The 466,050-nt window shown below is 36.1% G+C and overlaps 3 protein-coding genes across 7 annotated transcripts; 2 read left to right on the forward strand and 1 right to left on the reverse strand.

The window, feature by feature from the left end:
* The first annotated feature begins 12,774 nt into the window (after positions 1-12,774).
* On the forward strand, positions 12,775-402,078 carry LOC120623700 (teneurin-m). 3 transcript variants are annotated; one of them, XM_039889874.1, is made up of 20 exons: positions 12,775-12,989; positions 91,730-91,774; positions 131,751-131,948; positions 294,238-294,276; positions 385,454-385,615; positions 386,458-386,754; positions 387,610-389,412; positions 389,812-390,089; positions 390,374-390,590; positions 391,097-391,501; positions 391,795-392,130; positions 392,435-392,642; positions 393,356-393,382; positions 394,142-394,358; positions 394,715-394,891; positions 395,378-395,786; positions 395,899-396,151; positions 396,419-400,205; positions 400,366-400,737; positions 401,016-402,078. In XM_039889874.1, exons 1-20 carry the CDS (start codon positions 12,956-12,958, stop codon positions 401,370-401,372), a joined length of 9,621 nt encoding a protein of 3,206 aa, XP_039745808.1. In that variant the 5' UTR covers positions 12,775-12,955; the 3' UTR covers positions 401,373-402,078. The 3 variants fall into 3 exon arrangements, with proteins under 3 accessions (XP_039745808.1, XP_039745809.1, XP_039745810.1); XM_039889875.1 differs by lacking the exon at positions 393,356-393,382; XM_039889876.1 differs by lacking the exon at positions 393,356-393,382 and having other exon boundaries at positions 387,610-387,771.
* Positions 402,079-411,720: 9,642 nt separating this feature from the next.
* On the reverse strand, positions 411,721-435,090 carry LOC120624127 (N-acetylgalactosaminyltransferase 6-like). The gene is made up of 13 exons (XM_039890485.1): positions 434,914-435,090; positions 433,500-433,698; positions 433,148-433,199; positions 432,601-432,912; positions 431,313-431,501; positions 430,117-430,294; positions 423,174-423,291; positions 419,182-419,292; positions 417,287-417,445; positions 415,926-415,988; positions 415,019-415,155; positions 413,430-413,541; positions 411,721-412,043 (listed from the first exon to the last, which is right to left on the reverse strand). Exons 2-13 carry the CDS (start codon positions 433,695-433,697, stop codon positions 411,849-411,851), a joined length of 1,824 nt encoding a protein of 607 aa, XP_039746419.1. The 5' UTR covers position 433,698; positions 434,914-435,090; the 3' UTR covers positions 411,721-411,848.
* Positions 435,091-435,365: 275 nt separating this feature from the next.
* On the forward strand, positions 435,366-459,780 carry LOC120623889 (calnexin). 3 transcript variants are annotated; one of them, XM_039890173.1, is made up of 13 exons: positions 435,366-435,550; positions 435,790-435,894; positions 439,286-439,453; positions 440,092-440,241; positions 445,737-445,945; positions 447,766-447,973; positions 449,262-449,382; positions 450,800-450,942; positions 451,874-451,990; positions 452,956-453,096; positions 454,494-454,619; positions 456,719-456,886; positions 458,780-459,780. In XM_039890173.1, the coding sequence occupies exons 2-13, from the start codon at positions 435,790-435,792 to the stop codon at positions 458,846-458,848; spliced, it is 1,725 nt and encodes a 574-aa protein (XP_039746107.1). In that variant the 5' UTR covers positions 435,366-435,550; the 3' UTR covers positions 458,849-459,780. The 3 variants fall into 3 exon arrangements, with proteins under 3 accessions (XP_039746107.1, XP_039746105.1, XP_039746106.1); XM_039890171.1 differs by lacking the exon at positions 454,494-454,619 and adding an exon at positions 455,792-455,920; XM_039890172.1 differs by lacking the exons at positions 435,366-435,550; positions 454,494-454,619 and adding exons at positions 435,641-435,687; positions 455,792-455,920.
* Positions 459,781-466,050: the final 6,270 nt, after the last annotated feature.

Below are 466,050 nucleotides of genomic sequence, written 5' to 3' on the forward strand. Positions count from 1 at the left end.
AAATTATAAAGATTTTCGTGTGAAATGTCGTGTCGTATAGTAGAGACAGGACCGTAGAGTATATTCTAACTCTTTTTTACAACGCAATAAAACAGCGGGGCCCTCTCGTTGACTCTTTTATGAGGCGGTAACGAAGTATAAACTATGCAACGGTTTGTTTTGTTACCGGGAACATAATAATTATTCATCGGTACACTTTAAGGCGGAAACATATTTACACCCGCCACCCGCCACCCGGACAGATAACACCCAGTTGCGTGGGGTGTTCGTAGTGTACCACCACCCACACAAGAACGAGTATCATCTAATATCGCTTAACTCTAATCTCATCAGGTCATCTTGAACCTGTTGTGTACTGAGCAAAATTCAAAACTTCAGTTTATCGTTTACGTAATCTATACATATAAATTGCAATGGTGACTGACTGACTGACTGACTGATCTATCAACGCTCAGACGGATCGGGCTGAATTTTTTCACACAGATAGTTATTTCAACGTAGGCATCCGCTAAGAAAGGTTTATGAAAATTTATACCCTAAGAGGGTTAAATGGGGGATGAAAGTTTGTATAAAATCCTTATTTTATCAATTTATTTTTCAAGTTACATCCCTGAAACTTTGATTTTAGGTTTTCGACTAAAAATAAAGAAATATGTGTTTCGCAAATTTAGAAAATTTCAACTCCTAATATCTCCTAGTTTCGAATATTTAAGTAATTTACGTTCATATTTTTCATCAGTATCAAATTAAAAATTGAACTTTACGTGAGCGAAGCTACGAGCAAAAGCTATTTTCTATAAACTTACGTTTAATAAAATCTTTGAACTGTATAAGACACATCTCTAATATGTCAACCGGTAGTTTATTGCACAAGTTATATGCAATTTCCTTTAAAGGAATTACAAATTTTATGTAGCTTAAACTTGCAGTGCAATATACTGGATATTGCTCTGCAAGCTTAAGACCAGATAAGGAATTGAAAACTTCCAAATTAATCGAAGCTCTGAAACCACTGCCCCAGGGAGGTTATCAAAACTGGTCATAATATAATACAGTGATACAATAATGAGATGGTTATAAACAAAGGATATCGATTCCAACAGATACGATCAGCTGGACGCTTCGAGCGGCGCTTTTGGTCTTTAAGCGCGGTCAAAGGAAACACTTGTAAGGGACTAATAGTTACACCGTGCGGATCAAAAATATTCATGATAATCATCTTCAACTTATTAATGCCCCACTTTTGACGGCTCATAACAGAGTGAGATTTGATATTATTTTGAAGTAAAACTATTTTACGCACATTGGATAGAACTTGCTAAATATAAAATCCGTCATTGTAAAGTCAACATCTCAGGATGCTCCGGTTTCGAAGCGAAACGTACGTAGAGGGTACATTGCCGAGGATATGTTTGGATATGTTTGTTTGTTTGTTTGTTTGTTTGTTTGTTTGTTTGTTTGTATAGCAAATTAAGCTTAATTTTCATAATATATTTTGCGCACGCTTGACTTGGGGAGTAGGCTGGTGAATGCGTGTCGAGAGCGTTACGAAAACTGTGATTGGGCAAGGCCTTCGGTAGTTTAGAGGGAGATAAATATCAGGAAGATAGAAAGAGAGAGAGTTACGTGTCGGATATTACTGTTTAGGAAAGAGAGATGCGAGCACACATTTTCTCTCTCTCTTTCTTTCATTCATACATTTCATAGATTCAGTACATACTCGTATATTAATTTACCGATATTGAAGATCTTTATATATTGTAAAACAAAGTCTGTCTGCCTGAAAAACTGAAAAACTACCGAACGGATTCTCATACGCTTTTACCTGACTCTAGGCTAGAACTGAAAATTTTGAAAAAGAAATAACACGATACCTAACAATTTTTGCCTGACCTGAGATTCGAACCCAGGACCTCACGATCCGTACTTAAACATGTCAACCACTAGACCAACGAGCCAGCTATACGCATTACAAAACAAAAGTTCATGGGTTCATTTCATTTAAATTGCGCAAGCGATACGCCTCGGTGTGATAGGAAATCAATACCAATTTTTACGCCGCTTGTCAGTTGAAATGGGACTGGAGGTTCATAGGTCTTCGCTTTGAGAGCTCATTATAATTAAGATCCGAGATTATCGTTCTGGCTGTCTGTTTCCAATCAACTTTTTATATATATCTATACAAAAATAAATAAAACTTAGGTGTATCTCTGTGATTTAGAAATAGCTCTTAATAAACTCTTACGGCTATAAAATTTTGCAGGCATGTTAAGGATAAGGATTTTTTTGAGGTTGAGGAGTTCTCCCAATACTTCACCATAAATTGCTTAGCAGCTATATCCCATAATCCAATCGCAACCCGTGTAGGTAATACTAATTATTTTATTTTGTCGGTGGCAATCCATGGTCTTCATCACCAATTCCACCTGACCTGCGCTTTTCGACAGAAGAAGCATAAATTTCTACAAAAAATACTCAAATTGTTCCTAGGTGTATAATATTTGATGAGTTCCCTCGTTTTCTCTCTCCCTATTATAAATCTTAATATATTAAAAAATTATCTTATCTCGTAACTCTCGCATTAACTTTATATTAAGAGCTAAATTTATTATAAACTAACTTCTGCACGCGACGTCGTCTGCGTTGTCTTTAGAATTGCGTCTAAAGCTTCGCTGGTTAACAATTTTTAATCTTACCGCATGAACTATTTGAGAGATCGATATAGAAATTGCATATCTTTTTCCATAGTATAGATGACCAAGTGTCAAAGCTTCCTACCCGCGGCTTAGCTAAACAATTTTTAATTTTCCCTCGGGAACTACCTAAGAAATCGGGATAAAAGGTAGCCTATGTTCTTTTCGATGCCAAAGGCTACATGCATGTCAAATTTCATCTAAATTCGTTCTGCCGTTTTTTGCATGATTGAGTAACAAACATCCACACTTTCACGTTTATAATATTTGTAGGATTTATTTTATATTTATATACTACGGCATTGCACACATCGCCGTCTAGCCCCAAAGTATGCGTAGGTTGTGATGTGGTAACTAAAATGACTGATGAATATTTTCATGAATAATATACATAAATATTTATAATATACAGAAAAATACCCAGATACTGCAAAACATTCAAAGTCAAAGTCAAAAATATCTTTATTCAAGTACTATAGGTGGTACTTTTGATGCGTACATAAGAATTACACGGTAGTGAGATAATGGCGATAACCACATTCGTAAACTTAAAACTAAAGCTACGAGGGTTCCAAACGCGTCCCGGTCTAAGAAGAAGCCCACAACAAACTTAGCCGGGTGTTTTTTTTTTTTTTGTTATCACCATCTCACAATGTCATTTTAAATTATTAGAATTCATTTTCATCACACAAACATCTCCAGTTGTGCTAATCGATCCCATAGGCTTGGACTCTTGGACTTGGAGCTGTACCTTGATATTGTATAACCTTCTTTAATAAACATAGTTCACGAGTATTTTTTTATAGAAATAATTATTTGTGGGAGTACTTCCCAGGTCTGTCACAAAGAACTCTAGTACTACTGAAAACGATCCTTTTTTAAAAATTGGTTGGATTGTTCCTTATTTCCTTTACTTTATTCCCCTGAGATTATTTTTACAAAAGAGACAAAGATTCAAATAAGTATACTTTTTAACAAAGTTTTTAACTATAAAAGAAATGTTTCAACTCTTAGGTTTGCTTATTTTATAAGAATCATTCCTGTTTTATCCATTATAATATTAGAACGTAAAAGCAATTATCAGAAACTTTAAATGCACTTTGCCACATGTGCATACGCTTATTGTAAGTAATTGCTTCTGTCTGTTTGTTTGTGATAGAAGTAAAAGGAAACGAAAATATCTCGAACTACTTGCCTTGGTGGATGTTACGCGGGCCAATTAGTATTTTGTTCAAATTAACCACGACACAGAAAAGAATGATGCTTGAAGTTTGACTGCTATTTCTGTTTGTGTTTCTAGTTTATCTCTTTAACTTATTAATGCCCCACTTTTGGCGACTCATTACAGAGCGGGATTTGATTTTATTTGAATTTAAACATCTTTACACACCTGACATATGTATAGATAGAGATATATATTCGAGAAGATAGAAGAGAGAGAGTTACGTTTCGGACATTACTGTAGGGGAAAGAGAGAGAGAGAGTCGAGCTGTTTGTATTTATAGTTTATCGAAGAATTTTTATTGTTTCGGTAATTTCAATACCCTCCGGATCCCATTAGTTTTCCCAAGATAAGAAGTATCTTAGATGCATCTCCAGGAAACAAGCTACATATGTTAAACTTTATTACAATCCGTGAGTTGAAAATTAGTAGAAAACATGCAAACAAGCAAAAGGACAAACAGGCACACTTACATTAATATTAGAGGAGTGAGTGGGAGAAGGAGAAGAAAAAGAAGGAGAAGAAGTCAGGCCGACCCCACTTAACGTGCGATAGGGGCAAGAAGACGAACATATTTTTTTTAAATTCCTTTACAATTTAGCCCCTGACTGCAATCTTACCTGAGGATAAGATGGTCGCTAACCTTTTAGGGGTCATTATATAAACCCTTTACCGGCCCACTTCAGGGCATGGGTCTCCTCCCACAATGAGAATGGGTTAAGGCCGTTCACCACGCTGGCCCAGTGCGAATTGGTTGTTGCTTTTAGAGGTATGGTTAGATTAAATCCATACTTCAGGTTGTATTGTACCGGAACATCTTTTTGGTAGGTTGGTAGCCACCGAAGCCTCCCACTCTCTTTAAGTTTTGTCTCTTTTTAATTGTGCACTTGATAGAGTGGCTGCCAAAAATAAATAATATAAGGCTTCATTGGGCTTCAAGCCACACGGCTTCCCGCGCCAGTCGTCACCTCTTTTCTCACTACCTGATTAGATTAAAATTCTCGTCGATCAAGCCCTGTTTTTCTTTTATTTTTTTGTCGTGGTGGAAAAGCTATATTGCTACCCTTGGTCAGGACGGAGGTTATGTGAAACTTCTCCTTAAAGGGGTTATACTCAAAAACTAGTTTAATACCTACCGGACGTCTATCAACCACCCCAACCGATTGCTGGGGATCCCGCGCTAACGAGGAGGGGATCAGGACAGCTTGCATCCCTCGGGGATTGAACTTGGGCATCTTATAAGAAAAACTTTGCATCTTCCAAATTTCAGGGAACCCTGGCCTCTACCAAGCAGTTGATCCTTTGCTAAAACGACAAAGAATGCAAACACTCGAAGGAAGGTTTTATCATAATTAAATAACATAGCAATAACAAACGAGGCGCCATTTTGATCGATAGCGGAGCGCCCCATCCGTTACAATGACATGACATAGCGATGTGCTGATTCCAGTATTACTGAGCAGATAACATATAATAATATAATGTAACAGCCTTATTAATATTATAAATACTTAAGTGTGTGTGTGTGCGTGTGTATTATGTATGTTGTCTTCACGCTCTAACTAAGCATTAACTTTAATTTTTGGCATATATAACTTACTTTTGAAAGGACGGAGAGTCACATAATATAGTACTTTTTGTCCAAGAAAAACAAACGTTTCTTACGGGGATTTTAAAAAGCTTTTAAAACACGGACGAAAGACGCAGGCACAAGCTAGTTTATAATAATATTTAGTGGCGTACAAATGTATTGACCCGCTAAAATTGTATTGAAGCAGCGTGGTCACAGTCTATACTCTAAAACCAACTCTTATGAGAGAGAAGACCTCTGGAGATTCGATTCGATTTTGATCATCTTGTAGCAACAATATGACAGTAACAGTAAAAGCAACATATTCAGAGGCATTTATAAAAACTATAAAATTGGTAATTGATGAATGTTATATTTTGTTTTGTAAAAGGCAACTAGTATATGCTAGAGTTAAAATGTAGCCTTTTCACAGAAATGTATTGTATCGCGGCAGAACAATCGTAACACACGTTTTTTGGAAGTTATCAATTTGTAAGTTCCAAGAGCAGTTGAACAAACGTTGGCCCCATCTCTACATACGAACACCGTTCGACACGCTCGAGTAGAACAAACCCCGCATTAGTGCAATAAACTTGACAATAACTTAATTCCGAGCAATGAAGGGTGAATCCCCGGGGGCGGCCGCGTCAGATGACAACCGCTCCAATTTAATCTGATTAGAGGAATCGATGAGGTTTGAACGGTTCCGACCTGACGTGAGGTGCGTCTAAGCAAATTGCTTCGGCAAACCTGCGAAATATGGAAGCCAGTAGACTGTGATGTTACAGAATTGTTTAAACATTGATCAGTATTTGCGTAAATGCTGGTGATTGTTTAAGTTAGACATGTCCTCTATAGTGTGGTTTAAAGAATACATCATATAATAGCAGTTGCCAGCGACTTGGTCCGCGATGAGATTTTGATTTATGTCTCCAGAACCTCAAAATCGCTTCCATGCTTTATACGTTATAACAATCTAACAGAAATACATACTCTTAAGTTTATACTATTACCTACATCTGGTTTATAAAAGCATATATTAGTATTGTGCACCTCAGAGTGACTTAAGCGGATGCATAGAAACCCTGTTTCTTTTTTAATAAATACATATACTGCGACAATACACACAACGCTATCTAGCCTCAAAGTAAGCGTAGCTTATTATGTAAGCGTAACATAATACGCTTACTTCTATTTAACAAGTTGTCCCGGCGAACTTCGTACCGCGGATCTTTTTTTTTTTTTGATGATTGTTATATTTTAATACTTATTATCGTATTACGGTCTAAGAGGAATCCAAAAAATCAAATATCATAAAAATTGGTCCAGCCGATCTTGAGTTATAAATGGTGTAACTAAATTGGATTGGATTCAGAAAGTAGGGTCGCTGCCCACTACGCCAATCGGGCGTGAAATCATCATATCAGTTAGAGTTATGATGATGACGATGATGACCCCTATCAAGTAAGCCTGATTTTATCCTAGACTGCATCAACACTTACCATAAGATGAGATTTCAGTCCAGGACTAACATTAATAAATAAATAATAAATAAATCGAACCTGTAAGTTAAAATCAAATTCAAATTCAAAAATATTTTTGAATTTTAATTTCACGTAGACCTTATTATAGGCACTTATGTAGCGTTCATTCATTAACATGTTACACTAATGTTAGTGATGGTGATAACTGCATTCGTTAACTTAAAACTAAAGCTAGGAGGGTTCCAAATGCGCCCTGGTGTAAGAAAAGCCCACAACAAACTTAGCCAGGTTATGTTTTTTTTTGTTATCACCATCTCACAGTATAGTTAATATTGAGCTATGAAGTAAGAGCAATTCATACCCAAGCTTTTTTATCATACATGTAATCCTTAATTTTATAAGGAATATACACCTCGTGATACGCGACGCATACTCATCACTAAAATATGAAGACAATAATTACGTATTATTAAAATCCCGTTTCAAGTAATAATGCTCTATTCGATAAACGTCAGTCCTTTTAGGTTTTCGTAAACCAAAAAGAAAAATTTTAACTTTTAAAAACACTCGAAATCCGGAGCATTTGGAAGCGAAAAATGGAAATAGATTTTTTTCGTGTGGCAATTCGCTTTTAAATTTTGTCATTAAAGCGCGCGACGCCGGCGCGCGTGGACGTCACATGCAAATGGCGCCAGCGGGAAACACGAAAAATAATAAAAAGCAACGTCAAATAATATACCCTCGTCAGGACTTTACCTTGCTTTCGACGCTTACTTAAACCGGTTGTATGGAATCCTTAGTTAAAATTACTTTCGGAAAAGGGAGAAGGGATTTCAGTCACTGAATTTATAATTGGTGTAAGTACTAAACTTAGGCATATCAAACAGTTTTTATTTTCGAAAACAACAAACTGAATTGTTTGACGAGTCTATAGTCTTATTCATTCGCGGGCTACTAAGGAGTTAGGCAGTTACGAATTTGCCCGACTTTGGTAGCGAGCTAACCTGATACGGGTACAGAAGTTACATTTACCTACCTCTTAAGAAGTTTTTGTGCGGCGTCGTACCAAACGCTTAATAAGTGTCTATATTAAATTGCCACGGCCCCACCAGACTGTGAAACCAGACCAGAGAAGATTCAGAACTTATAAACCGTTTAATTTTCTAAGAATTTTTTTAATTAAAAAAATGCCTTGCTACACATAAAAGTGTTCGAAGAGACATCGGTACTTCCATATCTACTAGTATTAAAAATGCGGTAGTGAACCTGTTAGTTTATTCGTACCTATGATAAAATCAACCATTTGTTGATTGTTGATAAAATTTAGCACATAGGTAGTCTGGAGATAGACATGGGATATTATTAATCACGGAAAAGCTACTGGTTACCTGCGGGATTTAAAAAATATAATTTGTTACAATGTATTGCCTAAAACTTATCTTTTTGAAATTTTGCATAAAATAAGTTTGTATGCTGGAGACGGTATGGGATACAATTTGTTCCTAAAAAAAGGGTTCCTTAAGAATTTTAAAAACTAAAACAAACGCTGACAAACAAGTGGGCAACTGTTTACAATATGAAATAAAATAAGAAAAAACAAATCAGAATCAAAAGTACTCAAAGAGAACATATCAATTAGTTTATTTTTTACATTGTCCAGTCACATACAAATAAAACCGGTTGCAAAATAGCTATAGTTAGAATGATAAACATTTTTCACCAATCTTGCGAATCTCAATGCATTGAAAGGCATTGAGTACACAATACGTCATATCCGAGCGGAGATCTATGGGATGTTTATCACAATTTGTGAACTAATCTAGCGGAACGACTCCCATTCATCATGTATGCCTAATGTGGGGATGCAATATACTTACATACATGATGTTTATTATTGGTGGTACGACGAAACGATATTTTAAGTGTGTTTAACTTTTATTTATTTTTGATATATTATAGTACAACTACCGACAAAGCTTATCATATCAACCCATTAACGGCCCAATACAGGTCACTACAGGGTCTTCCCATAATGAGAAGGGTTAAAGCCGTAGTCCACCACGCTTGCACAGTGCGGGTTGGTGGACTTCACACGCCTTTACGAACATTATTTAAAACTCTCAGGCATGCAGGTTTCCTCACGATGTTTTTCTTCACCGTTGGATCAAGTGTCATTTTAATAACTTAAAACGCACATAACACAGAAAATATAGAGGTGCGTGCTGGGATTCGTAAGTCCAAACTAATGGGCTATGATGAGTATCCAAAAATATTTCACATTAAACTCAACAATAGAAAACATTACAAACTCCAAGTTGACAACTTAACGTAAGACCGGAGCTCAGTGCAAGTTTGGAACTCGCATAATCCCGACGTAACCGTCTCGTTGTCGTATCAAATTGCTTGAAGAGTATTCGCTAAGTGTATCATAACTTTGCGCTTAATCAGACCTATGTCTCGGTGTTTCGTGAGAGAATCTTTGTGAAATTAAAATGTTACTTCTAAAAACGTTTAGAATCCTTTATTAAAACTATGACTGACGATGGAAAGTGACTAGCACACCGAAAAACACGACACGAAGCGATTTAGCGTTCCGGTACGATGCCACATTTTGTGTGCGCACACAGCGACTACCTCCCTGGCACAGCAAGTTGGGGATCCCAGGTTTGACTCCCGGCAGGGCATTTCGAATTTATAATTTCTGAATTTTCTCTGGTGGGAGGCTTCGACTATGGCTAATTAGATTACCGGTTACAATGTCGCGTAGATAAGGACGCTCCTATCTTAGACTGCACCATCACTTGCCGTCAGATGTGAATGCAGTTTTTTTTTTGGTATCACCATCTCACATTCAATGAATATTTAGATATGAACTCATAGCAATTCACACCCAAGTATTTTATTGTTTAAGTAATCCGTAATATATAAATAGGACTTTTCCATAATCTTGCGTTTTATATAAACTTTGAACTTTTTGAGAGACGTCTCAAATACATAATTCGGTAATTTGTTGTAAAATGATATACTATATCCCTTGACCGAAATATTAATTTTATGTAGCCATTAAAATTGAAGTCATCTAATGCTTGCATTCTCCCCTTTTAGCGCTATCAAAACATAAACACTATCCGATCTCGGTGCTACAATAAAAGTAATGTATGTGTTATTTTATTAAGCCCCTCACAATCTCAATTAAAGCGACTCCCACGTCTGGTACTATGGGCACCATTAGGGATTCCTCGTTGGAGTGTTAAGAACATTACAAAGCAGTATAATCTAATAAATAAACAGTGGGGACACATTTACGCGGAGTGATTAAGGGGTTGGGTTGTCTTCGTGGAGAAACCGAATTTGGGTTTAAGATATTGAAACTGAAATGTGAGGTCGTCCGAACGAAACTGTACGAGGTAGTTAGGGTATTTTATACTGCCGTGTATCTAAAATTGTGGAACTTCATTGTCTTTATCTGTCACAGTTGCTCACGAAATCTAGCTGTTGTTTTTAAAAGGTTTTTGGTTTTTATGAATCCTTCGGGAACCGCACAAGGAAGATGTCATAAAATGGAAAAGAAATCGCATTAATGAGTTATACAAATTTTTAGGGTAGGCAGAGATTTTGTGCATGTATGAAGTGCACGCCACTGCCTATGTGTTAACCCAGGGTATAATCTATCTCCATTCCAAAATTCAGTCAAATTGATTCAGTACTTTTGGATGAAAGAATAACAAACATCCATCCATCCTTACAAACTTTTGCTTTTATGATATAGGTAAGTAGGATCTTACGGCTGTTTTCAGGATGCAAATTATCTTATTTTTTATTCCTCTATAAGTAAGTCACTTTGCAGTTTAAGATGGCCGTGGGCTTACTTGTTCGGGCTGTGGCAGTTTACCAATACGGGGTACTCAACCCATACTCCTTACCGGTTTCTATGTGACATCATAACGAAAAGCTAAACCGCAACACGTCGTAGTACGTAATACGGGCCACGATGGGAGAAAATTAAGATATTATAAATTCCAAAATTTGCTCCTGCCGGTAATCGAGTCGGGGACCACCCTGTTATAAAGCGCTCTATAAGCTCTCACCACTGCACTGCACTGAACAGCAATTTGAAAGCAAAACATTGCCAACATAAGTTTGTCTTAAAAAGTGCACGAAGGCGATTATTTTAAACATCGCTTTTTACGATTTCTTTTCCATGATTAAATGTATCCCATGTTCATATCAACTATGCAAGCTTCAAGAGCTAAAATTCATTAAGATCGGTGGTTACAGACAATTAAACAAGCAGACACATTTTTGGATTTCTAATAGAGAAGAAGAAGATTGAAGCACGTCAAAACCTAGAAGAACGTTACGCTTATCAAGGAAAAATACGCGACATCAATTTAAAAAAAACAAACACAAATAAAGGTTTTTTTTTTAAACATTTGATCCAATAAGAATACTATTACTTACGGCTTTCTACCTTGAAGATTGAAATTCAAGCTTACGTCAGTCTAATGCTTTTCAAGGTTAAATGGTTGAATTTTTCGGTTTCAATTGGTGTTTGCGTGACAAGTCAATTTCACTGTAAGATCCTATTGATAATTTCGAAATAACAATTATAGGTACCTATTCAAGGAATATCTAAACAATATACGGTGATTCTTTCGGTGCTCGGGATAGGCCTATCATAAATATGGACAGAAAACCAAAAATCTAAATACTAATAATTGAAATATAAATCTATCTCATTGAAAAATATCACTTAACTAACCTAAAAATATCTTAACGAAAAAAAAACATTCAACCCGTTCACTGCGATCGTAAATCAAAAACGCAAGCTTTCAACAATGAGTCAAACCCATCTATCTTTGGTAACTGGTAAAATCATTGGTAAAATTCTGTAAAAGTCCGCGATGAGTGACAAGCCGATAACAAAAATAACATTTTGAGAAACGCATTAGGTTTTTGTGTTCCTATCTCAAAACTTGTCCCCTTTTGTACCATATCGGTAGGTGGGTTGTCTCTTTTTAACAACGTGTGTAGTCTGTATTAATCATTCGGTTAAAGTAGGCCTATTTTTGTCGTTACACCCTTATCGCATTGCTAAGTGATTTTTTTTGTATGTGCTTGAACATTGTTTGAATATTATTTAAAGTATGTTTGACATTCTGATGAATATGAAATATTATAGGTATATTTTTTTAGTGACTGACTTTAATTAGCACTGTTGACCAAATTTAAACAGTGGATGGTTGATCATCAATAGCATATTGGCTATAACAGTGTAAAGACTAAATGTTTCAACGGGAGGGTTTGATAATTATGATAATATTTGTTAAACCTCTTTCTTTTCTCGTTATTTGAATAGAGTCTGGCACCTTCAGAATTGATGCCGAAAATATACAGTTCGGTGTTGGTCCGGTATATTTGTCCGCCTTTAACAATAAAAATATTTATAAGAGCACTACGCTTTTAATCGGAAAACTTTTCGCCGTTCATTGCACAAGATCCGTACCCAACTCAAACATATAAAGTGAAGTGCAATAAAAAACGCAACAAACAATAACAAACGCGCGGAGTGTTCGCCTGTTATTATTAGCTGCAATACGCATAAACAAGGTTACCGAGAAACATCGCCCCGGGCATATCGATGCGTCGACGGGCCGCGCTTTTAAAAAGCTAACCCGTCCTGTAAGAAAGGGACGGCGCAGAGCACGTGGGAAGCGGATTCCGAACGCACGCATCCCCTCCCCACCCCACTACCGCCCGCCGGCTAAAGCGCCGCGCGCACGCCAGTCGCGCGCCGACCGCCGCCAAGGAAACACGTCCTGGCAAACCTGTGCCGGTGCCCTACGCACCCGCCCTGACGTTGTGCAGTGAACGAGATCGAACATACGCTGTGATTAGTTTTCAGTGCAGGTTTCGACCAACAGTGATTGTGAACGTGACAAATAAAAAAATTGTGAATTGAGTGCACTATGCAGTTATATACGTTATGAATGGTCTGGACCGCTGCTTCTTCGATCAACGTAAGTGTTACGGTTTGTTACACGGATTTGTGGTAATTAGGAATATCTCGCACTATGGGCAAAGTATCAGGATACAACAAACGGGAGGTTTTTTTGACAATCTTAGGCTAGACGTTTACTGCATTAAAGTGAAAGCTCAAATCTAAACTCTTGTAAGAATTTCTAAAACACTATCAGGACCTTAAATTTTTAGCCGCACTTTTCTAAATAAGAACTCATTAAATAAATCATTTGAAAAAATATGTTGCAAATCTAAATAATTAAGTAAATAAAAAATAATAAACGTTTTATGTGATGGTTACTAACTACAAATCTCAGGGTAGGTAAGTTATCTTCAAAAATATTGTAAATATAATCAAAACACTAGAACTAGTGCAGTCATCGACGTTAATGCTAGCAATCTCATAATTACAACATAAACAAACAAGCAGTGTTCGAAAGCAGCAGTAAACGGAAACATTTGTATCACTTTAAGATAAGCATGTTACGCCTAATGAGCAACCACAGTGGCTACTTTATTTATTTTTCCAAGATAACTTTAAAGTTAAAACCAACAAGAACGATGGTCCGTTTAACTAAATTGATGATGATTTCGTTCAATTAAGCTGATAAAGGGCTAGACGAGTTGAGCGACACGATTTGTAAGGCGCTAAGAGCTTTAGAAAATCACCAACGAAGAAAGTAGTGACTGACGTGATTTGTTTAAGTAATTAATGTAATTAACGAAGCTTTAGCATAGAAATTTCAAGTAATGCGACCAATTTCGTTTTTGTATAAATACAATTTTTCTAGGGGTTTATTTATTACTGCGTAAATGTAAGCTTCGCTCATAAGTTCGTGAATAATGGACGTGATTTCATGAAGTATTTGGTTAAAGTCTTTTATTTTTCAAAATAATATTTTAGGCCATTTTCACTTTTAGAATATCTAAAAAATTTGATAAATTATAGTAGGTAAAAAAGATATAGTAGGTAAATATATTAAAAGTCACATGTGCAATAAAAAAAAATCTACATGTCATACTTAATAGTAAAATAATAAGTAACTTTAACAAGTGTTTACGATGACTCAATTTCAATTTGTATTTATCAATAAACAAATAAAAAATGTGATTTAAAAAAATTCTAAAAAAAATTCAAAATTTTATTACTTCTTAAAAACGTGAATCACCACTCGATGATTTCCATTGTTTTGAAAAGTGATTAATTAGTTTTTTTCCTCAATAACATTATTTTATGTCTATTATAAGCCTATTTTTAATTGCCAATTGTAACTGGCTAAAATTTGGATGGGTTTTTGTCAATAAACTACGCCAGATCGGACCTCAATGACATATATCAAATAAAAATAATAATATATATATATAGTTTTTATTACCACACAGGGTACTTTTTATTCCTGTTCTATTGGTAGTTTACGGGTCAGAGGATAAATAGGCCAACTTCAAATTTTACACGCGATCAAAGTCGCGGGTAGCATCTAGTTAATAACAAAATCAGAACAACTAATAAAGAAGTTTTTTGGCGTCTATCATAAAAAAACAAAGTAGGTTTTTGATTGTATTTTATCGAAATCCTAAACGTCAATAAAATATTATCATTAATCACATTTAGGAACTTGCTTGTTTTATAATTTTACATTTAATTGTCTTGATATAGATTAAATCAATTAATGTCTAACAACCATTCATCCAGACTTTGTAAACACCGCCATTCAATTGTTAACCTAATGTTTACAAATCATTTCAAATTGTTAGCTCTTCTGAAATCACTTTCCCTGGTCACAAATACCGACTGCCCTACCTACCGATTTAAAACGTCGATCCTCTACAAATATTTTTAAAGTCATATTTCAAATCACAGTGAGAGCAAAAAAACATCGTTTGTCCATTGAGATCGATAGCCAATAAAGAGTCAACAAATCATTCTACGTTGTTCCAACACCTTCGGACAAACATGCTTTGGTATACTTCAAATAGTAAAAAACTATATTGATATAGGCTAACCACCAGACCACCCATGTGATACTTGCCGTAGCTATCTGTGCACGCACGATGCTATTATGAGTTGACTATCAAGTCACTTGGTTCCGCCCTTTCGTATTCACTTTTTACATAATTTACATCTTCTTTTCTTATCCGGTGATCGTTTTTTAGGGTTTTTTGTTCATTCATGGTAGTAAAAATCTTTAGCCCTGTCTTAATATTATCATCTTATATTTTTATGAGTTATACTTTACTGTTTTAATTGACAGTTATTATAAAACACGCTTATATAAACGTAAAATATAGATGAATGAAATAAAAATAAATACTACAATTTGCGTTTAAAGGACAAACAATTATGTATTATGTTTTTTACTTCTAATCTTAAAATCATGTCAAAGTTTCAATTTTATTGATGATGTTCAGAAATAACAACGATCGGAATACTTAATATTTTATATGTCCTACTATTCTATGAAAATGTCAGTCTTGGTTTGGACTTAAAAGCAAAATGCAGAGTCATGCCGTGTTGCATTCTAGTTTAAATGAGATTCATCTTATCGATTACATTATCTGCTACCGGTAATGGAAATTTGTTTTTGTTTGAATTTAAATTCCTATCAGCTTTCAATACAACAGGATTGCATTCAACATAATCTCATACAATGTTTTTAACCGTACAACATTGACTGTGCACTCTTTACTGTTATTGTATGTATATTGCACCGTTCAATAAAATTGTAATAAGTACTTATTGTTTTTATTCGTTTAAATTTACGGTAGGCGATTTTGATATTTTAGTAAATAGAATACGATTAGTGTCAGCCAATTGAAAAGCATTTCAATTATAAACTGTACTCATGTTTTTCTTAATGCAATAAACCTTAGATAAATGTTATAATAATTACTTTTATTCCTACTTCTTCTCTTCCAATTCACTTATCATAAAGCTATTTATTAATTTAATTAAAGTTGTCTTTAAAAAAGATAGAATTAGAAAAAAAATCTAGATAGATCTTCAATTCATCTATTTAGCAATTTTAAAGCAAACGATCACGAAGAATACATGGAAATATCACAAACGAAATGTAATGTTATGGGATGTGACTTAACTACTGACTGCTACATACCCGTACGGAATCTTAACAATATCCTTTAAAATTAAGGTTTCCGGTTAATTTAACCCGAGGTCGACACATGCATCCAAACAGCACTGGCGCAGAACTCCCACGTGTATTGAACAAACAAATAAACAATTCCGAGAACAGAATGTCATCATGCACAAAAACAGTCCCTAATTGCCCTACACCATTACAACAATCATATTCTGTAATTATCATACGTCAATTGTAAGCTTCGGCCTATAATTTTAGGACGCAGCATACAATGGATCTAAAGCAATCCAAAGAAATAATAACGTTGATGCTATTATGCAGATACCATAATATGATATGACGAAGCTCGAAACTTTTTGAAAACAAATTCTTTGCAAAATCAGTTGATTTTTTTAAAAATATTTCTTGTGTTATAGAAAGTATGAATTTGAATTAGTTTGTTATCGCCACAGAGTAATTTTTAAATACGAGTACTTCGACTTTTTTTTTACAGAAGTCGAAGTACAGAAAAGTATTTCCGGAGCTAAAAGGCTTACATATGTTAGCAAAACTTCATGTATATAATAACGGTTGAAAAATAATCTTTATTAACAAAACGTAAAACCTTTTCTCTTGCGTTGCTGTTCGGGACCACACTTGATGGCAATTGCCTGGTTACCTGAGAAATATTCTGAAATCCGAAACTAAAAAGAAATAACAAATACTGCTTCGGACTGCACTTAAATGATAAATAAGTATTGAATGTAAATTTAAATTAATAAATGTAGCTCGATTATCAAAAGAGGCTTAAAAAAAGTTATAGAAAAAGACACAATTTTATTATATATTGGAAATGAAATTTCTCAAATTTAAAATAAGTTTTAAAGAAGTTAGGAAACGGGAAAATTAACATCAAAATCAATAATTTAAGTCTCTAACGCTGCGTACTAAATACAAAGAGATTGTAACTTATGCCATCAAAACTTAATATGATATAAAAACACAATATTTCCCCTTGTTTGATGGTTCGGAGTAATCGTAAAGCCAGTACAAATTGGTTTTAAAGGACCCCGGCATGTTATATTGCTTTTTGTGAGGTTTATTATCATGCTCTGAGGCAATTGATGCCTGTCAATCTTGCAAAATATTACCTTTGTTGAGCCTGTGTATCCAATTTAATGGATATTTAACTGCAGTACATTTCTCAATCACGTTAAAAATTTAATACTCGATATCCATTGTTTTTTGTTCGCAATTGTCACCAATTCCAAACTGTGAAATTTATAGCTTAATTTATTTTATCATATTTGTAGATTTGAACTTGTTAATATTCTAACTGTTTGGAATGTTGATGTATTTGGTTTTTCGTCAGACTCTGATACATCCTTAATGTTTCATATTATGAATGTTCTATGTTCTATATCCCTTTAATCTCTATTATTTTATTATTAATACTGAGGACTCATGAAAGCTAAGTTCAGGAAACTGACTATAAAAACTTAATTCCACTAAGCTTTGAGCGGTTTTTAATTTTGTGAGGATCTGATTAAGTTTTTTAAGCATAGAAAACTAAATTCCTACAGATATCAATATACTCTCAATTAGTATGATTGGGTATTTATTAGGTTGGGTAATTGAAGAACAATTTTTAATGTATACTGGAGTAAAAAAACCTTTTATAGCCTAAAATAGCTTTAATAGAATAAGATACTTGAAAAATTGTTTTTGCACTTTTCAAAAATACTAAACTTCTCAGTAGCAATTGCAAAATTCGAAAGTAACTACTCAATTGAATCGATTCCATCTTATACGCTGACTATGGTAACAACAACAAAATACTTAGTAGGTTAGACACAAGTCCGTGTTCTCTATTATATATTACAAAATGTATTAAATTATCTCGTGTATATAAAATTATGAATTTCCCTCTATATTATTACAACAAATATTGGTAACGAATGTTTGTCATAATTATTATAACCGATATCGCGCCGCACCTATGTTTGGATGATGCAAATAAATTCACGTTAATCACTATGAAAGCTTCATAAACATCAACAAAGTCCACAGATTAACAAAGGACTAATTTGGTACGTAGGTACTGCTAATATTCTGGTAATTATTAAGCTGATAGTGAATGCGATAGTTTGGCAGCGCGTGGTGGCCATCTGGTGGCTGGAATTGGGTTAAGCATTAATCATTTCGCACTAATGACAACGATTCATATTATCGTGCGAGAAATCCTAAAGCTAAGTATACGTCTTATGAAGATTTTTTGTCATTATCTACGGGATATTGCTGTATCCATCACCATTAAAGAGGTCGCTAGAATATTCTTTTGACCTATACTTCAACTTTTACCTTTATATAAGTATTCAATGATTGTCTGTGCTTTTTCGGATCGAAGTTAGGTTATTTAATTTTTTTATTTAAAAGCTTTAATGAATAATCTTAATTTTTTAAATTTATTAGATGGTTCAATTCTAGCCACTCTCACAAATGTGAGTAACATGACCGTGCCTCGGAGAGCACGTTAAGGTGTCTGTCCGGCGCTTGATCTCCGGTTGTGTCAGAGCAGCTGCTGTCCCATCAGACTATGAGATTGAGGAAATAGAGAGTTCAGCTATATTTGCACACACAATTGTGCACTATAAAATCTCGTTAGGATAATTTTCTGGTGATTCCTTGCCCGAAATTGGTCAAGGAAACTGTATGTATATGATGATTTTATATAGAAATATCATCTCTTTTTTTTTAAATAACTCCTATAGATATGACTAGCTCGGCACTCCTGAAATATGCGAAAATCCGTACAACCACCTCTCATTGTTGGGGCGCATCTGCACCAATGAATAAATGAATTCTATATAAGGCCGCCACTATTTTTCAATTTTCCACCACAATACACACCGAATGGATAATACTCATTACCATACAGTGAGAGGCTTATGAAGCTGTGCTGGCAAGGTTGATTGATGAGCTAGTATGTTTGGAATTCCGAAAGGTTTTTGTAAGATTATGTAATGGATTTTTGTAGCAAACAAGTGTTTTGTCCTGCTGGTGGTAATACCTTTCTATGATAAGAATTTTGACTGCTGTGTCTTGAGCTTTATATATGACCATTGGAATAAGATAAAGTTGAGTAATGAATTCTTTTTCGTAGTCGAAATTCAACATAATGTTAGTCATACAGAGGTCCGACGAAGCTGTATAGATAAAGGAATTATGCGGTAAGTTTGGGGTGTGGAAGGGACATCGAATTTGCTCGTGGTCACTATCTGGAAGTCAATATACTAAGAGTTCATCTGAGCTGCAGAAGCTGCGTAATATTGCTACCTTGTAGAAGAATAGTGGAAATATTACTGTCGCGTGGCATATAACAGCATCTAAATCAAATAAACTTAAGGAGCATTGTTACTTAACGAAACAACTAAACTACGAAAATGTACCTTAATTTGCTGTAGTCTGAGAAAAGCAAGAGAACCTGTATGGCGTTACTTATAATTACTTCAATATTTTTACTCTACTCGAAACAGATATTTGACAATGATATTCGTCTACGCATGTGTCGCTTCGACACCGGAACATCCTAAAGAGATGTTGACTTTATAATGAATAATTGTTAAGACCGTAGAAAAATAAATCTTTTAAATGCCTCCATACAGATAAACCTTGTAAGCCAAGTAAGCTTCATTTTTATAGTAGATCATGTAATTCCGCAAAATAACGCATTCGCAAAATTTACTGCCATAGTTTTGTGAAGCCATTAAGATAAACTGTACCGTCACAATAGATCCACCTCTGAAGACATGCTGGTGTGTTAATACACATCTTCAATGTTTACACTTTGCTGGCGAAGGTGATCTCCGTTTTATTACATCATCGAAACATGCTCTTACTACACGGCCTCGAAGGAGTCACAATAATCCCCATCCGACCGATAACAGTTATCAAAAAAATATTGTAGATATTTTCAGTTATAACTAATTTAACTAAAAGCGCACAGGAATGTTAGGCTGAAAGAGCCGTAAATGTCAGTTTTTCGATTACGAAATGATGTCTTGAGTTTCAAAGCACGGCTCCTTTGACGATTAGGTACGCTTCACTACAAAAGCGATCAGTTAGAATGAATTACAAACGACGCGAGAGGCAATGAATGGCCGAGCCAATTGGTTACGCTGCGCTCGCGCAGATATGTAGCTCACAGGACACGTAGCGCCATCTATCGTTGAGTAACGGAACCTGATGGACGTTCACCTGCCCATTTTTATCTAACTACAAGAGGGTTATGTGTTTAACAGACTATGAATTTACTTGTTAAATAAATATCACTATGTAATACCGAAACTAAGTAGACTTGTACCCAAGATATTGGTGCTCGGATTTCGAGTAAGTATACCCATTATCATCATCTTAGTACCCATAACACAAGCTACGCTTACTTTGGGGCTACATGGCGATGTGTGTCGTGACGTAGTATATTTATGTTTATTTATATAAAGGAAGTTTTTACTTCCACAGTTCTACCTCTTATCACGAGACGCAGTTTTCTGAAAAGGCGAGGACCTAATCGTATATTCTAAAGTAACCGCACTTCAAGATTGAGTGATAAATGGTGGGGCCGCGGATATCAATTCTGTGGACAAGCACCCTGATTGATGCCCTATTTGGTCTCTCACATTTATCTACCTCTCTTACTCTTGAGATAAAAAGGCGATAACCAAATGGGGTATCGTTTTACATTTTTGAAGTTATACTTGTTTTGGCGCGTTAGGGAAAAAATATGATAGTAATATTTTTTCGATTTCGCCACAAAAAACCGACTCCCTGAAGTTAGCTATAATCAACATTTTAGTTTTCAAAAATAGGGTTTGACAGTGTACACTTTCAATTGTCAAAATCTGCCGTCTCATTCCGGTTATTTAATTGATGCAGTTGGACAAAAATCACAAATTTTAATGTTGAGTGAAACTTGGTTGTCCGATATTGAGATCACTAGATTATGCGTTATATTAAAATTTTTAATGTACTAAATACCTTTTTTCTATTGTTAGTGTCGTTTTTTCTACAAACGTAGAAAAAGGCGAAAGATAAAATGTTTGAAAAGATGTTTATCCTGTTACGCCAAAGAAGTATAACTTCTAACGCATGTACATAAGTACACACACGTTTTTTAGGTAAGTAGGTACCGGAAGGTTTGACCATGTTCTGATTTATTATACCGCTTATAGTTCATGCAATTTACTGTCACCACCCCTCCTCTTCCCACGAGAGTCGTACGAGGTGACTAAGGGAATATAATAATTTAACGGCCGACTGGCGCAGCGGGCAGCGACCCTGCTTTCTGAGTCCAAGGCCGTGGATTCGATTCCCACAACTGGAAAATGTTTGTGTGATGAACATGAATGTTTTTCAGTGTCTGGGTGTTTATCTGTATATTATCAGTATTTATGTATATTATTCATAAAAATATTCATCAGACATCTTAGTACCCATAACACAAGTTACGCTTACTTTGGGGCTAGATGGCGATTTGTGTATTGTCGTAGTATATTTATTTAGTATATATAAGGCAGGCAGCAGCTTATTCTGTGCTGTTACTAACTCTATATATAACAGGCTATTATAGCCTGTTAATGATGACATAAAATTGACTGCGTTCGGCTATCTTAAAAGCATCTAAATAAGATGATGAATATAAAACTAAGTAAGATCAAATCATAAGAATAAACTAATTCATTAAATTGCAAAACTAATTTTAAAATTCATTAAATGGTAACAGTCAAATAAGTTGACTCCATGAAAATCATAACAAATGATTACCAGCGGTTATTTTTATGAAACATTAGCTACATACTTATATCTGGAAGAAGTGTCGGCAGCTATTGGTATATCTGTAGCAATGATTGCCCGAAAATTTCATTAGAGCTAATATTCATAATGGACTAAATTGATTCGATCTGATTTCTCGGTCTAGTTAACATATTGACCGAATGTAAGGATGTTAATGTAATAAATGACGATGTATATGAAGAATTTGGGCAGCCAATTTGTATATCTTTAATATTATAGGTCGTCGTTGGCGTTATAAATTAATATCCACATACATACATCCATATATATATAGTTTTAGTATCATTTATTTTACCGTAGGGAAATATGTATTAGTTTATTTTATACATGTACTGTTTTTGTAATTATAAATATGTATGTATATTCTTAGAGCTTTGCGCGCCGCTATAAGCGTTCATATGTGAGCTAGTTCCTCATAATGGTTGCCTGGAAGAAATCACTATAAGTGATAAGGCCGCCTTTGTTACACAAATTTAAAAGACTTGTACCTTGGTTCTCTTTTATTTATTTTCTGTGTGCAATAAAGTATATTTGATTGATTGATTGATACACTTGATTGATAACTGCATATAATATTATCATTATCCTAAGACCTTCAATGTTCCGATGCCGGGCAGGACCATTTTCACTAAGCAACTCGTACAATCTAACTTGTCTATGGTATTTGCCAAAAAGTGTTGTATTTTGTGTTTGTATTGTCATATTTATCCTTTTTCTCTTACACCGCCGAATCGGTGTCGTAACTTTAGACAGCACCTAGCGTTGTTAGACATCACATAAGAGTTCGTGAAACGTTTTTTTTTTCTCTAGGAATCACCTAAATCACTGCATCCAATTGTTGATTCCAAGGTTTAGTGAAAACAGCATTACTCCCAAATAGGAGAGCGTAGAATTCGGGATAGAGGACATATAAGGTTGAACCTACCAAAAATATTGAATATTTAATTAAAATATCACTTGCTTCAACGGTGAAGGAAAACATCGTGAGGTAACCTGCATACCTAGTTCTATAATGTGCTCAAAGGTGTGTGGAGTCCACCAATCCTCACTGGGCCAGCGTGGTGGATATGGTGATTTTCATGGAGTCAATTTATTTTACTGTTACCATTTAATGAATTTTAAAATTAGTTTTGCAATTTAATGAATTAGTTTATTCTTATGATTTGATCTTACTTAGTTTTATATTCATCATCTTATTTAGATGCTTTTAAGATAGCCGAACGCAGTCAATTTTATGTCATCATTAACAGGCTATAATAGTCTGTTATATATAAAGTTAGTAACAGCACAGAATACGCTGCTGCCTGTTTTATATATACTAAATAAATATACTACGACAATACACAAATCGCCATCTAGCCCAAAGTAAGCGTAGCTTGTGTTATGGGTACTAAGATGTCTGATGAATATTTTTATGAATAATATACATAAATACTGATAATATACGACCTTAACCCCTTCTCATAGTGGGAGGAGACCCGTGCTCTGTAGTGGGCGCTAATGGGTTAATGTGATGATGATGATGATAAAAAATGAAAATTTTACCTACAGTACATAATGTTACTGTTGCTCAAATGCCACTCAGAAATGCTATTGTTCTTAAATCTTAAGCAGATGAAATATTAACGTACATATCACTTTAATGAAATTATAACCCAACTCGCTAATCTGTTTACAAATCCCTATCGTTTTATGAAATTATAAAGCTTCCCGCACCGAAGTTGTGAAGAGCATAATTTGTCATAGAATTACTCATACGCTACACAAACTCCCACATTTTGAAAGACAGGGCAACGTTTGATAAGCCATTAAAGGATTCGGTAAACACAATTTCGCTTCTCATCGTCCATGATAAGGATTTTGAATATATCACCCGGGAAAATATATGATGAAGTCAATGACAACAAGATAGATAGATATAGATGAACTCTTTATTGCACGTACAAAAGACAAAAAAAACTATGAGAACTACTCAAAGGAAATTAAAAAGGCGGTCAAACTTCAATAATTTTTTATTCATGTAGACCTTATCACAGGCACTTTTGAAGCGTACATTTAACATGTTACCACTAATGGTAGGTGATGGTGACAACTGCATTCGTTAACTTATAACTAAAGCTAGGAGGGTTCGAAACGCACCCTGGTCTAAGAGCCTACAACAAATTTAGCTTATCAAATTACGAAAATTATGGAGTAAGCTTCAATAATGATTTTTAGATTAAAAGTTACTAGCTGTGTTCCCCGACTTTGTTCTAGTACTGAAAAGTAATCTATGTATTAATTCGGAGTCAAATTTATCTCTATTAAAAATTTCAATCATATATGTTCAGTGGTTTTTGCGTGATCATTGTTTTTTTTGATTATTGATTAAAACATCTTGTCCTACTCCAAAGGTTGCCTGGCAGAGATCGCTACCAAGCGATAAGGCCGCCTTTTGTGTTCTACTTCTGTCTTTGAATTTGTATTATTCTTTTATATTCCTAACTTTATAGTAGTGTACAAATAAAGAGTTAAATAATAATAAAACATGATTTATTAATTTGATGATTTGATTGTTGGCCGGTAGGAAAATAGCAACCGCTGATTTTCCTACCAACCTCCTATTGGTAGACTCTGCGTTTTGAAACAGTCTCACAATCTTTATTAACAGACTTTTCTTCAGATTTTTCTGTATATATGCTTAATTCATATGGATTTTGAAAATGTAATTATTCAGTGAGTTAATAAGTGAGTGTTATTATCTTCACTCACTGTTTGCCGGAACTCTTTGATACCGACCGCTTTAGTTAACTTAAAGTTTGTACGATATTCGACAGGTTAGTACGGTAATCTGTGATGTGCTACTTTGTGTGAAGACTTGAAACGTTTAGTTGGACGAAACACGAAATACCATTTGTGGCTATAAAAACAATCTGTTTGGCGGTAGTTTGTCAAACGACTGACATTACGCCATAAATCTTTCCCTACGTAACTTGCACAAGTGACCTAGATTTTTCCCGAAAATTTTTCCACCTAGGAAAATTCGGTGATCGAAAAATTTTAACCAAAAAACCTGTCGTTCAGATAACGGGAATATCAAACTTGAAATTGCCTGCAGCGATGCGCCGCTGTGTAGATGTAATCGGGATGCAAAAAGCAGGTCCTTAATTTGACCTATTTTCCTCTGTGAATCATAATATGTAATTTATTTTTATAATTTTTTATTAGTTGTTGTTGTTTTTACCTACACTTGGAGGAATTATCAATTTTATAAATTTAAAATGCATATACAAATTTTCGGAACCGACAGGACCAGACAGGTCGCTATAAGACTGATGTGAAAGGCATATACTAATTTTCGGCAGTGACGGTAAGAGACCCGTAGCTTAATTGGTGAAAGCGCCCAGGCCGCGATTGCCCGAGAGTCGCAGGTTCAAATCCTGTCGGTTCCGAAAAAAATTTATATGCATTTTAAAGACTTTGGGACCGTGGGGTCCGGAGGCAGGAGCCCTTTTCAAAGAATTATCGAAAAAGGTTATCGAGTCTTCCGGTGATCGTAGAGCGGGCAGATACAACAAATTAGTTTGGCCATCCAAAGGGGCAATGCTGCCAGCATCTTAGGAACTGTGCCTCCTCCTAACGTCCTCGAAACCACCGCAGCGGGTTTCGAGGACGTTTTAGATTTTATTTACTTTTAAATAGTTTATTTTAGGTTATATTTATAAAACAATTATTTTAAAGAATAAATAAAAAATCTTTTAAATTTATAAAAATATGTAATTTCTTTATCTTGGAATTCATGTTTATTGCTGACGCGCAGCCAACATGGTCATTCACCAAAGCCTGTAACAGTTCGCTGCTGGACTAAATGCCTCTCTCAATGGGAGGGTTTGCCCATAATCACCACGCTGGGCAGATGGTTTCAATCGCAGTAGAATGTAGTAGTAGCACATAGAACGCTGCTGCACGTTCTCTGTTATACACCCTTAGTCGACGCCCACATAATGCGGCGGGCGAATGATAGCCTGGAAAAAAATTTAGTTACGGGCAACACCGAAGGCAAAAGACCTAGAGGCCGGTCCCCAACAAGATGGGCCAGGACCAGTTGAAAAAAATCAAATTCGGACCGCTTCTATCAAATCGCCAAAATAGCCTCCAACAGAAGCCGATGGAGACAGTTTACCAACGCGAAGTTGAGATCTCACCAGGACCGCGATTTTCAGTGATGAAGGAACGACCAGAGAGAGAGAGTCGACACCCGCGGGAATAGGAGGGGTGGTGACAACTTTACCTTCATGGTACTATCTTCTATGAGTAACATGTTGGACTACGTGTCACAAAGTCCCCGGTTCAATATCTAGGACGTCAATGGTGAAGTTAGGGTTTTGTAAATTAACGCTGTAGCTCAGAAACAATACCAGTTAAAATAACAATAATTGCTAGAGCCCGCTAACCTACATTGGAAGCGCGTGGTGGGCAAAGCATTTATAATATTAGTATGGAAGTAGGGCCTCGTTGGTAAAGTGGTTATTATATTTGGCTGCAGATCAACACATGGTTTTTGACCCCGGGTAGGGCAAATGAATAGCATTTGTCTGTCAAGAAATTCTTAGTATCAGCCCAAAGTTTGGAAATTGACGGTGATTCAAGCCAAGCCTTGAGGATCAGGTTAAGCTTTCTTTCTTTATTAACGGTAAATTTAGATTAAAGTTCTAATAGTTAATACATATAGTTAGTTTTAAACTTCAATGAATGTAAACTTACGTCACGATAAACATTTTTCATTCATATCATCAAAACCCCAAACCAAAACATTTTTTGCGGGCAAAAAACGAGCGGGAATAATCCAGTGCCGTTTTGTCAAAACAGTTGACATAATGCCATAAATCTTCGCCGTACGGACGAATGGCCCAGATTTTTCCCGAAAATTTTTCGACCCGTAAAATTACTGATAGTATTTTTAAGGTAGTGCTTGCTACCGTGCATTTCTTTAGCAAACGGGTGATCAGATATACATTGTTTACAATCCTAATATAAGCAAAATATTTATTATTGTTCACATTCCAAATCAAAATAAGTAGTTATTTATAACAAATTAGAAAAATCTTTTGTACATGTAGACCTATATTTATGTTACCATTATTATAAGGACATGGTGATAACTACATTAATCAACAAAGCTAGGAGGGTTCCAAAAGCGTTATGGTCTCAGAAGAGCCCACAATAAACTCAACCGTTTTTTTTGTTATCACCATCACAGTCAAATTAATACACACTAGATTGTTAGTAGCTTACGTGACTAGTTTTATGAGCAACCAAGCGATTGCACAAGCTATTTTACAGTTGACATATCATAAATCTTTGGCAATCGTCCCTGGTGCTTTTGCCCCAGATTTTCCGCGGAAATTTTCGACCCGTAAAATTACCGATCGGATATTTTTAACCCCAGAAGCTGTCGTTGAGATAAGTTGGAGTTGGAATCGCTGTCGGCTGTAGCAATGCGGTATAATGTACCCTACTTCAATGAAGGCTTTTAATTCAATTTGGTAGTTGATATGCTTCCGATGCAGTTCGACTTATGTAACATGAAGGCAATGAATAAACAAATTTATTTTTAGTTCACAGATGTTTTTGCTAGACCGCGATATTATCTGACGTAGAAACCGATTGGGATGCCATACCCCATACTGGCTAGCCCGCTACGATTTTGACTTACAGTTAGCAAACAACAAAAAACAAACATTGAATTTGACGGCCGACTGGCGCAGTGGGCAGCAATCCTGCTTTCTGAATCCAAGGCCGTTGGTTCGATTCCCACAACTGGAAAATATTTGTGTGATATACATGTGTGCTTTTGTTTTATACTGTCTGGGTGTTTATCTGTATATTATAAGTATTTATGTATAATGTATATTATTCCCTAAAAAAATACACAGTCATCTTAGTGTCCATAACACAACCTACAGTCCAGCAGTGGACTGTTAAAGGCTTTATTTGTGAAGACTCTCTAGAGCTAAAAAAAATAATAATATCGCAGGCGGGTAATGTGACACAGTGAGTCGTAAAAAGCGATTAGAAGTTTGGGTAAGGTTACTAATGTCTAGTTTGAGGCTTCCGCCGTGGGAGGTACTACACTATCGTCAAGACATGCTGCCGTGATTCAGCGTTGTAACCGATAAGGCTATGAGTTTAACATAACTACCCGTAAGTAGGACGTATTCCAGGCGTAGTTGCAAGTGTGTGAACAATTGCTCTAACCAGGTAGCTTCTTAAACATTTTCAAATGACAATGTGAGATCGTGATAACAAAAGAACACCCGGCTAAGTTTGTTGTGGACTTCTTCTTAGACCAGGGCGCGTTTGGAACCCTCGTAGCTTTAGTAATGTTTACGTTTAAGTTTACGAATGTATTTATCGCCATCACTACTCACTGCTATGTACACAAATACTCAATACGCATCAAAAGTGCCATCTATGTGCCTATTTGAATAAAGAAATATTTAACTTTGACTTTGACTTTGATGCTCTGTTTATAATCTTAGATGATAGTTTTACAGTTACTGTCAGGTGGGCCATAATATGTTTTCTCCGTCAAGTTTTACAAAAAATAAAAGATCCAATACCAAATAGATATTTTAAGGCCATAGCAAACGTCCGTGTAAATACATAATCGGATAAGCATAATTGACTCTTGTTTATTGGATAGAAGCAGGCGTTACTTTGCGGAAGTCCAAAGATCAACCAAAGATCTGTTTGTTGTAGAGTATAAGGATTAAAGAAATTATAAATTACACCATACATATTATCCTGCTTTTCGCGAAGTATAGAAATTTAAGCTTTATTTTCATAATCGACTCTGTTTAGCAATATAACGCTAGTCGTGATGTTAATGAGCATATTACAAAATTCATACATACAATGCAGAACGCATTTTTTTTGACCGCCAAACCGTGAACTAATGTAAGAGAAATAAACCATCGTCCCTTTTTTAAACCGTTTGACATATAGCCATTCATCCAACATTTCCGTGCGTAACCCGTCCCACTGTCCCAGTTATGTTTTTTTCCTTCGTGAAGCATCCTCGGGAAATTTAAAACCGGTCGAAAAATTTCCACCCGAACACTGTCACCGAGATAACGTGGCGGTCCAACTTGAAATCGCCTGCAGCAATGCAGTACAATATACCCTACTTTTATTAAGGCGTACTTGTAATTTTCGCACGATTATGCTTTGGATGTGCACGTAATAGCATCTACGTGACTGTCATGAATCTACGTTTCCCTATTTTCCAATTCATAAATCGTTCATGCGTACATAATGTAATTTCTTTACAAATACATAATTTTTAAAATTAAACCTGTTACTTACATTATTGTTTATATAATTATTAATTATAATTCAACATAAAATTCTATATATATTTACTTCGTTATAAGTTTACATGGCCATGAGTTTAGGACTTAAGTTTTGCTTTTCTGGTGGGCTCCTTACCACCCTATCGACAAAGATGCCGCCAAGCGATTTAACGTAACGGTACGATGTTGCGTAGAAACTGATTAGAGTTATGGAATATAACTACCACACCCCCGTCAGGTTTGCCCGTTACCATTATAGACTGCATCATCACTCTCCTTTTGTGACATTACAGTCAAGGTCTTACTGGGAATGGAATGTAAAAAATTAGAAATGTGCGTGTGCTAAAGTGCGGCCAAGTTATCCGCGGACCAAATGTAAAAAATCTAATGACACGTCCTTAACATTTTATAGTAAGTTAGTTTTGGTTATTTTAGTATTTAAGGGGTAACCAACATTTTTTTTCGATTTTTAAAGAAGAGTGAAATTAAAATTTATTTAAATTAAGACACTAGTTCATCTTGAGATTAGACACACTGTCACTCATTATTCGTACTTACATATTATAGTTAGCCGGGCAAACTCCTGCATACCTTGGCTAGGAATGCTTCTAAAAGAAATATCGAAGTATTAACTTTCATCATCATGACCGATGTAGATAGGTCTCTCGTACGGATTTACAAATTTCACGTTGCTTTAAGAATCGACTTTTTATTTTATCCGTTTTTTTTATACCACTAGACCTCGAATGCAATGCTTTAAAACATTTATGTTGTTTACATTTTCACTAGGTGAACCTTTCATTTTCATGTTTACTTTTAAAAGTTTACAAATTTTTTAATCCTTGAATTCGAAAATTCGAAAAATTCGAACGTGAATAAGTATTATTGCAGAGGTTAATTCCGTCATGACAAGTCAAGGGAGAGTCGACGCTAGTAAAGGTGTTCTGTCCTGTCATTATTTTCAGAGGGGATTAAGAAGTTTCCTCTGCCGAGATGCATCTGTCGCTTTTCGTTATACGCCGTTTATATTCCTCTTGGGCTTCTTACACTGAAAGCGTTTTAAGCGAAAACATTCTTAGCATGCATCTAAATGTGTTATCACTGCTTCCATATTCTATTTGTTAACATTGTGGTTATATGCTTTTGACCTTGCATTCTGAGGACTCAATATGCTACGAATCGAATATAAAATAGACGCGATGATTACAAGATATTCGCTATGGGTTGCCTATAAAAGACTATTTTTTTATTTTTTTCTACTACAAGTTAGCCTGTGTCTGAAAACTCACCTGCTGGTAAGTGATGATGCAGTCCAAGATGTTAAATTTAGTCCATGATCTCTATTTTATAATCGGATCGTAACTTAATGAAGATGATTATGAATGATGATTACGAACATAGAATTAAGATTATACAGAACCCTTATTCAACCATTATTGCATGAAATGCAATAATGTGGTGGTAATCCAAAAACGGTGAAAACGCACAGCAAAAGTCTGACTTCACATCAGCAGAATGTTGCTAGCTAACAGACTTTTTCTTATTTTTCCCATTTTGTGGGAGGTGTGAAGTCTGACCGCCTGTTCGAGAAACACTACTAAAGTGGAATGCTTTATGATGCTTCAATATTAGTTATTAATTCTGTGATTACGAAAAGCAATCGATGCAGATTTGATAGGAGTTTCCCTAAAATACAGTATTCTGGATGATCATGATTTTAAGTGTGTTTTTGTTTACGAACCTTTTACTGGACAGTTGAAAAAAAATGCAATGATTATTTTTTTTGGCTTTGTATAGATTCTATGGAAGCTTTTTATTATACCACATAAAACCCGTTTAATCTGTATCTTGTTTCAGCATAGTATTTTATAAAATAAACTTAAGCTAGATTGACTGAGAAAAATAAGTAGGCATAAAATATTTGCATTAACACCAATGAAAATTGATTAACTTGAAAAGTAGCACTAGGAGAAACAAATAACAAAGAATAATTTATTGTTTGCTTATTTTTTTAATGATTTATCGACGCGCCTTACGGCTGCTTTATATGAATGCCTAAACGCAATCGTAACTAAAAAGAACCAAATTACAAAACATTCAAACATCAGTAAGTTTAAATTTTCGGTCGTGACTCCTTTTCGAACTTTAGAACCATTATTCTTTATCAACGCCAGGACCAACAATGGATCACATTTAGTAGAATTTTATCAAAGGAATGCCAAATACGTCTTATGTGGAACTTGGAACTAAATAAAACGTTTGTTCGAGTATCACATGACGAAAGTATGCGATAGTTTCGGAATATCGAGCTTGGCTTTTTCCCGTGCCTTTTTAAAAATAAACTCGGATTGTCTTTGTCTAAAAGTTATTTTTCCATCTTAATTTTTGTTTTTAGTTAGTGAAAACGGGCAATATTCATTCTGATCGGTTAAGTAGTCTAAACAGACATATCACATATTCATAGTCGCATTTGTAAGAATTTTAAAATATGTGTAATAGTAGTGTAAAATCTATTAAATATAAATAAATCCTCGATAATCAACGGTATTTGTTTATTAATTTATTATTTGTATACCATACATTGTGTGTGTGAACATATGATACATGAAGTGTATAAAGGAAAGCTTTCCTCTATAAGAGAGCTCTTCCAGCTACCCCAGGATGTGAGTGAGATGATTTTATTGTGGGCAAATAAAGGTACAATATAAAATAACGGTTAATAGCTAATACATTGACGGTTAATAAGTACTAATCATAATCGACAAAAAGGGGATTTTTACTAGGCATATATCATTTTTAACCCAGATTTTGGTCAATGAAAGTTTATGTAAACATCATTAATGTTTTTAAACCTTTTAATGATAAGTATCGCAACCAAGTTTTCTATAACAAGTCTTAAACTTCCACTAAGAAATTGAATGGGACCGATTTATTTGTCAAACAACTCTTCAAGTTTGAAGTTTTTTTTTGCCTTCCAAGTTCCGAAACCTCAATCCATTTGCCATTCATTGCGGCACTAAATACGAATAATAATGAAGGGAAAGAGTGGTTACATTTGTAACTGTCAACAGATTCGGTGCCGTTTTTGAAAGTGATGCTTTAAGACGTCCCTTTACATAATCCTTTGACGTATAAGGAGCTGTATTGAGTACCATTAATACTCGTATTTATTCCCTTGTAGACGTCGCTGTCTTGTTTTTTGTGATTTATGTACCGTGAGTGACCTACTTAAAAAACCTTATTTTTATTTTTAACACAACTTAGTGTCGCACAGTTTTTTTTCTAACTCACAAATTCTTATCCAAAGCATATACGAATCGTACATTTTTAATATTTTTACATTAATGTGAGATGATTTTAATAATAGTTTAATTCTAATTAATCTAATTTACTAAAACCGAAAGCTATGAGGGTCCAGGGTTCTAAACGCATTTTGGTCAGAGACAAGCTCCCAGAAACATATCCGGTTGTTCTTTTTTGTCATCCCAATCCTCAAGTATCATATTTTATTTCTGTACTGCTATGGAATTACAATTTAATATTTTCTGTATCAACGAATCCAAGTCATCCCTTTGCCAAATTTTAGCAATACCGGTTTAAGACTTCCGACAACCTTACGGATAAATTTTACATCTTATTTATTACGGATACAATTATACCATAGTTATAATACCTTGTTGTGGGACTACTTTGTGAATTTCAAGTTCTTTGGTTGAACTAAGTGGCTCTTTGGTTTAATACCAATACTCAAATTCTTTGAATAAACAATTAAATTTGGGTATTCGTGTGGCAATCGTTCAGAAATTAGAAATCATTGAGGAATCGAAGATTGTATCTAAATTCATTATTTTTTTATCATCGTGAGTAAACCTGGCTACCTGAAAGTTCTTCATAACACCGTGTTCTTGCTTAAGAGCTCATTCTTAGAGAAGAACCGTGCCTTGTAGAGCCGATGTTATCTTCTAAATCGGCCCTACAAGAGTTGGTTTAGGTAGGTCTATTGCAGAAAAACTATTAGTAATACAAATGCATGCCAATAATCACTTCAATTTGGTTATGTACATATAAATCAAAAAGCTAAAATGAAAGGACAGCAAAGTTTAATTTTATAGTTAAAGAACTTCGTGATACCAACTTTTATTTCAACTCAAGGTGTTCCAATTTTAAAACTAAAGCTGCAGACGCAACTGTGCCAGTGACAAAATAATTTTCTAGAGATTTGTTGCAAAAGCTCCTCATGTTTATTTTGACAGCTTCCAACTCCGCCATTTTGTTTCAAACTCCGAATGCAAATCCCCTGAACCATTTCCTTGCCCTGATTGACAGGGCAGGCGTTGGTTCGGCTAATCTATAGTGTCACTGAGTGGAGATTAAGAGAGTCGCCCATCTATTTATGCATGACCTTCCCTGCTGCCTTGTTTGTTTGAGAAACTCGATCTGCGAGGGGAGGGTGTATTGTTTTTGAGGGGTCTAGGAATTGGATGGTCGGGTACGCACAGCTGCGGCTGACGTCATTCGTGCTCGGGTTTCGTTTGAGTATGCTTTTAGGTATTCGTGTTGAAATGTCAAATTTATTTGAGATATCGATAATTCGCTTACGATTTAGGGACTCGTTTTTTAACTCTGTGTTTAAACCCGATACAAAGTATCTATAGGCAATAATGAAAATGTAGAAATGTAGTATACTTTTAGTAAATGTTTGATAGTATTAGTAGGTTTATTTGTCTTTAAATATTGTATTTCTATATTTTTTTTTTGTATGCTCATTCTATCACATATTGACGAAGCAAAATAATTAAATAAATAAATAAATAAATATACTACGACAATACACATACACCGCCATCTTGCCCCAAAGTAAGCGTATTTTGTGTTATGAGTACTAAGAAGACTGATGATTTTTTTTATGAATAATATGCATAAATACTTAGAACATACATATAACCACCCAGACACTGAAAAACATTCATGCGAAAAACACAAACATTTTCCAGTTGTGGGAATCGAACCCACAGCCTTGGGCTCCTGCAAACTGCGCCAAACGGCCGTCAAAAAAAATTGTAATTAAATGTCCCGAACATATTGAACCAGTAGATACTGGTAACTAAAATAGAGTAATATCAATATCAATCCCACGTTAAATGTCTCAGATAAAACATAAACTCTTTCAACACTAGATTACTACTGACAATGTCGAAGATATGCACAAAAAAGTAATCAAACAATTAAACACGAAAATACTTGATATAGATTTTAATCGAAACGCGTATCATTTAAGATGGCATCATACTTTATTCGAACTTGTTTAAAAAATTTTGACACAAATAATATTCTGAAAATTACAAATATCTCAGAGCTTTTAAGTGTGTTGTCTGTGATTTCATATCTAGATTCCAGATTAAGAATCTCTCAGAGAGTTTTAATATCAGTTCAGAAGATATGCACAAAAAAGTAATCAAACAATTAAACACGAAAATACTTGATATAGATTTTAATCGAAACGCGTATCATTTAAGATGGCATCATACTTTATTCGAACTTGTTTAAAAAATTTTGACACAAATAATATTCTGAAAATTACAAATATCTCAGAGCTTTTAAGTGTGTTGTCTGTGATTTCATATCTAGATTCCAGATTAAGAATCTCTCAGAGAGTTTTAATATCAGTTCCCTTAGCACGAGTTATGCTACCTACATCTTGCCAATGTTGATAGTTTTCGTGCATTTCGATACAATGATGTCATAACACCGAGTAACAATTTAATATATGTAATTTTCTTTATAGAAGTTTATAATAAAGAAGCTTTAAGATATTAAGTAAAATAGCTCAAAAATAATTGTACATTACTATCGCTACTATTTTTCTACTATCCGTTATATTATTTGCTTGCCCGTTACAAATCTATAATATGTATAAGGATTGTTGTTATTCTAAGGTAAGATGCTCATCCTACCTTGAACATGTTTATGGATTGGCAAAGTATTTGTGGCTCCTCTAGTCATGCAAATGTTTCTTGGCAGGGGAAATTATCAAAATTGATTTCGCTTCAGAAGTTCGCTATTTATAAAATAAAAAAATCTTCTATGTATACAAAAATGAATTTCTGTTCGTTAATCTCACTAAAACGGAGTAATTTTGTTAATTTAGTTACTCTTTAAAGTGAAGGAAGGTGAGAAAACAACTAAATTCCTTTCCTAGAAAACAACTAAAAACCTATGTTTTGCACCTAACTTCTCCTAAACAGCTGGACCAATTTTCATGTCATTTTTTGTGCATATTTCAATGGGTTTCGAGTTGGTTTAAAAGCACAAGTAGATCTATTCAATGGCACTGCTTTACCGAGCGGGATTATGTATGCCTGGTCTGTCAGTAGTTTTTAATATTAGCACGTTATTGCCAGAATCCTACGAGTACGTCAAAGCCATATCATACTTATGTTATTAAGCTTGAGTAACCCTACAACTGCAGCCACCTGTATCGAGTTTGTGAAAAAAAAAGTAAAACATAATAACACTAAAATAATAAGCATTAGCTCAATTTTATCTTAATTCTATAATATCATAACTTTCAAAAACGAACAATGATTTCGAGGTGTTAAAACTCGTACTTGGAGTACTACACGACGTCGTTCATTATATTCAGAAAGCTGTGTGTACACATCACATAATCAAAAACGAAGATTGCGATATGTAAATGTCTATTTATTCGTAAAAGCGTATGTAAACAGTGTCGAGTGTATTTTATTTTCCGTCGGAATTAATCTCGGAAGAAAAGTCCTCCGGGAAATTGATGGTGGCAGCTTTTTTTTTTTTAACGCCGACAAAACGAACTCTCAAACGATCGTACGTTTCTCGCATAATTATAAAGCAAAGTGAGAAAATTAAGGAGAAAAAGGCACAAACAACGCCGGGTAATTAATATCGACTTTGTTTTACCATTTTTCACTTTTCACTTTTCTCTGCCATTTTACTGCGTAGCTTAAGACTCCCTAGAGTTCGGATTCAGGTTTGACTTTAGATTTTAAAGGGACTTTCAGTTAGTTAGAAATATGTGTTACCTGTGTATCTTAAAGCGGTGATAGTCTAGTGGTTCGGACTTCGGCTTCACCAGGGACATCACTTGCTTCAACGGTGAAGGAAAACATCGTGAGGAAACCTGCATGCCTGAGAGTTCTCAATAACGTTATCAAAGGCGTGTGGAGTGCACAAATCCGCCCTGAGCCAGCGTGGTGAACTTCGGCTATAATACCTTCTCATTGTGCGAGGAGACCCATGCCCTGTCGTGGGCCGGTAATGGATTAATACGTGTATCTTTGCCAATATTGGAGTGGTTAGAATTGTTACTTTATTGGTACCTTATTAAACAAAAATTCTCGTAAGTAAAAGTGGTGTTATGAAAATTAAGCTTTATTTGTTATACTTCGCGAACAACAGGAGAATATGTATGGTGTAACTCCTGCTGTTCGCGGAGTATAGCAGATTAAGCTTAATTTTCATAATATATTATGGATTTCCGCAAAATAACGCCTGCTTCTATCCAGTAGTCAAAGTGGTTACATCGCATTGTAAGCTTCTAATTTTAATTATCCATTCTTACATAATAAATGCCGAAATTTCTTATTGCTTTTTGTATGTTCGTTGCTATCGTTCGTCGTCGTTGTAGTGGCTCAACCACTGCACTGATTTTGATTTTATTGAATTTTAATATTTAAAAGTGCATAGATAAATTATTAAATTGAAATTTAATAAGTTATCTATGCACCAGTTTGTGTCTAAACTGATCTTGTTGCAATTTAAAAAAATGATAGTTTGCATCTTGAACAAGGACCTAACTCTATTTACTTATCCCGGAAATAATAAGAGATTCAAAATTTAAAATTTCTTTATTCACGTAGGCCTATCACAGGCACTTATGAAGCGTTTATACATGTTTACATAATTGTAAGGGGATGGTGATAACTTCTTTCGCCCACTTAAACCTATAGCTACGAGGGTTTCAAACGCGCCCTGGTCTTAGAAGAGCCCACAACAAACTTAGCCGGGTAATTTTCTTTTTTGTTATCACCATCTCACAGTAAATTTATTTAGCTATGAAGCTAGAGCAATTCACACCCAAGCTTTTTTATCGTTTAAGTAATCCTTAATATTATATAATAGGTTTTTTCTGTAAGCTAACGTTTTATATAAACTTTGAACTTATTGAGAGCCATCTCAAAGATTTCATTTGGTTCATTCCAAATCTTAACTTACCAGCGGCTAGATTATCATAATTAATTGAAGTTGTGTGGCAGATTTGAGGAAGCAGTAATTTCACGCGGATTTAGTCGTGGGCATCGGCCAGTTAGAATATTATAATCGCCAGCGGTAACGTTGTTTCGTTTTACCCTTTTGTGCGTTTATATTTACTTTAATTACGTAATCCGACCGTTTGTTTGTGGAAATTAAAGCAAGACAAATAATGCGAGTAAATTGTTTTCATTTTAAATCCAGATTCGAAATGTTTTAGTAGGTCACTAACTTAACTGTATTATTTTGTTCTAAATGTTATTGTTGTGCTATCTGTGATATACTATTGTTTTTGCAACTATAATATTAGTCCATAAAATATCGAACTAATGAGACGGCCGATTGGCGCAGTGGGCAGCGACCCTGCTTTTGGAGTCCATGGCTGTGGGTTTGATTCCCTCAACCGGAAAATGTTTGTGTAATTAACATGAATATTTTTCAGTGTCTGGGTGTTTATCTGTATATCTGTATAATATTATTATTATTAACATATATTATAATCACGAGCTACGCTTGCTTTTGGGCAAGATTGCGATGTGTCTATGGCTAAAAAAAAAAATTCAAGTTGTTTGGAATTAGATAAAAATGAACCTTGCTGGTACAGTGATGATCGCTGTGTACTTATACAAAGTAGGTCTTGGGCTCGATTCCCGGAAGGGTATTTTGAGTCTATATGGTTTATAAATTTTATATCTTCTGGGTTGGCCTACCTGCAAACCTGGTGTCAAAGATATGCTACAAATCGATTTGGTATTCCACTACGACAAGGGTTATGGATTTAATATTATAACCCTAAAAGGTTAATCCGCTAACATCTTAAGACTGCATCATCATTTACCACCAGGGGTATTATGTGAGAAAAATGAAATATAATATCGTTTATTGTTTCGAAAAATAAGCGAAAACTCAACATCGCACTAACGAAGTTTTTAAAACATTTGGGATATGTATGTATACGCGATTCCGTGTAGGGGGAATATAAGTCGTAAAAATTAAAAAGTTTAACAATATTCTCATAGTTTTACCCGTATCCGAGCAAATACTATGAGAATATTGTTAAAGGTAGGTAGAGGTGATAACCTAGTGTTTAGGACTTCGGTTTCAATTTCAGGGGGTAGGGTTCGAATCCTAGCACGGACCTCAAACTTTTCTAAGTTATGCGCGTTTTAAACAATTGAAATAACACTTGCTTCATCGGGAAACGGAAAAATCTGTAGGAAACCTGCATGCGAGTTTTCCTTAATGTTCCAACGGCGTATAGATTCCACCAATCCGCATCGGGCCATCTTGGTAGACTAGGGCCTAAACCCTCCGCACTGTGGGTGGCACTTCTCATTATGATGATGATTGATCGGATGGAGTGAGAGTGAAAGAGTGGAGATGAAATTTCATCGACATTCTAATTTTCACCCTATCCAAAAAGTACTGTAGGGACTAAATATATAAGTAACTAGGTAGCTAGTAAGTAATAAAAACAAATTGCTAATGTGGAAAAATCGTTGTATGAAATCCGAAGTCGGTTAAGGCGTACCGTAACGAAATTCCCGAAGCGCATGCATCGTAAATTTACGGCACACAGGAGGGTAAGTTGTGTACTTTAGTGCGGTAAGCTTTTACAACCCGGCCTAAGTTGCGAGCGGGTAGCGGACAGGCTTTTTGTTCCTACTCTCCTAGTAGAAAGAAAACATGCAGGCTTTTTTTTTGTTTTGTAGTCGATAATAATATTTTTGGCATCAGATGGCCAGCCTGATGGTTAATGGAAAATAATCACCTATAAATAGAGCAAAAGTTTACCGGTCATACAAGGTACACGTAATAAAACGTAGGTATTAACCCTCATGTCCTGTAAACCGGCAACCACACCCCTCAAACTGAACAGAACGCTGAATCTAACACATTAAATTAATAACAAATTTAATCAAATATCTTAAGATCACAGATTGAATTTAGTAGTGCTATCCTTTTTCTAATCTTCCCTATAGATAAAGATAGCAAGCACTGCTATATTCAATCTTCCATCTGAAGTTTTTGGATAGGATTATTTATTATTAACTTAGGACGCAAGATGGCAGACTTACCTGCTATCGCAAAACATGAAACGTACGCACTTGGTGGCACGTCTTTGTCGGTAAGGTCAGACTAGACTAGTAAAAAAATGATTTCCAAAGAATGAATTCCAAAATTAATACTTAGTTATAATATTATATATTTTTTTTTATTAATACATCATTTCATAGATCTGTAAATCTATTTTGGAATAAGATAATTAGTACCATCATTTGATTGCATAGTGATAGACACTGGAAGTGTATTCAGTAACTTAGTTAAAGATAAAAGGAATCTCTTCATCTCCTGAAGTACACCACGCCCGTTAATGTACACCCGAGGCTGTGTTCGCTGCCCACTCCACACTCCGACCACGATACGATCGCGATTCGAACCATTCGCATTTAAGTACATGCATGTTTAACTAGAGCATTGCTTAATTGACGAAACTTATAAACAATATGTATATTTAAAGTTTGGCATCTAAAACTGAAAAGCAAATTCCACGCTCAAGAAACTTGCAGTTGAAATCATTGGTATTGCAAATAAAAAAATAATCTGAAGAGCTTATTTTCTATATTATACGAAGTTTAGCATATAATACTTGTTTCCTATTGGAGAGGAACACGTAAAGTCTGGGAATAATTACATGTATATTGAAGTCAAATAATAAAATTGTATGGACCGTATAGTGACATACTTTAAGCATCATCTATACAACTTTTTTTATTAACCTGTCTGCCAAACGTAGTGATAATGACCTAAAAACCCTCTCGTTGTTTTATAACAATTTTTATTTTTAAATTCTTAGTAACTTGTTATTTACGAAACATATCAGCACTTTACAAGCACCCCTACCCTACTAAAAATTCAACAGGTTTTATATTGCAATCAAATTTGCAATATAAAACCTGTTGAGAAATATATACGTATAAATAAATATATATACAAACATATGCAAATCAAGCAGTAGTTATCATGTAAATCGCTACGCCGTAGCGCGGCTACGAAATCATATGAATTCGGCGATAAAAAATCTCCTAACTTTATAGCGTTTATACAATTAGTTCACAATGTAGGCATAAATCAACATTCATAATGAATTTCTCATTTGTTTTATTTACTTTAACACTAATATTATAAACATTTTAAAGCGATTGTGTCATCAATAGCCTATTACAGTCTACTGCTGGACTAAAGGCCTGTTCCAAGGGGATGGTTTACCCGTAATCACCACGCTGGGCACACGGGCTAGTGTTCGCAGTAGATTGTTTTCGTAGCATCCGTCCGTTAAATTCCCTTAGTAGTCGAGTCGTGCGGCACCCGCGAGAAGAGTAGGGGTGGTGACAACTATAGTCTGAGATTCTGAGTTTATGCTATTTTATCTTCGCATGTTGAATTACTGATAACAGGACCTCCGTCACATAGAGCTGTACTATCATCATCATTGACGGCCGAGTGGCGCAGTGGGAAGCGACCCTGCTTTCTAAGTCCAAGGTCGTGGGTTCGATTCCCGCAACTCAAAAAATGTTTGTGATGAGCATGAATTTTTTTCAGTGGCTGGGTGTTTTTCTGTATTTTATAAGTATTTATGTATATTATTCATAAAAATATTCATCAGCTATCTTAGTACCCATAACACAAGCTACGCTTACTTTGGGGCTACATGGCGATGTGTGTATTGTCGTAGTATATTTATTATTATTTACTATCATTAAGTGATTACCGTGATTACTTGCTCCTCTGAGAGGGTTAAGGCTGTAGTCTACCACGCTGGCCAAGTGCGGATTGGTAGAATTCACACGTCCTTTAGAACTATATGTATTTTCTAAGTATTTATGTATATATAATTCATAAAAATATTCATCAGTCATCTTAGTACCCATGACACAAGCTACGCTTACTTTGGGGCTAGGTGGCGATGTGTGTATTGTCGTAGTATATTTATTTATTTATCATATGAAGAACTTTCTGGCATAAACTTTCTGCTTTATAAACTAAACTAGCGTTAAAGCGGAGAGTAAACTAGTGATAGTTTATTTTTTGTGATGTTTAGCTTCCATAGGGGTGACATGCTTTAAATAAATAAGATTTAAAAAAAAAAACTTTCGGGCGTGCAGATTTCCTCACCGTTACTGCTATCAATGCAGCTGTACAATCAAATACATTAAAATATGTTATGAAATGGCTTTCGTGAAGCAAACCACTCAACTGATACCAAGTCATTGTTTTCAAAATATATTCGACTCGCACTATTCACTAACTAGGTCGTCTGTCAGTTAATAACATAAATTCGCAAACTACAAGTTAAACAGATAAACTCATTAATACAACCATTGGTGTCACACAGTATTAAGAGGCATTAGAAAGCGTTAGAGAATCTTAACTCTAATTATATTCACGACTCTTGCGGTCGCGCCTTGTTATTATTAGATTATGTTAGATCTTCTTCAATCATGTTTAGTACACAGAATTGAGAACATACAGAAACCATTTACAGGACTAATATTAAAGCATCAAAAACCACTCTACTTTAGTAGTGTTTCTCGAACAGAAGGTCAGTCTTCAATCAGTTTATCAGTTAACTGTAATTGTTTTTACCTGTAATGTTCTAAAGTTTTACTACAAAGGGGGAACATTTGGAAAAAGTTTGTGAGCTAGCAATATTCCGCGGGATTGAAGTGTGACTTGCGCGGGGCGATTTCACTTTTTTGGACACAATGCGCTGCAATGGCTGAATGAGGGTTCTGCATGCTCTGAATTCTGTGGTTTAGTATTAAATCTTTGTTTTCTATTTGTGTTTTATCAGACTTCATCTGTGCATATGTATTCTCTATTACAGTTGACTGTTTCTTTTACGGTTTCATATGAACATCGAATAATAGATTAGTTTTACTCGTTATGGGCGATGGAGTCATATATTTAATAAAAAAGATCCCCTTTATAAAATCATCCTATCAAACTTCAAGTTAAAACTTAAACTAATTTATTATTCAAATGTGGATCGGCTTATCAGCTAAATGTGAAATCCGATTGATTGTGGTAGTTGCCCATAATTTAGATAACGTCAGCTGTAATCTGTCAATAAACAACGCGATCATTCTTGTCACGACATAAATTAACAACCAATGAAATGAATAAATAAAAATTCATTTGCCTATTATCAGCTATCACAGACTATAAATTATAAATTAATTGATTGATTGATGTATGGTCTCTACTTTCTCGTTCATGCTCTTTCTATAAATAAGTCATATTCATTTTTAATCTGTCGGGTGTCCTTTTTGTTATCACACACATTGTCATTACAAAATGACTGACTGTGGTTGGTGTATGACTGTTGTTAGTTTTAACTCAACATAGTTAATACCAACAACAGTAATAGGTAACTGGTAACTGAATATGAACAACTGTTTAGGTCTGTATTTGAACCTTTGAGTTTTCTACCTGCTTCGACTCTGCTGTTATGTATAACATACTGAGAGTTGGAATATCCCATCTAAATTTCTCACCCCTCATGGGAATAGCATTATGGTCTATACCTAATTAAATAAATAAATAAATAAATAATAAATATATAATAAACTTTATTCAGGGCAAAAATATTTTGTACGCAGAGTTCTAGATTAAGTATATAAATAAACATTGTATGTAAGATCTATAAATAAACTGAATAATTGTTGCATAGTTTCGAAAAACACACAACCCACCTCTTATTAAAGAATCACAATATATACAATGTAACAGAATAATGGGCAATTTTGCTGATTGTTATGATAATTTCTATTAAAAAAATATTTTTTTTTTTCATGTAGTCCTAGTACCTACCTATATTATTTTTAAAACGACATGTCTGTTTGTACTAAGTGACTCTACCACTAGCCCAGAAAGCTTATTCTACCGAAAATGAGCCGGCAAAAAACTTCCATTTAAGCAGCTACTCTATGTAACTAGAGTTGTTGTAGACGTTTGTCTTCTAATTTTATAAAGCTGTAAATTGCGACTACCCAATACCCAGAACGCTGCAAAAGTAATGACATAAATCTTCTAATGTTAGCCTTTTTTACTGTTATTATATTTAAACAGCTACATAAGAGTTACACAGAGATGATGTAATTCTTCTAATTTTATAAAACTGTAAAAAATCCAATATCCAGTACGTCAAGCGCTGCAGTGCTCCAAAAGTAATGACGTAAAAAGAAGACAAAAAACGCGCCACCCCGTAATGCAGCTTTGACCTAAGTCACAAAATAATTTTCGTAAATTTAACAAAAGCCGTTGAGGATCACAATGGAGTGCGCCAACGCCAAATTTTTCTAACGACGCCGCGCTGGTCCGTGCAGGAGTAAAAAGACATTTTTTCCACCGCCTGCTCTCTGAAATAATGACGTCCTTATTCTATGAAAGGCCTAGTTTCACCCGTCGGCCATATTTTAATTTCGTGTCGTTCCGCGCTACGAGGGAATCGTATTTTTCCCCCGCTCTGTTTAGAAGTATTCCGCCCGTGACCTATTTTCCGCGGGCCTTCCAAATTTCCACGCTGTGTGGCATATCCGTTCATAACTAATTGCTATTGATCCTTTCGAATTATTAATGCTATGAAATCTAGAGCTGCTTGTCTTAATTCTTTTTCTAAATAATAAACATGATCTTAAGCTTTTAAAAAAAAAAGTTGATACAAACAGTGGGTGGGAATAGGACTATAAACATAACAAATGATTCCTCGGGTAATTTTGGGCGCCAATGCATAATTTTAATATGTATAAGGCAATGCATATCGTTTACTGTCTATCAATCATTCAATAGCCTCTCTATAACAGTCGACAGCTGGACTAAAGGTATCTCTCAACGGGAAGGTTTGAAGGATGAATGGTAGTAGTTGCACAGAGAACGCTCCTGCCCGTTCTCCGTTAACCGCGTATAGCGGTGGTGACCGTAATGTACTCTAATCTGCAGTCATGTTCTTTACGTTTTATAGCTCATACTTTTAACACCATCCCAAAAAAGGTATTGTGTTACTTATTTTACCAACGGCACCTATTGGATAGAAGCAGGCGTTACTTTGCGGAAATCCATGATAATCACTTAACAATTATTAATTGTAAAGTCAACATCTCCTGAGGATGCTCCGGTTTCGGAGCGAAACGTGCGTAGAGGGTACATTGCCGAAGATCTGTTTGGCGTGGAGTATAAGGATTGAATAAATTATAAATTACACCATACAGATTCTGCTACTTTTCGCGGAGTATAGCAAATTAAGCTTTATTTTAATAATAAAACCTATAGTTATTATTTAGATAAATAAATATAAAGTACCGTCTCACAAAAAGGCATAGTAATTTATTTCGCTGTATATGTGTGGATACACAGAAATAAATTTTATTTCATCTATAAGTTTCCCATTTTATAGGTCAATCGTGGTCTTGGCAGACGACGAGTCGTATAACCGGCGCCGATTTCTGTCATAGACATGTCTCTTCCAATTGCTGTAGCGAGCGATCTGAAATAACCAACTATTATTGGATTAAAACTGTCCCAACTACTTACAGCGAGAATTAATTGTTACAATTCTTCTTTCTTATTTATATTTGACGGCCGATAGGCGCAGTGGGCAGCAACCCTGCTTTCTAATTCCAAGGCCGTGGGATCGATTCCCACAACTGGAAAATGTTTGTGTTATGAACATTAATATTTTTCAGTGTCATAGTATAAGTATTTATGTATATTATTCACTATATATTTAAAAAAATTATATAGGTTATTTTGCAGAACTTTTGAGTTTTTGAAGCGTACACACGCTTCAAAAACTCAAAAGTTCTGCACCGAGCTAAAATTTTAGCATGATATTATAATACGCATCAAGGATAGTTTTTATCTATTTTTCTCAACCATTCAATCACAATATGCCACAGCGAAGCGTGGCAGAGTACAGCTAGTTATTCATAAAAATATTCATCAGGCATCTTAGTACCCATAACACGAGCTACGCTTACTTTGATGCTAGATGACGATGTGTGTATTGTCTTGGTGTGTTTTGTTTTTTATATGGTGGTATTTCATTTAATGATATTCTCGATCTATATCTATATTTCTATACTAATATTATAAAGCTGACGAGTTCCGACATGCTTATCTAAGCAACTACTGGTTCGAATTGGAAAAATCTTTTGGCTATCGACAAAGGCTACAAACACGAGCGAAGCATCAATAACAAATAATTCCTTTTAGAGCTTGCGTGCGATGCGTGCGATTACATTGGGGGCAGCTTATCAAATTAAGTACAATTTCGTATATTTTTACTGTATAAAACGAGCGAAATCGATTTAATTGGTGCTTCTGAAATGCGCAGCTCACACACGATATAAGATGCTTCTTGTACACCAAAGCATGATGCGAGTAACATGGCTGCCAATTATCAAAGATCGCTTTAACGGTTGCGCCGAATATAAGTAACAAACAGTCACACTTTCTATATTATAATATTTGATCATATAAATAAAAATATTTTCTCGGTTTAATCACCATCATCATCGAAATACCGGCCCACTACAGAACACGACGTCTCTCGAAGTCCTTCCTACTAGACTATAATTGATTTACCAGTATAATAATATACAGGATATTTAATCATATTTTGACGGCCGATTGACGCTGTTTGCAGCGACCCTGCTTTCTGAGCCCAAGACCGTAGGTTCGATTCCCACTACTGAAAAAATGTGTGTGTGTGATGAGCATGAATGTTTTCAGTGTCTGGGTGTTTCTATGTATATTCTAAGTATGTATTTATTTATATAATTCATAAAAATATTCATCAGTCATCTTAGTACCCATAAAACAAGCTACCCTTACATAAGCATTCTTTGTCGAATACAATATTCATTATTCAAAATCAGACTTTAAGTTACAAGTAATAAAAATTACGAACTAAAATTAATATTTACAATAAATATAAGCCGTCTAACTGTTCACTTATGGGCATGGTACCCAAACTGGCGCGATTGCCCCTTTGAATTGCTAGACTTAGCCGTTGGGCTAAATAAGCGCCAGCTCTTGGGTCACCAGAGGTCAAGACAAATTTTTGTGACACGATGTTAATAAAATTTTTCGTGTCCGAAGACCATGGGCCCAGAGTCTAAAATGCAAGCGCCACAGAAACGTAGTCATTACAAATAACGGAGTATTTATGGCTATTTAAGCATTTGAGCAGATTCGGCAGCTGCTGCCGCTTTTTGGGACGTACTCGGCAAGTGAGAAACTGCAAACGTATCAACGCAGGTCGCAATATTACAATATTATTTTTCATCTATCATTTATTGATTTCATTTTTTTTAAATGATTAACAATGCGTTTAAAAATAAAAAAAAAGTCTATTAAAAATTTATAAGAAAAAACATCCACCCTCCGCTTGCGGGGCTTTTGAATGCCCAAGCAACCGGCGGTCAGGGCTCCAGAGTAAGGAACCTCCTCACAATACGCGCCGTTTCAAGGACTACTGCCTTCTGTATCCGACTCTTGATCCAACAATCCAGCGAAAGCTTCTTAAGATATTGGTCGAAGCTTTTCGCGAGAAGACCATTAATTGAAACGACGATCGGAACAATAGCGGTTAATATTATTTTTATAATATTCTAATTGGAGTTAGTAAACAAATATAATATTAGCTTACAGCTTCGTGTAACACACCACGTTTGCGGAAAGGTTCGCGGTTGAGCCTCCTATTTCGTGACCTAATTATTAAAAGCGCTACCAACCTTATCTCTCACTTGTATCTTGTTTACGTTTCGTGTTATTCTTCTAACTACTATTACTATTAAGAAATTAAGAAATGCGATTGTCTAATGTCCCAAATATAAACAATTCGTTAGATAATTAATTTATGAAAATTAAGCTTAATTTGCTATATTCCGTGAAAAGCAGGGGAATCCATATGGTGTAATTTTGAATTTCTTCAATTTTTATGCTCCACACCAAACAGATCTTCGGCAATGTACCCTCTAAGCACATTTCGCTCCGAAATCGGAGCATCCTCAAGAGATGTTGACTTTACAATGAATAATTGTTAAGTTGTTATTATATTATATACGACGGCCGACTGGCGCAGTGGGCTGCGACCCTGCTTTCTGAGTCCAAGGCCGTGGGTTCGATTCCCACAATTGGAAAATGTTTGTGTGATGAGCAATAAGTGTTTTTCAGTGTCTGGGTGTTTATATGTATTTTCTAAGTATTTATGTAGGTATATATAATTCATAAAAATATTCATCAGTCATCTTAGTACCCATAACACAAGCTACGCTTACTTTGGGGCTGGGTGGCGATGTGTGTATTGTCGTAGTATATATATATATATTATATTATTAAATCCCCTAACAGACGATATAATTAACTTATCCACCAGCTAAAGCACTGGAACATGGAATAGGAGAAGTTTACCCCCGTTTATTAATACACATATATTATTTGGATATTATTTCCACTTGTGCGCCAGAGCTCTGGACGTTGATAAAGCTGTGGGAGAAGATAATTTTTTATCCTTTCCGCGGGGAGATAATTGTTGCTCAAGCTCATAAACAGCTAACATGGGCATGCTAGCCGTTTATGAGCTTGAGCAACTTATTATGGTGGGAAATGTTGCCAGAAAAAAAATAATTGGGCGCTGAAAAAGTCCAAGCTTCGTGACATCAGAGAGTGGACTAGAATTGCAAGTGAAGCAGAATTATTTCGCCCCGCGAAAAATAGACAGGAATTTATGAAGCTGACTGCCAACCTTCGCTAGTTGGAGACGCACCGCTAGAAGAAAAAAGTAGAATAATATTTTCAGATAAGTCAGTTTAGTTAGAGATTTACAACAGAATTGACAGCATTGTGACCTTTCTTTTTCTCGTCAAAAAGTAACATTCAATTCTTTAAGTAGCATCGCTTATGGAATAGTACTACAAATGTATATTATTTAATAGCCATGATGACAATATCTTTACAGATGCAAAAAAATCGTCTCTGTTTCGACGCGAGTAAAATGAACGGTAATCAGAAGCATATGGATCCTAACTATACATTAGAAAGTGTTTTATCAACTCCTTTCTTTACATATTGCATGTAATAATTAAAATATCAAGTCTATCAATATCAGTGTGAATACGCTAAACTCTACTGAATTAGACGTTGGTGTCAGTATATCGTAGTGTCGTTTTACTAAATGGACGATGAGTCAAATCTATGGCCAAAATAAAACCTCGAAACCTCATCAAAAGAAAGTACGTCGTTTATATTTCAGGGACACTCACGTATTGCTTTGCTTCCTCGTTTCTCATGCCCGCTAAGTTCAGGTAAATGTTTCCGGCATATTCTTATCAGGGGCTAATAGATGACTAACAAGCAGGCACCTTTCACTTTTAACTATATTATCACTCACCTTTAAGTGTACTAGCAGCCGAACACTAATCTATACATATCTAAATAAATATGGTGGTCCCATTGCCTACTTTTTTGATAAAACAGCTCCAGTAGAATAAATCTCAATGGAGCATATGCTGAAACTGAAAAATCCGTTTGAACAAATTTAACGTTTCGAACTGAAAATAGAACATGATTTGAAAAATTTGAATGCGGAACGCCTGAAATTTTCAAGATTTTGCAACGCGGCCCACACGTTACTGTACCTACCTAGAGAGTAGCACGTACTCAATGGGGACCTGGCCGTCAGAAATCGACGACTATCCCGAAAGCAGCGTGACTTTTGCCCCCGGAATTGCCGCGTAGCGCGGGTGCCAGGACGGGGTATTGATCGCTCGGGCCACTTCGGCCCTATTCGGCAAAGTTCGGCCGACTTCGGACTCACTTGAGAACCGTCATACTTGCCGCGGTCACAGGCTGCCGTCTATTCGGTCAGTTGGCGTGTCAACTTTACTGGACGGAGTTTGATCAAGTTTAATTAGGACAAGGTTATCGGTATAAGTTTGCAATTAACTCACTACTGATTTATTAACAAGTAGTATTAATTCTCAAGCAGTGATAGCGCATAGGGTACGAGCTCCATTTCAATTTCGGGGGGGGCGAGTTCGAATCCTCACGCACGCACCTCTAACTTTTCTAAGTTATGTGTGTAGTATATCTAAAGTTATTAAAATATCACTTGCTTTAACGGCGAAGGAAAACATCGTGAGAAACGTAATGTTCTCAAAGGTGTGTGGAGTCCACCAATCCGCACTGGGCCAGCGTGGTGGACTACGGTCTTAAACCTTCTCATTGTGGGAGGAAACCCGTGCTCTGTAGTGGGCCGGTATTGGGTTGATGTGATGATGATGAGTATTAATTGGTTAACGATAAAGTGTGCAACTGTCAATAGACAAAATTTAAAATGTGCTCGTGACAAAATTCTATTATACAAATGTTTCTGCTTCTATGAATATTTTTCAATATATTCTTAAAATAGCGACATTGTAGCATCTTGCATCACTTGGGCATTTAATTAAAATTCGAGGTAATTTTATTTTTCAATCTATGAGGTGAATAATCTATAACCTATGATCAATCAGAAAGATGGATAAAGTTATATGAGTAATTACGGAAAACACATTTTATAACGTCAATAATCGTAATAAAACAATCTTATGATTTACAGTAAAAAAAATAGAACCCACGAATCTATTATTTTCAAGACGGATTATTCGTGATGCCGTGTCGGGGAGATGTTTTCATATTTTGTAATAGGATCCTCGAAACACAATTCGGGGCGGAAAGGCGAAAAATTGTGTTGATAAGCTCAAATATATAAGAAAATTGGGATGTCGACTCATGCAAATATTACGGAGATATGTTCATATATCTGTATTATGTTTGTAGGCTAAACAATTTGCCGACAACTCGATCTTGGAAGGTCGAACCAAATTGACATTTGGCCGTATACCTTTTTATAGTCAATGGAAATGAGAAAATGTCGAAATAGGAATTGAATTGGCAATTTATATCTTATTATATGAACGTAATTTAATCATATACAGTGAATGCTCTATCTATTGTGTTCGAGCTTATGTATGCTGATATATTATATTCTCTGGCAGGCAATTTGTTTGTGAACAAATCATACAAAAACGAATGCATAATACCAATGGCTTATCCGAGAACGATCTGTATGTCTTTTAGTTTAGATTTTTGTGTCACACAAATATGTGAACTTACATATACATATTCATATGTATAGTAGGACTATAATCCAGTGATAATTATAGGCGCTTCAACAATGTGGAGTTAGTGGATGCTATGCCACATTGGAGTAACGTCTTTATACACCTTTTTTTGGATTATCAAATTCCTCGATTCCCGAACCCGTATTATGTCGTCTGTCCACCTGGTTGGGGCTCTACCAACGCTGCGTTTACTGTTGTATAGTTACAGTTCCAAAACATTTAGGCCTTAACGTTCATCATGATTCGTTAAGATGGTTTTTCTACGACTCCCCAGCATAGCAGAGCATAGTTCTCTCCATCGCCCGTTGAACAAGCTTTTTATAAAGAGTTGAGTTGTCGATGTCATATAGCTGATATCTTCCGCTCCAGACCGTTAGATTCAATCAATTATTGTGCTATATGCGCGAATTAGTTAATGCTACGAATTTGCTAATTAATTTGCTTTGTACCACAGTATTTAATTGATAAATAATCGCGTTTGACAAACACTATTGAAATAAATATTAATTATATATGCGTCGGTATTTACATAGTTGAAATAATTTTAGTTATGATAAATATGTTCACATTTATTGGATTTGAAATGATTTTTTAATTTTACACTGCCATTATCATTATTGTATACTCAGTGTATACTGGCCATGAAATACCGCTATTGCATCAAATCTATCAACTCAAGTTAGATGGCCCATTTGCCATCTCTAGGAATACCATAAGAAATGTTGATATAAGTTGACATAATTTATATTGTTCACACATCTCCCTGGATTGAGAAGGACAAATAAGTAATTAAAAAAAAAATGTATGCGTGAACACTGAATAAAATTGAGTTCCTCCTTTTTCAAGTCGGTTGAAACAATTTTTATCTCCAACGTACATGCCAACGCCAACAGCGGGTAGTCACTAAACTATTGAAATGAGAAATCCACTGGGGGTGGTCCGGAGGTCACGTTTTGTTCCCTTTATTATTCGCCGCAAACTACAATCGAAACGTTTTCATTTCGGCAACGCATCAGAGCATATTCCGGTCATCCGGATCTGGGTCGAAATAAACCCGCGTATTCGGTTTAATTGAAAAAGTTAAATCGCCCATTTTCACCGGATCCCCCCATATTCATTTTTGCATTCCGTTCCTTAGTACAAATATTAAGAATATCACAAATAAGAAATTCGATGTCGTTTTCTTCTATACAATGAACTAAAAGTCAGTGCGTCTAAGTCAGTCAGTAGTCATGGAATATATGAGTTATGTAGACTTATTAGACACATTAATTAATTTGTGACTAACCCATTAGAGTCTTTTCGATAACAACTGACGAGAATTGGTTCATAAAACGTTTTATATCGAAACAACCAAAACCGCCAATGAGTTCGAGATTTGCAAACTCGTACTAACCGTTGTCAAAGAGTTCAGGCGTTGTTTGCAATGCTGTCTGTCCAGCTGTCTATCACGTGCTTCTAGCATTTACATCGAATACAATCAGGTTCTTGGAATCTAAACAAGATTTCTTATCTTTTCTGACAACACCGTGAACAAGGCAGCTAAAAGAATATTATAGTTTTGAATTACACCTGTCTGAGTATTTATGATCCATCTTTATGCATAATTTTGATTTTTCTTAAGATTCTAAAGGTATTATGAGATAAGTGAAGAGTGGTTAGTAGTGACTTTTTTGATTAAAAAAAAAGAAATTTTTAAATCTGAAAATATTATTAAAGGTTTAATTAGCTATGGTATCTGGGCATGTCTGGCAAAAGACTTCCACTCAAACGATTTAGTTGTTTAACTACAATTCTACGTTTAAACTTAGGGCTCATAAACTGATGTTTCCTGCTTTCTATGTAGACCATGTTGGTACTATTTTTTTTTTACTTCTTTTTCTACGAATAATGGTTGTCTAGGCAGACAACTGAACATCTTGCTTCAACGCTATCGTTTAAAAGTTTGTGAAAAATAAGTCCTTATCAGTTTTAGGCCCAAACACGATTATTTAATTTTTTCGGTTTAATTGAAAAAGTTGAATCGGCCATTTACACGGGACTGTCTCGCATTCTTTTTCACCGAATGTACCATGCGTCTCAGGATAACTCTACTGAATTTTATAGGGCTTCAGTTTAAATTGCTTTCGAACTTTTTTATGGAGCTCCGGAGGAGTAAACAGGGAGGCCATTTAAGGCCCTTTATTTTCCTATTTCGTTTCATTGTCTGTTTTTTTTAACGGAACTTCGAGTTAACATAAGAAATAGGAACTTGACTCGTTAAAGTAATTGAAGGATATTGGTTTCATCCCGGTTTTTTGCCCAAAAGTGTTACGTAAAACAGTGTTACAATTTGCCTACGTGGATTTATTTTTTATTGTCTGACTACGACATTTTACCTCACCAAAAAATCTATATCCATTTCCAGAATTCTCAAATCTTCTCATGGAGAAAAAATATCCTTGTGCCAAATACAACACAATGAGTAACTAACTGCAAATTTGTATGTTATACTTTTACTTTTGAATAATGCAAAGGCATTATCGTTTATTGTTTAATAAGTAGAAAAAACAACATTAGCCGTTATATTGCATTTAGTAATTATTACTAAATCTTAATATTTACGATAGGTATGGTATTAAATTGAAGCCAGTCTGTACATATTTTATTTGTATAGAATAATATAAGACAATTGTACCGATGTTTTACAATACACCTAACCTAATTACTTACGTACATATAAATACTCGAAACTTTGGGTATTGTTAGTCTCAGTACGTACAAATTAATTGGTAATTAATTTTCGTCGATATCTAATCCTACTTTTCAATCTAACATTAAACCAACGCTGTGTGCGTGTATTATTTTAACCCAGATTTGATATAACATGCCACCGGGTTAAACTTTTATACTCGTAAGTACGATTGTATTGTTACGTCTCACTTTTGCCAGCGGCCGACAATATTTTTTAAACGTTCATGGTTACTAGTGTCACATTTCAGTAATTATCATTGTTAATTACTTTTAAAGGTTGTATATAACTACGTATATTTTAGTAGTAATGGTAGATTTTTTTTGGAGTTTACTCCTTAAGAATCGATTTTCATGTTTGAAACGAGTTTATTTTTGCTTCTAATATTTATATTGACCAGCTTTCAGAAGCTGTAAACTTACAAACTCTTTGCGTAGTTAATAATTAAATGATTGAAATACTGAGACTGTATGCTAACATCCTCATCTATGCCACTGTTAGGCGTCATACCTAATTTAGAATTGTAAGTCATTTAAGAAAAGCAAATTATAAAGCAGACATAGTACAATGTTAAAACAGACGACAATGACCATCTTTAGAAAACGCTAATAAAAAAAAATTAAGGTCACCCGACTTTATGGCGAACCCAGTTCTGGTATAATATAAGTAATGAACTGGTGAAGCAATATAAAAAGTTTTTTTTTTTCAAGTAAGTCAAAGAAGACCCTGTTGATATTAATAACGTAATTTCATTTCGCATTGTTTGCTCTACTCTTCCAACATCGGGCAAACGGTAGGAAGTTAATAAAAATAAATAAACTGCCCATCTCTGGGTAAGTATTGAGCTTTTATTGCCCTGTTTACTATTCCCGGTCCATCTATCAACTAAGAGTGGGGATGTCCACACGAACTAATTTATGGGTTGTTTACTTGCCACACATGCTTACCAATAACAAACTTTGTTACGGGACCTTCCTCGGTTGGGAAACTTTTTAATGTTACTCTTATTGCTGTAGCTTTAGAGTTTATAATGTCTCATAATTTTAGCATCATTATTTGACACTCTGAAATAAATTGTTAGGTAAGTATCTCATCATATGTCTTTGGTATTGATTTGCCTTTTGCAATTATGGATACGTTAATTTAAAAGCTCAACATTTTAACTTTTTAACAACGCAAAATGTATGAAATCTTTTGTGAGGTATTATGGAAATTATTTTGGAAATGCGTCATATGACCGTCAGTCAATCTGATTTGTATCGTGGTTGGAATTCAGTACAACACAACTATGTCGGTTTAAATTTTTTAATAGGTTGGTTCTGTTAATGTTTCGAATAAAAATCAGTTCTAATATTAAAAATCCATGACCGTTTATTTGGACCTATGTCAGGCTCTACCACTGCACTGATATTGAGAAAGTTTTGCATACTATGTTTGTAAGATACAGCTTACGTCCTGGAATTGGACAAAAGTTAAGTTTTATCCCGGGAAAAGAAATGGTCCTCCCGAGATATTTAATTCTCCCGAGATATTTAAAAAACTTAGACACACTTGCGGATATGCTTTCAATAAACTACCCATTGACATCTTGGAGATGTCTCGTAAAAAGTTTCAAGTTTGTATTAAACGTAAGCTTAAAGAAAAGTCCAATTATAGTATAAAGGACTACGTAATCGATATCGAGCTTGGGTGTGAATTATTGCTCTAACCAGGTTGCTCTTCTTATAATTATAAATGACAATGTGAGATGGTGATAACAAAAACAACCGGCTAAGTTTGTTGTGGGCTTCTTCTTAGACCAGGACGCGTTTGGAACCCTCGTAGCTTTAGTTTTAAGTTTATGGATATGGTTATTGCCATCATCTCTTTACCGTGTAATTCCTATATAATGTACGCATCAAAAGTGCCACCTATCGGCCTACTTGAATAAAGATATTTTTGACTTTGACTTTTGACTTTGATAACAACTAGTGATTATATTTCGTTAGTTTTTATTTTATAAGTCAGAAATAAACATGAATTTAAAGATGTACTATTATTTAATAGCGATGTTTTCGACGTAAACGAAGTTTAAATTTTGAACAGGTTGGTACTTACCAACTTTTATATCGATACTGGCGATTTTGAATGTGCTTGAATATGATTGTTAAATCAATCACAGTTTCGTTGAGGGTTCTCGGGTTGAGTGCTCTTGTGCCATAATAATTATGCAAAAAACATTTACCTGGACTATAAAATTTTCTCATGACTCTTACTCTTGCTGTCAGTCTTCTATAATTCACTTTTAAAGCAAACATTTCTTTCTCAACATATCCGTAAATCATGGCACGTATGTAAAGAGTGAAGCGGTGATAGCCCAGTGGGTAGGACTTCAACTTCACTTCCGGGGGGCAAATTCCAGCGCGCACCTCTAATTTTTCTAAGTTATGTGCGTTTTAAGCAATTATAATATCCCTTGCTTCAACCGTGAAGGAAAACATCGTGAGTAAAACTTGCAAAGCTGACAGTTTTTCATAATGTTCTCGGAGGTGTGAAGTCAACCCATCCGCACTGGGCCAGCGTGGTGGACTACGGCCTTAGCCCCTTCTCATTCTGGGAGCAGACCCGTGGGTTAGTATTATGATGATGATGAAGATGATGATGTTAAGACTACATAGTAATTCAACTCAAGGACTACAGAGTCCCCCTCTGCCCGCAACACCTGTAGTAGGTAGTCTGGCTTGGCTTTGCACACCGCTACATTCAATGAGTATACAAAGAAATTGACTCACTGTACACTCATTACACGTATTATGCTCATTTTATTACATTTTTATATTAAACCAAATTTATAGTTACGTCTAGTAATTATCTGAGCATTGTAAAAAAATAACTAGTTATTCTTAAACGTGGAAATTTATTATTATATGATTTTAGTCATATTTAGTGCTCCCCATTTTATAGCCATTTTATATTTTCTTTAGCTTCCAATTCTTTCATTCAATCGTTTAACTTTTTACACAATCTAATGAGCTCATTCCATCGCATGTTTCTCAAACTAAAGTCGGCATTAATTTACCTACCGAAATATCTTAAGCATTAAAGTTACAAACGACAACGATCCATAATATTTCAATTTATGTTCCACGGAACACAAATTGTAAAGCCGTACTTTATGGCATCGTAAAACAATCATGGGGTCATATCACCCCCTTGTTAATGTAACCGCCCGTTAATCTATGGTTAAGTTATAAAGATAAACAGTTATACTGTTTTTTTATTATTAAGGTGGATTTTCGAGTCCAGCGATACTAAACCGGCGTCTTTAACGACAGAGGCGCTTTGATGACTTTCGATATCCACTACATACAACCAGTTGGAATTTCTAACGGATATCTCTTGGATAGCTCTTTTGAAATAATATAATTTTTAATGGATCTATATGAGCCACACAATAAGAAGCTTGTATCCTGAAGATAACCCGGCAAAGCTAGTTAAAAGTTACTCGCAGGATTAAAAAAGTAGCATTATTTATCTATGTATGCATTCAATATGAGAATATAAGTTAATATCTAGCTCGGAGAAAGGATGGACGTTGGGATCCCAAGGTGCTAGAATGGCAGTCCCGCACTTGTAAGCCCAGCGTTGGACGAGTCCAAACAAGGTAATCAAGCGCTGCAGGAAGCTGCTGAACGCAGTAAAACCGAATTTGGAACTCCCTAAAATTACCTATGTCCAGCAGTGGACGTCTATCGGTTGACATGATGAAGTTAAGATTTTGGAGATTTTTTTCATAATACCAGTATATTATTAATACGCCATAGAAAATATTCAAAGAGTGTGCCTCCGGGATTTTTTTAAATGCCCAAAATAAACGCTGACTAAACCGTATGAAACTGCTAGTAATTAATAAAGTTACTTTGTAATGAAATAGCTGTTGCCCGCGGCTTTGTCTTATTTTTATCGCAAGAATATATCTTCACTGGGTCACCGAGTCTCACTGCAGAATATGATGGTATGTTATTCTCAGTTGTCATCATATTTTGATTGGAAAATTCAAATGCAATGCTGCCTGCGGTGGCATCACTGACGCTACAGTTGCTTTTAAAAGTCCACCTTAAGCAACGCATTACAAGCTTTTTGGGCCGCAACTACGATAAGAACCAGGGAAGGCAGCGTTATCAGACTGTTATATATGTCGAACATATGTTTGTCTTATCCACGAGTTTTTGTTACAACTTCATCGCGTTGTATTTTATCTTCCTTCACATAAAATAGCTTGCTCTGATACACTCATGAATATTTAAATACACAGTGTATCGCCGCGTAATAGGCTTTATATTGTCAACGTTATAAATTTTCTTCTTTTTTGTTTGAAAGGTCAATACACTTTACTTACTTAGCTAGACGCGTATGAATATGGTTGGCATGACCTGTTATGGATATAAGGCCTTGGGTAAGATTCTCAGCTTGGCTATAAATGTGGTTTCGCAGTAAAGAGATGTAGTTGGTACGAGCTAGAAGTTAAAAAAAAATGGCGTTTAATTATTATTGTCTGGCCAAGTGCAAATAGACTTCACACGTCTTTGAGAACATTATGATGAACTCTCAAGTATACAGATTTACTTTCGACAGTTTCCGATACCATTAAAGGAAAATTGTTTCTCAAAATGCACATAACCCTCAAAGGTTAGAGGTGCATGCAAAGGATCGAACTCGGTCCCCTCGTCGTTGATTAATCACTATCCTAGATTATATTCCTAGATTATATATCCTAGATTATAGATTATATATAATATGTATAACTTAACGGGCTCGGCTGGTTGTAGTGTCCTAGCGTGCAAATCGAAAGGGTAGTCGAAGCCCTAAAGTAAAGCTATCGCTGTCTCTGTTGTACCGTCTATTACTACTATAGCTGTAGATGTCCGATTGACGCAGTGGGCAGCGACCCTGCTTTCTGAGTCAACGCTGTGGGTTCGATTCCCACAACTGGAAAATGTTTGTGTGATGAACATGAATGTTTTTAAATGTCAGTTATTCATAAAAACATTCATCAGCTAACTTAGTACCCATAACACAAGCTACGCCTACTTTGGGACAAGATGGCGATGTGTGTATTGTCGTAGTATATTTATTTATTATTACTGTATACTAATATAACGTAGTATCGACGGTTGCTCTTCGCAATTTCACTTAAACTGACGTCCTTATAACGGTCGTCATAAATAAACCAGTGATTGAAAGCGTTCGATTTGCGAAACACATTTCGCGAAATCCACAACCAGAAATAAACTCCCCGTTTCGCATTATTCAAATGGTATTTGCTTAGACAACGAACCATCCATAAGCGGGCTTTTCGAATATTTTTTCTTGTCTTTGTAGATTTGCTAATATGAAAATCTTTGAGTTTTCTGTCACGAGGTAAAATTCGGCAGTTTTTAGTCGTACGTTGTGACATCCGGTTTTTGATACTTTGAAGGTTGCAATGGATAATTTTGCAGTACAGAATATTAGTACAGAGTGTCACCAATCATACTAAAAATGTTATTTACCATATTGATAGTATTTAACAGCGTTATAACTGACTAAACAAAATGCATTTTGCACTATAGAATATTAGTACAGAGTGGGATACCAATCCTACTATAAAGGTTACTTCCTTTCTATATATTTTCTAGTTCTGGTTTTATAGACCTTTACTACAGAAAAGTCTTCAGCAACAAGGCATTTAAAACTGTTTTGTTTAGATTACGAGAAAACTCACGAGAGTTTTTCGAATGTGACAGAAAATATTAAACCGTGTATGTATTTTTTACGATGACAAGTTATTTGTCTTCATCTCAGATTAACGTCGTATTACGAGTATATTCAAATCTGCTTTCTTCTAAAGTTAACATGGAATAAATTGCTTTTCTTACATCCTGATTTAAAAAAAGAATTTGTCACACGCCTTCCAATTTCTGTAAACTTTTTTACTTGACACTTATTTAGTTACTAGTACTGATAAGCTCTGATAGCCTGGTGGCTTCGGCTTTACGTGGAGACCGAGTTCGAGCCTCGGCACGCACCACTGACTATTCGGAGTTATGTGCATTTTTAGTTGGAGCTATTTTAATATCACTTGCTTTAAACGGTGAAGGAAAACATCGTAAGGAAACCTGCATGCCTGAGAGTTCTCCATAATTTTCTCAACGGCGTGTGCAGTCTACCAAACCCTCTCACTCTCCTCTCAGAGGAGACCCGTGCCCTGTAGTGGGCCGGTAATGGGTTGATGATGATGACTATAATTTATAATTATACTAGCTATTGCCCGCAACTTCGTCTGCGTTTGATTTTGTTTTTTGATGTGGCATTCAATTTAGTTGTAGTTCTTAAGATAAATAATAAATAATATGCTCAAATGAGGGGTTTGCTGCTGTCCGCTGAGGAGATCTGTCCACTATGTCCAACCACATTCATCAGATCTACACAAAGTTTGGGCAAAATTAAACACAAATTATAACCTCTATAGTACAAAAATAATTATTGAAATCGGTTATAATTTGTCGGAGTTATGGTGTAAAATCGTCAAACACTTTCATCTCCTCTGCCAAAGAAACCGAGCTTAATGTCGGGATAAAAAGTATCCTGTATTACTTCTAACACTTCCAAGAATATGTGTACAAAGTTTAATGCGGATCGGTTAAGTAGTTTTTGCGTGAAAGCGTAACAAACAAACTTAGATTCACATTTATAATTATAATATTAGTAGGGATATGGATAAAAAGTATCCTGTATTACGTCTAACACTTCCAAGAATATGTTTACAAAGTTTAATGCGGATCGGTTAAGTGGCTTTTGCGTAAAATCGTAACAAACAAACTTACATTCACATTTATAATTATAATATTAGTAGGGATAGGGATAAAAAGTGTTTTGTATTACTTCTAACATTTCCAAGAATATGTTTACAAAGTTTAATGCGGACCGGTTAAGTAGCTTTTGCGTGAAAGCGTAACAAAAAAACTTACATTCACATTTATAATTATAATATTAGTAGGGATATGGATAAAAAGTATCCTGTATTACGTCTAACACTTCCAAGAATATGTTTACAAAGTTTAATGCGGACCGGTTAAGTAGCTTTTGCGTGAAAGCGTAACAAACAAACTTACATTCACATTTATAATATAAGTAGGGATGGGGATTGGGATAGGGATATGGATAGTCTCGGAAATAGTATAATTAATGCTAAATTGATTTATTAACGCCCATGGATGATAATTATTTGATTGGATGCAGATGCGTCCACTTATCTTAATAACAACCTAAATACCATGTGTTTAATTGTTGTTTCGAGTGTTTAAGTTTGGTGGGAGACTTCGGCCGTGGCTAGTTACCACCCTACCGACAAAGACGTACCGCTAATCGATTAAGCGTTCCGGTAAGATAAGGGTTATAGGTTTAATATAACTCCCATCCTCCCTGAACAAGTTAGAAAGGCGAGAATGAAGGCTATCTTGTAATTAAAAAAATGGGTCTCTTTTAAGAAAAGGCTGAGTTATGTACCGCAATGGTGGATAAACAAAATCTCTATTTTAAAAAGCAGCGTCTACTCTACATACAATAATATATATTCAAGATTCAAAATTCATCAATTTCAAGTAGGCCTAATATAAGCACTTTTAAAACGTCAAGTCTGTCTGTTTGTAGTGACTCTACCACCATTTCGGAGAAGAAGCCGGTAAGAAACTCAGCAGTTGCTCTTTTCCAACGTCAATAATTTACATTTCACATTTTAACATTCATTTTTCAATCTTGTGAGAGATGAAAGCGGAGCCGGATGCTTCCAAGCAAACTTGTCACTATGAAATTCATCAATTGTTTAGTAACCTCGCTGTAATACATGTGTTTTAACATATTCTTTAAACTTGCATTGGTAGATCCGAAATTACCTTAGGAATCATATTATAAAAGCGCATACTCAAACCCACAAATGACTTCTGTACCTTTCGCACTTGTGTATTACAATAGTAAGTAGGTACTTGTATATTAAATAACTTTACCTAATACCTTAACGCTCTATTATATTTGTATTTAGTGAATTTTCTGTGTGTGGTGTACAATAAAAGTGTAGTCATTCGTTCATTCAATCATTCATTCATACTCTGAATGTCTCAGTACTAAAGTTTGAATGAGCTTAAAAGCAAATACTTAGTTAAAATAAAATAAACAACAGAAATCAAACTCAACAAATACAGTTGTAACCGCACAAGATGTTTTATTTAAACAGTGCACCGCTTTCTGATAAATGAACGTACTTTTGCGGTCAGCGAGTCGAGAATTGATATTTCACTCGGACCCCAAGACTGCGGGAGAATGATCATCGTCCGAAGTGCCCGTGGGAGTTTTGTGTTAAATTGAATTGGGTAAAATTGTTAAAATTAATATTTAACATGTCTGATTTGTTTCTGACAGACCTGCTTCCACCCAATCCAAACCAATTAATTAATTTCCGGTATCTCTTTATATCGGCAACTAGGCTTTATAGAAAACTCAGAGTCACTTTCACGGACGATGGAGAGAGCTTTTTCCGTGATCCACGATAAGAATAGTTTTGGTAATACGTGATGAACCAGAATAATTACCAAAACTCAGTGATTTATAGCTAATAATATTTAAAATAATAATCATCATTTATTTCAGGTATTACCCATAAACATTAAACATTGAACATGAGAAACATGGCAGTGGGCCTTGGGTCACTTCCCACTGTCGGCCGTCGAAATGAAATTGAAATGAAATTAAAATAAATTTATTAATTTAGAAAGATATAGCTCCAAATTAAATCAAATTAACTGAATCAAAACTAAAAATTCAAATTATTAAAGCCAATTATATAGGTAACCATTGCTTAGTCACTAGACACTGAAATTCCCAACGCATATATGTGTGAGTAGACGATCATGTTATTAAATCGAATACTATAAAAAAAACGTGTGAGCCGTCACGGGACGCCTGGCAGATGTGAAACATCGAAATTTTTTTCTGTAAGTTATAGCAGATATTGCATAATGATAAGATAAAGCATTACAAATTTATAACCACTCCTTCTTGTAAGTCGGTTAATAATGACTGTTTTATGACAAAATTAATATTCATTTTTATTGTTACAGTACAAATATTCAATCATATAGCGTGGCGATGCGTCGTCACGGCCTGTGTCGCTACGCCAAAAATCAGGTTTACCCTCCGCCTATAGATGTTTCACATCAATAATCATCCAAATCTTAAGGTACAATTTCCTCAGCGATCATTATTTAGAAGAAACCTACAAAGAATTTTCCTCATGTATTTTCGTAGTGTAAACAGTACGTTAACATAAAAACAGAGTAACTAAAAGACATAGATTAAACAGAACCACACTATCTACTCTTAGTAAGTAAGAAAGCATTCGCTAAAATAACTGTAGGGCGAGACGCCCCGCTAATTTCCACTAAAAGGAAGCCAAAGGAAGGAACCGGGGGCACAATAACAAATAGTTTTTGCTCAAGAAGAAAGCACTAATAGATAAAGACTCTACGCCAGTGCGATATAAATCGCGAACTGTCTTCCTACGAGCCAGAGCCAATACGTACAGAGGAACAGGAAAATACAAAAACTTTAAACATTTTACGATTTATCTTTAGTTAGTTAAATTTAAACGTAAGGGTAACATAAGCATAAGTAATTTAATAAGCTGATTCTAAGCTAAGCTAAGGATATTTTAACAGTGTTCTGGACTACCCATTTAAAATGACAGCAAGAAAAAAGAGCAATTGGTTGGGATTGGTATCGAGAAGAGACAATAATAATTAATTTCTCGATGACTAGCTACTGCTGTATGAAGCAGTAAAACTGTATGGAGTAATTTTCTCTTAAAATAAGGATTAAAAAGAAGATAAAAGAATAAAATTATTGAAACGCAAATAAATAAATATACTAATACAATACACACACCGCCATCTAGCCCCAAAGTAAGCGTAGCTTGTGTTATGGATACTAAGATGACTGATAATATTTATATGAATAATATACATAAATATTTAGAATATACATATAAACACACAGACACTGAAAAACTTTAATGTTCATCACACAAACATTTTTCAGTTATAGGAATCGAACCCACGGCCTTGGAATCAGAAAGCAGGGTCGCTGTTAACTGCGTTGCTATTAGTTGTGCGATAGTAGGCTAACAATGAGGTACAGACATAATTTTATTTAAATCTAAAACAAGAATTAATAATTGAAAATGAGAAAACACACTTTTCCAGGCATGGTTTTATTACGTCAGTCAATGGATTTTTTTAAGTAGTTTTTTTAACAATTAAAACTTACGTGAACTTTAAGCAAAAACTTGCCTAAGAGGTACCGCCAAAAGTTGTATTAAGGTGGTACTTAGGAGCTTGTGCGAGTTTGGCTTAATAATTTTAGCTTAAAAGCTCGTTCCACTATCGTTTTCGCGCGGGAGGCTTAGCGAGTTCGCTCACGAGCATTTTAAGCTAATTTTTGGCAACAGCTCGGATTTAAGGCGAAGTTTAAATTCAATTATGGATTGCTGGTACTATCAACGCTTGATATTTAACATTTATCTAATTTAGATTCAACTTTATGCGCTCTTAAAAAGAACATATTTATTTCTTCATACTTTAAAATGGAACTGGTTTCCTAAAAATATCTTCTAGGTGTGGTTTTAGGTTATAGTAACAACTGAAAAAATTTGATTTAATAGTAAAAATATTGTCAAAAGATATTAGAAAAGAGCAACTCCTGAAACTAGTGCCACAGTTCTACATAATGTTCTCAAAGGTGTGTGGAGTCTACCAATCCGCACTGAGCCAGCGTGGTGGACTACGGCCTTAACGCTTTCTCATTGTGGGAGGAAACCCGTGCGCTGTAGTGGGCCGGTAATGGGTGGATGACAGCAGTTATTTTAGAACTACCATATCAAAATAAAAGCAATGAAACATACTATATTTTCTGAAAAGAACCAATCTGTTTAATATCTGATTACTCATCAAGACCGCATTTAGAGGGGCAAATTGCTACTTCCTATACACCGTTGTATTTTTCCCGGTTTCATGAAATACAAAAGATCCCCGCATTTAATAGCCAATGCCGCCCATTGAAAAAGACTTCTGGGGGTCAGCACCAAAGAAGTGATGCAGTAAAAATGGTTAATGACTGGGGTGAAGCAGAAAGAAATCGGAAATGTATTGCAAAGCCAGCATTAGGGGTAGTATGTGATAGTTGAATGGGCGTAGCAGAAATATTATCGTTAGAAATGTACCTATTATATATTAGCTGATGAGTTCGTTTCAGTAAAAGTAAAATGTAAGAAAAAATAGAGATGTTTTCAATCGCATGGGCGGTATCAGAATCAATCTCAACGTTAATCTCAGATATAGGAATCCATTAGTGAATTAAAAGACAACAAAGAGAATTTCTACTAAAGAATCGAGTCCTCGCGGTATTAATTCTACACAATCTTTTTTATTCGTTACTCGGATATGAATATAATCGAAGTGTTTAACTATGAGTTGCGCCTAACCTGCCTTCTTGTGAACTCCCGACGCAAAATCGACGGGGTTTTATAAGTTAACTTGTCTGTCTGTAAGTGTGTGTGTCTGTCTGTTGAATCGTAGTTCCCGAACGATTTTGCTTTTGTTTGTTTTGAAAGGTGATTTAGTCGGGAGTTTACTCGGGACTAATTTTCATAAAATATATTTTATGAAAATTGGTCTTCGACACAAAATGATAGATTACATATTTTTCAAAATTCTCACATTATGGGTATCAAATAAATGTTTGACAGTAGAATACTGTAATACCCTATGAACAATTACAAATGATCAAGATGGCCGCCACCACAAAATGAATTAATCTTTTTCTCACAACTTCCTCCGAGTCACGGGAGTTGACACCGCAAATTTTTGGCCTGACCCGGTTACGAGGACCTAGGACATCGTGATCCGTTGCTAAACATGCTAGCAACTAGACTATCGAGGCAGTATAATATTTATTTCTAATTTTATTTACATGCCCCTCAAAATTCATTTATTTCAAGTACTCTTAAATTATAAATTCAAATTTAAATTCAAAATTCATTTATTTTAAGTAGGCCTAATTAATAAGCAGTTTTGACCACCGGTTCAGAAGGCAGATTCCATTGAGAAGAGCCGGCTGAAAAAAGCGGTATAAGCACTTTTGAACCCCGAGGTATGTCTGTTTGTAGTGACTGTACTACCGGTTCGGAAAGCAGATTCTATCGAGAAAAAGTCGGTTGAAATACAGCAGTTGCTCTTTTCCAACATCAACAATTTACATTATATATTTTAACATTAATTTTTCTGCCTTATGAGAAACGAAAGTAGAACTGGAACCCTGTTTTTATCGTAGGTACATCGTGGTGGAATCTGTCTTGCACCACGGTACACTATACGATGAGGGTTAGGAAGAAGATTCAAGAATAATACCACTTACAAAAATTTCCAAACATTTTACGTTCAATTGAAGGTAATTGAATACCACGCATACGAATAAATAGGTCATAAATCGGTCGATCTGCCACCGAAAATGTTCACCAACGTCGCATCTCCATAAACATGTAAACGAAAGCGGATATAAGGCATAAGTGTCGCTAGCCCGCGCCGGAACACCGCGTACTAAATCACAGGTCGCCTCGGCCATGTTTAATTCAGGAGGTTGAAAGTGTACCCAGCATACAAACATAATTCGGCCAAACACCAAAGAAGATACCGTATAACCTCCGCTGGACGGCCCAACCAATTTTACGGTCTACTGGCGTCGGGCGGCCGATTCAATTTTGGTAAAATTTTATTCGCCCGTATTCGACCGTGCAAGTGGAATTCTATCGATGGTCGAATACACTATTCCCTGGCGGCTTCTAGTGAATTTTGCTTATGTTCGGCTAAGAATATAACGTATTGGTGCTTTTGCTGAGGTGTTAAGTCACAAAGACTTCGTACAACTTTATACGCTTGCAATGGAAACACTGCGACACCTGAATAAAATAAATCTTATCTATCTACTTTTAAAGATCAAATTCTGTCTTCTCTTTTACAGGAAGCTTGTTGGAACCTTTTTAAAATAAATATCAGTGTCACAAAACTTGCGACTGTACTACCTGATTTAGGCAATGCCTATAGAAAAACAACTTCTCACCAACTCTTAGGTGATAACTAAATATCAGTTGCTTTAACGCTGAAGGGAATATTGTGAGGAAATCTGCATGCCTGTAGGTTCTCAACAATATTCAAAAAAGCATGTGAAGTTAACCAATCCACAATCGGTCATCGTGAATTAAAACACAACAGCGAATGAAAATGACAATGACTGTTGAGATAAAGTTACCTACGGAATTGTAATTCAATATTTGTTAGATATTTGTGATTTTTTCCCCCTCAAATCGACGTAATCAATTTATCATTTAGATGTCTCATTCAAAAGTAATGTGACACTCACCCAGGCAAATCATCAATTTTCATAAAACCCCCACACAATTGTTCTTTCGTCAACGTCATCTATAAATCATGCTCTCAAAATCATCAACATCAATAACTTCACTCATTTGATTGAGCTGACAACAAAGGAGTCTTTGCCCGAGGGAATTTTTAATGAGACGCTCTTTGATGATTGATCAAATCAAATCAGATGTAGGTACGTAATGCTAGGTCAATACGTGCGTGCAACTTGACGTTTGAAGTTAATTTGAACATCATAAACACATTACCATTATAGCTATTGTCGACATTTACTCTGAGCCTTTGCACAAGTTTAGAGACGTTAGTTTTATTTTGGAAATCTTGAGCCTTACTTGCTGTTTTTTTTGGTAAAGTAGATGAAGATGATTTAGATACTAAAAACGTCAAGGTCAAAGTAAAAAATGTCTTTATTTGTACAGGCATATAGATGGCACTTTTGATGCGTTTATTACATACACAATGTGTATATAATAGTGATAGCGGTAAATAAAACTTAAAACTAAAGCTACTGTGTTAGACACACCACATAAAAAGTATTTCTGGTCCTTCGAGCCGGATGAATTGCCTTTGTGGTGAAGCAAACGAAATAGCGACATAAACTTTAATCAGCCGTAACTTTAACCACGTTCCTTTATATCGGCGGCTATGTTCATCACACAAACATTTTCCGGGTGTGGGAATCGAACCCACGGCCTTGGACTCAGAAAATAGGGTCGCTCCCCATTGCGCCACTCGGCTGTCAAACTGTCACTTGCATGTACTACGAAATGTTGCCCTTCTCTTATTATCCAAAAGGCTATCTGCTTGGTCAGTTATTTATTCCTGAAAAAAAATTACGACCGAAATTTAAGTAGAAAATAATTACGACAGTAAACATGAGCGACTTAATTTTCAAAAATATCCTCTATAATATTATGCATGAAATTAAATCCACCCCCCCTCTTTTTGGGCCATTAATCAAACGTCATTCGCTATAGAATGGGGTGGTGAACGATGCGACCCAATACGTTGTCTATGCGATCTTTCGCAGTATTTCAAGAGAAGTATAATAAGGGAGTTTTGTAGGGTGGAATCTGTCGGCGCTCTATTGATAGGTCCATATTTCACGGGGCCCTTTTTTGTTATAGGGAAATGATTACATTTTTCTTATTTGACTTATTATTACGAAGGCCCGGCAATGCAAATCCCACTTGGAACTAATGTTCAGTATATTGGGCATTTTATAATTGAAAGGAACTAATCACACTGAACATTTTTTTTTTATTAAACCGCCAGCCTGCATTAGTGCAGCCCTTAATCCCTCTATCCAATTGCTAAACAAAAACTACTGTTGATAGAAGTACAATTAGAAGGGGTTAAGGCCGCTGGCTCAGTGTGGATTGGTGACTTCACACACCTTTGAGAACATTATGGAGAACTCTTAGATTTCCTCACGATGTTTTACCACCGTTAAGTAAATTGTTTTTACTGACTGCCTGTACAAATAACCTGACCTATGTTAATTTTCAAATTTGATATTTTTTAAATACTGAATTAAGCATAGAATCTGTAACTCAACTAAAACGCCAAATCTTAGTAATAGGGCCATGCAGATACCCCTTGTGTACGAAACCCTTAAGAATGTACGGTTACTCAAGGTTAGTTTATATTATAATATAGTCACCTGTTGACGCCTTTAGCTTTATAACAAACGCATCCTAATCAAAACTTATGTTAAATCGGCAAACTGTCAGAGAGGCTTGACGTGTCAAAAGTGACGGGTCAATAAATTTTTATTTTTGAATTTTTAGTAGGTTAATTTAGTAAGTAATGACGCAATCTAAGATGGTACAGAAGTAGCCCGATATGGGTAAGGCAGTTAAATTAAATACATACCCCCTAATCGATCTCTACGTGACATCGTACCGGAACGCTAAAACGCTCGGCGGCACGTCTATGTGGGTAGAGTGAAAAAAATAATCTGAAATTATAAATTCCCAAAATTTTACAAAGACCAAACTTAGGATACTACTTTTAAGACCATACCACTACTGTGCAAACGAGGAAGGAGGTATTTATTATAAGCAAAACGGTGGCAAGTCAGCGAGCCGATTTGCTAAGCAAATTAATGCTCGGCGACACGCAATGCGTTAACTATGTCCTCAACAAATCAAAAGCAATAAAGCCTGGACGCACTATCGACATGTCTTGCAACAAAATGTCTTGTAAACACGTTGGGATCACCACTTTTACGTGCTGGCGTGGAAACAAGTAAAGAGAAAAATAATGTAGACACGGACAATTTACAGGTCTGTGTTCTCCTGACACAGTTCTATAATGTAGTGGTATAAAGTGGCATAAAACAGAGTTTTAAGTTTGGCTGATAAACTTACAATTATGGGATTGGGCATATATTCCATCAGGTATGTGCTAATATAAAATCACGTAAACATAATGAATACATGAGTATGCCATTACGTGCTTAAACAGTTTATTATTATTTTTTTTTTTATTGCACACACAAAAACAAAATACAAAGAGAAACACAAAAGATAAAAGTTAAAAATGAAAAAATATTTTATAAAAAAAAGTTTATTTACTAGAAACTGTTTACACTTTGTGCACTGTTGTGCCATCATAATCTTAATCGTGTATTATATACGTATAAATAACATTCTATAATACCTCCAATACATCACTGGCACAGAGGTTAGCGCTGTGGCATTTTGCAAATTCATAATTCCAGTGCTAGCCACTGTCACTCTACTAACAAAGATGTGCGGTCAAGCCATTACGAGTTTCAGTGCTGGTTTACGATGCCTCGTATATACTGGCTACTGGTTACTATATAAAAGCCTGTAGTTTTTTTTTCATAAAATTCGATAAGACAAAAATATAAAAAAAAAAAATTTAGAAAACCTATAATAATAAATATACTACGACCACACACACATCGCCACCTAGCCCCAAAGTAAGCGTAGCTTGTGTTATGGGTACTAAGATGACTGATTAATATTTTTTATGAGTTATATATACATAAATACTTAGAAAATACATATAAACACCCAGACACTGAAAAACACTTGTTGCTCATCACACAAACATTTTCCAGCTGTGGGAATCGAACCCACGGCCTTGGACTCAGAAAGCAGGACCGCTGCCCACTGCGCCAGTCGGCCGTCACTGCAATTTTGTGGCGGCCATCTTGGAAGATTATATACGATTTACAGCAAACAGCTGCGAAGAGCTAGCTTGCAACACATTCAACTAATTCGCCTTTCAAAAAAGCGCTACGGTGCCAAAGCACACACACATAGACACATCATAGTTACAACACCCCTCTGTTTTTGCGTCGGGGTTTAAAAAGTTTTGAATCGAAATGTCTACACTTATTCTTAACAATGTCCTTTACTGACTTTAAATAAAGATTATGTCACGTCCAGGGTTCGATTACCGGCAGTTGGGTGGTTCGTCCGTGGCTACTTACCACCCTTCCGACAAAGATCTGCCGCCAAGCCATTTAGTGTTCAGGGCGATATCGCTTAGAAACCGATGAGGGATTTGGGTTTAACAATACCCTTAACAAATCACCGCGCTACCATCTCAGAATGCACCATACTACAACCAGGTGTAAAGATTTAATTTGTAAAAAAAATACCCGTACCCAGCTATACAATAAGCGAAATTACGTCATAACATAAAGTATATTTTCTTGAGTGTTTATAGGAAATTGATTCCTTCCAACGGATGTCATAAAGCGGGAACTCCCGTGAGTGACATTTTCACTGCGTCCAATCCAACTGTGTCATGCATACGAATAGATGATGGCAGTTCAATTGAAATTCATTTTGAGCTCGCGACTTAATACGATGGAATTGTACTTAAACTGTTTATGGTGTTGTACAAATAAACACTACTCGTACATGTGTTGCTTATAAAAGTACACGATGAGTATAATAACCTCATAGGACGAGGTTTCCTGTTATCAACTCACTAGCTGATAGACGCGACTACGTTCGCGGATTAAGGTTTTTTGGTTGCTTTGCTGTGTTCTGAGAAAAATACTATATCGTCAGCAAACCTCAGATAACTGAGGTATTTAACATTTATATTTAGTCCTACCTTTTGCCAGTTCAGTTTCCGAAACACCATTTCGAGTACCGCTATAAAAATTCTAGGAGAGCATGGGTCGCCAGGTCTCGCGCCTCTTTTAATAGGTATGGGTGGCCCTGTTTGCTCCAGTTTTACTCTGCTAGTACAGTCATTGTATAGATGCTTCAATACATTGATATATCTTCTGTGATTGTCAAGCGTCCCATATTGACGAGTGACAGACGGTATCAAAAGCTTTTTTATAGTACATAGGTATTTTATCAATGTTAGCATTTGAAATTTCTACGTTTATGTAAGCGATATAAATTTTTCACGGAATAATAAGCCTAAACAGTAAAAGGACTGTAAAGAAGGACAAACCATATTCTTTCTTCAAAAATGATAAGTATTACATTATTTGCTTTACTTAACATTAAGTTACCTCTGAGACAATTTGCCTTAAAGTAAAATTACTTTATAGATATTTGCTTAAATGTAACAGGGAGGTTTTTAGGGAGGCTTTTACGCCAATCCAATGTTACCGCGAACACCGACTGATGTATTCCTAGTATTTATAAGGAAGGTTTATTTATAATGGCTTCTTCATTTCCAATGTTTATTATCGTTTATCTTTTATAAACGTGATGAGTTTTCAAGCAAGTATCATCATGTATTTATATAATTTTATTTTATATACCTATACAAATAAATGAACGTATTAACAACCTCTTATAAAGTTTTGTTGATTATTTAAATGATATTTATGTAGGCAATCCCAAATTATCATTTTTTTCTGTTATTATTGTTTTTATAAAGTTTTTACTTCGATCAACATTACCAATTTTGTCTACCCATTACCGTCCTTCTACAGGGCATGGGTCCCCTCTTAGAATGGGAAAAGTTTAGACCGAAATCCAGCACGCTGGCCATGTGTGGATTGGTGAACTTCACACGCATTTCGTGAACGTCATGGGCAACTCTCAGGCATACAGATGTTTTCCTTGACAATTTGAGCAAGTGTTATTTTATTTGTTTAATTTAAAAACGCACATAACTCCTAAAAGCCACCAGATAAGCCTTAAACATTAGCCTATCACCGAGTCACGCTATAGTACAAGAATATCAGGTGTAAAATAAATTTAAAAAAATATCTGAATAAAAGAGAAAGTTTTGCTCATAACTGGGAATCCACCCTAACACTTCATGAGTTTGAATATACGAGTAGCCCTTCATGAGTTTGAATACAGCCCTTAACTATTTAACTATATTTTAATAAAGCTGAAAAGTTAGTTTTATTGGAACGCGCTTATCTTTGAAACTAGTCGGATTAAAAAAAAAGCATTGTTTTTGATAGGCCCAATTCTAGCTATTTACGACGCTGTCTTGCAAAAGGCTGACTATGCAACGCGGTACGTCGTAGAATGAAAGTATGTATAAGAAATAAAATTTAGGTGACCAAAATCGCGGGGGCGCTAGTTATAAATAATAACAGTCCTCATTCAGTTACATTTCTAAGATATAATTATTTTTAAAGCCCGAAAATTGACTTCCCATCTCAGCCCCGGTCCAAGTCGAATCCGAGAATTTCCGAAAGGCTTACAAACAGGCTTAAGTATTCCGTAAATTTGGGAATAAACAAAATTTCTCGACGAAACAAAGTATGAAAATTTAATTACACGGTTCCCGCTAGAATGGCGCATTGTTTAAAGATTTCCGTGTTTTAATATACCCGCCCTAAGGTCATAACTCGTGTGGCTATGGAGGGTAAGGGCAGGAGGGCAGTTATTTATAAACCAATTAAAACCTCTGCGAATGGTAGATAACGAGCGATGAAGCAAACCAACTTTTTGGCTTTTGTTTCGGGGATGTGGTAAATCTCATTGCCTCCGATACTCGTAAATCCGGTGATTTATATTAAATGTACGACAATTCGTCTTCCATATTGTTTTTTCTTCAGAAGGATATCCCAAAATCGCGGATTCATAACTTATAATTGGTGTTTTGGTGTCATTAAGAACTTATCTATCTCATACCTTTAAGCGAGCAATTGTTGTGTGAATGTATATAATGATAAACGACTTACACTGGGAGGTATCTTTGCATCGTTCGAGTCCATGTAGGACTGCGGTACATATAATATAATGCAGTCGTATTTATATCAAAATACCCACCAACTCATTGTCATGAACATAAATATCTGGCAAATATGAATTTATAGTTACCAAAAGTTTAATTATTTACCCACTTTATAAATTTACTGTAACAATAAACTGAATCTCGGAAACGGTTTTCGTGATATTTAAATATACAAGGGGTTCTGGGGGCGATACATAATCTAGCCAGGTTTCATTTTTAGAAAACGTTTTTTTCCGTGTTTTTAAGCAATGAAAAATATTCACAAATATCATTGGACGAAGTTAAATTTCGCCAATATCTACAAGGCTACAATGTTAGGTGGGAAATCGGCCTATCATGAAACCAGAAGATCCATGTCAGAAGATGAATATTTTTTGCCCTTTTTTTGCTCGCTCTTTTTTATTTACCAAAATAAAAAATCTGGCAGAGCTCGGCTATACCGGCACTAGCACTATAACAAGCGAATATAAATGTATTTTAAAGGTATTGTAATTAGCGAATAGGACTTACTAAAATACTACGTCAACGAAATACCAAATAAAACCTGAGAGTGGCCGGGAAGATGAATATTTATTTTATAACCAAAAGTAACCTTAGCATGTAGAAGAACGTGGACAACTTTATTCATTATTTCAGATTTCAGTCGCTAACTTGGTAAAGGTACTGTTAGGCTCGAGTCTAAAACATCAGGAAATGTCTTTTTTGTCTTCAAACAAGACCCTAAGTTATTATATCGCAAATAATAACTGCGGCTAAAAGTTTTTATAAGAATGTAATAGAGAATAAGGGCGCTGACCAAAATCCCACTTCTGATAAATACCTAAAGCCTTGCCCATTAAAGAGCGTAATGTCTCACGGACGCCTAATGTGCCCGGGGCCCCCAAGTTCTAAATGTTCAGACACCAAGAGTGTTTTATGCCCCCCCTCCATCACCAGTAAGCCACAGCGCCAGTGCGTCTTGCCAAATGATCGTACATTCAGTGATTCTAACTATCCCATTTGTGGAGTCAGACATTGGCTATTACACGAGTACGTACTACCGCATTCTGAATAAAATAGGTTTTTTATAGTCTCTTCAACTGGGAGGTTGATAAGATACTTTGGAAGTCACACCCGTATCAATAATCGACATCTTCAATCAGGCTCTTGAGAATCAGTCTTTCCATGTTTAGGATATTTAGGAAACTTTTCTATCTCACACGAAATTGAGGCCAGGCATCGGCCCTAAGAACAGGAGCCCAACTATCAGTTAATCTATGCTTAATAAGAGCTAATCTATGCTTAATAAGGTAGAGGCTCGAACTATTAATAAACATCAAGTTTCTCAAATATAACTCCATCTTTGCTTAGTAGCAAAATTGAGAACCTATTCTATCTCAGCACATGAGACCCAACGTCGAGCTAAGAACAGGCTCTCAGGTATCATCATCATCATCAACGCATTACCACCTCTCAGCATGAGAAGACTTTAGGCCGTAGTCTACCACGCTGGCCAAGTGCGGATTAGTAGACTTTACACGCCGTTGAGAACATAATGGAGAACTATCAGGCATGCAGGTTTCTCACGATTTTTTTCCTTCACCGGTAAAGAAAGTTATATTTAAATTGCTTAAATTGCAATCAAAGTTAAACTTTAAATCCGAACTTGGAAACGAAGCTGGTAGTGATGTTTATTTTTAGAACACAATCAGAGCAACGTGAAACACCCTACTCAAAGAGTTGTATGAGGGGTTGCCGAGCCATATCTTTGGGTATTGGCTGTCTTTACAGTAAAATAACAATGGAAAACTCCATATTGCCCTGGCGCATGGGCAAAGCATTTTTATTTTTATTAAAAATATCAACCTATTACTGGCCCCCTACAGGACACGGGTGTCCCACGGGATGAGAAGGGTTTAAGGGTTTTTCGCCTTTATAATCTTTATTACTACTATTAAATGCATTACAAGAAAAACTCAAAACTCAACCTTGAGATCCGTAGTTGTACGTGCAAGGCTATAAACCAACGGGGACTTCATCAAATACTTAGATTAGCAATAATTTGAACTGTTAATTGCAAAATAGGGACCCGATAAACGAGTTAACGTCAATCATAGCAAAGTAACCTTCAACGTACCGCCGTGTACCTAGGGATTACAACAGCTTGTCTGTTTGTTTGTTCTCTATCCGTGTTTGCACGCCGCTTAATGACGGAACGGTGTAGCTGTGAATATTTCGACAAAATTGCGACTCTATCCCTTCCGGAATAGGGCACACTCCATTCTGTATAGAGTATGTTCAAATTTTATAACGAGTTTCTACTCTATTCTGAAGGCTGTAAGGATGGTGTTGTTTGTATGGTGTGGTTCAATTTGCTAAAGGATTTCCGACGTATTTTCGCCAGTTATACCATTTTGATTGGGCGTCCAGTTCGGAATGAATGTCTGATTTCGTTATTTAAACATTTTAGGCGTAATGTTACCGTTTTTAAAGGTTTTTATTTACTCTGAACATAAAAAAAGCATTTTCATTATTAAGCTCTAGCGATCTAACTGGCGGAATAGTGAGCGGTTTGGTTGGTTTGGTCTTAGGTAGAAGGTCCCGGGTTTTATCCCTGGCAGGGAAAATTTGGGAATTTTTAATTTTTCTCTGCTCTGGTCGGGTCTGGCTTTTTCAAGTTACCGATAGGACTTCAACTCCACTTTCGGGGGCCGAGACCGAATCCCAGCACGCAACTTTTCAAAAAAGTTACGTGCGTTTTAATTACTAAAACATCACTTGCTTCGAAAGTAAATGATAACATCGTGAGGAAACTTACATGCCCCAGAATCCATAATGTTCTTAAAAGTGTGTAGAGTCCACGCACTGGGATAGCGTGGTGGAACTACGGCTTTAAGCCCCTTCTAATTGAGGGAGGCGACCCGTACCTTGTAGTTGGCCAGAAAAGAGTTGATATGATGATGATGACGATGATTCTCAAAGTTGAAGTAAATTGAAACTTGGGCGTACATAGCGTTTGCCTGGTGGGAGGCTTTTACTGCCGACGAAGACGTCCACGTGCCGCTAAACGATTAAGTATTCTGGTGCGATGTCGCGTAGAAACCGATTCGGGGTATGGCTACTATTCTCCCTAGCAGGTTAGCCCGCTACCGTCTTAGACTGCATCATTACTTACCATCAGGTGAGATTACAGTCAAGGACTAACTTGTTGTGGAATAAAAAAAAAGATACACTTTTATGTATATATGTTTTATTCAGTTTATTTGTTCATCCCTATCCCTACTAATATTATAAATGTCAATGTAAGTTGGTTTGTTGTTTCACGCAAAAACTAAACCGATCCTCATGAAACTTTGTACACATATTCTTGGAAGTGTAAGAAGTAATATAGAATACTTTCTATGTAATATCAAAGTGTTTAACGATTTTACACCATAACTCCGACAAATTATCACCGATTTCAATAATTAATTTATGTGTTTAATTTTGCCCGTGAACTGTGACTGTTGGAGATAGAGGACAGAACTCCTCAGCGGACAGCAGCAAACCCCTCATTTAAGGCTTAGCGATACTGAATATTTTTTTTAGAACTACAATTAAATTTAATGCCACATCAAAAAACAAAATCAAACGCAGACGAAGTCGCGGGCAACAGCTAGTAAGGCATAAAGTATTTTGCTAACCTAAGTAAATATTGTGTTTATTCAATTAAATAACATACATGTACGACTTGAATTCGTATCCTCCTTTTTTGACATTGTTTCATACTATAAAAAACACTATATTACTTCATCTTTGTGGCTTCAGCTGGGCATAGAAAATTAAGTTAAACATTTTTTGAATAGGTTTTGAATGAAGGGGCGAAAGTCAAAATAATAAAGCTCCGTTACTCAGTAGGTACACGTTTACTAGTTTACAACGTAGTACGTCAAATAAACTAATAAACTCGAGCACCATTTCTCAGTTTATAGCCGTAAAGTTTGAGCGTGGCTCGGCTAATCCTAACAGTTGGCTAATACGTCGGCCGGACTTTTAGATTTACAGCCATACTTGAACTGTTCGAGTTGGACAAACTGTTGTGTGTGCACTAACCTTTACTTTATATGATTAACTTCGGCTGTCTTTTATTGTAACCTAGCTCGTTCCCGCAACTCCGTCCGCATTTATGATAGTTAGTATCGGAATGTTATAAATAATGTTCAAATAAATAAACTTTTTCATTTACAAATAAACATTTAGATGAAATTTGAAAAAAAACTTATTGCAACCATATACATATTCCTAAATATCATATCAACCCATTAACGGGTCTCCTCCGACAATGAGAAGGGTTTAAGGTCATAGTCCACCACGCCGGCCAAGCTCTGGTGGACACCACACACCTTTAAGAACATTATGGAGAACTCTCAGGCATGCAGATGACGATGTTTTCCTTCACCGTTAAAGCAAGTGATATTTTAATTACTTAAAACGCACATAACTTTAAAAAGTTAGAGGTGCGTGCCGGGATTCGAATTCGGCCCTCCCAAAAGTGAAGTCAAGCTCATACCCACTGGGCTATCACCGCTTATAACTGTATACAATGAAGGAGTAAACAAAAGTAAATAATCTCACTAAACTTGTCTGTTTGTTTGTTTGACATCTTGATTGCACACACACATTTTATACAAAGTGAACACATATACAGAAGAAACTTTGAATAGAAAATAGAGCGTGCGAAGGCGGTCTTATCACTAAAGCGATCTCTTCCAGACAACCATTTACGTTAGGAAAAACGAAGGAACCGGTTGGTGCAGCAATTTAATTTTAAAATATATATGCATATATACAAAAAAAATTTATAAACTACTTACTCATAAATTCTAATACTACACATATATTAAACATAATATATACATATTTATGCAGTATACTACATACTATAATATTATACATATATAACAAATGGTTTTCCAAACGCTTCTTGAATATATTTAGAGATGGAGCCTGATTGAATTCCAGGCTTAAACTTGTAATTGAGGGATGGAAAAATAATTCACCAAGTAACGTAAATTGGCCCTCTTTGTTTGATTGTATTAATATACCTACTGATACACGATTATAGTTTTCGTTTATAACTAATTGTAGAACTCTATGAACTTGTTGTCAACCTTTTAGCCTGATACATGACTCCGGGAATCCCCAGCCACATTTATAACCCTAAACATCGGTTCAAATGTCAAATCAGCGATTAGCGTGAGGGGTCCCGCAAAAAGCGGTCGTTTAAGTGATGGTCATCTCTCACGTCTGATGATTAAGCGGTCCATTTGTAAGGATAAACGCGATTCGTTATTAGGAGCTTTCGGATTGTTGATCTTTGTTTTGTATGTGGCTAATATATAAAGAACAATGGGCATTATATATTATTATAATTGTCAATTAACTAGCTTCGCTGTGGCACATTCTCATTAAATGGTTAAGAAAAATATATTAAAACAATCCTTGATGCGTAGTATATAACATGCTGAAATTTCAGCTCGTTTGGTGCAGAACATTTTGAGTTTTTGAAGCGTTCACAAACCAACACAACATTTTTATATATATAGACTACCAGTCCACTACAGGGCACGCTTCTCTCAATATCATTAAAGTTTAGGCCATAATATACCACCGGCCATTTCTTTCCTACTTCACACGCCCCTTTTAACATTATGGAGAACCCACAGCCATGCAAGCTTCCTCTCAGTGTCTTCCTTCATAGTTAGTATACTTCCTATATTGAATCCACACATAACCTCGAACTGTTTTACGTACCTCGAGCAAGGAACGCAAGAAAGAAAGGCTGAAGTTTTATCCACATAACCAACACCGCTTTGTTAGGCCAACTTACGGGTTTTGATCATATTATAATTTATAAATTAATAATATAAAGTCAACAGTCGCTATAAGACTGATGTGAAAAGGCATATACTAATTTCGGCATCGATGGTAGGAGAGCCGTAGCTTAATCGGGGAAAGCGCCCAGGCCGCGATTGCCAGAGAGTCGTAGGATCAAATCCTGTTGGTTCCGATTTTTTTTTTTATATGCTTTTTAAATTTATAAAATATAAAATCAAGTCTTTTCATTAAATACCCATATTGAGATAGTTGTAAAACAATTAATAATAAATAATTTAATTAATAATTTAACTCGCCATTTTGTGGTGGCGGCCATCTTGGATTTGAAATTTATCATACTGTACAGTATTCTTTTAGTCAAGCACTATCACTTGATACCCATGTTGAGAGAGTTGTGGAATTTGGAAATGATCATGGAACATGGCTAAGATCACTCTAAACTAATTCTTTAAAAAAACGATCAAAACAAATTCATCCGTTCGGGAAATACAACGCACACACACACACACCCCCCCCCACACACACACACCCACACCCACACCCACACACACACACACACACACACACACACACACACACACACACACACACACACACACACACGCTCGTCTAACTTATAAATCCCTGTCGATTTATTTTGTTTTCTGAAGATTCCCACACACTACATATTGCGTAGCCAATTTAATTCCGCGATTACTGCCCCTTTTGGTTATATCTTTCATCAGCATGTCAAGATATGCGAGCGCTTCTCTTTTGCCCAAACAATTTATCTTATTTGACTGTTGCGATGAATGTAATACTCAACTGCACAGTCGCTGAACTGGGTAGATACAGTGCGAAGGCGGTCGGAAAGCGTTCCGATCGTATTTATTTACGACCAATAAAACTTTTATTGCACTAATCCAAAAGAAATAATGCCGACATCGAGTGCATCCACGGCTGCGACAAATAACTGCGAGCGGCGAAGCAGAACGTGAAAATTCTTTCATTAACTTTCCTTTTTACAAGCTTTTCTTTAACTCATGTTTTAGTATGCTTTACCAATGACAGAGACTTACGGATTTACGTCAGGGATATATGTTTTTCGTTGTCCGGGTGTTTATCTAAATATTATAGGTATTTATGTGTATCTATCTATATATATAAAAATGTTGTTGGTTTGTGTACGCTTCAAAAACTCAAAAAGTTCTGCACCGATCGAGCTGAAATTTAAGCATGATATATAATACGCATCAAGGTACAGCTAGTTATTCATAAAAATATTCATCAGTCGCCGTAGTCCCCATAACACAAGCTATGCTTTGGGGCTAGATGGCGATGTGTAGCCTTCAACCACCCTACCGACAAAGACGTGCCAATAAACGATGCAGCGTTTGGGTACCATGTCACGTAGAAACCGATTAGGGGTATCAGTCTGATATAACTGGCATACCCCTTAAAGACTAGTACGTTACCATTTTAGACTGCATCATCACTTAGCAGCAAGTGGGATTGCAGTCTAGGGCTAAATAAAAAAAAAAAAATGAAATAATAGGAATTAGGTTGGATGAAAAAAATATATACGTTTAGGTTTTCCGCGAGTATTGCCGAGAAAGTTTTCGTGAAAAATCTCAATAAAATAACTGCAAGTAAACCAGTAGATTTATTGGCGCTGTAAAAGTTACAGTTCCCAAGTTTAGTGGCAGCCGTAATGTGCAGGTCCGGTACTTTGTACCGTGTAGTTTTCAAATTACATTGATTTACCGCTACACTTGGGTTATTGTTGGGTAAAAATTGAATGCGCTTTATTAGGTTAACCCCATAAAATGGTCTGCTCCGTACGCCTGCTAACATGCTTCACCATTGATCGCAAGTTTTCGGGTTACACAAAAAATTGTAGGTTATTGGGTTTATCTGTCAAAAAATGCATGCCTCTATGCTCTGCCAGATATCGTGTCTATTGGTTTGGGGAGGAGTTCTTAATCTTGTCTAAATAATAGGAAGTGAAATTTTAAAATAACACTTAATTTTTCATTTAATGTTAAGCGAAATTAAAGTGGTTTGCGTTGCTCTGAAAAGAGAAGACTAGAGTAAATATATAAGTCTAGAGTTGTTTAAATATTATTTTTATTATATATTACTAGGTTTTTATATACTTAATTACATAATTATCTTACCTGAAGAAAGAACATAAAATTCAAAATTAACTCATAATGACAGCTGCCATAGAGTAAAAATGTCCTTTAGTGTCAACTGTCAGTTGTCGCAAAATCGCGGCAATTCCAGTGAAGCCTAATTTACAAATATTATTTTTTCAGTTCCATCACCTGGATATGTCGGAATCTCCTTCATATAACAAAAGATATTGGCATATACATATTCACATAGGCTTTAGTCAGTTTTTATGTCAACTATTATCTCGATAATGTATTGTTATTTTTTTTTAATTGTTTATTTTTAAATTCTATGTGATAATATTTAGTGGCAAGATCAGGGTCTTTAAGGATCTATATGTCGTAAAGAGGCCAGAAAGGAAAAGAAGAATAAAAAAGATAAAAGAGACTGTTTAAAAACAAGCTTAAAAAGGCGGAAAAAAGTCAAATATAATAAAAAGGAAATGATAAATAAATACACATACTACTAAGGCGGTAAAAAGTGTTTTTTTTAGTAGCCGTTTAAAAAAAAGTTAGAGACTGTTTAGAGAAGAATAGCATGAAAATAAATTTCTTGCTGTCCTCGGTATCGTATCCTCTCAAAATCCCAGTAAAGTATAATACATCACAGATGGCGCAATGCTTAAAACATTAAAAGAAAAAAGTATTTTTTTCTTCAATATAAGCCATAATGACATTCACACCCTATAAAATTAGCTATTAGAAAAACCCCTCGTATTCCTTTGAAACGTTAAAAAGACCCTTTCCATAATAGAGATCCATTCAGGAGGTGATACTATACTGTCTCGATGACATCGTTCGTTATTTTTGTGAAGGCAAGCGTGCGTAACTTGTGTTTGCGGACAAATTTCATAAAAAACTACCCCAAGCTAAACACTACCTTAGCTCTGTTGAAATAAAGCTTCATAAAAGTGCACGTACAAGTTAGGTTAAAAAACTGCAAGCCTTTACATATGAATATTGAATTTTGAACTCTATCTCTTTACGTTTAAGTTGAAATTCGTTGTCAGCGCTTTGAAGCAAGATTATGATAGTGGCATAATGATAGGGCATGTTTAGCATAAGCATAGCTAAGTGTGCAATACTTTGGTCGTATTGCTGGGCTTGAAATTAAGCGGTCTACGGTGATGTTAATATTAAAACAATGTGTGTCTATCTAAGGATAACCGCACAACAGTTATTATGCTGCGATGTTGATATTTTGAATAAAGCTGATACTTACGGACTAGGCTGGGAGTTATAAATGATTTTTATAAACGTAAGACGTAGTTTAGTGTAGTGGCTGTCTTTTCAAGTTAGTTATCAATATATTACCGGTCCACTGCATGGCAAAGGTCTCCGCTCGGAATGAGAGGGTTTAGGTCGTACCCTACCACGCTGGACACAACAGAACATTACTGAGAACTCTCATTCATGCAGGTTTCCTTGCGATGTATTCCTTCACTGTTTAAAGCAAGTAATATTGAAATTGCTTAAATGAAAACACACATGACTCGGTCTCCACGAAAGGAAAGCCGCAGCCAGACACACACACACACGGCATCAGTCAAAAATTAAAATAAATCATTATTTAAAGTAATAACACGATACTATTAATAACAATATTTTTAAAACAATTAACCAATCAAAGATTTTAAACTTATTTTCGTCGTTAATCAACATTTCTTAAATATAGCTCACTCGTACGAGTGCATTCACGACGGGACTCCGTCCTGTCTTGACAACGATCCATGTAACTGGGTCGAAATATTGACGGCCGACTGGCGCAGTGGGCAGCGACCCTGCTTTCTGAGTCCAAGGCCGTGGGTTCGATTCCCACAACTGGAAAATGTTTGTGTGATGAGCATTAAGTGTTTTTCAGTGTCTGGGTGTTTATATGTATTTTCTAAGTATTTATGTATATATAATTCATTAAAATATTCATCAGTCATCTTAGTACCCATAACACAAGCTACGCTTACTTTGGGGCTAGGTGGCGATGTGTGTATTGTCGTAGTATATTTATTATTATATTTATTTATTATTATAAAAAAAAAAAAAAAAAACGACAAATCCAAAAATATTATCGTGGTATGTACCCGATGAACTATATTTCAAAAACAATTAACCAATCACTAAATACAATAATAATTGTTACAACATACGGATTTGTCTTAGTTACATAAAATAACTGAGAATTCTAGAAAACATTTCGAGGTCCATTACATTCCATCAACGCGAGATGGTATTTTTGAAATTGATCACGAAGATGATCGCAAAAAGTCAGTAAATTATTTGATTGAGGAAAAAGCTTTCTTTGGAGTTAAGTGAAAAAATTCTCATTTTGGTCTGCAACGCACGATTGCTGGCGTGCCTGTTTGCTGTTCTACTTTTTAACCACGAAAATAGATTGCTTGGTTTTTGTCATATCTAGTATACGGATCAGTATTAAATACATCTTGGTTTCCACTGAAACCAAATCGAATTTTCTAATCAATATTTTGTCCGATGAAATATTTGTTTAAATATACTACTGTATTAGCTGTTTTGCCCAAGTTTTTGGTCCGCGTTTATTATGGATTTTTTACAAATCTCGTTGGAACCGTTGGTTTTCCTGGGATACAAAGTATCTTTTGTAGCTCTCCGTCCTTTCAACTATCTGTATGCCAAAAATTAAGTAGATTGGATGCTAAGTTAGGGCGAGAAGGAAGCACAAACAAATATAATTTCGCATTTATAATAATATCCAGGACTTACTTTTACTTATTCCAAATCATCTACAAGAGTTTAGTCACCATTAGGTTATATTTTGTTCGCGTTTATAATTTTTAAATACAAGTTCTTTGAATTTGGCAAAAAATATATTTTTGCTTTTACTTCGCTTAGTAATCGGTAGCTAATTTAAGTCATGTGCTATAAACCATCTTCTTCTTTTATACCACCATCACGATTGGCAGTGCATTAGTGGCAGCCTTTTCAAACTAACGCCCCCCCCCCCCCCCTTTTGATAGTTAATTAAACGTCAGAAGGGGAAATATTCGCATCATTAGGAAAACTCCCAGACGTCGCGGCCGGAAGAGACGTCGCCCCCTACCGCCTTCAGCTACTGGTGGTTTAGTCAGTATCTAAATTAAAAAATATTTTAACATTTCAACACACTCTTTTATAAGTTCACTCTTTAGAGAACAATAAATGTTTGGTTCGTAGTATAATGGAAGTAAAATACTAATACAAAAATAAAGCTCTATTCAGAGCTTTATTTTTTGGCCATTCGGGCCAAATTTAGTGACAATTTGTAACGTGAAAATCATAAGTCCTTCTTGTAAGTAACAAAATTTACAAAATAGACTTAAAGAGAAAATAGCCCGAATGGCTCTTCATCTTAAAATGAAAACCTCGTCGAATGAAAGAATATCAGCATATTAAATCACCGAGGAATATAAACACAAAATTTATTATTTACGAATATCTAACTCCTCCAATTTGATCAATTGTATAAGAGAATCACACCCCCGTAGAACACAGTTAATATTGTGAGCTGAACTAATAAATAAAAGTAATCGACTAGTTTCTAAAAATATATCAAATAATTATGTATATTTTTTTGCTGTCATATCCACCGTCGTTATTTGCCAATACGTTACGGCACGCAAATTCATCTCTTTTATACAAATCGGTTAGTGACTGTAATCTATACAACATCCAACACAGTACACCACCACTATCCATACAAAGGTAATAAACTGAAGTGGTTTGCTTCATATTCTCTGAAAATAATTTAAACATATCAATATTTACAATAATTACATCATTATAATTTAACTTTTGATATTTCTGTAATACAATTTTAAATATTGTTCTGTTATTCTATTGAATATCTGTTTGCTGTCAATGCGACAGATGGTTTGTTACCGTCTTATCATGGGTCCATTCAGTAATTTTGCTGGCAAAGGTTTAAAAGATACAATCTCGTGACGATTTCTAAACCCTTTAATAGCTAGTCATATTCTGAAAACGATACCTTTACGAATCATTTAAATCTAATAAATTTGTGTTTTCGTTAGATTTTGATTATATTACCCGGAATTGATAAAACTATTCAAATGTTAATGCCAAAAACCCTAATTCAAGAATGCAACTTAATGTTTCAAGGACGTCTTTATTCTTGATTTAACTAATCTAGAAAAAAGACGTCCTTAATACATTAAGTTGCAGGCTTTTATTTATTGACTTGAACTTTTGTCTCTTCATGTTTTTAGCAATTATTTTATTCCGAAATAATTCAAGCTGTAATCCTTAAATACAGCGTAGTTGGATAGACTTATTCTCGGATTTTGAAACCATTTTTTTTATCATGATCAAGTTATCAACCAGATCTGACCGACGTGGTGGATTACCTTAATCCACCACGTTGGTCCATGCAGATTTCCTCAAGATTTTTTCGTTCACCGTAAGTTAGTTTAATTGCTTAAAACGTTAGATGTTTAAACAGTAGGTTAGAAAAGTTTGAGGTGCGTGCCAGGATTCGAGCTCGGCCTACTGAAAGTCATGTCGAAGTCTTGCCTACTCGGCTATCACCGCTCTTTTTGTTTGTAATTTTTTTTGAAAAAGTGTCAATCAGAAACGAATTGGTTAGGGCCTCGTTGAATGATAAGTTTTTAAATATGTGAAACTACTTTAAAATACTCTGTTGACGCGTGTTTTTGTATGCTGACTGACACTAAAATAGTGGTTTTGAGTAGATCTTCCCTAAAACGTCAACTAATCTATATTATCATTAACTGCATCATTTTAATATCTGTTATTCAATCTGAATTTTTTCATAAATATAAAAAAATGCAAGGGCGAGCGATTATAAAAATTCCTAACGCTTACGCATAATCGAAGTTAGGAATAATTAAATTTAGGGATGTAAAGGGTTATAATATCCTCGCATTATCTTGTTAGTGGTACTTTATAATTCAATGGGCCCGTATGTTTGCACATCCCATAACCTTGGTGTATTGTTTTTCGTTGTTCTCAGGCTTGTACGGAATTCGAAGCATCTAAAAAGTATCATGCTTTTGATGATAGTTCGTATTTATTTTTATTGCAACAATGATATTTATTTTCGTTTTTTAAATCAAAAATAAATATGCACCACATACGTAAATGATTTCTTATGTCACCAAGTTAAAATGTTTATGACGCAATTATAATTCGTTCCTAGGAGTGACTATAGTAGCAAGATAAATATTATCATTTCCTGTCACTTGATAATGTTTGGGAAGGTCCTTGCTCTAATATAAATTCGTGGCATAACTTTTTATTTTTGCCATGAAGTTAAAACACAGCCCAAATCGAAAAATAAGATCAAGAGTTAAGAAAGAAAATTATTAAATGAAAATATTATAATAACATAGTATTGGTATATATAAATATATAAGCGGTGGTAGCTCAGTGGTAAGGACTTTGGACTTGCTTCAACGGTGAAGGGAAACATCATGAGTTCTTCATAATGTTCTCAATGGTGTGTGGAGTCCACCAATCCGCACTAGGCCAGCGTGGTGGACTACTACGGCCTAAACTGTTCTCATCGTGCAAGACCAGTGCCCTGCAGTGGGCCGGTATTGGTTGATATGATGATGAGTATTATAATAATTCAAAGTGGAAATAATTAAAGTAATAAGAAACTGGTGTTAAACATATTATTACAGCGTAATATTTATCAAATAAATTTTATAATTACACAAAATTAACAAAAGGAGATTGATTACTCGTTCCGCTTTTAGATTTTTCAACAAAAAAATATGTTAACAGGGTCTCCTTTTGTGATTCGTTAAAAAAATTCACACTGTCCTGCTTCCTACAGAATATCGTGGGTAAAAAATTAAGGCCAAAATTAAATTCCTTACAGCCCATAAAGTATAGAGTTACGTCATTACGGACGATGAGAATTTTCGGCTATCGCTCTACGCACTTTGCGAGATTTTTTTTTGTCATGATCACGGAGAAATATTTTTCTAGTAAAAAGTGTCAATTTTAAAGGCCTTTGTGTAATGAGATAAGTTCGTCTGATCTACGGGTGAAAACTGGACAAATAAGGTATGATTAATTAAAAGGCAAAATTAATTAAAATTTTGTGAGAATTCAAATAGAATGCAAAAATTGGCTTGGAATAGTTTATTTTCCTAGTTTGTAAAAATGTGCTTGCTTTCTAAAAAGCTGATAGTAAAGCTTCGTACCTACCCAAATTTAAGAGTGAAAGCTAAAAAGTTAAATAGGAATAGAAAATGTAGATTCTAAATGATACTTGAGAATAGGGACGACTACATTTAATTTCAAAAATTCTACAGCACAGTTCAAAACGGCAATTCGTGATAGTTGTCGTATGTCTAATGGACAAAATTAAGCAATATTAAATTACACCCTAAGAATCTTTACAAACACAAACGATTATAAGCTATCACTGTAATGTTATAAGGCTAAAAATGGATTGCACGTTTCTCATCGAAGGCGTGAAGTTAACTGCACCCCTCGGTACACGGAAGACACCATTATTCCATTTTAAAGAGTTCAAGATTCAAATCTAATGCCGCGTGACGATCGAGCGCGATACGCCGTGACGATTGCATAGGAAATTTGATGACCTCTTCACATTCAAAAACAAACCTTATGTCCCCAAACAGAAAGTTCGAAATCGACTGGTAATGCACTTACATATGTTCTCACGGCAAGTTCCTGTGAAGAGGTCGCCGTGGAAATATTTATTTCTACCGAATTTGAACTTTATTCTCAGATGTTCATGAATCAAGCTTGATTAGTTTCTAAGCTAGGGAAGACAAAACAAGCCGCCACACATGTTACGAATGCTTTAATTTTTTCTGTAGTGCTAAATAAATATTCTCTACGTTTTTATAGCCTTGCATTGACCCAACCATTATCAAGTTCTTTGTCAGTGAAGCATACTTGCAGTTTTTTACAACGTCTCGTGAGAAGTCATAAAGCTTATTTCTAAATTCATAAAAAACTTTTTATTTCTTGAATAACGAAATTTGTATCGTGAATATTTTTCACAGCTAAAACCATATTATTCAATCAATCTATTTCTCCGAATCAAAGGCGTGTAAATGTACGACTTAGGACGTTCAAATTTAGTCTGTCCTTAGTTCCTTGGTCAGCAGATTAAGCCATCGATACCGGTTAATATACATGATAGAATTAACGTACACAAGAACTCAGCACTAGAAAATTAATTGTACAGGTGCCCACTCTGTGAGTTGTGTGCAAACTCTTCAAACTAAACTAAAATTGCATTTTGATTTTGTTTTTTATAATAGTAGGCATTTTTGTTTTATTTTTATTCTTTTGATTGAGGTTTTATTTTTTATTATTTTACTTTTACTTAGATTTTGATGATTTTGTATTTTATGATATCCTTCAAGGGTTAATAAGCTTGTGTTAATGTAAAAAATATCTTTCGTTTGTTTATATATTATACTAGCTGTTGCCCGCGACTTCGTCTGCGTTTGATTTTGTTTTTTGATGTGGAATTAAATTTAGTTGTAGTTCTAATTGCCATTGGTGTTTTCTGTGATCTGTCCAAAGCATTCGATTGCGTTGAACACAAAACGTTGTTATTAAAACTAAGCCACTATGGCATCAAAAACGTTGCACTCAATTTAATTGCCTCTTATCTAAGTGATAGAGTTCAAAGGGTATGCGTAAAAGACATAAAGTCTAAGGGATCATCTGCCTTAATGGGTGTCCCACAAGGCTCAATTTTGGGTCCCTTATTGTTTCTGGTGTATATAAATGATCTGCCACACCATGTCAGGGGCACTTGTGAGATTGTACTGTTCGCAGATGATACATCTCTCATTTTTAAGACTGATAGAAACAAAGATAATTTTGACGACGTAAACCGTGCTTTGTCACATGTGTCAGACTGGTTTACTGTTAATAACTTACTTTTAAATGCAAAAAAAACTAAGTGTTTGGAATTTGTTTTGCCTAACGTATCGTGAATATTTTTCACAGCTAAAACCATATTATTCAATCAATCTATTTCTCCGAATCAAAGGCGTGTAAATGTACGACTTAGGACGTTCAAATTTAGTCTGTCCTTAGTTCCTTGGTCAGCAGATTAAGCCATCGATACCGGTTAATATACATGATAGAATTAACGTACACAAGAACTCAGCACTAGAAAATTAATTGTACAGGTGCCCACTCTGTGAGTTGTGTGCAAACTCTTCAAACTAAACTAAAATTGCATTTTGATTTTGTTTTTTATAATAGTAGGCATTTTTGTTTTATTTTTATTCTTTTGATTGAGGTTTTATTTTTTATTATTTTACTTTTACTTAGATTTTGATGATTTTGTATTTTATGATATCCTTCAAGGGTTAATAAGCTTGTGTTAATGTAAAAAATATCTTTCGTTTGTTTATATATTATACTAGCTGTTGCCCGCGACTTCGTCTGCGTTTGATTTTGTTTTTTGATGTGGAATTAAATTTAGTTGTAGTTCTAATTGCCATTGGTGTTTTCTGTGATCTGTCCAAAGCATTCGATTGCGTTGAACACAAAACGTTGTTATTAAAACTAAGCCACTATGGCATCAAAAACGTTGCACTCAATTTAATTGCCTCTTATCTAAGTGATAGAGTTCAAAGGGTATGCGTAAAAGACATAAAGTCTAAGGGATCATCTGCCTTAATGGGTGTCCCACAAGGCTCAATTTTGGGTCCCTTATTGTTTCTGGTGTATATAAATGATCTGCCACACCATGTCAGGGGCACTTGTGAGATTGTACTGTTCGCAGATGATACATCTCTCATTTTTAAGACTGATAGAAACAAAGATAATTTTGACGACGTAAACCGTGCTTTGTCACATGTGTCAGACTGGTTTACTGTTAATAACTTACTTTTAAATGCAAAAAAAACTAAGTGTTTGGAATTTGTTTTGCCTAACGTAAAAAAAATTGATAAAAACATCATAATAAATGGAGAAACACTTAAAATAGAAAACTCCACAGTTTTTCTAGGAGTGACCTTAGATTGTAAGCTACAGTGGGGTACCCATATAGAAAGCCTAGCGAGTAAACTCAGCTCAGCTGCATATGCAATCAGGAAAATTAGACAGCTTACCGATGTTGAAACAGCTAGGCTTGTTTATTTCGCATACTTTCACAGTATTATGTCCTATGGGATCTTGCTGTGGGGAAAAGCTGCAGATATTGAAAGTATATTTATACTACAGAAAAGAGCCGTACGATCAATATATAAACTTGGATCACGCGAATCGCTTCGTGAAAAATTTAAACAAATAGGTATTCTTACAGTAGCTTCGCAATACATTTATAGTAATATAGTCTTTGTGAGGCAAAATATTACTCTTTATAAATCAAAAGCTGAAATTAACAATCGACTTACCAGAAACGGTCATAAATTAGTGATATCTGCATATCGTCTGCGAAAGGTGCAGAACTCCTTTGTGGGGTTGAGTATACGCTTTTACAACATGATTCCTAAGGAAATTCTTGACCTACCAATGCATACATTTAAAAAATGTGTAAAAACGCATCTAGTACAGCGAGGTTACTATACATTTGATGAATTCCTCAATGACAAGGTAGAATGGAAGCAGCCAGCCTCGCTCTCATCTCCCGCAAGATAGCAAAATGATTGTAAATGTTGATGTTGGAAAAGAGCAACTACTGAGTTTCTTGCCGGCTCTTCTCGGTAGAATCTGCTTTCCGAACCGGTGGTAGAGTCACACAAACATGCATACTTGACGTTTCAAAAGTGCTTATAAAGTAGGCCTACTTGAAATAAATGAATTTGAAATTTGAATTTAAAAAAAAATTAAAGTACTCAGTATCGCTAAGCCTTGATTGAGGGGTTTGCTGCTGGCCGCTGAGGAGTTCTGTCCTCTATCTTCAACCACAGTTTGGATAAAATTAAACACATAGTATAACCTCTATAGTACAAAAATAGATCGTCAAACACTTTTATCCCCCTTCCAAAGGAACCGAGCTTCACGTCGGGATAAAAAGTATCCTATATTACTTCTAACACTTTCAAGAATATGTGTACAAAGTTTCATGAGGATCTGTTAAGTAGTTTTTGCGTGAAAGTGTAACAAACAAACTTACATTCACATTTATAATATTAGTAGGGATTATATGTTATTGTCCTTTTTATGAATATTTTGTTATTGTTTAGTCGCGAGGATTCAGTGACGACATAGATAAGGGGGCTGACTGAAAACCAGTGCTGCACTTTTTGGTATGCAGCTATACTGAGCCAGCTCCTTTGTCACACATTTTTTTTATACTTTTCAATTTATGACACAAATCTAACATTTTAAACCAATGTGTGAAAATCAAGACAATTTTTCTTTCTTTTCTTTTTATATTTCTTAAAAATATCCACCTCTTCCACAAATAACATAGTGAAAGTTTAAACATAAGAATCGGCACCTATACTGATGATTTTAAACATAAAAAATATTAATATTAATTAAAGTTTTGTTTTTTCCAGGTGAGTCGCAACAGCATGGGGATGACTGCGGTTACAGTTATATAAGTGAGTGAAAGATAAACAGTTCATGGTTTACCGTGTGTTCTTGACAGCTTTGCACGATTCTTTTATTTTCAACGTGCTTTTCTGCACTTTGAATCTTATTCACAAGATTTACGGAAAAATAAATTATACCTAAAACTATCATTTGCTTCAGTTTTGGTTATTTTGTTGTATACAAATTTCTATACTCAACTTGATTGACAGGTCCGAAACTAGTGCTGTATTTTTTAGATTTATCCCCGCTTAAGACCTCTGAGAAATTTAGTTTAATTTTATTTATATATCTTTATTCTATTTAAAGTTCCGTAGGATTGAGCGAATTTATTTAATAAAAAAATACATTTTCTTTTGCAATCTTTCAAAGTTGAATGACTTTCAGTGTAACACCCACACTTTGTGAAAACTAATGATACCTTATTTAATAAAAAAAATACCTTCAAGATTAATATGTATTCCTCATAATTGCTTAAAAAGATCACCCTCTTGACAACTGTGTTTCATGCAAGGCAAGTGTGAATAGAGACTTTCTAGACAGGCGTCATCTCGACCTCTTCATAGCTTTCCATCAAGCATGATAGATGTCTAGCGCTACCTTATTGATAATTAAAAAAAAACACTACACACCCGTATTAAGCTTTAAGACGTGTAAGTATATTATGTGTACAAAATACAACCCAGAAATGTTAAAACTCCATCAGTAATAAAAGAACAACATAATCTACATTTCGAATGCTTAAAAACAACTCGCTATTCAGCGAAACATCCAATAATTGTCACCTGGAAATAACTCTGAAAAAAAATAGAGCACGAACTCTCTGAGCAACTATAATAATCACCACTACAATTAAAAATTCCTCCCGGATAGGATTGCTCTCGAAAACAAACTCGGCACGGATAACTTGGCCCAATAATGAGATTGCAAGTCCGAGATTCACCTTTGGAAAATATTCTAAAAGATTTTTCCTTTGACTACGCTAGTGAAGCGACCGACCTAAAAACAATCCAGCATCTCGACACTAATTTAATTATCGGACTTCAGTCTTTTATTCGAATTGAAATGTTAATATTATTAAAGAACCATTTATCTATAGCACGATTAAGCTGCCTTAATACGCGGGTGGAGCAAAGCTATTCGATGCAACGGTCAATTATTTTCGTTAAATCTATGATAAACAAAAATTTCTTCATCCACGAAACGTCCTGCTGCTGCTGGCAATGGATCTCAAATCAAATCAAAACTTTTAGACTCAATAAGCACTGAATGATGACTAGATTATTTTTTAGGGCGTTCCAAATCCTAGGATCTATCTGTGTCCATCGGCTCCTTACTCGTTTTATGTCGTATGCCCACCTATACTTGGAGGTCGTAGCATTTACGGTGCATGTTCGACATTCCAGAACCTTGAGACCCCAACGTCCACCTAACTTCTAAGCTTTGTTCATTGTCATATAAGCTTTAAAACTTGTTATGCTATGTTTCAAGCTCTCGTTTCCTTACGGATCTCCTAATTTTTTGATGAGTCACTCAGAAAGTTATTGCGGCAGTATTTTTAACCCCCTAAATTGCTGACTAAGCTACTCTTATTTTTCTTATCAGGCATATAGTTAACCAGTAGATACCATGTTTCTGATCTTAATAATTCACCGCTGTAATACTTTACCAGATAAAACTAGTCGTTTAGATAAAATAGTTAAACGTAGTCCAGATAAAATATCCGACGTAAGACGATAAAAAGATATAGTCACCTAACTATTCTAAAAATTCAAGTCAGGCTTACCTTTAAAAATATATCCCAAGAATTCAACCTCCTTGCCTATGACAGCGTAAAAATAAACCAACCACCCGACACTAACTCAATTAATAAACTTCTCTCGAAGCATAACTATCGTATTGAACCGTGAAGAAAGTATCGTCGGGGCAAATAATTAAAAATTCAATTCGGAAACTTTTTTAATTTGGCCTTCCTCAATTTGCATTTGTTATTGGCGGTGTTTTTGGATAAAAGAAAAACTTCATTCTAATTTAACCATCGTTCCTTATATTCGATTTTGGCATTGGACACACGGATTGGACTCTTATAATACAATAATGCAATATTTTGTTCATTAGCTTTACTTGGTGCAGTGCGTGTTGCCGAATCATATTGTAGAATCATGGATCCCTTCGGGGGTCATGGAATCGCTCACTGGGAGTACCATTGGTAGCTGAAAATCTTTGGAAAGCTCAATAGCTTTACTGGTGGAATATTTGTGGGAATAGCACATAATAAATAAATCGGATCAGATTCTGTCGACATATGTAGTTCAATACGTTGCAAAAAAAGGTGGCACATGGTTGGAAAAATAGAAGATTTTTCTGTAAAATCTTCTTAAACGAGTCGCGATAACTTATTAGGGAATATGGGAATCACTACCAATTCTCCCCCTTTAACTTGTCTTTCTTATAAGCTTGTTATGTTTTGTTAGCCAATTAGAATAACCTAATTTAAAATGATTATCTTTTGTGCCGGTTTTTAAGGTGTTATCTTGGGAACAGCTGAACTGATTTTGCCTAGACTTTAGCGGGTAGGTAACTACATGACTCTGCATGGAATGTACCCTGTCTGTTTCCTATCGCTGGAAAGTAATCAAATTTTGTTGGCTAAGTAACACAATTAGTAGTACAGTAGGATATTTAGTTCTGTAGAAAACGGAAAAAATGAATGTGTACACATGATTATTTAGCAGATTTTTGTAGCATTTGTAATGGAAAACTGAAGATAAACTCTATTCTCCATGTTTCGGTGCTACGCTTTGTAGTGCCCGTACAAATACTAGCGTTGACGTGTCCTAAAGAAAAATAAGCGCTCCCGTGTACTAGTTCTGCGTCGCGAACTGGCCCGTTCGCACATTTGCAATTCCATTCGCGTCTGGTGCTGTCCGCATTGCAGCCATCCCTCTCGCACCCGTAATAACCCTACCTCCATCCTTTTCGGATGCATTCGATTGCAGAAAGCCGATTTTCAGAATGCGACGTTCACATTTGTTTCGACTAGGGTATAGAATGGTGGTGATTTTGTATCCGTTGTGCGAATTTCAATGAAAATTGCTGGGACTTTTTGGAGAGATTTTTTTGGTCGTTAATAATTTGTTTCAACAAGCCTTTTGCTATTTCATCTGATGGGTAGAGAGAGGTGTCAGTCTAAGATTAAAAAAAGCTTGACTAAAAGTAGCGTAGCAGTTTCTTAGGTGACTAACGTTTTTATTTTTAATTGTCTGTTTGTCTGTTTGTTCCGTCTAATCTCCGAAACAGTTGTACCTCATTTTTTTCTCAAGACTATACAGGGATTAATATCGGCTAAGTTTAGCTTATATCTTTCGGAAATGAACACCTAAAGGGGATTAATAGGGGATGAAAAACCGTATTAGAGATTCATGTTTAATTGAGTAATTAATTACCTAATTATTTTGTGTGCGTTGAAAAGTAATTATAAAAAATCATATGTAAATTTTATTTAATATTTAAAATTTTCATTTCAGTTCCATTCAATCACCGATACGAGATGCTCTGACGGGTGAAGGTACCGAATATTAACTAATCTATCAATCACCTTTACGCATATTATTAAGATTTTCATTCTCGCAAACGTGGAGTCGTTTTCGAATATCGAAAGATTGAAGCAAAATTGACCTAATGTTACTCTTTTTAGAATCACCAATTTTTTTTTATTGTTTTTATGATACCAAACCGCTTGCTGCAGAACTTGTTAGTTTCATTTTGCACTGACGTTACAAACTACCTTTCAAATCTTGTGCTGAAGTTACTAACTAACTACTACTACTACTAACTGCATTCGTGTGTGCTTTTGTGACGTATTGTTTGCACAATACACCTTAAAAGATGCATGGAAATATAAAGCGCAACTTGATCGCTGCAGTCACGCTGCACGTTAATAGCATATATTGTATCACACGTACCTGATGACTCTGTTGTTGGTCTAGTGGAAAGTATGATCAACTACAAACCACGAGTCCCTGGGTGAAATGCCTGGGTCTAGCCAAATTATTTTGAACTGTTGAAAAACTGAGTAGCTACAATCCCAGAGTTCGGAAATTGGTGTTGGACACAGCATGGTAAGCTGTCGTTTCTGGATATAGCGTGTAAAAATCGTTAAATGGGTTGACCCATATTGGAGCAGCAGCGTGATCCTTTACAACACTCTCTTAAATATGAGTAGAGGCCAAAGAACAGCAGTAGGACCTTTTTTTTATAATATAATATATGTCGTTATAGCCACATATAAAGCCTCATATATATATATATATATATATATATGTATCATTAATGAATATATACGCATAGATAACTAGTAGTAGTTAGCTTTTTAGTTTAGGACTTGGACCATTCATGGACTTGGTTTTTCATGGTGTTACAAAATCTATTTTGTTCGACGATCCAGAGCGAAATCGTATTAAGTAGGATAAACTGCAAACTCCTATAAAATATTACGTGCAATAATTATACCTTTTCGACCCTCGAAAGCAAGGATCGCCTTCATAGGCGCACCTTCAAGAAATATGCTCTGCGCAAAAAAACCGTCATAATTTTACGCACCCGCTGTTGATATAAAAAAGACAAAGATGCGCAGTTCTTCTAAGATATTAATAATATTTCCTCTGAAATTTCTATTAAACATTTATGTTAACTTTTTTTTTATTCCATAATTTTATCTTGCTATATTTTGCTCACATTCTTCGGAGCCTCTTTCTTCATTCGGTAAGGGTTGAAAAGACCAAGTTGACAGTTCGGAGACGCAGCACAAAGATGATAGTTCACTTCAATATTCCCTTAAAGTTGAATAATAATTATGAATGTGTTATGATCGTATGATGTATCGGTAACCTATTTGTTAAGCGTGGTTTAAATATAATTTCTAACTCCTACAACGCTAATTGTATCTCAAGAACAAATTCTCAAAATCTGGAGTAATATAAACTATGTGTTTTTTTTATCATGACTGTGTGTTGATCTTTGTTTTGGCACATCAATGGCGTCAGGTAAAATAATAATATTATGTAAAAATACGCGTTTGTGGATGGTCTACGGCACGTTCCGTCCAATTTCGGTCAATTTCGACCGGTTCCGACCATTAAGAGGGCCATCTTTCGTTCCGTTATCGCCCCGGAGCACATATATCAGGATATTATTTCACCCGCGAATATTATAGTCCAATGGCTAGTGGGAAACATGGGGTCGGTGCTTGATAAGTACCTATTATATAATGTTCGTACAACCAACTTACTTATTATTATTTCTTACTTTTATCTGCCTGCACTCTAATTTTTGGTCTCTGGTATGGTAATCGCCAATTCTTTTAGGAAATAAACACTTATATTTTTTCTGCCTTGCTCTGTTAAATAAAGACATGCAGTTATTTTCTGACAAATTTGACTATTACAGGCTAACATTCATCCGCAAATACATCAAGACCCTCATTAGCTTGAAGCTAAGTTATGACGCGGTATAAGCGTCGGCATCATCGTCATCATCATCATTCACATCATTTACCGATACATGTCTTCAGCTGGTCATTGATTATTTTTACGGGGTTTGAAAATATACGGGCTTGTGTCCAGCGGGTCCCTGCGATTCGTTACACCACCAGCCATAGTCACAGGTTGCTATTTCAAGAGCTTCCAACCCGAGTGTCCCTCGATTTTCAAAGCTATGTGCCCCGCAGTTTGTTCAGTTCCTCAGCAAAATTTCCCACCAGCTCTTACAGCACTACTCTTCATATCTAATCAGTGCGCCAAGAAATATGGTTACGTACGAGTCGTGGTTATGCGTTATGATTTTTATCGCGGGGCAACGCTATTTATTTCGCGTGCAACAGCGAGGGTGGTCCCGTATAGTGCACACGTCCGCTTCCGCTTTGCGAACCTTCTGGAACGTATTACGTAGTTGTAACATCAATTTTGATAGATGAAATTGTAGAAAATTGTAAATTAAGGTTGTTAAGGAAATACAAGAGAGAAGTGCAAAAAGCTGAATGTTGCAGATATGCTATAGTAGCATTTAGTTGTAATAGTATGGAAAATATGTCTTATTTATTTTGGTAAGATTTCAACCCGACTAAAAATGTGTTATTTAGTAGTGACAGAACCTTTTTGTGACAGAGCTCGTCCCGAAGCACTAACGCTTATTCTCGAAATCGAAAACTTCTTATTTCTGCTGCAAAGCAGCATTGCTGTGATGCAGTCTCAAAGGCGTGGTTGTTTGTGTGTTCATTGGAGTAGTGTTTATTGCGCCATGTGGCTAGATGTTAAGCCTAACTCCTTAAGTTAATGGGCGCATGGCACTTCGTAAGACTTTTTCTTGCATGTCCTGAGGTGTGTTGCTCTGTATTTTGGCGATGTTTTTCCGCTTACCATCAGGGTAATTTGCTTGGACTATAAAAATAACTGTAAATCAAAATACTTGGTTTTACTACATGTAAGACAGTTTTTTGATTGACAGTTATTTTTTTAACTCAGGCTATTAATGCTGGGAACTGACCATCTCCCTGCTCCCTTATTCACCATGCAGCCTCAATGCGGTATGTGGCTTTTACCGCCCCATGTTTCTGATAATAACGTGTTCTCTGATAACGCCAACTTCCTAAACGTTCCTTAACTTTCCTAACTGGTACTGAATTTTTTAACAGCTACCCAATATCTAACCACCTGTGACCTTACCCGGGAATTGAACGCAGAACCTTCACTACCTAGGTCACCAGACTAACCCAGCTAAGCCCCAAATCAATAAAACAGGGTGAGATGATCCATAGATTAAGAAAGGTAAACATTTTTGTTGTTGTAAATATAGTTCTCGATAATTGTTGAACAACAAACTTAGGTACGGTTGTTTTCATACGAATCAAAGCGGGCTCACCAACGAGTAAGGTTGAAAATAGCCTGCGACCACAGACAGACGCGGCCCGACCGCATTGTCCACAAATGTAACGCGATAGAATCGATTCACGTCGTATAACGACTCGATAATATAAAATCGATACCGATGCCGCCGGTCATTCTCGTGCTTCTTACGCCGGTGAATTAAAAACCACCTTAATATTTCATACTTCCAAGAAACTCGTGACTTTACGACGTAAGTACTGAAAGGTTAGGGTTTTATGGTTATAATATAATTCCTAGGGTTACTTTGGACTTACTAATGCATACGTCAAACAATGTATTTCAAACCCATTAATTGCACCGAGATTACTATACTTGATGGAATGGATTACTATACTTTTTTAATGACAATGTACCTAAGAAACTAAAGGTTTCACTTATATTTTTACACGCTTTATATTAGCTTCACTCGTATGTTTGTTTGTAACCGACTTCTTTGGGCGTGATTTTGACCCACTTTAAAGGGTCAGATTTCTTACAAACTTTGTAGACATATCGAAGACCGATGACAATACACTAATCTGAAAAGATTATTCCAATTTTCACTATAAAAAATAAGATTTTTTACTAATTACTACAGCGCCATCTAGACCCAAATGTAAATAACCTATGGCGTTCGCGTACCTAACAAATTCAAACATTAAGCTACTAGATGGTAGAGGGCGTTAGCTATTACTTTTTAATGGCCTGTTTTAAATAATAATTAGAACTTGCATTTCGAGAGACGGGCACACTAAATAAAAAATAAAATATTTTATCTCTTTAATGGTGGATGGGTTACCGATTAATTTTGCTCTAATAAAAATAATAGATCAAGAAAAACTAAAAAAAATCGCTATTATGAATAAACTAAAAGAAAGAAATTAGTTTAGTTTTTTATACCAAGCGTGTTTTTTTAGTTTGTTTGAACTATTTAATTATTATCTCCGACTCAATAAAGGTCAAGATAATAAAGTAATAAAGCGCATAAAAACACGAAAGTGTTAGTTCGAATAGTTTAGAAAACTCCTTTCAAAGGCCAAGAAAAATAAAACAGAAACTTGTACGTTCAAATTAACTGACATAATCAAATCACGACGCAACCGTTCGGGTGTCGCTAGATGACGTTCGCCGTAGCTATTTAAGTTTCCTTTGATTAAGCGCACGACAGAGATTCTTCTGATTAAAATCTCACTGTAGATATAGCGGTTTAAGTGATTATCTACAGTTTCAAGCTCTTTGAAACTTAAAGCTCTCCCAGAAATAGCTTTCTTATTGACTTTATTAATTAATCAACAGCTTAACCAAAAACTAACATCTTTTGCAATCTTTTATATTTTGTGTACAACAATGATTGAGGATCGATAAAAAGAAAATATAAACATTATTTTTCCTGATATAACTGAAAATCGAATGCGAATCGAATATATGGAAGCGGTGATAGCACTGAGTAGGAGCTCGACTTCAGTTTCGGGGGGACGAGTTCGAATCCCAGCTCGCACCTCTAACTTTTCTAAATTATGTTCGTTTTAAGTAATTAAAATAATACCACTTGCTTCAACGGTGAAGGAAAACATCGTGAGGAAACCTGCATGTATGAGAGTTCTACATCATGTTCTCAAAGGTGTCTGGAGTCAACGAATCCGCTGCGGGGCCAAATGAGCCAGCGCGGCGGAATACGGTCTTAACCCCTTCTCATTGGAGGAGAAGACCCGTGCTTTGTAGTGGGCCGTTAAAGAGTTGATGCGATGATGACGATGAACTGTAAATCAATTGTGATTTATGTTTAAATGCACTATAAAACTAGTCAGAGTCTAACAAGGTAAAATAAATATTCATGATAATCATGGACATCCGCCAAAAAAGTAGTAGTAGTATAACATTTTAACAACTACACAACAAAATAGGTATAAACTTTTACATAATCATTTATTATGAAAATATGGTGGCTATTCATATTTATGTTCTTAGAACCCTACATTAATTATTAATTAATAAAAGCTAAGAGTGTTTTAGGTGTTCGAAGTAGCCAAAATTTTCTCTAATAGAAGTCTGAATTGGCATCACTGGCATATTACGTTTATCCACAGGAATAATAATAATAATAAATAGTATATTTATAATACACACATCGCCATCTAGCCCCAAAGTAAGCGTAGCTTGTGTTATGGGTACTAAGATGCCTGATGAATATTATTAAAATAAATACTTAGAATATACATATAAAAACACCCAGACACTGAAAAACATCATGCTCATCACACAAACATTTTCCAGTTGTGGGAATCGAACCCACGGCCTTGGACTCAGAAAGCAGGGTGGCTGCAAACTGCGCCAATCGGCCGTCAAACGCTACGGCCTCAATGTAATCAATTTATTGCTGCATTTTTAATTCACTTTCATTGTTCATCTTAATATAGAGTATATTAACGGACCCGCGCGACTTCGTCCGCGAATGAGCGAACTTTAAAAAATATCCAATATAAAGGATTCTGAGTTTCCAATATAAATGAATTCTAGCTAGATCGATTTATCCCCCTGTTGAAACCCCCCTGTATACTTCATTTCATGGAAATCGTTGGAGCTGATTGCGAGATTCCAATTATATATATATATTTATCGGTAATACACGAAAAAAATGTCATTTTCTAAAAATGAATAAAAGCTAGATTGATTTATCGCCCCCGAAACCCCTTGTATACTAAATTTCATGAAAATCGTTGGAGCCGATTCCGAGATTCTAATTATATATATACAAGAATTGCTCGTTTAAAGATATAAGATTTCTAATGACTTTTACAAAGAATTCTGCTTAATTGATAAAATGAAATTTAATAGCTGTCATATAATTTATTTGCGAAATGCAAATCCGCCATAAATTGTCAATAAGAGGACTAAGAGCTTTGATAGTCGCCATTCCTTGAACCGTAACGATTTATAGTGTAAGTTTTAGATGGAAAAACTTTGTAATCCTGTCTCCTAACGGCATCCCTTCGGGGGTAGTTTTTCTAATGTCGAAAAGTACAAGATCGGATTATAACTGCCCTATGTAAAGATGAGACCTCCTGTATTATTATTCGCGATTTGACACCTCAGAGCATTGGATGTAAACTTTTGAGCTCAGAAATTTGAAGCTCTTTCGTTGAAGCATAATAATATTTTCCAATATATAAAACTTTATTTACGATAAGTTTGTCTAATATCATGCGAGAGTATTCGGATTTATTATTTACTCTTATGCGGCTCTTTTGAAAACTGAAATTAAACTAGCTTTTGTTATGGTGTAAGACTTACAACATTTAATTATTTAATATGGAATTATTCAATATGGATCACATGGAAAATGATTGACTATAAATTTACAAGTTATATCAGCATACATTATCTTAACAGGGCGTTCTTTACAATAATTTGCACTATATTGGTGTCTGTAAATTATATAATTACAAACAAACGAAAATCATCTAAATACGATTCAATTCTAGCCCCTTGGTCTGATAAGCCTTCCTCTTATTTTTCACAGCTTTGTGTTAAATTTTGTATGTTACCAGCGCTGATGATATACGGTTAATTTTTTTCTTAACTATAAAATGAAATTGAAAATTCTATTCACTTCCAGTATTTACTCGCTTTTTGTCAAAGAATAGCAGCCATCTTGACGCCATCAGTTTAAGGCAAGGTTGCATGCCACTCGTTTGCCAAACTTTGAGCCTAAATTTTTCAACTTAGTGGATGGCCACCATATTATCTGAGTATATGCCCACACTTTAACTTTAACCCACACTTTTCTGTTTAGTATACCTACTCTTCTCTGTTAACGATTTAAAGAAAAATGTTGTATCATAACATGATCATATGCTGTATGATAACAATGAAAGAAAAGGTCATAACCAAGCAGTGAAACAATAAGAACGAGTACTTTACTAAATTTATAAAATAAAATATGTATATAAAAGTTACAGTATCATCAGAAAGGAGAAATAAAAACCCTCGCAAGGGGAGAATGTGGACATTTATTTTTCTGAGCCATTTATACTGTAACATATCGAGTCATTACGTGTCCGTGTAAGGACGTTCGCGTAAAACGAAGAAATTTATACATTCTCGTAATTCTTCCCGTAATAAAAACACATTCAGTGTATTATTTGAGGGTTTTGATTGTCCATGTATTTGGTTTGCCAACTTATAAATAAATTAAATTAAATGGTGAGTGTAATTCATGTTATACTAATGTATAAAGCTGAAATGTTTATTGGTGTGTTTTGTTTGATTACTTGAACGCGACGATCTCAGGAACTGCTTTTCCGATTTGAAAAATTATTTCAGTGTTCGATAGTTCATTTATTGAGGAAGGCTATGAACCATCAAATTCAAATTCCAAATCAAGTTTTTTATTCTTTTGAGAGCTGGCGCTGCGTTAACGTTTAAAGTTTCTATAAAATCATGTATGACAAAGTTGCTTCCTTTTAAAAGCTCTAAAAAAAGACAGAATATGTCTATCTGATAAGGTTGACTTATATGCCGACGAAGTCGCGAGGGACCGATATTTAGTAAATTATGTTTATAGATAGTATATTCAAGCGTCATGTGCGATGTTTCGGTTTATGTTTAAGGGACACACACACATACACACACAAACACACGCACACACATACACACACTCAGACTTACACACACACCCAAACAAAACTATCAGAAAGAGAAAAAAGGTTAACTTATTAATACCCCGTGGTAGAACAACGCGAGATCTACCTGGGATCACCAGCCACTATCCCAGAAGTCCTCAGCAACCTGGGCGGTATACTGGGATTCTGGAACGAGCTTGGATGCCTGGAGTAGCGAGCAACAGTGGGAAATTTCACGTACAACAAGCGAAGCGCTTACGTGCGGAAACTGCCCAGAGAGAAGAAGAAGAAGAAGAAGAAGAATACCCCGTCGTTTTTACATTGGGGATAAGACAACTTCCATGGGAACAAATTATGTCTATTTTGTTTTGATTGAACATTTTAAGTAAAAGTGTGGTTACAATCTTTAAAAAGATGTCTTTTTTAATTTATCTTGATGTCTTTTTTATATAATCTTTTTAAATTTATATTTATATATTTTAATTTCATTACTACTTCTATTATTAACCATATTTTGTTCCTTCTCCATTTACCGTAATCTTGGTGCAAGAAATTTTATACCCAGCAGGTATTTCTGAAGGAAATAAAATAAGAATTGAATTATATGAATCCCATAAATCTAAAGGAGTAAGGCTTTAATGTTATATTAACTCTGCAATAAATCTTCAGGTGAAAGGAAAAGCTAAAAGGAAATTCACAATATAACAGAAAGCGATATGTCCACAGATATTTTGGAGTAAAATATGACAATCATGATAGGTATGTTTTAGATCGGTTTGCTATAAGACAGAGGTGAACGTCGTGAACAGTGTAATATCTTAAAGTTTAAAATCGACTTCCGAGTGAGGTAATAAGGTTCAATAAATAAAGCACCCAAGCTCCAGGCTAGGGTCACCATTTCCGAAATCATCCAGCGGGATAAAATTCAGCAGCTATTTTTTGATACCACAAATATTTAGCAAAGGATTTCTATGGGTACAGGGCACGAGTATCAATTCGGAACCTTAAAAAAAAGAGTATTTACAAATCTTGTTGCCACTGGATTTTTTTTATTTAACATTCAAATTTCTTAATTCAAATAAGTCTCATATACGACTCTTTGTTTCTAATTCGGTTATAATAATGAACGTTATAAACATGAAACCACAGATCCTTGCGATTCTGTTTTATAACTGTTTGAAGCTATAGTAAGCATTTTGTGTATTTTGAATTAATTATAATTTCAAACGTTCGGCCTAGCTTGATAATTTTGTTTTTAACTTCCCTTTATCCCTAATTTGGCAGACTTAAAGAAGTTATATCAAATAATTAATTCTTAGACGTGATGGGAATCTTGAAAGTGGACTAATCCGTGAAAAGCTGGACTAATGGAAACAATATTCCAGAACAACCTACATAATACAAGAACAGTAGACGAGTCTTCGCGGAATGAAAATATAGGTCAAGTCGGGCGAAATTAAACTTTAAATCGATGGCCTTAAATCTCTCTTTTGCGTTTCGTTTTGGACGGCACAGAATAATCTTGTTCGGCAGTCATTTTTGACCAATTTCCCCCGGTATCGAAAAATATTTTATAGAGGCCGACGCGAGCGTCACAAAGTCGTATCAAACCTTTGTGCGTTCGGTACTAGAGTTTTGTTACTTTGTTTGCCTATATTCCCAACGCCGGTGTATATCTATCGTTTAGTTTTCTAGATATATTCTGACTGCGTATTTCTGTCCTGTTTTTAACTAGTAAAGAATGAAGCATCCTTTTTTAGTTGACCGAAGCCGTACCACATGTAATATGGAAATGTTTCATATGTATTGTAAAAATAATAAACAGCTATTCTTTTATTTATTTTTATTCCTTTACAAGTTAGCCCTTGAGTGCAATCTCACCTGTTAAGTGGTAATCCAGTCTAAGATGGTAGTGGGCTAACCCGTTTGGGAGTATGGTAGTCATACTTCTAATAGGTTTCTAGGCGACATCGCACTGGAACACTAAATCGCGTATAAGCAGGTTTTTGTCGTTAGGGTAGTAACTAGCCTCGACCAAAGCCTCCCAAGAGACCAGACCAGAGAAAATTCAGAAATGATAAACCCCCAAATTCCTCGTGCCGGGAATCGAACCAGCGCCAGGGAGGTCGCGAAGAAGTACTAGCAATTGCACGTGTTCTTCGTCCCATGGGAATCTTGTGGGAAACACTAATTTATCTTATTATTTATATATATAAAAACGAGCCTAAGCTCCTTCCTTTCACCTAAATTTATGCCAAAAATAAAGTCAATTGGTTGCTTAATTAAGGCGTGAAAAAAAGACAAACAAACACACTTCCGCATTTATAATATATGTTAGGATAGTTAGTAAAAGATAAAGCTATATGCAAAACTTGGCATCAATAAAGATAGAAGCGTCTTTTAAATACAAATTTGGAGCAAGAAAAAAAAGAAAAGTGCTAGCTGACAAATAACGCTACTGTTAAAAGTGTCCCGAGCTTCGATAATTTTACTCTATTGCTTTTTATTTTACAATTCATCGCCCCATTTATTCACGGAAAGTAATTAAATGATTTACTCTTAGAGTTCTTCCGATGTTTATTTAATTTTCTCCCTCTTAAAGGCTTTGTGGGGATGAGCAGTGTATCGGTTTTATTGAGGGTTTCAATTATTGCTCAACTTGTTTATGGTATTTCATAAATAAAATTGCGATAAATATTATTGAAATCCTGTTTACTGTATGCTCTGGAAAATGCCTCTAGAGCAATCGTTTTTTTCATTCTAGAAGTCTAGTGTAGACATTTCGGTTTTATTGAGGGTTTCAATTATTGCTCAACTTGTTTATGATATTTTATAAATAAAATTGCGATAAATATTATTGAAATCCTGTTTACTGTATGCCCTGTAAAATGCTTCAATGCAATCTTTTTTTTTCCATGCTAGAAGTCTAGTGTAGACATTTCGCTATAAAAATTTTATATTTTGTTTTTAGTTTATAACTTCAGAAAATAGGTCTCTATAAAATTGCCAAAAATTTACCTTTTGCGCCGGAGGTGTCAAAACCATTTAAAAATAATGTTAAAGTAACTTGTCTAGGTTACTTTTACTTCTGGCTCACTTTTGGATGAGAAAACAGGAGAATACGAAACGTGGATCTAATCATATTTTTATCGGTAAAATAGGTCTGAGCTCTCTGCTCTCTCTCCATATCGCACTCTGTGGTAGAAGACATGAGAAGTTCAGGCTTAGCGTGATGGTGATTTGTTTCTTCTATCATCATCATCATTTCAACCTATTGACGTCCACTGTTGGACATAGGTCTTTTGTTGGGAGTTCCACAATCCACGGCCTTGGGCGGCTTGCCTCCAGCGGCTCTCAGCGACTCGCCTGATGACATCTGTTCGCCTCGTTTCACCTCGTGACATCGCACCGCATTTCTCTATGAGAGGAAGTGTAATGTTTTGTAGGGTACAAAACGAATTATAAGACTACCTAATATAAAGGAATAAATAAGTCTTGAGTTACGCCATTGGAGTTTTACTATAATATTACAGTATATAGCTACGTTAATGCATCAGACAGGTTGATAAAAAGTAAATGGACTAACGTCATATAAAGTAAACAAAGTGAATTTTCAGATTGGATCAACATGTACAAGCACCTCGGCTGCCCTATAAAAAGGCAGTTATTAAAATGCCAGCGCAAGGTGACGTTGCTACCTTTACTAACTGCCGACTTGGGAGCCATGTCCCATATTGCCCGCCTTCTTATTTCCACCGCCATTAAATTACCGTCCGCCATCTTTATTATCGCGATGACGTATTTAGATTGCACCTTTGATTGTTTTGGTTTTTTTTTTTGAATTTATGTGTTATATTTCGCATTTTAACAACCAGCATGGCTTGAAAATAGTAGTGGAATTAATACAACTTTCTTTCTTTATTGCTCTAGTAAGAAGAGTTATATTTTGAATCCATTACTAATATTATTTATGCGAAAGTTTGTTGGTTTGTTTGTCCTTCCTTCACCGCCCAAACTAAGAAACCAATCAACTTGGTTTTTGGCATAGAGTTAGTTAACAGAACGGAGAATTTTTCATGGACCAGACTGAAGTCATGTAAGACTGCTTTTGGTCTTTGAAAATCATCAAATTCCCAAGGATGGTCACAATGAGATGGCCACGACCACGCTTGCAAGAGTACCGCTGCGACCGAGAAGAAAGAAGAAGTTTAAATCAACTTTAAGAACAATAAGTGGATGTATTAACAATTATTCAACGTCACTTAAATTATACATAGTTCATTCGATAAGGACCTTTCGGGAACGTATCCTTTAAATGCCAAGCTTTTTGTCATTAAATCTTTTACCTTTAGAGTCAAAATCATACATAATATGTGAACTCACAAAGAAAAGGACTTTTTCAAAAGTCACGTAGATAGCTGCAAGGTTACATCACCTCGGCTAACTGTCGACAAGGGAGCAAAGTTCCATATTAATCGCATTCTTATTTTGAACGCGGCAATATTACCCGCCGCCATCTTTATTGTCGTGATGACGTATTTAACTTGGTGGCTTCTGTGATTGATGTTTTAGGGAGTAGGTTTTTACACAGAATCGCATGCCGGGGGCGCTGTTTATGTACATCAGCCCCTTGACGTCCCACAGTTGGGCTATCTCTCTCTTAGGAGAGAGGGATAGAGAGTTTAAACCAACCGCGCGGTTAGTGCTGCTGTGGCGGGCATTGTCGATAATTATCACAATATTTAAAGTATAACAAATGGGTAACCAGCACCCAATATTCAACTTGCTCTTAGTGGCACAGTGGCATCGCGAATTCTGTAAATAAGGGCGCACTGAAGGACACGGGTCTCCTGCCACGACGAGAAGGGATTTAGCCCGTAGTCCACCGCGCTGGCCCAGTGCGAATTGGTTGACTTTTACCAATAGTTATCAAGAATTACTAATATAAACGTCGCCAAAGTCGATAGGCACTCGATTTAGGCGGTGCTTACGTGAAAACGGGTATTTATCTTCTACAGATTACCTCATTCGTAATTTGATTACATATATGTAGTTACTTCGTGGACCTTGTTATTTTAATACCATCATATTCAACGACGTCGCAAATATTCACACCACTTTATACTTTTGGCCAACCATTGTAGATGCATTACTTACTTTTCGTTTTATTTTAAATAAATAAATATACTACGACAATACACACATTGACATTTAGCCCCAAAGTAAGCTTGTGTTATGGGTACTAAGATAGCAAATAAGTATTTTTATGAATTATATAAAATAAACAATTGAAAAAAATGTGATGTTTTTAAATATTTTTAAATTAAATGACGTATAAACCAGCCAGCAACCTTATATGATACTGATATCAAACCTTTTGGTGTGTGTGTGTGTGTTCTGCTAAATATGCCGGTGTGTGTATATAAATACTAATAATATACTGATAAACACCAAAACATTCATGTTCATTACACAAACATTTCCATTTCCAGTTATGAGATTCGAACCCACGGCCTTTACCTCACAAAGCAAGATCGCTGCCCACTGCGCCAATCAGTCAAAATATTATTACAACTACAAAAAAAAGGGATACAATATTGAAAACAACTGTCATTCATTTGAATTAGACGCGTCATGTTCTTCGATTCCCTGTAGGTTCCCTACATGCCCAGTGGATTAAACCAATTTCGTGTACAAGAAAAGTTTGTTGTGTACAAAAAAGTATTATGTCTATTGCGGTCAGTAAAGGTATTTTTTATTATGATAAACAAACCTCAAAACTAACGACTTTATTAGGTTATGTGCGTTTTAATTTAAGCAATTATTAATAATTTACACAACACATTCACACACCCTGCTTTATGAGTCCAAGGCCGTGGGTTCGATTGCCTCAACTGGAAAATGTTTGTGTGATGAACATTAATGTTTTTCAGTATCTGGGTGTTTATCTGTATATTATAAGTTTTTATGTAAATTAAATTCATAAAAATATTCATCAGCTATCTTAGGACGCTTGCCTTGGGGCTAGATGGCGATGTGTGTATTGTCGTACTATATTTATATTTATTTTTATTTAACGGTGAAGGCAAAATCGTGAGGAAACCTGCATGCCTGAGAATTCTCCATAGTGTTTTCAAGGCGTGTGAAGCCCTGTGATTGGAAGGCTTCACGCTCCTTTGGAAACATTATGGAGAACTGTGAGCAAGTTATTTTTTGAATTTCTTAAATTTAAAACGCACATAACTCCAAAAAGTTGGAGAGAGGTATCGAACACGGTCGCACTGATAGGGACGCTGAAGTTCAAACGTCTAGGCTACCTCGTCTTTTTCCCGGTGTTGTTTACCGTGCGCTTCTAATAGGATAATAATGGTAATTGTGGTGTATATACTGTGTATGTAAGATTTATTTTACTATGAATAACAATAAAAAAACATCCAAAACGTGAAGTTTTGTAGCCTTGCTCAGTTCGAGTACACATGTCAAAACTATCAATGGCCCGTTCACAATGTACCACATCTAATGAATGGGTTATGTATTAAGGTACTTTCACATTAACTATTTTCGACCGCAGACTCGTCATAGTTCCTCTACAAACCTTTATCTACAAACTTACATGGTGGGAAGCCAACGCTCCACACAAGATGATAGCGGATTAACCTGTGAGGGTTATGTCAGTTGTATTAAATACCCTCTAATCAGCTTCATCGCCGTATCCTACCGTAACGGTAAATCGCTTGGCGGTACGGTTTGTGAGTAGCGTGGTAGCTTGCCAAAGCCGCAGCCTCCCGCTAGACAAATGAATACCAATAAAGTACCAATTCCTATATCGGTGTTTAGCGCTTGATTAATGTAACTCTTTTGTCTGTTTTTGGCCATAGAAGCTACCAACCTACCGCGTAGACTTATTAATGCTATACAGCTGGTTGACCTCTCATAGGAGAGAGAAAGTTTTAGAGTATTGACCCACCACACTGCTTTAATGCAGGTTGGTGGGCTATGCGTCACGTGATCATACCATCAGTTGCAAATGGTTTCCATCAAATAAGTGTATTACTTAGCGCATAATCAGTGATATGTGTGTATTTTCAGAGTTATTATTATATATATATGTTATTATATAATATAACTATATATGTTATTTGTGTATATTCTAGTTATTTTAAGCTAAGCCACTGAACTTAACTGATGGTCTAAAGATTCAGGTACCTATATATTTATTATATAGGTATTATTTTAATGAATGAATGAATACACTTTTATTGTACACCAAAGAAACAATAAGTAGTTACAAAGATATAAATACAAATCAAGAGGGTACAATTTGGTGGCCTTATCGCTACATAGCGATAAGATTTTGTTTTTCAAGTACATATATCTAAATACAAGACCCAAATAAGATCCAGCTTTCTTGCACAGTTGATTTTATTTAACTGAAAAATCAAAACGCCGTCAGCGACTCGTCCACATTATTTTGTAAAACTTTTATACTGAAAACCGCATAGAATTTTATTTTAGAAATGGCAACGTAACGATACGCTAGTGTGATAGAGCCATAACGCCTTGATGTAAATTGCCCGTGGTGGAGCTCCAGACATAATGCATTCAACTTTCGTGAGTATTGAGTGGATGTAAACATATGGCCGTCTATTTCTGGTGGAATAGAGACATAAAGATAACTTTACTGCTCTCACACACTCCCAGTTTGTACGGAGAGTTTTAACTGGAATGCAGAGTGGCTATCGCAGGACTGTTTATCTTCGCGCTTTCCCTACCTTAGTGCACCACTCTTAACAAGTGACAGCCTTAACACTTACTTTAACATTCAGACGACAAGATTACTACTGAAACGCACAGGACGCCGTATGACGAGGTCCCCGTGTTCTGACGTCAACCAAACGTGGGTTTACAATACGGCCAGGAGCGGTTGGAACAAATCGGTCCAAAACCACGTCATTCTTATCCGTCACCTGAGCAGAGGTTTTAGCCAACGACCCCTTTACCTCTTTTAGCCCTAGGGTTCAAACTTATTTCTAGGAGAGACTTACTCTAAGGCTCATTTATCAGCTTAGTTACTCATTTTATCAGTTACACACATTCCAAAAATTGCGCTTAAGGTGTTAGTTTGGTTTCACGGATTTGTTTCAATCTATTCTGTGAAAGGTTCTACCACAAAATATATACTTGTATTTTTTCACTATACGAGAATCAAGTGAAATTTCTTAAAACAATAACTATTTACGGCTACAATAAAACACTCACACGGAAATAACATTATATTCCTCTTGGCTATTTTTTTTTATAAACATAGAAATCAACACGGCCTACTATCATGTAAAAATGTAACGGATCTAAAGTGCATTTTCTATGACTATTAGAATAACGAATTTTTTTAATTCCATATAAAAAAAAGGTTTATATTAACCAAAAGTCTCTTTCTGGACTAAGGTATAATCCATTTGTCCTATCTGTTGCTAACAAAAACATTGACACATCCTTGCCATAGATACAATGGTTTTATTGTTTCGGACGCGACAAAAGTTTTTGTAGGACGCTTTTAGGCGGTGCACTCGGGTTCGATGTTGTACCGTATGATATTTACGACGAGGTGGCTGGTTGCCTCGTTGGCGTAGTAGTTAAAATGTTTGACTATAGATCATGGGTTCCTGAGTCTTATTTCATACAATACTCGTGATGTAGGATACAGATTCCTCCCTAGTAGAATGCCCAAGAAGTCCTGTTGGCCTTATTTTAAAGTACCTAAAGTGGTGACAGCCTACTGGTTAGGACTTCGGTATCTGGGAACGGGTGAAACAGGGTTTGTAAGAAAGTTGAGACATAAAAATCACAATGGTTTGGAACGAAATTCTTAACCTGGTGGTAATTTTTAATCCCGGGAAAACAGACGATTTTGGAAATTTTACGTATTACAAATGGGACGCGGACATCACGAAGACACGGAAAACCGCTTGTATATATTCCTGGACCTTATCTTCTTAATACTCCATCCCTTAACGAACACCATGGTGAACAATTCGATCCGATCAACTCAACTATCTATAGGAAAGTGATTCCAAATTTCCTGTTCCCATAAAAAGCGATAAATAATGGCGGCCATAAAATCATGGGCCGTGATGAGGATATTCCAGTGTCAATATCATAACACCGTACGGGAGTTCTCTACGTTGGTGGCGCGATAAAACTCTGATAGTGTTAAGGAAAAATAAAAATATTGCATCGTCTTTGACAAGTTTACTGGGAGCTGTCAACGTGGGTAACGTGCTAGGGGTCTCTTAGCGAGACGGGGTTCGATTACAAATGGTCGATAGTCTCCATGTGACACGTAGGCGGTCGAAGTGCCACTTTAGCGATCCTGTTTTTACATTTACTTCGCAGCTTGCTTTATATAGATGTATTGACGCTCAGTTATAGTGAATATACAAGGATGTCTTTTGAAAGTTTGTCGTCAGAAATCGAGCTCAGTTCCGCTCAGCCGTCGACTCAACTGCTTGGAAGCCGAAGTCGGATTCTGGACCACTTGGCTATGACCGCTTCAATTGTGATTAATAAATAATAATAAATAAATATACTACGACAATACACACATCGCCATCTAGCCCCAAAGTAGGCGTAGCTTGTGTTATCGGTACTAAGATGCCTGATGAATATTTTTATTAATTATACACATAAACACTTAGAATATACATATACACTCAGACACTGAAAAACATTCAAACATTTTCCAGTAGTGGGAATCGAACTCACGGCCTTGGGCTGAGAAAGCAGATTGGGCAGATTTATAATAGCTTACTGGGTTTTATGAAAATGTTTGACTAGTTAAGCGACCGAGTCGTCCGGGCAACAAAACATAGGTACACTTTGCGCCACGTCATCGTATTTTGGGTGGACATAAATTGGTAATGTGGCTTCGGGCCGCATCCGATGATTAATTGACCCGATCTGACCCAACAATTACTTCAATTATTTACCTCCGGTTTACTGTTACTGTGCAATTCGATAGCTCTCCTTTAATTTCAATTATGAACGCATTGGGCAAATCGATTCGGTTACTAATTAGTTGTGTTCCAGGATATATCTTTTTAAATTATTCGTGACTGGCTGTGAACCGCGGTAGCTCACGCATAAAATGAGATCAAATAGATTTCAAACAGACAAGCGTGATAGCCTAGTGGTTAGAGCTACGGTCTCCCTTCCGAAGGAACCAAATTCGTTCCCCGCACATCTTACTTTTCGAAGTTACGTACGTTTATAAGTCAAGCAATGAAAATAAACCTTGTTTTATTAATCTTCTAAGCAAACTCATTCTAACGATATGTAATTCGGTTTAGACTATTTTTATATTACACTACAAGTTAGCCCTTGACTGCAATCTCACCTGCTGTTAAGTGATAATACAGTCGTAAAATTGTAACGAGCTAACCTTTTAGGGGTATGGCTACATACAATTGCTAATTCATTCAAGGGCAATTGTGTATTATTTCATAAAAAATACCAGATGAAATCTTTAAGATGTCTCTCAATAAGTTCAAAGTTTATATAAAACGTAAGCTTATAGAAAAATAGCATTATAATGTTAGGGATTATTTAATTTAAAATTAAAGCTTGAGTGTGAATTGTTCCTTCTTTATAGCTTAATATTAATTTACTGTGAGATGGTGATAAGAAAAAAAATTACCCGGCTAAGTTTGTTCTGGGCTCTTCTTAGACCATGCCGCGTTTGGAACCCTCGTAGCTTTAGGTTTAAGTTCTCTCTCTCCCATCCTCTTACAAATCTATAAACAATATATGTATAAATACTTCATAAGCGGACCTACATGAAATAATTTTTGAATTTTAATTTAAACCATTCCTCTATTCGGTTTTTACGCCACATCGTACCGGAACACTAAATTACTTGGCGGCAGGTCATTATCAGTAAGGTGGTATCTAGCCACGCCCAAAGCCTCTCTCTGGGTAAGTATGTTAATAAATAAATATTTTCAAATGACAATGTTTGATGGTGATAACAAAAAGAACACCCGGCTAAGATTGTTGTGGGCTTCTTCTTAGACCAGGGCGCGTTTGGAACCCTCGTAGCTTTAGTTTTAAATTTACGAATGTGGTTATCGCCATCACTACTCACTGCTATGCACACATTTTGTATATAATCAACGCATCAAAAGTGCCATCTATTTGCCTATTTGAATAAAGTAATATTCGACTTTGAGTTTGACTTATATAAATACCTATGCTACTAAAAGCGAAGGTGTCATTCGTTTTACAGACGCCAAAGACTATTAAAAAAGTTTAATCGCATCGTACGTTTAAGTTATATACAAATTCACCGAAGCACTGCATCACCAACACAGATACGGGCTCCGATAGCGTTTAAACTTCCATCTCTATTCGTATCGATACGATCTTTGTTTCGAAGAAAGATTTTTAAACGGCACTATAGATGTTTATTTCGTTACCGAGTGCGGAATGTCGGTGACTTTGTTAGAGTTTAAGTAGATTTGAATATAAGGAAACTAAAGCTATGTCTAACTTTCTAACTTCTTATTCGGATTAAGGGATTTTCTTGTTAAATATATAGTTACTTATCTAAAATGCACGGTGACTTTTTTATCGTAGTACAGCAGTAGTAACAAAAAATATATGCCAACTCCGTAAATAAAGCGAAGTGGCATTTTTATATAGGAAATCGTTGTTTGCTTTTCAGTTATAGTAGCCAAATGTAAACTTAACTTTAAAGAAAAGTTGCTTTCTGATGCAGGAACGTTCTTTGTCGAGGAGTTCACCTCGTTCATAATCTTCTATGTTATAAGCTGAAATTGTTTAGGAACTTGAAATTAAGTTATTCGATACGAAACTCGTAAAATCCTTATTATTGTTTAGTACCGTTGGCCGCCAGTAGTCTTTATTTAAGTACGTTCCACCTTTTTTAATTGTCGGTTCAAATTCGTGTTGATAGTTCGGTGTTGATAGGTGGATAAGAAGTACCCTAGAACGAATGTATAAGGCGAGGGTATCAGTTAAATCGATTCTTAATATATTCGATTATATACTTAATTTTATCAGCTGCTTCAAAATTTATAAATCTAAATGCTTTAATTTTTTATCTATTGATACGTATTGATTGATATTGCTTCAAGTTACTGTAGATCGGATAGATTAAAATGGCTGTCAATTTTCGACGAACAAAATATAACTGTACAAAGTATAAGCGCCCTCTACTGCAAATCACTTTTTACCCCTTTAGGGGTAGGATGCCTTATTATTTTTTCTTACTTAACATCTCTTAAATATTCACTAACTACCCATTTACCAAGATTAAAATTCCATAGATCCATTGGTTTTTGAGACCTAGTATTGTAATCAATAATTCATGAATATTTATCAGGCAACTTAGTACCCATAACACAAGCTACGCTTACTTTGGGGCTAGATGGCGATGTGTGTATTGTCGTAGTATATATATATATATTTTTTATTTATATGCATAGATTAAGATGGTAAGATAGAGCTAATTTTCTCATTAACTTCACATGAAGTTTGTGTGTATCACGAAGCTACGGTTCGACGCAATCACTTAATGCCGGTTTGTAGACACTCCGGGATTGCTGTGAATTATTGAACTATCAATGTCTCATTAGGAACTTATAATATCTCTGCATCTTACCGATGGTATCAGTCTTGTGTGGTCTCGTTCTAAAAGGCTATTCAAAGTTGACTTTTATTGAAGTTTATTAACTTAATTTATTCTTAAAACTACCTTGTTAGTCTAATAATTAGCATCTACGGGTCACGAAGGTTTTCTGGAAGGATTCGATTAGTATTTCCAAAATTCTAAATACAGAATATTTAAATGTTCAAACGCAGTGGTACAGTTTTCAAGCGCAATAACTATTTTCTCGTCATTGTTTTATTTTTAAATAGTTTTGTACCGCGACCGTGTTCACATAAAATCAAACGTATGAATAAACATTTATGTCCCCCAAGTGTAAAAACAGTTTTAGAACACAGTTTTGAGGGCTGTGGTTTTTTAAGAGGAGGGAAAACTTTTATAATTTAATTTATTTATAATTTTTTGATGACCTCCCTGGCGAAACGGTGTACGCTGTGAATTTTAGTGGGAGGTGGCAATGCGGGAAATAATAATTTCTGAATTTTCTCTAGCTACCGACAAAGTCGTGCCGCTAAGCGATTAATCGTTCCGGTACGATGTCGCGTAGAAATGATTAGGAGTATGGGTTTAAGATTACTCCCTAACAGGTTAACCCGCTATCATCTCAGACTGCATCATCATTTATCATCAGGTGAGATTGCAGTCAAGGGCTAACTTGTAGTGGAATAAAAAAAAGTATTGAATAGTTACTACTATACCGACAAAGCCGAGTTGCCAAGCGATAAGTTGTTCCGATACGATGTCGCTTCGAAACCGTTCATGGGTTTTAACATCACTGCCAATGAAGAAAAGGTTATTTCTTTTATATTATATAAAATGGAACGGTATCTATATCAATTTTTAGTAATTTTTACAACATAGTTGACATAGACTTTTTCAAGAAAACATTGTAGAGAATATTTATTTCTTGCTATTAAGTTGTTCAAAAAAGTCTGTTTTTATGGCGTTTTTTTTTTACTTATCGCTACTAGACTAGTGACCAATGCCGCGACAAAATCAAACTTATGGAATACAGTATAAGCTTCAAAACCGCCGGTGGCTAAAGGAAAATTGTCGCCTTCGCTACGCACTTAAAATCCATTAAAACTTCGGAAGAAGTCAGCAACTGAGTCCTGATGTTTGAACGTTTCGTACGACAAGCTTATTTACAGAAAACGTTAAACAAACAGTTGCAGCGACATGAGATCGTCCCAGTTGACCCGGTTTCGGAGTGAATTCCCCTGAAACGCCAGCGTCATACAGCGATCAATAAATACCCGACGACTTAAATAAATCACAAGTTTAAGATCGCGGGCTTAGCGTTTACACTGAGTGGCTCCTGCAGGGTTTTCTGAATATTGAATATAGTTAACTGCCAGTGTACGGATCTAGTGGGTGCTATGTCTGACTACAGATAACGAGGTCCTACGTTTGATATGTAAAAAAGAAAGAAAATATTTATTTATTTATCCAAATAAGATCTATCTTAGAGTTGTGATTAAATAACTAAAACAATTATATAATATGATACTATAAATCTCAGAACATAATTTTATATAATTGATAACAAATAAGATTATTATTAATATAACATAATGTTTAAATTTTGCATGTTGATGTATTAACAGAATATGTTGGAACTTTATATCCTAAACATTTAGCAAAATAAATATTTCATTTCATTTCATTTCATAAATGGTTACAATACAACATAACATACCTTATATACAAATATAATTAAAGGTTGATGCCTAGTGATAGCCTCGTCTTTCATCATCATCATCCTCATCAACCCGTTACGGGTCCACTAAAGGGCACAGAATGGTCAAGGTTTAGGCTGTGGTGTACCACACTAGTGCCAAGTGCAGATTGGTAGACATCACACTCCGTTGAGAACTTTATAGAGAACTCGTAGGCATTCAGGTTTCCTTCCTCCCTTAAAGCAATTATTTATTTATTTCTTTTATTTATTATTTACTGACCACATACATACATTTTTTTTTAACAAACCAACGAAAAAAAATATTTTAGGCACTAGGGAAATAATAATTACAAACTAAAATTAATATTTACAATAAATATGAGCCGTCTAACTGTTTACTTATGGGCATGGTACCCAAAATGCTGGCGCTATTGCCTCTTTGAATTGCTAGACTTAGTCGTTGGGCTAAATAAGCGCTAACTCTTGGGTGACTAGCCGTAAGGATCAATTTTTGGGACACGATGTTAATAATTTTTTTTGTATCCGAAGACCACGGGCCCAGAGTCTCAAACGCAAGCGCCGCAAAAACAGTCATTACAAATGACGGAATTAATTAATACTTTAATTACAAATAAATATATATACAGTTTGTATATATAATATCTATATAACAATTTAGTTATATTTAAATTGCTTAAATTAAAAACGCACATAACTCTGAAAAGTTATTCTTGCGTGCCGGGGCTTGAACTCGGTCTCCACGAAAGGAAAGCCGCAGCATTACCAACTAGGCTATCACATAAAACTAGTCATAATAAAGAAAAACTAGGGTACAAGTCCTTCGAGTTCGCGATCTGAACAGCGGTTTACATAACACGTACCTACTACCGTCTATCAGTTCGCTTTGATCCGAGATCATTACAAAGATAAACAACGCGTCTAATTAGTGGCTTGTTAAGCAGATTACACTGCTTTTCGGTTACTACAAACTACAATGTTAAATCTTACTCTGCTAATTTGTAACTTCATTATTATAGGGAGCTTGTATATTCTGCGCTTGTATTTGTATTAATCATGTAGCGCTATCAATAAAAAAATATCGTTATTAATTTTGAAAATGCTAAGCTTTGCCAAGTATTTTTAGGTTTACTTGTAACCCTGGAGAGAAAAATATTATGTGGAAGAAATGAATTGAATGTTATACAACGTGTAAATGAAAACCGAAATAACACTTCACAGGCTTCAAAGATACTTTATGTACTGTCTCTGAGACTTATCTGTGAAACCGAAAACCTAATATTTTTTGAGTAAGCCACTGATATATTTTTTACTGAAGGAAATCAGAAACAGCACAAAAGTCACATGCAAAATTAAAATCATGTAACTCGTGTCACTTTATTCGGTGTGCGTCGCGTAGCGTAGGTACTATGCGCGTGTCGGTGCTTCAACGGTGAAGGAAAACATCATGCATGCCTGAGATTTTCCATAATGTTTTAAAGGCATTCACACGCTTCCACAAATCAGCAATGGGCCAGCGTGGTGGACTTCGGCTTTAACCCTTCTCAGTGTCGAAGGAGACCCGTGCCCTGTAGTGGGCCGGTAATGGGTTGATATGATGCTGTTAGTATATAGGCACTATGCCTTGCTGCGGTGGTTTCAAGACTTTTTAGATTTGATCTACCCGTTGATTGGTTTTAGTAAATATATATATATATTATAATATTTTTATATATTAAATGTTTAACTAATATAGGTTTAATGTAAACAAAAATGAATAAAAAAATAGAAAACTAGAAAACGTAAAATTCTTTTCGGTATTCTTAATCTTATGACGTTCAGACAGACTGACAGACGTAGCGTGGTGCTTCGTTTTATAATATTATAGTAAAACAAATCTGTACCAAAACTGAGTCAATTTAAACCTCTGCAACACCATTGCTTTAAATCTTGAAGGTCCAAGTTGCCTTGACGTAGTGCCTGTCCCGAGTAGAGGCCAATCTGACTCCCTCGAGTGGCATGCCGTCACTCGCCGTAGCCCGTTTGACGCCATATGTGACCGTCCCAACAACAAAATGGACTTAATCCTCTGGAACTGCAACATAATTTATATCCTATGCACTTCGTTGCAAGGAATAAAGTCGCGTAGAAGTTGTTATATAAAGGGGCTGTGTGGGTATGGGGTGAATTCCCAAAGGCGACGTGCAGTGCGGTGCTCATCATTTCCCCATTGTCTCGTTAGACAAAAATCAAAAACAAACACTCGCAGGACGGATTTTTGGATCTAAGTCCGAATGAATCGCAATGATTGTGTTGATCGTCTCTGTTTATTTGGCTTGTTGTGGCCGATTGTACCTTGGGGATTGGTGGAGTATGTCGATGAAAGTCATTATCTTCCAGCAAAACAACTGTCGGGTTAAGATTGATGCTTTCCGTTTGTTGTTGATTACATCATCGGCTGATGTATTTGTGTTAGCTGATTCCTCTGAGCATAGCAACTAATGAGCTTAGGTCATTTGTTTTGTCAATACTAACACTTCTCAACGGTCATATTATTCTTGGTTTTAGACATTTTAATCACTATTAGGATGTTTTATTTTTCTTCTCCTTCAATTAAAGAGTTTCATCCGTTGGTGCATTATTTTCTATTATTCTCTAACCACGGCTCTATCTTTCACTATTTTATTAGTTCACATCATTAGCTTTAATTGACCCATAAAATCCAATCTTGCTCTTCTTCTTGCCTTTATTTTTATCTATTTCTACTTAAATATGGTTATCGCCATCATCTCACAACCGCATACTCCTCATGTAATGTACGCATCAAAAGTGCCACCTATGAATGCCTTATTTGAATAAAGAAGGGCTTTCCAAGGGCTTACTTGAATAAAGATATTTTTGACTTTGACTGAAAAAATGATTTAATTTAATTTATTATATAGTTTTTAATAAGTATCACAAAAACATGCGGGAAAACAAAAACGAAATTTACTACTAAAACTTTATTTGACACAATAAAAGCAACCTTGCTAAAATGAATTTGAAATATTTACCGACTTTCGCGAAACATTAACAGATTAAAATCTATTAAGCGAAACAATTTCGTCTCTTAATAGGATTCTCCCTTGTCTCTTCCAATAAACGGATCTAATTTGTAACTTTGATAGTTCTGACAATGCCTATTTAAATGTAGTAATTTTCTTCTAACAGAGTTTGACACTATTTCATTACATTGTTCGAGTTTTAGGGGTAATCAAGATATTTAGCTTAAAACCTTATCAAATTCCTCATCTTTTAAACGTTTCTTAAAGCAGTTTTATTGAAATAGTTGATGTTTCGTTTTAAAGTTATAATGTTTATGTTTAGGACGTCCAGTTATCTCATAAAAACTGTAATTTTGGGTCCCCCTAGATAATTTCAATTTAAAAATAAGCTCTCATGTTTGTCTAATAGTTGTACTTATTTACTTGTTTATGTGATCCTCGTAAGCTTACAAGCTTGTTTAAGTTCCTGTATTATAGATTCAATTAAAGGTTAACACAACTTGATTTGTGTCTTAGAAAAAATAAAAATACTTAAGAATTAACGTAAATTGAAAGAATTGAAAGTCAGAGACCTCTGGTTTTATAAAATCCAGCGAGTTGACTCAATCACTTAGTGTGTATCGTAATATAATCTTCTAACAAATCGTTTAACAGAACAGACAATTAAATTAAAGCAAAGTTACTAAAACAGTTTGCAAGGCAGTGAAATTATATATTATTTAATACGTCAAAAGTTACACGAAAACTATCTAGCTAAAATAAAGGTATATATTTTTCTTTTCTCTACCCTCCATAATTTACTTATGTTTCATCGCTCCCATGCATCGAATTACCAGTGATTTTCCCATTCTTTGTATAAATGTAATTCTTACTCCGAAGATTGCGTCTCCACCAAGTCTGGCATTTCTTCTACGTGATCACAATATTGAGGGACAATGTTGTCTTCAGCTCTTTTATGTCTATCATTTATTCCTTCGATACGTTAGCGTCAGCATTTGACAACTACAGTTCATTCCGAATAAATTGTCGGTGAAATTGTGCGACTAAGATTGAATTATTGCTATGGACGGGGCTTCGCTACTTGGCTGATTTACTTAGATCCAATTTTATCTCTATTCCTATTTTCTGTTTACTTATGCTCAAAGAGTTATGTTCGTATATAGATCCAGGATTGACGTAGAAACGCTGGGCTCCGATTTTGCAACCTAATCAATCTGCTGAATCTTCTCATAAAAGATAACTCTTCATAGGTAGAATTTGGATCCATAATACTGCAGTCCTAACGTGGGGGTTTATATCTTATAATCGTTAAAACTCACCAAACCTCTTTGGAGCAGCGTGTTGAGCTTGATTATATAAAATTTTGGCATTCTCTTATTTAAAACAATAATTTTACAAGTGTACCTGAAATGACCTTGAATTTTAATTTAAGACTTCCAATGTAAAGTCTACAGCACACAATGCTGCGTTAGGGAGCTCGTTATTTTCCGTGCAAGTACTCCGTCCACAGTGAAGAAATTAGAAATATCTAATACTTAAGCTCGAGACGTAATAAACTAGCGCCATGATAATAAAAATGTTCAGTTCATCCCCGTGTTCTTACTGTAAATTTATACGGAGGGGTGTACGCAATTTTCATGCGAAGCGACTTTTATTAATGTCACGATAGAACGTTTTAATTTTAATAAAACTGAACATCGGCACGCCCGACCTATTTGTCAACCTTCTTTACTTTGGCTGGCATGAAATCATGCAGTCACACTCCTGGATGCTACAGCTCAGTTCGGCGAGAGGCACGTGCGCAATCGAAAACGATCTTTTTGATAACATGGGTAAGATATAAATTCAGTGGATAATCCTGGTCCACTGTCATATGAAATGTGAATTCCCCGAAGATGGCCGCACGGAATTTAAACATCTCCCGTTAAAGTAATAAAGGTGCGTTTTATTCGTACGACAACGGATTATATTTGGGATTTGAACGGCGAAACACGTAGGTGAACCATCGCTCATGTGACAAATTTCTACGTTTGCCTTAACGCGGGGCGCCGTGTTTAGAATATTATATCTGATGTAGGTACTGTGGGAATTTATATTGATTAACATACTGTAGTAGTTTTATTTATTCTAGTTTTAGCCGTGTACCGGAGACTTTAATCTGGAAAGTTTGAGCATATTTTTTTAATGGCGATACTACTCCTTCTATGTATACCTGAAGTCCAAAGTTGACTTCAAAAAATTTATCTAGTTGATCTTATAAAAAAGTTATTTGAACGGTTTGAAGATTAAGGATGGAATTCCACAATGGGCCCCTAAAAATCGCTCGCAAACGTCGAGAATTTAGTGAAGTTATGTTGAACCACTACTAGTAAAGTCAGTTTTGTTTTCATTTAAAACTCTTTCACATTTATGATGAATTACAGACTGAGACATGAAAAATTGAACTTATCAAACTGAACCGATGATCAATTTGTGTATTCTCTGCTATAACACGCTTCAATACTCAGTGCTTATTTTTCATTGGAGGTTTTTCTATTTGAGCAATGACGAATTCTGACAGGTTGTTCCCCTCAGGGATTCCAGGTTTACCGGTTCGTTTATTCGACTTTGTACGATTTAAATTGTAGTTTCCTTTCAGGGCCAGTAACGAAGTGCTAGCAATACGTGCGGAAAGCAGATTTTGCGTTTACTACACGTGTGTGTGTTTTCGCGAATTCTTTTTGGGAGGGTTACTCCTTATTCATGAAGACGTGATTTTGTTGCGAAAGCAACTCGACAATTGTATATTTATGAGTTCACTATTTTGCCGGATTGAATTTTGTTGTAATTCGATTTTTGTGTAGGCAAACTTGATTGTACCAAGGGACATGTGGCAAATCAAGGTTAACCTAATAAAATTCGTTTGTTAGATAACTGGGTGACCCTTCTAAATTGAATTAAGGCTTTGATCCGTAGATATTCTGTAAGACAATAAGATGTTTAGCATTTCTTTTTATAATTCGTCTCTTAAATGTCTAGCTAAATCTCCTCTAACTTTTCTGAGTAAACAGTGATTTCAAGAGATAAGGAAAATATTGTGAGGAAACCTGATTGTTCTCCATGACCAAAGGTGTGTGAAGTCTACCAATCCGTACCGTTCCAGTCACTTGTGTCTACATCTCATTGTCAGTGTAATCACAAGCACGAGAGACTTTACTGCTCCGCCTCATGGCCTACGGTTGATGGACACAGAACGGCACTTTGTAGGGCGTTTTTCTTACATATCATGCGAAACGTTACGTTTTTATAGGCGAAGGTTATATACCGTTCGGTAGAGCATCGGCTTTATCCGTCAAAAGTAAACATTTCTGCAAAGTACATGAAAATTGTAGCATCAACTCCCAGCATCGTTGTTCAATCAGAATATAATAAGAAGGGATCTGTCAGATTTGACTCTTAGCTTTAAACTTATTCTTCTTTAAGTACAATTTACTGTTGGAAAATATTTATAACGGAGAGACATTTTCAGGATATAACTCCCTAAATTGCCCCAGTGCTGTTTCATTTCTACTTCACAACTTTGCAGTGTGTCTAGTAATATTCATCACAACTCACAACAAAGCTCGCGGCAAGTTCTTTACGAATTCACAACAGGTCTTCCTACTGCGCTACACTTTACTCTACGTCACGTATCTAATATTAATTTAACATTGAGATTTTGCTACACTACGACAATAGTCCTACTACCTCGTTTGTATAGTGGTTGGCATGTTCAACTACAGAATCACAGATCAAAGAATTATCGGTATTATCAAAAAATTTATTATTATTTATTTTTTATTATTTATTTTATTATTTACAATAATAAAACCTCGTATGCATTTTGCCATTGAGTTACTCAAATTGAGCGTAGTACATAAAAATAAGTAAATTATTACAATAGTTGGCAAAACCGAGTGAATTCATTAAAATTGACCGGTCACCAGCTATCGCTCCGGACATCCTGCTCCATGGGTTATTATCAAACTCCTTATCTGCGCGAGAGGAAACAGGCAATGTTTTTATTTGTATTAGTCCCCATACGCCCACGTGGGCGAGGTACATTCTAGACTGTCCAGTTTTAGGTCGCGAATATTTGCAATGAACGCGTTTTTGACTCCCTGTGTTGATTATTTTTTGTGTCTCTACTAATTTTAATTTATGTGCTTGTGATTCTATTCTAAACGACGGTTTTTGCTTTGTGCTTAAAGTGTATCTTTGCGTGTCTTTGACCATCAATATTAATAGATTTTCATTGAAGCATAAACTGATAAGAATAAAAAAGAAGGAAAGAAAATATCAACAATACGTAAGTCAGATTAAGAAGTAAAGAAAGCAATGCTTTTAATAAAGTGTAATCAAATTACCTTTATTGAAAACGTACGCTCGTATTTTATAAATTGTATGCTTGATGTCATAATATTATGTCACTAGACTATGATCTTTTAGCGAACTATTGAACGCAAAAAGAATTTAACGATAGTTTAGTTTTTTCTTTCGTAGAAGTGATTAAACCTGCTCGTATCTCGTGAAACATGTAACGTGTAAATTAAATTTGGTGCAATAATTAAGATAATATTTGATTTAATAACGGTAACTTGCTTTACCCTATTATGAGCAATAAAGACGATATATCTATCTAGTTCACATGTTGCTGATGTCTGTTTTGTGAAAGAGTTCAGAAGTCATGTCAATACCATGTTTAGACGTATTGATTTCTTTTTGATAGATCCGGTATTATTATTAGTATTAAATTATTTATTGCACACATAAAATCAAATACAATGTACAAAATTTACAAAAAATAGTTTAGCTGTAAAGACGGTCTTATCACCTTTGACGAAAGTAGTTCTAATAAGAAACAGGTTGGCGCGGTGATAAAAATGTTGTAACTAAAATAAATAATATACTACATGTTATAAATTCTAATACTCTAACTACTAACACATAATTATTATTAATATAATAAATATTGTTCAGGTATGTTATAAGCTCATGTTTGTTTTGTTGTGGCAATTTAAATTATTTAATTACTTGTATGTTATGTAATTCCAATTAGCATTTCTTATCCAAATATCCACTTCAACTCAACTCTCCGTGGTAAGGGAAGGGGGTTTTGAATTTCCTTAACGAGCTCATTGTCCTTTTTGTTTGGTCTTTCGCGGAGGTTTCTCTTTGCATTCCTAATTAGGTTATTGAATAAGTTGATATTATTTAAACCGACTTCAAACAACTTTCAGTCGTAAAAACTACGCCCGACTTATAATTTTCTTTTTTTTTATTCCACTACAAGTGAACCCTTGACTGCAATCTCACCTGGTGGTAGATGAAGATGTAATCTAAAACGGTAGCGGGCTAACCTATTCGCGAGTTTTGGTAGTCATACCCCTAATCGGTTTTAACGCTACACTAAATCGCTTAGCGGCACGTCCTTATCAGTAACTAGCCACGGCCAAAGCCTCACACAAGATCAGGCTAGAGGTAATCAAGAAATTATAAATTCCCAAATTGGTCCTGCCCGAAATCAAACTCGGGACATCCTACTTAAACTCACAGAGTGTCCTGCGTCAAAAATATTTTCTGCAACACACCACGATATCGTAACGAGAGCTTCGTTAAGCTTTTTTTTTATATTACTACTAGCGTTGCTTGTTTTGTAACAAACAAACAGACTGTAGTCCAATATAAAATCTGCTCACATACAATTTGCATATTCAATTACGGAGTCCAGTAATGAGGTACGGCCCAAACTAATTTTATTTTCTTGGAGTCCTTTGATAGAAGCCTCTTGCGATGTTTGCCTTATTTGCCTTAAATTAAAAAGTTTTCACTCGCCTAGAGTGCTCTCCGACGCGGGCGGTTCATTCCTCGCTGATATTTTTCCCTTAATGGTCTCATACGATTAGATTTTAGTCGTGGATTAAAAGTTGCCACTAGTGCCGTGAAAGTCGAATTGTGTGTACACCAATCTGCCTCAGCCTTTTCGAATATTGAGGAATGCAAGTATGTTAAGTATTACTTCGTAAAATATTAATAAACAAAAATAAACGAGGTACCTTAGTTAAACTAAATTACCCCTAAAGCTCCCTGAAGCGGTGATAGCGCATTGGGTAGGAGCTCGACTTCACTTTCGAAGCCAAGTTCGAATCCCAGCTCGCACCTCTAACTTAGTTATGTGCATTTCAAGTAATTAAAATATCACTTGTTTCAACGGTGAAGAAAAACATCGTGAGGAAACCTGCATACCTGAGAGTTCTACATAATGTTCTCAAAGTTGTGTGGAGTCCACCAATACGCACTGGGCCAGCGTGGTGGACTACGGCCTTAACCCCTTCTCATTGTAGGAGACCCGTGTTCTGTAGTGGGCCGGTAAAGGGTTTATGTGATGAACTATATTTTCTTCTATGTATCTTTGAATTGGCAATCTAATTGTTTTCGTAGACATACCTAAAGAACACGCTGGATCGGCGATAGCCGAGTTCGAATCCCAGCACGAACCTATTACATTTCTAAGTTTGCATTGCATTTTAAGCAATTAAAATATCACTTGCTTTAACGATGAAAGAAAAGATTCGTGAGGAAACTTGACAGCCGATTGATCGTGATCGACAGTGGTCCTGCTATCTGAGCCCAAGTCTTTAGGTTCGATTCCCACGACTGAAAAAGGTTTGTAAGATGAACATGAATGATTGGCGTTTTCTGGGTGTTTATCTGTATATTATAAGTGTTTATGTTAAATTCTCATAAAACATATTCATCAGTCATCTTAGTGCCCATAACAAAAGCTACGCTTACTTTGGGGCTAGATGGCAATGTATGTATTGTCGATATATATATTTTTGTTATTTATTTATAAACTTGTATGCCTGAGAGTTCTCCATAATGTTCTCAAAGCGGCATGGAGTCCACCAATCCGCACTGGGCCAGTGTTGTGTACTAAGGCTTTAACCCTTCTCATTGTGGGGGGAGACCCGTACCCTGTAGTGGGCCGGTAAAGGGGTAATAATAATGGCTTCAATACCATTGAAAATAAGTAGTAGGTATATTATTAAAAAATAGTAGTCGAATTAGGCCACACGCTTGGTGTAAAGTCAGCTTTAAAGTGACTACGGTCGCAGGATAAGCTTTTATGAAGTTGATAATGAGATATTTTTTGAAAGCTCCCGGTACTTATAACGGATCCGAATGGTATTAAGCCGGGGCTGTTTTATGTTGATGGTGTAATCGTAATTCTATAAATCTCCGTTCAATGTGCGGCTTGACCTATTTCCTTTAATCCCGTGTGGTAAAATAAAAAACAAAAACACTCGCTGAAAATAAATCTCTCGATCTGTTACGTTTTAACTAAGTTAACTGTTTTAAAGTGGTGATAGTATAGGACACAGTAGTAAAAGACGCAGTGTATAATTTATATTATAAGAATATAAAGATTTACATGTGTAACATCGTAGTGCCCTATCTCTTTCTACTTCTACTCAAAATCTGTAACAAATATATAAAATAACAATAATAATAATAATAAATAAATAAATAAAGAAATAAACAATAAATGGATAAATAAAAACATAAATATATAAATAAACAAACAATAAATAGATAAATAAAAACATAAATTAATGAATTAATAATAATAATACTTAAAAATACTTAATTAAAAGTTAAAAGGATACAAAAGGTCTCCGACCACCACATCGGAGGAAATCAGCGCTGCAGGAAGATGTAGTTATAAAATAAAAATAAAAAAGTGGTGATAGTGCATTGGTTCGCTCGACTTCACATTTGGGGGGCCGGGTTCGAATCCCAACGCGCACCTCTAACTTTCTAAGTTATGTGCGCTAAAAGTAATTAAAAATACCACTTGCTTCTACCACGGTGAAGGAAAACATCGTAAAGAACTGGCATGCCTGAGAGTTCTACATAATGTTTTCAGAGGTATGTTGAGTCCACCATTCCGCACTGAGCCAGCGTGGTGGACTAAGGCCATAACCCCTGCTCATTGTGGCAGGAGACCCGTGCCCTGTAGTCGCACGGTAATGGTTCGATATGATGATGACGATGATGTCTTTGTTGACAGGGTGGTACCACCAGAGTATATTCAGAAATTTTAAATTCCCAAATTGTCTCTGCCGGGGCTCCAACCCGGGACCTCCCACTTCTCACCGCTCACCACTGCACCCGGGAGGTCAACGAAAACGTTTTATATAGATAGATAAATAATAAATATACTACGACAATACACACATCGCCATCTAGCCCCAAAGTAAGCGTAGCTTGTGTTATGGGTACTAAGATGACTGATGAATTTCTATGAATTATATACATAAATACTAAGAATATACATTTAGACACTGAAAAACATTCATGCTTATCACACATTTTCCAGTAGTGGGAATGGAACCCACGGCCTTGGTCTCAGAAAGCAGGGTCGCTGCAAACTGCGCCAATCGGCCGTCAGAGTATATAGATAATAGGCATTACAATATTTTTTATCAGCCCCTTATGGTTCCAAAAGATATTGAATAGCTAATGCTGCGGCGCCGTTATTTACATTGGATTTCGTAGAGAATTTGTATTATACTCTTTGTCACACAACGAAGCCTTATTAGTCTTAATTATTACGCCTGTGATGTCTATATTTAAGGCTTCTTTTGCCTTTGTCGTGGTTTTTATCGTCTCTTTTTTGCACGTATTATCTAATTTTATCACTGTTTAACGGAGATCTTATTTATATTTCTTGAAAACTCTAATTTATACACGTATTCTATTGCATTTATTTGTTTGCAAAATTCAAATTTAAAATTTCTTTATTCATGTAGGCCTATCACAGGCACTTATGAAGCGTTCCTTCATATTTGTTTACATAATTGTAACGGGATGGTGATAACTTCGTTCGCCAACTTAAACCTAAAGCTACGAGTGTTCCAAACGCGCCCTGGTCTAAGAAGAGCCCACAAAAAAGTAAACAAGCCGGGTAAATTTATTTTTTTGTTATCACCAGCTTCCAATAAATTTATATTAAGCTCTGAAGCTAGAGCAATTCACACCCAAGCTTTTTTATCGTTTAAATAATCCTTAATATTATATTAGGATTTTTCTGTAAGCTTACGTTTTATATAAACTTTGAACTTATTGAGAGACATTTCAAAGATTTCATTTGGTAATAAAATAATATACAATTGCCCTCGAATGAATTTGCAATTTTGTGTAGCCTAGTAAACTGAACAACGAGTTTATTTTTGCTTCTTATATTTATATTTTTACAGTGCATTTGCTTTTTAAATTTTGATATATTTTTATGAACATCATCATAACATCAACCCATTTCCAGCTCATTACAGAGCACGGGTCACCTCCCACACCTCCCCATACTTAATGTATTTTAATCGCTTATTGTGAGATGGTGTTAACAAAAAAAAACACCCGGCTAAGTTTGTTGTGGGCTTCTTCTTAGACCAAGACGCGTTTGGAACCCTCGTAGCTTTAGTTTTAAGTTTACGAATGTGGTTATCGCCATCATATCACTACCGTGTAATTCTTATGTACGCATCAAAAGTGCCACCTATGGGCCTACTTGAATAAAGATATTTTTGACTTTGACTTTGACTTTGACAGCTTCTCCAGTATATTCGATCTACAACCACTCTTAGCATTATTTAAAATAGTGAAAGTTTACTGCACCAGTGATAAAAAATTAAGACATTAGAGATTTCGTAGCATCTTATCAAATCTAAGTCTGCTGCATTAAACTTTTTGATTGAATTAATACAACCCCCGCACCGCACCGCTTACACTCTATATAGGATGTTTCTAATATCTCAAACTATTCATTTAATTAATTTGATCAATTAGTTTTTTTATTTCAAACACAGGGCAGATGAATAAGGTCTCCATTTACTTACAAGACAATGAAATTCATTACGTATGTCTTCCAAATATTATAAAAATTTAAAAACCTTAAATGGTATAACAGATAACCGGGGAATCCAGAGGGATTAATTTACTTAAGGATCTAGATTTCAAGCTTTATTAATCAATTAATTTATCTCGCACGTTATATGATGTTTTCGACTATAAATAAACAGATACATACATTATAAATTGATAAATTATTATATAAAAAAAACAACAGCCGTGTTATTAAATGGGACCACGAGAAAATGCTTTTTAAGTACGAAGCTAAAAACGTTCTTTTTGTTCGTCGTTTTATTGTTATCTCCTTACCGTCTATCGCTTGTTTTCTGTTTGAAGTTGTTTTTGTTTTGTATTAAGACGCATTGTCTTCATGTTGGTTCTATTTGTTCCGACATTACATAAAAGGTTGACATGTTTTTCCTCATACGTTGGATTGAAACCAAGATCACTGAGGCACTTAGTTGTTCTTATTTTTATGTGCAAAATTAAATAAATCTGACTGTTTACATTGGTGACTGACATAGTTCTGGAGGCGTTTAGGGCAAGTTTGCAGAAGTATCGGCTATCAACAACATTCATTTATTCTCCTTATAAAAAATTTAGCATAGTGATATCTAACGTTGGTCAGTCAGAAAATTATCCCCTAAGGGGACAAAACAAGGGTTTCAATTTTGAATAGAATCTAAGTTAACATGTGCAGGCAAAAGGTAATTTGTAGATAATGAATAGGTAATAATAGATATAACGTGATGAATGTATTCATGTGACTAATTGTCTGCGTTTTTCCATTTGAGAACATTATTGAGAACATTAGATTGGATATATTGGAGAGCCGTAGCTAAGTGGTCAAAGTGCTCTGGCCGCGATTGCCATGGAGTCGCAGGTTCAAATTCTATCGGTTCCGAAAAATGTATAGGCTGCTGGTATCCTCACCATTTTTTTCCTTCACCCATGAAACAAGTGATATTTTAATACCTGAAAAGGCACATAAAATCCCAAAGTTAGATGGTCGTGCTGGGATTCGACCTAACCCCCCGAATGTAAATGCTAAGTAGCTATTACCACTAGGCTTTTACCGCAAGACTAACCAGCATGTTTTTCGCAGGCCTGGGCCGCCTACACCCCTACGGCTCGGGCAGCGGCTCGAGCAGCGGCAGCGGCCGGCGCCGCACGCGCCGCGGCCTGTCCGACTCCCCCACCGCACCCACCACCCCCACCTCGGCCTCAGACAACGCGTCCGACGCCACGCTCACCGACTCGGAGCTACCGCTCGCGCGGGACTCTACGCTGCTGGTTCAAAACGGTGAGGTTTAAAAAATTTATAAAATAATCATTATTTTTATGTAGGCCTAATATAAGCACTTTTGAAACGCCAAGTATGTCTGTTTGTAGTGACTCTATCACTGGTTTGGAAAGCAGATTCTACTGAGAAGAAGCCGTTGAGAAACTGAGCAGTTGCTCTTTTCCAACATCATTTTACAATTTAACAATCATTGTTCTATCCTATGTGAGATGAAAGCGGAGCGGCTTAGAAAGAAATTTATCAAGTAACCTCGATGTATGAGTTTATATACATTTTTGAAACTTATGTAATGGTAAATCTAATATTACCTTTGGTTTCATGTTATAAAAGCGTATACTCATCCCCTCAAAGGTTTTTGCACTTTGCAAAGACGACGTGCTGATATCACTAATTTATGTCCGTTTCTAGTAAGTAGATTTTTTATATCCACTTTTATTTATAAATACATCATAATTCTGTCCACCTTGTTGGGGGTCGCCAAACGCTGCGTTTAATGGTGCGGGGTTGGTTCTGCAACACCTTGGAACCCCAACGTCCATCGGTTCTCCGAGATATGTGCTCCGCCCATTACCACTTCAGCTTCGCGACTTGTTGAGCTATGTCGGTAACTCTAGTTCTTCTACGGGTCTCCTCATTTCTTCATTGGACACGTAGAGACACTCATATACACAAGAACATACCTCTTTCCATCGCTCGCTGAGTGACTCTGAGCCTCCTTATGAGGCCCATGGTTTAGAACCGTTTAATGGAACCCATTCTCAAAACAGCAACGGGCGAATGCGCTAAACTTTAACTGGGTGTACGAGTAAGAAACAGGGCGAATATGGGTTGACTAATATTAATTACATGGCGGCATTATCGCGGCCACTTACACAAATTAACGCGCACGAGGCAAAACGGAGTCCCCGGATGTGGCACAGTGAATTAAAGATTTAACACCACTCCCATAATGTCCCCGACAAACTATACCCGAAACTGTGAGAGAAGCAAAACATTGTCGAAGCGAAATTTTGCCCAAACAAAGGTTTAGGCCCGACAGACCACGGCAGTACAAACGCCGCACTAAACGACAAATAAGAGCAACGATAGTTTAAATTGGGACCGCTGATATACAAATCCGCAAGAGGCCTATTATTTACAATAGTGGCATGAAGCCGAAAGAGTTAGGTATTTTTTTTTACTTTCTGACCTTTGTAAGAAGTGGTCAGTTGAAGTGTGGCAAAAGTTTTACAACGTTCTTTGTGCCCTTACTCCTCGTTATGCGGGATTTTGTTTGCTTTGCAACTATTCCAAACCCCGTTTATCAAAGACTACTAATACTTTCCGATCAGGGAAACTATTTTAGTCGATTTCCTAACTACGCGGGAAATTACTAGTTCACAAGTGTGCACGCAGACGCAGATGCACTCTATTCCCACACTCTTATTGTTCGATGGGACTCCAGATCCGACTTAACTGGAAAGAGATCAGGCGCTGGGCAAACAGCTTAACGTGCTCACCGAGGCACGTGGGTGAATCACCACCCCTTCCCAAACTCCAGTCTAAGTATTTCTAATTTTGTCACGTACACAAAATTACAAAAAAGTATTTGCTACCTCGATATTGAGATATTATGCTTAGAAGTCAACACTAAGTTTATGGTTAACTGTGTATCCTCGACACCTTATATCAACGAGCGATAGTTTAAATTGGGGCCACCAAATGTATGTAAACAAACACAGGGTCTCGGTTTTCGGAAAAGTTTTCGGAGCCACCGGGAAAACATTGAAAACATTCGGGATCCGAATAGTTCGTACGTAATATTTGCGGGACTATTTACGACCATTGGGCTTAGAGCTGGCAGAAAGTTTCTGACAGGTGCTTCATCGAAGCTAGAAGTTATTTGCGGTGGCGACAATGCATTGGTTAATAGATAAACATCTCTATATGCGCTATGTCCGTATAATTTCATCAAACCATTATCAGGCTTGGGGTCTCCTCAAATGACGCTGAATGACGCTGGCCAATTGCGCTTTGGTATACTTCACATGCATTTGAGAATGTTATAAAGAACTCGCTCATGCAGATTTCTTCAGTCACCGTTACCTAAGTCCTAATTATATATAATTTAGAAAATTATAATATCTCAATAGAGCTGGGTTCGTTTCTATAAAATGCCACGTACATACCGATTTGGGATATTAATTCAATAAACTACCATACCAACACTTTAGGTTAGCACAATTTATCCTTTCAACCCATTACCGGCCCACTACAGAGCACGGGACTCCTCCCACAATGAGAAGGGGTTAAGGCCGTAGTCCACGAGGCTGGCCCAGTGCGGATAGCACACTTATATAGTAGAAAATCTTCGCTTACTCGTATTACTGCAGCCAAAGTCTAATTTGCATCGCGGTAAAACCTTTTACTTATAAGGCCATATTACAGAAAGCGTGAAACACGTCGATTTTCAAGCACGCTCCCAAAGTTAGCCGCAAGCTCTCAAGCTACATTGTTTGCGTCCTGCTGCACGTTGAATAGTTACTCCTGTTTCCAAGGTCGTTCCTGTTTCAAATTCCCGTGTAAAAGGTAACTTTGAAACATTATACAAATTTATAGTATGTTCACTTTGGCTTCGCGTAATTACCTTTTTAAGGCCAGTGTCGCATCGGTAAGCGATTAACATCATTCAGAAATAAAAAGGCTGATGATCCATCTGATGATAAGTGAAAACCATTTCTACTCGCAAACGTAGTCACATCCACCAGGTTTAACCGCGAATCAAACGCGGTTTTCCAGCTTCTTGGAGCCACTGGTTGAGATATTTAGGAATACTTTGCATTTCAACCTTAAAGATCCACACGTGAAGTCTTTCAACTCGTTACTACAAAGCGCTTCCTAAACCCCAAAATAAAGAAACAAGTGTAGGCGTCCCAGGCCTGCGAAAACACAGGCTGGTTAGTTTTGCGGTAATAGCCTAGTGGTAATAGCTACATTGCCTATAACATAGAAACAGTTCCCAGGATGTTCCTACGAAGTGCGACCTATGTCCATCAACCTTAAGTGGAGGTAGTAAACCTCAAGTACCTGCAATTCAAAGGCACCCACACCCGGCACAAATATAGAGGTGATAGAGTCACTACACACAGAAGTTTTAAAAGTGCTTATATTAGGCCTACTTGAAATAAATTAATTTTGAATTTTGAATATTTTATTAAATAAGCAAGGTTATTCAAATCAGGTTCGGAAAGCAGATTCTACCGAGAAGAGTCGACAAGAAACTCAGTAGTTGCTCTTTTCCAACATCAACATTTACAATCATTTTGCTATCTTGCGGGAGATGAGAGCGAGGCTGGCTGCTTCCATTCTACCTTGTCATTGAGGAATTCATCAAATGTAAAGTAACCTCGCTGTACTAGATGCGTTTTTACACATTTTTTTAAATGTATGCATTGGTAGGTTAAGAATTTCCTTAGGAATCATGTTCAAAAGCGTATACTCAACCCCACAAAGGAGTTCTGCACCTTTCGCAGACGATATGCAGATATCACTAATTTATGACCGTTTCTGGTAAGTCGATTGTTAATTTCAGCTTTTGATTTATAAAGAGTAATATTTTGCCTCACAAAGACTATATTATTATAAATGTATTGCGAAGCTACTGTAAGAATACCTATTTGTTTAAATTTTTCACGAAGCGATTCGCGCGATCCAAGTTTATATATTGATCGTATTATTATATTGGCGGTAGTACTTCTCCAGACGAGCTCTATCACAAAAAGCTCTTCTGCTACGAGATTCGTCGGAAAACAGTATAATACAATAAAATATTACTAGATAAAAAAGAAAATAATAAATACATAAAATCTGGGAGGGTCTCTGTTTGGGAGAAACAACACCACAGATACGTTAACGTTACGTCAGTATGTCGCTGGGTACGTAGCATTATATTTCTTTTTTAAGTTTATTTAATTTATATACCTAATTTTAAGATCTTTTGTTATGTACTCCTTGACATGTTGTTGCGTTGTGTGTATTTTATATTATACTTTTCATGTGTTGGTTTTTCCTAAATAAAATATATATTATTAAAAATATAATAATATATGAGTCTTTATGATGCAAGATCTTTATGATCTATGGTGGTAGCGGGTTCGCTACGATCTTAACCTGTAACATCATCGATTAGATTGCTGGCAAACGCTAACTGGTGGTAGAATAAGAAATTATATTTAAAACAGATTTATTACATAATAGGTAGATTCAGATTCCTAATGGGTCCACAATGATCCACTAATTCTATTCGATTCTCCATCGACTGCAGTCGAGGGCAGTGCCCATCGCATGAATTCCAATTTAATTGCATTCAATGAAATCTCGGTCGATTATAGAGTTCTACGGTAGGCAAATTAAAACCGGGTCTCCGTTGGATTTCCTATTCAATTGCCATGGAGTGCGACGCGATAAAAATCCATTAGAGTACGCTACGAGAGGCTGAGGGTACGTTAGGCCGCGACCAGCGGCGCGACTATTTGGTAGCGGCAAAACTTACCGAATCGCGTCACTGATGACCTCGACATGCTCAAGACGTAGTGCGACAAGCGACGTATGGCACGCTCATTTATTGAATATACTCGTATAATATGCGTTTTTGACTGGATTGGTAAAATCTTGTGATTTTGTGTCACCAACGACTTTCTGTAGCAGTAAGTAACGTTATGATAACCACTTAACAAGTTTAGTTTTTGTATACTGTTTGGTACGTTGTTATAACTGTGCTTTTGATAAATATTATTTCAATTATTGAAGTATTTTTAATATAATTTTAATATTTATAATAGATATTAATGTTTAAATTCAGTATTATTTTATTTATAACGCCGCTAAAATTTATAATCTTAGATTACTTTCATCGGGGTTTCTTCTGGAAGAGATTGCTTTAGCAGTACCACATTTCCATAACAATGTTTGTATAACTTTAAAATATAAACTCCACCAATCCGCACTAGACTAGCGTAGTGGACTACGGCCCTAACTCTTTGTTATTGTTGGAAGAGACCCGTGCTCTATAGTGGTAATGAATCTATCAATCTATCTATTTATTGTCTTAACACAGTTATTCCATTGTTTTGAGTTTCCAATTCTGTCGGCTGTCCGAAGGCTTCTTTGTTTTTTTTGCCCGTATCAAAAATTAAGACTTTATATTTCCGTATTGTCTCTACCATGAATCTAACCTGGGACAAATCTCTTGGAAAAAAATCACTGACAGCTTTAAAATATTTTAAACTTCCAGTTTATACGAAATACTTTTTTCATAAATAAATAAATAAATATGGCACACTTTTTGACTTTGTCGCTAGTCGTATCCCGGCCTAATGTAGCCTTGAGCTGAGTTGTCACGGCGTCCCTCTCAACTCCGGAGCCTGTCTGCTTATCTGGAAGTGACATGGATAAGTCACCTGAGATGCGTCATTGCTTAAACAATATATTTTTTTTACGGTTAAAATTGTCTTGATATAAATTGTTCTGCTCGTTGGTCTAGTGATTAACATATTCAACTACGTATCACGAGGCCCTGGGTTTGAATTTTGAGTCAGGCCAAATGATACAATTTTGCATTAAAGAACCAATTTCCGGTACAAACCCGGAGTTAGGAAGTTGACGGTGTCAGCCCCCTGTGCGTCAGAGAACACGTAAAGCCGTCGGTCCCGATTAATAAACCTTAATTGTGGTAATAGTCTTTAAAGCCCACCAAACCGCGTTGGAGCAACGTGGTGGATCAATGTTATAAAACCATATTTCCTATGAGAGACGAGACGTGTGCCCAGCAGTGGGATGTTTATTGGGTGTGGATCATGATGATAATGTATTTGGGGCAACAAAAAGAGTGAAACTCGCGTCACCTTCACCGTATACTTCCCATGAGCTACTTTGTATATCTCTTCTTCTGGATTCACGTCTTTGCCTCCACCCTAGAATAAAATCTAGATATTCACTTCTAGTCCTTGAGTATCCTGGTTTTTCAGTAATGCGATTCCCGTGCAATCACATGCTTCATTTTGCATTCCCACAAACACTTTTACCGGCGTTCGGCGTCGTAAAGCGATGCGAACGGGACATAGCCTGTCGCTTAATTAAAAAAATATCATTGACAATCGTTAATAAAATCCATAATATATTTTATTAAGTACTATAATTTTTAGTCAGTGAATTGTGAGTAAAAATATAAATAGTGTTAGATTTTTAACCTATTTGATCATATGTTCTATGATTATATCAAATATAAAGGGCACCGTATATTTAAAACACTGACAATACTGTAATGTATCAAACATAGGTTAGAAGTTACGATGGTAACATAATATATCAATGGGTAGAAAATTTCATAGACACTCAGATTTCTGTCCTATCGTGCGAACGTTATGGACTATCGCGATTGTTTAAAAAATCCCTACATCCCTCTTAAAACCTAATACAGTGGTCATGAGTTGTTTTGTATTTTCACGGGTCATTCGGGTCGTTCGCTCGTTTCATATTTTGTAAGTTTAGTTCTTACCTCGATCGTGCTTAAAAAAGCAATATATTTATCAGTTTAATCTATAACGTACATATCGAAGATTAAATTTAATTGTGCTATCCTTTTCTTACTCTACCCAGTCGAGTATGGCTATACTAACCGTATTAATTGATCTATAGATTTTGGAGTAGTATCTATAGATTTTGGCTAAACGTTGGAACGTGTTACGAAATTTGATACGCAGCATCACTGACATTTTTACACCCGTGATATTTTCGTAGAGAGACAAGTGTGCCCCTTAATTACCCCCATTAAATGCCCGATGGACCGACAAGAGACAGATGAACTCTCATACAAAACATATATCTATCCCCTTTGCACGGAAACGCATTTTTTATACATACGACAGAGACAAATAGTTTTTTCTCAACTCTTAAGTGTATGCCGGAAGTACGTTAATATGGCGACGCTTCGTTAAATTTTTATGTGTGTCTGTTTAATGAATGGATGTTCTTTTAAATTTCCATATGCGTGTACGACCGTTTAGTTGTCCCATTATAATAGAAAACTTTGAGTCTTTCGGTTATGAACTTTAAATGCCATGTCTGTTTAGCTCATGCTACTTTCATTAGTTATTTATCGATCTAAACATTAACTAATTCGAAAACAATACAATAGAACTAAAGATTTTGAATGAATTAATAAATACACTTTTATTGAACACCACATGAACATATAGAAAAATTGTAAATAAAAATTGATCGCAAATTATACAACTTGGTGGTCTTATCTCTACATAGCGATCTCTTGCAGGCAACCAATAGCGTAAGAGACAGCTCAAGAACAGAGGTAGATGGTGCGTCCCTACTAATATTATAAATGTCAATGTAAGTTTGTTTGTTTTACGCAAAAACTACTTAACCGATCCTCATGAAACTTTGTCCACATATTCTTGGAAGTGTTAGAAGTAATATTTATCCCGACATTAAGCTCGGTTCCTTTGGGAGAGGGGATGAGTGTTTGACGATTTTACACCATAACTCCGACAAATTATAACTGATTTAAATAATTATTTTTGTACTATAGAGGTTAAATTATGTATTTTATTTTGTCTAAACTGTGTTAGGAGACTGGGAATCCCTTATTTAAGCTAAGCAATACTGAATACTTAAAATTTTTGTAGATCTACAACTATTTAATGCCACATCAAAAAAACAAAATCAATCGCAGACGAAGTCGCGGGCAACAGCTAGTATAAATATAAATATATTTTCGCAGTATATGTATGTCGATTTTTGTTCCACATCTTGTGTGTGCTAATGCCATACTTAATTTTTAAGCTTATTTCTTCCCAAGATGAGCTCGTTTACAAAAATATCTACTACTACTGATGGACTGTAATCTCTTGGTGACGCTGATGATGGGCTTACACTTTGAGCACGTGTCGTCTAGACGGCGTCTTGACAGTGTATAAGTCTATCTAGGGGACCTACATAGACACATTATTATACACTGTCAAGTTCAGAAAGGTTCCATTCCTAGCCCGGACCCGCAAGCCTGTCGCGACATACGTAATCAAGGTTGATAACGTATGTCGCGACAGGCTTGCGACAGGCGTAAATCTTGCAATCACTGCTGTCAAACGTCACTTTTGTTTATTTATTGTATGGAAAAGTAAAGTTGAATTACATAATATTTTCCTTGCAAACTCGATTTTTCACGTCCGTCTACTGCATAGCTGTGTTATACTAATCTCTTCACAGTTATAAACTTATATAGTACTGCCACAGATTAAGGAGATAAAATATATGGAGAAAGAAGCTATCCAGACACTCCATATGGAAAAGTGACGTTTGTCAGCAGTGCAAGATTTACGCCTGTCGCGAGATACGTTATCACCCTGCAGAACTACCTTGCACATTATTGCACTGTCAGGATAGCTTCTTTCTCCGTATATTTTCTCTTCTTAATCTGTGGCAATACTATATAAGTTTATAACTGTGAAGAGATTAGTATAACACAGCTATGCAGTAGACGGACGTGAAAAATCGAGTTAGCAAGGAAAAGATTATGTAATTCCACTTTATTTAAAATGAAACTTGCCCCAGCGAGAGCAAAATGAAGTGAAACATTCCCGCGGAAAAGTATTTCTTTAAGAAACATAACAAAATGAAGCTCAGCTTAGCTTGACGCTATCTCGCCGAGTTAGAAATACTTTTTTGCAATAATAAAAAGAAGTTCGTATTGCAACTAACCCGGCTGTATTATAGCTTTATAAATGACGTATATTTTTTTGAGACTTCAACGTATTCGACGTCCGTATTACGGGGTTTCGAAGGAAATGTGACGTCATTAGTGACACAAGTAGGGTTGTCAAGCAAGGGTCACGGTTCTCTATCTGAAATATGTGTAAATGGAAAAAGATGCCTACAATAACTTGAATACTCTTGAATGTTCACGAGTTTTTGAAAGCTATCATATTTTTATATTATTAGAAAATAATATTTTATATTATTAGAAAATAATAATAAGTCTAAACAATATAGTAAGAGGTTTTCTTATTTTATAGGATGTGGCATCCTTTTCACCTTAATTAATTATTTTACTACAAGCTTCTGATGCTAAACTAAGAAACCTTGTATTTCAATTTAAGTCTAGTACATCCTTACTAATATAACAAAAACAATAAAGTGTTTGTTTGTTTGTTTCTCCTTCCTTTACGCAATAACTAAGCAACATACATTTTTGTATTCTAGATTTTTGGCATGGACGGAAAAAAGATATTTGGCCACTAAGTCGCCTATATATAAATTTACATGGCAATAGTTTCACTCTCTTTCTTCATTTATACCCGTGCGAAGTCGGGTTGGATCGCCTGTCTAACAAATATTATAAATGCGAAAGTCTGTTTGCTTGTTAGTTAGTTACCTACTAGGTAACTAAAACTCAGCAACCAATCAACTTAATTTTTGGCATAGAGTTAGTTGAAAAGACGAAGAGTGGCGTAGGCTTTTTATTCCAGAATAACAAACGGATCTTACGGAATTAGTAATAAAAAACGTAATAAACGCGGACAAAGAACGCGGGCATCAGCTAGTCCACTTTTTATTATTTAACACACATCTCCATCTAGCTCCCAAGTAAGCGTATCTTGTGTCATGGGTACTAAGACAGCTGATGAATATAAACACATAAATATTTATAATGTACAGATAAACACGCAGACACTGAAAAACATTCGTGTTCATCACAAAATCATTTTTCCAGCTGTGGGAATCGAAAAGGCCTTGGACGCAGAAAGCAGAGTCGCTGCCCACTGCGCCAAGCGGCTGTCTAAACTATAAAAATGAACGTTCACTCATTCACACTTAAGAAACACTAATGTTGCACTTAGTCGTATTCTTCATTGCCTTTGCTATTTTGCAATTTGCAAGCGGCAATTGCGGATCTGAGGCATCCACCCGTCAAGGGAGCGCTGTGAAATTCGTTCACTCAAAGCGCCGTAATCCTCAAGACGAATATCTCGAAGTTAACGAACGGGTCGGAATAATCGCGGGGTTGTGATGAGCGAGAGAAAAATGTATAATTCTTTACTTAATCCCTGGGTTAAGGGTCGGTTACAAACACGAAGTGTTAGCGGTGACAGATTTCATTTGTTTTACGTGCTCAATAAGGAATTCTCTATTAAACGTTTTTCGAAAACTGTGACCACGTAATGCCGGGAAAAAGAACGCCATGATATTTTTTTTATAGTAAATTGTCTATCAGGTTATTTTATTTTATTTATTAAGGCCTAAGGAACTAAGTATGGCAGTAAAACTATGCAGGTTTAGGGAGCACTACTTTACTATGGTCTACCCAAAGAGATTTTTTGCGAGAAATCTTTTAAATCATTTAAAAATAAGCTGAAAAAGCATTGTTTAAATTTTTTATAAACGCTACGCCACCTTTTGTATTTGTTTTGTTTTGTATCTCACTAACTATATAATATATTACCACTTCTTTATGTTAATTTTAATTTCTCATTAAGTGAAACTGTTTCTTTTGAGAATAAATGTATTCAAACCTAAGGCACAAACAGTTTGCTACTTAATACTTACAGGTAATACAAAAAATTATTACACATACACCAATTAAGTCGCCGCTAATAAACCATACGAATACATACAAATTGACAGCAAACTAAAAACTTAATTATGGAACTTTTAAATAGGGGTTCGATATAAGCACACATCGTTATTAGATATAAGGGAAGAAAAGTACCCTGATTAACATTATCTATCAAGGTGGATATATAAAACCATATTCAATACCAGTACCAGAAGTTATCTTCATAATGTTACATAAAATAAAATTATAATAAGTACTCTCTAAGCACGTTTCCCTCCACCGGAGTATTCTGAGGAGATGTTTTTTTTTTTTTTACGCCAATACACACATCGCCATCTAGCCCCAAAGTAAGCGTAGCTTGTGTTATGGGTACTGAGACAGCTGATGAATATTTTTTTATTAATATAATACACATAAATACTTATAATATACAGATAAACACCCAGACACTGAAAAACATTCATGTTCATCATACAAACACTCTCCAGTTGTGGGAATCGAACCCACGGCCTTGGACTCAGAAAGCAGGGTCGCTGCCCACTGCGCCACTCGGCCGTGTTGACTTTACAATACACTTTTTACGTAACAATTATTCATTGTAAAGTCAACCTGATACTCCGGTGTCGAGTCAGACGTGCGTAGAGAGTAGTACATTGCCGAAGATTATTATTATATATTTACAATACATAACAGACAAATGATTTGAGATTTACTCGTCTTTTATAAAGTAAAAACACACACAAAAGTTGAAGGTGACGTATGCAATTAAGTTCGAGTTAAAACATACTCGTAGATTGACTATTTCTTGAGAATCTTTTCTTAGCTTATTGCTTTTCATTTATTTTTTTAATTCTTAACAATGCTTAAAAAAATATAAAACACTATTAAAAATTTATTAGAAAAAACATCCACCCTCCGCTTTTGAATGCCCAAGCAACCGGCGGTTAGGGCTGCAAAGTAAGGAACCTTGTGAGGAGGTATACGCGCCGTTTCAAGGACTACTGCCTTCTATATCCGACCCTTGATCCAACAACCAAGCGAAAGCTTCTTAAGATGTTGGTCGAAGCTTTTACTGTTACCGAAACAATAACAGTCGACTCAACATTCCACATGGCGGTAATCTCGTGAGCAAGATCCAAGTATTTAGATACTTTTTCCTTTTCAGCTTTCACCAGATTATCGTTATGTGGTTCTCAACTTTATTATTATTACGCCACTAACATCCGAATCAATTTTTTTGTATCAAAATTCGAATTCATTGAAAAATCTGCACTCTGACTAATCATTTTAGATTGTTTGATAAAATATTTACGTCCATAGTACTCGTATGTATTGGCATTCTTATAAGTCAACATTTGGCATTTTGGTATCCGCTTGCGTCTTACCACAAGGTCCACACATCTAAAACATGTTTCCACTCGTTATTCGTACCCAATACCTTTATGCGACAGTCTCGAGATACAAAGCCGAAACCTGCTTAGTTTGCTCGAAAGCACAAAGGGGGGGACTCCATCAGTTGTACTCGGCAAACCCGAAAAAGTCCGAGCCCTTTGAGGATCCAATCCTTTAATACTAATTGAATCATAATTTCGACGACGAAAAGTTTCTTTTTATGTAAATCTTTTTGCCTCGCGAAACCCAAAGGCCTGAGAAATGCGGGGGAAATAATCTGAAATTTTGTAAAGTCCGCCAAACGAAAGAGGTCCGTGTAATCGGGATTAAAATTTATTACGTTTCCTACGTCTTCCAGTTGCTGAATTATTTCGATATTTCCTTCGGTTTTCCTTTTAATATTTTTTTGGTCACTGCCACGTTTACACATCGTACGTCACGATGGTGGCTGGACGTTTTAAATTCTGACTAAGTTTACACCAGAAAACTTTTACGTAAATACCAAAGGTTTCTATTAAAAATGTACGGAAAACAAATAAGCTTGCGTTTCTTAAATCTACTTTAATAAAGATTATAAATCATAGGTCCCAATGCCGAATATAAATATGGAGCGGTGATAGCGCTAGCGATAGTGGGTAGAAGCTCGACTTTGCTTTCCGGGGGCCGAGTTCGAACCTCAGATTGCACCTCTTTAACTAACCTAAGTTATGTGCGTTTTAAGTAAATAAAAATATCACTTGCTTCAACGGTGAAGGAAAACATCGTGAGGAAACCTGCATGTCTGAGAGTTCATGATAATGCTATCAGAAGTGTGTGGAGTCCACCAATCCACACTGGGCCAGCATGGCGTCTTAACCTCTTCTCATTGTGGGAGGACACCCGTGCACTGTAGTGGGCTGGTAAAGGGGCGATATGATGATCCCGAATATCCGGGCTGTGCCAGCGATTCCATTGCTATGGCCTTCATTAAGAGCCTCAAGTTGCACTGAGCAACTAAGCCAAGAAATATAGCTTGATGTTGTTTGCATATTGTTGCCATGACAACGACCGATGTCTGAAAACGGATAGTCTGATTTGAAAACCTAACTAATATTCTATCGCTTGCTTAATAATATTACTTGCTTAATCTATAAATATTGAATAAATACGAGTATATGAAATAATACACAAAATAACCGGCGTACCGAAATAAAACTTAAATAAGCATAGCAAGCTATGTAATCCCTACTATTATAAATAAATAAATAAATAAATAAATAAATAAATAAATATACTACGACAATACACACATCGCCATCTAGCCCCAAAGTAAGCGTAGCTTGTGTTATGGGTACTAAGATGACTGATGAATAATTATATGAATAACATACATAAATACTTATAATATATAGATAAACACCCAGACACTGAAAAACATTCATGTTCATCACACAAACATTGTCCAGTTGTGGGAATCGAACCCACGGCCTTGGCTCAGAAAGCAGGGTCGCTGCCCACTGCGCCAATCGGCCGTCAAAATGTGAATGTAAGTTTGTTTGTTACGCTTTCACACAAAAACTACTTAACCGATCCTCATGAAGCTTTGTACACATATTCTTGGAAGTGTTAGAAATAATATAGGATACTTTTTTTCCCGACACTAAGCTCGGTTCCTTTGGGAGAGGGGATGAAAGTGTTTGAGGTTTTTCCACCATAACTCCAAACAAATTATAACCGATTTAAATAATTATTTTTGTACTATAGAGGTTAATTTGTGGCTAGAGCTAGAGGACAGAACTCCTCAGCGGACAGCAGCAAACCCCTCATTTAAGGCTTAGCGATACTGAATACTTTAAACTTCTTTGGAACTACTACTAAATTTAATGCCACATCAAAAAACAAACGCAGACGAAGTCGCGGGCAACAGCTAGTAACTAAATATTTCTTTGGCAATGGTTGTATATTGACAAAGATTAATTGTCAATAACATTTTTGATTGCCTCCCTGGCATAGATGTGAACGCTGTGGTTTTAAGTGGGAGTTCCTGGGTTCGAAAACCAGCAGTGGCAATTTGGGTATTTATAATTTTTAAATTTTCTCTGGTCTTGGTAAGAAGCTTCGGTCGTGGCTAGCTACCACCTTACCGGCGAAGACGCGCTGCTAAGCGATTAAACGTTCCGGTACGATATCGCGTAGAAATCGATTAGGGGTATGGGTTTAATATAACCGCCATACTTACCCAGAGAACAGCTCCGGCCCAGTGCGAATTGGTGGACTCTCAGGCATGCAGTTTTCCTTCACCATTGAAGCAACGGATATTTTAATCGCGAAAAACGTTGTTAACGTAGAATTGTATCTATTATTTATGTACATGCATTTTTTTAACTTTTCAACAGTGTAAAACATAAAAAGACGCGATTGAAAATTTATAAAAAAAAAAACCACATACAAATTTAATTATTGTTAGTATTATTCTTAAACAAAATCAAATCAAAACGTACTTTTCCATCACGCCTTTCCTGGTGCCCTTCGCCCTCGCTTGTGTCGCAAAATCAAAAAACAATTTCATCCGCGGCACGGCAAGGCGATAAATCTCGGGGACAATTTCCGAAATTTTTCCATCGCCAAGATTTACGCCGCGCATCTTACAAGAAGATCGCACCTCCAATTCACTTATCGATCCCTATTCCACTACAATTTTCGTGACACGGTGGCAACGTGAAGAGAAGATGGGAAATTTATAAACTTAAATTAGAATGAATAAATAATAATAATAATAATAATAATAAATAAATACCAACCACAATCAGTCTTAGAAAATAATAGTTACAGGGTTTACTGGGATGGAACTATAGTATATATAAAACTATACACAACAACAGACCAGACATAACAATTCTAGATAAAGAAAATAAATCAGTTTATTTGATAGACATTGCAATCTATAACACCCATAATTTAACCACCACCTACACCGATAAAATCTCAAAATACACAGATCTAGCCATAGAAATAAAAACACAGTGGTAAATCAATAGCTCCAAAACTATCCCTATAATTATTTCATCCACAGGAGTAATACCTAGGGCTTAAAACGCTAAATATGCATAAGTCTGCATATACACTCCTACAAAAAGCCGTTATATTAAACACATGTCGCCTGGTGCGAAAGTTTTTGACATGATTCCCCTGATTTTGCACTTGGTTCCGGCCCGTGCTCTGTTAATTATACCTTCGTAAAGAAGAGATTTGAATTTAATTCAAAAAATATAATAATAATAAAAATCCTTTATTGCCATACACTATTGTTAATACAAGATTAATAACTAAAAGAATCATCAATTAATATTAACAATATGGCAAATGGCCGCAAACTCAGCCTTATGCTGTGCATTAGAACAATGCTCAGCGCTGATTTTCAGTCTGCACCAGTATCAGACTGAGCAAACAACCGCGACGCCCGAGTAAATTTAAGAAAGAAATTTAAATTAAAAAATAAAAATCCAAATAAACTGTAAAAGAGAGCCAATAAAACTAAAACTTACACAAACTTAAATTAAACAAGAACATGAATAAATAAATGGCTTTTATGGCAGAATGCATATAAAAATAATCGGAACGGACAGGATTTGAACCTACGACTCTCTGGCAATCGCGGCCCGAGCGCTTTTATCGCTAAGCTACGGCTCTCCTACTGAAGACGCCGAAATGAGGATATGCCTTCATATCCGTCTCAAAGCGACTGTAAGTTATAAAATTGATAGTTCCTCCAAGTGTAAGTAAAATCACTTGTAATAATTAAAATATTATGAAAATTAAATAAATAAATATACTACGGCATTACCCACATCGCCATCTAGTCCCAAAGTAAGCGTAGCTTGTGTAATGGGTACTAAGATAACTGATGAATAAGTTTTGGGAATCGAACCCACGACCTTGGACTCGGAAAACAGGGTTACTGCCCACTGCCATCAAATGATAAATAAATGACTGTTACGACGCAATAAATTATTTACTTACAATAATATTATGTGGAATACACAGTGCCATGCCGTGAGGGAAGATCTAATTAGAGCAGTGACTAAATTTTGGCCCGAAAGACTTTTTTTAACCTTATTGCACAAGAAAAAAATGTGCATAGACATTTTTAAACTAACAATAAATTACCAAAGTCCATAAAATAATTTAATAACGTTAAATTTTTAGGTCATCAGCTAAAGGATTATATTTTACAAAATATTAAAAAGATCATCATCATTCACATTCTTGATTTGTAACGGTACCACTAAAGTAAACTGAAGTATTCTCTACACTCGTTTCATTTAAAAAAAAAAAAACATTTGTGGTAGGTGCAAAAAAGAAAGAAAAATAAAAAAAAGAATTTCTATAAAGATTTTGTATATTTTATGTATTTTTTTGTGTATTTTAATGGTTTAGAGTTGCGACTGTTTTCCCATCATCAAATACTTATTTCAATAGAATTTGCGCAAACAAGCGCCGCCAATTTGAAACTTAAATGAAAATAACCGCCGAGTTTTCGCTTTCGCTGGCGTCTTTCGCTTCGCAACTTGTCGATAGTTCGCCTTCACCGCCAGGCCCCTGCCGTCCGATGGCCTTTGTCTCGAGATTTTAGTTTTCGAGTGGTTTGCTTCGCTAAATTTTTGCTAAGAACCTCCGCAGACTTTTGATCGGGTGATAGTTTACTTGTTATATTACTTGTTATCGACATCAGAATTCTTCTGACTTCATATAATATAACAAATAAAAAAAAAATTGCGCCTTTACAAAAGATGTTTTAACCATGGCTAATTTTCATTCTACTGATTTAGCACAATACAAGGATTTTAGGTGAAAACTGTCGACGCTTCTTATTTGATTGTCGTTCAAATGAATTAATGAATTAATGAATGTCGTACTACCATTACCTACCATTCATATGTTAACTGTACCATTACAGTTAACATATGAATGGTAGGTGAGAGTTGCTTTTATTTATTATGCGTTTGTTAATTATATTTGTGCCCTGATACTGACTTGTGTTCAAATGGTGTCGTATCCATAGACACTTAATCACCGCTATGTGCGTTCTATAATTTTACAAAGTTGTAAGATGTCAACGCACTGTGTCACGGTATGAAAGTAAGTTGTAATGTAACGCATCAGCAAACCAAAAAGTCAATATTTTTGTTAACCGTATATCTGCCATTCTACATTGACATCCAGAGACCCTTGTATTATATTAACAAACTTTACTAAGGAGTAACGTAAATTTGTCAAATTTATTTTATGTTTTCTAATCATGACGTTTCCTCTACAAATAATAACAGATTTACACTACGTCGATTGGCTTGAAAACTTAGACTACAGACCATCGCTCATTGTTGTATTCTGTCATAATCACTTTTTGCACTGTCACCTACTCACTGTTTTATCACGGGACTACCAAATTAACTCATTCTTAGAGTGGATTTAAAAGAACTTACGTTCCCGTCACCGATGCTGGTACTATCAACAGATCAAAAGTCTGCGGTGTGCGGGAAGCCTTAGTTTGAGATTTGCCCATGTTCAGTGTTTTGTACAATTTTCGCTTTGCAAGTTTTAACGAATCTAATTGGAAGCAGTGCTCTAGAATCAGATTTAGCTGTGCAATATTGCAAAATTCTGGAATTTGCCGTTTTATAAAAACATTTTTGTTGTACGATGGATTTTAGAACAATTCTAACTCTGACTGTTACAACTAACTATGTATATATGACACCAAATTGTTATCTAAGCCATATAGTTTGTCTAAGGAATGAGGCATTGTTGATGGGGTTGAGACCAACAAACAGACAAACAAAGCTGGCAAACTTGTAATAACTCTACTATTGTGTCAATTATTAGCACTGTTTGGAAACTACATCTGATAAATAATTCATAAGATGTAACTTTCATCTTTCATTCTACACAATATACTCCGACCAAGCGCCTTACATCGCCCGCCCGCATTGTTAAATCATCTCATCAAATGATGATGCAGTATAACATAGTAGCCCGTAGGACTAACCTGTAATGGCAGTTTATCTGAGCCCATAATATTAGTGCGATGAAACATAAACAGAACACTATAGCTTTATTATTAGTATAGATACAGTTATTATTGGTAGATTGTCTCTACACAGGGTAAAGGTTGAACCTTTCCACATTTACCAACAATTTTAGGTGCAAAATGGATACAAAATGGTTGCAAAATGGAAAGCTAACGATGTAAATAGGGCGTTAGAGAACTCGCAGCACGTCTTTGTGCCGATCGACTGCTTGTGTATAACGGGTTGTGTTCAATTTTATGTTGTACCTACTAGCTATAGCACGCGGGTACGCTCGCTTTGATGCACATTTGGTCTTATTTTTTTGATTGTTCTCCATATCCTTTACTGTATCCGTGAGACGTTTAGGGAAAATCTATTTTTATAGCAATAAAAAGCTACATTATCACGATGTAACATAAGTTTTTTTTCCTTCTTTTATTAGTTATCCTTTAGCAAATTGCAGCAAAAATTTATTATTTTGCGTTCGCTAAGAAAGTTATTGATTATACAGAAAATCCCCAGAAAACTGCCTATTAATTTTACGCACGTCTATTTATAACGACGGTTGGGAATCAACTGACTACCAAAACCTCTGTAGGGTCAATACATGACAAATACCTCAACAAATCTACAATGGTTTTTTTTACCGCACTTATAAAATTCACTTCAATAGTAGGTACCATACGAACCATTAGGTACATAAAGTACAACTGAAATAAAACGTCACGGTGCTCGCATCGAGCTCGAATTACACGAGAACTAACAAACTAGAACTGATATTGACACATCCGTTTCGTCGGCAATAAATAATAGAAAATAAAATACAAATCCGAAATGCTGTGTCGCAACAAAAGGAAAAGAAGAGATTGAGGGAAGAGGCAATTTTGGTACGTAGCAAGTAACATCTCTGAGCACACTTAAACGCAATGTAACCTCTATTTCTCGAACAATAAGTCGCTTTCTCGCATAATGCGTGTGGAGAAATAAATTTGTAACGTTAATACAAATACTGTGTTCGCATTTTTCCCCAGTCGGAGGGGGCTGCTAGAAAAGTTTTTGAAGGTTATATATCGTTTAAGATGGGAGAAAGTTGCGATGAAAATTAGTTACACGACACTTTTATGTTATTGACAATCATCTCCATTCTCAGTCTATTAATATGTTTCTACATAGCCTCCGCTAAGGCGAAGAATTCAGACCATGCACGCTGCTGTAAAGTGGATTGTGGTGGGCTTTAACGATTATCATCCCATATTTTGAATACAAACAGTTCTATAGGTTTACATGCTCTCGAAGACATAGAGCTAGGCAAAACCAATTTACTAGCTCCAAGCTAATTCTTTGACACTAAAACCCAGTACTTAATCATTTAGCCTAATCTGGAAAACCTATTTCGACGGTCGACTGATTTCTGAGTCTCAAGCAGTGTTTGGACTCGAACCCACGGGTTCAATTCCTACAACTGGAAAATTTTTGTGTGATAAACACGAATGTTTTTAGTGTCTGGGTGTTTATCTATATAAGTATTTATGTATATTATTCATATAAATTTTCATCAGTTATCTTAGTACCCATAACACAAGCTACGCTTACTTTGGGACTAGATGGCGATGTGTGTATTGTCGTAGTATATTTATTTATTTATTAAATTATAAGGTACAATTGGCGGACTCGCTGAAAAGGCACTAGACATTCACTAGGCCGCCTTCCAGAGGACATGATATTAATACGAAATAATATTTCAGTCTTTGCTTGGCATAATTAGAAACTTGCGGATTGCGGTGAGGATAGTCACTAAAATAGAATACAAAATCCTTACAAAAGCAAGTATCTTCAAAAGAGATTCGGTGCCAACTACATTGTCAAATAAAATAAAATCGCTCCATTTCATCCCGAGTTAAATAAAAACTTTCTTTATTTAAAAAAAAAAAAGGTTAAACTTGTCCCTCTAGCTACATTCGAAATGTGGTACATAAGCCGATAACAAGAAAATCAAAGTGCGCCCCGCAACAATGTACCTCAAGTGAAAATTTCTGAAAAGAAGTTGTTAACAAAAATACGCTGAGGCCCCGCCTGCGGGCCCCCGATAAGACGGGAATCCGTAGTAAACACCCGCCTCAAGAAACGTTTGCAAGGCTACAAGACATAAGCGAAAGCAGTTTCTTACGGCGCTATAATATTTGTGCAGCCAATAATACCTGCCCGCGTGTACTTGTTGCGTATATATACAATGCGCTACGTCTCTACTAACCCATACTCGTTTAAAGTTAAATGCAAACGTATGGATTTGTCATAACTTATTTTTTTGTAACCTATGTTTCATCTTGATGATATTTTAATATTTTTAGCAATTCCATGAGATTTTCCCACCATATTTTTAATAGGCTTCTTAAGACTGGGGTTAATGGATTTCTTTTTAAGTAAACTGTTTTGGCCTTAATCAATAAAAATAATCATTTTCATAGAAACGCCTCCAGACATCACTATCAATTCATTACCGGCCAAAAACAGCGCAGGTCCCTCAGTTTTAGATTTAAAATAACACATTGATAACATTACGCAGTCTATCAACCATAATGTTATATATAAACAGTTAAAGCAAGTTATTTCATTGCTTCCAACGCGCCTCGCCCCGAAAGTTATAGGCGTGCCGGAGATAGCAATCGGTCTCCCCGAAAAGGAAGATATCACAGCTTTATTTTGAAACAACTTACATACATACAATAAAGACACTAATAACTTTGTCAAATTAGAGATTTACCCGCAGTATCTTATAACTTGTGCAGCGATACTCTAGGTATTCACAACCTATTAGCAAAATACCTAAACACCTATAGATCGCGAAGTCGAGTACTGTTTTAACGTAGCACGTATTGATGGGTTTAATTAAGCCTCCAATATTGTACGTCTTGCCGGATTCTTTCAGTATTTACTCTTTTATCCTTTTCAGTGATGTATGAAGATTACGAAAACTTATTTATTAAACTCTAACAAAAAGTACATAGGTATACAATTATAGAAGTCTTATTTATCAACTTTCCTTATTGAAAATACTTTTCGATGGATACATTGGGTAAGAGCTTGACTTCACATTCGGGGAGCCGATTTCGAATCCAAGCTCGTACCTCTAACTTTTCTAAGTTATGTGCGTTTTAATTAATTTAAATATCACTTGCTTCAACGGCGAAGGAAAGCATCGTGAGAAACCTGCATGTCCGAGAGTTCCTGAAAATAAATATACAAATATACTACGACAACACACACATCGCCATCTAGCCCCAAAGTAATCGTAGCTTGTGTTTTGGGTACTATTGGGTAGATGACTGATAAATATTTTTATTAATAATATATAATACTCATAATATACAGATAAAACATTCATGTTCATCACACAAAAAAAAATTGTTCACGGCCTTGAACTCAGAAAGCAGGGCCGCTGCCCACTGCGCCAGTCGGCCGTCAAGAAAATGTTTTCATAGGTGTGTGGAGTCTACCGTTCAGCGGGCCAGCGTGTTAAACTACGGCCTTAACCACTTATCACTGTAGAGGAGACCCGACATATGTCGGCACGTGTTCAATGAATGCCCTACAAAGTTTTGCATGCTTAAAGGCGACGGTTTCGCAATAACCGTCAGTTGGATGGGTTTATACTTTAAAAATAAATAAATGTAAAATTTTTACTCTTCATTCATACATTCAGTAGCCGAGCGTTATTAAGTGCATAATCCAGTTAGTGAAGTTACTAATTATCGCTGCCAAAAGAGTAGCGAACTCTTCCATCCACAAAGAACCCCCATCCTCTCATGCCATTGTCAGGTGCATCGTTATAATGCATCATAAGACATAGTGATGTCGATTGAACACTGTTGTCGATAGAAATAAAATAAAAAAAATCCCTTTTTTGAACTACTAATTTAACTGATACTAATTTTGGACCTACCAATGCATACATTTCAAGAATATGTTAACACACATTTATTACAACGATTTACACATTTATTACAATTGACGGCCGATTTGCGCAGTTTGCAGCGACCTTGCTTTCGCTAGCCAAAAGCCGTGGGTTCGATTCCCACAACTGGAAAATGTTTGTGTGATGAGCATGAATGTTTGCCAGTGTCTGGGTGTTTATATGTATATTCTAATTATTTATGTAATATATTATTCATAAAGATATTCATCAGTCATCTTAGTACCCATAACACAAGCTACGCTTACTTTGGGGCTAGGTTGCGATGTGTGTATTGTCGTTGTATATTTATACATATTTATATTTATATTGATGAATTCCTTAATGACAAGGTTGTTTGGAAGCCTCCGGCTCCGCTTTCATCTCTCACAAGATAGAAAAATGAATGTTAAAATGTAAAATGTATATTGTTGATGTTGGAAAAGAGCAACTGCTGAGTTTCTTGCAGGCTTCTTCTCGGTAGAATCTGCCTTCCGAACCGGTGGTAGAGTTACTACAAACACTGACTTGAAAAACTTTTCAAAAATGCTTATTAATTAAGCCTACTTGAAATAAATGAATTTGAAGTATGAAAATATTTTTATCAGGACAACGTCATCCAATGCATTTGATGGTAATCTACGCTAGAACAATTGTTAAAGTGTAGATTTAAATATTTACTTATCATTATAAATCTGCTTTGTGAATATTTCTTAAGCTTATGCCATTACATACACAGTGCACGAAAAAGATATAGAGGTTAACACTATCAACTACGTGTGTGCCCGGTCTCGGCTAGAATTAGATAGATGGATAAATTCTTTATTGCACACAATTAAGGGATAAAGATAATATAAATTGAAAACAAATACACGAAGAATAAAAATTAGTAAGTCTTCTTCTGCGATCACAATCCCGTCTGTTCAGCGAGTGTGGTGATTATGTGCAAATCCTTGCGTTGAGGGAGTCCCTTTAGTCCCGCTCTTCATGAAATCTAAAAGCGAGCGAGAGAAAAAAAAAGTTTATCGACATCGACATTAAAAGCCGCGTGGGGCCCATGCCTACAATGTGCCCTCATGTCGCAAGCAGCCGCGTGTGTGTGACACAACACTTCGCGCGAATTGTGAATTCAATTCAATTTGGCAATATGGTTGGTGATTTCATTTTTAGCGGCTGTCAAATGTAGCGTATGACTTTGAAGTATAAATTTGCTATCGATATTTATAACAATCACTGAAAACTACGCATATGTTTACACATGCGGATTGTGTCTCAGAAATTTTAAACGAGTACGCGGATAAATTTCATAGTAGCAAAAAATCAAGGTAATATTAACTATGAATGAATATGAATGAAAGACACAAAAAGTACAAAAAACAAAAAAAAACAATCATAATACAATTTGGCGGTCTTATGGCTACATAGCGATCTCTTCCAGGGAACCAATGGTGTAAAAGATATAGCTGTAGAAATAGGGTAGATGGTGCATAAAAGTATGTGAAAAAAACAATAATTTATGTCAATTTTTGTTAACGTTGTTTGCCAGTATTTTAAATGCAAAGAGCTTTGGCATCGTGACGTGTTTTCTATGATGGTGATTGTTATTTATTACCTGTATCAATCCTGGGTCCATCTCAGTAACTGTCCTCTCTTAACCCTGATGTACCTATTATATATATATATATATATATATATATATATATATATATATATATATATATATATATATATATATATATATATTTATATACTGCGACAGTACACACATTGCCATCTAGTCCCAAAGTAAGCGTAGCTTGTGTTATGGGTACTAAGATAACTGGCGAATAATTTTTATGAATAATATACATAAATACTTATAATATATAGATAAACACCCAGACACTGAAAAACATTCATGTTCATCACACAAATATTGTCCAGTTGTGGGAATCGAACCCACGGCCTTGGACTCAGAAAGCAGGGTCGCTGCCCACTGCGCCAATCGGCCGTCAAATTTATCAAATATAATTTGTCTATTAATAATAATAATAATAATAATAATAATAATAAATTTTATTTCAGTAACAATTACATTCATATCTTAATTATTACGCTGAGATCTCCTTCTAAGCGTATAACATACTTGTACCAGGGGACCTACTACCTACCTATTGGAAGTAAACAAACCATTATTTCTTTTTACGACAATACACACATTGCCAACCAGCCAAAAAGTAAACGTACTTCGTGTTATTGGCACTAGGATAATAGATTAATCACTTATATGAATAATATACATAAATAGTTATAATATACGGATAAACACCCAGACCCAGAAAAACATTCATGTTCATCACACAAACATTTTTCCAGTTACCTTACCCTTGGACTCAGAAAGCAAGGTCACTGGCCACTACGCCAATCAGCCGTCAAATGTTTCTGCATTCATATATTAAACATATTTTGTTATTTTTTAAAAACCACATATAAAAACCATCAAAAAGTACTCATATTATCATCATCACCAAAGCTCTACCTAAGATTGTAATTATTGTATAATTGGAGAGTGGGACCTGACCTGAATCTGGAAATGTAAACCAGAAATGGAAGGACATAGTAAAAACGATTTTGAACTCCGCTTGCAGATGTAGGGACATTCTGAAATTCAGTTTTAGTTACATGCCAAGAAGTCGCTCTTTTCATTAGCACGGCAGATATGTCATCATATAACCGCTCTCAACTCAACTCAAGTACTAACTGGCAACGAGTAAAAATAAATAAAAATTATAGTACCTACGTAACTTGAATACATAAAGAGTACGCTGAAATATATAGAAGTCGTAAAGAAAAACGCTCCAAGGGAGTGTCAGAAAGGAGTCGTAAACTGCCGATCTGCTGAGCTGACGCAACAAAAGAGGGTCGTGTGTTTAAACCAACTCACGTAGCGTAAGGCAGGACTGATCTCGACTTCTGAGTGATAGCAAAATGTAGAAGAAAATAGTCGTAAACAACAATTGTTAAATTTAGCAACAAAATAACACTTTTTAACAAATCAAATAAATAGAAAAGGAACATAATTTTTTTTCACTTATTATTTATTTTAAATCAAATTACCGAATGACTTTCAAAGTCAACGTCAAAGTCAAAGTCAAAAATATCTTTATTCAAGTAGGCTCATAAGTGGCACGTATGATGCGTACATAAAAATTACACGGTAGTGAGATGATGGCGATAACCACATTCGTAAACTTAAAACTAAAGCTACGAGGGTTCCAAACGCGTCCTGGTCTAAGAAGAAGCCCACAACAAACTCAGCCGGGTGTTTTTTTTTTTGAGACGTCTTCCAAGAAACTCCATGTTAAAATATAACGTAAGCTTATAGGAGAAATCTAATAAGGTATTAAGGATTATATACACGATAAAATCCTTGGGTATAATATTAGTTTAACTTGATATGTAAGATGGTGCTAGTAAAAAAAATACCGGCTAAGATAATTGTGGTCTTGTTCTTAGATTACGATGACTTTGAAGCCCCTGCTATCTTAAGTTTAACAAATATGTAAATTTAAGAAACATACTGATTATGACCTCGAAAGCAAGATTTTATGGCTTGTATCTTTTTTATATTATGTAATTAATATAATAATAACAAAATCACATGAATCCTTTCGTGAAAGAAACGGATACTAAGGTTGCCTGGAAGAGATCGCTACTAAGCGATAAGGCCGCCCTTTGTATCCTACTTTTTAAGTTTATTTTTGTTGTGTCCATTGTTCTTTTTTACTATTTGTGGTGTACAAATAAAGTGTATAAATAAATAAAATAAATAAAATACATTATTCTTTAATATTTAAGTGAACGCACTGCGTTAATTAAAATCTGATAAATCTATATTACTGTTTACCTAAATATCCGTGAACTAAACTCATTTATAAATGACAAGGATGAATGAAGACTCCGCTTTCTAAACCATTTTAAAGATATTGTTAATTTGTTAAATATTCACTTTTTAATAGAGCAATTTCAATATTTGTCGTTTTCTCACTTACGGGTAGAGCACTTTAATTACCACGACCACCTTGCTATGTATAAACCACACCGGTAAAAGCTTAAAAAGTTACTTATAAAAAAACCAATTTTAATAAAAAGCCTGTATCTTTAAGTTAGCTCGTAAGGCCTACGAGATTAAAATTGTCATCATTATCATCACTTCAACCGATTGACGAAAACGATCGTGGGCCGCTTGATCAACTCTTTTGATGTCGTCTGTACACCTCTTTGGGCGTCGACCAACGCTGCGTTTACCGCGGGGGCTGCTCATTCAAACACCTTGAGATCCCAACGTCCATTGGTTCTCCGAGCTATGTTCCCCCTAGTTGCCACTTCAGCTTAGCGACGCTGAGCAATGTCAGTTACTCTAGTTCTTGTACGGATCTACTAATTTCTGATATCATCACGTAGAGATAGTCCTAACATAGCTCTTTCAAAAGTATTATTTGTAGATATTTTTCTTAGATACTCGTGGACCAAAATATCAAAGAAAGACAGTTGTAAAGGCATTTACGTTCCCACTAAGATATTTAAATTCGTTTACCCTCCATCTATTTGCTTGCACTAAATAAACTGAGGAATTTTACAGAGCTCACATTTTAACATGTGATATTTAGATGAAAAATATTCTCGATAACGTCGGTGGGTCTTTAGATTCTCTCCAACTGAACTGCATTACTGCTCATAAATATATTGGAAACGTTCGGATACTTTATATGCATTCACAGAGACGAGTTGTATGCACTCTTTATACTGCGGAGTTATTTCCTTTCTTAGCTACAAACTTCTTGAATGATTTTTTTGTCCAAACGTAGTTCATAGCTAGTTACATTCATTTTTAAACCCCGACGCAAACACGATGGGGTATTATAAGGTTGACAGGTTTGTGTTTGTCTGTGGAATCGTATTTCCCGAACTGATAATCCAATTTTGATTTCGTATTTTTTGTTAGAAAGGTGAATAATAGTCGCGAGTGTCCTTAGGTACGTTTGACGAAAATCGTTCCAAGATGGCCACCGCCACATAATGGCGAATTCATTTTTTTTTCCTCATCACTCTCACTATGGGTATGAAATGAAAGGGATTAACTAGTAGATAATGTACACTAGGTTTTCAGATTTTAGTTTTTTATGCAAGACGAAATTGTGGTAGCATTAAAAACTTTGATTGTGTTATTTTTTAGGTTAAAATTACCAGATCAAAACAAGTCCTACACGGGGTCGATCTGTGTCCATCGTCTTGATGTGTAGGCGTTAAGATTCATTCACCTGTAATTACACCGGCAACCACTGCAACCATTGCAACAGGTTTATATCTGCCGCTAAGCAGAAATCAGCATGATGGTAGTAGGTACTTCCTCGGCAGAGCTCTGTCTTAAAGAGTTTTATCATCATCATCGCCAAGGCACAGGTCTCCTTTCAGAATGAGAAGGGTTCAGGCCGTAGTCTACCAAGCTGGCCAAGTGCAGGTTTTTACATACTGGAGATAACATAATGGAGAACTCTTAGGCATGCAGGTTTCCTTACGATGTTTCCTTCACCGCTTAAATCGAGTTATATTTTATTTGCTTGAGTAAAAAACCCACGTAACTCCGCAAAGTCAGTGCGTGTCGGAACTCGGTTTCCAAGAAAATATGGCCGAAGCCAACCCACTAGGTTATCACCGGCTGTAAAAATCCTAACTACCGCATAATTTTTATTGGATAGAAGCAGGCGTTACTTTGCGGAATTCCATTATATATTATGAAAATAAAGCTTAATTTGCTATACTCCGCGAAAAGCAGGAGAATCTGTGTGGTGTAATTTATAATTTCTTCAATCTTGATACTCAACACCAAACTGATCTTCGGCAATGTACCCTCTACGCACGTTTCGCTCCGACACCGGAGCATCCTCAGGAGATGTTGACTTTACTATGAATAATTGAAAAGTCAACAACTCTTGACCACAATGAATAATTTGCGGACCTATTGCAAATTAAGTTTTATTTTCATAACTTCATTCTTATCAAAAAGTAAAGCTGTTCAAATTTCTTAATTTGAACTTAAAAAAACCTATCGCTTACTCTGAAGCTTCTAAAACCTGCTCTAAATTGACTAGGCGTAACTTACCCTGCCTTCTATTCACACAGTCGGGTGAATAATCTATTTCACAGTCCACGGACAGGTTCGGATTTGAATAAAACATTTTACAGGACACAATCAGGCTACGAAAATTACGTCGACCGACCGATTACGTAGCTATGAAAACAAAAATATACCAACTGCAGATCCCCACTGAAAAATGAGCTTTATTACAATTAATTTAGTGTTTATGTTGCTTTGACAAAAGCAGCCGTAGTTCGTCCACAGGTGAAGCAAGCATCTGTTAGGTTATGTTGTGGAAATATAAAGTTTTTCTCATTGATATTGGGAAAGCAAAGATACATACTCGTAGTTACATTATAGAAATTATATAAGTATTACAAAGAGTTTTGACAATTTCATGTCTTAATCTAAACTGAAATCGGCATACTATGCTTTTAAATATATGGACCATTGTTTGACTGATAGAGTCACTGTTACAATAATAATCTTAACATAGTTGTTTAAAATGTTAATTTTACTTTTATCTTTACATTTCAGGTTTCTTGAAACCTAGCTCTACGTCTCTCTGTTTTATTTTTGTGTTTGAGTAGCACTTAAAACGAAGTGTGCTTATTTTTTATTATATCTTGGGTTGGGTATATCAGTGGTAGTGGCCAATAAATAATGCAACGTGATACGTTGTCGTGAAAATCCTCACTCGCTAACATAATAAGAATGAGGTGAACCTCCTAGACACTATGAAATGTTTGTATTCCATTCCATAAACACGAAGTATCTTATGCTTATGCGGTACAGCTTTGCGAGCCTCTTTCCTTCATCTTTTTGCATATCTGAACTCCTAGTACAAATAAGATGGTTTTCGAAAATGAAACTCGCAAAAATATCGAACTCTATCGTCATTCCATTGTATTTCACTCGTAAAAATTGAAAAGCGGTCAGGTCAGCGTCGGGCACATACGAGAAGCCCGGAGAACCGATGGACGTTGCGGTTCGAAGATATGGGATAACGCCGCAGTTTTGGTCGACCCAAAACGAAGTGGATAGACGACATAAAGCGAGTCTCTAGGAGCCGCTGGAAACAAGAGGCCAAAACGTGGATTTTGTAACTCTCACCAAAAGACCTGTCTCCAGCAGTGCACGTCAATCGATTGCAGTGATGATACTTATACAAACATAACATAAGATCGGTGAGTAAACACTTCGGACTTGATTTATGGTGGAGTAACTCTTTGGAGTTATGTGCGTTAATAATTAAGGCAATAATACAGCACTTGCTTTAACGGTGAAAAATAACATCGTGAAGAAACCGGCACGTATGAGAGTTCCCCATAATGTTCTCAAAGGTGTGTGGAGTCTATCAATTCGCTATGGGGGGTCGCCGATTGACCCCATCTGATTGTACCCGTGCCCTGTAGTGATATGATGATGATGATTTTTTTTTTATTCCACTACAAGTTATCCTTGTCGTCATGTTAGCATGAGGTTTCCTTACAATGTTTTCCTACACCGCAGCTAGTGATATTTTAATGTGTTTTTTCTTTGTTTTGAATAGAATCTAAAATAAATAAGGGAAGTAAATTTTATGGCTTTTTACCACGTTTTAAATAAAATTAATAACGTAAAAGAAAGTCAACTTGGTGCGTATTTTTTGTTCTATTTTAATTCATAATATTCATTATTTCATTTACTTTGCTTTGATACACATATAGTTTAATAAGGTATTTTTTATTTTCAAATTCAGTGGATGACAATTGTAAAAATGAGTGAAAACAATCCCACGGACAATGCATCAGATTTATGTTTATATTAATATACACACACTTTTTTTTGTTAAAAAACTGTCTTCTTTGTTTCGTGTGAGTTACGCAGTTTTTGAGCTAAAAGCCACGTCACGTGACCCTCGAGAGCTCCGCGTAACAGGATTGCTGCAGCGAACTAATTTATTCAGGCAGACTGCCCTACTTACATTAGGTGTCCGGCTTAGAGCATAAACATTCCGCATTTTACTTGCGCTTCGTTGCAAATATGTGCGCTGTTTGTTTATTTCTGATTTAGCATTTGGTACTCGTTTTTGGAAGCGGTGATAGCGCAGTTGGTAAAAGCTCGACTTCACTTTCGGAGGGCCGAGTTCGAATCCCAGCACGTGCCTCTAACTTTTCTATTTCTAATTTATGTGCGTTTTATGTGATTATAAATATCTATTGCTTCTACGGTGAAGTAAAAGTATGTGGAGTCCACCAATCCGCATTTGGCCAATGTAGTGGACAACGGCCATAAACCCTTCTCACTGTGGGAGGAGACCCGTGCCCTGTATTGATGTAAAGGAAGTGTAGAATCTGCCTTCGGAACCGGTGGTAGAGTCACTACAAACAGACAAACTTGACGTTTTTAAAGTGCTTATATTAGGCCTACTTGAAATAAATGAATTTTGAATTTTGATACTAGTTTTACACGACTGCCTGGAAGAGAATTCTATTGTTTTCAGGGTGAATTTGTGTATAAAACAATATTATTTATTCCTAGTTTCGACGACCTCCATGGCAAAGTAGTGAGCTTTGTGTTCTTAAATGTGGGAGGTCTCGGTTCGTTCCCGGCAGAGTTTGGGAACTTAGAATATCCGAATTTTCTCTGGTCTGATCTCACAGGATGCTCTAAAAGCAGTAGATAATAACCGTCCTATTGATAAAGACGTGATGTTCTTTTTTAGACGTGGTGCAATAAAAGATCAAAATTCAGACGGCACGCTAAAAGTTTTTATACTTTCTTGAGTTTTACAACAGTTTATTTTTGGCTAATCGCTTCGACCGTAAAATGGAGATTTTACGACCTCTTAGGGAGCTAGAGGAGTTTTATTAAGTCAACAAAAGCGTCCCTTGTCTTAAAACTACTAAAATATGTGTACAGTACGTGTACACTAAAGATGAGAGACTTTTGCTTTTCAATGAAACTTTCACTGTCAACGGAAAATAGCTTTTATCTCTATTTGAAGCTAATCTGTTATATCTCTAATTGAAGCTGATCTGTTATTAGTAGTTCAGAATGTAAAAGTGTACATGACTATTGATTTTTCCAAACTCTTATTTCGTTTGGGTTATTTAAAACGTAGACTCATCATTTTTTTTTCATTTGTTGCTGGTATGTACATCAGATATCGACATCGGAACCACCAGTGCAGTAACAACTGTAGTAAGAATTGTTTCGTATGTTTTTTTTTATTACATACCATTTTTAGTTGGTACGGATTATAGTTTTAGATCTAATCAAAGTGCTTAATTTTCTAGATTGATTCTATAAAAGAATTAAACTAAACTAAATAGGCAAATTAAAAAAAAAAATCTCATTGTATTGTTGCTCTATTTAAAGAGATAAAAGAACTATGAAACTTGAAAACTCAGTTTAGTTTACTTATGTATGTAAAAACATTGCACGAATATATGAAATCGTTTACGATTCGGAAGGTGACACTGTTTGTTTGAAGTAAGATATTCATTCAGGGCTAAGATGCGCGTCACGAGATAATTATATCTACCGTTTTATAGTCCTATTTCTGTGAGATAATACGAGAAAATAGGTAGGCGTATTAATCAACTCATTTTATTTATTTGTTCACCGTTAAAAAAAAATTGGTTGCCTGTAAAGTCGGTATACGGGCGAAAGTTTTACGTGACAACGACTTTGAGTGGTAAAATAATTTTAATGTGAATATTCATTCGTATAGTAGGAAGAAGGATGAAATAATAGTAACAATTTAAAACATTTATTTATACAAAGAATTATATTTAAAACATTAATTTATACAAAGAATCTCGCACTGAATTTCATATTAACAAAATTTTATTTTTACCTTTACACATACATACGTATTTATATACAAATATACATACAATAACTTGCAATACATTTGCGTACAATGAAACAGCGTTTACTACAAAGGGACGCGTGCCTTTCACTTTTTATGTCTGTCTCTCTCGCTCTTAGGCGGGCTAACCATGCCCGAGTGGAAGGGACGCGTGCCTCTCACTCGCTCTCATTGTGAGCGCATAACGTGAGCGGAGCGTAACGCAGTTTCTTGAAGTGTCACCCGGCAAACCAATTTATAAGACGTTGTCACGTCAAAAAAAATATAAATTAATAATGCAAATAACTGTTGAAAGTTGAGAGGTAGGTACGTGCCGGAGATCAAACTCGACTAGGAGGCCGAAGTTAGAATCACTACAATACAATACAATATTATTTATTCCTAGTTTCTACGACTCCTGGCGCAGTGGTGAGCTTTGTCTTCTTAAATGTGACAGTTCTGGGGTTCGTTCCTGGCTTTCGGCGTCTTCTTTGGGAATTTAGAATATCCGAATTCTCTCTGGTCTGGTCTCACGGGATACTCTAAAAGGCTAAATAAAACAAAAAACAAAAAAACTAGGAAATAGACAATTGACACGCATCTTAGCCCTGGACGTTCTTACTGCAAACAAACAATGAAACTTTCAAAATCGTAAACTATTTTATATATTCGTGCAATGTTTTTTCGTCTAGTATTTGTACGCTATCGCCTCTACATATTAATTATCATGTTTAATTGGCATATTACAATAACCTGCGACTTGTCAAACTTTTATTTCAGCTGAGAAATAATATGGGGTAGTAGAGTCACCTAAAGGTTTATCAAACCCCTATTCTCAGCCCGCGAAATATATAATAGATTTAAGATTAATGTAGGTAGACGTAGAATCAGCTACATAGTCACTTTAGTGGCTCAGCTTTTTAAAAGAGATTAAAAAAAAGTCACCTAAATAGCAAAGCAAATCAGAGTGTGATTCCCTAGAAATGTAAGAGGAGCAAAGTCCAAAACAATGGATAAACACGAAATTCCTTCTGTGACAGAAAACTCTTCAATTAAACCTGTGATCATCGATCCTAGGCTTGTGCGAATACATCGATATATTTCTTTAGCATCGATATATTTTTAATTCATTGATTAAATGACTACCTGCTGTCCACGTTTATCACGTTTTTTTTACTAAACCCGTGGGTTTTCGTTGGATAAAAAGTAGCCTCGGTTACTTTTCGTCCTGTCAACTAACTCTAGGCCAATAAGGAAGTTGATAAGGAAGGTCAAATTAACAAACAGATTTTCGCATTTGTAAATTAGTAAGGATTAAGCCTAGCTAATATTTATGACGAACAGCAAAACTGAATCAAAAACAAACTTTGAAGTGAAAAGTTTTAAGGGGGTTTAATAAATACATTTTATTACATGGAGACAGTAGCAGTTCTAGTAGCATCATTATAAGTTAGTATTTTTTAATCCGTTTAAAGTAAGAAATTCGATATTGGACTATTGAAAGAATAATAAAAATGTTTGTTACTCCTTCACGGAAAAACTACTGAAAAAATTGGACTGAGACTTGGTATGAAGTTTGATTATGCCCTGAATTAACAAATGTACTTTTTACCTAAGAAGAATTAACAGTGGACGAGGCCACGTCAGCAGCTAATAATATTTAACTTCATAATTATAAAAAAGGATAAAATATCGATAGTGCGTTAAAATGTCAAAATACCGATATGGTTCTTTTACTAGCACGTCACTAAATGGTCGTACGTTTTTCCGAATTCCTCCCTCGATTCGACGTGAAAGTCGGAATTAAAGACCTTTGTGTTGAAACCTTACATGTGCAATTACAAATCAAATCCAGACTAGATACTCAAAGAGCAAGTGAAATACTTGGTCAATGTGTTTGAACTAATTGTAATATGTAATACTGCGATTGCCTTTATTGTTCTACAATTAAGCAAAGTAGGTACTCCACGGTTTGAATGTTCCACTTACCTCCGATAATATTACACCATAACTCTCATTTAACCACGAATGTATTTTATTTAGCTCTTATTTGCGATGCAACTATAGATTTTAGGACTTTGGTTTTTTCAAACACAAAAAGAAGAATATAAGTGCGACCTTTCACCCTAGGTTAATTTGCATGAGACCTAGGACCAAATGAATGAGTCGATTTTAATAAAATATTTGCTTTAATTATGTACGCATTATTTTCAAGCAGTTCTTATAACTATTTTTACTTATATACAGGAACTGGATCGAAGTATTTTCGGCGATCGTATATCAAATTTTTGCTGTGTTACCATTTACTTGCAATACATAAATTTTATATCTGCTTCATTATATTTTGTATTTAATTAAAAAATCATTAAATTCCCAAAAAAACCATTAATCTTCTGTATTGTATTTTTCATAACTTAATACGTATACGTATTCGTTCGCCTGCTCTCCAACTAAGTAATTTCGTACGTTTTCATACGTCCCGTCCCTTTATTGCGATCATTACCGGGTTCGAAGCCAGAGAAAATGACGGAGAGTTAGAAACAGAATGAGAACTCTCCCCGGAGAGCGCTCAGACGCTCGAAACAATTCCAAGGCAGACAATTTGTAAAAATATGGATTCTATGAAATACTATAAAATTATCACATTGTTCTGTCTAGCGTCTGAGAGACACTTTAAGATGGATAAACGTTGGCTTTGCCAGACTGTTATACCACTGTAATATGACTTCTTTTCTTGTTTATATGGATGTAATTCAACGATTCAGTATAATGCAATGTCTTGTTTTTTTATACGGGGAGTTCTTCACGTTATATTAAGAACTTATTAGTGAAATGGCAGTCAGTCTGACTTTCCTATCATCACCGTCATTATATTTGTATTATAGAGTCAGTAGGTATAAACCTACTGACTCTATAATAGACTCGCCCAGAATATCAGAAGTCGTAACTCTTTTAGGAAAACTTTGAATGTGGGTGATAGAACCATTCTAAAGAGGTTGTTCAACTATTCAATATAATAAAAAAAATATATATATAATAAAATTAACCAACTGAATTGAAAAAAACACAAGAACTGTATTTATTTCTTCGTACATACACAGAACGTCACACTTAAGAACGATAAGATTAGGATTAAGATACTTATTACCTATTCTTTCTTTGCAGACTTACTATCAGAATTCATAATTTTGATAATAAGTCTGACAAGCTCATTATCTAAATCACTACTATGACCTACAATACAAACCCAAGAAAAACTGTTAAAATTGTCGAGATCTGCAAACTCACACTCTATTAAACTGAACTCTATGAACGAGTGTTTTCCATTCAATCATTTGCACAATAAGTCGTTCACTCGTTCAATGATCGTGTCACGAACGTTATCAAATGTTAATTCAATACAGCATTGTGCCGAAAATGTGATAATGCACCGCAGTCTGCTCGCAGTATCCGACGGATGTGCAATTATAATAATGATTTAATGATTTCCTAAATACGTTTTAGCGTGTTATTATGAATTTGACAGCAGTATCGAAATGGGGGCAATTTTGATAACTGATTGAAACGCTAATCTTTATAAACTAAGGCAAAGGTCGACACCTATACAGCTATCTTTACCTTAAACGCCTTAACTACTGTCTAAAGCTAATTCAAATTGAAATTCAAAATTCAAATATTCTTTACTTATGTATTTCAAGCTTTTACATAATTTTGTAATGGTGATAACTTCGTTCGACAACTTTAACCTAAAGTCACGAGGGTTCCAAACGCACCCTGGTCTAAGAAGAGCCCACAACAAATTTAGCCAGGTATTTGTTTTTTATTATTACGATCTCACAGTTAATTCATATTTAGCTATGAAGTTAGAGCAATTCAAACCCAAGCTTTTATTCTCCCAATCCTCAATATTATTAAAAGATTTTTCTAGAAGCTTGCGTTTTATATAAACTTTGAACTTGTTGAGAAACATCTCAAATATTTCATTCGGTAATTTGCTATAAAATAATATACAATTTCTCTTGAATGAATTATTAATTTTATGTAGCTTAGTAAATTGCACAACGAGTTTATTTTTACTTTTAATATCACAGTCCATTTTCTTTTTGAGTTGTGTTATATTTTTTTTTAATCTACCACTATACGCAATTACGCCTTATAAATTTCCTAAACTTAACTTATACAGCTACAATTAATTATGTACTGCTTAATCTAATTTTCAACTATTATTACTTTATATATAATTTTTATGCATCAGGAATAGCTCAGGTCTGCCTCTGTAGCGCTTGCCTAGTGGGCCTCCATTTGTTTAATGTTTTGGTCCACCTGTGATCTGTGAGGCGCGCCACGTGACCCGCTCATTTCCACTTTAGTTTGTTTGCGTAGCTTAGTGCATGTATTACGTTGGTCTCTGATCTTATTTTTGTGGGTCTTATCTTGTGTAGCTTTTTAATGTTTAGCATGCTTCATGTCAGAGAGGATTCCATTTATCTTTGACATGAATTTATATTATAATTTTTATAAGTGTTTTTACCTACACTTGGAGGAATTACATATAGAATATTATACATTTTATATTTATAAAATTGTATTTTTATTGTTTTATATGTAAATATCCATGTTTGGCATGCATAAGTCCGGCGTGGAATAAGGCATGAATCCATAACTTAATTTTCTTTTCCTTTTACCTTGTATGGGCTTGTTGATACTCATATCTTTTTTTAATAAACGTAAGTGATAACTAACAAGGCGGCAAATTTGGGATAACTTTTGCATTATTTTTTTTTGTGGATATCAAGAATTCTAATACCCCTATAGCCTATAACAGTTTGCTGCTGGACTAAAGGCCTCTCCCAACCGGAGAGTTTGCCCACAAACACCACACTGCGCTGATGGTTCTGTGATCGCAGTAGATGATATTAGTAGTACAGAGGAAGATCTGCCACAAGCCCTAGCTTAAAAATTGTAGGCAAATTTGAGCTTTAATGGAATATTAATAAGATTCATTTACTTGGTTTTCTTGTTGAAGTATTTTGATAGGTAGAACTAGATAGATATATATGGTGAGGTGGTGTGACGGCAGATCAGAATACCCTCGAAGTGCCCCGCCCCTCGTCTAAAGACCCGCGGGTATCGTACGAGGCGACTAAGAGAAATTTAACTCTCTACTGCGTGGTGATTAAAAAGGGGAAAACCCTCCCGTTGACAGAGAACTCTACTCCAGAAGTGGACTGTTGACGATGATTATATGGTTTATCTGAGATAGAATAACCTTATTGCAACAAAAAACGAGAGACAAAAGTATATGGTGCTAGGGTGCAAAGTCCACCTTATAACTAGAAGATATTCGAAACCGACTCCTCGATTGCGAGCTAGCAAATTTTGTTGTACAAAAGTACAATGTGTTGGGGTGCACAGTCGTCCTTATCACAAAAAGATATTCAAAATGGACTCCTCGATTGCGAGCTAGCAAATTTTGTAGTAAAACAGTACATGGTGTTAGAGTGCAAAGTCGGCCTTATCACTAAAATATATTCGAAACCGACTCCTCGATTGCTAGCTAGCAAATTGTGTAGTACTGTAAAGTACAGTAGGTACTGATCAGCTGTCACCGCAATTTAAACTTCATAACAATAAGATTTTTTAAGTTTTATTCAATTTGGTAGGAACATTAAAGATTAAAATTCAAAGTTGACCTATTGGCGAACTAAAACAAATTACGAGGCAAAACAAAATTTAATTCGCCCTAATAGGTATTTATTAAATTAATTCAAACGAGGCGAGAGTACGTTTTGCGTTAATTAGCGAAACTTTGAAATATTGACTTGCCCGTTACGTAGGTACTTGAGAGTGATTAGGGCCCCCCAGGAGGTAAAAGCCGAGTTAATTAAGAAGTTTTGCTAATAAGTCATCGAAACGTTATTGTAAAACATCAGCTTCCGTATGTTACTTTTAGCAAATTCAAAGAATAGCCTTTGAATTGGCTTTATTTTTAATCCAAAATTCTCGTTGCAGCCTTTTTATTAAAGTAATAACACGGACAAACCAGATGGCCTACCTGATGGTAAGTGGGAAACCATCGCCTATAGACAAAGTAACACTTCCCAGGGCATGCAAGGAATTTGAACTGCGACATGCCGAACAATGTCCGTCAATTTATTTTGATTGATTATTGAGGCTCGTCTTCAATTTATTTCTTTTTAAAATAAATATGGACACTCTCATTATCATGCACACACACGCTCACACACACACACGCACACACGCACACACACACACACACACACGCGCATATAAGGTATCATTTACTTTGCAGGATGTGATCTTTGCATGGCCTGGGAAGTTTTGCTCTGTTTATAGTTTATGGTTTTACACCTACCCTCAGGTGGGCTATCTGCTTGGTCAATCAACGAATAAAAAAAAAGCCTATAATTTTGGCCTTCCGATCTAACTCCGCCCGTCAAGCTGTGACGTCATTGTCTTATTTGGTTTGCGATAATCGTCAAGCTCATTTGTAGCGGGATAAAAAAACTACAGACTGCGTACTCATTAAAAAAAAAAATCCAAACGGAATTCTATAGAGATGAAAATGCAACAAAAACTCTAATCTGCTATACGCAAGACAATGAAACAGGAAGAGTCGTTGTTAGGAGAGGCGCTGGAACCTAACGAAGGCTTGGAGAAATCCCATTTTAGTTTTAATTACCGCGGCCGTAGCCACGCCGTCACCAGACAGAGTGACCGGGGCTTTTTAATTTTACCCCCGGTAATTAGATTTTTTTCTTGAAAACGTCAGCGAGACGTCGATATCGCCGCATGAAGCGATGTTTCCCGATGAGGGGTAATTAAGGCCTCATCTTACGAATTTTACCGTATTATAGTAGACTAGCTGTTGCCCGCGACTTTGTCCGCTTTTGTTTTTGTTTTTCCAAAGACATGTGCCTCATAAATGTGGCAGCACTTTATGTATTTAGGATAGCTAAGCCTGGTGTAAAATCGTCAAACACTTTCGTCCCCTCTCCCGAGAGAACTGAGCGTAATTTCGGACTAAAAAGCATCCTATATTACTTTTAATACCTTCAGGAATATGTGTACAAAGTTTCGTGATGCCGATCGTCACGGCATCATGAAACCTTAGTACCTAACTTTAGTTTAGTAGTTTTTGCGTGAAAGCGTAAAAAACAAACTTACTTTCACATTTATAATATTAGTAGGGATGTTGAAGCGGTGATATCTTTTATTTCACCGAGGCCGTGTTCGAGCCCCGGCATGCACCACTGAATTTCCTGAGTGATATGCGTTTTCAATTTAAGCACTTTACATATTGCTTTAATTCTCATTATAAGAGGGGACCCGTACCCTGTAATAGGTAATGATGATAGTAGATGTTTGGTAACTTTGATATGTCTTCATACAAGGAGTATCAATTTTGACGCCACAGATATAATATACAAGCAAACTTAAACTAAAAACTTCTTTATTTGAATAAAGAAGTCTTTAGTTGAACACGCTTATGTAAAATATATATATTTCAAAGTTATTTAGGTACAAAATAAAATTGGTCGTAGCCTTGTTAATCGTAGCTTCTTAAGTTAATAGTCAATTTGAGCATTTTTTAAAGGTACGCAAGAATAAAATAATTAAAAAAACTGTCTACAATATCTCAGCCGCTTTATAAAACAAATAAAAAACGTTGTAAGTTATTTTCTGTAGTGAAAAGATTCCTTGACTAAACTAAAACTCCGCGACTAAAATAAGTGCCATCCTTTTCAGAGCGCTGATTAATTTTTAGTCCGGTGTTGCTAGACTCGGCAGATTGACTAGACATAAAAAAATATACAAAACTGGATTAAAATAAATATTTTCGGATAAACGCTGTACCAGGCTATCAGGGGATAAAAGAGGTCGCCTCGTTTACATTTTCAATAGCATCTCGGCTCACAGTGGCCGGCGGTAACGCATTACCATAATTGCAGCGCTATATTGATTGGGCCTGCGGGCGGTTCTGGACGCAAGTTGCTCGCCGCTACCGCCGGAACAGGACTGTGATGGAGTCTGCTTTAAAATTTTAAAGCCTTTTAGTTGCGTGCGTTTTGTTTCCTTTTCCTTGACGTTACATATTTCGTTAAAAGGGTTCGAGTCATATAGCCCTTTAACGTTGTTTATTATGTTAAACTAACGAATGGCAGCAACTCTGTCTGCGTAGAATTCCTGATGTATCGCAGATTAAGAATTTCTCGAGATAAGCCTACGCCCTTGTATAGAAAGCAAGCTTCAAAGAAGACTAAAAGCAAATAAAAGAACGAAATGTATAGTCCTAACTTGAAAAATATCTTGCAAAAATGAAGGAATTTCATAACTTTCATTCACTATTTCACATTTTTCTGAAACTGTGCAACATATGTTTCGTTCAAATACCAAGTTTAGCGGATGTAACTTGAAAAAATACTTACTTTCATTAAAACTTTCTTCCTTGATCTAAGTAGAAGTGGTATTTAAAAAAGTCCTTTTTTTAGTTTTCAAAGAAGATTCATTCAAAATTCAAAGTTATTCATTCAGCCAATTGAGTTTTCTGGCAGTTATTAGAAGATTATTAGAAGTGTTTCACGCTGGCCAACTGTATGGCAGGCTTCACACACCTTTGATAAATTTATGGCGAACTTAAAGGCATGAAAATTTCCTCACGATGTTTTCCTTAATCGTTAAAGCAAGTGCTATTTTAATTTCTTAAAGAGGATCCATCCGAAGTTCGAACTCGATCCGCCCGAAAGCCTTAACCACTGAACTATCACGACTTTACTTTGATACCACCATTTTTTTATTTTTAATATACGCTATAGTATTGTGATATACTCTATAGTATTGTGCCCGCGTTGTGGTGGGTGGTAGGCGTATCATCTGTCGGTAGCCGACGGTGGTCGCAGAGATAAGATCACGACCACTGCGGGGGCCCGTGCAAATTGCAATAATAGCTTATAGAATATAATACTCCTACATACTTTTATTCTTACTAGATATAGGCAAATAGGTTCACCTATATTGATATCATAATTTTCTTTTCATTCATTTAATAGATATTTTATTTGTGTTTTCAAATTCAAATTCAGATTCAAAATTTCTTTATTCATGTAGGCCTATCACAAGAACTTATGAAGCGTTCAAACATATACATATGTTTACATAATTGTAAGGGGATGATGATAATGATTTTGCTCGCAAATTTGAACCTAAAACTACAAGGGTTTAAAACGCGCCCTGGTCTAAGAAGAGCCCACAACAATCTTAGCCAGGTAATTTTTTTTTTGTTATCCCCATCTCGCAGTAAATTTATATTAAGTTATGAAGCTTGAGCAATTCACACCCAAGCTTTTCTATCGTTTAAGTAACCCTTAATATTATAGTAGGATTTTTCTGTAAGCTTACGTTTTATATAAACTTTGAAGTTATTGTGAGACATCTCAAAGTATTATTTAAGTAGCCTTGTGGATGAGGCTTGGGTTTTCCTTTCGGGGTTTCGGGGGACCAAGTTCCGTCCCGGCACTTACCTCTGACTTGTAGGAGCTATGTGTGTTTTTAATTCAAAATATTAAATTGTCGCTCGCTTTAACTGTGGAGGAAAACGTCGTGTGGAAACCTGCATGTCTGATAGTTTTTATAACGTTCTCAAATGCGTGTGAAGTATAGCAGCCCGCACTGGGTCAGAATGGTGGACTGCGGCTTAAACCTTTCTCATTATGGGAGGGGACCCGTGCCCTGTAGTGGACGAGTACCTACTGGTTTAATGATTTAATCATGGTATTCACATAAGTAGATTTTGGATTGTCGAAGTCGATTAAAGTAGCCACACATTAGTAAAACTCCTTGGACAACATCTATTTTTAATCTTCTTTGCAGATAAATTGTATGCGTTTGTGTCTTCTAGAAATTAAAAAAAATAAGTTCTGGCCTTGACTCAATTTTTACGACACTTTAGTTTGTTATAAAAGTACATCTATCTATATATATAAAAGAGAAAGTGTGTGGGTAAGTTCCGTCTGGGCTCCGAAACGGCTGGACCGATTTCAATTTCAAACTTTCAGGGAATCTCCGGATTGAGCTGGCGAATAATCCTGTAATGTTTGGTGACGATCGGAACACTCCTATTTTTGAACTGTCAAATACAGCTTTTATTTACTATGATGATATTCTATTGTTGGGTGTACATGGGTGTAGATAATGATCTTCACCCGCTCGAGAATAGAAATATATGATTTAATATATTATGAGACTTGAATTAAAAATTTAATGATGTAAGTTTATTGTTTAAATAAAATAAAGCAAAATATAGCCCGGCGAAGCGAGCTGGGTACGCTAGTCCAAAATAAAAATAACTTAACACCACCTAAAATGTATTTGAATGTAACTATTATCAATCCGAAATAATGAAATATATTGAAAGTAAGACAAAGTGTTAATTACGTGGTCTCAGGTGGCATGGCCCTTATAAAACATAAAATAGAACTTATCACCTTCACACAAATACAAAAGTACTCGCGACTTCCATTTTTAAAATGCGAAGGCAAAAATCTTTATAAATCGCAAATGTACGCAAGAGAAACGCGGGCTATATTTTAAAATTGCCCGGCGACAAACATTTCAACAAATTGTAACAGCCACTTCCAAATAAGTCACTCAATCTCGCCAACATTTACCTTAAACCCACGAAATGAATCGCCTCCCCTCACTAAAGATGAAACAAATTTGTCATTCAAAGATGCCGTAAGATTCCGCGTCCCCTAACTCACCCCCGCACACGCGGTGAATACGCGATGCTACATTTGAAAATCCTTACTATTTATTAGTCAAGATTTTAAAGCGAAAGTGTATTTGTTGTTTGGTCTTCCTTTTCACGCAGCAACGGAGCGGTTTGACGAGACTTGGCTTACAGGTAGTTTTATGGCCTGGTGTTTGACATAAATGAGCATACGGCAATCAAACTCACTGGCGATATTTAAAGAAACAGTTAAGGCCCACTACATTCTTATTGACTATATTTAATAGGTGTATAAATAAAATAATTATATATGTTTTTTATATACTTACTTTTATTTAAGTATTTATTCTGTTAGAGAATATAATGTATATTAGTTATTTTTTTTATTTATTACTTATATATTAGTTTATGTATTAGTAAGTAGATATTTTTGTAGCACCTGCAGTCGGTTCTCGTCTGTTATTCCTAATTCTAAGGTTGCCTGGCAGAGTGCGTTTTAAAGCGATAAGGCCGCCTATAGTATTCTACCACGTTCTTCATGTTTCTTTTGTTTTTAGATTTTTGTATATATTGTCTATGTGGTGTATAAATAAAGTTTTTTTAGATATTTGTACACCACATAAAGTGTGGTGAACAAGTAAAGTGTTATAAATTATTATAACACTTTACTTGTTCACCACACCACATAACAATAACATCACAATTGCAAATATATAAATCGTCAGCATCGTTATGAACCCATTACATTATCGGCCCGCTATCGTGTATACACATTTTACTACCACAAATTAGTTATTTGAATTGTAATCCATAAACAGCTAAAGACGTAATGCTGTTGCAAAACTTTGTACTTAAAAAATACAAAAACCTTGTTACAAATTGAGTATTTTCGTATGGAAAATATCATCAAAGAATTTTTTTATCACGTACTTTACATTCTCGAACGCTCTCAAAGGAATTTCAACGAACTATCAAAGGGTACAAAACCATCAATAAATGCATTATAATTCATTGCATGAAAAAAGGTAAACATTCATTCCCTCAGAATTAACAATACTCTCCCCTATTCGATTAAACGAAGGAAATATAAAGAAAATATAAAAAAACCAAGTTTCCTCCCCATCTCTATTTCATAATTTGCATCGCGAATGCAAATAAATTTAAAATATTGCGCAAGCCTTCAGACCCTTTGCTCACGACGACAATATCACGCGCGACTATCGCGTCGCGAAATGAACAATAATCTGACAATCGCAATAATTTTTGATTGGCTGATACTATGGGCTAAAGTTGGAGGTGGCGATAAAAATGATAGGCTTGAAAGTATACTGCCCTAGGCTTTCTACATCCGAGGAAAGACTAGAGAAGTACAATCTCGCAACTTCTATCGACCCCATCTTATTACCCTTGTTATACGGTTATATCTAATGATTCGCTGTCGCTAATCTAACATTTCGTTAGGATGTCACGTTTTACACATGATAAAATGAGATAAGAAAATGACCAAAATTTGAGCAGAAAAATAAATAAATATACTGTGAAATACACTAATCGCCATCTAGCCCCAGGGTAAGCGTAGCTTGCGTATTATGGGTACTAAGATGAATAATGAACATTTTTATGAATAATATACATACATACTTAAAAACAACAGATAAACACCCTGACACTGAAAAACAACAATGTTCAGCCCAGAAATATTTTCCAGTATTATATATTTTCCTTGGACTCAGAAAGCAGGATCACTGCCCACTGCACCAAGCAGCTGTTAAATCCTTAGCAAGCTTTCGTGCTGGCTGAAGATATACATATTCAGAAAAAGTCCTCAGTACGACGCGCCCATGACTCTGCAAGAAAATGTCGTCATGTGCAAAGACTCTTAATTCACCCCCTCTACGCCTGACGTTTGAATCAATCTTGGAAAGTTCGCTGAAATACTGAGGAATGTTGGGGTGTTTTTGGGGAATTAATGTACTGCGTATGATTTGGAACTTCCGCAATAAATATTCTTATTTGTGTGGGATTTAAAAAATAAATGAAAAAACTTATATGTGTCGTATACTAATAGTGTTCCCGTCAAATAGTTAACATACGCAAACATGGATTTCCATAGGCCACGGTTTTGTGGGCCTTGTGTCTTTGATGGCTTGATACCTGTGACTGCGTTTTGTGGATTATGTGTCTTGCTTGTTTGTTGGTTGACTAGTTTGATTTTATCCATCATATCTTGGGGCCTACCAATGCAGCTACTAATGGGGGGGTCATTTCAACACCTTAAATACGACTAAGATACATTGCTCTGAGCTACGGATGCAAATATCCTTTGACGCGTTTGATATCGTCTGTCCAACTTTTGTTATTTATTCCCACACCTTAGTCATCAGAGCTGTGATAGTGACACTTTAACTTACAGCACTGATAGCGAGTAGTTTCCTACTGTCCATTCCCTAGTATGATGATAAACTTATAGAATACAGCCTTCTTCATCATTATCAACCCTTTAACGGCCTAGTCAGGGTACGAGTATCTCAGAATGAGATGATTTTAGGCCTTAGTCAACCATGTTGGCTAAGTGCGGATTCGTTGACTTCGCACGCCTTTGAGAACTCTATGGAGAACTCCGAGGCACGCAGTTTATCTAATGTTACAGTAAATTTATAAACTGGGTAAATAATTAAACTTTTGATAACTATAAATTCATATTTGCCAGATATTTTATTAAATAGTAAATAGATAGTTCTCAAGAAAAAATTTAAATTATATTTGATTAAAAACCAATGTTTATGACATTGAGTTGGTGGGTATTTTGATATATGGGGCTCTTCTCATGGCGTGCTCTCGCGCTCGCCGCACCCAGTGACGCCGTAGCAACCCCTCAGGTGGTTATCGGCAAGTGTCCATCCGAAAAAGAAAAGATGCAGCTCGGTTTTACATGGACTAGAACGATGAAAAGATACTTTCCGGTGTCTTAGTCGTTTATCGCTAACGATCTTTTCCTTCAACATTAAGCAAGTGATACGCGATTGCTTAAAACGCACATAACTAAGAGGTAGAGGTGCATGCCGGGAACCAAAGTCGGTCCCCTTGAGAGCGAGCCTGAAATCTTACCCACTAAGCTATCACGGCTTGAATTCAGCCTTATTTAAATCTAAAGCTTCTTAAAACATCGTCAACTTTTTGTTTCTCTACATGAATTTAAAATGTAAAAACTTGACTATTTTAAATAAAAACTTACCTATGAATTTTAATACAGCGTGTTCTTAAATGGCTTTCTTATTACGTAAATGTCACCTCTTACATTTCACGGCCGAACGACGCTTGAGATGTCGTGCATAGCATGGGGGCCTGCTATTTTTAACCCATTCATTTTATATGCAGAAAGGTAAATAGCAATGCAGTGTAAGAAGGTTTGCGTTAGGTACGGAGTGAAGTAAACCAAACGTAACAACTTAGATAGCGGATTGCCGAATGGTTTTACTGCTCCTCATACTTGAAACCTCGTTACTTTTATTTAAGGCAATGTATGCTTTTTTTATCAAAAAATCCTGAAAAATTTACGCATAAAAACTCTGAAACACTAAGATATAATTTTTAAAGGTATCCATAATATGTAAAGGCTTAAAATTTATTATGTAGAATATATAATAAATTTATTTATAATTTTTAATAAAAAAATAATAATTTAATACAATCAATTTTGGCAGTCAATTAACTGGGCCCCACGATACAGGTCGCCCAGTGTGAGGTCCACAGGTTATCAATAATAAGAGACAAATATCAATTTAATGTGCATTCAGCATTACAAATTTGTTTATCAATTCATGTGAAATTGTTTTACTTTTTGTTTTGTATCCTATTGTTTTTCTTTTTATTGATATTCTGTGTAACCTTTTTGATCCAATAAAAAATATTATTATTATTATTATTAATTTCAAATTTCAAACATAAAATTCTTGTGACCAAGGGCTCGTCTAGCGAAACCAACCGTCAATACTCCATACCATGTCCGTAAGGTAAGTATTTTGGTGACGCTTATTTTTTGTTCATATTTATATGTTCCAAGGTAATTTTTTTGTACCTGTTCAGCATACATTACAGTAAAAATGAACTTTACACACGAAAGTTCAAATTCTAAAATAGTGTAGTCATCAAATTTATTTATTATATGATGAAGCACAGAGATTCTTTTCATCGTTCTCATCAACAAAAACTTTCGAACCAATTCTCAATGAGTAAAAATATCGACCAACCAAATAAACCGGTTAACGCAAAACAATTTAAAACAAGACTTCCTTTTTAAATATTGCCATCATCGACATCATCCGTAGCCTATTTACATCCCACTGCTGGGCATACGCTTCCTCTCTCATGGTCGAGACGGTTTTAGAGCATAGACCAAAACGTTGCTCGAATGCGGGTTGGTGGGCTTAAATGACTATTGGCACAAGCGTGCTCTGAGGCACGGGGGCTTACACCGCTTATTTCCTAACATCGGAACACAATATCCCACAATTTTTAGACCGACTGGATAATTGAATTTAGGTCCTCGTAATCCGTAGCTAAGTATGCTTACCACTAGACCTACGAAGCTACACATAATTTAAGATAAAAAAAATTAGCTCGCATATGCGTGCAAACAACAAAAATAGTTGCATATTATATGCTTTGTTAGTAATACCTATTACACAGTCCATAGAAGTACACTCCCAATAATAAGCGCGGGGAACAAAAAGCAATCTAACTCGAACAGTCGTAAAGATATCGCCGGGTCCCGCGGGTCCACCCAATATTTAGCTTTACAGCCCTGTCGGAGTCAGCCACTGATAACTCACAAGGGCTGTGCCAATCTCGGCGTTGCCAACTTAGCGTTTTCACCGCTAGATATATTTACTGACTATCAACTTTTAATATATTTTGTTTTACCTACACATTACTTGACTGATGTACGGCGCTGATGCAGCCTGAAATGGTAGCAGCAAACACCTTTGAAAGCATTAAAACTCGAAATTAATTACGGTCGATTGGCGCAGTGGGCAGCGACCCTGCTTTCTGGGTCTAAGGCCGTGGGTTCGATTCCCACAACTGTAAAAATGTTTGTGTGGTGAACATGAATGTTTTTCAGTGTCTGGGTGTATTATAAGTATTTATGTTTATTATTCATTAAAATATTGATCAGTCATCTTAGTACCCATAACACAAGCTACGCTTACTTTGGGGCTAGATGGCGATGTGTGTATTGTCGTAGTATATTTATTTATTTATTATGGAAAACTCTCAGGCATGAAGGATTCCTCACGATGTTTTCCTTCACCGTTTAAGCAAGTGATATTTAAATTGCTTAAAATGCCTATAAGTTACATAAGTCAGAGGTGAGTGCTTTGATTCGAACTTGACCTCCCGAAAGAAAAGTTAAAGTCCTACGCACTGGGCTATCACCGCTTCCGCGTATAACCCGTGCATTTAATGAATAGACTTATAAAGGGTGGTCGATGTAGCGCTATCAAATTCGCGCAATTTTCGTATCTCTTGAAAGATGCTCGAAGGAAAGGTGGGAAAAGCATACAAACAAACACACTCTTGCATTTATAGTATAAGCAAGGATTCCGGAGTGCGATTTCTTAAACGGTCCCTCTACAACACTTTCCCCACAGCATCACGAGACGTTTAACTGATACGCTAGTAATGCGCTCAAATTGTTGCAATAGCACGACGCCGCGTCACGACCCGTCGGGGCAGTACCACCACCTCTACTACGAACATGAGTCGTATTAGTTTATATTTTTACCCAAATTTACGTTTAAATAGAGATATTAATTTATTTCAAATATGCCCAAATGCACCTTTTAACCCCTGACTCAAAAACGACGGTTTGTTGTAAGATTGACGTGTCTGTCTGTAGTATATTATTAATATTAAATAAATAAATATACTACGACAATACACACATCGCGATCCAGCCCCAAAGTAAGCGTAGCTTGCGTCATGGGTACCAAGATGACTGATGAATATTTTTATGAATAGGTAATATACATAAAATACTTATAATATACATATAAACACCCAGACACTGAAAAAGATTCAGATTCATGTTCACCCACGGCCTTGGACTCAGAAAGCAGGGTCGCTGCCCACTGATCAATCGGCCGTCAATATTATCTATCATTTATTGTTTTTTTTTAATTCTTAACAATGCTTGAAAAAAGGAGAGAAGAAGAGGAGAACCTATATTTACGTGCCGGTACCCACTACTGGCGTATTGATAATGTTGAAATCGACATCTAATTAAAATGATCTTGTGTTGAAGCAGAGGACTCTAAGAGGGCGTATTTCGAATAGAAATGTGCGTATTACATTTTTGCTTACATATTTTCCTGGTTAACGCAAATTACAGCAAATTAAGTTTAATGTAATGCACATTGATTGAGTAATTAAACAAAAAGTCAGCCTTTCCTCCGTTAAAAGATTAAATCGCAAAGCAATAATGCCGTAATCTTTCGATTAAAGCATTCACAGTGGATGCAAATGCGATAGGATTGAATTGATTTCCATCATCAACGCTAAAGTGCTCTCTACTACAAGGATATTAGCTCAGCTGAAGGGGCGGGGGGTTGCGAGTGGTTTGGAGTGCACTGCTAATATACGTTTTTAAAGAAAGCCCTACATTTGGTCACTATGCAAAGCTAGAGTATGAATTGCGCTTTGTTCGCTTTTCTATTTTTATCATTGCGATTTTGTTTGAATTGGATGCTTTATTAAACTTCAATGTTATATAAGCCAGACACAAAAGTGCCGTGTGGTGACGGCAGATCAGAATACACCACTAATATAACGTTTACAGGAGAAGGGCAGCCCAAAGAGACGCAGCAAGTCTCGCCATTTTTTTTTTTGTTCAACAACCAAACACTCGATCACCTCACCCTGTTAATAATATTAATAATAGTAGTGCATTGTTCTACTGGGATCGAACGATTATCACTGACAGGTATATTACAGCTACTAGACCTGATATAGTTCTAGGCGATCGATCAGTGCACCGTGCAATACCTAATGGCTGACATGACGATAATCTGGTGAAAGCTGAAAAGGAAATATACTTGGACCTTGCTCACGAGATTACAACCATATGGAATGTTTAGTCGACCGTTATAGTTCCGATCGTCGTTTCAGTCATTGTCTTCTCGCGAAAAGCTTTCGCTTGGTTGTTGGATCGGATACAGAAAGTAGTCCTTGAAACGGCGCGTATTGTGAGGAGGTTCCTCACTCTGGAGCCCTGACCACCGGTTGCTTGGACATTCAAAAGCCCTGCAAGCGGAGGGTGGATGTTTTTTCTTATACATTTTAACAGTGTTTTTTTATTTTTGAAGCTTCAGATCTTTTTCAGATTTTTTTCAGATCTATCATTTATTGATTATAAATGATAGATCTGAAAAATAATAATAATAAGTTCATTTCAATTAACAGTTACACAGTAAATTAAAAATAGTTCAAAATAAGGCTAACATAATGTAATGTGTATCATGAAACCCAAATTCGATAATACTGCTATATTTCAAGACTGAGTCGCAGTTGTTATTGCCCATCTCTAGAGCAAGAACCGTACACTTAAATTAAATCTAGTGAGATGAAAAAAAAATAAAAACCTACAAACCTTTTTAATTAAATTAAATTGAATGCATTGATAAACTAAAAATTTTATATCCTAGTAAGACCGGAAGTAATCAAAACAATGTCAATAATAACTTTTAGCATAATTATATATCTATTTAATGAAGTTTATAATTCCAGACCATTTTTATTATTGCTGTTAATTATTTTAAGTACGAATATATTAGTACTAATAAAACGTAAACAAAATGATATTCAAATTCTGTGCGTGATACAATCAAATATCGTTGTCAATTATTTTTATTTTAACATGCATATAAATAAATATGTTCACTTGATTTTTACGCGTCTCTGGCACAGATTATTTAAATCCTTCAAAAAGTTTAGTTATACTCAAGTCCGTGTCTATGGTGTGGTCGTGTACGTACAAGCACGAACATAAGATCTGTGAAATGATTGCCAGGTTACAAGTTCATCTATTCGATTCCCCGTAACTATTGTCTTTGCCGTTTCTTTGGAAAGTAGAGGAAGTCAACTCAAATTACACCTGCGTTTATTTAGAAGAGAATGTATTTTGTATTACGAATTATCATTACATTGTTGCAGTACATTTTTAACCGCCATAGAAAAAAGGAGGACATTATAAATTTAGTTGTATTTGTTTTTTATGTTTGCTAACTCAGAACTTGGTGATTTATGAACAAACGCGTATAAACCATTCTAATATTATTAATGCAAAATTTATGACCTCTGTTGGTTTGTTTGTTACCTATGTGCATCAACCACCGTTCTTGACAATTTTTTTTAATTAATATTATAATAAATTAATATATTATTATTTTTTTTGGTTAATAACCTAAATAAATAAATATAAATATATATTTGTCCATGTGTATTTAGAGATGGCGATGTGTTTATTTTACTAGTATAAATATACTAAAATAAATACGATAGTATCGTATCATAGCTTTCGCTATGGGTAAGTGACTGATCAATATTTTGTTGAATAATATAGGTATAGAAATACTTCTTATATACAGATAAACAACCAGTTACTGGAAAACATTGGGAATCGAACCCACAGCCCTGTACTGCAAAGCAGGGTCGCTGCCCACTGAACAAACCGTTAATATAAATAATATTATAGAATAGGTATTCTATTAAGTAATCCCACTTTGCCTGACATCGATATTAACTACCTCGGGTTTAACTAGGCGTAAAGCTAAGACACATTAGATGTAACGCATGAGTGTAATTGTGGTTATGTCACGTTCAGTGAACTCTGTTTGACCCCTCCGAGGCAATGGTGTATAGCAGCTTTATACAGCAATCCTGGGTTTTGTCCCCGGCTCGGTTAAATTCATTAACCCATTAACGGCCCACTACAGAGCACGGGCCTCCTCCCACGAAGAGAAGGGGTTAAGGCTGTAGTCCACCACGCTGACCCAGTGCGGATTGCTGTACTCCACCACCTTTGAGAACAATATGTAGAACCCTCCGGAATGCAGGTTTCCTCGCGATGTTTTCCTTCACCGTTGAAGCAAGTTATATTTGAATAACTTAAAACGCTCATAATAATTTGATTGACGATGGGATTCGAACTTGGGCCCCCTAAAGTGAGGTCAAGCGGCGATACCGCTTAAATTAGAAGCCTAAAATGGCTAGTTGTATTTTAACTGGCACATTAGTAAGCATGTTGGAGTGGCATGCATAGAAGGTACGCACAGGGTATGCAGATGATATAAAATGAAGAAAATTTCCAGTACAAGTTACAATAAAATTAAGGAGTAAGAGTTATAAAAAGTCTACCCTTAAGTATTTATAACTCATACTGGAAATTTTCCTCGTTTTTTTATCATCTGCATAACCTGTGCGTACCCTCTATGAAAGTCACTGGACTTGGACTACGGCATTTCGTCTTCATTACATATCTTTTTTATATGCAAAAGTGACGTGAGCAAAAATCGCGAGATTTTCGCCTGTCGCAATACTGTTGTGAAAGACGTAATCCCCTTGCGGCTGGTAGGCCCAATATTTTATTTTTTTCCGTACAGAAATTCTCATTCCCCGACCTGACTTGGCATATTGGGATGGTCAGCTCGTGGTCTTCTTAAGTTCCAAATTTAAATTCAAAATTCATTTATTTCAAGTAGGCCTAATATAAGCACTTTCGAAACGTCAAGTCTGTCTGTATGTAGTGACTCTACCACCGGTTTCTACCGAGAATAAGCCAGCAAGAAACTCAACAGTTGCTCTTTTCCAAAATAACCAATTTATATTTTACATTTTAACATTCATTTTTCTATCTATGAAACGGAGCCGGATGCTTCCAAGCAACTTTGTCATTCAGAAATTCATCAATGGTATAGTAACCTCGCTGTAATAAATCCAAAGGTCCGAATTACCTTGGGAACCATATTAAAGCATAAGCTTAATCTAGATATCATGTTATAATAATCGTAAGAAGCCCACCATCCCGTATTGCAGCAGCGTGATAGGTGTTTGTAATTCTAAATCTTTCACTTAAGGGATAAGAGGTTTGATGAAAGCGCTCAGTTTTGGTCTGGCTGGTAATAAGACCATTTAGAAAAATAGGAGTATGTATGTCTATGATATCAATTTCTATGCTACTGATATTGAAGCGGTTTCAACAAGGCGTGTAATGTCTAGATACGAGCGGATTAGTGTATGTGGTTACGCTTTGCTCCGGCGATCTCTGCGTTACGCTTGATAGAGTGTTCACTAGATCTGTGTTCATCTGCGATAGAATCGACCCTATAAACAGAACTATATCATATAAGTATTTCGTCGTTATGCCAGGTTTAGTTTTAAATTAAATCAAATGTTAGAGTAATTTTGGAAATTATAAAATTTTTACATATTGGGCGTTACTTTGCGGAATTCCACGATATATTATGAAAATTAAGCTTATTTTGCTATACTTCGCGAAAAGCAGGAGAATCTGTATGGTGTAAATTATAATTTCTTCAATCATTATACTCCACACCAAACAGATCTTCGACAATGTACCCTCTACGACGTGACGCTCCGAATGACTTTACAATGAACATCTTTTTGGTGTGGAGTATAAGAATTGTATAAATTATGAATTACACCATACAGATTCTCCCGCTTTTCGCGCAGTATAGCAAATTAAGCAAAGTTTACATAATATATTAAATTTGATAACCATAACTTTTAATACTTTTAATACTTTTAATGTTATTAAATTCATTTAGCGAGGCATAGTAACGGAAGTGCTAATTATTTTAATTTTTAAATTCGCTGCCCACTGCACCAATCGGCCGTTAGTATAAATAATATTATTGTATAGGCATCCTATAAAATTAATATTTAATTAATGAATAAAAAGAAATAATTAAAATTATATTTGATTCACAATGTTAATGCCAAATTAAATTTGTACTCCTAGACGGTTTCTCCAAAAATTGGCACCTCAGTTATAGTTACATAAACCATATTTCATGTGTTTATGTTAAATAGATTTTGAGTTATGAAGAGGCTTAATGGTACTTAAAATAGGTATCTATCAGCACTATCGTATGTCTTAATTTGTATGTACGCATCCTTTGTATTTCATTAAAGAAACTGTTAACTTTTACTTTGACTCTGTATATCATCTGTGATACAATATTCCATACTTCTTAAAACCTGGAACAAATTTCCCTGGATTCTCCAAATAATGAAATGCCCAAACACGTACCCAAATACTATGCGACTTCATCAATGTGATTTTCTTTCTGTTTGTAAAATTTAATAATTACATCGCGCCATTCTTTAAATTATCAAAAAATCCATGTGTGTCTTGGCTTTCTGTTGTCCACCTTGTCATAAACAGTATTTGTGACGTCTATCGATCAGTCAAAAATGGAACAAGGTATAAGTCGTGCCACTTAAAATGATCGCTGAAGATAAAACTGCTCAATGGGTGACTTAAAAAATCTGCATATTGTTTCATAAATTTTATTAGATGTGCCCTACGGCCGCGATATATTTTGTATTAAACATTGCAAATTTATTTATTAACTAGGCCTCGTTACTAAGCACTTTTGAAACAGTCAGTCTGTTTGTAGTAACTCTACCACTAGAGTTACATGAACTCTATACCAAAAAAATTATAACACAAACACACACGCACACTAATTTTAACATGTTTATGTATATTCCGGAGGAAAAGGCAGGTTATACTTCAGATAAAATCTACCTAGGATAGCCAGTTCGTCAATATGTACAAAAATGATGAAAGCAATAAACGATATTACATTATTTTTATTTTTTGACGCGTTTGATAGATACAACCAATTTCTGTACCGAAGTACATTGATAATTATTTACTGAAGAACTGCATACCTCTCGCAAATTTTAATCAGATTGGATTCGAATTTAGAACCTTCGAATTATTTATAAGACCTCATAGTCTATGGGTCTATGTGCAGTTTAAGTTCTACGCCAATCAGTCAAGGTCTGGTCTAAAATTCAAAATTCATTTATTTCAAGTAGGTCTACTTTATAAGCACTTTCAAAACGTCAAGTATGTATGTTTGTAGTGACTCTACCACCGGTTCGGAAAGCAGATTCTACCGAGAAGAGCCAGCAAGAAACTCAGTAGTTGCTCTTTTCCAACATCAACATCTACTATCATTTTTCTATCTTGCGGGAGATGAGAGCGACGCTGGCTGCTTCCAATCTACGTTGTCATTAAGTCTACCTCGATCAAGATATATAATTAACACCTCGTGATTCAGATTTCAGCGCTCTTTTTTCGTAGCATCTAGTGTAGCTACCACCGGAACTCGGTCGTTTAAATCGTTATAAAACAAATGAGAGCTACGTGATCGGCACCCATAATTTGCTATTTAATTCCACTAATCCTACAGCTCTATTAAAAAAAACGCCTTTAACATTTTTGATAAATGATCTACGGCCATAAATATGCTGAATTTCCATATAAATACCGTACAATTAGCCCCCCTAAGCGTTACACACAAATTGTGCGTCTATCTGGGCCCCTTCTCCTGAATAACAAATGACTTCATATTCTCACCTGCGTTAGAATTTCGCTGAAAACTTTTCACGTAACAATAAAGGCTTAATGTAAGGCTGTAAAGAAATAAAATGATTGCCTCATCCCCTACAGTAGCAACGCAAATAGGCTGTATTAAGAAATTGCAAAGTAATGCTCCGGTATAGACAGCTGAGTGTTCGTAGGGTTAGCAAAAAATCCTTTCAAGAAGAAAGAATCAAACAAAATATACAAAACTAGCTGATCCCTAGATTTTCGTGTCCGCGTGAATTTCTGATTTGCCTTCAACAAAGGGATTTTTTTCTTTACTAACTCTTTCTGGTGCGTTGATATATTAGTGCTTAGGACTTCGGCTTTACTTTCGGGGGCCCAAATTCGAAGCCCAGCGCACCTCTAACTTTTCTAAGAAAATATCGCTTGCTTTAATGGTGAAGGAGAACATCGTGAGGAAACCTGCATGTCTGAGAGTTCTTCATAATGTTCTCAAAGGAGTGTGTAGCCCATCAATCCACACTGGGCCAGAGGAGACCCTAATCCTTATTGAGCCTAATTTACCTGTAAAAACTATTTATTTGTATAAGCATTAATTTTGCACCATTTTTCGAATGTACCCGCGTTTTGATTGGTTATTGTGACTTAACCATAACAGTTAAACATATAGTCTCGCGGAGTTTTTTATAGATGATAATGATAACTTTAAACATGTAGTAAGTACATTATTTTTATGTATCATCAATCATTTTCGCGGCGTACGCCAGCAAGTCGGTATGACATCTTAAGCAAAGATCGTTACATTTCAGCTAGTGAAGACTTAGCTTCGTTGAGCTCTGGTTCTTCTAGGAATCTCCACAATTCTGAATTGATCCTGTAGAGATACTTCGAACACTGGGTGGTTGAAATACCATCAACACGTACGAAGCGTTTTGCTTCTTCCTTTCTGATCCGCACCGCAAAGGCCTGGAATGCCCTCCCATCTTCCGTCTTCCCTGATACCTATAATCTGGGTACCTTCAAATCAAGAGTGAATAGGCATCTTCTAGGCAAGCGCGCTACATCTTAGGCTGCATCATCATTTACCATCAGGTGTGATTGCAGTCAAGCACTTGTCTATATACTTTAAAAAAAAAAAAAAAAAAAAAAACACTCTCCATCGCCCGCTGAGTGACTCTTAGCCTTCTTGTGAGGCCCATAGTTAGCGACCATGTTTCTGAACCAACAGTATGGCAAAATAACTAAAGAAAATGCTCTTACCACAGTAAAAGCATAAGATTCTTAAGGAACACAGAAATAAATAGGAAAAAAATGTTTCCTGATGAGCTTTCTTCAAGTATACAAAAAATTGCTTGAATATAATTTTCAACATTTCCACTAGAAGAGGGTACACACCAGAGCTTCTTCGTGATGAATTGTGACGGATGGATCACGGCGCAGGCGAAAGGCTGGCAACAATAATTAATAACCACGCAAACATTCATGTCTCAGCGTTTAAGAGATAAAAATAACGTCTTAATTATTAACATTTTCACTGAAAAAAGTTTAACCGCTGTCATTTTTAACTTAGCGACTGTCACTCTCTTTTTATAGCCGATTGGTTTGTATTTTATTACAAAGGAAAATATTTAAGTAAGAATCTTAGAAACAGAACAGAATAACAAACTGGTTATTTTTAAAACTACTTAAATAACTTATGATCTTATACTAAGACGAGCGTGTGTTAATATAAATAAATTAAAACACTAAAACTTTAAATATAGATAGGTTTAACTTTCTAAACGTATGTAGATTCTCGCGAAGATGAATTTCCAATGATAATTAAGTACCAATTACCTAACATTTGTTTCATCTTTTTTTTAAATAGAGCTACCTAACTTATATTACAAACTGCATCGTCTGTAGCATGTTATCTCACTTTTATCGTGATCTTCGTCAGTGCTGCCATCTTTGGGTAAATTCGCATATCTATATCGTTTACAGTTTATTGCCCCGCGTGACATAACAAGCAATGATGTTCCGATTGCTCTAAAAAGTACCTTTACAAAACTTATTTTATAAGCCCGACTTTAAGAGTCGGAAACAATGCAATTCACATAAAATACATCTTTTTACAGAAATTGATAAACTTAACCTATTTTTAAATTTTACAAAAGTCACAATACGAGTGATCTTAATTATTTTTAATTCGTTACATTTAATGAAATCGATACATGTGGGATATTTAGAAGAAAGTCCTCAAACTAATTTTATTTACTCTAAAACTTTCACACTTATGTTTCGAAACATATTAAAAATTATTCTCTGTTTATTTGCGTAAATACTTCTTCCTAAATCACGCTTGAACGGAATCACGGCTAAACGGATCAGTCGATTTTGAAATTAACAGTCCAAAGTTGGTCCACCAAACGTTGTAAAGGGAAATTCGGCAGGAAATTTGCATCATAATTCCACAGCACCTAAATCTCGTAAGCAAGGAATCTTAGTTGAACTCCAACAAATTACACAAACAGCGTAATCCGAGTGACGACGGCGCCATGTTTGTCCGCCATGTTTGACGCGCGGTAATTAGATAATTGCATAACACTGGGTTCCGCTTGCGATGCATTGTTTACACGTCTGGGTAAAAGGTTTCAGGGGTTTTTTTATTAAACTGTAAAGTGTGTGTATTTTTTTTTTTAAACGATAATTGAAACCCGTACTTTGGCTTAACCAAGCTAGGATACGATCTTTGAGTTGACAGATCAGCTTGGGAGAAATTCTGCCTTTTACCATTTTGACTTGAGGCTGGCAAATCAGTTTGGTGTTGCCCGGTGAAAAACGGTGATAGGCTTGTGGTTAACACTTCTGCCTCCCTTTCGGAGGAACCGAGTTTGATGCCCGGCTATACTTTTGCGGATTTATGTGCGTATTATTGTCTGGTGGGAAGCTTCGGCCGTGGCTAGTTACGCTAAGTGATTTAGTGTCTCGTTATGATGTCACGTAGAAACCGATTAGGGGCATGGGTTAAATATAACTGCCCTTAGCAATACTCCCTAACAGGTTAGCCTTCGACCATCTTAGACTGCATCATCGGTTACCACCAGGTGAGATTTCAGTCAAGGGATAACTTGTGAAATTAAAAAAAAAAAATTGTAATATTACGTGCTTTCATCATCATCATATCAACCCATTACCGGCCCACTGCATAGCACGGGTCTCCTCCCACAATGAAGAAGGGTTAAGGCCGTAATTCACTACGCTGGCCCAGTGCGGCTTGGTAGACTCCACACACCTTTGTGAACAGTGTGGGAACTCTCAGGCATGAAGATTTCCTCACGATGATTTCTTTCACTGAATCGAGTGCTATTTTATTTGCTTAAAACGCACATTACTTAAAGTTACAAGTGCGTACTGGTATTCGAACTCGGCCTCCCGAAAGTGAAGTCGAAGTCCTACCCTAGCTATCACCGCTTTTACTTACTTTAACAATGAAGAAAAACATCGTGAGGTAACCTGCATGCCTAAGTGTTCTCCATAACGTTAATAATGGTACCATCCTGGTCTTGGCCAGCATATTCGACTACGGCCTAAACTCTTAAAGGGGACCCGTTCTATATACTATGCCGGCAATGGGTCAATGATTACGATCGAGTTTCGTAATTTCAGCAATCGATGCAGATCATTTGAGCAGCGTGGTGGGTTTCAATTCTACATTCCTCTCTGTCATAATAGCTGTTAGGCACTAGGCTGATCATTAGGATAAAGAGGGCACTTTTAATAATATATTTATTTTTTTGTTACAGGTGAGTGTTGGACAAATTCTGAACAAGTGACGTTACTCCTGGTATGTACATTGAAAACAATTTGTGCACTGAATATTGAATCAAATAACATCAAACATGTGGAAGGTGCTTTTGATACGTCACAACTTTTTAGTGAGACTACATTGATAACAAAGTAATTTATTTCTTCATCTTTTGCTTTGTGTCTTCGTGTGAGTAAAAATTTTATTTACAGATAAATATAATTCTAATTATTAGAAAACACATAATAATAATTACAAAGTAACATTAATATTTACACTAAATATAAGCCATTTAACTGTTCACGTATGGGCATGGTACCCAAAATGCTGGCGCTATTGCCCCTTTGAATTGCTAGACTTGGCCGTTGCGCTAAATAAGCGCCAGCTCTTGGGTCACCAGACCAATTTTTGGGACACGATGTTAATAAAATTTTTCGTGTCCGAAGACCATGGGCCAAGAGTCTCAAATACAAGCGCCGCAAGAACGTAGCCATTGCAAATAACGGAGTATTTACGGCGCTTAAGCATTTGAGCCGATTCGGCAGCTGCTACTGCTTTTTAGGACGTACCCGGAAAGTGAGAAGCTGCCAACGTATCAACGCAGGTCGCATCCCACACCAGCGCACGCCCCATCTACCACGGTACTAAAGTCATACCGTCTGGTCTCTTGCCATCATCCCCAAACATAAATAAATAAATAAATAAATAAACATACTACGACAATACACACATCGCCATCTAGCCCCAAAGTAAGCGTAGCTTGTGTTATGGGTACTAAGATGACTGATGAATAATTATATGAATAACATACATAAATACTTATAATATATAGATAAACACCCAGACACTGAAAAACATTCATGTTCATCACACAAACATTGTCCAGTTGTGGGAATCGAACCCACGGCCTTGGCTCAGAAAGCAGGGTCGCTGCCCACTGCGCCAATCGGCCGTCAAATTAAATAAATTGATAACTAAATTCTTTATCTTAAAATAAAGATAAGAAGTTTTCAAACGCGCCTTTATCAAAACTGGTTTTTATCCGCGACTACCAATCTTTTATATATATTATAAAAAAAATTTTTTTTTTTTATTTAACACACAAAACAGATCATGACATAAAATCAACATAAGAACAACAACCAATAAAAATTATATATATGACGGACTTGCCTGAAAAAAAAACAATTTACATATCATATAAAAGAATATTATGAGTTAAATTATGTTTTACTTTTACATCTGTCAAGCAGAGTGCTACATTTATGCAGAGATTTAATAAAAGAAACTGATTTAGGATTAGATTAATATATCTATTCAACTAGCTCTTGCCGTAACTTCGTCCGCGTTTTTTAGTTTATTGTAGAAACTCTGGGGAATAATTTTTTTTTGGTTTTCTCGTAATAAAAACTATCCCATGTTATAATGGCTCTAGGATGCAAGCTCGTATCTTTATCAAAACATTTATCAAAATCGTTTGCGGTTGAGCCGAGAATGGGTAACAAACACGGACACATTTTAGTACATATAATATTAACGATGTATAGTGGTATAAGTGATTAGTATCCATCGTATAGTGACCATTATAGCGTTATTATGGAGCTTTGAGTACTAATAAAGCTGTTACTCTTATTTAACCATGCTAGGCGGGATAAATAACAAAAAAGTGTGCAAAGAGATGCTGTTCAATATAACCACAAGTTCTTGTGAATATCTATTTTAAGCGAAAGTCTCATGAAAGAGTGTGTTTGTGCACACGCAACTTTGTTCCGAATAAACTCCTGCATCAAGAATCGATTTCTGAAATTCCAGCACGGTGGAAGTTTACAGTTTTTAGTTGCATATAGGAAAAGTTTTCGTGCGTTCCACCGAGTTGGGAAACTGAACAGCGTTGTACTTAATATGATTTTTATTTGAAAATGAAACAGAAGCATTTCTTATTTGTGTGCAGGAAAATTTTGAGGTGCAACGTTATTTGTTTTATACCGACGAGTAACTATTTTAATATTGTTTTTTAGTTAACTTTAAAGGCAAAGAGGTTCTTACTTTGATCTTAAGTAGGAATGTAGGTATATGAGTATGAAGGAAGGTGTATATTCTAGTATGTAGAAGTACTACACGCGCCTTCACTTGCGTAGGTACACTTCTGATAAGTAAATTTTCCCACACACAATTTAATCTGATATTCTTCTGCACCCAGGCCTACTGCGTCGCATCAACCATCCGTGCTTTCACTTCAGTTTCTCCGGTTCTTAGGATCTTAGCCGGATTTTGGCAAGGCACAACCCCTGGTTAAAATTATGCTTTAATATAAATTTTTCGCTTTGGGGGTTAAAAAAACATTAATGAAGATGATTTATTTTGAGGTCATTTACCTGACTCACTGTTACTTCTAATTAAAAAATATGGGCATTTCCCAAGAAGCCAGGAACTCCTAAATAAAAATATTTATATCTCTACTTCGTGTTGGAAAATCTTACAACATTTTTATGAGCAATTATTGTAGAGCCACACTTTAGCCTAAGGGTTGTAGCTACTGAATATTCCTTACGACTTTGGTAATAGGGTTCGAAGTCGTGGTACATTTTGCTGCTTAAGGCTCCCCCCATTTTGAAAGGTGTTCCGGAAACGTCTCGTCAGTTAGGTGATATTTATAACCTGGGGGCTCGAGTTGGGGTGTAAATTGTTTAACGCAAGGGTAACAGTGGTATAAACTGCCTATCCACTGTCAGGGGCTAAGGCAGATTTGATAGTTCGACTTCAGAAAGCCAACCAATCTAACAAAGATGAATTAACGACACACGATATAGATTTGGTGTGTGATAAAGATTAGGAATAAAATAAAATAGAAAATCTTTTTTGCAACACAACACAATAGGAAAAGCACAGGAAAAACAGTAACAGTACTTAGTGCTAGGGTGCAAAGGCGGCCTTATCACTAACAGTGATATTTAAAGGCAACCTAAGCGTGCGAAGCCGATAAAATGGTGGAAAGTGGATAGTGCATAATGTATGTTACAAAAATTAAAATAATACGTATTCTTAAAATAATGTTTTTCAGTGTCTGGGTGTTTATATGTATATTTGTTTTGTTTGTTTTGTGTTTTATCGCAATAAAGTTAAAAATAATAATAAATAAATAATATATACAATGACAATATACACATCGCCACCTAGCCCCAAAGTAAGCGTAGCTTGTGTTATAGGTACTGAGATGACTGATGAATATTTTTTATGAATAATATACATAAATACTTATAATATGCAGGTAAACACCCAGACACTGAAACACGTTCATTCACACAAACATTTTCCAGTTGTGGGAATCGAACCCACAGCGTTGGCCTCAGATAGCAGATTAACTGCCCACTGCGCCTATCTATCTATTCCTGGATCACAAAAAAACGGTATTTTCCTATTATCCATCGACACACATGAACTGTGAGTTTGCACATGAACATAAAACATGTTAAAAACTCTGTTCTCTGTCAACGCATCGAACCTCGAACCGTGTTGGCATTGTCACACAACTTGTTGATAAAAGGCCTAGTTTAACATTTCAAAGCCTATGACATGTTTTAAAACAAATCGTAATCAATTTTGTTTTTTCTCATTCGCACAAAAAATATCGTCCGAATAGCCGCCCGATTTTTAGGGTTTCGTACCCTAAGGGCAAAAAGGGACCCTAATACTGAGACTATGCTGTCGATCTGTCTGTTTGTCCGCCTGTCGTCAGGTTGTATCCCATGAAGCGTGATAGTTAGACAGTTCAAATTTTCACAGAAATACATCATTCCTGTTGGCACTGTAACAAAAAAACAGTGAGAAACAGAATAAAACAAAGTTGTTAGTAAAGTTAACAAAGCTAATAATAATAAAGATGTTGTTTAAGGGGGCTACCATACAAGAGACGTGATTTTTTTGCCACGACCTTCGCGGGCGAGTCTGAATAGCATTTAGCTGGTTTTTAGCTATTAAATATCACATGCTTTAGCGTTGAATGAAAGCATCGTTAGGCAACCTGCATGCCTGAGAGTTTATGGAGTCTACCAATCCACACTTGGCCAGCGTGGTGGACTAAGGCCTCAGCCTTTCTGATTCTCAGAGGAGACCTGATGATGGTAATGATGATGATTTAGAGAGATGAACAAATTCCTTAAAAGCCGGCTGCTCTGGAACTGCAGAAGTTCATAGCCGTGATCACTTAACATCAGGTAGCCTTGCCAGATTGCCCGCTTTTTTTTTGCTAATTCGTACAGAGGGTGTTGCATAATAAAGTAACCGATCAATAAGCTTAGTGACGGATGCGGACGCCTGAAAGGTGACAGGAAGGGCATTGTCTGGAGCGGGTTTTGAGACTAGCTATAATGGGGGGATAAGAGACAATGTTACCCTTTATGCCTTTATGTACTTTACTATTGATGTACTGGCGTCTGGCTGTGAGCGTTTTAGCCTGCAAAACTGGCGAGCATTCGTAAAGCAAGCGAGAAGAGATAACTCTGGTACTTCGTACAAAATACAAGATCTAAAAAAGTTTTCAGGAATAAACCATTTAAAAAGTTTTGTAAAACAAGCCAGAATAGAAAACGCTGCTTTTTTAGCGTGCGCTGACTTTAAACTGACTATTTTTACATAAATAGGTGATCTAATAAAGGTTTTAGAAAAAACGTTTTTTTTTTATTCTTGTTTCAAGAGATGATTCGCTGGGCGAATATGCTTTCTGTAATGTTACATTACGTATAACTACATACACTACTACTGCTACATACTGCAGTAGCTAGGAGTAGGAAAAAACATTGAAAAACTTGCTTCTCAGTTGCCATTAGTAGTAGTAAAATATTAAACACGGCCCAAAAATATAATTTTACAATCAAGAGAAATGCCCGCCATACGCTAGTAGAAAATGAAAAATTTAATTTAAAGCCGTAAAAGTGGATAGGTGTTTGACTACACTTTTGGGGGTTCCGAGTTCGAGTCCCAACCCGCACCTCTAACTTTTCTAAGTTATGTGCGTTTTAAGCAAAAAAATTATCACTTGCTTTAACGGTGAAGAAAAACATGTCTAAGAGTTCTCCATTATGTTCTCAAATGTATGTGGAGACCACCAATTTGCCCTGCGCTAGCGTGGTCGGCGTGAACTCCTTCTCATTATGGGAGGAAACCCGGGCCCTGTAGTGGACCGATAATGGTTTGATATGATGAATTGAATTCTCGTATCTCGGGTTGCTATAATAAGTGTGTGATTAAGCTTAATGACTTAGACATTTTTCACGACAGTTACATTGAATTTAGACGAAAAGTTACAAATATTTGTTCTACTAATTAACCTGACTTACATTTTAGTTTATTAGGTTTAAGTTTAATTTTATTTATTACTTTTATTACTTTTAATATTAATTATTTTAATCCGATTTAATTCATTTTTGTTTTGTTTTGTCTCCTAATAATTGATTAAGTTAATTTTTTTATTGTAATTTAGCTTTAAATATTTATACTTTTAAAATTTTATATTAACTGACTAATAATTAATTGTAAATAATTTATAAGAATGACTTTTTTACATTTTAATGCATGCTGTGATAACCTGTAAATAGTTGAACATTTACTATGTGACTCATTCAAAAAAAAAAGCAAGTTTTAATGTATCTACTGTTGGTTGTCCTTTATAAATAAATAAATAAATAACGCACGGGAGGGGAAATTTACGTCGATGAGTAAAATATCCTATCCTGAAATTGCCTGGTAAAGATCGCTACTAAGCGAAGGCCGCCTTTCGTATTCTTCTTACGTCTTTGAATTTCTATTGTTCTTTTATTTTCCTTACTTCATACTGGTGTAGAGATACAGAGTTAAAATAAAATAAATAAATAAAGTACATGACTTAGTACGCGGGAACTTGTCCTTTATACTTTTGTCATAACAAATTTAAAACGTTACGCTAAAGCTACAATAATTATAAAACTTGGCACAGTAACACTTGACTTTTCCCGACGAGCGTTCTGTGCTCGGTGCTTTTAAGTGTTCTAATTACACGGGGAAAGAAAGGTTTCTCTTTCACCTCTGTATATTTAAGTGCTAAGCCTTCTTTGATAGTTGTTTCAAACTGGAGGTGTACTAATTCTCTTGCACGCAGCTAAATTCACACTGATATTTCCAGTGCTAAGAGACCTAGTAAGGATATTATGGCTATGTAATAATCTTTGCATTCTACTGGGATTGAACGATTATCACTGACAGGTATATTACAGCTAATAGACCTGATATAGTGCTAGTCCATCAATCGGTGCGCCGTGCAATAATTGTTGACATTACTATTCCACATGACGATAATCTGGTGAAAGCCGAAAAGGAAAAAGTAACTAAATACTTGGAACTTGCTCACGAGATCACAGCCATGTGGAATGTTGAGTCGACCGTTGTTCCGATCGTCGTTTCAGTCAATGGTCTTCTCGCGAAAAGCTTCGCCCAACATCTTAAGAAGCTTTCGCTTGGTTGTTGGATCATGGGTCGGATACAGAAGGAAGTAGTCCTTGAAACGGCGCGTATTGTGAGGAGGTTCCTCACTCTGGAGCCCTGACCGCCGGTCGCTTGGGCAAAAGCCCTTTCAAAAGCCACGCAAGCGGAGGGTGGATGTATTTCTTATACATTTTTAATAGTGTTTTATATTTTTGAGCATTGTTAAGAATTAAAAAAAAATGCTTATTTCTGCCACTAAGTAGTATTGTTGTAATGCTGTTTTTCAGTCTAAAAAGCGTGGTTGCCGGTGTTAGTACAGGCATATGAGGATTAACACCTACGACTCAATTTGATACAGGGCGGTATATTGCAGGACGTGCTCCTTGCATGCCCTGTGAAGTGTTACTCTGTTTATAGGCGTTGTTTTCAACTAACCATCAGATGGGCTATTTGCTTGGCCCGTCAATTAAATAAATAAATAAATATACTACGACAATACACACATCGCCATCCAGCCCCAAAGTAAGCGTAGCTTGTGTTATGGGTACTAAGATGACTTATGAATATTTTTATGAATAGGATACATAAATACTTATAATATACATATAAACACCCAGACACTGAAAAACATTCATGTTCATCACACAAACATTTTCCAGTCGTGGAATCGAACCCACGGCCTTGGACTCAGAAAGCAGGGTCGCTCCCCACTGCGCCAATCGGCCGTCAAATTATTGCTATAAAAAAAGGTACAATGAAAATGTAGCCCACTACCCTTTCAAACCATTACCATACGACCCACCCATACCCACTACATACTATACGACCATCGTGCTGGCCAAAGGCAGATTGGCAGATTGTACATGCCTTTGATAATATTTTGAAAAACTGACAGTTATGCAGGTTTTCCCACGATGTTTTCCTTCACCGCTAAAGCAAGTTTTATTTTAGTTGCTAACAGAAATAACAAAGGTTATTTCTTTAATAATTTAAAGAAATAACCACTTTGTTAGCCATCACGGGACGCCTGGCAGATGTGAAACATCGAAATGGTATATATAAGTTTTTTTTTTTTTTGATTCGAAATTTTTATTGGAATAGTCAAAATATAGTCACAGATCTGTTATAATATATCAGTCATATATAAGTTATATGAACAGATTACGACATATATCAATGCCCGTATTTACTAAACCTAGAAGGGCCTGCATCACATGCCTAGTAATTCCAATACATATTTGAAAATTTAATTCATGTTCACAAAAACATATCTAAATTTAAGAGAAAATGTGACTGCAATAATTTGAACATTAGAAGCAAAAATAATCTTGCTGCGCCATATACTAGACTACATAAAATAAGTAATTCATTTAAAGGAAATTGTATACAATTTTATAATAAATTACCAGTTGAAATCTTGGAGATGTCTCTGAAAAAGTTAAATGTTTGTATTAATTTATTAAAGAAATAACCTTTGTTAGCCATCACGGGACGCCTGGCAGATCTGAAACATCGAAATGGTATATATAAGTTTTTTTTTTTTTTTTGATTCGAAATTTTTATTGGAATAGTCAAAATATAGTCACAGATCTGTTATAATATATCAGTCATATTTAAGTTATATGAACAGATTACGACATATATCAATGCCCGTATTTACTAAACCTAGAAGGGCCTGCATCACATGCCTAGTAATTCCAATACATATTTGAAAATTTAATTCATGTTCACAAAAATATATCTAAATTTAAGAGAAAATGTGACTGCAATAATTTGAACATTAGAAGCAAAAATAATCTTGCTGCGCCATATACTAGACTACATAAAATAAGTAATTCATTTAAAGGAAATTGTATACAATTTTATAATAAATTACCAGTTGAAATCTTGGAGATGTCTCTGAAAAAGTTCAATGTTTGTATTAAACGGTATATATAAGTTTTTATTTTTTTTGATTCGATATTTTTATTGGAATAGTCAAAATATAGTCACAGATCTGTTATAATATATCAGTCATATATAAGTTATATGAACAGATTACGACATATATCAATGCCCGTATTTACTAAACCTAGAAGGGCCTGCATCACATGCCTAGTAATTCCATAGAAAAGTCCTACTATAGTGTTAAGGACAACGACAACGATAAAAAGGCTTGGGTGTAAATTATTGCTCTAACCAGGTTGCTACATTAATAGTTTTTAAATGTCAATGTGAGATGTTGACAACAAAAAAAAAAAACAACCGGCTAAGTTTGTTGTGGGCTTCTTCTTAGACCAGGGCGCGTTTGGAACCCTCGTAGCTTTAGTTTTAAGTTGACGAATTTATTTATCGCCATCAACTTTATGTCTTAATTTACATGTGATGAACGCATCAAAAGTGCCATCAATGTGCCTATTTGAATAAATATTTGACTTCGACTTTGACAAACCTATTCGTAAAACAAAGAAGTTTTGAAAACTCTTATGTCTAACGACGTTAGGAGCCGTCTAAAGTTAGGCCGATTCGGCGGACAAGTTAGGTTATACGAGTTGCCTAGTGAAAATCAATCGGTGATAGGTAAATGAATTCCTGGGAATCTTCTTTGACTTTTCGCGTTACTTTTTCCAACTACGCGACTATGACTCATCACTTCACCACAGTGACATTTCGGTAATTTAATATTATGTATTTTTTAAAGCGGTTACTGACCATAATTGAATTTAATATTCGTAACCACACAACAAAATGCGCATCACAAACTAATTAAAATTATATATTTTGAGCGGCAAAATGTTTTTATTAGATTGAAATACGCTAATGAAATAATGCATTCCAATTGTTTAACTGATAACACTGTGTCATTAATGAAACGCTGTCACGGTTCGCTTTATGAGCGACTGTATTTTGTTATGTTGTATGGATGACCCACTAATTTAATCTGACAATTTCATATATATTTCACAGAATATGTACAGAACACACAGATGTTACAAGTGAAGTCAACATCAGCTGACCAGCTGCATTATTATTTCTTCTTTACATAGTCCTATCGGTCAGTGTAACACAGAGTATGAACAAAAGCCCTTCAGACTGGAACACAGCAAGGCTGCTAGGCTGCAGAAATGTGCTTCGTGGTATCACTTCTTCGGTTTAGCTCTGTCACTAAAAGCTCTTAGCGTTAGCTAAAACGACTTGTATGGCACGACTTGTCAGTTGTGCTATACATGTTCCTTATTATTCCTTCTTTAAATAGTATGCCTTCCTCGGTCAGTGAAAGACAGAGTATGAACAAAAGCCGTTCAGACTGGAACACAGCAAGGCTGCTAGGCGCCAAAAATGTGCTTGGCGATGTTACTTCTACGGTTTATCTCTGTCACTAATAGCTCTACTAAGACTTGGCAGTCGGTATTAGCAATTATAGTTATACTCGTAACTTTGTCGAAGTCAAATATTTCTTTATTCAAGTATAGAAGGCACTTTTGATGCGCTGATCGCATACAAATATATATGTACATATTAGTGAGTTGAGATGGCGTTAAGACCATTCGTAAACCTAAAGCCTCAGATAATGCTCACAACAAACTTTCCGAGTAAATCAATTACGTGTTCCGAATCCTAAACATTAAAGTATAATTGCTGGGCACGGGACAAGACGCAATTCTGGAACATTCCTAGGTATTCTATCCAAACGCCAAACTCTACCGTTAACCGCGTCGGAGTAGCGCGGAAAATATCTCTAAATTCCACTTTTCTATAAGAGACGAGGCCTGTTCCAAGCATTAGGTCACTTCTCTTATAAGCTTAGATGAGGATTATGATTTGTGGCAACCAGGTTTTTGTTCTCGGGTCTTACTACCATCGCTTAGCGGATACCTTGACGTCCTAAAAATAAGGATAATGATTCTCAAACAAAACATCAACAATATAAAAAGAATACTGTTTTAAGCGATGGTAGTATGGGTGCTGTTCTGTAGTAAGTTCGATGAAGCAAGTTAAAAGGAGACTAAAACGAAACTGTTCAAAAGCAAACTGACATTAGCCAACAATAGATCCTTTCGCTGCAGCCAATCCAATAACCGAGAAGCCATCGATCCAAAGTAATAAGGGCACGTTACGTTGTTTGTCCTGTATCCGAGGCACAGGCAGAAGAGAGGTCCGCTCCTCAATTTATGTACAAAACACGTTGTTTGCACGCCGACGTACTATCCGATTCTCCCTAATCTGAGATATTGTGTTTGTAGGACGCGGAGCAGATTTCTAATAATAAAAGCTGGAGAGCTCGTGGCAAAATTTAAGGAGATGCTTAAAAAACGTCAGCCTTCGCGGATACATCGACGCAACACCGTTCTAACACCGCTTCACCGCCATTTCAACTCTAACTTAGGTTTCACTGTCCACGTTTCGTCAATAGGACGGTCAACCGGTGTCGACTAATCGACCACCAGTCAGTACCGAGTAGACAATGGGTCATCAACTGTCACAGTTTTCATACAACTTTATGTACAAATAAAGACTATAAATAAAATTTTATATATTTTGAATATGTTATTAACAGCCTTTTAGAAGCGCTTATAAAAGTGCTTAAAAAAATAGGAGCCTACACTTGATTTGAAAGGTTTTTAAATAATCAATATAAACTAGGACTATGAGCATTTTACACGGGACTGAGGCAAAAAACAGGCACTGTTTTGCCAACACATAAAACTTTCAAAATCAGCTTTTTTGCATTTTTAGATTAACAAGCAAGCTTCGCGTTTTTTAACTGATATACACATTGCATTAAAATAGTGTCCGACAGTGAGCTTAATCGCGCGTCTTTTTCAAGTACCTCTGCTACATTTTCTACCAGCCCTTGGGCTATGAAGTTCCGAGCTCCCAAGACCTTGTTGATTCAACATCCGAGTTCTTGCCGGGTCCCCCATGTCGTTTATTCGTACTGGATTTATAATGGAAATCCTTGTGTTCAATGGGTGACGTCTATCTTTAGTATATTGGATGGATAACCCGAATAACTTTATTACTGCTTTATTAGGAAAGCTTTGTCTAAAGCTTGGCATTTATAAATGCGTATATCAAAATCCTGGCTTCGATTTCAAATCGGGCCAAAAATGTTGAAAGAAAACTTTCTTTTAAAAATTCTCAGTAGTTATCCAGAGATAGAAAGTTGGCGGTACCCAACCCCATGCTTTGGAGAGCAAGTAAAGTCATCGTTATTACAACTTATGGTGCACATATATAAGCATAAGGTGATAATTGTTAAAGCCCACTTACCCGAATTGGAGTAGCATGGTAATAAAATAAAAAACCGGCATAAAGCAACTAATAGCTGTGGCACGTCATACATGCACAAAAGCATTGTCTGCGATAAATTTTTTTTATAACTCGGACAGGAGATTTTTTTTTAATTGTATACCATTCTTGTGCTTTCTACCTACCCTGGCAGCAAACCCTGTGCACGCCACTGGCTAATGGCTTGGTGAATTAGAGAAATAATATACTTACATAGTTTAACTCAGGTCACCCGAGCGAAGCCGGAAGGAAAACGAAGATAGCACTTAGGATCCGAGAAGGACCAGTATACTACATATCGTAATTTTAACAAAGGCATCGGCTGCGTTCGACAGGCTTGAGGGGTCAACGGGGGTATCCCCTGGGAACTAGAGGTGAAAGGGGAGGGGGTGAAGAAAGCGAGGGGGGTGTGACACGTGGTGTCCGACACACGGGCTCGGCTCATTCGTCTAACGAGACACTGACTTCCGGAAAACTGCTTTAAAATTCCCGTCGCGCGATTTATTTTTGGTGGGAGTCCATTTTCGGACTGGCGAATGTGATAGTTTTATTTTTGCTGTAACTTATTTCGTGATAGTATTACGCATTTGAGGTTACCTAACTCAAATAGAAAGGAAAATATTAAGCTGCTTAGAGATTACTTAGAGTTACTTGTTATGATGTGAAGGCTTCTACTTTCAAACAAACATAATTAGGCAAACGAATAATAAATATATTACGACAATATACACACCGCTATCTACCCAAAAGCTTGTGTTATGCGTAGGTACTTACTATAATGATAACTTATAATATACTTAACTACTTAATTACTATTTAATTACTAATACTAAACTACTAATTAATAGCATCTTTGAGATGTCTCTCAATAAGTTCAAAGTTTATATAAAACGTAAGCTTACAGAAAAATCCTATTATAACATTAAGGATTATTTAAACGATAAAAAAGCTTGGGTGTGAATTGCTCTAGCTTCATAGCTTAATTTAAATTTACTGGAAGATGGTGATAACAAAAAAATAAATTTACCCGGCTAAGTTTGTTGTGGGCTCTTCTTAGACCAGGGCGCGTTTGGAACCCTCGTAGCTTTAGATTTAAGTTGGCGAACGAAGTTATCACCATCCCGTTACAATTATGTAAAGAAATATGTATGAACGCTTCATAAGTGCCTGTGATAGGCCTACATGAATAAAGAAATTTGGAATTTTTTAAATTTGAATTTACAATGTACACATAAACTTCCAGACACCGAAAACATTTATGTACATCATACAAACTTGTTCCAGTTGTGGAAATCTAACCCACAACCTCGGACTCAAAAAGCAAGGCCAATGCCCACTGCACCAATCGGTCGTCGAAAGCAGTCAAACTTCAACTCGCTTTTTGCATCTGAAGTTAGAAAACACAGTACGCTTGTATGTATAGCCATATTATTATGCTTGGAAAACTGGCAAAGTTCTCAGTTGTAGGGCAAAAACATTCGGAATTTATAACGTTGATGTTGAACTTTTCCCAGTTTAAAGTCGCAACAAGAGCCATTTGTTTCTGATAACGGGAGACAACTACAAAAAGAATTCTAATTAATTCAGTAGATAACATTTCAAATGGAACAAGTGACCGTTTGAATATTATCTCACAGGGCAAAGTTCTTTTTTTTTGCTACATTCTTTACGTCTCTTTAAAGAAAAACAGTACGAAGTTTACCACTGAATAGAAATAACGAAATCAGCTAGCTTAATTCGTTTTCAAAAGTGAATTGTAACCACAAGGGTCTTTAGGGTTAGGGACACAATTTATCGTATCGTATCGTGTTAGTGAATTTTTAAAATAATTCTAAATACATGGAATTGAGTAACGAAATTCAAAAAATGATTTATTCATGTATACCTTATTACAGCCTGTGATAAGTTATACATGAAGCGTTCATATGTATAATATTTATTGTTTTTTTATTTATTTATTTATTTATATTCTTATTCTAATCATTACAGAATTCTTAAACCTAATGCGATAGTGAAGCTTTTTTTTTTTAAAATAATCCTAGCATCATAATATTTAATTATCTATTCCTGTAACAAATAACTCACATTGCGATCTTTGTGATTTCACTCAGAGCGCAACAATACAAATCACATTACTAATCAATACGTTACCATTAATGTTAGGTGATGGTGATAACTACATTCGTTAACTTTAAACTAAAGCTAGGAGAGTTCCAAACGCGCTCTGGTCTAAGGAGAGCCCATAGCGAACTAAGCCAGGTTTTTTTATCACCATCTCACAGACAAATTAATATTTAGCTATGAAGTTAGAGCAATTCATACCCAAGCTTTTATATCATTCATGTAATCCTTAATATTATAATAGGATTTTTCTATAACCAAAATGGCAATGTTTTCTCCAGGTTAACTTTATTATGGACTTCACCTTAGACCTGGGCCCGTTTGGAACTATCTAGGCTTCTCTTAGAAGAAACTCAGAGTCTAAGCTTTCGTTTTAAGTTTACGTATGTGGTTTACATTGTAAGCTTCATAAGTGCCTGTGATAGGTCTACATGAAAAAAACATTTTTGAATTTGAATTGGAATTTGAATTTACTCATAGTAGATTCGTTCGTTCGCAATGATAGAGAAGTTTATGTGTAGGTATCAGCGTATCATTAATTAAATACTTTTTAATTTCTAATTCATATACTTTTCAACAGCAAGCGCTCTTGACAGAACGATTGGAAAATTAAAATCAGTATTACTGAATTTGCGACCTTAAAACCAGTGACTTCTGGTTAATGTTTCTTTGACCTTGTAGTGTTTCGATAGTCGAAAGCGAATCGATGATTGCTAGTGACACTAATGGTGCTGTTGTTTCCATAAAAGAACCCAAAGTGTCATCCATGAACCTAATTCTATAAACAAATGTTTGAAAAGTAACACTTTTATGTTTAATATGAATAATTATTATAAAAAAATAAAGCAGAAGGAGAAGGAGGTCAAGACACACGATGGTGTGTCAGCCAAGGTCTAGCCAAGAATAAGGAATTGGCGAAGCAGCTTTCGCGTGTTACAAGAACTATATAGAGCCACTTTTACCTTCTTAATAACTCAAAATCTATTTACCATAAGCACATGATATTTTAGTTTATTTATTGGAAAACCTTTAAATAAACTACAACCTCCAATTTCATATCATTATTACGTTCCACAGCTGAGCAGAGATGTCCTATCACTAAAGCGAGATGCTATAAAGAGCTTCAACACCAACTTAAACCGCACGCTTTGCTCTTCAAGATGGCGAGTTAAGGCAACAGTTTTTGATAGTTGACACTCTTACGCCATGCTTTTACCTGAATTTTTCCTCTTGGATAGACTTCCATTCAAAAAAAGTGGCTCTATTGTTAAACATCACAATTACAGAACTCGAAGCTCAAATCAACTTCAAAAAACTATTTCAATAACGATAAACCTGCGACAATCGTACCGTATAAAAGCCATGAAATAAAACGGGGCCGAAATAAAATTAAAGATAAAAAAGTTGCGATAAAGAAAAAAGTTTCGCCGGCAACAATGGCGCGCGACAAAATACATTGCCAGGATTAAAGGAGATGGAGAAAGTTTTCTCTCCTTTCACGAGGCATGGAGAGACGGAGAAATTTAGACGGAGAGATGAGTGGAATGTCTTAAACGGTTAGACTTCATCCATGGAAATCGGCGACTGCGGGAATGTTACGTCGTATTTAAGTTTGACTGTTAGAACGTTTTGAATGGAAACCTTCGAGTTTGTGTAGAACTTGAGCATTCCTGAGACTTAGTAGTCGTCTGCTAACTTTTTCCTTTTAGGGTTCCGTAGTCAAACAAGGAACGCTTATTGTTCCATCACGTAGGATATGAGTTTCAGTAAACGACATTCTTAAAATAGTTTGACTTTGCTAGATAGGTATTATACGAGGGAGAGCACTAGTACGGAGCTGTACTTATTTAGGTATCAGTGACTTAACAAAACATAGTACATATTATATGAAGCTTATGTGTACATTGTTATTAATTCAGTTGATGAATGATTTTATAAATATTATTAGTATAGATGCTTTTATGTTGGTGATAGAAATTTAGGTAGTTGGTGAGCAAATTGTTTTTGATTAATAAAACAATGTAAATCTAGTAAATACGTCTAGTTATTAAAAAAACAAGACCGATATCTAATTCCTAACCTGATATAGGGATCGAACCTAACACCTGCTAATACGTAGGCGAACATGCAAATCACTGCAAATACAACCATTAAAAAAAAAACTTGTGTATTTGTCTGTTCATGTCTGACGGCTGGTTGCATCTCCTTTTACAGTATGTGTTTTGCAATTACTTCCACAGCAATAAAAAATAAAAACTATATATATAATTGATTATAAAAGATTATCTCCATACACGAAATGTCAATGCTATTTAGTATTTTATACAGCATCGTGATACGGAACCCGGCGCGTACGAGTCCAACTTACACTTGGCAAGTTTATTTTCGGATTTGACGGTCGTTGGGCCTAGTGGGCAGCGACCCTGCTTTCTGAGTTCAAGGCCGTGGGTTCGATTTAAACAACTGGATAACTTTTGTGTGATGAACTTTTGTATTTATGTAGGTATATTAAATATCTATCTTTATTCATCAGTTATCTTAGTACCGATAACAAAAACTACGCTTACTTTGGGGCTAAATGGAGATTTCTGTAATGTCGTAGTATATTTATTTATTTTATTTTCATTCGCATCACAAAGGTATCGCTAAACGTACTTTAACACGTTGTTAAGTTACTTGTATTTACGATTTACGCGTCAATCCACTTCTATGGGAGTCCACTGCTGGACTTAATGCTTCTCCCAAAGTGAAGGTTCGACCACCTCTGGGGCTGACGGGTTGGTAATCGATGTAAATGGTAGTAGTAGCACAAAGCTGCCCGGTCTTCTTTAATAAATAATAAATATAAATATACTACGACAATACACACATGGCCATCTAGCCCCAAAGTAAGCGTACCTTGTGATATGGGTACTAAGATAGCTGTTGAATATTTTTATGAACATAATACATAAATACTTATAATATGCATATAAACACCCAGACACTGAAAAACATTCATGCTCATTGTGCAAACATTTTCCAGTTGTGGGAATCAAACCCACGGCCTTGGACTCAGAAAGCAGGGTCGCTGCAAACTGCGTCTTTTATATCCCTTAGTCGCCCCGCACGACACCCGCGGTAAGAGGAGGGGTTGGTGACAGCTGTATTCTTATCTGCTGTCACCACACGGCAATTCGCGCGATTTACGCTACTTTGGGGTAAAACAAAAGATTTTCTACCGAAGCAATCCAAGGAATCCACACACGCCCCAATAAAACCAATAAGACTGAAAGAATTGTTTAGGTACTGTAACCAATTTGATCCGTTTGTCCTTTTTTAATGGGGGATTCTTTTACCTCGCAGTCACAAACTTTGGCAAACAGTTCAAAGGGACAACGGGACAACAAATGCCAAACCTCTGTAAGAATGTGACTGACATACCTGTGTAGGTATAAAGATCATTCTTGATTGATTTTTTAACTAATCAAATATCAGTAGATATACGTTAATGATGGTAAAAAAGCTTGGGTATAAATTGCTTTAACTTCATAGGTAAATATTTATTTGACTGTAAGATAGTAATGACATAAAAAACCCCGGCCATGTTTGTTGCGGGCTCTTCTCAGACCGGCGCGTTTGGAACCCTCGTAAATTTAGTTTGAAGTTAACAAATGTAGTTATTATCGTCACATTACATTGCTTGTAATATAGTGTATGTATGGACGCTTCGTAAGTGCCTGTAATAGATCTACATGAATAAAATATTTTTGAATTTGAATTTAAATTTACTTATAGTTTTTTGAAGCGGTGATAGCCCAGTGGGCACGACCTTCACTTTCGGGGGACCGAGTTCGAATCGATACTTTTTATTCTAGGTAAGCACCAAAGTAACATTCCCAGGACATTTAAAAGGATTGTTTTTTTATCTATGGCTTCACAGCTACAAGGTTATAGGGTGCTTTTTAACTCGGAAAATCTAACAGACGCTGTGAGATTCTTATAAAACCGAAAATAACGTGGACGAAATCGGGGGCTAATTGTTTTAAACTAAGTTATAAAACACAATTATCCGGCTAAGTTTGTAGTCGACTCTTCTTAGACCAGGGCGGTTAAGAACCCTACGAGGGTTTAGGTTTAGGTTGGCGAACGTACTTATTACCATTACCTCACAATTATGTATACTTATATGTATGAACGCTTCATAAGTGCCCGTGATAGGCCTATATGAATATAGAACCTTTGAATTTCATCAATAAAATATATATATATATATATATATATATAATATATATATTTATATACTATCACTAGCGTTATTTGCGCCTGATGTGTTATTTATTAAGAGCTTTTCGCATTTTCGAATTTCAAGTTTAGCAGCTAAGCAATCGCGTATTTAGCGAGCAGTTTGACAGTTCGACTTTTTGAAATTGCGCGGAAAATAAAGTTTTCAGAACAATATGGCAGCTCTCATTAAATATTATTAATAGGTGTTCTTATTTACTGGTTTTTGCTATCGACTTCAGCGTGATATTTTTCGTGTTTCTCGAATTTTTATGTTTGCCTCGAATGCTTTTTTATATTTTATTTATTTTTTCCTTTATTCTGTAATCTCAACTGATGGTAAGAGATGGGGCAGTCTGAGATGGTAGCGAACTAACCTGTTAGGGAGTATGGTAGTCATACTTCTAATCGGTTTCGACGCGACATCGCACCGAAATACTAAATCGCTTTGCGGCAAGTCTTTGGTAACTAGCCACGGCCAAAGCTTCCCGCCAGACCAGACCAGAAATAATAAATTCCCAAATCAGAAATCTCCTATTCAAATTCACAGTCAGGGAGGTATTTAGGTAATAAACCTATCCTAGAGGTTAAAAATAAAACTTCCTTTTCGAGGGACTGACATCTATCCCTGGCACGCATCTCTGTTTCTTCGGAGTTATAGGTAACACTTCTCCTATCGGTGAACCAAAACATTGAGAGGAAATCTGCATGCCAGATAGTTCACCATAATGTTCTCAAAGGCGTGTGAACTCTACTTACCTACACATAGCTAGAGTAATTAAAACACTTCTTTTATCGGTGAACCAAAACATTGAGAGGAAACCTGCATGCCAGATAGTTCACCATAATGTTCGGAAAGGCGTGTGAAGTCTACTTACCCACACATGGCTAGCGTAATTAAAACACTTATTCTATCGGTGAACGAAAACATCGAGAGGAAACCTGTCAGATAGTTCTACATAATGTTCTCAAAGGCGTGTGAACTCTACTTACCTACACATAGCTATCGTAATTAAAACACTTATTCTATCGGTGAACGAAAACATCGAGAGGAAACCTGCCAGATAGTTCTACATAATGTTCTCAAAGGCGTGTGAACTCTACTTACCTACAGATAGCTAGCGTAATTAAAACACTTCTTTTATCGGTGAACCAAAACATTGAGAGGAAACCTGCATGCCAGATAGTTCACCATAATGTTCGGAAAGGCGTGTGAAGTCTACTTACCCACACATGGCTAGCGTAATTAAAACACTTCTTCTATCGGTGAACCAAAACATTGAGAGGAAACCTGCATGCCAGATAGTTCTCCATAATGTTCTCAAAGGCGTGTGATGTCTACTTACCCACACATGGCTAGCGTAATTAAAACACTTCTTCTATCGGTGAACCAAAACATCGACAGGAAACCTGCATGCCAGATAGTTCACCATAATGTTCGTGGACGTGTGTAGTCCACAAACCCACACTTGGCTAGCTTGGTAGAATTTGGGTTAAACCCTTGTCATTCTGAGATAAGTCCCGTGCCCTGTAGTGGGCCGCTAATAGTTTGGTAATAGTGATGTTTCTTTGTTAACTTGTTTTTTGTTAGTCCTTGCAGCAATCTGTAACTAACTAAAACCGATTGGATTCGTGGAAAAATCAATATCTTTTTTTTTTAATACTAAAGTAATTAGTGACAAAATGGCGGCCTCAACATAACTTTGGTTTTACACAAATTAAAATTAATGATAGATTTGTGTCGGGTCCATTAAGCAAACCCGAAACTTTTATTTAAACCCCTTTTAATCCATAGAGTGCTAAATATCTTAAAAAGGCTTTTAGACCTTTTTAAATAGCTTGAGAACGAATTTAAGTTATTGAATTACAATTTTTAATAGAGCGAAGTGAGATTACAGGGTTTACTTGATTGAATTTGCAGTTTGTCCGTCCGTCAATCTGCCCGTCTGCTAAAGACATAAATTTTTAATAACAATTTACATTGAATATGAAATATGTGTGGATATTTTAATGGTTTGATGGTTTGAAAATAAAATTGAATGATGATGGCGCTACTATCGGTATGTCACCAAATTTGGTAAAAATATAATATTTATTGTGGCTCACAATTTTAATCGTTAGCAATATATTATTTGAAAACGTCTTAAACAAATTAAATTGATTTCCAAAAAATACTAGACAACTTTTGGCTTAATTCTGCTAATTTTAAATTAGCTGCTCTTAAACCAATTTTTATGCGAGCTCAATATCCCAATCAGCTTCATCTCAGAAGCTAATAAAAAGAGAGGTCTCGAAACCGCAGCAGTTCAAGCTTTAAACAGTAAATGAAGAATAGTAGGTAACCTACGGGGGTTGGAATATTTTGAAAACGCCATCAAACCCAATTCCCGGTTAAAATTCGGACAAACGTTAATTATAACTTTACCATTTTGCTACTTGAGGTTCAATTAAAAGGTTGAATTAAACCTTCATTAAGCTTGGTTACTTTTCACCGTCAATATTGATGCAATTTATAGGAATATGTGTGATAACTTCTATTTTGTCAGTAGGGGAGCTTTTGTGACAGATCTCGTCCGGCTTTTTCATGCCCCTTAAGCTTTGTTACAATACTGTGTTCCAATCTGTAGGGCATGGTTTCCGGTGTAAATACAAGCAACAGTAAACATTGATGGACACAGGGCGGCACGTTGCTGGAGTTGTTTCTTGTATGCCCTGCGAAGTGTTTTACAGTTTACAGTCGATACTTTTCAACTAATCCTACTACTCTTATATATCTAAATATGTAGAAGAAAATAGTGTTAGTTACACCATTTATAACTAAAGAACCGCTGGACCAATTTGTATGGTATTTAATTTTTAGGATTCCTCTTAGACCGGAATACGATAATAAGTATTAAAAAATAACATTCATAAAAAAAATGATCCGCGGTACGAAGTTCGCCGGGACAGCTAGTAATATGTAAAATTTTAGGTAATGTTAAATTGTGTATGTTTGTTACTCAATCAGATTTAAACCCTATTCGGGAGTCGACGCAGACGAAGTCCCGGGGAGAAGCTAGTATTATATATTTCCCAAACAGATCTTAAGGTACCCAAAAACCATCTTTCAAGGTGTGCAATCTCGTACAAAGGGTACCAAACGACATCTCTGACTCCTAACCCCTATAACCTATAACAATTACAGTAAAACTTTGCACAAAGCCAATAAAAGTCGTCGTAAAGTTATGAGCCAATAAAATACATGTCAAATCCCCAAAACGGTACGTGGAGACCCAGCAATTACAGTCCTCCCTAAAATTCCACTTCTTATCCTATTTCATTAACAACATTTTGTTTGTTACGGTCAAGAGCCCAGGTACCCTTGTGGGGCTAGGGTGATTTTTGGAGGGTCACCATCATTGAAGTAAGACTGGCTCAGGCCTACGACTTCGTTAGTTACCCTTCCTCCTCGAGTACGTAAGCTTTGTTCTTGACGGCCGATTGGCGCAGCGACCCCCAGCTGAGTCCAAGACTTTGGAGTCGATTCCCACAACTGAAAACATTTTTGTGTGATGAACAGGAAGGTACTTTCATTCATAAAAATATTCATCAGTCACCTTAGTACCCATTACACAAGCTACGCTTACTTTGGAGCTAGATGGCAATGTGTATTTTCGTAGTAAAGTATATATTTGTTTTTTCTCTGGGCCATTTTCCACTCGTGACTTTCGGGGGGTCGAGTTCGAATTCCATCACGCAGTTCTATCTTTTCTAAGCTATGTGCGTTTTTAAGCAATTAAAATATCGAGGGCCCTGGATCAAAACACTAGCTTAACCTATTCGAATCTTCCAGCTGTTAATTCAAGTTGTTTTATTGCATCTAAGGGTGGAAAGAATCGTTACGGTGCGATTTGCATGTCCCGTGAGTAGCCTTTAGGGTGGGCCTGTCTTTATGGCGGTGACAAATGGCGCGCTCGAGCTTTGCGACCTCCTAATGAATGGGGAAGGTTACCGCGCGCTGATGTCCACTCCATACGTTACACCTCCAGTTTACAACAAACAAGTTACAATCCATTAAAACAACGGTCAAAATTGACAACCGATCAATTTTACACGCCAATCCCTTGTAAACAAGTTGGATATACAAAATGTTTAAAATAGATGAAAGGATGTTGTTTTCAAAGCAATGCGCCACTGTCATAGCAAGTGCTAGACATTACTGTAGCCATACAGCGTTAATAGGCGTTTGATAAAAATAACTGGGCTTACATAAAGGAGCATATCTTGGAGTAATATTTTGTTGCAAAAAAAATATTGCTTTTTAAAACCATATTATAAATGATCAGCGACTAACAGGTTGATTCACTGAATTATTACAAAGCGGTTCAGAAACTGGGTGCTAGTTTTATGCGGTAACAAAACTTTAAAATTACGATTTTGTAAACTTTTGAAATAAAATTGTTAGTTTGTTTATATATTTCATTCTACGCATCTAATAGGATGATTGAAAGATTTATTTATTTATTTTTCCACTAGATACCACGACAGTCATACATACATGCATCCAATATAAACACCTAATGTGTTTTTTGTTTATTTGTTTGCGTAAGTTCAGTAGCTTCATCAATAACATATAGGTACAAAAATAGCTGGAATCTCAGAGATGGACACCTCACTTATACATGGCTTAACTGAGTAACTAATTTTGACAATTTTGCAGAGTTAGAAGGACAAATGATACTTTTTATAGTTTGTTATAAAAAACTGAATCAATTGCGGGCAAAGCATTTATAACCCGTACCAATGTTATGAATGTGAAAGTGTGTGTATTTGTTTGCGAAAGTGTTTGTTTGTTTGTCCTTTCTTAACGCACTAACTAAGCAACCAATCAACTTGATTTTTGGTATATAGTTAGTTGAAAAGACGGAGAGTGACAGAAGCTACTTTTTATCTCAGGAAAACAATAAATGCCTACGGGAATGGCAAAAAACCCGAAGAAAACACGAGGTTAAAATAAATGGTTTCATTACCTTTGTTTCGTTTGTTTGTAAATTTCTTTATTTTGTCAATAAAATGTAACAAATGTTAGACAATATGTATGATTGCTAACGTCAACTATTTGTTTCTGTTCAGGCTAACACACCTTTGTAAACATATATATACATTGAGTTAGTAAAAATACAATAACTAAAACATACATTAACGCCTACGCAAAAATAAACGATTCACTTTTTGTTTTAACTCATATAAACGTGCTGCTTCCGATGGCAACCACATTATTCACACTTATTCAGATAAATTATACTATACTTATAACTTGTACTATCGACGATCTCACATAACACTTATATTACTTATCTTTAATAGTATGCAAACTCCTCTAGTAAGTCCATCGTTCCATATAGTATGTGTCACGCTGAGTAGGCAATTGGAAAACCAAGGACCATTATATTAGACCGAAACACGTAGCAAGGTTGCCAAACTGGCGTCCCATTAAACTGGCACGTATCACTGCACATGTCCAAGTGTCGGAAATAACTTGGCCGATATATCGCGGCATTCCACCTTGACATATCAAGATCTTGATACTAGATAAGTAGTAATTACTTATCTATCTATATTATATAACCATTCACTTTTGATAAAACTGAAAACCATGTCTTTTAATTGTTTTTTGAATGCGCTATTCTCTGGAACTGCGTGTGATGTGTTCGATAGTCCAACTATCGAGGACGTTTGTAGGTTATTTATCACACGAGTAACATATTAAATCATCGATATATACGACCCTTAGGTGTAGCGGGAATAGCAGACTAGCTACACGGTTGGTGGTGGTGTTTTGTAAAGAATATCAGATGAAAGTTTGTATATTTGTAACAGAAGTTGCAAAATCGTGTAGAGCCGAGTAAAATAAAAAAAAAAATTAGTAGCAGAGCTTTTGTGAGCTCGTCCGGGGAAGTACTACCGAAAAAGCTTGTATACATTCATCATCATCATCTTATGATCATTCGGAGTGCATTCCACAATTCAGTAGATTTGACAGAGAACGAATGCTTGCAAAACTTCGATTTGTGGAATGTCATGTATTTAATGTACCTACCAGGAGTCCATAAAACGGATAGGATTAACGGTAAACAATAAAAGGTCTCAGTCACAGCCGTTAATTAACCCGTAACTTGACGTGTTCACATCGCAAGCGTCACACAGGACATCTCGGGGCTCTGCAGCCACGTGACCGCGGTTGAAGCTAGACGCCTCGGTATTTATTGCTACAATAACCCCATTAATTCTCCTTGCAAGTTGGGGGTCGTTTCGACCGCTTCGCTATCGCGTGTTTTGCAATTTACATTATTGCGAGGTAGTGCGGTTTTTAGTTGGAAGATTAGTCGACTGCGCTACTTAAATAAAGGACGACCTTATGACGACGATCGTGTATCAATAAATTTGTTATTTAAAAAACGCCCGACTTCCCATATCGGGTACATTATTCTACTAGTCAAGCCCTTTCATTTTATATCTACTTCAGCTTTACAACTCGTTGAATGTTGGTAACTCTGGTTCTTTTATGGATCTCCTAATTTCGGATCTCTACCACATAGAAATATACTCTGAGTATAACTTTCTCTATCGCCCGCTGAGCCATTCAGCGGGCGATAGAGAAAGCTTTCTTCAGGCACTAAAACATGGCAATTGAAAGAGCAAGCAAATGGCCAGTGCAACAATTCGCAGGGCATGCAAGCTTGGCGGCAGAAATAAGCATGGCGATAGCACTTCCCAGGACGAGCTCTGTCACTCCACGACTACAAAAAGTTAATGTTTCAGAGTCGTTACTGCTTGAAAGCTGGCACTCAGTTAAGATTGAATATCAAAAAGGTTTTATAATCAAACCAACGGGCATTTATTTGATAAAGGGCGCTGCCATTTTGTTTTAGGTTAATACATTGCATGTGGGTCACCGGTAAGGCTCGCCTGGTTAATGCTCGGCCACGTGCGGGCCCGCTGTCGTGTTTACCGTCTCAATTTTATATTATTTACCACGTCGCCACCGATACGAAATCCATTTACCGAATCGCGGCTCTATTACTGGAAAGCTTTGATAAAATGCTACCTATTTATTTTTTTAAGATTATTTTTTATAGTGCATTAGTAATTTTCACTAAAATAAGTCATCATCATCATCTTCACATTAACCCATAACCGACCCATTACAGAGCATGGGTCTCCTCCCACAATCAGAAGGCGTTAAGGACGCAGTCCACCACGCTGGCCCAGTGCGGATTGGTGGACTCCACACACCTTTGAGAACATTATGTAGAACTCTCATGCATTCAGGTCTCACGCGATGTTTTCCTTCACCGTTGAAGCAAGTGATATTTGAATTACTTAAAACGCACATAAATTAGAAAAGTTAGAGGTGCGTGCTGGGATTCAAACTCGGCCCCCCGAAAGTGAAGTTGAGCTCCTACCCAACGCGCCATCACCGTTATGTATATTATTCATAAAAATATTCATCAGTCATCTTAGTACCCATAACACAAGATACGATGGCGATTTGTGTTTTCTCGTATAATTCAGTGAAGGAGATGGAAGTTGAAAAATATTCCAAAGTTGTACGTGGTGTGTTAGAAACGATCATACGCTATAATATACTTGCCAATGGAATCTCAGCGAGGTTGCAGCGCAGATCCTTTCCACGCAACATAATAGAGAACAAAATATTTATTTTAATTCTAAACGACATCTTGACCTGAGTAAAAGGCCTTGTAATGTAGCCGATTACTTTGTATCCAATACCGATTTGCGAATCACAAATCGGTATTGGATACAAATGCTGTACAGGTCAAAGAAATTATGCACCCACGAATGACCATTTATTAAATTCACCGTCTGGTAAAGCAATTCGTAAAAGCAATTTTGTAAACGCTTGTAGGTAAAACGTACTTTATCGTCATCATGTTGGATTAGAATGAGAATATGAACGACACTAACATGCATCTTCTTGCCCTTTGAGTCTCAATAGAAGACTGGAATGGCTTGGCTTGGGACGTGAGGTCGCGAAAATTGGACACAAGCGGTAGAAAATCGGTGCATTGTCTTTATATTTTGCTACAAAGAACCTTTGCTAAGCAGTGGACGTTTTTTTAGGTATTTATTGTGGTTCAAAAGAGATCCTTCACATAATCTTTTTATTTTTTTAATACAAAACAAATAGTTTACCTCTAATCCTGCTGAAATTGTAAAACATTCAAATCAATTAATTTAAAGATGTGATGAAGTAGGATATTGACAGCATAAACTGCCGATTTTATTGAATTTTGATTGATATAAAAAATGTGATAGCCTAGGTTAGAGCTTCGCCGTCTAAATCGGAGGGACCGAGTTCGTTTACCGGCACGTACTTTGTGCGTTTTTATACTAGGAATTTAAAATTGCATGCCTGAGAGTTCTCCATATAGTTCTCAAGGGTGTGTAAAGTCTTCAAATCCGCGCTTTGCCATCGTGGTGGACTACGGCATATATCCTTCTCATTGTGGGAGGAGACCGATTGGCGCAGTGGGCAGTGACCCTGCCTTCTGAGTCCAAGGCTGTGGGTTCGATTCCTGCAACTGGAAAATGTTTGTGTTAACATGTTTTTCAGGGTGTGGGTGTTTATCTGTATATAATAAGTATTTATGTATATTTGAAAAAAAAATCATCAGTAATCCTAGTACCCACAACGCAAGGTACAAACCAAAATAGAATCATCAAAATCGATGCATAATTCAAAGTAATCACTTAACAATAATACAAAAATTACATTAAAATTTAATCATAATCTGACAGGAACATGTGTTTTAAAAGACTAATATTAGGTATACTTTGTTAATCTCAATGGCGCAGTGGTGATCATTGTTCTCTGAGAAGTGCGGGTTAGGGTTTGACTCTTGGTAATTTAGGAGTTGATTATTTCTATATTTTCTCTGGTCTACTCTGGCGAGTCTTTGGTATGACTGGTTACCACCCAACTGACAAGGAAGTGTTTCCAAGTGTTTTAGCGTTCCTGTACGATGCCGAGTTCAAACCGACTTGGGGTGTTTTTAAATAACTCTTATCGTAGCTACTACTACTACTAGCCGTAAATAAATTTTGACGTAAATTATAGTGAAAAAATAAATAAAGAATAAAACAAAATGATAAAACAAATGTAAAAACCCCAAAAAACGTTATTTCATTAAACAGACACCAAGTGAGCGAAACAAACGCGCTGAAGTGCAGTCAAAAATTTCATTTCGACGCTTTAATTTCAAACCTTTGACGCTAAATATAGACTTTATTGCTTTTGCAATAAAGTTGTAAGTGACGTTACATCAGCGTTTTTTAACTACGCCCGTTTGAATGTTAATAGCTATTGCGGGCAAAGGTGTAGGTAGGCACATTATCAACACAGTGGTTTGCGTGCCTTTTCGAAAAAAGGCCTAACGTGATTTTTAACATCTACTTATTGCTTAATTTTTAACACATACTTCCTATTTTTTCAAGACTTTATAAACAATAAAGAGAAGATTCTTAATAAATTAATCCCCAAAGTAAAAATAGCAGGTTATAAGCTTGACGTGTCTGGCTGTGTGTATGTGTGTGTGTGTATATCTGTGACATCGTATTTCCCGAACAGTTGAACCGATTTAGATTTTCTTTTTTTTGTTTGTACAATGGTGGATTAGTCGGGAGTGTTCTAAGCTATTTTTGATGAAAATCGCTCCAAGATGACGGCTAAGACAAAATTCCGAATCACATGTTTTTTACTGATATTTTCATCAAAGGTTATATACGGATAGCACAAAAGGGATACAAATTTAAGTGAGGTTTGTGGTGCAAAATCCAAAAAAATACATGTTTTCGGTTTTATGAATAGGTAGTACTGACAAGTACAGTATTAAGCGTCTTGCATACAATGCAATTATAACTTTTAAGTGCTACACTCAATCGTTTATAATATTTTGTATGTAGCTTTAAAAATATCCATAACTCTGATCGCTGAACGATAATGCCTGTGTATGGATGAACCTAATTGGGTTTTAATAAACCGAATTAAAAACATTATCATGTTTATTTATAATGTATATTTTTCTATAAATAAATAATAAAATAATCACCTAGTAATATGAACTATACGATACGTCCTATTCTCATACAAATATACAAAAAGAAAATAATAAAAAATAAGTTGAGCCGGTTTTTAACGAGTGTGACCACAAACGCCGTAACACGAGATTTTTTTATATAAGATTTTCTTTAATTAGCATGATATTGCAAACCGATATCTTTTCGATTTACTTCCTCAAAGTAAGATACATCATTATCTGCTTTATACCTTGTATCGTACGAGCGCAAGTAAAGCTTTGCTACCTTGATTATAATAGCCCCATATTATATACACAAAGATTAGGAAAGTCCGTTTGGCTTCCGTTTTCTTCAACACCTGTAAGCTTTTAGTATCGATAATATATATAGTCTTTCTCCAACACCTGTAAGTTTTTAGGCTCGATAATATATATAGTCGTGCTACTGTAATGCATTTAATGGCATTTATTATAAGAATTCCATTTAATGAATCGTAGATAAATAAATTGACGGCCGACTGGCGCAGTGGGCGAGACCCTGCTTTCTGAGTCCAAGGCCGTGGGTTCGATTCCCATAACTGGAAAATGTTTGTGTGATGAACATGATTGTTTTTCAGTGTCTGGGTGTCTATTATAAGTATTTATGTGTATTATATGTCTGGGTGTTTATCTGTATATTATAAGTATTTATGTGTATTATATTCATAAAAATATTCAACAGCTATCTTAGTACCCAAAACACAAGCTACGCTTACTTTGGATGGCGATGTGTGTATTGTGTAGTATTTTTAAATATTTAAACAGGTCAAATAAAGAGATCAATGTGTGGTGGGTAAGCACATTTTTTACAATTTTATGTCTATAAAAACAAAATAGCGTGTGTGTAGTCTGGCTTATGTTTTAGTATGTAGTTATTCGTATGTACGTTTTAATAGTGTACAACGTACCTTTTTGATTTATTTTTCCTAATCCTAGTGCTTGGCAGAGATCGCTGCTTACCGATAAGGCTACCTTTTTTGTCCTAATACTTGAAAAACCTATTTTAGAAGAAAACATAAACTTGTAGTGAGCACTCTAACGGTACAATCTGCCTTCCGAACCAGTGGTAGAGTCACAATAGTGGAATGAGAGCCGTAGCTTAGTCGTATAGTGCTTAGGCCGCGATTGCCAGAGAGTCGCAATTTCAAATCCAGTCTGAATAGCTGGCAATAACAATGACAATGTCATATAATTGGGTTAGCAAAAATAATTCACGTTAACGTTAGTTGTATCCTTTTTTAGACTATGGCTTTATTTTAATTTCAATTTAGTTATTATTATGGAAAAAATATGTACATGTACATAAACTTTCTCAACTTAATTATTTATCATTCGAAAACTGTCTAAACATTTGTCTCACATTACTTTTCGTGTAAACATAACAATACAATTTTAGGTATTCGATTCGGTTTCAAAGCGAACTTCAGTGAGACACTATGCACTTTAAAACAATATTTGCATGACAACATTGAACAAGCGAAGCAGATGTTGTATAAAATGAAAAGCCGCATTGCAACAAACGAAGCGACCACAACTAAAACGTCCTTTTATTAAGTAGAACACCAAGTCAACGAGACAAACACGCCCAAGTGCCGTCGAAGTTTCATTTCGACGCTTTAATTTCAAACCTTTGACGCTAAATATAGCCTTTATTGCTTTTGTAATAAAGACGTAAGTGACGTTACATCAGTGTTTTTCAGCTACGGCCGTTTTAATCTGATAGTTATTGCGGTGGCAGGCGCGGCGGGGCACAGTGGCAACACAGCACGGCACAGTCAGTTCTGTGCCTGTTTTGGAAGAGGTCAGGCAGGATATTACGAAGCCGCAACGTCAGGCGCATTCGTTGTTGAAAGCTTAAATGAGAAATAGAGGAATAATGTCGTCTTTTTGCTTCGGCTTTCTGATATTGGTTCATATGTCAGGATGTCTTACTTTAATAATATTGGAGCTGGAAATAACTGAAATAAAATAATATGTGTGTTTCTAGTATTAGAAAACTTTACAAACATTTGGAAACTACGTATATGGTTGTCTGTTATAATGAATATTATTATGTGACTCTACCATAGATTTTTGATTAGGCATCCAGTAAAGTAGGTAAAGCCTAGATGTGACAGCTTAGGGATCCTTTTCGGGAGGAAGTAAAAAAGCCTTTCTACTTTTTGTTACAAATAAAAACATACATATCTGAACGCTGCAGTAATCACAACAAAAAACCGGTCAGGTGCGAGTTGGACTCGCACACGAAGGTGTACAACGGGTTCCCCGGGCGTCTAACAAAGCCCATGAGAGGGACATGCCGTGGTGGTTTTTAATTTGGGTATACCAACTTTAGAGGGGGGAGTCCCACATAAGCAGTCCTGCCCAACGGTCGGAGGTAGCAATAAAGCTTTTCCATCACACCATAAGACAAAAGGGTTCCTAAGAGATATAACTAGAAATAAGACGTGAACGTGACGTGAATACAGTATGAAATTAATTGTATTTTTTTTGTATTTAATTACATCGGTCCAAACGTACCTATGGCGGCCATTTTTTTTTTTGTTTTGACTTATTCTTAAATTCCTTTATTTTGGCTATTATTATTATCATCGTTTATAGGACAGGTTAGGTTTGTAACAATAGCAACATAATCGTTTTTTTTTATTTGCTTGTTCGATCAACTATTTTTTTTACTATTAAAATTCTTGGAAAATTTCAACTCGCTACCCGTTTGGAACTGGTAGAAAGACGAACGTATAAATGCAAGAACATATAAATGACGACCTTCCTAGCGCAGCGGTGAGCGCTGTGGATTTAAGCGGGAGGTCATGGTTTCGATTCCTGTCACGGGAAATTTTGGCATTATTTCTGAATTTTCTCTGGTCTGGTCTAGTTAGAGGCTTTTGCCGTGGCTATTTAACACCCTACTAACAAAGACGTTGCGCAAGCGATTTAGCGTTCCGGTACGATGTCGCGTAAAAACCGATTAGTTTAATATAACTGCCATATTCCTAACAGGTTATCACTTATGCAGATTGCACTCAAATTATAGTGGAATAAAAAAAAGATGTACAGTCGTTTAGAAACAGTTACGCTAGCACCCTACGGTCACTTACGGAACGCTAAAAACTAGCACACTCCCGACTTACAAACAAGAAATCAAGGAAGTAGAGTGGTTAAGAAGCCACCATATATGGTATCTTATCAAGTTGCTACCTGCTTCCCGATATAGTTACTAGATAAGTAAGCGCGTGCTAAGACCCTACGACCGGTAACTTCGACCCAAACGAGAGTGCTTCGTGGAAAGTGCTGGTAAATAAAGCTTGTAATATACATATATACTTAGGATCTACAAGGAATCCGGCCTCACTTAAGCACTAAGTTTTAATGAACGACTACATATTTGTCGGCCCCGTTGGTTTAGCGGGAAACACTGAGTTAAGGACATACATAACCCTCATTCAGCTGTTATTGCATGCATTGTGTCCAAAAGAAGGGAAAACGCCCCGCGCAGTTTGTGAGCTTGTAACATTTTGCGGGCGTGAATAGGTAGATAGATAGATAGTCTTTATTGCACAAATTAAAATTAAGAACAAGAAATTAGAAAAACAATAAAAATATATGTTTATAAAATGCGCAAAGGCGGTCTTATCGCTTGAGGAGATCTCCTCCAGACAACCCTTTATGGAAGAGAATTAAGTTAGGTAAAACGGGATAGTGCAACAGGTTAATTACAGTGATAAAATAAAAAACATACACTTTTCAAACTAATTATCAGGTTAAAGAATCATTTATTTCTCTTAAAGAATAATTTACATATTCACTTACAGAGAAATCAAATTGAACTTATACATAAAATTACATTTATTTATTTATGGCTTTTTCAACAATCTTATCTTACTGATTATTTACATATCGAGACACCGGTTTCGCTTGATTGTCTTGCTTTATCTTTAGCATAGGCCTCCCCCAGGTTCTTCCATGCTTCGCGATCATGGGTTCTCCTCGTCCGAAAACTAATTAAAATATATATATATATAGATATATGTATTTAAAGCTATCGCATAAGTTTAAGTATTCAATAATTATATGTGTTAGAATAAGAATTTAAATAAATAAATACTACTAATATAATACAAGAGGTCATTATATTATACATTTATGTATATCATACAGAACTTGAGCATACCTAGATAATCATTGCGTCCTGTATCCGGGGGCGCGGGCCATTAAGACAATTTATGTAGACATGTTGTTTGGAATTTACTTTAATGTGAATCCCCGCCGCAACCTGATTAATCTCCACACAAGACCTTTATTGTAGGGGGCTTGACTCACTCGCTAACTTACCCGGTTATATAGTGTATTAACCGGTTATATATCACTCATCATCATCAACATATCAACCCGCTACCGGCCCAGTACAGGGCACAGGTCTCGACATAGTGAGAAGGGGTTAAGGCTAACACCCAGTGTATTAAGGCTAATAGCTCAGTGGACACCACACACCTTTGAGTACATTACGAGTACATATCACTAATACATGTTATTGACTAGTTATTTGGGTAATGTTTTCTCAGGCCAATGGTCTCCATAATACAGGCTACCTAGTGTGGAAACCAACAGCAAAGCAAACAACATAATTGCAACAAAAGGAAAAAAAAAGTTAATAAATAAATATGTTACGGCAATACACATATCGCCATCTAGCCCAAAAGTAAGCGTAGCTTGTGTTATGGGAACTAAGATATCTTATGAATATTTTATGAATAATATACATAAATACTTATAGCTCGGAGTGCAGGGTCTATGCGCCAATTTGCTGTCAAAGTACAAATAAGTTACATTAGCAATAATTTTCCTACAAAAGGCGACCTTGTCACAAAATGTGATCTATTCCAGGATATCTATCCAAACGTTGCTTTTGATTAAATAAAACAATTTTTTTTGTAATGTTTTTCTATGATCTTACCGGCACAGTGGTGAGTACTGTAGTCATATCTTATACGTTGGAAGTTTTTGGTTCAATCCCCAGCAGATTACGGAAATTAAAATTCACGAAATTTTCTGGTAATGCAATTTCCTTTGGATTTATACGATTTTTCATTTTTATAACATATAAAAGAAAAATCGAATATATACCAAACTTAATGCCTGACACTATCTAGTATGAGATATGCATCTAAATAATATAAAATGAACCCTTTGCAACCACTACGTTGACTAAGTGGGTTTGCACCCTTACAACCGCTGAACATTATTTGCCAACCCATCCCGCTCTACCCTGATTAGCAGACGAAGTCGGGGCAAACATCTTAGTCCCCCAGGCCCCACGTAATCTATACAATACTTTTCGTGAGCTAAAGATTAATGTCTCACCATTCTGTCCCAGTTTACTCTACAACTATTTTAATTTACAAGCGATTAGCGTTTCTGCGAAAAATATTATTTATTGCAATTTTATAACTTTTTTATGACCAATCTAGCTATTCAGTTCAGGTCAGTTTTAGGTTTTTTACAAATATTGTAGGAATCTTTTGTTTTCCTAGAACAAAAAGTAACCTATGTTACTCTCCATATTTTGAAGTAACTCTAAGATCAAGTCGAAAATCGTCAATCGGAAGTTGAAAATCGTCAAAAGTCAATTAATTGCTCAGTCAGTGAGTAAAGTAAAGAAAACAAAAGAACACACTTTTGCATTTATAATATTATTATTGAACAAAAGATGGAGATTTAATTTTACAGAAGAAACTGCAATATGTGCGCCGTTCTGTCGAATTAAAAACACTTTATTTTAAGAAAGAACAGAACAGATACAGGACTGATACAAATTACCAAAGAAGTTGGTTATCTTGCTTTCAGGAGAAAAAAAAAAAAAGAGAAAAGAAATCTATAACTTTGCCGACTATCCATAACATAAACGCACACGCTGTGCGTTTATGATTTAAATCGCTAATATACCCGAGAGACGCTCGCGAAATTAATTGTTGCGTTTATGTCGCGCACACACCCTCCGGTTTTGCTTTGAAAAATCATCTCTTATTGTGCATTAGTTAGATTTATCGCGGTTCAAGTACATTTTATTTGTAGGCGACCAAATTAACTACAACATAATCCAAAATAAAGACACTAGCTGTTGCCTACGTTCTTCGTCCGCATTTATTGCAGTTTTTTTACAAATCCCGTGGAACCTGTGTTTTCCTGGAATAAAAAGAAGCCTATATTACTCTCCGTTCTCGTCCGATTGCTTAGTTAGGACCTGAAGAAAAGACAAACACAAAAACCCACATTCGCAATAATGATTATTAGTAACGACGTCTTTCGGTGGTACTTAGTTGCAAAGAGACTCGTTATCTGTCGGTCACAAGGACCTACTTTCGATTCGACGATCGGTACAAAAATTGTTGTGTATTGGATTTTTCAGCTAAAAGTTCAAAATTACAGCATGGATTTATAAAATTGGCGTTGTACACCCCATACCATGGAGGAATATTAAACCCTGGTTATTACCAATAACATGAGATAATGATTGCCAAAACCCACCAACCAACATTGGAGCAGCGTGGTGGGTTTATGCTCTACACCATCTCTTCTAAGAGATAGGAGGTCTGTGCTCAGCAGTAGGACTTAAGTAGGTTGATCATCATCTCTTAATTCCTCACGCCCAATATCACGTGCGTATACTAAAGCAGGGCTTATAAAGGGTCAGCCTATAAAGTACATTAAAACGGCGCTTGCAGACCTCCCTAACCTCCCTTGCTCGGGGAGGGCACATGAAAACAGCGATACTTAACAGATATTTTATCGAATAGAACGAATGCCCTTTAATATAGTTTTCACACATAGTGGCGTTTTTGTGAATTTTCTTCCTACTCTGTACAAATTCTTGTATCACATTAAAGTAATACCACCAAACATTTTTGGTCGATCTCCGTGGCGCATTGGTCAGCCCTGGGGTCACTGGTTCAATCCCCGCCAGGGACCATTCTGGAATTAATTTATTCTGAAATTTCTCCGGTCTGGACAGGTAACTGTAACTAGCATATCCTAGCCTAGGCTAGTTACTACCGAAAAAGTTGTACCGTAAACCTATTTAGCGTTACGGTACGATGGCGCGTTGAAACCATTGTAGTACAATATAACTGGACTTAATATTACTGAAACACCTCTAACAGGTTAACCCGCTACCACTTTATACTGAATCATCATTCCATAGGTGGTTCCTTTAATTTGAAAATAAACCAAAATGGTAGATAAAAGTTTGAAATAATTATTTTTATTATTATTATTTTAGGTAGTATTTTATTTCAAATAGCAACAACAATTTTACAAAAAAAAATACAAAGCATCTTTAATGCAATGAATAGACGTCATAGATGCCGGTTTTTAGCAGTTTTGCTACTTGTTCATCGTCATCATCAATTCAAACAATTGACGTCCACTGCTGGAAATAGGTCTTTTATGGGGAGTTCCACTCGCGTCATGTCGTCGGTCTACCCCGTTATGGGTCAACCAATCAAGGTAAAAAATTAGAGAAAAGTATTTAAAACTGGAGAAAAGTTTAAAATTCTCACTTGCTTTTATCCTTGCCTGTAGTTTGCTTTTTGGACAAAAGCATAGGCATTTCTTAATTTCGAGGGATATAAGAAATTTTACAAAAAGACAAAAGACAAAATAACTGGCATCCGCATTTCACTATCAGCAAGTCACGAGAAACGACAAGTTATTTGTAAATCCCAATTAGCAGCCCTAGATTAGCATTTTCATTGGAAATCGATTTTATTTTCATTGGATTTTTAATACGCTTCACTTGTAGAGTAGGTATCCCATTAGTGACACTTAATAGCTACTCTATAGTCTATTCCAACAGATGTGACCGCACCCTCAACGCTTTACATTTCGGATTCAAATCCAGATTTATTTAAATGGCCGAACCTTTGATTGCAATGGCGAAAGCTTGTTATGTGGCAAACTAAACAGTGCGCATCACATAAGTCTTCACAGTGTGATTTAAAGTCGTAAATCGCTTGCAGCAAGTTCATTATTTAAGTTTGTTTGTAACCCCTTCGGTTTAATAAGAGGATGAAAGGTTTCAATGATTGTTTCTTTTTTTTTTGGTTTCCTTTGATATGATAATTCTATTAATAGTATGAGAGTGTGTTCGTGTGTACGCATTTCATTCGGTTACATTTGTGGTATTTTGTCCACTAATTAAAACCTATAAATCCAATTTAATTCATCAAATTTATGCAAGTTTAATTACTTAATCTTCGACCAAAATTGTACGTGTTAAGCAGTCCATTCACAAAATGTAACAGAAAAAAGTGTCCGGTTTTTGTCTTTTAACTTATTGTTTTCTGTTGAGAGCTTAAAAATGTTATTATAATAAATCGTTACTTAAAATAAATATTTCTGATCTGTGAAGTTTTCAAACATATTGAATACGTCATTCACGTACGGTATGTTACACTATTATGTATTTATTGTTTCGAAAGCAGAGCGGCGTGCTTTTCTTGGTTTTTATTTTCTACTTTTTCTTGTTTCTTTTCACATTTAACACGGTTATCGGCATTCTCAGCATAACACAATTTTGATATTCCATCACTGTTTTTATGCAGGTTTGCTTAACAGAAGTTTTCACTGCATAATGAAACCTTACTAAAATTTATATTGAAGAAAAGATAAACTTAAGATAATTCATTGTGTAGTTAAGGAACCTTCGTAATAAAATGTAGATAAATCGATATCTGATCAATATGTCTTCATCATCTGATGGTGCATCAGCATTATTATTACTACATGGCAAGCCACGCATTAGCCACGCTGGCCAAGTGCGGATTGGTAGACTGAACACGACTTGGTGAACTCTCGGGCATGCAGGCTTCCTCACGGTGGTTTTTTTTTTCATTGTTAAAGCATTCGATATTTAAATTGCTTAAAATAATACTCACATAACTCTAAAAGGTTAGAAGTGCGTGCCGATAGTCAAATTCGAACCCCAGTAAGCACATCAATAAAAACAACCGAAATGCATAGAAGATACTTAAAATCATCATCACATCAACCCATTACCCCACTACAGAGCACGGGTCACCTCCCACAATGAGAAGGGCTTAAAATCATGGAAATAAGCAAATTAACTTAGCTGGTAAGATCTATTAAATGCTGGGCATTGTCTTTATTTCGTTCGTAATTTCCTAAAATCTTTTTTACACCTAAAAACAACACAGAATCCATTGGACAAATTAGAGGAGAAAAAAATAAATAAACAGAGACCGTTTTAATTGTAAATTGAATTAAATTCGACCGGAATCAACTTTGGTGAGAGTCGGCTGCAATTGCGGCTGCTAATGATGGGGAGGGAGGGGTAAAACGAACCCTCAAAACTCCGACAGGTTTTTTTGATTAACCGAAAAATTTGTACTTTATGAGGGTAATTAATAAAGGTGTGTAACATGGCGTGGTACGTTTTTAGAATGTTGAAATGGAGTGATTAAGCTATTTTTGTTGTTGGGGATTGTGATTAAGATATTATTTAAATAAATATCCGTTGCCCGCGTTCTTAGACCCCGGTTCCTAAGGTTTTTTTTCTAAATTCCCCTCAAACCTTTTGTTTTTCTGGAATAAAAAGTATTTTATGCTTCTGCCTAAAATCTAGTTGATTCGTCTCGTTAGTGTGTAAAGAGGGGACTATCAAACACAATTTCGTATTAATAATATTAGTTATTATTAACCTTTTATGTTAAAACAAACTGTTATATTTAGAATTAGTGTTATTCTTCTCGTGAGGCTAACTAAGATCACTTTAATGATGAATGAATGACTTATTTATTTATTTTTTACTTTACGTAGTATATGAGAATTATAATCCGAATCCAAATTCATTTTAAATAAAATAAAACTGCTATAAAAGATGGTTGTCTCATTTGTTAAGAGTATACAATGTCAATCGTATCATTCTTACTCTCATATTATGAAAATTAAGCTTAATTTGCTATACTAAAGCAGGAGAATCTGTGTGGTGTAATTAATAATTTCTTCAATCCTTATACTCCACACTAAACAGATGTTCGGCAAGGTATCCTCTACGCACGTATCCAATATCCAAATCTTACTGTCGTTTTAATACCACGTTTAATCAATCAATCAATCAATCAAAAATACTTTATTGCACACAAGAAAAAATAAAATAACAGAGACACAACAAAGGTACAATTACATTTCTGTAACAAAGGCGGCCTTATCACTTATAGTGATTTCTTCCAGGCAACCATTATGAGGAATTGGCTCACATATGGGGACATGGGGTCGCTCAACAATCGACGCAGGTGTTGAGCTAATACAAAACATATTTGATGCCTGGGAGGAGTCACGTGATGCACTTGGTGTGTTCTGTGACTTATCTAAGGCGTTTGATTGTGTTCAACACGAAACGTTAGTTAGGAAACTACACCACTATGGAATTCAGGGTGTAGCTCTTGACTTAATGAGTAACTATCTACGCGATAGAATTCAGAAAGTCGACGTGAATGGAAAACGGTCTAATGGATCAGTTATGAAAATAGGTGTCCCACAGGGGTCTATATTAGGACCATTTCTGTTCCTTATTTACATTAATGACCTTCCTTACCTTGCCAAGGATAAACACGGGATAGTTCTGTTTGCCGATGATACATCACTGACTTTTAAAATAAATCGACGTGAACTAGCTTTTGACGACGTAAACAACTCTCTCGCTAAAGTGGTACAGTGGTTTGAAGCTAATAATTTGGTTCTTAACGGAAAAAAAACCAAGTGTATAAAATTCACTTTACCTAATGTTAAACACGTGAAAACCACTGTACTACTTAATAATGAGGAACTTAAACTGGAGGATACGACAGTTTTTCTAGGAATAACGTTAGATTCTAAACTTCAATGGGGCCCTCATGTAAATAATTTATCGAACAGGCTTAGTTCTGCTGCCTATGCGGTAAAGAAGATACGCCATATGACCGACGTAGAAACTGCTAGACTGGTATATTTTAGTTACTTTCACAGCATTATGTCATATGGAATTTTACTTTGGGGTAATGCTGCTGATATTAGCACTATTTTCGTGCTGCAGAAGAGGGCTGTTCGTTCTATCTACAAAATGGGTCCGAGAGAGTCATTGAGAGATAAATTTAAAGATTTTAAAATAATGACAGTGTATAGTCAGTACATATTTGAAAATTTAATGTACGTCCATAAAAACATTTCTAAATTTAAGAAAAAATGTGACTGCAATAATTTAAACATTAGAAGTAAGAATAAACTTACAGTGCAATATACTAGGTTACATAAAATTCATAATTCGTTTAAAGGAAATTGCATACAATTCTACAATAAACTACCAATTGACATCTTGGAGATGTCTCTTAAAAAGTTCAAAGTTTGTATTAAACGTAAGCTTATAGAAAAGTCCTATTATAGTATAAAGGACTACGTAAACGATAAAAAAGCTTGGGTGTAAATTATTGCTCTAACCAGGTTGCTCTTCTAATAATTTAAAATTACATTGTGAGATGGCGATAACAAAAAAAAAAAAAAAACACCCGGCTAAGTTTGTTGTGGGCTTCTTCTTAGACCGGGACGCGTTTGGAACCCTCGTAGCTTTAGTTTTAAGTTTACGAATGTGGTTATCGCCATCATCTCACTACCGTGTAATTCTTATGTACGCATCAAAAGTGCCACCTGTGGGCCTACTTGAATAAAGATATTTTTGACTTTGACTTTGACTTTGACATATGAATCTTTATAGCGGTGCGCAAAACTCTAAGAATATACATACATATTAATAATTTTACTTCGGTTTGACCGTGTGGTACTTTTGTCAACTGATTTAATAATTGTTAAGATTGCTTTACTTATATGAATAAAACAATACCATTTTAATAAATAGATACTCCAAGTCTACCGACTATAGTCATTTACCGCTACTAAAATGAGTTCTCTTTGAATTTGACAGCCGGTTGGCGCAGTGGGCAGCGACCCTGCTTTCTGCGTCCAAGGCGGTGGGTTCGATTCCCACAACTAGAAAAATGTTTGTGTGATGAACATGAACGTTTTTCAGTGTCTGGGTGTTTATCTGTATATTATAAGTATTTATGTGTATTATATTCATAAAATATTCATCAGTCATCTTAGTACCCATAACACAAGCTATGCTTACTTTGGGGCTAGATGGCGCTGTGTGTATTGTCGTAGTATATATCTATTTATTTATTTATTCATTTATAATTTAGCATATTTAAAGAGCTTGTTTAAGAGCTCTCAGTACATCACTAAAATCCTACTATACAATCCGAAATGGTAGGTTTTATTTTTGTTACGGAATTTCTTGATTCGGTCGCCGCGCTCTAAGCCCGCGATAAAAGCTACACAAAAGTTGGTTTTTTTTCATATAATTGTGAAGAAGTTGTGATATGAAAGTTTCATATAAAAACTTTATCACATTTCCCTAACAAAATTTCTTACCGAATTTTCACCACTATGGATAAAAATAAAAAGGAACAGCGACCAAAAGAACTTACTAATCAAGTACTAACGACTCATCGGAATCGAGAAAACGGTGCAAACTTCATCGATATCTCGCATAATTGCACCCCGAAAGCGGGACTATATTAAAATCTCCCACGGAATGGAAGAAATTTCGCCGCGTCTTAATAAGGACGGCCGAATATTCTAGATATCAGCGAACTGTTCGAATCGCCAGACTTCTTAATGAAATTTTCGGATTACGACTTGCCCTATCTCTCCTCCCTATCTAACGTCCCCGTTACTGTGTAAGTCCATCCCGTTCTCTTTTCGCAAAGGTGCAGTTTCAAGTTTTATGTGAAATTTATTCATAACGTTGTAATTTATCCGTGAGGAGTAAAACGCTTCGTAATGGGGAGTCGGGATAATGTTTTCGTGTATTATTATTAGCGGATTCAGCTTTCACTTTGCACTTATAAGTTATCTTGCGTATAAATAAAGGGGGATTCAGACTGTCTTGGGCTTTCCGGAGCGCAGATTCTCGTAGCAAATTGGTGTGTAGCCGACCACAAAAGTTTGATTATTTTTTGCCATAATAAAGAAAGTGATTAGATCCATAGTAATAATACTTATTTCTACTATCGGTGATATAACTATCAGTGAAGTTACGATTACGATGAGTTATTCTAAATGAATTCAGTTGTTTAAAATCAATTTAAATTGACTGCAATCTTACCTGGTAAGTGATGATGCAGTCTAAGATGGTAGCGGGCTAGCATGTTACGGAGTATGGAAGTCATACCCCCCTAATCAGTTTTTTACGCGACATCAAACCGGAACTCTAAATTGCTTAGCGGCACGTCTTTGTCGGTGTGTTTGGTAACTAGCCACGGCAGAAGCCTGCAACTAGACCAGACCAGAGAAAATTCAGAAATTAGAAATTCCCAAATTTCCCCTAAATCGGGAATCGAACCCGGTACCTCCTGTTAAAATTCACAGCGCTCACCACGAATAATGATTTTAGGTTCAAACGTACTTGTAACATTGTATTTAATGCTGAACACAAGAAGTAAAGTTATTAAAATCTTGTAAGGAATTCGCAAATTTATCCAAGTCAAAATTAAATTCATATAAAAAAGGATAATGTACAATCCAATTAGTCTGAAGTATTTAAGTTGTACCTTTAGTAAGTTTTGGGAACCTTGATTCCACCATAATTAAAGGCTTTAAATTTATCCAAACAACCTTAATTACTATCAAAATTTGCAAAAAAAAAAAGTTAAATAGTGAAGCCCAATATTACAAAAGAGCATTCAAATAATTTACCTCTACTTTGGAATTTTAAGAAAGCATTAAGGACGAAAGATGTATTTTTATATTTCCCCCGCAAGAAATTCAAAACGCATACTATTGAAACAGGAAAGTATCTCTTACATAAAGTGAAAGAACTATCTCAAATACTTGGATACGGTGAAAACGCGACTCTCCACAGCCTTTAAGACAGGGACCATTATATTATTACGCTGCGGTAGCTCCCTAAAGCGTGAACACTTTTGAAAATTACTCCAGAAAGTATGCAAAAGCCGAAAGAATCTTTCGCAGTCAGTCGTCTATGAATATATAATGATCACTGCAACTCATTTTATGACTGGTTTCAAAGGAAGTGCTTTTGTTCTATATTTTGTCCGTTTTTGTGAAAATAATAAAATATTTAAGGAAAGGTTTGTTTGAAAAAAAGCCCTTGAAATTAAGTAATTTGCGCTATTTCATATTCAAAAACCAGTCAGAATTGTTTATTTTACACGGACTTTCTCTCATAAATTTCGCCTTACTCAAAGTAAAGAAATATAAAGATACTTGCTATTAAGCTTTTTAGAAATCTTGTGGGAACCCTTTTGTCATTGGCACTCTCCATCCTTTCAAATAACTGTATGCCAAAAATCAAGTTCATTGGTTCTCTAATCAAGCTTAGTTAGGGCAGGACTTAAAATAAGTTATGATTATTATTTCAGCCACTTCTGGTACACTCATTAATATAAGCTAGTAATAAAAAAATTATACCCGCAATGCACTTTTGTATTTCTCTACTGGTAGGTTGGCTGATTCTGTACTCAAATAACCAGCCAACCCTCTTAACTCTTGAAGAGGCAGTTAGGCGAGGCATTATGCTACTTAAAGAAAGTCTTGTACCATTGTCCAGGGTGTCGACTACAACTGGTATCGAAAAAAAATATTTGTGAAAAACTACTGTAAAACATTCCAAAATGTGAATTTATTATACTAGTGGACCCAGAAGATATCGTCCTGCCCACTAAAGTAGCACTCCACCTACCAGTTCTTACAGTGTTTTTAACTAACCAGAAGCCCATTGAAATATAAAATTACATCAAAATCAGCCAGATATTTAAGAGTTACGTGACAAAAATACGTACAGAGGAATTATATTCATTACTGTCATTTTCAGTATTTTTCTCAACGATTTAACTTTCCCTAGACTTTCACAAATATAAAAATCTGAATAAGCCAAATCAGTTTATTTGTTCTCGAGTTTTAGTAAGACTAACGAACAGGAATGAATTGTTATACGTAAACATAATGATATAATTTATATATATTAAATTTTGAATGTAAAATTGGTATTGTAGGTTTCTAAAGATGCTAAACAAAAATGTATGAAGGAAATAGAACATCACAAATACAGATAAAAGGAACACATGTTAAAAAAGACCTTTTATAAAACAGCTAACGAAAATACGCTTCAAATTAAATAACCTTTCAAAGTCTCTCTGTAAGCAAATTTCAACAATAAAGCTTTCAACGTTCATGAAAGAACCTAATAAATTCCCAAATCTTATTTTTAGCTGATGTAACGCTTGATAAAAGGAAATTTCGTTCAAAAACACTAATGCTATTTGCAAAGTGGGTGGTCTTGTTGAACATAAATTTAAAAGTAAATTTTTAATTATAACATTATTAAAAAAAATCGTCTGTTAATTATTCGGTGGCTATAATTATCATCCGACCTTGGGCACATGTCGTGACTTGCAGTGATAAAGCGGTCAATGATAAAAACGTTCAAAGCCCTAACAAGAGTGAACAAAGTGGTAGTAGGAAACGATTTATAGCATGACTTAAGTACACTAACGTCCACGTTTATAAATAAATAAAAGTAATTTAACGTCGTTGAGTCACGTTTTTAATAGCTTTTTCTCTCCTTATTAAAAGTTAAAAACTACTATTTTATTAAACAAATGAATCTTGCTTTATCAGCTTGAAAAACTTAAGTATTTAAAGAAACATTAGATCTTTGAAATGTTTTATTTTTTCCTACAGGCATAAATAAGGTATGAAATTCACTATAACACCCTTTCCTTAACATTAATTGTAAACTTTCTTATTAACATTTTTGATAAATGCTAATTTTTATTAATCTTTATATTCGAAACATGTTTGCTTTCAAATATTCACCTTCTACAAATTACCCAGAACTGACATCAAATCTTTGATATTCTTCTTGTATTTTGAAAAAAAGTTTCCAGCAATTTTTCAAATCCTTTAGCTCTGCTATCCACTTAAAATAATTTTGGAGGATAACCAAAGTTTGTGGTCTTTTTTTTATAATTTAGCAGTATCACTAGGGGAAGTAACAAGGGTAAAAGGTGCAAAGAGTAGCCCTAAAGCTTTAAAAAAAGAGAACGATGAGCTCAAAGGGTTCCCATTGCCACCACTCGATTTACAACGACATTTCAGAAAACCAAGACTTAAGATTTTTTGTGCTAAATACGCACTAAGCTACTGAATCTCTTTACATTGTATTACTAGAATGGTTGAAAAACGTATCATCAAATTGTACAGATAGAATAGATATGTAAAATTTAACATTTTCATCGTTAAAAAACATGCAATGAACGAAAGAAACAGGCCCAAAACCAAACTAGCAGTTTTGAACACTTCAATACCTACCAAAGTTTTGATTTTACGCAGACTGTAACTAGTTGCTGCACCAAGTCACCCTAGCGCTTAAGTTGCTCCAGTAACTAGAGCAGTTACTTTACTCCAAATACTGGTTAGCAAGCAAAACTAGCAACTCCGGCAGCTGTGTTCTAGACTGGAAACTGCGTAAGTATAGCTTTGAACGAGCCCCAGCCATGTGAACTGATAGCTTAAAGAAGATGGAAGACAGCCATCTTGCAAATCTCGTAGGACACGTTTATAATACGGTAATGCAAAGCATGAATTATATGGCTCAAAACACTGCTTCTTGTGTGTAATTATGCACTCTAAGAAAGACCTTTGTCCAGCAGAACACGAATACAGATAATTTCATCTCAAAAACTATCGTGTTGTTTTCGGTATTGTATCCATACAACAGAAGACAAAAATATCAGATGGCAACATCGAATCTTAATAAAAATTGTAATTTTTTTATCTGTGTGAAGAAATGTGTGATTAAAATAACAGACCACGTAAAAATATTTTTTTGCAGAAAATCCGAGACTACTGAAGTTGAAAGCACGTACGATTTATTAACGTATGCAATAAACGTTTGTATAGATTTGAAGTAAGGCACCGGTAAAAGAATCAATAACTCAAAGAACGTTCGAGAGGGGCAGAGGAACGTGGATTCTATTGAAATACTTACAAGGGCCGGAATCGGAATAGCATTTCGAACGCCGTTAAGGAGTTCTGCTTGAAAGTTTTTCAAAAGTGTTTAACGCAAATTGGATTACTTGAGACGAATAGTACTAAACGAGCTTAAATTATGAGATCAAAGTAGAACTGGAGTTTGCCGGGGAACAAATCATATTAAAACGAATTATCGTCTCTGCTAAGCGATATTCAGGGGAATCATATTTTTTAACATCTGGATTTGGTCGCAAAACATCAATTCGGCGACATTACCAACCAATCGGAAAAGTATGGTATTTATAAATACCATGTTATAAAACTGAGACCTGTCAAACCAGCAGTAATGGCTGACGATAATAATAACTGAAATAAAAATATCATTTTTTCTGCTTAAACGTTTTTCCCTGTCTAAGCTCTATTAAAAATTAAACAGCTGTTTTGTTGTTTCTACTGCGACTTGTATTACTTGTAGAAATTGTTGACAAGCAACAACATCATATATTTACGCCTGAAACCCGCTTAATCCGAGAACGCCTCGGGCGCGGAACGTGCAGCGCTAAATTTTGTGCCGCCACACTGTGAGCGTTTAGAAACTACTAATAATACAGTTAATACTAGCTGGCATTGGAACAACATCAATGTTCTTTTGTATGTTTTATATGGGGGTATAGTTGCCTGAAATAATTACAAAATATTCATAACAAGTGAAGCTGAAGTGGCAATCGGCAAGGCACATAGCTCGGAAAACCAATGGACGTTGGGGTCTTAAGGTGCTGAAATGGCGACCCCGCAACGGTAAACGCAGCGTAGGTTCGCCAACGAGGTGGACAGATGACATCAGGCGGGCCAGGACCGTGTATTGTGGAACTCCCTACAGAAGACCTATCATGTCATGATGATGATTCGTAACAACAACCTGGTTTTCAACCTGTCGCCCTAATCCCCTAATTTTCAATCCCCTAGTTTAATCCACCTTTCTTTATATATCTTACTAAGTATATAATTATTAGTATACTTAATTCTCTATAAATATCTATCTTCTATACGGGTGCGGGAATTCCTGCGCCCAGTCGTGGGACACTTGATGGAAACTTGTACAAGTCTCATCCCTCGAGATGGAAGGGTTCATAAAGTTATCTTTTAACACTGCTCAAAAATTAGTACGACCTACTCGTAATAATAACTAATTTAACGTGACCACTTTCCAACATGAAACCTAATTTTACCTAACAGGAATCAACCTAACACATGAACAAAACGTTGTGATGCCCAGTTGAACACGCTATGAACTATACTTTGTATATAGAGTTAGGAGAGCGCGCCGTTACGTGTCATATACTAAAATCGCTACGCTTGTGAGCCCGCTGTCACTCGAACCGCGCAGTGCACCGCCGAACCACGTACGTAGCATGTATTCGACGCGCGTTGCGCGCTAACAAGCTGCAATTCTATTACGGAATTAGTAGATGTCTTTCCCGCCAAAATGTTTAATGTTTCCATCTCTGCTCTACGTGTCTATGCTCTGATTATCTGGCTATAGAGCAAGGAAATTTTTAGTGCCAATATTCAGGAAATATAATCTTCATCGGCCTATTAACATCTCACTGCTGGACACAGGTCATCTCTCTTAAAGTATAAATGAATTTAGAGCTTTAACCCACCTATCCCATATGCTACTCCATGGATTAGAATGATCTTTAGATTTTTATTCCAATTTTCTACATTAAGTTAATCCTTGAATGCAACCTCCTCCACTGGTAAGTGATGATGCAGTTCGTTACAAGTTATATGAAACTCCTAATCGGTTTCAAAGCAACATAGTTGCGGAACGCTAAATCGCTTAGCGGCACGCCTTTCTTGGTAGGGTGGTAAGCCAAAGCCACCCGTCACCAGACATAATTCAGAAATTACCAACCAGACTTCGGCTTCGAATATCGAGTTGCCGTATTCGAATCCCAGCACACACCTATAACGTTTCTAAGTAATGTGCTTTTCATAAAAAATTTAATATCACTTGCTTCAACGGTTAAGAAAACCATCGTGAGGAAACCTGCATGCCTGAGAGTTCTCCATAATGTTCTCAATACACGGTCCTAGTCCTCGGGTAGGTGGACTTCACACACATGTGGCGGTGTGTGAAGTCCACCTATCCGCACTGTGCCAGTGTGGTGGACTACGGCCTAAGCCCTTCTCGCTGTAGGGGGAGACCCGTGCCCTGTAATAAACCGCTAATGGGTTAATATTACTATGGCCTAAACCCTCGGGAAATGAGTTGATATGATGAACATCAAATAACTTGGCACTTTCAACGTTCTAAGCGCGGCAGAAGCCTTCCACAAGACCTAAGCCAGTTTATAATATAATCGAGCCCATAATCCTCCTTACGTAAATCATACTTACAAGGCCACCGTGCACACAACTCTACGAGAGAGTGATTGTCCAAACATCAAATGTTGTCATTGCGAAAAATTCCAGTAAAAAAAAATGTGCACAGACAATAATACAAATAAAAGCCGGAGATCAAAATAATAAAATCTCGCATTTGTTTTTCTCATATCATCCCCTTGCTGTAATAAAAAAAAATAAAAACGCGGCATCTGTGTGAAAAAAAATTACACACAATGAAATAAAATTTTCTTGTAATTTTCTTGTAACGTCTACATTTGTTTGGCGCTCCATCTAGCAAGGAGAGGAGTGTTGGGAAATTTCGATTGACTTCTGCTCCCTACCCCCTGCCTACCCCTATCTACCCCCGTACAATCATAAGTGTTTTCTTTGTGGATAGCGAACAGTCAACAGCACCCTTTAACGTGTTTATCCTTTTTGGCCGAACCTCCCCTCGTAATATAAGCGAATATATTGCTGGTGTTATTTTGACGGATTTTTTTTTTTATTTTGGCAGCCGAATGTTTGCGGCCGCCTATTTTCTTTTGCTGCGAGTGTGAATTGGGTGGCAAGTGTTCTTTTGGAACGTCGAAGTGACTGAATTAATATTCTACGATATGTCATTCGCACATCATCATTTCAACCAATTGACATCCACTGCTGGACGTAGGTCTTTTGTAGGGAGTTCCAAAATCCACGGTCCTGGGCCTGGTAGGCCCAGGACCGTGGATTTTCCTGGAGACTCGCCTGATGTCAGTGGCATGCACAGGGTTTTTCACCGGGATATGCCAAATACAGGCATAAAATTAAAAAAATATTTTGGTATGCAGTGCTTTTGTGCATGTATGAAGTGCACGCCACTGCCAGATGTCATCTGTCCACCTTGTTGGGGGCCGACCTACGCTGCGTTTACCGGTGCGGGGTCGCCATTACAGCATCTTAAGACCTCAACGTCCATCGGTTCTTCGAGCTATGAGTCCCGCCCATTGCCATTACAGCTTCGCGACTTGCTGAGCTGTCGGTAACTCTAGTTCTTCTACGGATCTCCTTATTTTTGATTAAATCACGTACTCCTAGCATAGATCTCTCCATCGGCCGCTGAGGGACTCTGAGCCTTCTTATGAGGCCCATAGAAATAATTGTAATATGAATATAAAATACCAAGGTACCAATCAAAGTCAAAGTCCACGCCAAAAATATGTTAATTCGAGTAGACTCCTTGGCGCAGCGGTAAGCGCTGTGGTTTTAAGTTTGAGATCCCGGGTTCGATTCCCAGCGGGTAGACTTGAGAATTTATTTGTTACGTATGTGGTATGTATACTGAGACCGCCGATGAGTGAATGCTGGAAATTTAGCCCGCGCTACGTATGTTGCGCTTCCGGGCCTCCCGCGGAGCCCGTGAGGACCTGTTTCGGTGGACAAAACTGGACATCGAACATTAAAGGACAGCATATTTAAGTTTCGACCAGACCTAGGATTCGAATCCAGGACCTCGTGACCTGAAACAGATCTGGTCAAGAGTAATAGTAAGATTTTAATTTAAAACTTTAGCAAGTAATCTTGTTACTCGCAAGCTGAGTATGCGGCTAAATAAAATAGTTAATTTGATCTGGAAACTCGTTCAGCGACTGCAGCGGCGCCGTAATGAATGTAAATTGATTCACAACCAATGACTACTAATTACGTTTAAATGAAGCTATAAATTAATTTATTAAATATTCATTAATAAAAATAAAAAAGTAACGACGACGCGCGGCAATATTTCGTCGCGCCAACGAGCCGGAGCGGGTTAATGTGTTTTCGGAGATGACCAATGATATACAAAAGTCCAAGAGAATATAACTTTAGCCGGCCCCAGATAGGTTTTAACGACCTCCCTGGCGCAACAGTGGCCGTGGTGAATTTAAGTAGGAGATCTCGGGGTTGATTCCCGGTAGGGGCCATTTGGGAATTTTATTATTTCTGAATTTTCTCTGGTCTGGTCTGGTGGGTGGCTTTGGCAGTGGCTAGTTACCATCCTACCGCTAAGTCGTGCCGCTAAGCGATTTAGTGTTCCGGTGCGATGTCGCGTAGAAACCGATTAGTGGTATGACTACCATACTCCCTAACAGGTTAGCCCGCTACCGTCTTAGACAGCATCATCACATACTAGGTGAGATTGCAGACAAAGGCTACCTTGAAGTGGAATAAAAAAAAAGTATCTTCAGAATTAAATTAAATGGAAGATTCCGTGAATATTAAATATCGACTTAATATAAACCTAAAAAGACACGACTGTCAAATTGAATACTTTGAAATGACACATTACAATTAGTAAGGAACTGTGTATCGATGTATCGTGTTTTGTATATCAGTGGGTATGCAAGACCGTTAATATCGTTTAATTCTACTATTCACATTTTAAATTTAAGAGTATTAAGCGATGCAAGCTCGAGCATGGAAACACAAGCTGATATAGAAATATAAACTGTAAAACGATAGTATTACACACTAAAATCCAAAACACGTTAGTAGACGTTTCTTGCCGTATATTAATTGATTGAGCGCATAGGGTTCTTGAATATCACAATAATACCCTATCTATGTGTAAAACCTCCGTTTGCTCATCAAACCCAAAATGTATTGTAATCTGTAACATCCTAAATATACATAGCTCCGTAAGAGTTAAATAAAACTCTTTAAAAGTTTTATAATAGCTGCCAACATCGTCATGTCATTTATTTATTTATTTTATTTATATTTTGTATACCAAATCATTCAGAAAAACAAAAAAAGAACAAACACTTAAAGAATGTAGTAGGATACAAAAGGCGGCCTTATCGCTAATTAGCGATCTCTGCCAGGCAACCTTAAGATTTTTCATACGGCCGATTAGCGCTTGGTTCGATTCCCACAACTGGAACAAGTTTTTGTGATGGCCATTAATAACGGCCGACTGGCGCAGTGGACACCGACCCTGCTTTCCGAGTCCAAGGCCGTGGCTCCGATTCCCACTACTGGAAAATGTGTGTGCGATGAACATAAATGATTTTCAGTGTCTGGGTGTTAATCTGTGTATTATAAGTATTTATGTACATTATTCATAAATATATTCATCAGTCATCTTAGTACCCATAACACAAGCACGCTGCTCTGTAACCCGTTCTTCGTGCTTCGATGCGGGTTGGAGGGCTTTAACGAATAGTATACCATGTTAGTGATAACAACCAATTCTCTGAGGCATGACAGTTGACACAGCCAGTTTCTTACCTAACCTAACCTAATCTTCCTGTCCGGGCCAGTACTAAGATTTATTTTACAGAAAACCCCAACAAGTTTAAACGTTTAAACAATTATAAACTCTACTAAAACTAATCATTCGTAATTTAACATACTCACCACTAAATCAAAGAGGCATTTCCTATATGTAAAAAAATAATGGGAGTTATCTTATTATCATACGAATAGTTTCCTTTTACGATGAAAATGTTTGTTATATCAAAATTATTATTCATTGATCGTTTTTCCGCCGCATGTTTTCCCAAGACGCAATACGTGGCGGCGTGTTTACATTCGATTACGAACTGTTTTCATATGAAGAGTAAAACAACGAATTTCAACTTACACGTTTAAATTTTTTAACCGGTATTTGTGTTTAACTTGCTTTAATCTGCGTCTATGTCTGCGCGCAGTTTGGAACCCTCGTAGCTTTTTAGTTTTAAGTTTACGAATATGGTTATCGCCATCATCTCACAACCGTGTAATTTTCATGTACGCATCAAAAGTGCCACCTATGGGCCTACTTGAATAAAGATATTTTTGACTTTGACTTTGGCTAATATATAGTGATTTTTTTAGCAAAAAAATACTTTTTGCACTATTGTACATGTATGTTTAATGTATGTCTTAAATGTTTGAATGTGATAACTACGTTTGCCAACTTAAAATTAAAACTTTAAACGAGCGTTCCAAACGCGTCATGGTCCAAGGAGAGCCAACAACTAACTTAGCCGGATATTTTTTTGTTATCACTATCTCACAGTTAATTAATGTATCAGCTGATCTTTATTAATAACATGTTCTTCTTTTGTTCACAGGTAAGACAGTCAGTCAATCTACCATCTTGTTTTATTGTTTAAAGGTAAATTTATAATTGCGTTAAAAACTGTACTTTGTACTGGCATGCCCTAAATTATTTTGGTTAATAACTAACTATTTATTATTATTTTTATTATTTATTATCCTGGAGGAACTAAATGTCAAAGATTATCATTGACTGATCAGATAGCGATCCATAAATTCTTAGGACATATTGTTAGGAATTAACACTCCATGGAACGACTCGTTTCCAGGGGAAAGTGAAAGCCAAACGGTCACGCGGTCATTATTATTTATTATCCTGGAGGAACTAAAAATCAAAGAGATATTATCGTTGACTGTGCAGATAGGAATCCTAAAATTCTTTGGACATACTGTTAGGAATTAACACTCCATGGAACGACGCGTTGACCAGGGGAAAGTGAAAGCCAAATGGTCGCTCTGTCGAACACCCATGCGTTGGACAGACCTTATAAAAACTACGACATCGACATAGTCCAATGTTCCCGAAACGGAGGCGCATCGCGATGGCTGCATTAGTCAGAGAAAATTGATCATCTTCAACCACGACCACTCTGTCAAGAGTTTACAACTAAAAAGGAGGGTTAATTTTCTCTTCTCGGTAGAATCTGCTTCCGAACTGGTGCAGAGTCACTACAAATAGACATACTTGAGGTTTCAAAAGTGCTTATGAAATAATTGAATTTAGAATTTGATTTTATCCAAGTTACTGGACAGGCGTCAGGCAATGTGACAGAAATTACTAAAATATTGATTATGCTATTTTACACGATATGTTAAATGCATACTGTCACATTTATTTTGAAATCAGGTAACCAATTCATTGATTTAATGTGTTACTGTGTCCAATTACTATATTTGTCGAAATTATTAATCGTTATCCACCGGGCATTCCAATTTCCCGCGGCAAAGTTGTATTTGAAAACGGAAGCGGAGGTGAACCGACTAAATTCAAAAGAATCGCGAACATTGAAATCCCTAACAAGTTGTTTGGAGAACGTTTTTGCATAAGCAAAGTTTTAATTGGTGGATTAATACGCAGCTTGCTAATAACCACACAGCCTATCGTGGAAACATACGTGTCGTTAACTCATACAATAACGATCGCTTTTCTTTGAACTGTTTTCCGGGTTTCACTTTATTTTAAACCAACTTTTTGTGAAATTAGGACATAATGGGTAATTTCTCTTTTATTTTGAAAAAAATTTATCCATCTTTTCCACCTACAGTTGTTTTCATTCAAGACACGATCTTTGTATCTTATAAAAATTCTCTAAAATTCAGTCATACAAGACTCTTCACAAACTTTAATATTGATTGTTATTTTTGTGGTGGTTACAGCATTGAGTAGAAGTTTTCAAATCTCCAAATGTGGTTGATCTCCTAAGATATTCTTCAAATCTTTGGAGATGAAATGGTTTTGTAATAATTAATAACCAACTCTCGCTAGGTAACGTCACTAAAAAAATAAAGCTTTTTTTCATATATCGTTAAACATTTACAAAGTTGGAAGGAAAGTGTTATTGTCAAAAAAACATATCGGCATGTTGTAAGAAGCTTAGAGGTTCGTTCAATCACTCATGAGCGAGCCGTCAAGTGGCAAAACGTTGCGATGGGGGAGCGTTTTCCTCTACGTGTATATCCCTAACTTCAGAAACTCTCAAATGAAAACCGTTTAACCAAATTACTCTCGTTTTGTGCAAATATTAAAGGACTGATTGAGTTGAAAACTTGCCGAATTACCTTACCGTGGTAGGGGCCTTTGATTAGTCCGTTCCGGGTTCTGCTTTGTGTGACAATATCAATCCGTCAAAGAAGTATTCCACAATTTAACTTCGCCTTGCGGCCATTGATGTCGCCATAATGAGGTTTGTTGAGAATTTTTCAAAGAATTTTGTACTGTACTCGATTCATGATATAAGGCTGATTAGTATGTATTTACAAGCTAATGTCCGAAACTGTTTGTCCGATTTGTTATTTCTTGCTGCTTAGTTTGCTGGACACGCGCGTCCTTCCTCGTACCGTATTTTGAGAGAAAAGAGAGAGAGTTCGTATCTCAGCACGCACCAAAAACATGTTCGTGAATTCCCCATAACGTTCTGTGAAAGCTACCAATCCGCATTTTACCAGCGCGGTGGACTTAGGCCTTCCTTACACATCTTCATCTCAAAGGAGAACCAAGAAAGGGTATTGACGATAGTAATATTCTTTGTATATTATAATATGTGGTTAAATATAAAAGGCCAGAAAGATTTCTCTACGACATTTCGAAATTCAGTATTATTTTTCCATCATATTAATTCTGTAAACGCGTACGTGGTTCGCGCGTACTGCTGCTACGTTACATAGTAGTAACAAGTAGAGTACGTATGTAAGATATTGAATAAAATTCAAAATTCAAAAAATTCAAAATTCATTTATTTCAAGTTGGCCCAGTTTATAAGCACTTTGAAACGGCCAGTCAGTATGTTTGTAGTGACTCTACCAACGGTTTGGAAAACAGATTCCACCGAGAAGAGCCGGCAAGAGACTCAGCAGATTGCTCTTTTTCAACATCATTTAACAGTTTACAATGAAGAAATTGCTTCCAAGCAGCCTTGTCGTTAAGAAATTTATCAATCTTGTAGTAACCACGATTTATTAAATGTGTTTTAACACATTGCTTAAACTTTTGCATTGGCAGGTCCAAAATTACCTTGGGAATCATAGAAGCATATATACTCAATCCCACAAATGACTTCTGCACCTTTCGCAAACGATATGCAGATGTCACTAACTTATGTCCATTTCGAGTAAGGCGGTTGTTTATATACACTTTTCGTTTAAAAAGAGTATTTTTTTTCGTAAAAATACTATACTGTTATAAATATATTGTTAGTATACCTATTTTTTTTTTTTTTTGAATATTTCGTTTCTTTATTCGTTTCCTAGTGACCTATTTCTTGAAATCTTTCACAAATATTTATTGAAAAAAAAATCGTAGAACGAAGTTGTTAGTTTTAATGTAGTTCTTTACATTACAGGCCGAGAGCTTTATGTTACACTGGTAGCACTGTATGTATAAGATTCCAAAACTTATCCACCAAGTTCATCGCCGAGTGAAACGAAACCTACGAAAAGCGGGTCGGAATAAGACGGATGTTCTCTCTATGCAAGTGAGGCTACAAATTTTTCAGGCACCTCGTCGACTTTACGCCGGCTCTCATTTGCTAAAACATCCACCTTTGTGGGCTTTGTACGCAGAGCCAAGAACAGTATAGAGCGGACGAAATAAAAAGCTTGTGTTATTTTTGAAACGCGCTTAAAACAATTTGTCATTTAAAAGAACCTATTTCCTATCTTAGTGATGGTTGACGGATCAAGTAGTTTTTAACTTTCCAGCAACCAGAGGTGTAGGTGTTAAGCCATGTTCTCCGGCAACACCGGCAACCATGCCAGCGGCGGGATATTTATGCTTGGCGGTAGTACTTCCCCGGATGAGCTCTTTCACAAAACCTCTATTACCACCTTTATCCCTTTATAAAATCAACTTACTCATATTTTAAGATTACTGGAATAGATCTTTTACAGATAAACTTTATTACTTATGATATTTTAATTGTTTTTTTTTTCAAATAATACTCAATACGGTACATGTATTTGAAATCTGGAATGGCATGGATTTGCTGTTATGGCTAAAATAAATTTATTTAGGTCACAATAAAAACAAAAATTGTTCTGCATGCCATATAGTTACGAAACATACACATTCCGATTTTCATTACTCAATACATTCAAAACAATTTAAAAGTTTTTTTTTTTAAATAACTACTGAGTACTCTTAGTTTTGGAATTAACTCGTGCTTATTACTAAATACATCAGTATAAATTATCTCATTGCGTTTGTTTGGTTCTGTTATAATAACAATATAATATATAACATAGTTTATAAAATAATTAAACAACAATTGCACTGTCAAACCTCTATTCTGTTTACATCATACATTTTTCATAGACAACATTGCCCATATTTCCTTTTTGACCGAAACTAATGTCAAATATAAATGTGAATGTAACCAATACAATCTCTCACGATTCGTAGCTCTGTACCACCGAAGTGATGAATGCGCCAAGTTTGTCCATGTCAAGACGCGGGGGAAAAAAATCGTAACGGAACGGAAATAAGCGACCCGCGCGCCGCTTTGATTGGCAGCCGAGCGACGTTCGAAAATTGAACTCCAGAATTTTTAAATTTCGAATTAGTTTAGCGGCTTAGCAACAGACGGTATTGCTTGTACTTAGTTCAGACGTAGTCTGACGGTTTCTCTAATCGAATACATAACATCTAGTTTACAAAATCGATTGATTTGGTTTTATTTGGTGTTCATGTGGTATAATTCCATAACAATAAGTATAATTGTATGGTTGAATGAATACAGTAAATCCGGAGTACGACTTCTAGTACCTTAATATTTACCTTTTATTTTTATTGCAATACAAGATAGTCCTTGGCTGTAATCTCACCTGACGATAAGTGATGCAATCTGAGATGGTAGCAGGCTAACCTGTTCGGGAGTATGGCAGTTATATTTAACCCATCGTTTAGGGGAAACGCTGAAACGCTAAATCGCTTAACGGCACGTCTTTGTTAGTAACTTCATATCTCTAAGTAGAGAACAGCGTTGAGGGTTAAAAAACCAAAATGTAACCCAATCTAATGCTTGTTCTACAAAAGCTGCTTGTCTATAAAAGTGATCTAAAAAACTTGAGTAATATTATGTAGAACAAGTCCTACGCTACATATTAAAAAATATCAAGAGCCATAAACGCCAGATGACAATTCCCCGTGACATAAAAACAGATCGGTGAGCTTAGAGCAATCCAACGGAATTTACGAGTCAAGGGCCCACTTTAACACCCTGTACGTATTTACAGCGTGATGGCGACATAAAAGAGCACATAATATCGGTAAACGTTTGACGTGTAATCTTGTCGTCGTAAAAATGCACGAATACTTCAAATTGCCCGATTCAGAATCGATTTTATTGGGGGCTACCGGATTATTAAATGCTTGATGACCTTTTTTATCATAAAACATTAGGTTTTTACGCCTTGTAACGTAGCAAATAAAGTCCCAAATAAGCATTACTTACGTTTTTGTTCAATAGATATTTTGTGAGTGAATACGCCTGTTTATCGATATTAGAGAATAGACACCTGATACTTATTAAAATTAAATTAATTTATTTCAAGTAGAGAAACACTTAAGATACGTCAAGTATGTCTGTTTGTAGTGACTACTGGTTCAGAAGGCAGATTCTACCGAGAAGAAGCCGGCAGGGAACTCCAACTGCTGAGTTTGCTCTTCCAACATCAATTTACAATTTATCAATCAATTTAACATCTCGTGTGAGATGAAAGCGGAGCAGCTTGCTTTCAGGCCTTACCTTGTTAAGGAATTCATTAAGAAAATCATCAATATTATTGTAACTTTATGTATTCACAAAACTTATGTAATGGTAGATCTAATTCTTCGGTATGATGTTATAAAAGTAAATACTAATTTATGTTCGTTTCTATTGTTTATATCCACTTTTCTTTATAGAGATTAATGTTTCGTTTTATAAAGATTAAATTATTATAAATATATTAATCCATACTTATACTCTAAATGCGAAAGTATATCTGTTTGTTTATATTATATGCAGCGACCCTGCTTTCTGAGCCGAAGGCCGTGGGTTCGATTCCCACTACTGGATAATGTTTGTGTGATGAGCATGACTGTTTTTTAGTGTCGGGGTGTTTATATGTATATTCTAACTCTAAGTATTTGTGTATATTATTCATAAAGACATTCATCAGCCATCTTAGTACCTTACAGTTACCCATAACAGGAGCTACGCTTACTTTGGGGCTAGGTGGTGATGTGTGTATTGTCGTAGTATATTTATTTATTTAGGATAACACACATATTCCTAGAGTAATGAATGAGCGAAAAAGAAAACTATGTATTTGTGATAGAATTTTTAATGAAAACGTCAAAATGAAATGTAAATCAGCGCCACAATATTCCGACTTTATCGCGCAAATTTGCATGCTGCCTTATTAAGGTAGCTTCTTATCGCCCGCTCGCCGTGTACGGGCTTCGACATGAACAAGTCATATGTTTCAATGTATACCTACTTAAAAATGCGCAAATATATATTTTTAATACAGTTACTCAAAGCCTGGTACGTATATCCGGCCGTAATATCATATTTTTTTTCTAAGTTACCGCGTGAAGCCGATGGAGGCCAGCTGTCTCATTTAATTTACGGCTGATTGGCGAAGTGGTTAGTGACCCTGCTTGCGGAGTGCAAGGCCGTGGGTTCGATTCCTACGACTGGGAAATGTTCGTGAGATGAACATGAATATTTTCAGTGTTGTATATTAAAAGTTTATGTATCTATGTATATTATTCAAAGAAATTATTAATCAGTCATCTCAGTACCCATCACGTTAGCTACGCTTACTTTGGGTCTGGATGGTGATGTGTGTATTATCGTAATATATTTATATATTTACTTACACCTTATGCCCCTTGTTTCTCTGTCGGTTTCAAACTTGTCGATTAATTAGCGAGTCAAAAATGATTACCAATGGAATAAAGATTTTTTTTACATTTTTGTATACTTCATAATCTTTTTAAATTAAACAAAACCAGGCTCTATTCAAATACTAAAGTTTTTTAATTTAAGAACCACTTTACTGGCCTACTAGCCAGTAAAGTGGGTTAATTTATGAACCCACTTTACTGGCTAGTAAAGTGGGCTTTCTTAAACTTGTGAAACGTGAAGTACGTCTGTTTATTCTAATTTCGGAAACGAAAATTCTACTGAGCGCAATTAATAAATGAAACTAAAAATTTCCCCAGTTCTCTACTCACCCGAAATCTCTCGGTGATTAATCGCCCGTTTTTCAATCCCTTAATGACCACTCCCAACGCTTTCCCAACTCCAAGACATAGTTGCCAACCTTGTTCCAACACAACTTTTAATCAATTCCCTTCCAGCGGCAACTTTTCGCGTTTACATTACGAAAAAGATTATTCAATTTGTTTAACTAAAAAGCGGGGACGACTACGTAACATCCGACCGAAAAAGACGAAACCTGTGTATTTTTCAAACAAATCCGCCAGCAAAAGTTGTTGCGGAACGGATCCGACTCGTCCGCCTTTTCCTACTATCTGAATTGCAAATGGCGACGCGATGACGGCTTTATATAAAACTAAAAGTGTCGGGCAAACTTCGGATTAAACTTCCCCGCAGGTATAGAAACAAAAACCTCACTTACAATTATGATAATTCCCATCTCGCCGGATTGAATTTGCATGGGCGCTATCCATGGTTATGTCAACTGAGCTACCTTTGCTGATGAATAATGCAGCCGCGCCACTTACCTGGGAAATTAACATATTTATTAATAAAATAAATATGAGACGTCCTCTCCGCTCTGCATCTCGACGACGAATGGCCTTATTCGCTCACTGTTGACATTGCAGGATTCCCGCAAACTTGGCGAGTGTAGCGAGTAGTAGATTGTTCTGAAACGCGGTAATATATGGCATTCGTTATATAAATTGAGTTAGAGCACGTCCACTGTTCATTTAGCTAATGTGTACAGAATATACTCGGAACTCAAATATCGCTCACGGCTGTTTTGTTTGCTTCTAAATTGCGAAAAGTATGATGTATCGCCATGCTGTTTACATAAATGAAAATTTTCTGGTTTCATGGTACATAATATATATATATATATAATTATATATATCCGTCAAAGTAAGTCTCTTCGCATGATTAAGTGTCGTCCGAAAGATAACTGTCTGTATATTAATCGAACACTTCTTTTTTCGCGTTGTTGCACAACCATAAGAAACGGTTTACAAAATTCAGATTTAATGCTAGAGCATTTTCTACCAGCCAACCTTCGGACGTGCGAGAAAAGCGAGTGAGTGGCCAAATAATTTGTTTTCAATTCTTGTAATTATCCCATATCCCATTCTTTGTTGTTGTTGTTGTTCATCATCAACCCATCACCGGCCCACTACAGAGCACGGGTCTCCTCCCATAATGAGAAAAATTTAAGGCCGTACACCACGCTGGCCCATTTCGGATTGGTGGACTCCACACACCTTTGAGAACATTAAGTAGAACTCAGGCATGCAGTTTTCCTCTCGATGAATTCGTTCACCGTTGAAGCAAGTGATATTTTAATTACCTAAAATACACATAACTAAGAATAGTTAGAGCTGCGTGATTCGAACTCGGACTCCGGAAAGTGAAGTCGAGCACCTATCCCGCTATCACCGCTAGTGTTGTTACTATGGAATAAACGCTTATTTACTACGAACTGTGTACATCTTTGAACTCACCCAAAAATACATCTCCGAGGAATTTTTCCTGCATACAAAATTTAATCTTAGTGCACGATCTCCCACCGTTACCTTTTTATATCCGCTTTAAATCATTAGATTTCCCCGCGGCTTTGGCTATGAAAAGCCTAACAACCGGGGGTGGGATGCATCGCGATCGTAAATTTTGTTCATCGCCAAATTAAATACGTGGATTGCAGGTGGAATTTAAACAGCTGACCGTCTCAGCTTATCTATCTTTCTATATTGATCTCTTGGGACGAGAAACGTGAATAACATATACTTTGCACTAACAGAATGCAAGTTAAACGGGATCATGGAAGTTAAATATTAAACTTGACTGATTTGTCAGTTCAAATAATCATTAACTGAAGCAAGCAAGTTCTTTTATTTACTTCAGCGGATTTCATAGTGTATTTTCAGTTAATTCATCTGACCGCCATTTCGTCTGTATTTTTCATGAACAATAAAATCCTAGTCAAAAAACAAACGAAGCGGTGATATTGTTATTATGTTTTAAAAGGGGCATTGGGGAGAAGCTCGACTTTACTTTCGGCTGGCCAAGTTCGCATCCCAGCTCGCACCTCTAACTTTTCTAAGTTATGTGCGTAACCTGAGAGTTCTACATAGCGTTCTCAAAGGTGTGTGGAATCCACCAGTCCGCACTGGGCCATCGTGGTGGACATCAACCTTAACCCGTTCTCATTGAGGGAGACCGTTGCTCCAGTAATGGGTTGATGTGATTATGATGATTCAAAATGGTCGGCTCTTAAATATGGCAGACTAGTTAAAAAAGGATTTGCTGAGATAAATACGAAAAAAACAACTCACACTAAATTCAATACAGCAAACGTAAAAGTGGTATAGAGATTATTTGCTTATTTAAATCATTTCAATAACAGCTAGTTTTTTTTTTTAATTTATTATATTACGAATTTTCGTTAAGGTTATGTTAAAATAACAGTAAATATAAATAATATATTCGGATTCCAGTATAACTTTAAAATAATCAGATTTTTACGGTTTCAGCGTGTATTTCACTCATTCAGGTGAACATTTAAAGGCTATCGTTAGTAAACTCAACTTAGTAGTAACGTAAATCTGTTAAACTTGGAGTTGTCAAATTTTGACATTTGGTCCTCCATATAAAATGACTATAACGCTAACGTGGATGTGCCGTTACGTAAAAGTTACACTAAGGCTAAACGAGAGACTAATCAACATATATATTTGGTATATTTCCATACATTTGTTTTAGGGTGCTAAGACGTAACAGTGTAATTTCGAACTTGCTTCGAAAAATTAATGAATAAAAATAACGGTTACTTAGATCACGTACCCAAAGGTCAGAAAGCAATTGCTCCTTGTAAAAACTTACGCGGTAAATTGTACCTATAAATATACAACTAAATTCTTTAAGTCATAAAGAAGAAAGTTCATAATGCCACAAAATATATTTATTGCACACACGTGCGGTCGGACCCGACACGAAACGTGAGAAATATTAAGAATAGCTCAAATACACTGAATCGGCCTGACTCAAGGTTTCCTTTAAAAATTTGGCGAGGAGTTTGGATAAACTATAAAGTAACTTAGCACCAATTAATTTTATTTGAGTCATTTAACATTTCGCCTACAGCGCTAATCTTATTTTACATAATATTCAATATTAGTAATTTTATATTATTAATAGACATATGTCGAAGGGAGGACGGGCGGTAGAGCCGAGTGATTCTGGATTGGCAACCGCGTACTGGACACAGAAGCATTGGCCGACCACCAGCTCGATGGAGAGATGATATTGTAAAGGCAGTAGGGAAGAACTGGATGCAGCTAACCAGCAATAAGCCGAGATGGCGTGCAAATGAAGAGGCCTTAGTCCAGCAGTGGACTGAGATAGGCTGATGATGATGATTATATAAAATAGGCGGTTTTAAAAATTCTTAAATTGTACGCAAGGGTATATATACCCTTAGTAGAAAGAGTTAAGCTAAATAATATTATAATATTCTTAAGCTTTACTCTTTTTACTCATGATCGTCTGCAAACTTAAGACATCATTAAAACTACCCCATTTAACGACACGACAAAACGTGCCGCTGAGTGATTTAGCGTTCCGGTACGATGTCGCCTAGAAACCGATTAGGTGTATGGGTTAAATATAACTGACTTATCCCTAACAGGTTAGTCCGTTACAGTTGAGATTGCAGAAGTTAGCCCCTAACTTGTTGTGTAAAAAAAACGTGCCATTCGATATGATTCGCCCAAATAATTGGGTACCTATACCTAATAACTGCGGTTGAACGGCTACATAACCTAATATCATCTACGGTTCACACACGGAACGTAAATTTTTGCCCACCACAAGTCACGTCACATTATGCGCGACGCAGCGCCAACTTCCCTGAATTATGCATACACACCCGCATTAACCGATACCACCGGGATTAAATATGGACACCCTGTTTAACCATTCAGTACTTATGACTTGCTTACACGGTGCGAGTTGGTCTGGGCCCGTATGCGCTATGACTTTAAAATCGTAGCTCGCATGTTGTTTTTGTGAGTTCATACTGCACGCTAACAACAGATTCAATCTTCAACGCATTTGAGACACACGCGGTTAATATTTGTATCTTCTTATTATTCTTATTCTTAAAGAGTTTTTTCTATTAACACTCGGCGATCATCATGTAAGGTGTGGGCGCAACCGCTCAGTTATAGTGAACGGTTTATTTTTAAAGACAAAGGCATATACATGTTATACCTTCACGCTGCTCTTATGCGTATCTACGAGCAAACTAGATTTGTGCCGGTGGTATCACCTCACCACGAGTTTATTTTCTTACTTACCTATAGAAGGAAAGACAATGTGTCTTTCCTCCTATAGGTAATTTAGAAAATAAACTGTTATCGCCAGCGCAAACATTTTAATTTTATAATTTTTGCACATATTGCAGGTATAGACAATCGCAAATCATTACGCATATAGCATAGGAAGATATATGAGTATAATTAGCTTGCACATCATGCATGAGTAGAAGCGAGTCAGATGTCAGCAGCTCGAAGTGTTTAAAGAAGCCATTAGAAGGTGGAAATGTATATTGTGTCTTCACTCGTAGATTTAATTTTGCGTGGTGGAGAATTAATTGCGCCACCAACTAGTTGGTAAGTAATTTAAACGCAACGACATTATCCTTCCACTACTACCTTTGCTATGCTAGCTAAAGAGCTAGTGGAAATAAGTGATAGATGTTGAATCCATTCATAAGTGCCGATTTGTTTGTTACCTATTGATACAATATAGCACCCATATGTATACACATTTGGAAAAGGTGCTGTAAAAATTATCCCGAGTGATTTAAAACATATCATTTGTAACCTATGCATGGTTTGACCACGTAACTTATCTTGTTGAAATGTTTAATAGGTTCACTGCTGGATTTCGAAAAAACCCAAAATAAACGCTCGCTTGCGTTCATTATTAGTGACAGCTAGAAGAATATAAAAAAAAATTGATTACCTGTAAAGTCGGTATACGGGCGAAAGTTTTACGTGACAACGACTTTGAGTGGTAAAATAATTTTAATGTGAATATTCATTCGTATAGTATTAAGAAGGATGAAATAGTAACAATTTAAAACATTTATTTATACAAAGAATTATATTTAAAACATTAATTTATACAAAGAATCTCGCACTGAATTTCATATTAACAAAATTTTATTTTTACCTTTACACATACATACGTATTTATATACAAATATACATACAATAACTTGCAATACATTTGCGTACAATGAAACAGCGTTTACTACAAAGGGACGCGTGCCTTTCACTTTTTATGTCTGTCTCTCTCGCTCTTAGGCGGGCTAACCATGCCCGAGTGGAAGGGACGCGTGCCTCTCACTCGCTCTCATTGTGAGCGCATAACGTGAGCGGAGCCTAACGCAGTTTCTTGAAGTGTCACCCGGCAAACCAATTTATAAGACGTTGTCACGTCAAAAATTCAAACTTCATTTATTTCAAGTAGGCCCAATTAATAAGCACTTATGAAACGTCAAGTCTGTTTGTAGTGACTCTACCACCGGCTCGGGTTTTTTATTCCAAGGAGGCTTATTTTACAAGCGCTTTTCAAAACTGTACAGTTTTACATAAACGCTCTACCATCTCTTCGGTATACACATTGTTTAATTATTTTAAATAAATAAAATCTAAAAATGAATTAAATGAGACCATAAAAATGAAGACCTTTTTATGGTCTCATTTAATCAGATGTCCGGCATAAAATGTTCAGTTGTACTATGAAGTAGCTTTTATTCTTCGCAGAAACTATGAGTAGAAGTATGATGAGAAAAAACTCGCTTTTTAATATTAGTTTGCATTTAATAGTCATATATTTATTTCCTATAAACAGTTAAAGTAGTTATTGTTGTAGGTATGCAGAGGTTAAAAATTTCACTAGAGCAACTCAACCTTTAGTCCAACAATGGACTGTTATAGGCTGTTTTTTTTTTCGAAGAATTACCGAAGAATTACCTGGTCGTCGTTGTAAGATACAAAAAAAAGTTTATATACAAATTGCCACGAGCTCCTTAACTATAACGAGAACTTCACATTTACTACAGTTTTGGGAGATGTTTTTATTCCGTAATGAGGGAAGGCAATGAGGTTTTTGGCCAAAGTGTTTTCAACGTAATTGTCGTTGCGTAAACGTTTTCATTTCGCCTTTTTGTTTCGCCTTAATTAAATGTTTCTGAAAGTTAAAATTATGTGATAATTGGTGGAGATGTTCGTACGTAACGTATACATGTAATAGGGTTTTGTTTTACGCATTGAAAAGGTCAGATGGCAACCCACTTTGCAACCTTTTATGGAAAAACCACCTTTCCTTTACTAGGAAACAATTGGCTTCATCATTCGAAACAACTTTATGCAACTTCGTTTGTGTTGTTTAATTATATCGGTATAGTGTTAATAAATTCAGTTTCTTAATACGAGGAGGTTAATAAATAAATCATATCATTCATATATCAAATTCAAGGATAATTCTTGTAAACGGTTCATCCTATATCAAAATGATAATGATTTTATATCCCTATACCATGGGCTCCCAACCTTTTTAAGCCCGTGACACACTAACAACTTTAGAAATTTGTCACAGTGCGCAAGCCTTAAATTAGTATGTTGAAAAAGATAAGTACCTATTGGTTAGTTAGGCAGATAGACACAAAAAATAAGGAATAAATTATTTTCAATAAAAAACAAAAAAGGAATTATTAATAATTAAACTAATCTATACCATTACTGTGATGGTTGAGGTTAGTGATCTCAAATTTTTTTTTCAAAGCGTGGGCGAATCAAAAATCTGTGAAAAACACAGAAGCAACGCTTAGTGGCTCACCTCTGTAGGTTCTACGGCGCACCAGGGAGGTCCTGCCCTATACCTTTCCGTCATCGGCTCGTTGCGCGCCAAGCAAGCGGTATTAATGACAAGCTAAGTTCGTTTACCCAAAAGCTCTGGGTCGACGATTTATTTACATAGCGCGTGTTAATAGTTTTCATAGTGTGCATTCGCCCTAATCAGAAGATTCAGATTTAAACTGTCTGGAGCAGCCCGCATCTTTGCCTTTATTTAAACACAGCAACTTATGTAATTCAACCGATACTCCTCTTCGCCTACCTTTGTCAAACGATATTACACAGGTATTTCTGTTGTATAGTCTAACCGTCAAACTAAAAACATTTACATCTTAGTTGAGACATTTTGGTTGTTCACTAACACAGTCTGTGAGAAAATGTACTTTACTGTGGTCGCTATAAAAATAAAACGTCAAACAATGAAGCTTCAAAGTCAAAACTTTGATAACGTCTCTTTTTGTCATTTAGAATCCAATGCCAAGCTTTTAATATATAATTTGTAAACATAAGGTACCAATATTGGAAAGAAAATAAAACCAAATTAAGTGTAGCTCTTTCTCTCTAGTCGTTCATCAGTTTCGGTACAGAACATTTTTAACCTACCTAGTGGTCTAGTGTTCTGTATATTTCGGTAGCAATCAGATGTAGTAGAAGAAAAAGTTGAATAGTTCTTAAGCACCCTAAAAGAAACAAATTAAGTCTAGCTCTTTCTCTCAAGACGTTCATCAGCTTCTGTACAGACTATTCTAACTTGGTCTAGTATTTTGATTTAATTTAATTTTGGTAGCAATCATTTTTAATAGAAACTACAATTGAATAGTTCTCAAGGACCCTAAAAGAACCAAATTAATTCTAGCTCTTTCTCTCTAGTCGTTCATCGGCTTCTGCACCGACCATTTTTAACCTGGTCTCCGTACGTTACTACTAATAAACTTATATTTCGGTAGCAATCAGTTGTAGTAGAAGCAACAGTTGAATAGTTCTCAAGCACCCTTAGCAGTAAATTTGAAAGCAACTGTCTCGCGCACCCGCATCTTCGCCTTTATTTTAACAGAGAAACTTTTATAATCTAACCACCTTCCACCCTCTTTTCCCGCCACGCTCGTTACACACCTTCGCCGATCGACAAACACCTCGACTCGCCTCCCAACTCGACTTGCGGGCGCAAGAAAACTATCTTTTTTATTAACTAGTAGAAATATTTCGGCACTTTCTTCGCATTTTGTGTTCTTCATCATATTAACCCATTATCTGCCGTCTAGAGGGCACGAGTCTCCTTCCACAATAAGAAGGATTTAGGCCGTTGTCAAACACGCTGGCACAGTGCGAATTGCTGGACTTCACACGCCTTTCAGAACATTAAAGAGAACTCTCAGTCTATGCAGGTTTCCTCACGATGCTTTCCTTCGCGATGAAGCAAATTACTTAGAAAAGTTGAAGATACTTGCTTGGATTCGAACTCGGCACTTCGAAAACGAAACCGAAGCTCTTACCAACTAGGCTACCAACTCTTCATTTGATTGGTATCATCAGCGCAAGAAGATCGTTACTCTAAAGGTATATCAACCCTTAATGGAGAAACAAACTTTCGGACACATCTGTCTGACTCGACGTATGCCTGTCCGTCCACAAAAAACTGCTGACGAGGAAACATATCAGGAAAAACTGACAAAAAAAAAGAAAATTTCTGGCTGCTTTAAGTTGTCCACCTAGAGAGAAACCTAGAAAAAAATATTAAAAAAAAAACAGTCGCTGAACCCTGAACATCAACGGACTACCCCGTCATATTCGTGAAGGAAAAATCATCTAGTGGGCCAGCTTTTACTGGACGTCCGAACGCTCAACGACGATTGCACTGTTCGGTGTACATTAATTATGCAGATACCTATTAAGATGCGTCTGCCAGCCATGTCCGTGGGCCGCGTCCAATAAGTTGTTTCCGCCAGTAGACTGACGATCTCAGACTGCCTAAGACAGAGAGGGTAGAAGACTGAATTATTAATAATAATTTATTATCCAAAGTAACCAATCAAAGTAATAAACAATTAATTTAATTTATTGGTTTTAAGTTCTCTTGTAAATGATTAGTATGTTCTTTGGAGAACAAAGGATTTAAACCTAATAATATCAAGTATGATTTAACCTGAATTGTTTCAATTTAAAACATTGAACCGTGTAATATATATATTTTTTTATTTCAAATAAAGCGACCGTAAAAGTTGAGTTCATGAAGATGGCTTAATAAAGATAGCAAATTTCACGAATACTATAATATATTATTATTTAACCTTTAAGGTGATAATGTTTCCATAAAGAATTAATTATTATGGTTTATATGAAATAATTATCGTTATCGTAACTTTATTTCATTTGCTGATACCACAGCAAATGAAATAAAGTAATTATGTGAAACAATACAAAAGGTATTATTCAGTTTAATTGCTCAAAAAAACTATAAACTCACTCATTGATATAAAACACGTCAGTCCAAACTGTTAGTTATACTAACATAACGCGTAGTTTCCATCTAAGGCAATATATTCTTGAGGCGTATTTAAATTCAGGCACTTATGAAACGTTAAATATATGTTTCCAATATTGTGAGGTATAAAAGCGGTTTCAATTCATTTCTTTTTATAATCCAGAGTATCTTCTTGTTCGATCTCATACGTGTAATAAGCTATAAAGTGAGTCAACTCGCCCGCCCCCTCATAGGCTGGCTCGGTATTGCTTGCGCGCCGATACTCTCATTGAGTATACAAAGAAGATGGCTCACAATATTACACAAAAGTCCACGTACTTCCAAAGTTTTCATTCTATGACATTTTTCTGATTAGTAGTCCAAGCAAGAGACTTAAATTTATCTTCCTATACAAAATGCAGTCGACTTGTGGGCTTTATCATTTATAAAAAGTGTCAAATATATAAGTAAGCCTGAGCTTGTGGTATGGGTACTAAGATAACTGATTAATAATATACATAAATACTTATAATATACATATAAACACCCAGACACTGAAAAACATTCATGTTAATCACACAAACATGTTCCAGCCATTATTGTAAGCCTATTAGTTTCCCACAGCTGGGTGAAGGACTCGTATCTCATAGTTCGGATTAACGTACTCAAATACATACCGAGCCGCAAACAAAGACTAGTTTTACATAAATAGTTAATGTAGTACCGTGATACGACGGCCAAAGTTTGCAGCGTACGAGCTACAATATTCAATTGTAAATTCGTAATACAGACGGATCCTTCTCTGTTTACAAGCCTACACACTCACACACACTCACACCCATTCACTTTCACAAGTGCATTAATGACAAGTGAATAACAAGTGTAAATTATAGTTGGATTTAATTTTTCATATATTTCTTTTATTAAATTCTTAATGGAGGGAATGCTCTATTTTCAAGCGTTGTTTTTAATTTTTTTATTAGCATCTGTATCACCTTGGCTTGCAATACGATTACAAAGTTAAAAAAAAATACAAACGAGTAGTGAGAGACGTGTAGTGGACTCGCATGGTGGGTTCCGCGCCCTTTTTTTATCCAAAGACTCAGTTGAGTCTTTTGATATTGTCTTTTAATATCTGCAGATATTAATATTTTCCGGATTACTATAAAATGAAATTCATAGTGACGAACACGTAAAACATCAACGAATCATTATTATAATTTCAACCGATGTACGACCGCCGCTGGAAATATTTCTTTAACATTTCCATCAATTTGCAATTTGGTATCCAGTCCTTTCCTTAGCGAAGAGCCGGTAGAACCGAGGCCTGTAGATTCCCGCAAGAGTAAAGCAATGTGCTATTAAATAAACCAGATTAGGTCCTACCTAGTCTGGTACACTTACCTCTTCCTACCCCTAGTCGGGTTCTACACGGCATCGTACGTTACATTCTAAGTCAAAGACAAAGTCAAATATTTCTTATACCCAAAAAGGCACATAGATGCGTTGATTACATACAAAATGTGTACATAGTAGTGAGTACTGATGGCGATAACTTCATTCGTAAACTTAAAACTAAAGCTACGAAGGTTACAAACACACCCTGGTTTAAGATGAAGCCCACAAAAAACTTACCCGGATGTTCTTTTTGCTTTTACCATCTCACATAATCATTTGAAAATATTTAAGAAGCAACCTGATTAGAGCAATAGTTCACACCGAAGCCTTTTTCAGACAGCCGGTTGTCGCAGTGGGCAGCGACCCTGATTTCTAAGCACAAGGCCTAAACTGGAATCTCGATTCCCACAACTGGAAAATGTTTGTTTGATGAATATTAAAGTTTGTAAGTGCCTGGGTGGTGTATCTATATATTACAAGTATTTATGTGTTAAATATTCATAATAATATTCATCAGCTATCCTAGGACTCATAACACAAGCTACGCTTAGTTTCAGGCTATATAGCGATGTGTGTACTGTCATTGTATATTTATTTATTTATTTTTATCGTTTACGTAATTCTTGATACTATAATAGGTTGATCTATTACGAAAATGAAGCTTAATTTGCTATACTTCGCGAAAAGCAAGAAAAACTGTGTGGTGTAATTTTTATTTCTTCAATCCTTATACTGTACACCAAACAGATCTTCGACAATGTACCCTCTACCTCTACGCACGTTTCGCTCCCGAAACCGGAGCATCCTCAGAAGATGTTGACTTTAGAATGAATAATTGTCAAGTCAACAATTATTCATTATAAAGTCAAGCATAAAGGAGTATAGCAAATTAAGCCTAATTTTCATAATATATCATGGATTTCCGAAAAGTAACGCCTGCTTCTATCCAACTATAATAGGATTTTTTCATAAGCTTTCGCTTAATACAAACTTTGAACTTTTTAGAGACATCCCTAAGATATCAACCAGTAATTTAATGTCGAATTGTATACATTGCGTCGCAGCAGTTCTTTGTTTTTAGGGTACTAACTAAACACACACCAGACCAGACCAGAGAGAATTCAGAAATCATGAACACCACCCCCTTATAAGAATGCGCTCACCTCATTGCCAGAAAGGTGTCCATAGTTGTCAACCAAAATATGTAAAACAGGAGTCGCCTTATAAAACCGGCAAGTAATAACCCATCTATTAATAAGTCAGCATACGACTCAGCCGTTGATTAAATTCGGTTGGCCACATTGTTCCCATTATTCAAGAATGTAATAACTGTCGGCGAATGTATTGTATCCGTCACTTTTGTTACGCCTTTGTTGCCATCGACGTTATGGAGATTAGTATCTCCTTTGTGATATTCCCTTGTTTCTATTTTGTACCCTAATCCATTTATTTCACCTTTGGAGTTAGCACTGTTATGACTGACTTCCAGGCAAAGTTATTTAGCTACGATCCTGGTCAGCCCACCGATGCTGACTGAGCTGCTGTATGCATTATTTCTATCAGTCTACGTAACTGTTCTGTCTTTTGACTGCTCAATTTAAAGGGTGCATAAAAACTACCCTTTGCAAAAGCAGCTGCGACCAAAACAAACATATCATTTATTAGGAAGCACATAAGATATAAGATATATACTCGTAATACGTAGATCTTGAATACTTTAATTATTTAGAATATAAACAGCGAATTATTTTAATTTAATAGTAGAAAAGACTAATTTCCTTAACGTTGAACTCTTATCGCACGTCGAATAATATATGTATGATCATCATCATATCAACCTATTACCGGCCCACAGCAGGGCACGTATCTCCTCCCACAATGAGAAAAGGTTAAGGCTGTCCACTACGCTGGCCCAGTGCGGATTGGTGGACTTCACACGCCTTTGGGAAGTTTATAGAGAACTCTCAGGCTTGCAGGTTTTCTCATGATGTTTTCCTTCGCCGTTGAAGCAAGTGATATTTAATTGGTTAAAACGCACTTAAATTAGAAAAGTTAGAGATGCTGGGATTCGAACTCTGCCCTCCGAAAGTGTAGTCAAAGTCCTACACACTGGGATATCACCGCTTATGTATCTCGTACAAATAACACAAAGCAAAGTAACGCCTGTTTCTATCCAATTTTTTTAACTTAACTTTCTTGGAATAATAATCGACCCCCTTACTAATACAGTCAACTGTTGTTAGCATCCTATTAATAGAGCTGTAGGACTAAAGTTTGATTTAGGAATGGTGAAATCCAGTGGGCGGGTTTTGCCATTTAATTTTGCTCGTAACACGATTAAAAGGTAAATATTTAACTTGGCCGTATTTGCCTGTGAAATTACTGAGGAGTAAATCCGATTCAATTAACACAATCAGGATAATTTATTAATGCATCACCTGCTTCGTTACTGTTAATAGTTCAATGTGGAAAACTTTTTATCAGAGATAGCTGTTACCCGCGGTTTCATTCGCGTTTCATTGGGGTAACATAATGTTATGTGCAAGCAAATGCTACACGGGACCCAGAGACGGCACCAGGCCCTTTCCCCAGGATAAAGTATACAAGGATGAATATAATATAGTTTAAGTAATGTTATAATCACAGTTATTCAGTAATATTTAAATTAAGTAAGAGTAACTTTGTGTTCTATATCTTAAATAATGAATTTCTTTATTTTAACAGAAGATTTAACTTATGCAAAAGTATGACTACCATACTCCCTAACAGGTTAGCCCACTACCATCTTAGACTGCATCCACTTACCACCAGGTGAGAGTGCAGTCAAGCGCTAACAGTCAAAGTCAAAGTCAAAAATATCTTTGATGCGTACATAAGAATTACACGGTAGTGAGATGATGGCGATAACCACATTCGTAAACTTAAAACTAAAGCTACGAGGGTTCCAAACGCGTCCTGGTCTGAGAAGAAGCCTACAACAAACTTAGCCGGGTGTTTTTTTTGTAGTCGACCATAAAAAAATACGAGCTGCAAAAGATGTTTGTAAAATCCCTACATTAATGGCCTTTGTCTAGCAGTAAACGTCTATCGGTTGAATTAAGGATGAATACAATAAAATGTGCGAAAATATATATATTAATTTTAAATCCATGCCAAAGCCCTATTTTTAATGCACTTTTAAATGAAAACCACCAAAAACTTTGACACTATTTCATGCAACTAGACATTGAAAAATATAACAACCTCAGTCGCAAGTTAATAATCGTATTGTCTGCCATATGTGGTTTTAACCATACAACAAGTGAAAACACTTAGTTAATAGAATTCGTACGAATAAAACATAGAAAACGTATGGAAAACTAAATTGGTGTAAATTAGTTTGAATTCAGAGTAGCGAACGAAATAGTCTATCATTAAAACACTCACAAAATGGCGGCTGTAAGAAATGTCACTACTAACTCGCCTTTACATGCATTAGGAATTCCATAAACAATGCCCCTTCCAGAAATAGCCCAGCAGGTAAATAGCTGATGGCGAACGCGATATTATATGCCTCGGTGTAAGCAGGGCTGACATTCGTTGTTTTTTTTTTCTTAATTTTTTATGGAGGGTTTGTTCAATTCTAAACATGCCACCCTCATCGGAGCTACTTAAAGGATATTCATTAATGCCTACGCTTAATGGACATTTTATAAATGTCATAAAGTTTTCTGGTGTTCAATAAGCATTCTCAAAACCTTTTTTTTTTGTTATAAACAATCTTGTAAACGGCAGTGATAACATAAACGGTATCCTGGTAGGCTCTTGAGGTTACCAGTCACACGTTTGGCCGGATCAATAATATATTTGAGTGAATTCATTTTCGCACAAACTTATATGGCCATGTTTTTTTTGTTCAACACATATAGCATTTTTCATTCTTTGTTCAGAAGTGCAGTTCCAAGATCCACAAACTTATCGCCTCTCACAATGTTATGCTGCCCACCCTAAAATTCTATTAAGTTCAAGATGATAAGACAACTTACATCCGAACACACTGGGCAAAACTAAACTACTCAAAACCAAATAGGGACCACGACGAGTAAATCTCGATTTTTTTGTCTACTCTAACATCAAGAAGGCTTGTTGATGAATCCTTAAAGATGTTTTAAGCTATAACTTACAAGTTATCGTCAAGGGCACAGCCAAAAAATGGAAGTCCTTACAATTAACTCCTATGAATAGATTTAGTCTTCTTGCGTTTCTAGTCTCATTCACAAGTTTGCGGTTAAATATTACTGTGTTTATTTAATTTCGTTTATAAACCAAATAAGTTTTTATTTAGTCTATGACAAGTTTGGGCATAGCAAAGAATGTAATGACGATGACATCGCAGTAAAATGACAGAAGTTCGACGGTTTAGTGAACCCATACTTGAATCTCAGAACCTTCCTTTTAAAATAAAAACTAGTCTCTATAAATTTCGCCTTTCTCTAGTAACACTCGTTTGAATTCAATTTTTGTATTAAAAATAAATGAAGATGTTAGATTAAAATTTTGTGTGGCAAAATACATTTCGCCTAACTTAAGATTTCAAAGTAAAAGAATTATGCAGTTGGCAACCCTAAGTGGATTATATCGAAAGTTAGCGTACCTACATACGTTCAATAATGCATCGTCAGATCGATAAGTCATATGGCGGAACACTAACGTATATTGTCAAGATGACGTTTGATGTTTCAACTAAGGTAACAAGGAACTTCTAATATAAGAATACCGTAAGAACCACAAGAAGAGGAAGTTCAACTAGAACCAACTGTAAACAAGCATTTCAGCATCCAGGAGTACAATAAATACGTTGATACATCTTTAACGAAAGAACTTGCTGGACTTCTTGTGTTTCATTGTCACCATCCTTTAGCTCTTCCTCCTTAATCGCCACTTATTTTGTTTCTTTCTTACTTATCTTGTTACTCCTATGACTCCTGCAACTTGCAGCTCTTACATTAATGTCCTATGAATTTTATAATGTCTTTTATCGCCGAAAGCTATAGCTGGCATCAAGATAAATTGAGTTTGTATGTGGGTCAGTGGAAACCAGTTGTGCGCTGGCCTACGTGTTAACAAAATAACGTTTATTCAATTTTATGATAGACTTAAAATTCTGTGAAAAAATAACTTTTAATGCAAACTTTTATAATATTCTCTTTTCCAATTATACATGTTTTAAATTATTGCGAAGAGTTAGCAATAAGAGTTTAATATGCTACTAGCGTTATGTGCTTTAGCTGGTTGTAGATCTATTGTTTATAAAGCATTGCTTACACATGTATATTAGAGTAAGTAAATAATCATGTAACAACTTTAAAAAGTATTAACAACTAAAGTATAAAGTAAACTAAAGTATAAATCTATGATTTGTAATATCATTGTTGTTCTAATATCATAGGCACTGTATTATTGGTCAACGCGATTTTTTGTGATTATCGTGCCAAACAATGGCCATCCACTACTCGACATGGTATTTTATAGGGAGTGCAAAATTCCTTGTCTTGTGTCGCTTGCACCCAACGTAATCGTCCACTGTAATCGTAAGTATCCCTTAATATCATGTGGAAACGTTAAACTGTACGCACGTCGTGTTAATGACTGACTATTTGCCTTTCCGGTTTTCTTGCTAGCATAGATGTGGTCGTAGATTGACACATACGTAGATACGTAGCGTGGTTGTACATGGTTCCTTAGAGCATGTATGTCGAGCAATTAGTGTTGTGGGAGTGCAGTGTAATTGCGTTGATTAGCCGTGACGGCCTTTAATCTTCGTTGTCGTGTGTTGTGGCCAAGAAATCGAGATGCAATTAAACATACGTACAGACAGGCGTGTGACGTCTTGTAGTGTTCCACTGTCTGTTCTGACAGTCTTGTTGTTAGAAGAGCTTTGACAACAGTGAAATACGTGTTTTTGAATGTGCCTAGCCTCAGCCATAGACCTTCTCTCTCTTAGGAGAGAGGTTTTTAGTGTGTAGACTACGCTAATTCAACGGGGGTAGAAGGCTTTTAAAATTATTGTTACCACAAAAAGGTCATACACGCGCTCGGTCGTATCAAAATAAGCCAAAACCGAAACAACACGTATTTCTTCATTTTTGAAGAAAACATTTTGACATTTACATAATGGCAAGAAGAAGTCGAGTGTCACGTGTGCTGTGCAAATGGACAAATTTGGCAGAAGCATTTTGACATAAATTTGGCAACGTTATGATTGAACATACTATTTCGAAAAGGCATATCATGCTTATCTCTTAAATTTATAGCATCTGAATAAGTATAATATAAACAATGACATTCAACTTCAAATATTCCTGTAAATATTGTTTGACAAGTGACATCTTAATGTAACTAAAATATTAATTTTCAGAAAATAAGTAATTGGTTTTTTAAACAAATCATTTAAAATTTTCGCTTATTCCACCAAACAGATGGAGAGCTAATATTATAAGTACTAATTATATAAGGATTTCTTTTTGCGTATTTAAATTCCTGAACCTTAAAAAAATACAGACTCACCACTAAAATATCTATCGTACCGATACAATACCGGGCATTTAATAAATGCTGAAAAAGCGTTGCGTGAATTAAAATAGATGAATGTATTTTTCAATTTTGAATTAATGAAGCAACGATAAAAATGTTGAGACTAACAAAAGAAGTGACGAGTGTTTTTCACCCTTTCATCACATAATATAATATTCATCGCAGTATGAAGTAGGCAGCATTTATTCGTAGGTATGGAGATTGATTTATTAAACACCACAACAGCTGTGGTTTCGTTTGTAGGGTTTAAGGTACCTACCCGTAGTTTCAAATGGATTTGTTTCAGCAGTTTGTGAAATATTTACGTAGGAATCAGGCGTGTTGACTGTGTTTTTTATTAAACCTGACGCGTTATAATATGATAGATTGATTTATCGCTTTCTATGTCTGTCCGTGCATGACCCGAGATATGTTAATTTTTAATTTCCAAGATCTCAACTTCAGATTTTATCAAAATATGTTCAGCCACAGTAGTGAGAAGGTAAAAACAAATTGAACTTTAAACCATAGAATCCGTCTTTTCCAAATAGACTTTAAAAAAAGAAGGAGCAATTTTTTTATGTTTATTACTTCTGATTTCTGACTCTATTTAGAAACCAATCTGGAAAATTATATTTTATATTAAAAAATATTTTCAGGTTGAAATCAGCTTTAAAATAAAGCAACCGGAAAAAAAATGCGATCGAAGTAATCGAAAAGGATGACTTTATTATTTTTACCCCAAAGACGAATACTAAAATAATTTCATTACTTACATATTTATTAAGTTGTGGGTATCATTAGTTTTAATTTTTTTTCTTTTTTAAGGTACGCTGATTCATCACATTAGGTGAAGCCTGTAACGATAAACAAAGTTATGTAAATAAATAAATAAACTTATAATGAAAAAAGTTTTAAAAAATATATTTTTTAAACATTGCTCTGCTAAAGAATGCAAACCTCCCACATAACTTAGTGCACAGAACAGCGTTAGATAGGCAGGCGTTATCGTTGGCACGGAAACCTCACCACACATTTCAGAGTAGCGGTACGAATCCAATTAGAGCTAACACACGAAACTATAACAAAATTACACTCCAATTACAGGTGAAAGAACTAAATGGAATCTTACCGCAAATTCATACCTCTTAATTCCCTTTTATACTGAGGGCCGAGGAAGGTTATTACAAGGTGCCTGGCACGGAGAGGCACTCCCTCGCCCCACGCCCGGCCCTACCGGCACTCAGCCAGAGAGCTTTAACTCCTTTCCGAAGGAAATAGACTTTACCAATTTCGCTTATCGATTACATTTTAATGGGTGCGTTGGATTTTCAGAGATCCGCCTTAAGAATAATAATTCAAACGTAGCTCCAGCAGTCTCGGATACCACGTTAAACTGTCGGTTAGTTGTTAGGAACTGCGTACAACCTAGCATTGATTTAACTGTAACAAATCTATGTATTTTATGTAAAGTGAAGATAGAATTCCGTGGATACCAAATTGTACCATGTTGTATTTTAGTTAGTTATAAAAATTCAAATATTTCGCACTGGCAAAAACTTTAATTCCTTTCCAAGGGAAATAGACTTTACCAATTCCGCTTATCGATTACATTTTAATGGGTGCGTTGGATATTTTTGACGCGGTAAAAAAATATAGTCCATACGTAGCTCCAGCAGTCTCGGAGACATCGTTAAACTGTCGCTCAGTTGTAAGGAACTGTGAACCACCTAGATTTAACTGTCACAAATTCTATGTATTATAAGTAACGCGAAAGTACAATTTCTTAGAGACAGAATTCACAATTTTAGTTGGTTTTTAAAATTAAAACATTTCGCGTTTGCAAAAAGTGGTTAATGGTACCATATTTTGCCAGCCAACAATTAACTTTTTAAGTATCAATATTATTACTAGAGTTTTTGTGACAGAGCTCGTCCGAATAAGTACTAATCTATTAGGGGTAGGTATGGCAGTTATATTATACCCATGCCGCTACGAGTTTTCTACGCTAAAACGCATGGCAGTACGTCTTAGTCAGTAGCTGAATTCAGGAATTATTAACTCCCAAATTACCCCGCCCGTAGTCGAACCCGACACTTCCAACTTAAAACCACAGCGCTCACCGCTGCACCAGGGAGGTCGTCAAATGATGTTCTAAACACTGATGTCGGTCTACCACCTCATTAGTCAACATTTTAAATAATACGAGATCTTCCTTTAATCCAACGCAGTATTAAAGAGACATGCGCAAATTTTCGTCACATTTTCAAGTCGAGCTTGTGAATAATAGTGCTTACATAAATGAAAATCTAAAACGCCGAGTCACGTAACATTTAACGCGGGCTCGCGTAGATTTATCTCGGAATAAGCACTGAGACCATTGATATATAAAGCCCGAAGATATTCAAGCGGTTGAAGCATTAGCCTTGTGGGACATTAGCGAAAGCCATGGCTTACATCATAACTACCTCATTAGCTTACGCTGAAGTCTCTGATCAAACATCTTCAGACTTAATCCTTACTAATATTATTCCTACAATTGAAAAGGGTTGATCGCGCATTGCGTAGGAGCTCGACTTCACTTTAGGGGATGGAGTACGATTCCCTGCACGCACCGCTAACTTTTAGGAGTTATGTCTTTAGGTAATTAAATATTACTTGCTTTAATGACGAATGAAACCTGCATGCTTGAGAGTTCTTCACAATGTTCTCAAGGCGTGCGAGCTCCACCAATCCGCACTTTACCAACGTGGTGGTCTACGGCCTGGGTATACGTAGTTATACGTTCTGGGAGAAGAGAGTTCTTTAGTGGGCCATATTTAGCTTAATAATTACTATGCATAATAATATATAGTTCCTTCAATTTCAAAATTAATGAAAATCCCAAAAATATGTGCAACAAAATAGCGAATTTGACGTGGACATTGGTACGGCTTAAACATATCCGTAATAAATAAATAAATAGAATATAATACTCATTTGCGCTATCTAGCCCCAAAGTAAGCATAACTTGTATTATAGGTAATAAGATAAGTGATGAATATTTATTAATATTATACTTAAATTCTTATAATATACATATAAACACCCAACCACTGATAATAATAAAATCTTTTATTTGGGAAATACAGCACATAGCAATTAACATAATATAAAGTACGAGTTACACAAAAAACTTGTCATTGAAAACTTAAACTACTCGTATATATAAAAAAAAAGGATCTTAAAATTAGGAAACAAAAATGAACTGAAATAAGCTAAAAACAGACAAATATAGTTCCCTCTTGGCATCTACATATCTGTGGTGTTGTTCCTCCCAAACTGAGTATCGCCTCAGCGTTACGCTGTAGCAGTGGTTTTACCATCACTGCTACAGCGCTGATTTTCAGGCGACCTCTCTCGACATCCCGGACCAGCCAAGAACTGCTATTTTGGTGGCAAGTGTATGCACTCTGTGTCTACTAAATAATATGGTTAACTTATTTCTGTCACTATGAAAAGCGTTACTAAGGCTTGCTCAGAGACATCATACTTCCCAATTCCTCTTGTCGAGTCCTTTTTGCTTGTCAAGCAATATCTTTTTAAGTTCGTTTATATTGTGTATCTTTGACGTTATATATCCGTGTACAAGGCGCTTAATGGCACCAGTAACCCTGACTAAGCAATGAAAGAGCTATCCGCCTCGCTTAGTGTTTCTTGAGACTGTCAGGTCTCGAGTTAACACTACAGAAGTTACGATTATGCGAGCAGAGGTGTCGTGGTTTTATAATAGCACTAAAGAACTTTTTCAGTCAGCCCGCCAACCCGCTTTGAAGTAACGTGGAGGGAAAAACATAAAATCTATCTCTAATAATGAAGAAATTATCACTGGAGAGCATTTTCCTTGTAGGGTACACTTGTACCAAACGATTAAGACACCAGGAATCTTTCCGCCGTCTGAGTCTAAATACAAGACTGAATTCTACCGCTAATGCACTCAAATTTATATCAATATATAAATTACAAATTAAAAAAAAACCCCTACTTTCAATAAAGTGTACATTATTTTACTAGTCAAGCTTTTTCAGTTGATTGAGGAAGTTCTGAAAAAATATGTAATCCGCCAGTTTGTTAAAGCGGCCAATCCTTTACCGGCCCACTACAGGTCCACCACGCTGGCCTAGTGCGGATTGAGGGACGAAGATTTTTGGTTAGGTACATTATTGACTTCAGCGTAAACCGATGAGGTGGTTATGATGTAAGCCATGGCTTTCGCTACTCGACTTAATACCCGGTAACACATTCATATACTGTCTGACTTGCATTTTATAAAGTTAAATTACTAGAAAAGATAAATGGGGTGCCGTCAATATATTTCATTAATAGCCTCCAAAGCGTGGCGGAATGGTATCACTTGCTGAGTCAGTGGTGACAGGGGATATTTTTGAATTTGGAGCTTTGTAATGTAGACGATATTTAAAAAAAAATCGTGTGTATACTCATTTCATCATCATCATAAATAAATATATAAAATAAAGTCCCAAAGTAAGCGTAGCTTGCGTTATAGGTACTAAGCTAACTGATGAATAATTTTATGAATAATATATCTACATAAATTTTATGATAAATAGATAAACACCCAGACACTAAAAAGCATGTTCAGCACACAAACATTAACCAGTTGTGGGAATCGAGCCCACGGCCTTGGATCAGAAAGCAGAGTAGCCCACTGCGCTAATCGGCCGACAATCGAAGTTAAACAATAGGCGATAGAAATAAGAAGAATACTAATACAAACTTAAAATAACCAACTAAAAATTGAGATTATGACTTACTTCGTCTCATTTAAAATCAGCACGTATTTAATTATAAAAAATGCAATTTCATCATATTATCATAACGCGCCAAAGTTGCGGAACTTGCGGAACTGAACCTGCATCTCATTGGAAATCGGGATTTGTCAATGGAGCCACTCAGGCCGCGATATCTCGCGTTATCTCTTGTTTAAAGTGCCTTAGGAAACTGAAATGTTTCCTACTAGATGCCGCTTATTAAACTGCATGTTATAGTTTCGGCATCGGTGGTATGAGTACCGTAAAGTTGGTTAAACATTCAGGATGCGATTAACTAAGAGATGCGGTTTCAAATCTTGCCGGTTACAAAGTTTTATTACAAATTTGTGCATTATAAATTTAAATATTTTATATTTCCTCTAAATAGAATAAATATATAAAATTTATAACTTACACAGTAAAAATATGATGCTCACTTTACTAACTCTTCGTGATGATTTATAGATAAAGTCCGATAGGTGGGTACGCATATCGTTTAGGTTGAGTATTTGTTAAAAATTCACCAGTCCCCCCCCCCTGCCTTCTGGTCCCGCACCCGCACCCCCGCGCCGCGTTTGACATGGTAATGTGCGCCCCCGCGGAATGTGTTCTAAAGCCCTGCGATTTGCGATAGTGTTGCGCTTTGTCGATATCAATTACAGAGATCATGATAACGTTATTATAGGTCTAGTCAAAAAAACGATAGTATTAATAAAATTGAAAACGCAGCCTCATAAATCGGAATTCTACACGTTTTTTTCAACTAAAAGACAAATATGAATTTCATAGAAACGCACATCCACAAACAAGAACAACGCTATTAACTTGAAGGAACTTTGGTACAAGCTCTTTAAGATTAAATATGCTTACAGATTTTTGGCTCAAACTTTAGTTTTCCTACTACCCCGAAGTACTATTTCGAGCTAATAAATACTTCGCAAATAACAAAAAATTTTGTTTAATAAATTAACCCTAATTCTCCAGTTGTATCTTAGTTGCACATGTCATGTAGGCAATACAATAAAATCACTGTTCACTAAATAATAATAATAAAAATAAACTGTTTAGGTTAGTAATTTTACTTAAAAGTATGTTAGATTTAATAGTTGTTGTAAGTACCGCCTTTGGTGGTTAAAGTTTCCTCCATAAATAAATCATTACATACGCATTACATGCTGCTGAAATATTATGAAAATTAAGCTTAATTTGCTATACTCCGCGAAAAGCAGGAGAAACTGTGTGGTGTAATTTATAATTTCTTCAATCCTTATACTACACACCAAACAGTTCTTCGGCAACGTACCCTCTGTGTACGTTCGATCCGAAACTGGAGCATCCTTAGGAGATATATCATGGATTTCCGAAAAGTAACGCCTGCTTCTATCCAATAAAGTGAAACTTGTTTGCCATTTACCAGTCGATAATATTTTATCGATAGCACGAACATGCGCATCACTAGCACATCCGATTGATATGCACATTCGATTGTGCGCGCTTGCTGGAAGCTCGGCCTCAACTAAGGCTGGCGGACACACAGTTATGTGCAAACGCTTAATTTACCACTACCCTTCTTTTGTATCGACGTCTCAACCGTTGTAGTAATACTTTTTGTGGCAGAGAACGGAACGGTGTTTAGAGGCACATGAGGCTAAGCACCTACGCCTCGGGTTAATGGATACAGGGCGGCACTTAGTACGTAGTGTTCCTTACATGCCCTGTGAAGGGTTGCTATGTTCATAGGCGATGGATTTTTAGTAACCATCAGTTGGATCAAGTGCTCGGTCCGTCAATTATTAATACTAGCTGACCCGTGCAACTTTGTCTGCATCAAATCGTTTATTACCGGAAAATACAAATAAAATCACATTTTCTAAAAATGAATCCTCGCTAGATAAATTTATCGCCCTCGACATCCCCTGTATAGAAAACTTCATGAAAATCATTGGACCCTATTCCGAGATTCCAATTATATATACAAGAATTGCTCGTTAAAAGATATAAGATTAGAATTGATCACACAATCAGGACATTCATTGCAATACTCTATCGGAACAATTGATAAGTATACCCACACACACACACACACACACACGCGCGCGCACACACACACACACACATACACACACAAACGCGCACAACACACACACACATCATAAACTCATTACGGCCCACTACAGGCCCCGCCAGTTTGTTGAGGCGGTCAACTCGCACCAATTTTCATCAAACATAGCTAAGAACATGTCGCGTTTCAAACAAAATCAAAACTGGGTTATCCATTCGGGAAATACGATGCCACACCATTTGTTTTCAGGGATAAAAACCCTATGTTACTCTACGACCTTTCAAGTAAATCTTTTCCAAAAATCAAGTGTTTTTGGTGACCGTGAAGGAAGGACAAACAAGAAAACAACCACACTTTTTATAATTATGTGTATCATCATCATCACATCAACCAATTACCGGCCCACTACAGAGCACGGGTCTCCTCCCACAACGAGAAGGGTTTAAGGCCGAAGGTCTGCCACGCTAACCCAGAGCTGATTGGTAGACTTAACACGCCCTTGTGACCGTTATGAAGAACTCTCAGGCATGCAGGTTTCCTCACGATGTTTTCCTTCACCGTTTACAGCAAGTGATATTTAAATTGCTTAAATTAAAAAACGCACGTAACTCCGTCAGTGGTGCATGCCGGAGCTCGAACTCGATCTCTGAGAAAGGAAAGCCGAAGCCTTATCCACTTGGCTATCACCGCTTAAACACACACCGATAGCTTCCTAATTCTAGGAGTATTTAAACTGAATACGAAACCCTTAAAATGTATTAACATCTCCTACTCTACAAATATAATACCTCGTTGTAAAATAATTAACACTCTATGTAGAACTCTGTCCAAAAACACTCGCAAGGTCTCACCCTTATGCAATTTTGAAGGTTGGCTTACCTACGCATTAATTTTACCAAAATTCCACCATAATTACACATCCAAAGAAGCTCTTATAAAGCCGATCGCATAGTGCTTTCCGTACGCATTGTATTTGTTGAAATCAACTTGCACGAATTCTAATATTTTTTTTTTGCTATTTTACGTCCCTTAGTCGATTTAAATGGTTTTTATAAAGAAATCTTATAACATTATTTTCTTCAATATTACTTTCCATCAGGAATGATTGTCATCAGCGTAAAATAAATCTTAAATTTGTTAGCTCTCCAAGCCTTTGTTTGACATCTTTACACTAATAAGAAAAACTTCAATGCAATGTAAAACTACAAAAGGTGAACTTCACTTTGGCAGATTTCCGCTTTGTAACAGCTTTATCGCCTTCAAGTCTTCTTAAAGGTGGCACTCCTTTTCTCTACGATATTTATACTTTTACGTTAGTTGTAATAAATTTCGTTGTTGTAGGAAGATGTATATAAGATGTATATGTGGTCGAGACAATCAGAGATAAGTTACATTAGGAATCAAGTGCACACTTCATCAAAATAAAATAAACGTAGCCGATCGATCTGCACGCTTGCGTAGAATTCCAAATTAAGAATTTAAGAATTAATTGCGTACGTACAATGTCAAATATACGTTCAGCATTAAGGACATCACAAAGGATGTTGGATAATGCAAAATGTGTTTAAAGTCACTGGCTTAAGGTGGGTTTTCAAATAGTTTAGGGTTATGGGATAAGGGGATTGGGAAGGTGCGATCGCTGATTGAGTTGGAGCCCGCGTCGAATCATATTTTAATATTGCGAATGAGGGGCTTCTTGAGATTACAGCGGAGGTAAGGCAAGCTGCAAACTTGTCCTGTGTTAACGGATTTTGTGAAGACTGTATCTGAGTATTTATAGTCAATGTCAGAAATATTCGAATATCAAAAAACTGCAACTTAAATAACTCGTTCGTCTTATGATTGAACTACAGGTCACGAGGCCCTGGGTGCGATTTCTGGGACGGGCCGAGCGCTGTTAGGTATTGGGGCTGCCCACTACAAATACTCAGTACCAGTCCAGAGTTAGGTTAGGTTAGGTTTCCAAGCCCGTGCTTCGAAAAGCACGTCCGCCCTTTTTATAACTTTTAACCAGGCGAGTGTAAATTAAGAGTTACAAAAAATATTTAGTGTCACGTGGTAATGTCGCAGAATGCCTGACAATATCGAAAATGTACATGAAATAATGATAAAATCATAAAATATGCAAAATAAATACATCTATAATATTGGAAAGAAAACAATCCTCTGTAAATAGGGATCGATTTTACGCCCAATGTGTGTCGCCACGCCAACAGCCGTCTGCATCAATAAACCCGAAGACTTTATTTATTTAGACATCTGAAAGGCCATTTAAATGAGTAATTGGAATTTTTCAAAGTCAAAACTAAATATATAAAGTTCTATAATATTGAAAATGAACGTAAGGCTTTGGCTGTTCGGTGTAACATTCTCGCACGCCGTTTTGCAAAGTGTAGTGAAGAGGCGAAGCTGACACTGTTTAGGGCATACTGACAATGCCTCTATACGTGTCAGCTTTGACTACAACTTTTTTTAACTACAACAAAAATGCACGTAGTAGTATCAGAGTACAGTATAATAACGCATACCGAATTCTGATGAAACTGCCTAAATTCTGCAGTGCTTCAAACATGTTTGCCGATGCCAGAATACCAGACTATTTCGCGCTTATTAGATCTCGAGCCGCAGCCTTCTGGTTCCGTATACGCAATTCCAAGAACGGAATCCTTGGTGTATGCTCCGAGTACCCGGAGAATCCTATTGTAAAGAGCTGGCTTGCCGTGCATCGCAACGGAATCCGTAAATAGTAGGTTATACGGGTACGAACCCTCTTTTGGGGTAATTTATTATATTTAATTTGTATTTTTTTTTAATTGTTTTCATTTCATTTATTATTTTTTAGATCTTTTAAAATACTTTGCTACTTTTTTTACATGTATATTGAGATGGGTTTTACCCGAATTATATTATTATTATAACCGTCCATTAAGAAGATTCACAACATACGCTAAGTAGGTATATCAAATAAGGTATATAAATTAAAGTAAGTTTTTTCTTAATAGTTTAGCTGTAGGACTACTGAGTTCGTTGCAAGCTTCTATCCGGTAAAATCTACCGTCACATAGAGTGGTAGAATTAAATAGTCAGACCAGCCACTTGAAACAAAAATGTTTAGAATATGAGTATGAATAATTTTCGCAAAAGCAACTACTTAGTTGCTTTTTGCGAAAATTATTCAGTTCGTTCGCTGTTAGAGAAGAATAGTCAAAAAATTCTAAATTTAACTATGTAAGCCTAGTTTATAAGCACTTTAGAAACGTCAAGTCAGTGTCTTTGTAGTGACTTTACCACCGGTTCGGAAGGCAGATTCTGACGAGCCGGCAAGAAACTCCGCAAATTGCTCTTTTCAACATCTCTTCTTCTTCTTCATCGTTTAATTCATTACTGAAGGTCGTGTCCGGATTCAAGATTCTTCGTAGCGATGTTTACTACAGCCTTCCATCCTGTTCTATCCTCGGCCTTTTTGATAGCTTCTGTGATAGGGAGGCCTGTGAGCGACTTTACCGGGTCAGACCAGCGACGAGGTGATCGGCCACGTTGTCTTTTAGCCTTTACCTTACCTACAAGTGTTAACTTATCCATATTACTGGGCAGGCGGCGAGCAATAATTTACAGTTTAAAAATCTTTAGAATTATCTCGTTAGAAATCGTTAAGAAATTCATTAGCTATTACATATTGTAATCGGTTATTATTTTTAATAGTAGCGTTTTAAAAGTCTTCAGCATCACTCGAAAAGTGTTATTACGGTATTACTTACATTAAACCAAAACCTTTTTGTTAATAAATATTATTTTTGCACCAAAATTTAACGAATAATGAGATTTCCCAGCAATGGCGGAAGGAAAAATTGCTAAATAGGGCCTCTCTGCCAAGTGAGCGGTATTTAATTCGAACGTAGGCAGTAATTAACGGATCTTAAGACCCTTGAATATAACCGGGGCTTTTTGCTGCTTTAATCACAGGTAAGGGTTCATTCAAGTTATAATATAGACTTATTATCTATATTTTATTATAAAGCTGAAAAGTTTGTTTGTACATCACGCTACGACTCTCGGTTAGTGTGTGATTGCGGTAACTGATGATTCGAACCATTATAGCAGTTATTTTAAACCTATGTCTCTAATAGGTTTTTAATTCGGAACTGTCAATTGCTTGGTGGCACGTATTTGTCTGTAAGGTGATAACAAGCTACGGCACATACAAGAGCAGATCAGAGAAATCTTCCCCGTCGTATTCCCAGATCCGAGACCCTAAGATAAAAACCCTCGCTTCTAAATTTTCCAACACCAAACTAGACCAACTTTTGCTTATTAACCGAATGACTAATGTTTGTAACAACTTAAAAAACCTGTAAGTGTAAACTGTACTCAAACTATAAACTACAATTTAATATAATTGATAATACAGTGTATATTTAACGAAATTAATAAATATATACTCAGTAATTATAAATTGCACTTTTGGGGCTTGACCAAACGACGGCTAGTGCTGTGGTCTTATAAGTACGACCCGGGAAGTCGTACTTATAAGACCACAGCACTAGCCACTGCGCCAGAGATCGACAGCATAATAGCTGTTGCCAGCTTTCTTTGTCCGCGTTTAATACGGTTTTTTTTACAAATCCGTTTGTTATCCCGGAATAAATTATATTACTTTCCGTCCTTTTATCTAACTCCGTGCCAAAGATCAAGTTCATTGGTTGCGTTGTTGGGGCGTAAAGGACGGACAAACGAACAAACACTTTCGCATAAAAAAATCAAAATTCATTTATTTCAAGTAGGACTACTTTATAAGCACTTTTGAAACGTCAAGTATGGATGTTTGTAGTGACTTTACCACCGGTTCGGAAAGCAAATTCCAACGAGAAGAGCCGCCAAGAAACTCAGTAGTATATTTATAATATAAGTATATCGTACCCATAAACGTATCCAAGGTATTGTTCGCGCGTAGTTATTTTGTACCGCTTTGTATTTTCACTGTTCTTAAGAGAACTGACACCATTCGGAACACCTATTCTGGAGCAGACCATGTTACGAATAAGGCAGTACCTTTGCGCTGAGATACCAATGCTTTATTCTTTTACTTTTTAAGACGCTGTCCTATAATAAAAGTATATGCTGCTTGCGGAACGAGCCCTGTTAACTATAATAGCTTAAGAGCTGTTCATCGATTTGTATGAACTGCTTAAACTTCATGCTCACATGCCGAGGATCCGTTCTAAAATTGTAAGCTAAATGATGCCCGCAACTTCAACCTCATTTTTTTAGTTTCTTAGCATTATCTAGTATTAATGGAAGTACACAAAAAATGGGAAAATACTGTCACTAGTGTGTTATTTCCTACCTGTGTGACAACATTTCGTGCTTCGCAATAGAGATCATACAAGTGTTTTATGCTTCTTACCACGAGATTGAACAAACAGGCTAACTTATTAGAGGTATAGCTTACTTTTATCCCTTTATCCCTTTATCAGTTTGTCAGTAGGGTTGTAACTAGCCTAGCTAGAGGTCTAGAGCCTCCCAGCAGAGCAGATCAGAGAAAGTCGGAAATAATGTATTACCAAATTGTCCCCGCCGATGATCAAACCCGAGACGTCCACTTATATGGCCACAGCGCTCACTACTGCGCTAATTGAGCGCTAAAATTCAAAATAAAAAATTCATTTATTTCCAATAGGCTTACTCTATAAGAAAGCACTTTTGAAGCGGCAAGTCTATATGTTTATAGTAACGCTACCCACCGATTTGGATGGCAAATTCTACCAAGAAACTCAGCAGTTGTTCTTTACCAAATCAACTATTTACTTTTTAACATAACTTTTTTTCACCCGGATGCTTCTGATGTGTCACAATTCACATATTGAAGAGGTGGATAAAATAAGCTCTTAGACTATAAACAGAAAAGAGCGCTGTAGATCCGAGATACTGGTACAGAATCGCCGGCAATTGTGTATCGGGGAGCGAGGCGCAAGCGGTGCGCCGTATAAGGAAGGGACCGGTTGCCGTATCGGGTCGGAATGACCACGCTTACCAAATACGCGGCTTCGGGACAACCCGCCGCGAACGGGTTGACACATAATATGGACATGTTTTGCTTGTGTTGCTGAACATAAAGAGCTAGGGACCATTCGATCTTTTTTTTTTCACTTCTAATATATAAAACTAAAGACTAAAGAAAGAGCTACAGTCGCTATAAGACTGATAAGGCATATATTAATTTCGGCATTCGAAGCTGTAAAACACCCAAGCCGCGATTAACGGAGAGTCGCAAGTTCAAATCCTGTTGGTTCCGAAATTTTTATTTATTTATTAACTTTAAGTCAAAGTCAAAGTCAAATATTTCTTTATTCAAATAGGCAAATATATGGCACTTTTGATGCGTACATTACATGTAAAATATAACATAGTTGATAGCAATAACTATATTCGTCAATAAAAAAAAAAGCTACGAGGGTTCCAAACGCACCCTGGTCTAAGAAGAAGCCGACAACACACTCAGCTGGTTTTTTTTTTGTTATCACCATCTCACATTGTCACTTAAAACTATTAAAGAAGCAACCTGGTTAGAGCAATAATTTACACCTAAGCATTTTTATTGCTGACGTTGTCCTTAATTCTATAATATAAACTTATGTTTATAACAAACTTTGAACTTTTTCAGAGATATCTCCAAGATATCAACTGGTAGTTTAGTGTAAAATTGTAATAAGAAAACCTACCTTTGACTTTGTGAGTGAATGTTAAGCTTATAACAGGTTTTCACAACGTTTACAAACAATTTAAAAACTAGATAGTCATAATTACATTTGTTTGAGTCACTGTACCTATGCATATTGATATAACTGTACTATCTTATGTTAATCTATAAAACGAAGAGTTTTTTGTTTGTTTACTTGAACGCGATGATCACAGAAACTACTGGTCCGATTTGAAAAATTATTTCAGTGTTGGATAGCCCATTTATAAAGGAAAGCTATGGCATATATATCAGCACGCTAAGACCAATAGAAGCATCGCACCAATGAAGAATGTTTCAAAATCAGCTGCTTGCGCTACGTAAATGGTTAAAGTTAAATAAAATATAAATACATAAGTAAAATCGTAGTAAACAGTCGTCGACAGCATATTTCTATCTTTTAAGGTTGACTTAAAGTAGTTGACTTAGTATAAGATAGGTATGTCTAAAAATAATTGGCAATTCATATTTATAAATTTTATGTTTCAGTTATATTGTTAAATACACTGTAATAAAATTGTAAAACGATAGAATGATATTGAGATATTATAAGATCACATTTTTTTTTTTTTTTTTAATTTTTTTCCCCCTACTGGGAATCGAACCCCGGAACTCCCACTTAAAACCACGGCGCTAAACGCCGCGCCAGGGAGGTCAGGTTAGTATAGTTTACTCGGCCCAAGAATCAAATATATTAACTATTGGACCAACTTATACACCCTCAAAGACCTGAATACCCAAAAAAAAACCTCCGACAATTACTCGACAAGTTTATCCTCGCGCCGCCAGTGCAATGACTAATTACTTTTTTAAACCATTAGGCCGCGTGCACACAGGCACCTGCTGAGTGTCGGGTGATTTATCTCTGTCCGTGTGCCCCCAGCTTTACATTACCCTGATAAAGGGGGCTAAATGAAACGTCCAACTTTGAAAAGAAATTTAACATATGTTAATGTTGCTGTCCACCAATCCGCACTGGGCTAGCGTGGTGGACTGTGGCTTCTCATTCTGAGACGAGACCCGTGCCATGCAGTGGACCGCCAATAGGTTCAAGTGCAATGTCCATATGTTAAAAACTAGCCCATTACATTCAAGCAACATCACGTCGAACTAGTGCTTAAAACAAAGGTATAAAACCTCATCATCATCATCATCCTCACCATATTAATGACCTACACCACCACGGCACCTGCGGACCTACGGCACCAGCCCAATATCTCACGTGAGAGAAGTTTTAGACCTATAGACATATAAGAATTATAGACCCACCACACTATACCAATGCGGGTTGACGGACTTGAACGATTACACGATTTGTCGATTACATCTGGAACCAACAGTTTATTCTAACATTGCCAATTTCATGACCCAGACTAAGAACTACTGCTAAGAAATTCTTAACAGAAAGCCTCAATAACAGGTTATCGATACCGAGACCTCGTGAGCGATAGTCAAACATGTTAATCACTGTACCACCGAGGCAGCTATATTGTTAAAGATATGTTATAGATAGTATTAAATCTATTTTCATACATAACATGAAATATTCTGTACGAAAACAGATTAAATTTATTTCAAAACTATTTTCCTCAAAGGGCACGACCCATAAAAAGGGTTCTCCGAGATTGTAATCTCTGGAAGTAATATCCTTTTTGGATGCGTTAACCTCTTATTTTACGAGAAAAAACCTTTAAGGGGCGTAAAGATGCGGACTTGTCAGCGGGGTCGTAAATCATGGGAATAAACCATGGGATAAGTTTACCATACCTGCATATAACCGTAGCTCAACATCGTATAGGTTTATATATTTACATAGTATAAAACAAAGTCGCACCCGCTGTCTGTACGCTTAACTATTTTAAACTACGCACACGTTTTAAATCAGTTTTTAGCAATAGAGTATTTCTAGAGGAATGCTTATATTTTTAGACAGCCGGTTGACGCAGTGGGCACCTTCTTTCTGCGTCCAAGGCCGTGGGTTCGATTCCCACAACAGGAAAAATGTTTGTGTGATGAACATGAATGTTTTCCAGTGTCTGGATGTTTTTGACCCTGGGAGTTGTCTGTGTATTATAAGTATGTATGTATTTTATATTCATAAAATTATTTATCAGCTATCTTAGTACTCATAACACAAGCTACGCTTAATTTGATGCTAGATGGCGATGTGTGTATTGTGGTAGTATATTTATATTTATTTATTAGTTTAAATATAAATATGCATATTATAGGATATAATAGCAGATAAATTCAAAGATTTTTAAAATCTTAATATTGAATGAATGAATGAATACACTTTTATTGTACACCAAAGAAACAAAAAGTAGTTACAAAGATATAAATACAAATCAAGAGAGTACAATTTGGTGGCCTTATCGCTACATAGCGATTTCTTCCAGGCAACCAATGGCGTAAAAGGAAAAAACATAGAAAGAGGTAGGTGGTGCAATAAATAAGATTTAAAAATGATACAAATATATAAATATAAATAAGATATAAATATATATATATATATATAAATATATTACATATAAATACAAATAAAATATATAACATAAATATCTATATAAATATATTACATATAACATCCCCAATTAGTATGAAATACATAAATAATTCAAATTACACACTTAAAATGATTCGCTTCAGCGTTGTTAATACTTATATATGGAACCCTCGTAGCTTTAGTTTTAAGTTTACGAATATTGTTTTCGCCATCATCTCACTACCGTGTAATTCTCATGTAATGTACGCATCAAAAGTGCCACCTATGGGCCGGGCCTACTTGAATAAAGATATTATTTTTGACTTAGACTTATATTTTTACTTCTGCACGTTTTTGACACCCTTTCGGTTCAGCCGTTAAATAAGAGTGAAGACCTTAACGGCTCAAACGATTTGGATGAAGAATAGTGTGCATATTTCAGTGAGTTCCTGGCTGGTTTAAAGGCACTTTTTAACCAGCTATACATTTAAGCAAAATAGTCACTAACTGATTTAAACACAAAATCTCAGTAACTATTTAGTCGACAAAGTAAATAAAATTTCCAATTTTGAACTTAGCGTCCAATAAAAACACACCATTTTAGTGAAATTTTACTGTAAATTCGAATGCATACTCTATGTTTCCTATAAACTTCGTTTTATGAACAGTTTGATAAGTTACCTCTTTTTAAAGTTTTATAAAAAAGCAACGCTTTTAAATTAAGAATCTTTACTTTGGAGTCACTAAAATACGACGTTCTACCAATTAGCAAGGCAAAAATATGTTGTGTAACGATAAAAAAAATTAATGTATGAAAAAGGAAACCGGTTTTAAAATGGGAAAAATAATATGAAGGCATCCTTCAATCACCGGTATAACAGATAACACCAGCCATAAATTAAAGCGAAATTACCAACACTTTGTTTAATCTGTAAACTTATATTTTCATTAAGTGCGTTAAATGAAAAAAATACGTTTAATTGACAGTGACCAAACCGAGCGTGTCCAGTTCTGTACCTCCTTCTTATGCAATCCCGTCTTTGTATGGAGTTATACAGAAAGCTTGGGTGCGGTATGCATTTAGCCTGAGGTTGCATTAAGCATCGGACAGCGATTAATCAATGATTAAGAAACAAGCGTTAAGCGTAGCGCACGAGAAGTTTCGCGTTTACCGAAATAAAACGTACCTACGCAATGTCTAATAAGTAAACTAACTTAATAGCTCTATGCAAAATTTTGCCAAGATCTATTTTCCTGTTAAGCCCGGGATAAAAACTCGTATATCCGTTTCCAGGATACCCTATCCATGGCGTTTCCAGGAAAATATCTCTATGCAAAATTTAATCAATCAATTTTGAGCAGGACACAAAGAAATAAACAAACAGGCACAATATTGCATTAATGAAAGAATATGAATTAAAATATTTAAAATTTTAAGCTACATAATTACGCATTCGCTACAACAGTTGTTTTTTTTTTTCCTATTTTATCCTACTACACGAGGGTAAAAAGTTTAACAGTCTATGTAAATATAAATGTTCCTTTTTTCTGAAACTTTACTTGGTTGTTGTTGTTGTTTTTTATTTGGTTGTCGTTGGCCTCATATCCCACTTAACTCAAATGGCATTGGTGACGGTATATAGTCACAATTGTAACTACGCCATTTGCGTTTAACACAAATACAAATTAGGTTTTAATTTTTTTTTTTCATCTATTTAATTCTAGTTTTAGATACAAAAGTTAATTTTTCCATCGCCTTTCAGTTTTTGAACTTTTATCCATACCAATAATATAAATACGATAGTCCGTTTGTTTTTTTGTCATTTCTTGATTTTTGGCCTAGAGTTAGTCGAAAGGACGGAGACTAACATAGGCTACTTTTTAGCCCAGGATTAACCACCACCCTCGGGATTTGTAGAAAACCGTAATAAACGTCGTCGAAAAACGCGGGCAACAGCTACTTTTGGTTGTTAAATGTCTATATCGCTCTCGACTATTTAATGTGGCCCGTATCTAAAACATCAACCACAGTAAGGATAAGCGGTAAGTCCATATAAAGAAAGTTACTAAGGAGCCACCAACGGGCATAATTGTAAACCATCCAACATATTAATTGCAAACCTGAATAAAACCTGCACGGTCGGACGTCTTATGAAATGGATACGCATTACACAATATGTATAGCCAGGTTATTAGTCATTTCTTTACCAACACAATGCAGAATGTAACATAGGTTATGTTTATGAAAATAAAGTAATTTTCTATATTAAGACAAGACAATTATTTATTGTCAAGTCAACATCTCCTGAGGATGCTCCGGTTTCGGAGCGAAACGTGCGTAGAGGGTACATTGCTGAAGATCTGTTTGGTATGGAGTTTAAAGATTATAAATAACACCATACAAAATAGCAAATTAAGCTTAATTTTCATCCAATAGGTTATATTTATTATTTTTATATTGATTCCATATATTTTTCTTATTTGTGCAATATTTATTTTTGTATTCGTATAGTAGTAGTTTTGTAATAATTCTACACCACCTGTTTGATTTTGAACATAATCCTGAGAGATCGCTAAGCCACAAGGGCGCTTTTTGTATTCAATTTCAATCTTTCTGTTTCAACCTATTCCTTTTTTATTTTCATTGCTAGTCGGTGGCCCATATTGCCCCAGCCAGGAATCGAACCCGGGACCTCCAGGGAGTCGTCAAACTTAAATTAGTATGGATAAATAATTAAATCGGAAAAAGTCAGGTAAAAAATTCCGACATGTGTATTGGTAAATTAGGCTTCAATGCGTTGCGCCTGATTACATTACAAATATGGGCAGACATAAAATGAAATTGAAGTATCGGCCGCTGTATAAAGTGATGACTTTTGCAATACAAATAAACATTAACGGTTTTTTACATCATAAAGTCGGTCAAGTTCGAATTGGCTTACGTACCAACGGATATTAACGTTAAGGCTTATGATCACGTCGTTGACATATTCTATTCATAAACGTATGGAGCTAAAAAAATTGAAATAAATGGATTCAAAAAAACATGCGTATAGATAGCTTGTATCCAGGAGACGAACTTTTCAAAAAAACACGGACCATGTCGCGGTTAACAGCCAGTTTCAAAATAAACTAGCCTCACACCGATATGCTATTTTGTTCCTATATCCGTATAAACTTATTAAACTACATACGTATAAACTTATTAACCTCTTCACATCATTTAATATTAGTAGTAGAGATTTTTGTGACAGAGCTCGTCCGGGGAAGTACTGCCGCTATGCTTATTTCTGCTGCCAAGAAGCATTACTGTATTCCAGTCAGAAGGACGTGACTGCCGATATAATTATAGGCACATGGGGTTCAACACCTACGCCTTAGGTTGATGGACACAGCTCTTCTTACGACGTGTATCTTGCATGCCCTGCGAAGTTTTACTCTGTTTATAGGCAATCGTTTTCCACTTACAATGACCGTCCAGTCTCAAAATTAAAATAGGATACTTTCATCCCGGCAAATTTGCAGGATATAGTTCCCCAGGATTCAAAAAAACATGCGTATAGATAGCTTGTATCCAGGAGACGAACTTTTAAAAAAAAAACGGACCATGTCGCGGTTAACAGCCAGTTTCAAAATAAACCAGCCTCACACCGATATGCTATTTTGTTCCTATATCCGTATAAACTTATTAATAGAAAGTAACAAACACTAAATATAAAAAGAAGAAGTTTAGGAGTTTAATGTTGTGTAAGAATTTCAAGTTAAAACTGTTCATAAACCTCAAGTTGCATTTATGCCCTACGTAATAAACAGTTTGAAAATATTAATTTTGTCTGTTTTTAGTGACTCTACCACCGCGTTTCGGAAAGCTGACTATACCGAATGAGAAGATGGAATGAGAATCGATATTTTACAATATGACAGACTAAAATTATCTTGTGCATTTCATAATTACGCGTAAGAAATACAAATTTAACACAAAAACAATTTTGATATTCATTGCGATTGTAATAAAGACAGATATTGAGATAAATGGCGACAGCCGAAGAGAATTGCATTTAAATATTAATTATGATGCCGTAAATAAAAGTGTTGCGCTTGACTCATGCAACCATCTGGCGCCTGCGCAGACCGGTTGCGAGTCAAGTGATGTCGTTGACCAACAACTATACGATAATTGTTATGTTCTGTATGTATACTTAATTAAGTAACAACTTGTTAAGAGTATGAGATGACCGGATTCGATTTCATCGTTCACGTTGCGTAGCTTTTATTTTTCACAGCATTTGCAATTTCCCATCATTTCTAGGAGTCTTCGAGTTTAGTTTTTACCACTAAGGTAATATCTGTTATAATGCCTAAAAAAAGTACGTACTACTTATTTGTCTATGGCGTATGATTGAGAGTAAAAGCAATCTGTGGTCTAGCATCAATGTCAAGTCGTTGTCGACTAATTACGTTGAATTATTGCTAGACTCGCACAGATTTTAATCTCTCGAGTCCTCTTACGAAGTAAATCCGATGATCTGCTTGGTGTGGAGTATAAAGATTGAAGAAATATTAATTACACCATACAGATTCTCCTGCCTTTCGCTGAGTATACCAAATTAAACACTAAGTACTATTACTGTTTTCCTTGGTTTTTTCTTTTTCTGTTGTGTTGCAATAAAGTTTTTCTATTCTATTCTATTCCTAATTTTCATAATATATCATGGAATTCGGCATAGTAACGCCTGCTTATATCCGATATGTTATCTACGTAATTCTAGTGTATGGTCTTTCAACCTCGCTTATTACTCAGCACAGCATTGAATGACCCGCCCTAAATTTAACATAGATATACTTAAAAAAAGATAGTAAACCGATAAAGACATTCCTAGCTTGAAAATGCATTTATGCAGCAGAGACAATTTCCGTTTTCGTCGTCACGACCACTTATTGTACGTACTTAGCGGCTGTTTCTACAGCTCGTGATGCTATCTGACTTCCGACCGCGGCCACGTGCGACTACTCACGACGTTATGTCACGACGAGTTTGTCGTCGCACGTTGATATATAAACCCTTCGATCAATAATAGGCTAGTCTAACTGTTGCCCGCGACTTTTCCCGCTTTTGTTTTACCTTTTAAAATCCCGTGGGTGCAGGTGGGAATAAATTTTTATAATCGACGGTAAATCATATAAAAAATGTAACTTATAAAAAAAAGGCGTTTTTAGATTGGCATAGATTATGCATTTAATACCATTCAAAATTAAAACATGAATCTTCCAATCACAGTGTTAAAAGATTCAAATTTCGAACTCAATAAGTATGAAATGAAGTCATAGTGGTAAAAGATAAGAACTTCATTAGTTTGATACTAACGAAGTTCTTATCTTGGTGGCCGCTTTAAAGAACTATTATACGTGGAAAAGATAAAAAAGACAAATTTTGTAATCATAGCTCTAATAAAACATAAAAAACAAAATTATTCCAAGTCGGTTAACGCTATAAGCACTTTTGCAACATCAAGTCTGTCTGTCTCTTTCTAGTGTCTCTGTCAGTGTTGCGGAAGTCAGATTCTACCGACAAGAGGTCGGAAAGAAACTCCACACCAACAACAATTTACATTTTACATTTTAACATTCAGTTTTCTTTCTTGTGAGGGATGAAAGCGGAGCCGAAAGCTGCAAAGAAAGGGCAAAGGTTATTAAGAAATTTATCAATTGTTAAAATCTCGCTATAGTAAAAAAACGTTTTATCATATTCTTTAAAATTCTACCTAAATTACCTTAGGAATCATATTTTAAAAGCATATACTAATTTAATGTTAAAAATGACTTCTGTACCTTTCGCAGTCGATAAGCTCATGTCACTAATTTATGACCATTTCTTGTAATCTCCAAACCAATGTAGCAAGAGATTTAAATTTCGAACTGCATTTGTATGAACGTGGTCGGTCTTAAACGATCATTATTCATGGGGCCCAGTCGACGACGGGTCGCTCACGCGCGCAGTGACGGGCGAACATGTAGTATTGTACTCGATTTGACCCATTTATCCGGCCATTTGTATTGGTTTTGTATCGCTATTGCTGTTAGCTGGAGCGCTTTTTACGTGCTATGATACTTTCTAGCAACTTTATTTTTTGACTGCAAGCTCATCTGATCATAAGTGATGCTGCAGCGATAAGATGGCAATGGGCTAAGCTTGGATAGAAGCAGGCGTTACTTTGCGGAAATCCATGATATATTATGAAAATTAAGTTTAATTTGCTATACTCCGCGAAAAGAAGGAAAATCTGTGTGGTGTAATTTATAATTTCTTCAATCCTTATACTCCACACCAAACAGATCTTCGGCAATGTAGGGTACATTGCGCACTACGCACGTGTCGCACCGAAACCGGAGCATCCTCAGGAGATGTTGACTTTACAATGAATAATTGTTAAGTAAACAATTACGGTGATTTTTTCATTATATAATGGGCTAAGCTGTTTTAACCTATTCACACACATAACAAATGCACCAAAATCAAAAATTCATTGAAATTGGTCCAGCCGTTTTGGAGTAGTGTGACCACAAACGCCGTGACACGAGATTTTTATATATAAGATAATCAGACTGTAATAATAAACTCTGAACCTTCAATCATACGACACAATTCCCTGTTGCTCAATAGCCCATGGCCATCCGTGACTCTTATTTGCAATGATAATAACGCCACATCGTCCCGACTTCAGACCCTGGCCATTTATTGAAATAACTTCATATCGCTAAGAATAACACCAATACTAAACTATAAAGGTGTCGCGATACTTAACGCGGGTTGGGAGCGTTTCCAGTACAGCATATATTCATTTTGACGCAAGACTAATAAAAAGATATGTAGGACCATTGGATACTTTTTCGTCGCATATTGTTGTTTCAATTAGTCTACACCCAACTGTCCTTGTACAAATGCGCTAAGTAGTTCAACTGAAAATTTGATTGCAAGTTTTAAAATTTTAAAATAAATCTTCATGATGTGGGGATTTGGCAAAGTATCCTGGCGGCACCTTATTCAGAGGTAGCCAGAATTCTATTAGATTTTAAGTTAAGATAAGAGAAAGGAAGTATAAATTTTTGTAAAGGGAACGATGGGGCTGACATTCTTATTGTTAAGAAAAGTCCCGAATAAATAAAGAATAAAAAAAAAAAAAAAAAAAAAAAAAAAAGTTTTAAAATGAACACCAATTTGACTAAGGTTTGTGTAGAGGATGTCATTAAAGGTTAACCTACTTTTTTAAATTTATCATTTTAAGATCAATCAGGGTATTAAAATATTATAATTTACTAAAAAAGTAAGAAAAGAAAGAGAAGAAAAGTCATTTTCCTACACTTTTCTAATACTGCTATGGATTATTTATACCAATCAAAATTCGAGCCTTTACCGTCGACTTGGCGTATCCGACAAATCGAAAATTTTAGAAAAGAAGGTTTATTTGCACATTTAAATAAAGCTTTTTTTGGCGGTTACGCTAATTCGGCGGTGAAGGCTCGAAATAGTACAATGTTTAGTTTCTGATATAATAAAGCGCGCGAACCCGCATTCAATGTGACGGCCACATTTATTATTATAACTCAACGCCAGAGGCTTTCCTGTCCGGGAACGCGGAAAATTTGCTTTACACATAAAAAATACCTACCCTCACTCGATGTTATTTATTTTGCTAAAAAATCAAGCGTATTTGTATAAATTGTGTCCCGATACAGGTCAATGATCCTGACAATGAATATGGATTATGGTTAAATGAATTGGTCAAATGAATCGGTCAGCGGTTAAGTTGGATTACCATAATGTGCGTAAGTTCCCGATTTAAACGCAAATATTTTCCTTATCTTGTTATTTAATAAATTATTTCAATAAATTATTTCAATAAATATACAACGACAATACACACATCGCCATCTAGCTGCAAAGTAAACGTAGTTTGTGCTATGGGTACTTAGATGACTGATGAATATTTTTATGAATAATATGCATAAATACTTATAATATACAAATATACTCCCAGACACTGAAAAACATTCATGTTCATTACAAAAACATTTTCCAGTTGTGATATTTCAATGAATATCACGATTAATTTGCATTGATGATGCCATTTTATTGCAACCCGTATGTCGTCACGGCAACTGGCGTGACGATCTTTTTTGCCGTCACGCAATTAACGAAACTATTTTTTTTTAAATTATAAATAGCTGGGATAGATTAGTGGTCAACACAACACTGACTGATGAATATTGCAACGATGAAGAAAAATATCATCAGGAAATCTGCATGCCTTTGAGTTCTCCGTCCTTCTAAGTGCGTGTAATGTCAGCGTGGTGGACTAAGGACTTAACTCTTCTATTGCTGAGAGAGGAGATACGTGCCCTGCGTGGAACGGCCATAGGTTGATTAACTTTAGATTATAATATTAACTTAAAACTGTTTCTGCGGGACTTATTTTGACCGCCAACTTTTTTTTGTATCGGCCGCTCCCACGTCATTGATTTAATATTATGTTGCAGAAGTGCTTGAAAAGTGAAGTAAATGTATATAAATTTGAATTTAAAACCAGTATTTGAAGTTAAGTAACCAATTTAGATCCATCCATGCTCATATAGTGATTTCATTGAGGCTTTATGTTTGTACAATGTGTCAAGATCTATTGAGACGCCTTCTAAGGAGTAGTGTAGTAAGAGGTAGTACAGTCGCGTACGGAAATCGAAATTATTTATTATTTTTGATGCTCTTAATATCCTTCGCCTTAAAAAGAAGAGTGCCCTGCAGTGAGACATTAATAGACTGATGATGATTATCATTTTTGGTTAGTTTTTGTGTTGTTCAAATATTGAAAAACCTTATTATAATGTCATTTATACTTGCTTCAAGTTTTCTTTCAATTAATACACATATTCTAGATCTTGCGTTTGAATTCAGACAGACGATATGGGCGATGTTAAAGTAGCAATGGAAGGTTACATAGCTTTGACCAATGTTGAGATTCCAGGCTCAAGGGTCCTGCTCTACAGATAGGCAAACAACATTAAGCGAGCGAGTCGGGGGTTCATGAATTTAATACAGGTATACAATAAAAATTACATCGTGTAGTTTGTTAGTTGTAATATTATCCTCATGTTATAAATAAATAAATAATCATTACAATTAACTAACTAATAGATATTTTGTTACGAGTAACTTTGTTATTTATTTCAATCGAGAAAATTTTACTGAATCGTGTAAGATGGACAACCATTTAATAAGAAATATAGGCAAGAATTACTGTGAATTTTCGCTGTGAAACTATATACATAAACATAAAATATAAATAAATATATTACGTCAATACGCAATAATCGCCATCTAGCCCCAAAGTAATCCTAGCTCGTGTTATGAGTACTAAGATGAATATTTTTATGAATTATATACTTAAATACTTATACTAGGTATACAGATAAAATTCAGAGACTGAAAAACATTCGTGTTCAACTCACAATCATTTTCGAGTAATCGAACCGACGGCCTTGGCCTCGGAAAGCAGGGGTGCTGTAATATGCATATATGAGTAATATTGCAATTATATAATCAAATTTAAAGTGGCACCTTTGAATCTAAGCGGCACAGGACCCTACAAAAGACCTATGACTAGCAGTGAATATCCATTGGTTGACATGATGATGAGTATGATTTAAATTTTATAGGTTCTTTTTAAAACGCTTATCATGTATTTTCAACAATTTCGGGCGCAAACGTACACCCTTACTTTTGTACACGCAATGTAACATGAACAGGAGGTGTTAAGTGATACAAAATGTCAGTCTCATGCGCGGGCCGGACAATTAGCGGACTCATAAACCGGTTGCCGTGGCAACGCATCGCACCTCGCTAAACAAACTAATTGGGCACCGCTTTTATCTCAATGGCTGTAATTGCTGAATGGAATAAACTTTGAAGGGCGTCAATCAATTATATTTTGTACGTTGGTGATTATTTTTTCTTATTCTATGATTTCGTTATAAGTTGTGTGAAGCGGTGATGGCCCAGTGGGTAGGACTTCGACTTAACTTCACTTTCTGGGGAGCGAGTTCGAATCTATCTTTTCTAAGTTATGTGCGATTTAAGCAATTAAAATATCACTAGCTTCAACGGCGAAGGAAAACATCGTGAGAAAACCTGCATAACTGAGAGTTCTCTATAATGTTCTTAAAGTTGTGTGAAGTCCACCAATCCGCCCTAGGCCAGCGTGGTGGACTACGGCCTTAACCCCTTCTCATTGTGGGAGTTGTCCCGTGCCCTGTAGTGGCCCAGTAATGGGTTGGTATGATGAGGATGATGAAATATCTGATATATAAAGTACCTTTAAGGTACTGAGTGCTGCTAAATAAGGTTCAAATAATTAAAAACATTAATAATCTGTGTAGTTTCACAGCGAAAAAATAAGTTATTCTTGGCTATAATTCTTACTAAATGGTTGTCCATTTTACACGATTCAGTAATATTTTCTCGATTGAAAATAAATTACAAAGTTACTTCTAACGAAAATTTCAATAAGTTAGTTAATTACAATGATTATTTATTAAATTTTCGGATCATCTAAAATTACTATTACAAAAAGAAACGACTGAGTATTTTGGTTATTTTAATTACGAAATTAAAATGATATTTCTTCAGACACCTTAATGAAAATTTAAAACTTAATTTATAATGTTTAAGGAGCCCTAATTTGCAACAAAAATTGTAGGCAAATTAAAAGTTAAATGATTGTAACGTTGCGTTATGAAATCGAATGGTCATGTCACGATCTTAAGAACATTTAAATTATATTCCTCAACTCAACCCGTTATAATTATAGCAATCAAAGAATGATTTTTAACACCGTTTTTTGCAATTTTCATATCAACAGTTTTGTTGCTTGTCAGCAATAATTGAAGTATTACGAAATATTTTGCTAAAAAAAATACAAGCAATGAATTAAGGTCAAGAGATAAATAATTTACAATATGTATTTCGTCTTTTCAGGCATGCTGAGATCTACCTACGACCGCCCAGATCACGAACGTAAGTTAATAAAATAAAATTGTTTATAGTTCATTGTGCTCATAGTTTCGTATGAACGAGGAAATATTAGGAGCTGAGCTCGATAAGGGAGTCATACGACGTTTATCATCACTCATGACAAAACAAACATATTTTTATTGTCGAAATTTTTTGCTTTGAGATTTAAAAAATAACAAAAACGAACAATTTTTCTACAACAAAACACAATCTCTAAAATCCAAATCACTTGTTCACACGTATGTACGCTCAGAATGAATGTTAGGGCGATATAAGCGGGAAAGTTGGCGCAAAATAAACTTAACACATAGAAAAGCGCCGACATAATGGCCGTCAATTTTTTCCATTTGCTGAATATATTGAGCAAATCCATCACACCGCCAACGTATCGGACGATTCCATTTTACTGGAATCATAATATGTAAACAACATTTCAGCAAGAATGCCTCCTACTTGCTGAAATTTTATTAACATTATTTGATACGAATGTAATTTTGTCTTCATCACTTGTTTCTTATCAACTTATTAATATCCCACAGTTGGGAAAAGGAAATCCAATGTTGAATGAGGGGCTTTACCATACATTCGTGATCCAAAACTCAAAATGCATTTATTCAAAGTAGGCCGCAGGCCGTAGACAAGCCCTTTTGAAACGTCAAGTTAGTGACATTACCACCGGTGCAGAAGGCAGATTCTACCGAGAAGAAGCCGGCAGAAAACTCAGCGGTTGCTCTTTCCCAACATCAACTATTTACATTTTATATTTTACATTTTTTTAACATGGAAGCCGGAGCCATTCAAAGCGGAGCCGGATGCTTCCCAGCAACCTTGTCATTAAAAATATTATCAATTGTATAGTAACCTCGCTGTAATAACTGTGTTCTAAAACATTCTTTAAACATATGTATTGGTAGGTCAATCCGAAGATTAACTTAGCATCCGAGGCACAACGTCAACGTCCTACTGGGACTGGTAATGCTAATTTCTTAACAGAAAAACACAAGGCAACCCAGAAAAAGCCTAACAATGTTTCACTTGAGCTAGGAAATTAACCCAGGCGCTCTTTATCTGTAATCCTATAAGCAAACCACACGCAAAACGTTATTTGTGTTTATGACAATATTGTTCTCATCACGAACATCCCGCGAGTGTCGTACGTCGTGTCATGTCGTGTGTTAGCCGCTACTAAGGAATATGCTACCACACAACATCTACTGCGATCACCAACCTTTTGCCCAGCGTAGTGATGGGCAAAACGTTGCCGTTGAACTGCCTTGAAATAGGCTATTTATGAACACAGATTCAATAAACCAACAACTCAACTTTTAGCAAAGATGAAGACGAGACAATGAAAGGATAGAAAATAAAAAGCGTGTGTCAGCTCCGACGCACGACTGGAGTTTACTCCTTAAGTACGATTGTCTAAACATATGCAAAAAGAGTTTATTTAGCTGAATAAAGATTAATACCATATGAAAGGGTAAATTAAAAATCCTGTGAAATTTATTCACACACGGCGGAAGTGTAACTTCTTAAAAGTAGCCTACGGGAGAGTGGATGTAGAATATCAGAACTATTAGGATAAATGTAATGTTTATTATTTAGTTTCCATGGTAACAAGAATAGGAAAAATGTATAATGTTTTCTATCTCACTCTGTCCCATATATTTATGTGTTTGTTTCTTTACCTAGATAATATTCGGTTTCCTTGGTAACTTAAATAGGAAAATAAGTTAATTAAACGAAAGCGACGTTGCATATTTGCGCATGCAACGTTGCAAAGCGAAAACGTAACGAGGTCATTCATCAGTAGATTTTACTCCTAACATTTTTCTCATACCGGGCGCCTTATATATGAAAATCGATTCTTAAGGTGTAAACTCCAAAAATAATATTTTTAGCGTAAATATTTACGCGTAACTTATGAAATACGTCTGCTACACTTTATAATATAAGTCAAAACTACCATAAACAAAAAAAAACACATTAAAATTTGCAGGCAAGATTATGTGGAGCGCCCTACTTTTCTATTTACAATTCAGGTTCACAGGTATTTTTCCAATATCGCGCGCTTGATTCGGAAAATAATTTAACGTTCATCGTTGCTCGGTTAGTTAATCCCCTCAGTTTTTAATTGAGCTCTTTAACAACAATCGCCTTTGAGAGTTCAAGAGGGCTTTTAAATGCGTACAACATTAATTTAAAAAACCAGAACACTATGTTATTGTTCGTATGTAACGTAACGTAACTCTGGTTCTTCTACGGATCTTACATCACATTGATAGATACTCCGGGCACAGTTTTCTCCATTGTAGAAAGTAACTTTGAGGAGTATGCAAAAAGCCTCGTTATTCTAGTGGGTAGCATATTTAGCGGATCAGAAGGGCCTGGGTTCGAATCCCGAGTAAAGCAGAGCACCGGTCCGGTTGCGGTTATTGTCACTTAATGGTTTTAATAGTCTTTAAAGCACACCAAGCCGCATTGGAGCAGCGTATTGGGTCTATGCTCTAAAACCGTCTCTAGTATGAGAGACGAGCCGTGCTCTGCAGTGGACCTGTAATGGAATGATGTGATGACGATGAATCCGCACTTGGCTGATTAGTTATTATATATTAATTATATTAAAGAAACCACAACTATTGCTTTAAATAGAACTTATGTAATTAAAGACCTCGATACATACTCCAAATTACATAATAAGCAAGTTTCTGGTGAATATTAATTCACGTTCCCTTCTATAATGTTCAATATCGCGGAAATCAATTTCGGGAATATCCGGAAAGTTCCGAATTTAGTTGCATCGTCTCAGTTCAACAGATAACTACTCGTACAGCACGCATATAACTTAAATACTTAGCAAGTATTTAGTGTAGTTAACTTTAAGGAATTACAATCGTCCATCCGAAGGTAACTACGAATTAAAATACTTGAAGGAGAAATCATTGTTTATTTCTATACTAATTGGTGATTTGAGATACCGTGTAAGTTCACTTTATTAAACTACACTATAGTTGGCGGTCAACTTTCGGAGCTATAAGATATCACTGGCAACACGCACTGTTTGAAGTCTTAAAGCCCTAAGAAGTAGTAGAAAAATAGTTTTTATTGCACATGCAAATATAAAGCCAGGTTAACAAAAAAAACGATTATATACATATGCACAAAGGCGGCCTTATCGCTTGAAGCGATCTCCTCCAGACAACCTTTGGTTGAAGAAACATATTAGAGAAAACGGGATAGTGCAATACCCAAATTTTGCTAATTATAAACATTACATATACAATACATACTAATACTACATATATGTATAGTTAAAACTTATATATATGTATATAAATATTCATATATATATCAATATACAAACTTAAATACATATTACTATTTAAACATACACATAAAATACATAGATATTTTGCTACATACTAGACAGGAAGTAGTCTAAATATCATAAGAAGTTTAGGACGACAAGATGTCACAATTTAAATTTATATATATCCCAAATCTATGGTTACTTTTCGACAAATGTAGCGACTTCAAATCACCCTCATTAAGGTAGCACAATTATGTATGTTACAGAATGAATCTGTAACAGAATCAAAACTATACACTATTCAATATATTTTAACATATAATATGTTAATCCAAAACACATACGTATGTGACATCATCATCATCATCATCATATCAACTCATTACAGAACATGGGTCTCCTCTCACAATGAAAAGTTAGGATGGACTGGGATTCGATCGCGACCCGACATCCTGCCCACTGGATTATAACCCCTTCTATGGTTTATATGTGTTACTTATGTGTAGCAGATATACAACTGTTAGCATAGTTTATAAGTGTTAACAGATATAGGTGACATTGCCCGAATAACTCACAAGCTAGTCCACAATTGAGTATTGCTATTGATGATTGAGTTTTAGCTCTGCCAATGTTCCCACACCGCACCAGTAAGTACGTCGAACTGCTTATTTCGTTTACAATTATTAACAATTTGAAAAAATGTAAAATGGTAACCATTTTCAAAAATTCAAAATTCAAAATTTATTTAATTCAAGTAGGCCTAATATAGCCTATAACTTTTGAAACGTCAATTCTGTCTGTGTGTAGTGACTCTACCGCCGGTTCGGAAGGCAGATTCTACCGAGAAGAAGCCGACAAAAAACTCAGAAGTTGCTCTTTTCCAATATCAACAATTTACATTTAACATTTTAAATTCATTTTTCTATCTTGTGAGAGATGAAAGCAGAGCCGGATGCTTCAGAGCAACTTTGTCATTAAGAAATTCATCAATTGTATATTACACTATGATCCTGTTTTATTTATAAAAGTAATTCTTATTTTTTTAAAAACGGTATCGAGCTAATTCGTTTACAGCTTTGAGTCCCTACCGACAATTATATTACCTTCGAACTTGTGTTCATCTGAGAAGAAGCCCCCACAAACTCAGCCGTATGTACTCTCCACTAGTATAGTATTCACTAAATTTCACATGTTCCACGTAAGTTTCGTGCGAATATTAATTCGTGCTCCGCTCGAGACTCGGGTTCGAGAATAATGTTCAATATCTCGGAAATCAATTTCGAGACGTCCTCGAAACTTTCTCATTCGGTTGCATCGTCTCAGTTTAACTGCCACATCTACACACTTACTTATAATACTTCTAAGCTAACTCATTAAGGTAAGGAAATTCAACCTTACTATAATCTGCAAAAACAAGATAAATCTCTGTGGTTTAATGCACATGCTGCGAGAAGCCGCAAAACCACACAGATCCTACAAAACAAACTCTACGCACGTTTCTCTCCCGATACCTGGTATTGCTAGTCACATTTTTTAATTTTACTATTATATTAGTTTTAATTTATTCAGGTTTTAGTGCTAATGAAACATATAGTTAGTCAGTAAGTAACCCATCCAGTAATTACCGACTTGAGTCAAAGAAGTTTCTTAGTTTATTCCAGACCTCAAAAATCTGTTACCCATGCAATTATGGACTTAAGTCTAAGAAGTTTTTGATTTAATTCGAGACCTCCAAAGTCTGTTACCCGTCGAGTTACCGACTTGCGTCAAAGAAATTTCTGCGTTTACTCCAGAACTCAAAAGTCACCCATCCAGTTCCTGACTTGAATCAAAATGTGTCTGAGTTAATTCCTGACTTAAAAAGTCGGTTACCCATAAAGTTACGGACATGAGTTATATTAATGTGAACACTACTTTAAAATCACACTAAATGCCATAGCTTAGAAATCTTAATAGCGTTTGTAAAGCTTTAACTCTCACTCTCAGTACAAGTCCTGTCATTTTTAACAACAAAAATTGTAGTTAACGTTTATATTATAACACATTTAGAGCTTGAATTATATTTTTTTTTGGCAAAAACAGTCATTACAACGAAGTTATTTATGTATTAGTATTTTTTTTAAATCACTTTAATTCTTAAAATTAACAAATATGTAATAATAACATTCTTATTATAGACTAAACATTGCCGAAAAAGTACATAATAAAAATTGGTAGAAATTTTAAATGCATTGTGCGGAGCAGTAAGGCTTACTGCCTTACTGCACTGTTGCATGGTTGTTACAGAGATTGTAGTTAAATTTTATGGGATATTTTATCCTTGGTGTAGGATATAATACTACATTTATCGTTATTGAGAAAGAGTTAATTGCGAGCACAGTATTTGATAGATTATATTAGAAATAACGACCCTGAGAATTATTTCCACTTTAACACAACACAAAAAAGTTAGTAAACAAATTTTCACGTTCCGACGCCGCGTATTAATTTTCCGCACCTGCGCGAGCTGGCGGCTGAGCGAACTTCGCCGTACTCGTGCTCAACGGGGTAAGTTGCTGAAATTCGCCAACTTGCAATCAAACTGGTAAACAATTCCGGCTAACGTAATTTACCAGTTACTGTAATCGCTCGGTTTAGTTGAGAGTTTCACCAACAATATGAAAACAATAAAATAAATAATTTCGAGCATTTTCGTAGCATTCAAAGTCAAAGTCAAACTTTCGTTGGTCGAATTGACCCATAGACCACATTTTCATTATTTTATTTTATTTATATATTTATTTACACGCTTTACACGCCACTGCTCTCAGGCTTGCAGGTTTCCTCACGATGTTTTCCTTCACCGTTAAAGCAAGCGAAATTTTAATTATATAGTACGCACAAAACTTAGAAAAGTTAGACCTACGTGCTGGGATATAATGCATATTTGTTATTTTTTTTAATTCCACTGAAAGTTAACTCTTGACTGCTTTAACACCTGGTGCTACGTCATGAGTGCTTAGGGGGTAATCAGTTATGCAAAACCCAAACCCACACCCAGTTTCTACGCGACATCGTACCGGAACGCTAAATCGCTCGGCGACACATCTATGCCAGCAGGGTGGTAGCAAGCCTCGGGCAAAGCCTTTCTGTTGGCTTGGTGGACAAACTTTATTGCTACCTCGGACCCTTGAGACAGGATGGAGGTTACGAAGCCTCGTTTATAATCTATCAGCAAACCATACCAGAGGAAATTGAGAAACTAAAATTCCTCCATTGCCCCTGCAGTTGAAACTCTCCTATAAAACCGCAACGCTAACCACTACGTTACCGTTAAATCAAAAGTGAATAGGCATCTTCTAGGCAAGCGCGCTCCTCCTTCATCGCTTAACATCAGGTGTGATTGCAGCGCTCGTCGATAAACATAAAAAAAAACCCTATTATTGAATTTGACATAGATCTATTACCGACGGCCGATTGACGCAATTTGCAGCGACCCTGCTTTCTGAGTCTAATGCCATGGATTCGATTCCCACTACTGGAAAATGTTTGTGTGACCATGAATGTTTTTCAGTGTCTGGGTGTGTATATGTATATTACAAAGTATTTATGTATATCTTCTATAGGCTCCGAAACGGCTGGACCGATTTCAATGAAACTTTCAGGAAATCTCCAGATTTACCTGGCGAGTAATCCTGTAAAGTTTGGTGACGATCAAACTGTCAAACACAGCTTTTATTTACTATGATGATATTCTATTGTTGGGTGTACATGGGTGTAGATAATGATGTTCACCCGCTCGAGAAGAGAATAGAAGAGAATGAATAGGGAGAGAAATAAATGATTTAATATATGATGTAATGATGTAAGTTTATTGTTTAAATAAAATAAAGCAAAATCTAGCCCGGCGAAGCGGGCTGGGTACGCTAGTTATTCATAAAAATATTCATCAGTTATCTTAGTACCCATAACACAAGCTACGCTTACTTTGGGGCTAGATGGCGATGTGCGTATTGTCGTAGTATATTTATTTTTTTATTTATTTATTATTATGTTTCCGGAATGTATTTAAGCTTGCGTTTATGAATTTCAGCCACATATTGGCTGTAAAATACCTAAAAGTATTATAAATATTATTAAACCTCGACTTAGAGTGATTTTATATATTAAGATCAAATTAATTCCTTTCCTTTTTTATATAGATATAGTAAAAAATGCACGGTACAAATATTCTATATCAATTATAAATAATAAAATACAGCTTCCTTATTTTTAGTGTCTTTACAGTTTTCTTGAGCCTTGAAAAACAACTTTAATGTATCTAGGAAAGGTTTTTAATTATGGCGAAGTAAAATATCATTCTGGTGTTCCGATATCGGTTATCAGCTCTCAGACTATAAGATATTATTAAATGAGAGGAGTTTCATTACGGCGGCGCAGCGAGTCAGCCTAATTAAAAATGCCTAATTCTTGCTCCATCGAGTGGAAATTCTGGTTCAAAGAAGCCACTGATTAGCTTTAGTTCTTTGCCGACCTCCCTGGTGCAACGGTGCGCGCTTTGAATTTATTATGAGGCGCTGGGTTCAATTCTCGGCAGAGGCAAATTGGAAATTTATAATTACTGAATCTTCTCCGGTCTGGTCTGGTGGGAGACTTTTTCCGTGGCTAGTTACCACCCTACCGACAAAGACGTGCCGCTAAGCGATTTAGTGTTCCGGTACGAAATCGCGTAGAAACTTATTAAGGGTGTAACTACCATACTCCTTAACAGGTTAGCCCGTTACTATCTAAGTCAAGAGCTAAATAAATAAATAAAATAAATAAATTTACTACGACAATACACACATCGCCATCTAGCCCCAAAGTAAGCGTAGCTTGTGTTATGGGTACTCAGATGACTGATGAATAATTATATGAATAATAATAATAATAAAAAAAATATTTTAATTATATGAATAATATACGTAAATACTTATAATATATAGATAAACACCCAGACACTGAAAAACATTTAAGTATATTCATCACAAAAATATTGTCCACTTGTGGGAATCGAACCCACGGCCTTGGTTCAGAAAGCAGGGTCACTGCCCACTGCGCCAATCGGCCGTCCAAATGGTAGTGGAAGAATAAAAAAAAAGTTTGATTTTTGATGCCAGACACAAATAACAAACTGACGGTAATAATAAGTAATTCTTGGTTAATCTTTACTTCTAATATTATGTTTTTTGTCCTTCCTGCACACCCTAATTAAGCAACCAATAAAATAGCTTTTCGGCCAAGTGTTAGTTGATTTTATTAACACTAAATTCAAAATTCATTTATTTCAAGTAGGCCTAATATAAGCACTTTTGAAACGTCAAGTATGTCTGTGTGTAGTGACTCTATTACCGGTTCGGAAGGCGGATTCTACCGAGAAGAAGCCGGCAAGAAACTCAGCAGTTGCTCTTTTCCAACATTAACAATTTACATTTTACAGTTTAAAATTCATTTTTCTATCTAGTGACAGATGAAAGCGGAGCCGGATACTTCCAAGCAACCTTGACATTAAGAAATTCATCAATTGTATAATAACCTCGCTGTAACAATGTGTTTTAACACATTAACTAATCAAAAAACCTAAAGGTACTTGAGTGATCTAAGTGGTAGAGTTATTCCTGAGATCAAATTTATAGCTTCTTCAGTTTTATCATATTTAAAGCACAATAAGTACAACTGTATAGATTACCAAAATAAAGTCACAAATATTCTGCTGCAACCGAAGTTATTGCGTGTGAAATTATTCGTGCAAGGCAGTTTATAACTTTCCAGACTTAGCAATACCTAACTATTCAATTCGTTTGAGCTACGGAGTGCCTGAAAAATATTGAATAAATTAAAAGTTTGATTTTGTGTAAAATTATCACGTCCATAATTACTCGATCAACCACCCCTCGGATATTATTTAAATTTTATTTTTTTTAGCCTTAACAAGAATGCGGTTGGCTGGGCTCATTTGATTAAAAATAACGATGCCGTCTAAGTCTATCTTTCTATACCTCTACCAGTAAGCCCACTTACTGGTAGAGGTATAGAAATTCATTAATATTAAAGCCATAAGACACTAAATCTAGTGGAACATTATTATACGAATACATACATAACGATTTAGTGTACTATAACTCGTAGGTGGTACATGCAGCACAGTTTTTACTATTGCAGTTCCACCCTTGCTAGTATTTTAAGTGCCAAAATAAAGATTTATTATTATAAAAAAAAAACGCCATAACTACATCTTTAATTGAAAATGCTTTTAGCAATAATAACTTGAATGTAATTAGTAGTAGAAGAGCTTTTTGTGACAGAGCTCGTCCGGGGAAGTACTACCACCATGTTTATTTCTGCCGCTAATCAGAATTGTTGCAATGCTGTATTCCGGTCTGTAGGGCATGTGCCTGTCTATTCACAGGGCGGCCAGTTGCAGGGAGTGTATCTTTTATACCCTGCGAAGTGTTGCTGTGTTTATAGGCGATTTCCTTTAATTACGATTTTTGAGTAAAAACGGTTCCAGGCCTCAAATAAATGGTATAAAAGCACGCGTACGTCGCGGCAAAGTCAGTCTACTCTGAGAGCGAAGCGAAACAACTTGTACAAAATAACATAAACAAATAATCAAGTCCGATACAATTCTCAATTAAAATTCGTGTTCTGGAACCTTAAAATTAAAAGCTAATTAAAGTCTTATCAGAGTAGTCTTATCTTATCAGAATCAGGTTTCATCATATCCCAAATCCTTGAGCCACAGTGTGTTTTGTATGTTGGGAAGCTTCGGCCGTGGCTAGTTACCACCCTCACCGACAAAAAAGCGATTAAGAGTTCTAGTACGATGTCGAAATTTACTCCCCTAATCAGTTTCTACGCGACATCGTCCAATTGGCGCAGTTTGCAGCGACCCTGCTTTCTCAGCCCAAGGCCGTGGGTTCGATTCCCACTACTGGAAAATGTTTGTGTGATGAGCATGAATGTTTTTCAGTGTCTGGGTGTTTATATTTATATTCTAAGTATTTATGTATGTTATTCATAAAAATATTCATCAGTCATCTTAGTACATATAACACAAGCTACGCTTACAGAACTGCCATACCAAACAGATTCACTTACCTGCAGGTGAGATACGGGCTCGCTTGTGGAATAAAAAAATCAGAACAATACTAACCTATAGACAAACAAGGCGATTACCAAGGTTATACTTAGCAAATGAACTCTAAAAGCATTTACTTTTTTCCCCAAGTTTTCCAAACTTTCATAATGGTGAAGAACGACTAAACTCTCGGCTTTAAAAATGCGCATTTTGTTATTATACTAAATCAACATTAAGCAAGGTTTTTTTTAAGAAAGTGGTAAGTTTGAAGAATACTTTACGCCACCTCATAAAGTTGCAAGAATATCAATATAAATTCTCATTTTATAAACGGTTTTACTTTTTAAACAAAGATAATAAAATAATAAATATACTACCACATTACACACATCGCCATATAGCCCCAAAGTAAGCATAGCTTGTGATATGGGAACTAAGATTTATGAATATAATATACATAAATACTTATTATATACAGATAAACAGATAAACACTGAATAACATTCATGTTCATCACACAAACATTTTCCAACTGTGGGAATCCAACCCAAGGCCATGGACTCAGAAAGCAGGGTCGCTACCCACTGCGCCATTCGGCTGTCAAGATTTAAGTTATATAAAAATAGACGTAAATTAAGTGTGGATGGATACGCGACAGATAGCTGTCTCAACATGTGTTGCGTGATATGACAAGAAAGGATAGGTTCAAAAGGGGCAGTTTTAAACTAGGATTTTGCCTGGTGAGAGGCTTTGGCCATGGCTAGCTACCATCCAACCAACAAATGCGTGCTACCAAGCAATTAAGCGTTCTGGTACGATGCCGCTTTGAAGCCGATTGCGGGTATGGGTTCAATATAACTGATATACCTATCACCTAGACAAGGGATAACTTTTAGTGAAATATAAGAAAATTGCCGAGACATAGTGGATTAAATTCAATAAATACAAACCAACTAAATGATACGCGGTGATAGCGCATTGGGCAGGCTCGACTTCCCTTTCGGGGGTTCGAATCTAGGATTCGAACACGCACCTCTAAGTTATGTGCGTTTTAAGTAATAAAAATATCACTTGCTTCAACGGTGAAGGAAAACTTCGTGAGGAAATCTGCATGCCTTAGAGTTCTACATTATGATCTCAAATGTGTGTGGAGCCCACCAATCCGCACTAGGCCAGCGAGGTGGCCAACGGCCTTATCCCCTTTCTCATTGTGGGTGGAGACACGTGCTCTGTAGTGGGCCGCCAGTGAGTTGATGCAATGATGATGATATGTGTTTGACTGTAAAGCTGAGCTTATATAGGCTAGCTTTATATACGAGATCAAAATCGCTGTGTGAAAATATTCCGACTAACCGCTCTGTTAAGTAAATATCTTTGCTCAGAGCAATATCAATATAAATTCCCATTTTTAAAAAAAAACGTCGTTGGTTTTAAACGTCCAGCTAAATGAAAAAAGACACTCAACGTAAACGACTACCTGAATCACTTTTCTGTTTAACGAAGGGCAATGTCGTTAAGAACGGAAGAGGCTCGATTTAACGGAAAAACTCCCTTATCTATGTAACGATCAGACATTATTTTATAGTCTGGGAGCTATTGGTAAAATTTGAACAGGCACTGGAAAATAATGCTCTGACAGTTGGTCTATGAGCTTTGTTCTGTTTTTGTCTTTGATTCAAAAGTATGCGTACGTAGCGACGAAGTCAGTCTGCTTTGAGAGCGAAGCGAAACAACTTGTAGACAAACAAGTGATCAAGTCCGATACAAGTCTCGATTACAATTGGTGTTCTGGAACCTTCAAATGAAGAGTTACGAGTTCATACAAAACCCATAAATAAACAAATTTATTCTCAAAAGAAACACTTTCACTTAATGAGAAATTTTAAAAAAACGTTAATAAGTGGTGATCTAGTTAGTGTGACAACAAATTAGCAGCTTTAACTAATAACAACTTTTAGTAAGTAGGTCTATAAAGGTAAAGAAATAAATAAATATACTACGACAATACACACATCGCCACCCAGCCCCAAAGTAAGCGTAGCTTGTGCTATGGATACTAAAGGTGACTGATGAATATGTTTATGAATAATATACATAAATAGTTAGAATATACAGATAAGCACCGAGACACTGAAAAACATTCACGTTAATCACACAAACATTTTCCAGTTGTGGGAACGAACCCACGAACTTGGACTCAGAAAGCAGGGTCGCTGCCAACAGCGCCACTCGGCCGTCATAATATTCCTAAGGCCGTGTGAAGTCTACCAATCCGCACTTGGCCAGCGTGGTAGACTGCGGTCTAAACCCTGCTTATTTTGAGATCCGTGCTCTGTAGTGGGCCGGTAATGGGTCGAGGATATATGTATGAAGTACTTAGTGAATTTGCCCCACAGCTTTCTGTATATTTTCTATGTAACGATCGGTCATTATTTCACGGGATGGGACCCCGTAAAGTGAATTTGCATTATTTTTTGTCGTTTAGACGTCTGACACTTGATGTTCGGAATTTTGCTTTGTTAAACGCAACAATGGATTCCCGAGTTCTAGAGCGGAGTTTAGTAATTGATGCTATTCTCGATGGCCATGGAGATTAAAAGGGGTAGAGCGAAACTTTTCTGTTTTCCAATTCATTTCTTATTTCATACAGAATTGAAAAGTGTGAGTTATTTATTTAGTAAAAATATTATTGTAGGTGATATATGAAAACTATTTTTCTACTTTGTAGTGTACATTTTTGTTCATTTATTAGTAAAGAATGGTAAAATTAGTTTCATTTTAACACAAGAGTCACCAAAAAAAAACACCGTGTGCAAACATAATGGAGCATTAAAAAAAATTTAGAAACCTATGATAATGAGTGAACCTCACATATAGTAAATAGAAAAATCCATTAGCTAATCCCATTACTTCAGAAACTTTAACGCTCCGTGAAATTCGCAAAAAAAATGTTCGCCAACATTTTTGTCGAACTCGCAAAGTCGAAACGTAAATACAGAGTGTTCTAAAATATTCAGACGATTCTTGCGCAAAAAAAAACATCCTCGAACTTTATTGTATCGGCCCGACAGTTTATCTTGCGACTGTGCCTGAGGTCGAGTTAACTTCATTCCGAAGTTGAGAGAAATAATATTATCATTTCAGCATTCGCAAACATTGATAATTAAAAAGAAATAAAAGACTGACTTTAATCTGCTGTTTCACTGCTGAATTAAAATTTTATTAATTAACCGTTTACCAAAGTATTGCGCAAATTCCCAGAGATTTGAATTATGTCCTCTATCTCCAAAGACCGTTTGATTATAATCAATTTATTATCTCTCTCTCTCAGGACTAGAGCAAAGACCCATCACGCTGCCAATTCGTGTCGGTGGTTTTTAACGATTATATTATTATCACATGTATAGATAACAATCGTAGAACAGAAAACACAAAATCCAATACCTAGCAGTTCTTGACATGACTTCGTAATCAGGATCATACGTGGCGTACAAAGGCGGTCTTATCACGTAATTATTCAATAGCCAGTAAATACAAAAATCCAGTCGGATTCGCAATTTTTTGTATGAATATCCAAAAAAAATACTGTAGGGTAGAATTGCGATGAAAATAAAAAATTACTCAATTCACTTATACATTTTTTGCTTACTGCAAATTTAAATCCCAATGTAGCAATTAAGAGAAGTTTCATTAAAATAAAATAATATCAAAGTAGATACTCGACGAAACAATTACTGTTATTAAAATGAGTTTAATTAACACAATCAAAGAATTGGATTGCTCAGTCAGGTTATCAGCCCACGTTGACTGATTTTGAAATTCTGTGATAATTACGTATAATGAACTCGTATTACTCGCCTTTCATTTCAATTATGTTTAGACGAAATTGGGAGGGTATTTAGAAATTTAACTTATTCTCGAAGTACAGTAAAGATTAATATTATGAATACGAAAGTGAGTTTGTCTGTTCTTCCTCCAACGACTAAGTGAGCAACCAGTAAACTAGATTTTTTGGCATAGATTTAGTTAAAAACTAGGAGAGTAACAAGGGTAACTTTTTATCCCTGAAAAAACACGTATACGTATAAAAAAGGCAGACGAAGAATTAATGAAGAATGAAGAACGCGGGCAATAGGTAGTAGGAAAGCAGCTGATTTCTTTAAGGTCTCAATTCCTTTAAAATTTCTTACAAAAATAAATAAATATTTTAAAGAACCCTTCTTCTTTCTTGGGGTCGTTTATTTACGAGTAAAAGAAGTCTTGTAAAAATACGCTAAAATTTCATGAAAACTTTGTACCTAAGAGCTATAAGCACCTGCACTCAAAACTACTAACTGCGTAAAATAGGAGCAACCTTGCACCGCAGTTTAACTTATATACAGTTTTGCCGATATATTCCTTCCTATTCATTCTATTCTAAGCAAGCTTGCACGTATGGCCAATAAAATAATGTATGCAGTATTAGAAGGTATTGTCTGACTCTGAGTTGTCGTACAAGAGAAGAAACCAATGCAATGTTAACTATCAAGAATAAGTTATAATAAAACAGTAAAAATATTTTCGGATCGCATAGTGACTAAAGTCATTAAACAGCTTTAATAGAATTTGTAATAATCTGATAGTTGCCATACTTGACAGGCGCGTAGAGGTATTGATTACTCTTGGTGCCTGTCAAATGGCGTATTCAATATAAGAGCTCAATTTTGCACTTAGATGAAGCTATTATAAAGCATCATGCGCACTTAAAGAGGCTTCACTGTTATTTTTCCATTATTAACTTAACTTTTCGCATCGCGAATTCCTATAATAAATTCCGTGATGCGTAGGTAAGTGTAGTAAAGTTTGTTGCACGGTCACTTTGCCTTTTGCTAAATGCAAATTATGAAAATTGAGCTTAAATTACATAACAAATATATAAGGATTGAAGAAATTATAAAAATTACACCATACAGATTCTCCTGCTTTTCACGGAGTATAGCAAATTAAGCTTAATTTTCATAATGTATCAGGGATTTCCGCAATGTAACGCGTGATTCTATCCAATATTTTGCATGTATGTTCGTTTCCAAACTGTACGGTAGCTAAACAGTGTCCCAACTATGTACAAGTGATGTCAACTTCCGACTGCTTGCTTTTATTACTTCGCAGTAGTTTGTTCCATTTTAACAAATTTCAAACGTCGTCTCTTTTTGCAGAACGTTTCAACTAAAACATTTCCTCCACGTACGCTATTTTTATCACTGACTTCCAACAACGAGTTATTTATATTCGGAGCATATAAAAACGCATCGTCATCATGGCATAGGTGTGCCTCGAGGTGAGGGTTAAGGCTGTAGTCCACTCAAATTGTTTGACTTGACACGACTTTGGAACAATATGGAAAACTCTTAGGCATGCAGATTAGACCACGATGTTTTCCTTCATTGTTAAATGAAGTGATATTTCATTTCTTAAAACTTACGTTACCCCAAAAGTGTGAAGTACTTTCTGGGTACCGTACTCGGTCAACCCGAAAGGAAAGCTAAAATCCTAGTCACTAGGTGTACGGGAGCTCTGATGATACGCTCGACTGTAACAATAAGAAGATCTTCTCCCGAGCCGGTGATCGTGCTCGGGAACCGAGGTCCGACCATTCATCTTTGGAAGTTGTATATATCGTCAATTTTTGTGTACACTTCTTTAGCACGATGCAAGATCTTTGTGGCGCCATCTAGTTCGTTAATGTGGAGAACGCTACACTAGGTTATCATAGTGTATGTGTCACTTTATGAATATACTAGTTTTTGCCCGCTTTCTTCGTCCGCGTTAATTACGGTTTTTTATCGATCCAATTGGAACTATTTGTTTTCGTGGGATAAAAGCAGCCTTTGTTACTCTCCGTCTTTTAAACTAACTCTATGCCAAACATCAAAAAACAAACAAACAAATACACTTTGCATTTATAAGATTGGTATAGATTATTTAATGTCATTTCAACACCAAAATTATCTCAATTAGAAAATACCGCTTTGTGTATCTTTATTCTTCAATCCACGGTTGTCTGTAAATATATATCATGTATCTACCAATAGGTATTTATATATAAAAACTATCCCTGAATAATATAAGCTATAATTGTTGGTATTTAACCTGCTGAAACCGCGGTTTTAAGCTACTTTTTTTATGTATGTAAAGTAAAATGTACAAAAAGGTAATTGTCCGAAAGCCGGTAACTTTACGCTTTGACTCCCTTTAATAAACTCGCTCAGTTAAGTTAGCCTTTGTAAAAACTCTTTTGTTGTACAATGTCGTTGCTTAAATAACATTTGCGACCGATTATGGTTAAATTGCTTTATTAAATTGCTAGCTGCTGCACTCGGTTTCGGTCGTGTCAAAATTTGGTCCATTATTAAACTGTTGCATCTTGTTCGATGGAAATTCCTAAAGATTGGCCATTTTTTCTTTCAACATCCTTACGGACTTGACAAAATTAAGCACATATATAAGCCTTGCCTTTTTTAGACGTCTAGAATAGTTAATTAGTTAAACTTAGGATTAGGAAAACAAGATAAACCGAACCGAACCGAACCGGTGTATTATTATAACATGCATTCTGACAAATAAAAACACACTAATACTTATCCAGATTACACATATAAAATATTATTAATAATAAAAATAAAAGTCGTTTACAGCGGGCAGTTATTTTTGAAACGGCACGTATTGTGAAGAGGTTCCTCACTTTGAAGCTCTGACCGCCGCGCCGGTTGCTTGGGTACTCAAAAGCCTTGCAAGCGGAGGAGTGGTTTTTTTATAAATTTTATTTTATAATTTACACTGTTGTAAATTGAAAAAATAATGTGTAAGTATAAATAAATAATAAACGAATATATATATATATATATATATATAGTTTATTATTTTTATAGACCTTCTATAAATATTAGTAACATGAAAGATTTGATCTTATGAGCAATACTGAGAGTCATTACGTTGTGTGATAAAGGTGGCAACCATAGTTTCCCTACAAAAAATCGAAGCAATACTCAATTAGACTATTTATATATTATTAATATTTGACGGCCGATTGGCGCAGTTTGCAGCGACCCTGCTTTCTGAGTCCAAGGTCGTGGGTTCGATTCCCACTACTGGAAAACGTTTGTGGAAAGAGCATGCATGTTTTCCAGTGTCTGGGTGTTTATATGTTTATTATTAGTATTTATGTATATTATTCATAAAAATATTCATCAGTCATTTTAGTACCCATAACACAAGCTACGCTTACTTTGGGGCTAGATAGCGATGCGTGTATTGTCGTAGTATATTTGTTTATTTATTTAATTAGATCAACTATTTAAAAACTATACAAATTTTTTATCACCCTTGTAGTAAACTGAACACGTTTAAAATATTACCTAGCGAGTTGGTATCTCTAGATTCTTCGATTCGATTCGATTCAGATCGATATTATAAAAAAGTTTATCGAACTATTCTCAAAAAGCGAAAAATGTACATAAAACGCATTGTGATAACTCGTTTATATTTTATTTTCTTAATATTATATAAATGTTTGTGCATTCGATAATTCATTAATCTAAACAATCAAAAAATCTTCATGCAAATATTCTGGTCCATCAAAATATATTTTTGTGGAGGTAAAAAAAAAATACAATAATTTACCAAGAACTATAATAACCTAGTTTTATAATTTGTCAAATTTAGGTATGTTTTTTTACTATATATCTCAAAAATTTCTTCAATTTTTTTATTGACGGTTATAATACACCAGAATACAATTAGCAGTAGATATATGTGGAGTGATTTATATATATATATACTTATGTATAGATTTCATTGTATCGGTTAAGTGCATCTCGTGTTCTAAATCGTTCACTAACGAGACCATTTCAACTGCCTTTCGTTCAATGTCTACCACTTGTCCTGCATTCGATGCAATCTCGCATTGTCGGCCGTTCGGACGATATACGCCTATTGTGCAGTCAAATTACGACTAAAGGCACACTAAATTGCCATTATAAAGCCAATGGTTAACCTACTTCGAATCGCTTATCTAATTTATCAAGGAACTAAGGTAATTTCACCACCCTTTACTAATCTTGTATAATAAGCTCATACAAACTGGAATAATGCAGTGCAATTCATCATCAGAAGTCGCCCACATTTGCCCGCTTCGTTACAATTAAAAATTAATTTATTTCAATTATGGAAGCACTACTTTGGAAGCACTTTAAAACGTCAAGTATGTCTGTTTGTAGATCTCAAATATCATCATCATCATCCGCAGCGTCATAACCCTATTAGCATTGGGACGTAAATACACAGGCCGCGTCTCTCGTAGCAGAGGCGATTATAGAACACAGACCCACCACGCTGCTCCAACGACTATTACCACGAATAATAACCGGGAAGCACGTGCTCTCCAAGGCACGGGGTTTGTCAGTGCCATTTTCCTAACCCCTGGCACTGAAAATTCCTTTTTTAAAAACCCGACGCAAAAACGATCCGTCGTATTTTTTTATTTTCATTCCACCGTATTTTGATTTTGTACTTTTATTTGGAATGTGAATTAGTCGGTAGTGTGCTTAGCTATGTTTGATGAAAATCAGTCCAAGATGGCCGCCGCTACAAGACGGTGGATTACATATTTTTTCAAAACTCCTTCAATATGGGTATCAAATGAAAGGGATTGACTAGTAGACTAATGTACATTACAGTCAAAGTCCGGGGTCTTCTTAATTTTTATTAATAGACATACCTTAAGTTATTATTTTTGGACCCGACAGGACGAACCTGCGTTGTGGTTTATGGGGAATATACGAAATTGGGCCTTACGTTCATTGTTTATCGTGGAATTCCGCAACTAAAGGTTGCTTCTATCCAATAAACCTATTGAATAGTGTATTTGTTCTCAATCCCTATCAGTGCTTATGAACAATGCCTTCCGCCAACGGAGTTCAAAAAGGAAAAGTTTACGATCTAAACTATTTGTGCTCATCGACATTGATTGCAGTAAAATAAAAATTAAAAAAAACTAAGTGAATGCTTCGATTCTTAAGCTATTTGGATTCTCTCTCTGAATAAAATGAAAAATCTGAATTACATTTTAATAATAGACTTAGCCGGAGAAAATATTCTCGACGACATTCATGGAATTTGCTAGATGGCACCCGTTTTTTAATTCTACTACAAGTTAACCCGTGGCTGCAATCTCATACAACACAGACCAACAAATACTATATTGTTATAAATATATTCTGAGGCTACTGTAAGTAAATTATTTATTGGTCACAAAAAGTTCTACCACTACTGGGTAGGTCGATAGAAGATACTCCGAGCTTAGCTCTCTCCATAGGCCGTTGAGTATTACTGAGCTTTACGAAAACTATAAAGAGGATAGAAACATAAGTCATCAAAATCATCCGTATAGATAGATATAGATAATTGCTCAGTGATAAATCCGGATATGCTATGTAATTACGTTACCAATAGACATTAATTAAGTAACGGCTAATAACTGAGTGTATCTGATCTTATATTATCGTCAAAATCCTCGTAATATTAGTATTATGTTCGCAATTAATTCATTCGGCAATAAATTAATCCGAGAAGGAGAAGTGTATTGTGACATTTTACTAATGAATCTACTAAAATACTTCTCAGTATTGGGACCCCACCCTTGATTATAAACACGCTAAGTACAATGTTATAAGCGGTTGTCACAAACGCGTGTACTCTTAAAATTCCCTTCGTACCTATGAATAAAAAACTATGAATGCGAAAGAAGAAAAAAAAAAACTTTCTTAATGCGCCCGATATAAGACGGAGCCCTTAAGAAATTTTGCTGTGTATTTTATTTGCTATCACCAACTAACATTCAGCACAATACTATTTAGCAATCTTTAGTAATAGTAATATTAATAGTAACACTTTTTTGAAAATAGGGAAAAAAATAAATTATGTTCGAAAATTAAATTCTAAAAAATTCAAAATTCATTCATTTCAAGTAGGCCCAATATAAGCACTTTTGAAACGTCAAGTCTGTCTGTGTGTAGTGACTCTACCACCGGTTCGGAAGGCAGATTCTACCGAGAAGAAGCCGGCAAGAAACTCAGCAGTTGCTCTTTACCAATATCAACAATTTACATTTTACATTTTAAAATTCATTTTTCTATCTTGTCAGAGACGAAAGCGGAGCCGGATGCTTCCAAGCAACCTTGTCATTTTAGTATGTATTAATAAACCAAAACGAGATATCATTCGTCTAATTAAACTACAGATGATTACAAGCACATTAGCTAAACACCTACGCCTAAGAACACCTACGCCTAAGGTTGATGGACAGAGGGCGCCACTTTTTAGCATGTGTTTTTTGCATGCCCTGCGAAGTATTTCTCTCTTATAGGTGATGGTTTTACGCTTATCATCTGTTTAGTACTTTAATTATAACTTTAAAAAAACACTGGTGGTTACATTAGCCTTACTTCCGGGGGGACTGAGGTCGGTGCCTGGTAATTTGCGTTTTAAGATAAATATATAAATGATATGTTTTTTTTTTTAAACTACATGTGTACCATCTAGCTCCAAAGTAAACTCAGCTTGTGTTATGGGTACTCAGATAACTGATGAATATTTTTACGAATAAAAAACATGAATACTTATAAAATGCAGATGCACAAAAACGTTCATGTTCATCACAGAAACGTTTTCCAGTTGTGGGAATCGAACTCACGTCCTTGGACTCGAAAATCAGGGTCGCTGCCTACTGCGCCAATCGGCTATCAATAAAAAAATTAATTATTAGTTACGATTATAGTTTTTCTTTGTTTATACATTAACAGTTCTAAAAATCTTATACACATTCAGATTTTGTCGATCTCACAAACAGATATCGACCCGTCCCCACTCCCGCCCTACCGATATCTAATTTGAAAAGTTTTGTTTTGTTCCAAAACAAGTTTAGTTTAAGCGTGGCATTATTCTAATCCATATTGAAATTCCCCAAGTTAAATAATAAGCTTGTCTTACTGGTACAAGAGTTGGTGGGAGTATTTGTGGACGTACTTCATAAATACTGTCAGTTGGTTATTATTTTTGACTGCCTCATGAGTATTATGAAAATTAAGGTTAATTTGCTATATATACTCAGCGAAAATAAGGAGAATCTGTATAGGGTAATTTATATGTTTAATCTTTAAACTCCAAATCAAACAAATCTTCGGCAATGTACCCTCTATGCTCGATTTGCTACGACATGACACTGGAGTATCCTCAGATTTTGACTTTAAAATTAACATTTTTTAATACAGAATCACACAGGAAGACTTTAGGAAAACTTTACGAAACCTTCTTGAAAAATTAGAATTTCTTCTCACCATACCATAACTTTGAGCTTCTATCAAGTACGTCCTCATAATTTTCCACCACCTCTCCGGCTTTACGCTTGTCTTATTAAGACATCCAATTTACAAGTTTTGTATTAAACTTCGACTATTAAGGCTCATTAAGGAATTCTTACGTAAAGCGATCCTGCAGTCTTTACACCGTGAAGTTGATGACAATGCAATATCTATAGAACAACTAGTAAATAGATGGGAACTCAAAACTTTTATTTTGTATTAGAATGTCTTTATTTTCTAGAATATAGACGAAAGATGGGCGGAATAATTAGATTTTTTTTAAATCTTTGTTTCAGACTTTATTTAAATTTCATGTTATCGAATTCAAAAATGTTTTATTCATGTAGATCACAGGCACTTACAAGTATGAAGCGTTCATACATTTAACATGTTACACTAATGTTAGTGATGGTGATAACTGCATTCGTTAACTGAAAACTAAAGCTAGGAGGGTTCCAAACGCGCCCTGGTTTAAGAAGAGCCCACCACAAACTTAGCCAGGTAACTAAAAAATTATTAAATATTTTATTGAACCAGATCTTCTGCAAAAAATACACTGCACAAAATAACTCGCTGCGAAAAAAAAAAAAAAACGAATGTTAAACGAGAGTATCTAAACGTTAGGTTTTTTGGCATATCTTAATATTTTCTTTTTATTTGTCATTGATTATTATCAGCATATTATTTGTAAATTTAATGTAGCTACTGTTTAAAAATTCAATTATATGCGCTTCTTTGACCTGTGACATAGTAACTATATATGTCGTGGCGTGCACGTATGTCTACCAATTTTGCGACCTATTTCTTTGAGGTAAGACGAGATAACGGCTAGAGATATTTACCTCGTCACGCGCATGTATTTAGCCCTACAGATCCCATTTGGAACCCTACAACTTTCGATTTTAGTTAATAAATAAGGAAAATCCTAACAATGGAACAATTGCCATCAAAATTTTCAATAAAAAAGCATTGACTTTGACCTTAAATAGCCACCGTAAAACAAAAACAGGGGCAGATGAAAAATTGAAAAAAAAAAGTTTATCCCCATTTTAATAAACTGTCACTCGAGCGTCATCGAAATTGGAATTACGCATTGTTAGTTTAAGTGGGGGGTACAGGGGAAAGAGGTGCGGAGGGAGGGGATACCAAAACAACTGTACATTGTAATTGCTTCAATTTGCCACGAGCACAGCCGCGTAGGAGATTGCTAATGACGTCACACCTCTTACTTGTCCATGATCGGGAATTTATATGTTGCGACATTTAGAAAGACTTTTTTTGGTTTTTATCGTAACGATCCACTACGACACGAATGTCGTTTCGTATTCTGTACTACTTAGCTGTTGCCCGCGTTCTTCGTCTGCGTTTATTACTGTATTTTACAAATCCCGCGGAAACCGTATCATTCCTGGGATAAGCAATAAATAAATAAATATACTAAGACAATACACACATCGCCACCTAGCCCCAAAATAAGCAAAACTTGTGTGTTTTGGGTACTAAGATGACTGATGAATATTTTTTTATGAATAATATACATAAATACATAGAATATACACATAAACACTGAAAAATATTCATGCTCATCGCACAAACATTTTCCAGTAGTGGGAATCGAACCCACGGCCTTGGGCTCAGAAAGCAGGGTCGCTGCAAACTGCGCTAATCGGCCATCAATAAATAGAATAAAGGAATTTTACCTTTTATTCAATACTTGTTCTTGATCACTTATTAAGTTTATACTATTTTTGAACTTACATTTTTTTGAAACATTGAACAACACAAATAAATATTACTTAATTTCGCAGCAAAGATCTTTTCGTGACGTAGCTCGTCCTTTGAAGAATTACCACATATCTACCTTTTTTTTTTCGCTGCCTCGCACCATTGTTGTGTTCCGGTCCGAATGGCGTAGCTGCCGGTGTAATACCTACGTCTCAGATTGAAGGACACGGGGCGGCAGTTTGAAGGCCATGTTTCTTCCATTTCGAACTTGCCCTGCATTTTTAGTAATAATTGACTTGGTTTTAGGTGATTCTTGGTCCGTCAATTTTATTACTAGAAAAAAATTAAAAACCGTTAAGTTCTCGTCGCTTGTAAAGGTGTTTCCCGCTGTGTCGTCTACCTAGCCCACAATTAACGCCCGCTCAAGTTTTCTTGCGAGCGGAAAATAATTGCGATTGAGTTGCGAATTTCGCTTTCGCTATCTGACGCCGGCGAGCCCTTAATTGGTGCTTAAATAGCGAATTCATTTCTCGAAAACATTTTAATAGGCCAGCGCCGATTCGGGCACAAGCCGGGAGCCTGCCGTCCCGCGGGAGTGATACGCTCTCGAAACAAAAGGCTCCGGGGGTGGCCTTTGTGCTCATTATACCGAGTTATATCAATGGTGGCATACAAAATCGACCGAGCCGAAATTTTAATAATAAAATTAACCGATATGTTTGCTTAACTTTTTAGAGCTAAAAGTTGTGCCGCGTTAAGGATAAAAAATCTTGGGTGTGAATTACTGCTCTAATTAGGTTGCTTTTTAAATCATTTCAAACCAATCACCACTATGTGAGATGGTGATATCAAAAAAAAAAAATTCGTTCGTTTGGGGTTTCTTTTAAGACTAGGGCGCGTTTGGAACCGTCGTAGCATTAGTTTTAAGTTTACGATTGTAGTTATCGCTACCGACTTACTCCTATGTACATATTTTACATGTAATTTACGCATCAAAAGTAACATCTATGTGCCATATATAAAAAAGGAATATTTGAATTAGACTTTGACTTTATTGCGTCAGTAGTGCATATCAACTGATTATACTTACCTATTACCGAGTGTAGTCGTGATTCAGTAGTTATTCCCCCTTTCTTCAAAGCTTTAGAGAGCACTCTAACGGTGGGTTTCGAGTAAAGTGGAGAAGAAAGGAGATAAGCAGAAACTTAGGCATGGCTGGGTAATCTCCAGCATAGGTAGAGAAACTGTGAGCTAACTTTAGCGGCCGGTTGGCGCAGTGAGCAGCAACCCTGCTTTCTGAGTCCGTGGGTTTGAACTGGAAAATGTTTGTGTAAGTATTTATGTATATTATTCATAAAACTATTAATCAGTCATCTTAGTATCCATAAAACAAGCTACGCTTACTTTGGGGCTAGATGGCGATGTGTGTATTGTCGTAGTACATTTATTTATACTTTGGTATTTAAATACAGAACCTCACATCTTCGCAGAGCTTACCTACGAAATAAAAAATCTCTAGAAACCGCTGGAATGTTGTCCGTTGAAGCTACGTTGAGAGGAGATGTGGAAATAACAATATCAGAATTGTTATTTACCCAACATCTCACTCTTCTTCTTCTACTTTTGCAAAACCGGGGGTTGGCCATAATTCCTGGTCATTACCAATACCACTTGATTATAATTGTGAATCACGAGCAATTATAATTAAATATTTAAGCGAAATTCACACACAGAGTAATAATGGGAGCCATTTGTAAAAATACAAAGCAAAAGAAAGGAGGTATGAAATAAAACAAAACGCGAAAAAGGAATAAGGCACGCAGATGGCGCCACGTGAATTATTAACTAAATTTAAAAAGAGAATTCGAACGCCGTGCGAAATGGCCCGTGCGAAATTTACTATTGCGATCCGGATCGGTCGGACGGCAATATAGCGTGCGTGTTTGTAATACCCACATTTTTTTTAGTTACGAGCTACTGTTAAAAGCAATATCCTAGAAAGCAAGACTCAAGATTTTGACAAGAATTCGGTGTTGGATAGAAGCAGCCATTACTTATAAATCCATGATATATAAGCGCGTATATGTATCCTTAAGATACTTAACAATTATTTATTTTAAAGTCAACACCTCCATCTCCAGACATCGCCGAAGAACTGTTTGGTGTGGAGTATAAGGATTGAAGAGATTATAAATCACACCACACAGATACTCCTGCTTTTCGCGAATTTTGGCAAATGAAGCTTAATTTTCATAAGAATTTGGTGGGTAGGAATTTTCAAAACCGGAAGTGGTTATGTTTTTATACATATACTTTATATCAATTTCCAAATTTTTTTGAACTGCAGAAGCACAAAAGCACTAGTTCACTGCTAATAATCAGTTTCCACGCTACTTCGTACCAGAACGCTAAATCCCGTTGCGGCATGTCTTTGTCAGTAGGGTGGTAACTAGAAACGGCCGAAGCCCCCCCACCAGACCCCACCAGAGATAACTCAGAAATAATAAATTTCCAGATTGCCCCTGACGGGGATCGAGCCCGGAAACCCCTCGGACAGGAAGGACGCCAAAAACCCGTTAGAACAGGCCTTTTGTCCACTGCTGGACTAGAGGCCTGGCCTAACGGGTGTGTCAACTTATAATCACTACGCTGCGCAGACGTGACATAAGATAAATATATAAATAAGTTTATTACAACAATACACACATCGCCATCTATCCCCAAAGAAAGCGGAACTTGTACTATTGGTACTAAGATGACTGAGGAATATTTATAAGAAGAATATAGACTAATTTACATAAATATTTATAATTTAAGATAAATAACCGGACACTGAAAAACATTCATGTTCGTCACACAAATATTTTCCAGTTGTGGGTATCGAACCCACCAGCTTTGGTCGCAAGCAGGGTCGCCGCCCACTACGCCGTCATAACAGTAGATGGTAGTACTACTGTCATTCTACGTTATAGTTCCTAAGACGTTCTCGTACGACATCCGCGGGAAGTGGGGGGTGCTGACAACTGACAACTGTATTCTGATCTGCCGTCACCACACGGCACTATTAAATCTCGTAATGAACATTAGATGCGCAAGCTCTTAACCGAGTGACACACAAACGAACACATCAATTAGGTTAAGCCACTTAATTATACACAGTAATGGCTGCGCGGGTAACCCACCTTGCTAGTTCATTGACCCAGTTTAGCAAGGACCCATGTGTTTCATAAGTCGGCCGATTGGCGCAGTGGGCAGCGATCCTGCTTTCCGAGTTCAAGGCTGTGGGTTCGATTCCCACAACTTGAAAATTTTTGTGTGATGAACATCAATGTTTATCAGTGTCTGGGTGTTTATCTGTGTATTATAAGTATTTTATGTACATTATTCACAAAAATATTCATCAGGCATTTTAGTACCCATAACACAAGCTACGTTAGCTACGGGGCTGGATGGCGTGTGTGTATAGTCGTAGTATATTTATTTATTTATACAAATATTATAAATGGGAAAGTGTAAATGATTGTTTATTTGTTTTAGTTGCAGTAGAACTTTTTGTGAAGATAGAGAATCCTTATCCAGGGAACTATATAGACATATTTCTAACGCCAAACAGCATGGCTATTTTCAAGTCTGAAGATCATAAGTAAATTATGTACTAAAGTAAATAATGTACTTAAGTATATAATGTACATAAGTAAATAATGTACATAAGTAAATAATGTACTTATGTATATAATGTACTTAAGTATATAATGTACTTAAGTATATAATGTACTTAAGTTAATAATTCACTTAAGTATATAATGTATTTAAGTACATAATGTACATTAGTACATAATGTAGCTGTTTCCGGTGTGATTATAAGTACACATGTTATTACAACTGCACCTCAGGTTAATGGTCACAAGATCGCACTCTGTAGGACGTTTTCCATGTTAACCCACGTGCAAAATGTTTATAGCCGATGGTTCTCCTCTGGTTTTCGATTAACCTTCAGGTGGGCCACCAATTATTACAAAAAAAAAAGTTTGAATCAACCAAGGCAAAAAAGAAAGGTGTGAATTTTAAGTGAAATTTGGCACATAGATAGAAGCTTGTGTCCTAAATAAGGCTGTGTGATACTTTTATACCGCGAAAGCTAATTTCATTATTTCAATAATCTTCAACACTCAAGTTCGTCGACGTTTAAGCGGTCGTCAAATGTTTCTTGAATTTGAATTCAATTAATATACCATGTAAACTTGTTCCAAGTAACACCTCACAGTTAAAAGTAAACACGCTTAATGTCGTTACAAATCCTCGCTGCTAACTAAAATGGATTCACTAAATATATTATGTAGCTACTACCCAACTAAAATAGGTGCTACGAGTTCGCTACGCGGTTACGTAGCTCGTAGCTCCGCAGCCACCCCGTAGCCATTTTGTGCTAAAGAGCATACGCGCTTGTAAAAATTTATTGTCTGAGCTGGCAACTGCTGAGAATGTTTTTGACTAGTTGAAATTAAAATCAAGGAATTGTTATTGTACCTATATACGGTACTATTGTATTAATAAATTAAAATCACTCATCCAATGACAACAAATACCTCGTTGGTGTAATGTTTAGCATGTTCAACTTTAAATCACGAGGTCCTGAGTTCGATTCCCCGACTACCCCGGGATTCGAAGAGCATGTTAAGCCTTCGATCCAAATGAATGTTTTTCAGTGTCTGGGTCACCTGTATTTAATAAGTATTTATTTATGTATATGATTCATAAAATAATTCATCATTCATCTTAGTACCTAAACACACAAGCTACGCTTACTTTTGGGGTTAGACGGCAATTTTTGTATTGTCATAGTATATTTATTTATTATTTATTATATTACAAAATTTTAGCACGCAACTCCAATTAAAATAAGGTTGATTTACATCTGTATGTAATCCGCAGAGTAACCAGTTTAAACTGCATTGGCGTTTACTATCAAGTGAATTTTCAGTCAAGCGAAATATGGTTTTCCACTCAATTCAATTTAAGTATTTCCATGCTTTGCCTCATTAAATATTTCGTTAAAAATAAACTAACTGAAAAACTACTAATTAATTAATTATAGAAAAAGCAAGCGGAAAAAAGCGGGCCGCATAAAAAATTCAGCTTAACGTGGAGTTGAGCGCTTTCGAAATGCACAGACGAAACTAGGTCTTGTGCACAGACTAGACGAAAGGGATAGACAGGAAATCATCAAAACAACGTCGACGCTGTGGGGGAATGGACTATAATCTACAACTAAATCGTAGGTTCATATCCGTCTCGTTAAACTATTGTCTTACTCACTTCCAATACATAATTTACGCTTACTTTGAAGATAAAACTTCATAAATCTCAAAAACTGACTACAAATGAGTAATAAATTAATGAAGGAATGTAATGGCTTACAGGGGATATACATTTCATCTCCTAACCAACTTACATAGGTTGAAACACTATGTTTATGTCACCACAATGGTTCGTCAATACAAGTGGCAAGTAGTATAGATATATTGTCGGTATAGCAAATTTAAAATCTGCCAACCTGAGCCTACTACCGTATTTTAAAGTAATACTATTTCAATGTTATTACTGTAAGTATTTATTTACATTATTCATAAAAATATTCATCAGTCATCTTAGTGCCAATAAAACAAGCTTAATTTGGGGCTATGGATGGATGGCGGTGTTTGTATTGGCGTAGGTAGTATATTTAGTTTATTTATTTATTCAATACTGTTGAATTTGTATTATAAAATATATTTTTATGTATGTTATGTATTTTTTTTTTCTTTGACATAACTTTACGACCTGAATAAACTGTCATTCCGAAATAACACTTATCAGCGATGTTGGTAAAACCACTGGCGTGCCCAGCGCAATCGTCTATCCTTTCCTCAAATCTTTGGGTCGGAACAGGGAGCAGCGAATGTTCTGAATACCACCTTATTACTGTCCTGGCGAACTAGTTTTGCGATCTCGTTTTTGTAAGTGAATAGGAGATTGATTAAAATCTTTAGAAACTAAGATGTTTTAAGCGATTTCAAAGAAGGAAATTCTTAAACATACATAACTACATTTTTTTTTCTACGACATTTTTAGGCCGGTACCAAGTATAATATGAACACTACTGAGTCTATAATCTATACATAGTAACTTTCTACATTTTACTTGGCACCATCTTAAAAATGTTTTAGAAAATATTTATTTCTCGCTTTTTAGTTCTATAACAAAGTATGGTTTATTATACAACAATCCATTATCATTGATATAACTAAATTAATATGGATTTTCATATAAACTTTCATCGCACATGTAAGCCCCTTTGAAGAATTTTTAATTCCGACTGTTTGTTCCAATGTGAAGCGCATTCAAAAATTTAAATACATTTTTCTTAATACACAACAATGTTACATTATGTAGAAAAAATAACTATTAGAAATCTCCAAAAAAAAATCCACTCCGCTTGCGGGGCTTTTGAGTACCCTAGCAACTGGTGGTCAGGGCTCCTGAGTGAGGAACCTCTTCAAAATAAGCGCCGTTACATGGACCTGCTGTACCCTTGATCCAACAACCAAGCGAAAGCTTCTCAATTGTCTTTACCATGATTAATAACTAAGATAGATATAGATAGATTGCCAGTGGCCGCAGCAGACAAGCTGAACCGTAGGCGAACCACGAGACTGCCCCAAGCTCGGCTCCATGCCAGGCGCAGATAAACAATCGTCGTTAAATCTGCCTTGATAGCAACAGTTATCTAGCTACTCGAACAATCTGCTTTATATATTAAACTTAGAGGACATGTACAGTATGATATCTATCATATATCGGGTTTCTTTTAACTTTTCGGAGTTATATGTGTTTTAAATAACACTTGATTCAACGGTGAAGGAAAACAACATGAGGAAAACTGCATTCCTGATCACCATAATGTTCTCAAAGATGTGAGAAGTCTGCCAATCCACACTTAGCCAGCGTAGTATAATAGGGTCCGCATTCTGAGAGGAAAAAGGGCCCGGGCCCTGTAGTTATCCTTTAATGGGTTGATCAGTGGCGTGCATACCCTCTGTATGCACAGGGTATGCAGATGATATAAAATGAAGAAAATCTTCAGTTATAAAAAAACTTAAGGATAGGCTTTGTAAGAGTTTTAAAAAGCCTACCATTAAGTATTTATAAATCGTGCAGGAGATTTTCTTCGTTTTATATAATCTGCATACCATGTGCATACCCTCTATGCACGCCACTGTTGATGATGATGCTCACAACTCAGTTAATAGAAAAGGCTTACAATTAAATGAATGAATAAATGCTTTGTTTGGTGTGCGGTAAAAAAGTGTAATTTATAAAATTTTCACCGTCTAATGGCAATAGTCTGTATAGAGCTACACAAATCAAATAATATGGGATTTCAGTCGTCCTCAAATTTACTTTAGTTTTACATCTAGTGTTTAACATGTTCGATAGCGTATCACAAAGGCCTGGGTTCGATTTCTGGGTTGAGCCAAAAAATGTCAGGTATTAAGGTTTATAAAAAACTAGCGGACCCCAGCGCCATCTGTCGGGCTGATTTTTGAATCTAAACCATCCAGGGTGCCACCCAAACGCATACCAAAAAAATCATTCAAATCGGTGCAGCCGTTTAGGAGGAGTTCAGTGACATACACACGCACACAAGAAATATATATATAAAGATAGGCAGCCCGTTATTAGGTAATTGTTCAGTAGTTATCCACCTTAAACATTATGTCAACTCATTGATACCGGCGAATACACTATGACCATATTAACCCATTACTGAACCCTACAGGACACAGGTCTCGCAATTAGATGGGTTAAGGTCTTAGTCCACCACGCTGGCCCAGTGCGGATTGGTGGACGCACTATATGTGATAATGATTATGAGAACAGGTGGAGGGAAACCCTGATTACAGCAGCTTTTAAGTGAATTCGATCAGATGTAGACCAAAAGGCATTACTAGTGAGAGAGAATAATAAGAAGTCATCATGTGCCAGTATCAGGTAAGCCTAAAGATGAAAGCGCTATCTAATGATACCTTCTGTCTTTAGCTTAAAAGTATAACCTCTTTACTTTTAGCACATACAATTTCAATTCGATCGAAAATTCTATCCCGAAACGTGAATTCGATAACCGGTCCAAACGTACCCAATAACTATTCAGCCCGTAACACGTTTAAAAATATAAATCCCACTGAAAATCCGAATGGATGTGCCTTAACACACCGGCCGCTTGCCAAAAGCTCCGGTCACGTGCGCTTACATAACCCTCGACTGCCGTTGTAATTTTAAGAAGTATATTGGTTTAGTTTTTAACACAACTCCGCTGCCAACCGGGGTAGAATTAACCCCCAGTTGCTTTATTGCTCCTCTGCGGTCGTCTCGACAAATAGTGTGCGGTGTAGTGTTAAATGTTATGCTTCCAAAACTCCACCCAATTCAGACTTTACTTCAAGCCAACTTTTGTATTTATTTTTCGACTAACTACGTCTTATTTGGGTAGCTCATTTAATTCGTTATTCAAAGTTGCGCGAGCGGACCGGTGAAAAAGCGAATTTTGTTTTGAAATTTCCTTAACCGTATTTAAAATTATTTTGCGGAACAACTATTGGCCTACATTTCCCTTCATAACTTTAAATGCTTTCTCAGTATTCTTGAACATATAATCCACGGAAATTTCATGTGAAATTTCTTGAGCTTTTCTAGCTTTGTTACAAGTATTTTTCTTAGACTGGAAGACATTTCATATATTTTTATTGTTATAGCTATGGATCAAGCTAGCCTAAAGTTACAAATTAGACATAATTTGGTTATATGTACCTACGATAACTTAATTGAATAAAAAAATTTAGATGAAAGAACACATAAACAAAAAATATAGTAAAAACATCTCAGAAATGCGAAAACTCTGACGTGAAAAATCTGATGCGATTTTTATAAACTATTGTTATAATAATTGCATTAGATTTTTATATATACCAATCCGTACTGGGCCAGCATGGTGGACTACGGCCTTAACCTCTTTTCACTGTGGGAGGAGACCCGTGCCTTGTAGTGGAGCGGTAATGGGTTATAATTCATAATTTTATGAATTATGAATTCATTTATTTATTTCTGTCAAACATAAAATGTTTTTCAGAAAAAAAAAACCAATTAAATTTGTAATTATTTTATATATGAGCTTAATTAATGTGACGGCGATGATTATTATTATATATTTATTTTTTATTGATTAGCTTTTCAAGGGAACCAAACAGTATAATTATACATAAAAGTAATGCCGTATTTTTGTATCACATAGACCAATGAAGTTTCCACAACTTGGTTATACATATAACACGATAACATTAACCACAATTGCTTAGGAGTAAGTACCTAGCAAGCAATTATTATACAAAAAAAAGAAAAAAAAAATAATAATGTAATTAAAACAAAAATGAAAAACAAAAACTTTAAAGCTATAGTACTTATTTTGACATAATACATTTTCTAAACGTGCCAATTTTACCATGAATAATGTCCGTCTTACAATATTTGTTGTTAAAAGCATTGCACGCACGAGATAAAAAGTTATTTGCCGAATAGCTTGTCTTCCATCTAGCCCACGCAAAGGGAGGTTTACGCCTTGCGTTTAACCTACGACATGATCACTAATGTTGTCGATTTTCATACTTATACTCAGCCCCAGCAGTAGGCATAACTACAAAGTTCCAATCCCTCGCAAATTTACCTACCGTAGTGTAGAAACAAAGCTCTCTGATTCGATTTAGCGCAGAACGAACGATATCGTCTTTGATGTGACGAATCAAAGGCAGCGATCCGTCTGTAATACACTTACCCGGGCCATTTCAGCCCCTTAACCCGACCGGGCGTAGCCCCGGTGCACTGCAGTCGGTTCAATAAGATTTTCATTAAGCGTTCAAAAGTTTTTAATGAGTGTGCGTTTTATACCCCCGCCCTCGCTGCAGTGTTAAGAAACAATTGGATGTCATATTAAAGGGGCAGTTTAACTGAATGGGTTGCTAACGTACAATTTCTATTCACTCGTTTCGAATTGTCTTTTTTTTATTGCAGTTAGATAAACATTAACGCATGCTACGTCATCGGTCTCGGTCATTATAAAATGTACTTGATTATAATCGTTACTTGATAGTCTGGTCATTCACATTTGACAATCTACTTGGCACAGTGGTCATCGCTGTAGTTTTTTAAGTAAATTCGGAATTTACAAATTTTGATTTGTCTTTTTTATTTCGGTTAGATAAGCTGGATTAAATTCTAACTTGTCGTGATAGCCTAGGAAGTAAGGTCCTTTCGTAGAGACCGAGTTTGAGCCCTGCACGCACCATTGATTTTTCGGAGTAACGTGCGTTTTTAATTTATGCAATTTAAATATCACTTGCTTTAATGGTGAAGGAAAACATTGTGATGCATATTGGCTAGAAGCAGGCGTCATTTTGCGGAAATCCATAATATATTATGAAAATTACGCTTAATTTGCTATACTCTGCGAACTGCTGTTCGCGGAGTATACCAAACACTCACACTCTCTAAATATTTACAAAAAATATAAGCCGTTTAACTGCATGCCCCTTTGAATTGCTAGACTTAGCCGTTGGACTAAATAAGCGCCAGCTCTTCAACGTCACCAGACGTCAAGACCAATTTTTGGGACACCGATTATATTTAATAGGTCTGTGTGCAGAAGTCCTTCCAAGAAAACTATAGCTAGCCTTGGAACCCTATCAGTTAAAATGCTAATGATGATGTTAAATAACCTTTATAATTATTTGAACTTCAAATCTACGTTCAACGAATATTTTGAAATCTTATATTGACAGACAAAGCTGTAAGGATCACCTGTCTCTGTATTCTACAACATATAATTCAGTACATTTTCGAGACTCAGGAAATATTCCATTTAGTTCCACCCCCACTTTTCTTCCACTGAACTGCGCATTAAAAGGGTATGCACCTTTACGTAGTCGATATATATCCCCTCGACACGTACGAAGCGCTTCGCACGTTTGTTTCTGATACGCACCGCAAAGATCTGGAACGCCCTTCCGGCTTCCGTCTTTCCCGGTACCTATAATGTAACCCTTTAGATCAAGAGAGAGAATGTTCTAGACGCACATAATCTTGTTTATTCATCACTTACCTTCAGCAGTTATTGCAGTAAAGAACTGGACAATATTATATTTAAAAAAAGACAAACAAAACTATAAACCTTATCTATACTATACTACTATACTATACTATACTATAAGTATAGATAAGGTTTATATTAGAAACGGTGATAGCGCAGTGGGTAGGGCCTCGACTTCCCTTTCAGGGGCCGAGTTCGAATCCCAGCACGCACCTCTAACTTTTCTAAGTTACGTACGTATTTTAAGTACTTACTTAAAACGAACATAGCGTTTTAAGTAATTAAAATATCACTTGCTTGTGAACGGTGAAGGAAAACATCGTGAGGAAACCTGCATGCCTCAGAGTTCTACATAATGTTCTCAAAGGTATGTGGAGTCCACCAATCAGCACTGGGCCAGCGTGGTAGACTACGGCCTCAACCCCTTCTCATTGTGGGAGGAGACCCGTGCCATGTAGTGGGCCGGTAATGAGTTGACATGATGATACTATAAGTAGGTATATTTTTCATAAAAATATGCATCATTCATCTAAGTACCCATAACACAAGCTACGCTTACTTTGGGGCTAGACGGCGATGTATATATTTTATTTATATTGTCGTAGTATATATTTTTCTACTTTTATTCCGAGGAATCTAATGGTTACCACTGGATTTTAAAAAATCTGAATAAAGGCTTAATCACATGTTTATTCGTTATATAATCATGTCACTCAATTTTGTCACGAGAAAAAAGTAATACATCTTCGAGGTCTTAGTTGGAGGCGATCTAGTAAATACGTGGCTTCGTACTCGTGGTATATGGCGTGGCTCGGTCGGGGAAAGCGAAGGAAATTATTTTTTAATCAACGTCTATCGCTGACTTTTGACAAGTGGCCCTCCGCGCAATAGATTGCCTGTCTCGTGGATATCGCGCTTATTAAGCTGTCTGCACACTGAACTGGCGCACCGCCGCGTTTTAATTATCTCGGTAGCTGTCATTGATATTGATGCCAATTTACTATACACTGATATCACGAACTCAATGGCGCAGTGGCAAGCGTTGTGATCTTATGAGAGGATGTGCCCGGTTCGATCGCTGGCATTTGGAAAAAATATTACTTCATAATTTTCTCTGTCTGGTCTGGTTAGCTCCACTAGTTACCACCCTAATGCTAAAGACGTGCCGCAATGCAATGCTGCGTAGAAACTTAAGAAATCTTAAACACTTCCTCAATAATTTCGCTATGTAATGCAGGTTTTAAAACAGACTGGCATTTTCGAAGTTTGATGCATATTAGTGGGTTTTACTTCCAACTTATGTACCCTTAACCCACCATCAGACAGTTTGACTTCAGAAAATTGTGCAAAATTGTGTTTTGTTTTAATTTTTCGTCTTAATTTATATGTTTAGCATTTTTATTTGCTAGCTAGCTCAGCTTTTATTAGTAATTTTTTTTTTAATATAATGTTCACTATTAATACACACTTTAATCACTGTCTCAATTTAATAATTAATAATAATTATTAATTCAAAAGTTTAAAATTCCAAAATGTTTGCACATGCTTTGGGTTTTTGCCTGGATAAAAACTTGTTATTTTATTTGTAAATTGATTAAACTATAGTTATAACATGTTGTTTGTACGTAACAATAAATTAATTAATAAATTATTTAATAATAAATTATACAACACCAATGATTTCCGTTAAAAGACGTCCATCTTGAACTAGCCTTAAACCAACAAAACAAATCGATTCGCGGAAATTACTTATAACCAGTCGAGCAAATAGGGCAGATCTGATAAGTGGTAGATTTCGCCACGCCACTTGATTGATGCCTTCATCGCGGTTTAGCTTGCAGGCTGTTTAAAGTGCAATTTATGCGGAAAAAACCGGCTTAAACCGGTTCTGGGCTATTAATAGTGATACTAGATTGCAAGATAATTTTTAAACAATAAGTCCTTGATCTTCAAAGCGAGAGTTACCTAAACTAAAATAATAAAGAGGAAAGTTTTTTTTGTTTCTTAGTTTGATTGTTTGAACCCAATATGCTCAGAAAGAACTGCACCGATTTTAACCATTTGTTTTTTCAACAGAAAGTTAAACTATCTCGAGGTAAGACAGGCTATAATTTATTTTCAAAAAATTTTAAATCTGTAAGAAAATTGCAAGGTTACAGATTCGTGCCGGGAATCGAACTCGGCCCCCCCTAAAGCCCTACCCACTTGACTATCCGTTTCAAATATTCTAATCGCTTAAAACGGATTCTTAATGATTTGGGTGATGAGTAGAGAAAAAAAAGCCCACCAACTCTTAGATGACGTTGGGCGCCATATAAAGTTCCGACATAGATTCGTCAGTGCCGTGACGTTTAGGCTACTCATAAACTGATTGTAGACAGATAAAAAAAATATTATAATTATAATCCATACGGAAAAGGAAAAATAATATAATACCAACAAAAAATACCACACCTTGTGGCAAGACTCATAGACAGGTTAGGTTATATGAGTTGTCTAGTGAAAATCGATTGGTGATAGGGAAATGTATGCCCACGAATCTTCATTTATTAAGCGTTACTTACTTAGGCATTGCCTTGTTCGTCGTTAGTGAAAACGGGCAGTAGTGACATATAAATGTAGTTTAATCTCATTTACAAACTAACTCATAATATGGATAGCTCGCTAAAGCAATATACGCAGAACTTGACCGCAGTTAGTGAAGTTATGCCTCGGTTAATGCTATGAACGTTACGTAAACATTTAGCCCGAACTAAATATTTACATAACTTTAAGAAACTCAAGAGTTGAATTTGATTTATACTTTTAGTCAAGAGATAGTGAAACTTTATATATCCGAGTATATAGTCTGTTTGTCCGTAACTTTATGAAGTGGTTGTCAAGTTGTTGGTTCTCGTATGTTTATTATCGACTTCATAAAGAGAGGAGGTTCTGTGTTCGCCTGTGTGTAGTTTTATATGTTTGTCTACCTCCGGTAACTGTTACCCGATTTTGAATATTCTTTTAGTGTTTGAAAAGATATTATTGAATGAACGAATGAATGAATTATGAATAAATGAATGAAAGATATTAGTAGTAGAAGTGTTTGAAAATATATTATTGTTATTATTATAGCTTTATTTTCCACACATTTACAATTGAGTGTTTATAAATTAAAACATATAAGTTCTATAAAGAAAATACTTGACCTACCAATGCATACATTTAAAAAATGTGTAAAAATGCATCTAGTACAGCGAGGTTATTATACATTTGATGAATCCCTCAATGACAAGGTAGATTGGAAGTAGCCAGCCTCGGTCTCATCTCCCGCACGATAGTAAAATGATTGTAAATGTTGATGTTGGAAAAGAGCATCTACTGAGTTTTGCCGGCTCTTCTCGGTAGAATCTGCTTTCCGAACGGTGGTAGAGTCACTACAAACATACATACTTGACGTTTCAAAAGTGCTTATAAAGTAGGCTTACTTGAAATAAATGAATTTGAATTTGAATTTAATTTGATATCTGTCAAAATGCCAATACTATTCCCTGGCCCAACCCGGGGCTTGAACCCTGTACTTTCATGAATGGATCCCTGTGTCTGCAGTCAAAACCAACGAGAAACAAATAAATAAACCCGTCCGCATTTTAGCAACGTGCTTGCAACTTTTAACCGCGTCATACAAAAACCTAAAACGTAATTAGGCTGCAAATGTTTAATTTATATAACACGAATGTGACTCGGAATCCTATTAGCGGTGCAATTTAAATTCCAATGGCGGCGACCGCGCCGCTGAACAGCTCAGCCGGGGCCTCCAGAGGCAGCAACTGTAGTGTGCTGCAATTACAACTACATTTCTAATATTTACTATATTTCATTGGAGTTTATTCACTAAGAACATCTCATCTAAACTTAAAAATATACATAGGAAAGGTATGTTTGTTTGTAAGGGATTAACTGTGAAAGCATTAAAACGATTCAAATAATTATTTCTTTACCATTACAAAGCTGTTATAACCAAAAGCAGCAATTAGATATCAGCCTTAAATATTCTATATTTTCAAGGCATGCCAGAAGAAAAAATGCTATCTTTATACGCGTGCACTGTCCGAATGATTATTTATTCGTTAATACTATGTACCGGTACAATAGTACCCCAGCGGCCTTTAATGAATAAACCTATTAGAAGTATGTTTACTAATTTTTAAAAACTGCCCCGTGATCTTCGGATAAAATAATAGTGATATGAAATACTACGACAATACACACATCGCTATCTAGCCCCAAAGTAAGCGTAGCTTGTGTTATGGGTACTAAGATGCCTGATGGATAATTTACACTTACAAACATTCATCATTTATCACACAATCATTTTTCAGTTGCGGGAATCGAACCCACAACCTTGTACTCAGTAGCTTAATTTTGCAGAAATTAAAGGTTTTGTTGATATTATTAAGCTCTTTGTCGGTGGTATACTAGCCTCGGACGAAAAGCCACACCAGGCCTAGAATTATAAGTTCCCAAATTGCCTCTGTGCATGAGAACTGGCAATAGAACCCTGGACCTTCAACTTAAAAACATAGTAATAACAATAAATGATAAATATACTACGACAATACACACATCGCCATCTAGCCTCAAAATAAGCGTAGCTGGTGTTATTGGTACCAAGATGTCTGATGAATAATTGTATGAATAATATACGTAAATACTTATAATATTCAGATAAACACCCAGTCACTGGAAAACATTCATGTTCATCACACAAACATTGTCCAGTTGTGGGAATCGAAACCACGGCCTTGGCTCAGAAAGCAGGATCGCTGCCCACTGCGCCAATCGGCCGTCATAATTCTCTCCGCTACGCCAGGGAAGTTATTTAAAGTTAGTATAAAACAAGCAGGTATAGCAGGGTTACTGTATATAGTGCCCGTTTAATCTGGGCCGCCATTACGGTGGGCTCCCGCCAGAGCGCGGCCGCGATAATAATTGAGATGCAGAATTTATCGAAACTTAAGGAGTCGTTCATTATTTTGCCTCTTTTGTTCTAGAAAATAACGCTTTTGAACAAAAGGCGGGCGGTCGGCGAACACTTGAATAAATTGTGTATATATTTAGGTTATCTATCTCGTTGGTATAGTGGTAAACTTGTTTGACTGCGACTCACGAGGTCCTGGGTACGATTACCGGAAGAATTAGGCACCCTCGGAGAGCACATTATGCATTCAATACTAGGACATAATCATAATCATGTCAACCAATGGAGATTCTCTTGTAAAGAGTTAGTTCCAAATATCAGTTTAAAAATCATTTATTTCAAGTAAGCCTAGTTTAATAAGCACTTTTGAAATGTCAAGTCAGTCTGTCTGTAGTTACTCTATCGGGGGTAGAGTCTGATTCCGCCGAGAAGAGACGTCAAGAAACTCAGCAGATTGCTCTTATTCAGCATCATTTTACAGTTAACAATGTTTTAAATTTTCTGGCGTTATTTAATTAGGCATTGCCTAGGTCTTTTCTTAGTGAAAACGGGCATATGTCTACCTTCACGATTTCCAGTGCGCCGTCGCCATTCAAGCATCTAGGGAACCCAGCGTCCATCGAGCTTTGTGCTTGCACATTGCCACTTTAGCTTCACGACTCCTTGACCTGTCAGTAATTCTAGTTCTTCTGCTGATCTCCTCAAACCTAATTTAATCATGTAGGTACTTAACAGTAGTATTGTAATAATTGACACCAAGCAGATGGTCCACCTGTTGGTGTTAGTGGATAACGATTTCCTATAACAAAGCAGCACTTCACATGCAAGGAATACGTCCTGCAACATGTTAACTGTGCCCATTAACCTGAGGCTAAGGTGTTAAAAAAATAAAAGTTATTTACTTTGACCGACTTAGATCATAAATTGTTAGTAAAATCTAAAGTTAATAAACTAATATTAGTAAATTCAAATTCAAATTCATTTATTTCAAGTAGGCCTACTTTATAAGCTCTTTTGAAACGTCAATTATGTATGTTTGTAGTGACTCTACCACCGGTTCGGAAAGCAGATTCTACCGACTTAGCCTAACGAAATAGTTTATATAAAACTCTTCTGGCATGCCTGATTGGAAAGCACATGTACTATGCAGCGCATGTACTGACAATCTATCCGGCCAGCTAGTGCCCTCAGGAGGTCGCTGGAACTAGCCCGAACCCTGCACACCAAGGATGCACACCGTTTTCGCATGATCGTGACAATCTATATGCGCAAAGTCAAAAATATCTTTATAGGCCCATAGGTGGCGCTTTTGATGCGTACATAAGAATTACACGGTAGTGAGATGATGGCGATAACCACATTCCTAAACTTAAAACTAAAGCTACGAGGGTTCCAAACGCGTCCTGGTCTAAGAAGAAGCCCACAAGAAACTTAGCCGGGTGTTTTTTTTTTGTTATCACCATCTAACAATGTCATGTTAAATTATTAGAAAAGCAACCTGGTTAGAGCAATAATTTACACCCAAGCTTTTTTATCGATTACGTAGTCCTTTATACTATAATAGGACTTTTCTATAAGCTTACGTTTAATACAAACTTTGAACTTTTTAAGAGACATCTCCAAGATGTCAATAGGTAGTTTATTGTAGAATTGTATGCAATTTCTATGTAACCTAGTATATTGCACTGTAAGTTTATTCTTACTTCTAATGTTTAAATTATTGCAGTCACATTTTTTCTCAAATTTAGAAATGTTTTTATGGACGTACATTCACGCGCGCTTCGTCAAACATCCCTGACACACTGCAAGACCGAGGCAATCCCATCAGCGTCGCATACTCCGGCAACCACGCCCTTCAGACCGAAACACAACATTGCTGCTTAACGGTAGAAATAAGCCTGGCAGTTGTACCCCGGATAAGCTCTATCGCAAAAACCTCTTCTATAACTATAACTGTACTTTTACTGTTCTATAGGTACAAAATAATGATGAATTCTGTTTGAGTTCGTACAACAAGTTTCCTGTAGACTTCCTTAGCGCCAGTGAAGCATTTAAAAGACAATAGACAAGCCGACGTTTACGCGTCGTTGCGCGTTGCTTAAAGAAATTTAACAGGTCATTTGATGCGAATTAAATCAATTACAGGTAACTGAAGTAACAATAGGAAATAGGAATTTAAAAAAAACTAAAAAAGACTTAAATGTATATAGGGTAAGTCCGTCCGTTCTAGTACCATCAATTATTACTCGAATTGTTTGTTTGTAACAAAAAAACAAAACTTATTATATTATAGTTATTCTGTAGTAATAAAGCAAGAACCTTAAATAGTTAACTAGTATACACTGCACTAAACACTTTTAAGTTGTGATCTACTTAACTATGTCATTAACTAATCAAATAGCTATAAGTGAAAAAAAATTATAAATTTCTTTTTTTTGTTCTTGTTTTCTAATTAATTAATATTACACCTTTTGCGCTGTCTTATAAGGATACTCAACTAGCCCCAGTATCAGAAAATAGCGGTCTAGTTAATATAGTTCTCAAGTAACAGTTGCATACACAGCAAATTTGTCAGCATTCTACTAACAACTTCTGGTTCTTAAATTTTAAAATGCATCAAATCATTATATTTTTTTCTCACGTATAACACTTCATTCGAAGTCGTTAAATTATTTAAACTCCTGTACCATCAATGACTCAGAAATATTAAAACATTTTGTGTCAAAGTAATTTCAAAACCATTGTAGCACCGCTTTACAACTCAAGGCGGAAGTTGCCGGCTCCGATAAGCCCTTTAGTTATCACTCGTTATGTACCGGCGTGAGCGTTACGTACTTACATCTCACGAACAACAAACACGCTTGTCAATATCGTCTGCCGAAGGTTAGGAACTTTGCTAATATTGTTAGTTGAGACACGATCGGGAAACTTCCGATGAAGTTCAGTCATATTGACTTTGTACTATACTTTCAGATATAGGTAACTAATTTGTCTATCTAGTTACATTATAATTTTGATTTTGTTGAGACTTTATTGTTTTAATAACTCTTTTTACCCACTTTATTTCTCCATTAAATCGGAAACGATTTCGTTCATTTGATCATTCTATCCATTTTGTTTTCTGCCTGCTATTCATAAGTCGATTAAGATTAGTCGTTTTCAGGTAACGAAACACTCAAAGGTCAAATTTAAATTGATCTTTTGCTAGTAGTTTTAAATATCAAATTCGTGACTGTAGGTGGAACCTTAGTGTAATAAAAATAAAGAGTTTGATGTGTTCAGAAATACAGAAGACACTACATTAATTCCACTTTTTGAAAATAATATTCAGTTTACTTACAATTATAATATTTTTTATCTGATGCTAATAACAGAGAATCTACAGATTACTCAACTCCTTGACCACTGACACCAAACGCTCTGCTTATGATCCGGAAATATAGGATCTTAGAGCCACCTTAGGCTTACCTTAGGTTTTTTAGAGAACTTTATAAATCGTGTTTTTTTTAATTACTTCGTTTCTGATTCGCATCGCTACGATCTGGAATGCCCTTCTTACTTCCCAGTTCCTACAATATGAGCACCTTTAAATCAAGAGTGAGTATGCATCTTCTAGGCCAGCGCCCTCCACTTTAGGCTGCATCATCACATCAGGTGTGATTGCACTCAAGCGCTCATCTATATGCATAAAAAAACATACTGTAATTAAGCAAATGAGAGTATAACTAGCTAACTGATTGAAACTTTGCGACCCTGATATTAAAGTGGGAATCAAGCCTTAATACATTTCTGCGAACCAATCGCTGGAACAAAAGCCCTGTGTTTGGAAATGGGAAGTTTTATCTGAAGATAGTTAGTTTAGTCGTAATGTTTGCCGCGGACGACGCGACGGCGCGAGGCTTCGCAATTATGCGTTGACAAAGGCCGTCCTTTGTGAGGCCGACGCCAATAATGGCGGCGTGAACTTTACTAATTTTGCAACAACCCGCGAGTCAGTAAGGCGGCCTTTCCATCAGAGATATGCGAGATTGCTTACCGTGCGGACCCGGAACCGTACCTGCTGCCCCGAGTAGAAAAGTTCATGTATTTCAAATGTAGTGATGAAAGATTAATTACACATTGCGTAGTACACCTCAATTGTTCATACATTATGGCATTTAACATTAAGCTTATTTTGCTACATTCCATGAAAACCTGGCATATCTGAATATTACATTTGATAGTTTTTTCATACACCATATCGCAGGCTCTTCGGGCTCGTTTCGCTCCAACACCGGAACATCCTTTTTTGGAAATATAAAAGTCGTAATCGAAATAAAAGTAATATTTTATTTTCATAAGTCAAATTGAATGTGATTTCGTGATACGAAACTTAGTTGTGTAAGTGTGTGCTAACTTGGCCACTTGATCGAAATTATATTTTTGTTGCCGCTGCCGTAACTTTTCCAACAAGTTGCCAACCGATTGTCCGCATAATTTGTAAGTAACAAACTTTGTATGAAGATGAAAGGTCGCCACCAGTTAGCAACTGTTAGAAAATCTAATTAGGGGGGGACCTAATCTTATTCCTCAAACTGTTATTAATCTAAGACTGATTCAGCGTTGGTGCTCGGAAGCTACGAGTGACAGTGGCTGTATTTTCGCGGCAATTAAACCGCTGACTGAACGGGTCAGTGAGCAATTTGCCGCAAACTGCGAACTGTACACGTAGTGTCACCACTCCGCAGAAATTTGCATTGCGTGCTTACTCAGGCACACAACCAGCCGCAAACATACACCGAATATACACGCTGATTTTTTTTTCAATATAGTTGCCAAGATATCATTAAAAAGAGCTAGAAAAAGGTTAAAACATCTAACTGATAAGGGTTATATAAAACGTATTAGTGATTTAGGTCTTTTATATACTATTATTCAACTACAAGTATTTTTTAATTTTAAGTATCGAGGTTTAAGTAATAAATATGACGGCTGTGGCTATAACAGATATGGATACCTTTGGTAATATTTTAGAAAATACTAATTATTTATTAATACAGTCATCATCATCATCATCACATCAACCGATAGACGTCCACTGCTGGACATAGGTCTTTTGTAGGGAGTTCCAAGTTCCACGATTCTGAGCCGCTTGGATCCAACGGCTACCTGCGACGCGCTTAATGTCGTCTGTCCACCTCGTTGGGGGTCGACCAACGCTGCGCTTACCAGTACGGGGCTGCCATTCCAGCACCTTGGGACCCCAACGTCCATCCTTTCTCCGAACTATGTGCCCGGCCCATTGCCACTTAAGCTTCGCGACTCGTTGAGCTATGTCGGTAACTTTGGTTCTTCTACGAATCTCCACATTTCTGATTCGATCGCGTAGAGATACTCCGAGCATAGCTCTCTCCATCGCCCGCTGAGTGACTCTAAGCCTTCTTATGTGGCCCATAGTTAACGACCATGTTTCAGAGCCATAGGTCATCACTGGCAACACGCACTGTTCGAAGACTTTCGTCTTCAGGCACTGAGGGATTTCTGACGAAAAGATGGCACGGAGTTTCCCGAACGCTGCCCATCCGAGTTGGATTCGGCGGTTCACCTCCTTCTCGAAATTGGACCTACCTAACTGGATCGTGTGTCCTAGGTATACGTATTCGTCAACAATTTCGAGTGCAGTGTTCTCAACGATTACTGGTTGAAGCGGAACATGAGCATTAGACATAATCTTCGTCTTGCTCATGTTCATTCGTAGGCCAACCTGTTGAGAAGCTCTGCTGAGGCCATCGAGCATCGTATTTAGGTCTCCCAGAGTCTCTGCCATTATGACTACATCGTCGGCAAACCGAAGTTGAGTGATGTACTCGCCGTTAATGTTGATGCCAAGTCCGTTCCATTCCAGAAGCTTAAAGACGTCCTCCAACGCAGCGGTAAATAGTTTCGGGGAGATAACATCTCCCTGTCGCACGCCTCGCTGCAATTGGATTGGTCTCGTAGTCTGATCCTGTATACGAACTGACATAGTGGCGTTTTTGTACAAACACTGCAACACTTGGATATACCGGTAGTCAATTCGGCATCTCTGCAGTGACCTAAACACAGCCCAAGTTTCCACCGAATCAAAGGCTTTTTCATAGTCCACAAACGCTAAGCAAAGTGGCCGGTTATACTCTTCAGTCTTCTGTATAACCTGCCGCAGCGTATGAATGTGGTCTATGGTACTAAAGCCCTTACGGAAACCGGCTTGTTCGGGAGGCTGGAAGTCATCAAACCTACGAGCGAGACGATTCGTAATGACTCTCGAAAACAGCTTGTAGATATGACTCAGCAGCGAGATGGGTCTGTAATTCTTCAACAAGGTATTATCACCTTTTTTGAAGAACAGAACCACCACACTCCTGTGCCATGCCTCTGGCGTTGTGCCTTGGTGAATAACGGAATCAAACAATCGCTGAAGGACTTTCAGTATCGGTTTTCCACCTGCCTTCAGGAGTTCTGCCGTTATTCCGTCATCACCCGGCGCCTTGCCATTTTTAAGCTGCTTGAGAGCCACACTAATCTCGTATAGGCTGACGTCTGGGATATCTTCGGTATAGTGTCGAGTTAATTTGGCTCTAGGATCCTTAGCCAAATCTTCAACAGGCGTCTGTACTGTGGTGTACAACTGTCCATAAAAGTTCTCAACCTCACCCAAGATCTCAGGTTTGGAAGAGACAAGACTACCATTATTGGTCTTCAGTCGCATCAACTGGCTCTGACCGATAGACAGATCTCTAGCGAACACTTTAGAGCCTCTGTTTTGCTCGATGGCATTTTTAATACGCTCTGTATTGAAGTGCCGCATATCACGAGTCTGTGATTTAGAGATCTGCCTATTAATCCGCCGGTAAGCGGACGCGTCTGCTATAGACTGTAGTCTCATCTCTTGCCTCTCCGTCATAAGCTTGAGTGTATTGGTTGAGAACCTATTGGCCTTGTTTCTACGGTGGGCCTTGTAGAATTTGGACCCGACTGTTTGGACAGTTTCCACCAGCCTGTTGTTCAAATCGTCCACAGTGTCGCAATCTGCTAGGCAACCGAACCGGTTCTGTAGTTCTAGTTGAAAGCTCTCGGGGTTTTGAATATGGGCACGAGTAGGCCGGAGTGTAGACTTCACCAGTCTGACTCTTTCAAGTTGAACGTTTATACTCAATGTGCCTCTTACCATACGGTGATCACTTCCGGTTTTAACCCTGTTGATCACAGAGACATCATTGAATACATGCCGTTTGGTCGACATGATGAAGTCGATCTCGTTTCTCGTGGAAGCATCGGGGCTTATCCAGGTCCATTAATACAGTGCGATTGGGGTATTATTAAACACCGCCCTTTATCGAGTGTGAGTGTCACGGCGCGAAGGCGTTATCATTAAAAGTTCCGGTTATTCGCCCTAGCACGAACGGCAATGGATTTATGGACGCTACCCATACGCCCAACGGCTTCTCCCACTTGTCTTGTCAATAGTAATTATCTATAGTTGATAGAAGATAGAAGTTGCAGTAAACTAAAAAGTTATCTTATTACGTAGAGTAATACCTCCTTCAGATGGAATAAAAGAATGGGTTCTTCTTCTCCTGATGTCACGTCAACCGGTTACTATCTTTTTCTCGTCACAGTCTAGAAATCCCAGCAAGTATTGGTTGCCGCGAGGAATTGCAGCAGTTTCTTTGCTGGAAGAAATTTACGAAGATCAAGCTTAATTTGCTATACTCCGCGAAAAGCAGGAGAATCTGTATGAGGTAATTTATAATTTCTTCAATCCTTATACTCCACACCAAACAGATCTTCGGCAATGTACCCTCTAGCTACGTGTCGCTCCACAACCGGAGCATCCTCAGATGTTGACTTTTCAATGAATAATTGTTAAGTCAACATTGACTGGTGTGGAGTATAAGCGTTGAAGGAACTATAAATTACACCATACAGATTCTCCTGTTGTTCGCGGAGTAAGCAAATTAAGCTTATTTTCATAAATTTCTTCCAATAAAGAAACTGCTGCTATTCCTGGCGGTAACCAATACTTGCTAGGACGTTTAGACAGTGACGAGAAAATTAGATATTAGTACCAGAAGAATTAGAACCATGGATTTCCGCAAAGTAAAGTCTGCTTCTATGCAATTCGAGTTGTATTATATATTTACCCGAAAGGTTGCTACGTTAATAAAAACGGTTACCGATTTAAAACGACATAGAATTCACTTTGTGTAAATTTCAGAGTATTTACCTTCTTAATACTTAACGGTCACACCAATTTGGCTTTTAATCGCAGTTCGCTTTGTGTCGAGCAACTATGCAGGCTTGTCAAAAACGACCCTGTTAAACCAATCTGCGGAACTTCGCCAAGTTCGCTTAACGCCTCCGAAGGTCCACTTACAAACGTTCAACTTGGGCCAATTCCGTCAAAACTCGCCGCTCTACAATTCGGCGGCCGCAAATTACACATCTTTGAGCCAGGTCCGAAGTGGGGCGGAAATGGCCGAAGTCGCTTCGTTAGGGCACGGATTGGTCCCATTGTAGTTCGGGCTTAATCGCTGCTGGACAATGGGCAATGACGCGACGTAATTGTACCTAAATAGACGCTGTTAAACTGCGAGCGCTGAAATCGCTTGATTTTAATTGTCGGAACGACGCGCGCCAGCTCAGCTTTCCGCTTAATTTTTACGAAATTCAAATCGCAAATGTGATTATTTGACATTTCATCCGGAACACCTGAAACGTATTTCCTGTGTTTCCTTTCCCTTGGAAATTGTTATGCAACAACATAAAAACACATCAAAGCAAGTGAATTGCTCTAACTTCATAGCAAGATGTTAATTGATTGTGAGATGGTGATTAATAAAAAATTTGCCGGCTAAGTTTGATGTGGGCAGTGGATGAACGAAGTTATCAATTACTTCACTATGATGTATGTACGTTTCATAACTGCTTGTGATAGGCCTACATGGATAGGTCTGCTTTGACAGAGACACTATAAACAGACATACTTTACGTTTCAAAAGTGCTTATACTTTATAAGCAGGCACTTGAAATAATATATAATTTGAGTAATTATAAAGCTCGGAGTACCAAATTGATAGGTATATATTAAGTAACATATGAGGATATCTATGGCAGTAATTTCATATCTTTGTTGGTGTTTATAGAAGCCGATTTCGATGATTTATTATAAATGAGTTTTCCATTTAGTTGATACCACTTAAATTGGATTTTAACGCATTTTTGGCAATTTAGTTAGCATATTGGACTGAAGATCGCGAGGTGGTTCAATACTAGAGTAACCACTTAGTGCCAACCTGGATCTAGGAAAATGGTGATTTTTTTAAATCTATTTTTAATGAGCTTCGTTCTGAATAGGATTAAGTCGCTCCGTAAGGGCAGCATTTTATAACCGGTGTTGTCTTTGCGTCGGTGAGCACATTCAATCGTTGTATGCTGTTATTGCCGCTGTCATGGTATAAATGTTTAAACCCACCAACCTCTATGGATGCTCTAAAACCCAATCTTCTAAAAAGATAATCAGTGTCTAGCAGTGGGACAGTTATAGAGCAGGAATGAAGATTTCAATTTCAATTTTAATTTTGTGGTAAATATATAAATTTAATACAAGATTTCATCTATACTGCAATAAACTATTTATGCATTGTAACGTAACAATGTTCAGTATTTAATATTAAAATAAATAGGTACATGAATGCATAAGTAGTACATAGTATTGTAGGGCAGCCGATTTGATTAGGGATACTCTATAATATTAGATGAATCATTTACTGAATAAAAACATTGCTCAACTAAGTTTTTTTTTTTTTTAATTTTTATAGTGACATTGCGTATGGACTTTGTTTTCATTGGGATCTGATGATCTACAAAGATGTACCACGGAACTCGACCATTATATAGTTAATTTATCCTTCTTTTATTTCTGCGGTTTTAAAGTCGCATTAAAACGGTTTACACTCTGATTATTGTCGGCCAAATGAGCCGTTCGGTTTCGAATGACGAATTAATTTTGACGAGCGACTTTATGCGTCCATTACTTTCATGCGATAAGTTTTATGCTTTTTCCACCGCCAAAAACTCTTATTGCGTGCGTTTATAAAGGGGCTAGACTAGCTGTAGGTAGTTCTAGCATTGAATTGAACAATCGAGATGCAAGATGCCATTGGCCTTATTAAAAAGGAACACGGACAATTAATTTGAAAGATAAAATATAAGTAATTTAAATAATTACAGGAAAATCTGTTTTAAAACATATCCCGCTGATTTGAAAAAAACAGAACTGACAAAAATTTTAAATCTTTTAGAACACGTGTATATGTTGCAGCAGTGCTTTACTAAAGTACTTAAGAAAACAAAGTATATAATTTAAAATAAAGCAACGATTTCTAAATAACAAGCCAGTGTAATAAGAGCCTTATATTTCTATGGTAAACTAAATATAGCCTTTTCTTCCTTTATTTAGTTTTATAAAACGAAAACGGTGCTTTTTACAAATTGTTATCGTAAGAATTTTTATTACTTATTCTAATAACGTACCGGTTAGCTACTTTAAGTCCGGACGAAGCATGCAAAGTCCGTTAATTGAAACTATAAATATCGCCGCCATTTTACACCGGTGCTATTTTCGCGCCTTTTTCGCCTACGACAAAATGGCCGTTCTCTGCGGTGTTATTTTTAAAGTTTGCATGTAGCCTTTTCTTTTGAAACTGTCGGGAAAATGTGCAGTTTTCGTTATGCTATTTTGTTTTTTTAATAACTTGAAGATATGCTCACGTTTTAATTTACTTTTTATGAAAATGTTATTGTTCCTTCTTATTTCTAACCTCAGAGAATTTTATTTCGACTCCATCATATTTGACATCTCGGACAATTCTACTTCAACTCAAACAAATTTTATGTGAAGGACATCTGAGACAGGTGAAACATCGGCGACGGAAGATTTTTTCTTTATTAAACTGTACATTTTGTTTGTTATCATACCATATTATTTACTTTCTTCGAAGTTTTGTATCGAAATTATTCAATTATGAAATAGATAGCAGTAATAAGGGCCTTTCGACACGGGTCAATCTTAATAAACTAAGGCAAAGGAAACTAAAAGCAAAAATTGATAATTATATACTTACATAAACAACATGCCCATCGTCTGAAGCTCCCACGAAAATTTTGATGTACTTGTATATTTCTGACCCCTAAACTACCACTATGCCAATGTCGACATGTCAATCTTCTGCTGTGTGACTATGTAAGAAAAACTGATCTACTTTTTTTTTAAACTCTTTATTGCACAACCCAAGAAAACAGTTTATAAAGGCGGTCTTAAAGCATTTTCTACCGACCAACCTGCGAACGACAAGTGTTTGTCACAAAAACAAAACTTATGATATTATAAAGTATTAAATTATATATATAGAGATATTGTTTGAAGATAAAAAATACAAATAGCCATATATATATTAAAGATTAAAAAAATATATTAATATTACATTTATGTAAATATCTTATTTCTAATGCATAAGCAAATAAATAACTAAATACCTTATACCTTTAACTGGGAAATAGTACAACTGCGATGGGTCTTATAGTCTGTAACTACAGCGTTTGAAGTTACTTCTAATCCGAATTCTTGCGGGGAAGAAAAATTGTAACGATTTCAATAAAGCCCACAATTTCATGGGCGCGTTGGCGCGAACTCGCGGGTGTTACAATTTAATAGAAGTTCAAAGGGCCCGCTGATTCCGCCACAATTCTATCAGCTTAGCGCGAGATCCCGCATTATGCGTATAAAAAGTGGTTATCGCACCCCACGCCCCGCCCGGAGTGAGATAGTAGCTGAGAGGCAGGGCTGCCAACATCCAGCAAATTCTTCACGACATTTAAAAAAAAATGGTCAAATACATACGTAGTAGCGTGAGAGTACTTTATGCAATACATTCAAATTAAAATTCAAAAATATATTCATGTTGACATTACAGGCACTAATGAAGCGTTCATACATTTTACATGTTACACTAATGTTAGTGGTGGTGACAACTGCATTCCTTAACTTAAAACTAAAGCTAGGAAAGTTCCAAACGCGCTCTGGTCTAAGAAGAGCCCACAACAAACTTAGCCAGGTTTAATAGTTCTTTGACGTAGCAAATCGTAGTTTCAATTGTGTTACAATTTAAATGCCTTAGATAATTAAGACGAATGAGTATCATTAATTAAAGGTTATTAATTTAAATATAAGTTGTTATTATTTTCTTACCAGTTAAAGAAGAAAAGAAAAACGTTTTTCGTAGCATTTTGCTACAAACCACCGTTACCGAAGGAGCCTTCGTAGCACTGAACTACATGCTCGTAGGCATTCAGTAAGTACGATTTGAGAAAAAGCCCCTTAGACTTTTACAATTTTGACAACCCTAACGACAGGGGGAGCAAAACGGAAGCCGGAGCGGCACTGCCATACTCGAATATAATATAACTATTTTGTTACCAAGTGCATTGCTGTTTTGTTAGTTAGCAACGAAGTAAACTCACTTGAAAGTGAGCAATGTATGGACTGTATAGTAATTGTTATCGTTCCTTGATCGTATTTACTTGTTTGAATAAGAGTAGCGTAGGGCCATATTGCCATGACATATTGCAACTGCGATATTTTTATAGCTTTTTAGATTAAGTGTTTTAATGTTCCTGATTAAATGGTACAGCAATAGTATATTTATATTCTCGTTTTAGGTACAAGTGCAATTTTAATCGGCATTTTTATAAGATATATCATGGTACCTATTATTTACTTCAAATAAGTTATTGTAAGGTATACCTACATATCATGAAATTGCAGCCAAAAACGTCTTTCTTTTCTTTCTTTCGTTCTTTACCTGGGCCTGTCTCCTTACTTGGTTGGCCTGAACCGTCCGTTATACGTGTGCCATTGATGCGGATCTCTCCGTTGGATCGCTCCAGCCAGCTGAGCTCACTCCAGAAGCTTAACAGGCCGCACAGGTCGCCGAGTGCTTCTTGAAGTGTTGCTGAGGAGCCAAGATGTCCTGCGCGTCGCTCTGCCACTCCATTGTACTGGTGCATTACGTGTTTCGGTGTTACATCCGTCTCCATGCATGCTCTGAACAGAGGACTGTCGGTTATACCTAAAATGGACAGGAGTTGTTTTAGTGGGCAGTGTCCTGTTACCATACCCACAACTGTCCTTAGTTTAACCCGGTTAAGTTGCACTAATTTGGTTATTAGTCGTAGGTTGAGGTCTGGTAAAGCCTCCTTCGTGTTTGTGTTTATCTTTGGTCTTGTTTTTCTTCTTTCTTTCTAGTCTTTGGTTCTTCTTCAAGACTTCGAGTGTGTTGATTGCGTTTGTTTGTGAAGCCATATTTTGTATTAACTGAAGGGCGTGGGTATAATTGGCCCAGGTATCTTTAATCATGTTGCCCGCTGTGCTAATTCGTCTGTAAGCCTGAATTATTGAAGTCGAAATAATTTGAAACTATTTACACTAAAATACATCAACGAATTAAGTTTTCATTAAGTTTTGACGATCGAGTGGCGTAGTGGACAGCGACCCTGCTTTCTGTGTGATGAACATGAATGTTTTGCAATGTCTGGGTGTTTATCGGTATATTATAAGTATTTATGTATATCATTCATAAAAATATTCATCATTTCATTCGTTATCTTAGTACACATAACACGAGCTACGCTTACTTTAGGGCTGGATGGCGATGTGTGCATTGTCGTAGTATATTTATTTGTTTCATTGCTTTTTAAAGAGGTACCGGACCTCTATCTGTTTGTAGTTCAGCTTTCATTGAAATGCTACACGGCAGATATACAATTTCTCGATTGCTAAGTAGCATTTCAGTCAACTAAATTGCTGTGTGGGCAGGCTCCAAAAAAGTGAATAAATAAAGCGCGGCCACTCGACCGTCTCTGATGCAATTATACACAAATTACAGGTGCCAGTGGTAGAGTTTTATTAAGTTATTTTAAAGGACCACGCAATTTAATCCGACCTCACTACTCAACCGTAACTGCACTATAAAATCACCCATTTTTATTTACATTTAACGAATGTATATTGAATAACATTGCATGTTTATTTCTTTTCAAATTAAATGTTAACTACTATCCTTTTTCTTTCTGCACAATTTAGCCCTTGAATGCAATCTCACCTGGTGCAGGTAAGATGATGCCGGCCGATTGGCGCAGTTTTCTGAGTCCAAGGCCGTGGGTTCGATTCTCACTACTATTGCTAGATAGCGGGATAACTTGTATGTTTTATCATCACCATCAACAGGCTCCTATTGGCAGTAGCCTTTAGTCCACTGCTGGGCTAAATTCCTCTGCCATCAGTAGGGTTTGACCATAATCACCAAGCTGCGCAGACGGAATGGTGATCGCAGCATATGGTAGTAGCAGCATAGAAAATGCTATCCGTTCTATTTATATTCCCTTAGTCGCCTCGTACGACACCCGCGGGAAGAAGAGGGGTAAATCCATAACCCTAAACGGTTTCTACGCGACATCGTACCCAGGGCCGGATTTAAATTTGTGCCGCCGTGGGGCACTGAAAAAAATGCCTCCCTATGACTTCAAATTAGTTTTATATCTTATTTTTTAAGAATTAGAATAACTAATTGATTGCAGGAAATTTATTATGTATTATATAGCATTTATTATACATTATGTTTTATTTATATTTATTCTTTATTTACTTATATATTATACAAAAAAACGCCACTGACCAGTATACAGCTACACTCGGTACCTTGTAGTAAACGATATGTGTTTACCGCGCGGCGCGCCGTGTGAGATGAACATGATCCGTCGTTTGACAAAGTGCTCTTAAGATCGATGGAGTGGAGACAAGAATTTTGCAGCAATGCGTTGATTACATTGTATTGCAAAATCAATATTAATATTTATAATAATATTTGTATGGAATAACAAAATTGAGAAACGCAATAAAATAGTATATATACTTCTTAAATATTCAACGAGTACCATACCACGATAATATATATTTTTTTTGGATTTGTCGATATTACGACCCAGTTTCGTGGTCACGACCGGACCATGATTCATGCAACTGGGTCGAAATAACGACAAATTTAAAAATGTTATCGTGGTATGTACCCTTCGAACTATGTCAACTATCAAGAAATGTTGATTAACCACGAAAACCTGAGTTCAAAATCTTTAAATATGTATATTATTTCAGTAGTCAATAAACAATTTCGATTGTTTTAACCTACTAATCTTTTGCCACGGTTTTTGTGTGATAAACATATCTGCGACTTACGAAGCCTTATTAGCGTCGATTCTGAAATTATTCTGACATTATTGAAATCATTGGCCACACGCAGATTCACTTAAATAAAGCAAAAACGGAAGCACACGCCCACAAACAAGTGTCTTAAAAGGGAGAGAATAATAATTATGTATTATGTAATTGTAAATTACATAAAAAAAGAACGATTGAAATAATGTTTACTGTCGAATAAAAAATATATATGAATAATAAATGATAGAAATAAATTAATGAATTACAGTTATACGAAATATTAATCAGTGCAAAAAAGTATAACATCAATCTTGAGTTTTGGGAAATGTTAGGCTTGTAATTATCTTACCGTGGAAACATCACGAAAACACAAGTAAATTCTATGAAGTCCTTAATGTGGTCGCTAATGTAAACATCGTAAAGTTAAAGTCAACACAAATTACAGGAGCATATCACTGCTAACAGTTTCACGAAGGCTCCAAGGTTTTTACGTGATAAGTATTTTTTATTTGCTCAAGAGATCGGATAAGCCAGGGCGCGGATTACTTACAGCCAATTCCCGAGCTTTTTGGGCCACCTGTCACGTCCGCGCCCTACATCGCCTGCGTACTTTGTTTATTTTTACTCAGAGCCCGCTTTTAATGGCCGCCTGCTTCGAATCTCTAAGCAGCTTTAAAAGCGCTAAACGAACTTAGAGGCAATGCTTTATTGAATTTTAACTTGGCTCCTCGTTTAATGTAATAACGGTTGGCTTTTCCCTAAATCAGGGGCCAAAAATCAGTGTAGGTAATGTTTGAGGGATTAATTTTCCATTAATATAAATTTTCCTGCAAACGGTCACTTGTGCGGTATGCTGATAGCCTACTGGTTAGGACTTTCGCCTTTCTTTCTGATTGAATGAGTACGATCCCCGGCACGAACCTCTAACTTTTTAGGAGTTATGTGCGTTTAAAACAGTTAAGTAAAGTATCACATGTTTTAACTGTGAAGCAAAGCGTCGTGAGGAATCCTGCTTGCCTGCATGCAATGTAATGCATGACTTCTCCATAATGTTCTCAAAGGTGCGTACTTGACTAGCGTGGTCCCCACACTGCCTAAGTCCTTCTCAGTCTGAAAGAAGACCCTTGCCCTGTATTGGCATAGGTTGAAAGTTATGATGATGAGGTGTCTTATATGGATTCACACAGTTTTGTACCACCTGCACCCAGCGGCTGTCTGTGCCACACATATTGTAGTTATTCCATCAAATCCACCTCGACTACTGTCACGACTAGCTTTTACCTTAGATTGTAATAATTAATATCTTATCTTACATCTTTAAACGAGCAATTCTTGTAAGTATATAATTGTAATCTCGGAATCGGCTCCAATGATCTAGCTAGGCTTCATTTTTAGAAAAATGACATTTTATTTGTGTTTTCCGGTAATAACCGATTTGGTGCAGACGAAGTTGCACGGATCAGCTAGTAAGTAGTAAAAGTAGTTGAAATAATTATTATAACTGTACGAGACAGAGCTCCAACTCTGTCTCAGAACGTAAGGCAGGGTTCTTATACCTGCCTTACGTTCTGAGACATCGCCCAAATTCAAATTCAAATTCATTTATTTCAAGTAGGCCTACTTTATAAGCACTTTTGAAACGTCAAGTATGTATGTTTTTAGTGAATCTACCACCGGTTCGGAAAGCAGATTCTACCGAGAACAGCCGGCAAGAAACTCAGTAGTTGCTCTTTTCCAACATCAACATTTACAATCATTTTACTATCTTGCGGGAGATGAGAGCGAGGCTGGCTGCTTCCAATCTACCTTGTCATTGAGGAATTCATCAAATGTTTAGTAACTTCGCTGTACTACATGCGTTTTTACACATTTTTTAAATGTATGCATTGGTAGGTCAAGTATTTTCTTAGGAATCATATTGTAATAGCGTATACCAGTGGGACACGTTCCCTTAGCGTTGCTTCGGCATAAAACGCCGACGCGCCGCTACAACTACCACTCCTGTATTTACAGATGCGGGTCACCACTCTATCATTTTGGAACCAACATGCATCGGTTGTCCCGTACCGTACCCTACCCATCGCTACTTGAATAGCTTCGAATCCCGTAAATGCTTGGTCAGTAACACCAGTCTATAAACGGATTTTACTTTTCCCTGCCAACTAAGCACAAACCAGAAGCGTAGCGTAAGTTGCTTACCGACAACGTGGGCTAGCCCTATAACAAGAGTTTTTTTTTTTTAATTATCAGCTGCTATCTCTTAGAACCATTTGCAAAAGAACCCATGAAAAAGTAGTTTAAACCCCCGTCTACGTAACTCTAAACAAGCGTGTGGTACCCGGTGAGGGAAAATGACAACACTCCCCCACAGAATTTCCCTGTAGGTACGTATTATAACACATTCTTTTCATCGACGAAATATAACCGTCCATCCATCAACATCATCTATTACGAGTATTTCAAAAGAATGATACAGTGCAACAATTTTCAATGTCCGTTGTCCGTTGAACACATTTACGCCGGGATTCGCAGCGTGGCACAATCGATATGGGCCCTCGCCGGACCGCTTTGTGTCCCCGGACAAAAAGGGCAAAAAGAGAAAAAGAAAGAAATGACCCACTCCCGCCTCCCGCGGCTAATCCTATTTGCAACACCAAATAAATTATATTGACCACGAATAATATCTAGGGTCTACAGACACTACTGCCACAGCATAGCGAGCATGCAGTATGCCAAAAGTTATGCTAACGTTTACTTCAGAGCGTCAACTTGATCCCCACACGATGGGGAATTGTAGAACGGTCCTAGCCCATAATATGTAAAAGTACTGATATGAAATGGTATGCTAGTAAGCTACGTAACATAATTTTTAAAGTGAGTGAGCTTTGGGAAACTCGATAGATGATTCGGTTTTCGGTTTTTGGTATGTTTTGTCTAGTATGTCACGTTATAGTCTATTATTTTGTTAGTTACAACATACAACTTTATATTTTTTATGCCGCTATACCAAACTTATGATAATGCTATTAGTACTAAACTAACATGAGAAACTATTATGTTCAAGTTTTATAAATCTGTAACACCTATTATTTAATTATATTACTGCTTATTACTTACAGCTAATAAAATATTAAGATTCGCCACCAAGTTGATTTTAAATATTATATCACAGTAATACTGATTTGCACGCAATGTCGCCGACTATAAATAAATACCTGTTATTTTTGCTCAGCATAGACGGTATTATTTTTGTCAAAATGTAATGAATTTCTGCAAGACTGTTAAGATTCCTAATTTTAATTTCCTGCGCAAACTCATTCACGTCATTGGAATCGACGTCTCTGATTCTGATGTCAGCTAGTAGTAGAGCGTGCGGACCAACAGTCCAACCAACGCATTAGTCAAAAAGTGATCTTAAGTTATGGTCAGGACTTATACACTTAGAGGATCGTGTTAAGGAAAAAGTTTCCCCTAAATTTACCCCTATTTTAATAGGGGAGGTAAAGTGGTAAAGTCCTAGACTTTACCACTTTACCTCCCTCACAAATCTTTATCACACTGGGGACTATTCAATAAATATTGTATAACAGCGAATGAGAGCATCTAAGCTCGTTTGTGAACTGTACGCTCGCTAAACCGTGGTTACAGCTAAGAATATTTGTCATCTGCTACTGATAGTTTTAGGCGAAGTATATTTTATTTACGCCCCGCCGATCGTGAGTGATTTCGAGATCCATTGCAATATAATATTTGGTGGAAACCCTACGTTTCATAACAGATAAAATTTTCTCTTTATTTAATTCTTGGTTTCAATCTTAATTTGTTACTTTTTTTGCCAGTGCCTATGACGATACAAACACGTAAAGTGATCGTATACATTTATTGTAAGTATATTCCTTGGTTTGCTTCAGGACTAACAACCGATTGGATAGCTGAAATCTTATGCTACAGCAATAATCTGCATCTTTCGAATTAATGAACGAAACCTCGAAGGGTTCATAAAACGATACAGCGATGGAATTCGAAGAGTGATAATATAATTCCGTTGAAAAATATATCGGCGGGGCAACCGGGTGCCCTCGCGGGGGCCACAACCGGATAAATATAGCGGGGGGTGCTAAGAACTTGCAAAAAATCTCCATTCGCGGATATTAATATTGATCAGAAGTAGGGGTGCCACACATTTAGACACTATATTTACAAAATATAATTATTTTTGCCCAAACACATCATGCTCGCTCGTTCATTCGTTTCACTTTTTCTGTCTCAACATTACGACTTTTCTGTTTATCAATACAATGTACGAGTTTGACTGCATTGTAAAGAAAAGAAAAACATATTGTTTCACGCTTTAGCATGTATGTATAAGTTTCCAATTCTATGAAAAACACATAACATAACTTAACATAGGATAAAACAAGTTTTTTTATCATCTGGAACGCATGGACTTACCTGAACACCCAGACACTGAAAAACATATTTTATGTTTATCACACAAACGTTTTCCAGTTCTAGAAATCTTACCCACGGCCTTGGACTCATAAAGCATGGTTGCTTGCGCCAATCGGCCGTCTAATCATCCAGATTCAAAATTAATTTATTTATATGAAGACTTTTGAAACATCAAGTCTATCTGTTTGTAGTGACACTACCACTGGTTCGGAAGGCAGATTCTACCGAGATCCATCAAATAAGGGAAGAACTAAAAAAACAAAAAGTGGCAGCCCTGCTCAGAGCGGGAATTTATGAAAACATAAAAATGCGGAGGTGCGAACCCGCTGATGGAATACCCTTGTAGGCGAGACAGTCGCCTACAGAACATCTCGACGCATCTCAGTTTATAGGGATGAGACTTTGTTGTCTCGCTGGAGCACTTCTGCGTACTCCGGTTCGGAAATGTGTTGAAACATCTTTGAAACCAATAATATTATATATTAGGTACTAGCGAATTTCAGCAACTCCATCTGCGTAGAATTACTGATATCTCGTGATACAAAGTATATATAACTTAAAGATTTATATATGTAGGTATATGTCACAGCCCGGATTAATGTATTGATTTGAGATCTTGAGAGAAACTTCTTTTTAATTCTACCACATTAAAAAAGGTGGAAAGTCTGTGTATCAAAGTCTGTCATTTCTTTAATTCAAGCATATTCATCAAACTTATTTGGTCTGGATCTGGATGTTTTTCAAGTAATTTCAACAAAAAATATTGTTTGACATTTGTCAGTAGCTTGCTTTTCGGAAATGGGTACAAACACTGCGGGTTAATCTATATTACTTAATATTCCTTAATCTATATTACAATTTCAATGCAGATAAAGTTGCATGCATCCTCTGGTGATGAATAAACTTAATAAATTGTTATAATGCGCTCTTCGCATTATGAACACAATACTTCATCCACCACCCAGTCTATTGTTGAACAATGTCCGAAACACGATTTCGGAATCCCTTTCGCAATATTCACGGTCAAAAGTTAACGCAAATTAAATTCTAAGGGTCCACGGTCCCTACCGGGGCGGTTACGCATTTTTATAGAAATACCCCTTTTAATCCACACCATGGCTATAACTCAGACCTTTATTTAGCCACTAGATTACGGCTAACAAGGCGCGCGTTCTTTTATTTTGGCGGCAAAGCCAGGGGTGGGAATTTGACCGGGTTTTGTATCACGGATCTCGAGAGTCTTGACAAAAGTTTGTACGATTATTTTTTATTGTGAAGAGCCTTAAACCGTTCCATTAATATTAATTAAATACCTTTTTTATTTGTATATTAATTGTATGATGGCGTTATTAAATGCGTACTATAAAAATTAAGCTTAATTTGCTATACTCCGCGAAAAGCAGTTGAATCTGTATGGTGTAATTTATAATTTCTTCAATTCTTACCCTCCACACCAAACAGATCTTCAGCAATGTACCTTCTACTTCATTGTAACGTCAACATCTCCTGAGGATGCTCCGGTATCGTTGCGAATCCTGCGTAGAGAGTACATTGCCGAAGATCTGTTTGGTTCGGAGAATAAATATTAACGAAAGTATAAAATTACATCAAACAGATTATTCTGCTGTTCGCAGAGTATAGCAAATTAAGCTTAATTTTCGTAATATGACTATTTATGAAAATTATGATATCGTTTTGCGGTACGTCGGTAGGGTCGTTACTAGCCTCAGCCTCACCAAAAACCAGAACTTGTGTTCTGCACAGAGGATTCTGAAATTATAAATTCTGAGACCCACTCGCTCTTACATGTAGGTCAAAAAATTATAACGAGTAACGATTCGCAACCAATATTCAATTAACGTAATCCATCAGAAGGTCACAAGTGGAGGGAATGTATGTGGTATGTAGTTATAGGTAATAATTTAGGCCGCACTAATCCATATTGCTCATAACACGCTGAATCAATCGCCATTTCGACTGTGAAATTTGAAACGACTTTATGGCGCATGAGCCGACTTTCAACCTATTTTGGCGTGCTATAATCGATTTATCTATAGCTAAATTTGACCGCGGCATTGTTGTTATACTAAATTACCAGCCTGATCATCAATATCATGTTCATCAATTCAATCGAATGACGTCCACTGCTGGTCTTTTGTAAGGACCAGGAAACACACGGTCCTGGGCCGCTTGTTTCCAGCTGCTCCCAGCGACTCGCCTGATGTCGTCTGTCCACCTCGTGGCGGGCCGACCTACGATGCGTTTACCGGTGCGGGGTCGCCATTCCATTTGGGCTGGAATCCTTAGTAATGTTATATACTTACTTACTTTCCTTGCTCCTATTTAAAAGGCTTTACATTTTATTATATTTATTGCATTTTAGTTGTTTTACAAAGTCAGTTCTTTTTTGTCAAAATATTTTTTTATTTATTGTGATATCCCCTTTTGAAACGATCCTGTACAAGCGAAGCAACTTTTTTCATCATCTCCAGATGAAACAAAGCATACGGTATGTCGAATAGATAACGTGATCTTTTATTTAAAATCGATTGTCATTTCACGCTAAGGAGCGCCAGGGTGAGCCTTGACAACTTTTGCATTAAAAGCTTAATTATAATGCTAAAGAACTTATAATTGCCAGCGGGCCCCGTATCAAGTAATGAAATCAGTGTCGCCTGCAACTGTCTACTTGTCTTGATGGATGACGTCATTATTCCGTGATGCATTTAATCGAACCAAAATGGCCGCCTACCAATCTGCCGACAAATATTGTTGATGGAAAATAAGCGTGCTACTTTTGCTTACTTATCTTCTTTAAATATAATAATAGTAAAGCTGATGAGTTTGTTTGTTTGCGCAAATACCTGGATCTACCAGATGAATTTGAGTAATATTTTATAACCCGAATACTATAGGTTATATACTTAACATTTTTAAATATCACATCTTAGGTAAATGAAATGGAATATAGTTTTTTGATAGCGACCAGGTAGCGACCCTGCTCTCCGCGTAAAGGCCGTGGATTCGATTCCCGCAACTGGAAAAAGTATTGTTTGATGAACATTAATGTTTTTTAGAGCCTGGGTGTTTTTCTGTATATTATAAGTAATTTTGTGTATTTTATTCATAAAAATATTCATCAGCTATCTTAGTACCCATACCACAAGCTAGGCTTACTTTGGGGCTGTGATTGTGATTCTGATGTGTGTATTGCCGTAGTATATTTATGTTTATTTTATTTTATTATTTATTTTGCTAAATCTTAATTTTTAGCAATTAGGTATATACCCTACATAGTGCTGGGCATTGGCTGGCAACCTTTTCAAAAAAAATTGTAGAAGGTCTCTAGGCCAAAAGCCGAAAAAATTATTTGTTGTTTTGAAAATTTTACAAGCATATAGAATTTCAGTATATTCAGTATGACTGACTAAAAAAAACCGACTTGAACATACGCCCAGGAACTAAAAAGCAAAAAATACTTGTTTCTACCGGCGGCGATCTAATTACATTTTAGAAGACAAACGCTACTATTGTGACCTTAATATGATACTTAGATATATTCCCTCGCGGACTTTTTTAGGTAATAATGAGTGCTTTAATCATGTAGTACTATTATTATGTATCATCAATATTTTTCTCAGCGCACGCCAAATAATTAACTTTGTAGGAAAAAATGCTCGACCGATTTCGATAAAATTTAAATGGGACCACCTAGAAAGTATTCCCTTTAAAACAAAAAAATATTTTTTCAAATCTGTTCAGGCGCCTTCGAGTAATCAGGTAACATACATTAAAAAAAATGATTCTAACGAATTAAGAACCTCCTCCTTTTTAAAGTCGGTTAAAAAGGGACCCGAACTGATTGACATACCTAATCAAAGCTACATAATATATATTTGAACAAGGCGTAACGTAACGCCAATAGCGGTTAGGTGGAGATTATAAAAAAGGAATCAATACGTTTCTATTTTAGAACCACTAGCAGTTATTTCGCTGCGGGGAATAGAGCTGTGACGTCACTGAACATTGCAGTTGCCGATATTTGAGTGCTTTTAAAATATATAAAAAACTTTTACCCATCCAATACAACTTCCACCAATATGTGTATGTATAGATTCCTATGTGTTAATTAATACATCATCATCAATCGATTACCGAACCAGTACAGAGAACAGGTATCCTCTAAGAATAAGCAGGGTTAAAGCACCACGCTGGCCCAGTGCGGATTGGTGGACTTCACACTCTTATGAGAACATTATGGAGGATTCTCTGGTACACAGGTTTCCTCACGATGCTTTCCTACAGCGTTAGAGCGTGTGATATTTAACAGTTTCTTCCCCCCAAACAAAGGCAAGCCGAAACTTTACCCTCTAATATCGTATCGTATTAGGCATTCCCTACGACTGTCTTCGTAAAACTTAGTTAGTAAATTTGTGCCATGATTCTTTCATTCTAAATAATGATAGCATTTTTCTTCCTTGGCTTGGTGGAAAAGGTACCTCCGACTCCGACTCCGACTCCGACTTTATGTCTACCTCTGACCCCTTATTCTACAACCTCTACGTAGTATTAACATTAATACTTTCACCCAACGATTTTCACTAGACAACCTATAGAACCTAACTTGTCTATGGTTCATGCCACAAGGTGATGTATTTTGTGTTTGTATTATCATATTTTTAATTTTTCCTATGGATTTAATGTTATTAAAAAAAAAAACATCTGTCAATAGTCAGTTTACGAGTATTTGCGATCCGCTGAATCGGAGTAGTATCTTTAGACGGTGCCTAACGTCGTTAGACATCACATAAGAGTTCGTGAAACGTTTTTTTCCTCCACGAATCACATAAATCAATAGGCATCCTATTAAGGCGATACCTAGGTTTAGTAAAAACGGGCATTTATTCTTTATTTGCAAAATCCTATTTTGTAAAGATGTATTAGGTAAATACCTACCTCATCCACTACTAGGAAAACTGACGGTTCCCAAAAGAAATCTATTAGCATACAAATATGCCCGGGGTCACCCCATTGTCGTCCCGCATATCGGGACCATCCGTCAGGCCCACTTAGATAGATGGAGTGGCCATCCAGGGCCACGGGTTCTCGATCCCGGTTTAGCTCAGTTTACATTTGTAAATGGGTTTAAAGGCGAGCGGACCATTTTTCATACATTGCGTTTTGACCGCGCGTCGATCAATCTTTCTGTAGCCCGCATAGAATATGTACGTGTGTAATTTACTTATAGACAAAGTTCGAACTGAAGACCTCCATAACGCAGTAGTGATAGCTGTTGTCTTATAAGTGGAAGTTCCGAGGTTTGATTGTTTGGAATAGAATAGAATAGTAAAACTTTATTGCAACACAACACAATAGGAAATATACAAAGAAAACAGTAATTTTCAAAATTCAAAATTCAAAATTCAAAATTCATTTATTTCAAGTAGGCCTAATATAAGCACTTTTGAAACGTCAAGTCTGTCTGTTTGTAGTGATTCTACCATGAAGTGATTCCATTCATTTTTCTATCTTGTGAGAGCTGAAAGCGGAGCCGGATGCTTCCAAGCAACCTTGTCATTGTACTAATAGTAATAGTACTTAGTGCTAGGGTGCAAAGGCAGCCTTATCACTAAAAATATTATTATTGGAGTTTATTAATTCATCTTACACCGTGAATACATACTCTTTATCCAGGAAAATTCAGTATTTCCCCAAGGAATAACTTTAATCAAATACCACGCAGTTGATGTCTAGTACAGCGGCTAGTTTTAATTATACCGGTGATTTATGGGGTATGTCTGTAATGGTAATATCTAACATTATAGACGTTATTGCCCCTTACTTAGCCATACTTTTTAATGAATGTGTTGATAGAGGTACTTTTCCAAATTTAATGAAACATAGTAAACTTATACCTCTATTTAAATCTGGCAATAAAAACGACATTAACAATTACAGACCCATTTCAATCTTACCAGCTCTTAGTAAGGTCTTTGAAAAAATTATATTAAATCAACTTTTGAATCACTTCAATGTAAATAACTTACTACATCCGGAGCAGTACGGTTTTACTAAAGGTCGTAGCACCACGGATGCAGGCGCTAAACTTTTAAAACATGTGTACGATGCCTGGGAACGTTCGCAGAATGCCATTGGTGTTTTTTGTGATCTATCCAAAGCATTCGATTGTGTCGATCATAAAACCTTGCTTCTTAAACTAGCCCATTATGGTATCAAAAACGTTGCACTAAATTTGGTTGCCTCTTATCTCAGTGACAGAACCCAAAGGGTTTGCATAAAAGACATTAAGTCGCAGGGGTCGGCTACGTCAATGGGTGTCCCACAGGGTTCAATCTTGGGTCCCTTTCTATTTTTGGTGTATATAAATGATCTACCACACCATGTCAGTGAAACCTGTGACATTGTACTGTTTGCTGATGATACATCTCTAATTTTTAAAACTGATAGAGGTAGAGACAACTCTGACGATGTAAGCCGTGCTATGTCGCATGTGTCGCACTGGTTTACTGTCAATAATTTACTTTTAAATGCAAAAAAAACTAAGTGTGTGGAATTTATTTTACCAAATGTAAAGAAAGTTAATAAAAATATAATAATAAATGGAGAATCACTAAAAATGGAAGATTCCACAGTTTTTCTGGGCATGACCTTGGATTGTAAGCTTCAGTGGGGTACCCATATAGATACACTAGCAGGTAAACTAAGCTCGGCTGCCTACGCCGTCAGGAAAATTAGACAGATTACTGACGTAGAAACAGCAAGACTTGTTTACTTCGCGTACTTTCATAGTGTGATGTCTTACGGGATCTTATTATGGGGCAAAGCTGCTGATATTGAAACTATATTCATATTGCAGAAAAGAGCTGTACGGTCAATATATAAACTTAAATCACGTGAATCCCTCCGTGAAAAATTTAAAGAAATTGGTATACTTACGGTAGCCTCACAATACATTTATAACAATATAGTATTTGTAAGACAACATATTAGTCTTTATAAACAAAAAGTGGATATAAACAGTCGACTTACAAGAAATGGTCATAAATTAGTGACATCTGCATATCGTCTGCGAAAGGTGCAGAAGTCATTTGTGGGATTGAGTATACGCTTTTATAATATGATTCCTAAGGTAATTTTGGACCTACCAATCCATAAGTTTAAAGAATGTGTTAAAACACATTTATTACAGCGAGGTTATTATACAATTGATGAGTTTCTTAATGACAAGGTTGCTTGGAAGCATCCGGCTCCGCTTTCATCTCTCACAAGATAGAAAAATGAATGTTAAAATATAAAATGTAAATTTTTGATGTTGGAAAAGAGCAACTGCTGAGTTTCTTGCCGGCTTCTTCTCGGTAGAATCTGCCTTCCGAACCGGTGGTAGAGTCACTACACACGGACAGACTTGACGTTTCAAAAGTGCTTGTATTAGGCCTACTTGAAATAAATGAATTTTGAATTTTGAATTTTGAATTTATAAAAAAAACAAACACATCTTAATCATCACATCAACACATTACTGGCCCACTACAGAGCACGGGGCTACTCCCATAATGAGAAGGTGTTAAGGCTGTAGTCCGCCACGCTGGCCCAGTGCGGATTGGTGGACATCACACACTCCTTCAAGAATATTATGTAGGAATCTCAGGCATGCAGGTTTCCTCGCGATGTTTTCCTTCACCATTGAAACAAGAGATCTTCAATTACTTAAAACGCATATAACATAGAAAATTTAGTGCGTGCTGGGATTCGAACTCGGCCCCCCAAAAGTGTAGTCCAGCTCCTACCCAATGCGCTATCACCGCTTCACAAAAACGCAGTGGCATACATTAAATCTATTTTCAATTAAAACTGTTTCCCATTAAAGTATAAGAATATCCATAAAATAGGTACCCGTATAAATCAAAATGACATTCAATAGCCCCCTTACGCCCGGAAACCCATCTCCGAAGGGCAGAAAAAAACGCGAAAAAGGATCCCTCGCTAATGTACGGCGTTATATCTGTTTGGATACAAAGGGCCGAGTGTGCTTGACCCCCGAATGTGTTCCGAGCGGGCCGCTTTGGCCCAGGGTCTATGTTTGAGCATCACTCCCAAAGACAGCTTAAATAAACTATAAAAGGGTATTACTTCCGAACCTCTCTTATTATCTGTAGCTATCTACTAACGTATTTTAGTTATGCGGGCCGATGAATTCAATTACGAAAACTATTATTTTTTTGTTTACCAAGATAACCGTTAACCGTGAAAATATGTTGGGCGTAACTGTGTCTCAACCAATACGATCTACTTATTCATATATTTCTATATATTATGGGTTATATATATAAATATATATTATATATATTTTATATTCGTATATTATATTATGTATATTTATTTAAATTATGTATGTATTTGTATCTATACATTTTGGTAATGATGTATATATCACAGCGCTCTTCGCACTATCCCATTGTCTTGCTATGAGACCTGTCTACAAAGGTTGCCTTTAAGAGATTGCTTACAGCAATAAGGCCGCTTTTGCATGTCTACATTGTATTTTATTGTAAACTTTTTTACTTATAGTTTTCCGGTATGTTATACGTGCAATAAAATGTTTCTTGTTCTCCTTCTTCTACGATCAAAACCTACGACCTTGTGTCTATTTTTTGACTTCACGTGCTTTAAGGCTGAGTTTACTTTATATTATTTATGCCGAAGATGAAAAAACCCAATGAAATTAATTACGTCTACATACTTCTATATAATTATCATCATCCACAAAAGAATACTCAGAATTACATGGGTTTAGGCTTACACCACGAAGCAGAAGTGTGTGTGTTACATCTTTTATGCTATTAATACTAATTAGTCTATCTTTCTGTTTATACTTTCTTCCTTTTAAAAACTTAACTCGAGCATACATATAAAAAGCATGAATGTATTTACGGAAACAATACCAGCGACATTATTAAGCGATAAGGTATGCAAACAAATTCCTAACAAAAGCGGGTTTTCTAGTTTTATTTAAACTAATCGTACCTAATCCGAAAATCAACGGAACGTTTAATAACATAAACGGCTGTGACAGTTGGCACCTGTCAACGTCAAATCAACTCCCATTGCGACGCTATTTTATTTTAAAATGCAGATAACGAATCGGGGCGTAACGTGAGCCGTCCCGAGGCGCCGCATATAACTTGCTGATTTATTTCATACCCGATATGATTTTACCGCAATTGAGCACTCTCTACCCACCCTAACGTTTACTTACGAGCTGCACTACACTTAGTTAAACAACTACTGCGACGCGCACGCGATTTTAACCCTTTTTTCTTTTATCAAGAGGGTATTAATCGCTTACATGGTTTTATATGTAGACGCTGTGTTGGGGTGGACTACTGAAATTCTTGCAGCAAACGTTCGCAAAAATCGTTATTTTAGTCACAGTAAGGGGCCCCGCAAACTCCGGACTTTCGATCGCGTGTTACTTTAGTCGGATCGGGTTGTTTCTGAGTACGTCACACCGACTAAACTTCTTAATTGTCGAAGTAAGCTTATAGTTTATTTTTAATTATCTGTCTTATAATCTAAACAACAAAGGTGGAAGAATGAGTGAGCTTTCATAATATAATAATACGATTTTAAAATATTAAATAAAAACAAGTATATAGTTTATAGTTTGTTAAAAATTAGCCTTATTTCTGTTAGTTTTGTATGATATTCAAATAGAACGACGAGGCGTCCACGCCATGTCCATGCCAGATAACATATCCGTGTAGCTTTCACCTAAAAATCAGACAGTATAACGTAGTTAAAAATCCGCCGATAGTACCTATATAACTTTTACGATTAAATCGAATGGTAATCGGGAAACCCTCAGACTAATATCGACTAAAACTATCAGCTGATCAAAAGTTTGCAGTCTGCGGGTACTCTAAAGTTCACGGCCAATTAGTCGAAGACACTGCAAGCTTTTTTACTTTGTATAATAACCCTTGTCTGTTGGCGCATGAATGGCCCACTCAGTCGGTGTCGAATAGCCCTCCATATTGAAGATGTCGGGCATATCGCTTGTGATAAATGCACATCGCAGTGCGGAAACTTTTACGTTTGTAAAATTGACAATCTGTCATTTTCTATTACTAGAGCAGAAGTCCCCAACCTTTTATTTTGCTCGTAGACCACTTACAGTTCTGTTCTGTTAGGTATTCAGCTTAGGATGGTTATGATGGTCTCTCAGAATGAGAAGGGTTTAGGCCATAGTCCACCAGGCTGGCCAAGTGCGGAGTGGTGGGCTTCACACACCTTTGAGAGCATGATGGAGAACTCTCAGGATTCCTTCACCGTTAAAGTGTATAAGTAAATATTTTAAATTTCTTAAAATTCAAAGTAGTTGTTTAAACTTACCTAATATTAATTTTTTGCAATTTCATCAGATTCTCATTCATTCTGTATTTTTGACAGCTCTATGACAGTGCCACTCAAAAAATCTGTCTACAAGACACTGGCGAAGTACCTTGTGCCCAGTTGGCGCAGATAAAAGCCATAAACAAGAATTGAATTGAGTTAAAAACTGCCACCCGTTACATTCATGGCATCAGGCATGCCATTTGTTAGAAACCCTATAACTACTTAATATGACACACGCGACTGGTTTTACTTCTCGCAGGAACGGTGAAGAAAGAAAGGCTTGCTTTTCCAGGACATCTCCAGGAAGCAAGCTAACCATTATGACAAAGTTTTGCAGTGGTTGATCAAAACGTGTGTAAAAAAAACAAAAAAAACACTTTCACATTTTTGACATTAGTTATGTTTGAATATTAGAAAGTAATATATCGCTTTTGCATTAACGGTGCGATTAAAACGCACGTTCAACGCACGTTTCTGTTTTGGTCGCTTACAATGCATTAATTATAATAATAGCCGGGGCAATAACAAAACTAATTATTTATTGGATATTATTGATAAATTATTGAGCTTTGTCCAACTATTTCGCCTACATTACACCGACATAAATAATACCATCCGCCGACCGCATGGTGGCCGCTAAAATAAAACGTCGCAATAAAATTTAACGCGCACAAATTTTAGCATTAATTTTAAGTCCGCATGAAATTTAGCGCGTAACCGCCGAAATTAAGCGCAATTTGGCTATATGGATGTAATAGGTATGATTGCGCATTTATTGCACGCAATACAACCCGCTCCCTGCGGCTTTGCCTATTCTACAATGACGATTAGGAAAAGCGCAGCTATTTGTAAATTTCACAATTTTGCATAATATATTTTTGGTTCTGGTTCTCAAAATTCCGCCATGTTTAGAGTATGCCAGACCAGCTGTTGTTACCTTCCATGCATCTTTCTCATTTATAATAATAAATAAATAAATATACTAGGACAAAACACACATCGCCATCTAGCCCCAAAGTAAGCGTAGCTTGTGTTATGGGTAGATACTAAAATAGCTGTTGAATATTTTTATGAATATAATACACATAAATACTTATAATATACAGATAAACACCCAGACACTGAAAAACAATCATGTTCATCACACAAACATTTTTCCAATGGTGGGAATCGAACCCACGGCCTATATCTCACAAAGCAGGGTCGCTGGCCACTGCGCCAGTCGGCCGTCAATATTAGTAGGATACATATTATACAAAATGTAATTATATTAATAGGATACATATTATACAAAATGTAAATATGTTTTCGGGTTTTAAACATCATCAGATATAAATAATGTTGTTTTACACTTCGAACCATTCATTTCGACCCCACTATTGAAAAGATCAATTACTCTTCACAGTGTCAGGAGATTATCGCGGGTATTTATCCAGAAGAAAACGTCCATCACGGTAAATTTGGATATATGTGGGATCCCCTTTGCGGTGTAATCGCGTGAGCTCACTCCCCGCTCACCCCTGCTCACCCGGCCTCACCCTAGTGGGTGATGGCCTGATAATCAATCTCTATCAGGCTCGGTCGGTAAAAAAGCGAAAGATATGACCTCTTCCGAGAACCGGCGACGAAGTTTAGCATTTGATAGATACGCAAACACTTCGAGGAAACACGAAGGTCCTATTTGAATAAGTAATTAGAATTTTTCAGTATTTATAATGAAGTTCTTTTTTTAATTCAGCCGTTTTAAACAAATAAATAAATATACTACGACAATACACTCAGCCTCCTGACCCCAAAGTAAGGGTAGCTTGTGTAATGGGTACTGAGATGACTGATGACTATTTTTATGAATAATATACTTAAATACTTATAATATACATATAAACACCCAGACACTAAAAACCATTCATGTCATCACATAAACATTTTCCAGTATTGGAAATCGAACCCACGGCCTTTGACTTAGAAAGCAGGGTCGCTGACAACTGCGCCAATGGGCCGTCAAATAATAACTGTTTAGCAAAACTCCCGATGTTTTAAATGCTATATTTTGTTCATGGTAAAATAATATTATATATTTAAATATCACTTTCTTCAGCGGTAAAGGAAAACACCGTGAGGAAATCTGCATACCTGAGAGTTCTTCAAAATGTTCCAAATGTGTGTGAAGTCCACCAATCCGCACTGGGCCAGCGAGGTGGACTCCTTCTCATTGTGAGAAGAGACCCGTGCCATGTAGTGAGTTGATTTGATGATGATAATTATAATGATTATGACTGTTTTTGCCAAAAAAAAATCTTGATTGACTTCAAGATAAATTTGAATTTTGAATTAAGAATTTTTATTACACTACGAAAAAGAGTTAGTAGTTAGTAAGTCAAAAAAATCAAAGTAATTAGGTAAAGACATACTATGTAATTCCTTATATAGTACTTATGTATTTCTTGCAAAAACTATGAAACCAAAGTGGTCCAGGCCAATAACCATAGAATAGAAAAACTTTATTGCAACACAACACAATAGGAAAAATACAAGGAAAACTAACCAAAAGTGATCCTTTAAAGGCAACCTGAGCGTCCGAAGCCAATAAAAAAGTGGAAAGTGGATGGTGCATAAAGTATGTCACAAAAAAATAAGATAAACTTACATGAACATACTACATTTACATATTAACTACACAAATACCGATATAAATTTATATATACTATAATAGATATTTATGATATATATTTATGCTATTATAAACTTACATAATTATCTAGCTTTAACATTTAAAACAAATATCTAACTTACCTAAATATCAAAGCATCTTACACATCTTAAACCCTTTTTGCTTTCCTTGTTTATAGGTTAGTACAAGACAGACGTATTCCCAGGCTCCCCATATGGCCCTGTAGAGACAAGTCGGCTATCTAACCTCGTTTATCAGCTCACTTTGTTTTTGTTTAACGTAATTAATGCTTTCGGGCAAAGGTTAATGAAGGCGTGTGTTATCGGCCATCTCGTACCGGCGCGTACCGAAAGCCTGCTGAAACGCCTAGAACATTGCAGTGTAAGAGCTGGTAACGATTGACAAAACTTATATTTTATATGTCCATTGAGTACCAAGTATAATAACACAGAATGAGAAAGAATAGATGTGGATTTGATTTTTAATTATTTATTTTTTAACTATAACCATATTGAAAAAGTTAAGTTAAGATCTTTCAGGCGTTTCAAAACGGCTAAATTTTATTTTCTTGTGTTATAAAAAGATTTAGAGATATCTAACAGAAAAACTTGTGCAAATAAGTTGATCATTATATTTTGTTATTCAAAAAACAACCAGCTGGCGTTCATGTAACGAAATTTTTAGACCTGGTTCTGTAACCGATTTGAACCAGAGAAGATCTTACTAACAAGACTTGTGATGAATTTTTCCAACTAACAGTTCAGTCATTGCCAAGCACCTGCCATTTAGAGTATTAACAGAACACACAAAATACTGAATAATACATAAATATTTTAGAATCTGTTATTATTTTGTATTTTGCATTAGGTACGTAGGTAAATATTTTATCCTAAGATTATCGTGTTTTGACATTTGAAACAATATGTTCTTCAGCTCTCAGGCTACAAGATTATTGAAGGTCAAACACACACTACACGCTAAATTGAGACGTATGTCATACTGTGATGTATGAAAATCGCTTGGCAGTGGTATACATTGGGCAAGTACTCAGGTATATTAGGGATGTATCCAAAGTAGGCATTTTGATTTAGATTTAGGTAAAGGCATAGTTAATTATGTTGAATACCTGATCACGATCTTGTCATCGCCAGTATGTGGTGATATATGGTCGGAATGTATATTAATGTTATAAAGCTAATTTTTTTTAGATATCGTGTATTTCAATTACAAGAACTAATACCCGTTTTTACTAAATAATTTAGACTTTATAATTTAGACGATGTCTATAGAAAAAAACGTTTTACAAACTCTTAGGTCTAACTACCGACAATGTGTCCCAATAGCACTCAAACACACAACCAACACAGCGTCTTCACCGTCGAAGACGAGGGCCCCGATTTCTGAAGTCATCCGGACGTGGATCCTTACCACGTTCACGGGGGCGTTCGGACTAAACAATCATTAGTCCAAAAGTAAACCAACACTCAGATTAACGTCGAACTGAGCCGAGGTCCGAGCCCTCACAGGAGGCACCCTCGGGTCGACGTCTCCCACTCTCCCCCCGATGTGGTAGAGCCCTGGGGCTCTTCTCATGGCGAGCTTTCGCGCTCGCCCCACTCCCCCGGTGACGCCGTAGCAACCCCTCAGGTGGTTATCGGCACGTGTCCATCCGAAAATCGACTATTAGGTAATAACTATCTTAGTGAAAACTGGCATAAATGCCTTTCATATTACGAACTCCTACGATAAGTCGTTGGACCTAATTAGATGTAATTAATATAAAAATTTAGTTTGAAACAATGACTAATCTAGATTATTGTTTACAATAAAAGTATCAGTACGTGACACTTTATGTAAAAAGAGAAGTAATTATGCAGTGGCGTAGAGAGTACATGACGGCACTAGACAGTGTTTTTGGATATTGGATAGAAGCAGGTGTTACTTTGCGGAAATCCATAATATTTTATGAAAATTAAGCTTAATTTGCTATACTCCGCGAACAGCAGCAGAATCTGTATGGTGTAATTTATAATTACTTCAATCCGTATACTCCACACCAAACAGATCCTCGGCAATGTACCCTCTACGCACGCTTCGCTCCAGTGACAGTGTTTTGCCGTTTGCTGTGTCGGCATACGGGTCGATTGTACTGCCAAGGCGCGCTGAAAGATGTTTCACAACAAAAACCGGCAAGCGACTTGGATTTTTGGTAGTGGATTGCAATTTTACTAAGTAACGCCCCGTTCTATCGTCCACTATTAATCCCACTATCTCATTGTACATATTTCTTTGTCTAAATCCATTAAATTAATTACGGCCATCCAAGGAGCACAGTATTTATTAGAGTCGTTATCATTCATTGAATCTTCCGATAGAAAACGTCGCAGGGTTGCCAGGCCACACTGAAATGGCTGGATGCATTTAAAAAAACATCGGGTTTTACCGAATACAGTCGAGCGGACTTTTTAAAATGTTAATAATGAATTTTCAATGTAAATAAATAAATATGTCTTCTTGGTCTAATCATTCAACTACAAAACATGGGTTCGAGTAGGTCGTCGGGCCTACTGGGGCGGGCTATAAAGTGTAACTGTACTGAGTTTTTTGCCAATAACTTCTCAAAACCAGCTTGGAGATAAGAAATTGGCGCCATCTACCTCGCTGTGAAGTTTATTTATATAAGTTCCAAATTTCTTATGTGAGGCCCATTTAGTTTTTTCAAGGGGATGTAAAATAATAATCCACTTAATACTGTCGTAAAAAAAATTAACACTTATAGATTAAAAGAAGCGGTGATAGCGCATTTGGTAGGAGCTCGACTTCACTTTTGGGGGGCCGATTTCGAATCCCAGCACTAGCACTTTTAGTAATTTAAAAACACCACTTGCTTCAACGGTGAAGGAAAACATCGTGAGGTAACCTGCATGTTGAGAGTTCTACATTGTTCTCAAAGGTGTGTGGAGTCCGCACTGGGCCAGCATGGTGGACTACGGCCTTAACCCTTTCTCATTGTGGGAGGTGACCCGTGCTCATTCATGAGCCGGAAATTGATTGATGTGATGATGACGATGATGAATACATTAAACAGTTTTAATATTCAATATTATAGCGTGAATTTTACATAGATACTCTTTACAAATACCATTTCAATTTGTCGGGATAATTCAGAAAATCCCCGGCCATTTGGTGACCCTATGTGGAGCCGGGCCGGCTGACGGATGCCAAAGTTTCACGAAAATGGGGGGCCCAAATTAGCTGTCTCGCGAAGAATGCAGTTGGATCCGTGACTGATTCCTGTCTTGATTTGAGGGCGATCTGATAACCTTCGGTGGCGATTAGGGTGTTCAAATTGGAAAATTCCATGAAAATATCTATCACCTCGGTCCACCAGTCACTAGGTATTATATACTATAACGGATAACGCAACGTTTTCGAAATAAAATCGGAACGTACAAAAAACACCAATGCTTTATTGATGAGGAAAGATTTTCACTATGCAATGAACGATTGCTTAGATCTCCTAAGGATGCTCCGGTATCGAATCGAAATGTGTGTAGAGAGTACATTTTGAAAGATTTTTCGGTGTGTAGTATCATCATCATCATATCGACCCATTACCAGCCAACTACAGGGTACGCCTGCTCCCATAGTCATAAAGTTTTAGGACGTACACTACCACGCCGGCCCAGTGCGGATTGATGGACTCCACACGCCTTTGACAAAATTATGGAGAGCTCTCAGGCATGCAGGTTTCCTCACGGTGTTTTCCTTCCCAATTCAAGAAAGTGATATTTTAATTCCTTAAAACGCACATAACTTATAAAAATTAGAGTTACGTGCTGGGATCCGAACTCGGCCCCCTGAAAGTTAATCCAAAGTCCTAAGCACTGATCTATAAACGTAACAGTACCGTGTGGAGTATAGAGATTTATATTCGAAAAGAGGAAATAGATCTATGTCCAGCAGTGGACGGCCCGTGTATGAAATGACGATAAAGATTTAAGAAATAATAAATTGCAACTTACTAATTTTCCTGGTTTTTCATGTAATTGTCGTAGAGGTGATAGCCCAGTGGGTGGGAGCTCGACCTCCCTTTGGTTGGACCGAGTACGAATCCCAGCACGTACTTCTAACTTTTGTAAGTTATGGGCGTTTTAAGTAATGATATAACTTGCTGAGAGAGAGTGCGAGAGTTTCCCATAATGATCTCAAAGGTATGTCGATTCCACCAATCCGCACTGGGCCAGCGTGGTGGACTACTGCCTTAACCCCTTCTCATATATGGTTGGAGACCCGTGCCCTTTAGTGGGCGGTAATGGGTTGATATGCTTAATGTTCATTATTTATTATCATTTCTGTACATTGCGTCAGTAGTATGTTTTTATTTTGGTAGGTGCAGTTGTCAATAACGAAAAAAGAAACATCTTCGACATTTTTAATATTAGATATTATAGCATGGATAGCCATTGTTTAAACCATTAGCCAGATGCTGGAACTTGGTATGGACGACTCTGTAACCGGAGCCGACTCCTTTTTTCCGTTTTTCCCCATTTCCTGGGAAACTCTAACGAAGGCTCTCGCCCGCCGGTCTAACGAGACCATCCTTATTATGAACGCTGTAATCTGCGTTTATATTGCTTTGAAGTTTTCGATAGCGAGATATAAATTTATTCCCTTTTGAACTCTGCTAATGAGAAGTAAATTGTTCTGCTAGGTATTTACCAATGTTAGTACGTATTTCGAATTCTTTATTGGTAAATAGAACATTTCTGATGAAATTAGAAATTCCTCATTTCGGTAGAGGAGCCAGAGTCACTGATTTAGCTCAAGGGCGGAGCACAAAAACCTTGTCCATACTAAAAGTATCGTAACTATTCCCTATAGTATAAAAAAGCGCCATAGGTATTTTTAAATGGTCCCTAATTCAATATAAATTTTTTAGCATGTTCACGTCGGGTCTTTACACAGTTATGATATTTCAATGTCAATTGGCCATTGTAAGCAAAACCTTCTTAGGAGACTTTACGATTCGAGGATCGAGGTTTTAATTCGAAGCCCATATTTCCAAAGAGGGTATAAACACCACGGCCTAATTCCGTGTCTCCCAACTCATTTACATTACTGTAGACCACAGAGGACTATAAAAAAATCGCCTTCAGCGCAAGGTGGCGTCCATTCGCTTTATATCTGAAATCGCAACATAATTTAGTGCAGTGCTTGCGTGACGTACTGACTTAGCCAACGTCTCCTTATCGTACCGGATACCACCCGACTGACCTTTAATCCCCAATCAAATACCAACTCTAACGTCGTTCTGAAAAAGTCTAAATTCCCTCAACAGAATCACTATTAAAATAGCATGGGTGTACTGATTTGAACTCTATTTATATAAGAGATAAAGTCTAAACTAAATAAAACTGTTACAATAGTAGGATAAAACAAAGCAACATTGCCTGTATGTCGACATTAATAAAGCTGAGTGTCCTTTAACGAAGACGACGTTGACGTTGCGATTCTAATAAACTAAGGATTTGTAAAACCATACTCTACTAACTAGCGATTAGAGTTTAATTTTGATTGTAGTCACATGTTGGTTGTACGGGGTAGTTATAAGGCTGGTATTTAGTGGTAGTGATATGGGTGGACTTCCTTTGTCTAGTAATCTTATCACAGCACCAAGCGGCGTTGCTTGACATGATACATTGCAGCGGGTATGGATTTACATGATTTTAATTGTATTATATTTCATGATAGGAGTCGGGTTTACACGTTGAATTATTTGCGATGGAGGAAAAATCTAACTGGAGTCAAAAATCATTAAAAAAATAATTAACTAATTTTTTTCGTGTTATTATTATTTTTAATGTTCAGTTATGATAGGAGAATTTCGATGTTTTACCAGATTTGAATAATAATTAGGTGTATTTTATTTTCTCGCAAATACAAGTATCCAAAAAAATCCGTCAAAATCTCTTTTTTCATATCTATTTGGGCCTAAGTCTTCACAGAAGTTCTACAAGCAAGTTCAGAATCACCGATTTAGCACCATAAACTTTATAACGAGGCTAAATTGGTGCTATACTTGCGCGAGTTCAAAAAGGATCACCGAGACGAGACCATTAAAGGTTCCTTTTGAACTTTTTGCTATGTAGCCCTAAATATGAAAGCGGTCTCAGTTTCTTTAATTAATTTCGGACGCCAAGTCGGAGTGTTCGCGCTACTAACGACTTCTGCTCTATTTCCTGTGCCTTTGATATACAATTAACCAACCTGTGTTAATATATTTCTTTTAAAAAGACATTTAGAAGGATGCTGTTTTTGAGGTATAATATCTGATGCGGCCAGTGATACTGTACCGATAGCGACACACAGTGTCCTTTACAATCCCTATCCCTACTTCCCTACTAATATTATAAATGTCAATGTAAGTTTGTTTGTTACGCTTTCACGCACAAACTACTTAACCGATCCTCATGAAACTTTGTACACATATTTTTGGAAGTGATAGAAGTAATATAGGATACTTTTTATCCAGACATTAAGCTCGGTTCCTTTGAGAGAGGGGATGAGTGTTTGACGATTTTACACAATAACTCCGACAAATTATAACCGATTTAAATAAGTACTATAGAGGTTATAATATGTGTCTAATTTTGCCCAAACTGCTGTTGGAGAGCGCTGCCTACTGCGCCAATCGGCCGTCAATACAGGACGTGAACTGCTGAACATGTCTTTTCTAGAGATTTTCATACGCTGTGGTTTTGTACTGCGACTCCCTGCGACTCCTTTTATGTTGTTTGCAGAGGGTATAATAATCTGCGTTTTACAGTGCGAGTTCGGCTCTCCAGCACCTTGCGACCCAAACGTCCATCGGTTATCTGACCTTCGTGCGTCATCCGAAATGCCACTTTAGCGTCCAAGTCATTCAGCTATGTCAATAACTCGGGTTTGTCACAGATCTCCTGATTTGATCACGTAGAAAAGCTCACATAGCCCTTTCCATTGCACATTAAGCACATTTCAAAATTCAAAAATTCACAATTCATTTATTACAAGTAGGCCCAGTTTTTAAGCACTTTTGGCTATGTCGATAACTGGGGTTCTTCACAGATCTCCTGAATTGATCACATAGAAAAACTCACATAGCTCTTTCCATTGCACATTTAAAAATTCAAAAATTCGAAAATTTATTTATTTCAAGTAGGCCCAGTTTATTAGGACTTTTAAAACGTTAAGTCAGTCTGTTTGTAGTGACTCTACCATCGGTTCGGAAGGCAGACTTCAATCGTTAATTCCGACTACCAGAAAACCTTAACTTTTTAATTTTAATGACACTCAGGAAGGAAATAGCTTAGCAATCGCCGGTCTGGGATCATTGAAAGAGCCAGGTACTCGTAGGTATATTAATCACTTGAGGACATGATCAAAGGCCTTTTAATCTTCGAAAATTCGGAATACCTCTGCCAACTTTTAAACACCGAGAGTCGATATTAATAAAGAATTCCGCAGCGTCAACGTAAAAAAATCCCTTTTAAGGAAGTAGAATTTTATCTCTTGTTAAAACCTGTTTTCACTGTATCGTATCGACAGTTAATTACCTAGCCTAGCTAGTGATTTGCTGTGATATTGAAATTAAATAAATTAATAAATAGTAAACTTGTTAATTTAAAAGAAATATGCACAAAATGCATTTTTCTTTTAAATTAACAAGTTTTACAAAATATTGGACAACAGTCTGCTGAAATAGAACGCAGACCTCCTGTTTACAGATCTCCCGACGAGTTCAAAAGGTGAAAACAATACCTTAATTTATTATCAATTATTACAAATATAAATTATTATATAACACAAAAAGTTTTTTTTCGTCCTATTATTTTATGCTAAAACCAGTAGCTTTAAACACTTTCATTTAAGTAGATATTTAAAGACGGAACTGTTTTAGCTATGTTAATAATACAGCCTTGTCGGTATAGCGGTAAGAATATCATATTTCGAATCAAGTGACCAAAAAATTTATAGATATTTTTTCTGTCAAGGAACGGCGTTAAAAAATGGTGTTGTTCAGACTTGTACCTCCGAAAACAAGTCAAGCCATCGGTCCGTGAACCCCCAAACGATAAAAAAATCGTCACGACTTATTTCAAACGGAGTCTTACGGGGAAAATCACCCGGCATAATGATATTACGCATGTAGGTATTTAATCGATGGCTTTCAGTTGGCCTGGTTTCGTTAAATTCAACTTATCAGGCCGCGGTGCCGTTGAAAATCGCTTCCGATAAATAATGGAAGTTCGCATAAGCAGTGCTCAGTGTATCTTTAGCTTTAAGTAAAGGAATCGTGTTAATTTTATCTGAATACCAAAAATTTTTGTTTGATAATTCCCATTTTCGGACTCGTTTTGTGGCAAAAAAATAAGTCAATAACACGGGTCAACATGAAATTTGACTTTGATTGCAAAGCATTAAATTTCAGTAGTTTAGGTCGTAATAAGACGGAAAAAAATATATGGCATGAAAAACTTTGCTTTTGTGCTACTGTTATAGTTGACCACATATAAAACAAAATGCATCAGCATCGTATTTGCACTTTCGTGACGACGTTTTAAGTTATTCTGGGCTTGTAAATAACACCTGATGGTTGTTTATCACTCGGGTGCCATCTAGGAGCACAGTGTAAACGTTAATACCAACTCTCACCGCGCGGTCTTTTTAAAAATATTAAAATCTATTAAAATTTATGAAAAAATTGAAAAATGAGTATTATTATTATAACTATCACGAAAGCAAACTTTATACCGAAAAAAAGTATTTTCTTTTCGTTTTTGTGCATAACTAACTGGAAAATAATAGTATAAACTTTAGGACAAACAACGAAAATTTTTTTGTAGAGTCGTGTAATCAATCTGTGTTTAGTTGCTGGCATATTCAACTACAGATTGTAGGGGTCCTGGGTTCTATTCCGTAGGCGTAGTAAGGCGCAGTCGACGCCGTGCCCCCAAGTGTTTGAAAATAATCGTTAAAGCCCGCTAACCTGTATTGAAGCCGCGCGGTAGGTCAATGCTCTATACCCTCCCATATGAGAGAGGAAACCTATGTCCAGCTGTGGGGCATTAAAACGCTTAGTACGTAATAATAACAATAAAAAGTAAGTAATTAGTTTGAGTTTTGTCTGTAAGGTTTCGGCCGTACAGCGATTAAACATTCTGGTACGATGTCGCGTAGAAACCGATTAATGACATCGGTTTACCATAACTGCCCTTCTCATAACAGGTTAGTTACCAGAAGATGAGATTGCAGTGAAGGGCAAACCTATAGTATATAGTAGTAAAATAAAAACTAAGATGAAAACTACAATGTACTATACACATTCTACCAAAACAAACTTCGTTTCTCTCCCACAGCTTAGAATCCTTAGGAGATATTCACTGTTCAGTCCAGTATAGAATTGAATAGGTATATAATACGAAATACATAAAGATTGAAAAATCTGCCCACCCTATATTCCTCTTTTGAATTTCTTTCAAAAAGTTATTTCCATGGGAAGATAAATTGTCCGTTTCATTACTGAGCAGTTTAAATACCTTGCCGAATACCCACTCCTGATGACTTCACGTGAAAGGACCTAAGAAATCGCATGAATGGAAATTCTCCAAAGATAGATCGGTAGCATCGGGCACCCGTGTTCTACAAAGAGCCCCGCGATCATCACAATCACAAACTTTGAATACACCTCTTTCGACTATCGAAAAGTTCCCGATAATGGATTTGCTCGAGGACTCAATTGTTTCACGATGAATGGGCACTAATTAAAACGAAGTCACGACGTCGCCGGACCAAGTTTCCGATTGTTTCACCAACTATAAATCGCAGCCTCGCTCCCTCATATAAATATTGCGTGTTATGAGCCAACTTCGGTGCTAAATTTAAAATTGGAGATTGGAGATCGCGGGACCGGAGGTGTGTGGTTGTAGTATTGAAAATTATAACTGGGTATGAATTAATGATATATGTATATAAGGAATGTTTGCATTTGCACAATGATTCATAAATTGGAAACTTTGACGGTATTACAAAGTCAGTTAAAAGCGGTGTATGCAAAATTACATTTTACTAGGATAGCTACCTTTTCCGGTTTCTGCGGACTGTTCTCTAAATATCACAAGCGGATCTTTATAAGCAAACAGACGGCATACAATCTTCCAAGTTTTTAACCGTGCATCATTGCAATGTCTTTTTCACCTAGTTTAGAATGTTATTTAGGTGTAGGTAGCCTTCGCTGCATAGCTAATGATATATTATATGATATATATAATATATTATATGATTATATATGTTATATATAATATAATATATCATATATATATATAATTTGTCTATTGTATTTATATTAATTATTTCACCCTCGGCTGTAACTTAGCCCTATGAGTGGAGTGCACAGGGTTTTTGACCAGAGTTGACCTAAAGCAAAAAATGGCATACAATTTAAAAACATATTCGTATACAAGTTCGATGGAGTGAATGATATATCTGAGCTATATATCGGTTCTGATTGGTATAGGCACACATGATTTTTTTACACTAGGAATTTTGATTGCAAACAACGAAACAAGAATGCTTATTCATTTGTGATGATGATTGTAACAAGAGTGCAGATTAACGTGGTTATTACGACCAAACAAACGCACATAGACTGCTAAGTCAATGCAGTATACAAGACTATAAACTTATGATAAAACGATAAAAAAGCTTGGGCGTGAATTGCCCTAACTTCATAGCTTAATATAAATTGACAGTGAGATGGTTACCAAAAAAAAAATTTACTCGGCTAAGTTTGTTGTGGGCTCTTCTTAGACCAGGGTGCATTTGGAACCCTCGTAGCTTGAGGTTTAAGTTGGCGAACGAATTTATCACCATCCCCTTACAATTATGTCAATATATATGAATGAACGCTTCATAAGTGCCTGTGATAGGTCTACATGAATAAATAAATTTAGAATTTCGATCTTAGACTAATTATAGTTCCTAATCTTTTACGTCTTGTAACTAAAAACTGAAACAAACCAAAGTCGCTGGACCCAAGCGGCACAGGACCTATGTATTTAGAACTCCGTACAGAAAACCTGTGTGCAGCAGTGAACGTCAATTAGTGGACATGATGATGATGATGTACTCGTTTTTTATGTCCTTAAATGTCTTCAGAAATGGTAGCCCTACACGTAACGAGCTTAAGATAGTCGGCACGTGTATGGCAACGTCTGCGCGTCTACTGAAATTGCCCAAATATATCCAGATATACGTCGTGTCACGTAAAAATCAGCGCAGCATGCATCATCATTTCGTAGCTTATCGAACAATATCGCGCAAGCCTAATTAATATAGCATTTATGAGATATTAAAAATAGTCTCCCTTTTATTAGTATTTTTATTCGTGATAATAGGTTATATATAGGTATAGAATATCTTTGTTTCTAACGCTATAGCCCTAGGGATCATTACACTTTCTTATAAATGATAAACATTGTTTTTTTGGGCATCTTAAACTATGATTATCTGACTTGCGCGGTGCAGTAAACAACGATATTCCAACAAATTCCGGCAACTTTTCATTCGACGTGCAAAATCACAGTTAAATATATAAATCTACTAGCAGACCCCAGCGCCATCTGTCGGGCTGATATGTGAATCTAAACCATCCAGGGGCACCCTGACAAACGCATACCAAAAAATCCATTCAAATCGGTCCTGCCGTTTAAGAGTTCAGTGACATGCACACGCACACAAGAAATATATATATTATATATATAAATATATATATTATATAAGATATTTCCAACCAGAAATTAAAAAGCAACAAAAACATGTAATACAAATTACATCAAAATAGACTTAAATACTACATACACCATCTTGCATGGTATTCAGGAAATACTACTAACCTCTTTATAATAAAACACCTTGACAAATATCAATAAATTGTGGCATTAAATACTGGCCACTGGGACGAATTGTGTATAAAGATTGCTCTGTACTTTTTGAAAAACCTAAGTAAATTTTGTACTTTTTTAAAACTCTTTACAGTACAAATGTAGCCGTCCACGAGCACTTTATGTAGCAGCACTCCATGCTGTCTTGAACTTATTCACTGCCAATCGCCAGCGCTCATTTTACGTGACATAATGTACACCATCTGAAGCGGACTTCAAAATGCAGCTTCATACATCAACGTCGGGATGTATGAAACGGCTTGAAAGAGATGTATGTCTGACAGTTGGCCTTTATGTTTGATTCATGCGCGTTTACTTTTACCGTCAGTGCCACAGAAGAAACTGCTGGCATAGTCCATTCACAGTTATTAGCCGACTTACTAAAAAGGAGAAGGTTCTGAACTCGGTTGTATTTATTTATGTTTGTTAGCTCAGAACTCTGTCATTTGTAAACCGTTTAAATTTTTTTTGTTACCGTATACTTCCCATGTGGTCCTATTTTCATCAGGTCAATATCGGCTGGTGTGAACCTGGAGAAATGCAGGGGACTTTTCAAATATTTTAGGGTTAAGTGTCGGGAGATTATGATATGATTGCAAATCTAGTCACTGATAAGTGCAAATAAACAAAAAAAATAACCGACTTTGTTATATAACCAAAAACACTATGTTCGTGACTAAAAAGCAAGAAATAAATATTTTTCACAAGATTTTTGAGGAGGTGCCAAGTAAAATGTAGATAATTACTGGAACTTTCATTGCTATATATTCCTATATAAAAAGGAATTAGAAGCATGTATAAAGTTACTATAACTTTCTACATTTTATTTGGCACCGACTTAAGAATATTTAAAAAAAATACTTATTTTACCTCTTACATTAGTCATTAAAACATTAATTTAATTAAATTAAAAATTAAAAAATGCTTGATTTGTAATAAAAGAAAAGCAAAACAGAATATTAAACATAACACATTAATTTATATAAATTATGTTTTTTTCACAGATAAAAAGTGTACCTGTTTTCCGAACAGTATTCCAATTCAATTAATTTAAATAGTTTAACTTAGTCTGCTTTAGTTAAGTAACAATAAATAAATAAATAAATAAATTACGCTTACCTCACAGCTAGCTAATAATTATTTATTCGTTGGTAATAATTGCACTAATAAAGTGCAATTATTTTCACACTACATGATAAATAAAAAAAAAAGCACCCGGCTAAGTTTCTTGTTGGGCTTCTTCTTAGACCAGGACGCGTTTGGAACCCACGTAACTTTAGTTTAAGTTTACGAATGTGGTTATCGCCATCATCTCACTGCCGTGTAATTCTCATGTACGCATCAAAGTACCACCTATGGGCCGGGCCTAATTGGATAAAGATATTTTTGACTTTGACTTTGACTTTTTGAAATTACGTTCCGTTTTGAAGGGCGTTTATGCCGGTATGGTTACAGGCACATGAGGCTTAACACCTACGGCTCATGTCATCTGTGACCGTCAGTGTCACCTGGGACCACCAGGGACACCAGGGACCTGTCAAGTATACAGCCATCTACTTAGTCCGTCAAAAAAAATCTGGAAGTATGCCCTGAATCGAATGTTGTTACCGCAAGAAAATCTTCGTAAAACTAACATCAAGTGCCCCCAATATCATTACACAGAAAAAACATAAGGAAACGGAAAAAAATAAAAATAAAGTTTTTCGATCGGCAAATCCCATGGCGACATTCAAAATCGCGTCCCCCCTTAAAGTTGAGACGATTTGGTTAACGAGTGTCGAATTCCCGAATTCTCCCAGCTTCCCTTCCACAAGACAGAGTGTCCCCGCGAGCCTTGGGAGGTGCCCCAGTAATTACCCGACATTATACACAAAAGACACTTGTCCTATTAACATAAATGCCGGTTCACACCATTCCAGTCCCTCGATTCTGAATACAGTCCTACGGATACACTGCGTTTATTTCGAAAACACTTAAGTCAAGTAGACTTGGAACTAAGGAATTGAAATATGGTAGTAAGTAGCGTTAAGGCAACCAATTCGTATACGCTGGTCACTGTGTTTTAATTGCTTTTCTGTTTTTTGTTATGTACAAATAATAAGTGCCTCGGAGCTCACATTACGCTGTCAAATCTCTTTCTGGTAGTTTCGAAGCTGATCTCTCATTGGCTATAAGAGTGAGGGAATAGCGAATGCAGCTGTGTTTGCGCACACACTTGTAATATCTTATAATATCTTCCGCGTAGTTGGAAAAACTCTTCGGAGATTTACAAACGTGGCCGAAAACGGTCAGGCAAACTGTTTTTCCATTGTAATAATAAGCTGATGAGATTGATTGTAGTGTTGGTTACACAATGCGGTATCTAGACTAGAATGCTACTGGAATCATGTAAACTAGCCATTACACACAAAGGACACTCGTCCGATTAACATAATTCCCACTCCCCGACTCAATATAAATGGCTGCCATTTTGTATTTGAGCGCAGAGTGACGTGTGTATTAATGGCAACGCTTGTCCTCCCGAATTAGGTAGGACCTACCGTGGTCATTTAGAATTGTCCTTTGCTAAATGTTTGCATTGTTAATCTTATTGGATAAGTTTATTTGTTTAAAACACTAATCAATCGATTACGTTAATTAGGCTGAGTTGATTGGTACTTGGTAACTGGATGTCGAGGAGTTTGGGCTTTGCAAGTTTAATTTGGCTTCTTCCGCTTTGCTTTGGAGACCACGTTCGTCCACGTCCCTCTCGTTCACTGACGATCATCGTTTACCACAAGTTACAGTACGCTTACATAACGATTAGGGGTATGGGTTAACCATACTCCTAACAGACAGTGGCGTGCACTTCATACATGCACAAAAGCCCTGCCTACCCTAAAATATTTGTATAACTCATAAAGGAGAAAAACGCTGTGCACGCCGCTGCTAACAGATTAGCCCGTTACCATCTTAGACTGCATTATCACTTACCAGCAGGTGAAATTACAGTCAAGGGCTAACTTGTAATGGAAAAAAAGAAAAAAAATACTTTTCTAAATGAACAGATACTTGTTTACATAATAGAACATTTCTAAGCGAACAGAATTAAGGGAGATTATGATTTATATAGTTTTTTATTGCTTCAGCCACTAACGCGGCTTTCCATAGTTCATCCCCAGGCGGGCCGGAAAATAAATTGCCGCGTTACATCTCCGCTTATATTAAGGACAGCTCGTTTAATGAACGCTAATCAGAATGTATGCAATAACTAACGAGCTTAAGTTCGTTACAACGCTCCTATTCTTTTTTTGTAAGGTTTACGACATGCAGGATTTCCTGCACAGTAAAAAAAATTGTAAGAGTTTTTCAGTAATAATCTTACTGAAGAAGACATAGCAAAGGAAGTTTTATAAGCCTTATGGTCCACTGGCTACATATGAACCAGTCTGTGGTGATTCGCATTTGTATTTTATTTAATTAGCAACGTTATTGTCTATGCTTAGACAGGTTCAAAACTCGTTACTGTTTATTAGAACTCATCTTCGATCTTGAAAGTTACTAACGGGAATGTTAAACTTATATATTTATTTTGGAAAACCAACAGCTAATGCATTTTTTCCTGTCCAATTGTCTACGTTTGAGCTAAGTGAATGTTCAGCTTCAACCAGTAATACTGGTTTTCACAACGTTTGCAAATAATTTCAAAATTAAATTCATTTTAAATACAAAATGAATGTCTAAATATATTTTACTAATTCATAAAAAAATTATACTTTAGTGTTAAAAAATAAAATTGAATAGAATAGAATTAAAATAAAATTGAAATTAAATAATAATGAAATAAAGTAGAATGAAATTAAAATAATGTAATTTATTTAAATAGTTTATTTCAGGTTATATTTATAAAACAATTATGTTAAAGAATAAACATGAAATATGAACTGTAGGTATAGAAATATTTATATTAAACTTGGTTTGCTAACGGTATATATATTGCCATTTAAATTTAAATGATAATTAAATTACCTTATATTGTGTTTCATAATAAACAATTATTTACTATTACAAATAGGATTTTTATTCTGAGTTCCACAATCCTGTAAATTTTTTAAATCTTTTTGTAACATCTATACTAATATTATAAATGCGAAATTGTGTTCGTTTTTTTTGCCCTTGCTTCACAATGTAACTTAGTATCCAATCGACTTGATTTTAGCATAGGTAGATTTAAGTGAAGGGACAGAGAGTAACATAGGCTTCTTTAGAACCTGGCAAAACACCATAATGTGGTAAATAGAAACATTCAGATTTTTACACCAATATATATCTTGTACTTTTTGTTATTTCACTACAAGTTAGCCTTCACAATTTACCTCACCTGGTGGTAAGTGATGATGCAGTCTAAGATGGTAGCGGGCTAACCCGTTAGGTAGTTTGGTAGTCATACCCCTAATGGGTTTCTACGCAACATCGCACCGCAACATCGCTCAGCGGCACGTCTTTGTAAGTAGGGCCACGGCCAAAGCCTCCTAACAGAACAGACCAGAGAAAATTCTGAAATTATAAATTCCCTAATTGTCCCTGCCGGGAATCGAACCCGGGGCCTCCTACTTATATTCACAGCGCTTACCGTTGCGCCATGGAGGTTGACAAACTTCCTTAGGAAAGAAAGAAGAAACACCGCAGGGTTGAAGTAGTTAATATATAAATCTCAAAATGCCCATCTGTACTCTGAAACCTTCTGCGGTATTCATGCGAATTTCGTTTACTAAAGCAGTGAAAAACAGTGAGGAAGATTTGAGCAACCCACATTATACCTTATGTTATTCTCATGGGATATTCAGTTTAAATAACAGCTTAATATCTTAAGGCAGATGAACGGATAGACGGACGGACAAAGCACAAACTGACCATATAAAACTGTTAGTACAAGACTAGTACGCTCGCAAAATAAGGGTCTATTTCGATAATCAAAACGGAACGGAACTTCATCGTAAAATACAGCTTATAAGTATTGCTTTAAAGCTCTAATTTGTCCACAATTATCTTGCTAGTTCTTTTGTTAAAATATAAGTTAAATAAAAATCTGTAGTACAGACTTAGTAAAAAATGTATGGTACATCAAAGCTTCTCATGATGATGACGTCATTCAAGTACCCAAGCAGGCTTTTCCTACTAAATATGCTAGAACACACTCAATGAATCTTTAAAAGGTATAATAATATATGTGGTTAATAGAACTTATGCTTATTTCTGCCGCTAAGCAGCATTGTTTCAATGCTGTGTTCCGCTCTGAAAGGCGTGGTTGCCGGTGTAATTACAGGCACAAATTGATGGATGCAGGAAGTGCTCCTTGCATGACCTGTGCCCTCTTACCATTAGGTGGGCGACCAACTTGGTCCGTCAATTATAACCATAAAAAAAGGTGACAGGTTACGCTTACGTAATCCTAAAGGCACAAAGGGTACAGTGAAGTAAAGGCTACCAGTCGACAGCTTGTAAACAGCGGCCGGGCCTACGGAGGCTATGGAAATGGATCAAAGATCGCGTGTCCCGACGGTTAGTTAATAAAGGAAATATATTAGATCGGGAGCCATCGGAGCCGCGGGCGCGGCCGCCTCTCCCATCGCTAATATAAGTTAATGGAAAATCGAAGCATTATCTACCCCACCACCCGACCATAGATAACCAATCATACAGGCGGGCCTGTTGCTCGGCAGTCGGAAGTCGAAATTATTTAATTTGTGTTCAAACTGTAAATACTGCACGTAGTTAAACGAAAAGGATAGAAGCAGGCGTTACTTTGCGGAATTCCATGATATACAAAGAACATGAAGATTAATTTACTCCGCGAAAAGAAGGAGAATCTACCCGTTTTGCTCCGATACCGTGCATCCTCAAATGTTGACTTTACAATGTGTTAACAATGGTTCATTGTCAATCAGGAGCATTTTAAAAATCGAAGTAATAAGAAACTGCACCAGACAGATTCTCTCTTTGCTTTTGGCGAAATTTAGAACTGCGGCAAAGCCAAGAGTAGCTGCTAATTTAGCCAAGTGTATCGACACTTGGCAAAAATAGCACCAACGTAGTAATCACATTAACGCCGAGTCTTCAAATCCGGCATCCTTTCCAATCCCTTTTTGATTTAGGTTTGTTTACGGTTGACCACGAAATAAGTAATTTTGTTTTTGTTGCCCGCGATGTATGCCCATTTCTGAACTGTAAGCTTACTAAGCCGTGCCGCGAGTACAGCTCCCGACCGCCAGCCAACTTTTGATCCTCGACAAATTTTAAGGATTCCTTCGAGCGTTAATTAATTTATTGAAGCGGCCGATGTAGCCGCAAGAAAACTCAATTAATTTTAAAAGGGTTTTTGTGTTGTTTTTTTTTACCGCCGATCGCTCCATTCGCGGAAAGAAAGCCGGGTTCCGTACCCCACACAATGCTGGAGGTTCTTTGTAGCGGCCCCTTTTAGAACGATTCGCCCCACTGTAATTAGAGAGTAATGAATTTACCACCGCAGTTTCCTGAACGAAATTCCTCGTAATAAACGATGTATTACTAAACGATGCCGGCATGGTTGGTTATACTCGAATATACAAAGATATTATAAAACAAAAAACAAGTCTTTTCTAGCTACGCTATGCCCCAATGAGATAACGGTAAATCAACATTTTGAAACTAGTAACTTACCTATTTGTCTCCTCTTTGAAGGTTGTCTACTCGACGGACCCCGGCCGCCGCCTGATGTGCCGCCCCGCAACCCAACCATGTCCCGATTGAACGGCCGCATCACCGGCAACCCGGCCGACTTAGTCGACTTCGAACCCTCGTGCCTCGTGCGCACACCTTCTGGAAACTTCTACGTGCCTTCAGGTAATTAGATCAGTCAAATAAACAAACCCAGCGTGCCCTGATTAAACGGCCGCCCACCGGCAACCTTGATTGACTTCGTATCTGTGTGTCTCGCCTCTGGAAACTTCTAGGTGAGTTCAGGTAAATAGATCAATTATTATGCATATCTTACCTTAATCATTTTCAACTACGGATAAAATGGTCCTGGATTCAAATCGTAAGTGGGACGAGACATTCCCAATACCAGAGTAAGAAAATTGTCGTTTTCCATGTAGATCATAATTGTTAAAACCCGCTAATGTGTTTTAAAGCAGCGTGCCCAGTTATGGGGGATTCATAAGCTTGGAATGATGATGATGGTGAGCAATCTTAGAATGTACCGATGGAACGACCGAATTAACACCAAAACAAGTATTTGGAACTTCACGTGACATACCCCTTCTAGGAACTCCCGTGCCTTCAGTTGATAAGATCAGTTATATGCTCTCCTACATTTTCTCAATTGAAACGTCGAATTTTTCGTTAAAAGGACGTATCTGATGCAAATAGTATGCTTGAAACTTTTAAAGATTGTGGATTTTTTTATCTAAATTCAGTAATCCTTACTAATGTTATTAATACGAACGTGTGTCTGTTTGTTACTAGCCTACTTTTTATACCAGGAAAACAGACGGTTCACATTGGATTTGTAAAAAACCGCAAAGAACAAGAGCGAAGAACGCGGGCGATAAATAATATTTTATAATGATTATTTTCTAGCACTCTGTTATGCTCAGTTAAAAAGATATCAAACAATTAATTTTCCACGTACTACTTACACAATAAACATAACGAAATTTTAATGAACTGCTATTGTTTTCCAGGGGACATACAAAAGAATCCGTCTATGGACTACAAGTCTAACTCGTCGTGCAGCAGTCCAGGAAAGCAAGAGAAAGGAACCTTAGAGAGGATGGACCGGAGTGACCGGCACCCTGCCTTCGGCGTGCCCGTGCCCGTTCTCCCCGTGAGAAACAACCTCAGGGCGACCCACTTCCCCCCGGCCGCCTCCCGATTCCACTTCAGAAAGGGGCTCTCGTCGAGGTGCTCTTGGAAGTGTACTGCCATCGTGTTTATAGTCTTATTTGTCCTTCTTTTATCTATTGCCTCTTATATGTCAGGTACGTTGCATATAAAATCTAAAAGAAACCCGATTAGCCAGATCTCTGTTAAGCTCAATGCCTATAACGAAGCGAGCCACAGGCAAAGCATTTTCAAATACTCAATACATCTGTAATGTATGATATATGGATCAAGTCAAAGTCAAAAATATCTGTATTAAAGAAGGCCCATAGGTGGCGATTTTGATGCGTAAGTAAGAATTACACGGTAGTGAGATCATGGCGATGACCACATTCGTAAACTTAAAACTAAATTAGAATTAGAGCAATAATTCACACCCAAGCTTTTTTATCGATTACGTAGTCCTTTATACTATAAAAGGACTTTTCTATAATCTTATGTTTAATACAAACTTTGAACTTTTTAAGAGACATCTCCAAGATGGGTAGAATTGTATGCAATTTCCTTTAAACGAATTATGAATTTTATGTAACCTAGTATATTGCACTGTAAGTTTTTTCTTACTCCTAATGTTTAAATTATTGCAGTCACATTTTTTCTTCAATTTAGAAATGTTTTTATGAACGGACATTAAATTTTCAAATATGTACTGACTATACACTGTCATTATTAATGCGATATGATATGTGAGGGTCTAGGTTATTATTAGTGGCAGAATTCAACCGCACCCAAAAAGTACATTTAATGTTGATGACATTAAACAAAATTTATTTGATTAGAAATATTTTATTCCTCGCATTTCCCTTCTTTTTATAAATTTGTTCAGATGTGTGACTTTTTATTTTTATTAAAAAGCAATTACGATTGTTCGGCTTAATCGGGTTTCTGTACGAATATAATGAATAAAAAAATATGGAAAAATAATGTAATTAATTTACTAATTTTGTTCACAGCGTCCTATTTTACTGACAACTGGTCATATCAAAACGCAAAACCTTGTTCAGTGTTAGTTGGTGATTCAACGGATAAGTTCCCAGCTTCGAAAGCGACGACACTCGAGTCAACTAACAAATCTTTAGCAAGACCGCATCAAAGTTCGACGTCGTCAGCCTCAGGTAAAGGGGAAAGTCACTCGCGCCCACGTAGAAGTATAGATGGGCATGCTTCTTTACCTTCTGTTTCTTCCACGGATTCTTTTACTGTAGATGTGCATGAATTAATCACTTCGCCTTCTGAGACCACTAGTAGCTTAGTGCATGGTGTGTCTTCGGAGGATACTGTCACACAGCAAACGGAAGTCACCATGGTTTCTAACGATGCTTCTGTGTCTAGCAGTGTTGGTGTTTCGGTTAATACTGGTGATCTAACAACTAATAACACAGCGCTTGAAAAAATAACGACACTCTTGCAAAATAACGAAACTACACAGACATCGCGGGATACTACTAAAATAACAACAACTACAAAACCTAAATATGAATATAAAATTAACAACGAAATAAAAGTGGATCAACCTCTCGAAATCGAACTGCAAAATAAAAAAAATATCGCTTACGAACCCAAAGATATGCAAGGCGATTCATTTCCTTCGATTTATGCGTATGGGTTACAAAAGCTTCGGTATGTAAATCTATTTAAAAAACTTAACAAAGTAAAGGAGGAATTACATATTTATCCTCACGATCCCACTGAATTGGCCGCTGACCCTAAAATATATCAATACGAAAGGGACCGTAACAACCTTACTAATATAGAAACAAGTGCTCCGACAGACATTCCGCCAACTACGCCTTCCACACCAGTGAGAGTAACAAATTCAAGTACGACAGAACAAGTAACAAATACTCCGACGGCAAGGCCAGTTATTTTTACCACCCATAACGCTTTTCTTAAAGACGAGCATGTTTTAAAAATAACACAGTCTTCACAGAGTGCTACTAACGGTACAGATATTGTAAATAAAACTTGCACTACAACTGAATCTGAATTGAAGCCTTCCACTACTGCGCCTTCAACTCTAAATATTGCTACTGAAACAAAAAGTTCAGATCCAATACCAAGCGCCAAACATGTCTTGATTAATCTAACTATATCTTCAGATGATGCAAACAATGATTCCTATAAACCGCTATATTCATTGACTGTAACAGTGCCTACAGTTGGCGATAGTAATGAAATACCGACTATAAAGATAACGCCAATCGATACTGAGCCAACTATGCCTACAAATTTCAATAAGCCGGTGACAATAGAGAATCCTATAAAAACAACTAAAAACTTAGCGAATACAGAGAATTGGGGAGGAAGCTGCGAATGCTCTTGTCCTGTATGCGATACTGTTACTACAGGTGACTTATATGATGATTATGTAGATAAAACCACTACCAATAAAGCAAGTTCTGGAATTATGAGAGATTCTACAGAATCCATGACTTATAGAAAAAATTTAACATCAGACGTGCTAATAAGAAGTACTACAGATGAAACGAGAATCACAGAGTCCCTAGAGACAACTTTAGATGATATCTCAACGACAGTTTCCAGTAAGGATGCAACTACCGAATTTTCTACAAAATTGGATACGATTACAACAAAAGACGTGACTACACTAGATTCTTCAGAGTCAAACACTTTTGATGACCTGACGACAACAGATTCCACCATTTTTACAACAGAATCGGATATGTTTACAACTACAGGTGCTCCGAAATGTTTATGCCCCAAAGTAAAGCCTCCACCAATACTTATATTGGAAGGTGAGGTCTCAAAAATTTGCGTTCTGATAATTAACTAACGATCGCCAAACCATTTTCTAACGGGTCTTCTCTAGTATTGGTGTCTAATGTACTAATACGCATGCTCATCTAAATACATTTGTAGAGTCTTCTTAGCTGCCTCCTGTAGATTTGGTTTTGCATGTATCTCCGTTATGGATTATAATATTTTCGACTACAAGATTTACGTATAAATAGATATGAAATTAAGTTTTATTTTAGTGCGTATGTAATTCTTGCAAATATTAACTTAAATATATATTTTTTTATTGTAGCAGTTAGATCATCACATTAACGCATGGTTTGATACAAAAACATTGCTTCTAATTATTTCTAAATTTACCATAATTCGTGGTGATAACATTGTTTTTTATTTTATAGGTGCGCGAACGTTCCCCGCACAATCTTTTCCTCCTGATGGCACGACGTTTAAGCAAATTACTTTAGGTGAAAAATTATCAAAAGAAATCCCTCCATATAGTTACTGGAATATGCAATTCTACCAATCGGAAGCTGCTTACGTGAAGTTTGACTATATGATACCCCGAGGAGCGTCCATAGGAGTTTATGCGAGGCGAAACGCTCTGCCGACGCATACTCAATATCACTTCTTAGAAGTCCTAAGCGGATTTAAAGCTCGAACTACTAGGGCTTCACATGTAAGTATTCAAATCTTAGAAATAAATTCTACTAATACCTTTTACCTACTCAATGAAAAACATACAATGCAACATTCAGGCCCCTTAGCTATGTCGACGATTATACTTAAAATTCATACTTAACATTAAATTTCTCACGATCGATCAAAAATGAGGGCTTTTTGAATTATATTCTCTATTTTATTACCGCATTGGGTTAGCGCCACTTTTGTTGTCAAATAAACTTTTAAATAAATTCCGGTGAAACACATGCTTGAATCATCCTAATCCTTTTTGTTCAACAGCCGTCCGTAAAGAAAGAAGTAACCCACTACATGGAACAAGGTCATTGGTTTCTATCTCTATACAACGACGATGGGGATCCTCAGGAAATTTCTTTCATAGCCATGGTCGCTGATGACATGACGCACAACTGTCCAAACGGATGCTCCGGCAAGGGCGAGTGTCTTATGGGGCACTGTCAATGCCAGCCTGGGTTTGGAGGAGATGATTGCAGTGAGAGTGAGTAAATCCATACTAGTAATATAAAAAAGTGTATCTGTGTATCTATGTGTAACTATGTTGGGCTGAACCGTTGCACCGATAATATAGTTCGCTTCCTATAGGATGACGTACCCAGAAAAAGACCGCTAGTAAATAATTTCTGCGGTATAGTTTGACCGCTTAACTTATCTTGGTAAAATTTTTCATATAAATAGTTTAAATCCTGGAAAAAAAAAATTGGTGCTAGCGGGATTTAAAAAAAACAAAGGAAACGCAGAGGACGTTGCAACTGCTAATTAACTATAAAATTAGAACCATCGCTACCTATGAACAATTCGGAACTTATGTAAATTAAATCTTATCAAACCAAAATATCATATAATACTAAACTTTTATTCTAATTTTAAGCTTTTAGTCTAAAAAAATCTTCTTTGTAAATGGGCTGACAATAGACGCCGTTCCGCTTAAGAAATGAAACTTTTTACTAAAAAAAATAATCAAAGTAAATTCAACTTTATTTTCAGGCGTGTGCCCTGTACTATGCAGCCAAAGAGGAGAGTACATAAACGGAGAGTGCCAATGCAACCCTGGATGGAAAGGCAAAGAGTGCTCATTGCGTCACGATGAATGTGAAGTCCCAGACTGCAATGGCCATGGCCACTGCGTTAACGGCAAATGCTCCTGTGTCCGAGGTTACAAAGGAAAGTTCTGTGAAGAAGTCGACTGTCCTCATCCAACATGTTCAGGCCACGGTTTTTGCATCGAAGGCGCGTGCGTGTGCAAGAAAGGATGGAAAGGTCTAGATTGTGCTACGATGGATAAGGATGCTCTGCAATGCTTGCCGGATTGTTCAGGACATGGAACCTTCGATGTTGATACTCAAACCTGCACGTGCCATGCTCGGTGGTCGGGTGATGACTGCTCTAAAGGTAATGTTTCGTAAACGCATAATTTCTAAAAAGACAGAAAATTTCAGCTCTCTTTAGTGGAAAATATCATTTTTTTCTTTTATTATCATTGAAATAAAATCACTGCCTGATGTTTTTATTAAGTAGTTTATATATGGCGTATTTACTTCGACTAATAAAAAGGCCTGAAAAAGAGATAAACCGTTGCTTTTTTTAAAATTCAGGTTAATAAATATTTCGAAAGTTAGACGCAACTTAAATTTGGTTTCTTGTTGGTTCCTCCAAATCACTAATAACGATATTATTTTTTGCAGAGGTTTGCGATCTAGACTGCGGTCCACATGGAAGATGCGTCGGAGAATCCTGCGTTTGCGATTCAGGTTGGACAGGAGAGTATTGCACATCCAAACTTTGCGATTCACGGTGCAGCGACCATGGTCAATGTAAAAACGGCACTTGTCTCTGCGTCTCTGGTTGGAATGGACGTCATTGCACATTGGAAGGCTGCCCTAGAGGGTGTGCAGGACATGGTCAGTGTAGAGTCGCGAATGACGGTCATTGGGAGTGCAAATGCTTCGATGGATGGGACGGTCCAGACTGCACTACGCTGAAAGAACAAATCTGTGATGATTCCAAGGATAATGACAAAGGTACCTACTGCTAGCATAACTTTAATATTAAATACTATAACACTTGTTAATATTTAAATGCATCTGTAATTTTAACGAATAAGTTTTGATCATTACATTTGGCAACATAAAAATCTAAATATCGATACCTAAATTTTAGATCAGCGGCAGCAATCAAATAAAAAGCCAAATCTATTTTTGGCCTTATGTTTTTGAATATGCTTCCTATTTGAAAACGTAGTTTAATAACTGTTATTCTCTGCGAAAACTATCTTCTATTTATGAAAGATGTTTTTTAATTTTGTTGTTATTCTTTCGTCTATAGATGGCTTAGTAGATTGTGAAGACCCAGAATGCTGCCAAAGCGCCGCCTGCAAAGGAAGCCAACTTTGCGTGTCCTCGCCCAAGCCAACAGATATTCTCCTCAGAAAGCAACCCCCAGCAATCACCGCATCCTTTTTCGAAAGAATGAAGTTCCTCATAGATGAAGGCAGCCTCCAAAACTACGCCAAACAGGAAACATTTAACGAAAGGTAAGACATAAGTGTTCAGTGTCAGATTAGACTTGAAGCTGAGTCCCCACAAAGATACATACTCGACGATAGAGCATCACAAAGCTTGACGTAATGTTATTGAAAACAAACGACTAAACTTAAAAAAATGTCTTAAATGTCTTAACTACGTCGAGCATGTTCGCAAGTGGAGACCTAGCACTTGATGGTATTTCCGATACATCAATTGATCCTAAATGTTATATTATTGTGGAACATAATAAATATATCTATATATAAGATACGCAATGTTGTGCCCCAGTCAATCCTTCGTTTTATTTATAAGAGTGTTTTCACTTTAATTTCTGTTTTCTACACCTAAAAAATTTACATTTGTGTTTTCATGCCAACTGATAATTCGATCATTATCCGACTAATGTCTAACAAAAACTGGCACTTGCATGTTATTTTTGTTCAAGAATATGTTATTATTTAATATTAATTACTAACATCCCATAGTACTAAATTTATGATTATTACATCACGATCATCGCAATTTATGTTATTGGCTAAAATTTCAGTCCTCTTGCTTAGCTTGTTTAATTTGGCATCCAATGTATCGAATTAATTGCGATAATCATTGTAACTATCAAAATTTGGTACAAGGGCAACATGTTTTAATGTTTCTTCTTCTTTAACGATGTCGTATCCATTGATACTCATTCTATGTAATTTCTCGTCTTTCTGCTGCGCAGTATGTTTTGGAATCACTTCAACACGAGGTAAGACATAGTAATCCAATTTAGGTTGGGGTGTGTGTGCCCATATTTATAGTTATACTTGTATTAGATATACATTTATATTAGGCATCTCTATGGCCTAATAGCAGACATATTTTGTACAAGTATAGTCGTTTGCATGATGTTATATGTTGTATATTTGTTTATATATTCGTGTCCTGTGAGTTTTGTGTTACGCTTTTTATGTAAATGTTCAAAACTTTATATATCATATACATAGATTCCTCAGGTCGTATTCAGAAATACGTAGAATAGTTTTGGGTTTTGGATTTGTGATTTTATTAGAAACAAAGCAATATTATATCTTATTTTGATAATATAAAACACATACGAGTACCTTATTATTCAATAGCAGGAATGTTGTTTTTTTTATAAACTATTGTAACAATTCCACTTACTTTAATTTTAAACCACCCATGAACATTTACTTGTACTTTGTTTAACCTAATATGTAAAAATAATTTTGTAACCCAATTTATATTAATTAAGATTATTTATTTCTACCTCACATAATTTTCTCTTCTTAAGTAGTTGAATGAAGTTCTAAATCATCACATAACATTTTAAAGTCAAATTGATTTTATCAAGATTTAATCCTATTTTGAATATTGAATGTGAATTTAGATAAATTTTACTCATTCGTATCTGATAATTAATCAAAATTCTAATTTGAGAATGGTTCTATTTTATAATGATCAAAATTATTAACATCGCCTTTATCGAGTTTTATAAAACTTTCAGCCGTTCTGCGGTCATAAGGGGTAGAGTGGTTACTTCTCTGGGTTCCGGTTTAGTCGGTGTAAGGGTGTCCACTTCCACGCCCTTGGAAGGGTTTACTTTAACGAGGGAGGACGGTTGGTTCGACCTCCTTGTGAACGGAGGGGGGGCTGTGACTCTTCACTTCGGGAGGGCGCCATTCAAACGATCCACGCAGGTCGTTTTTGTGCCTTGGAATGAGGTAAGACTCTTGAAATTATAACATTTCTTTAAAAATTAGGTATGTTTTAATATGTACAAAACATAGTTTAAAAAATTTTGTTTCGCTTGCGAAAACAATCTATTACAAAACTATTAGTTGAATATGCTTTACGAGTCTTAATCTATAAAAATGTAATATTTTTTATAAACCGCATTTTATTTATAGCAGATATAAGAATCCGCAGTTTCAAGTTTTTAAATCTCTAACAACTTTAAAGATCCCTAAATATCTCTTAATAATCCATTCGTTGTTGTTATTTTATTAGACACGTTAAACAAAATAGTCACACATCGGTTCATTGAACACTTAACATTCAAAATTTCAATTCCTTTCAGGTTGTGATAATCGATGAAGTGGTGATGACAACATTAGACGATAAAGGTGGCATGGGACCTCCTCAGGCATGCCTTGCTCACGACTACGATGCTATGAAGCCTGTTGTCCTGGCCACATGGAAGCATGGCTTCCAGGGCGCTTGTCCTGATAAGAGCGCTATACTTGCAGAATCTCAGGTATGTGTTACACTTATATCAGATAAGTGAACTCAGAAATACGCTTTAACATTTAATAGACCAGATAAAACAATCTATTCTGTACCAGAAACTGTTATTTTTCTACGTTCTAAACTCATATGCCATTTGATATGTTTTTCTTTGAAAATTATGACACTAGTTTATGCAATCCAATATAGTTTTAGATCTTTAAAACTTCGAGTTATACCGTTATCATCTCGAACTTTCGCATCTGTAAAGTTAAGATAATCCAGGAGGTATTGAAGCCGCAATTGTATGCCTGATTGGGGCTTTAAGGCTATCGTCATATAAATTTATGAACGTTAACATTATACACCACATTTAAGTGCATTCTGTCATTTTCACATAAAGATTGGACAAGTTTTCTGCGTTAGATAGCCTTTCTTTTTGCAAATTTGGTAAAAAAAACTTCCCAGATATACAAATACATAGTCAATATTATCAGTTTTCAATTTTATATTCCAGGTGGTCCAAGAAAGTCTGCAAATCCCAGGAACCGGCCTTAATTTAGTCTACCATAGCTCAAGAGCAGCAGGATACCTCTCCACAATCCAACTCCAACTTACCCCAGAAAAAGTCCCAGCCACATTAGCTCTAATACATCTGAGGATTACCATTGAAGGAATTCTTTTCGAGAAAACGTTTGAAGCAGATCCAGTTATTAAGTTCACATATCCATGGAATCGACTGAACGTGTATAGACAAAGAGTATATGGAGTGACTACAGCATTAGTCAAAGTTGGTTATCAATACACTGATTGTAAAGACATAATCTGGAATGTACAGACGACGAAATTGAGTGGTCACGATATGAGTATTTCTGACGTTGGTGGGTGGAATTTGGATATCCATCACAGATACAATTTCCATGAAGGTATTTGAAAATTAATAAAACATTTTAATTGTAGCCCAAAGTGTAGAATTTCATTGTGTTAAATTTTATTTTATCAAATTACCTTCATTTATTTTTATATTCCTTCTTTCAGGCATACTTCAAAAAGGTGACGGTACTAACATCTATCTGAAACACAAACCTCGTCTCATTATCACCGCCATGGGAGACGGTCGTCAGCGGGCACTTGACTGCGGCAACGAATGTTCTGGAGCCGCAGTAAAGCAAAGACTACTTGCCCCCGTAGCACTAGTTGCAGCACCTGATGGCTCCATCTTTGTGGGAGATTTTAATCTTGTCAGGAAAATCAACACCGATGGCACAGTTAGAACTGTTGTCAAATTAAAGTAAGTAATATTAATAATAATCGAGATATCAATTATTATAAATATTTTTAGCCGTAACTCCAAAATATAAAAATAAACATTAAATTTAAATTAAGTTAGTTAGGTCGAATTAAAACAAAATAATTAATTATAGCCTAAAAGTATCTTAAAACTACTATTAATGAGTATTGCAAAAAAATACTATCATGAAATTCATACTTTCACAAAAACCTTGTGGCTAAGCATGTTCATTTTCTCTTTTTAAACTTAATTTATTTCTCTTTACAGTGCCACACAGGTATCCTACCGATATCACATGGCTCTTTCACCATTGGACGGAACGCTTTACATTTCTGATCCAGAGTCCCATCAAATCATCAAAGTTCGCAACACTGATGATTTCAGCGATCCCGAAAGAAACTGGGAAACTGTTGTAGGTTCAGGAGAAAGATGTCTTCCGGGAGATGAAGCACACTGCGGTGACGGTGCTTTAGCAAGAGACGCAAAATTGGCTTATCCAAAAGGTGTTGCTGTATCAACTGATAACGTTGTATATTTCGCCGATGGAACCAATATAAGAATGGTAGACAGAGATGGCATCATCACGACAGTCATTGGGAATCATATGCATAGAGCTCATTGGAAACCAATACCATGTGAAGGAACGTTGAGTGTAGAAGAAGTTCATTTGAGGTGGCCGACGGAACTAGCAATCAATCCGCTAGATAACAGCTTACACATCATCGATGACCATATGATTCTACAAATGGCTCCAGATGGAAGAGTAAAGGTTATTGCCGGAAGACCCCTTCATTGCCCATCGCCTTTGACAGGATATGACATGGAACTGGCAACTTATGCTACTCTTGTAATGCCACAAAGCATTGCGTTCGGTGCTGCTGGTGATTTGTATGTAGCTGAAAGCGATTCGCAAAGGATCAATAGAGTGAGGCTCATTACTACTGATGGAAAAATTTCTTTGTACGCCGGTGCTGAATCAAAGTGCAATTGTTTAGAAAGAGGTTGTGATTGTTTCGAAGCAGATCATTTCTTAGCGTCTAACTCAAAATTCAATACCATCTCAGCAGTAACTGTAAGTCCTGACGGTATTGTCCATATAGCTGACCAGGCTAACTACAGAATTAGATCAGTTATGGCTAGCATTCCGGATGCGAGTGGCGTAAGAGAATATGAAATTTACGCACCAGACACGCAAGAAACTTATATATTTAATAGATTTGGGCAACACGTAATGACCAAGAACATTCTCACTGGCGAAAACAACTACGTGTTTACCTATACGGTTAACACGAGTAATGGAAAACTTAGCACTGTGACTGACGCTGCCGGCAACAAAGTCTTCTTGCTTCGTGATTACTCTAGTCTTGTAAACTCAATTGAGAACACCAAGGGACAGAAGTGTAGACTGAAAATGTCACGAATGAAAATGCTCCAAGAATTGCGAACACCAGACAATTTCAATATGACTTTCGACTATCACGGCACAACGGGATTACTCAAAGCAAAATATGACAGCACTGGAAGAAGTTATATTTACAAATATGACGAATTTGGAAGATTGACTTCGGCTGTAACTCCAACTGGAAGAATAATTAATCTTACGTTCGATTTAAGTCTGAAAGGTGCCACTGTTCTTGTAAGCGAAAACAATAGGAAACCAGTTTCAATACTTATTAAAGGTTCATCGGTAAATACAAAGGTTGGCGAGGCCGAAACGAAGACAATTATTTCAACTGATGGTAGTATATCGTCTAGCATGCCATGGGGTCATATCATATCCACCGACACCGTACCATATACGATTCTATCGGAAATCGATCCTATACTGGGTGAAAGCTATCCTGTTCCAGCTAAACAAAGAACTGAAGTCGGTGGTGATTTAGCTAATCGCTTCGAATGGCGATACTTTTTACGAAGACTGCAATCTAATAAAGGAAAGAGCAGCAAGGCAGTGGCCCAGATAGGTCGTAAACTTCGAGTTAACGGAGAAAATCTATTGACCTTGGAATACGATAGAGACACGTCCACAGTTGCAGTATTTATGGACGATAAAGTAGAGTTATTGAATGTCACCTATGACAGAATGGCTAGACCGGTTAAATGGGGACCTAGAAGTGGTATCTTTGCAGAAGTCGAACTCGACTATGATAGATTCAATAGGCTTACAAGTTGGCGTTGGGGAGAGTTAAATGAGACCTATGGATATGACAGAGCAGGAAGATTGCACGAAATTCGAAATGGTGATGGTTCTTCTTTGGCTTACTCGTTTAGAGATATGTTCACAAGCTTACCTCTCAAAGTTACAACGCCAAGAGGGAGTGACTATCTCTTGGATTACGATGATTCTGGTGCTCTTCAAAACCTCACTACACCAAGGGGACATATTCATACATTTGCTCTAATGACATCTTTGGGCTATTTCAAGTACCAATACTTCTCACCAATGAATAGGCATCCGTACGAAATACTGTACAACGATGACGGTCATATTTTGGCTAAAATATTTCCTCATCAATCTGGCAAAATCCTATACGTTTACGATAGTACTGGGAAGCTAGAAACCATACTTGCCGGCGCATCGGCTATTCGATATGTTTACCATGAAAATACCCATCTCGTGAAAAATGTAGAAATATCTGACCCAGATTACGAATTGAGACAAGACTATAAATATCATGCAGGCATTCTTAAAGACGAGAAGATGAAATTCAATTCAAAGAGTGGACTGAATAATGCTCATTTCAAATATCAATATGATGGCAATGCACGTCTTTCTACTATAGACATGAACATCAATAGCAAGGAAATGCCGCAATTAAGATTGAAGTACAACCAAAATCTCGGTATCTTAGAGGGCGTAAGCGATTTGAGAATCTACAGAAACACATTCAACCGTTCAGTAATGCAAGACACAAGCAAGCAATACTTTACGATTACCGATTACGATGATCACGGCAGAATCAAAACGGTTCTCATGAACATCAAGTCATTCGACGTATTCCGTCTTGAACTGGAATACGATGTAAGGAATCGCATTAAATCGAAGAAGATGATGATTGGCGACACATCGTCTAACGAACGAGTTAGTTATAATTACGACGGTCACCTTATGGAGGTGGTTGGATCCGAGGATGATTGGAAATACGTTTTCGATGAGAACGGCAACATCATTGGCATTATTGAACATGGCGATAAACGTTACCTCGGCTACGATATCGGCGATAGAGTCGTTCAGTACGGGGATATTGAATTCAGTAGCTATGATGGCCGTGGATTTGTCATACGACGCGGAGAGCAAAAATACCGTTACAATTCTCGTGGACAATTTGTTCATGCATTTGAAAGGGATAAGTTCCAGATGTGGTATTTCTATGATGATAGAAACCGGCTGGTAGCTTGGAAGGATGATAAGGATAACATAACACAATTCTTCTATACAAACCCTCAAACACCCAATCTCATTACGCACATGCATTACCCAAAATCAGAAAAAACTATTCGATTCTTGTACGACCAAAGAGATTTCTTAACCTGCATCGAAACAGAGGATCAACGTTTCTATGTGGCTACCGATCACAACGGCTCGCCTCTTGTCATATTTGATGTGAATGGTGAAATTATAAAAGAAATAAAACGCAGTCCTTTCGGAAAGATAGTTAAAGATACAAATCCAGGATTTTACTTACCTGTGGACTTCCAAGGTGGTATATTTGACTATAACACCAATTTGGTATATTTGGAGAACCGTTTGTACGATCCCGTGGTTGGACAATGGATGACGCCAAGCTGGGAACATTTAGCAACTAAATTAAGTTTGCCTACAGACATTTTCATATACAGATTTAGAAATAATGATCCTATTAATCGAGATCAGAATGTACCTTATATGACAAGTTTATCCAGCTGGCTTCAACTGTACGGTTACGACTTAGAAAAGATGATGGGCGCAAAATACATAACTGATATGATATTCCAACCGAGGACATCAGTTACGGCTCCTCAACTTGCTCCTGACTTTGGTGTTATGTCTGGCCTTCAATGTATTATTGAAAAGGTAAGAACATGCTGTATATTTTTAATTATGTAACAAACAATTTATCGTAATAACCATTTTATTCCTGGTAATTTTCTTATGTGCCAGGTGTTTTCTTGTTGAAGATCTTTAGAAAATCTTCAACAGTTTGCAAATCTAACAAATATTTATCTTTTTGTAGGTGAACGATAAACTATCCGACATCGAATTTGTTCCGACGCCACTACTAAAAATGGAACCAATCACAAGAAACCTACTTCCAAGAGTCTCCTACAAACGTGGCGTTTTTGGGGAAGGTGTTCTCATATCCAGAGTTGATGGAAAAGCATTCATAAGCGTGGCAGACGGCGCAAACAGCGTCGTAGAAGACGTTATAACTACTGTGTTCAACAATTCGTATTTCTTGGATGTCCACTTCAGCATTCATGACCAGGATGTATTCTACTTCGTCAAGGATAATTCCCTGAAGATAAGAGACGATATGGAAGAGCTAAGACGGTTGTCTGGCAAGTTCAATGTATCGCAGGACGAGACCAACGATCAAGGTTTAGAGGTAAATTTGAGCTTTATATTGGAGTCTTTTGTTCGTAACTTAATAACTCCTCATTGAATGCAATGATGAGGTCTAGTTACTTGCTTGCCTCCGAGATTCTCAGCCACTCTTACTTTGAAGGTATTCAATTGTAAGCCACAGATGATAAGTCTTTTGCAGATGATAAGAATCGCACTGACTTAAACTTGCTGTTTTTTATAAGAATTTAAATCTTTAATATTGTCCATTAAAATCCCTTTAGTCCTTTAATTTTTTTATCTTTTTATTTCTTTTTTTAGGTTCGAGTACATGCAGTTGGAAAAGGTTCTGCCCAAGCGGTAATTGTCTTGCGGTACGGAGTGGATCCAGCACAAGAACGAATCAAGCTTCTTAAGCATGCTCATAAAAGAGCAGCTGCTCGAGCTTGGGAAAGAGAGAAGGCTCTAGTAGCCGCTGGTTGGGAAGGAAGAGGATCCTGGACCGAAGAGGAAAAGGAGGAACTCATATCCCACGGTATAGTGGATGGATGGGCAGCCAGGGATGTCCACTCCGTCTCTAGATACCCACAATTGGCAGATGACCCAGCGAACATAGTGTTCGTTCGCGACGGTAGAAGGAAACGAAGAAAGAGTGGCCGCGCGCGTCATCGCTCGTGACTTCTCTAAACGTGCCATAAAACCGCGCAATTTTACTTTCTGCGCCAAAACAAGATGGCGCTTGCGTTCGAATACGCGTAGGAAGTTTTATTTACTATTTTTATAGGACTGACGTTTTTGGTGGACTATGTATGTGAAGTTCTTGTGATGGAAGTAGTGTAGACGCATTTAGGTTTCCCTGGACTGATGAAAGGATTCTACTGAGGTGGCTCGGCTAGAATAGGATTTGTGAAGCGGACAAATGGTTACATTGGAATCTTTAGGAAGTAGGACACTTTTGGTTTGCTTAATCTTAGAGAAACATACCCTTTTTAAAATCCTATGTTTTATAATACACTCTCTTAATCGATCTTTAATGAATCTCTTGAAATAACTTACGACAGGGTAACGAGTCATAAAAAAAAACATTTAAAATAACGCTTAATAATGAACTGAGCATAATATTTTAAAAACTGAAAATACTCATACTCGATCACAATTTAACTACTAATCAATTTTGATATTATTTTACATTATTTTTAATCCTATATACGTACGTCGCTTAGATTAATGTAATTTTTCACAAAACTCATGTATTCCTAACGTATTTTAGCCAAATATTTCTTTCAATCCCTACATTTAGGTATTTGTAAATAAGTAATATTTTATTCTTGTAGTTGTTCCTTTTGTATTGTTAGACCTAAGGTCCTTCTATTACTTCGCAATACTATACTATATAAGCAATAATTTTATATTTTATCTAAGCATCTTAAAATTATTCTATTGACCCAATATTTTTTATTTTATAGATAACTATTAAACTAAAAGAAGTTCCCATAATCACAAAAGTAGAGATACTTAGAACAAATTTTCACCTAAGCATTCAGAACAATATTTAATATTTTAAATAGCTCTAGACAAGTTCTATCACAGGGCATTTATTAGAACCTTTATAGATTTTTTTGTTATTGAAATACACTGTTCGAGTAGAGTATATTGTTTTTTTTAAAAAAAAAGTAAAAAAGCCTGTTTTTATTTTTTTACTGCCACGACATAGTATTTGCTTCATGTAACCCTTAACAGTAAGTCCTTTAATAAATAGGAAAGTTTAAAAATTAAAAAAAAAGTAACGTGAATACGTAACACTGCGTGTGTTGTGCAATAATCGAACGGTAGTTTTCCAGTAACCGACTAGGGTCAATACTTCTTGCTGACTTATCTTAGACTGACTGATTTTACTCAATTTTTTCCCCTATTTTTTTTTGTATCTGTGGTCATTGTGCGCTCTGAATACCTGAAAAAATATAGTATGTACAATATTATAAAAGTGTTTTTGTAAAATAATATATTTAAATATTTAAGTATAATATGTATTCTCAATATACGAAAAATACAACAAAAAAGGAATCTAACTTAATCGTAATGTATTATTTGCCAGATATAAAGCAATAAAAAGTGAATGATCGTTCCGATACGGTAGTATTCGAGACTTAAACTTAGTAATCTTCTAGTATGATGTCCTTAACAGCTGGTAAGAGTGGAAAAGGGATGGCACTACTATAAGCGGTGTCAGTTAACTTATGGACTTCTATACAACTAAATTGGTAGCAATACAACAATTTTATTTTATAATAGTAAGTAGGAGACTGTGACCTCAAAATTCTCATTGGTGTTTGTGCAAGTTGCTATAGTGGTAAGCATGTCGTAAGTCAGTAAGAAGAATAATTATGTAAAAAAAAATGTAGATTTATTAGGGTATTGTATGTCCATAAATGTCTTATTTAAATTGTGGTGTCTACTCCGTGTTAGAAGTATTAATTTAAATGCTAGATGACTGAGCGATGGTGATAAGGCGTCGATATTTTTTACGTGGAGTTTATAAAATTTAAAAAAAAAAAAACGGAATGAACTTTAATCTTCTACTCCGGGCCGAGGAGGCCGACGCATGGTGATATTTTTGCAAAATGTGACTAAACGAAGCAATACATTGTAATTTAATACGTCTTACCTTTTATTTAGTGACTGTAAGGTGTACTTTTAGTTTAATAATTAAATAATAATAATATAACAATACAGTATATATAATATTATCTATTGTGAATGTAGTTATTGATTTTGCGGTGATATATAATAGAGCATATAGTTATCTTTTTTATGATGTATAAAGAATTCTAATTTGTAAATAGGTACTTAAATGATGTAACGTGTAAAAAACATTGTACATATCTTTACGCTTGGTTAATTTATAAAGGAGTTAAGGTTTTTAGCATACAGAATTAATAATTGTACTATATATATAGCAGATGAGTCAAACTGTCAGGCCGTTAGGCTATTAACAACAGTACCTCTGATCGGATCGTTTTATTATTTTTAACCGTAAAAAAAAGTTAATTTTCATATACATTGTATAGTTACTTTTATAAATGCATTAAAACAAAAATCTATGTATACATTTTTTATGTATATCTACTTACTTCAATAATTCTTAAATTGTTTTAAAAAATCGATCAGTAAAAACTTAGTATACCATCAAACATACCATAGACTAAATCTTCTAGACATTTTAGCTTCACGGATGCATCAACAAATGCATTTACATTTAGAAATGAATCTCCGCTGCATTTAATTTTTATTATTGTAGATAATGGTGATTAGACCCCAATACTCTGTGTAAAGTTAGTCCGCATTAATACATATAGCATAGACAATCAGCTCTTATAAACAAATTTATTAAATTCTTGAGTTATATAGAATATTATGTACCTAAGTCATATGTTTTTTTTCACTTATCACAATAAAATCGGCCGGTAGTCATAGAATAAGAATCCTAGGGATGGGTGCAAAAAATCCACTCTAACCCACAATGCAAGTTATCTTCGTAAGGCCAAGTGAAACAGCCGATCTATTATTGCCTTTAACATGCTACATTAGCGAGAGTATAAGAAATGCAGCCAAAACGATAACTACCGGTTAAAGCCAAAATCAACATAGTAATTTTAAAGGTGATGACAGTTTTCGATTCTCCCTTGAGAAGTTGAGAGTGGCGATTACACAGCTCCCTTACAGTACCTATGACCCCACGAGATCGGTTTCCAATATGTATCAATGATATACCTAACTTGTCTTTAATGCTTAAATTGTGCTAAACAAAGGCAAACGTAAAAACGTTAGTGTTTGTGAGAAATTTCAATATTGAGTGTACTGTATTGAATTTAAAAAAAATAATGGAATACAAACCTTGTCACTTTATTTAGAGATCTAAAACTCGAGTTATATTTTCCACGTCAATGACAATGCAGCAAGAGTAGATTAATAATTATTCTCCACTGCGCTCCAACTAGATATAGAATACTACTACTAGAATAGAACTACTTTACAAATAGCTCATGACATACGGCAACATTATATTGTAGTTTATATTTACTTTTTGCAACAATGCTGAAAAATACTATTAATCAAATAAAAATGTTTTATGCAGCCTAAATACGTAGCATAAAGGCTTGAGTACGCCAGCTTCGGCGTAGTTAAGTCGCTATAATTTTATTAGAATGGCAAATAACTAATAGGAGCGCAGCAGAGAGCAATGATATATAATCTAACAGTGATCTCTTCTTCATTTCTGAATATCCCAACTGACCGTTACAAATTAATTATCAACGTTATTATAAAACAACACTAAATTCTTTCAACAGTTCGTTTGGTTTAAAATGGCTTTAGGTTGGAAAATTTTATTCACTTCGTCAAAAGTTTCGAGGTCTGTGTTATTAATTGAGAATGGAAGGAGTTCTTCTACAAGTGAGTATCACTATTCTTTTGTCACCACAGACAGTGGCTGTTTAATTTCGCGATCTCTATTAAAAGCTAAAAATAAGTATTATACATTCTACATTTCTCGCTTTAAAGGTACCTATTTGTGAAAAAAGACATTTCAAATTTGGAAATATTTGACCGACCTCTATTATTATCGCTGAACTGGAACTAATATTAGTTTTTTAGTAAATTAAATTTTAGTTCCTTAAACACTCGTATTACAGCTTCACAACTTACAACGCAAAATAGCAATCGTAGACATAAACAAAGTGAAAACCGCCCATCCAGTGGTAAATAATATAGGTCAGTTTTAATTTAACCATAGACAATAATTATGTCTTATTGTCTATTGGGTGTCTATGTTCGTCATCTCTGTCACTCCTATGCATATGCTATGTGTATTATATGCAGTGCACAAACATCTAGCTCGGCGTGCGTGCTATGGGAGGTGTTGTAAGCATGTACAATAATAAATATAGAAAGTATTCTAATGGAATATGTAATAAAAAAAATTAAAAAAAAACTTTTGTTTCACTCTTTCCCTATATACCCAAATAATTAAACCCTCTATATATATAAAGGAAAAAATTAAAAGAAGTTAAAATAACGACGGTGCACAGTCAGTACATATTTGAATATTTAATTTGATTATGTCCATTATAATATGTTTAACAGAATTAAACAAAAAAATGGACTGTCACAATATGAACATTAGAATTGAAAATAAACTTGTTGTGCAGATTACAAGTCTACATAAAATTGGTAATTCATTCAAGGCAAATTGTATACTATTCTATATCAAATTACCGAATGAAATTTGTGAGTTGTCTCTCAAGATGTTCAAAGTATATATAAAACCTAAGCTTATGGATTTAATTATCATTATAATAAAATTAAGGATTCCTAAACAATAAAAAAACTTGGGTATTAATTTGTCTTGATTCATAGCTAAATATTAATTGACTGTGAGGTGGTGATAACAAAAAATAAGATTCTTGTGGGCGTTTCTAAGACAAGCGGGTTCGGAAGCCTCCTAGCTTTAGATTTAAGTTAACGAACGTAGTTGTCACCAATACCGCGCTAAAATGGAAATATATATGTATATGCCTATGCCTACCACAGGCCCTTATGAACGGCTGCATAAGGGCCTGTGATAGGCAGACATGAATAAGAAGTTTGAAAAATATGTCCATCAACTTTCAATGGGACAATAGGTATGATGACAGTAACAAAGAATCACTTATCTTATTAGTTAATTTATCTGAATAGAATTCGAAATATCATCATCATCATATCAACCGATAGACGTCCACTGCTGGACATAGGTCCTTTGTAGGGAGTTCCAAATTCTACGGTTTTGTGCCGCTTGAATCCAGCGGCTACCTGCGACGCGCCTAATGTCGTACGTCCACCTCGTCGGGGGTCGACCAACGCTGTGTTTACCAGTGCGGGGCTGCCATTCCAGCACCTTGGGACCCCAACGTCCATCCCTCCTCCGAACTATGTTCGAAATATAGTTTGTAGTAGTCTTGTGGCGGACGAGGTACGGATCGGACGTGCGCCTGCACTCGTGGGTACGTGTTGTAGAAAGCCAGTGAAAGTTATTGCTCTCCTGGCTGATACCTACATATGCTATGCCATAAACATATTGTGACGTCACGAGAAGATTAATTAATATAGAATTGCTTTAATAGTACTCATTTGCTTCAAATAATTCGTAATAATACTTATTTAAATATTTTATTTTTTCCAAGCAGTATAATAACTATATATTTTATGATATAACTTACCGGAAACTAATATCACAAAATATTATTATTGGTCCGTTTTGTTGCCAACATTGTAAACGGTATCAGAGCCGCATTAAAGTAGAAGCAGTGCATTTTAAAGAATCCATTTGTAACGAATATGTGTTAGAGGAGTTCTGCTCGATAAAAACGTTTTAAGTGTTTTCTTATGACAACCCTATTGTAGATAAAAGACCGATACGCGCATAGTACCTGCGCTAGCCGATTACTTATACTTCATAAAATGACAGCAGTCGGATGATTTAAATTTTGCATGTGATGTTAAGACTGTATCTGATCTCTTTCAGTAAAAACTATAGCAGCGGTTTACTCAAAAACTATTAGGTTTTCGATTTCACAGAAAAGTCGCAGAGACAGTGCATAATGTACCTCTAAAGCCTGTGTAGTATTATTTCGGATTTCATTGACACGTTGTATGAAGTATTTTTTACGTATCGAGTTCGGCAATGACACCAAACGAGCGTTTCCGTGGGTAATATTTTTTTGATGTTATACTTCTTGGCGCGTTAGGGAAAAATGATGAGAGTAAATTTTTACGATGCGCGCGCACACCGTCACAAAAAACCGACACCATGAAGTTAGCTATAGTCAACATTTTAGTTTTTCTAAAAAAGGTTTGACAGTTGACTTTCAATAATTCAAACAATCCCTTTTTTTATTGTTAGTGTAGTTTTTTTTACAAACGTAGAATTAGGCGAAAGATAAAATTTTGGAAAAGATTTTTATCTTGATACGCCAAAGAAGTATAACTTCTAACGCCTTTTTTTAATATAAATTACAATTTATGTCCACAAAACTTTTAATTTCTGCAAAAATAAGATATTTCTTTATCATCATGTCTATTGGGGGATTGTAATAAAAAGATAAATTACGGAAAAATAATTTATTACATACCATTAAGTGCTTACGTACAACTAGTGATATGTTTCAGTGGAACATACTTTTAGGATTTCATTTACAAATTACATTTATCTATCGTAATATTTTAACTATATTTTAGAGAAATCTATCTTATGGCTGCCCGTACACAGACAACATTCTTGGCAATATGAAGGATGTTTAACGTGTGTGCGGGCAGCCTTGAGGCACATTACAAAATTGGATGGTGTTATGCAAGCTAAATCCAATCCAAAATTTATTTCATAACGTACTGTTTATTTTTCTATAACGTACATAAAACAAAAAAGCGAACTCTATTTGTATTTACTATCAAATTGAGTTGGCTCAACTTTAAGTTATCATTTCGATTAGTTATAGGCTTATCAACGCTTTGTCAATTATATTACGAATATTTAATTCACTCAATACAATTCATTTAAATATTAAATAGAAGCAAACGATACTTTGCGGAATTCCATGATATATTATGATAATCAAGCTTAATTTGTTATACCTCGCGAAAAGGAGAATCTGTATGGTGTAATTTAATGCAATGAATAATTGTTAAATAACATACCCTGAGGATGCTCCAGTTTCAGAGCGAAGGAGCGGAAGAAGCCGAAGACCGGTTTGGTGTGGAGATTAAAAGTTAAATAAATTATAAATTTTATACCACACAGATTTTCATGCTTTACGCGGAGTATAGCAAATTAACTTAATTTTAATAATCAATTTATTTTAATTATACAAAATGTATCAAGATTGAAAATGACTTCAGTAGACCGTTTATGAACATTACAAAAACAGATCTGGAATCTTATTCTCTATGGAATTACAATCTTAACTCTGCACGAAATTTAATTTGTGACATGCCATATCCTTATACGAGAATTGTTTATTGTTTATTAATTGCTTCGTGTACATAAGAGACATGACGCCCCACCGGGGCATTGCAATAAAATTTGTCAAAATAATATTTATTACTTTACTGAATTTAATTTATTATATCCAAATTAAATTTTTATTATTGCAATTGATTTAAATATTAAAATAAGTCAACTTAGTACTAAACAAAAAACAAAATATTATAATTTGTCAACTTAAAACAAGAATAAATTCGATTTACAATTATTATAGAATTAGGATTTAATGTCACACTATTATTAATAATTGATAATTAATAATGAAGATATATATTAATATAAATAGATAGATAGATAGATATATTAATTGTTTCTTTTATATGGCAAATTGCGGTAAAGAGAGAGAAACGATTTAAATGCCATAGACAATCACGGCCCAGCCAGATCAGTCTTGCAGAAGCTAGCATAACTTACTAATAGTTAATTTTTAGGTATGCTATCACCATCCAATATCTATCGCTATAATTACTGGCAATAACTTAAGACTAGACTCTGTTCGCAATAAAGGAGTGTTTTCACAAAACGTTATATATTAAACAATATTTTCTTCATAATATTTTATTTATTTCGCATTAAAGTTTTAATACAAATCCGATTTTACTTCGCAATACAAAATGAAGGGTTTATACAACGTGTAAATGAAAACCGAAATAATACTTCGCAGTCTTTAGATTTACATTATGTACCGTCTCTGAGACTTATCTGTGAAACCGAAAACCTAATAGTTTTGGAGTAAACAACTGCCATAGTTTTTACTGAAACGAATCAGATACAGCCCTAACATCGCATGCAAAATTAAAATCATGTGACTCCTGTCACTTTATTAGGTAGGTACTATGCAAGCGTCGATCTTTTATCTTCAATAGGGTTGTCATAAATACACTTAAATTTTTTTGAATTGGTTTGTATCGAAAAATAAATATGTTTCATATAATTTAATATTTTTACTGGGTGAAGGGATCACCCAGTATGAAATAAACTTATGCATCCTTCAATATTATTTCGTAATTCAGTTACACGTTGTATATCGGTTACTAAATTTTTTTTAATAGCGACGTCCTCGGCAATACAATGAGGGTCGAAAACCGGAAAAAAAATTGCACAGCTCGATATTACAGTTTGTGAAAATGCTCCTCAGTTTGCAACAACAGTGTTTACACATTTACCACCAAAGAAAAAACAATAAAAAACACAAGAAAGAAAGAAAAGGTAATAAAGGCGGCTTTATCACCTGGCTTACAAGCCAACCTACTATATAGTGATTTCAACCTATGGACGTCCACCACTCGAGGTTCAGGGGAATTTATTTATAATGGTCCTTTATGCTGTCAGCGCGTCTATTGCTACCTCGTTCGTTCACAACTCGTTCAGCAATGTCTTTTTCACTGATTCATCTACAGATTTCATGTCTGATTTGGAAGTATATAGAAGTACTCTGAGCAAATGGCTTTATAGCTTTATTCATCGCCCGCAAGGGACCCTGGGCTTTCTAATACGGGCTACATAATTTTGGGTCTGTGAGTAACAAGACACGTGAGCACGAATTAAAAGACGCGTAATCTCGTCCAAATCAATCTGCTTTATACTCCATGTAACATATAATAAAAGCGGCTTAAACTCTATAAATTTAAGCCCACTCTATAAATAAAAAATAAATGTTTTATACAAAAATATATTTATACACTTCGAAGCCTCATAAGTATATTATCAAGCTTCTACAGCGGCATCGTTACAAAATAAGGTGCTTTTAAACATTTTTTAAACAATTCTATAATTTATTGTTGCTGGGAAAGAATCTCTTTCACGTTTCGTTTATTTGAGTTTTGCATACTATTTACAACTCTATTTGAACAAGGTTATTGAACTATACGTTAAAAATTGCTCGACCATGCTCTCGCAATATGACTATCGGTTGGCGCTGGCCGTAAATAAGAAAAACACTTTTGCTATTATATTTTTTTGCTGAAATTGACTGGTTTTTGCGGAATTTATCTTAGTCTGCAAAGTAAAACCTACTAATCATATAAACACTATTTTACAACATAAAACAATTTTTTCTGACTTCAGGCAGCGTTATAATTTTTCAGTGTTCAGTTTTTTTTTTGTTAGCGGTGATAGCCTACTGTTTAGAGCTTCGACCTCCGACCGACCACTCCAGAGCTTCCAGAGCTATGTGCGTTTTTAATTTAGGCTTATCACTTGCTTTATAGCCATTATATCACTCGGTTTAACGGTGTAGGAAAATAACGCTCTTAGAACGTTGAAGAGAGAGAGTGTGAAGTTAGCCCCATCTAATGAGATGGGGCTAACTTCACACAATGGTGGGAGGAGACCCGTCTCCTGTGGGCCGGTAATGGGTTCATATGATGATGATGACGACATATTTTTTCACGTCTGGAAGCTAGTTGTGGCACATAGTATTGAAGCTAGATATATACAAAAAAAAATACTTTTTTGTTGGTACTGAAGTCGATTTTTCTGTTGAAAAATAATCTTTTCGCATAAGGTCTGCTTGGAGGCTTTGGCCGTGGCTAGTTACCACCCTACCGACAAAGACGTGCCGCTAAGCGATTTAGTGTACCGGTGCGATGTCGTGTAGAAACCTAGTAGGGGTATGACTACCATTTGACAGTAGATTGGCGCAGTTTGCAGCGACCCTGCTTTCTGAATCCAAGACCGTGGGTTCCCACAACTGGAAAATGTTTGTGTGATGAGCATGAATGTTTTTCAGTGTCTGGGTGTTTATATGTATATTATAAGTATTCATGTATTATATTCATAAAAATATTCAACAGCTATCTTAGTTCCCATAACACAAGCTACGCTTACTTTGGGGCTAGATGGCGATGTGTGTATTATCGTAGTATATTTATTTATTTATTTATACTCTCAAAACAGGTTAGCCTGCTAACATCTGAGACTGCATCACCATTTACCACCAGGTGAAATTGCAATCAAGGGCTAACTTGTAGTGAAATAAAAAAAAATAAAAAAATTGGAAAGATGCAGAATAGCATAGCGTTCTATCCCAGGGAAAAAACTTTAGGATTGAGCTGGTTTTAATATAATTATTAATTCTATGGATAGTCCTCAACGGGGCCCGTTATACGCTTGGCGACGTTGTCCCACTTGGCCATCATCTCCGCGTCTACATTGTCTATGAGCCACTCCTGCGTGTTGGTGTCTGTGCACGGGTTGATGAACAGATTGCGCGTCGAGGGGTCCCAGTCCAGACAGTTGTCGTTCGCGCTGTGTTTGAGGCGTTGAGTGTCCTACAAAATGGTTAAAATCACATAAATCATTTTTATTTTATTTATGTGTAATTAAACATGTAACCAATTCTACGTCACGGGGCAAAAGGGGCGAGGCGACGGAATTATAAGACACGTGTGAAGAACAAAGTTGTATTTAGAATTCACTTAGAATTACTCGACAGTCTAGAACAGTGTTCCTGGATAAAGTCCCACGCAGTGGAAGCAAAAGCTGGAAGCACGTCCTGTAGGCTCCACTATAGTCGTAAAAAAGTGATAGGCCCGTTTTGACATTTGTCATCGCGACGTAACTAGTTATGGAACCATAAGACTCTGTACTCGATACTCACCATAAATCAATTCAAGTTTGTATCAGTACCTACTTGATTGATATGATTATGTATTGTAAAGCGTTCGTTCGTTCAAAGTATTCCTTTAACTTCACAACCAATTCGCGTGATTATACGTCCCCTTTTCAACATGTTGTAACAGAGTTCGTACTATATAACAACAAACACAAAAATCGAGTCAAATCACTATGTTTAAATCAATATCCAAAGTAGAAGAGCAAAAGTTAACGTAATACTTAGTAAACAGTATATATCAAATTTAAACGAGCGCACGGTCAACTTTACAAGATGGGGAACCAAAAACTGCGCAGTGCGCGCGGGGACGCTTCAGTCATGTGCCGCTTGGTAAGATACATCAACTCATACTCATTATTTCGAACCCAGTGTCGTCAATTCAAAATTTTATTTGCGGCTTTGAGAACCAAGCGCGGCGGCTTTCGATATTCAATAAAAAAATGGTTACAACTCTAGAATAAAAAAAAAGGACTGAGAACGTAACTGTTTTCGAAACGTTTCGCAACAATTATAAATTGCATTCTACTATACAGTAAGCGCAAAAAGAATACTCGCGATATATTCTTTCATGATATTATTTGACGTCCCAAAAAAATTTACGTATTTTTTAAAACACTGTATGTAATTGATTTTTATTTTATTTTTTCATTCAGTTTTGTTCCAAGTTACATTCTATGGTCATGCACAAATGTCAAAACGGGCCTATTACATTTTTAAGACTATAGCAAGGTTCCTAACTACAGCGTCCGGCAAGTGTCCCCGAGTGGAAAGCGTTTACTAAAGCACTGCCGGCAGGTACGGCTAGTGATTGGCCTTCTTGTACTAGTAGGAAAAAATCTCTTTAGCGCGATTTACATTTCACGCAACTACAACTAACGCCATCTAGTGTTAGCGGATCAATTTGCGTTTTATTGTAATGTTACAAACATAAATAAAATAAAAATAAAAAAGGCAAACTCTCTATATGAGAGATGCCTTAGAGTCCAGCAGTGAACTGTGTTATGACTGCACTTTTAGAAGTTAAACTTTTTAAGTTACTCACCGGGTGATACCTCCACAGTTGGTTACCACCGCCGAGATGGCAGCCGTATAGCAACACCGGGCTCTTTGGTGAAGAATCCGGTAGATCCCAGCACATGTTTCTATTCTTACACCTGTGCGAGTGAGAATATAAAAAAACGGTGTTCGCACTTTCGAGTGCTACGTGCTTTATCATTTAAAGTTATAAAAAAAGGTTGGATGTGAATCGTTGCTATAAACAGGCTTGCTCTTCTAATCTAATTATTTTGAATGACAATGTGAGATGGTGAGAGCAAAAAGAGCACCCGGCTCGGTTTGTTGTGTTCTTCCTTCTTAAACCACGGCGCGTTTGGAACCCTCGTAGCTTTAGTTATAAGTTTAAGCATACGGTTATCACACCATCATCTCACTACCATGTATACATTTTTACGCGCTTTTGTATGTTTGTATTACTTGAAGATCAAAATAAAATGGACCTTATTCATATTGAATTCAAGCTGAAATTTGCCTACAGTTCACCAGCTTGGGCTTTTGTGCATAAAGTTTGTAGGATAAAAATCAGATGTACGAGATTTGCGACTGCGAGTTCAGCCAGCGGGGCATCAAAAATGACAACGAGATAACGAAAATCCTACTAATATTATATATGCGATGCGTAATTGTGGATGGATGTTTGTTACACTTTCACGCAAAAACCATTAAACCAATTTGACTGAAATTTGCAATGGAGATAGAAAATATCCTGGATTAACACATAGGCTACTTTTCATTCTGGAAATATGTACGTAGGATTTATGAGAAACCAAAGAAACGCGTACGAAACCGCGTGCAACATCTGGTAATTAATATTAATTTCGGAGTTTGGAAAATATCGTTTTTCATCCCCATGCCTCGTAGTTAATCCGAAGAGCCGGTGCCAATCATTATTACTTACATGACGACGATAATAATTAAAGCCCATCAATCCGCATTGGAGCAGCATGGTGGGCCTGTGCTCTTGAACTATCTCGATAATGTACTATAGTTACCAGTGAAGTGATCAGTATTAAAATTTTCCGAATACTCATTTTCAACTACCAATGTCCAGCTTTACCAATGAACCGGCAGTACCTTATAGTATTTTATATTTGACGAACCAGCATTTAACTTTAGCGGACCGTCAGGAAAGATAATCATTGTTTGTGCGTGGTGGCACACTCGTTTACACCAACAATCCGTTAAAGCAGTTAACGAGCCGTTAAAGTAACAAACATTGGTTGATGAAATCAGCCCTAGTATTATTATTAATTCGACGTTTCAATTAATTATTACTTACTAAAGAAAATAAGTTTGCAGAATAGCATAATTAGATTATCTATTAACAAATCTTCTGGAAGAACATAACTGATATTGAAACCCAAAGCATACAGTATAACCCGTTTTTATGGTAGTTTCACCAGAAATGTATTCGTTATTTAGTCTTGCACTACATTTTTTGGTGAAATGGGCCCTAATCGAGAGACTAGGGCCCATTATACTTTGACGGATAACGGCTCCTCGATTGCGAGCGAGTAACTCTTGTAATAAGGCTATAGAAATGGTACAAAATATAAAGGTGGGTGCGATGCGTACTTGATGTCTTTGTGCCAGGACAGCGTGAATTCCTGCTCGCCGGCCGCAGCACTGGTGCAATGTTTGATCTGCAACTTGTCCATCTGCTGTCCGTGGTGTGCGTCCACGCAGTACTGCGGGTGCGTCGCGGGCCTTATCTACGGACACAACTCCAAACTTCAATCCCTACTTCTTGAGAATAAACGCATACTCATTTATTACGAGCGGTGATAGCCCCCGGTGGTTCGGACTTAGTTAGAATCCCACGCACCTATTTCATTTAGTATTAACTTTTCTAAGTTACGTGCGTTTTAACCAATTAAATAAAAAAATATATGTATTATAGATATTATAACTCAGTAAAGTTAGAGGTGCGTGAAATTCTAACTCGGCGCCCTAAAGTGAAGCTGATGTCCTAACCACCGGGCTATCACCGCTTGTAATAAATATGAAGAATATTGTTTTTTTTTTAATTTAAATTGCTAAAATTGCACACACATCGCCCTCTAGCCCCAAAGTAAGCGTAGCTTTTTTAATGGGTACTAAGACGACTGATGAATAATTTTATGAATAATATAAATATGTAACTACTTATAACATACACATAATCACCCAGACACTTGGACACGGGGATCGAATCCTGTCCCCCGGTAATTGAAGCCGAAGCCTTATCACCAATTCACAAGTTTAGTTATTTATTAAACTTTCTTTAGTTGTTCATAGTGACCTCGTTGCTAAGAGCCGTGACCAACTATGCCGGCTTCACTTTTCAAGGCTCGCCAGGCGGTAGGATCAATGCACTGCAACTGACTGGCTGAATGAGGGTTCTGTACGTTCTTAAATCTGTGGTGGTAGTTTATTTACCGCATTATATGAAGCCTGTAAAATTGACTTATGTTATGTAATAGATAAATAAATAAATGCTCACCTGACCCGATGCAAACGGGTTCGATTCAACAGGCGGATACTTGGCCGTCAGATCGAATGCTACCTGAAAAGTTTACAATAAATCCATATAAATAACAGACCCCCAAATATATATAATATATATATACCAGAAATGCTTATAAACTTTTTCTTTCCTACCTCAACCGTAGGATCGAGAGCAGTTTCAATAGTGTTCTAACGGTTTTAGCTGACAGACAGGATAATGTGTTCAAAGCGATTTCCCAGCAAGCGCAATTTGGGAATCTATAATTTTTTAATTTTCTCTGGTAACGTGGGGAGCTTTGGTCGGACCTAACCACCCTACCGACAAAGCGTGCCGCTAAGCGATTTCGTGTTCCGCTACGATGTGCAAAACCGATTAGGGGTACGACTATACTCCCTAACAGGTTAGCCCGCTACCATCTTAGACATCATCACTTACCACCAGGTGCGATTGCAGTTGCTAACATGTAGTGGAATAATAAAAATCTGTGTCAGCTTTAGTATGCTACTGCATTAATTAAATTAGCTAACATATATTTTAAGTTTACTGTATAAACACACTATACACACAGTAGCGAGCATAGAGGGTATGCACAGGGTAAGCAGATTATATATAATGAAGAAAATCTCCAGTACGAGTTATAAAAAACTTAAGGATAGGCTTTGTAAGAGTTATGAAAAGCTAAGTATTTGTAACTCGTACTGGAGATTGTGTTCATTTTATATCCTCTCCATACCCTGTGCATACCCTCTATGCACGCCACTGTTAATACAGACCACTACTCAATCGTTTTATTTTTTTTCATTTTATCTCATCTGTGCTATGGAAGAGTGAGGCCTCCTGACACAGGTATTTTAATGCTTACTAGGAGTAGGTCTCCACAACACGTATCATTTACAGTGTAAGAAACGAAACATACGATTTTTATTTCTTATTTTTTTATTTCACTGTGAATTAGTTTAGTTAACACATGGATCTTTGTAGTCTTAAATAGAAATAGAAGACACAATAAAAATTCAAAAAAAAAACTAAATTCATTTATTTCAAATACGCCTACTTTATAAGCACTTTTGAAACGTCAAGTATGTCTGTATGTAGTGACTCTAATACCGGCCGGCAATAAACTCAGCAGTCTCTCTTTTCCAACATCAACAATTTACATTTTACATTTTAACATTCATTTTTCTATCTTGTGAGAGATGAAAGCATAGCCGGATGCTTCCAAGCAACCTTGTCATTGAGAAATTAATCAATTGTATAGTAGCCTCGCTGCAATAAATGTTTTTTTACATATTCTTTAAACTACATACTTGAAATACATACATTTTGAATTTGATTAAAATTTAACGTATTCTCACCTGCGTCATAAACCATCGGAATGGTTTGCACTGAAGTTTTTTCCGTAGCGCCTTCTGCTCGGAAATGTCTCCGGGGTCTATCCGCAGGTAGTGCGACCTTCTCTTGTACAGGAACGAAGCGTATTCGTCCATCCACACTTCCGCCACTCTTCTGTAGTTCTGAATGAGAAGTTTTAGTGTTAGTAAAGCTTATTGTGACAGAGCTCGTCCGGGGAAGTATTACCGCCTTGTTTATTTCTGCTGCTAAGCAATTTGCGATGCTGTGTTCCGGTCTGAAGGGCGTGGTTGCTGGTGTAAATACAGCAGGGCTAGGGCAGGCAGGAGACAAAAAATATATCCCCCTGTTATATCCCTTTGTTATATCCCCTGACAAGGGATATAATCCACCTGCCAAAGCTAGGGAACATGGAATAATAATAATAAATACATTACGACAATACACACATCGCCATCCAGTCCCAAAGTAAGCGCAGCTTCTGTTATGGGTACTAAGATAACTGATGAATATTTTTAATTTTAATATTCTTATAATATATAGATATAGATTAGCAACCAGACACTGAAAAACATTCGTGTTCCTCACACAAATAGTGCCCAGTTGTGGGAATGGAACCCACGGACTTGGACTCAGAAAGCAGGGTCGCTGCCCACTACGCCAATCGGCCGTCGTAATTTATACGTTGTATAGACGGATCGTTTACACAATCACACGCCTATACACTCGAAAGGGTCACGCAGATGTATTCAGTATATCGGGGCACACACACATTTTCTATCAAAGTTAGTAGTAGTTGCATAAAAATAATAATTTCGCCACTGGATGCTATTTTGGCTCATAGTGTTCAAGCTAAATTTATACTAAAATTTATGTAGGTACTTTTTAGTTGTTATAACAGTCGAAGTCCGAGTTCCGAAGTCGGTTTCTAAAATTCTTCTCTAGAATAGTCGTAATAGTCTGCGTGACCCTTTCGAGTGTATAGGCGTGTGATTGTGTGATGGACATGAATGGTGTTTATATGTAATCGTATATAATAAGTATTTAAGTATATTATTCATAAAAATATTCATCAGTAATCTAAGTACCCATAACACAAGCTACGCTTACTTAGAAGCGATGTGTGAATTGTCATAGTATATTTATTTATTTATTAAATAAAAACCGAAATAATCATTCACAGGCTTTAGAGGTACATTTTTTACTGTCTCTGAGACTTATCTATGAAACCGAAACGCTAGGCATTCAATTTAGGCGTTGCCTAACTTTATTGAAAACGTGCATTAGTGTTAACTTACTATTTGTGAACTTGCTATCTTACATACACTATTTCATGTCTAAGGATGGCGTATTTTATAATGCACTAGCTGTTGCCCGCGACTTCGTCTGCGTTTGATTATGTTTTTTTATGTGGCATTAAATTTAGTTGTAGATCTAAAAAACTTTTAAGTATTCATTATCGCTAAGCCTTTAATGAGGTTTGCTGCTGTCCGCTGAGGAGTTCTGTCCTCTATCTCCAATCACAGTTTGGGCAAAATTAAACACATATTTTAAACTCTATAGTACAAAAATAATTATTTAAATCGGTTATAATTTGTCGGAGTTATGGTGTAAAATAGTCAAACACTCGTCCCCTCGACCAACCAAAGGAACCGAGCATAATGTCGAGATAAAAAGTATCCTATATTACTTCTAAAACTTCCAAGAATATGTGTACAAAGTTTCATGAGGATCGGTTAAGTAGTTTTTGCGTGAAAGCGTAACAAACAAACTTACATTTACATTTATAATATTAGTAAGGATTACGTTATGATGTAACTTAATTTTGATTAATAGAGGAAAAAAATAACTCAGCCTCTTAAGAGAGATATGATGATGATAGTAAATGAATAACACTCACCCGTCCCACGAAGTCTCCGTGCCCAGGGTTGGGAAAGGGCGCGAACTTGCGGTAGATATGACCCACGCGGGAGCACGGCGCGTCGACCATGCGACCGCCGCATTGCCAGATCTGTGGGGGCGGGCGGATATCATCAATCTACCAAGCTTCCCCGGCCTTTTTTTAAAATAGGTTATTGATATATATATATATATATACTAGCAAAACCCGGCAAAATTCGTACCGCGCATCATTTTTATTTTTTGATTAATGTTATTATTTTAATACTTATTATCCTATTCCAGTCTAAGAGGAATCCAAAACATCAAATATCATAAACATTGGTCCAGCCGTTCTTGAGTTATAAATGGTGTAACTGACTTTTTATGTCAACTCACACGGGAACGCTGTCGAACGGGATAAACAGTATCCCATGTCCGTCTCCTGGCTCTAAGCTACCCACCCACCAATTTTCAGCCATATCGGTACAGCCGTTCTTGGGTTATAAATAGTGTAACTAACACGACTTTCTTTTTTATATATATATAGAAGATATATATAAGGCTATCGGGCCGAACCGATAGCCTACCTGACGATTAATGCAAAACCATCGACAGAAAGCACAGCAACAATTCCCAAATGTAAGGAACACGTCCTGCAACGTAACGCCATTGTGTCCGTCAACATTAGTCGACCGTCGGACCGGAACACAGCAATAGCATAAGTGGCAGTGGGTAAGCATGGTGGTTTTACTTCTTAGGACGAGGTCTGACACCAAAAGTATTCGAGAAATACTAAACTTTCCAAAAATGGACTTTCTACCTTCATACGAGACGTACTAAACTTGCATAAAAGACATTTGCGACCTGTATACGAGACGTACTAAACTTGTATAAAAGAACTTGCGACCTTTATACGAGACGTACTAAACTTGCATAAAAGACACTTGCGACCTTCATACAAGATGTACTAAACTTGAATAAAAGACACTTGTGACCTGTATACAAGACGTACTAAACTTGCATAAAAGACACTTGCGACCTTCATACAAAATGTACTAAACTTGATTAAAAGACACTTGTGACCTGTATACAAGACGTACTAAACTTGCATAAAAGACACTTCCGACCTTTATACGAGACGCACTAAACTTGCATAAAAGACACTTGCGACCTTCATACAAAATGTACTAAACTTGAATAAAATACACTTGTGACCTGTATACGAGACGTACTAAACTTGCATATAAGACACTTGCGACCTTCATACAAGATGTACTAAACTTGAATAAAAGACTCTTGTGACCTGTATACAAGACGTACTAAACTTGCATAAAAGACACTTGCGACCTTCATACAAGATGTACTAAACATGCATAAAAAACACTTGCGACCTTCATACAAAATGTACTAAATTTGCATAAAAAACACTTTTGACCTGTATACAAGATGTACTAAACATGCATAAAAGACACTTGCGACCTTCATACAAGATGTACTAAACTTGAATAAAAGACACTTGTGACCTGTATACGAGACGTACTAAACTTGCATAAAAGACACTTGCGACCTTCATACAAGATATACTAAACATGTATAAAAGACACTTGCGAGCTTTATACGAGACGTACTAAACTTGCATAAAATACACTTGCGACCTTCATACAAGATGTACTAAACTTGAATAAAAGACACTTGTGACCTTCATACAAGATGTACTAAACTTGCATAAAAGACACTTGCGACCTTCATACAAGACGTACTAAACTTGCATAAAAGACACTTGCGACCTTTATACGAGACGTACTTAACTTGCATAAAAACACTTGCGACCTTCATACAAAATGTACTAAATTTGCATAAAAAACACTTGCGACCTTTATACGAGACGTACTAAACTTGCATAAAAGACAATTGCGACCTTCATACAAGATGTACTAAACTTGAATAAAAGACACTTGTGACCTTCATACAAGATATACTAAACATGTATAAAAGACACTTGCGAGCTTTATACGAGACGTACTAAACTTGCATAAAAGACACTTGCGACCTTCATACAAGATGTACTAAACTTGAATAAAAGACACTTGTGACCTTCATACAAGATGTACTAAACTTGCATAAAAGACACTTGCGACCTTCATACAAGACGTACTAAACTTGCATAAAAGACACTTGCGACCTTTATACGAGACGTACTAAACTTGCATAAAAAACACTTGCGACCTTCATACAAAATGTACTAAATTTGCATAAAAAACACTTGCGACCTTTATACGAGACGTACTAAACTTGCATAAAAGACAATTGCGACCTTCATACAAGATGTACTAAACTTGAATAAAAGACACTTGTGACCTTCATACAAGATGTACTAAACTTGAATAAAAGACACTTGCGACCTGTATACGAGACGTACTAAACTTGAATAAAAGACACTTGTGACCTGTATACGAGACGTACTAAACTTGCATAAAAGGCACTGGCGACCTGCATACGAGATGTACTAAACATGTATAAAAGACACTAGCGACCTTTATACGAGACGTACTAAACTTGCATAAAAGACACTTGCGACCTTCATACAAGATGTACTAAACTTGAATAAAATACACTTGTGACCTTCATACAAGATGTACTAAACTTGAATAAAAGACACTTGTGACCTGTATACGAGACGTACTAAACTTCGATAAAAGACACTTGCGACCTTCATACAAAATGTACTAAACATGTATAAAAGACACTTGCGACCTTTATACGAGACGTACTAAACTTGCATAAAAGACACTTGCGACCTTCATACAAGATGTACTAAACTTGAATAAAAGACACTTGTGACCTTCATACAAGATGTACTAAACATGCATAAAAGACACTTGCGACCTTCATACAAGATGTACTTAACTTGAATAAAAGACACTTGCGGCCTTCATACAAGATGTACTAAACATGTATAAAAGACACTTGCGACCTTTATACGAGACGTACTAAACTTGCATAAAAGACACTTGCGACCTTCATACAAGATGTACTAATCTTGAATAAAAGACACTTGTGACCTGTATACGAGACGTACTAAACTTGGATAAAAGACACTTGCGACCTTTATACGAGACGTACTAAACTTGCATAAAAGACACTTGCGACCTTCATACAAGATGTACTAAACTTGAATAAAAGACACTTGTGACCTTCATACAAGATGTACTAAACATGCATAAAAGACACTTGCGACCTTCATACAAGATGTACTAAACTTGAATAAAAGACACTTGCGGCCTTCATACAAGATGTACTAAACATGTATAAAAGACACTTGTGACCTGTATACGAGACGTACTAAACTTGGATAAAAGACACTTGCGACCTTTATACGAGACGTACTAAACTTGCATAAAAGACACTTGCGACCTTCATACAAGATGTACTAAACTTGAATAAAAGACACTTGTGACCTTCATACAAGATGTACTAAACATGCATAAAAGACACTTGCGACCTTCATACAAGATGTACTAAACTTGAATAAAAGACACTTGTGACCTTCATACAAGATGTACTAAACATGCATAAAAGACACTTGCGACCTTTTTACGAGAAACTTGCATAAAGGACTAAACAAGCATTAAAAGATACTTGCAACCTGTATACGAGGCGTACTTAACTTGCATAAAAAACACTAGAAGAGAGAAGCAGGTGGACAGCTCGCTCACAGTCCGGGTTGCCGTGCCTTTATGAACTTGTTTCGCTTTTCTTAGATGTGAAAACCTGAACCGAGTATTCGTTTCGGCGACAATGAAGCAGAGTAAAATTCGGTACTCGGCAAAACATGTACTCGGTACATTTACAGTTTTCACCATTATACTTTTTGTAAACCTATTACTTTCACAAATGCTTTAGCAATAAGACCGCCTTTGCAACACAGCTGTATTGTATTTTCTCGTTTTTTTTGTAACATGAACTGTTACCACGTGTGTGAAATTAAGTTTTGTCATAAAAAATACAAACCTTAAAACTAAGCTCGTATTGTTCCCCGCCCCATATGTCTAGCCCCGGGTCGTACCCGCCAAGCTCCCAGAAGTATACTCGCGAAATGGCGAACAATCCGCCCGCCATCACAGGGCTCCTGTTACACACAAAAAACAGTGTTATAGCCCGCGCAGTTAAAAAATGTATGTATAAATGGCAGCCTACATCGTGCTATCTCACTCGTCAAATACTTCGTATTCGCGAAAGACCTATCGTGACATCGAACATGTTTTATAACTCAAATTCAATTTCTTTGTTCATGTAGGCCTATAACAGGCACTTATGAAGCGTACATACACCTCATACATATGATTGTAAGGGGATGGTGATAACTTCGTTTGCCAACTTAAACCCAAAGCTACGAGGGTTCCAAACGCACCCTGGTCTAAGAGCCGACAGCAAACTTAGCCGGGTAAATTTTTTTTTATCACCATCTCTTTTCTTAAATTTAGAAATGTTTTTATGAACGTACATTAAATTTTCAAATGTGTACTGACTATACACTGTCATTATTTTAAAATCCTTATAATTATCTCTCAATGACTCTCTCGCACCCATTTTGTAGATCGAACGAACAGCCCTCTACTGCAGCACGAAAATAGTGCTAATATCAGCAGCATTACCCCAAAGTAAATAATGTATAACATAAGTCAATTATGTAAGTAAATAAAACAATTAAGTAAATAGTGCACGTAAGTAAATGAAGCTAGTTAGTAAATAATGCATAATATAAGTAATTAAGCCTGTTAGTAAATATTGTGAGTAACTAAATTATACAGGATGTTTGGTGCATCGTGTGCCAAATCGAATCTGATGATTGGAGGGGTCTTTGGCTATCTCTTCAGCCCTCGTAAAAAAATCTTGCTCAAACGGTTTTTTTTATACTGATTTTAAATTGTTTTTTTAAAAATTGTAAAAATTCTACATTTAAATTTTAATAAAAAATAAAGTTGTTAAGTATTAATTAATTTTCTTTTTAATCTTTAATTTGTAACGTTTTACGCTTCTTTTGAAACTAGAATTACACGCCAGCAACATCTAGTTTTTGTTTTACAGCCCCGCAAAGTTTTTTTTACGTAAAAAAATAAGCTTGAACGTCAACTTTCGGTTTTAATAAAAAAAAAACTAAAAGTGATCATGTTCTTCCAATTTTTTTAAAACATCTCTGGACTGTCCCCTTTCTAATGGTGTGCAATATGCCATGAAAAGTAATTAGTAACATCACTAATTTTCAAATTTTCTAAACTTGGTCGCAATTTTCTAATATTCAACAGGTGAAAGAAAAACAAGGGTTTGCGTAAATAACACTCACAATTCACAAGGCAGATGACATTTTCTGTCTCTTTCATAAAGTTATACGCCCGTTGTTCGTTTAAACAGGCAAAAATAGTTTTTTCACTCTAGTGAAGCGAAATCTATCTTCTATTCCTTTCTTGCATAGGGGAACTGCTCAAGGGGAATTAAAAAGATTTTTGGTTGTTGCAGGTCTTGAGGGTGGCGACTTTGACAGACGAATGCACTTTTGTCGGTTTTTGTTACACACAGATGTGGATAATCCTGATTTTTTAAAAAGAATACTGTGGACTGACGAATCCAAATTTACCAGAGAAGGGATTCTTAACTTGCACAATTTACACCATTGGGCACCGAAACGGCAAAACCCACATGCCAAAAGACAGCAATCTTTTCAAAGACGGTTTAGTGTGAACGTTTGGGCAGGAGTGATTGGGAATCAGGTAATTGGACCGCACTACCTGCCTGATAACTTAAATGGCGATAATTATTTAGAGTTCCTGCAAAATGATCTGCCGGAATTATTGGCCGAGGTGCCCGTGTTTAATGAAGATGTGCCCATAGTATTTCAAAATGACGGCTGTCCCGCGCATTGGCGTTTAACTGTGAGGGAATACCTCGATAATGTGTTCCCCAATTCGTGGATTGGGCGCGATGGGCCTATTGCATGGCCTCCACGTTCCCCAGACTTAACTCCGTTAGATTTTTATGTCTGGGGACGTGCCAAAGAGCTAGTATACGCCACAGAAGTCCCAACGAGGGAGGTACTAATACAACGCATAGAAGCGGCCTTCGGTACAATTAAGAACGAAATACGGCTTCGGACTACAACTGTAACAATACGTCAAAGATGTCGGGCCTGCATTCGAAACAGGGGTGAACAATTTGAGCAGAATTTGTAAAAATTATGAAATAAATGTTTCAAATGCAATGTATTATTTTTATTTCAAGTAAAACCTACGAAATTTAAAAATTTTACCTGCTTGTGAGTTTTATTTACGCAAACCCTTGTTTTTCTTTCACCTGTTGAATATTAGAAAATTGCGACCAAGTTTAGAAAATTTGAAAATTAGTGATGTTACTAATTACTTTTCATGGCATATTGCACACCATTAGAAAGGGGACAGTCCAGAGATGTTTTAAAAAAATTGGAAGAACATGATCACTTTTAGTTTTTTTTTTATTAAAACCGAAAGTTGACGTTCAAGCTTATTTTTTTACGTAAAAAAAACTTTGCGGGGCTGTAAAACAAAAACTAGATGTTGCTGGCGTGTAATTCTAGTTTCAAAAGAAGCGTAAAACGTTACAAATTAAAGATTAAAAAGAAAATTAATTAATACTTAACAACTTTATTTTTTATTAAAATTTAAATGTAGAATTTTTACAATTTTTAAAAAAACAATTTAAAATCAGTATAAAAAAAACCGTTTGAGCAAGATTTTTTTACGAGGGCTGAAGAGATAGCCAAAGACCCCTCCAATCATCAGATTCGATTTGGCACACGATGCACCAAACATCCGGTATAAGTGAATAATTAAAAAATGAACTAAATAAAAAAAATAAAAAACTTACATTAAATATTAATATGCAATATAAAAAATAACAAAAGTTACAAATTAAAATTTCTGCGTCCAGTTAGCCCTTCGTGGAGTTTAATATACAACTTGTATATTGGAGAGTCGTATCGATCTATTAGTGCTTCCAGAATGCCGTTACTGTTAATAATATTTGTAGTAAATACTTTACGTACGTAAATAAAACGCGTAGGTAAATAGCGTGCTTAAGTATATTATTTACTTACCTATATTATTCTTCGTTTACTAAATCACATCCCAGTTTTATCACAACATGTAGGTACTTAATAGGAATCATTAAATACCGACCAACCATATGGAGTCGCATTGCGGGTCTATGCTCTAAAATAGGCTGAAAATGATGTTTATAACGGTGGCTACGCGTGCGTATATAATAAAGACCTGCTCTTAACAGATCCCTGAAATTAACACATTTACGAGAATGCATCAAACATCTTATTTGTTCATTCAGAAGTTAACACATAAGAAAAGTTATACAATAGAACACCTGATCTGTCTATTCCTTAGGTCTCTACCAGTAAAGATATAAACACTGTACGTTAGTCCCCAACGTTTTCCCGAGAAACAGGTTATATCCCTTATTTCCCCTTTCTTGTCAAAGTATATTTATAGTTTCTCTTTTTAAAATTATATTTAAGCATAATATGAAATTTTATATGAAATTAAAGTTGGCAAAAAGTAACGTAGTATTTACATCCTCTTTTGGAAAAAGTTCATGAAAGTTTGACATCCTGTCTTCAAACTATTCGCATCTCTCTTCAGGTTGAAGAAGACGTTATAGTCCAGTCAGTCAAGACAATTAATTCATTATAATTCCAAAAGTTTTCAAATTTTGATGTAAGGTCGGGAATGGTATTAAAACAAACTATAAAATTTTGCAACCTGTTCTGCGGTCCGGAACATTGTAAAAAATGCAATAAATGATAATTTGCTCAGTTCTTGAGACCAAAATTCCAAAAGTTCTGCAAAGATGGAGTGGTGTTAAATATATTATTTTACAACACGTGTCAAATTTGCAACCAATTTAAGTGTACGGAACATTTTTTGTTATAGGTATATTTTTCCGATATATGTGTCAAGTTTGCAGATCTTTTGGAACGTTTTCATTTAGTTTAATAAAAAAAACATTAATTTTCAATAACAAAAAATGTTCCGTACACTTAAGATTGGTTGCAAATTTAATACGTGATATGAAATATTATATCGAAAACTTCCCCAAGTTTGCAGAACTTTGCGAATTTTTTTCACGACCATACAGCAAAAATTAATTTAATTGCAATTTTAACAATGTTCCGGATTGCGGACAAGGTTGCAAAACGAGATTTATTGTCGTCCCAATGTACCATTCACTTGACCGAAGTTTGAAAACTTTTGGAATTGTAATTAAATTTTCGATTTCGAAACTAAACCTTACTTCCTTAAATGACGCTTACTGGGATAAGAAAATTATAAACGTAAGTTATATGTGTAGGTAAATAATAAACGTAACGAAACAAAACGCGTAATTAAATAACGTAAGTAAATAATTTACTTACATTATTTACTAAGCGCGTTTTACTTACGTATGTTATTTATTAACTGGCTTAATTATTCACATTATACATGTACACTAACTAGCTTTATTTACTTAATTGCTTTAATTACTCACATATATACCTTATGATATACATCATTTACTTACTAGCTTTATTTACTAAATTACATTATATATACTCTAAGAATATTGAAGTGAGAAAGTAAATAAAACGTTAAGTAAATAAAGTACACGAGCGAATCAACCAGTATCTTTCAAAATTATATCCCACTCTTATGTATCACCTATCAATATTAGGTAAAGTCTTATCACACTCCGGTCAGTAGTTAGAGTGAAAAAGTAATAACAAACATCCATCCATTCATCTTTGTGAACTTTCGCATTCATTGAGGGATAAATTTAAAGATTTTAAAATAATGACAGTGTATAGTCAGTACATATTTCAAAATTTAATGTACGTTTATAAAAACATTTCTTAATTTAAGAAAAAATGTAAGAATAAACTTACAGTGCAATATACTAGGTTACATAAAATTCATAATTCGTTTAAAGGAAATTGCATACAATTCTATAATAAACTACCAATTGACATCTTGTAGATGTCTCTTAAAAAGTTCAAAGTTTGTATTAAACGTAAGCTTATAGAAAAGTCCTATTATGGTATAAAGGACCAAATGTAATCGATAAAAAAGCTAGGGTGTAAATTATTGCTCTAACCAGGTTGCTCTTCTAATAATTTAAAATGTCATTGTGAGATGGTGATAACAAAAAAAAAAACACCCGGCTAAGTTTGTTGTGGGCTTCTTCTTAGACTAGAACGCGTTTGGAACCCTCGTAGCTTTAGTTTTAAGTTTACGAATGTGGTTATCGCCATCATCTCACAACCGTGTAATTCTTATGTACGCATCAAAAGTGCCACCTGTGGGCCTACTTTAATAAAGATATTTTTGACTTTGACTTTGACTTATATTATCAGGATTGATACTTGATGATAAGCGTTGATTATTTGGTTGACTTGAAAATTGAATTTTAGGCCAACATAATATTTGTGATTTTTATGTTACTACGCTTTTACTATGTTTCAAGGGCTCTGACAGACAGACGGACGTATAAAATTTAACTCTAAAACCTCGCCTCGTTCGGTAAGTTATTAATTATACTTAACTAACGAGAAACGTGCGTATTTACTATTAACATTTGAAAGGCGTTAGGTGTTAATAAATAAAATAAAAAATAAAATAAAAATAGTTTATTTGGGTAAATAAAATTACTTTAAACACTAATGGCTGGAGCCTTCTTTTAAGGGTTAATAAATCTGTCACCACAGAATCTTCAGGAGTATAGCAAATTAAGGTCAATTTTCAACGTTTATCATGGATTTCCGCAAAGTTATCCGTGCCGTGGCTAGTTACCACCTTGCCGACAAAGACGTGCCGCTAAGGGATTAAACGTTCCCGGGGTGTTATCGAAAACAATAAGGGTATGGTTTAAGTGTAACTGCCTAACAGGTTAGCCCGCTACCATTTTAGACGGCCATCATCTCTTACCACCAGGTTAGATTGCAATCAAGGGCTAACTTGTAAAAGAATAAAAAAAATGAGACCAATTTTTTTTTGTTAATGTTTATTTTGACGATTATCAATTGTTAAACTCCTTGTTGAGTGAAGTCTACCAAGACGGCCATTTGTTTTTTTGTGACGCTTGAGAAATTAAAAAAAAAATCAGCTGGCCTAGTAATTTATGATGACCTCGTTATCAATACATGTTAGTAGGACGGGACTCTTTGATCAACCATACATTTTGTAGGACAAATATTTTTTCGAATAATTTAAATTATTCTCTAGAGATTTAACAAAAAAAAACCCCAGTAATAAATTTTTGAGAATCATCAAATTGACATATTTTATCATTGCTCCCCCTGTTAGCTACCACAAACGAAAGTTTCATACAGGGATTTGTTGGGCCTCTGATCAAAAATAAACTACTCACGGAAAATTAGCTTGATGGATCCTGGACTTAAATATAATAAATAAATATACTACGACAATACACATTGCCATCTAGCCCCAAAGTAAGCGTAGCTTGTGTTATGGGTACTAAGATGACTGATGAATATTTTTATGAATAATATACATAATTACTTATAATATAAAGATAAACACCCAGACACTGAAAAATATTCATGTTCATCACACAAATATTTTCCAGTTGTGGGAATCGAACCCACGGCCTTGGACTCAGAAAGCAGGGTCGCTGCCCATTGCGCCAGTCGGCTGTCTAAAATATATAATATTTATGTATATATAGGTATATGCAAATGTATATGTATATTCATATACACCACCTTCCTGTCTTCTTGAGCTGTGTTTTACGTCTGGAAGAGATCGCGATAAGTCCGCAAAATTGTATACTTTGCGTTAAATTTTTATTTACATTTTCTCTGTATGTTTATGTGGTGTACAATAACTGTGTGCTCATTCGTTCATTCATTCATACTTACTCGAAAGGCTCTGGCATGTTCGCCTCGTCTTTAGGCAATATGGGCAGTCTCTTATAAAAGAACTCCCAATCGAAGGCGCCGCGGGCCCCCTCATCTTGGGCCCGATACTCGAAAGTGTCGTAGGCTATCACATCTATGAAGGGACACACCACTGTGCGGTAGTTCAGGGCTATAGGTTCTGTAATAAATGAGACCATTTATTTAAAATTCATTAATTCTTTATTCGTTTAGGCCTATCACAGGCACTTATGAAGAGTTCAAAATTCAAAATTCATTTATTTCAAGTAGGCCTAATATAAGAACTTTTGAAACGTCAAGTCTGTCTGTTTGTAGTGATTCTACCACCGGTTCGGAAGGCAGATTCTACCGAGAAGAAGCCGGCAAGAAACTCAGCAGTTGCTCTTTTCCAACATCAACAATTTACATTTTGCATTTTAACATTCATTTTTCTATCTTGTGAGAGCTGAAAGCGGAGTCGGATGCTTCCAAACAACCTTGTCATTAAAAAAATCATCAATTGTATAGTAACCTCGCTGTAATAAATGTGCTTTAACAAATTCTTTAAACTTGTGCATTGGCAGGTCCAAAATCACCTTAGGAATCATATTATAAAAGCGTATACTCAATCCCACAAATGACCTCTGTACCTTACGCAGACGATATGCAGATGACACTTATTTATGACCATTTCTTGACCATTTCTCATACATCATTTCATACATCATTCAACTTTAAAAACTTTAAAGAAACAATTCCGACAATTCCGATATACGACGAGGTGACGACCTCTCTGGCGCAACGGTGAGCGCCGTGAATTTAAGCAGGCGGTTTCGGGTTCGATTCCCGGCATGGACGAATTGGGAACTTATTATTTCTGAATTTTCACTGGTCTGGTTTGAGGCTTTGGCCGTGGCTAGTTACCACCCTACCGATAAAGAAGTGCCGCTAAGCGATTTAGTGTTCCGGTGCGCTGTCGCGTAGAAACCTATTAGGGATATGACTACCATACTCCCTAACAGCCCTTGACTGCAATCTCACACCAGGTGAGATTGCAGTCAAGGGCTAACTTGTAGATGAATAAAAAAAAAACAATCACGAACGCAGTACTTCCCCGGACGAGCTCCGTCACGAGTTACTAAAACTTCTACTTCTGAAATTTAAATAGATATCGAATGTATAACAATACATACACAGACCTAGCAGTGGCGGTAACCAATTGACATTGGCCTCCGTGTGCGAGTCCAGGAATATCAAGACGTCTGCCGTAGCTTGTTTGGCACCGGCCAACCGAGCCGTTATCAGACCACTCCTGCTTTTTAGTCGGATCACTTTGACCTTTGGTAAATGCTTCGCTAGGTAATCATCCAGCTTCTGTTTGAGGAATGCTGAAAACAAATTTTATCTATTTATTTAATTACTAGCTGTTGCCCGCGACTTCGTCTGCGTTTGATTTTGTTTTTAGATGTGGCGTTCAATTTAGTTGTAGTTTTAAAAAAAATTAAGTATTCAGTATCGCTAAGCTAAGGGGTTTGCTGCTGTCCGCTGAGGAGTTCTGTCCTCTATCTCCAACCACATTCAGATCTGTACAAAGTTTGGACAAAATTAACCAAATATTATAACCTCTATAGTACAAAAATAATTATTTAAATCGGTTATAAATTGTCGGAGTTATGGTGTAAAATCGTCAAACACTTTCATGCCCTCTCCCAAAGGAACCGAGCTTAATGTCGGGATAAAAAGTATCCTATATTACTGCTGACGCTTCCAAGAATATGTGTACAAAGTTTCATGCGGATAGGTTACGATTGATTAGGTACGTTATCTCTCTGTAAAAATATTAAACCAAAAAAAGCATATTAATTTTTACATACAAACTAATTCAAAACATTCTAACTGTTTACTTATGACAACCCTAATGAAGATAAAAGACCGACACGAGCATAGTACTGGAGTCAAATGATTTTAATTTTGCATGTGATGTTAGGGCTGTATCTGTTTTCTTGTAAAAAACTATGGCAGTGGTTTACTCAAAAACGATTAGGTTTTCGGTTTCACAGATAAGTCTCAAAGACAGAACATAATGTACCTCCAAAGCCAGTAGAGTATTACTCCGGTTTTCATTTACACATTGTATATTTACCGTGTCTACTCTAAACTGTATATGAGAGAAAAGGCCTGGGCCCTGAAGATTGATACAAGAAGACTGATGATGGTTGCAAAATTTCATGAAAATTATAAAAAAATACCTGAATGAATGAATGAACATACTTTTATTGCCACAAAAAGTACATAAAGCAGAAAAAAATTATTGATGATAAGATGAAGACGATTATAAACAGAACATGAAAACAACTTTATTCTTACAAATCTATAGCAATCAACATTTAGGTATGATTAAAATCTGAAACAGTTTGATTACTTAATACTTATCTTTAACATGAAATCTTAAAAGGTAAGATATAAAATGTAGTAACATTCACTTACGTTTAGTACTAGCATCGTCCACTAAAAATACTTCTTTGATCAAAAATTGGGGTGATCTATTAAGCACACTGTACGCAGTCCTTAATAAGGTACTCCAATGTTCATTATGGAACGGTACCACTACACTGACTGTCGGTAATGACTCTATGTACAACCTTTTATGGCATCCAAGATGACGGATGTCTGGTAGAGAACGGTTCAGTGGGATCTTGTCACTCAATGCTCCGTTGAAACCGTTCACTGAATACAACTCTTTTTCGATTTCAGCATCTTTTGATTGTAAGTGGGCTGGATGGCCTTGTTCACCGATACCTTGAACAAATTAAATGTTAAAGTACTAATTCATGTTGTTACTTTGTTCTGTTCATCATCCCTAGTATTGATATTAAAAGCTAACTAATGCTTGCGATTATAGTGGTGATAGCTCAGTGCTTAGGACTTTGGTTTCATTTTTGGTGGGCTGAGTTTGAATCCCAGCATGCACGAGGGGATAATGTAGATCCAGATGGAAAAAGTTGTAACAAAGTTATAAATAAATAAAACTTACCCACTCTTTGTCTTTCATATTCTATTTGTTGAAAATTGTGCCAGTCTATTTTCTGAAATAATAGAAAATATATGATATAAGCATAATACATCTATTCTTGAAACCCAAGACATTAAATTAAGAGATTAAATTAATCATTTCATACATATATATGGAGAGATAAGAGTCTTAGTCGGATTATCTTTATGTATGATAAAAAATTAAATTACTACTAATATTTAGACAGCTCCAACGGCTCTGACAGTGATGAAAGGGTCCTATTACACCCCCACTTACGGTAGTTGCTTTGCTAAATACTATACCTTTCCATTTAAGTGTTTTTTTTTAAACAAAAAGGTTTTTGATTACTTACCTTTAAGCTGGAGGGTACAAAATGGTCACTGTACAATATCCTATTAAGGGATGAGCGCACAGGTCTGGCAACATCAGTTAAAGACTTCACATCTGCCACTGTTCTGATTGCATACAGCAATATAACGATGAGTGTAAATATCACTATATTACGTAGCCTTAGTAGTCTTATGACAAAACGCCTCATCACTGATACCATTCTGTAAGTAAATAGCAATTCTTAAATCTATTTTTGATAATGACACTAAAAAATATTTTCCATAAAGTGTAACACACTATGATCCTAATCTTACATGTTACTGAGTATTACTATAACTTTTCAAGAGTACAGAATTATACCTATGAAATGAAATTGATGGCCGATAGGTGCAGTGTGCAAAGACTCTGCTTTCTGTGTTTGAGCCAGTGGGATGATTCCCACAACTGGAAAATGTTTGCGCGATGAACATGAATGATTTTCAGTGTCTGGGTGTTTATATGTATATTATTCAATAAAAAAAATTATTCATACACAAGCTACACTTACTTTGGGGCTAGATGGCGTTGTGTGTATTGTTGTGGGATATTTATTAAAAAAAAAAGAAAAATCCTGAGGATGTACTTGGTAAATACAGGAACACTGAATAAATTTAAGAGCATACTGGACAAATATCAGAAAAACTAATATTACATGAATTGATTTAGATGTTCCAACCGAGGCTGCTTAGACTATTATGAATAACAATCTTACTACTATTATAAATATTTGGTAATCAACCCCGCCAGAATGACATGCAGATCTGGATGTAAATTAATGACACAGAAATAGACTTTAGTCTGAAATAGCACATCAGCTAGGTACTCTTTATCTCAGGAAAGCTAGCAGTTCCCTGGTAGTACTGGAAGGCTTTAATGGATTGACCAATTGGAATTCTTTATATTTTACAATCTAATGATTATGGTCTATGGTATGTTATGTACCTTTTCCTTAAATAAATCTAGGCCAATTTTTGATTTTCTGTTTTAAAGATTAAAGGCCACCACCGTGAATCTTAGTAAACTGGTTTAAATGTATACAACACTAATAATACTAATAAATGATAATTGATAAGAATAACAATGCTTTGACTGTTTAACGTTATTATATGTATATCCGACCAACAGTGCAAGCTTACTATCGAAGTGTAGATAACAAATTTAGTCAAAGGTCCTAAAATTATTTTTACAGGATAGCTAATTATTTATTGCGATAAGATAGTAGAAAACATACCGGTTATAACTTCATTACGGTATTAATTATAGATAGGGACTTCAAAAAACGCTTTATAGGATTGAGATTACAAATGCATGGTTAATTTATAAAATAAACTAATCATAGCTATCGTTTTTAATTAAGCAAAATCACAAACAAGTTTTTGTAAATAAAAGAGGCATACCTTTAAATTATAAGCAAAACGACTTTTTAATACATTTGGTAACTGAGAAGCAAGTACCGCATGACTTTTAAATATGCTTCATAATTAATAACAAGTTTTCAAAACACTACAAACAGTCACCACTTTAAATATTTCTTCTCAACAATTACAAAATTCATTGACCTTTCAGATGTCAGTTGTCTCTTGTGAGTAGAGACTTGTCAGTTGTCAGGAATAAAACGAACAAAAATAAATCCTTTGCGCTAGTTACAAGAATAAAATTAATGAATGCCATTGGCTACACAGAGCACTGCTGACAACTGTTTGCCTATGATTGGTTGGATAGAAGAACTCTGACACAAAAACCACCAATTGAATTTGTACACAGTCTAAAAATATTACGAGAACGTCGACTTCCAAAGTGAGAAAATGTCAAACTCTAGCTGTGTTTTGTCTATGGCGAGTGACGAGAAATGAGAATTCATCAATTCAATTTGTTGCGCTCTCGAGGAAATTGAAATTATCCTACATTTTATAAAAGTAGTAACGTTTAGGTGCATTCGATTAAATTTAATAAAATATCTTTAAAAAGTTAGTTCTGTGAAGGTTACAGTGTTCACTATAATTCATGATAAATTAGTGCGGCCCGGAAAACAAGGTATCTACGACACTAAAGCGATGCCGACAAATTAAGTTAACTCTGGCCCATAGGAATATGATTGGTTTTAGTTTTATTTATTTTCATTGAGGATATCCGTTATCCGCTCGTCATAGCGGCATACGCGTACATTTAAGGTTTACGTTTTAATTTAATTAAAGTATCCATAGCGTGGCTTTTCGAACTTTATGTTTATGATTGCGTTTCTTTCGGGAGGTTATTGGTGAAAATTATTTCAGATGGCTGCTTACCGGCATATGTTGGTTAGTGCGGCTTTAGTGCTGTTGGTATCAACGTACGTGACTGCTAAGGACGAGGATGCTGATGAAGGAATAACTGTTGAGGTTAGTTTATGAGCGACCTATTTTTTGTTTACCATTAATTACGACGCTTAAACTCTTATGATCAACTTATAAAGAACAGGAAATAAAATACTTTTTTATAAAATTATTTTAGTTTAATTGAGAACATGAGAATGTCATATTTTCATTGGCTCTTAGTACTTCTTTTAAAACCCAATTGAAATTATTATATTACATTTTTTTGTTTTTAATTTTATTAAAATCGTATGCCAAAAATTAGTCTTGACCCAAGAGCTGGCGCTTATTTAGCCCAACGGCTAAGTCTAGCAATTCAAAGGGGCAATAGCGCCAGCATTTTGGGTACCATGCCCATAAGTGAACAGTTTGACGGCTTATATTTATTGTAAATTGTTTTCTAATTGAAATTATATTCAGGCCTACTTGAAATAAACATGTTCTTTTTTTACCTTAGCAGTCTATTACATTCAACTTGACCCACAGTAATACTCAAACCAAGGACATAAACTGACCAACTATAGAAAAATTGTATTCTCTCTTTTCAATTCTCATTTTAAGTATTATTATAACATTATTGTTTGCTGTCTGGTTTAATTTAAAAACTAGTTCTAATTAAAATTGTTTTTATAAAGCAAATCTTGAGATTTCTCTTTCTCTAGTTAAAAGTTGTAATTAAACATAAGTCAATGTAAAGAATGGTATCTGAGGGAAGGGAAACAAAGGAAAAGGTGGGAAGATTATGATAAGATGTTGTGGGACCAACATGGTGCAGCACAGTGTGGAAGTCTCATAGAGGAAGCTTATTTTGGAGGACAAGCTGATGCAAAGTTAGAATAAAGGCTATGATTATGGTTAGTAAAAATAAAGGATTAAAAATCGTAAACAATTAAACTTGGGCATAAATTGCTCTAACTTCATAGCTAAATAATAATTAATTGAGATGGATATAAAAAAAAATTCTTTTGTATGGAATAAACCCTAATTTGGCACAGTCATTACACAAATCTGTCTTATATAAATACTAAACTATGTCTTATATATAATACTAAACTATATAGTATGTATCAAAGTGCTATCAATTTTCCAAATGATCTTTTACCTCGCAATTTAATTTGGTTACAACCCAATCTTCACCATGGTAATATCCCAATTTTTTACTCTCACAATCTTTGATAAAACAGTCAAATACTTGAATTAATATGTGACCTTATTCACTATCTAAGTGTCACAATCAGATAAGAAAGTTTACAATTATTGTATTCATTTTTATAGCTCGGCACCTAATAGTGTTCTCGATCATTGTAATAAACAGAATATTTAAACAAGGTATAAGCAAAGTACCTGATATCATTTATTGTGGCAGGAAGCAAAAAATTGTGTTTGTATATTCAAAGATAAAATTCTAAAATCATTTGTTTCTAGGCCTAATGTAAAAACTCTTGAAACATCAAGTATATCTGGCTGACTACAACTGGTTTTAGAGGCAGATTCTATTGAGATCATTTTAATGTAGCTAAAGTTATGGTTAGTCGTCAGATGCTATGAAACAGTCATATGAAGAAATTAATGAATAATTGAATAAAAACAGTTTTATCATGCACCGCTGAAGAAAAAAATAAGAAATAGGAATACAAGTTTATTTCTTTGATAATAATAAAAAGAACCACAATTATCTGAATACATCAATAGCCTATAACAGACCTCCCAAGGGTAGGGTTTGCCCATAATATCAACGCTGGTCAGACAGATTGATGATTGCAGTAGCTTATGGTAGTAGTAGCACCAAGGATGTTGCCCATTCTCTGTTATATACCCTTCGTTGAAACGTACGACATCCGCGGGAAGAGGTGGTGACAACAGTATGCTTCGTGACATAGCTGAACATATGAGTTTCCAATTGCCGCAGGACTTTAATGAAACGATAACTTCGTTACAATAATATATTTTCAATCCTTAATTTTTATCGTCTGATCTGGTGCTAGGCTACGGCCGTGGCTATTAACCACAGACAAAGACGTGCCGCCAGGCTATTCATATCATTCATATTCATTCATTCATTCCGGGTTACGGCAGAAATGTAACTGCCATACGCCATACTTGTTTTCGCCGTTCCGCCGGTTTTCCATCGCGAAAGGGTAATCATGAGCGGGAAATTATTAGGCGGGACGGACTCCACAGAGTTTCGTCTTTTTTTTCAACTGCAAAACTATTTTATTAAAATTATTTTGTGTATATCTTTATATATATATATATTTCTTGTGTGCGTGTGTATGTCACTGAACTCCTCCTAGACGGCTGGACCGATTTGAATGAATTTTTTGGTATAACGTTTGGGTGGCACCCTGGATGGTTTAGATTCACAAATAAGCCCGACAGATGGCGCTGGGGTCCGCTAGTATAAATATATATTTTTAAACTGAAATTGCTGCACCAACCCGTTCCTTCGTTTTTTTCCTTACGTCAAAGGTTGTCTGGAAGAGATCGCTTTAGTGATAAGACCGCCTTCGCACGCACTATTTTATTTTCTAAGTTTCTTCTGTATTTGTGTTTAATTTGTATAAAATGTGTGTGTGCAATAGACTTCAAACAAACAAACAAAAGGGGAGAAATGAGCGGAGAGAGCTGAACGGAATATGAGCTCAACTTCCACACAGAGCAAGTTCAGTTGGTGTTTTTAAATGGTTGCTGGGGTGAGAAAATTGCAAACCAGTTGCGTGACCTTGACGTAGCGTGCTCTTTTCAAGTACTTTTTACTCGTTCGATCCGCCCCTCTCGCCTCTTTCTCCGTGGAAACACTGCAATGAAATTTGTCATTGCGAGTCTATCGGATTCAGTAATGACTCCGCTCCGCTGCCTAGAACTGAGCGAGTTCATTTCTACTCTTTCGGCTCGCTCAGACCTTTCCGCTCGACTGGTGGAGACACAAGTATGTTTACTATTGTGATTTGAAAAGAGTCCTTAATGGTCCGTAAAGGAAACCCATAACATATTAACCCGTTTCCATCTTAGATCATCATTACTTACAACTAGGCCAGATTGCAATCGAGGGCTAACTTGTCGTGCAATAATAAAAAATCATAGTTATGTTTCTCATATTAACGTACGCGATGCTATATACCAAACCAATAACTACAGTAACATTTAAACCTTAAAACATTTTTAAACAAACTGTGAATATATTTGTGTAATGGAAATGTTTGTGTCTGGATAATTAAATATTATAAGTGTATTATTTATAAAAATATTATTCAGTCATCTTAGTACCCGTAGCATAAGCTACTCTTACTTTGGGGCTGAATGGCGATGTGTGTATTGTTGTATGTTTATATTAATTTACTTATTAAAAAAAAAAAAAAGCTTTGAGCTTATACTAATTAAAAAAAATATTTTGTTGATTTGTGTATTTCTACCACAGACAATCGAAGAAGAAGAAGACTATCAAAGTCCACAAGTAGATCCTAAAAGAGTGTTCCTAAGCGAACATTTTGACGATGAGGCAGCCTTCAAGAAGAAATGGATCAAATCGGAGGCCAAGAAACAGGGTGTGGATGAAAACATTGCCAAATACGATGGAAAATGGGAGGTATGCCAAAGCTTGAGCAAATTAAAACTCTTTAAGGAAAGCCTATGTTCTAAGAAAGTCTTTATGAAATAATGTCAATACTACTTTTTTTTTTTTTGCAAAAACAGTCATTACATAGAATTAACTTTATATGTATAATAACAATCTTGTTATAGACTAAACATTGCCGAAAAGTACATTAATTAGAAATTTTAAAGAGAAAAGCAGTAAGGCAGGAAAAAGGTAAAAAAGAAAATTTTGACCTTTCCGTCATCTGTTCTTGCGATGTTAATGCGAGAGTGAAAACCATTTCCTTCAAGCTATATTCCTATCTCGTAAAAAAATCTTAACAAGGGCATGATAAATATTTTTAAATGACAATGTGAGATGGTGATAATAAAAAGAACAACCGGCTAAGTTTGTTGTGGGCTTCTTCTTAGAGCAGGGCTCGTTTGGAACCCTCGTAGATTTAGTTTTAAGTTTACGAATGTTGTTATCGCCATCAACTCACTACCGTCTACTTCGCATTTAATTTACGCATCAAAAGTGCCACCTATGGAACTTGAATAAAGATATTTTTGACTTTGACTTTGACGCTGGTTGTGGTGATCACATAGATCTATAGGTCAAAAATGTAATGACAGCAAATTTTATTTCAGATCCAAACCCCAGCGAGGCGTATCCTCAAGAACGATCTGGGTCTAGTACTGACTACAGAAGCAAAGCATGCGGCCATCTCTGCCCTACTGGATCGGCCATTCGAATTCAAGGACAAACCACTTGTGGTGCAATATGAAGTTACTATGCAGGTAAGGTATCAACACCCATAATGCCCGCTAACGAGAAACGCTTAATCAAAGAAGATTCCTAGCCATAGATCTACCTTTCACCAATCTATTTTCACTAGGCTACTCATTTAACCTTTGTAATACCGCTTGTCTATGAACATTAAGAAAAAAAAACTATAATTCTTGCCACAAGATGTGGTGTTTTGTGTTTGTATTATCATAGTTTTCATTTTTCGTATGCATTTCAAGCTATAAAAGAATACCGATTATATATTTTTTTTTATCTGCCAAATATCAGTTATTAGTTCCAGAAACATTACGCACCGTCTTAAGTTTAGATGGCGCCTTACGTCGTTAGGTTAAGAGTTGGTGAAACGTTTTTTTCAACTACTCATCACCCAAATGCAACGGATTGATGTGAATTTATATATAGCGATAGTTTATGGGCCGGAGAGTGACATAAGCTACTTTTATCCCGGAAAAAGGCAAACAAGCGTGCAAGAAAGCAAGCAATCAAGCTAGCTAGAAAAAAAAAGCAGTTCCTATGGCAATATAAGCGTAATCTTCCCATAGGAAATGCATAAAAAGTAGCCCATGCCACTCTCCGGCCCATAAACTACCTCTATCCAAAAAATTACATCAATCCGTTACTTTGTTGCTGCCTTATTGATGGACACACAAACACACTTTCGCATTTATAATATTGTTTATTGTTTATAAATTGCTACATGCACTTACATAAGAGACATGACGCCGGGGCATTGCAATAAAATTTGTCGAAATAATTTTTATTTCTGTACTTAATTTAAATTTTATATCATAATTAAAATTTATTATTACAATTGATTTAAATATTAAATATGTCAACTTAGAACTAGTGTTGCCCAAATGCAAGAACAAGACGAGACTTAGCCAGTCTTGGTCTTGGTCTTGCGCCAATACACCTGGTCTTGGTCTTGGTCTTGGTCTTGCGCTCCCAGTCTTGGTCTTGGTCTTGGTCTTGCAGCAAGAGTCTTGCAAGTCTTGCAATTACCTATTAGTCTATTACTATTTATTAAAGTTTACTTTAAATCTTAGAAAAACGTATTAGAATTGGAACATTGTGAGCTTGAATTAACATAGCCATAGTAAAGATCAAGCAGATTAATAAATAACTGAAGATTTGATAAGAAATTCGAAAAATCAACTGACCTATATGTCGTTTTCCATGGAAGTAACTGTTTCTTAATAAACATTTATGATTTATAAGCTTACATTTGCTAAAACATGTAAAAAAACAAATTAATTACAATAACTTGACTGTATTTTAAAGAACAATACTTATCTGTCTAGAAAGAGATTGAACCCTCAACTTATAAGAAATTTAATAAAAGAGTTGTACGATTTATCATTTATTTGAATAAAAAATAAAATACAACACAAATCAACAGCTTTATCATTAGGTTATGATACTTTATATCAATTCTTTTGACCAAGAATTAATACAAAGTAACCATCTGGCTGACTCATCACTTAACCTATTTCTATGTTTTCTAATTACTAATGATGCTTTAGAAAATAACCTCTCAGCAGGTACTGAAGTTGCAGGTATTGAGAGAAAATCACGGGCCATTTTCGATAAAATCGGATACTCTGTCTCATGCGTCCTCCACCAATCTAAAATCACCAATCTGAAACTTATTTATTCTTTGGAACACCTGTAGGTACTCTTAAAATTCGAAATTATTTTGCATGAATAGTGTCAAATGTTATGATTTCGGCGCGGCGGCAACGATTGTTTTAGATTTCAAAAGAAGCCGCCGGCGCGTGTATCATAACCATGTACTTCCGAAAAGCGGCAAATTTCTTTGAGAAGTAAGTACAAAACCTTTGATGCCGCATTATCAAAGTGCCGATGGTTAAAACATAACTATGCATGCACTCAGTTTGATTTTAATAGATATTTTTTTATTCGCTATGTTTATGGTATTAGTCGTAATGCGCATAGGTCCAGTTTTTCATATTCTTTGATATAGTTTTTTGCGTCTCATAGAATTCCTAAGCGTACCTACCTACCTATACACCGAACTGTTACACCTAACTACTCCGTGAAATAGCGCTAAGTCCTAGCTGCAAGACGCAAGAGTCTTGCAGGCTATGTCTTGTTCTTGCTCAAGTCTTGCACGGTCAGTCTTGGTCTTGGTCTTGCTAAAAATACGCGGTCTTGTTCTTGGTCTTGGTCTTGCAAAAACGCAAGAACAAGACCAAGACTGCAAGACCAAGACTGAATTTGGGCAACACTACTTAGAACTAAAGGAAAAATAAAATCAAAATATTAGAATTTGACAACTTAAAACATAAGAATAATTTTAGAATTAGGATATTATGAAGGGTTCGAAATAAAACTGCAGGATGTTAACGCCAAACGTCTTAATCATGTGACTTGCGCCTTACGTGATGCAATATCGGCATATGCTTTCAATCACCCAGCTAGCCGTTCAGCCTGAAACGTAAAACTGATAAACCAATTAGTGCCACTGGCTTTACGACTTTAAATATCCGCGAGTTACTTTTTAAACAGCGATACATTTTTTCATAGTAACAGTTATGATTGCGTCACTTTTTCGTCGACCTGTTGACGCAGTGGTGAATGCTGCGGTCTCATAAGTGGGTTGCTTTGGACTCTATCCTCGGCAGCGGCAAATTCATTATTATTATTTGAAGAGATATTTTTTTTCTTTAATTGGTGGACGCAGTTAAGGTGGTAGCGGTCTAACTTGTTCGCAGTATGGCAGTCATATTAAACGGTTAAATAAAATCATTTTATTTCAGGTCTGGGACCCATATACATAATTGAGAGATTAACTTAAAATAATAAGGAACAATAATTAACTAAAATCTAAAATTAAAATTTGAATTAATTAAATTACATTTAAAATTCTTAGGTTCTTAGGTGCTTGGGTACGACACGCTTAAATCGGATGTCTAATGATTTGGGCGATGCGTACATAAAAAAAAACGTTTCAGCAACCCTTAAATGATGACTAACGGCGTTAGGCGTCATCTAAAGTTACGAGGCCGGCTAGGCGGTGCGTAATTAAATGAATAAATAAATATACTACGACAATACACACATCGTCATCTAGCCCCAAAGTAAGCGTAGCTTGTGTTATGGGTACTAAGATGACTGATGAATAGGATACATAAATACTTAAAATATACATATAAACACCCAGACAATGAAAACATTAATGTCCATCACACAAACATTTTCCAGTTGTGGGAATCGAAACCCACGACCACGGCAATTTCAGGGAACTCGTAAACTGTCATTTGACAGATAAAGAAAATATGAAATCGTTTTTTTTTTAACCCACAAACACACCAGACCAGTTGTCCTTGCCAAGAGGCAGTTATATCAAAATATCAGACACTTAATATAATTTATCTGTAGGTACTTGTTTGTATAAGTACCAAAAAATCAAATTCTCTCGCAAAGGATAACATTTCTTAAATATAGTTCAACGGTTCATACATCGATAATATTATGGGATTTGTCGATATTTCGACCCAGTTGTATGGAGCGGGGTCACGACGGGACTGCGGAGGTACGAGATGTCATCTTATGCAACTGGGTCTTATCGACGAATTCCATAAAATTAGCGTTGTATGTACGGGTACATGAACTTTATTTTTGCGAAGTGTTGATTAACCATGAAAATCTTTGTTTAAAATCCAAAATTGTACAGAAATATCACAAAGAAATTATACATTATGAGTAAGTATAGCAAGACAAGATCTTGGCTCTAGTCCAACATTAGTTTAGGCAGCATTTTATGGTCTTTGTTTAATGTTTATAAATAGTTATTGGGTGATCATACTATACATTTTAAAAAGTCAAGTCTGTTTTAAATTGCTTATCTTACAAAGAAACTTTGCTTTGCATTACCGGCCCACTATATCGGGCACGGTTCTCCTCTCAGAATTATTAAAATATACGAAAGGCCTGAAATTTTTATTCAAAATTATTTGGCTTTTGATAACATTTATTTGGGTAAGAAAACTTTTATTTGGGTATACACAAACATATTTTCAACAACAATTATAAGTAGGTACGATGTGATCTCAAAATAGTCTTCATTCAGTATGTTATTTTTTCGAGTCTGGTTTGGTGGAAGGCTTCGGCCGTGGCTAGTTAGCACCCTATAGACAAAGACGTGCCATCAAGCGATTCCGTAAGTTCCGGTACAATGTTGCATAGAAACCGATTAGGGGTATTATTTTAATATAACTGTCATACTTACAAGTTAGCCCGTTACATCTTAGCAGCATAGCATAACATTGACCAGCAGGTGATATTAAAACGGTGATAACCCAGTGGGTAGGACTTCGAATTCAATTTCGAAGGAGCTAGTTCGAATCCCTGCACCTCTAATTTTTCTAAGTTATGTGCGTTTTAAGCAATTAAAATATCGCTTGCTTTAACGGTGAAGGAAAATATAGTTAGGAAACCTGCATGCCTGAGAGTTCTCCATAATGTTCTAAAAGGTGTGTGGAGTCTACCAATCCGCACTGGGCCAGCGTGGTGGAATGCGGCCTAACCCTTCTCATTCTGGGCAGTGGCGTGCATTGGTTTTCTTACCAGGGTATGCATACAGCAAGAAAATTGCATAAAATTGCAAAAGTCCACCTCTTATACGAGTTATGTATAAATTTTAGGGTAGGCAGTGCTTTTGTGCATGTAAGAAGTGCACGCCACTGATTCTAGGAGGAGACCCGTGCCCGGTAGTGGGTTGACGATGATAAAGCTATATAAATACGATGTCTTATTAGTGTTTTTAAAAGTCATAATTTTTTTTCATTTCATTACTGCGCCCAAAATGGGTGCAGTAGCGTGCATAGAGGGTATGGTATGCACAGAGTATACAGATGATATAAAATTTAATAAAATATCCAATATGAGTTATAAATTTTTAAGGGTAGAATTTTTATAACTTTTACAATGCCTATCCTTAAGTTTTTTATAGCTTGTACTGGAGATTTTATTCATTTTATATGCGCTGCATACCCTCTATGCACGCCACTAAATGGGTGTACGTACGTTACATTATTTAATTAGATTTATTTTAAATATTATACTAGCTGACCCATGCAACTTCGTTGCACCAAATCGGTTATTACCGGAAAACACGAATAAAATGACTTCTTCTAAAAATGAATCCTAGCTAGATCGATTTATCGCCCCCAAAACCCACTGAATACTAAATTTCATGAATTCGTTGGAGCTGATTCCGAGATTCCAATTATATATATACAAGAATTGCTTGTTTAAAGATATAAGATTATAAATATAACATGTATTGTCCTGAATAAATTGAAATTGAAGGTAAAGATAGTTAGGAAACCTGCATGCCTAAGAGTTGTCCATAATGTTCTCAAAGGTGCAATCCGCTCTTGATCATCCACACTTGGTCAAATCTTCTCATTCTGGGAGGATTGCAGTCAAGGGTTATTACAAGCGTTTTTTTATTGAACAGGAAGGCCAAAACTGCGGTGGCGCGTACATCAAGCTGCTGTCGAAGGGCGTTAACACGAAGGCAGACCTTCGCCAGTTCCACGACCAGACGCCCTACACCATCATGTTCGGTCCCGACAAGTGCGGCAACGACAACAAGCTGCACTTCATCTTCCGCCACAAGAACCCTAAGAACGGCACCATAGAGGAGAAGCACGCCAAGAAACCCACGTGAGTATCACGAGATTGACAATAATCTATTTCTTATTTTCATCGTCATCATCACCTCAACCAATATACTTCCAAACCCTGGTCCAAGGAGAGCCTACAAAAAACTTAGCCGGAGGTATTTTGTTATCCACATCTCACAGTGAATTAATATTAAGCTATGAACAATTTCATTTATTAATAAATAAATATTTTTCGTTTCGGCCGTGGCTACGTATTCACGACCCTACAGACAAAGTCATGACGCTAAGCGTTGTAGCGTCCGGCACGATGCCTCATAGAAACCAATTAGAGGTATGTATGCGCTTGATATTGACGGCCGATTGGCGCAGTTGGCAGCGACCCTGCTTTCTGAGTCCAAGGCCGTGGTGGGTTCGATTCCCATAACTGGAAAATGTCTGTATGATGAATAGAATGTTTTTTTGGTGTCTGGGTGTTTATATGCAAATTAGCAGCCCTAGGAAGATTGCAGACGTAGCACGGCCCCATCAATGCAGCCAAGCAGGAATTTAGGTCACGACAACATTTTCTTTTAAGTTAAGTTATTGTCAATTTTTTTCCTAACTTCGGAAAGAACACTGTTGAAATATAACTAATAATTTGAACCATTTTAATTAAATTTATGTTAAATAATTTTTTTTTTTTAAGCGCTTCGTACGTATTTTGCATAAGTATTTTTTGTTTATTGTGGGCTCTGCTAAGACCAGGGCGCGTTTAACACCCTCCTAGCTTTAGGTTTAAGTGACCGAATTTGGTAATCACCATCACAATAATGGATACATGTATGTATGGCTACTTCATAAGTCCTGCAATAGGCCTACATGATTTTTTAATTTTTATTATTTTACGGTTTAGCCCTTGAATGCAATCTCACCCAGTGGTGATGCAGTCTAAGATGAGAGCGGGTTATCCTGTTAGGGAGTACGTTAGCCATACCCCCTTCGTTTTCTACTGCAATGTGCACCGGAACACTAAATCGCTTAGCGGCACGTCTTTGTCTGTAGGGTGGTAACTAGCCACGGCCAAATCCATCCCACCAGACAAAATATTACAATGTACATCTTTTATTATTTATGAATGAATTAATGAATATACTTTTATTGCATACCACAAAAAGTACATAAAAAAAGAAAAGTATGACAAAACAACGTATACAATTTGGCGGCTTTATCGCTTCATAGCGATTTCTTCCAGGCGTATGTGGCGTATATAATGGCGTATTTATTTATTTCTTTGCGAGTTTGGGTTAGTATACAGGTCGTTAATATTATGGTTAGCTCATATAGGTATAATAATTAAAATAGTATTAATAATAAAAATTAAGTCAAATTTATTTCTCCATTTATCCATGATATTAATTGCATGGTAACTTTTATTCATTAGAAATTCCGTTAATTTAATAGTATGTATATATGTACTTACTCATTTATTGTATGTTAAAGTATTTAATTATGTAAGTGTTGTTATTATATATATTAGTTTATTTTTATATTTATTTATTTATTATATTATTTACTTTTTATCTATTTGTGCACACTAGTTTATGTATTGGCATGTAGTTATTTGCATGTATGTATTTTAATATTTGTACCACCAGCAGTCTATTCTCCTCTTCTTTTTTTTTTTTCCTAATTCTAAGGTTGCCTGGCAGAGATCGCTATTAAGCGATAAGGCCGCCTTTTGTATTACTACTTCTTTCGATGTTTCTGTTTTTGTTATATTTTAAATGTTGTGGTATACAAATAAAGAGTTTTAATAATTAATAATAATAATTTCTGCTTAAACGAAGGAAATTCGCGCGTATTGATGTGATGATATTCCAGTCAGCGTCTCGACGACATCTACAAGGACAAAGAGCCGCACCTATACACGCTAGTGGTCCGCCCGGACAATACCTTCACCATACTGGTGGACAACAAGGAGGCTAACTCCGGCTCCCTGCTCGAGGACTTCACGCCGCCCATAAACCCGCCGAAGGAGATCGAGGACCCCGACGACAAGAAACCCAACGACTGGGACGAGAGAGAAAAGGTTAGTCGTCCAAAAATTTCACTCCCAGTAAATTGTTCCTAATTAATTTACAAAAAAATGTAATTCCCACTTGTATAGATGCCAAACTCCTGTGGAAGATTCTGGGGATTCCGAGGCCAGAAAAAACCTTATTAGGATTCCGTACCCACAGGGTAAAACGGGACCCTATTACTAAGTATCGGCTGTCTGTCTGTCACCAGGCTGTATCACATCAACCGTGATAGCTAGACAGATGAATATTCACAGATGATGTATTTCTGTTGCTGCTGTGACAACAAATACTAGAAAACAGAATAAAATAAATATTCACGGGGGCGTGAGGGGAAAATCAGCCAAATGTGTCGCCTTTATGCCTTAGTTACCCCTACCCCCCTACCCTACCTTATATATCTAAGCCCCTCCCACCTCATTAGTGCCTCTGATTATATTCAATTAACCATTAATAATTGTAAAGTCAACATCTCCTGAGGATGCTCCGGTTTCGTAGCGCAACGTTCGTAGAGGGTACATTGCCGAAGATCTGTTTGGTGTGGAGTATAAGGATTGAAGAAATTATAAATTACTTAATTTTCATGATTTACGGGGGCTCCCCAATACAACAAACGTGATTTTTTTATTGTTGTTATATATTGTTTTTTGTGTCTTATAACTGTTATACAACATGTAAATGAAAACCGAAATTATACCATAGAGGCTTTAGAGGCACATTATTTACTGTCTCTAAGAATTATCTGTGAAACCGAAACGCTAATAGTTTTTAAGTAAACCATAGCTTTTAATGAAAGAAATCAGATACAGCCCTAACGTCACATGCAAAATTAAAATCATGTGACTCCTGTCACATTTTTTAACACTTTTTAACACTTAGAATGTATTGAATTAGTTTATCTTGAAAAATAAATATGCTTATTTTGATTCAATATTTTTACAGGGTGATTCCTTATGAAATATACTTATGCATCCTTGAACATTATTTCATAATTCCGTTGTACGTTGTAAATTCACTTTAAAAATAAATAATTTATTTAAAAAAAAAAATAATACTTAATCCCATACAACATATTTTTTTGCTGTTTAAATGTAATGAATGGTAATTTCGTCTAATGGTACGAAACCGCCCGGGCATGAGTCTGACTCCGCACTTGTCCGTGTTTTTAAGTAATTAATGACTGGACAAGCAGATTGTCTAGAGTCGATCCACACCCGTGCCTTTATGTAATGCCACCAAGATAATTCGCAAAAAGGGAAGATGATGATGATGATAACAAAAGTAAATTGATGATTCCAGATTGTGGATCCCACAGCCAGTAAACCTGATGATTGGGACGAGAAGGAACCCGCCCAGATCATCGACCCCAACGCAGTCAAACCCGACGGTTGGCTCGACAATGAACCCGATATGATACCAGGTGCGTGTGTTTAGGTTAGTTTAGTTATCGTTAACGTTCAATGGAACGCTCGCAATTTGTAATATTCAAAAGCAGTCACCATCATCATCATATCAACCAATAGACGTCCACTGCTGGACATAGATCTTTTGTAGGGAGTTCCACAGTACACGGTCCTGGGCCGCTTGCCTCCAGCGGCTCCCAGCGACTCGCCTGACGTCATCTGTCCACCGCGTTGGGGGCCGACCTACGCTGGGTTGACCGGTGCGGGGTCGCCATTCCAGCACCTTAAGACCCCAACGTCCATCGGTTCTCCGAGCTATGCGCCCGGCCAATTGCCACTTCAGCCTCGCGACTCGCTGAGCTATGTCGGTAACTCTCTCCTACGGATCTCCTCATTTCTGATTTCTCATTTCTGATTTCTCATTTCTGATTTCTCATTTCTGATCACGTAGAGATACTTCTAGCATAGCTCTGTCCATCGCCCGCCGATTGACTGAGCTATCTTATGAGGCCCGTAGTTAGGGACCTCGACTCAGATCCGTATGTCATATCTGGCAACACGCACTGTTCGAAGACTAGTCTTCAGGCACTGAGGGATTTTAGACAAGAAGATGTCACGAAGTTTTCCGAACGCTGCCCATCCGAGTTGGATTCGGCGTTTCAACTCTTTCTCGAAATCGGACCTACCCAACTAGGAGCAGTAGTGAACAAAAATAAATTATTTGAGCACTAATCGCACACCGCGAAGTGCTTCGTCTGATATGCCTCATACAAACTGATATCCGGCATCCGCTATTCTACACAACATACCTCTACCAAACGCGTCGCATTGCCAGGCCTGGTTTTTATTTTATTTGCTTGACTACTTTGCAGGTCGAAGCATGAAGAGTTTGTGCTTTGTAAAATTCTTTTAATGTCGAATATCCCATTTATCTTCACGCTAAGAAAAAGTAGCATTGAAGAATGTTTCAGAATTGGATGGTTATTTCTCGTTTTGAGAGCTTTCGTAGCGTGCGCTGCGTAAACGGTTAAAGTTTCAATAAAATTATATATGACAAATTTATTTCGCAATAAAAGTTATAAAAAAAGTCTGCGACAGCATATAAAGTAAAAATCGTTTATTTCGTTTGTTCATTGAAAATGATACATGTTGTGGAGACCTCCTAGTAAGCATAAAAATACCTGTGTCAGGAGGCCTCACTCTTCCATAGCAAAGACAAGATTTAAAAAAAAACGATTGAGTAGTGTTTCTTGGTGTGTATGGTGTGTTTATGTTTTTGTGTGCGCGCGTGCGTGTGGATATGTCTATCTTTTAAGATTGACTTATACGCAGACGATGTCGCGAGGGACCGCTAGTAAAAAGAATAATAAAAACTACTAGGCCGTCAATGACTTTGTTTAAGGCCTGGAATGTACTATTTTCTTTTGTCCTTAGACCCGGAAGCGACGAAGCCAGAGGACTGGGATGAGGAGATGGACGGCGTGTGGGAAGCGCCGCTGGTTGACAACCCGCTGTGCACCGCCGCACCCGGTTGCGGGGAGTGGAAACCACCCACCATCCCCAATCCCAGTTACAAGGTGAATATACAGCGTGTTAATGAAAACCGAAATAATACTTCACAGGCTTTAGAGGTACATTATGTACTGTCTCTGAGACTTATCTGTATAACCGAAAACGTAATAGTATTTGAGTAAACAACATCACATGCAAAATTAAAATCTTTTAACTCCCGTCACTTTATTAGGTATGTGTCGCGTAGCGTAGGTACTATGCACGTGTCGGTCTTTTATCTTCAATAGGGTTGTCATAAGTAAACGCTTAGAATGTTTTGAATTAGTTTGTTTGGAAAAATAAACATGATTCCTTTGATTTAATATTTTTACATGGTGATTCCTAATGAAATGTACTTATGCATCCTTCAATATTATTTCGTAATTCTGTTACACGTTGTATAGCTGCAGTATATGGTAGTAGTTGCACAGAGTTCTGCGCGCGAAATCTAAAAATGTCTCGCGAAGACCTTTCAGCATTAAATTAAAATTATAAATAATGGAGATAGAGTTCCGGGAGTTGGGAGTTTTTATTGGAAATATCCTCCTCTTTCTGATTTTTTTTTGAAATTTCTTAAGTATTCAAAATTTTTGAAATGTTGGCAAAAAACGAAATTTCTTTTTTTTCATCTTCAATTGTTTATAACTTTTGCAATTTTTTATGTACTAATACACGCTTTTGGCACATTTTTCTAGGCGTCATTCCGGATCCAATGAGCTATCGCACATAATTTTAAGATCAGTATCTCTATTTTGTACCATGTTCAAATTGTCGACTATACTAAATACCACACGGCACACTTTAAATAAAAAAACATACTACGACAATACACACATCGCCATTATAATTATAAGCACTTTTTAAACTTGAAATTTACCTGTATTGATGACTACCACCGCTTCCGAAGGGTGGCATCTCATTATGCGGATATCTATAATTTTTTTTTTTTTGTTTAAGGGTATATGGCGCGCGCCTCTCATCCCCAACCCCAACTATAAAGGCAAGTGGTCACCGCGCCTCATCCCCAACCCTCACTACTTCAACGATGAGCATCCGTTCCGCATGACGCCCATTGTGAGTACTTCTTACTTACGTACCTTCCCATCAAAGATGTATGTGTGTTAACCTACCAATTAATTTGTTGAGTGCTTTTTATTTGATCAGTAATGCTAGCATGCGTGCCACGACATAATTATCTCGACCCGTTAGTCGTGTTTTAACCCTGGACGCAAAAACGAGGGGGTGTTGTAAGTTTGAGGTGTCTGTGTGTGTGTGTTCAATATGGGTAAAAAAAGGAAATGGCTTGACTAGAAGAATACTGTACGCAACGATAAATTTCAAATCCAAGATGGCCGCCATCACAAAATGGCTGATTAAATTTTTCTCGCTTAGCTCGTTCAATTTTGGTATCAAATAAAAGGCCTCGACTTATAGAATTCTAGATACTGTTATGTAATGTCGCGGGTTTTTTTAAAGTTTTTATTTCGATAGGGATAGATATGAACGAGATAATAAGTGGAATCTTAACTTTCTTAAGTTTCTCGTGGCCCGTAAGCTACAGTGCGCCTTTGGAACCCTCGTAGCTTTAGTTTTAAATTTACGATTGCCAATGCACGATTTTGTTTCTAAGTAAAACTTCGCGCACTTTTGACTCTGGGATTAAGCTTGAGAATGCGTTACGAGAGCGTTACGAAAAGTGTGATCGAGCGTGGCGAAAAGAAGTTGAGAGGGAGATATAAGTTAGTGAAGATAGAAAGAGTTACGTTTCGTGTATTACTGTACGGGCAAGAAAGAGAGTTGCGAGCACGCATTTTCTTAGCCAGTAATGAATAAAAATAAAAAATCTATAGAAATTTAAAAATATTATTTTTTTAATGAAAACCTAAAGTTACATATTTTTAGAAAATTTAAATATATATACACACATACACAGATGGGAGCTAAAGAAGTTTTGCTTCAACCGTGTGGTCTAAAGCAATTTTTTTTGACTTACATATTTAAAAAAAAAAGTCAATATCTATGGAATGTTAAACTTGCAGCACGCGGTCGGGTTCGAGCTGTGGTCGATGTCGCCGCAGCTACTGTTCGACAACCTCATTATCACGGATGAAGTTGCGGTCGCGGAGCACTGGGCACTCCAGAGCTACGCCCTTAAGCGCGCCAAGATCAACAGCGACGCGGTAAGCACCTTAAACCTTCCTAGAAGGGTCCACCTTCATCATCATCATCATATCTACCCATTACCGGGCTACTACAGGGCACAGATACAGATATCCTCACCCATTGAGAATGGTTAAGTGCGGATTTGTAGACATAACACGCCTTTGAGAACATTGTGGAGAACTCTCAGGCACGCAGGTTTCCTCACGATGTTTTCCTTCACCGTCGAAACAAGTTACATTTTAATTACTCAAAACGCAAATAACTTACAAAAGTTAGTGGTGTGTTTTATGTGACTCCTCACACTTTATATTAAAGGTTTATTAACGCACATAACTTAGAAACGTTAGAGGTTAGGGCTGGAGTTGGAAATGGCCCCCCAGAATGGAAACCCCCAAACACAGAGGTTAGGACTGTCCTACCTAAGCAACCAATCAACTTTATTTATGGCATAGAGTTATTTCCTGGGATAAAAAGTAGCCTATGTTACTTTCCGAGTAACAAAGACTACTTTTTATCCCAGGAAACAAACCGGCATGGTGATTACGTATCTCGCGTCAGGCGTAAATCACTGCTGTCAAACGTCATTTTTGTTCATTTATTGTATGGAAATGAGACGTTTGACAGCTGTGAGTGCAAGATTTACGCCTGTCGCGAGATACGAAATCACCCTGCGGTTCCCACTGAATTTGTCAAATTCTGACTATAATATTATAAATCCAAAAGTGTGTCTATCTGGTTGTTTGTTTGTCGGTACTTTATGCCCTAACTAAGCAATCAATCGACATGATTTTTGACCGTTGACCTTGACAGGAAGGAGGGTAACATGCCCTACTACTACTTATCACTCAGGCTTCTTTTTATCGCAGGAAAACCAAAAATCGATAAAACTAGTCGGGAAATAAAATCAGGTTTTCAGCGGTTTTCTTGAGTGAACATTAACTGGGTTCTTTGACCGCTTGTTCGACATTTTTCTAAGTTACATGGGTATGGACATTAATTCTATCTTAGTTACTTTCACCTGGTGTATCACTGCAAGAAACTGATTAAAGGGCGATTGTAGTATCGTTCGCAAATCAATTTGCTCGAATGAAACCGAAATGTTGAAACCGTTAATGAAATAAAAAAATATCGGTTATTTCTATACCGATTTCCAGCCCTGAGGGCTTACTACCATCGCATGTTGCAGTGTTGTTTTAATATTATTGTTTCAAAATTACAATGTTTATTTTTAGTACGTATTTAAAAAGCTTTGTTGCAACATACAACCGTTGCTGCGATAGTGATATTAACAAATATTTTACCTGATTGCAACACAACATATGGTATAGTAGAATATTAAAGGTTTATTAATTTATAAGATTGTACAAGTGTAGGTATAGTGGAGTTTTGATTACTAAACTTAACACAACAACAGCTGACGTGGTGGGGTCGAGTATTGACCGCCACCGGGTACCGGCCAGGGTGGTGGGCGCTGTACGTGCTATATTGCTCGATACCCGTCGCTGCATACGTCACGTATCTGTTACGAAGGGCCAAAGAGGTCACCATACCTTAATATGTGTGCGCTATATCTGTGTGTGTAGATCTATGATGTAGATGCAATGCTACCAATCCATTAATATATGTTCACTTATCAATCGACTTCCAAAAGTATTACGTTGGTTAGTATTACAGGGCAGTGGGGCTATTCTGTATCTCGGTTGAAACCAAAGCTAGACACTGTGGAAAGTTGCCATCGAATAACACCCAAACCATTATAATACATTACGTAGTTGCATCTGCCAACCGAGTTGGAATGCACTCAGTTGGAAACTTCGGTTTCAGAATACATAATATATTATATATATTTATTTTAGTAATGATATTACTTATTACATGGGTATATGTATATGTGCACCGCCAAACTATTTTCTGTATTTGTTTTCTTCGCCATTGGTTGCCTGGAAGAAATCGCTATGAAGCGATAAGGCCGCCAAATTGTACACGTTGTTTTGATATTTTTCTTATTTTATATACTTTTTGTCGTGTGCAATAAAAGTCTATTCAATCATTCATTCATAATATAGGTTTAATAAGACGAAATTGCGTCAAATCAAATAATTTCTTCTTAAAATAAACTCTTAAACATCTTTTTTAAATGTCACTTATCACTGTAAAAAAACATTGGTGACTTTCAGAAAAGGTTCGTTATATGAACTCGAGAAAAGAGTTCTTTACATAGGTTTAACAGTTTATTTGGTGGCAACTAAACAAAATACATAGTTTTAAAAGTGGCAGTTGTATACTCGTCACTAACATGGTCATGCCAGTTACTATACGTCCGCAACTGTTAGGATATTACTGAAAATCACTGAACACACTAGTTATCGCAGACTACATCGGTGGAGCACGAATCTCGTTTGAACTGCCCGGTTAGCTCTTTAAATGGTGCCGGCAGCGTTTCCTCCGAACCAGTCTAGTAATCATTCAGCTATAAACCGTTTGTTATATTGTTAAGGTTGTATTTAGCTCGCACTAACATATGCTAGGTAAATATAATGGACACCGCTTAGCGTGGCTGCGTTCAAATTTCAACTTATCTCTACGTTGTTAAAGTATCTTTTTAATTAACAGTGTAGACGAAGGTAACATACTGTACTATGGAGTACTATTATACGTACGTACGTAGCACCAGCTAGATTATGTAGCCGCTAGAAGTATGCTATGTCTTAGGAGTCGGCGGTGGAGAGGATGCTGAAATATGCGGGAGAGAACCCGTGGGTCTACGCCGTAGTGATCATCGGCTCCTTCATATTCGTCGGCCTGATCGCTTACCTGTGCTGTGGCCCTAGTACAGTGGCTGTAAGTATTATGTCATCTTAAAGTTTTCTCAAACATCGTTTGTACTTTTGAGCATTATTATGACAATCTTCTTTGCAATAATTCGAAATTTCTGTACTGGCCAAGTACATGCGAAAAGCGGACTACAAAATTTGTATGAAAATCCTGTCGTGGTTTGGCAGCCAAATAAATTACATTACAAATTAATTACATTACATCTGTTCTGTAATGCAAAAATGGAACTAGTTTTTAAACCTAGCAACCAAGGAGGTAACTTACCAAAGGTTTTATTTGAGTTTCGAACTGGCTTGAAAACCCAAATGAAAAAATTAACGCAGGGAAAAATATTGTTGTTCGTTTTTCGTTATGGATTTTGAAAAATAATTCAAAATCAATAACTTCATTTTTTACTAAAAAGTTCTGCGTAGTTAGTACTTAGTTTTAATTTCCGCGCATTATTTGCAAAAAATTTGCCGTCCGCTGCAGAAATGTCATCAACATCAACCCATTACTGGCCCACTGCAGGGCACGGGTCTCCTCCCACAATGAAAAGGGGTTAAGGCCGTAGTCCACCATGTTGGCCCAGTGCGGATTGGTGGACTCCACACACCTAATAACATTATGTAGAACTCTCAGGCATGCAGGTTTCCTCACGATGTTATCCTTCACCGTGATACACAAGTGATATTTAATTACTTAAAACGCACATAACTTAGAAAAGTTAGAGGTTCGTACTAGCTTTTACCCACTGGGCGATCACCGCTACATCACTAATGTACTGTTATATATTTTGCAGTAATGTACTATTTTATAATTTAGGACACTGACGCGGAGGTGAAAAAGACTGACGCGTTAGTGGACGACGACCCGCACCAGTCGGAGGGGGAGGGGGAGGCGGAGTTGGAAGGGGAGGGGGGTGACGACGAGCAGGACAAGCCCAGCAAGGCGGACCTGGAGGGGCCCGAGCAGGCCGCCGATAGCACTGACGTGAGTTTGGATTTGAAGTTATATAAGTTATTTTTAACGCAGCTTTTTAATTGTATCGATAAAACGTTTTCTTTTAATCCACTACAAGTTAGCTCTTGACTGCAATCCAGGTGGGATCTTCTTTAGCTCTTGACTGCAATCCAGGTGGGATCTTCTTTAGCTCTTGACTGCAATCCAGGTGGGATTGAAGTCAATCTACCGGTTCGTAGAAAAAGTTATTTATATATAAATAAATAAATAATAGTTAATATACTACGACAATACACACATCGCTATCTGGTCCCAAAGTAAGCGTAGCTTGTGTTATGGGAACTAAGATAGCTGTTGAATATTTTTTTGAATATAATACATAAATACTTATAATATACATATAAACACCCAGACACTGAAAAACATTCATGCTCATCACACAAACATTTTCCAGTGGTGGGAATCGAACCCACCGCCTTGGACTCAGCGGCAACTATACGGCCGATTGGCGCAGCAAACTGCGCCAATCGGCCGTATAGTTGTATTTCATGTGAAGGGTACCGTGAGATGTTAAAAGTTCAACGCGCTTTTTTCAACTTAGTGTGAGTTCTTTTCTTTATTTCACTACAAGTGAGCCCTTGACTGCAATCCCACCTGGTGGTGATGATGCAGTCTTAAGATGGTAGCGGGCTAACCTGCTAGGGAGTATGGTAGTCATCAACCTTATAGGTTTCTACGCGACATCGCACCGGAACATTAAATCGCTTAGCGGCACGTCTTTGTCGGTAGGGTCGTAACTAGCCACGGCCGAAGCCGTCAATTTTGTATTTTAGATTTTTGAGCGCTGTGAATTTAAGTAGGAGGTCCTGTGTTTGATCCCCGGCATAGACATTTTAGTAATTCGTAATTTCTGACTTTACTCGGTCTGGTCTGCGCTTATACCGGGGCTGCCAAGCAATTTAGCGTTCCGGTGCGATGCCAAGATGCCAAGAAACTGATTAGGGGTATGGATTTTTTATATCACTGGCATATCCTTAACAAGTTAGCCCGCTACCATCTTGAATGCATCAACACTTACCACCAGGATTGCCGTCAAGGGCTATCTTGTAGTGAAATAAAGAAAAGAACTCACACTAAATATTTGAAAAATGCGCGTTGAACTCTTAACATCTCACGGTACCCTCCACATGAAATACAACTAAATATAAATAACTTTTTCTACAAACCGGTATTTAGGATTACGTACCCAAAGAGTAAAATGTGGCCCTACTGACCCCTATGACTCCGCTGTCCGTCCATCTATCTGTCTGTCCGTCCGTTTGTCACCAGCCGTATCTCATGAACCATGATAGTCAGACAGTTGACATTTTTACATATTAAAAACATTAAAAAATAAATATCAAATACCAACACAACAGACATGGTTTTTTTCCGTTTTTATAGATAACTAGTTGTACCCTGCCACGCTACGCTGTGGCACATTTTTACGGAATGGTTGAGAAATGAGAAACAAAACAAAGAATACATTACATATGTCAGCGAGTGTTTTTCTCGCTTTCGGCAGATGTCGCGGTCACTGGTACATCGATCGTTAAAAAAAACTGTGGTTTCACGGTTGCGGATATGTGACTGTTGCAAAAAATATATAAAAACAATCCTTGATGCGGATTATATATCATGCTAAAATTTCAGCTCGATCGGTGCAGAACTTTTTGAGTTTTTGAAGCGTACACAAACCAACATAACATTTTTATATAGATAGATGGTACGGAATCCTTCGATCGCGAGTCCAATTCGTACTTAGCCGGTTCTTTCATATCCTTTATTTTTAAATTAATTAAAGACACATGATATAATGACTCTATAAGGATTGCGCTTTTCCATGAGGAGATACGGAACTGTAAAATGTACTATTGTTTGCAGACGACTCCGCTCGTGGACACGGAGGGCGCTGGCGACGGGCAGCGAAAACGGAAGCCGCGCAAGGAGTAAAAGAGAGACGGCGATGCGTATTACAATTGTTTTCGTTTAGCTGCTAGAGCGAGAGGGAGAATGCGTGGTGACGGATAGACAAATCTTCTCATTTATTTTACATTGCATTGTATAATTATCTTCTTTTACAACCTGTTTATGTATAGGACAGTGCGATGACAGTAAAGGTGCATAGATACTTGTAAATCTCATCTCATTACCGGCCCACTATGGGTCTCCTGTCAGAATGAGAAGGCCATAATATACCAAACTGGCGAAGTGCAGATTGGTCGACTTCACACGCCTTTGTGGCATACCGGTTTCTCTGTTTTCCTTCTCAGTTAAAGCAAGTGATATTTTAATTATTAATTAAATGCGCACATAACTCTGAAAGTTGCGTGTCGTTACTTTACGCCATGACTAAGCAACCAATCTACCTGATTTTTGGCATTTGACTTTGACATGAAGCCCTCCTTCAAAGTCAAATGCCAAAAATAACATAGGCTTCTATGTAGCTCAGGATAACAAACGATTTTGTGAAAAAACGTTATAATTGCGGGCAACAGCTAGTCGGGAAATAAAATTAACTGGTTGTGAGCGGTTTTCTTGAGTGAACATTGACTGGGTTCGTTGACCGCTGGTTCGATATCGCTCTAGGTTTAGTGGGTTGCGTGGGCAGTTTAGGGTATCATTGATTCAGGCTTCGTGTCTATGTTAGACGATTCAAACATTGTCTCGGACGATACTGATCCGCCTCTTCGCATTCCTTAACTTTTTATAACGTTATTAATCAAAGACAGATAGTTATTATTACTTACTTTCGGCTAAGAAGTTGTGATAGCTCCAGTGGGTAGGGCTTCCGGACCCGGCACGCAACTCGAAATTTTTAAGGAGTTATGTGCGTTTTTAATTTAAGAAATTAAAATATCACATGCTTTAATGTCGAAGGAAAACATCGTGAGGAAACCTGTATGCCTGAGAGTTCTCCATAACGTTCAAAGGCGTGCGGAGTCCACCAATCCGCACTGAGCCAGCGTGATGACCCAGTACGGCCTTAACCCCTTCGAATTGTGGGAGGAGAGACCCGTGCCCTTTGAAGGGCCCGTAATGAGTTGGTAATGATGAATGCCGGTAACACCCCGTTTCCTACCATTTTATGGTCATGGCACTGTCCTAAATGCTCAGGTGAAAATCTTACTGCGTTACATTATATACCTGTTAGTACTTTGTTAGCGAAGATTTCGTTAGGATGTATTTTTCATACGTCGGGTGTGTACGCTTTAGCGAATTATTTAAGTATTAATGTCGTGGTAAATTAGAGCATCACAGTTTTTAGGTTTAGCTTTAAACTAAACGTAAACGGAGTTGGCGTAAAGTAGGTCTTCATAAAGAAATATCCTTTTATTATGTTTTTTTTCTTAACTGCCTGATATATTCTTTTTAAATTTAATTTCTTATCTTTTTTTATTTGCCAACCATTTTTAATATCACAAATAAATAAACGTTTAATACCGAAAGTTCTTAGCTTAGCTTAGCTTTTGTCATAAAAATATTTTTTATTCATTGTTTTTTTTTTTGCTTTGCACGATCTCTTTATTTATTTTTTTCAACATAACTTTACGTCACCTCCAGCCTGTGTATTTGTAGTTAATATTTTGCATTTTTTTTTTCTAACTGTCTTATTAAGTGAACAATCTTTGCATTAATTTTTTAGTGTGAAGTATGTTTTAAAAATAGACGGACATCAAAAGAGATATTCTCTATGAATACATTCCTTCTTTTATAATTTTTACTATTTTTGCGCTAATAAGCAAAGATTGTTTACATACTAAGGTATGTCTGAATAAATGGAGTGTATCTATATGATCACAGCATTAAGAATGTACAGAAACCGTGTACACGTCTAATATTTAAGCTTCAAAAACCACTCCACTTCAGTAGAGTTTCTCGGCCAAGTAAGTCACTTCTAAACATTTAACAGTTGACAGTAATAATTTTATCTAAATGTGAAAATGAGAAAAAGTTTCTGAACAACATTACGCGGGTGTGAAGTCAAATTTGCGCTGGACGTATTCACTATTTTTGGACACAATGCACTTCATACAAAGATGGCTGAATGAGGGTTCTGTATGTTTTTAATTCTATGAACATGAATTAGGTTTCTGGCAATTTAATGGTCACGCAATAAAAACAGATAATTTTGACAAATTTATTATAAGATTTCCCACGGCATTGCTGTATTAATATAAATATTATTATTAAAAAAAATAAAAATGGATTCTAATATAAATTCACCCAGACATTTTTTATATTCACCAAAGAAACTTCGAGAAGTCAATCTTTAGTCTTTATAGCTTCGAACAAAGCGTTCGTTACTCTATGCAGTTGTTTTTTATTTTATAAGGAAGACTTTGAATTTAAATTTATTATAATATAATTTATTGCAATTAATAATGATTGTAGTGGGTGTGAGATAATCTTTTGCTATTTTCCCTCGTGCATTTTATGTTATTTTTAAATTGAGGCACGCGAGTATCGGGGTGAGTGGCAACGTTAGCTGTCAGCGTACATTATGCTTCGTTCTTGTCAACCTTTCATGCAGCAACGGAGCGGTGCGATCCGTTTTGTTGTTTTTTCGTGTTAACCACGGAGAGTCACATAGGCTATTGTAAATGCTAGTGGGTTTATTGGTGGGTCCAATTTTCACGCAGCAACCCAGCGACGTTTTACACGGATCAAACAAATCTTGTAATCCAACTACGTTTTACTGTAATTTTCTTGACAATATGCGAATTTCACTTTTTTTTGTTCTATACCTGTATCTCCTAAAATATTGTACAAAGTAAATCTGTAGAAATACTTAAGAGTTTATTTGTTTGGTTAAACGCCCTAATCTCAGGAACTACTAGTTCAATAAATATTTTTCTGTTGGATAGTCCATTTGTCGATGAGGGCTATATAATATCTAACATCACGTTGCGACCAATAGGAGCGGAGCTTTAATAAAATATCTTGCAATAGCGGGAAAATATTATTCCCCTTGTGAGTTTCCTTTGCGTGTCCTTCGTAAACAGTTAAAAGATACGCAAAAATGATGTAAAACGGACTTGTCCCCCTTTAGAAGTTCTAAATAATAATCCAAAACAGCATGTCTAATATTAAATATCGAAGTCGCAGGATACCGCAAGTGGTTTACATATTCACGTTAACGATGCCACTCGCAAAAATGCCCGCCAGTCTTTAGTATGTTATGATGTGTGGAACATATAGTATTTATTAATATATAAATAAACATAATATATGATGTATGTAGGTGGTCAACATATGTGTTCAATGTACTCGTATGTATATCATATTAATGATTGTGTATCTGTAACGAACCACATGGTCGTATGGAATCGTATATTTCGGGAAATATTTCTTATGTTTACTTAATTTCATCCATATGTATTCGGCTAATGATAATTCCGCATTTATTGAGCAATTTGAATCTTAAGTACTTATTCCATGAAGAATGTACGTTAGAAGCGAATAGTTGACACGTCCATATCGCGTAATTATTTATCTATGTACTTTGAAAGCTTAATTTAAGAGACATTCATCAATAGTCTATAAGAGTCCACTGCTGTACTAAAGGCCTCTCGCAACGGGAGGGTTTGTCCGTTATCACCACACTGGGTAGACGGGATGGCGATCGCAGTACATGGCAGTAGTAGCACAAAGCACGCTGCTACCCGTTCTCCGTTATATACCCTCAGTCGCCTCGTACGGCATCCACGGGAAGCAAAAAGCGCTCTTGACAACTGTATTCTGTCCACTGCTGTACTAAAGGCCTCTCGCAACGGGAGGGTTTGTCCATCATCACCACACTGGGTAGATGGGATGGCGATCGCAGTACATGGCAGTAGTAGCACAAAGCACGCTGCTAGTTCTCCGTTATATACCCTCAGTCGCCTCGTACGACATCCACGGGAAGCAAAGCGCTCTTGACAACTGTATTCTGATCTGCCGCCACATATATTAAGATACATTACGGGCCCCTTAATGCAATCGCTTAAAACAGTAGGTCTCTCATTTTGAAATAAAATCTTTGGCGATAGTTTTAGGCCCATAGTTATATGTAACATATACAACGTGTAACCGCATTACGAAATAATGTTGAAGGATGCATAAGTATATTTCATAAAGAATCACCCTGTAATAATATTAAATCAAAAGAAGCAGATTTATTTTTCCAAACAAATGAATTCAAAACATTCTTAATGTTTACTTTTGACAACCCTACGCGTACCTAATGAAGTGACAAGAGTTTTGTATGCGATGTTAGGGCTGTATCTGATTTCTTTAACTAAAAACTATGGCAGTGGTTTACTCGAAAACTATTAGGTTTTCGGTTTCACAGATAAGTCTCAGAGACAGTACATAATGTACCTCAAAAGCCTGTGAAGTATTATTTCGGTTTTCATCACAGTTACGTGATATGGATCAACGACGATCTCGTTATATTAACATTGTAATCTTTATATGTAAAGGTTAGGTTTGCCACCTCTTTTTTTGTATCTAAACTTATATTATAAAGCCAAAGAAGAAGCTGCGTTAAACACGCTCATCACAGGAATTACTGGTTCGAATTGGAAAAACCTCTTTGTTTTGGATGAGACCTATAGGAGCTGAATGAACAACGAAAAATATTCCTTTCGTTTAAAGTTACGCCAAATTTATAAACGACCGAGTTGTCTCCCTCAAAAAGTAAAAAAAAACTCCGTAAAGTTTAGAGGTGCAACTCTAAATTCATTTATTTCAAGTATGCCTAATATAGGCACTTTGAGACTTCAAATATAGATGTGGCTTTCATATAACCACCATAATACCTAACACGTTAGCCCGTTACCGTCTTAGACTGCATTCCACTATAAGTTAGCCCTTGACAGTAAGGTGAGAGATGATGTAGTCTAAGATGGTAGCGGGCTAACCGGTTAGGGAGTGTGGCAGATATATTAAATACTCCAAATCGAGTGCCACCCGACATCGTAGAGTAGAGGTTTTTGTGACAGAGCTCGTCCGGGGAAGTACTATCGCCATGCTTATTTCTGCCGCTAAACAGCATTGTTGCAATGCTGTCTTCCGAGCTGAAGGGCGTGGTTGCCGGTGTAATTACAGGCATATGAGGCACCTACGCCTCAAATTGATGGACACAGGACGACAGGACTTGCTCCTTGCGTGCTCTTCATAAACGACTGAGACACTGGGAGGTATCTTTGCATCGTTCAAGTCCATGTAGAACTGAGGTGTATCGATAATGCAGTCGTATTTATATCAAAATACCCACCAACTCAATGGCATGAACATTGGTTGTTAATCAATAAAAAAATCCTAATCAATTTAATAAAATATCTGGCCAATATGATCTTATATTTAAAATTTTAATTATTTACCAACTTTATAAAACTACCGTAACACTAATCTAGGTGAAATCTGGCATTAAGGTAGCCTAGAAAAAGAAGTATTATGATATGCATGAGAACATAAACAGTTGCGTGGATTTTACAATATAGAAAAGGTGGCAATCCTAGTTTAATATAATTATTCATGTATAAGTGTATTATTTTGTTTGCGAATCAATGTTTGTTTTGAGGCAACTTACGTGAAGGGTACAAGCAATTGACTGTAATTTACAATGATAATAAAATAAATATTTCCTATAAAACTCTTTTATTTGGTGGAACCTAGCTAACCTAATAACCAGAACAGCATTACGAAAATAAAAATTATTGGTTCATAACATTATTGGTTCTTTATTTCAAAACTCACTTCAGGATTCCCATCACAATTGTAAACTGAATAATTGACTAATATGTTTTAACCGACTTCAAAAAGGAGGAGGATCTCAATTCGCCGTTTTTTTTTATGTATGTTACCCGAATACTCGAAGACGCCTGGACCGATTTGAAAAATTCTGTTTTGTTTTAATGGGCGTACTTTCCAGGTGGTCCCATTAAAATTTTATCGAAATCGGTTGGGCTGTTATTAAAAAATCAAAATTTTTTTTGCTTTTTAGTGTAACGGCGTATGTTGATGTGGGTTTTTTTTAATTAATAATAAGTATGAATTTCATTTTAACCTATTAATATTGTAAAGCTGAAGAGTTTGTTTGGTCGCGTTTCCTCCAAAAGTACGTCACACTCAGTGCGTTTGACATGCCGGTTATTAGTATTCCGCATCCAAAGGGTGCAAGGACCCTAAGGAGCCTCCGCCGCACTGTCCGGTCGTCCATCTGTAAGCGGACGGTGTCTTATAAATCGTAAGTATTACAATTTTCATAGGATGTATATTTCCTTGTCTGTTAATACGACTGAATAACTGATAAAAGGCTCAGGGTCAATCAGCGAGCGATGTGGGGGGCTATGCTTTGAATATCTCTACTTGATAAAATTGGGATTAATCCGTAGAAGAGTCAGAGTTACTGACATGGTCGTTGGGGTCCTAAGGTTCTGGAATGGCTACCTCGCACCGCTAAAGGCAGCGATGGTAGATCCCTGATGAGGTGGACGGATGATATCAAGCAAGTCTCAGGGAATCGCTACTTTACGCAAGTGGCAAAAAACCGTGGTATTTGGAACTCCGTTTAAAAGACCTATATCTAATGGTTGACATGATAATGATAATAATGTCTATGTAGTGTTTTTGTACGCATTGGTACGGCACCTTTCGTCTGCGAGTTCCACTCGCACTTAGCCAGTTTTTTTCGATAGTTACGTTGAGAACATTGTCTCGTCTCAATAATTTATTGTAAACAAGTTTAAGGGCCCACATCGTTTATTTCAGCTACTTCTGAAAACCAATTTATACCTACAGTCTTCAATTATATTATAAAGAGGAAAGTTTGTTTGTTTTTAATCCATAAACCGTGAAACTACTGGACCGATTTTAATAAATCTTTCGCAATTAGAAAAAGTAAAAAGATGCAAAAAGAACATACTTTAATAACTGAGTTGAGTAAAAAAAAATATTTAAGGCTTAAATAATGTATTTGTAAAGCAAGCAGAAGAATAAACAGCTTGCAAGCTTCGTTACCTGCGTGCTGTGACTAAATGGTACTAAGTTGATAAGCGTTGCACTTTACAGCATGTTATTACGGAGATAATGCACAAATAAAATACGTACGGTAGGGGCATTAACGTGATATTTCGCTAAATAGAATAACGTTATGACCCAAAAACTCC

This window comes from Pararge aegeria, chromosome 5 (assembly GCF_905163445.1).
Source record: "Pararge aegeria chromosome 5, ilParAegt1.1, whole genome shotgun sequence".
NCBI lineage: Eukaryota > Metazoa > Arthropoda > Insecta > Lepidoptera > Nymphalidae > Pararge > Pararge aegeria.

Bases quoted from the DNA above. Each gene is read 5' to 3' on its own strand.
- LOC120623700 (XM_039889874.1), top strand. From the start codon at position 12,956: ATGAATGGTCTGGACCGCTGCTTCTTCGATCAAC. The intron at 386,755-387,609 runs GTACGTTGCATA...TTTTGTTCACAG, and splicing joins TATTGCCTCTTATATGTCAG to CGTCCTATTTTACTGACAAC. The intron at 393,383-394,141 runs GTAAGACATAGT...TAAAACTTTCAG, and splicing joins TGGAATCACTTCAACACGAG to CCGTTCTGCGGTCATAAGGG.
- LOC120624127 (XM_039890485.1), bottom strand. From the start codon at position 433,697: ATGGTATCAGTGATGAGGCGTTTTGTCATAAGACTACTAAGGCTACGT. The intron at 417,446-419,181 runs GTGAGTGTTATT...CTTCTCATTCAG, and splicing joins ACGGAGACTTCGTGGGACGG to AACTACAGAAGAGTGGCGGA. The intron at 412,044-413,429 runs GTGAGTAACTTA...ACCATTTTGTAG, and splicing joins AACTGTGGAGGTATCACCCG to GACACTCAACGCCTCAAACA.
- LOC120623889 (XM_039890171.1), top strand. From the start codon at position 435,790: ATGGCTGCTTACCGGCATATGTTGGTTAGTGCGGCTTTAGTGCTGTTG. The intron at 447,974-449,261 runs GTTAGTCGTCCA...TGATGATTCCAG, and splicing joins ACTGGGACGAGAGAGAAAAG to ATTGTGGATCCCACAGCCAG. The intron at 456,887-458,779 runs GTGAGTTTGGAT...TATTGTTTGCAG, and splicing joins AGGCCGCCGATAGCACTGAC to ACGACTCCGCTCGTGGACAC.